This window comes from Narcine bancroftii, chromosome 5, assembly GCF_036971445.1.
Source record: "Narcine bancroftii isolate sNarBan1 chromosome 5, sNarBan1.hap1, whole genome shotgun sequence".
NCBI lineage: Eukaryota > Metazoa > Chordata > Chondrichthyes > Torpediniformes > Narcinidae > Narcine > Narcine bancroftii.
In genome coordinates this window covers 248,676,070-249,208,154 of record NC_091473.1, presented here as the reverse complement: position 1 = coordinate 249,208,154, position 532,085 = coordinate 248,676,070, and the positions used below count along the sequence as shown (strand labels likewise).

At 41.3% G+C, this 532,085-nt stretch overlaps 1 protein-coding gene and 2 long non-coding RNA genes across 5 annotated transcripts in view; 1 reads left to right on the top strand and 2 right to left on the bottom strand.

Moving 5' to 3' along the window:
• The first annotated feature begins 109,406 nt into the window (after positions 1–109,406).
• LOC138765160 (uncharacterized) lies at positions 109,407–325,810 on the top strand. Of its 3 annotated transcripts, none has more exons than XR_011358506.1 (3): positions 109,407–109,859; positions 199,198–199,389; positions 325,530–325,810. It is a non-coding gene; the product is annotated as an uncharacterized lncRNA (long non-coding RNA). The 3 variants fall into 3 exon arrangements; XR_011358508.1 differs by lacking the exon at positions 325,530–325,810 and adding an exon at positions 275,915–275,957; XR_011358507.1 differs by lacking the exon at positions 325,530–325,810 and adding an exon at positions 223,185–223,368.
• On the bottom strand, positions 182,758–376,664 carry LOC138765159 (leucine-rich repeat neuronal protein 2-like). The gene is made up of 3 exons (XM_069942005.1): positions 376,402–376,664; positions 281,454–281,539; positions 182,758–185,987 (listed from the first exon to the last, which is right to left on the bottom strand). Exon 3 carries the CDS (start codon positions 185,662–185,664, stop codon positions 183,526–183,528), a length of 2,139 nt encoding a protein of 712 aa, XP_069798106.1. The 5' UTR covers positions 185,665–185,987; positions 281,454–281,539; positions 376,402–376,664; the 3' UTR covers positions 182,758–183,525.
• A 144,303-nt stretch (positions 376,665–520,967) lies between these two features.
• Positions 520,968–532,085, bottom strand: part of LOC138762971 (uncharacterized) — a 20,333-nt gene continuing 9,215 nt past the window's right edge. Inside the window, exons 2-4 of the long non-coding RNA XR_011357274.1 lie at positions 522,953–523,073; positions 521,325–521,459; positions 520,968–521,244 (exon numbers count right to left, since the gene is read on the bottom strand). This is a non-coding gene — a long non-coding RNA (uncharacterized lncRNA). The remainder of the gene's footprint in view (positions 521,245–521,324; positions 521,460–522,952; positions 523,074–532,085) is intronic.

The window sequence follows — 532,085 nt, the reverse complement described above, 5'->3', positions numbered from 1 at the left end:
TGAAAATCAGGGTGAAGGGATGCTGGAATGGGAGGAGTCAAGTGCTCATTAGAGATGAAGTATTATGGGTGAAATCAGGGTGAAAATCAGGGTGAAGGGATGCTGGAATGGGAGGAGTCAAGTGCTCATTAGAGATGAAGTATTATGGGTGAAATCAGGGTGAAAATCAGGGTGAAGGGATGCTGGAATGGGAGGAGTCAAGTGCTCATTAGAGATGAAGTATTATGGGTGAAATCAGGGTGAAAATCAGGGTGAAGGGATGCTGGAATGGGAGGAGTCAAGTGCTCATTAGAGATGAAGTATTATGGGTGAAATCAGGGTGAAAATCAGGGTGAAGGGATGCTGGAATGGGAGGAGTCAAGTGCTCATTAGAGATGAAGTATTATGGGTGAAATCAGGGTGAAAATCAGGGTGAAGGGATGCTGGAATGGGAGGAGTCAAGTGCTCATTAGAGATGAAGTATTATGGGTGAAATCAGGGTGAAGGGATGCTGGAATGGGAGGAGTCAAGTGCTCATTAGAGATGAAGTATGGGTGAAATCAGGATGAAGGGATGCTGGAATGGGAGGAGTAAAGTGCTCATTAGAGATGAAGTATGGGTGAAATCAGGGTGAAGGGATGCTGGAATGGGAGGAGTCAAGTGCTCATTAGAGATGAAGTATTATGGGTGAAATCAGGGTGAAGGGATGCTGGAATAAGAGGAAGGGTTGTAAAAGTGTAATAAACTAAGGATCTTCAAAACAGGATAACAAGTAGATAGCTTTAGCAAGTCTTAGGGATTGATTAATGAGTGAAGAACAAAGACATGATACTTCTCTGGAAGTATGTGCAGGAAGGCACATAAACTGAGAAGAAGTTAGAATCCACGTGGGCAGAATTACCTAATGCTAAACCAATCCAGGAGGCAGAAGAATGTTGGGGGGAAGGTATCTCTGTACTGAAATGAAATGTATAAAAGTTGGGTGAGCCCCAGTATCTGTGTGTATTCCCAGGGTAAGGGGAAGCCCCCAACTTTGCATTGTTGTATAATAAATGTTCTTTGTTCTCAATTTTTGTCTCGAGCAATTTCTGTGAAGGTACTTCTGTTTCTCACATAACCATTAAGATTTGTCAAGCTCCCGAAAGCAAGAACATTAGAACTCTCCTTTGTAAGCATCATTATTTCAATATCTCATGAAAATTGCCCTTTTCAATTTCAACCTGAAGTGATAGTGCATGGCCTCATGTGCCATCCCACCGAGACCACTGGAGGAACTGTCCTCAATTTTCCATCTGGGCACTCTCCAACCCGATGGCATTAACATCACCTTCTCCGGTGTCTACTCGCCCACTCTCTGTTCTCCCGACCTTCCCTTTCTCTTTGTCTTCTTTCCTCCAGCTCTCCGCCAGGCCACCCTCCTCCATCTGCTTGCTGGTGTATCTTTCCTCCCTTATCTCTATCATCTCCTACCTGTGGAATTGTACTCCCTGCTCCTCCCCCCCCCCCCACCATTTTATTTGGGGAGGGGTGACATTTTGTCCATTCCTTGATGAAGGGGGTCAGCTTAAAATGTTGGTTATGTATCTTTGCTTTGACCAGCTGAATTTCTCCAGCATTGTGTTTTTATAACAACCACGGTCTCTGCAGAATTAGGAGTTTTGCAAAGTGATGGGATTTTGTTTCTTTTATCTTGGATGCAAGATACTCTCCTGAGCTTCAGCTGAGACAGTAGGAGTCTGCCGAAGATGAAGCTAAGAAGCTTCAACACCATTGGGGTGCTAAGGGTTAAAATGTATTTCATGCAAGCAAATTTTGTTTGAGGCTTTCAAGAAGTTGTTTACATATTCTTTGAGGGTCTCATAGCAACATCTTCACGTCAAGGTCTTTCAGCTTGTTAGAGAGATTACACATGCTAGTTTTAGTTTTTTTTTGGCTTTCAAGATGTTGTTTACATATTCTTTGAGGGTCTCATAGCAACATCTTCAAGTCAAGGTCTTTTGGCTTGTTAGAGAGATTACACATGTTAGTTTTATTTCCTTTGTTCTATGAAATGGTAAGAAATTAAAATGACTGACAATTTTAGAGCCATCTAACAAAGTTTTAGCACCCTGTAACAATGTTTAACAGCTAATAATAAAGTTAACAATGTTTAATAATCTCTGGAAAACTTGACTCAACCTCAGTACAGATTTGTTTGAATGAGTCATAGACAAAAACAACATTCTGATATCCTCCAAGCGATTATGAAGGAGAGTAGTCACTACAATTTTTAGTCAATAAAAAACAGAATTTAAGACAATAGGAAGTCGGAAATTGGATTTGAAATTCGGACTGGATTGATTGTGCTCTGCTGAGAACATTTCAAACTCAAGGAGACACGATAACAGCATCACCAAGGCCACTGAAGAAGCGGTAAGCCTTACGAAAGGACTTTTTCTGTGTGTTTATTTTAAAGTTAGAACGCAATTTGAAGAAACTGTCGCTTATCCTTTGAGGACTGCTTTTGTCTTGTGCAAATTTGATGTCTGAGTGTGACGGTCCACTGAATGGATACTATGGCAGCCGCCATTGAAGCTGCTGCCCCTGAGGAGCTATGTGCAGAGAAGATGAAGGTTATGGAACTTAAAGAAGAATTGCAATGGTGGCGCTTAGATACAAGTAGAAACAAAGCTCTTCTCGTTGTGAGATTGAACAAGGCAATAAAAGCACAATGTTATGGCTGCTGGGAATACAAACCCCACAAAAGTACTGTGAACAAACAGCAATAGAAACTAAGAAACGTGGAAATGGCTGAGGATGGGCCACAAGATGGTGGTGAGAAGAATGGGTAATCCAGAGTGGAGACAGATATTAAGATGATCTCTGAAATAGAGGATGATATATGACCAGGAGATAGTGGTTCAAATACTGTTAGCAGGAGAAGCAAGAGAAGTGCTGGAGCAAGTTCCAGTGTATCATATTGCATCTACATGTGTAAAAGTTAAGGCTGAAAGGGCTGCTCTTGAAGCAGAACAAGAATGGCTTAAGGATAAATAGGTCTCAGAGTAAGAGCAGGAGGAACAGCTGCGAAGAGAAGTGGAGATAAGGAGCAACTAGAACTGAGAAAAAAAAAGCTGTTAATGAGCCCAAGTCGAGGTACTAGAAGGCTCAGAAGTATCTGGTGCTCGAAGTAAATTATCTAAAATGTCTATCATTTTGGAGTCGTGTTTTGAGGAAGGATAGCAGAAAACAAAATTATTTCATACCAAAGAAAAGCCAGTGTTATGGTTAGGAGACATATATTGACCCGAACTAACCAGGTTAAGGCATGGTGGTGCCAAATCTCAAACCCCAATAATGACTTCCAGAGGACAGAGATGTCCATCTTCTGAAGCAGAATACTTCCCGCTCCCAACAGGTAACAGAAATATGGGTGGACAAAGTAACGACACACAGGGCAATATATTGTCATTCGTGGGAAAACAAAATTAAATTCCCTGCCCAAGAAAGAGATACAATTTTTTTTAGTAAAGACCCACTTCAGTATCAAGCGTTCATTAAATCTTTTGAACACAATATTAAAAGCAAGAATGAAAATGCCAGAGAATGTCTTTGTTATCTGGAATAGTATACTGAGGGACAGCCAAAGGAACTTGTAAGGTGTTGCCCACATATGGATCCAGAAAAGGGATTCCTGAAGGCAAGGGCTTTACTACAAGAGCATTTTGGCAATGAGCATAAAATTGCCATGTTTTATTTGAATAAGGCATTTTCATAGCCATCAATAAAGTCAGATGACACAAAGAGTAAGGGTTTGTGAACTTCAGATAAAATATAGACAAAATGCTATTTCTGAAGATATTGTGGATTTCCTAGAATGGCACGTGCAGATTGCAACTGTACCAGGACTTGGAGATATCAAAGATACTCCAAAGGTGAACAAAAAAGTGAAAAGTTTCAAGATGCCACCTCAAACAAAATTGAAAAAAAGTACATTTGCCACCTCCCTGGTAGTTATGTATAAAGAAATTAAGGAAAAGGTAATGATAAACATGATAAACATGTTTTGGAAAAGTGTTCACAATTGGAAACGAAGATGCATAGTGAGAAAAATCACTTTTCTGAAGGAAAATGAAGTATATTTTGGCTCTCTGTATAAAGGACACATCAGCAAAAACTGTGAAAAAGTGACTAGCTGCGACATAAGCAGTCAAAAGCATCCCAAAATGCTACATATCTTCCAAGAAAAGAATATGGAAAAAGAACAAACAGCAAGAAAAGGAGCTGATGTAAACAGTGCTGAAGCCTCGGTACAGACAAATGATCTTATTTGCTTATTTGGGCTGGCGAGAACAACTGCAATCTGTTAATAGAACCTGTACAAGGCAAGGCCAAGAAAGGAAGTGCAATAGTGCGTACTTGTGCATTTCTTGACCCAGGTAGCACTGCGTCATTTTGCACTGAGGTGATGATGAATCAGCTTAATCTTAAAGGAAGGTCAAAAATTCTATTGAGATCTATAGGTCAAGTTAAACACATTGAAACCAATGTTGTTTTGGGCCTGGAGATCGCTGGGCTGGATAGTAACAATTTTTGTGAACTCCCAAGCATATACACTCAGAAGAGTGTACCTTGACTTGGGCTCATTAACAGCTTTTTTTTTTCTCAGTTCTAGTTGCTCCTTATCTCCACTTCTCTTCGCAGCTGTTCCTCCTGCTCTTACTCTGAGACCTATTTATCCTTAAGCCATTCTTGTTCTGCTTCAAGAGCAGCCCTTTCAGCCTTAACTTTTACACATGTAGATGCAATATGATACACTGGAACTCGCTCCAGCACTTCTCTTGTGCATAAAGGAAACATCCCACATCAAAATGACATTGAACCATGGACACATTTGAAAAATATTTGTTTATGCAAAATCAACTCTGAGGTCGAGTTGCTGATTGGTTGATAAGGAGTGTGGGTTATGGACCTTATGCTGTCAAAACTATGCTTGGTTCGATGATTAATGGACCATTAGGAGGAAAAAGGGTTCAAAACCAGTCAGCTATAATTGTCAACAAGATATCGATTGTTAACCTTGATAGGCAGTGGGAGCAATAATTCAAGAATGACATTCCTGAGTGCCCCAGGAATGATCAAGAACTTTCAAAGGAAGACCATTTGTTCTTGGAATCAGTGACAAAACTGCCAAGCGAATTAATGATCATCATTGCATTGAAGGAGAAGAAAATTTGACCTCCTGGAAAAACATTATCCTATTCACAGGAGATACAACATATCATTATATCTTTAAGAAAAGGGAAATGTGCATGTTTGACAATAGAAGTGTTGTTGAACAACGTACACTGAATTTAAAGAGAAAATTCAAGAAAGATTCTTCCTTTCATTCACCAAATGCGTGTCTGGCATGATATTTAAAGGTTTTGCAGAGAAAATACCAGATAATATTTTGGAACATAGAGAGGGCAAAAAATGGTACTTGCCATATCATGGAATTTTGCATTTACAGAAGAAAAAACACCTTGTGTGGCGTTTGATTGTGGACCAACCTTTCAAAGAGTTTCATTAAATTCTCAACTCTTACAGGGTCCTGATTAGACCAATACATTGATATGAGTCTTAACTAGATTCCATAAAGTACCGAATGAAGACCATGAATTGTTACGATTTCTTTGATGGCCTGATGGAGACTATAATCAGAACATGCTGGAATACAGAACAACAGGGCATCTATTTGGAACAACTTTATCAAGTTGTGCAAATTTTACCATTAGGAAGTGTGCTGAGGACAATATAGAACAATTTAGTTCTCTAGCTACAAGACCACCAGGAATAACTTTTATGCAGATGACTGTCTCAATTCTCCAGCTCTAGTAGAAGAAGCAATATCTCTTTATCATGAGTCGAGAGTGATCTATTCAAAGGAGGCTTTTGATTTACCAAATGGACAAATAACAGTTGCCAGGTGTTGTCTGCCATGCCTAAAAGAGAGAGGGCAAAAGAAATTAAGAATTTTGACTTAGACCATGAGAAATTTCATGTGGAGGGGCTGTTAGGTATACAATGGTGTGTTCAATGTGACATTTTTAAGTTCTGTTATGGATCTGTTTTGATATTAATATTTAGGTTAATGTTAAGCTATATTTCATATAAAAACATCTTAGTAACATAAGTTATAGAGTCAAATGTATTTCTAGTGAGGTAATTGTGGGCTGGTACAGGTCACACACATTTGCAGAAGTACCATTGCAATAGGAAGAGTGTTCATTTTTGGAGACACAGCATCTGGAAAGACAGCTAATGGAACTGAAGTGGGTCTTAATTATTCAAGAACAATGGAGTGTTTGCTTTATTAAAACCTGAAGTATCAATAAGAGCTGCTGAAAGAAGCCATCTGCTTTAAACAAAAACAGGATCATTAGACTTCCTGGAACCAACCAAACCACTTAAGCCTCTTGGAACAGAGATGAGGTCAGAGGTTGTTATTGGATATGGAGTAGGCTTGGAAAAAGCAAGAGGTTTTTTCATAAATGAAACTAAAACCGTGGTGATGTTGCATCACATGATGTCAGAGAGCTATATGCTGAAGTTAGTGAGACATTTTGAATCAGTTCAGAAGTCAAGACCCTGTGACGCACACAAGGGTTGGAACATTGTGAAAAACAGGGTCAATTTACATTAACCAGAATAGGTGCTGTTTTGTGTTACTCCTAATAAAAGGGGAATACAGAAAATGAATGGATTTCACAAGGGAATCCACTTTCCGACTGCTCTTTTGAAAATAACGTAAAGGTTAAAACCTTGTGTTTTTATTCTTAGTTAATTTTGTGTCTATATCTTTAATAAAATATTGTTTGTAGTGTTACCATAGTGATTTTGACATAATATATTATAATATCCACTCAGACTAAGAGCTTGCTCCTCATTCTTTGATGAACTATGAAGGAGACGTGAGCTTGAGATAATTTTCTTTGAATTCATCATTTCTTTTTGTATATCTCTTTAAACATATCATTATATCTTTAAATATAGCCGAATGCTTGGTTTATTCATGATTATGAAAATCTTAATGCAAAGTTATGTGAAATGTTTATTTGTTTTATGAATGAATTAAAGCTGCATCTACAAAGTTTGGTATATTGGATTAATAAGACAGTAATTAGAAATATTGTCTCCATATTTCCTTGAAGATGACACGTTTTGAAATGAGGAAGTACTAGAACTTGGAAAGAGTCGTCTCTATAGAGTGCAACCTCATCATGGAAGGAAACTCTGTGACCCTTAAGAAGAAAACTGAAGGAGAAGAAAACTTGACCTCCTGGAAAAACAGGACTTGCATTATCCTATTCACCGGAGAAAGACCACTTCTCATTTGTGCCCAGAAAATAGTCACTCCTGTTTGAAGAATATTTCTGAAAGACAGCTCATCAAAAGAATTGTGAGTTGAAAGAGATCTGAAAATATAATGTTTAAAAGTGCTTCATAATTACTTCTGAACTGCATTTTAAAAGGATCCTGAAGTCAATAAGACATTTGAAACTGGACTTTAAAAATAGGCTTTTTGAGAATCAAGGTTAAACTGGTTTTGAACTTTAATACACACACATTTACATTTGCACATAGTGGGGGTTTAAGTTTGAGTTGTTTAGAGATAAGTAAGAAATGTTAGGTTATTAATAGTCTAATAAAAATTATTATTTTGAATTTACCATCGTCATGTTAATTTAAAATGCTGTTCCTTTGTTAGTACTAATTAAGGTTTATTGGTTCGTAATGAAATTAGGGGCTCATTGGGATAAAACCAAAAATCTGATCTTAATTAGAGCTTATTTGATTGACAAAAGGCAAAGGAAAAACCCAACACCCAACCCCAACCAACCAATTTTCCCCTGCAACCGCTGCAACCATGTCTGCCTGTCCCGCATCGGACTTGTAAGCCACAAACGAGCCTGCAGCTGACGTGGACATTTACCCCCTCCATAAATCTTCATCCGCGAAGCCAAGCCAAAGAGAGAGAGAGAGAGAGAGAGAAATATTCGATTTGTTTGAGTAAAAATCTTTTTGAAAGATCATTAAAAGGGCTTATTGTGTGCGTGAATAAATAACAGCAATGAATATTAAAAATGTGTCTTTTGAATCACCAAACTTTGCAGATTTGTAAAAGGCAAAAAAGGTGTTGTTGCTTATCTATAAAGAGTTGAAACTTATGGATTTAAAAGTGTCAATGAGGAAAATTGAGATGCAAAGAATTATGACTGATTATTATGTAAAAGAGAATATTTTTGAAAAGGAGGTGTTGCAACAATTTCTTGAGAGTAAATCTCTTGAGCAACAGTTCCAGCTGAGACAGACGGAGTTAGCAAAATCTAAAATTAATAGAGAGCATGAGCTAGAGGGATAGAAATGCAAGACAGCATTAGCTAGAGATAGAAAAAAATTAAAGGTGAAAGAGAAAAAATTTAGATGGAACTTTTAAAAAAAGTTCTGCAATTGTTGATAAAATTTGGAAGATTTCAAATCTTTTGCATCAAGAACTAAGGTTGCCTCTGCAGTAAAGTATCCAATTAAGTTTGAGGATGAATGGGTAATTGTTGCCACCGAGAGTGTTGAGAAAGCTGATTTAAAGTCTAAAAACCTTGCCAGTGGAAAAAGTACTGGACAGATTGATTTACAGAAAGCTTGTGAGATACAGCAGCTAAAAACAGGCTATGAGATAAAAGATTGCCAGTGAAAACAGTGGTGTATAAAATGATTTAAAAAGGTTGGAAGTTTGTGACAGTGAGCAACAGCTGGAAAAGGACTTGTCACTATCCAGAGCAAAATTAAAAGAAAAACAAAGTGAAGATACTGATCTTGCTGAAGTTGGAGAGAAAGCACTTTCTGATGAAGAAATTAAGAAAGTGCCAGTTGGATATTATTTTATTGAGGATTTGTTGATGAGAAAATGGAGGTCATGGGAGATGCCTGCTAATGAAGAATGGGTAGTTGTTCATCAGATTGTAGTTCCTAAAGCCCATATTAAACATTTTAAATATAGCCACACCTTTATGTGGTCACCTTGGGGTGAAGAAAACCAACTGTAAAAGTATGAAATAATTTAATTGGCCTAATTTTAGAACAGATGCGACTGCCTTTTGTAAGACATGTCACACTTGTCAAGTTATGGGGAAACTTAATCAGGGTCCACCAGTTGGACCTTTAAAACCTATTCCAGTTTTTGGAGAATCTTTTTCTAAAGTAATTGTCGAATGTAATGGTCCAATGCCAAAAACAAAACCTGGAAATGAATATTTGTTGACCATTATGTGTGGTGCTTCCAGGTTTTCAAGAAACTATACCATTCAAGAATATTAAAGCAAAAACTGTGTCTGGGGCTCTGGTAAAAATTGTTTGGCTTGCCTAAAAAAATACAATAACATCACGGAAATAATTTTATTTCAGGTGTAATTCAACAATTAGTTTATAAATTGGGATCTAAACAAATTACATTATCTGCATATCACATAGTATCTCAGGGATCTTTGAGAGGTTCCATTCAACTTTAAAAACTATGATGAGGACCTATTATCTCGAGAATTAGAAGGATTGGGATGAAAGTATTCATTTACTTTTGTTTGCAGTAAGGGAATTTGTATTTGGACATGAAGTTAGAGGACCTTTAATGTTGTTGAAGGAACAGTGGGTTAATGAAGATGGACAGTGAATTTGTTGGGTTATGTTTCAAAGTTTCGAGATCGTTAGGATAAAATGTAAGATAGCTGAGGAGAATTTAAAAATAGATTAAGATAAAATGGTAGTCTGGATTGACAGAAAAGCAAGGAAGAGAATTTTTAAACCAGGATAGAGTGTTATTTCTGTTCCCAACAATTTCTAGTCCTCTTCGAGTAAGATTTTTAGGGTCTTATGAAATAGAATTTAAGGTGAACGAAGTCAATTGCATGGTTAAAACTCCCGATGGGAGATGTAAAGCACAGAGTTGCCATGTTAACATGTTAAAACTTTATTTTGAGAATTTGGAGGTCTTAATTGTGAATAAAGTGAAGGAGGTGATGGAACTTGAAACCAGACAAGATGACTGTTGTGAAAGAAATCATTTGATAAACTTTTGAAAGTCAATCTTACTGTTAATTTAGCTAAGAGTAAATTTTGTCATGCTCAGGTGACTTACCTTTGTTATGTTGTTGGCCAGGGAAAACTGGAGCCTATTCAGGTTAAAGTTCAGATAATTTCTGAACTTTCTATGCTCACGGGTAAGAAAGCTGTTAGGAGATTTTTAGGAATGATTAGATGTGATAGGAAATTCTATATAAACTTTGCTGACATTGCTCTTCCCTTGACTAACATTTAGAAGACGAATGAAAAGTTTATTTGGACAGCTATGTGTCGGGAAGCATTTTGACAAATTGAATGACATGTTATGTCACAAACCTGTACCTAGATCACTCGATTTTAAGAAGCAACTTGCTTTAGTAGTTGATGCCAGTGAGGACACAGCAGAGGCTGTATTATTACTGGAAAATGACTGTGATGATATTGAACATTCAGTGGCTTTATATATCTAAGAAATTCAATAAACATCAAAAGAATTATTCTGCTGTTGAAAAAGACTTATTGTCTCTTGTATTAGCTCCGCAACATTTTGAAGTATATGTTTGCACTGCTATGGAATCAATAATCATTTACACTGATCATAATCTGTTGGTAATTTGAGTAAAATTAAAAATAAGAATAGGAGATTATTGAAATGGAATTTAATTTTGAAAGAATATGACTTGTTTTTAAGACATTATAATGACATTATAAGACAATGTCATCACTGGTTACCTATCCAGAGATTGAATTTACATGTGATTTCTGCAATGTTTGTTTGTATTATGTTGTTTAAGAATGTGAAATCTATCAAACACAAATGGGAGATTGTAATTTAAAATTTTGACCTTTTAGAAGTTCAAAATTTTCCATTGTTGAAGAAGGTGTAGAGAGTCTGTGTTAATATTAATATTTAGGTTAATGTTAAGCTATATTTCATCTAAAATGTCTTAGTAAAGTAAGTTGTCGAAATAAATGTATTTCCAATGAGGGAATTTCCATGACTGCTAAGAAGATCCTGCAAGATTTGTGTAGGAAGAGGATTGGTTAGGGTGATGAGATGATACCAGAATCTATTATACAAGAATGGACGTGTTGGATACAGGATCTTCATAAGATGGAAGACCTCAAGATTGACAGATGTTTCAAACCCACATAGGTTGGAACAGTAACATCTGCTCAATTCCATCATTTTGCCGATGGATGTGAAGATAATTATAGAACTATTAGCTATCTATTACTGCATGATAACAAGGATCAGGTACATTGTAGATTTGCAATTGGAAAGGCCAGAGTGGCTCCATTGAAACCAGTCACTATCCCACGAATGGCAGAATGGTCACTATGTTGAAAAGAGAGTTGCAGCTGAAATGAACGGACTCCATATTTTGGACTAATGGCACCTCTGTGCTCAAATACATCAACAATAAAACCACAAGGTTTCAAACTTTCATGGCTAACAGAATCACTGAAATTAATAAAGTCTCACGTCCAATGCAGTGGAGATAATGTTAAAGGAGTTAAACAATCCCTGCTGAACTGGCTTCCTGAAGTTTGAAAGTCAAGTCTTTTCTGAAGAATGAAATGTGGGTACCCGGGGCTTGATTTTATTCTACAGCCTCGAAAGGAGTGGCATAAAAATACGAATTAATTAAAATTAATTTTACCAGAGGGCCCTGAAATCAGGAGTAAGACTGCAAATGCTGTTCAAATAATAAGTGAATGAATGGATACAGTTACCCACGTAATCCATTACTTCTTATTCTGGAATCATTTGAAAAAGGCAACAGCATGAATGCTTAGATTTAAATGATAGTTTCTGAATTGTAGCAGACAGAACAAACAAGCGATGTGCCTGCTTACTTTCAATTGGACAGCATCCATCAAAAAGATCTACCACAAGAATAATCAGGTGATCTTGAAAGTCAAGAAAAGAGAGGTCTCACAGTTGATGAATGCTGAGATGGAGATTATCTGCTTTTGCCAGAGGAAGAGGTTTACAGATGAAATTTCTTTTTAATATATTTTATTGATTTTAATGAAGAACTTATACGAATATTCCAAGTACTATATATTTTTATACAAAAAGTACGAAGAGAAAAAGCAAAGAGGGGAAAAAAAGAGAAAAAAGGAACAAATAAAAAATGACAAAAAAAGAAAAAACTTAAAACCCTTGTCTACCAGCTTTGCCAGATGCTATATATAATTAGTAAATAAAGGAAAAATGAAGGTAGCAAAAAAAAAGTGAAAATGGAAAAGGTACGAGTTAGACAATTTAATTACATTGAAGTGAAATTATAAAGTAAAAAAGTGAGTCATAAATTACCCCCATAACTGAATCATGAATATTTTCCTTATTCAAACAGGACATGGTGTTACACGACGACTGATCATGAGTAGGTGGGCAGCATCCTTTCTTTTAAGTAGAATTGCACGCCTTGCCAAAAGAGAGGCAAGGTGGGAGGAGGGAAGCGAAGAGACACGGGGAGGGGTATAGGCCTATAGGCAAGGGGTCATAGGTGGATAAGGGTGGAAAGGCAAAATAGAAAAAAACTCAGAAGGATGGGGGAACTCTCTGAATTGAGAGGAAGGGGTGGGGAGCTGGAGGAAAACAGACAGGGGATATGGTAAGAGAGAGAGAAGGGTTTCTCCATTTTCCATTAGACCCTTCTCTCTCTCGCACGCACGCACGCACGCACGCACGCACGCACGCATGCACGCACGCACGCACGCACGCACTCACTCACTATTCTCATATATTCAGCAGATCGATAAATAAAAACAGATAAATTATTAAATTGACTGGTTTGGAAAGTGGTGATGGAAATGTGTAAAAATAAACACAAACCCGTGTGCCATTTTGCAGATTGTAGCAGCAAGTGAGAGAAGGACTAGAGCTAAATACAATCTGTTGTAGCAACTTAGTGGGTCAAGAAGTACCACTGACCAGTAAACCACTGAGCTCCTCCAGAAAATTGTGTTTAGCTTTAGGTTCCAGCATTTGGGGGGGGGGGGGGGGGGGTGTGGCAAGATGGCGTAGAGGGCAGACGTGCAATCCTAGTCCTCCCCAACCAGTTTTTTTAGTACCCGTTTTTAAACTTTATTTAAGTGAATAAAAGTTTTGTTTTTATTCTTGAGAACACTACTGGCTCACAATGACGACTAAGATTAAAAAACGAAGGCTCCATTACAGAAAAAATTACCTTTTAAAAGTGCTGAGAACTGAGGCCTACCTGTCTGGTTGAAAGCACAGAGTCGTCGGCTGGAACCTCCAAGGCACAGAGAAATCCTGCCAGGCTAAGTATTACACTGGTGCCGACCTTGTCTCTGCAAGATGGCGCCAGCATGTTGATGAGCTCAGCCAGTGCTGACTCACGGGCGACCCGGCTGGAGGAAGGCCCTTGAGCCCGCGCTGCCGTCGGGTGAACCTGGGATGCGCAGAATGGCATTGGAAACTGCCTCTGCGCGGTCCCTGGCTTTGCCAGGCATGCGCGGTCCCTGGCTTTGCCAGGTATGCGCGGTGTCTCAGTTTGTGCGTAATAAGAGAAAGTGGAAGATTCGTTTGTGGATTGGGGAAGCCAGAAGAGAGATTTACTGAAAAAAATTGACTCATTGGAAAATCAAAGTTGGAGTAATAATGTGAAAATTGTGGGGCTTCCAGAAGATATTGAAGGGTCTGACACAATAAAATTTTTTAAGAGTTGGATCCCCGAGGTGTTGGGTAAAGAGTTTTTCTCTGGAGGTCTAGTATTGGAGAGAGCACATAGAACGTTACGAAGGAAGCCGTTACCGGGACAACCACCACGTGCGGTTTTAGTTCGGTGCCTGAACTATCAAGACTCAGGAATGATACTACGGTTGGCGGGACAGAAGGGACGACAGAGTCAATCTCCAATGATGAGTCAGAATAGTAGAGTAATTTTTATGCAGATTTGAGTGAAGAAATTAGCAGTGACAGAAGATAAAAATAAAATGGTTTTGACTAAATTGAAACTGCGTTATAATACATTGCAGACTTATCAATTTGAATGTTTAATCAATCGATCTAAGTAGCGATATTATGAATTGGGTGAGAGTGCGCATAAAATACTTGCATGGCAGTTAAAGAAAGAACAGGTTTCCTGAGTTATTAATGCTGTAAAAAGGAATTCAACAGTTACCCATAAACCTCAGGAAATTAATAACATGTTCTATTCATTTTATAAAAAAATTATATACTTCTGAGGGAAAACAGAGATTATACAGAAATAGAGATTAAGACGGCTATGTTGGAAATGCCCAATGGAAAGTCACCAGGTGATGATGGGTTTTCGGTAGAATTTTATAAAATCTTATCTTCGGTGTTCGGAGAGGTATTAGAACAAATGACTGAACATTGTGAGTTACCAGAATCTTGTTCTAGTGCTTTAATGACTGTAATTAAAAAAAAAAAGATAGAGATCCGTTGAAAGTGTTTTCATATAGACCTATTTCTTTACTGAATGTTGATTATAAAATAATAGCAAAAACGCTAGCAAATCGTGTTGCTAAGTATTTACCTAAATTAATGCATGTTGATCAAACAGGTGTTATTATGAATAGAAATGCTTCATATAATATTCTTCAATTGATTAGTTTAGTCAATGCATATCGACAGCAACCCAGGTTGTGCTCGTTGCAGAAAAAGCTTTTGATAGGGTCAAATGGGATTTTTTATTTAAAGTACTGGAGAAGTTTAAATTTGGCCCTTTTTTATTGGTTGGGTTAAAGCTTTATATACGAACCCGGCTGCTAGGGTGGTGACAAATGGTCAAGTTTCCTCAGCGTTTCAATTAACACGTTCAACTAGACAAGGTTGTCCATTGTCACCAGTCCTGTTTGCATTGGCTATTGAACTGTCAGCTCAAACAATAAGGCAGAATGAACAGATAAGAGGGATGAGAGTTATGGATGAGGAGTATAAGATTAATTTGTTTGTAGACGATGTTTTGATTTATTTAACACACCCAGAACAATCATTGCCACATTTACGGGAATGTTTATTGCATTATGGAAGATTATCTGGATATGAAGTTAATTGGGATAAAAGTGAAAATTTTCCAGTTGGAGAAGGAGATTATTCAGAATATAAAAATATTAAAAAATTGAAATGGTCTGATAAAATTAAATATTTAGAGATAATTGTAAATACTGAATATCAATCTTTATACAAGTTAAATTATGTTCCATTATTGAAAAAGATTAAAGCAGATTTGATTAAATGGAAAGATCTTCCGTTAACTTTAATTGGTCAAGTCAATTGTATTAAGATGAATATTTTTTTATCGTATTCAGTATTTATTTCAATCAATGCCGTGTTCTCTTACAAAGAGTTTCTTTCAGGATTTAAATAAAATTATGAAAGAATATTTATGGAAAGGTAAATTACCATGAGTAGCATTAAATAAACTTACTTGCAAGTATGTATTAGGTGGACTTCAATTACCTAATTTTCAGAATTATTATGAAGCAGCCCAGTTGAAGTTTATTAATAGATTGATGGATTTGGACCAGTCTCCAAGTTGGGCTAAAGTTGAGATGGCCTGTATTTCTGAAGTTGAAGTACATCAATTTATTATTTTGATGAAATGTAAATTTGTTGAGGGAATAGAATATGCTGATATTAAAACATTTATTGAAGTTATGGACTAAAAAAAAATAAGATTTTAGAATTAACAGGTAAACTGTCAATTTTAACTCCATTATATAATAATTAGCTTATTTCTTTTTCAATGTTTAATAGTCATTTAAAGAGTTGGAATTTTAAGGGTATAAAAACATTACAGGATTGTTTTGTAAATGGTCAGTTTCTTTCTTCAATTGAAAGAGCGTTTTGATATTGCTGAAAATTCTTTATTTGTTTATTATCAACTTCGATCTTTGGTGAAAAAATGTGTGATAGAGAGATGATCTTACCTCCATTGACAGATTTCTTCTATACAAAAAAGGGGTTATATTTCTGTTATGTATCAAGTATTACAAGATAATATGGATAAGTCGGAATGGGAGAAATCTAAGCTTAAATGGGAAAATGATTTAGCTTTTGTTTTTCCTGAAGATTATTGGGCAGATAATGTGTCATGATAATGTTACTAAATTGACAAATATATGGTATGGAATGGTTAATTATAATTTTTTGTATCAATTGTATTTAACACCTGAGAAATTGAAAAATTGTGGTTTTAGTAATTTGGACTCTTGTTTTAGATGTGTATGTATTGGTACTTTTTTACATTGTGTTTGGTCTTGTGTTTATGTTCAACCATTTTGGCAAGAAATTAGGTTAATTTTGGAAAAATTATAAGATATTAAGTTGCCATTAGATCCATCTTTTTTTAATGGGTTATATGATTCCTTTAAAGGATTAGGATTGGATCAATTTCAAATTGCATTTATACATTTAGCATTATCTGTAGCTCGTAAATGTGTAGCGAGAACATGGAAAGATGATAGAGTGATGGCATAATTAATTAAAAACTTGTATTGTCATGGAAATAAATACATATAATTTACATGATAATTATTTTTTTGTTAATAAATGGTTACCATTTTTGGAATATATGCATTTAGATATACTTTGATTTATTATATATTTTTAGTTTCTGTTTATATATTTTTTTCTTGGCTCTCCTTAAAAATATTGAATGTATGTTGTATTATTATTAATGATTTCTCAAATAAATAAAGTTTGAAAAAAAAAGGTTCCAGCATTTGCAGTCTCCTGTGTGTCTTGAGTGAAAGACTAAATGACCGTAGAAGTGATGAGCAAATTCAGACAGAAGTGAAGTGAGCAGGACTGCCAAGTGAAAATGAAGTGCGTCAAGGTAAGGAACTGGCATTGGTTAAATCTCCTGCACTGTGACAATTCTAAATTAGAGTGGAATGTAAGAGAATTTAAGCAGCAATTATCCTTTGAGCTGGCTTTGTCATTCAATAATATCGTAGCTGATGCTGTCTTTGTTTCATCTAACTTTCAGTCTATTTCCCTAATTCCATTATAAACTAAAATGTCTTTTCTTGAATCCAGGAATAAATGAGAATGAACAGTGATATTTGTGATCTATATTTTAACGTCAAGAATTGTTTGATGCTTATTTAACTGAAGGCAGATAATAACAGTGATTCAATCTCCAAAGTCCTTGAGCTTGAGAAATATAAAATATCATAATTATGTGAGAAAGTAAATTCTTCAGAATCAGAATTTATTTTCTTCTCCCTCAAGATTTGGAACTAAAGATGATAGAGAAGATTTATAGTCTTAAACCAAACACTAAAAAGTTATCAGTTGTCTACGAGTTATTATTGATGTCTCGTGGAAATTCCGTGGACGATTAATAAATGATGGGATAAAAAATGTTCAACAAGAATTTTCTGATCCCACATGGGATTCTATCTTGAAATTGGTTAATTTATTTTCTCTGTGCTTCTGACATTCATTATTACAATTTAAAGTAGTACTGTACATAAAGGTTACTTTTCCAAAGTTCAATTGGCTAAATTTTATTCTAATTTCTCATCAAAATGTGATAGAAGATACATTATTTCATGTTTTGACCATGTTCCTTGCTTTTCATTTATTGGGAAAGTATTTTCTGTACCTTGTCTTTAGTTTTTTCCCCAATATTTCATTTTAATATTTCCATGACTCAATTAGAACATTATTACATACATCATATAAATAGTATTTTAAAATTTCAATCTTATATGATTGCCCAAATCTCACCCTCCCCCCCACCCCCCAACTACTAACCTATAAAAACAATTGTCCAAAAAAGAAAGGGTGTTTGAGCCTTCATTAATTAGTCCATATCTTGATCTTCAGGAATTCAACATTATTAACTATATTACTTAAACCATTTTGGGGAAGTTAATTATATCCTTAAGCCGGTATGATTCAAATAAGGATGCTATATTTTAACAAACATGTCATATTTCTTTCTAAAATTGTTATATTTTCCGGGGACACCACTTTGCGTTTCCATATTCCAGGGAGTAATAAGTAGGGGGGAGTTGGACTTCCATGAATCAGCTATACATTTCCTTTCCATGAACTTGATTTGATATTTTGATAGTTTTGTGCCAATAACCATAAAATTGCTCTATAAATACAGTTCTGATTCCAATGGAAAATCCACTTCTATCATTTTTGTCAAAATTTCTTCCAAGTCATACCAAAAGGATCTTACTTTCACATCTTTACTACATTCCATACCTAAAACACAAGTATGGAAATTCAGATTTTAAACCGTGTAATTTTTGTGGTGTAAGGTATAATAGGTGCATAAAATTGTATTTTACTAATCTATATCTGACATTATTAAATGATATATTATCAGAGTGCAATTTTGACCAATATTGGTCTTGAATCCTTTTCCTGAAGTCCATCTCCCACCTTTCCCTTGATTAGTGCAAGCCCAATTTTGGGTTATTTCTCTGCAATAGGAAATACATCTAAGATAGAAATTTACTTCTGCATTGTCTTTAGAATTTAATGTTAATTTGGCTCTTAATCCTTTTCTTACCCTATTTGAAATAAATAAGTCTTCTGGTTTAAATTTATCTGGACGACAATAAAAAAAATCCTTTGCTTATTGCCAGAAGAGCTATACTTATGAGATGGAAGGATGCTGTCCCTCCTACACATACTCAATGGTTATCTGATATGATGGCACGCTTGACTCTGGAAAAAATTAGATGCTCTACTAATGTAATTAACCTAATTTTCTAAATTTATTGGAGCCTTAATTACTTTCAGAACTTTATTAGATCACATTTTACATTTTGGTTGTCCTTTCTTTCATGCATTAATGGAACATATATGTTTAATCATAACTTCACAAGTAAAGGGTTAAATTATTAGAATAAACATGTTTTATATACATTTTATTTTTTTGTCTGTTTCATAGGTTGTTTACAATTATTTGCTAATATACATTTTGTTGGATATACTTGTTATTCTTGTCAGTAACTTTGCAGAATCTATGGAGAATGCTGTGCACATTTCACAAGTAGATGCTAACTGAAACAACGTCATTAAAGCAACAAGCAGGAGATGCTCTGGATGTTGAAAGCTCTTTGCAAGGGTTTTGACAGAGGGCACAGAAAAGTCACTCCTAGGTTTTGTTTACCTAAAATAACAGATGGGAGCAGAAGACTAGCTCCTATTGTTTGCTGGAGAAGGTCAGGGGTTTTGCATTTTGCAAGTGAGAGAGTCACATGGGCTTTCTGGCAGTTGGTATCTCAGATGAGAGAGAGAGAGAGAGAGAGAGAGAGAGAGAGAGAGAGAGAGAGAGAGAGAGAGAGAGAGAGAGCTTAACAGTGCAAGCCAGGAAGCTTGCTGGAACTGATGGCTAGAAGTGCTATCTGTCTGATGTTTCTCTTGGAATAAGTGAAACAGAAAGGAACTCTGTGAAATCCTGAAAGAAAGAGGTTATCATCTGGAGAACCCTTATGGGGCAAGTTTCATCAGCAAGACATTGAGGTGACCAATGGTGGTTCCTGAGTTGTGAAAATCCTGGAACAACAAATCTCTCTCTGCAAACCCTACAAGAACCTTCCTAAGCAGTAAACATTTACCTTTCAAGCACCAAAGCCTGGTGAACTTTATACATGTTAAATTCTGTGCACAGTATAAGATTTGCCGTCAACCAGTGAATTTGGAAGAATGAGAAATGAGATTGAACTGTGAACCAAAGAACTTTTCCTAAATTTACACACACATTACATACACATGTGCTTAGAATTAGAGGGGGGTTAAGTTGGGTTAGTTAAGTTAATAGAGGTAAGTTAAAGTTTGATTCTTTTTTCATGTTTAAAGATAATTATAAACAACTTTTGTTTAAGTAACTACTTGTCTTGGTGAATGTCTATTGCTGCTGGGTTTGGGGAGTCCTCTGGGCTCGTAACAAAAAAAAAATAAATATACACACACACACACACACACACACACACACACACACACACACACACACACTATATAAACAATAAAAATATTGGAAATAACTTATTTTCATGGAATGTTTCATGAAATTCGTTGTTTTGCGGCAGCAATACAGATGCAAAGATTGCTATGAATTGCATTTTTTTAAAGAATAAATAAATTTGTTCAAAAAGAGAAAAAGAGGTGTTGTTCACGGTTCATTTAGAAATCCGATAACAGAGGGAAAGAAACTGTTTTTTGAACAGTTGAGTATTTATCTTCAGGCTCTTATACCTTTTTCCTGATGTTAGCAGTGAGAAGAAGATATGGCCTGGGTAGTGAGGGACCTTGATGATAGAGGCAGGTTTCTTGAGACACCACCTCTTGTAGATGACCTGAATGGAGTGAAAACTAATGGCCATGATGGCGCTGGCCGAGTTCATGACTCACTTCAGCCTTTTCCTGTCCTGTGCATTGGCACCTTCGTAGCAGACCAGTTAGACTGCTCTCGACAACTGTAGAAGTTTTCAAAAGTCTTTGGTGACATACCCAATCTCCTCAAACACCTCATGATGTACAGGCACTGGTGAGCTTTCTTCATGGTGGCATTGACATGAAGACTCCTGGATAGATTTTAAGAGACGTTGACACCCAGGAATTTGAAGTTCTTTACCCTTTCAACTGCTGACCCCTCAGTGAGTGCAAGGTTGTTGTTGTGACACCGCTCAACTAGCTGATCTGTCTTTCTACACTTCCTCGTTACTGTCTGAGATTTTGTCGACAACTGTGGGATCATCAGCAAATTTGTACATGGCATTTGAATTGTTGCCCGGCCACGTGGGTATGGAGAGAGTAGAGCTGTTGGCTAAGCACGAACCCTTGAAGTACACTTGTGTTGATTCCATTATCTTTCTTTCTTTCTTTGGCTTGGCTTCGCGGACGAAGATTTATGAAGGGGGTAAATGTCCACGTCAGCTGCAGGCTCGTTTGTGGCTGACAAGTCTGATGCGGGACAGGCAGACGCGGTTGCGGCGGTTGCAGGGGGAAATTGGTGGGTTGGGGTTGGGCGTTGGGTTTTTCCTCCTTTGCCTTTTGTCAGTGAGGTGGGCTCTGCGGTCTTCTTCAAAGGAGGTTGCTGCCCGCCGAACTGTGAGGCGCCAAGATGCACGGTTGGAGGCGATATCAGCCCACTGGTGGTGGTCAATGTGGCAGGCACCAAGAGATTTCTTTAAGCAGTCCTTGTACCTTTTCTTTGGTGCACCTATGTCACGGTGGCCAGTGGAGAGCTCGCCATATAACACGATCTTGGGAAGGCGATGGTCCTCCATTCTGGAGACGTGACCCATCCAGCGCAGTTGGATCTTCAGCAGCGTGGACTTGATGCTGTCGACCTCTGCCATCTCGAGTACTTCGACGTTAGGGATGAAAGCGCTCCAATGGATGTTGAGGATGGAGCGGAGACAACGCTGGTGGAAGCGTTCTAGGAGCCGTAGGTGATGCCAGTAGAGGACCCATGATTTGGAGCCGAACAGGAGTGTGGGTATGACAACGGCTCTGTATACGCTTATCTTTGTGAGGTTTTTCAGTTGGTTGTTTTTCCAGACTCTTTTGTGTAGTCTTCCAAAGGCGCTATTTGCCTTGGCGAGTCTGTTGTCTATCTCGTTGTCGATCCTTGCATCTGATGAAATGGTGCAGCCGAGATAGGTGAACTGGTTGACCGTTTTGAGTTTTGTGTGCCCGATGGAGATGTGGGGGGGGCTGGTAGTCATGGTGGGGAGCTAGCTGATGGAGGACCTCAGTTTTCTTCAGGCTGACTTCCAGGCCAAACATTTTGGCAGTTTCCGCAAAACAGGACGTCAAGCGCTGAAGAGCTGGCTCTGAACTGCTAAGACCACACCTGGATTGCTATGCACAACTGGCTATTTTCTTCTGGGTTTTTTTTTTCTGCTACATTTTCGCAAATTAATTAAATCTGTTTCTTTATGCGACTGCAAATATTTTTGCATTCTCTTAACATCTTGCTTTCCCACATAGCAACTTCACACCCAGTCCTTTCAATAAAGTCACTGATATTGATTATAAGTAATTGCAAATCCAGTACTGATCCCTGTGGCATCCCACCAGTTACAGCTTGCCTACATGAAATGAAAATGACTCATTTTGTCTGACTCTGTGAATGAGTCAATGCTCAATCCCTGGTAGATTATTACACCCTATTTTTAAGGTTGTGAAGTAACCTTTTATGCCGCCCCTGATTGAACGTTTATTACAAATACATTTCATCTGTTATCTCCCCGTTATGAAGGACAGCAAATTATTTTCCAAAAGGTTTGCTGCCTGAAAAAGAAAATTGGGATTAAGACAGACAACTTCAAGCTAAACGGCAAGATATTTTCAGATTTGTTGTATCACATAGGAAGTTGGAAAAACATTAAGTTAATTTTTATTGAATTTAGAAAGTTTAATCATATAATGATGCTGTCACATTGTGTTAGTTCAACTGACCTAAAAATGTTTTGCCACTGATTTTCATTTGTACTCAGCATCTGATTCCTCTCATGTCAGTGTCCAAAAATAGTCGGCCAGCATTGATGAATCCCAGTTACCCTGATACCACTTTTCCATGGTCGCAATGCCCTAGTGAAACCTTTCACCATGTTTGTCACTTGACTGCACCGAGATCAGCAAGTGTGAATGCAGAAAATGAATTTTTAATATCATGTTCCACTTCATGGTGTTGTCTGCTGAAATAGATTTAAACGTGCTAGGAAATCACAAAAATAGGTTATATGTGAAAATGGTAAGTGATAAGAAAATTTTAAGGTGAGTTTCATGATCAGCTGCCCAAAATCCATAAAATACACCCAGAAATGTTCAGGAAGCAAAATTTTCGTTATCATGTGTTATCTAACCTGTTAAATATTTACAGTTGTGGATGAAAAATGTGGAATTTGAATAGTGCAGACAGGTCTTTTTTGGTGCTGAAGTCCATTAAGATTAGGGCAGTAAGGTGATGATCAAGAGACTGATAGCTGTTGGAAAAAACATTTCTTGAACCTAGGGTTACTGGGATTCAGTCTTTTCCTTCTGCTGTAAGTAGCACCAAAAACAGTTTGTGACCAGGCTGATGGGAGTCCTTGATGATGTTAGTTGCCTTCTTGAGGAAGCTCCTCACATATGTCTTCAACCCTCTCCACCTCCATAAGACCATAAGGTATAGAAGCAGATGTGGACCATTTGGCCCATCATCCACTCTGCCATTCCATCATGAGCTGATCCAATCTCCCACTCAGCTTCACATCTCTCCATGGACTTTGATACCCTGACTATTCAGATGCCTATCAATTTCTGCCATCAATACATCCAACAACTTGGCCTCCACAACTGCCTGTGGTAGCAAATTCCAGATGTCCACCACTCTCTAGCTAAAGATATTCCTCTGAATTTCTGCTTGAAATGAGGGCCCCTCAATCCTGAGTTGTTCCCTTTTGCCCTAGACCCACCCCTCCCCCTTATGGGAATCAACCTTGCCACATGTAGCCTGTCCAGGGCTTTCAATATTCAAAGTGCTTCTTTGAGGCGTCTCCATCCTCCCCCGCCCGGCCTTCAAGGAGTACAGTTCAAGAGCTGCCAATCGTTCCTCATGTGGTAATCCTTTTATTCCAGGATTTATTCTTGTCCCATTCATCCCATCAATGCTGACAGATGTGTGGCCTTTCAGCCTCCTGTTTCTAAAATCTACAATAAACTCCTTGGTTTTGTGGATATTGAGTGCATTGTTGAATTCAGAGATGTGTTGTCTCAGAATGGCAAATTAGATGGTTTCCTCATGGTATTGCAAGACAAACATTTGTATGGGTAATGATGCCCTTCAAAGTTCCCACTGGCATAGAAATAATGTACGAGTCAAAGAAGACTCGCATCTGTTTAAATTTCTGTAATGCTGAGAATCAACTTGAAATGGTTGTTATTTTACTCCTGAGAGGTGGTGGTGGGTAGAAAATTAATTTTTAATTGTAGAAGGCTGAAGAATGCAGTATTATTTCTGGATATTTTTCTTTTTAATAGAGAGGAAGCAAATGGTTAATTAAATATAGTTAATACATTCCTCCTCATCAGAAACAGAGGTGATGAATTTCAGTGCAATTACCAAGCAAGCGGGAATTTAAAGGAAATCTTAAAGTTGCTGACAATTGTCAATTTTACATTTGTTTTCATACTTTAATAGCAATTAGAAGCAGAAGAAAATAATTGCTGGAAGCTTCTCCTTTATCTTTATGGCACAGTGACAATTTACATTGAGTTGAAAATCATTCAAACTCAAAGGATCAATATACTGAAGTACAACAGTTCATTAAACCAGTGAAACTAATTTCACAAATGACTATCAAGGAATTGAGTTGCCTCAGATAGCATTTGTATATGTCTGTGACCATATTGCTAGAAGTTGCTAAATGGTAGATCAAGTTAAACGGCATGGACTAGAAGGGCCGAACTGGCCTGTTCTGTGCTGCAAGTGGTTATGTGGTTAGATGGTAAGTTATGCAAGCCCAATGTTTGAAAAAGATGCCCCCAATGACTATTGGTGACAATAACGAATGTAAAGGGATTGTTGTCCGAAGAGGGCATGATAATCATTGAGGACTCCTTTCACCTTGCACTCAGTTGCTCCCATTGGGGAAGAGATACAGGAGGATCAGAGCCAGCACCTCCAAGCTGAGGAACAGCTTCTTCTCACCGGCTAAACGATCAAAGAAACTGCTCACACTAACCATCTGAGACTCATATTCATGAAACAATATTTATTTATTTAATTGTACCTTTTCTTTGGTGCACCTCTGTCACGGTGGCCAGTGGAGAGCTCGCCATACAACACGATCTTGGGAAGGCGATGGTCCTCCATTCTGGAGATGTAACCCACCCAAAAACAGTGTTTTTTAGGACCAAAAAACATTGTTTCATCAGGTTGTACTTGTACAATCAGATGATAATAAACTTGACAAGGTTATTTACTTCCCAGAATACTTCACATTTGTAATTATGGTAAATATTGCATAGAATCTCTGAATTCAGGTTAAAGGAGCAAAGTGAGAGGTGGGGTGAAAGTCAAGGCAACATATGACACCAAATATTCAATCTCCCTCCAATATAGGGACTTGACACCCCTTTTTATACAGCCCACTACTGTAGAATTAATTGCTCAGATATTTGATGCAGATCAGATTCAGATTTCAGATTTATTGTCAAATAAATACATGACATCACATACCACCTTGAGATTCTTTTTCTGTGGGAGAGGCAGAATTACCACTTATTGGTAGTGCAAGTACATATAAACAAATGAAGAACTGTAAACAAATAATGAATTTAATCAAACTGACTATGCAATACAGAGAGAATAAAAAAAATCAATAAAGTGCAAAAGTAAGAGTCCTTAAATGATTCCCTAATAGAGTCTGTTGTTGAGGAATCTGATGGTGGAGGGAGAGCAGCTGTTCCTGAACCTGGTGGTGCAAGTCTTGTGGCACCTATATCTCTTACCTGATGGCAGCAGCGAGAACAGAGCATGTGCTGGGTGGTGTGGATCATTGATGATTTCTTTGATGGTGGTGTTCCCTGTAGATGTTCTTGATGGTGGGAAGGGTTTTGCCTGTGATGTCCTGGCGGCTGTGTCCACTATCTTTTGAAGGGCTTTCTCAGGGCTATTGGTATCTCCATACTAGACCGTGTGCAGCCAGTCAGCACACTTACCACCACACCACCACACACCTGTAGAAATTTCCCAGTGTGTCTGGTGTCACACCAAACCCCTGCAAACTCCTGAAATAGCAGATCTGTATGTATCAGTTTTGGCAAGTCCCAACCTATTAACCAATGCTTTCACTTGTATCTTATAATCAGCATTTAACAAGGCTATTGGTCTGTATGACAAAGTTTTTAGTGGATCCTGGGAGGGTCTGTGTTTCCATTGCTTGGTCCAGGACATCAATTAACAGGGGCATTAATAGTTTGAATTGTCTATAAAATTTAAATGGAAATCTATCCTCCCCCAGTGATTTATTAGTCTGTAGGGTGCCCATGGCCTTCTCAATTTCTTCCCTTATGAGGGGAGTATCTAATTCTATCCTTTATCTCTCTTCTAGTTTTGGAAGTTCGACATTCAACAAAAATTCTTCCATTTCATTCTCATCTCCTAGTAATTCTGATTTGCTTAATTTCATGTAATATTGTCAAAAATGTAATTAATTTCTCTTTGCTTATATACTAGGGTATCTATCTCTGTTTTTCTAGCATTTGTCATTCTTGATGACTCCTCTGTTTTAATCTGCCAAGCTAAAACTTTGTGCACCTGTTTATCTAACTCATAGAATTGTTTAGATATTTTTTGCAAATTTTATTTATTAATCAGAACAAGTCATACAGTAAAAATACAAGTAAATACATAATATTTTACCCCATATAATCCCCACCCACCCCTCCCAACCACCCTCTAAACTACCCCAAAAGAAAGAAAGAAAAGAGAACAGAAGAGATCAACTTACATAACAACCTTCAACTATTGCCATGGTTTATAATAGTGGGGAAAAACTATTACAAATTCAGTCCCATATATCTCATATACAGGCTCCAAACTTTAACAAAGAAAGAATAATTGTTACATAAATTATATGTTATCTTTTCCAATGGAATACAAGACCTCATTTCCAAATGGCACCATTGAATACTCAAATCAGTCTCATTTATCCAAGTAATTGCCAAACATTTTCTAGCCACAGCTAATGCCAATCTCAAAAAAGCAATTTGAGACTTAACTAATTTAAATTCCAAACTCAATGTTGTTTAGTTTTTAATGTAGCTTTTTCAGTCCAAAATGTTTGTACTGTATCTTAGCTTTTTATTCTTCAGTAATCTGTATTCTTGTAGTCCTGTTCTTTGATTTTTAAAAAAATATTCTTTAATATCTTTCACCAAACTGTTTACTTCTGCCATATTTTCCCTCTTAAGATTCTTTGTATAGGATATAATTTGTCCCCTTAAATATGCTTTGAGTGTGTCCCATATCAGAAAACTATTATTAGGAGATGGCAGATATGTTTCACAAAATATTTCTATATGTCTCTTTGTACATTTTCAAAAGTTTTTTAAAAAGTTTCTTTTGTGACATCATCTGTATATATTCTCTTGCTATTCCAGTATTGCTATACCTAATATTAATGGAGAGTGGTCTGATAGAAGCCTTGCTATTGTATTTTTTTAATCACTCTAATTTTTAACTGGGTTGACATTAGAAATAAGTCATCCTTGTATGCAAGTCATGCACACTTGAGTAAAAAGAGTAGTCTCTCTGTGTGGGATTTAATTGCCTCCATAAATCGATAATATTTAGATCTTTCATATATGAAATTGTGGTTTTTGCTGCTATCACCCTCATTATTGTTCTTGCCAATTTATCTAGTATTAGGTTCAAACAAAAATTAAAATCTCCTCCAACCAATATATTTTGTCTTTACTCTGCTGTTTTTAAGATATTGTTCATAAAGGCTTCATCGTCATAATTTGGAGCATAAATATTCATAAATGTCCATGCTTCTTCATAAATTTTACAGTGTGCCATTACATACCTTCTGGCTTGATCAATTGAAGCAACTTCTATTAATACTGGTGTATTTTTATTAATTAAAATCGCCACCTACCTTCACCCCACCCCCCCCCCCCCATTTTGCCTTTGAGCCAAAAGAAGACAATTTTATTTGTCCCACCCATCCTATTTTTAATTTATCATGTTCCAATTTGGTGAAATGTGTTTCCTGCAAAAAGATTATATCCACTTTTAATTTTTTTTTTAAGAGACATTTCCAACACATACATTTCCCCTTTAAGAAACACACATACATCCCTAGCTTTGAGGGTGACATTGACAATAGTACCCACAAGCCCATGAGAAAAGTCCGCTGATTCTTTGGAAGAAGAAGAAACCCTTTAGCACCATCTTTTAAAACTCCTTTCCTGGCACAATCCCCCCCCCCCCCCGCCCTATCAGAGTTCTCACCTTGCTACTTTCCTTACCACCTTTCTATCTTTTCAGAGCTCTCCATATAAACCACAATGGATTTTTGAACAGTGAAAACATGACAGTTCCTTTGGTTTACCTTTGCTGTCTCTTCTTCCTTCCCCAGCTGGTTCTACGTGCCCATCATTGCTCCCTTATCTGGTTCCTTTATCTGGACGACTAAAATCTGGAAAGCTCCAAAATCCAGGAAGTAGGGACCGGCGGTCAGGGTAGGTGGCCGAGGGGCCGGCGGCTGGGGAAGACTGGCGGGCGGCTGAGGGACTGTGGTCAGGGGGAGATGGCCGAGGGTCGGGGGTGCGGTTGGGGGAGGAAGGCAGCTGAGGGACCGGCGGTCGTGGGTGCGGTTGGGGGAGGCGGCCGAGGGACCGGCGGTAGGGGGAGACGTCCGGGCGACTGGGTGGGGGTGGATATGGCAGCACAATTTGGGTGGGCTTTCCGAAATTTGGAAAAATCCGAAATTCGGAACACACTGTCCCCCAAGGGTTCCAGATAAAGGAGCGTGTACCTGTAATAATATATTAAAAAATACGTCTTTCAGTTAGTCCCTTTTTCAAATGGCCTTTTGAGTCCTTTTAGCTGACAACTTTAATCTTTTCATAACTTTCTTAAAAATTCTTCCACTTCTTTATTCTTGAAAATTCATCGATTGCATTTTGAGTCATCCATCCTGAACATTGCCGGGTAAATCATTGGATATTTAAAGTTTTTAGATTGCAGTTGTCTCTTTACCTCATCAAACTCCTTTCTTGTTTGACCAAGGCAGGACTAAAGTCCTGAAAAACATTACCTTTGCATTGTCCACCACTAATAGGCCAGTATTATTTTTTGAATATTCATATGCTGCTCCCAAGATCACATCTCTCTCCCAGTATCTTACCAGGATTGGTTGTGGTTGCTGCTTGCCAGGGTCCGAGGGTCCGGAGAGCTCTTTTAATTTGTAGCTTTGCATTTAACTTGTCCCAGCATTTGTGGGATCCATGTTTCAAAGAAGCTCACTGTGTTTTATCTTTCTATTCCTTCCTCAGTCCAATGATTTTTACATTGTTAAGTCTGCTGAAATTTTCCATATGATCGATTTTGTCCATCAATCTTTTTTTTCTGGGTCCCATGTTTTTGCTTTTTCTTCCAGTGCCTTTAGCCTGTCTTTTGTTTTGTCCAGCTCAGCCTCCAAACATCTCATTCATTCCATTAAGTCCTTCATGCATTCTTTGATTTCCATTACCTTTTCCGATATGTTTCTCATTGCTGATTCCACACTTGTGAAATGAGTGCATAAAATTTGCATCTTGCTCGGAATGTTATATCTTGTGCCAGCTCTGCTGGGTTCAGCCAGTCCCAAGGCCCCTCCTGAGTCACTCCTCCTTAGACTTCCGCTCGATGTTCCTGGCTAAGCTGTTGCTTCTTTTGCTTTTGGTTTTATCCATTTTTGTCACTAAAATTCTGATTTTGAGCTTTCTAACCGACTTTTTCATACTTTTTGTAGAAAGTTCTGTCAAAGCACGTCTGCTCAGCTCCTTAGCATGGCCACACCCTGGCAACCTCTATTTCTTTCCCATTCCTGATATTCCATCCAAATTATTTTTCCTTTTCTTCCACCCCCCCATCCTCATTACCTAAATATGACCCTTCACCTCATGCTTTCAACTGCCCATCGTCGTCATCATATTAATAATGATAATGAATTTATTGTCATATACATTGGACAATGTACATCTTTTTCTTTGGCTTGGCTTCGCGGACGAAGATTTATGGAGGGGGTAAAAAGTCCACGTCAGCTGCAGGCTCGTTTGTGGCTGACAAGTCCGATGCGGCACAGGCAGACACGATTGCAGCGGTTGCAAGGGAAAATTGGTGGGTTGGGGTTGGGTGTTGGATTTTTCCTCCTTTGCCTTTTGTCAGTGAGGTGGACAATGTACATATACACCAACATTCTCACATGCCACAGCTGGACAGATAATTTGTAAAAAAAAAGAACTATTGTAATATTCCTGCATATAATTCAACTAAATAGGGACAATAAATACAAAAGATAGATAATATTCACAGTTGTGTTTATCCTTTGGTTTACCTTTGCTGTCTCTTCTTCCTTCCCTAGCTGGTTCTACGTGCCCATCATTGCTCCCTTATCTGGTTCCATCCATCACCTACCAGCCTCTTTCTCTCCCCCTCCCCTCTGTTCAGCTCCACTTGCTTAATGTCTCTCTCGTCACCCTGCCTGTTCCCATCTATCACCTTCCTCTGTTACATTTTTCCTCGCTTCTGTATGCTGACTGTCTTTCTTTTGCCCTCTCAGTCATGATGGTGGGTCTCAACTTGAACCATCAACCATTCCTTTGCCTCCACAGATGCAGTTTGACCTGCTGAGTTCTTCCTGCAGTTTAGTTTTAGCACTATCCTTCACCAGTTGATTGAGTTAGCTCTGATTTCCATTGGAGCTCTCTTTTACCTAATTCTGACAGTCTCCCATATGGCAGCATTCATTAATCAGTCACAATAATCTCCTAAAGCTGAAGAAGAGCATTGCTTGCGTCTCTAATAGCCGGCTACAACGATTGTATCTTCTGCATACTTACTCCCAATTGGAAATGCTTGCAACTCTTCAGTAGGGGGCACTCTTGCTGAAACCAGCAATGTCAATTTCCACTTGGTACATAGAGAAATTTGACAGTGTCACATTGTGGGCATTGCAATTGGACTCTTTATGTGACAAATCACAAACACTAAAAGACCCAGAGCACTTTATTTTGTGAATTTAACTTCTACCACCTATTTCTCCAAGAAAGAAAAACTGAAAATGGCATCTTAAAATATGAAGACAAAATGGAAATGACAATTAACTGCTTTGCCCATTAGCTCCCATGGATTTTGCAGTTATTTCAATTACACAGCAGGTAATTCGAGGATCATTATTGTTCAGCCAAGAAGAAGCTTATCTGCACTCTAGGCCAATTGGATAATTTTATCGAGTGATATATAACCTGCTTGCAGAGCATAAAATTCTTATGAATGATCCAAAAAATATGAAGAAATTTTGCATAAGGAAAGCTGAAAGTTTTTCTGAGTAGAACCGGGAAACAAGTTGCAATATTGAAAATCATATTAATGCAGCACATGTTTATGGGTGTCTTAATGCCAGACATTTAGTTAGTTAGTTAGGAAGGTGCAGTCTTTAGGTATAAATTTTGAGATAGTCAAATGGATTGAACATTGGCTGAAAGGGAGAGGCCAGAGAGTGGTAGTGGATAATTGTCTGTCAGGTTGGTGGCCGGTGACCAGTGGTGTACCTCAAGGATCTGTATTGGGCCCATTGTTGTTCGTTATATACATTAATGATCTAGATGATGGGGTGGTGAATTGGATTAGTAAATATGCAGACGATACTAAGATAGGTGGAATAGTGGTTAATGAAGAAGGTTTTCAAGGATTGCAGAGGGATTTGGGCTGCTTAGAAAAGTGGGCTGAAAAATGGCAGATGGAATTTAATGCTGATAAGTGTGAGGTGCTTCATTTTGGTAAGAAGAATCAGAATAAGACATACGTGGTAAATGGGAGAGCATTGAGGAATACAGAAGGGCAGAAAGATTTAGGAGTAACGGTACATCGTTCCCTGAAGATAGAAACTCACGTGAATAGGGTGGTGAAGAAGGCTTTTAGTATGCTGGCCTTTGTCAATCATTGCATGGAATATAGGAGTTGGGAGGTGATGTTGAGATTGTATAAGACGTTGGTGCAGCCTAATTTGGAGTTCTGTGTGCAGTTCTGGTCACCTAATTATAGGAAGGATATAAACAGAGTGGAGAGAGTGCAGAGAAGGTTTACCAGAATGTTACCTGGGTTTAAGCATCTAGAGTATAGGGAGAGATTGGACAGATTAGGTCTTTATTCTTTGGAGCGTAGAAGGTTGAGAGGGGATTTGATAGAAGTATTTAAGATTATGAAAGGGATAGACAGAGTGGATGTGGATAGACTATTTCCGTTAAGAGGAGGAAAGATTAAAACAAGAGGACATGAGTTAAGAATTAAGGGGCAGAGGTTTAGAGGTAACATGAGGGGGAACTTCTTTACTCAGAGAGTGGTAGCTGTGTGGAATGATCTTCCGGGAGAAATAGTGGCGGCGGAGTCAATTGTATTATTTAAGAAAAGGTTGGACAGGTCTATGGATGAGAAGAAGATGGAGGGTTATGGGCATTGTGCACGGAGGTGGGGCTAGAAAGGGGTGTTTGGTTCGGTGCGGACTAGAAGGGCCTAATGGCCTGTTTCCGTGCTGTAATTGTTATGTTATGTTATGTTAATATTTTAAACTCATTTTAGTGTGAGACTTTCTTTTTGTCAACATTGTTTCTTCCAGTGTTCATCTCATCTAAATTATGTCAATAGCAGTACAGAACTCAAGATTCATCTTTGGCAAGGTTTTCATTCACATTGGATGAATGATGGCAGTCATTTGTCCCTCAATGAATAACCAGCCTTTTCTAATGCTGAAGACTCAAAAGGAACCTTACTTAAAGGGCCTACCAATAAGCCAACAAACACAGGTAAAACACATGGTTGAGGTAAAAACACAATGCTGGAGAAACTCAGCAGGTCAAACAGTGTATATAGCAAAGATAAAGATACATAACCAATGTTTTGGGCTTCAGTGTAAGTGGATGGTGGGAGAATCAGGTGAGAATTGATGGGGCATTACAGGAATATGTCAGGGCATGGGTTTGATGGGATTGGTCTGAGAGCTGATTTGGAATCGATGGATTGAATGGTTTCCTCTGTCATAAGCAGATAAGAAACAAGAGACTGCTGCATACCAGTCCACATACTTAAAATTGCTCTCACTCTGAAGACTGACTCTTCCTTGCTTCTTCAAACACGTTACTCCAACCAGAACCAACTTGCTGAGTCATTAGCCTCCACTTCATGAATAACATAGACGTGCAAATCACATCTCGTCTCTTCTGGCAACTAATAAAATTAGCTTACACTCATCTCAATTTCTCAGCCTTGGTGTCATTCTAGTTTAAGTCCACTAATGTTTGCTGACCACTGCCTTTCCGTTATTGATCTTTTCTACTTTTTGAGTCCAGTGTTCAACTGCTTTTCTATCAGCCCACAGGAGCAGGCAGACCAACAATGTCATTTTATTGCAGAATCTTTCTGTCCTGGCAATTTCTTGCATGGAACATTTGGCAAATTCCCTGGAGGATCTTTACCAGCCTTGTGTTAGGAAAACTTGAATATTCTTTGGTTCTTAATAATTCAGTGTCCATTCCCTTATATTTGAATTGCTATGTGTCAACACAGTCACTGTTTCTGTGCCCCAGTTGTAAAGCAGACTCCCTCCTGCAGACTATGCACACCGCATTTTTCAGCTGCTCCCGACAGGGAAGAGATACAGGAGGATCAGAGCCAGCACCACCAGGCCGAGGAACAGCTTCTTCCCATGAGCAGTGAGAAAGGTGAGCGACCAAAGGAACTGCTCACACTAACCATCCAAGACTCATATTCATGAAACAATATTTATTATAAACAATATCAACTTGTCCTGTATGTATGTTGTGTCTGGTTGTGTTTATGCATGTTTTGTACCCAGGACTGGAGAACACTTGGGTTGAGTTGTACTGTACAATCAGATGACAATAAACTTGACTTGTTATGATCCAGTAACCTCTAGAGAGCTCCATCAATAGACCATGGAGCGTGGTGCCCACTGGTATAACTGGTGAAGTGTACAGCACTCTGGAAGAATGCTAATCGTGTCATGTGCTTGTGTTGATGAACTGTTTGGGCTGCAAGCAGTTAGAAGTTCCACCTGTAATGTTAGCTGTGCCTGGAATAGAATGGTATTTAACATGGAAGTTAAAAGTTGAAAATTATTTTGTTTTTAAAATCAGCCATGCAAAAATACCTTCATGCCCAAAAAGAGTAGATCCATTTCTTGGCCCAGGTTTTAAAGTACTGAAAGAGTTACATAGATGAAGTAAAACCAGATCATTTATAATGGCTTGAGAGTTGATAACTTGAGTGCACCATTTTAAGATGATTGGCAAAAGAGCTAGAGGTGACGTAAAGAAATGCTCTGATACATTTGGTGGTGAAATTTGAAATGCTCAGCCTAATCAAGTGATGGAAGTTGATTCAATTGTGGTTTGACAAAGCAGTTTGATAAGTGTTCGGAAAAAAAATTGCACCGCATTGGGAAAGCTTGCATCTTCAGAGCCAGAATTTATTGTCAAAAACTCGTTTTTCAGCACCATTACAGGTGGCAATATTTTGTACCGTTGGGTGTTCACCTTCAGGCTCCTGTACCTCCTTCCTCATGCGAGGAGTAAGAAGGCATGGCCTGGGAGGTGAGGGTCTTTGATAATGAAGGCTACTTTCTTGAGACATCGCCTCTTTTAGATGTTCTTAATAGAGTGTAGACTAATGCCCATGATGGCGCTGGCCGTGTTCACAGTTCTCTGTAGCCTTTTCCTGTCCATACCAGACATTGATGAACCAGTTAGAACACTCTCCATGGTACACCTATAGAAATTTGCAAGAGTATTTAGTGACATACCAAATCACCTCACAAAGTATAGCCTCTGGTTAGCCTTCATGATTGCAACAACATGAAGGCCCCAGGATAGATCTTCAGAGATCTTGACACCCAGAAATTTGAAGTTCTTTACCCTTTCCACTGCTCACCCCTCAATAAGGACTGGTTTGTGCTTTCCTGACTTCCCTTCCTGAAGTCCACCATCAGTTCCTTTGTTTTGCTAACATTGAGTTCAAGGTTGTTGTGACACCACTCTCAAGCTGCATCAACTAGCTGATCTAGCGTGAGAGTATGTGGCTTAAGAATATCTACACACATCCATTCATAACACAGAGATTGTGACTTAAGTCGTGGATAAACTGTGAAATTATTTTCTGGATTAATGCGACCTGATGTTCAGCTCAAGCCGACAAATAAATATTGGAGGAACTCAACAGGTCAGACAGCAACATTTCAAGTCAAAGGCCTTTATGACGTCTTCAGATTTCAGATTTATTGTCAGAGTACATACATGACATCACATACCAACCTGAGATTCCTTTTCCTGTGGGCAAGGCAAAATTACTACATTAGCAGTGCGGGTGGGGTTTACTCGTGATGGCCTGGCTGTGTCAACTACATTTTTCAGGACTTTATACTTGAGAGCATTGGTGTCCCCAGACCAGAGCTGATCAGTCTTGCCATCTGAACTGCTGTTCCTCCAGCATTTCTTTGTCTGCTCGTGTTTGCAGCAACTGCAGCTTTTGTGTTTCTCTGTTGGACCAATTTTTGAGAGTTCTTCAAAATACAAAAGTAGCACTATGTTTGGCAATTAAGACAGAGTGATGCAGCAATGTGGAAAGAAAATGAGCATTTCAGGATATCAACAGTATGACCTTGAATTCAGAAAACTTAATGGGTTTTTATGCACAAAAGCTATGTTATCGCTTGCTCAAGTATTTAAAAAAAAGGTAAATTTACCTTTTATGCAGAGGACAGAAAAGGCCGATTGTGCCGTCTTTTTATATAGCCCAGAGCAGCGTGCCAGTTTCCTGGGCCAAAAGGGGGCAGGATGTGAAGCATAGCAGCTGCTGCCCTGTGATAGTCCCACCACCCCGCTGTCTAACAGCCCCCCGCCCTGCTGCCTGACAGCCACATCAATCCGCTGCCTGATAGCCCCATCATCCTGCTCCCTTCCTCGTTCATTCCCCTCCCTCACCATTCCATCCCTCCATACCCCCTCCCATTCCCCCTTCCTCGCTCCACTATCAGCCCTATACCAATCCCAACCACTCTGCTGCCTGACAGCCTCTTCAGGAGTGGGGGAGGAGGGGCATGAGAGAGCAGGCAGCATGAGTGGGTGGTGTGAAAGAGCAGGTGGCATGAAGAGTGTGGCGGAGTGAGCAAGCGCAGCCTGACAGCTCCACTGGCCACTCTGCGACAGCAGGACGAAGGGACTGTCAGCGACTTCACTCCACCTCTGACTCTACCCCCCTAGGTAGAGGGACCAGCCAATCCTCCTTTGGACGTTTTAAGTGGAGTGATTTTAAATGCAGAGGAAACCTGACTTTACAAATCACTAATTTTTACTATAAAGGGCCTTAAGATACAGAAGTGATTTGGGTCACAAAAATTATAAAAGAAAAGTGTTATTTGAGTCAGAATATACAGGAAGAAATAATTGGATCATTAAATTCTGTCTGGAAGATATAGTGATATCCATGGAGGAATTTTACACAATGTGGAAACAAAAAAAATCAGGTAGATAAAGGTAGCCTTGATGAGTTTTTGGAATAGTAGATTTGGTATCCATGGGAGACTGTAGATGACAGAATCTGAAGCAAAAAAAAACAGGTGGAGAAATTCAACTGGAACTTAAAGAAAAAGCACATAATTGCACAATGGTGGGTGGCAGGAGGATTGGGTAGAATATAAAACATAGCAAAGAATGATAAAGAGATGAATAAAGAAGGAACAATCAAAAAGCTAGCTAAAATGTAAAAAATATCCTGAACTTCATAGAACCATAGTACATTACAGCACAGAAACAGGCCTCTTCAGCCCTTTTACTTCATGTCGAACCTTTTTTATTTGCTTAGACTCACTGACCTTCACTCAGTCCATAGCCCTCCATTCCCCTCCCATCTGTTTACCTGTCCAAATTCCTCTTAAATGTTAAAATTGAGCCTGTATTCACCACTTCAGCTGGCAGCTCATTCCACATTCCCAGTATTGTCTGCGTGAAGAAGTTCCCCCTAAACATTTCCCCTTTTCTCTCTCTTTGGCTTGGCTTCGCGGATGAAGATTTATGGAGGGGTAATGTCCTCGTCAGCTGCAAGCTTGTTTGTGGCTGACAAGTCCGATGCGGGACAGGCAGACACGATTGCAGCGGTTGCAGGGGAAAATTGGTTGGTTGGGGTTGGGTGTTGGGTTTTTCATCCTTTGTCTTTTGTCAGTGAGGTGGGCTCTGCGGTCTTCTTCAAAGGAGGTTGCTGCCCGCCGAACTGTGAGGCGCCAAGAAGCACGGTTTGAGGTGATATCAGCCCACTGGCGGTGGTCAATGTGGCAGGCACCAAGAGATTTCTTTAGGCAGTCCTTGTACCTCTTCTTTGGTGCACCCCTGTCACGGTGGCCAGTGGAGAGCTTGCCATATAACACGATCTTGGGAAGGCGATGGTCCTCCATACTGGAGACGTGACCTACCCAACGCAGTTGGATCTTCAGCAGCGTGGATTTGATGCTGTCAGCCTCTGCCATCTTGAGTACTTCGATGTGACTCCTCCCTCCCAGATATCCCCATGAAGGCTGTTACCTCCCTCAGTACCTGCCTTGGAACTGGGCCAGCCATATGCAAGCTGTGCTGACACTTTAAGGTGATTAAAGCCTATTAATCACGATTCTCTGTCTGATTGTGGTTGATTGGTAGTCCACCTATCTACATTTACTCTGTCCATCCCACTCATAATTTTAAATACCTATATCAAATCTCCCCTCATTCTTCTGCACTCCAGGGAATAAAGTCCTAACTGGTTTAACCTTTCTTTGTAACTCAGTTCCTGAAGTCTTGGCAAAATCCTAGTAAATCTTCTCTGCACTCTTTCTACCTTATTGATATCTTTCCTGTAGTTAGGTGATCAAAACTGCACACAGTACTCCAAATTTGGCCTCACCAATGTCTTATACAACTTTAAGATAACATCTAACTCCTGTACTCAATACCTTGATTTATGTATGCCAAAAGCTCTCTTTATGACTCTATCCACCTGTGACACCACTTTCAGGGAATTATGTATCTGTATTCCCAGAACCCTCTGTTCTATCACATTCCTCAATTCCCTGCCATTTATCATGTATTTCCTTTCTTGGTTTGTCCTTCCAAAATGCAACACCTTACACTTGTCTGCATTAAATTCCATTGGCCATTTTTCAGCCCATTTTTCCAGCTGGTCCAGATCCCTCTACAAGCTTTGAAAATCTTCTTCTTGTGATAGTGTCCTTGCAACTCCTGTCTATCATCCCCTCGGCCTTCTGAATGATCCAGAGTTCATCCAACTCCAGCTCCAATTGCTTAATTTGGCTTCTCAGGAGCTGCAGCTGGATGCACTTCTCGCAGATGAAGTTGTCAGGGATACTGCTGGCTTCCCTGATGACCTACATTTCCCCCTGCCTTGCCTTGGATGCCATTCCCACTGCCTGTGACTAGATGAACAAAACAAGATAACTTGCTCTTATTTATGCCTACCTGCTAAATCCTTTTTGTTTTTCAAATAGGGTGGCCCTTTCTGACTTCAATTCCGACTATCCCTTGCCTCTTACCTGTTCTTGCCAAAGCCTGTTGAGCCAAAGCGTTACCACTCTGACTCAGCCACTCTGATGATGACCGCTCAACACTTTGTCTTCAACTATTGAACTCAATTGCCCATTTAAAAATGAAAAGTATTTGCAAAGTGAACATTAGTCTAAAAGAAAGTGGAACTGATGACGAATGAGGTGAAAGGTGAGCATACAAGAAGAATGTTAAATCAAGTAAGTGAAACATGAATGTCTGCAGATGCTGTGATTGTAGTAAAAACACTGAAATGATGGAAGAACTCAAAGGGTCTAGCAGTGTCCATTGGAGGAAAAGAAACATAACTGATGTTTCAAGTCTGAGCCCTTCATCAAGGGATGAGCAAAAAGCAGGTAGGTGCCAAAATAAAAAGGCCAGGGGAGGAGGAGCACAGGCCAACAGGCAAAAGGCAATAATTTGACATGGATAGGAAGATTCCTGTCCTTCCATCTATATCCCCCTCCCCTGATTAATTTTCACCTGTCCTGCCCTCTTATCCAAGTCCTTTCTGTTCATGACTGGACGAAGGGTTCAGGCCTGAAATGCTTGTTATATAACCTTTAGCTCTTATGGACGCTGAAGACCTGCTGTGTTCCTCCAGCAATTTTGTGTTTTTACTTAAATCTAGTAAGTCAGAATTTTGGAGGAAATAGGGAAAATTACAATCGCCATTGAAGCACTGAGCAAATATTTGGAGCAGTAGGCTGACAAGTTCCCTGGGATCTTGAATGGTGAGATAGCTGATGCACAGAATTTGGAATTTAGATGCTCAGTTGGGGAGAACCTATGAACAGTGAATTCATTAGTTGTGTTGTCAAAGCAGAACAGAAATATCAAAGGAGAATTATTTATTTGAAAGCTGAACCTTGGCTTAATAAGGACAGTTAATTTCAAACCTGTCTAAAGAAAACATGCAAAATATATATAACCTCTTGAGCCTTTCATTCCTTTAATATCAATATATCTATCTATCGACATATGGCTGCCTTGAATATAATCAAAACTGAACATTTATAGTAACCTGAGGGAGAGGGAAACAGTTCCAAAGATTCACAACCTTCTGTGTAAGGAAATTTCACTGCATTTTAGATTGAAATGGCATTGTTTATTTTGAAAAGATATCATAAATACTAGAAGTATTAAATTATAAAGACAGGTTGCATTCTTGTCTTTTTAGTGTTGAAGATTATGGAGAGATCTAAGAGAGTTTATCTTCATTCCAGAACTTGATGGAGGGAAACTAGTTTGTCAAATGAGACAGTCCAAAACAAGTGGGCTTTACAATAAAATTAGAACTAGGGACCATAGAGGAGTTTTACCCACAAGAAGGATTTCTTGAGGTCATTTGAATCTTTATCCTCCAAGAGGACTCGAAATTGATAGATTTGAAAGGCCATTAAGAGATATTGAACAGAAAGACACGGATCATCTCTGATCTAATGAAACGCGGCTGAATGGCTTCTTTTCCTCTCAGACCTTGAAATGATTTAACACTTTGTTAAATTGAGTAAGGGTATACAGTAATACAGTTGGCATTAACAAGATTCATATAATGGGGTAAAAGGAATTTGAGGAAGCATTCTCTTTTCATTAGTTTTGTTTCTCAAGCAAGATACTTCCACACTCAACTTTTAAATCATATTGTAGAACATTGGGAAAGGAATTTTAGGTTCATTTTTTTCTGACTCTTCTTCCTATCTCAGAATGTTCCTTTTGAAAAATTTTGAATAGAGATCAGTAGACCAACCAGTAAAGGTTGGGAATAGAAAGGATAGGGATGGAGGGAAAGAAAATATGACGTAGAATGATGCCAGCTGCAGTTTCATTCCAATTGGTGCAGAACTGGAAGAGACTGAAGAACAGATGAGTTATGGTAGAGAAAAGGGAGAAGAAGACAATTAGAGAATTGTCTCCTTGGGGAAAAGGTTCATTGTTGTTCTCTGCAGACAGATTGACATAATCGGCTGAAACTTAGTTACAGTGTGTAAACTGAACCGTAACATTATGATAAGCTTCATAAACAGGGATCATATTGTTTTATTGCGTGATTGTATACAAGGGCTGAGTATCTGCGTAGTTTTTAAAGGTCTATAGATTATTTTATTATGAATAAAATTGCATGTTTTTCTAATTATTTTCTGTACTGACTGTGTAAAAGTATTGGTTCATTGGCATTTGGCTGTTTTTAATGTTCAATTTTTCGTCCCTCAATAGAGCCTGGTATTAATCAGGACACATTATCAGGGGCAAGATAAAAATTACAAAAAAACTCAGTCTGTGATGTTGGTAGTGCGATATTGCACACAAGATGTGATGCCTTTGTTTCTCCTTGTGCAAAGATCCATGTGGTACTTCCTCATTTACTCACAAGGTGGCATTAATCTGTCACTGGGGCATTAAAGAAATATGCTGTTTGGGCTGTCCACTACCAAAGGCAAGTCACTGACCATATTTAATTTATAAAAATGCTATCCACAACAGAATGTAACCTAATAGGCAACTTTATTTGATTACATTTTGAATTTATTTCAGGAATTAATTTCTGCAAGCAATTTGCCAGCACATCACTGAGTGCATTGATGTCAAATCTTACTGCCTCCATATTTCGTCCATACTCAATCTCTCTCTTTCTCTCGTTTTCACGTTCTTTTACTGTTATTTTTAAATATCATGGTCATTAGAATACAGCTAGAGCACAACATAGATTGAAGGAGCAGCTCTCTTTTTTAATTTATGTGGTTTCGGAGCTATTGCCTCACACGAAAAAGGACACACATTTTGTACGTGATGTTAAATATAGAAACCAGGCCCCTTAGTTGATGGTTAAAAATACTTCTGACAGACCTTTGTATTCCCATTTTAACAAGGATGCATGAGAGGAATAGATCGAGTGAACACACAGTCTTATGGCCAGAGTAGGAGAATCAATAAACAGAGACATAGCTTTAAGGTGAAGGAGAGATTTAATAGGAAGTTGAGGGGTACTTTTTTTACATAGAAGGTGGTAGGTGTACAGAACGGTCCTATTGCAATGTTTAAGAAAAATTTGGGCGGATACGTGGATAGATTTAGAAAAATATGGGCCAAATGCAGGCAGATGGGACTAGCGTGGGTGGAACGCTATGGTGAGCATCAGCAAGATGGACTAAAGGCTGTTTCCATGGTGTGTGGACTCCATGACTCTGATGCAGATCACGTTATTGTGTTATACGTTGAGCATTGCTACATTGACAGAACTGCACTATCAACTTCTAGATTTAGCCTTGACTGATGGGCTGGCATTGGAAAACATTGCAAATTTGCATCCCAATGGCAATGCCATTGGTCGTGATTAGGGATTTATCTGACATGCCTGTGCACCAAAGAAGCTAATCTGATTATTTTCATAGTTGTACTGAAGACCCTTGGTATGGAAAAATTCCGATTATACATGATCCTGTATCCAGATTGATCTGTCCCTTTGTGAAGGATATAGAAATAGACAAATCCATAACTTTAACATAGAATCATAGATTGATGCAACAGAGATTACCATTATGCCAATCATTATTGTGCTGCTTTATGGATCGAGTTGGCAAATTAATGCTACAAAGGTTTCCTGATCAGGAAGTTTACTGTTGAGTCTGCATCCACTACCCCTTGAAACTGTGCATTTTGGAAGTGACAATTCATTGAGGGTCTAATTCTCCAGCACAGTTGATGTCTACTCTTCTAGAATCCCAGTAAAAATAATGGTAGGAATATATGGGAATAGTTGCAGGTTCTTAGGAGACCATATTATGCTTTGCATGTACTTCACCGATTACCATAAGACCATGAGACATACGAGCAGAAAAAGACTATTTAGCCCATCATGTCTGCCCTACCATTCAATCAAAAGCTGATCTATTTTCCCACTCAGCCCCACTGGGCAGCCTTCTCCCTATTACCTTTCATGTCCTAGCTAATCAAGAACCTTTCAATCGCTGCCTTAAATACACCCAATGCCTCCACAACCACCTGTGGCAACAAATTCCAGATTCACCACCTTCTGGCTAAAAATAATTCCTCCACATCTTTCTACTCAGTGGATGCCTTTCAATCTGGAAGTTGAGTCCTCTTGTCCTTGATTCTCCCACCATGGGAAACAACCTTTCAACATCTATTCTATCCATGACTTTCAACAGTCAAAATATTTCAGTGAGATCACTCCTTATTCTCATAAATTCCAACAAGTGCAGGCCATGAGCCATTAAACATTTCTCATATGATGGCCCTTTCATTCCCGGAATCATCCTTGTAAATGCTCTCTGAACCCTCTCTAATGTCAGCACATCATTTCTTAAATGAAGAGCAAAATTGCTCACAATACTCATTTGCCTTCTTTACTACTGACTCAACCTCCAAGTTTACCTTCAGGCTATCCTCATGAGGACTCCCAGGTCCCTTTGCATCTGGGAATTTTCAGTTTTATCCCTATTTAGAAATTAGTCTGCCCATTTATTTCTTCTACCAAAGTGCCTGACCGTACACTTTCCAACATCATATTTCATTCGCCACTTCTCTGCCCATTCTCCTAATCTGTCTCTGTCATTCTGCAACCTCCCTCCTTCCTCAACATTACCCATTCCTCCCTCTACCTTTGTATCATCTCCAAACTTGGCCACAAAGTAATTCCTTCCATAATTTAAATCATTGATATATAACATAACAAAAGAAGGAACCCTCACACCCTGTGGAACCCCACTGCCAACTGGCAGCCAACCAGAATATGATCCCTGTATTCTGACTCTCTACTTTCTGCCAATGCTCTATCCATGCTAGTGTGTTTACAGTTATACCACAGCCTCTTATCTTGTTAAGTAACCTCGTGTGGCACCTTATCAAATCCATATATACAACATCCACTACATCTCTTTTATCCAGTCTGTTGGTCACTTCTTCAAAGAATTCCAATAGGTTTGTCAAGCAAGATTTTCAGTGAATTACAATCCACTGGTTAAAATACTGAAGCTTTTAAGTATCAAGGAAAGTACCAAACTTGTTTTATCTATGCCTTCTAATAAATATTCTCTTTACTTATATGAATGTTAAAAGTTGGGAAAATTGTATTAAAATAAAACAATATTGGGTTGAGCACCCATGGTGAAAGAAAACCATTAAAACATCAGGTAAATAAGCGCCTTCATCCCTAACATCGAAGTACTCGAGATGGCAGAGGCCGACAGCATCGAGTCCACACTGCTGAAGATCCAACTGCGTTGGGTGGGTCACGTCTCCGAAATGGAGGACCATCGCCTTCCCAAGATCGTGTTATATGGCGAGCTCTCCACTGGCCACCGTGACAGAGGTGCACCAAAGAAGAGTTACAAGGACTGCCTAAAGAAATCTCTTGGTGCCTGCCACAATGACCACCACCAGTGGGCTGATATCGCCTCAAACCGTGCATCTTGGCGCCTCACAGTTCGGCGGGCAGCAACCTCCTTTGAAGAAGACCGCAGAGCCCACCTCACTGACAAAAGACAAAGGAGGAAAAACCCAACACCCAACCCCAATCAACCAATTTTCCCCTGCAACCGCTGCAACCGTGTCTGCCTGTCCCGCATCGGACTTGTCAGCCACAATCAAGCCTGCAGCTGATGTGGACATTTACCCCCCTACATAAATCTTCGTCCGCGAAGCCAAGCCAAAGAGAAAAAAAAAATGATGTCTGAGTTTGACAAGTTTTACAGATTATACTTAATATTTTAATCTACATAGATTCAATACCTTAATAATGCATTGAATAAATTAAACAAAGTAATATTCATCTCAAACAAAGCATGTAGCGAGACCTAAGTTCCAGAATGGAACTCATTAGGCAGAAGCGTGGGTTGCAGAATCAGTCTCAAACCCACGCTTCTGTCTAGCAGGACTCTGTAACAGGAATGCAGCATCACAAGTTTACCATTCATTAATGTATGGAGGTTGTGTTGCACTTTGAATATACTGAGAATCCTATAAACAAAAGCAGAAAATGCTCGAAACACTTGGTAGGTCATATTGGAGACAGTTGCTAAGAAACTGAAGCAGTGTAATGGCATAGTCATTATGCAATTGGACCAATAATCCAGAGTTCTTATCCAAACTTGACAATTTGAATTCAGTATTGAAAACCATCAGGAAATAAAAATAAAATTAAAAACCATTAAAAGTGACCATGAAGAAATTGAATTGTTGTTGAAGCTCAACTGGCTCAATAATATTTGCATCAGAAGAGGAAATTTATTGTGCTTAGCTGATCTAGCTAATTTGTGATTCCAATTCCATGTTATTTGCATTAATCTCCCTGTGTGGCCTGACAAATGTACTCCATGCAATTCTAGTGTATTTAAGGATGTGGAATAAATGCTGACGGTCAACTGAAGAATGGAAACAAAGAAATAATTAATGAAAACAAATGATCATGAATATGCATGAGGTAAAACAGGCAAATGCAAATCATACCAAGAGAGCCAATCATCTTGAGATGTCATTACTGGTAGATAAATTAATTCCTGGGTATTCTGGAACCTCTAAGTAGATGCAATCACAAAGAAGGCTTGCCAGTGAACTTCTTGAGGATTGTGATTCATATGTCACTGAAGACTTGAAAACATCTCCAGATGTACCATGGAGAGCATTCTGGCTGGTTGCATCACTGTCTGGTATTGAAATGCCAAAGCTCAGGACAAGAATAAACCCCAAAGGGTTGTTAACTTGGACTGTGACATCACGGGGTGCCAGCCTTCACTCCATCAAGGATATCTACTAGCAGCAGTGTCCTAAGAAAACAGCTTCTCTCCTCAAGGACCCCCACCACCCAGGAGGCCATGCCCTCTTCACTCTGCTACCATCAGGAAAAAGGTACAGGAACCTGAAAACGAGTACCCAGTGGCACAAGAACAACTTCTTCCCCTTTGCCATCAGATTCCTGAATGAACAATGAACCATAGACACTCCCTTGCTTTGTCTTTTTCTTGCACTATTTATATTTATTTTGTAAGGTAGTTTATAAAATGTTTGCACTGTGACGCTGCCACAAAACAATACATTTTGTGACAAGTTCATGACAATAAATTCTGATTCTGAAACAAAATGGACTGTAAATTAGAAACAATAAAATACTGGAAATACTCAGATATACAGAAGTTCAAAGTAAATCATAGAAAGTAGAAGTTAACGTAAAGAGGGAAGAGGAAAAAGAGAAGAACATGGACATGTAAATTGAATGGGGGCAGAAAACATTGAAAAGGCCACTCTTCTATCTTCCATAAGCTTGAGCCCATTCTAAACTATTCACTTATCAAACTGTAGTAAAACATGAAAGTCTGCAGACTCTGTGGTTGAAGTGAAAACACGATGCCAGAGAAACTCAGCAGGTCAAACTGTGTCCTTTACAATGTATCATGGCTTGGCTTCATGAACGAAGATTTAGGAAGGGGGTTGTTCACATTTGCTGCAGGCTTGCTGGCGGCTGACAAGACCAATGTGGGACAGACATTCCTCGCCGTAGTGGCTGCAAGGGAAATTCTGTTCTGGGTTTGATGCAGCTGTGTCACTGTTCTTCTTCCATCTCCTTTTGTCTTCAAGGCCAGCCCTGCACGTGTTCTCAAAGGAGGAGACAGACTGGTGAATGGTGTGTTGCCAGGCCACGTGATCAAAGGCTAGAGCAAACCACTGGCAATGGTCAACGTGACAGGCACCAAGGGATTTCTTCAGAGACTCCTTGTATCTCTTTTTCAGAGCCCCTCTGTCATGGTGGCCAGTGGAGAGTTCACCATACAGCACAATCTTGGGCAGGTGACGTTCTTGCATCCTAGAAACATGCCCTGCTCAGCAGACCTGCGTCTTCAGCCGCATCGTCTCGATGCTGGTAACCTCCGCCTGCTTGAGGACTTCAATGTTGGTGATGAAGTCACTCCAGTGGATAATGAGGAAGCAGAAGTGCTGGAAGTGATCAAGGAGTTGTAGGTGGTGATGGTAGGTGACCCACGATTCGGAGGGTGGTCAGTGCAATGGCTCTGTACACACTGATCTTTGTGCCTTTCTTCAGGTGCTTTTTGTTCCAAACTCTTTTGTACAGCCTGCCGAATGTGCAGTTTGTCATTGCCAGTCTGTTGTCAATCTCTTTATGGATCGTGGCATCTTATGAGATGGTGCAATCCAGGAAGCTGAACTGGTGGACTATCTTCAGTTCAGTCTCGCCGATGGTAATGCGGGGAGGGTGATACTCTTCCTGAGGTACAGGCTGGTGGAGAACTTCTGTCTTCTTCAAGCTGACTTCCAGTCTGAAGAGCTCAGTAGCTTTCGTAAAGCAGAATACTATACGCTGCAGGGCTGTTTCTACATGGGGAATAAGGGCAGCGTCATTGGCAAAGAGCAGCTCTCGAATGAGTGGCTCCAATGTCTTGCTGCGGGACTACAGTCGCCTCGGGTTGAACAGGCTGACATCAGTGCAGTATAAGATGTAGACAGCATCCTCGTCATCAAAATTTTCTTTGGTCCTTTGGAGCATCGTGCTGAAGAAAATGGTGAAGAGAGTCGGCGCGAGGATGCAGCCTTGCTTTACACCATTGCCTATTGGGAAGGGCTCTGAGAGCTTGTTGTTTTGTCTAACTTGGCCACACTGACCTTCATATAGCTTCATGACCATGCTGAGGAACTTTGGGGGGATATCCCAGCCATTCCATAATTTGCCACAAACCTTTCCTGCTCACAGTGTCTAACTCTTTGGTAAGGTGGACAAATATCGTGTAAAGTCCCTTGTTCTGTTCCCTACAATTCTCTTGGAGCTGCCTGGGAACAAATACCATGTCAATGGTGTACCTGTTGGCTCTGAAGCCACACTGACTCTCTGGGAGATGTTCTTCTGCAATGATGGACACCAGTCTGTTCAAGAGTATTCTTGTGAGGATTTATCCTGCAATGGAGAGCAGAGTTATCCCTTGGTAGTTGGAGTAGTTGGACTTGTTCTTGTACAGGGTGATGATGGTGGTCCTGTGGTAGTTTGCCTGGTGGAATTCCATCAACTCCTGTTACCTTACCACTTTTCAGCTGTTCTATGGCCTTGACAGTCTCTTCTTGGGTTGGAATCTTGTCCATTTCTGTTTTCTCTGGATGTTGTGGGATACGGTGAATTGCTGAGTCTTGGACCATGCAATTGGTGCTGAAGAGGGTCTGGAAATGTACCGACCACCAGTTCAGGATCGCCGCCTTGCCTGTGTAGAGTGCCTGGCAGTCTGCACTGTGCAAGGGAATCCGGACTTAGTGCGAAGGGCCGTTCACCACCTTCAGGGCTTCATAAAACCCTCTGTAGTTATTAGTGTCTGCGCAAAGCTGAGTTCGCTCTGCGAGGTTGATCCACCACATGTTCTGAATCTCTCAAAACTTGAGCTGGAGATTGCTCCATATAACGTGGAAGGCTGCTTTCTTATTAAGACAAGACGGCTGAGCAAGGTGCGCCTGGTGGGCGGATCTCTTCTTCACCAGCATTTCTTGGATCTCCTGGTTGTTTTCATCGAATCAGTCCTTGTTTTTCTGTGTGAAATACCCTAGGACTTCTTCAGAGGTCTTCAGGATGGTAGTTTTCAGGTGTTCCCAAATCACTTCTGGAGAAGGGTCTGGAGGGAAACTGGGATCCTCAAGCCTTGCATGAAGATTAACCCAGAAGTCAGCTTTCACTTCAGTTGACTCTGTACAGTATATATACTATATACAATGTATATAGCAAAGATAAAGGCAAATAACCAGCATTTCAGGCTTGAGCCCTTCATCAAGGTGTGAAAAAATGTTGGCAGGTGCCCACACCTCCTCCCTCACCACCTTTCAGGGCCCCCAACAGTCCTTTCAAATGAAGCCACACTTCACTTGTGTACAGTATCTGCAAGAACAATCTACTGCATCCGGTGCTCTCTTTGTGGGATTTTCTACATTGGAGAGACTGGACGGAGACTGAGAGATCGATTCACGGAAAACCTTCGCTCTCTCGGTGTCCGTGACAGGGACCTTCCAGTGGCCAACCATTCGAATTCTGCATCCCACTCCCATGTTCACATGCCTGTCCATGGTCTCATGTACTATCCCACCAAGACCACCCATAAATTTGAGGAACGACACTTGATTTTCCGTCTGGGCACTCTCCAACTGGATGGCATTAGCATCAACCTCTCCATTTTCCTGCCCTTCACTTTCTCTTTGTCTTCTTTCCCCTAGCTCTCCATCCCCTTCCCTCTTTATTCCAAGAGTTATCCCTCCTCCCCCTGCTTGCTGCTGGGCCCTCCCTCTCTCATCCACTTGTCACCTCCTGCCTTTGGGACTGTGCTCCTCCCCCTACCTCTACCCCCCTTACCTTTTCATTTGGTCGCTTGTTAAAATTTTTCCATACCTTGATGAAGGGCTCAAGCCTGAAATGTTGGTTATGTACCTTTTATCTTTGCTATATAAAGTCCACTATTTGACTTGCTGAGTTTTTCAAGCATTATGTTTTTACTTATAAAATGCATCATTGCCTCAATTTTGGCTTGAAGTGCATCATTGCCTCAATTGTAGAATGATCACTTTAGTTGTAAATTCTTCCATGGTCTCATAATCTCTGCCTTTTGCTGCAACTTCCTTGAACCCTCCAAAATCTCTGCATTTCTCCCAAGGTGATGGAAAGTGTCCCCACCCCACACCCCCGCCCAATTCTATTTTGATGCCTGTCTGCCTCAGATTGAGCTCAGGAATTTCTTCACTCAACCTCTGCCATTCTCTTTCTTTCTAAAAGATGTCCTTTAAAACATCCATTGATCATGGTTCTGATCAACTATTATTTAATTCTTTACGTGGCTTAGTGACAAAGTCACAATCACTGCTTGGCATGTTTTATATGTTAAATGTTCCTAATTAATATATGTTAAAATATTTAAAGATTGATGATGGAAATAATCTGATAGATAGGGAAGAACAGATGAAGACAAGTATGAAGAATCAATGCGGCGAAAAGGTGTCAGAAGGATCTTTCAATTAAAAAAAATCTTTCACTGTTTGTCTATGTAATTCTCTAGTCAAGCCAGTGACTTGCTACCACTGGTCACAGGATTCAGTTGACATCATGAATAATTAAATTACACAGATTGTACTCAGTGTTATGTAATGAATCTACAGGAAACTAAGATTGTGAATACATCCTTCCAACCTGGAGACTCAAGAGTCTGCAGGTGTAGAAATTTGGAGCAAAAAGCAAACTACTGGAAGACCTCAGTAATTTCTGTGGATGAGGTTGAGAATGCTTTCCTGCACAAATGGTGCTCGACCCTTTGAGTTCCTCCAGCAGTTTTAAAAAAATCCTTTCAAGTTGGTTCAACTGTGACGCAATCTCGTGCTTTGCTTCTCCAACCAAAGCAATATCATCGAGACACATATGGGATCTGGAGCAAAAAATAAATCTGCTGGTGGAATTCAGTTGGTTGGGTGATTATTGCTGGATTTAGCACTGGTTTCAATCTGGATTAAATTAGATTTTGTAATTAATCTACTTTTCTATTGAATTTATGTCATCAGTTCTAATACAATGGTAGCATTTTTGCCTGCAAATATCACCCTTGGAAAATCTGAGGATAAAACTGAAGCTGGCATTCCAACATTGAACTGAGGGAGGTTTGTGCTGACATCAGCTGACACTTTACATTGGGGCTCCATCTCATATAAAAAGTACTTGCTATCACATTATTTGAAAAACATTTGAGTGTTCTTCCTAGTGTCCTGGTCTGCATTTATCCCATAAATTAAATGCTTCAACAATTAAATACTTATATTTGCATTGCTGGTTTTAAGAGCTTGCTGGACACAAATTAATGGCTACATTTCTTACATTGCAATAGTTAACTACACTACAATCCTATTGCAAAGTGACTGTAAAGCAATTTAGGATATTTTAAGGTAGTGAAAGGCACCACATGCAGGTTAACCTTGGTCTTTTGAAACCCTTTAGTGTAATGGATCTTCATCTTTTAGTCCTTTCTGAGTAAACCTAAATTTGGTCAATTACATCAATTTGAATGCAAACTTAAAATTCAGATCATAAGTTCAATTCTTGTGAGATTTGAAGGATTCAGGAAACGACATTTTTTTGTCCAACTATTCTTTCATCTATTTCCCATGTTTAAGTAAATATATGACCTGTTTTGTATCTCCTTGAAGACAGGGTTTCAGACATTTTCAAGGAAACATTTAAAAAGAGCGAAGTGTAAACAAATGTCATTTTAAATTCCCTGTAACAATATTCGTCTTCATCTTTGGAAAGTCAAGGGTATTTTGACATTTTCTGCTGCCTCAGCTCATGTTTACAATAGAGACATGAGAAAAGGGGCTGCTGCTTTCTGCCACCATTTCCCACTTTGAGAGATATTCTTGTCTGTGTCTGTTCTACTATCGTTATTTCACTCATGAATATGCACAAGAAAATTGCAACAAGAAAAAGCTTCCTAGCCCTTAAAGCTTCTCCCATTATTCAACAAGATTAAGGCTGATCTTCTGTGTAGTTCCACTCAATTATCAATTCCCTTATCTTTTAAAAATTATGTATCTGTTCCTTAAACACCTCTGGTGACTGAGAATTTCTGGAAATGTGAGTACAATTCACGATGCTTTGTAATGACTATAGTTCAGCATTTAACACCATCATCCCCTCAAAATTGATCAGCAAACACCAAGACCTGGGAGTCAACACCTGGATCTTAGGTTTCCTCACCTCCAGACCACAATCAGTGAAGACTGGTAAGAACATCTCCTGCACAATCTCCATAGTGGTTAACCCAATGCCTTCACAACACAAGTGATTGGGACTGGACCTGGGTTCGAATCCTGTAAGGAGTTTGTATGTTCTCCCTGTATCCTCATGGGTTTTCTCCAGGGGCTATAGTTTCTTCCCACCCTTCAAAAATGTACCAGGATGTAGGTAAATGGGGTGTAAAATTGACAGCATGGACACGTAGGGCTGAATTGACCTGTTATAATGCTGCATGTCTAATTTTTAAAATTTGATTTAAATAACTACTGGAGCATCACAAGGCTGTGTTCTTAGCCCCCTGCTCTACTTGCAATACACCTATAAACATGTGGCTCAGTACGACAACATCACCATCTACAAATTCAGTGATGATAGCATGGTAGTGGGTTGTATAAAGAGGGTAGATGACTCAGCATAAAGGAGGGAAATTGAAAACTTGGCTGAATGCTACACCAATATCAACGTCACCAAAAGCACGGAACTGATTGATGATTTCAGGAAGGGAAAGCCATAGGTGTACGATCCAGTGATCATTGGGGGATCAGAGGTGGAGAGGGCAAGCAAATTTAAGTTCTTGGGAGTCACTATCTCAGAGGAGTTTTCTTGGACCCAACAGACAAATGGCAATGTGAAGAAAGTCAGTGCCTTTACTTCTTCAGGAGTTTACAGAGGTTTGGTATGGCATCAGAAACCCTGGGAAATTTCTACAGATATGTGGTGGAAATTGGGCTGACCGGCTGCATTACGGTCTGCTAAGGGAACACCAATATCCCTGAGCATAAAGCCCTACAAAAGGTCATGCACACAGCCCAGGACATCACAGACAGAACCCTTCCCACCATTGAGAACATCTACAATTCTACAGGGAACTCTGCCATCGGAGAGCAGCAGCAATCATCAAGGATCCACACCACCCAGCACACACCTGTTCTTGCTGTTACCATCAGGAAAGAGGTACATGTGCCACAAGATTCTCACCACCAGGTTCAGGAACAGCTTCTACCCCATACACCATTAGGCTCCTCAACAACAAACTCAATCAGGGACTTGTTTAAGGACTCTTACTTTTGCACTTTATTGATTTTTTTTTCTCTGTATTGTAAAGTCAGTTGGTTTACATTGTACATCGAATCAGGTTTTTTTTTCACTGCCAACAAGTGGTAATTTTGTCCTGCCCACAGGATGTATCTGATGTCATATATATTCCGACAATAAGTCTGAAATCAGTTACGTTTCAGCGTAGAACTCGTAAAAAGTTAGTTATGCAAAAATATCATTGATAACAAACACATGCATATTTTTGTACTACATTTAAACCATTTTTTTCTGAAAATTCTGAAGCAAAGGATCTCAAGAAAATTTCTCGATATTGAAATTCTAGTGAATAATGGCCCAAATATATCAAGTCGAGTGAATTCATTTCCCAGCTGAAGATGATCAGAACCTCCGAGTTGATGGCTTCAAATTGGGATGATTAGAAAATTGCTAAGACTATAAATAAGATGAAGTAGTGAGGAGCTCAATCTGTATAAATAAACCTTTCCTCATCTGATTCTTTCTCTTACAAATATGTTGTTTTAAACTTTCCACGGAGCTGAAACGGCTTTATCAGCATCTAATCAAAAATCTCTCACCCACTTGTGTGTCTTAACAAGGTCACTTTACATCATTCGACATTATAGTGAGTATGGGCCACACTTTCTTAATTGAAGCTGGATAAACAAATGCAAAAGAGCAGAAGGTTCTGCTTAGAGGATTAAGTGAAGAGGCTGGGAGGAAAATTATGTGTAAAGCAAGCATTGGCTGGACCAATTGGCCAATCTGTGTTCTCCCTTGTTCTCTGTAAAAAATATGGTAATCATTTTTTGAAGTATGAATATGCCAGAAGAATACATTTTAGTAATTAAATTTAAAATTCTGCAAAGAAGCAGAGTGCTTTCAGATTCAAGTACATGCTGATAAGGTCATAACACAAATAAAACTTTATTTTGAGTATTTGATTCAATGCAACGGGTACAGTAACATATTACTGGTGGAACCATTTTGACATGATATGCAGGCATATGAGGGAACCTTAAGTTTCTGATATTTTGAGAGCTGGTTCTCACTTAAGTAATGGAGTGTTTAGTTTATTTTAACAGTGCTATTGTCTGAGTGATGATTCATAAGTAAATTAATTCCTGATTGCTCAGATCAGATCATATACTATTTATTGTCATGTAATAGAACAGAAATGTAATATTACACAAAATTGCCTTTAGTGTGTCATAAGGCAGGCAAAGATTTGTCATTAGCATTGACTGACACCCCTTACAGTCAGAGAAAGAGAAGCAAAATAAAGTCCCTCAAAGTCGCTGAGTGTCCTTGGATGCATTCCCGCAGCCTCTGCAGGCGCACAAGACTTCAGTTCAGTTCAAACCATCGGCAATTTGACCCCAGATCCAAATCTCCGACATGATGAGGAAGGCCTCAGCACCAGGACACTTCAATAGCCCTTCTTGCCCTCAGCACCTTTTCCAGTGCCGGTTCCGATACCTTGTTCTCTCGAGCCAGTCTCCAGTTGTCCACACCCTGCTGTGAGTCTTTGACCTTAAGTCACCCTTGCTGGTTTGCCACTGAGATCACTATCCTTATTCTCTTCTCTTCTGCTTCCCTTTCTCACTGGTGGGGGGGAGGGGAAATGGTGTTCTCCCCTGGAGTCTGCAGCCCCTGCTGCCATCTTGGACCCAGACCCCGCAGTCGCTAGATTTTAAATAAAACACCGCCGGCTTCTTTAACAGGCTGTTTAAGGCCTATACAGAACTGTTGGCATCAGAACTGGGTGGAGGGTCCCTGCCGGGGAGTGCTCTGTCTCCACTCCCTCCTCTCCCTGGGTCTGGACCAGTGGCAGTGCCATGTAACCCTTACCCCAGTGGTTTTCAAACCTATTCTTTCCACTCACATACCACCTTAAGGAATCCTTATGCCATCAGTGCTCTGAGATTAGTAAGGGATTGCTTAAGATGGTATGTGAGTGGGAAGGGAAGGTTTGAAAACCACTGTTTTAATTGTACCTCATTGACTTGTTATGTGCATGGTTTCATAACTCCAAAGGAAATGGGCCAATGACAATTTTTCTCAAGCAAAATATTTCAGTAACAATTGGGTCTAGAGCACTGGTTCTCAAACTTTTTTTCCCACTCACATCCCACTTTAAGTAATCCCTTACCAATCACAGAGCACCGATGGGATAGGAATTACTTAAGGTGTGAGTGGAAAGAAAAAGTTTGAAAACCATTAGGGTAAAGGTTACATGGCACTGCCACTGGTGCAGACAATGCTGATCAAAATCTTGGATAACTTTACTTATTGGAGTGGAAAGAAGTAACATGAGCAAGAATGCAGTGATTTAAAAGCTGAGTCATCAGCGTCACCTCAAATGCAATGAGTCCAGAAACAAGGGTATACTGTTGAACCCGGAGCTGTATTATTTTATTTGGATTTGCAGTTCATTATTGGAAGGAAGGATATTAAATAAATCATGAAAACTTAAATTGGGTAGATGCTTGTATAAAGAATAAGAGATGGGAATGCCTAGGAGAATGGGATTTGATATTTGGGGGAAAGCACCAATATTAGATATGTTGGGCTGAATGTTTCCATGCTTAACACTTTATGATTGTAGATGATAACTTTTTGAATATTTAAAAAAATATTTTAGGTTTGTTTTCTGCTTGTGTTTATTCCAACATATGGATATGTTGGATACTCCCATCAAAATCACAGTAGTGTCAGGAATTTAATTTGGGGTCCTCCCAGCTGCTCATGTTGGAAATTCCATTCATATAGGAATGAAGATAGGAGTAAGGGTTCCTTGAGCTATTTCTTTGCTGCTCATGTCTTTTCTCCAGGCACTTACCAACTTTCTCTGTAGTTAAAGAAGATGATTTTGTGAATCCCTGGAGAAAGTCCTAGAAGTTGCCTTTAAATCCTCTTTTGAATCAGTTGCATTCTTTTATATGCTAATCTAAGAAAAAAAGTCCAGAAATTGTAATATAGTTGAATCAAGCCTGCAATATGTTAAGAAAGTGTCTGAAGTGTGTGGCCACAGATTTAGAATATGAGCCTTCAAATTAAAGGAGGTAGCAGCAGATGGATTTTGGTTTTTCGAAAAGGAGGCATTCGAATGGGGGGGGGGGGTGCATGGCAAGATGGCGTAGAGGGAAGACATGTAGTTCCACCTTCCCCCAGTTAGACATATAAATACCTGATTTTCAAATTTGTAAAAGTGGTTAAAAATAGTATTTATAGACTTTGGAATAGTGGAGGATTGAAATGGCTACAAACGTGAAGAAATCAAAAGCTCGATGGCAAAAGAAATTACCTTATAAAAGTGTTGAAGAATTGAGGCCTACCTACCAAGGTGAAGCCACGGAGTTGTCAATTGGAGCCCCCAACCCTCAGAGGACTCCTGCTCAGCTAAATATTACACCGGCGCCGATCACGCATCTGCATGATGGCGCTGGTTCAGTGACAAGCTCGGCCGTCCCTGACTCACGCGCTCATGAACCCGGGCGTGCAGGCGGACCGGCCAAGCAAGGACAGACCCGTGAGTCCACAGTGTTGCCTGGTTATCTGGGAGCACTCAGTTTAGCGTCAGAGGACGCATCTATGTGGTCTGTGACCTTATCAGGCATGCGTGGTGCATCGCGGGTCCGCAAGTTGTTGGAAAAGGTGTGGGCTGTGGGGGAGCCCAAAAGATGGTGGGCTGACGAGGTCAGCGCGCTGTTGACGGGTGTCCAGATCTGCAGCCACACTGTAAGAGGAACTACTGCATGAGGGGAGGAAGAGAGCTCAACGTTATTGGAATTAACACAGGAAGAAATGGGGACTGAGAACAGAGAAATAAGGCTTCAAGGGGAAGCGATGGAACCTGGACGAGATTCTGCGTTTACAATATTGGAAGGGATTGCTCATCAAATGGAAAACATGTCAATGCAGATGTCTACTCAGATAAACCAGGGATTTATGGAAGTGAATCTAAAATGAATAATATGTGTGAAGAGATGATTTCTATGAAGAAAGATATGACTATAGTTAAAAGTGATGTTAGTAGATGTATAAAAACAGTAAATACTGTACAGGATAACTTTTTAAAAATTGAAGAAGCTTTTTTCGAATGTAAGAATCAAGTAGAGCGTAATAGAGAAAAAATGGAAGACTCTTTTGTGGATTGGGGAATTCAGAAGAGGGAATTATTGAAGAAAATTGATTCATTAGAGAATCAAAGTAGAAGAAATAATGTAAAAATAGTAGGTCTTCCAGAAGATATGGAAGGTTCAGATCTGGTAAAATTTTTTAAGAAATGGATTCCTGAGGTATTGGGCAAGGAATTTTTTCCATTTGGTCTAGAGTTGGATCGAGCGCATAGAGCATTGAGGAAGAAACTATTTCCAGGTCAACCACTGATTTGTTCTGATTTGTTGTTTGAAATATCAAGATAGAGAAATGATATTACGAGTTGTGGTGCAGAAGGCCCGGCAAAATCAGATTAAAATGATGGTTCAAAATAACAGGGTGTTTTTTAATGCGGATTTGAGTCAAGAAATTATTGGAAGGTATTGAGAATTTAATTCATTTGGGAATAATAATAAATGAAGATTATCAATCTTTATATAAATTAAATTATGTTCCTTTATTAAAAAGGATTAAAATGGATTTGATTAAATGGAAAGATATTCTGTTGACGTTAATTGTCCAAGTAAATTGCATTAAAATGAATATTTTTCCTCGAATCCAATATTTGTTTCAGTCGATACTTTGTTTACTTTCAAAGAGTTTTTTTCAGGATTTTAATAGAGCGGTACGGGAAATTTTATGGAAGGGGAAATTAGCACGAGTAGCTTTACATAAACTTACATGGAAATATGCATTGGGTGGTCTTCAATGACTTCATTTTCAAAATTATTATGAAGCAGCCCAGTTGAAATTTGTTAGTAGATATAGATCAATCTCCGAGTTGGGCGAAGGTGGAAATGGCTTGTACTTCTGAAGTTGCGGTACATCAGTTTATATTTAAATGGAATATGAATTTATTGCGGGAATGTAATATGCCGGTATTAAAACACTTGTTAAAGATATGGGGTAAAAGAAATATGGTTTTAGGGTTGAAGGGTAAATTGTCAATTCAAACTCTGTTATATTATAATCAATGTATTCCCTTCTCAATGTTTAATAGTCATTTAAAGAGATGGAATTTTAAGGGTATAAAAATAGTTCAGGATTGTTTTGAAGAAGGCCAGTTTCTTTCTTTTAATCAATTGAGGGAGAAATTTGATATATCGGTAAATTCTTTATTTATGTATTATCAACAGAACTTTGATAAAAGACAATTATGGTTAAGAGATGAATTTACCTATGTTGACGAAATTTGAGTCTTAAGTATCAATTGTTACAAGATAGGATGGATAAAACGGAATGGGAGAAATCTAGGCTTAAATGGGAAAGTGATTTAACATATTGAAGACAATTGGGAGTTTATATGTCATGACAGTGTAACTAAATTGACGAATTTAAGATATGGAATGGTTAATTATAATTTTTTATATCAGTTATATTTGACTCCAGAAAAATTGAAAAAATATGGGTTTAGTAATTTGGACTCTTGTTTTCGATGTGGACGATGTACTGGAACTTTTTTACATGCTGTTTGGTCTTGTGTTAAAGTACAACCATTTTGGGAAGGAATTGGATTGGTCTTGGAAAAATTATTTAAGATTAAATTACCACTAGACCCATTGATTTTTTTGTTGGACTATATGGTTACATTGAAGGGATTGGGGCTGGATAAATTGAATAATTAATTGAGAGCTTGTATTCTGTTGGAAAAAATTACATGTAACTTGCATGATGATTATTCATTCTTTGTCTCCTTCTTTGGCATAATTCTGTTTTGTTTTTGTATTTCTGGCTGAAGGGTTGGGAGGGTGGGGAGGGTTTTTTGTTTTTTTTCTGTATCTAAAATTTCTTGCTGTTATTTGATTGTATTTTGTTTTTAAAATATCTTTTAAATAACATTTGAAAATAAAGGGGGCATTCAAATGGGGGGGGGATTATCACACAAAAGCAGTGACACACGTTAAAATAAATTGTCAGATTTCAGATTTATTATCAGAGAACATACATGACATCATATACAATTCTTTCCTTTTTTTCTGTGGGCGAGGAAGAATTACCACTTATTGGTAGTGCAAAAAAATAACCTTTACATAGTGTATACATGTAAACAGATAACAAATGTAACCAAAACAGAGAGAATTTTAAAAAGTCAATAAAAGAGTCCTTAAATGAGTCCCTGATAGAGTTTGTTGGGGAATCTGATAGTGGAGGGGTAGCAGCTGTCCCTGAACTTGGTGGTGCAAGTCTTGTGGCACCTAAAACTCTTTCCTGATGGCAGCAGTGGGAACAGAGTGTGTGCTGGATGGTGTGGATCCTTGATGATTGCTTCTCTGATGGCGGTCCTCCCTGTAGATGTTCTCAGTATTGGGGAGGGTTTTGCCTGTGATGTCCTGGGCTGTGTTCACTACCTTTGGCTTCTGAATCAATGGGTTTGTCAAGGGATGTTAGTTTCTCCATGTCCAATGAATACCTCTATATAACCAGATAACCATATAACCATTTATGGAGCGGAAACAGGCACCGGTTCACTGATTTTGTGCGCCCTCTTCAGGCATGGGTCCCAGTAGATCTTCATTCAATAACGATGGGTGAATTCAATGCAGGTGGAATCAGTCGTAGAAATGTTTGTGAAACATGCAGTTCAATACTTCTGGGCACATTCAATACAGGGTCAACTAGTCCGAGAAATGTTTGTGAAACGCATCATTCAATAACATATGTCAGTACACCATAATTCTCTCATCAGTACTTTAATAAACTTATGTTGATACTAAATTGGTGTTATACCCAAATTATTAGCCTGCTCTAAAAGTTATTGTATAATTAAGTCCAATTTTAATGCAAGATTATGAAAAGTTTTGATAAGGTAGATAGCTAGTTCCTTTTTCCAAGAGCAGCAATGACCAATATTAATGGGCATCTGTTTAAGGTGAGTGGAGCAAAGTTTAGAGATGCCAGAGATTAAGTTTATTTTTGTAAAGTATGATGGGTACCTGGAATTATGTTGACATTCCTATTACAGGATGTTTTTACTTAACGGTGGAATTAATGTTTGATAAAGGTTAACTTACTGTGTTAATTTAAACTGTGTCAATGTATTAAATATTGAAAATGTGTTTCTCGTGAGTATTGAGCCATGTGTCTTGTCATAATTAAACATTGGGATAGACTGAATAATTGGCGCAATTTAGCAGAAACACAAGAAATTGAACGATCTGGTGTGTGACGCACAGAGGTGACAAGTATATTTTCCACCAAAATGCAGAAATAGTACATTCTTTTATTATGTCTTGTTACAGCTGAGAAAATAGCAGTTAGCGTAACAGTTAGCATTATTACAACACCAGCGACCCAGGTTCAAATCTGGCACTGTCTGTAAGGAGTTTGTACATTCTTCCTTGTGTCTGCATGGATTTTCACCAGGTGCTCTGGTTTCCTCCTACTCTTCAAAACATATGGACGATATAAGTTAATTTGGGAATGTGGGTGTAATTGGGCGACATGGCCCTTTGGAGCAGAAAGACCAGTTACTGAGTTGTATGTCTAATTTAGAAAATAAAATTTTAGAAAATTTATGTGCTGTCATTTGAAAATTATTTCATTTACATAGTTTATATTGTTAAATTATTACAGCTTGAGGAAAGCAGCACTGGTGCAACTGACCCATTGATGGACCTTTTACTCAGTGTAGCTCATTGGAAGATCTGACTGCTTAAATCGGGAAAATTCTCTGGATAATCACTATCTTCATGGATGGCCAACGATAGGCCAGAAAGGAATTTTAAAGGTTCTGAATAAAAAATTAATATAATTAAAGCTCCTGGTTCTGGAGGTAACTTTTTGGCATATATAAATGATTGGCTGCCTAACAGAAAGCAGTACCTGTATGTGCATGAATGGATCTCTTTCCAATTGGCAAGATATGCTATGTATCATAGAGATTGAACTGGGACCTCAAGTTTGTACATTTATGTCTATGACTTGGATGAAGGCATCTGAAGAATGGTTATAAATTTAGCTGATTTGACAAAATTGTTAAGAAGGCATAAAAAGGCTACAAAGGAATCAGCTAAGATAACTGAGTGGACTGAGATCTGGCAAATGGAAGTTGATGTGTGAATATGTGAAATTGTGTATTTTAGCTAAGGTATGGTTATTAATAATGAAAGATTGCAAGGCTATGAGATGGTAAGATAAATCACAGTATCCTCATGCATAATTTACAAAAGGTGAATATACAGGTACCCAAGTAAATTGGCAGTGCTCCTTTGGAATTGAGAATGACTTTCTGGCTCCGAGTCTGATTCTCCATGCACTTTTTTTGTCAGGAGGATTGGCAGCATCATGTTGGTCCCCTTCTGCTTCTCCCAGAGCTTTGTTTAAAATTTAAAATTTAATTCAGACCCACAGCATAGTAACAGGCCTTTTCTGGCCCACGAGCCTGTGCTGCTCAATGACACTAATTGATTTGCAATCCCTGAATGTTTTGAGGGGCACCTGGAGAAAATGCACGTAGACACGGGGAAAATGTATGTATAAACTCTGGGTCTGATTCCAACCTGGGTCACTGGCGCTGTAACAGTGTTGCACTAACCGCTCTGCTTACCTTGCATCCCTTTACTTTCGTATTTTTTCTTAACTTGATGATGAGAAAATAGCATTTACAGGAAGTGAGCAATTCAGAGCTCGTCTCATTAATGGGCTTTTGATTTTAGAGGGAAAGCAACTGCTCTGCGTCTACAAGTAGGCAAGTATGCAGGGTGCTCAAAATTCCTGAAAATGCATCAGTTAATGGTTCAAGTTGCTTTACTATAAAAGAGGATAGTCAATTTATAATCATTTTAAGCAAGATCTTTCTTTCCTTCTGAAGGCCTCCATTTACAAAGTCCTTGAAGAAAGCAACACCAGTGCAGCTGACCCAGTGCTGGACTTCTTCTTCGTTAATGGTCACAAGTTGGGAGGGCTCTGCTTAGACAGGCAAAACGCTTCAGATATTCCAGATATACACTGATGCCAAACAGATGTTCAGGATAATTTGCATAAATGACAGGAGAGAAACTCTCCTGTAGTTCCCATTGACAGGTTTAGCAGAAAACTATGGACCAAGAATGTATGGTCACTTGATGAGTGACATGGATGCAGAACAGTGGAAGGGAAAAAGATTTGCCACAGTGCACAACAGAAGTACATTCCAATTAAAAACAAGGACAGTAAGGGTGGAAAAAAGCAGCCTTGGATAACTAAGGAAATAAGGGAAGGCATCAAATTAAAGGCTCATGCATGCAGTTGCCAAAAGTCGTGGAAAACTGTAAAATTAGAGAAACTTAAAAAACAACAAAGGATTGTTAAGCAAGCAATAAAGAAAGGAAATATAGACAATGAAAGTAAACTAGCACAAAATATAAAAAAATAGACAATAAAAGTAGTTTTTTATAATTATACTAAGTTGAAGAGGGTGGCTAAAACAAATGTCAGTCCCTTGGTAGATGACAAGGAGAAATTAATATTAGGTAATGTGGAAATGGCCAAGATTTTGAAAGCTATTTCCTTCACAATGGAGGACATGTTGAACGTGCCAAAGAATGATATTGAGTATACGATTGAAGGTGAGGACCTCAATACAATTTCCATTAGTTAAGAGGTAGTATTGAACAAATTAATGGGTCTAAAGTTAGATTAGTCCACTGGTCCTGATGGAAAACATCCCAGGGTAATGAAAACAACAGTCAAAAAGAGGCATTTGTGGTCATTTATTTCTCTGGACTCTGGGGAGGTGCTGGCGGATGAAGGCAGCAAATACCACACAACTACTTAAAAAGGATCTAGGCAAAAGACATAAATCTATGGTCCAGTCGGTTTAATGTCTTTGGTTGGAATGGCAGCACTGGAATGTGGACCCAGAGAGAGCAGGGAGTGGAGACACAGCACTCCTTTGCAGGGTCCAAGCGCCCAGTTCTAATACTGATGCTTCCTACAGGCTTTAAAAGGCCTGTTAAAGGAGCTAAAATCCTACAGCCACAGAAGTCTCTACCCAAATTGGCGCAGCCTTTGCTAGCAGGGGCCTTGAACAATTGCAGGCTCTGGTGGAACAGCGGACTTGTGCAGAGCACTAGAAGCAGGAAGAAACAGGAAGGGCCTCATGTGTTGAAGTCTTGCTGATCATATTGGAGATTTACATCTGGAGTTTGGGTTGCCAATGGAGAGAACAGGGGTCTGTGTGGCTGCAGAGGTTGTGGGAGCGCTGGAGGCGAATCCGCAGACACTCAGTGACTCTGAAGGGACTCTCTTTTGCTTCCCTTTCTCTTACTGGAAGGGGTGCCGAGTAATACTAACAGTAATTCTTCAGACTAAAAGCTATTTCATGTAATATTACATTTTCTTTTTTATTACACAGCCATAAAAGAATCTGGAATCTTGAATATTGAAATCTTGAATCTTGATCAAGGAAGAAATAATAATTTAACAGAAAAAGAGCATAAGAAACAAAAGAAGGGTTAGGTTGGCCAGATTATACCATCTTCATTTGATTCCAAAGCAAGGGGAGTAACTTTTTTAATAGGAGAAAAAATGTTCCAGTTAGAGTACAAGATATAGCTTCAGATACCTCTGATAGGTGCATAATGATACACAATCAGAAATATTCAGAATCATGGAACTTAATGGATGTCTATGCACCGAGTCCACGCTGCTGAAGATCCAGCTGCGCTGGATGGGTCACGTCTCCAGAATGGAGGACCATCGCCTTCCCAAGATCGTGTTATATGGCGAGCTCTCCACTGGCCACCGTAACAGAGGTGCACCAAAGAAAAGGTACAAGGACTGCCTAAAGAAATCTCTTGGTGCCTGCCACATTGACCACCGCCAGTGGGCTGATAACGCCTCAAACCGTGCATCTTGGCGCCTCACAGTTTGGCGGGCAGCAACCTCCTTTGAAGAAGACCGCAGAGTCCACCTCACTGACAAAAGGCAAAGGAGGAAAAACCCAACACCCAACCCCAACCAACCAATTTTCCCCTGCAACCGCTGCAATCGTGTCTGCCTGTCCCGCATCGGACTTGTCAGCCACAAACGAGCCTGCAGCTGACGTGGACTTTTTACCCCCTCCATAAATCTTCGTCCGCGAAGCCAAGCCAAAGAAGATGCACCATATTTGGATGATGGAAAATTTATTCATAATATATATTTGAAATTGGCAGATGGGCAGGAAAACATTTTAATAAATGGAGATTTTAATTTTTGTCTGGATCCAGTTTTTGATGTCAGGAAGAACAGTAACCAAAGCAAAGGCTGCTAAGGCTGCCTTGATTTTGATGAAAGAGCTGAATTTAATGGATTCCTGGAGATGACTGCATCTAAGGGAAGGAGATTATTCTCTTTATTCAAGGCAACATGATTCCTATTGTAGAATAGATATTTTTTTCTTGGCATCAGCCCAGTAGGAGGGTAGGATCATGGAGGCTAAATACATAGCACAAATTTTGTCAGATATTTCACCCTTGCTATTAACAATTGCAATGCCAGATAAACAAAAGACAGCACGTTAATTAATTGCTGTGTAATTTTATCAGAACAGAAATTACAATGTTCTGTGAGACTAACTGTAATTCTGCTACCAACAAATTTATGATTTGGGACATTTTAAAGACTTATTTAAGAGGACAGATAATTGCCTACATATCAAGAAGACCATATGAGGGAGGTAGAGGAATTTGGAACAGGAGATAAACCAATTGGAAAAAGTTTCAAAAATTGGGCTCTGAGGAAAAATACAGGGTGCCTAATAGAAAGAAGCTCAAGAACAATACTTTGCAAACTTATAAAATGGAAAAGGTAATAATGAGAACTAAGAAAAAGTGCTATGAGCTGGGGGAAAGAACCCACAAGGTCCTCACCAGGCAGTTGAAAGCAGAACAGGTCTCAAGTACTATTAATGCAGTCAAAATGGAAACAGGCAGGATTTCTTATAAACCTTAAGATATAAATGAGACTTTCAAACAATTTTATGCAATCCTGTATAAATCTGAATATGAAGAGGATTTTAATAAAATATAAGATTTCTTGTCAAAATTAGAGCATACAAATTTAGATTTTGAAGGATTGGAGGGACGGAATGCTCTCTTTACTGAAACAGTAATAAAGGAAGCACTAAGTTCATAACATGTTAACAAATCTCCTGGGGAGGATATGTTTCCCCCTGAATTTTATAAAGAATTTAAGGACTCCTAATACCTCTTTTATATGTAGGTGATGGATCAGGCGGCTGAAACTCATACCTTCCCAAAATCTTTTTTGACAACAATAATTATGGTGATCCCTAAAAATGATAGGGATCATTGAAAGCTTATAGACCAATATCATTATTGAACACGGACTATAAGATAATTGCCAAAGCTTTGGCAAATAGATTGGCAAAGTTTTTGTCAAAATTAACAAATAAGGATCAAATAGGATTTGTGCAAAAAAAAAGACAGTCTGTGGACAATGTAAGTAGACTACTTAGTTTATAAACTGGCTTCATCAAGAGGTGATCTGAGTGTCGCTGGGGCCTTGGATGCGGAATAAGCTTTTGATAGACTGGAATGGGATTTATTGTTTAAAGTATTGCAAAGATTTGGATTATGACACACTTTTATAAATTGAATGAAGGCATTATATTATGGGACCAAAGCGAAGGTTGTGACTAATGGGCAGATCTCTCCCACATTCCCTTTAACTACATATAGTAGACAGGGTTGTCCTTTATCTATGGCTCTTTTCATTTTGGATATTGGCAGAAGCTATTTGCTGTGATTCAAACATTAAAGGATTCAGGGTCAACCAGGATGAACATAAGATCAATCTTTTTGCATTGATGTACTGATATATTTGACAGAACCAGCAATATCATTGGAAAAACTACAGTCTGAATTGGGAGATTATGGGAAAGTATCAGGATACAAGAGTGAAATAATGCCTTTTAGGGGAGGGGATTTCAGTTATTATCAAAGAAATAGTCAATTTAAATGGCTGCTCATGGGATTAAATATTTAGGGATTAAAATAATACGTTGAAGAAAATTGAAGAAGATTTAAACAGATTGGATGGTATAGTCAACTATATTAAAAAGAATGTGTTGCCGAGACTTCAGTACCACTTCCAAACACTGCCCATATCATTGCCCCAGAGATTTTGTTTCCAGGATCTAAATAAACATATTAGAAAGTTCCTCTGGAATGGTAAGGTGGCAAGTGTCTCCATCAAGAAATTGACATGGGATTATGAACTTGGAGGATTACACCACCCAGATTTTAAAAAAATATTATTGGACACCCCAGTTGAAGTTTTGACCATCCTGGGCACAAATTGAGCTGCACAAGGTGGTCGAGAGGATAGCAGGAGATTTTATTCATAAATGGGATGCTAAATTCATTTTCGGAATAAGAGAATCCCACTATTAAAAGATGTAATTAATGTTTGATATTAAATAAATCATCAGATTGGAACTAAGGTGGGGCTATCAGCAAAAACACCCCTGACTCAAAAAATTTAATACCATCAATATTGGATAACAAGATCCTGGAAATCTGGTCTCAGAAAAAGATCAGGTATATCAAGGACTGTTATGAGCAGGGGGAACTTTATTATTCGATCATTTAAAAATATGTATGATCTTACTTCAAGGACAAATTAGTGGTGCGGTTTGGAGACTGATTTTAAAGGGGATTATAAAGAAATTTATTTAAGCAGTGTATTTCCTATTTCAACCTAAAAAAGGGGCTACATAAGTCAAGACAGAGGTGGGAATCAGATGGACATAATCATGGGAGAACAGTGCTGTCCGAACTATGTTGAGACAGTATGACAAATACAGTTAATGTTAGATATAGACTGATACGGTATAATTCCTTGGATCAGTTATATCTCATGCTGCAAAAATTAAATAAACTTAAATCAGAACTTTAAGCCCAATGTTTCAGATGCGGCACAGAGGTGGGAACCTTTCTACATTCAACCTGGTCATGTTCTAAGATGAGGCCCTTCTGGTTAGATCTAGGGAATTTCTTCAAACAAATTAGAGGAAAACATTTTCCACAAAACCCAGAATTGTTTTTACTGGGAAACATCGTGGACGTAAGACCTATAATGAGGCTGTCCACGTTTCAAACGCAATTTGTAAACGTGGCATTGGCGGTGGCCAGGAAATGTCTAGCGGTTACCTCGCAGTCTGATTCTCATCTGGGATGGCACCATGGAATGCAGAAATGCAAAGTTGTGTTCCCCTTGAGAAAATCACTTACAGTTTGAAGAACAAATATGATGTTTTTATTAACATTTGGCAGCCGTATTTATGGCAAATAGCTATAAATCTTTAGATTTCCCCCCCTTGCTTCAGAGCGCCCTGTCTGTACCCCTCCCTCGGATATGGAGAAGCTAGATAATTTAAGGCCTGGAAGGTGGGTGATGCATACCTGACAGCCTCTTTTTTTTCTCTCTCTCTTTTTAGTCTAGACTTGAACTATCTTGTTTTCTTGCTCTCTATCCTTTTTCCTTTTTTTTAGTTTTTGTCAGGGGGAGGGGAAGGGAAGAGTGGGGAAGGGTGGTATGGTTAATTATCGTTAGACATGCAATAGCTATTAATGGATGTATATTACCTTTTTTTCAGAAACTTATTTTGTCTTTTCCACTGTTTGACTTGAACATTTGTAAATAAAATATATAAAAAAGGACGAAATAATAAGACATCTAGAAAGAAATTGAGCCATCAGGCAGACACAGCGTGGATTCAGGAAGGGCAGGTAATGTCTGGCAAATTTACAGGAGTCCTTTGAGCATGAAATCAGGGGAATAGGTGAATGTTGTACGTTTGGATTACCAGAAGGCATTCAATAAGGTGCTGCAAAAAAGATTTATCCAGAAGGTATTTGCATTATTTGTATCAGATACTGTATGGGATAAATGGGTGTTTCACTGGTTCGCAATCAAATGGCAATCAACAGAGGGCTGGTGCTCGGCCCACAGCTGTTCACAATATACTTCCATATATAAGACTGATAATGACACTAAATTATGCAGAGAATGTGGACAGTTTGTAGAGAAATATAGATAGGTTGAGTGAATGAGGAAAGATCTGACAGATGGAGTACAATGTTGGTAAATGTTGGAAGGGAAAATAATGGATAAAATTATTATTTAAATTGTGAAAGATTGCAACATACAGAGTGACTTGGAAGTGCTCGGGCATGGATTGTTAAAGATTGGTTTGCAGGGTGCATCCTGTAATCAGAAAATGAAATTAAATGTTGACCTTCCTGAAATGCCAGTTGATGAAGTCGACAAAGACGATGTGGTCAAAGAATAATCATGGCTTTTATTAGCAGAAACTCATGGTACAATAAAGAAAGACAATAGATGCATATACATTTATATCCAAGGGGAGTGTCCTTAACAGTAGAGATAATGCACAGCCAATGTTAGTGCAGCAAGGCTCGCCAGAGAGGAGACAGGCAGCTTGGCAGACATTCACCACAGTCTCCACCCCCCCCCCGCCCCCCCAGCAGAAGAAGGGTTAAAATCAAAAGGACAGCTTTTAGTCAGTATCCTGACTTCTTCCAGGGAGTAAGGAAGGTTGTTAGCCCTGATGTAGTGGAAGAATCTCGTGACTCCTGGGTGGCACAGTCTGCTATGGATCTCTTTTAGTCCCTCCAGCTGAGCACCAGCAGCAGATTGTGACAATGCGTCAGAGGGATCATTTAACCTGCCCGGTCTGTACTGGATCCCATAATTATAAGTTGAGAGTTCTATTCGCCAGCGTGCCATCTTATCGTTCTTGATTTTACTTTTGTGTTTGGTACTGAACGTGTAGGCTACAGATTTCTGATCAGTGACAAGAGTAAATTTTCTGCCCGCTAGAAAGTGTCTCCAGTAGCGAACAGCTTCAATAATAGCCTGATAAGATTTACTAGGATGCCTGGATTTCAGTAACTGAGTACTAGGGAAAGATTAAACAGATTAGGACTTTATTCCTTGGAGCATAAAAGAATGAGGGGAGATTTTATAGAAGTGTTTAAAATTTTGAGTGGGATAGACAGAGTAAATGTAGATGGGCTTTTTCCACTGGAAGGTAGGTGAGATACAAACTAGAGGACGTGGGTTAAGAGGCAAAAAGTTTAGGGGGAACATGGAGAACTTCTTCACACAGGGAGTGGAAAGAGCTGCCAGATGAGGTGGTGAATGCAGGCTCAATTTTAACATTTAAGAAGAACTTGGACAGGTACATGGATGGGAGAAGTATGGAGGGCAATGGACTGGGTGCAGGTCAGAAAAATGGTTTGGCACAGACTAGAAGGGCCGAAGGAGCCTGTTTCTGTCCTATAATGTTCTATGTTTCTGTAGCTGCAATATGTTGGCATTGGTTCTGGTGACATCAATGCAAAGTTGATTCAAGATTCAATTTATTTTCATTGTAATAAAACAGTGTCATATTCCATGAAATTGCTTTTGCCTGCTGCAAGGCAGACAGATTTGCCATCGGCAGAAATTGACTAAAGAGCCTCTTACATTCAGAGAAAGAGAAGCAAAGGAGAGTGCCCCCAGAGTCACTGAGTGTCTCATTATTCTTCTTCTTACTTGTTTTTCTGTGATAATAGTTCTCATGGTTACCTCTGAGGGACAATTCATATGGAGATTTGAAAAAAAAATGAGGGAAGGCATCATCAGATGTTTTATGAACTCTCTTTTGTGCCTTCTCTTGGAGCAACCTTCTCACCCATCTCTTTAACTTTCATTAAGGATCTGAAATGTCAGAATTTGTGAGAATTGCTAGCTTGTGAAGGAGAATTTCACACTATATTGACAAGATTCAGTTGCTGTGAGCCAAGTAAATCATAGTTTTTCAACCACTGGGACTATTATTTAGTGTGAAATGGTCAATTATTTAACAGCTTAACATGAATGTTATTTGGACGCAGGCGGAATTCCTTATTGTTGAATGATTGTACACTTCATTTCATCTCCAACTTATTCAATGCAAAACTGATAGCGTTTTGTCATGTCCATTGCTCCCAGCTGGTGTTCACTAAATTGCTGATTAGATGCCAGAGATATCGAGCAGCAGTTTAAAAAGATTCAAGAGCTCAACCGATTAACATTTTTTTCTGTGCCCAAATGTCGCACTTAGCTTCCGGAGTGGCCATTCACACATGAATGACCAAAACTCCAAAATTTCGGATTTCACTAAATACCTGAGGTGCGGTATTTACGTAGGCTGGACGTGGGATGCCACTGTATCAATGTCGACTGAAACATATAACCTACGGTTTAGCGTCTCTGGGTCAATGTCATCAGTGATGTGAATCATCTGCATTTGAAATATCCAGCAAACAGAAGGGCAGAATGGCTCTTGATCCCCAGATGCTTCTATCGCTAGCAGCGGTTATGTGTAGCACCATACAAACGCTCATTCATGATGCGCAGGTAGAGCCAGAATCTGTGCAAACAACAAATTCATGCAATACAAAGTTTGAGGAGAGGCAGGGAGCAGATTGAGGAAGAAATGCGCAAGGATCATAAATGCCGCCGACAGAGATTTTCCTTATTGCGAGTCATTTCGCGCTGATGTTGGATAGAACAATGTGGAGGAGAGAGCAAGAGAGAGATAGCTGGCCCATGTTCTGGTCTAATGTCCTAAACAATTTCAATGATGATGAGTGGATGACTCATTTCCATATGTCTTGGGGCATTTTGTTTTGGGATTCATTGAGCACAAGACAACCAACTGGCAGCAACCTCTGGATCCTCGGCTTACACTTGCCGTTGCTTTACGGTGGTATGCTACCCCATGTGAATATTGATCCATAAGTTGTATTTTTGGTATCGGTGTGGCCACTGTCTGTGTGTTGGTACGCCAAGTGACTGGAGCATTTAGGGTGGCCCTATTTGAATGTTTTGATGAACTGCCAAGTGGTGTACGACTCCAGGAGACAATTGACACATTTGCAGAACGGGGATATCCAATGTGTGGTGGGACAGTTCAGATGAGGTTCACTAGTTGATTCTGGGATGAGAGGGATCACCTGTGAGGAGACGTGTACCATTGATGGTACACATATTCCCATCAGAGTCCCCAGTGATGACCCATTTTCCAACTACAATAAGAGTGGATGGCACTTGATTGTTTTGCTGGCAGTTGCAGATCACAACTACTGTTAAGAATCATATCCTGAGTTTGCGCTCTGTAAATATTTTGTGAATCATGTCTTTCTAAACACAGATTTCTGGTTGTTCTTGCTTCATAGATGTGCATGTGGGATGGCCTGGGCGTACCCATGATACTCGAGTATTTTCCAACTCCCCCCCCCCCCCCCTACAGAAAGGCTGAGGAACAAGGAGGTTATCTCTTTCCATTGTTCTGTCATTTATCTGTCATTCTTAAAGGGCGCATAAGCTGTTGATACATGTTCATTGTTATGAACACAGAAATCTGAAATTGTTAATAGAGTGGAGATCCCTGTGCATCTAATTGGACACCCAGCTTACCCTCTCAGGAAGTGGTTGATGAAGGGGTTCAGTATCCGCAATGCTACAACCAACATTTGAACTCCACAGAATTTTGGTGGAAAATGCATTTGGACGTCTCAAAGGTCATTGGAGGTGCCCTGCCAAGGGAGTTTATATTTGTACCACTTTTGCATCAGATATTATTGTTGCCTGTTTTGTTCTGCACAATATGTGTGGGATCAACAAGGAACACTTCTTGCACAAGTGGCACATCTATCAGTGTGATCTCCCTGAGGAGCCCGAGTGGGTTCCCTATCGGGGTGCAGGTGATACCAAAGATGATCATGTCCATTCTGTAAGAAATGAATGTAGGTAATGACTGCCTGTCATGCCTGTATCATGCACAAATGTAGACGAAAAATTGTAAACTTACATCTTGATCTCCTGCCGCTGTGTTAGAATTTAAATGCTTGATGCCTGCATTCAGTAGATGTTCATGGTTCACTTGTAAGAGAAAAGGTGGAACACTTGTATCTTGCACTCCATGACTTTCTTTAAGAATTTAAACCGTTACCTGACTATTTCAGTAAATGTACCTGGTTCACTTGCACAAGAATAGTTAAAACACATGCATCTTGTACTCTTGTCTTTCTGTAGGAACTTAAACTATGCTTGACTGCCTTCAATAGATGTACATGGTACACTTGTGGTAGAGAACAGCAGACCTGTGAATTTAAATAAAAAAAGTTTATTTCAAATGCATTTAACACGTTACATATGTGAAAATAATGATGGTTACCTTGACAGCTTTTATCGCCCCATTCAGACTGTGCAAATATCAAATTATAATTCAAATGCATTTAAAGCTTATATTGTGTAAATATTACAAATCTTCTTTGGCTTGGCTTCGCGGACGAAGATTTATGGAGGGGGTAAAAAGTCCACGTCAGCTGCAGGCTCGTTTGTGGCTGACAAGTCCGATGCGGGACAGGCAGACACGGTTGCAGGGGTTGCAGGGGAAAATTGGTTGGTTGGGGTTGGGTGTTGGGTTTTTCCTCCTTTGCCTTTTGTCAGTGAGGTGGGCTCTGCGGTCTTCTTCAAAGGAGGTTGCTGCCCTCCAAACTGTGAGGCGCCAAGATGCACGGTTTGAGGCGTTATCAGCCTACTGGCGGTGGTCAATGTGGCAGGCACCAAGAGATTTCTTTAGGCAGTCCTTGTACCTTTTCTTTGGTGCACCTCTGTCACGGTGGCCAGTGGAGAGCTCGCCATATAACACGATCTTGGGAAGGCGATGGTCCTCCATTCTGGAGACGTGACCCATACAAATACTCAAATATCAAACCTTCAATCTACTGCAGTTACCACAATATGCAATAGGAACACTCCTACATGACCACTTCTGAAAATGGCGGGTGAAGGATGAGGAAAGGCATGATTGAAAAGATTCATTTGCTTCGTCTGAGTGCTGCATGACTTCACCATGCTGTGGTGTCTGATGGAAATACTGGCTCTGGGGTTGTTGAGGACTGCTGGATGGGAGTTTCTGGCATTGGTACAGGAGGTTGCTGTAGATGAACAGAGAATGCAAAGAGATTCATCATATCCCTCATGTTGGAGCTCTGGTTTTGCATTTCCCTTTTGAATCTTTCGAACATGTTCCCAAACCCAGACATCTGTCTGCCTCCCTTGCCTCTGCCCTCAATCTCTCCTCACAAATTTCGTGAATCATATTCATGACTAAATCTGATTCTGATTCTGAGATCTACTGAGTGGCCTGGGGATTGTTGTCATGTGGCCTTAGGTAAAAATACAAAGAGCTATTAATGAAGTGTAATAATCCCAAATTACCATGTTTTATAATTGTTAACTGACGGTACTGGAAAGGGGGTCACAGATATTAGCTGGTTTAGTGCCAATAGTTAAGTGACAAGCTAGTGTGACGGGCTTCCATTCCTGATTATAATAGAGTGGTGTCCAGAAATGATAATACACATACAATGGCTTCAGGCAACTGCACGGGCCCCAAAAAATTACGGCAGGTGGTGGAAATCTGAAATAAAAACTGAAAATTGTGTAATACACTGCATGTCAGTCATCTTCTGAGTACACATTAAATTAGTCCTTGTGAAAATTCATAAATCTGACATGTTAACTCTGTTTCAATCTTCATAAACAGAACATTATTGGTTTGGAATTAAAACATAAGAATCTGCAGACACTGTGGTTGAAGAAAAAACATAATGCTGGAGAAGCTCATCAGGTCAAATAATGTACCTGTACTTTATATAACAAGTATAAAGATACATAACCAATGTTTCGTGCTTGAACCCTTCATCATGTCAACAGGTGCCTGAACAAAATGGTGGGGGGAGGGGTAAGGGACAACCACAGTCCCAAAGGAAGGAGATAATAGGTGGATAAGCGAGGGAGGGACACGGCAGCAAAAGCAGGGGGAGGAGGGATGGCTCTGTGAATAGAGAGGGAAGGGGTGGAGAGCTGGAGGAAAGAAGACAGAGGAATGGCGAAGGGAGGGAGAATGGGGAGTAGGTTAGCAGAAATTGGAGTAGTTGATGTTAATACCATCCAGTTGGATAATGCCTAGATGGAAAATCAAGTGCCATTCCTCCAACTTACAGGTGTTGTGACAATAAACTCTAACAATAAATTGGCATCTCGTGAAATGTCCATGTCCAAGTGTTGTTCTTCCAATTAACAGGTAGACATGGTGGGATAGTACATGAGGTGATGCACAGACGTATAAGCATGGGATTGGGGGATGCAGAATTGAAATGGTTGGTCACTGTCACTGGTGCGGACAGAGTGAAGGTGCTCAGCAAAGCAATCTCCCAATGTGCACCCAGTCTCTCCGATGTAGAGAAGGGCACAAAAGGGAGTACCAGGTTCAGCAGATCACGTGAAGTGTTGGTTCACTTGAAAGAAACTGTTTGCGGCCCCGAATGGTGGTGAGGGAGGAGGTGTGGGCGCAAGTGTGGCCCTTCCTGCGATCACAGGAGAAGGTGCTGGGAAAGGCAATTAGTGAGGAGGGATGAATGGATGAGGGTGTCCCTACAGAAGGTAGAGAGGGGAGGGAAAGATATGACTAGTAGTGGAATCATTTTGTAGGTAGCGGAAATTACAGAAGATCAAGTGTAGGTCGCGGAGACTGGTGGGTAAGGATAAGGCGAATCCTGTGTTTATTACGTCTGGGGACAGAGGGGGCCAAGACAGATGAACAGGAAATGGAAGAGATGTGGGTAAGAGCTGAGTTGATGGTGGTGGGGAGGGGGGGTGGTGGGGGGAGAAGCCACATTTGTGGGAAAAAGGCAGTCATTTCTGATGATCTGGACTATCAGTTTGGTATTTCCAACGTCCACTTTTTATTGAAGTGTAATCATTTCTTGAGCTGAGTAGTGTAAAGCCTTCGCATTTTGTTTTTTTACAAGGTTTGAAGCTTATTGATTACATGAAGATAATAAAATGAAGAGTATGCTTGGTTCTGAGTATGTCACGCTTCACCAGTAGTTCACACCTCCCCTTGAAATGAGCAGCAGACCTTGTATTTTAAAAGATAAGTCATTGTGGTGTTATTTAGAGAGATGTTGGCACTTGTATTTTTGTGATACATTTCCATTTGAATAGGATTTTTATCACATTTATAAATAAATAAGTGTTACCTTTTATTGATTGATTTTGGAGGTGTTTGGTTGTGCATTATACTCAGGCTTCAATTATATTTGAAAGATCGATATAAGATGAACCACCTAAACTCAATTCCTACCTTGTGAAGCAGGTGTAATTTATTATTTTATTATTTTCAAGAGAATAAAAAAATAAAAACAAAATGCAATCATAAATGTCAATAAATTTGTGATTTAAAATATAGGCCAGGAGGAGAACAAAATCTGGCATGCTGTATATTGAGTCCTTCCTGATAAATAGCACCTCATTTGGCAATACTGTAGCCTTTGAGACCAAAAGTTAATGGCTCACAAAATCTCAAGCACTTGAGCATTTTTTCATATCTGACTCCCCAGTGCAGCAGTGAGGGAGAGTTGCACTGCCAGAGATGTTGCTTTTAAGTGAGATTCCAAACAGAAGAACGTATTGGCAGTATTCTGAATAAGACATAAGTATATCCCCCCCTCAATGTCCTTGATAATGTTTTCCCCACTGCCAGCATCTCTAAAATGTAGTTAATGTGGCTATTATCACCGATTTATTTGTTGGACATTTCTGCATTCAATTTGGCTGCTAATTTACTATTCCACCACAACAATGGTGAAATGCTTTGAGAAGCTGGCCATGGCCAGAATTAATATGTACCGCTGCAAAGATCTGGACCCACTGCAATTTGCCAATCGTCACGATCGCTCCACAGCAGATGCATTATCGCTGGCTTCCCACTCAGCTCTGGATCACCTCGAAAAACAGCATTTCATACATACGGCTGCTCTTCATCGACTACAGCTCGGCCTTCAATACCATTATTCCTTCAGTGCTGGTCAAGAAGCTACAAACTCTAGGCCTCTGTACCCCACTCTTCAATGGATCCTTGACTTTCTCATTGGAAGACCACAGTCAGTTCGAACTGGAAACAACGTCTATCCCTCACTGATTATCAACACAGGTGCATCACCAGGTGCTTAGCCCACTGCTCTACTCATTATACACCCATTACTTTGTGGCCAGGCACAATCCCAATGCCATCTACAAGTTTGCTGATGGCACCACAGATGTCGGCAGAATCACAAACGGCAATGAAGAAGCCTACAGGAGGGAAATAGAGCAACGTTTTGAGTGGTGTCACAGCAACAACCTTGCAATCAACGTTAGCAAAACCTAGAAGATCATTGTGGACCAGGAGGGAGTCAGGGGAACACAGCCCAGTCTTCATCGAGGGATCATTAGTGGAGAGGGTCAAGAATTTCAAATTCTTGTGTGTCCACATCTCTGAGGATCTGTCCTGGAGCCTCCATGTTGATGCAATCATGAAGAAGGCTCGCCAGCAGCTATTTTTTGTGAGGTTCTTGAGGAGATTTATTATGTCACCAAAGAATCTCGAAAACTTCTGCAGGTGTACCATGGAGAGTATTCTGGCTGGTTGCATCACTACCTGGAATGGAGGTGCCAACTTTCAAGACAAGAAAAAGCTCCAGAGGGTTGTTAACTCGGCCTGCGATATCACAGGCACCAGACTTCACTCCATTGATGACATCTACATGAGGCGGTGTTCTTAAAAAAGCAGCCGCTCTTCTCAAAGACCCCCACCACCCAGGCCATGCCCTCTTCACTCTGCTACTATCAGAAAGGAAGTACAGGAGCCTAAAGTCGAGCACTCAGTGGCAAGGACAGCTTCTTTCCTGGTGCCTTCAGATTCATAAATAAGCAATGAACTAAAGACACTGCATTTTTCGTGCAATACTATTTTTATTTTAAAAAATATATAGTATTGTCTTCTTTGGCTTGGCTTCATGGACGAAGATTTATGGAGGGGTATGTCCACATCTGCTGCAGGCTCGTTGGTGACTGACAAGTCCAATGCGGGACAGGCAGGCACAGTTGCAGCGGTTGCAAGGGAAAATTGGTTGGTTGGGGTTGGGTGTTGGGTTTTTCCTCCTTTGTCTTTTGTCAGTGAGGTTGGCTCTGCGGTCTTCTTCAAAGGAGGTTGCTGCCCGCCGAACTGTGAGGCGCCAAGATGCACGGTTGGAGGCGAGATCAGCCCACTGGCGGTGGTCAATGTGGCAAGCACCAAGAGATTTCTTTAAGCAGTCCTTGTACCTCTTCTTTGGTGAACCTCTGTATCAGTGGCCAGTGGAGAGCTCGCCATAGAACACGATCTTGGGAAGGCGATGGTCGTCCATTCTGGAGACGTGATCCACTCAGCGCAGTTGGGTCTTCAGCAGCGTGGATTCGATGCTTGCGGACTCTGCCAGCTTGAGTACTTCAATGTTGTTGATGAAGTCACTCCAATGAATGTTGAGGATGGAGCGGAGACAGCGCTGATGGATGCGTTCTAGGAGCCGTAGGTGATGCCGGTAGAGGACCCATGATTTGGAGCCGAATAGGAGTGTAGGTATGACAACGGCTCTGTATACGCTGATCTTTGTGTGTTTCTTTAGGTGGTTGTTTTTCCAGACTCTTTTGTGTAGTCTTCCAAAGGCGTTATTTGCCTTGGCGAGTCTGTTGTCTATCTCGTTGTCGATCCTTGCATCTGATGAAATGGTGCAGCCGAGGTAGGTAAACTGGTTGACCGTTTTGAGTTCTGTGTGCCCGATGGTGATGTGGTAGTCATGGTGGGGAGCTGGCTGATGGAGAACCTCAGTTTTCTTCAGGCTGACTTCCAGGCCAAACATTTTGGCCGTTTCCGCAAAACAGGACGTCATGCGCTGGAGAGCTGGCTCTGAATGGGCAACTAAAGCGGTATTGTCTGCAAAGAGTAGTTCACGGACAAGTTGCTCTTGTGTCTTGGTGTGAGCTTGCAGGCGCTTCAGATTGAAGAGACTGCCATCCGTGCGGTACCGGATGTAAACAACGTCTTCATTGTTGAGGTCTTTCATGGCTTGTTTCAGCATCATGCTGAAGAAGATAGTAAAGAGGGTTGGTGCACCAACCCTAGTATTGTAAGATGGTTCATAATATGAACATTTGCGCTGTGACGCTGCCGCAAAACATCGAATTCCATGTCTTGTTCATGAAAATAAATTTTGATTCTGAATCTGACTATTGGTTGATTTAAAAGGATTTGAAATGTCATTCATCATATGAATGCAATTTCAAATGATCAAATCCAGTAAAATACAGAGAAATTCTTTTCATTGCATTGCAACTTATACAAGAAAATGCATCGTGTAACAAGCTTATTTATTCAGTTTCAGATTACACCTTTGAAAGGAGTGCACCCAAATGTTGGCTTAGGGGTTGACTTGGAATCTGATTATTGGATCCTCTTTATATTTCATCTTTGCCTTCAGTTTGGGATCTGGTGTTGGTGTGTTTTATATCAGAAATATGGGCTTATATTATTCCACATATCTTTTTTCATTTTGCATTTGCTTAGAAGAAGTGTGGTAAGCACAAAATAGATTGAAACCTTGTTAGCACCAGCTTTACAATCTTACACAAAGTCATGTTCCATCCACTTGAAATAGGGGGGAAAAAAAAGGTGTGAATTAAATATAAACAAAAAGCAATCTCCAGGCCACAGAACATAATACCCATCTGGAAGACGAGCAAGGTCATTGGCTTTTCTTTCCAAATGGTTGAAATAAGATCCTAATTACAGCAGCCAGCTGTGTCTTGAATGACTTCAAAGGTTTTGGCTCTAAGGAATGTCTTTTCAAATGGTTGAATTATTGATGTATGATCCAAGAAGAGCGGAGGGAGCTGCCTCAATGACTATTGCCCAGAGCACTCACATCTACTGTGATGAAATGCTCTGAGCGGTTGGCCATGGCCAGAATTAACTCACTGCAATTCACGTACCATCACGATCACTCCACAGTAGATGCAATCTCACTGGCTCTCCACTCTGCTCTGGATCACCTAAACAACAGCAACACACACATCAGGCTACTCTTCATCGACTACAACTCAGCATTCAATGTCATCATATCTTCAGCTCTAGTCGATAAGGTCCAAAGGTGCCTGCCACATTGACCACCGCCAGTGGGCTGATCTCGCCTCAAACCGTGCATCTTGGCGCCTCACAGTTCGGCGGGCAGCAACCTCCTTTGAAGAAGACCGCGGAGCCCACCTCACTGAGAAAAGACAAAGGAGGAAAAACCCAACACCCAACCCCAACCAACCAATTTTCCCTTGCAACCGCGTCTGCCTGTCCTGCATCGGACTTGTCAGCCACAAACAAGCCTGCAGCTGACATGGACTTTACCCCTCCATAAATCTTCGTCCGCAAAGCCAAGCCAAAGAAGAAATGTCCACATCAGCTGCAGGCTAGTTTGTGGCTGACAAGTCCGATGCGGGACAGTAAATACATGTTTAATTCATCTGCTGTCTCCTTGTTTTTGATTGTTAATCCTCAGGGTATCTTTTCAGTCCGATGCTTATATTGATAACCTTTTAAAAATATCTGTAGGAACTCTTGTGATTTTGATCCTATTTCTTCTTCCCTGTTGATCTTTCAGTTATTCTTCTTTTTATAAATCTGTCCAATATTATGACCTGCCACCAATCTTTTGAGCAAATGCTCCCAAGCAACATACTCATGAAGGCTATTATTATGTTTAAATGTTTGGGCTTGGACCCATTTTTAACTCGCTAAAATGGAATGTAAAATTCAATGATATCGTCATTGATTAATCCTGTCTCATTGCACGATGCTAGTTCTCTGGTTGGTTTCAGGATGTGGTGTTCAATAAACTGTTCTGATATCTCCCAAAAGAACATAATCACACCCATCTTTAACTCTGATTTTGTCAGTCTTTATGCGGATTAAAATCTCCTGTGTTTATTGTGATATTATTCTGACAAACTCCCATTTTCTTTCCTTTCATATTCTGTCCTATTGTGATGCTTCTACCCTTCTACAAATGATTTATAAACTTTATTATTTTTCACCTTTACCCTAGCATTTTCCACAAACCATTACATACAGCTGTGTTTTAAACTCCCCCCCCCCCCCCCCAGCCTTGTACTTACTTTCCTATTTAGTTTCTTCTCAAATTTAATCAGTACACTCTCTATTTAGATTATAACCCTTGAACACCTGCCCAGCATGGTTGATGTCTGGACCACTGTCTTGGGTAAACTTGTACCTCTCACTTTGTTCATTTTAGATTGGTCACAGTGTTCGAGCTACCGAAAGAAAATAGACACACACACCGAGAGCAGTTCAGTTGAGACAAGTCTTTATTACTAAATCTAAAGCTAAATTCACACTACAATATGCAAGCCCTTCCCAATTATACTTATCAATGCCTGGACTGGTCCCAACTGCCAAAACAAGGCGACGACTGCACACTTGTAGTAGGTGGTCTGGGCGCCGGTAGCAGCTTCTCCACCTCCCCGGACTGGGACGTTGGTTTGGAATCTTGAAGTTCTTCTTCTTGCTGAGAGATGTTGCCACCTCTTGGAGAGTCTCAAACTTCAGCAGTGGGACCATGGCTTATATTTACCCAAAAGTTGTTTACTTTAGATCTTATCTCTTTGAACAATGATTTAATTATCTTCAAGGTCTCCTGACAGTCTGCGACCAACAAAAGACAACTGCATCTCTTGGCCTCATGGTGCAAGTTGGATAATGTCTACTGATTCAACTGCATCCTGGGCCCCATAGTGGAATTCAGGTGTGTCTACTAAATATGCATCCTGGGCCTCATAGTGGAATTGAGATTATGTCTTCTGATGGAACTGCATCCCTTCTTGCATCAGCTAGCCTAAATCCTCCATTACAACCACTTCAGCTGTACAGCTCCCACTTTCCCCAGTACTGGTGCCATTTTTGTACAGGCATCTGCCCACATTTTGTCCATACCTTGACGAAGGGCTCAATTGGTTTGCTCTATAAAGTACCCTGTTTGACCTGCTGAGTTTCTCCAGCATTGTGTGTTTGCTTCAAGCATGGATTCTGGAGACTTTTGTGTTTTACTTCTTCCTACATCAACCCGAACCCATATTAAATTATTAAAATTTAGACATACAGCATGGTAACAGACCATTCTGGCCATGAGTCTGTGCTGCCCAATTTATACCTAATTAACCAGTACGTTTTGAATGGTGGATGGAAACCGGAGCCCCCAGGGAAAATCCATGCAGTCACGGGGAGAACGTACAAACTCCTGAGAGACAGCGTGGGATTCAAACCCCAGTCCTGATTACTGGCACTGTAAGGGTGTTGCACTAATTGCTAGGCCGACTGTGCCACCCCTCTCTACCACATGAGTCATTGAAACACATTACACTAACTTGCTATTTGACAGTTTGTGCAAGGTTTATGTAATAATTCACAGATTATTACCTTTGAGATTCTGCTTGTTAATTTTGGTGCTTCTTTCCTCACAGTAACTGTGCAGAATCACGTCCTTTTTTTTATTACCCAGGTCACTGGAATTGTCATGTGCCATGACTATTGAATTCTCCACTTAAAGTTCTCTCTGTCCCTGTCCAAATTCCCTGAAGTCTGGCAGACAGGACAACCTTCGAAACGTGTGCTCTTTGCTGGGAAGAAATATCAAACCCCATGATCATACTTCTACTGCATTGTCCTACTGCTCATGCAGCGTTCCCTTGAGAATATATTGCAGGTTTGGTCTAGGTTTTGATTCTGAAATTTGACATGAATCTAAAATGAGGTAATGAATCATCGGCATTTAAACCAAAATATAATCAGGATTCAGAGCGGAAAATAAATATAAAAATAATGGAGAAACATTCAGACTCCTTGTGGTGTCGTATCTCACTATAATGTTGACCAATCTATAATACTTTAGTTTTCTAATCTCTAAATTGAATAAGGCAGTGTGAATGGAATGCCTAAGGCCCTGGAAGGATTATACAACCAATTAAACAATTAAATAATAGATAGAATGGCTTAGCCACAATAATTATTTTGCATTAAGTCCTACTTAACATTGAATTTAATAATTCCTCTTTGTAAAAAAAATACGTGGGCATAAATATACATACCATAAATATTCTGTAACATGTGAAAGCATTTTGTAAAATAATTTATATTTATTAGAAGAACCAATTTGAGATCAGTGGGATAAACTAGATAATTTAAAAACAGTATATACAACCATATAAAAATCACCCACTTAGCTTATTCAACTTGTCATATGTAGACCCGATGTAGACCCTGGAACCATGTAATCTTCTATGGTAGGTACAAACCGAGGCGATATTAAAAATAATCTGTATATGAAAATCAAAACAACTGCAAATCTGGAAATAAAAACCAAAAATGCTGAAAATAATAAGTGGGTGAGACATCAGCTATGGAAAGATGAAGAGCTGTGCTCAGAAATAAAATTCATATCTGACTCCAGCCCAAGCCGTAAATGGTTATATGGTAAGTGCTTAAATTTTCTTTCCATAAACAACTTGACCAGTCAGCATTTGTGATTAGCTGAAAGAAAATCTTGCTCTACTGCGGATAGAGAGATGTTGATCAAAATCAGAAGCATACACTAGGCAAATCATCTTGACTTGGTTAAAGAATTGAGCACGGTTGACTCAGAATATGATAAATTAAGTCAAATTTATTATCATCTGATTGTACAAGTACAATCTGATGAAACAGTGTTATCCGGTCCTCGGTACAAAAACTCACAGACACACAAGCAGTCAACACACATACAGACAAACAGGACATATGCAGGACAAATATTTCATTTATACAAATAAATAAATAAATATTGTTTCATGAATATGAAAGTTTTGGAGGGTTAATGTGAGCCGTTCCTGTGGTTGCTCAACATTCTCACTGGCCTTGGGAGAAGCTGTTCCTCAGCCTGGTGGTGCTGGCTCTGATCCTCCTGGATCTCTTCCCCGATACTGCGTGCAGGGTGGAAGGGGTCCTCATTTATTTTGTTCATCCTCTTCAGACAATGATCCTGGTGGATCTCGGTGATTGAGGTGAGGTGGGGGGGGGGGGGGGTTGGGGGGAGGGAGGGACCTGGTCCAAACTTGACACATAATCAGGTCAGGCTGCATCCTGCAGGCTCTAGAATTGGATTCCTGAAATGTAGAAAGTTCTTCTCTAATTTATCAAATGTTTTTCAAAATCTTGAAGACACTGATCCACAGAACAGCACCAACATTTTTATTTTTTCCTGATAGGTTGGCAACTCACTCAACCATTGCTGTACCCTACCTGGAACATGACTTTTCAGAGTTTACAACCTCAAAGTAAAGAGCGGGAGTGCCAAGGAACAGGCATTACGCATGCATGGCATGCCAGAGGCACGCTGAGCTCTTAAGAAGGGAACAAATCTACGTAAAGGGAACAAATCGGCAACCTGGTTAGTGCAATGCTGATACTGCGCCAGCAATTGGGATCAGGGTTTGCATCCCACGCTGTTCGTTTTCCCCGTGTCTGCATGAGTTTCCTCTGGGTGCTCTGGTTTCCTCCTCCATTCATAAATGTACCGGGTTGGGGGGGGGGGGGGGGGGAGGTTAGTGGGTGGTGGTTGTAGGTCAATTGGGTGTAATCGGGCGGCACGCGCTCGTGGGATGAAATGGCCTGTACGTCTAAATTTAAATTTAAAATTTAAATAAAAAAATTGAATCTGCGTAATCTATACTGAAATTTAAACTGTAGATTGCTTCATTCTGCAGTAATCAGAGGAGGAGACAGTACCATGATATGGGAGGAAAGATCTTCGTACATTGAAGTTCTTTTGGCATTAAACGAGGATTAGCAACTAATAATTTTGTGATAACAGAGCAGTTCAAAATCTTGACTGTTCAGTGCATGGTGCCAAATTTCTGACAGGTGTTTCATTGATAGCACTTTTAACTCTCAAGCCAGATTGTCACAGATCTGAACAAATTATGTGAGCTGGTTTTCAGGGCAGTGCCAAGGTAATATCACTCTTAGCATGAGTTGCCAAGCCAAGTCCATCTGCACACTCAGGAATATTATATAATATTCTAAGCTCTTACCTAATCAAGACATGGTTTCTCCTCTATCTGGTCAACCTTTATCCTTCAAGAATCAATGAAAATAAAGTAAAAGGGGTTTCAGGATCTCTGTCATGTATGATATCTAAACATTTGTTATTTCCATTTCAATTTTTTTCCACATTATTATCATCTTTAGTATTTTTAAACCCCTCAATTGAATGTTAAACATGTTGTTTGTAGTATGTTTGTGAAAGACCTCAAAGAAAGTTCAGTTCTTTTTTCCTGCCTTTCCATTTACCACAATTCTTATGGCTGACTATAACCTGCTTATGTTTATGATCATTTCAGCAAAAGGGACCAAATATCCCATCGCCAAACACCGACAAACCATGTGACATTTAGTTCCAATCCCCATTGCAATGACCAATTACTTACTTTTGAAGACAGTCCACTCTACTTGTAAACTGTTCTGCTTATATGCCATGTGTGAGCAGGTCCCAGAGGCTACAATAGAGTGAGAAGTTTTGAGGGCCCTTCAACCCGAGGGTATGAATTAGGCTTCAGTGATTATTGCTACACTGCCTCATCCATGTCTCATTTGTAGTCCCCGAATGAAAACAAGGAGGTGTTCACACTGCTCGCCAAGTTTTGCAGTTAAAATATGGCACGGGCAGTGGGCCGGAAGGGCCTGTTATTTTGATGTATGTATACATTTTTTAAAAATTAAGATATATTTGGTCAAGCCACAAGGATTTAACCATCTTCATGCTCCCAGTACTTTGCAAATTTATGTCCTGCTTGACAGAGTTAAAAGGACAAGTAGTAACTCATGATGTTGTAAGGTGAAAGATTGCTGCCTGACATCATGTGTTCAGTAATATCCTTGTATTTCTCAGAAAACAGGAGAGTTAAAACCCTAACACGCTGCTGCAAAAATGGACCATCAAGTACAGGTGTCATGGGTCTATCAGCGAAACACTGAGGAAGGGGGCTGCCCACTTGATAACCCAGAGGATGCCTCCATTTACTTGGGTACCCTTCAGAGCCTAGGAAGCAAGTCTCAGAGTGCAATAAGAGATTTGAACATCTAATCCGACATAGCATAGCTGCGTCCATGTGTGAGAGGCTGTCAGTGCACAAGACAAGCCTTTAGTTTATTATTATGAATAAAAATCAATCCTTTTGAGTTGTCCTTTCTCTTTCACAAACAGTATCAGGTCAGAGTTGTTGAACCATATGGAATATAGTCACCAAGTTATACTGCTGTGAATCAGGCCCTTTGACCCAACTTGTCAAGATACCTGCCTGTCCTATGTTTGTACCACATCCCTCCAAGCCTCACCTAAGCATGTACCTGTCTGAATGTCTTTTAAGCTTTATAATTTCACCATTTCCTGGCATTCCACATACCCATCATTCTATGAGTGGAAAAAATGTTGCCTGTCAAGTCCCATTTAAATCTTGGTCAGGCACTTGGGATTTATCTACCTTCATGCTCCCAAAGACTGCGAACACCTCCTCCCCAGTCATTTCCTTCTCTCCTTGTAACTCAAGCCTCTGGTCCAGGTAATATTCTTCTGAATCTTTTCTGCAGCCTTTCCTGTTTAATGACATTCTTCCCATAGCTGGGTGATCAAAACTGCACACAGTGCTCCAAGTGTGGGCTCATCACTGTTGTTACATGGCATTTCGACTCTTGTATTCAATGTCCTGACTGACAGGTGGAACATGCCTTCGTTATCACCATGTCTACCTGTGATGTCATTTTCAGGGATCAATGCACTTGTACTCCCACATCTCTCTGTTGTATAACATTCTCCAGAGCCCTGATATTCACTGTCTAACTCCACTTCGTTTAACTTCTATTGAACCATAGAACACTACATAACAGAAATAGGGCACTTTGGCCCTTCTAGTCTGTGCCAAATTGATTTTTTTTGTGTACCACTGACCTGCACCAAGTCCATTGCCCTCCATACCCCTCCCATCCATGTACCTGTCCAAATTCTTCTTAAATGTTAAAAATGAGCCTGCATTCACCACCTCAGCTGGCAACTCGTTCTACACTTGCCCCAGTCTCTGTGTGAAGAAGTTCCCCCTAAACTTTTCTCTTAACCCATGTCCTCAGGTTCAAGTCTTCTGCAATTATTCAAGTTAAATTACATCTGCAGTTCCCTGACTTAGTTTCCCAGTTAATTTAAGTTATAATCTTAAATAACCTTCACTACCTGCTACAGGTACATCACAATTTTGATGTCAAACTTACTAACTCTGCCAATTGCATTCTTATCCAAATATAGAATACAACAGTGGACCCAGGATTGATCCTTGTGATATAAGTACTGGTCACAAGCCTCCAATCTGAAAAATTTCTCTCCACTACCACTCTCTGTCTTCTTCCACCATGCCAATTTTATATCCAATTGGCTAGCTCACTCTGGATCCCATCCATGTGTTCTTACCTTCTGGAACAAGAAGGGACTTGTGAAAGGCTTTGCTAAATTCAATGTCGACAAGATCAATGGCCTTGCCCTCATCAATCTTCTTGGTTGCACCTTGAAGAACTCACTCACACAAAGCTACACTAATTATCCCTAATCAGTTCTTGCCTTTCCAAATATAGATAGGTTCGGTCTCTCTGAATCCTCTATTTTAACTTTTCAACCACTGTTAGGCTCGCTGTCCTGTAGTTCTCTGACTTGTCCTTGATGCACTTCTTATTCAAGGCACATTAGCTACCCTCCTCTCTCCGGGAACCTCACCCATAGCGATTGATTATATAAAAAAAACTCTACCAGGGCCCAACTATTGATTTCTTTCATAGCTTCCTACATTGTCCTGGGGTGGGGGGGGGGGGGGGGTGGGTGGGGTGTGGGGAGCAGTGCATGCAACTACAGCACTAGAGACCTGAATTCATATTTATCGCTGTTGGTCAGGAGCTTGTACACGTTTGAGTGGGTTTCCTCCGGGCGCTCAGGTTTCCTCCCACCTTTCAAATAATGAACAGAGGTTGGAGGTTAATTGGGGTATTTGTGTGGCACGGGCTCGTGGGCTGGAAGGGTCTGTTACCATGATGTATGTATTAATTTAAAAAATTTAAGATATATTTGTTCAGGCCCCAAGAATTTAACCATCTTTAAAGCTCCCAATATTTCCTTTGTTACAATCTAGATATATTTAAAGACATCACTATACTCTTTCACAAATTCCCTAGCTACCATGACCTACTCCAAGGAAACTATAGGCAACAAATATTAATTATAGTTGTTACCATCACCTATGGGTTCACAAGTAGACAATAACATTGATCTTTATGGAAACCTATTCTTTCTCTTTTTACCCTTTTGCTCTTAAGACACCTACAGAACCATTTAGGCTCTGGAGTAACTGCTACTTGTAAGAATTTCAGTGCATCTGAACATATCTGTACATTGTCTGGACTTACCATATAACCATATAACCATTTACGGAGCGGAAGCAGGCCATGTTGGCCTTTCGAGTCCTCACCGGTTCACTGATTTTGTGCGCCCTCTAATGGTCCCGTTCTTCTTCTTAACCAGGGTCTCAATATCTCTTGAAAACCAAGGTTCCATACACCTTCCGTACATCTTACCTGTAATTCAGATCCTTTATATAAAAAAAGTTAGACAGAGTTTAATTAAACAGGTCTTACAGGGAAAGGTTACACAGGTTAGGACTTTATTTCCTGGAGCGTAGAAGAAGAGGTATTTACAATTATTGGGGGGTAGACAGAGTTAATGCACATAGGCTTTTTCCACTGAGGGTGGTTGAGATTCAAACAAGAAGACATGGGTTAAGGGTGAAAGGGAAAAAGTCTTGAGGGAACATGAGGGGGAACTTCTTCACTCATAGAGTGGTGGGGGTGTGGAGCTGAAATTATAAATTTGGACAGGTGTATGGATAGGAGAGGTATGGAGGGCTATGGACTGGGTGCAGGTCAGTGGGACTAGGCAAGAAAAAAATGGTTCAACGCAGACTATAGGGGCCGAAGTGGCCTGTTTCTGTGCTGTAATTGTTCCATGGTCCTGTGATTCTCCTCTACCTTATCCACCAAAGTGCAGTTACTTCTAATGCAGCTGATGACCAGACTAGAAATACAAATCACAAGACAATGGAGGAAATGTGAATATGATGGAAATATTGAAAATATTTTTATCTGCTCATGAGATAGTGCTATGGCCAATTCACTAAAATTAAGCCAAATGTACAAATGTTTGTGATATTTCAAGCACAGTGGCAGTGAAAATCTTGTTTTCATGAGCTTTTCTGCTTGTTTTTTAAAAAACAGCAAGATTGGAACCTGCTCCTGACCACAGGAATCAAATTAACAGCTATTGTGAATTTCAGCTAATCTCTTGAAACAACCCCCTGAGGAGTTGCTTAAAGCAACCCAGTATTTGTGTCAGACTGAAATAGACATTTTAAAAGGTTTTAAATATTAAAAAATATATAATTTGCCAAGATTAATGTCCTCCAGCAAAACTGATTTTGTCTCTCTTTACAATCACGTCATCTGCAGTGTAAATGTGCTAAAAATCTTTATATTTCATCTGAATACCATTTTCAGCTGTGGAAAATATTTATTTATTGCTGCACTTAAAAAAAACATCACAACCAATTTTTAATGTTGGACGGGGAGGGGTGGAATTAGGACAATTGTACTCTGTGATGTTGTCCAATTGAACTGGTTTATGGAAGATTTTACATTTGTGATTATGCAAATAAATTTGAGTAGCAGCTTGAATTATAACTTTGGAAATCTCAAGCCAGTTAATGTACTGGCCGCTGGTATTTCTGCAATAAACTACTACACCTCATTCTTTCAAATGCAGTGTACTGAAGGGACAGTTGTGAGGATTTGTGAGCTAAGGCAACTATTCAACTAGATCTTACAAACAGCAGAAATATTTCACAATATTTGTAAATCTCTCACAAGAGAACAGAAATATTTTATGGCCATCACGTCATGAGAGTCATCTGCTGTAGTTACCTAGAGATGCCTCATTGCTTGTTATAGCAGTTCTAGATGAGAACTGTTGCTTTATCTGTGTCATTTGCAAGTGGAGCATTGTGCAACTCAGTCCACATTTGCATGTTACTCCTAATATTATGCATTTAATACATCAACCAGCTCTCAAGCCTTCATGAGCATAACACTTTGCACACCATAACTGCATAGAAATTACTTGACTCCAGTCCTGAATAATGCTCGATGCCACAAAATTTTAGCTCATGCTTTTTATTTGCAATACACTATCTCGACTAGCTGCCTTACATGAACCTTGTGAAGTTCTCTGTGGTTAAAGGCATAAAAGTGAAGGGAGAAACAAAATAAAAACCCTTGGTTTGACTAGTGACAGATTTCACTAGTTTTAGCAATGCAAACATGTTTATATGAGGGGATTAAACCGTCCCACGAAAGTCATCTTGCCAACAGAGCCAAAAAGTTAAATAGGAATGTCTGCAGGTTCTGTGATTGTCATGTAGTTCACAAGAGTGCTGGAGAGACTCAGCAGGTCATAAGAAGCAAAGAGTAACCAATGTTTTAATGCTGAGAATGAGAAGGTACCTTGACGAAGGGCTCAGGCTCGAAATGTTGGTTACCTTTTGGTTCCTATAGATGCTGCATGACCTGATGAATTTTTAAAATATTTTTTACATTTTTTAAATTGTAGACATACAGCATGGAAACAGGCCCTTTCAGTCCACGAGCCTGTGCTATGTTTTTTGAATGATAGGAGGAAACTGGAGCCCCCATCCCCCAACCATGGGTAAAACCCTCTTTCAAACTTCTTAGAGACAGCACAGGATTCGAACCTCAGTCCTGATCGCTGGCACTGTAATGGCGTTGCGCTAACTGCTACGTCAACATATCACCCCAAGGAAATAGCAGAGGATGGTTTTTCCAGCACTTTTCTGTACAACAGAATCAAAGAGATTTTTTACATTGAAATTATATTAAGCCCAGAACAGTACAGGAACCCGCCCACTATATCTGCATTGAACATGATGCCCTGTTCAACCAATTCTCTCTTTCCTGCACATCACTGGCATTACTAGGGGGTGTGGGGGGTGCAGACCACACCGGGTGACACCTCAGAGGGGGTGACACCGAAATGACTGTCGATAACATTTTGGTGCAGTGTTTCAGCAGAAATTTATTATTTTTTATAAAAATATTCCTGTAGTTAGTTATGACAACAAAAACATTTTTTTCTGAGCCCAGCTTATATGTATTGATATACCTATAAGGCTAAATTTTACATTTTGAACCTTCTAATGTGCTCCAGTCAGAGCCCCCCACATTCAGTGCCACCGCCGCCATTCCCTCCTCTTCCCGTTCAGCGCCCCCACCGCTACCTCAGACATACAAGGAACACTCATCTGTTTCTTCTATGCTCAGAACACTCATGGGGGGTGGGGGGGGGTGACGCCTTGAATAATCGCCAGCCTTAGTGATGCCAGTCCTGCACATGATTCATATCTCTCCATTCCTTGACAATCTAAAAGCTTTTTAAACACGATGATCATATTGGCTTCCACTACTTTACCTGGCAGCTAGTTTTCTTGTGGCACCTTGTGCAGTAGAATATGTATGTTTTCTTTGTGTGATATTTTGACAAGATATGTCCACAATCAGAAAATGCATCCCCAATTAAAGTTGAACATTTATTCTGGTTGACGTTGTATAGCGAAAGCAGCTACATATAGTATGTAACTATATCATTTAGATGGGGGTTTCAAGAGCAGGGGTAATTCAAGACAGGTATTTGAGATGCAGCTGCTAATATGGACCAAATATAAACAAATTTTCTTTGGAGCAGAAGATCCAAAAGGAATGGCAGTTCCTTCATAGGGGAAGATTCATAACTGCAATATTTTGCAGTAGGATAACATTTTCTAAGGAAGGCAAACCACTTCATACAATTGAAGATAATTTAAAAAAAATCAGTTGCTGGAAATCTAAACTAAAACCAAAAAATATCAGGAAAAATTCAGGAGGTGAAGCAGCTTCTGTGGAAGGAGAAATAAAATAATGTTCCAAGTTGAATCTGGCCTGAAACAGGTTCTCTTTCTCATTTCACGGATGCTGACTGACCTGCCGAGTATTTCCAACATTTCCTGCTTTTTGATCAGTTCATTCAGGCCTGCTCATGCATAACTTCTGAAAACATTGTTAACTTGAAGCATTTCCTCCAGTAGCTATCTATCCAACAAACTTGCCAGTCCAGTCATTAATTAATCTACCAATGTATATATATCACAGATATTGATTTTTGATTGTAAATTTATAATCAGCAAGCAATTAATGGTAAATTACCAGAACATAAATGTCCTGCCATCGATTGTGACTTCTGTTATTTATTTAATCAGTTGACCTAAACTTCCAATTATTCACACTGTTTAGAGCAATGGTTCTCTACCATTTTCTTTCCACTCACATACCACTTTAGGGGGGTGGGAAAGGGGGAGGGAAGGTAGGGGGAAAAAGGGGAGAAAATGCCACTGTGTATATTTAAGAGGGAAATGTTGGTATGTATTTTGATTGATATGGTTCACAGTGTGAAAATAAAAATTCCCTATGCGATAGGTGCTCTGTGATTAGTCAGGGATTTCTTTAGGTGGTATGTGGGTACCTGCCACATTGACCACCGCCAGTGGGCTGATATCGCCTCCAACCGTGCATCTTGGTGCCTCACAGTTCAGCGGGCAGCAACCTCCTTTGAAGAAGACCGCAGAGCCCACCTCACTGACAAAAGACAAAGGAGGAAAAACCCAACACCCAACCCACCAATTTTCCCTTGCAATCGCTGCAACCGTGCCTGCCTGTCCCGCATCGGACTTGTCAGTCACCAACAAGCCTGCAGCAGACGTGGACATACCCCTCCATAAATCTTCATCCGCGAAGCCAAGCCAAAGAAAATGTGGGTGGAAAGAAAAAGTTTGAAAACCACTGTTGTAATCCTACCTCATGGACTTGTTATGTGCACGGTTTCAGAACTCCAAAGGAAATGGGCCAATAACAACTTTTCTCAAGCAAAATATTTCAGTAACAATTGGGTCGAGAGCAGTGATTCTCAACCTTCCCTTCCCACTCACATCCCACCTTAAAGCACTCACTTACTCATCACAGAGCACCGATGGCAGAGGGATGACATAATGTGGTACGTGAGTGGGAAGAAAAAGGTTGAGAACCACTGGTTTAGTGATAGAACTCCTAATTATGGTTCTCAAAATAACACTGTTAGATCCTGAAAATAAAGAAAAACTATAGATGTTGAATCTCCAAAATAAAATCAGAAAACACTTAGCAGATTGGGCAGGATCTGTGGGGAGAGAGAGAGAGAGAGAGAGAGAGAGAGAAAGAGAGAGAGAGAGAGAGAGAGAGAGAGAGAGAGAGAGAGAGAGAGAGAGAGAGAGAGAGAGAGAAAGTTTTCAATTGTTATAATCCTGAAATTATTTGATTTCTTTGATGATTGACAAAAAAAAACCCAATTTATTCTTCCAGCAGCATGTATGAACATTATTGGAAGGCTGGCTGTGTAAACAGAAATAGAATTTAAACAACTTGTGTAGGAATCATTTTGGTATCATTAATTCTCAGTCATAGAGTGGGTACAGACTGGAAATTATTCCTCAATGAGTTAGTAAGATGAGGGGGCGAAGGATTTTTCTGGTGCTCTTGATGAATATTCTTGTCAACATATTGATCTTAGCATCCTTGCTGTGTTCCATAACTACTGTTTAAGCCAATCACTCATGGATTTTATTGCAAGTATTTACATGCTGTGATTTAAAGAGAGTCATTTACTTTCATTGTCTCCACATTAATAAAACCATACAAAAAAATTGGTTTCTAGCAGGAATGGACCCAATAAATCTGGGTGTTGCAACCAGCCTCATATGACACTCAAGTGATGGGAAAATGTGGCAATTGTATGGGGTGAAAACAAGACACTCCATGGTCTATTGGTGCTCAGCTCTCTCTTGCTTTATATTTGGCTGTCAAGAGAAGCGGCTGGTAGCCCAGGCTCAAATCTTGGGATCCTTACAAAGCCCCCTCCTGTCCTATGGTGTGTGGAGGAAATGTGGCCTACCTGCCTGACTGAAATATGTATTTTGCACCCGTCATCCTGCCTGGAATTTATTCGGAAGTCACGTCATGGACATCGTGGGAAAGTGTGCACTGCACTGAAGATGAGCCATTCTATTGCTATAGATCAAATTGCTATAGATCAATACTTGTGGTAGAGTAGCACCTCCTGAAGATCAGGGGTCCGGGCGAGTGTGTATATCCTTGTGTACAGTGTGTACTGGAGCCACCTCCCAATGATCAGGGGTCTGGGAGGGTGTTCATGCCCTTGCATACAGTGTGTACTAGAGTTGCCTCATGACGATCAGGAGTCCGGGGAAATGTGTATGCCCCTGCATTGTTCAGTGTGTACTAGAGACACCTCCCAATGATCAGGGGTCTGGGAGGGTGTTTATACCCTTCCGTACAGTGTGTTGTCGGTGTGTAGAATCCCTGCTTATAGTGTGCAAATGTTGGCATCACCTGTGTGAATTAGTATGTAGTGTTTAACATTTTCCCATGCTCTTTTACAAATTGTGCGTGCGTGTTTAATTCCCATTACGATAGCCCCCTGTTCTTCTATAAATTGTTGTGTGTTAATAAAAGTTACGCGTGATTACAAACCCTTTTGTCAAGACTCGTCTCTCTGAGAACCCACCAAACCTGATACTTTTTTCAACTCACCTGATGTGTAAATGGACCAAAACTAAAATTCACAAAAATTAAACATATTTGTTGAACATAAGAAGAAACAAAAACAAAAGTTGGCCCCTCACCCTCCTAAACTTTAATATGGCCATAACCAATCTGATCCAGGCCTTATCTCCTCTTCTGTGCCAGTCCTTCTCAACTGTCAACTTGCCAATCTCCGCCTTTGCTACATAAAGGACACTGTTTGATCTGCTGAGTCTCTCCAGCATTGTGTGTTTTTACATAAATCATTGCATTGTAAATTTCATGTATTATAAATTTCTTGTATTAAAGGTCTTTTTGCTGATTTTTTTTCTCTCATGTTGTAATCTGTCTTGCATCAAGTGGAGCAAATCTCAACTATTGCAAGTCTGTCACATTATGGGAACTTTCAATTTTCCCAGCCATGATTGTCATATCATAGAAGACTTGTAGAGCATCATTCTTACATTTGAACTGTCTGAATTCCTAAAATGTCACTGAGAAGCTCTGTGAATCATGGGTCTCTTCCACCACAGGTCTCCTTTCATTATTAGGATCACCTGTTGCACTGAGGCATCATTATCACAAAGTATAAGGAGTCTTTTTTATATTTGGACATGCTGCCTTATGCAGCTTGTTTAATGTCCATATGTATGAATATAATAGTCAATACTGTGTAAAAGTTGATCCCCTATGTTTGGCCCAAAAATCTGGTATTTTCCATACATTGCAAGTAAAAGTTGACTCCCCTATTTTTGGCCCAAGCTGCTTGCCCATCTGAGCACAGACCACGGATCCTTGCCTTGGCTGCCCACTTATCTGAGCTCCCGACACCCTGACCGTGCATCCTCACCTCGGCCATCTGCCCATCCAAGCTCCCCCCCACCCAAGCATGAACTTACTGCCTGGACCAAGCCACCTAACCTCCCAACACCTCGAATAACGCAGCTATTTATCGTGGTAAAAAGTGGTACGTGTGTAATTGTTGACCCCCTAAATTTTACTCTAATAATTGGACCCCAAAATTCAACTATTATACAAGAATATACAGTAAAGGGCGAGATATCTGCAGATGTTGTCCAGAGAACAAGAAGGATTTCACTAGGAACCTAGAACATTTTTGATTTGAGATAATCATCAAAATTCTTAGTGCAAACACAGCACTGAAAGATAAGGCAATGCATACAATTGCGAAAGATTTTTTTTAAAGCATTATCATTCCATCAAAGTAAAAAGGGTAACCAGGGAAAAAACAGCAATCCTTTGGGAACATAGGGACAAAATGCAGGAAAAGACTGAGGATGAAGACAAGACCTTAATGAAAACTCTTCATCTGCATTCCCTGAGGAGAAAGACATTGTAGTTGTAGAATTTGGGGAGGAGGATGGTGAAATTTTAGATGAAGTTGAATTAAAAAGAGCAAATAATAAATGTGATAGAGGGCTTGAAGGTGGATAAATTGCCAGGACCTGATGAGATGCATCTCAGACTTCACTGAGAGATAAGGGAGGAGATTGCCATGGATCTGAAAGAGATATTTATTTTTTTGCTGGGGACAAGTGAGCTACCAGATAACTGGAGGCAGCAGGGTAGGCAAGGCAATCACAGACTAATGAGTCTAATGTCAGTGGGAAAGTATTGGCAAAGTTTCAGAAGTACAGCATTCATCTATACATGGAAGGATAGGAATTAATCAGAAATTATTAGCATGGCTTTGTTCAAGGTAGATCTTGTCAGATGTAATTGAATGAATTTTTCAAAGAGGTTAGAAAGTTTGATAAGGTTGATGCAGCTCATAGAATCTATCTGGATTTCCATCAGACCACTCTCAAGACTCTTTTAAAAAGTTCGAAGAAATGAAAAACAAGGCAATTTAACAAACTGGATAAAAATAATTGGCTTTGTAATAAGATGTGGATGAAAGATTATATTTGTGATTGGGAGCCTATGTACTAGTCATATGCTCCCAGTGAGGAAGCATACAGGAGGCGAGAGATCAACTAGTTGAGTGGTGTCACACCAACAAATAGTTGATCAACATTAGCAAAACCAAGGAGATGATTGTGGACTTCAGGAGGAAGTCAGGAGAACATGACCCAGTCCTCATCAAGAGCTCAGCAGTCAAGAACCTCAAATTCCAGGGTATCAACATCTCTCAGGATCTGACCTGGAGCCTCCATGTCAATACAATCATAAAGAAGAGTCACCAATGGCTACATTTTGAGAGGAGTTTGAGGAGGTTAGATATTTCACTGAAGATCCTTGTAAACTTTTACAGGTGGACCGTGGAGAGCATTCTGGCTGGTTGCATCACTGTCTGGTACAGAAGAGCCAATGATCAGGACAGGAAAAAAAAACTCCAGAAGGTTGTTAAGTTGGCCTGCAACATCACAGGTACCAGTCTTCACTTAATTGAGGATATCTGCAAGAGATGGTGTCTTAACAAAGCAGCCTCTATCCTCAAACAGCCCCAACACCCAAGCCATGCTCTCTTCACTCTGCTACCATCGGGTAAAAGGTAGAGGAGCCTGAAGATGAGCACCCAGTGGCACAAGGACAACTTCTTTTCTTCTGCTCTCATATTCTTGAATAATCAATGAACCCAAGACACTGCTTTACTTTGACTTAATGTTGCACAATTTTATATAAATGTTGGCAATGAAACAATGAATTTAGTGACATGTTCATGACAATAAATTCTGATCCTGATTGTGTCTACAGTGTTCTATGTCGGGACCTTCACTGTAAGAATAGTCAATTCACAGATGACATGAAACTTGGTGGAATTGTAAGTAAGGAGGATTATCTTAGCCACAGGGTGATTCTGAGTAAGATGGGAAAAGCAATCGTAGATGCAGTGTAATCTTGATAAGATGATGTGATGCATTTTGGGAGAATTAAATGGCTAGGGGATACAAAGTGAATGGTAGGGCCCTTTGTGAATTTTGAGGGGAAGAGGGGGCTTGTTACATAAGAATTGGTTGATTCAGTCTTAGTGCCCCAGTTCTTGGCTTTGATAATTTTACCGATGAAAGATTCCCCCCACCAAAAAAAAATAATCCATGAATACCAGGGATGTTCTCCAAGAGGCCTGTGAAATATTTTTCCTTCAACCAAAATGACAAAAAGGTTATTGTTTATTTTGTACAAACTGACTCCAGCTCTTCCTCTTTCCAATGATTGAATTTCAAAAGTATTCTCTAAAGTGCTTTGAGAGATACCCTTCATCTTCACCCAATGTATTGATTTTTTTTATATTACAGTGAGTTTCTTCATGGTTATGGAAATAGTTTTCATTGATTATCAGAATCAGATATTGTTCTGTAAATGTGTCACCAAAAGTCTTGTTTTGTGCCAGCAGTATTGTGCATTACAGGTACAAAATCGCTATAAATTGCTGTAAATACAAGATCTATAAAAATAAAGAGTGCAAAATGAGGAAAAAGTGAGGTAGCACCACTAAGTTCATTGTCCATTCAGAAATCCAACGGCGGAGGGGAAGAAACTGTGTTACAGGAGCATATTGACAGCAGAGTCCTGTCAAAGCAGCAACAACAAAAGTGTAGGTGATTCATTATGATCAAAGAATCCCCATTTGACTCAACGTAAGTAAATATTCTATCTTTATAAATCACTGTCTGCTTTTCTGCCATTATCCTAATATGAGAACAAAAACAATCCTTTGTAAAATTAAAATCTACAATCTAATTCAAACAACCTTTGACTCAATTTCCAACATGACATTTATTCACTGCATTGGGAGTGCACAGTTCCTGGATATAAACCACACTTTTCTTGGTGGATTAATCACTGAATGGCATTGACAATACCCTGAACAATACATTTTCCTGGCCAATCAATTGCAAAACTCTGTCACACCTAATTACTCCCTGAAGTACTTTATCAGGCATTGTGCATTGACATGCTAATTGAAACACCAAGAGAGAAAATAATGGGGAAAATAAATGACTATGAATGGGTTTTGATTCATCCTCGGCAAATGAGAAAGCCGTTTTGCTGAAAAAAGTTGTATTTTACATCACATGGACTCATGGGGGCACATGAACAACAATAATGCTGCAATTTTTATCCTGGTCAAAGATTGGAGGGAGAATGAATTGGAGAGTGAATTCTATAAGTTAATGGCTCTAAGATGAGTTGTGTATTCAATGGACAGTGCTTTTCAATTATATGGTTTTTAGATTGCAGGAATGTAACGGCACAATCAACAAAATTTGCCGTTACATTGGCAGTCTAAAAAGGAAAGTGCAGGAAATGTTAGTCTATTCCTGAACCACAATTAATCCTGCAGGTCGCCTACTATTTTTCGGGGGAAGTGTTAGGTCTGCTTTGTTGAAGATGAGTGAGTCAGACACCAGACTGAGTTGAAATCAAGGTTCTTTATTACCGGATTGTAACAGTTACAACTAACAGTGTTAGTTGGAGAAGGCGCATTCTCCTGATATCAGCAAGTGGTGTTTTTTTATACCTCAGGACACATACTTAGTAAATTATCATACCATTACACTGTCCAATGAATAAGCTGTTGCTACCCTTCACTGTTAGTCTGCTACTCATCAGCTTGTTAGTGCCAAGCTTATCTTGAGTGTACAAGGTCATCTTGGCGCCTCACAGTTCGGCGGGCAGCAACCTCCTTTGAAGAAGACCGCAGAGCCCACCTCACTGACAAAAGACAAAGGAGGAAAAACCCAACACCCAACCCCAACCAACCAATTTTCCCCTGCAACTGCTGCAACCATGTCTGCCTGTCCCGCATCGGACTTGTCAGCCACAATCGAGCCTGCAGCTGACGTGGACTTTTACGCCCTCCATAAATCTTCGTCCGCGAAGCCAAGCCAAAGAAGAAGGTCACATCTGCATTCTGTTTCTCCTTAGGACTGGGTGACTCCTTCTCCGGTCCCATCTCATGATGTTTTTACCTTACAGAAGCCTGCAGTCTAAATTGCACCGCAAAACTTACCTCATGAATTCGACATCCAGCCGATGACACAGGCCACGTTGCTCCACGTAAAAGCACCGGGACTAACGCGCACAGGAACTTAAGGCGTGCAATGTAAACGAGCACAAGGTGAGTAATTATGTTAATTTAGGTTAAAATTTTCCAAGATTTTTCTGATATTGCTGTCGAAAGAACATTAATGTTGTCCTGTCTGTAAATTGACTGGAATATTCTCAATATTGCAGCAAAGGCTGCACATTCACATTGATGGGAAAATGTTTTGGGATACCCCGTGTTTATGAAAAATTCAAGTACTTTCATTTTTCAGAAACTATGTGCAGATGCTGAATGACAATAGGGTTAGGATTAGTGATCCCATACTGAATTTTTCCTCAAGCAGAAATAGTGAAATATGGCCATTTGCAATTAGAATGGGATCTTGCCCTTAAGATTGTGGGGACTTAATTCTAATAATTTGGAAAAGTGTTTTTGATGTACCAAGGAAACAGGGACATTTTTACATTCGATATGGCCCTGTGAAAAAGTGGAAAGATTTTGAAATGATTTGAGTGTATTATTAGGACAAACTATGAAGATAAAGATACAAAAAGATCCAAGAATATTTTTACTTGGGAATATATATGAAAAATATTTAAAACCGAAATTGGATAAATATCAAGAAAATTTTTAAAGTATTGTAGTAGTGACTGCAAAGAAATGTATAGCAGTAACATGGAAAACAGAAAAATGTATAATTAGACAGATGGCATAATGAAATGCAAAATTGTATACCTTTAGAAAAATTACGTTTAGTTTAAGAAATCGAGTTGAAAATTTTTATAAAATTTGGAAACCATACATGGATTTTATGAATAAAATTCCTCCACCTTCTCCACTTTACCCACCCCTCTGAAGTAGAAGCTACAAATATAATGCTAATAATATTACATATTGCATATTACATATGTAGAAGTGGGTGTTCTTTTCTTTTTCTTTCTTTTATTTCTTTCTTTTGGGAAAGAGGGGGATTGGGGAGAAGAATTAATTTTTTTGTATCATTGTGTATGACATAATTGCTATATTCTTTTTTTGTATTGATACAAATAATAAATAAAATTTTCCAAAAAAAAAAGATTGTGGAGATTTCAAGAAAAGCGAAATTGATGGAAATCTGCCTTCTTGAACTATGATCGTCTACGCGGAGAGAAACCTCTTATCATGCTGTTGGTCAGTGAGTTCCTGAATTGAGATCCAGTGATAACAAAAAAAGATATAAATCCAGATCAGCCCATTAATAACTTTTTTTGCATAATTTTGCATTTATCAACAAATGTATTTGTTTAATTAATGAAGAGGCTACCTCATTAAATATTTTAAAGATACAGTTGGATAGATATTTACAAAGTTGAAGAATTCAGGTTAATGGGGAAATGGCAGGTTGATGGAGCTGAATCCATGGTCAGATCAACCATGTTCTGAATGAATGGTGGAGAAGGCTTGACGGGCCAGATGACTTATTTTTTCTTCTATTCTAATGTTTTATGTACAGTGAATGGTAGGATCTTGAGGAGCATTGTAGGACAGAGAGACATGGAGTACAGGTACATAATTTCCCAAACATGGTGACACAGGTTGACAGGGTGGTGAAGAAATATTTAGCATGCTTGTCTTCATCAATAAGGGGATTGAGTACAGGGGTTTGCACATTGTGCTACGGCTGTACAAGACATTCGCGAGATCACACCTGAAATATTATGCAAAGTTCTAGTTTCCCAATTGGAGGGTTACAGGAGTTACAGGGACACAATCACATCAAGGAGGGAGGAGAAGGGTAGATGGGTGACAGTTAGGAGTGGTATAGGGAGCAGGTAGGCAGTGCATGGTACCCCTGTGGCCATCCTCATCAATAACCAGTATACCATTTTGGATTTTTGGGGGTTGGCCTCCCAGAGACAAGCCATGATGATCAGGACTCTGGCATGGAATCTGGTCTTGTGGCTAAGAAGGGAAGGGAAGAGGTGTAGTGATAGGGCTTTCCATAGTTAGGGGGACAGATAAGAGCTTCTGTGGAAGAAATAGAGTATCCTGGATAGTATGTTGCCTCCCTGGTGCCAGGGTCCAAGATTTCTCAGATCAAGTTCAGGGCATTCTCAGGAGGGAGGGTGAACAGCCAGATGTCGTGGTCCAATGATGTGGGTAGAAAGGGTGAGGAGGTCCTGCAAGGAGAATTCAGGGAGTTTAAGTGCTAGGTTGAAGGTCAGGATCTCCAGAGTTATGATCTCAGGATTGGTACCTGTGCCATGTGCTAGTGAGGTTAGAAATAGGAGGATAATGCAGCTTAACATGTGGCTGAAGACATGGTGCAGGAGGAAGGGCATCAGGTTTCTAGATGACTGGCTCTCTTCCAGGGAAGGTGGGACCTATTCTGACGGGACAGTTTGCATCTGAATTGGAAAGGAAGGTTTGCTAGTGTTGCTCTAATTTGTTTAAACTAAATTTGTGGGGGTGGGGCGTGGGAATCAGAGTATCAGGGCAGTAGAGGAGTGGAGGAGGTAAAAATGATGTGAAAATTGCATCCAATATTACAAGTCAACTGGTTGTATGTGGTGGAAATGTTCTCAGGTTAGCAGAAACCGGAAAAGTCGATGTTAATGCCATGTGGCTGGAGAGTGCCAAGATGGAAAATCAGGTGTTGTTCCTCCAATTTGTGGGTGGTCTTGGAGGGACAATACATAAGGCTATGCACAGACATGTGAGTGTGGGCGTGTGACACAGAACTGAAATGGTTGACTACTGGAAGGTCTCTGTTACTGGTGTGGATGGAGCGAAGGTGCTCAGCAAAGTGATCTCCCAATTTGCATTCAGTCTCTCCGATGTAGAGAAGGCTGCATGGACAGGAAAGTTTTAGAGGGCTAAACAGTGGGAAATGGGACTCGCTTAGGTAGACAACTTGGTTGGCATGAGCCAGTTGAAAAATGAGATCAGCATGGAAATATACTTGCTTGCAGATGCAGGCTTGATTAGCCAAAGGGTGTGTTTCCATGCTATAAAATTCTGTGATTCCATTTTTGGAGGACTGGTAAAATTGGAATATCAACAATGAATTATGGGACCTAAGCAAATACTAATGAACAGAGGATCTTTGCTGAATTGGGCAAGGATCCCTGAAGTCAACAGCATAAGTAGACAAAGTAGATAAGAAAGTATGAGGATGAATGGTACACTTGTATAAATTATTAGTTGGACTATGACTGGAATGCTGAGTGCTGGGGTGGTGAACAGGGTTTTATTGTGTTATATAAAATTGTGAGGAACATAGATAGGCTAGATCATGAGCAATATTTTATCCTAACAGATATATGCAGAAGGCATAGATTTAAGGAAAGGTCAGAAGAATTAAAGAGAAAGTAAGGAATATTTTTTTCAGGCAGAGGTTGGTTGAATTCGGGAATATGCATTGTCTGAGGAGCAAGGGGGACTCTCACAATGCTAAAAAGAATATTTAGAGATGACATGGTTTAGAAAGCTCAGAAGCTGGGTAGTGGAAAATGGGAGTAGTATTGAGATAGATGATGGATAGCCAGGTATGATGGGCCAAATGTGCTCTATAACTCTAAGACTATAATTTTGGCCTCTGTTGGTTGTGGTCAACCATAGGTATTACACCTCTGGTAGTCACTGAAGTGAAGCTGAAGTGGCCTCTCCAGGGCACAAGCCAAAGCAAATTTGATATAGAGATTTATCTGTTGCCCATGCAGTGGGATTCCCCCCATGCTAATGACAGGTCCAAAATACCAACAAATGTCGATACAGTTTGGTGCCAGCAGCATCACAGGAGTTGATGAGTCATTGCTGGATACAGCAGTCAGCCGCCTTCTGGCCTCTGACTCTGTATTATCCCTCGGGGTTTACCCGTAAGCGGGTAATAGCCATAAGGCAGCGGAGGTTTGAAATCGGAGTTTCCCTCTCCTAGATGAGTGACCATCCCGAGTTAACAAGCCCCATTCTACCTGGAGCAACTGGTTTCAAGGCACCAGTGGTCCACTTTTTCCCCTTCTCCTGTCAGTGACAACAGCTGCGTCGGCCAAAAGAACTATGCCATATGTGAAGGCCAGGAGTTGGACTTGGTTGTCAGAGGCTGTTTGAGTCACACATCCATGAAGACCATTTGTGTATCAGTAGGAGCTTGTCCCCACTACCACTCTTTGGCTACGACAACCTTTAGAGACTATAATTAACCCAGATGTATCTGGTTTTCTGGTGCAGTAACTTAACTACTTAGTAATTGCTTATTTTAGAGATGGTAATAGTCCAGGAAATAGTTTTAGTGCTAACCATAGTTTAAATATATTTATTTTGATCTCTGTTTTGCCCACTTTTACCTTTAATTTTATAACTTATTTTCTACGAACTTCCATGGCTACCACTGCCTACACCATTTCCTCAGCACTGCAGTTCTTGAATAATGTACGGAAGAATGTGTGCCCCCATTTAAATGCAACAACGTTTGCTTTTCACACTCATACCCTGAGCTTCTCCTCTGCCAACGTCTTATTTAAATTCATGCTGACCTCCTAGCTGACTGTCAAGTTCCACATTTTGCTTCCTTGAAGAAAGGTATGATGCTGGTAATGGAGTCAAGAGGGACTGAGAATTGAGCTAAGTGGTGGTGAGCAGAGAATGGGCTGATGAAAAATGTATGCTGCTATTCTGAGAGAGTGAAGCAGAGGTACCTGGGAGTTATTGGAAATTCCATATGTCTTTTTAAAATTCATTTTTTCAGATTCTGGGTGTTGCTGACGGCCCATTATTACCTAGCTTTCTCTAATTGCCCTTGAGAAGTCAGTGATGAGTTACCGTCTTCAACCCCTGTGCTAGTTATGGTGAAAGTTTTCCTCCAATGGTGTTGGATGGGAAAATCTATATCAATAACAGTGAAGGATTAGTTATAGCTTTCTATCAGGAGATTGTGTGACTTAGAAGGGATCCTTTGGGTGGTAGTATTCTCATATATTCATACTGAAATGCTGGAGAGACAGCTGGTCTTGTAGAAGTCCATTGGAGATAAAGATATATTGCCGACATTTCAACTTGAGAGGAGGAGGGAGTGCAGATGAGAGCAGTGAGAGAGACTCTCACAGAGCTCCCTTCAAAGAGAGGAGAACTTCTTCAGTAGAACTTGAGAGCAGCTGCAGTAGAAGTCTCTGGGTATCATTCCCAAGAAACCTGTTACTCTTCTTCTTTTCATTGGTAGAGGTTGTAGGTTTGGAATGTGCTGCCAGAGTAGTTTCAGAGATTCACTACAGCACATGTTAGAGATGATACATGTTAAAGTAGTGGTGGAGTGTGGTGGATAGGTTAGGTTGCAATATTCTGATGGTATTGTGTTCCATCAGTGTGGTCAGAGCTGCATCATCCAAGCAATTGAATCATATACCTTCATGCCTTGATGATAGACCATAAGACCAAAAGTCATAGGAATAAAAATAGGTTATTCAGCCCATCAAATCTTCCCCATCATTTAATCATGAGCTGATCTGTTTTCCCATTCAACCCTACTGCCTGGCCTTTTCCCCATAACCTTTGATGCCCTGGGAAAAACAAGAACCTATCAATCTCTGATTTAAGTATACCCAATGACCTGTCCTCCAAAGCAGCCTGGGCAACAAAGTCCACAGATTTACCACCCTCTGGATGAAGAAATTCCTCCACATCTCTGTTCTAAGCAGACACCCTTCAATCCTGGATTTGTACCCTCTTGTCCTAAATGCTACAATAGCAGAAAGGCTTTGGTGAGTCATTCTCTTCCATGTAAAGATGTACATGATCTTCAGCTCCTGAGTTCCTCACATAGCCACAGTATTTATGTGGCTGGTGTGGTTGAGATTCTGATCAATGGTAATTCGCAGAATGTTGATGTTTGGAAACTCAGCAACGACAAATCCATGTAAGTCAAGGTTAAGAAGTTTCTTTATAAATTCCTATAATATATAATTATCTTTCTTTCATCTGCTGAATGTAGACACCTGTAAAAATAGGTAATGCTATTGAAAGGAATCATGAACTCTATTAAGTATAATTATGTCAAGGAAGGCCCTATAATATCTTTATAATGGCTCAGCAGAGAGGTCATAACCAATGGATATTACATGTTAAAATTAATGTATTGAATGGATCATGAAAGATTTTGCAAGAATGCAAGAAAAATACATTGAAGGTAAATCTAAGTTCCTTACAGTCAGAAACAGGAGAATTTCTAATGGAAAAACAAAGTAATACCAGAACAATTAGACATGTCATCATGAAACAAAATAATTTCATCATGAAACAAAATGTCATCATGAAACAAAATAATTTCTCAGAAATACCTGGCAACCAAGATTCTAATGAAAATGACCAATTAAAGGAAATTTATGTTAGTAAAATATAGTTCTACAGAAATTAATCCAACTGAAAGCCAGCAATCTGCCTTCAAGTATACTTAAAGAAATAGCTGTGGAAATAATGGAAATGACTACAGATTGGAGCATTGCAAGTGTCATCCCACATTTTAAAGAAGGAGGTAGAGAGAAAATCGAAAACTACAGACTGGTTAACCTGATGTCAGTTATAAGAAGAACACTAGAGACTGATATGATGGATGTGACAAGACACTTAGAAAATAAAGAGAGAATTAGATAACATTGACATGAATATAAGAAAAGGAAATCATGTTTAATAAACCAACTGAAGTTTTCTGAGGATATAAATGTTAGAATAAATAAGGGAAATCAATGGAAGTGGTGGTTTTGAATTTTTAGAAGGCCATTTTAAAAGTCCCACAAAAGAGGTTAGTGTGCAAAATTAAAGAATATTGAATGACTTAATAAATTGGCATGGATTCAAAATGTGTTGAGAGGAAACATTAGTTAGGTATAAATGGAACTTTCACAAATGGCTGTGATTTATGGGGCAGCACAGAGATCAGTTCCAGTGATGACACAAAGCAAGATGAGATTATGAATTGTGAGGAAGATAAAAATAGGCTTCAGGATATTTTAGAGATGTTGAATGAGGAGACAAATACTTGACAACGGAACATAACCTGGATAAATGTAACGTTAGGAGAAGTGGAAAGGCAGAGAAAGTATTATTTACAGTATATGATAACAAATGGTAAAATGTTAACATACAAAGGGAGCTGAATTATTACTGTGCACCAATCATTAAAAACAAACCTGCGGGTGTTGTAACTGGTTAATAAGACAAATGGTACATTGGCTTTCATTGCAAAGATCGATTACCATAGTAATATCAATGATCATATCAAGAGGGTTTGAGTCTAGGAACAGGGATACCTTACTGCAGCTGTACAGGGCCTTGGTGAGACCCCACCTGGAATATTGTGTGCAGTTTTGGTCACCTGATCTAAGGAAGGATGTTCTTGCAATGGAGGGAGTGCAGAGGCGATTCACCAGGCTGATACCTGGAATGGCAGGAATGACTTATGACGAAAGATTGTGCAAATTGGGATTGTAGTCGCTGGAGTTTAGAAGATTGAGAGGGGATCTCATAGAGACCTATAAAATTTTGGCAGGACTGGACAGAATGGATGCAGATGGGATCTTTCCAATGATGGGAAAATCCAGAACCCGGGGCCATGGTTTGAGGATAATAGGCAAACCATTTAGGACCGAGATGAGGAGGAATTTCTTGACCCAGAGGGTGGTGAACCTGTGGAATTCATTGCCACAGAGGGCAGTAGAGGCAGGTTCATTAAATATATTTAAGAGGGAATTAGATATATTTCTTCAGTATAAGGGAATTAGGGGTTATGGAGAGAAGGCGGGGACGGGGTTCTGAAATTTAAGATCAGCCATGATCTCGTTGAATGGCGGAGCAGGCTCGAAGGGTCGAATGACCTACTCCTGCTCCTATCTTCTATGTTTCTATGTAATGATGTCTTCCTACAATTACGCAGGGCCTTAATACTCCACAGTATGGAGTATTGTCAGCAATTTCTGTTTCCTTAAACAAAGGACATACTTGTTAGAGACAACTTCGTGCACTGGAAAAACTGTCACGTGAAAATATATTTGATTGATTCGGCCAGTATTTTCAATTGAATCTGGAAGGATGAAACTGGATCTCATTCAAACAGGATGGCAAGGTTGCCATTGCAGTTAGCGCAACACCAGGGATCGGGACCGGGGTTTGAATCCCACACTGTCTGTAAGAAGTTTGTACATTCTCCCCATCTCTGTGTAGGTTTCCCTGGGGGCTCTGGTTTCCTTCCACAATTCAAATCATATTGGGGGTGTAGGCTAATTGGATGTTAATTGGGCGGAATGGATTCATGGGCTGAAATGGCCTGTTACCGTGCTGGAAATCTAAATTTAAAATTCATATCTATTATAACATGCCATCAGGACTGGACAGATTGAATGTGGGGAGGATTTTTCCCAAGACTTCAAGAGGCTATGGTTTCAGGATATTAAGTTAGACATTTGGGAGTGAGTTAGAAAAAGTGTCCTAAGTTGGAAGGTGGTGAACTTGTGGAATTCAAGAAGGTGTGGAAGGACAAGTTGCTAAATAAATTTAAGGAGCTTATTTGTTGACAATTTCTCAATGTCAGCACTTTTTGTGACTGCTTGGATAATGAAGCAATTCACATCCAAATGCAGCAAAGACGGACAATATTAAAACCTGGAGTGAAAGGTGGAATGTGATATTCACATCACACGAATGCCACGCAGTGATGATATCCAACAAGAGAAAATCCAGTTATTGCCCATGGCACTCAATGGCATGACGGTTACTGAATCTCCACTATCCTGGGGGTTACCATTTGGCAGAAACTGAAATGGAGTAGCCATGTAAACAATGTGGCTGCAAGAGCAGGATGAGGAATCCCATGGTGAGTAAGTCCTTAAAGCCTGTCCACTATCAGGTCAACAGTGTGATGGAACATTCTGCACTTGCATGAATACAATTTCAGTAACACTCACTTCAATTTATATACAGGAAATTCCCCATTATCCAGAATTTAAAGACTTGTGGAAAATAAATAGGTAAAAAGAATGCAGTTTAAAATTGGCATCCCCTAGTGGTTAGTTTGTCAATCCATTCAATACGCAATCTCAAGCAACCGGAGTATTCACTTATCCAGTATCTACAAATCCAAATGGGTGCCAGATGCTGGGTTTTTTTTAACTGTATTTGTATTTGACCCCCAGAGGTCTGGAAGGCTGGCGGCAAAACTCTGCATGCCAAACTGCATGAGTTTTTCAAGCTTTGTTGGGACCAAGGAAAACTGCCTCAGGATCTTCGTGATGCCACCATCATCACCCTGTACAAAAACAAAGGCGAGAAATCAGACTGCTCAAACTACAGGGGAATCACGTTGCTCTCCATTGCAGGCAAAATCTTCGCTAGGATTCTACTAAATAGAATAATACCTAGTGTCGCCGAGAATATTCTCCCAGAATCACAGTGCGGCTTTCGCGCAAACAGAGGAACTACTGACATGGTCTTTGCCCTCAGACAGCTCCAAGAAAAGTGCAGAGAACAAAACAAAGGACTCTACATCACCTTTGTTGACCTCACCAAAGCATTCAACACCGTGAGCAGGAAAGGGCTTTGGCAAATACTAGAGCGCATCGGATGTCCCCCAAAGTTCCTCAACATGATTATCCAACTGCACGAAAACCAACAAGGTCGGGTCAGATACAGCAATGAGCTCTCTGAACCCTTCTCCATTAACAATGGCGTGAAGCAAGGCTGTGTTCTCGCACCAACCCTCTTTTCAATCTTCTTCAGCATGATGCTGAACCAAGCCATGAAAGACCCCAACAATGAAGACGCTGTTTACATCCGGTACCGCACGGATGGCAGTCTCTTCAATCTGAGGCGCCTGCAAGCTCACACCAAGACACAAGAGAAACTTGTCCGTGAACTACTCTTTGCAGACGATGCCGCTTTAGTTGCCCATTCAGAGCCAGCTCTTCAGGGCTTGACGTCCTGCTTTGCGGAAACTGCCAAAATGTTTGGCCTGGAAGTCAGCCTGAAGAAAACTGAGGTCCTCCATCAGCCAGCTCCCCACCATGACTACCAGCCCCCCCACATCTCCATTGGGCACACAAAACTCAAAACGGTCAACCAGTTTACCTATCTCGGCTGCACCATTTCATCAGATGCAAGGATCGACAATGAGATAGACAACAGACTCGCCAAGGCAAATAGCGCCTTTGGAAGACTACACAAAAGAGTCTGGAAAAACAACCAACTGAAAAACCTCACAAAGATAAGCGTATACAGAGCCGTTGTCATACCCACACTCCTGTTCGGCTCCGAATCATGGGTCCTCTACCGGCACCACCTACGGCTCCTAGAACGCTTCCACCAGCGTTGTCTCCGCTCCATCCTCAACATCCATTGGAGCGCTTTCATCCCTAACGTCGAAGTATTCGAGATGGCAGAGGTCGACAGCATCGAGTCCACGCTGCTGAAGATCCAGCTGCGCTGGATGGGTCACGTCTCCAGAATGGAGGACCATCGCCTTCCCAAGATCGTGTTATATGGCGAGCTCTCCACTGGCCACCGTGACAGAGGTGCACCAAAGAAAAGGTACAAGGACTGCCTAAAGAAATCTCTTGGTGCCTGCCACATTGACCACCGCCAGTGGGCTGATAACGCCTCAAACCGTGCATCTTGGCGCCTCACAGTTTGGCGGGCAGCAACCTCCTTTGAAGAAGACCGCAGAGCCCACCTCACTGACAAAAGGCAAAGGAGGAAAAACCCAACACCCAACCCCAACCAACCAATTTTCCCCTGCAACCGCTGTATCCGTGTCTGCCTGTCCCGCATCGGACTTGTCAGCCACAAACGAGCCTGCAGCTGACGTGGACTTTTTACCCCCTCCATAAATCTTTGTCCGTGAAGCCAAGCCAAAGATTTGTATATTTTCTGAATAGGTCTCTGAAAGCTGTAGTCATACTCAGATGCCAATATAAGATATCATTTGGGGGCGGGGAGGGGGGGCGTATTTGTAACAAGAGCAGCATTGTCAGAGGAAACTTTATTTTGAATATTTGATTAATTGCCCTCCATGTTGTGATAGGTAACACCACCATCAAGCTCCAAATGTTAAATTAAAAATGTCATTAATTTATTAAAGTGGATAATTAATTCTGAACAATAATAGGGAAAATTAAAAAAAAATCTCTCCACTTCTCTTAACTCGCAAGTTTCCGACAGTTATGAAGGCTAACTGATGAAATGCATATGCCATTCAGAGTTCTTTATTAAGTATTATTGCATCAAACTTTCAGGAAAGAACCGTTAGGATTAAAACAGAAGGATGCCCAGTGGTTGGCACTGTTGCACAATTTGATGATTTGTTGTAATTAGCTAAAGAGGTTAAGTTCTAATTCTTGTTCATCAAATCCTCATATTATTATTTTGTCTAAAAGAATCTAAAAATTTCTGGACTTGGATGATAAACCACCACTGGGTGGTGCTGTGGAGTGGAAGAAGGCCCAGAGCATAAGTTGTGGTCTGGAGGACAGTTTAGAATGTTGGGATTTCAAAAAGGATGAACATTCCAAAGGCAGCCGGAAGGATCCAGACCAAGCCAGTTGTTCCTCTCTCTGCAAGCAACACAAGACAACTTGGAATTTTGTGCTCTCCCTCTCTCTCTCAAAGATCTTTTGGCTTCAGTTTACCACACAAACTGAATTTTGTTTATGATCTTTGCTTCGGTTAAGATCGAAGTTTTGTGAGTCTTGTGTGTTTTGTGTCTAAGTTTTTCTGTGGGCTGGTTGGAAGTGTAGCTTAGACTTTGATTATGTATGCTATATTTAGGCTGGGGAATTTATTAGTTTTACACGGTTATAGAGATTTGCATAGTAACCGGTGGGCATTGTTATAAAAGGGGGGGTTTTGAATTAAAGTTTGAAGGTGAATTTTTTTGTTAATGAAGTAATTATTCATCTTTACCCCTGTGTGATATGCCTTCTTTGTGGTTGCTGGTTTGATCTTGTAACACATGCAATTGCAATTTTTCATTCTTACCACTTTCTGAATAAATCAATCTCTTCTAATGTTTTTATTAATTTAAGGACATGTAGTATGTCATATCTTGTTTCTCTCTTTTCAAGGGAAAAGGAAGCCTCAGCACGCAGTCCTTCTCAATAGTTCTAATCAATTGGCTCTGGGCTATTTCTTGTTAATTATTATGCATCTTTTGGAATATCTCTGAGATTTGCAAGATGAAATAGAACTTTTACCCTGTACCCTAGAGTACATTTCTTCAGCTGGTCAGAATTTGGAAAGAAATATATTGCTTTGTCTACATGACTAGGTCATTATAAAGTGGTTTTACATCAAATGAGGTGTAACCATGCCCATATGAAATAGCCCATTTATGACACGGTGAAAATTAAAGCCCTGGAAATTTGAAACCATGTAACTGAAAATATCTAAAGAAGAACATGAAACAAATGATATCCTTCAATTTTACTGTTATCTATCTAGTGAGCAATGCCAATCAATTTAACTATCAGATTAACACCAGTTATTCAGAGAGCCATCACAATATTCTCATCACATTAATTGTAATGCACCATGCCAGTTACCCTGGTTTGTGTCAATGTATCAAGATGGCTGATCAGAATTCTCTACATTCGTGATACAGATAGAGGGTCACAATCATTGAAAATTTATACAGAATATCGCCTACTTTCCCATTAAGTCCATGTTGATCGAAAACATGCATCCAGCCAAATTTTATTTTCTAGCCCTGTAGGTCTATAACAATGATTTTCTCTCTCTCACTCTCGCTCTTTCTCATCTCTTAAGGAACAATTTGAAATACCCTCTGCATTCATGAGATGAAGAATATAATTTTGAAAATGGCATGACTTGTATTGCCTCACTCAGCAATTATGATGCCAATCTCTCTGTGATGTTGTTATATTTTGCTCATTTCTCGTGCTCTTCCTGGAGTCGAGTGACAATGCTTCTTCCCAATCTCATGGTAGTTAAACTGGACCTTACACTTTGGGAAAAAAAAGAACTCTGAGATAAAAATATTCAGAAGAGAAATTAAGAGATATGATAGATTAACATTTGGAGTGAGGTGCTTTGCCAAAATTCCTCCATTCTTTTAAATCGTGTTATTATTGGATTCTTTTCCTGGCATCTAAGTCAAGTTGTTCTCTTTTGGCAGATTGCTTTTAATTGCTCTGCTGTCTCCTTCCATGCATTGTTACATCTCATTTGCAGTGGTGCCAGAATTAGCAGACCATTTCTTAAGCAACTCATTCATTATTAATCCCACCTCCTGTTCATTGAGTTGGGGCCTCGAAATTGCTTGGGTTAAATACATTTTGCCATTTTGGACATTTTGTAAGAGCTTGGAGGGAGCATGACAGCAGGTCAGGGAACTAATTAATACAAGTATTGGCATCAATTAGAATTTGTTGATTTCATTTATTGCATATGGTGAGTTGACATCTGAGAGTGCAGAAATCAGAATCGGAATTTATTGTTATGAACAAGTGTCACAAAATTTGAAATCACAAATTTGAAAAATAATCCAACATATCCAATGTGACACTCTCTATTTTCTACTGATTAATTTTGGCAATACTTAACTGCTGTCAATTGATGAAATAAAATGTCATGAAACCTGTTGAATGAATATCTTGAATCAGTAATAAATATTCACTTCCAGAGCAGTTTCACTGGTGAAAGTGGCCTATCTGCCCATAGGGCATTTCTTTGCCATTTCTATCCTTTACAATTTTGCAGAAGCTTTAGCTCTTAGTGTGGCTAATCGTATTTGAGAAATGGGCATGTCTGACATGTTTACTGGAGCTCTTTGAGTATATATCAAGTGCAGTAGATAGAGTGGAACAGGTGAATGTTGCGCAATTGGATTTCCAAAGGGGCTTCACTGATGTCCACGTAAAACATTGATTCATAAGATAAGGATACAAGGGGTTTGGGGTACAGTATTAGCATGGATAGAGGATTGGTTAACCAAAATAAATTAGTGAATTGGGTATTTCTCTTGTTCGCAATAGGTGGTGAGTGAAGGACCATAGGGATTAGTGCTGAACCTGCACCTGTTCATGATATACATTAACAATTTGGAAGAGGCGACTCAGTGTAGTGTATCTACATTTGCTGATGAGATGAAAGGAAGTTGAAAAACAAATTGTGGAGAGGATATGGAGAGTCTGCAGAGAGAGATATATATATATAGGTAAGAGAGTATTCAAGGGTCTGGCAGATGGCAATGTTGATAAATACAATTTCTTCCACTTTGGAAGGAAAAATAGATTATTATTTAAATTGTGAAAGATTGCAGCATGCTGTTGGACAAAGGGGCCTAGGAGTGTATACGCATAAATTTCAAAAGGTTGGTTTGCAGTTGGAACAGGGAATTTAGAAGGCAAATGGAATGTGATCTTCATTGCTGTGTCATGATTGAATTTAAGAGCAGGAAGGAGTTGTGACTGTGCAAGGTACTGGTGAGGCTGCACCTGTAGCATGGGTCTGGTCTCTTGAGAAAATATTTTCTGGCTTTGGAGGCAGTACAGAGGAGGTTCACTGGGTTGACTGTGGAGATAAAGGGGTTGGCCTATGAGGAGAGATTGAGCAGCCTGGGACTACTCTTGCTGGAATTCAGAAGAATGAGAAGGGATCCTGTAGAAACATTAAACAATTGATGAAAAGCATAGATAAAACAGAAGTAGAAAAGTTGTTTCCAATGTACATAAGATTAGAATGAAAGCCTCAACATTCATGAGAGTAGATTTAGGAAGGAAATGAGGAGGAACTGCTTTTCCCAGAGAGAAGTGAATCTATAGAATTCTCACCCAAAAAAGCAATAGAGACTGTCATATTAAATGCATTTCAGACACTGTGAAATAGATATTTGCACTTTAATGAAATTAAGGGTTATGGGGAAAAGACAGGTAGGTGGAGCTTAATCTGTGGCCAGTTCAGCCGTGAATGGTGGACCGACGGGACAGATGTGGACTCTTGCTCCTAACTCTTATACTCTTATTTTTATGTTTTGTCCAGGGTCTCTCTCCTTTCTATGACTGTCACATTCTCTCACACTAAAACTTTCTGCCAGCTCTATGCTTTTCCAGTTCTATCTTGCATCATTTCCCCAGTGCCAGTCATGCTTTAAACTGATTACAGTCAAGGAAAAGGCAATGGAATGACCTCTCCACTCTTCGTCCTCTCTATCCACTCTCTTGAAAACCCATCCTCCTTTGGGCGTTTGCCCGAATATTCCATGCAAGTCTTTTTTGGTCTTGTGATGTAACATGGGATGTGCTGCTCTGTTATAAGAATGCAGTGTGAAGTTGTCAATGTCAGGTAAGATTTGTTGGATACCTAGCATTGTTCAACCATTAACCACATCTTTCCAGTGTCATATTTTTAGGTGAAGGCATTACTGGATCCCTTTTAATAGAGGGAGTACAGTTGGGGTAAACTTAATGACATATTGTAAAACAACATTATTTTATAACTCTTGGTTCTTCCATGTCGATTGACAACACTTTGTCCTATTTGTCCCTGTATATTTTCCAATGCAATTGTAGAAAGATTTTACCCATTCAAACATGCCCTAAATAATGTTTGAAAAATAAGTTAACAATTATCCAGCAGCCTGCATAATAGATGTCAACTGGAAGCATCTGTTGTAAATGAAAATATTATGAAGATTGAATTTGACGCAACCTTATTGTGGCAAATCCTACTTCCGCACAACATTGCATGAGGGTCAATATCATGGGAGTTCTGTTTTACTAGAGTAATTAAACCTAACTGTGCAAGTGGTGTGTACAAAGTTGGAAATCTATAACGTCGGGAATAGAATGCCTGCTCCAACGGTAAATAAAATTATGGTTTATTTTTACCTTAGAGTCACTTTCCTGCATAAATCCTATTTCCTCTTATTCCATTCATATCCAATAATCTATTTATCTCTGTCTTGAAAGTACTGTGACTGAACAACCATGGCTCTCTTCAAAAGAGAATTTCAAAGATTTACTCGAATCTCTGTCCTTGCCAATCTTCTACATCTTTTTCTTCATTTAATATTCTCTTTAAGAGTCCTCCTCAGGGTCTATATCAAGACGCAGCAGGTAATTAAGATGTAATGTTATTCTGTGAAGATTTGGAAACAAGAGTAGGGAAATTTTATTGTAATTATACAGAACCTACGTGAGACCATACTTGGAGTATTGTGGGAAAATTCAGACTCCTTACTTCAGAAAGGATGTATTTGCCATGGAGGGATTGGAGCAAATATTTATAAGGGATGCCATGATTGCCATATGAAGGAAGAATGAAAAGATTCTCTGCAGAATAAAGAGAGGAGATCTTATCAAAACAAAAAAAAAATCTTCAAGAGATGGGGCATAGGGGTAAGTAGAACACGTGAGGAGAAGATCTGCTCTCAACAGCTCGTAAAATGTAACCTTGATCTGCCATCATCTTGGATTTTTCTACAGACGGAGTTGTTAATGCAGCCCAGACCATCACCAAATCCCAACGACCCAATCTCTGCTTCTTACTGCCTTGAAAAAGTAGTTTGCATATCAAGACTCACTCACTTCTGTCTTATTCTTTTCGCCCTGTTGGGACGAAAACTCACAAGTGTGAGATCACACAATAGCAGATTCAAGGACTGTTCCTTCCCATCTGTTACTGGACTCTTGATTGATCCTCACACTAGTAAAGTAATGTAGCCTTTGTTCTGTCCTAACTGACCTTTCTCTGTAACTCTGCACCCTGCTCTGTGTATGATGCACAGGTTGATTATCCACACTGCATGCAGAACAACCTTTCTCACTGTACCTTGGCACAAGTGACCACAAACTTGAATTTGTAACTTATTTATGAAAAGATAAGAAAACATTTCTTCACTCAAATAATGGAGAACTATGGGAATTGTGCAGAGCCTCAGACGTTAAGCCAAGAATTGATAGATTTCTGGAAATTAATGGAATCAGGTGTTGAGATTTTGCTGGAAAATGCAGCTGAGATAAAGGATGGTCTTAAGTGGGTGATGTAGCAGATGGAGATTCAATAGCATATTCCTGTTTCCATTTCAATGCAATGAAACACAAGAATCTGCAGATGCTGATAAGTCGTAGAGCTTGAGAGCACCATTTCTTGTGTCCTTATCTGCCCTAATATCCCATATTGGCTTAGTCAAATTTTGCATCTCTGCTTTGTTTTTTTGTGTCTTGGAATGTTTGGCAAAGTTTAAAAAAAAACACATTGCAATTTCCTTCATCATGGGATTATTGTTAGGATCTAAATAGGTCATTTGCATTAAATGGTAGGCTATTGAGAAGTGCAGAGCAACAAAGGGATTTAGGAGTTGTGGTAAATAGTACCCTCAAGGCTGATACTCAGGTAGATGGTGTGGTGAAGAAGGCATTTGGAATGTTGTCCTTCATAAATCGGAGTATTGAATTCAAGAGTAGGGAGGTTATGATGAAATTGTACAAGGCATTGGTGAGGCCAAATTTGTGTACAGTTTTGGTCACCAAATTATAGTGCAGAGAAGGTTCCCGAGAATGTTGACAGGATTTCAAGGTTTGAGTTACAGGGAAAGGTTGTGCAGACTGGGGCTTTTTTCTCTGGAGCGTAGAAGATTGAGAGGGGACTTGATAGAGGTGTTTAAGATTTTAAAAGGGACAGACAGAATAAACGTGGATAGGCTTTTTCAATTAAGAGTGGGGGAGATTCAAACTAGAGGGCATGGTTTAAGATTGAAGGGGGAAAATTATAAGGGGAACATGAGGGGAAATTTCTTTACGCAAAGGGTGGTAGGGATGTGGAATGAGCTTCTGACAGACGTGGTCGAGGCGGGATCATTGGATACATTTAAGGAAAGACTGGATCGTTATATGGATAGGAGAGGACTGGAGGGGTATGGACCGGGTGCTGGTCAGTGGGACTAGGAGGGTGGAGATTTGTTACGGCATGGACTAGTAGGGCCAAACTGGCCTGTTCTGTGCTGTAAGTGGTTATATGGTTATATGGTTATTTGTTCCAACTTTCTATCCGATTGATTATTCATTCCAAAACGAAAAGAGGCAACTTCTACAAGATTTCATTATAAAGACAATTAACCTGTTTTCCTTCTGCTGGTATCTACTATTTGGCAAAGATTAATGTGCTATGGGGATAGGAAAATCTACTGAGGGGAAGTATTGGCTATGAATTTGTCTGCTTTGCTGCTTTCCCACCTGATTTTGCTTTGTTAGTTGGTTGAAAGTAACACAAATAACTTCTGACACTCCGTGATTTACAGAAGGTAATTATGTGTGTCTGTACCTGCTCATCTTAAAGATAAATTGTCCATCTTGGACTTCTGAAGCAGATCAATAACACTGCTACTGTATTAGGTGATTAATGGCCCAGTGATAAGGTTGGTCAACAATGTTACTTGGTTTTCAATCAGGAGATTTTGTGATAAAAAGAGGGAAAGGTGCTCTATATAATAAACCAGATATATTGCAAGGGTGTTTAACATGACTTCCACAATTTTCATCCCAATTCTCCCAACTGGATCATGAAGGATAGGGGTGCAGGAGAGGGATGTTAAAAAAATAAAACGACCAAAATCTACTGTGAACATGAATATTTTTTTCATCCGAGGCAGGTTTGGAGGTAAGGATAAGGGGAATGGGTAGGTAATCTGCCCTCAGGGGCTTTCTTAAGTCCCTTTCTCACTGCCAAACCTCCGAGAAAACGGGAACTTTTCCAGGGCAAGCCGAGCCTGTGAGCCTTTCATGGCACAATTATTTGCAGGTAAGTCTGAAATTCGTGATTTTAAAGTGGGGGGGGGGGTCCCTTCCTCCAGCGATGGCAATGCGAAAGTAGGTTGTGGTTTCACACTGCCAGAAGGCAATTGATGAGTTAACTTGGCTGGGCTCTGACACTTGCTCCCTACATGTATCGAGCCAAGTTGAAATCTATTTGATTTCTGCCCATAACAACCGTAGCATTACCTTGGCAACATGCCAATTTTAACTCATGCACCCTATATCTAGGCTACTGTTTGGTGGTCTTTGGATAACTCCCATCAGGGTCCTTTTGCCCTTACAATTTCTCATTCTATCCATACTGACTCTACATCTCATAATTCTGTGACACCCCACGTAAGGGGCTGACTGTCATTCCTCACCAACAGAGCCATCTCACTCCCTCTGCCCACCTGTCTATCCTTTCGATAGGACCTATACCATTGATTATTCATTTTCCAGCCCTGGTCCTCTTGCAGCCATGTCTTGGTTATTCCTACAATATCATACTTGCCAATTTCCAACTGATCCTCAATTTCATCCACTTTATTTTTTATATTTCGTGCATTCATACATAATACTTTTATCCATTACTCCCCTCCCCTTTCACATCGATTCCTATTACCCTTGGCCATACTCTCCGATCCCTTCCTGAGCTTTCTGTCCCATTAATTCTGTTGTCTTTCTTAATTTTTCTTATTCTCTCTTTCCCTTTAACTCTATCCTTGTATTTCCAGTTCATCTCCTCCCCCGCCCCCCCCCACTACTTAGTTTCAACACATCCGTGTAGCAGTGATAAACCTGCCTGCCAGAATTCTGAACCCCCCCCCCCCCCCCCGTCTGTTAAGATGCAATACCCACATAATAGTGAGGGAAATCCTGTTTTGTACCCAATGGTGTTCTTTCAATTGATATCAATGCACATAAATATTGAGTGAGGTGAATGTTTGTCGTGTAAAAGTCTGCAAACACAAAAATACTGGAGGAGTTAATCAAGTCTTGCATAGGAACTAAAGTTATATAAATGATGTTTTGGGCCTTCATGGTAAGGCATTATACCTCAACGAAGTCCTCAGGTCCAAAATGTTGGTTATATGTTTTTAACCTTCTATGAACACTGCAAGATCTGCAGAGTCCTTCCAGCGTTTCCGTGTTTTTATTTCATTTTTATAGTGCCTTTCATAAGCTCTGATGTCCTACAGGGGCAATACTCTTTGAAGGTAGTCACCTAGTATAAAACAAGAACAGTGGGTACCAGCAAGGTTACCCAAAGAGCGACGTGATAATGGCCAATCATTTTGAATGTTGATTGAAAGGTGGCCACACTTTTGAGCAGAGATTCCCATTTATCGCAATATTGCACAATGCATCCTTCTGCCTTCCTGTGTAGAGCACTGTGAAAATCCATCTATTGGCTAAGCACATGGGTGTGATAATTTCACCTTTTCAATGAAATTGTAAGTATCCAAAATTGTTAATGACATTTTGAGAAAGCAGAGTTTTGTCTGCATTTATTGCTGCGGTTGTCGTCCTTTGTTCTGTGGGATTGATTGGCAGAATTTCACTGACATCGACTGTAAAGGGAAGAGAATAAAAGAGCCGAACCTTTTTGGAGGTCAGTGTAACACAAAATTAATCCAGATTTCATAGAAGGGCTCACTGCCTGATGAGCTCAGGGTCACCAACAAACGCCGGTTGCGAATCTTTCCCTTTGCTGCGTAAAGGACACTGTTTGACCTGCTAAACTTCTCCGGTATTTGTGTGTTTTTATTTCCACCACGGTGGCTACGGATTTTCAAGATTTACACTGTCTAATGATATTCTGCATCACCAAATCAATCAGTGATAACTCAAGCAAGTAATGAAAAGATGAAAATATCTTTTAAAGAGCATTGAGAGATGCTCTTAAACCTTTTCATGACCTTTAGGTTGTGATAAACATGTGCAAGGACAGTAATTTAACAATTAGGGAGGCATCCATTGACCTTCAGCAGGCCTGATCCACTTTCACTGAACTACTGATTCAATGAATGTAGAACCAAGTGTGGTAATGCTCCATTAAAGAGCTAAGAGCATTTTACCACATTGACAGGCACCTCATGAATGGAAGTTGTTGCAAAGGTAAAGAAAACATTGCAGTTGAGTGTATGTCTCCTGCCACTCCTCTTGTTGTTATCATCTACACTGTGAAATTTAATTCAGAGGCTTTTTAACTTAGTTACAACCTGGCCTTATTAGCACAATTAAAGCCACGTTCACAATGTTCTCAAAGGTCGGGCCATCCCTAACAGTTCCAGTAAACTTGCGCTCAAGTTCCTCCTGATCCCTGAGGATCAGGAGCTGATGTACCTCACAATCATTCTGACTGAGACTTTATCGATCACCGCCGATCTGAACGTTCCTGGGCACATGGTGGGTTCACTGCCGAGACCGCACTTTTAAAATGTGCGCTCCTGGGTTGTGCGCTGACAGCATCATCGTGATATCATCAGCCCTTCCCTTTGTAGGTGCTTTCAGCATCATTAATTTTATGAAAGGAGCTGGAATGGAGCACTATGCTCCACCTTTGAGTGTAACGCCCCCACCTGGTCGAAAAGAAGCTGGAGTGTATTCCAGCAGTCCATCCACCTCTGGACTTGTTATGAAGGGAATTACAGCAATGTGAATCTCTGTCTTTACTTTTCCCTTTTTTCTCCATAAAAAAGGCCTATAGTTAAATACGAACAGGAGTAGACTATTCAGCTATCAGAGTCTGTTTAGCCTATTAATGAGCTGATCTGTGGCCTGTAAAATTCTTTGACTTTAGGAGATGCAGCTTGTATTTGTGACACGTATTGAACAAAGTTTGTCAACCCACTTCAATTCCCCACCCCATTCCCATGCTGACACGTCTGTCCATGGTCCAATGCTCTTCCAGACTGAGATCACCTGCAAATTGCAGGAACAACACTTCATATTTCATCTGGGCACCATCCAACCAGATGGCATTAACATTGACCTCCGGTTTTCCATGAGCAATTCCCCTTCTACTTCCCTTCCCCTCCCCCCACCATTTATCCCATTTCCCTATTTCTCCTTTCCTCTAGCTTGGTTTCTCTCTCTCTCTCTTTCTCTCTCTCTCTCTCTCTCTCTCTCTCTCTCTCTCTCTCTCTCTCCCTCTCCCCCTCCATCTCCTTTCCTCCAGCTCTGCATTCATAGAGCCGTCCCCTCCCCTGATTAATTCTCACCTCTCCTCCTCTCCATCTCCATTTATTACCATTTGTCTGTTAGTCTGTGCTCCTCCCCCTTTCTTACACTTGCTTCACTTCTACCCCAGCCTTTTTATTCATGTATCTGGCTGTTTTTCACTTTAATGAAAGGATCAGGCCTGAAATGTTGGTTATATAGCTTTATCTCCTGCTAGAGTTCCTCCAGTTTTTACTAAACACTCCAAAATGCTGGAAGAACTCAGCTGGTCTTTTCAGCATCTTTAAGAGACAAAGATATATTGCCGATGTTTGACAATATTGCTGAAATGTTGGCAATATATCTTTGTCTCCTATAAATGTTTCTCTGTGGATTGTCACCTTGTCGTGGTGGAGAAGCTTGTGTGGTCCAGTGATCCCGAGAGTGATGCCGCCTGGAGCTCTGCTCCTGGTAGGGACACCCATGGCAGTAAGGTTGAGGGTGAGATCCCTGACAAAGAACAATTCAACTGGTAGAACAGGCGGATGAAGTTACTCTGAACTCAATGGCTATGAAGGTAGATGAAGGCTGCAACAAATCCATCAGCTCATCGTCGTGGAATTGGAATTAGTTGGTTGATTTGTAAAGTATCATGTGCTTCTTGGAGTGTAACATTAAGTACATGTTAAACAAATACATGCACAGGCATCTTCGCTCTGTGGATCAATGGAACTAAGACCATCATTCTTGACTGCGAGGGATAGCCACGGTTTATAGATACTGAAAAGACCGGCTGAGTTCCTCCAGCATTTTGGTGTGTTTACTACAAGCACAGCATCTGCAGCTCTGTGTTTTTAATGCTTTGTTCTGTTTTCAAATCAGCTTCCAGCTCAAAATTATCTGAAAGTTTGAAATTTACTGAACTATCTGAGAACAATTCTTTGCTTTGATTCTACATCTCATACAATCCCCGTATCTTGTGCTTCAGTTTTGATCGTAAGCCAAATTTCCTCATTAAAATCTTCATAATTCCTCTTTTAAGAGACTTTTTAAAATGTACCCCTCTGATAAAGGTTTTAGTTACATATTGTTTTGATGGCTTCTTATTTTGTTCTGCACTGGTTTCTGTCAGACCATGCTCTTGTGAAGCTTATTAGATCAGTTTACTCTGTTAGAAGTACTGTTTAAATTCAAATTATTGAATTTTATGGCAACTATCACTAATCATGCAGTGAATGAGTGATTACCCTTTGCCTAACACATACCGTGCAAATCTAGTAGTTATTTGAGTCATATAGCATTCTAAGGATATACTTTGGAAAGCAGAAGGTTATAACATTTATTTCCATGGGTGAGCTCATCTTGATAACTCACGAGGGACACAAGTAATATAACTGTGTGAGATTTCTTTTATCTCATGAATAGAAATGAACTTTATATTGTTCTCTCCTTGCAAATGATCTTTATTTCATCTTCTCTATGCTGCTGGGTTTCAGGTTACCTAGAAGGAATATGAAATGTTGTTCCTCAAGTTTATGTTTGGTCTCACCCTGGCAATGGATGAGGCCAAGGGCAGACATGTTGGTGTGGAAATGGTCAGAGGAATTAATATAGTTTGCAATTTGGAGTTCCAGCTTGTACCTCTGAACAGAGCGCAGGTGTTCAGTGAAGCGGTTACCCAATCTCACTGTTGCAGGGGAGACCACACCAAGTGAACTGAATGCAGTAAATTAGGTTGAACAAAGTGCATGTGAAATTCTGCCTCATCTGGAAGTCCCATTGGTGGTTTTCGATCCATTTGAGGCTTTCTACTTTAATGAACTACCCGTTTCCAATTGCTCTGATCCTCTTTCCGATTGGCTGCCTTTGTTGCTATGATGTCCAATTGAGCCCCTGAGTTTCTACAGCGATGTGGTGGATAGTGAGCTGACCAGCTGTATCAGGGTCTGGTATAGGGGCACCAATACCACCCCCTCCCCCCAACCACCGAGCTTAAAGCCCTGAAAAAGCGAGTGTACACAGCCCAGCACAACACAGGCAAAGTCCTCCCCACCATCAAGAATATATACAGGGTATACTGGCTTCGGAGAGCAGCAGCAATCATCAAGGATCCACACCACCCAGCACATGCTCTGTTCTCGCTGCTGCCATCAGGAAAGAGGTATCGGGGCCACAAGACCCACACCGCCAGGTTCAGGAACAGCTGCTCACCCTCCACCATCAGACTCCTCAACAACAAACTCAATCAGGGACTCATTTAAGGACTTTTGCACTTGATTGATTATTTTTTATCTCTGTATTGCACAGTCAGTTTGTTTACATTTCTTTATTTGTTTACATGTTTGTGTAAATTCAGTCAATCTTTTTTTCTCCACTACCAAAAACTGGTGATTCTGCTTCGCCTGGAGGAAAAAAAATTTCAGGGTTGAATGCGATGCCATGTATGTACTCTGACAATAAATCTGAAAGCTAAGTTATGCAGCTTTTGTTTAAGAGCTCTTGCCGTGATGGTTAATCCTGCAGAAAAATTAGCTCTTTCTCCACAGTTCTTGAATTTATATGCTGGCAATATGCACAATCACTTTGGAGGTTTGAAAATCGTGCCATTTCCACAAACTTTATCTTAAATACGCTATTTAAAGAAAAATTACAATCCAGTCAAATGAATGACATTAACTTGAATCCCTCACAGAGCAATTTAGCATGTTTTTATTTGAAGCGCATCATCTAGGGTGCAGTATTAATAAAAATAAATCTCCCAAGAAGTATGAACTTTGAGCAAATTACATGATCTTTGATGAAAGCAAATCAATATTGTGCCTATAGCAACATACACTTTTGGAATATTCTGGAGGAGAGGTTATTGATTTGATCGCAATTTTCCTTGCACCACAAATACACAGTGTGGTGAACTGCTGTATTCCTGATGACCTGGTTCCGCCCACTTCTGTGACTGAACCTGTGGCTCCTCCCTCTTTGACCCTTCCCCAGAAAGCCTAGGACACTGAAGTGCCAGTTGATGAAGTAGAGAAAGACGATGTGGTCAAACAATAATCATGGCTTTTATTAGCAGAAACTCATGGTACAATAATGAAAGACAATAGATGCATATACAGTTATACCCAAGGGGAGTGTCCTTAACAGTAGAGATAATGCACAGCCAATGTTAGTACAGCAAGGCTCACCAGAGGAGAGACAGGCAGCTTGGCAGACATTCACCACAGTCATAGCACAGGATGAGGTCTCAGTCCATTATGAATAAAAGCCTGTAAATCATTTGCAAAATCAGTTTCAGAAATTCTGAATCTTAAAGCAAAATAAAAAGGAAAGAAAGGTATAATGTGAAATAAGAAAGTCTGCAGATGCTGTGATTGGAATTAATACACAAAAATGCTGGAGAAACTCAGCAGGTCCCCCAGTGTCCATAGGAGGCAAACATAAATAACCAACATTCCAGGCTTGAGTTTTATGTCAAAGTGTAAGCAAAAAAACAGGCAGGCATCTGAATAAAAAGGAGGGGAGAGGAGGGAAGGGGTGAGGGGAAAGGCTCAGACCAACAGCCAAGAAGCCAAATATGGACATGAAAAAGAGGACAGGAAAGAAAAATCTGGAGGAAAGGGATAGGAAAAGAGTGTGTGAGAGAGAGACAAGGGAAGGGAAGCTGGAGGAAAGCAGACACAAGAATATTGAAAAGGAGAGACGGGGGAGTTGGGGCCCAATGGAAACCAGAGAAGTCAATGTTAAGGCCATCTGTTTGGAGGCTGCCCAGATGGAATATGAGGTGTTGCTGCTCCATTTGGAAGTGAGTCTGGGTGAGTACATGGTTGTGGAGATTGAAGGCAACAGGGAGTGCCCCATGGTACCTACCCATGTGTCCACGGAAAATGCTACACTTGTGCCCGTGCCTCCTCCCTTACCACCATTCGGGGTCCCGGTCACTCCCACTGCTCGCTTCATTGAGCATTTTCGCTCTGCCATTGTAATAGCAGGGATCTCCCAGGGGCAACCCATTTCAATTCCCTCCCCACTCCCATGCCGACAAGTCTGTCCATAGTCTCATGCACCACTAAACTGCAAATCGGAGGGAAACACTTAATCTTCCATCTGGTCACCCTCTAAACAGATTTGCTATCCCTCTGTTCCTTTCCTCCTGCTATGTCTGCCTGCCTGTCTCTCTCTCTTTCTCTATCTCTATGTCTCCTTTCCATCTGTTTTCTCTCTCTCTTTTTCTCTTCTCTCTCTTCCCTTATCCATCTCTTTCCTCCCATTCTATATTCACAGAGCTTGCCCCTGCACCCCCCCCCCCCCACTCTCTGATTAATTTGCATCTATTCTCATCTACCCTCCTATCCATGTCCACCTATGACCTCTCGGCTCTTGGTCTGTGCTCCTCCTCCTGCCCCTTCTTCCTCCTCCTCCTGCCTTTTTATTCAGAAGCCTGTCTGCTTTTTGCTCATGATGAAATAGTATCTGATGATACTTTGCCTCCCATGGACTTTGCTGGACCTGCTGTGTTTCCCCTGGACCTTGTATCAAGATGGGTATAATATCAAAATTTGTCCTCTGTTGAAGGTTCCACTTCTTGTAGTTCCTATTGGAACTAGATTTCTGTAGGAGAATATCCCTCCAATATTGTTGATCCAATAGAGCCAGCAACTGAGGATGAATACAGCCATACCTCAACTTACACCCAAGCAAATAATGTCTGATCACAGATACGTATGAGGTCACCATAAGGGCTTAATAAAAATTTTAAAATTCACACCGGGACAGATGTTGGCGGGTGTTAAGTCGTGCATCATGCATTTGTCATGTACGCTCAAAAGGGAAGCAAAGCAATTGGGATTTGGTACATAGTATGCACCTAACTTAGTACAATACATATATGTAATTGAAATCTATAATATATGTACGTATATATACGACAATATCGAGGTTTAGGTAAATATGTACGTGTGTCATGGTATCTTATGTTGTACAGTATATTTCACCCAATTGAGATTCAAGATTCAATTTATTGCCATTGTAATAAACAGTCTCATATTACATGAAATTGCTTTTGCCTGCTGTAAGGCGGACAGATTTGCCATCGGCAGAAATTACCTGAAGCGTCTCTTACAGTCAGAGAACGAGAAGCAAAAGTCCACCCAGAGTCACTAAAGTTCTGTAGCTTCCGCAGCCTCCGCAGCCACGCAGAGTCCAGTCCAAACCATTTTCAACCTGAGCTCCAGATCCGAACCTCCGAAATGGTCAGGAACCCCTCAGCACCTGTGGCACCCCCTCGCATCCCGATTCCGATACCGGGTACCCCTTCAGCCACTTGTATCATGTCTGCAGCCTGCCACGAGCCTCCCAGCAGCAGTCTCCAGCAGACCTCGCCTCTGTGGGTTCCTCGCCTCGAGCCTGTGCATAGCTGACAACAGTTGTCTGGGCGATTGGATCCCGTGGGAGTGCTGCATCTCCACTCCTCACTCCCCGCGGGGCTGCACCAGCGGCAGTGCTGCCTTTATAGTGGCTCTAGCAGAGCTGCCATTTCCAGATAATGATCAATGTCCCCACTTCCAGAATGTAACCCAGACGCAAGGCTGTATTTACATTGATCATCTGTTGGGTTTGCAGTTGCATCCTCTGGCTCACCACGTCAGACGTTACCTTTCTCATGCCGCAGCCATTCTCAGAATGCATCAACAGAGAGAAAAGGAGTTGTTTGATCCTTTAAAGATGTTAAATTTCCTGGGATCTGGTAACTCAGGGGAGTGACAATAATATGTCAAAATTCAATTGGCTACTCACTGTCACTCATGGTGGACAAAGGTTTTGTTTCTCTTTCCTTGTTTTAGTTTCTTTCCTGCCATGCTTCTAAGTCTTAGCCTGCATTTTGATTATTTGTTTCAAAGTTCTGATGCGCCTGAGGGATGGGCAATTTGTTGGGTGAGAAGGGATGGTTTGTGAACGGTCAGTTTGCAAGAGGAAGAGTGACTGGTTCAGTGTAGGCAGTTGTAAGGAGGTGGAATCAATGATGGGGTTGTCAGCACAGTGTGGAGGGGAGGGTGGGGGGGGTGGTCTGTTCCTAAGGATGAAGGTGAATAATTCATGAACCTAGGGACATGTTCATTTGAAGGGGATGGTGCCTGAAGGATCCTTCCAGAAATTCCAATCCAGAATTGAACCACTTGTGTCATGAGTTCTCAGCAATTGCTGTCCAATTATCTCGTGCCCTCAAACTCTTTGCCAGGAGGAAATGCACCTTGGTGAATCTTTGCGTGTTCATTTTTAATTAAAAAAACTTAATTTAGACATTTAGCACGGAAATAGACCTTTCCGGCCCATGACCCCGTGCTGCCCATATACCCCAATTAACGTATGACCTTGATACGTTTTGAAGGGAGGAAACTGGAGCAGCCAAGAGGAAACTCATGCAGACACTGGGATAAAGGGCAAATTCCACACAGACAGCCCTGATCAAGAGACAGGTAAAAATTTCTGCTACTTTTATAAGTAAGTAGCTTTACCATTGATTAACTGCTTTATAATACACATCATGAGTAAAATACAGGTCTTTGATAATTGAAAAGCAACTTATTGATCTTGGTGTTTCTATGTGGATGAAATAGACAATTTCAACAGTTCTCTTGAATGTGTAACTAATGGGTCTATGATTGTAAGTATTTAAGTTATAACTTGCTGGATGATGGATTAAAAATCCTAACCTTTACTTGCAGACTATTAAATGTAAAACTGACAATATTGAGTTCGTATGTGTCCTTATAACAATAACGAGGGAGGCAATTTTTCCCATTGAATATATGCTGGCATGCAGGGGAGCAATCTAATTAGACCCATTGCTGTTCTCCTTAATTTCCTGTACCCCCTACAACTCACTCCCATTCACGCACATCCTTCACCTCTCCTTTAATTCTTTTTGCCGCAAACCTACATGCATGGATAATTTATCCTACCAGCATGTCTGGGACGTGGAAGGAAACTGGTGTGCCCAGAGGAATATCACACAGTTGCATCCAAACTTCACGCAGGCAGGCACTTGAGGTCAGGATTATTCCACTCTCAGCCCAATTTGCTCATCCATTGAGTACAATGAAATGCAGAAATTGGCTGAGCTGTAAGGAGGATGATATTCTAAATTTTGAAATTTAAATTTAATTAAAAATTTTATATTTAGACATACAACATGGTGACAGGCCATTTTGCCCTACGAGTCTGTGCCACCCAATTAACCTATACGTTTCGAACGGTGGGAGGAAAACCCATGCAGACGTGGGGAGAATGTCTTTGCTCCTTTCAGACAGCATGGGATTTGAAGCCCAGTCCCGGTCACTGGCACTGTAAAAGCGTTGCGTTAACCACGACATCAACCGTGCTGCTCCATTATATTAGAGCAATGGTGCTTTGAGGAGTGATATTGTTGATGGGATGATACTGATTCTATATCGTCTTCAGTTATCTTGGGGAATATAGTTCTATGGTTATATGGAAGTATCTTCCCTAGATCTTTTCTAATGCAACATACATTCTTTTCCATAATAGAGTCCTTGATGATTGAGGTAATGAATGGATTGACTGGTGTGCATCAATACATTACTTGAACAAAACTATGCCAAGTTATGCTGAATTACACAGCAGCCATAGGTAATCAATTATTAATTTCAGTATTTCTGTGCTAATGAAGAGATGATCCACTGGCCCTATTCCACCTAATATGACTGATTTCAGTTGGAACTTCTGCATATGGAGACATCATTTAAGGTAGAGCCACATCCTCCTGTGGTTGAGTGGATCAACTGAAAAAGATCACATGTTGGCCATGGTCATTTAACAAGTTGCCTGTCTATTGTTGGAGTTTATTGTCATAAACTCAAGAATATATGGAGGTGGAGGAAACCACCCGTAATTTGGAGGAGAAACACTTGAGTTTCCATCAGGGCACTCTCCCACTAGATGGCATTAACATCGACTTCTCCAGTTTCTACTCTCCATTCTCCCTCCAATCCCTTTCCCTTTGTCTTCTTTCCTCCAGCTCTCCACCCCCTTCCCTCTCTATTCTCAAAGCCATCCCTCCAACCCCCTACTTGCTTGTATGCCTTACCTCCCTTATCTACCAATTATTTGAGGCCTTTGGGATCGTGCCCCTCCCCTTCCACCATTTTGTTCAGGCTCCTGCCTACATTTTGTCCATGCCTTGATGAAGTGCTCAAGTCCAAAACATTATGTATCTTTATCTTTGAAAAGTAAGTACACTGTTTGATCTGCTGAATTTCTCCAGCATTGTGTGTTTACTACAATGTACACATGTACTACTTATCTGCGTGACTGAAAGGCAGAATAAACCAGATTGGATACACAGAAAGGGCAAACATACAAATGCAGATTTGAAAGGGTGTAAGATCAGGAACAATGGAGGATGATGGACCTTCTGCATATTGTTCTTCAGACAAGAGGATGTCATGTTATTGTCTGAGTAGGCAAAATGCTGCAGGCTAGAGTTATAAGAATTATGGAGGTCTACGACACAGACACAGACTCTTTGGCCCAACTTGTCCATGCTGATTAAGCAAGTCCTATTTGCCTGTGTCCTATCCAAGTACTTTAATGACTCTGGAGGGACTTTCTTTTGCTTCTCGTTCTCTGACTGTAAGAGGCGCTTCAGGTCATTTCTGCCGATGGCAAATCTGTCCACCTTACAGCAGGCAAAAGCAATTTCATGTACTTGTTGAAATATCTTTTGAACATTACAAATGTAGTTAGGGTTGGCATGGACAATAGATACTTGGTTGCCTGGGAGATTTACAAGCATGGCATCCAGGGTGTTTCCAAGACTTGAGTTCTGAAGTGTGTGAGTTTCCTCCCACTCTCCAAAATATATGGCATTGGTAGGTTAATTGGGTGTAATTAGGCCAGGGCAAGGGGGAACACGGTTAGTGTTCAGGGCGGCATGGTTAACATAGTGGTTAGGGCAATGCTATTACAATGCAAGTGACCCGGGTTCAAATCCGGCGCTGTCTCTAAGGAGTTTGTACGTTCTCCCCGTGTCTACGTGGATTTCCTCCATGTTCTGGTTTCCTCCCACCCTTCAAAAACGTAGATTAATTGGACTCAAGGGCTGGAAGATCCTGCTTAAAAATGGCCTTTTACCGTGTTATAAATGTATGTGATATTTTAAACATTTGTGGACACTCCATGTTGTAAATGAGTAACCCCATTTGAGAGAGAGCAAATGAATTAATAAAATACTTAATACTCAGTCAAAGAGCTGTTCTGAAATTACTCACCCAACTGCAAGCTACGATTTGGGTAGAGCAGGTAAAGGCAAGTCCACAAGCAGGACTAAGAATATTTTGTGATTTCTGATTCTCTAAAAATACTTCCTCTCTCTCTCTCTCTCTCTCTCTCTCTCTCTCTTGCTCTCTCTCTCCCTCTCTCTCTTTCTCTCTCTCTCTTACTCTTCCTCCTCCCAAATCCCCAGCCCCCCTCTCTCTCTCCCTCCCTTGTAGACTTTACTATAATCAACAATCTCAAAGATGGGGCCATTCATTTATGTGCCAAAACACAGCAAGATTTTGCCTGATTCTTTTGTCTGTCATTACATCTCTGCAGCAAAAGTGAGATGATTGTCAATAATAATGAAAGCCTCTGTATGCATGAAAGAAATCAATGGAAGACCAAGCAGGATTGCTCTTCTCAATTTTTTTCATGTGATTAGTCTCTTGCCTGACCACATCTTAAAATAAATGATGGATGGAGCCTTCCTTTTGATCTGTATTTTATATCCTTCTCTTTAACTTAGAATCTGTTTTTTTTTTCCAATTAAAAATGAACTGGAATGTGCACGATTTCTTTAAAATACTCATTAAAAAGATTCAGCGGGGCAATGCAGTGAATCACTGAACACAAGCTTCAAAATGATCCCAACCAGATATTGAAAATGCAAACCTCAATTACTTTTAATGTAGTTTTCTGGGAGAGACAGAAGTAAAATATTGCAAATGGTTCAAACAAAATAAAATCTGAATGTGCTGGAATATTCAACAGGTCAGGAAAGATCTGTGCAAGGAGAAATAGATTAATGTTTCAGTTGATAACCTTACTTAAATATTAATTCTATTTCTCCCTTGAGAAAGACTGCCTGACATTGAATATTTACAGCTTATTTTGTTTTATTCATGGTATGTTTGGGTCATAATGATGTTCAGTTCAAAAGAAGTACCTTTGGCTTGGCTTCGCGGACGAAGATTTATGGAGGGGGTAAAAAAAAGTCCACGTCAGCTGCAGGCTCGTTTGTGGCTGACCAGTCCGATGCGGGACAGGCAGACACGATTGCAGCGGTTGCAAGGGAAAATTGGTTGGTTGGGGTTGGGTGTTGGGTTTTTCCTCCTTTGCCTTTTGTCAGTGAGGTGGGCTCTGCGGTCTTCTTCAAAGGAGGCTGCTGCCCGCCAAACTGTGAGGCACCAAGATGCACGGTTTGAGGCGTTATCAGCCCACTGGCGGTGGTCAATGTGGCAGGCACCAAGAGATTTCTTTAGGCAGTCCTTGTACCTTTTCTTTGGTGCACCTCTGTCACGGTGGCCAGTGGAGAGCTCGCCATATAATACGATCTTGGGAAGGCGATGGTCCTCCATTCTGGAGACGTGACCCATCCAGCGCAGCCCACCATATGAAATAGCTAGTTAACCAGGAGGACCATGGTTAACTGCCAGTGAAACGATAAGACTTCTGTTTCAATGTTTCCACACAGTTTAATGAAATGATGGCTAGCTCCACTCATGCCTTTGTCCACTATCCCTTCAATAGGTTTGACTACCAAAACCACCTGGACTTAAAGTTAGGTATCTCTACCCCTATCTGGTTTTACTGTTTCCATTTCTCCTTTGTCTGCGCCCGTTCTCACTTTCCTAATCATCCCAACCTCGCGCCTCTGCATCTCCTGTCCAGTATCCTATCACCTCCTGGTCCTTTACTCTCCCCACCCCACCTACTTTTATATTCTTGATATCTCTGCTTCCCACGTTAGTCTTGATAAAGGGCTCTAACCCAAAAAGCTGACCAACCATTTCTATTCCAGAATGCTGCCGAATGCACTGAATCTCTCACCTCTTTTCTCACTCAAGATTTCCAGGACCTGTATTTCTTGTATTTCTCTTGGTCTTAGGTTCAAATATGACATCAATCTTCTTTGCAGCAAAGAACTCCAAACCATCTTTTGTTTCATAGTTATCCCTGAAACACATGGTTTTGGCAATAGTCTCTGTCTGCTCTCTCAACATTTAATGTCTTTCGAACTTTGATGTTACAGGTAATATTCCCAAATAAATACATTCCGGAATAACAGCAGTGTAGTTTTGGGTTGGAACACCCTTGCCTGTTAGTCAATTGTAATTGTGTATCCTGTGATTTTAGAGTTATTGATTAAAAGCAGCAATGCAGTGCTAATTTTTTAGGTGTGGGAGCTCTCCATAATCGGTGACAAAGAGGTGCTGGAGCTACCCCATGCGGTGCCTGGAGCTGCCCTCAGAGGTGCTGGAGCAGCATTCCTGTGAGCTCTTGAAGCCCTGCACCCCTGATAAAAATGGGAAGAAAAGGAAAAGTGCTTTTAAAAGTTTTCTATTTAATTTGTGACAATAAAGCAGGTCAAGGAAATGCCTAAATGGTGAATGTAGCATTTCAAGAGTCAATGAGGGTTTCATCCTGAAATATCAACCATATTATACCTCACCCTGATGCTGCTCGACCTGCTGAGCTCCTCCAGCAGATTGAGTTCAGCGATAGGTTCCAGCATGTCCCTATAAGAGTGGAGTAAAGAATATTGCACTGTCTCACGTAGGACAGGATTCAGGATTCAGTTATTCAGTTAGGACAGGATTCAGTTATTTTGATTAATAAATATTAATCAAATATTAATCAAAAATTATTTTGATTAATAAATTGAGCTTGGGTACTGGTGTGTGAATTCAAGATTTCTGAGTGGCTGAAGAAATGAGAATAACAGTGGACGGCGGGAGGAATCGGCATACATCTAGCAGGTAAACTTTAATATAGAAAACTGTGGCACTTTGGAAGGAATGGTTCCAAGAAGCTGTGTGAATTGTACAATTTCAAAGGAGGTGCAGAAGTTGGAAAAGACAATTGCTTGAAGGTGACTGGACACACTGATAAAACTGAAAATGCTGTAAATACTCAGCAGATAGGACAGCATCTGTCATCAGATACTATTTCCCTGTTTTTATTTCCATTATAATTATATTTTCTGTTGATAAAGTTGTTAAAGGTAATGCAAAATCTTTGACTGTGCATGTAGAAGAATAGAGCTTCTATTCAAACAATAAGTTATTTATAACTTATCAAATAAATAAGTTATTTATAGAACCATTGGTTGGAGCTCAGCTAGCTCAAATCTAGCTGGCTCTGGTCATCATGCTTTATACAGGATGACTAAAGCAAATACAAATGAAATTCAGTAGAACGATATTGGGAGTGTCGAGAGTAACTGTGATGGCTCTGTTTGGAACTGAGGATAAGAGAAAATTTAACAGAAATGTTTAAAATTTTAAGGTTGGTAAAGTGAAGAGGCAAAACTGTTTCTTCTGGAAAGCGAATAAGCAATAAAAGTACACAGTTTTAAACAATTGACAAAAATTTACAAGGGAGATGAGGATAGAATTATAAGTAAACTGACATGGCAAGTTTTAAGGATCTAGAATACGCAGCCTGAAAGCACATTCTCTGCAAAAAACATCATTAGAAAGGAAATCCATTGTTAGGCAGATGATAATTTTGTTCCTTTTATTTTCTGACAGAATTTCTTATTTTCGCACATTGTTCATCCTTATGCAGGCTTGCTTCTTTGTAACTTATGGAAGAATAATGCGAGCATTGTAAATCTGGTTCTGCGTTCCGTGAAACCAAGATTAATGATAATAATGGCAATGGCCTGAATTTGACTGAGATTTTGTCCTCAGCCTTCCTGAGCGCATTCCATTGCTCCTGACTTACATCAAGCTCTTTCATGGTTTTAAAAGCCTTTTGATGTTGATAAGCAATTATGATAATTATGGCAGTTTATGTTGGATTAAGCACTTTTTTCCTTCGTGCAGGGAACAAACCTCAAGAACGGACATAGCTGATATAATTCTCATCAAAATCTAAACTTGTGTTTTCTACTTTGCACCGGAATTTCTTTTATCCTTTGCTTTGTTTAAAACAAGAGCTTTTTTCAATTTGTTCATCCTGCTTTTCTCTGTTAAATTACATTCTGTTCATAAAGATTGAACTAATTTGCTGTTTAAATCATTCAGACATAATCATTAAAGCAAAACAAACTGGAAGCAAGGAACATTTATATTTAGTTCAACATCTATTCAAAATTATTCATGAAATAATTGTTCGTGAATTCAACATATATTCGTTAATTAACAATCAAGAGATATTTATTTGATTGATGATTAAAGAATTATTTTTAATGCAGAGTAATGAGAGTGGAAATATTGACATTATCTTTGATTGACATATATGGGCTAATGAAAACTTTACTAATGAAATGCAAGAGTTGGTGAGTTTGGAAAAGATTTGCAAGTTGGGGTCTGAAATTCCAATGGAAGTCCTTTCAGTGGAAGAAGTTCATGAATCCGAATGCATGCTCAATTTCAAATGTCTAACATTAGGTGCAACAAGCAGAATGAGAGAAAAGGTAGATTTGTCATCGATTAATCTGCCTAAACTTATCAGGCTATGCAAGTGTGATTCCATATGATGTCAATTTAATGACATTTAATGGCAGGAGATCAATATTTCACTAATTTCTATTTTATTGATAGGCTATCCCATTTGGATATTGATGTTTACGACAGCATTCAATTTAAATGCCTCGTCTTCCGTGTTTGTGGTAAGAGCAAGATACCACCCTTTCTAAATGATTAAGTGCTTTCTGTCCTGCAATGAAAAAAGTTTATTCCTTTGCACCCTAAAAACAGAGACTTGCCAGGTGTAAGCCATTATATATGAGGCAACAGGAATCTGGAGGCAAATGTAAAATTTTTAAGTTTAGACATACAGCACGGTAACTGGCCCTTTCAACCAAAAAGCCCATACCATCTAATTACTCCCAAATAACTTACAGCTGTGGGACATTTTTGCACAGTGGGTGGAAACCCATGCAGACATGGGGAGAACATGCAAACTCCTTACGGACAGCGCCAGATTAAAATTCAGGTCGGTGGCGCTGCTTCAGCGCTACACTAACCATTACACTAATCATTCCACAACTGGAAGCTATTTGTGAATCTCGCAGGCTATTAAAATGAAGATCAGCAAATTGTGGTGGCTGAATTTTTATCATAAATATTTAATCAGCATACCTGGTCGGGTACTGAAGGACTGCACAGACCAATTGATGGAAGCTTTCATGGATATCTTCAACACTTCACTGCTGCAGTTCATCATTCCCGCAGGGTTCATGATAACCCAGTACCCAAGAGGGCGATAATAACAGGCCTCAATGACTACCACCCTGTGGCACTGCCTTCCACTGTTATGAAATGGTTCGAGCATTCAGAGATGGAACACATCAAAGCATGCCTCCAAGAGATTCTGGATCCATTTCAATTTGCCTATAGAAGAAACTGTTCCACAAACAATGCTATAGCCTTATCACTTCATCCTGGCCCACCTGGACAACGATGCCTCATATGTCAGGCTGCTTTTCATTGTCTTCAGCTCAGCGCTATCCTCACTGGACTCAACACCATAGAACCATAGACCACTACAGCACAGAAAACAGGCCATTCAGTCCTTCCATTCTGTGCTGACAATTACTCCACTAGTCCCACTGACCTGCTCCCATTCCATAACCTTCCAGACCGCTCCCATCTATGTATCTATCCAATTTATTCTTAAAACTTGAGATTGAGTCCACATTCACCACATTAGATGCTAGCTCATTCCACACTCCCAACTCTCTGAGTGAAAAACTTTCCCCCAATGTAGCTCTAACAATGTGATCAAGTTTGCAGATGGCCTCTTCAGCACAAATGATGAGTTGCTTTACAGAAAAGAGGTGGAAAATCTTGTGAAATGGTGTAAGAGAAAAAACCTGAGTCTCAACATGGACAAGACAAAGGAGATGGATTGTGGACTTCAGGAGAACCAGGAATAACCACCCTCCACCTCACATCAAAAACTCTGTTGTAGAGAGAGTGTGGAGAGCACCAAATTCCTTGAAGTTCATTTAACTAGTGACCTATCGTGGACACTCAACATCTCCTCATTTGCAAGGAAGGTGCAATAGTGACTGCACTTCCTAAGAAGTCTGAAGCGGGCAAGGTGACCGGCCACCATCATGTCAACCTTCTATAGGGCTCTATCAAGCACGTCCTGGCCTGCTTCATCACAGTGTGGTACGGTTGCTGCACTGAAGTATATCAGACACCAATCCACAGGACTGCAAGAGTGGCAGAGGGGATCACCAGAGTCTCCCCCACCCCCCCCCCCCCCCAGTAGGATCATTGTCTGAAGAAGGCACTCAAAATCATTGAGGATCCCTTCCACCCCGCACACAGCATCTTTCAGCTGCTCCCATTGGGGAAGAGATACAGGAGGATCAGAGACAGCACCTCCAGGGCTGAGGAACAGCTTTTTCCCACGGGCAGTGTCAAAGGAACTGCTCATACAAACCCTCCGAGACTCTCATTTGTACAAAATATTTATTTTTATAGACATAATACTTGTTCTGCATATGTATTATTTGTCTGTATGTTTGTTATATCTGGTTGTACGTCTGCATGTTTTGCACTGTGGACTGGAGAACACTGTTCATCGGGTTGTATTTGTACAATCAGATGACAATAAACTTGACTTGAATTTGTATAATCTATAGTTAACACAATCACAGCAAAAAACAAATCCACCTAATTTCATGGATTTCTTTTTCTTCTTTTTTTTTTTTTTTTTAAATTTTTTATTTTTCACACCATAAATCACAATAGCCATGATATACACTTTTTCTTTTCCACACATTTACAGTGACTTTTTCTCCCTCCCCCTCCCTCCTCCCAAGCCACCCCCCCATCCCCCCCCCTCTCATCCATTTTAGTTATACAATCTAGGTTGCATTAATTCAGTTAGACAATGTTGTCATTCAACAAAAATACACCAGAAATTCTACTGAGTCCATTCTTTTCTTCTCTTCTCCTTCCATCAACTTAGGTAATGTTTGTTCCCGGTAGGTTTTCGCTATTGTATTTAATGTAAGGCTCCCATACTTGTTCGAATATTTCAATATTATTTCTTAAACTATATGTTATTTTTTCTAATGGAATACATTTATTCATTTCTATATACCATTGTTGTATTTTCAAATTATCTTCCAATTTCCAGGTTGACATAATACATTTTTTTGCTACAGCTAGGGCTATCTTAACAAATCTTTTTTGTGCATCCTCCAAGTCAATTCCAAATTCTTTATTTTTTATGTTACTTAGGAGAAAGATCTCTGGATTCTTTGGTATATTGTTTTCTGTTATTTTATTTAATATCTGATTGAGATCATCCCAAAATTTTTCTACTCTCTCACATGTCCAGATTGCATGAATTGTTGTTCCCCTTTCTTTTTTACATCGAAAACATCTATCAGATACTGTTGGGTCCCATTTATTTAACTTTTGCGGTGTAATGTATAGTCTGTGTAACCAATTATATTGTATCATACGCAGCCTCGTATTTATTGTATTTCTCATCGTTCCAGAGCATAACTTCTCCCATGTTTCCTTTTTTATCTTTATATTTAAATCTTGTTCCCATTTTTGTTTAGTTTTACCATTTGTTTCCTCATTTTCCTTTTCTTGCAGTTTAATATACATATTTTTTATAAATCTTTTGATTAACATTGTATCTGTAATCACATATTCAAGGTTACTTCCCTCTGGTAAACTCAAGTTGCTTCCTAATTTATCTTTCAAGTAGGATCTCAGTTGGTAATATGCCAGCGCTGTATCTCCCGTTATATTGTACTTATCTCTCATTTGTTCAAAGGATAAGAATCTACTTCCTGAAAAACAATTTTCTATTCTTTTAATCCCTTTTTTTTCCCATTTTCTAAAGGCAAGGTTGTCTATTGTAAAAGGGAGTAGCTTATTTTGCGTCAATATTAGTTTTGGTATTTGGTAATTTATTTTATTTCTTTCTACATGAATCTTCTTCCATATATTGAGGAGATGGTGTAATACTGGAGAAGTTCTATGTTGTACCAATTTTTCGTCCCATTTATATAATATGTGTTCAGGTATCTTTTCCCCTATTTTATCTAATTCTAGTCTCGTCCAGTCTGGTTTTTCCCTTGTTTGATAAAAATCTGATAGGTACCTTAATTGTGCGGCTCTATAATAATTTTTGAAGTTTGGCAATTGTAAGCCTCCTTGTTTATACCATTCTGTTAATTTGTCTAGTGCTATCCTCGGTTTCCCCCCTCTCCATAAAAATCTCCTTATTATTTTCTTTAACTCTTTGAAGAATTTTTCTGTCAGTTGTATTGGCAATGCCTGAAATAAGTATAGTATCCTTGGAAAAATGTTCATTTTAATACAGTTTATCCTTCCTATCAGTGTTAGTGGTAGCTCTTTCCAATGCTCTAAATCGTCCTGTAATTTTTTCATTAGTGGATTGTAATTGAGTTTATATAATTGGCCTAGATTTTTGTTTATTTGCACACCTAGGTATCTTATTGCCTGCGTTTGCCATCTGAATGGGGATTCCTCCTTAAATTTTGAGAAATCCGCGTTATTCATAGGCATTGCTTCACTTTTATTTACGTTTATCTTGTATCCCGACACTTCTCCATATTCCTTCAATTTCTTATATAGTTCTTTTATTGATAGTTCTGGTTCTGTTAAGTACACTATCACATCATCCGCAAACAGACTGATTTTATATTCCCTGTCTTTTATTTTTATTCCTTTTATATTATTATCTCTTCTTATCGATTCTGCTAGTGGTTCTATAGCTAGCGCAAACAATAATGGTGATAGTGGGCATCCCTGCCGCGTTGACCTGCTTAAGTTAAATTGCTTTGATACATGTCCATTTACTGTCACTTTCGCTAACGGTCCCTTATATAATGCTTTAATCCAATTAATATACTTCTCCGGTAAACTGAATTTTTGCAATACTTTGAACAAGTAATTCCATTCTACTCTGTCGAAGGCCTTCTCTGCGTCTAAAGCAACTGCTACTGCCGGTGCTTTATTTCCTTCTACTGCATGAATTAAGTTAATAAATTTACAAATATTGTCTGTTGTGCGTCTTTTTTTGATAAATCCAGTTTGGTCTAAATTTACCATTTTCGGTACCTGTTCTGCTAATCTGTTCGCTAATAGTTTAGCTATTATCTTATAATCTGTGTTTAGCAAAGATATTGGTCTATATGACGCTGGTGAGAGTGGATCTTTCCCTTGTTTTAGTATCACTGTAATTATTGCTGTTTTACATGAATCTGGTAAGTTTTGTGTCTCATCAATCTGGTTGATTACATCCAGGAGGGGCGGTATTATTAGGTCTTTAAATGTTTTGTAGAATTCTATTGGGAGTCCATCCTCTCCTGGTGTCTTATTATTTGGTAAATTTTTTATTATCTCTTGTATTTCTACTGTTCCAAATGGTTCTGTTAATTTATTTTGTTCCTCTATTTGTAGTTTTGGTAGTTCAATTTTAGTCAAAAATTCATCTATTTTCCCTTCTTTCCCTTCGTTTTCGGTTCGGTATAATTGTTCATAGAATTCTCTGAAGTTTTCCTTAATTTCTTTTGGATTATATGTAATTTGTTTGTCTTTTTTCCTTGTTGCCAATACCATTTTCTTAGTTTGCTCTGTCTTAAGCTGCCATGCTAGGATTTTGTGTGTTTTTTCCCCTAGTTCATAATATTTCTGTTTTGTCTTCATTATATTCTTCTCCACCTTATATGTTTGTAATGTTTCATATTTTATTTTTTTATCCGCCAATTCTCTTCTTTTGGTTGTATCTTCCTTTATTGCTAATTTTTTTTCTATGTTTATTATTTCCCTTTCCAACTGCTCTGTTTCCTGATTATAGTCCTTCTTCATCTTGGTTGCATAACTTATTATTTGCCCTCTAATGAATGCTTTCATTGCGTCCCATAGTATAAACTTATCTTCCACTGATTCCGTATTTACTTCAAAGTACATTTTTAATTGTTTTTCAATAAATTCTCTAAAATCCTGTCTTTTAAGTAGCATGGGGTTTAATCTCCATCTATACATTCTTGGAGGGATGTCTTCTAGCTCTATTGCCAATAACAGGGGTGAGTGGTCCGATAATAGTCTAGCTTTATATTCCGTTTTCCTAACTCTCCCTTGTATGTGGGCTGATAACAGGAATAGGTCTATCCTTGAGTATGTTTTATGTCTAGTCGAGTAGTATGAGTATTCCTTTTCTTTTGGGTTTTGTTTCCTCCATATGTCCACAAGTTTCATTTCTTGCATTGATTTAATTATAAATTTGGTTACTTTGTTCTTCCTGTTAATTTTTTTCCCCGTTTTATCCATATTTGGATCCAAATTCAGATTGAAATCCCCTCCTATTAGTATGTTCCCTTGCGTATTAGCTACCTTCAAAAAGATATCTTGCATAAACTTTTGATCTTCTTCGTTAGGTGAATATATATTAAGTAGATTCCAAAGCTCTGAATATATCTGACATTTTATCATAACATATCTCCCTGCTGGATCTATTATTTCCTCTTCTATTTTAAATGGCACATTTTTGCTAATTAATATAGCCACTCCTCTTGCTTTTGAATTATACGATGCTGCTGTTACATGTCCTACCCAATCTCTCTTTAATTTCTTGTGCTCCAATTCAGTTAAATGTGTTTCTTGGACAAATGCTATATCTATTTTTTCCTTTTTCAGTAAATTTAGTAGTTTCTTCCTTTTAATTTGGTTATGTATTCCATTAATATTTAGAGTCATATAGTTCAGCGTAGCCATTTTATATTTTGTTTATCTTCTCTTTCCGTTTTTCCATCATTACCTTTCCTCCTTTTCCATTTCTGTTTTCTTATTTTCAACTCTTTACCAGACAACATTCCTACAACATCCAACATTTTCCTTATTCTCCTATTTCTATCTTCTTTATCCCCAATCTCCCCTTCCCCTCCTGAGTTGCCCTTTATCCCTTGTCGGACAACCACATCTCCCCTCTCCATTTGGATTTGCGAATCCACTCGCAAGCGTCAACTGATTTTGCAGTGACCGCTCTTTTCCCCCCACCCAGCCCCCCCCAGAAAAGATTTCGTTTTTTATATGTCACAAAGGTCACTCTTTTAATTCCCTCCTTATTCTCTCTATTCCATTACCTTCCCTTATTAATTCTTGTCTATACTTTCTATGTTTTCCTCTAATTACAGATACTTTCACATATGCCCATTGTCTCTATTCACTCTTATACCTTTTTACCCGCATACATATCAATCGTGGTCATTTTTACCCTCCTTACCCGTCTTCATCCCTCAGTCTATTTTTGTCTTTACCCACATACATATCAATCGTGATAATTTTTGCTCTCATTACCCGTCTTCATCCCTCAGTCTATTTTTGTAATTGTTCTGCAAATTTTCGTGCTTCTTCTGGATCCGAGAATAGTCTGTTTTGTTGTCCTGGAATAAATATTTTCAATATCGCAGGATGCTTCAGTGTAAATTTATATCCTTTCTTCCATAAAATCGCTTTTGCTGCATTGAACTCTTTTCTCTTCTTTAGGAGTTCAAAGCTTATATCTGGATAAATGAAGATTTTTTGCCCTTTATACTCCAGTGGTTTGTTGCCCTCTCTTACTTTTTCCATTGTCTTCTCCAGTACCTTTTCTCTTGTAGTATATCTTAGGAATTTTACTACAATAGATCTTGGTTTTTGTTGTGGTTGTGGTTTAGGGGCCAATGCTCTATGTGCCCTTTCTATTTCCATTTCTTGCTGTAGTTCTGGACATCCTAGGGCCTTAGGGATCCATTCTTTTATAAACTCCCTCATATTCTTGCCTTCTACATCTTCCTTAAGGCCCACTATCTTTATGTTATTTCTTCTGTTATAATTTTCCATTATATCTATTTTTTGGGCTAGTAATTCTTGTGTCTCTTTAGTTTTTTTATTAGATTCCTCCAATTTCTTTTTTAAGTCTTCTACCTCCATTTCTGCTGCTATTGCCCGTTCTTCCATCTTGTCCATTTTTTTCCCCATTTCTGTTAAGGTCATATCCATTTTATTTATTTTCTTTTCTGTGTTGTTTATTCTTCTTCTTAAATCATTGAATTCCTGTGTTTGCCATTCTTTAAATGACTCCATGTATCCTCTAACAAGAGCAAGTACCTCCTTTACCTTGCCTATCTTTTCTTCTTCTATTTCCCTGTACTCTTCCTCTTCCTCTTCTTCTTCCTCTAGGTTGACCATCTGTTGTTTCTTTGCTGCCCTTTCCTCCTCTTCTTTCTTGTTTCTATTGTCTTCTGTGGTCTCTTCTTGCTGCAGGTGTTCTGCAGCTGTCGTTGCCGGCTGTGGAGATCGACTCCCCAGCTGGTCCCCCCTCCCGTCGGTGTGTTTTTTTGTATGCGCATCGCGCATGCGCGACTCCTCGCGCATGCGCGGTTGCGCACTTTTACTCGGCTCTGTGAGCCATTGTTGTAGTTCTCTTTCTACCGACCTGAGGTAGTGGGGTCTTCTCTCCACAGCGGGCCTCTTCGGACAGGTAAGGCCTTCACCTTTTTCCTCCGTTGTCTTCTCTTCCTCTCTTCTTTCCGTTGATTTTGTTTTTTCTCCTTTTGTCTCCATCTTCTTTCCACCTTTATACTCACTTTTCTTTAACTTGTATTTCTGTGCCTTTGTATTTTCTCTTGTTTTTCCCGACTTTTCTGGAGAGGGCTGGAGTTCACCGTCCGGCCACTACTCCATCACATGACTCCTCCGTCTGGATTTCTTTTTCAATTACAGTATGTCATTTCAGGGTTTTGAATTGTGCTGTGAACCAGTTATTTCATCTGGGCGTGATTGCACCTCAGGCAAGATAACCATGCCACAAATTAACCTAGTCTCATTTCTTTCCAGTTTTCAAGTGACCGAAGAATAGTGCTCCAGAGTACACTGAAAAGTTATATTACTTTGCACAATTGTTTGAACCTCAAAAAGAGAAAGGCCAAAAATCTGACGACCTCTCAGTTCTAAATAGAATAAGGGAAAAGCAAACACAATGCTACTCTCCTTGGCAGAAATGGAAGGATGAGGAAATTAATAGAAGCAGTCTTTAAAAATTATGAATGAATTTGAAAGGGTAGGAGTAGTGAAGGAGAAAATACAGTCCTAATTTGCATCTATCGATATTTAGGAAGCTCAAGAATGCATCTGGGATTTTCATTGATGTGTAGCATTAAATGGGATAATAGGAGAACTTCTCTCATCTAATCTCCCCCTCCAATGGAAACAACTATCTTTACATTATCTATGCCTCATAATTTATATGTTTCTATAAGATAATCTCTCATCTAAATTCTGGTGAATGCAATCCCTGACGACTTAGTCTCTCATAGGTTAACCTCTCATCTCTGGAATCAACCTTGTGAACCTTCTCTGCACTGCCTCCAAAGCCAGTACATCCTTCCTCAAGTAAAGAGACCAGAATTACAGGCAGTACTCCAGATGCGGCCTCAAAAGTACCTTGTACAGTTGCCACCTAACCTCCCTGCTCCTAAATTCAATCCCTTTTGCAATGAAGGCCAACATTCCATTTGCCTTCTTGATAGCCTTCTGCACCTGCAAACCAACCTTTTACAATTCATGCACAAGCACTCTGAAGTCCTTCTGCACAGAAGCATGCTGCAACCACTTGCCATTTAACTAATAATCTGATCTTCCATTTTTCATCCAATGTGGACAAATTTATAGAGCTCTCCATCTCCCAAAGTCTTCGGCTACTCACTTAAGCCATCTATATCTCTGCAGACTCTCCATATTCTCTGCACAATTTGCTTTTCCATTTAGTGTCATCGACAAATTTAAATACACTGCACTCTGTCCCCTCTTCCATGTCTTTTAAGTATATCGTGAACAGTTGTGGGCCCGGCACTGATCCCTGTGATACACCGCTCACCACTGATTGCCAATCAGAAAACATCCCTGTATCTCAACTCTGCTTTCTATTGGTTAACCAAACCTCTATCGATGCTAATACATCACTCCAACTCTATGCAACACCTTATTGAAAGCCTTCTGAAATCCAGGTAAACAAAGCCCATTGCTCCCCTCGATTATATCCTCAAAGAACTCCATTGTTTGTCAAAAAGGATCTACCTTTAATGAATCCTGCTGTATCTGCTTGATGGATCTATTTCACTCCAGATGCCTCACTATTTCTTTAATGTGTTTTCCCAACTACAGATGCTAAATTAACTGGCCTATAGTTTCCTACCTTTTGCCTGCATCCTTTTTTGAATAGTAGCATGACATTTGATGTCATCCACTCCACTGGGACCTGCCCAGAGTCAAAGGTTTTGGTCAATTATCAGCAAAGCCTCTTCTATAATCCTTATTTTTTTAATACCCTGGGATGCATTCCATCAGGACCAGGAGAGTTATCTATCTTGAGACCTCAAATTTTCTCATTTCTACCTCTTTAGTGATAGCTGTTGCATCCAGGTCCTCAACTTCCATCATGTCCTTGGCATGGTAGACGTGTCCTCCCCCATGAAGACCAAGACAAAATGGTCATTCAATGCCTCAGCCATTTCCTCATTACCCCTTCTCATCCTCCAAGGGATCAACTTTCACTTTAGCCACCCTTTTCTGCTTTATATAAATTTTTTTAAAAAATTAGTCTGTTTTTATATTTTGTGCTAATATTTTTTTTCATAATATACTTTCCCTCTCTTTATTGCTCATTTCGTGGTTCTTTGTTGCTTTTAGTTTCCCACTGCTTTTTATGACTTTGTATGTACGAGCTTAGTTTGATACCTTCCTTTATTTCCTTAGTTATCCAATACCAGCAGTCCCCAGCCTTGCTATCCTTGCTTTTAACTGAAATATACTTTTGTTAAGCTCTGTGAAATATCTTTTTGGAAGTCTTCAACTGTTCCTTGACCGTTCCTCCATATACAGGTGCTCCTCAACTTACGATGGTGTTGTGTTCCGGCAAACCCATCGTAATCGAAAAAAAACGTAAGTCGATAAAGAATATCATACCTACCATTTTTTAATAATTAAATTTTGAATACCTTCATTCCACATTGAAACAAACCATTAACGTACACAGCTGAAAGTACAGTGGTCATGAAGGAATGTTATAAACATGGAATTAACATCAATTTCTGGATGGTAAAGTGCCAGGGACATCAATTTCATTCTCATCTGATGATGCTCGAGAACAGGCCGTAGAACTTACTGCATCATCGACACTTGTTGAAGGCACTACTGATCACTACAGAGACTGCGAACATGGCTAAGTGAGAAAATATGCTGCACGATACCCTCGCGTAATGCTGCCATTGGCCAGGATCACGAGAGAGTAGTATACCGCATATCGCAAGTGTGGTAACGTACAGATTCGAACCATCTGTGCTACCAATCAACCACATTAGACAAGGATCTGTGATTAATAGGCTTTAATCAAGTTTAGATGTCAACACATCTTACATGTTGCTGGCCCAGTTCCAAGGCACGTACCGAGAGAGGGGTTTGGGCGTAACAGCCTTTATGGGGATATCTGGGAGGGAGAATCACAGGTTGAGGGGTGGGCCAGCCCATAAGTACATACATACAATATACATAGTGGTAGCACCATCATAACATTGAAAAATCATTAGTTAGACCATTGTAAGTAGGGGAGCACCTGTAGCCTGTGCTCGTAGTCCACCCTGGCCAACTCCTCCCTCATCCCCTTGTAGTTTCCCTTGTTTGGGCATAATATACAGTTTTTAGACCGAACTATTGTACCCTCCATTTGTATGAGGAACTCAGTCATATTTTTTCCAAGAGGATCCCTAACTGCAAGATTACTAATTTTTCGGCTCATTGCATAGGACCAAATCCAAAAGTAGGTTCAGTAACATTCTGTTCAAGTAAGCTATCATGGATGCATTCTCTGAAGTCCTCCTCAAGGATACCTCGACCAAGCTGATTCACCCAGTCTATGTGCATGTTAAAATCCCCCGTAATAACTGCTGCTGTTCCATCCTTTCATGCCTCCAATATTTCTTGATTTGTTGCCTGTTCCACTGTATCAGCCTTGTAAAAGATTTAATTATCTTGACTAAGGTTTCAACTCCAAACCTTCTTTAGTATTATTTGACCTTTTGATGAACAATCAAATTAGTCCTTTCATTTGCTCTTTTCCAAAGTCTCAAACTTTTCCATTAATTGCCTTCTTTGTGTATTTGTTCCTATTGAATCTGCCACAGCACCCAGTTCAGGTCATCCGTTCACAATCACAATAATTCATTGTGTCATCATTATTTTGTTCATCCTGCGTTTGATTCTTTCGCCAAATACTTCAACGTGTATCCTCTAGTGATTAAGATATCAGTTCTGCTTTCCAAACTCAATCAAAACCTTTCATGGATATTTTTTCACTCTAATTAATTCTTCTCAAATAAAAGGAAATCAATCCCAATTTCTTGGCAATGATTGAGAAGAAAATATAAAAGATATTTCAAGAACATTGACTATTCCTGCAATGAATATTGTAACCAATTCAAGGCACTCAGCTAAGCTAAAGCACACTACCACTACCACTACCACTACCGCTACCACTACCGCTGCCGCTGCCGCTGCCGCTGTCGAGGCTTTGGAGCACTTGAAGAAGTGAATTAGCTGGGGGTGGGGCCATGCCAAAGATCTGAGCAGATGTGTTTTTAAAGAGCCCTCCAAGAAAAGTATTAAAGAAATGGTTTGAAAGATCAAAAATCAGAATTTCATTGTCAAAAATGGATAAAACTAGTAGTAAATGACCAAGGCAACCAAAATCCTCTTTCAGGTGGAATCGCCTGGAGAATGCAACTCCGGAGCTGGCTGCGGGTGTCTGCGAGGGACATTCAGGTGGCAGCGCTGAAGGCGGTGTTCTGCCACCTGAAAGGTCTGCAGTGGGGAGAGGTGCCACAGAGCAAACACTGGCTCCTGAGTTGGGGCACCTGACAGCCACTCTCTCTGCTGCCGACAGCCACCCTCTCCGCTGCCTACAGCCTCTCTCCCCACTGCCGACAGCCACCCTCCCTTCTGCCGACAGCCACCCTTCCTGCTGCCTGACAGACCCCGGCACAGGATATGAAAATATTAAATAAAGTTTTTTTAAAAAGTGAGATCATGCCATTGACAAATTTAGAATGGAAATTATATCAAAAAGGAAGTAAATTTCAATGGAAGATGGATGGAATAAAATATCTTGGAAGTGCAACTGACAATAATCTACAGAATCTGTATAAACTAAATGATGTTCCTCTTTTGGGAGACAGAAAAAGATCTGAAGAAATGGAGAGATTTACCAATTATTTTAGTGGGAAAGGTTCATTGTGTTAAAATGAAAGTGATGCCAAGACTAAAATATCTTTTTCAATTGCTACCTTTTCCGTTACCTAAAAAAAATTCTTTAAATTATTAAATAATAATATTAGACAGTTCCTATAGAATAACAAGGTATTGCATTGGAAAAATTGACATGGGACTACAGACTGGAAGGACTTAGACTTCCAGATTTAAAAAAATACTTCTTAGCTGCACAGGTTAGATTTCTCGCAGGCTTCTTTGTGGAAGACAGCACTCCCCCTCTCGTGTTCAAATGGGAATGTACTCAGTGGGGGAGTGGGAAGCAAGGATAATGGCAGACTAATACATATGATCAGAGTGTGACAGGAAATTAATGAATGTATAGGAAAAAAAGTAGAGATATCAATAAAAGCACCACTGTATAAAAATGTGTTATCGCCCATGAACAAAAGCAATAGAACATTAAATTCATGGTATGACAAAGGAGTAAGATATATTAAAGACTGTTACATAGAAAGAACTTTTATGTCCTTTAAACAATTAAAACACAAATACAGAGTGACCAAGGGATCTTCTATTGTTTTCTCCAGCTAAGAGTATTCCTAAGAGAAAGATGGGGACCAATGTTGACCCCACGTGAAACTGTGAAATGGAATGAACGGTTTGGATGGGGAATACACCCATATTTATAACAAAAATGTATTATGCTTTCCAAAGAGCAAAACCAGATTTACAGAGGTCAAGAGAAAGATGGGAGTCAGACTTGGGTGTAGTAATCTCAGAAAGAAGCTGGTCAGATTGGTGTATGGACAGTATGAAATCAATTATAAATGCAAGATATGGACTAGTTCAATATAATCTTTTTACACCAATTATATTTTACTCCACAGAAGTTAAACAGATTAAAAGCTGAAATTTCAGATATCTGTTTCAGATGTGGGACTGAGATAGATAGGAACCTTTCTACATGCTACATGGTCATGTGTAAAGGTGAGGCCATTTTGGCTAGATATTACAGAAAAATTAACCAGGTTAACAGGAGTGGCCTTCACGTGTACCCAAGGCAATTTTATGGAAATAAGCAACAAGTTGACTAAATATCAAATCCTAATTATAAAAATAGCACTGGCAATAGCAAAGAAATGAATTGCGATCAGTTCGAAGTCTGACTCCCCTCTACTTATAGCACGATCGACTGTGCAAATGAACAGCTGTATTGGGGGGAAAAAAAAAATCACATATAATTAAATAATAAATATGATATTTTTGTAAAGATCTGGCAGCCATATTGGGACCACATAGGAGCTCATATATAATAACAGAAAGGAATATAAATGCTGATATTATACATACCCAAAAATGATTTCTGTCACATTTGTAGCCCGAAATGTGAAGTTAATAACACTAATAACGCAGGTTTTACCAGTTAAACATCTCCGTCTCTTTATTCTCCTGCTTTCATTGTTCCTCCATTTCGTGCTCTTCTCTCTCTCTCCCTTACCATGTGACTTCCGGTCAGGTGAATACATCTCATGCATATTCATTATCATGACATCCCTCCTTTTACCAGAAATAAACTTTACACCTTAATGTTGAAATGTAAACACCGTCACCTTAACAATATCCCTTGGAACCAACAAACAATGTCTAACAAACAAACAAACAAGTTCAAACTCCTACACACAATGTAACATGAACATGTCTTAACTAACTGTAATACAATAACTCAACTAACTAAAATGTACTTCATACAGCACTCATACACGCACTTTATGATATATGATCAAATCACTGTCCCCATGTTCTTTTATCATTCCAACCGTCACAAACTTTCCCTTTTGTGATAATGCAGGCACAATTAGAAATACGGCACAAAGTCTTCGTATCGTTTAGGCGCTTTCCTGTCTCGTTTCGGCCTTCCTGCGATACTATCGTCGCTACTTGGTTGTTCACTCTCAGCGTCGGAAACACTGCTCGCCACAGCCTCAGGTGCTTCTGGCCCTCTAGTCACTTCATCAGGAATGCTGGTAACTGCCTCGGGAACATCATCTGGTCTCTCAGGTTGAGCATCTCGTATTGGACTTTCGACCACCTCGCTCGATGTCTCTCTGGACTGGTACCTTTTTACACCTGACACATTTCTTTTGTACAGTACTCCAGCCGGAGACTTGACTGTTACCATACTGCCACTTCTGGATACGACAGTGTAGGGTTGATGGTAATAAGGTGTGCCTAGCTTACCACCTTTCTCATGCCTCACCAGAACATTATCTCCAGGCATGATGTCTGAGTACCTGGCTCCACGTCTCGAGTCTGTGTACAGCTTTGCTGCTCCTTTCTTTTCAGCATCGTGGTCCCTCATCTCCTGGTCGTCCCTGATTTCTTTTATTTCGGGCATTTTTGTGCGGATTTTTCTCCCAAAAAATGCTTCTGCACGACTTTTTCCTGTGGTTGCATGGGGTGTTGCCCGATAGACAGCCACATAAGATAGCAATGCTTCTCGCCAATTTTGTCCTTCTGCGTGAGCAATCCGTAATCGTTTTTCAATGGACTGATTTTGTCTCTCTACTTCCCCGTTGGCTTGCGGCCATTTCGGAGTTACTTTATGATGGTGGATACCAATGTCTCTGAAATGAATTGTGGACCATTGTCAGAGTATAGCGTAACAGGCAATCCATATCTTGCGAAGATCTCTGCTAATGCTTGTATTGTTTTTTCAGTGGGCGTGGACCTCATCACAGCATACTCATAGTATCTGCTGTAGTAATCTATCACTACCATGATTGATTCACCAGTCGGTAAAGGTCCAAGAAAATCAACGGCTACGTCGATCCACGGTCCTGTCGGGAGTTGCGTACTCCAGATCGACTCTGGAGGATTACTCCTACTTGTGACTTGACATCCATGGCAAATTTTGACGAATTTCTCTGCGTCTTTATCACAACCTGGCCACCATACTTTACTCCTGAGGTTTTGCTTGGTACCAACAATACCTAGGTGTCCTTCATGAGCTAAGGATATGATCTTCGGTCTCAACCTCTGTGGTATCACCAGTCTACAACCTCTCAATACACACTGTCCGATGCAACAAAGTTCGTCTCTAATGGGAATGTAAGCCTTGTGAGTACACTTGTCCCATTGTCCACTCTGGATACATTCTCTCACTTCCATGAGTTCTGGGTCATGTTCGGACTCTCTCTCGACTTCCTTCGTGGTCACAGCTTTCGGTGTCGACTGAATAGCTATGAAGCATACAAAGCTCTCTGCTTCTGTCCCCAATTCTGACTTGGATTGTGGGCATCCATCCTTCACCAATCTGGACAGCGGATCAGCAATGTTTGCTTTCCCGGCAATGTGAACTACTTTATATTTGTAGGGTTGGAGTCGGAGTACCCATCGCTCTATTCTGGCACACGGTTTGAATCTAGCGGCATAGATCACCTCTAATGGCTTATGATCTGTGATGAGTTCAAATTCAATGCCATACAAATATGCATGGAACCATCTCTCAGGCCCATACAAGTCCGAGTGCTTCTTTCTCTGTCTGAGAATATCTTCTTTCCACATTTGACAACGACCTGCTGGCGTAGGCAATGATTCTTGGTCCTACATCATGTATCTGGACCAACACGGCTCCTAAACCAACGGGACTAGCATCCGCTATGACTTTGGTTGGTGCAGCCGGATCATAATATCCAAGAGTATCAGCATCTGTCAGACTTTGCTTCAGCGTTGTGAATGCTTTCTTCTGCTCCGATCCAAAATGAAATGGTACACCTTTCCTGGTTAGTTTCCTTAGTGGTTCTGCCACTGTAGCAAAATTAGGGATGAACTTTGCGCAATAATTGACCAATCCCAGGAAACTCCTCACCTCCGTTGCGTTCTGGGGTGCACGTGCATCTGCAATAGCCTTCACCTTGGCCTCTGCTGGGTTTAGTCCTTCCCGTGTAAGTCTGTGTCCCATGACGTCCATTTCTGACACACCGAACTGGCACTTGTTTCCATTCACGGTAAGGCCTGTCTCCTGTAGTCTAGATAGTTCACGCCTCAACCGTCTGTCATGCTCTTCCTTTGTAGGTGCATGGACTATGATGTCGTCAGAAATGTTGGCAACTCCAGGAATGCCTTGAATCACTCGATGGATTTCATACTGGTAGATCTCAGAAGCTGCATTAATGCCGAACGATAGTCTCTTGTATCGGTACAATCCACAGTGAGTCACAAATGTTGTTACGTCTCGGGATTCTGGGTCCAGCTCTAATTGATGATAGCCCCACTTTAAATCAATTTTTGAGAATATCTTACTGGTAGTTAACTCTTGAAGTATTTCCTCCACTGTTGGTATAGGGTGTCGTTCTCGAGTTATAGCTTCATTGGCCATCCTCATATCAACACACAGTCTTATGTCACCATTTGGTTTGGGCACAATCACTATTGGGCTAACCCATTGTGTCGAATGTTCCACAGGTTCAATAATGTCTTGCTCGATCAACTCTTTAATTTTGGCTTCGACTTTCCCACAAAGTCCAAATGGAGTTCTGTGGACCGGTTGCGCCTTGGGTTTGACCGTTTTGTCCACCGCTAGCTTTAGTTGTCGACCTTTCAGCTTTCCTACTCCTTGGAAGAGTGCGGGGAATTCTTGCTTCATATCCTCGTATGACTGAACTGAATTGACACGAGGTCCAATATGAAGTATTGCCAGGTCTTGCGCTGTGCGTCTACTCAGCAATGGTTCTCCCCTCTCGTCTATGACAACAAACTCTGCTTCGGTGTACTTATCACCAGCTTCAACAGTTGCAGTAAAACATCCAATGGTCTGCAATGGCTTGGTTGCTGTGTATGGATACAGTTTCTTTGAACACTTCTTTGAGGTACAGATGATCTTTTTCCTTTTCAATTTCTCCCATAAATGTCGATCAATTACATTACTGTCACTGCCTGAGTCTACAATGACCTGCACTGTCACTCCACCAATGATCACTGGGACCTTCTCATGATGTACATCACTCAATGTAAATTGATAATATCTCTGTCCATCCTGGTTATCATCATCATCGTCACTTTCTGGGTCACCGTCTATATGGTGAATAGTGTCTTTCTTTCCAGGATACTTTCCTTACCCCCAAGCTTTGCCTTTGGAAGCTGTGCTCTTCCCCTTCTGGTCTGCATTGGACTTGCTTTTGCACTTCTTTGCAAAGTGGTCCTTACCTCCGCACTTTCTGCAAACTTTGCTTTTTGCTGGGCAGCATGGGTCTTTTCCAAAATGACCTCTGTTTCCACATCGATAACACTCCACGTCATGTGTCGACATATATCTTGGCTGGTTATGGCGATGCGAGAGCCTCTTAACTTGCTGGCTTGAGTTGTCCTTCAGGGTCATGGTATGAAATTTCCCCTCAACAGCCTCTAATGGAGCAGCAATGGCTAAAGCATCGGTGAGCTTCAACTCACTCCCCTTTTCCAGCAGACGTCTCCTGAGCTTGTCTGATCTGCAGTGCTGCACGACTTGATCCAATAATTGGTTGTCCAAATCAGCTGCCATGTAATTGCATCCAACAGCCAGCTGGCGCAATCTCATCACGTACTGAGCAATTGTTTGTCCATCTTCTTGTTTCGTTCTCCGAAACAAATGCCGTTGAAATGTAGCATTCGGTGTCACTACATAGTGTGCATTCAATGCATCGACCGCTTTCTGATATTCATCCTTCCTTCCTGTATTCAAAAGTGTTTTAAAAGTTTCCCGAACTGCGGGTCCTGCAGTGAAAAGAAGTAACGCCCTCCTCTGTGCTTTTTGTTCCACCGTACCGCTATCGAGAAATAGGCCACGACTGTCGGCGTAGGCTTCAAATTCTTCCAGCCATGCCTTCCACTTCACACTTACAGTGCTTGCATCACCCGTTGGGTCAAAATGAGGAACACCTCGAAGTGTTAGAAAGTCAGCTTCTGCGCCTGCCATGAGGAAACATTTTTCAGCCCAAAGCCACCGAATCAAAGATCAAAATTCTTATCACATTGAAGTTCCAAAATGTTGTTGTTTTAATCCTCGTCACCAATGTCACATTTGTGGCCCGAAATGTGAAGTTAATAACACTAATAACGCAGGTTTTACCAGTTAAACATCTCCGTCTCTTTATTCTCCTGCTTTCATTGTTCCTCCATTTCACGCTCTTCTCTCTCTCTCATACCATGTGACTTCCGGTCAGGTGAATACATCTCATGCATATTCATTATCATGACATCCCTCCTTTTACCAGAAATAAACTTTACACCTTAATGTTGAAATGTAAACACCGTCACCTTAACAATATCCCTTGGAACCAACAAACAATGTCTAACAAACAAACAAGTTCAAACTTCTTCTACACACAATGTAACATGAACATGTCGTAACTAACTGTAATACAATAACTCAACTAACTAAAATGTCCTTCATACAACACTCATACACGCACTTTATGATATATGATCAAATCACTGTCCCCATGTTCTTTTATCATTCCAGCCGTCACAATTTCCTCAGCTGTATTCTATATATTTGAAAGATATGTAAGCTCTAAGCTCTGATGGTGTGTGGATTTGTATGTTTAGAAGGGGGGAGGGAAGGAGAGAACGTTTTGATTTTTTTAGTAGTTTTTGTAAGAAAAGTTTAATATATTGTGTTATTAAAGATTTTATGTGTATTTTTGAAAACAAATCGAAAGTAAAATATAAAAAAAAATGAATTAACTGTGATGAAGAGCTTAATTTACATAGTGACTAGTGGTGTGCTTCAGGGATCAGTGCTGGAAATATTGTTGTTTGTCATCTACTGTATATCAATGATCTAGATGATAATGTGGTAAATTGGATCAGCACGTTTGCAGATGAGACCAAGATTAGAGGTGCTGTGGAGAGCAAAGAAGGTTTTGAAAGCTTGCGGAGGGATCTGGACTAGGTGGAATAATGGGCTGAAAAATGGCAGATGAAATTTAATGCAGATAAGTGTGAGGTTTTGCATTTTGGAGGGACAAACCAAGAGAGGACACACATGGTATATGGTCAAGCACTGAGAAGTGCAGTAGAGCAGAGGGATCTGGGAATACAGATACATAATTCCCTGAAGGTAGTATCACAGGTAGATAGGGTTGTAAAGAGAGGTTTTTAGCATATTGGCATATTGGGATGTTATGGTAAAGTTATGGTAAATGTTATGGTAAGACATTGATAAGGCCAAATTTGGAATATTGTGTGCAGTTTTGTTCACTTAACTACAGAAAATATATCAATAAGAGAAAGAATGCAGAGAAGATTTACTTGGGTGATGCCTGGATTTCAGGAACTGAGTTACAGGGAAAGGTTAAACAGGTTAGAATTTTATTCCCTGGAGCATAGATAAATGAGGGAAGATTTGATAGAGGTATTGAAAATTATGAGGGGAACATAAGGAGAAACATCTTCACACTGAGTGGTGGGAGTGTGGAAAAAGCTGCCAGCTGAAGTAGTGAATACAGGCTCAATTTTAACATTCATTAAGAATTTGGACAGGTACATGGATGGGAGAGGTATGGAGTGCTATGGCCTTTATGCAGGTCAGTGGAACTAGGCATAAAAATGGTTTGGTATGGACTAGAAGGGCTGAGGGTGTCTGTTTCTGTGCTATAATATTCTATGGTTCTATGAGGAGCGTTGAGACAGAATGGATAAGGAGTTACAATGGCAAAAAAAGTTAACCAAAAGACATGCATTTAAGACAGTTGACGAAAATCTTAAGCTGAAGTGGTTCAGCCAGTTTTACTGAGGGAATGATGTTAAAATCTTAGAAAGAATGGTGAAGGAATTTAATGAATTAGTTCCAATGATAAAATCACTAGTCTATTAATCAATATACAGAGGTACCAATTAGAACGAGATAGGACAGGAGTATGTGTAAGGGAATGCTTTGTATCTACTGATCATAATGATGTTAGTCTCAAGATAATTATGATACGTGTGGTTGGGCTGAGATAGGAACCTTGGCTTCAGTCTTTGCCGATTATTCATTATTAATTCAAAATCCTGAACTGACCATCTGACAATGCTACTATACCTTGAATTTGCAGATTAAGTGATTTGAGAAGGCAGATGACCTTCATCTTTTCTTCATCCAATGAGTTGTGGGGTGTGGAATTCAATGGCTGAAGGGGCATTAGAGGCAGAATGAGCATGTAATGAGCATGTAATACTGCAAATTACTGAGCTACAAGTACACACTTAGGAAGTGTGAATGACCAAATGGTTCTTTTTAGACCTTGATGCACCATCAGTTACACAAAAGACTGAGGTTGTGAAACTGATAGGCTTTTACTGATATAGACTGGAGCAGCAATCAACCTTATTGACTGATCATGGCAGGGTGAATGGGGACCATGCAAAGGGGTTATGGATAGGATGGGTCTAGCTGGCAGTAGCCAATCACAGTATAACAGTGGTTTATCACAGTCCTGCATGGACATATGGGGCATGTAGCCCTTATCAGTGTTGTAAATTTTTATGGTCTTATCCTTCTGCAGTCTTGGGGAAATTAAATGGTGATGTTAATACTAACACCTCACAGAATAAAAACTCAGCTGTTTTTGAAAGGCCCAGGGATAGGATCAAGCTAATTTTGTTTTTAATCTAACACAATATTTCTCACAGAAAGGGTTGTTAATGATCTGGGAAGGTTTTGTACCATGAACATAAAGTTTTATATTCAACTAGCTAGTTATGTACTAGCACATTCTTGATAATAAACCTCCCTTATGATATTGGTTATTAGCTTCAAATGAATAGTAACCAATTTTTTTGTGAAACTATGGGGCCTCCAGGGTGCCAGAACATATAAGTGTAAAAATGTAATGGGTTACAGAAACCAGAATCATTAAGGGAGATGTCTGAATTACTCCCATGGTTCTCTTTGTGTTCCTACATGTTGTTATCAGTAACTTTGATAGAAAATGGATTCTACTCAGCCAGGATTCTTGACTGCAATTTGCTCTTGTGTTTTGGTTTAAAATTAGCAGCTGGGTAGACTAGGTTCTGTATGGAAAGTTCATCAGACTGCAAATCATCTGATGCCAAAGGCCTTTTTCATTCACCCCCTGGTACATTTTGCAAGGTGGGAGGAAACCGGAGCCCCCAGAGAAAACCCACGCAGGCACAGGGCGAATGTACTTTCTGCTTTCTTTTTAAAATATTTTTATTGATGTTTATATCATGCAAAATTGAACAGTACAGTTATATATTGTAATGTACAAATCAAAAGATAAGAAAAAAAAACCTTATAATTCAGAACCCCTACCACTAAGGAAGGTTAAAATCTAACACAGGTTATCAAGTGACAACAACTGGAGATTGTCCATGCAGCACCAAAGCTTCAGAACAACCTGAATTCTTTACGATGTACTAACTCCGTACAGACAGAACGGGACTTGAACCCTGGTCCAGTCTTGATCGTTGACGCTGTAAAGGCATTGCACAAACTGCTACACCAACCACGCACCCCAGTTTTAAAATCTTTATCTTTCTTTGGCTTGGCTTCGCGGATGAAGATTTATGGAGGGGTAATGTCCACGTCAGCTGCAGGCTCGTTTGTGGCTGACAAGTCCGATGCGGGACAGGCAGACACGGTTGCAGCGGTTGCAAGGGAAAATTGGTGGGTTGGGGTTGGGTGTTGGGTTTTTCCTCCTTTATCTTTTGTCAGTGAGGTGGGCTCTGTGGTCTTCTTCAAAGGAGGTTGCTGCCCGCCGAACTGTGAGGCGCCAAGATGCACGGTTGGAGGCAATATCAACCCACTGGCGGTGGTCAATGTGGCAGGCACCAAGAGATTTCTTTAGGCAGTCCTTGTACCTCTTCTTTGGTGCACCTCTGACACGATGGCCAGTGGAGAGCTCGCCATATAACACGATCTTGGTAAGCCGATGGTCCTCCATTCTGGAGACGTGACCTACCCAGCGCAGTTGGATCTTCAGCAGCGTGGATTCGATGCTGTCAGCCTCTGCCATCTTGAGTACTTCGATGTTAGGGATGAAGTCGCTCCAATGAATGTTGAGGATGGAGCAGAGACTACGCTGGTGGAAGCGTTCTAGGAGCCGTAGGTGATGCCGGTAGAAGACCCATGATTCGGAGCCGAACAGGAGTGTGGGTATGACAACAGCTCTGTATACGCTAACCTTTGTGAGGTTTTTCAGTTGGTTGTTTTTCCAGACTCTTTTGTGTAGTCTTCCAAAGGCGCTATTTGCCTTGGCGAGTCTGTTGTCTATCTCGTTGTTGATCCTTGCATCCGATGAAATGGTGCAGCCGAGATAGGTAACCTGGTTGACTGTTTTGAGTTTTGTGTGCCCGATGGAGATGTGGGGGGGGGGGGGGGGCTGGTAGTCATGGTGGGGAGCTGACTGATGGAGGACCTCAGTTTTCTTCAGGCTGACTTCCAGGCCAAACATTTTGGCAGTTTCCGCAAAACAGGACGTCAAGCGCTGAAGAGATGGCTCTGAATGGGCAACTAAAGCGGCATCGTCTGCAAAGAATAGTTCTCAGACAAGTTGCTCTTCGGTCTTGGTGTGAGCTTGCAGGCGCCTCAGATTGAAGAGACTGCCATCCGTGCGGTACCGGATGTAAACAGCGTCTTCATTGTTGAGGTCTTTCATGGCTTGTTTCAGCATCATGCTGAAGAAGATTGAAAAGAGGCTCTAAAAGGCTGTGTACGGCCCCTCACCCCAAGTCCAAAGCCCGCTGCGCAGTTCAGATGGCAAAGTCCTCCTCAGCGACAAGATCTCCATCCTCAACCGATGGTCAGAACACTTCCAATCTCTTTTCAGTGCCAACCGCTCAGTCCAAGAATCCGCCCTGCTCCAGCTCCCTCAACAGCCCTTAAGGGTAGAGCTGGATGAGGTCCTAAATCTTTATAGGGCATCATGTAATGTCTTTAAATCCAGCATTTCCTGTTTCTAATGTTGAAAAAAGTTTGTCATCTTTAAATGAAATTAATTAAAGCACTTCTCTGTTTGCATATATGGAGAAGCCAAAGGGTGAAAATTATATCCCCAGAAACTTGATTAATATGTTCTGTTACAAGCTGAGCTGAGCTGTGGACAAACTTCATTAGTTTGAGATCTCATCATTGCTGAATTTGAATGGTCTGTCTTTCTATCAGACACCACAAAATGAAGGTCAGTAAAGTGGTTTAATGATGAACAATACCCTCTGCCCACATCAAGATTTCTATGTCAAGTTAGCAGAGTTGAAGGTCTTCACTAAATTAGGTCTGCTTCACACCGATGTCCAGGTGAATAAAGCCAACATTCCTTGACAATTAATTGTACTCTTATCATGTAAGATATCATTTATGAATTGCAAAAAGTTAGGTTGCAGGTGCAGCAGGTTATTAAGAAGGCAAATGGAATGTTGGCCTTCATCTCTAGAGGAATTGAATTCAGGAGTAGGGAGGTAATGTTGCAACTGTACAAGATACTGGTGAGACCGCACCTGGAGTACTGTGTCCAGTTCTGGTCTCCATATTTGAGGAAGGATATAATGGCTTTGGAGACGGTCCAGAGGAGGTTTACTAGGTTGATCCCTGGGATGAAGGGGTTGACTTGTGATGAAAGATTAAATCGTCTAGGATTGTATTCGCTTGAGTTGAGAAGAATAAGAGATATTATAGAAACATATAGGATTATGAAAGGTATGAATAGGATAGATGTAGGAAGGTTTTTTTGAGCTGGCCGGGGAAACTAAAATGAAAGGACACAGTCTCAAGATTCAGGGGAGTAGATTTAGGACAGAGATGAGGAAAAATAGTTTTTCCCAGAGTACTGAATGTTTGGAATTCTCTAACCAGGGAAGTGGTTGAGGCTGCTTCATTAAACATGTTTAAAATTCGGTTAGATAAATTTTAACATGATAGAGGAATTAGGGGATATGGGGAGAAGACAGGTAGGTGGAGTTAGGTCATAAATTAGATCAGCCATGATCGTATTGAATGGCGGAGCAGGCTCGATGGGCCATTTTTGGCCTACTCCTTTTCCTACTTCCTATGTTCCTATAAAATCAGTAAATATTAACATAAGGCTAACAATTTGTGTAAGAGACATCTCAACGATGCGCCCTTTCCCACACATTATAACTTTATAAGTAGTTTGTGATGCTTTTATCCATGGATCTTGGTTAGTGAATGGTGATGTATGAATAAGAATCATGGGAAGCTTAAGTGGATTTTGCATCCTACATATTGATCAAGAGTGAAGACAATAATACTCAGTTGGAGATGGAGGTATGGACAAATTCAATTAAAAAAAACCGGTATCCAGCACATATGGGGATTGGTAGATGTTGGATGAGTGTTTTTTCAGGTTGCTTGAGATTGCGTGTCGCATGATTAGAAAACTAACCACTAGGGGGTGGCAACTTTAAACTTTAGTATTCTTTACCTATTTATTTTCTGTAAAGTTTTTGCCGGTTTCTTGAATTCTGGATAACAGGGATTTTACTGTATGTATGGATTTACATTTCAGCAATTTTTTGCTGGGAAGAACATTCACATTTTGGATGAGCATTTGAAAGACTAATACAATTAGAGATGGGAGCTCGGATGAGTGGGCAGTCAGGGCCTAGGCAAAAGTTTGCAGTCAGGCTATCATGAGCTTGGATGAGCAGGCAGCTGAGGCCTAAGCAAGAGTCTGAGGTTGAGGCGTTGGGAGCTTTGGGGGGTGGATGGCCTGTGTTTAGGCAAGAGTCCCCAGTCAGGGTTTCAGGTGCTCGGATGGGCATGCAGCCTGGGCCTAAGCTAGAGCCCACATTCATTGGGAGCTCCGGAGGGAAGATGGCTGGGGCCTGGGCAAGGGACGGTGGTCAGGATGTTGGAAGCTCCGGAGGGTGGGCAGCTGGGACCTAGGTGGGACACAGTGGTCGGGGCATCAGGAAGAAAATACCAGATTTTTGAGCCAAAAATAGAGGGTCGATGTTTACACGGTATTGATGATTACACATGAGTATACGGTAATGAAAATATATGCAGAATGTTTATTGCAAATTTACTCTTAAAAGTGAAATTTTTCTTAAAAGTAAGATATTTTGTTAAGAGCTTGCGAACTCTTTATTGATGATAGATGAAGAAACATTTACAGAAATCCTCAGAATAAAATATACTTAATAAGCCAGGAGCTCTCTCATAACAAAGCCCTTATTTAAATCACGAGTCAGATTGTAATGTAAAGCCAGGCCATTATCCTCACTCCTCGAAAGTGAGGATAAGAACTTGGCAGTAATAAATGTAGATCTTAATGTGAATATTAATGTTGATGTGTATGAAAATAAATTGGTGATAACATAGATTTGCAGCAAGGAAGCATTCCTTAACAGGAAGTAGATGTGCTTTGTATGAGTTTCTTTGTGCCGAACTTCCATTTCTTCCCTAGTAATGCTTCTAATCTACTCATCCCAATATGCTCGTGAATTGTGTAATTCAATCACTCCCTGCATGAAGACATTTATCACAAATTCCCTAAGAAATTATATTGTGGACTTAAAAACATTCTCTCTTTGAAGGGAAGCATCATCTTCATATCGGACTGAAGAAGTTCTTTAAATCATTTCACTACAGATTGCTTCTTAGTCTTTCATTTCAGAAAATAGTGTGCTTTAGTGTGTTCAGTCTTTCCTCACATGTATACTTTATATTTCTGGTATCAACATTAGCTTGCAATTCTTTATCCTATTTATAATAGGGAGGCCAAGCCTATTTTAATAGTTTTAAAAATTGCCAATTTGATCAATAAATCAGGAAAACTTTCCACAGAAGCAAAATGTATTGGTGGTGATAAAAATCTGAAAGTAGGGCAGCAATTCTGGTAATATTCTATCGGTTAGGAGGGTCGATGGAAGGAGAAACAACCTTCTAGTCAGTGGCCTTTCATCAGAACTATTTATTTTCAAAAGTCTTAGCTTCTTGAATTAAGTTTAAATGTAGGCATACAGCACATGTAACAGGCCCTATTGGCCCACGAGCCCATGCCAGCCAATTACACCCAATTGACCTACAACCCCCATTATGTTTTGAAGGGTGGGAGGAAACTGGAGCACCCAGAGGTAACCTACGCAGACACAGGGAGAATGTACAAATTCCTTCCAGTCAGGATTCGAACCCCGGTCCTGATTGCTGGGTGCTGTAATAGCATTGTGCAAACTGTTATGTTAACTCTGCTCCCCTCAATCACCTGTTAAATGTTGTAAGGTCTGTCTTAAGTTCAATTGAGCAAGTAAGGAAAACATTTCATCCTAAGAGAGCTTCTTGGCAACATAGCATTCCCGACATGGGGCTAAATTTGAACATCATCTACGAATGGATTGGGACCCACAGCCATCTGACCTTCTAGACTCATAATGTAGAAGGAGATCATTCCAGTTATCAAGCCTATTTCTGCTCAGGATGGAGATATAGAATTAGTCCCACTCTATAACTCCTTACAATAGAATTGGATTTTTTCCCTTTTAAAGTCACAGAGCTACGAAGCACAAAACAAGCCCTTTGGACATAATTTTTCTTGATCTCAGATTGTCCCAAAATACTTTTTAACCTTTGTCATTGACATGAATATGATCTAAGTAAGCTATCAGCAGTGCTGCTGGAGCTCACTGGAGCGCTGCACTGGTACCTCAGGGGGCAGCTCCAGGCACCTCAGGGGGTGGCTCTGGTTCCTCCTTGTCACTGTTTTTGGTGAGCTCTGCCACCTAAAAAATTAGCACTGCGCCCCTGGCAATCAGTGTTTGTGTAGGTGTATCATGTTTCCTTGTCAATCCTTTGGTTAACTTCAAACTCTACTACTGCACTGTTCCCTTGATCAGTTTCTGCTTTTTACCTTTGCATACCTGTGCATTCAAACTCTGGGACTTCTCTCTTGCACCTTTCTACCAATTGATCTATCTTGGTTCTTAATTTGTTAATGCTTTGAATTAATAATTTTAGTTCTTCTTCACCTTCTTTCATTCCTTTTTGTAACCTACTCTTGCACTTCAACCTTCCAGGACTCTTGTGTTCTTCCAGGTTGGGCTTTGTGCTTTCTTTGTGTCATCAAGTTTGCAGAGGGCACAACAGTCGTCGGCCTCATCAGCAACAGTGATGACTCACACTACAGAGAAGAGGTAGAAAATCTCGTGATCTGGTGTGAGAGGAACAACCTGAGTGTCAACGTGGACATGATGAAGGAGATGATCGTAGACTTCAGGAGGACTTCAGGAATGACCACCCTCCACTGCACATCTACAACTTTGTAGCAGAGAGAGTGGAGATAACATCTCCTCACTTGTTTGGAAGGTGCAACAGTGACTGCTCTTCCTAAGAAGACTGAAGTGGGCAAGGCCATCATTAAGTCAACTTTCTATAGGAGCAAACCTGGCTGGTGTGCTGCACAGAAATGATCCGGAGGTCAATCCACAGGACCTTAAGAGTGGCAGAGAGGACCACCCATTGACATGATCAACTAGGAATTGTTGTCTGAAGAATGTATGCAAAATCATTGAGGACTCCTTCCACACTGCACTCAGCATCTTTCAGCTACTCCCATCAGGAAAGACATGTAAGATTATCAAAGCCTGCACCATCAGGCTGAGGAACAGCTTCTTCCTATGGGCAGTGAGAATGCTGAACGATCAAAGGAACTGCTCACACTGACCCTCTGAGATTCTCATATTCATGAAACAATATTTATTTATTTATGTGAATCCTTGTCCTGCATATGTATTGTTTGAGATTAGAATGCTTTGGTGAAAATGCTCTATTAGCTTTGCCACTGCAAACCATCTGGCATAATGGCAGTACGCTGGAGCGATGATTCTCCCTTCCTGCTAAGATTCTGATCGATTTTAAGCTATTGAAAGAGACACCTGACAAGGCAAATGGAAACAAAGAATTACTTCTCCTCAATCTTTGACCTTCCCTTGTGCCAGTGGTGCAATGTAATAAAGATAGCCTGTTGAATAACCAACTTAGAAGAAGAGTAATCGGGCAGCCAATTTATGCAGTTTTAGGTTCAAACAGTCATGAAACACTTCACGTCATAGGCAAATGGACTTTCGTTAACCTCTCATCAGCAAGACCTAGGTGGCTGTTATTTGGCAGAAATATTCTAGCACTTAAATCAACTGCTATATTATTTGACAAGGATCACCCAGTGCTGATTCAGTGATGCCGCCTTCTAAATCAGTGCAGAGAAACAGAGAGAAATTTTTTATTTAAAATTAAAAGCATCAATAAACTGAATCAAATAAACAGTAATTGAAGGACATTGACCACGCAATAAATGTTCGAAATCATTCAGATCCTTGATTTCTGCCTCCAGTGAATCCCTTTGCTTTTTATTATCTGACAATGAGGAATATTTCTGGGTAGATGGTCACATTACCTTCAATTATCAATACTATGAAGACACATACCCACTGCAATTTTTAAAAATCTCAAAACAAGTTTACAGATGGTGTGGAATAGTTGAATTTCTGATATCATCTAATGTCTATCTGCAGCAAGCGGCCTAATTACATATAAACTCTTTGAACCAGTGGCAATTCCTGTGGCTGTTTGGAATTATAAAAACTATGTGAGGAAATTTTTCACTGAAGAGGTGTGTGTGTGTGTGTGTGTGTGTGTGTGTGTGTGTGTGTGTGTGTGTGTGTGTGTGTGTGTGTGTGTGTGTGTGTGTGTGTGTGTGTGTGTGTGTGTGTGTGTGTGTGTGTGTGTGTGTGTGTGCGTGCGTGCGTGCGTGCGTGCGTGCGTGCGTGAGTGTGTGTGATGGTGGTAGGGAGGGGAGAGTGGACAACACATATTTAGCATGAACAGAATTTTGCAATATTTTATGGTGCAAGAACCTTCAGGCACACAAAGCTCTTTCTTTCATGGAGAAAGTTGAAAAGTTCAGGTAAACTGAGTGTTATAATGGGAATGAAATTGCACCGTGTGTGGAAGCCTGAGGGATGGAATGAATATCTCAGGGGGTGGAGAAAGAATGGGACAATGAAGGCTTGTGAATTGATAAGAGTGGAGGCTGGTATTTGCAATCATCTGCTGTGGTGAGACTGGGGCTTGTAATTGATCTGGACGCAGTGGTTTTCAAACTTTTTCTTTCCACTCACATGCCACCTTAAGTAATTCCTATGCCATAGGTGCTCTGTGATTAGTAAGGGATTACTTAAGGTGGTATGTGAATGGAAAGAAACAGTTTGAAAATCACTGTTTTAATCATACCCAATTGACTCATTATGTGCACAGTTTCAACTCCAAAGGAAATGGGCCAATGTCAATATTTCTGAAGCAAAATATTTCAGTAACAATTGGGTCTACTCTCGAGCAGTGGTTCTCAAACATTTTTTTCCCCCACTCACATACCACCTTGAGTAATCCCTTACTAATCACGGAGCACCTATGGTATAGGGAATACTTAAAGTGGCACGTGAGTGGAAGGAAAAAGTTTGGAAACCACTGAGCTAGAGCCTGATGGAATCTCACGGGTAGATTCGGAGGTGGTGTTGTATGAGCTAAGTTAAAGAGAGACTTTAAGCAAATAAGAAAGGTAGTGCAATAAATGGAACATATTTTGTTGAAGGAAGGTACTATCAACTGAACAGAAGTGCTTGGTATAATAGTGTATCAAAGCCATATCGTGCACAGGTACACTTGTGTAAATGTACACTACCAAAAGGAAATAAAATAAACATACTGTATCCTGAAATGATTAAAACCAATTCAGGATAACATATATATTAAGTTATTCAAAAATTGTATCACTTCCCTGGGAAAACTGGTCTAAAACGCAACAGATAATTTATCTACTTTGAATTCATCCACTGGAGTGTTCATGCCCATCAGTCAATGAATTCAGAGCAGATATTTCAGCTTCAGGTTTATTTACATTGAGTAGAGTTAGGAGCTGGCTTGGAGCTGCTGACAAGACAATGCACTATAGAGTCCAAATATGATGGTTGATCCATCTTGTGTTTTACTGCAATAGAGAATCCCAATAGAATTTAATACAGAAATGTGAGATGATTCAGTTTGGGAGGTAAAACCTACTCAGTGAATGGTAGAGATCTTGGGAGTGTTGTAGAGCAGAGGGATCTAGAAGTATAGGTATGTAGTGACTTGAAAGAGTAGTCAAAAATTAATCATTTCATCAGTCAGAGTATTGAGTACTGAAGTTGTGGAATTATGTTGTCATTGTATAAGACATTGGTAAGGTTCCATTTGGTCAGTTTTGGCCTATATCGATGCAATCACGGAGAAGGCTCACCAGTGGCTATAAATTGTGAGGAGTTTGAGGAGGTTTGGGACGCCCCCAAAGACTCTTGCAAATTTCTACAGGTGGACTGTGGAGCTCATTCTAACTGGTTGCTTCACTTTCTGGTACGGAGGTGTCAATGCACAGACAAGAAAAAAATGGCAAAGTCATGAATTTGGCCAATGCCATCACTGGCATTTGTTTTCACTTCATTAAGGATATCTACAAGAGGCAGTGTCTTAAGAAAGCAGCCTCTCTTATCCAGGATCCACACCACCCAGGCATTGCCTTCTTCTCAATGCCAGCATCAGGAAGGAGGTTCAGGAGCCTGAAGGCAAACACTCAATGGTACAAAAACAGCTTCTTCCCCTCTGCCTTCAGATTTCTGAATGGACCATGAACCACAGACACTACTTCACTTTCTCTTTGTTTGCATAAATGTATTTTTTTTTAGAATTGTAATTTATAGCAATATTTATACCTGTAAGGTTGCTGGAAAACAATAAATTTTATGATGTTTATGGCAATAAATTCTGATTCTGATACTTCAGGAAAAATGCTAAAAAATTGGTGGTGCTGCCAGGACTGCTTTAATGTCAGTGCTGGTGTTAATGCAGACCCAAGGAAGCGAAGAGTGGAGACACAGCATTGCTCCAAAGGGTTCAACTGCCTAGTCATAATGCTGGCAGCTCCAGACAGGCTTTAAATGGCCTGTTAAAGAAGCCAACGGTATTTGTAATTAAAATTCTGCAACTCCGGAGGTCTGTGGCTATGATGGTGACACCTGTGCTCGGCAGCAGTCATGAGGGGAGGCAGCCTCTGGGGAGCAGAAATATGAAGAAAACAGAAATATGAAGAGCACCACCCACTGAGAAGGAGAAGCAGAGGAGACGACCTACAGGATGGTGACCAGGTCAGCGAACCAGCAAAGGGCTCATCGCCTGAGGGACCCGCACAGTAGAGGGCGACTTGTGATTGGGGGACCCGCACAGGCAGTGAGCTGCTGGAGACTGGCTCATGGGAACCAGGTGTTGGAGTCAGGATTCGAGAGGGGGCTGAGGGCAAGAAGGGCTCCCAAAGGGTCTTGGGGGCTGAAGTCTTCCTGATCTTGTTGGAGATTTGGAACTAGAGCTCAGGTTGCCATTGAATCGAACATCGCTGGAGGTGAATCCACGGATACTCAGTGGATCTGAAGAGATTCTTTTTTGCTTCTCTTTTTGTCTTACTGTAAGGGTCACCTGGCAACGTTAATGGCAACTCTGCCTTACGGCAGGCAGAAGGCAGTTTTGTGTAATACAGTATTACATGTTCTGTACTATTACATGACAATAATGGAATGTTGAATTGAAAGATGCAGTCAAGCTGGAGAGGGTACAGAGAAGATTTACAAGGATGTTGCAGGCTAAGGCTTTATTCAATGAAGCACAGAAGGTTGAATCAGAATCAGGATTTATTGTCATGAACAAGTCATGAAATTTGGGGTTTTGCCGCAGCGTCACAGTGTAAACATTCATACTATAACCATCTTATGACATTATATAAAAAATAATGATAATATTAGTGCATGAAAAGTAAGGCAGTATCTTTGATTATCCAGGAATCTGATGGCAGTGGGGAAGAAGCTGTCCTTGAGCTGCTGAGTGATCATCGTTAGTCCTGTACCTTTTCCTCGATGGTAGCAGAGTGAAGAGGCCATGGTCTGGGTGGTGGGGATCTTTGAAGATAGAGGCTACTTTTTTAAGTCACCCTCTGAGACAGTTATTACAGAGACCTCTGCCTTTTCAGGGATTCTAGTAGGCACTGTATGGTTCTTCTCCTCAAAGAAGGGAATAGAAGTTGTTCAGCTCATCAGATAGTGAAGCATTGCAGCCATCTATAGTTTTCACCCTCGCTTTGTAGGCTGTAATGGTCTGCACTCTCTGCCATAGCTGGCCTGTCTCTGACTCTGTCTCCAGCTTCCTCCGGATTTGCTACTTTGCTTCAGGGATGGCCTTCCGCAGGTCACATCTGGACTTCTTGTTCTCGCCCTCAGCAGGTTGCAGATTCTCTGATTCATCCAGGGATTCTGGTTGGGGAACATCTGGTATTTGCACGTGGGCACACACTCATCCACGCAGGTCTTTTGTATATTAATTCAAGTCTATGGATGAAATGTTGAATATGTTCCAGTCCACCAATTCAAAGCAGTCCTGCAGACGCTCCTTCACCTCCCTTGACTATATCTTCACTGTCTTCACCGCTGGTGCTGTGTTCTTCAGTCTCTGCCTGTACGTCGGGAGTAGAAGTACAGCCAGGTGATCAGACTTGATGAAGTATGGTGGTGCTATAGCTCGGTATGCATTTTTCGTGGTGTTATTGCAGTGGTCGAGTGTGTTGATTCCCCTAGTCTCGCTAGTGGCGTGTTGCTGGTAGTTTGTCAGCGTCTTCGTCAGGTTGGCCTGATTGAAGCCTCCCACAATAATCAGGAATGTGCTGTGCTGTCATACACAGGATGTGCTGTGTACAAAATCATGAGGGGAAGGTGAAGGTGAAGGCGGAGAGATTTAAGAAGAAGCTGAGGGATAACCTTTTTACACAGAAGATGGTTGTTGATGGAACAAGCTGCCTGATGAGCTGATTTAAGAAACATTTGGATGAATCCGTGGATAGGATGTTTAGAGGCACACACTGGCCAAACACTGGCAGGTGGGAGTAGCATGGGTGGGACATTTTTAGTTAGCAAAAGCAAGTTGGGCCAAAGGGTCTGTTTCCATGCTGCATGACTCTCTGACTTGTTTTGAGAGACAACCATCAGCAGGTCACCTGAATGTGGGTTATGATTAGTGAGAAGATTATTGACCAATTAGCAACCCACCAAGTAGACCCACATTAGACCATAACCTGTGGTATACAGAATGATACACCCAACTGATTAATAAAGATTGATAGATTATACCAATGGTTCTCAACCTTTTTCTTTCCACTCACATACCTCTTTGTATTTCCTATCCCATACGTGCTCTGTGAGTAGTAAGGGATTGCTTAAGGTGGTTTGTGAGTGGGAAGGGAAGGATTATACAATTAGGAAAGAGTCCTGCAGCCTATCTCATCCAGACTGACCAAAATGCTTCTCCAGGCTGATCCCTTTTGTTCTGCATTTGGTCCATATTCCTCTCAAGATTTCCTGCACATTATTGTTGTACCTGTTTCACCTCCCTGGCAGCTCTTTTCACTCAATCAATTTCAATCTGGCAATCCATCCCATTGGATGATGATGGTTCCTTTCATTCAGTTTCTGGATATCAGGGTACCCCACTCCTTAGCAGGAATAACGTGTGCGTAAATGGATTTAGGTGAGTATAGGGTTGCACAGGTCCAGACCCACCCTCACGACATCCCCTCCCTGATCCAGCAGCATGATTCTGATGCAGCGAATGGCCAGATCAAGCTTTGATGCAAGGGACGCCCTTTCCGCACTTCATGGCACATTTTTGCTAGATGGCCATTGACCCTATGAAAGGGTTCATCCGCCCTTTGACAGGTATTGTTTTTCATCCTGCAGGGTGTCTAGCCCCCCCCCCCCTCACCAGGCAAGCCTGATGGGGGAGCTGGTTTAGTCACCGAACACTCGACCATTCAACAGGTAGTACTGGGTAACATGATATCAGTAGCAAACCCTCTGTGAAAAACCTGCCCCTCAGATACTTTTTAAACCTATCCCCTCTAACCTTACACTTATGGCTGGGGTCAAAATCCACACATCTCTCAGGGTTGACATGCAGGTTGATGAAATAGTTAAATGCTAGGCTTCATTAATAGGGGGATTGAGTTCAAGTGTTGAGAGGTCATGCTGCAACTCTACAAATCTCTCCTGAGAACACACTTAGAGTATTGTGTTCAGTACTGGACACCTCATTATAGGAAGGATGTAGAAGCTATGGAGAGGATGCAGAGGAGATTTACCAGGATGTTGCCTGAATTGGAAAATAGGTCTTATGAGGCAAGGTTAGCAGAGCTGGGACTTTCTCATTGGATTGAAGAAGGATGAGAGGAGGCTTAATAGAGGTCTACATTCTGAGAGCCATAGACAAGGTGGACAGCCAGCACCTTTTTCCGATGGCAGGAATAGCAGAGGACGTATGTACAAAGTGGAGGGAGGGAAGTTTAAGGGAGACATCAGCGGTAAGCTTTTTACACAGAGGGTTGTGGGTGCCTGAAATGCCTTGCCAGGGTTGGTGATGGAGGCTGAATCATTAGGGTCATTTAAGAGAGACAGCCAATTGTAAGACAGGAAGAGTTTAGTACTTTTTTTTGGAAGGTAAAGGTTCCATTATTGTCATCTAATACTACATTTAGAATGTAACATACATTTGTTCACCGAAGGAAGACGGAGAGTTGCCACTTTGTCAAGCGCCCCTCACAGAAATGGGGCCCCAGCGAGGAATGAACTCTCGACCCCTGGTTGACAAGATCACTGCTCTAACCACTGAGCAATCAGAGCACAAAATCGTGGGTCGAATGGCCTGTACTGTGCTGTAGTGTTGTATGTTCTATGCCCTTGAGTTGTAAACACAGAGTATCTTTCCTATCTATAGCCTTCGTAATTTTATAAGGTCACCCCTTGGCTAACTTTGCTCCAGGGAAGACAATCCCAATCTCTCCTTATAACTCAAACACTCCTGTGAATCTTTTGTCCACCCTTTGCAGCTGAGCCACTTCCCTCCTGTTGTGCTGTGATCAGAATTACAGACATTACTCCAAGGACAGCTGAACCAACTGTAACATAATGTTCCAACTCCAATGACTCAATGCTCTAGCTGTGCAGGCAAAGTTAGGAGGTCTCAATTACTAACTAATGTCCAGGTGACAATTTTTTCCTCTCTGAGATTTGTTTTTGGATTATTGGCAATCAATAAATATTTGGAAGTGTTAAATAAACTTGAAAGACAAGAGAGCAACTGAAGTTTGGAGCTAATCTGCCAGATTCATTTCGGTAAGCACTTACGAGGAACTAAAAGCCTCAGCAAAATGTACTGAAGTTCTGTAGCTGTGAATGTCAAGATGCCAGAAAGTCTAAATTCCTGTCAGCAGTATTTGTAGTCACACATGACTTGTGCAGCCTGCATGGCAGTCAATTAATTATAAACAGAACAACTACCAACATTTATCCTCAGAATTGATGAAAGATTCTTAAAACGGCTCAGGACTGGATGATTAAACTGACTTGAAGTGAGAAGATTGATTCCAATGGCAAAACTCTGCAAATTATACTTTTCCCAATTCCAATGTTTATTTTCATACTGAAACAAGTTTTAAAAAAAATAACTTAATCAGTGGGATTTGAGCCCCATAGATTTCTAAATTAGTAGCCCACCACTTGACCAATTTACCTATTAAATATGCATTGTTGAAAATTGCTTATTATGTAGCATAGATAGAGTGGACAGCTAGCACCTGTTTCCCAAGCCAGCAACACCAAACAACCTGTACACAAAGTGAAGAAGGGAAGTTCAGGGGAAACATTAGGGTAAGTTTTTTTTTACAGAGTTGTGGGTGGCTGGAATGCCTTGCCAGGATGTTTGTGGAGGCTGAAACATTAGGGGCATTTAAGGGACTCTTTGATAGGCACATGGATGGAAGAAAAATAGAGGGTTACAAAGTAGGGAGGGTTTAGTATTTTTTGTTAGGAATATGTGGGTCAACCCAACATTGATGGCTGAAGGGCCTGTACTATGCTGTAGTGTTCTATGTTCTAATATAATTAACATCTTGTCTTTATTCATTCATAAAACATGTAGTGAGACCAGCATTTATTGCCCACTTCTATTTGCCTCAAATTAGTATTTGATGGGCTATCTTGTAAAGTAGTTAAGAGTCCACCACATTCATAGGTCTGAAGCCACATATAGACCAGATTGAAGTAAGGACAGAAGATTTTCTTCCTTGAAGGCCAGTCCAACAATCCAGCAGATTCTCTGTCATTATTACTGACATTGGTTTATTGGTGGACTTTTTACCCCCTCCATAAATCTTCGTCCGCGAAGCCAAGCCAAAGAGAGAAAGAGGGTTTATTAATACTGGGTGAGTCTAGAAAGAGGCCATTCAGTCCACTAAATCCATGCTGACCATTAAGTATAGACAAGCATGATATCTAGGTATGAAATCTCAATTGACCCACAGCTATTCTAGCCTGAAAATACCTAGTCTTGCCTGATCTCAGAAGCTAAGCAGGCTCTGGCTTGGTTAGAACTTGGATGAGAAAACCAGGTACTGTGTACTTTGGGTGGTGCAGCCAGTAGAGCTGCTGCCTTACAGGTACAAGCCTGACCTTGGAAAATATCTATGTGGAGTTTGCATGCTCTTCCTCTTGTGTGTGAATTTCCTTTATTAAAATGTAGACATACAGCATGGTAACAGGCTCTTTTGGCCAATGAGTCCATGCCACCCAATTAACCTACAATCCCCAGTACGGTTTGAAGGGTGGGAAGAATATACATTCTCCTCACAGAGAATGCGGGATTCGATCCCAAGTCCCGATTGCTGATTCTGCAACAGTGAAGCACACACTTGTGCTAACCGTGCCAACTCTTTGCTGCCTTTCCAGGTGCAGATTAATTTTGTTCCTCAGTTTTTCAAATCTCTGCTCCTGATGTTGTACTTGCAGGCCTGTAGTTAGATGACATGTACCTGATGACTTTTTTGAGTAGATACCAATTTGGTGTCCTCTTGTCATCTGTCGCCAAATAAGTTTATAAACCTCTGATGGGTCCCAGCAAGCAACAGCCTGGGATGCATCTGTTCAGGCCCCAGAGATTTATCCACATTTTTTGAGCCAGAATGAACTACCCCTTCAGCCACAGTCATTCTCCTATTCCTGTACTTCATAGCAGGGGGCAGAGATGATCCAAACGTGACAATTTTAAAAATCGTGTTTTAATTTGCAATCTAGCTCTCCATATTCGTGTGTCAGATCTCATCTCCTTTGCGTTTGTGCCATTAGTACCAATATGAACCACACCCTTTGACCTTTCACCTAACCCCTATGGAATACCTGGTTCAGTGACATCCTTGGCTCCAGGGAAGCAGATATCATGGATTCACATCCACATTCCCTTTATTTATCAAGATTACCTTAGGACTCCTCAATGTATACCTGAGCCACCCAATAATGCAGTTATCTTGGCTCTGCCTGAAACCTAGGTTACAGCACAGAAACAGGCCACTTTGGCCCTTCCAGGCTGTGCTGAACAATTTTTCTGCCTCGTCCCATTGACCTACACCGTGTCCATAGCCCTCCGTACTTCTCCCATCCATGCACCTGTCTGAATTCTTAATAAATGTTAAAATTCAGCTGGCAACTTGTTTTGAACTCCCACCACTCTCTGTGTGAAGAAGTTCCCTTTTGCCTTTGTATCTCACCTACCCTCAGTGGAAAACGCCTACCTACATTTACTCTGTCTATCCACCTCATAATTTTAAATGTCTCTGTCAAATCTCTTCTCATTCTTCTACACTCCAGGGGAAAAAAAAGTCCTAACCTGTTTAACCTCTCCCTGTAACTCAGTTCCTGAAATCCAGGCAACATCTTAGTAACTTTTCTCTGCACTATTTCTATTGTATGTATATATTTCCTGTAGTTTGGTGACCAAAACTGCACACAATACTCCAAATCTGGCCTCTCCAATATCTTGTACAACTTTACCATAACTTCCCAATGCCTTTACTTGATATTTTGATTTATGAAGGCCAATATGACAAAACCTCATTACAATCCTATCCACCTGCGATGCCACTTTCAGAAAATTATGTATTCCCAGATCTCTCTGTTCTATTGCACTCCTCAGTGCCCTGCCATTTACCGTGTTGTCCTTTCTTGGTTTGTCCTTCCAAAATGCAACACCTCACACTGCTATTTTCAGCCCATTTTTCCAGCTGGTCCAGATCCCTCCACAGCTTTGAAAACCTTCTTCACTGTCCACAAAGTCTCCAACCTTAATGTCATCTGGAAAAATGCTGATCCAATTTACCACATTATCATCCAGATCATTCCTATAGATGACGAACAACAATGGTCCCAGCATTGATCGCTGAGGCACACCTCTAGACACAGGCCATCAGTCTGAGAAGCAATCATCCACCACCACTCTCTGGCTTCTCCTGTCCAGCCATTGCAGAATCTAATTTACCTCCTCACCATGAGTACCAAGCATCTGAAACTTCTGACTAACCTCCCATGTGGGTCCTTGTCAAAGGCCTTGCGATAAAGCCCATATAGACAACATCCTCAGAGATAAGTACATGCCCACAATTTTTTTAACATGTGGAAACAGTTTTGGAATAAGATGCACTCTAGGTGTTCCTCATTACATGCCTGCCTCACTGCCTGGACGTCACCCATTTTATCCTTAAAATAAGTGGTGACTATCTCTTTTTTTAAAAAAAAAAGCCACGGACACAAGCTTTGATGTATCGTAGATGCAATGAAGTTCCAAAACCCAGTGCTCAAGCTGGCCACACTGGAGATGAAGTCTTGCAGATCATACTTCAGAAAGGCCCCATTAAAATGTAATCCAATTATTCCCAGATTTAAAATGAAATTTTATAAAAGTGAAAATAATTGCTAACCACATTCCTGATTGGACTAATGTCACCATATCCAGCCAAAGGCTCATGTTGAGAAAATGCTGCAGGAATCTGCACTTTGTGTCTGCTGTACTACATAACTTTTGTTCAAGAGCACTCACTCTCTTGTTCATTTGCTTCCTTTTTATATGATTTGAATTGAAATTTCCTGATCACCATGGCAAGAAATCGATAGTCTAGTCTTTAAGTTGCTAGTGGAGTGATTCATCTCTTTTATCTCCGCTAAACTGAAGAAGCATAGTTGCTCATGAGGTCGTCAGAGGTGAGAGGCCGTGCAGGGTTTTAAAGGTAGTTGAAGGCAATAGGTGTTTTGTCAACAGGAGTTTTAACAGCAGGAGTGATGCAAGCAGACAGGCTCCACACGACTCATAAACAGGTCCCTTGCTTTTTGGGATATATATTAATAATTTGGATTAAAAAATAGGGGCTATGATTAAGAAACATTCCAACAATGCTCATATTGTCAGTGAGATTTATTATGAAGAATAAGTTGGAGGGTACGGAGGTATCAATGAACTGCTTAGGTGGGCACTCAGGTCACTTCAGAGGCAGTTGAGAGTCAACTGCATTGGGTATGGAATTTGGGTCCGGAGAAATGGAATTCAGGATTTGCCTATCGTCATGGGAAAATGGGAGGACATATTTTCCCCATTGGAAGAGAATCATATTTTCTCTTTCATGTCGCATAAACATCAACTGCTTAAAATGATGCCTTGCTCTGTTTTCCACCAAATGGTTTTGTGCAATGCTTTCCTTAATGCTAAATCTGTCTGGGTCAGACAACCCTGCCAAAATGCTCATTTCTTAGTTCTCGAATGACTGAGCAGCCACTTAACTGCTCCAAATAATGGCAAAGGCGGTTGAGGCAGCTGTGGAGTGTGCAAAAACTGCAGCAATTATATCTTGGAAACCGATTGACAAAACATGGATCATCGATATGGTCAATTTCTGTTTTTAAAAGCCTGGTGTATTGGATTAGAAGCTCGAGAACTAAAATAAGCAGTGATGTGGACCTCTTTGAGAGGTACTGGTGGATGAGGATTTTTTTTTTTGCATTTTACTATTCTCAATGTTTATGTCAACGGTAATATACCTCTGACCTGACTGCAGCCTTTGTGCAGTTGACTGCATCAGTTTCCAAACCCTCTGCATTTGTCCAGCTGGTTTAAACTGGTTCAGTCCATCTCTTTTCAGTTTGTGATTGCCTGCCTTGCAGGTTACATCTGTTGTCCTTTGTGTTTATTCTGGGTCATTTATATGTTGCTGAACTATCCAAAGATGCAGGGGCTTACAGATTCATCCCTGGATGGTGTGCATCGCCATGTTACATTCAATCAGAATTGATTGTCTTGAGCAAGTCACAGAATTTGTTGTTTTGCAACAGCATCACCGTGAAAACGTTTATAGAAACCACCTTGAAAAATAAATAAAAATAGTGCAAAAACAAGTCATAGTAAAGTAGTGTCTGTGGTTCATTAATCATTCAAGAATTTGATGGCAGACAGGAAGTAGCTGTCCTTTTGCCACTGAGTGCTCGTCTTCAGGCTCCTAAATTTTTCCTGATGGTAGCAGAGTGAAGAGGGAATGACCTGGGTGGTGGGGGTCCTTGAGGATAAAGGCTGCTTTCTCAAGACACCGCCTCTTGTAGATGTCCTTGATGGAGTGAAGTCTGGTTCCTGTGATGTCCCAGGCCAAGTTAACAACTCTTAAGTTTTTCTTGTCCTGAGTATTGGCACCTCCGTACCAGACAGTGATGCAATCAGACAGAATGCTCTCCAAGGTACACCAGTAGAAGTTTTCGAAGGTCTTCGGTGATGTACCAAATCTCCTCAAACTCCATAGAACATTACAGCACAGAAACTGACCTCTCCGGTCCTTCTGGTCTGTGCCGAACCATTTTTTTTTTTGCCTAGTCCCACTCACCTGCACCAAGTCCATAGCCCTCCATACTTCTCCCATCCAAGTTCCTCTTAAAAGTTAAAATTGAGCCTGCATTCACCACTTTAGCTGGCAGCTCATTCCACACCCCCACCACTCTTCGTGTGAAGAAATCCCCTCATATTCGCCTAAATTTTTCCCCTTTCACTCTTAACCCATGTCCTCTGGTTTGTATCTCACCTACACTCAGTGGAAAAAGCCTATTTACATTTACTCTGTCTATCCCCTCATAATTTTAAATATCTCTATCAAATCTCCCCTCTTCTATGCTCCAGGGAATAAAGTCCTAACCTGTTTAACCTTTCCCTTTAACTCAGTTCCTGAAGTCCCAGCAAATCTTAGTAAATCTTCTTGGCACTTTTTTGATCTTATTAATTTCTTTCCTGTGATTAGGTGACCAAAACTGCACACAATACTTCATATTTGGCCTCGCCAATGACTTGTACAACTTTAATATAACATACTTTGATTGATGTACTCTATACTTTGATTCATGAAGGCCAATATTTCAAAAGTTCTCTTTACAACCCTATCCACCTGTGACGCCACTTTCAGGGAATTATGTATCTGTAATCCTAGATCCCTCTGCTCTAGTGCACTCCCTAGTGCCCTACCGTATACCATGTGTTTCCTTTTTGGTTTGTCCTTCCAAAATGCAACACCTCACATTTGTTTGCATTAAATTCAATCTGCCATTTTTCCAGCTGGTCCAGATCCCTCTGCAAGTTTTGAAAACGTTCTTCGGTGTCCACAACACCTTGCAATACTGGAGATATTGGAAAAGAAGGCTGTTCTACTTTGCTTCTAAAGCAGAGTTCCTATGTGCTTCAAGTGCCACAGAAAGGGATTTGTTTCTTAAAAATCAAAATTACATAGATGCTAGAAATCAGAAATAAAACTATTTGTACCTGAGATACATCTCTCTTTCCCAGCTCTTCATCTTCATCTTTCACAGTGGTTGCCCAACTGCTGAGGATTTCTCAGATAAATTTCATAGAGTTGTTTTCTGCTTGTACACAGTTCTATCAGGGGCACGTACAGGAATGTAAATTTGAAAATGTTCGCGTTCTCAATGTGCTTTTGATTTTTTGTGGGTCTCTGTTTTTCCAACCAATGCATATTCCTGGCTCCAACTCTTCACCCACTTTCTTGACCTTTCCACCATTTCTAAATTATCCGGCAGGTAGAAATTAATAAAAAGAATTGGTGGGACAAAAAGCATTGTTTTTCTTAGGTGTTTAGATAATAGGGATAAAAAAAGGGGAAGAAAAAGGGAAGTATGAAGAAGAAAAAATCAGATATCAAAGAACCATACAATTACATTGAAGATAATAAAAAATAAATATTATCGTTGCCATGTCGCTCGCCATGATTGTACAGTGGTTAGTAGTCTGCGTTATGGCTGCAGCAACCTTGGTTCGAATCCGAGACACAGCATTGAGGATTACCAATGACACAGCAATTGGTTCACTGTTTTGGGGCGGCATGGTTAGCGCATTGCAATTATAGCACTAGTGATCGGGACTTGCGTTCAAATCCCACGCTGTCTGTAAGGAGTTTGTATGTTCTCCCCAGATCTGTGTGGGTTTACACCCGGGGGGGGCACTCCAGTTTCCTCCCACCCTTCAAAACATACTGGGGTTGTAGGTCAATTGGGTGTAATTGGGCAGCACAGATTCATGGGCCACAAAGGGCTTTTACCGTGCTGTATGTCTGTCTGTCTGCATATAAAATTTAAATTAAAAGTATTCTAGGCAAATGAGGATGATGCAGGAAAATGGCATTTTGATAGATCAGGCATAATCTTAATAAATGATAGATCAAACTGAATGAGCTAGGTGGGCAATAATAGATCCTATTTCTTGTGTTTTTTTTAAAAAGAAGTTCAAATGACACATAGGTAACAGAAGAAAGAGCATTGAAAAAAAAAGGTCACCTGGAGACACAAGATAACCAGCGAAACGGCAGAACTATTGAATATTTTCTTTGACTTGGTGTCTGACAGGAACCCACAAGGATGAAAGGATGCTTAAGGGCATCAGATGGAAATTGGCAGTTTCTAGGGTCGACAAATATTATATCTTCGTATTAAAGAAAATTAGGAGAAGCCTAGTTACAAACATACAGATAAGAATACATTAGAAAAGGGAATAAACTCAGTGCCTTCTTAAAATGATAATAATATTTCTGCATTTAAATAAAAGAAATCTCAGAAACAAAAGACCATTTAAGTTGATGTTGGTGGTAGAAAAGATAATGGAATATTTGCTCTGCAAAATAATAAAAAGGCATTAGAAATCAAAAGTACAATTGTTTGAATTTCTAAAAAGAAGGCTGAGCTCATCCAAACTTCACTCCGAATCAAATTGAAAGTATCGACATTTTCATAAGGCCTTTGATGTGATACACATGGAATCAGGAGACTGGCATTGAAACGGATCGTAAATTTGACACCAAGCATAGAACAGGTGAGAGGCTGAAGGATGCATCTCAGACTATCAATAGGTATGGAGTTGCACTCCCTGGGAATTGGTGCTGAAACCACTCTTGTTTACGATTTTCCATTATTGATTGGACCTAGCAATTTAAAATACTCTTTAAAATTTTCAAATAGGGAGGTGTACTTGATATAATGGAAAAATACAATATGCAGTAATACAGAATGTGTATGTAATTGACAAACAAATTTCAGTGTGGCTGTAAGGAAGGAGGTGCATTATATAAGAATAAGGAACCCAAATGATAAGAATTTTAATGGAGCCGTGAGGGAACTAGGAATGTAGACACGTTAATAAGTCAATAAAGCAAACCAACCCACTAGGGTTCATTTCTAGAATGATAGAATTGGAAAGCCGAGAATTTACGTACAAGCTTTTTAAGAAGATGGAATACTGTGTAGTGAGCATGGTTCTAGTCTCTGATGCACCATCAATTACTTGAAAGTCTGTTGTTGAGAAACCAATAGGCTTTTATTCACTTAAGAACAAAGGCACATCCATTACTGTTTGACTGTTCTCCACTGAGGAGGGGGCTGTGGAACAGTGTCCTTTATACAGGAGCTCGTGGGGAGGGACCACAGGTACAATCAGCCAATAGGTGTGGCTGACCAGACAATTATATGCAACAGTGGTTTACCACAGTCTCTTTATTGTAAAAACATAATAGTTTTGTAGAAGGTGTAAAGGTGATTTAAGAACATAAGAAATAGGAGGTAGGGGTCAGCCATCCAGCCCATCGATCCAGCTCTGCCATTTAATCTGATCATGGCTGTTCTAATGACTGGCTCATCTCCACCTACTTACCTTTTCCCCATCTACTTTAATTCCTCTACTATGTAGAAATCTATCCAACCTTGTCTTAAATATATTTACTGAGGTGGCCTCCACTGCTTCAATGGGCCACAGATTCACCACCCTCTGGGAGAAGCAGTTTCTCCTCATCTTACATAATCCCTACAAAGGGAAACACCTCCTAAATTTACTAACCCTGAATCTTAGGGCTATGTCCCTTAGTTCTGGTCTCCCCTGCCAATGCAAACAACTTACCTACCTCAAGCTTATCTATGCCTTTCATAATTTTATATTTTTCTATATGATCCCCTCTCATTCTTCTAAATTCCAGTCCCAGATGACTCGATCTGTCCTCATTTGCCAATTCGCCATCTCTGGAATCAACCTGATAAACCTCAATTGCACTGCAGTACATCCTTCCTCAAATAAAGGGACCAGAACTGCACGCAGTACTCCAGATGCAGTCTCACCTTGTACAGTTGGAGAAAACTATCAAAACTGAGAGAATAGACAGGACATTATAAATATAAAGGAGAAATGATATGGAAATAGTTCTACCAGCCCACCATGCCAATCATCATCCACCCTCTTACATTAATCCTGCTCTTTTTTTTAAACTCTCCTCATTCACATCAACTCCCTCAGATTTGGGGTAATTGGCAGTGGCATATCAGCCTCCTTACCTTGCCTTGGGGATGTGGGCGGAAACCGGAGCATGCTAAGGAAACCCATGTAGTCACAAAGAGAACCTGCAAGCTCCACCCAGATGATACCCAAGGTTAGGATCGAATCTGGACCTCTCATACTGTGATGCAGTAACTCTTTGAGTGGCACAATTCTCCCATCCTAGTTGCTTATCCAGGAGTGATCTGACAGTCATTTTTACTGATGCTTGGAAATTTCCGTCCATCAAACCCTTCTGTTGAAGGGATCCAAACTCAGCCAACTACATTTAACTTACAAAGGATCTTCACATCACATATGCATGTCATCACTGCCCCTTTTTACAACCTGCCTCCCTTATTCTATCATTGGATGATAGAACCTTAAAACACTACACCACAGAAACAGTCCCTTCAGCCCATCTAGGCTGAGCTAAGCTATAATTCAAACTGGACCATACCCTCCAATGCATCTACTTAACCAGATTTTTCTTAACTGTCAATTTCAGGCCCTTATTCTCCACTTGAAATGGCAGCTCATTCCACACTCTCACCACTCTCTGAAGAAGCTCCCCCAAATGTTCCCTTTCAACATTTCCCCTTTCACCCTTAACCAATGTCCTCAAATCCTTGTCTCACCTAACAAAAGCCTGCTTGCATTAACTCTATCCCTATCCCTCATAAGTTGTATACCTCTATCATCCATAAAATGTTGCCCTACATGTAACCCTTTGCAATTCATCATCAAGAGACCAACCCTGGAGAGAGGCGAGAGTTTTTTTTTCTCTTGGTAGCTCCCTTCCTCTAACAGCAAAATCGGGGTCCTGCCTGCTAATACCTCCCCTGGGAAACATGGATGTGATTTCTCTGATTTTTGACTTACAGAATGATGTCAAGATCCAGGTCCACAGTTAGCTTTGCCATTCTTCCTTTATGAATGTGAAACTTGATGGGCTTACTAATAACCTCACCCAAAGAATCTGGAGAAACACCACCAAAAAAGGCATCAGACTATCATCCACACTGTGGGGAAAACTTCTGCAATAATATCTGGATTCTTATCAAAACTAGTGTTACAAGTACTAAGGCAATGATCTAAATGTTGTTGTGTGACTCTTGACTTCCAGGCATTCCTTAACACTTACCTCAGTGATTAATCTATTGGTTGTCTCCTCTCATGTCCCATTATGGGGCTTGGCTTTAAATTCCAATTGATAACATTCAAAAAGGACATTTTGCGACATGATAAAAATTAACTTTTTTTTGTTGTCATTGATAGAACTCTTCATAGTAATGAATGGGCTTGGTTGGGTCGAGCTGGTGTTTCCCTTTATAGGGATTATGTAAGAACTTGTCTATTGTAGAATTCAGAAGTAGTTTCTACCTGAAGGATTGAATTTGGTTTCGTATTAGGTCCGGAATGGTTTGAGACTAGAGACCTTTCCCCTCTCATATTTTCTGTACCCATCATTTTTCAACCAAGGCTAAATAATTTCTCTCATTTTCCTTTCCATTTCTTTGATTTTCTTATTAAATCTCTTAAATTTTCAAATATCTCCAATTCCATTTCTCATTTAAAAGCTACATGCATCCTCCTACTTTCTTGCCTTTTGGGTAGATATTTTTATGTACATGAATATATATTTCCTATTCATGCACACATGTATATGTGCTTGTTTTTATGTGTTTATGTATTTCTGAGCATGTGGATATGTTGGGGGATTTCTTGCTGAAAGGGACTTGGTGGCTAAGTGCCATTTTCACTTTCCTTTTCCTTACCTGCTCCCTTTTTTAACGTTTAATCATTTGTGAAATATTCCTGTTCTGATCAAAGTTTCATATTAAAAATTGATTCTGCCAGAATTTTCCAACATTCTCTCTTTTGGGCTTTAGGTTTGGGTTAGAATCTGATTTCCCCCTTCTAGGTTTAGATCTTTTAATTTTATGTTTGCATTCTTATGCAAAATAATGTATTCAATTTTCTGTTAATCTCATCCTTCACTATTTTAATGACCTGGATCACATTCTATTACAATTCTTCTCTGCCAAAATAACAAATTCAGTTCTCTGAGTCACTCAACCTGGAGCCTGTTGTAATTCTTTGTATTAGTGTCCAAATTACATGCAACATCGGACAGTTGTATTTTTCAGTTGAATAAGTAATCTTTGTGTTGCTGTCCACTGGCTAAGGCAGTAAAACTATTCTTGGCCTCTCTCACTTTGTAACCACCCTGAGATCTACAATAGTCTTAAGATTTTAGATTTTACCTCAGTTTCAAACCCAGTTGTAGGCCTTGTCTTCAACAGTTTAACTCCCGATCTCTCGGCTTCCCCTTGACCCCATTCATAAGTGACCTTTGAAATCTAATACTTTGAACTAGATTTTCATAACCTGCTCAAGTATTTCTTTAGGTACCTAATTTTTAACATTATTTATATATATATATTCCCATTTATTTCGGCTGTATGTTTTGAGCAGAGGGAGGAAACTGAAGCATCTGGAGGAAACCCACGGAGATTCAAGGAGAACATACAAACTCCTTACAGATTCAAATGCTGTTTTGATCGTTGACATAAACCGTGTTAACTGGTATACTAACCATGCCTCCCCTATGCTAACATTCAGCCCCAAAATTAGTGTTTTTTTGGAACACAGAAGGTGAAGAGAATCTTAATAAGGTGCATAAATTAGGAGGGGCTTAGGATGAGTCATTAAAAAAAACGGCCTGATTACCTCAGCAAAGGGACAAATGAAACTAGGGTGCATCGATTTAAATTAAAGGCTGGATTGATTAGAAAAGGGAAGGCGACAACAAAATTCATTCAGAGGGTGTTAGGAATCTGAATTTCACTCTCAGCAAATATGGTAGAGACAGAAAACCTTATCACACTTGGGCAACTTGGATTAAAATTACTTGAAAATTTCAAAAGCATTGAATTTCCTTGATTATAACTTCTTTCTCCCAGGAGAAAGAAGACTGGTCCAGATCTGGAGAGTTAAGACCGCATTGGAGGCCACTCTGATTAGGGCCTGGACTGATTGCATGCAGCAACTTTGCGTCAAATTCTCAGCCACCCGCTAATGACATAGTGGCTCCTGGAGTGGCAGGAAGCTGCCGGAATGAACCTGATTTGTCTGTCAAGTTAAAATGTTCGAAACCCAACTGGACAATTAATCTTGTGATTTAGATTTTACCATTGTTTCTGAAATCTTTTAATCCAAGTTCGTGCCAGATTAGCAACTTTTTTTCCAATGGTAACATGGCACACAAAACACATGGTATCTTGGTACAGTAAACTAAACTCATTGCCTGCAATTCCCTAATCAATGGATAATAGGCTGCGACACATTTTGCTTGCATTTTGTTTGTTGTGGTTTATTCAGAAAATACTGCAATCAAAAGAAATGCTTCCATGAATCCTTCACGCTTCTGCACACTTTTTTTTAACCTTGTGCAATAACGGCCGGGAGTCCATGAAAACTACAGAAAATGAAGTTGGACATGGTGCAGTGATACAAAACACTGGTATCTCCTTAAAACTGCAAAACTCCTTCCTGGTGTTCAAAGAGGCTCTGTCACTGGTCTCTCTGAGCACCAGAAAGGACAGAGAGATGCTCAAAGTAAAGAGTATGACATACTGTGTGAACCTAGAAAAATATGCACATACTTCCTGTATAAAATTGTTGTAAACCTGCTCTAGGTTTCCATTCAGAATTTCAAGTGCCTGGCTCGAAAAAAACAGATTTTCTATCGACATGATCACAAAGATTTTTTTTTACATAAGAAATTGGATACATTTCTGAACAGTGAGACCCCAGTTTTTTTTAATATCCTTCCCGAACTCCTATATATGTCTCCTATTAACAGAGTTCATAACCAGTACAAAACAAACACATTGACATCAGTTGGAAAAAGAAGGGGGATTTCTACCAGGAGGGTTTACTGTCAAAATATTGACTCCCTCTTATGTCTAAAAGAACTCATCGAAATCTGGATTTACTTCCTGCTTCAGTTGATATTTGTTTCCTTGACCATTTTTCTTGTTTCATCTGGATAGTGACAGGGCAGATGTGTCTCTTAAGGGTTGGGCCATGGTTCTATTTTTCCTTCCTCTTCTCGACCTTGTCTCAGTTGGCATCACAACAACCGACATTCGAGGGGCTCAGTGGGGTGGATTGAAGTTCTACTGCTATTGTTTTGCCCGAGCTGCTTTCAGGTTCCCGATGCTTGACAAAAGTGGGGTAAATACGGTGCAACGAGACAGACAAATTTCTTTGCATGCTTGTTGACAATGGCTGGTGCTTCTTCACAATCTTCTGCAGCACAGGAGGAAACCCACGGAGGACTGAGATGCTTATTGCCACAAACAGTGCACAAGCAGTTAAGGCAATTACAAACTGTGGTCTTATCTCACCCGTGCCAGTTGCTGAGTGGGTATCTTTGGTCCTGCTCCAGATGCAGGATGTCTCAGTGTCAAGGCTGATGTGGGACACATGCACACATATCACGTATTCAGTAAATGGCTCTAGCCGGGTCAGATTATAGCTGTGTACTCCAGCAGGGATCCGAGCCGAGAAGGTAAGATTCAAACTGTTGTGGCTCAGTGTACAGGACCAAGTGATGTTTGATGAGATTATGTTGGAGGTGATTATCCATGACAGCAGGATATGATGAGCTTCTATTTCTCGCACATAGAGCTGAATGCTGTCTTCATTTTCTGGATAGTATCCGCTCACTTTGATTGCAACACTTTTCGAGTCAGCTCCTACGAGATTGTGAGCCACACAGGTATAAAATCCTGCTTCATCTGTACTTATATTGAATATCTCCAGTGTGCCTTCAGGGCGCACCCTGTATTTGTCTGAAACAGTATAGGCTGATAATTTGTCACCAGAGGGTGTGACCCAATAAATCTCAGGATCTGGCTCAGCAAAAGCTCGGCAGTGAAGGGAAAGGAATTCTTCCATTTCAACGCTGAGATGTGAGGGAAAAGCTTCAGAGGAAATGAGAGGAAGGCATCGATCCGTCATCTCTCTGAATGGGACATCTCTCAAATTTTGCCAGCTAAACTCTGGAGGGTCCACACAAAAGGTTGACTGTGGCTCTATGAACCGAATACGATTCTCATTAGCGTTCACCCAACGAATGACACAGTCACACCTGATGGGATTGCTGTGGATGCTAATCTCTTGAAGTTTAGGCAGGGACTCGATCGTCTTTTTGTATAAGGCACTCAGGGCATTGTTGTTTAGCATTAGGGTTTCCATTTGAGGAATGAGCCGGAACGCATTGGGGTGAATGTAAGAAAACTTTGGGTTGTTGGTCACTTCCAGTTTGGTCAATTCAGGTAAATTGTCCAAAGCAAACTTGTCAATGGAGATGAGTTCCTCCATATTGTTAATACCCAACTCTTTCAGGTGAAGCATATCAGTAAAATCACTCTGTTGGATCCTTTGAATCGAATTTTTGTTTAAATCCAAAAACCTGAGTCCTGGAACTTTCTGGAGGGCCACCTTTGGAACCTTGGACAATTTGTTATCATAAAAAGAAATGCTTTCGAGTTTCTCCAGACCTTCAAGAGCGTAATCTGAGATTTCTTTCAGTCTCATTCCACTTAAAACCAGGCTTCGTAGGTTGATGAGAGGTTTAAAGTTCACGTTCTGAATCTTATCGACAGGATTCTCTCCAATCATGAGGATCTCCAAACTGGGTATAGACTTAAACCACCCGCTTTGAATGGTTCTTAATTTGTTGGAGTTCAGATGGAGCCGAAGAAGGTTTTCAAGGCCAAAGAAAGCTCCAGCCGAGATAGCGCTGAGCTGGTTGTGGTTTAAGTACAGTTCTTGAAGGTTGGTGAGAGTGGAGAAGCATTTTTCTGACAGTTCAGACAACTGGTTCTCCTCCAGATGAAGAACCAAAAGATTGCTCATGTTTGTCAAGCTGAAGTCTTCAATCTGCGAGAAGCTGTTTTGGGACAGGTCCAGTTCTGTCAGGTTCACCAGGTGATACAGCTCACCTGGTTCAATCTTAGTGATTCTGTTACTCTGTAGGAGTAATGTTTGTGTTCCTTTGGGCAAGTTAGCAGGAACTTTAGACATAAAAAAATCACTACAGTCCACTGTCGGAGCCTCTCTATATATTGATGTCGGTGTAAACCAAGGTTTAATTTCACAAATACACATATCGGGACATCTGACGTGCCAGGGTATTGCTCGAGTTAATGTCACAGTTGCCAAGCTAATAAAAATGTACTGTTTCAGCAACATTTTCTGCCTGATACTAAAGCTGCTGCCCAAGTTTATAGAGTGCTTCAAGGTGCGATTCAATATTGAGAGAGTGTGATGGAGAAAAACTGGATGAAAATCTCTTAATTGTCAAGAGGGCATTTTAATGTGCATTTACAGCAGTAAAATCAGATCTGAGAGGTTCCTCCAGTTCTAAGATCTCATCCACACTTTGTGGGCAAATGACATCTCACTCCATCAACTAGGGATTTCTGGCAATGGTTGTGGGTCACGCTTCATTCACCATTTGAAGAAGACGAGTTACTTGGTGCATAAATGATTGATAATTGTCTTCAGGATTGATCCTGAAAGAGAAAAATAAGCTGGGTTAGTGAGTTGCTTTTGAAAAGGTGCATTTTTTTTGGTTACAAAGCAATTTATGTGATAATGAAGAGGAGATTAATTAATAAACACTAAATATATTAATCAATATGTTACTTATCTCTCAGAGCAACTGCTGAGGCATTTCTGTAAAGAAATATAAATTAGTATCGTTCATTTTAAGCATGCTTGGCAAATATAACGCCTCATTGAGAAAGCACAAGACCATTAGCAATGTGTTCAAGGGAGTCTCATGATTGGAAAGAATCCTGCCTTTGCTTCTGGAGTAGGAATGAAATTCTACCCACACCCTTTTGGGAACACAAAATGAAATGAGCGCGAGGGAAGCTCATTTAGCTTTCCACAGAAATGGGTGTACAGCGAAATAAATCTGCTCACAAGTTGGCGGTGTCAGAAAGTTAACTGATATCAGAAAAGGCAGTTTTTTGGACTGTAGTTGACGACCTTTAGCAGAGGTCATGAGTTAAGCTGTACGCATTGACAAATGACAACATTACATGTAGTGATTTGTAGGCTGGGACCAGACATAAAATGACAATGGAAGCTGTCACATCATTATAAAAATTCCACTGGTTCATTAGTGCCCTTCCGGTGAAGGAAACTGTCATTCCTTGCCCAATTTGGCCTTCAGATGACTGCAATTCACTCTGAGCGGTTGACTATTAATGGCACTTCTGTCAGTGGTAGTCCGAGCAATCGCAGCTCAAAGTAATTGCACATTAGAATTAATGGTCGTGCCAGCTCTACAAATTTAAATAAAGGTCTACTCCATCAAATATTTAGATAAATGGATGCATATTAATGTTTGCGTATAAACCTTGCTGATCAGAAAATGCCGGAAAATTCTTTGGTTACCACCATTGTATGGGAATCATAGAGAGGTGGTCTCCCAGTGAATGGCAATTTAAATGGCATCAGGCCTAGGAAGCACTTGGAAGACTGATTGTTTATGTGCAACTGGCAGACTAGCCAAGGAAATAAATCAATAGACCGAATTCAATAAAAATCTAAATTATATTGCATTGTGATGTACCATCAATAATCACAAACGGCTGATGCTGTGAAACTATTAACTAAAGACTGGAACTACCATCAACCTCATTGACTGATCAAAGCAAAGGGAAAGGGGTTATTGTTAGGATCGGTCTTGGGAGGCGAGTCCAGCCAGCAACTGCCAATCATGCATAACATTTGCCCTTTTTAAGAAGAGTCCTGCGGGGTGAGGAAAAAAAAGAGAAGGTGAAACATGCTACAGGTTAAATCCATCAGGGGGTCTCCTCTGCCGCACCGAGTGACGTGGCAATGGCTGGGGCTTTGCCGTAATGTCCTGAGCAGCATGTGAGGCTGGCCCGTTAACAGTTTTTCTAAGGAGTGGGGACAGGAGGAGTGATGGGGGAGTGTGGAGCTGGTATATCATTGGTAATAGCTGTGGCCAGGGGTAAGGGGTGGTCAGCTGCAGGTTTCAAAACCCCTAAGGTTGAAGTGGGAGGGGGTGTCTGTTGAAAGTCAGAGGTGGTCAGGGAAGCCCCCAATGGAGCAAGGTCTCGGATAGAGACCCTGTCTTTGCGCTTGTCAGGGAAGGCAACACGAGTATACTGGGGTTTGCATAGTGACAGCGGACCATCTTAACCAGAGGGTCAGTCTTTGATTGCCTGATGTGCCTCTGGAGCAGGACTGGTCCTGGGGAGGTCAGCCAGGCAGGCAGCATAGTCCCTGATACAGACTTCCTAGGGAAAGCAAACATCCATTCGTGAGGCGTGTTGTTGGTGGCCATACATAAAGGTTACCAATGCAGTCTTTCCATTGGGAATCAGGGAGACCCTCTGACCTCTGTGCCAGGAGGATTGTCTTTTATGCTGTGCCATTCTCCCTTTCCACTTGCCTGTTACCCCTTGGATTGTAGTTGGTGGTCCTGCTTCTGGCGATGCCCTGGTACTGCCGCAGCTTATCACTCATGAATGATGTACCACAGTCACTGTGGATGAAGCCAGGGTACCCAAAATAGGTGAAGATATTCTGGAGGGCCTTGATAACTGGTCGTGGTCATGTCCGGGCAAGGTTTGGTGAAGGGGAAATGGGAGTATTCAATTATGATGCTGAGGAAGTAGACATTCCGGTTGGAGGAGGGGAGGAGAGCCCTGAAATCACTGCCGAGGTGCTCAAAAAGGGAGGTAGCCTTGATCAGATGTGCTTTGTCTGGCCAGTAGAATTGATGTTTGCATTCGGAGCAGACCTGGCAGTTTTTTAGTCATTGTCTAGACTTCCTCAGTGGTCGATTCCAAGATTTGATAAAATGGAAAAACCTAGAAAATCCGGGGTGCAAAGGTCATCGTGGAGAGCCTGCAGTCTGTCCATTTGAACACTAGCACAAGTTCCTCGGGAAAGAGCGTCCGGAGGCTCGTTAAGTTTGCCGGGCCAGTAGAGAATGTCATAATTGTGCGAACAGCTCAATTCTCCAGCTGAGGATCTTACCATTCTTAATTTTGCCCCTGCTTGGTGATCTGTGAGGAGGGTGAGCCATTTCCTGGCAAGATAGTGCCTCCAGTGGGGTACATAATGGCCTGGGCCACCACCTTGATGGAGGAGAGGTAAATTTTAGGGCCTTGAAGGATTCATGAGAAGAAGGCAGCTAGGGCAAAGTCAGATGCATCGCTCTCCATTTAGAAAGGTGTGGACTCGTCTATGGCATGCATTGGCCCTGTCATCTTTGATACTGTTGAGAGTGGCTTAGGCTTCTGTTGGGAGGGGAATCTTGGTAGCTTTGATCAATTGGGAAATCTTGTCTACATATTGGGTGATGCATTGAGCATAGTTTGAGAAGAATCCAAGGCACCTCTTCAGAGGTTTGAGGGGATGCAGGAGGGGTAGCTCCATCAGCAGATGTATGTGGTCTGGGTCAGGCCAAGAATGGCTAGCCGTGCTGTCCGAAACACTCAGTTATTCTCATTAAAAGTAATGCATTTTGCTGCCTGGAGGAACTTGCGGAGGTTCGCATCGTGATCCTGCACGTTGTGGCCACATATGGGAAGGTGTCCTATAGATCGTAACAGTCCACCATGTGGTCCATCTCCCACTGGAAGACGGAGCCCCTGTTTGAGATACTGAAAGGGACCTGGAGGAAGAGGGAGAGGCAGCCATCTGCCTCGAATACCATATATTTGTTGACCTCTGGGCAGATCAGGAGCCGGCAATATGCCGACTTTAGGTCAATCATGGAGAATACCCAATATTGCACAATCTGGTTGACCATGTTGGATATGCGGGGAAGGGGGTAAGCATTGAGCTGCTTATACCAGTTGATTATACCATCCTAATCTTATCCCTCTTTCTTTACTACAACCACCTGGGCCCTCCAAGGTCTATACTGACCTTGACAATGCCCTTGCCAATAAGCACTGAACCTCCGCCTTAATGAATGTCCTGTCAGCCACACAGTACCATCTACTTCTGGTGGCCACTGGCTTGCAATCGGGGGTGAGGTTGGTGAACAGCTGAGGGGGTTTGACTTTGAGAGGGGTGCTTGTGAACTGTTCATTGCAGATGGTGGGGAAGGAGGAGAAAGGGGCCCACTGAAGCGCAGAGTGACTTTCTGAAGTTGGCACTGGAAATCCAGCCCCAGTACCAAGGAAGCACAGAGTTGTGGCATAATGAGCAGTCTGAAGTGTTTGTACACTACGCCTCCAACAGTGAAAGTAGTTTTACTAAATTTGGACAAAGACTTCCTAATTGCCACGATACATTGTGGGCAGCTCTGCACTGCCTGCTGTGAATGGTGCCTGGATTTACAGCTGTTTTGTAAAGCACAAGTCATTACAAACCAGTTATTTCATGATATTTTCATTACTGCAGCTACTCTTGGATTTCCACAAGGGAGTTATTTCATCACATGGAATCCAAGGTTGTGATTGCCTATGCAAATATTTTCACTCTTTTGATTCCAGTCTTTTATTTTTATATATATACATATATATATATATGTTTGACCTTGGAAGCTAAGAAATGTGTAACCTTGGCTGGTGAGATATAAATGGAATTCTACCTGCAGGCTAGTTTGACAAGTTGCTGTTCATTTCCTTGGTTCTGGGTGGTGATTCAAAAGGCAATCTTCACTGTGTCCCTGGGGAAGTTTTTGTGCTCTCGTGAAAAAAAAATGTTTCTACTCGCAATGATCTTGTAATAAAAATGTATTAATTATCCCAGGATATCCCAAGATCCCAAGTGTTTTCACAACTGTCATACTGGAAACACGGCGCCTAATAGCCTGAATGCACCTGGGATTGTCTGGTCTCGGAAGCTAAGCGGGCTCAGGCCTAGTCAGTACTTGGAGGGGAGACCACCCAGGGAACACCAGGTGCTGTAGGTTTCTGTGAGGGGGGGCTGGACAAAATGACGACTCTGTGTCCACCTTTCGGAGGACCAAAGTTTAAGAATTTCATGTATGTTACATTCTAAATGTAGTATGACGTGACAATAATGGAATCTTTACCTTTACAACACACAAAGCGAACTGCCACAGAGCAACGGAACACTGGTTGTGCAATAAATATTGGGGAGGTCATGATGGTAAATATTTCTGATCTGAGAACGAGTACTGTGGTGAAATATTTCCTCCATTGTATATAGTTATAGTTGGTTACTGTATATATGGAGCAGGCCCGCCCACTGATAACTCATACCCTATGATTCCTCTCCCGTGGTCTTGGGCCATAAAGGTCGAGCCACCTCTCCCTTCCTGCCATTCCTATACCTGGATCTGTTTATTAAAACCTATCGTTCCCTCTGCCTTGTTTTGGTGGTTACTGGTAGTGTCCTACACGTATATTGGATCTTTTACATACTGAGAGGCAGGTGGGACCTTAATTTCATTCTTCTAAATGATAGCATCTCCAAACAGTGCTGCATTTGTTTATATTAACAATTTATTGGTTGCTCTCATCTACTAAAAGTAGAACTGAGACCAGAAACCCTGGCAAATTTCCACAGATGTATGGAGGAAAATGTGCTGACTGGCATGGGAACACCAATACCCCAGAGTGTAAAGCCCTCCAAAAGGTAATGGACCCAGCCCAGGACATCACAGGCAAAATCCTCCTCACCATCGAGAACATTTATGGGGAACGCTGCCATCAGAGAGCAGCAGCCATCATTAGGGATCCACCCCACCCAGCTCACACTCTGTTCTCACTGCTGCCACCCAGGAAAGGTGAAAAAGGATCTCGGGTTGGTAGTGATGTCATGTAGGTACTCTGAAATAAATTCAAAATCTGAACTCACAATATTCTGACAGAGCGATGATTTCAGATTCTGAATCTTTCACTGCAATCAGTTTGATCAAACTGATTTTCAGCTTTGTTTTGTTATAAATACCTTCTACCTCCTTTTCTGTTGCAGGTCTATTTGTAACCAATGTAATGTCATGGAGCATTGTGTACTATCTACGAACACTGGCTGTTGGAAGTACGTAGTAATGCAGCTGGATGACTCCCTCTAGACCAGTGGTTTCCAACCTTTTTCTTCCAACTCACATCTCACTTTAAGTATTCCCTATGCCATAGGTGCTTTGTGATTAGTAAGGGATTGCTTAAGGTGGGATGTGGGTGGAAAGAAATAAATTTGAAAAGCAATGTTTTAATCGTCTCTAATTGACTCGTTATGTGCAGGGTTTCATAACTCCAAAGGAAATGGGCCAATGACAATTTTTCTCAAGCCAAATATTTCAGTAACAATTGGGTCTAGAGCCATGGTTCTCAACCTTCCCTTCCCACTCACATCCCACCTTAAGCAATCCCTTACAAATTACAGAGCACCATTGACATACAGAATACTTAAAGTGGGATGTGAGTTGGAAGAAAAAGGTTGGGAACCACTGCTCTACACAATGAGTATCTAACAGTTTAGAAGGAGGTGGTATTGTTCATCCTTCAACTGCAAAGAAATGCATTTAGCAGATATTTAGAAGGATTGGCAGTGATAGGCTTAAAAGATTTAAGTTTCAGTTGGAACCACGGTCCATCAGATATTGGAAGGGAATTGGGGTACTTGGCCCATCGAGTCTGCTCTGCCAATCGAATAATGGCTGATGTATCTTTCCTCTCAAACCCAATCTTCTGCCTTCTCCCCTTAACCTTTGACACTAGTCCAGAACCTGTCAACCTCCACCTTCCACACACCCAATGACTTGACCTCCACTGTCGTCTGTGACAATGAATTCCACAGATTCACCACCTTTGGCAAAGGAAATATCTCTTCACCTCTATTCTGAAGGGACATCCTTTTATTCTGAGGCCCTGCCCTATGGTCCAAAACTCTTCCACTCGTGGAAATATCCTTTCCACATCCACTCTATCCAGGCCTTTAATATTCAGGAAGTTTAGTGAAATCTCCCTAAACTCCAGTGAGTACAGGCCTATAATCATCAAATGCTCCTCATATGTTAACTGTCTCATCCCTGGGATCATTCTTGTAAACAACCCTTCAGTGCCAGTATATTCTTCCAAAACTGCTCATAATACTCAAATGTGATCTAGTGCTATGTAAAGCCTCAGCATTACATCCCTTGCTTTTATATTCTAGTCTTTTTGAAATGAAGGGTAACATTGCATTTGGATTCCTTACCACTGACACAACCTGCAAGTTACCCTTTAGAGAATCTTGCACCATGTCCTTTTTGGATCACTGCTTTCTGAATTTTCTCTCCATTTAGAAAATAGTCTGTGCCTTTATTACTTCTCTCAAAGTTCATGACTGTACACTTCCCTATGCTATATACTACCTGCCACTTCTTGGCCCACTCTCCCAACCTCTCCAAGTTGCTCTGCAGAGGCTTTGCTTCTCAAAACCACCTGCCCCTCTACCTACTAACCTGGCCACAAGCGATCAATACAATCAATCAGTCATTACCCATAAAATGTGAAGAGGAGTGGATTTGACACTAACTCCTATGAACGGCACTACTCACCAACAGTCAACCAGAAAATGTCCCATTTATTCCCACACTTTGACTTTTACCTGTCACTCAGTCTTCCATCCACACTTGTACTAATGGCTCCTATCTTGTTTAGCAGCCCCATGTTCATAACCTGGTCAAAGAAAATTCAAGTAAATGACATCCACTAACTGTCCTTCGTCTATCCTGCTTGTTACTTTCTCAAATAATTCCAATAGAATTTTCTGGCAATATCTCTCTTGAAGGAATTCATGCTAACTTTGGCCTATTTTTATCATGTGCTTTCAAGTATCCCAAAACCTAACACGTAACCTAACCTAACCTAAATCATAGCAACCAACGTGTTAGATAATTGGATCAAATTGGTATTACGGTCATAACCTCTTGACCACGAGCACATGTAGGTGACATTGAACAACACATTTACGCCTGGGCAGTATGTTGCAATTTTTTTTGTTCAAGAACCTCCAGGCACACTCAAAGGAAAGGGAGAGGGGGAGGGGGAGAGAGAATGGGAAAGGATAACATATGAGAGAGAAAAAAAAGAGGGAAGTAAGAGTGGGAGAGAAAGATGAGAGGCAGAAAGGTGGGATGGGAAAGTGAGAACAAGGGGTAGAAAGAGAGGAAGGAAAAGAGAAGGGAGAAGGGAAGAGGAGGGTGGGGAGAGATTGGGAGAATTGAAGATAAAGAGTGAACAAGGAAGAAAATGAGAAGTGCATCTGGTAGAAGGATAGAAAGACCACCAGGGACGAAGAGAAGTAAATTTAAAGATGGTGGCTGGAAAAATCACATGACATTCTTCACCTCTTTACTGCCATTTTTACATTATTAATTGCATACTGATCAAATTCCTCCTTTTGTTAGATACATAACTGTTGCTAATGTGGTGGAAAGATTGAACAAATGAATAGGGTTTCCAAAATGACTGTACATAGCAATTTTAACCAATATCTTATCAGCTTGTTAATAGGCATGACTACATCTTGGGGACAGGAAAAAAAAAAGTTTTGAGTTCCATTTGGGAGACCTCAGGTTCTGAAGTCAATTTATTATTTAATGCTTACGGTAAATCTCAAAAAAAAAGATAATTAACTTTAGCTGGAGCTGAAGAAACATTGCTCAACATCCAAATGGATCCAAGAAATCTGGGAAAAATGTTGCAAAAATACAAATCAATCTCAATATCCTTAAAGTAATTCCTTTAGAACAGTGGTTCTCAACATTCCCCCCCCCCCCCCCCATCTACCCCCAACTCACATACCATCTTAAGTAATCCCTTATGTTTGTTTTACATATAACAATATTTTTTCCCAACAGAAATTGTCACACTTACCTTCTGGAATAGCCGTTCACACAGCAACGACAAAAATTCCAAAATTTTGCGAGTTTAGACTAAATACTTGAGGTGCAGTATTTATATAGGTTGGACGAGGGTTGCCACTGCGTCAACCATGACATATAACCTACGTGCCATGTACAGCGCCACTGCGTTAATGTCGTCAGTGACGTGAATCATCTGCGTCTGAAACATCCGGCAGACAGAAGAGGAAAATGGCTCTTGATCCTCAGATGCTTTTAATGCTAGCAGCAGCTATTTACATCGCTAGACAAATGCACCTCTGCTGCTGGTAGTTCAATGTCTGCAGGCTGCACGTTTAAAAAATCCCGCGCTGCAATGTCGCACGCTTTACGCATCTTTTTTTGGAATATTTTGATTTAAAAAAAATTCAGAATAAAATTTATAATATTGCAATATTAACTTTTTCTTTCAACAACAAACAAAAACAAAACAGTCCATCCTTCCCTCCCCCTTCCATACATATAAATCCACACACCATCAGAGCTTACATAATTTTTAAATATATATAGAATACAATTGGGGGGAACTATGTTTAAATATATAATAGTTGCATTTATAGTCCTTTTTTTTAATTACTGTATTTTGGTCCAGGTATGGCTGCCAGATCCTTACATTCTTTATAGGTTATTTTTGCTTTCCGCATCTTCACACGTCATCAATAACATCCTATTCATGAGGCCATTGCTGCCGAGCACCTGCAGGCACTTTGTAATAATTTCTAGGGGTCCAGGAGGTAAAATGTCAGAATGAGAATGAATCCCTCATTTCTGTTCTGATCCTTTTTACACAGACTGCGTTCTGGAATTTTGGGAATAATTTTCTGGAACGCAGTGGCTGTGCAAAAAAAAACTTACCACAGGGCACATATGGCAAAGGGTTACTTAAGATGGTATGCGAGTGGGGAAAAAAAAGTTGAGAACCACTGTCCTGGACTCTCCCACTGCTGGAAACATCTCCATGTCCACTCTATGTAGCTCTTTCAGTATTAGGAAGGTTTTGATGAGATCTCATCCTACTAAACGCCAAAATAAGGTTTGCACTTTGTAGCTTCTTCCTGGAAACTTGCTTCTGCTACAAGGAAACACATGAATTCTATGGATAGAATGCTAATGCAAGTCAGGAATGAGCAACCCATACAGCCCTTCAGACTAGAGGGTTTATTTCACAGCCATACAAGCTTCAGGACCAGTCATTTTTAAGAGGACTTGATCCGCTTGCCTCCTCATCTTGATAGAATAGCTTAGGCCAGGACCTGATTGGGCAACAATGGCTATTCTTCCCATTACAGGTAAGCAACTTGGAAGGAATTTCAACTTTATAATTGTACCTCCCTTTACTACTTCCCCTAGAAGCATATTCTACGTACCCACCACCTTTTGTGTGAAAAGAATATTTTTAGGTCCCTGTTAAATCTTGCCTGTTCTGGGAGAGATGGCCAGTGAGGATACAAAGCTTGCATTTGACCAGACAACCTGCTGCTGATGGATAGTGATGACGTTCCCTAGCCAAGAAAGCCCAGTAGCGCCCCTTGTTCCTGTGAAGGCTGAGGAAAGTTCACCTCCCACACTCCATCTACATTCCACAGAGGATGTATTAGAGTATCCCATGCAACTACATCACCGCGAAGATGCTACAGAGGCTAGTGAGGTCAGCAGAAACGAAAATTGGGGGCTCTCTTCCTACCATGAAGGACAACTACAGCAGTCGATGCACGAGAAAAAGCAATAAACATTGCGAAGGACTCCGCACACCCCTCAAGTAAACGGTTCTCCCTTCTGCCATCTGGTAGGAAGTACTGCAGCATTCGGGGCCCTTGCGTCCAGATTGGGAAACAGTTTTTTTCGCCCAAGCCATCAGAACATTGGTATACCGTGGACTTTTACTGTATATGTCTTAATATTATTAATATTTTAATGTTTAACTTCTATTTTTTTTAAATTATATTTTTCAATTTTTCCCAAACCATAGTATTACATCTGAAAAATCAATTCTTTTTAGTGTATTTACACGTTCTTTTAGTATAATTCACTTCTCAGATACAAACATGATGTCAGCTTGCTTCCACTCCTTGAGGTACATCACTGCTGTTCTCTATGTACATTTTTAAAAGTTTTTTAGAACTGTGGGTTGTTGCTCTAGCTGTGCACCAAAGTGTTCTAAATAAGGTTGACATACTTTGGTAAAAGTGTCGTACTTATTTCTTAAATTATATGTTATTTTCTCCGTGGGCACAAAGTTGTGCACCTCAGTAGACCATCGAGTGATGAGCTGGAGGGAGTCATGTGTTTCCTTGTAGCAGAAGCAAGTTTCCAGGAAGTAGCTACAAAGTGCAATGCATTTTATTTTGCTGCCGACCAGGCAATGTCTACAAATTTAATTTGGAATTTAGTTAATGATTTGCCCACGTCCTCTAGATTTTAATTTCTATTCCAATTTATATTTATGTAAATATGCTCTGTAGTCCTGCAGAAATGCTATCTTGTCTTTACCGTGTGAGCGTGATAAATAAAGATGACTTGACTTGGGTTACATGGCCTATGGCTGAATTCTGTCAGCCAGATCTGAAATCACAGTTTAACTGCAATACCCTGAATTATCTACTTGAAAGAACTATTACAATGAATAGAAAGCTCAAATCAGTAACTTTTATTACCCCGGTGTACTCTTTTTTTTGATGTTTCGTGCTAAAACATATGATTAGCCAGATAAGTTGGGCAGGCAAAAGTCAGATGAGCGACAGATAAAGGAAGGACACTGGTCAATGCAAATCAAAACTGCAGCCAAATTCAAGATTCAGTAAAATTGCCTTGGGAATCACTTTGTACGGCAGTCAGTGAGCAAGTAGTATTACAGAAAATTAACAGGGCATCAGGGTTAGATGTGATAGACTAGGGAGTAGTTAACAGGAGTAAGCTCTACATTGATGTCCTTTAGAAGGTAATTAAGCAGAGATGTTGACCTATAAAATGCTCTGGACCATTTCAGTTCCCTTGTTTATTACAACCTGAACTGCATTCCATGCAAATAAATGCCTCTCTTTCTGGATACAGTTTATTTTTTTCCGTGCTTGTCGTGTGGTTTTATTTATGTTTTGGACATGCAGCACAGTAACAGGCCCTTTTGGCACACCAGGCCGTGCCATCCAATTGGCCTACAAATCTGCTATTGCCATCCAATTGGCCTACAAATCTGCTATGTTTTGAAAGGTCAGAGGAATCCAGAGCACCCGGAGGAAACCCACGCAGACATGGGGAGAAGGTACAAACTCCTTCCAGCGAGTGCCAGATTTGAACCCCAATTGCTGGTGTGTAGCAGCGTAACCACGGCACTAGCTTATTTCCTCACATTTTTCTTCACGACACTCATTTACTGAAACTACTTCCACTTGACGTGGAACTTGGACACATGTTTTGTAAAGAATGTCATTGCCTGTTAATTGACCTCACTTCTCCCAGTCTTACAGCATGTGGTGGAACCACTGTATAGCTGTTAGCATTGTCTGTGTGAATGTACTGTAAGGGCTGGGCTGCCTCTGTACTGGTGACTCGTCCCCTCAGTATTCCCATAAAGGCTGTTACGCCCGAACCCCTCCCTTAGTTCCTGCCTTGGAACCGGGCCAACAACATTAATCAACATGTTGATTAATGGTGATTAAAGCCTATTAATCACAACTCTCAGTCTAATGTGGTTAATCAGTGGTGCAACACATTTTCAAGGACATTTCAGTTGTGAACTTGTTCTTCGATTCTGAGGGGTGTTTTGGGGATGCCCCTGAAATTCATCTGGTCCCTTTGGTGTTGGCTTCAATTTTTTTTTTTTTTTTTTTTTTTTTTTTTTTTTTTTTTTTTGCAATGTTAGGAGGAGCCCTTGGAAGATTTTTAAAAGTGTATTCATTTTCTGATATCTGGGCAGCAATGGTGAGGCAAGAGAAAAGGAGCTGGTGAACCACCATCTTGTATGTGGTAGGTCAGATCTAGGTCAGCTTTTCACTGTGCTGTTGGAAAGAGTTAAAAAATATCGACCTTATGCAGATGGCTTTGAACAGTGTGGCTACTCCAGCATTATCAAATGTGAAAGGAGTGATAGGCACCAATGAAAGTGCATTGGAGGAAAGGGCACGCTTGGTATTTTGAGACAAGTGGCTGTTATTTGTTTAATACTCCGAAGCAGTTTAAATTCATTTTTTCTATGTTATAACATAAATTTTTTCAGTAAAGGGATACAATCTATTGATTGTTGTGGATTGGAGGTGGAGAGGGTGAGCAAATTTAAGTTCTTGGGAGTCAGAAATCTCTAAGGATCTTTCCTGGACACAACACACTAATGACATCTTGAAGAAAGCACATCAGCACCTCTACTTCCTCAGGAGTTTGCGGCAGTTTGGTATGACACCAGAGAGCCTGGCAAATTTCTACAGGTGTGTGGTGGAAAGCGTGCTGAGCGGTCTGGTATGGGAACACCAATATCCCTGAATGTAAATCCCTGCAAAATGTAGAAGACACAGCACAGGACATCACAGGCAAAACCCTTCCCACCATCGAGAACCTCGACAGGGAATGGTGCAGTGGGAGAGCAGCAGTAATCAAGGATCCACACCACCCAGCACATGCTCTGTTCTCGCTGCTACCATCAGGAAAGAGGTATCGGTGCCACAAGACCAGGTTCAGGAACAGCTGCTACCCCTCCACCATTAGATACCTCAATGACAAACTCGACCAGGGACACATTTAAGGACTCTTACTTGTGCACTTTATTGATTTTTTAAAAATTCTCTCTGTGTTGCAGTTTGTTTACATTTGTTATCTGTTTACAGTTCTTATAGTTTATTTTGCACGACCAATAAGTGGTAAATTTGCCTCACTTGCAGGAAAAAGAATCTCAGGGATGTCGTGCATGTACCCTGACATCTACACCTGAATGTGAGAACCAGTCATGCAAGGAAGTACAGCAAACAGAGCCCAGATGAGCTTACAGGGAGCAGAGTGAACTGGAGACAGTAACTGAAACAGAAGCTGGAACTTTAGCTATCATGTGAAGGGAGCATGCAAATCAGCACCAGGTGAGTCAGATGCTGAACCACTGGGGATAATCAGATAAAAGGAGTTTGACTGTCATTCTGAATCAGAAGATTAAACAATGAGTGCAGATGGATTTTGGGTTTGGAACACGTTTAAAAGGCATGGACCAAGCACCAAAGGTAGTTTCAGACTATTTCATTTAAAAGGCACGGGGCCAAACACAAAAGGTAGTTTCAGACTATTTTGTTTAAAAGGCACGGGGCCAAACACAAAAGGTAGTTTCAGACTATTTCGTTTAAAAGCCACAGGGCCAAACACAAAAGGTAGTTTCAGACTATTTCGTTTAAAAGGCACGGGGCCAAACACAAAAGGTCGTTTCAGACTATTTCGTTTAAAAGCCACGGGGCCAAACACAAAAGATAGTTTCAGACTATTTCATTTAAAAGCTAGAGTTAACTTGACTACCAATACATTTATTTTTAAAATTTAGATATAGAGCACAGTAACAGGCCATTTTGGCTCGCGAGTCCATACTGCTCAATTTACACCCAATTAACCTCCACCCCAGTACGTTTCAAACGGTAGGAGGAAACTGGAGCTCCTGGGGGAAACCTCTGCCGACACAGGGAGAACGTACAAGCTTCTACACAAAGCATAGGATTTGAAACCTGGTCCTGATTTCTAGCGATGTGATGGCGTTGTGCTAACTGCTACGCCAACTGTGTTGCCCTCCATACACTTGCACATTCAATGGCAAACACATTGTGTACGCTTGTGGTATGTGAACTTGCATCTAGGACTACTAAAGAAAACATTTGTACCTGGGCTTTAATACCTTCCCATCACACCCCCATGGGGATCTGCCGATCGGCCTGAACTCGACAAAAAAGTCAGCTTCTGGATGTTCTCACTGAAATTAACATATCCCTTGCAAAGATTTCAAACAAATTAACTAAGAAAATTATAAGAAGGAGCCAATGCCCAAAATAATGCCCTGGTCAATCCCTGAACAGGGATACGTGACCTCACACCCACTCTCACAGAAAGCCTTTCACATCAACTTGGCACCCAATTAATTACTTTAGAAGTGCAGTCACCATTATTATGTGGCCAAACTCAGTACTATCTACACAGTGCGATTTAGAAACATAGAAAATAGGTGCAGGAGTAGGCCATTTGGCCCTTCAAGCCTACACTGCCATTCATTATGATCATGGCTGATCACCTACCCAGTACCTGTCTTCTCCTCAAGCCCCCTGATCCCCTTAAATACAAGGGCCAAATCCAACTTCCCCTTAAATATAGCTGGCTTCAACTATTTCCTGTGGCAAAGAATTCCACAGATTCATCACTCTCTGAGATAATTTTTTTCTTATCTCAATCCTTAAACTGTGTCCCCCGGTTTTGGTTTTACCCAACATCAGGAACTACCATCCTGTATCTAGCCTGCCCACTTCTTTAAGAAATGTAAACGTTTCTATAAGATCCCCCCCCCCCCCATTCTAAATTCCAGTGAGTATAAGCCTAGTCGATCCTGCCTTTCTTCATATATAAGCCCTGGTATCAATCTCGTGAACCTTCTCGGCACTCCCTTTGTTTTTTGTGGTATTGGCTCAAAAATAGAATTTAGTCAAAATTCTGAGAGAACATTGTTATCATAACATTATCTTCAAACAACGTGCTCAAGAAATTGTTATATATCCACCAGACTGGTTCTTGAAATTTTGAATATTCGATTAATTGACACCCAAGAAGGGAACAGACAGTGTGTTATCTCCTCATGAAGGACTTTAATCTGTAATATAGGGCTTGCATGTTCACTGTTACTGGCTGGTCAAGATGAGTGTATGCCATTTTGGCAGTTTTTGTTGTTTTATTTAGATTCTTCTTGATAGATGACTTTTCCAACAGTGGAGCTCTCCTCTGAATTACTTTTGGGATCAGCCATTCTCAACGAGGGACATATTGGCTTCTTGGGGGCCATAGCTCATTTAAGGGGATGAGGGGGGTCCAAGGACTGCAATAATAAAATATTTATGTTTTTTATGTAGACGGTAAAAGAAAAGCAACTAAACTTGGGTAGGGAGCCCACAAACTTTGAGCAGAGCCCCAATATGGGGGGGGGGGGGGGGTGGGTGTGCATAGCAAAGAAAGGGTTGAGAATAGCTGGCCTTAAAGTGGATAAAGCCTCAAACAACTTAAACCTACAATCCTACCGCTAGAGTGGCAGCTTAGTGCAGTGTGGGTGATGGCAGAGGCTGAATGCATAGACTAAATGACAACATGAGAGTATGTGACACCAAAATGCACTGTTCTACTTTGAGTATATCTATCTTATAATTGTGTGCAAAGTCTATTTTTTAATGACAAAAAATGTGTTCAAGTGCATATGTGTATGTGAGAGAGAAAGTCCAGGCAACATGATGCTTTCCAATTAGCAGAAATAGCAATGTGTTAATTTTGTTGTTAATGGGCCTCTCACTGTAAAGGAATTTTGCTAAAATTATTCCTGCTTGAAAAAGAGAAATTATTGGTAAACACACAGAAATGCTGGAGAAACTTAGCAGGTCTTTCAGCATCCATAGGAGTTAAAGCTATATTACTGACATTTTGAGTCTGAGCCCTTCTTCAATGCATCAGCAAAGAAGAGGAAGATGTTGAAATGAAGACTGATGAATGGCAAGGAGAGGAATTCCGACCAATGAAAGGTGTTAATTGGATATGATAAGAAGAAGTGAGAATTGATTTTGATTCTGTGAAAGGAGATAGAGAGAAAAGGAAAGAGAGAGAACTGGCAGAAAGGGGACAAGGGAAAAAGAATGGGGGAAGGGATGGCTTAACAGAAACTGGAGAAGTCTATGTTAATGCCATGCAGGTGAGGTGTTGTTCCTCCAATTTGTGGGTGATCTCAGTCTGGCAGTGCATGAAACTATGGACAGACGTATCAGCAAGGAAATGGGATGGGGGATTGAAATGGGTGGGCACTGAGAGATCCATGCTATTGCAGAAGGCGGGGCTGAGGTACTCAACAAAACCATCTCTCAGGCTGTAGAGGAGACCACAACGGGAACATTGGATGCAGTTGAAGACTGTTGCAGATTCACAAGTGAAATGTTGCTTCACTTGGAAGGACTGTTTGGGCCCCTGAATTGTGGTGAGGGAGGAGGTGTGGGCACAAGTGGAGGATCTCCTGCGGTCACAGGGGTAGATGCCAAGGGGACCATTGGAGGGGAGGGAGGAGTGAACAAAGGAAATCACTGGCCTGCACTATGTTTCCTGTCCTTATTGTACTCCATAGTCGGTGCCAGTGTTCTTCACCCAGACTATTTTCTTCTTCTGAAATCCTAGCCTTACTTAATTCAGAATCTTTTTCCCCCAAATATCAAACATAAGAATACATTCATTTAAGCTGGGGGGGGCGAATTTAAAGAGTTGTTGTATTGGGCACATCTTTTACATGGTGCCTCGAATGGTGGAGGTAGATACAATACTTAAGAGGCTTTTACGTAGAAACATGAATATGCAGGTATTGGAGACATGTCTTTGGCTTGGCTGCGCGGACGAAGATTTATGGAGGGGGTAAAAAGTCCACGTCAGCTGCAGGCTCGTTTGTGGCTGACAAGTCCGATGCGGGACAGGCAGACACGGTTGCAGCGGTTGCAGGGGAAAATTGGTGGGTTGGGGTTGGGTGTTGGGTTTTTCCTCCTTTGCCTTTTGTCAGTGAGGTGGGCTCCTTCTTCAAAGGAGGTTGCTGCCCGCCAAACTGTGAGGCGCCAAGATGCACGGTTTGAGGCGTTATCAGCCCACTGGCGGTGGTCAATGTGGCAGGCACCAAGAGATTTCTTTAGGCAGTCCTTGTACCTTTTCTTTGGTGCACCTCTGTCACGGTGGCCAGTGGAGAGATCATCTGTAAACAGCAGAGCTTTTGTTTAATTTGGCATCATGTTCAGAGCAAGCATTGTGGAAGGACTTTTTTCTGTTCTATGTTCTGTTCTAAATCCAATTGTCATGCCACAATCTCTCTGTCCTACCACCCCCTCCCAATATTACCCTCACCCCAAGTTAAAAGCTACTTCTTGGATTTTATCTTGAATTATTTTTCACTTTTTCAAAACCCGTGGGATGCTTCCTGGATTTAAATCTATTTGTTAAGCATATTAAACTTTTCAATGTTGAAACGATTCTCTGGATCTGAAGTAGAACAGAAATGCTCAACTATCCATCAATATGTAGGCATGGTTTCTGGAAAATTCCGATAAACTTATTTTTCTCTGAATTCTCCCCTCTTAAAAGTGTGACTCATCACTCCTCAATCTCCATAAATTGAGAATTGACAGACTTGATCATGAGAACGATGGAGCCTACGCAATTCAAAATCCACACAATGAAGGTCGTTCTGACTTTATGAGCTAGTGTGAAATGAGCAAATCAGATCAGCTGCCAACACACATCTTCAACTGGTTTTCCTTTCCTTTGACATCATAAAGAGGAAGAGACTTGTAATTTACCGGCTATAATAAAATTCCAATCTTATTTTCTCAGCCATAAGTCAAACTTTACCTTTATGTAATTAGGAAAGAGGAAAAAGAACGTTGGCTCATCCTTTCCTTCTTTAGCCCGACCATAAAGTCCAATGATGATGTCTGTATCATCACCTCAGCTTAATCTAGTACACCCCAGATATTAATTACTTGAACATAGCCCAGCCTGCTCTTCCATAACCACCCCCACTGCCCTTCATGGGTTCAAACAACATCAAGCAAAGCAAAACGGAAAAAAAAAAAGCAAATGCTGGAATATGAATGGGCGATGATTCTCAGGCCTGAATGTTAGCCCGGTTTCTCTTTCCAGGGAGGCTGGCAGACCTGCTGAGTGCTTTCATTATTTCCTGTTTTTTTCATCAAGTAATGCAAATGACTACTGACCAAAAATTTCAACTTTTCCCTGCCATCTATTTGATAATGAAATAAGCCCTATATGACCTTCTGTCTAAGAAATAATTGTTTCTGGGTTGCCACAGTGACTTGTATTTCTTTGATAAGCACCCCTGCACTAATTACCTCCTCGTGTATCTCCATTACTCTATTTCCTTGGACAACCTCTTCAGGTCTTTTACCCCTCTTGACCTTTTCATTTGTTATTCCTGAGGCAACATCAACCACCTCTAGTTCTGCAATCCCCTCACCTATTCTATCCTCACTTCCACTCCACTCTCTGCACCAACTTCTACCTTGTCACCAAACCTGCAGTCAAGGGCGGTTGCTGTGGTCTGGTGAACCAACCTCTACCTTTTAGAGGCCAGATGCCGGCTCTTGGATATCTCTTCATATTTACATCTGGACTACCACCCCACCAATAAACACCAGGCCACTCTCTCTCTCTCTCTCTCTCTCTCTTTCTCTCACACTGTCACAGATCTCATTGCAGTGGGAGATCACCCTTCCTTGGCACTTTCTTGAATCGGTTAGTGGCCAAAAATGCCATTTGACAGTTTTTTGGTGGTTTTAGAAGATTTGTTTGGCTATTTTTGGTTCAGTTGGCACTTTAAAAATTTTTTTTTATCTGGCACCAAACTTGGCTACCCTGTTTGGGAGGTGCACATGGGTCTTTGTCTCATGTAGAAGGGCTGTTTTTGTACCTGCAAGTGTTACACTTCCAAAAGTTTCAGGGGAATGTACTGGAATTAACAGAGAGATGAGTGGACAAGGGAATCACGGAGATAGAGAGAGATATCCCTGTGCAAAGCGGAAAGAGGTTGGGAGGGGTAGATGTGCCTGGTGCATCTGGCAGAATTGATAGAGGACGAAAGTTTTTTTTTCCGTTTGCCACCAAAGGAACTAAATCTGGCAACTCTGCTCTTGAAACCTTATCTGATGTAGCCTGCTCTGCATAGGTAAGAGCAAGTACAGACTTAGGGACTGTTTCACGGAGCATTTACACTCATTCCATAATGTCCATCCTGAACTCCATGTTGCATGCCTTTACAACTCTCCTTCCCACTCCCAAACCAGATGGTCTATCTTGGGCCTTCTCCACTGCCAGAGTGAGGCCCAATGTAAATTCAAGAAATAACATATTTTGTCTGGGCAGTCTTCAGCCTAATGGTATGAATAATTTTCTAATTTCATCCAAGATTCCCTCTCTCTTTTTCCATGCAACTGATCTTCCCTCTCCCCCTCCTCCTTTTTTTTTTTCAATTTCCCACAAGCCATTCTCATCACCCCTCCTTTTTTTTTCAATTTCCCACAAGCCATTCTCATCACCCCTCCTCCTTGGTGCCATCCCCCTCCATCCTCATTTCCTCATTAGATTCTTCCATATTCTCCTCCTCCCTTGCCCCCACCGGTCTTTCTTTATACCACTATTCTCACCTTCTTTCATTTTAGATTCCAATACAGGCATTGATCATGGGGGGGGGGGGGGGGGGGGGGTGGAATCAGAGGTGGAGAGGGTGAGTGAATTTAAGTTTTTAGGAGCCACTATCTCAGAGGATCTTTCCGAGACATAACACACCAATGGTATTGTGAAGAAAGCATGTCAGAGCCTCTACTTTCTCAGGAGTTTGCAGATATTTGCTATGACATCAGAAACCCTGGCAAATTTCTATACCTCTCTGGTGGAAAGTGTGCAAAAGGGCCCAGGACATCACAGGCAAAACCATCCCCACCATCGAGAACATCTACAGGGAGACCTGCCATTGGAGAACAGCAGCAATTATCAAGGATCCACACCACCCAGCACACGCTCTGTTCTCGCATCAGGAAAGAGTTTTAGGTGCCACAAGACTCGCACAACCAGGTTCAGGAACAGCTGGTACCTCTCCACTCCTCAACAACAAATTCAATCAGTGGCGCATTTAAGGACTCTTAATTTTGCACTTTTTTTCCCTCTCTCTATTACACAGTCAGTTTGTTTATATTTCTTTGCATATTTAAATTATTTACAGTTTTTTTTCTCCACTACTAATGAGTGGTAATTCTACCTCACTCACAAGAAACAGAATCTCAGGGTTGTATATGATTTCATGTATGTACTCTGACAATAAATCTGGAATCTGACAGCCTTTGTTTTCTAATCACTCACTCCACTCTGTAGAACTTATCTTCCTTCACCTTTTTTTTGCCCCTCTCCCCTCTTTCTTCCTCCTGCGTTTGACCAACATGCCTTTCCCCTCCGTGGGTCATCAATCCTATTCGTTCCACCTTGTCTTGATGAAGGACACCAACCCGAAACAGTGACCGTTCTTTTTCTCCCATTGCTACTGCTCACCCTAATGAACTCCTCTAGCAAAAAAATGTTCAGCTTCATATCCCAGCATCTGCAGTCTCCACACTCCAGTGTGTGCCCAGGGTATAATGAGAGTGAAACATGAAAGTCTGCAAATGCTATGATAGTTGTAAAAACACAGAAATGCTGGAGGAACTCAACAGGTCTGTGTCCATAGGAGGTAAAGATGTATGATCAATGTTACAGGCCTGAGCCCTTCCAGGAATGGAAAAAGCAGGTAACCATCTGAATAAAAGAAAAAGCAGTGGGAAAAGTACAGATCAATATAAAAAAAGGTGATAATTGGATATGGAGAAAAGGCCAGGAGAAAGGGAAGGTGAGAATTGATGGGGGGGGGGGTGGGGTGGGGTGTTTGCTCTGTGAGTGCAGAGCTGGGGGAAAGGAGTCAGGGAAAAGGGAAGAGAGAAGGACACAGAGCTACAGGAAAGGAGATGGGGGTGTGGAGAGGAACCTAATGGCAGCCAGAGAAGTCGATGTTAATGCCATCCAATTGGAGGGTTCCCAGACAGAAAATGTTGTTCTTCCACCACTTTGTGGGTCATCTCAGTCTGGCAGTGCATGAAACCATGGACAGATATGTCAGTAAGGGAATAGGGCTGGAAATTCAAATAGGTGGCCATTGGGAGATCCATGCTATTGCAGTGGCAGAGCTGATGCACTCAATGAAGTGATCTCTCAGTCTGCATCCAATGTCTCTGACATAGAGGAGATCCCAACAGGAGCACCGGATGCAGTGGACGACTCCTGCAGATTCACAAGCAAAATGTTTCTTCACTTGGAAGGACTGTTTAGGGCTCCAAACGGTGATGAGGGAAGAGGTGTGGGTGCAAGTCGAGCATCTCCTGCGGCCTCAGGGGTAGGTGCCAAGGGGGAGATGAGTCCTTAAATATGTTTAAGCAGGTATTGAGAAGAATCCACTGGGAACTGGAATGCAACGGCTGTCAATATGTACTGTTACTTGATCTAAGGCTCTAAAGGTTGTCATAGCTGAAGATTGGGAGTGGGGACGAGCTCCCACTGCTACACAAATGCTCTTCATGGCATGCGACTCAAACAGCCTCTGACAACTGTACAACTAACTCCTGGCCTTCATGCCTGGCAGAGGTGTTCTCAAAGATAGAAGGGGCAAAGGCTTGAAACCAGTTGCTCAGGGCAGATGTGGCTTGTTAACCACAGATGATGACCCATCTAGGAGAGGGAAAACTCCAGTTACAAACCTCCACTGCCTTCTGGCTATATCTGTTTACAGGAAAGGCTTTGGGAGTAAACCCCGAAGGAAAAATCCAGAATCGGAGTCCTGAAGGCGGCTGACTGTTGTACCCAGGACCGGCTCGGCAACTCCTGTGATGATGCTGGCACCAAACTCTGGTCCTGTCATTAGCATGGAGGGGGGGAGGGTCCCATTCCATGGGCAACAGTTGGATCTCTACATCAATTCTGCCCTGGGTTGCACCCTTGAGGGGCCACTCCAACTTTTCATCAGAGGTGCAGTACCCATGGTTGACCACAACCAACGGAGGCCACACAAACTTGATCTAAATGAGGGGTTTTCAAACTTTTTATTTCCACTGCCATCCCACCTGAAGTAATCCTGTGATTGGGAAGGGATTACTTCAGGTGGGATGTGAATGGAAAATAAAAGTTTGAAGACCACTGTTTAAATTGTACTTAATTGACTTATTATGTGCACTGTTGCATAACTCCAAAGGAAATGGACCAATGACAATTTTTCTCAGGCAAAATATTTCAGTAACAATTGGGTCTAGAGCAGTGATTCTCAACCTTCCCTTCCCATTCACATCCCATTTCAAGTAATCCCTTACTAATCACAGAGCACCAATGGCAAAGGGATTGTTTAATGTGAATGGAAAGAAAAAGTCTGAAAACCACTGAACTAAATATTGGTACTGCAACTGGTTGAACTGCTGCTTAACCAGTTGGTTCAGGTGGGAGTGCAGCCCAGGAAGGAAATGTGTTGCATTTTCAAATCATCTCATTTAATAGAAGAGAAGGCAGAGTGGAAGAAGATAACAAAATTGAACAGATCTCAAGCCTTGTCTCATGAGAGTAAAAAGGAAAGTAAAAAGAAATATACATTGAAAGTCAGGTATATTTTAACCTGCGGCTTCAGATCTCAGAGAAAACAATATCTATAAAGACATTGTAAGCCAGTATTATACATAGAGCATGTTCTCGGAGAAAGTAACATAATTTGCTGAAATGTTCAATTATAACTACATCACAGAAATACCAGAATATCACTTGAAAATTGATTTTTATTTTGGCAGGGAGAAAGGGTTGTACAGTAAAATCCCTGTTATCTGGAATTCAAGCGACTGGCAGCCACAAGCGACTGGCAAAATAATCGTGGAAAATAAATGGGTCAAAAATACAAATGTTTACAATTGGCTCCTCCAGCGGTCAGTTCTCCCATCCACGCAACACACAATTGGTAATTCACTTATCCGGTATCTACCAATCCCCATAGGTGCCAGATACTGGGGGGGGGGGGGGGGGGTGTAGGGAGGGGGTTTACTGTAGTTTGGTGTACAGCAAGACCTGGTAATTATTTTAAGAAGAATGTTGCTTTGGATGGTGAAATTGTCAATGGAGGCCCAATATCAAAGCACCAAATAAAAAATAATTCCACTCATTGACTCCAATGAACCGCAAGGGAACTCCTCACCAAGGTCATTAAGAACATGTTGTTTTAATTGATCATGGAAGATATTTACAGTACTATGCAATAACAACTTATGATTTATAAAAGTTTAAGTATTCTCCATAGATGTTTTTATGGAGAGCCTCTGCTCCATCCACGGAGAAAAATCGGAACTTGCCTTTTTATGGAGTAGTCCTAAAAGGCTGCTCCAGCATTGCTTCTATGCGGAGCGGCACCTCGGTGTGTCCTCCGGAGTCACTGTAGGTGGGGTCACCCAGGGCTCTACCTGACACAAACTGTTTAGCACAGATTGACTAAACAGCTTTGTTAGGCCTGGGTTGTGAGCTGACTCCGTCGTCACAAAGTCATCTGCCCGCCCCCTAGCATGGTGGAGCATTCCTCTCCATCGCTGGAGAGGGATTGGAGTTGGCACCTTGGAGCCGCTCATGGAGCATTTAAGATCTGCAACGTAAGGGCGGAGAATCTCTGTCTTCACGCCGCATTTTTTCACTTTATAAAAGAGTGTACAGAGAAGAAGTGAATGCCTTTGCTTTTGGAGGCTAATAACATGCTAATTATTAATTAGCTTTGGTTGACTGTTCAAATCATTGCAAGATGTGATACCTGCTGGACTTGGTGATATAAAACTCACTAAATCCTAGGTGTGAGATTTTTAGCATCAACTTTACAACTGTATAATCTAAGCAAAATGCTGTGGAGTGAACTACACAATTTGCACCTCATCAGAAAGCCTTTGAAAAAAATAATCTTATCAGAAGCACGGCTCTGGTGTAAGGCTAAACCAAGCTAATGCAAAGAGACAGATAAACGTTCAGGGTAGTAATCCCCGTTCACACATTTAAATGATCAAGAAGAGCTGATGTCAGGAACGTGAGGCTTTCAACAGGGATTCCAGCAGCATATTAGGCAGTCATTTTGTCCAGTGCACCTGTGCCATATGTTTGAAAGAGTCCAATTAATTCTACTGTACGTGTTGTTCCCATGTGTAAAATTTTCCTCTTTACGTATTTATCCAATTTCCTTCTGAAAGATATAAGTGAATCCACTTTCAAGCAGTGAACTCCAGATCATAACAAAATGCTGCAAACCATTTTTATTGTAATGTTCCTTCAGGGCCTCTTACCAATTGACTTAAATATGTTACTGTCAACTCTGGTTATAAATACGCCTCTGGTTACTAATACTTTCTAGCTCTGAAAGCAGATTCTTGTTAGCTACTTTTCAAAACAATTAATAAGTTTGACTGCCTTTATTAAATCTCCCCACAACCTTCTCTGCTCGAAGGAAACAATTTTTTTTTCTCTCTCTGATATTTTCATTGAACTAAATAATTCTTGGAATAATTCTGAAATCTTTTTCTTCACCCCCACCCCCAGCCAAGATCTAAGCAATGATTTGAGACTTGTTTTTGTATTCTATTTACAAACCAAATATTAAGAGGCTTCCCAATATATTCAGAATGTGCACTCCAGATTTATTTGTCTGTCTGCACCATTTAAAATTGGATAATATACTGTATTTTTTAACACTGTTGTTGAGATGTAGCCTTGTTGCTGAGTTTTGTACACAATAACAAATATACGTCGTTGGTTTTAAATGGATTTTGAGATGTTCTGATATTGTGAAAAATTGCTGAGAATTATTTCTTGTTTGGCAATTAAAAAAAAAAAACAGTTATTGATCAGAATGGAAAGTGGGAGATGGGAGAGAATAGTTAGTAGAGCTGCTGCTTCATGGCTCTGGCGATCCTGGTGTGATCCAGATCTCCGGTGCTGCATCTGAAAAGTTTGCACGGTCTCCCTGGGACTGCATGGGGTTTCCCAAGGTGCCCCTATTGTTTAATTGACCATTGTAAATTGCCTCTTTTACGTAGATGAATGGTAGAATCTGGAGGCGGTTAAGGGAAATGTGCAGAGAATAACATGGTATTAGGATAGGAAGAAATGGGTGCTGATGTGAACTCAATACACCTGTGGCCATGTCGAATGACTGACTTTAGGAACAATCACTTTGGCATGTGATTGGAGTTGCCTATAAATCAGACCACAAAAAGATCAGTAGGTCTCTTTTGTTAAAGGATATTAGCGCAAGAAGAACACAAGAAAACAGGAGGACAAGTTGGCCATTCATGCATACCCTGCCATTTAATAAGATCACAGCCAATCTATCCCAGGCCTCAACTCCTCCTTTGAGCTGGTTCCACACTGTCATCATGGCCGGTTTCCGCTCCGTAAATGGTTATATGGTTATTACCCCAATCTTTCAACCTCCACTAGAAAGACCTGTTTTCGCCTCCCTCTGGGATACAGAATTCCAGAGGTTCACCACTATTTGCAAAAGGATTTTTCTATACTTTCACTTAAAATAAGTGGCCATATCCTGCAACCATGTCCATGGATGAATACACTTCCACCATATTAAAGAACCACCAAGGCTTTATGTCACTTTTACTGATGGAATTTATTAAAAATAAATTCAAATTCTCAAGCAGTCTTGGAGCACTGGATTATTCATCGATGAACAGATATGCATGTCACAGTAAAGTTGTGGAGGGGTAGGAAGGGATAAAAGTACGTTGAAAGGAGATGCAAAATCAATTGTTTTCAGAGTTCAATGCTAGCTGTTCTAGATGGGATGCTTTTAATATATTAACGAATGCAATTTTGGAAAATGTAAAATTTTTAACCTCAAATTTTCAATCCTACCTGAATATGGAATATATATTAAAGGACTACAGAAGTGAAAATATCACACATCTGTTCAAATCAGGCCAGCTGCATCACAGTGTGGTACGGTTGCTGTAGAGGATTTCATAGGAGGGCAATCCACAGGACCATAAGTGCGGCAGAGAGGATCACTGGGGTCTACTTCCCTCCATTGATATGATCTACTGGGATTATTGTCTGAAGAGGGCTTGCAAAATCATTGAGGACCCATATCACCCTACACACCACCCCACACACACATCTTCCAGCTACTCTGGTCAGGAAAGAGACAGAGGAATATCAAAGCCAGAACCTCCAGGATGAGAAACAGCTTCTTCCCATGGGCAGTGAGAATGGTGAATAAGAATGATCTGCTCATACAAACTCACCGAGACTACTACTTATTTAACAATATTTATTTTTTTATATACAGGTACTCCCTGACTTGTGACCTATGTGACTTGTGTCCATCTGCACATATGACTGAAAATTTAAAAAAAGAAAAAATATAAAATTTACACAGATTATGTTGTATTTGACAAACTATAATAGGGATACAGGGCTTGTAAGAGCCAAAATATGTGTACTTACCTTGTTAGTCACCATCCTGCTATGGTCCACAGGCTGGTTGCGGCCATCTTGATTTCTCAGTGCATGTGCAAGTCTTTCGTTGGCACACGCACTGCGGGTTCGCGTATTGGAGTTTGGCGCATATGTGGTGAGTTCTTGGGAGTTAAGGGCGCAAATTCAATATCGTTAGGGCACTCTCATGCATGCATCACTTGAACTCCAATACTTGAACCCTTCACGCATGTGCACAGGAAACAAGATGGCCGCACCCTGCCTATGGACACTGGGACTCTGACTAACAAGATAAGCATGGACCAGAATGTGGAAAGATTTGCCTAGGTTGATCGACAAATTCAGGAAGCTTTAAGTTATCATCAAATCTATGATGAAAAAAGGATTTGATTGAAAAGTTTCCTTTAAGACTTCAGTATCCATGCACACAGGAAAATTCCAACTTTCATTCAGTTGAAGATACGACCGATCCTTTGGTCCCAATTATGGTCGTAAGTTTGGGAGAACCTATATGTTTATATGTACTGTTTATGTATCATTATGTCAATTTCTTCAGGAGCTCACAATATGGCATGGCAGCTGCAGAGAAATGGTTCAGAGGTCAAAGTACAGAACTGAGAGTGGCACTAGAGTTTCCCTCCCCATTGATGTGATCTACTGGGATCGATCAAAATCATTGAGGACCCCTTCCACCCCGCACACAGCATCTTTCAGCTGTTCCTGTCAGGAAGGAAATGCAGGAGGGTCGGAGCCAGCACGACCAGGCTGAGGAACAGCTTCCTCCCACGGGTAATGAGAATGCTGAATGACCAGAGGGGCTGCTCACATTAACCATCTGAAACTTTCATATTCATGAAACAATATTTATTTGTATTACATAAATACTTGTCCTGCTTATGACTTGTTTGTCTGTAGGTTGTGTTATATCTGGTCGTGTGTCTGAGCGTTTTGCACTGAAGACCAGAGAATGTTATTTCGTCAGATTGTAATTGCACCATCAGATGAGAATAAATTTGACACCCACCATGTGTGGATTTGTTTCAAGTAAATAATGTCTGAGTAACAAGGGAAGGCTGACATGTTTGCACTTCAAAACTATCTTTTTATAATTGTCTTCTGCAGAAAGTAGGAGCACAAAGGATTAAACAGGATTAAATTGGCTGCGATAAAAGAGGTGGAGAGTAATGGTGAACATTTTATTTTTCCTGATTGGAGAGAAGTATGCATTGGAGTTTACTCAGAGATAATGATTTACCATGAATAATTCACAAAAGGCTGTGTGAAACAATCAGGCTTTTAATAGCCAAAGACTGGAACAACCATCCACCTCCTTGACTGATCGGAGCAAAAGGAAAGGGGTAGCCTGCAAGGAACGAGGAGTAGGATTGGTCTCGGGAGGCCTTTCCAGTCGCTAGCAGCCAATCACGGTGGAACAGTGGGTTACTTGAGATCAGTATTAGGAAATTGTGAGAAGAATTAGATTTCAAGAGGATGCGAGTTACTGAGCAGAAATGTAGAACATTCAGTTAATGTGAATGTAAAGTTGAGTACTAAAGAAGAAATAAGATAATATGGAAAGGATTGTGTGGGAGTGGATGCCAATAAGAATCGTTCAAATCCACCACTCTGAAGGTGACAGAGCAGGATGACATCTTTATGAATGTGCATTGGGTACATGGCTTTGTAATTCCTAGCATTAACGCTATATTAATCCAAGAGCATTACACTCTCGGAAGAATGGAAGAATCGCATGCTTTTGGAAGGAAATAAAAATGAAGAAAATTTTCAGAAATGTCAAGACCTTGGAGCAGAGAGAGGAAGATTGGAAAGACGTTTAAGATAATTAGGGATAAAAGTATTGACTCAATGTGGGAACTGTTTCCACGTCAAATGGGACCAGGGATCACGGATTAGCGAAAAAAAACCAGGAGGATTTTTTTTCACATAGAATTTCAGAATACCCTCACTGGAAAGTAATCACAAGAAGATACTATGGGAATTTTTACAAAGCAATTGATACATGGGATGGAAAAGCATCCAAACATGTGATTCTCATGCTTCAATGCTGGAAGTGAGTGAAATTAGATAGGGAAGTATTTACAGCCATCAAGCATCAACACAATTAACCCAATCCTTTAAATGTATTTAACTTCAAGAACTGGTCACTAGAGAATGATAAAAGGCAGGAAGCTTTGATTATATTTACCACTTCAAATCAATGCCACCAAATACATACCAATTGGTTGCCTTCTGAAGCTTAGGGATATTTCCTGCTTTTAATGTCTCATATCCATTAACTAGTGACAAGGGGAGTTGGAAATTGATTTTGTAAATTACTCACAAATTGCTCCTCAAAGGAGTTTGAGCGGTCCTTTTTGAGGCGATTAACTTTCTTAAATCTCCAGTGATGAGGTCATAACTTCGATTTGTTTGAGATTGCTTCATGGAGGAATGCTTACATATAATTTATGGCAGTAATGTAGGATTACTTAACCATTACTTAACCACTTAAGCAAAGATCTGGACCCAATGCAATTCGGCTATTGTCACAACTTCTCCACTGCAGATGCAATGTCGCTGGCTCTCCACTATGCTCAGGATCACCTTGAAAACAGCAATTCATACATACAGTTGCTCTTCATCGACTACAACTCGGCCATTATTCCCTCAGTGCTAGTCAAGATGCTGCAAACACTAGGCCTCTGTACCCCACTCTGCAATTGGAAAACCAAAGTCGGTACGAATTGGAAACAATGTCTTCTCCTCACTGATCATCAACACAGGCGCACCCCAAGGATGCGTGCTTTGCCCTCTGCTCTACTTATTATATATAAACGACTGTGTGGCCAGGCCAAATTCCAATGCTATCTACAAGTTTGCCGATGACACCACAGTTGTCGTCAGAAAGCGCACAGGAGGAAGATCAGCTTATTGAATAGTGTATTGACAACAATCTTGTGCTCAACATCAGCAAAACCAAGGAGATGATTATGGACTTCAGAAGGAAGTCAGGGGAACACTGCCCAGTCCTCATTGAGGGCTTAGTAGTGGAGAGGGTCAAAAACTTTAAATTCCTGGGTGTGAGCATCTCCAAGGATCGGTCCTGCAGCTTCCATGTTGATGCAATCACAAAGGAGGCTCGACAGCGGCTATACTTTGTGAGGTGTCTGAGGAGATTCAGTATGTCACTAAAGACTCTTGTAAACTTCTACAGGTGTACCATGGAAAGCATTCTGGCTGGTTGCATCACTGCCTGGAATGGAGACACCAAATCTCAGGACAAGAATAAACTCGGCTTAGGACATCACAGGCACCAGACTTCACTCCATCGAGGTCATCTACATGAGGCGGTGTCTTAAAAAAGCAGCCTCTATCCTCAAATATCCCCACTGCCCAGGCCATGCCCTCTTCACTTTGCTACCATTGGAAAAAGGTCCAAAGTTTTCAATGCCACAGGACAGTTTCTTCCCCGCTGCCATCAAATTCCTGAATAATCATGAACCAAAGACACTGCCTCACTTTTCATGCACTACTATTTTTTTAAATAATTTATAGTAATGTAAGATGATTATAATATGAATGCTGGAATCATGATGGGTAGATGGAATGAGTTGGTAGAGGATGTTGGAACAATCGTATTGTTTAAAAGACACATAGGCAGGAAAGGTTCAAGGGAATATGGGCTAAATACAGGCAAATAGAATTAGCTCAGGTAGAAAACTTGGTCTGCATGGACCAAATTTTGATTTGTTCATGATAATAAATTCTGATTTTGATTCTAATTCATTAGAGTTGTAGAGTTAGATAGTTTTACAGCAATAGATCAGGCCCCTTTGCCAAACCTGTCCATGCAGACCAAGTTTTCTATGTGAGCTATGTGTCTTTTAAACAATACGATTGTTCCAACATCCTCTGACAACTCATTCCATCTACCCATCATGATTCCAGCCGTGTTCTTGAATATATAGGAATCCAGAAGAAAAACCAAAGGAACTTTAAAATACGCAGCAGAACTTGGTCGACTCTTGTCTGCACCATCACATGAAATAATATCATTTGATCATTGAACTTTATTTCTGATGTTCGGCTTCATTGACTTCAGATTTCAAAAACAGAGTTCAATGTACATAATCAACACAATCTAAGTGCATAAAATAGAGTATGAATTTCTATGCTATTCAAGTTCATGTTTATTATCAACCAATTGTAGCGCAACCTGACGTAACAATGTTCAACAGTCCTCGGTGCAAAAACATGCAAATACACGCATACATGCAAGCAATACATATGCAATATACATACATAAAAATAAATAAATATGGTTTAGTAAATAGTAGAGTCTCGGATGGTTAGTGTGAGCAGATCCTTTGGTCATTCAGCATTCTCACTGCCTGTGGGAAGAAGCAGCCTCTCAGTCTGGTGGTGCTGGCTCTGATCCTCCTGTATCATTTTCCCGACAGGAATAGCTGAAAGATGCTGTATGCAGGGTGGAAGGGGTCCTCAAAGCGAGCTGTCTACAAATAACGATCCTGGAAGATCACGTCGATGTGGGGGGGGGGGGTGGGTGGAGGACTGGAGACTCCAGTGTCCTCTCCACTGCTCTTATGATCCTGTGGATTGACCTCTGATCCAATGCTCTACAGCAACTATACTGCACTGCAATGCATCCTGCCAGGGTGCTCTTGATAGAGCTCCTGTAGAAAGTTGACAGGATGGTGGCTGGTAGCCTCCATCTTCTCAGGATGTCCAATCACTCTTGAGCATTCCTGACAAGTGAGGAGATGTGTGTCCATGGACTCCGAGGAACTTGCTGGTCAATCCTGGTCCTTTTGAAGTCCACAATCATCTCCTTTGTCTTGTCCATGTTGAGGCTGAGGTTGTTATTCTCGCACCATATCACAAGATTTTCTACCTCTTCTCTGCAGTGTGATTTATCGTCATGACTGATGAGGTCAACTACTCGTGTTATTTGCAAACTTGATGACACTGTTAGAGCTGGATCTAGCAATGCAGTCGTGGGTCAGTAGCATGAACAGGAGCGGCCTGAGCACAGAGCTGTGAGGTGCACCAGTACTCAGCATGACGGAGCTCGACATTCTGCTATAGTCTTTCCATTAGGAAGTCCAGAATTCAGTTATAGAAAGGTGTGTTGAGTCCCAGCGAGGACAGCTTCTCCACCAGCCTCTGAGTCTTAAAACATTTATTGATTAAAAAAATATTATTCAAATGACAATGAAGGAGCATCTGATTTGAGTCTTAGCAACCTGCTTCCTTTCCAATGGGTATGGGAAAGTGATCATCACAGGAATTAGTGTGCTAAGTAACCAATGAAAGTAGTGAGGGGCTGGTGAGGGAAGTATGAAATTGCCCAAAATGTCACCTCCAAACTTGGTGCTGCAGCTTCAGCGTATTGGAGACTGGAATCAGAAAAGGTCAGACTGAAGTTGAATCAATTTGACACATTAGTTCTCCAGCAAATTAGCTCCTACCTACCCCAACTATCCACAGAAATCCTGCAGTCAGATGCTTTAAAATAATTTACAATGTGCAGCAGGAAACTGAAAAGAAGTACCATAAAAATTGAACTTTATTGATTTTATATTCTGTTCTATGCCCAAATTGTCTTTCTAGTACTCCTTATTGTAAACCTTACTGGCCTCATTGTTAAATGCAAATTAACAATTATTTGCTGTTATTAGATCAATTTTTTAAAAAAAAATTCGTATTGCTCCCAACTTCTGCATTGTAATATTTTAATCTTTTTGTCCTTTATTCACTCTAACTTTAATTTTTAAAAATTTAGCTATACAGCATGGAAATAGGCCATTTCAGCCCACAAGTCCGTGCCACCTAATTTAACCTACACCCCTGTAATGCTTCAAATGGTGAGAGGAAACTGGAGCCCTCGGGGAAACCCCACGCCAATATGTGGAGGACGTACAAACTCATTTCAGGCAGCGTGGGATTTTAGCCCCGGTCCCAATTGCTAGTGCTGTAGATGCGTTGCGCTAACTGTCCTTTCCTCTTTATTCTTTCTCTTTCCCCAGATCCCCCTTCTCCTGGCTGACTCCTTTCCCTGATACACTGTATTTTTAAAAATAATTGTTGAATTACTATTTATTTTGTCATTGATCCAAAAAAAATGGTCTCTGTGAAGTAGCACATTAGCTGACCTGGAATATCAAATTTTGAATGGATTTTCAGTTTATATTTCGCTCTCTGAAAAAGCAATGACTTAACAGAACATGACTTAACACTCTGGCTGGAGTGTTTGGAAGCTCTGGTTGGAGTCTCTGGAGAAGGGCTAGACCTTTTAAGATTGAGATGAGAAGAAATGTCTTCACTTAAGTGGGTGTACATCTTTGTAATCCTCCACCCGGCGGTTGATGGGTTCTCAGTCGAGTACATTCAATCATGGGATTGTTGGATTTTTTTGTTATTGTAAGCATTAAGGGATTAAGACAGACTGGCTGCCTGAGTTGTTTCAGACCGCCACGATGACAATGATTTTTTTCCCCCTCACTGATGATGCTGAACATTTATTTGTGTTAGTTACCTCCATTTAATTTAATGCATTGTATCGGTGCTCTTTTCCATGAAGTACCTGTTCAGCTGGAGTAAGAAAGAATTTCAGTGCATGCATACTTTGTAGAGTGTTTACGTCAATGCACTTATTATAACTTTCATTGATTTTTCACTCCGTGGGCAACTTCCACCCTGATCTCAAACTCACCTGGTCCATCTCCGATAATACTCTCCCCTTGCTGTGGCCATCTCAGGAGATGAGCTTTCCACCGATATATCGTACAAACCTTCCAACACCCACAACTACCTGGGCTACACTTCCTCACGTCTTTCCCCCTGCTAAAGGATTCCATCCCCTTCTCTCAATTTCTCTATCACCACTGCATCTGTTCCCAAGATGAGGTCTTCCAATCCAAATCTGCCTTCTTCCACAAATGTGGCTTCCCCTCCACCACTATCAACTCTGCCCTCACCTGCATCTCCTCTACTTCCTCTCATCTGCCCTGGTTCTTTCTGGCCCCAGACACCACAAACATAGAATCCCTCTCATTCTCACCTACACCCCACCAGCTTCTACATCCAACTCATTATCTGCTGGAATTTCTGGCAGTTACTACAGGATCCCACCACCACCTTCGCACTCAACCATCCGCAGGGACTGCTCCTTCCACAATTTCCTCATGCACTCATCCCTCCCCACCCATCACACCCCAGCACCTTCCTCTGTGCTCACAGGTGGTGCAACATCTGCACCCACACCTCCCCCCTCACCACAGTCTGGGGCCCCAAGCAGGCTTTTCAAGTGAAGCAACACTTCACTTGTACCTCCAGAGGACTTACGTACTGCATCCGGTGTTCCCTTTGTGGCATTCTCTACATCAGAGAGAACAGTGGCAGATTGGGAGATCACTTTGGTCAGCACCTCTCTGTTTGCAACCACAGAGACCTTCCAGTGGCCAACCATTTCATTTCTGAGTCACACTCCCACGCTCACGTCTGTCCATGGCCTTGTGTACTATCCCACCCTGACCACCTGCAGATTGGAGGAACAACACCTTATTTTGCACCTGGGCACCCTCCTCCCAAATGGCATTAACATTGACTTTACTGCTTTTCATTAAACTTGCTCACCTTTTCTTTCCCCTCCCCTTTCCTGTCTTTCTAGTTCTACCCACCCACCCATCTCCCCCTCATTGCTGCTGTCCCCTCCCTCCTTTCCCCACCTATCATCTCCTGCCTTTGTCACCACCCCCCGCCCCACTCTCTTGTTCAGACACTTGCCGGCATTTTCTCATATTTTGTTGAAGGGGCTCAAGCCCGAAATGTCGGTTCAGTATCTTTACCTTTGCTACATACAGGACACTGTTTGACCTGTTGAGCTTTTCTGAAATTATACAGTTTTTACTGTAAAAGCAATGCTGGAGAAACAGCAGGTCAAAGAGTGTCCTGTATATAGCAAAGATAAAAATACAGAACCCATGTTTTGGGCTTGAGCCCTTCATCAAGGTATGAGAAAGTGTCGGCAAGTGCCCGAACAAAATGGTGGGGTGAGGAGCACAGTTCCACAGGCAGGAGGTAATAGGTAGACAAGGGAGGGAGGGCAGCAGGAGGAGGAGGAGAAATGGCTCTGTGAATGGAGAGGGAAGGGGTGGGGGGCTGGAGGAAAGGAGGCAGAGGGGAAGAGCTGCATAGTTGGAGATAGGGTCAGAAGAAGAACACGCTGTTAAAATTCATGCTGAGAGCTAGGTTAAGGGTTTAATTTCCACTCCATGTACGTGAGCACTAAATGGAGTATGGCACTCCCAGCCTCTCACTGAGAAACCTCTGCACGTCCAAAGGTGATGGGAAACATTATTTCAAATAAATGAATTACCAATGTCCTGATAATTATTTACTTCTCAATTTAATTTCAACCAAGATATGCTGAATATAAAAACTGAAGAAGGGCTCAGGTCCAAAATGTTGGTTGTGTACATTTACCTCCTGCAAGACCTGCTGAATTCCTCTAGCATTTCTGAGTTTTTATTATTAATATCACTAAAATAGATTTTCTGTTCTTTTACACTGCTTGCCTGTATTTGTATGTGGCAGGGATTGAAATATGAAGCAGGTATGTAAGAAATAGGAGCTCTAAACCTTAGTGGTTTAGGGCAAATTATTTGCTGCATTGTATCAGAATATAATGATGACTGTATTTTAAGTACTTCATCAGTAATAGAGCAATTGGGGCATTATGACATTGTAAATTCTTATATTGAAAAATAGGGGCAGTACGGTTGGTGTAGTGGTAAGTGAAATGCCTTTACAGCAGCTGTAATCGGGTCTGGGGTTCGTATCCTGCACTGTCTGTAAGGAGTTTTTACATTCTCCCTATGTCTGTGGGCTTCCCTCGGGGTCTCCAGTTTCCTCCCACCATTTGAAACATACTGGGGGTGTAGGTTAGTTGGGTGTCAATTGGGCGACACGGACTCCTGTTACCGTGCTGCATATCTAAATTTAAATTAAAAAAAAAATAACTCCTTAACAGTGGTTTTGAGAACTGGAACTACTTTTGGATCTCATTTGTTTGGACTAAAATCTTTCATTTCTTCTTCTTCTAAGCAGCAACTATTTGCTCTTTCCTTATTGCATAGTGAAGCACTTGGGACTTTTTTTTTCCTTCGTTCACTGCAAGTTGTCATGGTGAGATGGTACCAGCAGTTGGTCATTCATTCTCCTGCATCTCACCGGGGTTGGTGCTGTCGGACTGATTTCACCTGACCCTTGTTAACTTCCTCATCACCCATAAGTCACAACATCTGACAAAACAAAGGATGTAAAACAGGAGCATTGCCTATTCTTTCCCAAATAAATTTTGACCGCCTCTGTGGCTGAGACTGTCTTACACGTGTCAAAAACCAAAAGAGGATGACATTAAAGGTCAGTGGAAGGGAATTGTGCGTAGGCTGGTGTTAGAAAATTGTCATGGATATGGTGGCCACAATGGGCAACTACTGCGTTGTAACATTCTATTACTGGAAGTGATCTAAAGTTAGGGAATTTTATGAAGCAAAAGGAAGAACGAGAGAGGCTTACGAAGGAGAACATTGATTCTAGAGGTTGAAAAGACCTGCTCTCAATGTTGGATGGAGAAATGGGGGTGTGATGGGGTAATTGAAGTCAGAGGTGATTTGGGGTGATTGATTAGTTTATACAGGTGAAACAGAATGTTGGGAATGTGGAGTTACTGAAACACCTTCAGAAAGGAGGAGAGAAAATCATGTGGGGCCAAAACATGAAATATGAAAGACTAATGTTGAGGAAAATATTGCTTCTCCACCTGCCCCTCTGACCCACCATTTTATTCAAGCGTCTGCCTGCAGTTTACTCATACCTTCATGAAGGACTCAGGCCGGAAACATTGGTTATGTACCTTTATCCTTACTGCATGAAAAAAAACACTACATGACTTGCTGAGTTTCTCCAGCGATTTTGTGTAAAATATTTGCGTGCTCTTGTTTGACTAATGGACTTTGCAGAGTGTCAGTGCTGGAGCAGTTTGCTAATTTTCACCACCCTACCAATTGCTCAATCAGCTCCTGGTGGCAAAGTTGTATTAGTGCAGCCGCTTCAACTGTGTTCCTTAACAATAGGGTCCACATATGGTGTCCTGTACAGTGCAGCAATTAGCTTTGATTTCTTCCTTTTTGTTTGACAGCTGTGCTTCCTGAACCTATCATTGAAATTTAATCCAACTTCAGTTGTAACAGAAGATAATTAAAAACATAAGTTAAATTAACATTTTACAGGGCATTAATTTATCAAGTAGCAATTAATGTAAATAGTTCAATCGTCAATGTAAGCTACTTTAGAAATGGATCTTCCTTTGGGTTTAAATGAATGATCTTGTAGAAGACAATAAACCCAACAAGTGCTGTTCATTGAACTTCCATCTATCTATTATTAATTTTTGCTATGAAGGGAAATGTATTGATCAATGCCTTGGGAAAGCTGCCAAAATATTAAAGGACCCATCCCACCTCTAATCATACTATCTCCTCCTTCTTTCTGCCAGGCAGAAGAGAGATGAGTTTCTTTGAAAGCATGAACTTCGAGATACCAGGGCTCTTTCTTCCCTACCATTATCAGACTATTAAGCGGATCTCTCACGGGTAAAAACTGATGTTCTTGCACTGTTTTTAATGGTACATTTCTCTGCACCAGCACCTTTGTTGTAACACTCTTCCCTGAACGATTACAGACAGCCAATCTGTTTGCTCATAGTTTTGCTATTATCTGATTCCACCTGCATTGAATTCGCCCATCGTTATTGAATGAAGATCTACCGGGACCAATGCCTGAAGAGGGCGCACAAAATCAGTGAACCGGTGCAGACTCGAAAGGCCAACATGGCCTGTTTCCGCTCCGTAAATGGTTATATGATTATATGGTTATATATGATTGGGTATTCCAACATTACTACCTGCACCTTATTTATTTGTTCATTATCGCACTAACTGCTGTGTAAGCTGACTTATCTGGATAGCAAGTAAAACAAAACTTTTCTCTGTGTGATAATAATCAACTCAATTTAATGGGTAATAAGATGTCGGTTGCGCTGAGTACCAAACATCAAAATCCATCATCATGGCCAGGCAACGAGGATAAAACCTTCCAACACTCTTTTCCACACCTCTTATCCCCTTCCAGATTTCCGTGATGTTCCATGTTTTGGGAATTGATTATTTTATGTTTAATTCTGTTTCAATCTTTATCACAATCTTCATAAAACACACATTACATGGATTGGTTCTTCAGCCTCTGATCACTTCAAAACATTTTCATATTCAAAATATAATCTAATAAAAGATGTGATAAACATCGGACTAGCTGAATTACAACAGTATGGATAATGGAATACTAACATTTGTTTAGATGTTAACACTCTTGCCGTTAGTCAGAAGGCTGGCTGATACACCCAATGTTATGTGAAGGGCGGAGTTATCGCTTAAGTAAGGCATTAAAAGGAATTCCCATCTGCTCTCCAATGAAATCATAAAATATCCAAGCTACATTTCCAGTGAAGATCAGGGCTGTGTCCTTGAACCCCCTTCTCTACTCACTTTACACCTACGACTGTGGCTCAGTATTACAATAACACCATCGACAAATTTGCCGATGATACCACGGCAGTGGGTTGTATAAAGGAAGGAGATGAGTCAGCGAACAGGATGGAGATTGAAAACTTGACTGAATGGTGTACCAACAGCAACCTTGCACTTAATGTCACCAAAACTGAGGAGCTGATTGTTGACTTCAGGAAAGGAAAGCCAGAGGTGCACAATCTCAATGGTGATCAGAGGTGGAGAGGGGGAGCAAATTTAGGTCCTTGGGAGTCACTTTCTTGGAGGATCTTTCCTAGTTTGCAGAGGTTTGGTATGACGCCAGAAACCTTGGCAATTTTCTACAGATGTGTGATGGAAAGTGTGCTGACCGGCTGTATCATGGTCTGGTATGGGGACACCAATACCCTTGACCATAAGGCCCTCCAAAAGGTAGTGGACACAGCCCAAGACATCACAGGCAAAACCATCCCCACTATTGACAACATCTACAGGGAACGCTGCTGTCAGAGAGCAGCAGCAATTAAGGATCCACACCACCCAGTGCACGCTTTGTTCTCGCTGCTGCCATCAGGAACGAGGTGTAGGTGCCATAAGACTCGCACCACAAGGTTCAGGCAGGTTCAGGAACAACTGCTACCCCTCCACCATCAGACTCCTCAACAACAAACTCATTTAAGGACTCTTACTTGTGCACTTTATTGATTTTTTAAAATTCTCTCTGTTTACATTATCTGTTTGGACATTCTCTCTATGTCTGTGCTTTCCCTGGGGACTCTAGTTTTCTCTCACCGTTGGAAATGTTCCAGGGGTTGTAGGTTAATTGGGTATAAATTGGGTGGCATGGACTCATGGGCTGAAATGGCCAGTTACTGGGCTGATTTTGTTTGCATTTACCAGTTTGGTTGTATAATGGTCAACGGGTGATATAAGATTGTAATGGAGTGAATGTGGAAGCATGTGATGCAGATGATGAACAAGTCAAAATAGAAAGTTTGATATTTAAGTTCCTGGTCCCCTTTGTATCTGGAAATGTAAAAGTTCCATATATCAGATTTATTGTCAAAGTACATAAATGAAATCATATACAACTGAAATTCTTTTTCTGCAGGCGAGACATAAATGTTAATGCGAAAAAAAAACTGTACACACGTAAACATATAAAGAAATGTAAACAGATGAAGAAATGCAAACAGACTGACTGTGTCGTACAGAGAGAATTTAAAAAAATCAATAAAGTCCACAAGTAAGAGTCCTTAAATGAGGAGTTATTGAGGAGTCTGATGGTGGAGGGGGAGCAGCTGTTCCTGAACCTTGTGGTGCGAGTCTTGTGACACCTACTTCTCTTTCCTGATGGCTGCACATGCTGGGTGATGTGGATCCTTGATGATTGCTGGTGCTCTCTGACAGCAGTGATCCCTGTAGATTCACGATGGTGGGGAATGACTTTGCCTGTGATGTCCTGGGCTATGTTCTACTACCTTTTAGAGGGCTTTATGCTCAGAGATATTGGTGTCCCAATACCAGACCATGATGCAGCTAGTCAGCACATTTTCCACTACACGTCTGTAGAAATTGACCAGGGTTCCTGAGGTCATATCAAACTTCTGCAAACTCCTGATGAAGTCGTGGCTCTGACATGCCTTCTTCATGATGCCATTAGTGAGCTGGCACCAGGAAAGGTCCTCTGAGATAGTGACTCCCAGGAATTTAAATTGCTCACCCTCTGCACCTCTGATCCCCCAGTAATAACTGGATCATTTACCTCCGGTTTTCCCTTCCTGGTCAACAATCATCTTGGGCGCTATGTTACAAAAAAGAAGTCATCACCATTCAGCCTCTCAAGCCCATTTCAATTCTGAATTTCATGGCTGACCTCCACATCGACGTTTACTGATCTTTGCTCCATATCTCTTCACCTCCTTACCTCTCTTTGCCTTAAAATCTTTTGATTAAATGTTCACAACCTTCTGAGACAGCAAATTCCAATTATACACCAACATTTCTTCCTTGACCCTCATCCAATCAGTCTACCTCTAATTCCAGCATCATCTGTTTTTTTCTGGTTTCTCTGACAATTTAATTAGTTCTTCTGCATCGATTACAGTCGTGTCGCTTAACATCTGCTCGGACAACGTACAACCGCATATACATACGTCTGTCCAGAAATCTCGATCAGAGAACGGGACATAGCGGATGTATGTCTTGTAAATGAACTTGCTCAATTTGCTCAGTGATCCTCTCAGTCACAGCCACTGTTTGTCATTACTGCAACATGTTTCTTGTCACATACACTGACAGAACTGCTGCTACCAGACTGAAAATCTCCAGGTATCCAGTAGAAGGGTTGCAGAAAATGGGTCTGAGTCCATTTCTCCAGGTGCCATGTTCCAATACGACATTAAGGATGTTCGAAGCTGTGGCTGAACAGGTGAAAATGTGCTGCAACATTTATTCTGATGCAGGACTAACACAGTATCAAATGTTGCTGTCACGGAATGGTTTAATTACCCTGGCACTCATGCCACTTCCAATCACCTGTCATTAGTATATAATATGGTGTTTGCACAACATCCAAATCACATAACATCCTATTTCACAGAATGTATTGTGGATGTTAAACGATGCATGTTGGTATATTGAATTTAGTGAGAAAGAGAGTGACACATGGAGAAAGAGAAAATATCCCTTTGTCATCAGCTAAAATCTATCAGATCACTTCTCAATCTTCTACGCTCAGGAGAATGCAAAATAGGTTATGTCACCCACTCTCATAGTATTGTCTTTGAACTATGGTTTTTTTTGGAGACATCTTCTCTGTAAGAAAGATTTCCAAACGTGCAATACTCCATGGGTGTCCAGGTATGCATCACACTTTTATTTTTAAACCCTGTTCCCTTTCAATTAACCATTCCACATTTTTATTTTCTATTTCTGCACTAGTTTTTAGTGACTTTGTACATTTCATCACTTTGATGTAGCACATTTCATCTTTCCTGCTGCTATTTCCTTTCTGCTATAACAAATGAGTGACTTCACACTTGCCTACATTAAAATCTGTCCATCATAGTTTCCCTCTCACTTAGTCTCAGTCCCTTTGTAACTTTTTCCTCTCTGACACCTTCCTTTTCTTTGCTTATTATGTGAAGAAGCATTGGTAATATAACTTCCTATGGACGTTGTTAGACTGGCTGAGTTCCTCCAGCCCTTGAGTGTGTTTTTACCGTTTCACCTCACCCAGTACATGTATCGGACTTTAAGTTTGCTTTCCTCATATCCTTGCCAGAAAAAGAGTGCAGTAAAGATTTCTTAGCCTGGTTCCATGGATCGTGGGAATGCCACCTGATGTGCTATTGAATGGATTGGGACTGTGTTCTGCACTCTTGGAAGAGGGTTCAACAGAGTAAATGTAGGGAGGATGCCTCCTTCCTGGCTAACGAATCTCAGTCTTAGAATAGAGGGTAGCACTTTCAGAGATGAGGAGGAGTCTCTTCATGCAGAACGTGGTGAATCTTTGGAATTTTCTATCCTGGAAGCTCCAATCAGATTGATAGATTTCTGGATATGGAGCGAACCAAGGGATATGGAAGGCAGAAAAATAGCATCAAGTTAATAGATTAGCTATGATCTTGATGAAAGACTGAGCAGCCTTGAGCAGACAGGAAGGCATCAGAGACTAAATGGGAAGGAAAAATATGACGGTAGGCAAATGTGAAGTCACTCATTTTCCACAGCAGAAAGGAATTTTTTTTTTCAAATGGCACGTTCTTGCTCATATTTCTTATCTTTTCATGTTATTGAGCATGTTTGTAATCTCTGCAGATTACATGGGACAGGTGTGTGTCGGCTTTCTTGGTCTCTGGCGCTCTCCTGCTCCTTATTGAATGACATATTAAACCTGGATTTGCAGCTTCTAAAGTCTTCACTAAAACTTAATGTTGACAGTGACAGCCAGAGGATGCAGCTCAGATTCTTGGAGAACACCATGTTCCATTGTCGAGCATAAACCCTTATCCCACCTCTCTGTCTCTAAATTCTGAATCAACAGATTACATACAGTTCCAAGTGAAACACGAAAGTCTGCAGATACTATGGTTGAGGTAAAAACGCAACACTGGAGAAGCTCAACTGGTCAAACCGTGTCCTTTATGTAGCAAAGATAAAGATACAGAACCAAAGTTTCAAGCCTGAGACCTTCATCAAATTATGAATAAAATGCTGGGTCCCTTATCCACCTATTACCTCCTGCCTTTGGGACCATGCTCCTCCCCCACCACCATTTTGTTTTGGCACTTGCAAACGTATCTTTATCTTTACTACCTAAAGTACACGGTTTGACCTGCTGAGTTTCTCCAATGTTGTGTTTCTAATTACAGTTCCACTTGGATGGAAAGAAAAAGTTTGAAAACCACTGTTTTAATCATACCTAATTGACTCATTATGTCCACGGTTTCATAACCCCAAACAAAATAGACCAATGACAATTTTTGTCAACCATATGACCATATTCAACCATATGACAATTACAGCACAGAAACCCAGTTTGGCCCTTCTAGTCCATGCCGCACACCTTCTCCCACCTAGTTCCATTGACCCACACCCAGCCCAGAACCTTCCACTCCCCCTTTCCTCCATATACCTATCCAACTTTTACTTAAATATTAAAATCAAGCCTATATGGTAGCAAAATATTTCTGTAACAATTGGGTCTAGATCAGTGATTCTCAACCTTCCCTTCCCACCCACATCCCAGCTTAAGCAATCCCTTACTCATCACGGAGCACCGATGGTATAGGGATTACTGAAAGTGGTGGAAAGAAAAAGGTTGAGAACCTTTGTTAGAGAGCATAGGATGGCAATGAAAAGGAAGATCAATTAGCATCAAGCAAGGGCGGCAATGATCAAAATCAGAAGTGATCATGAACAAGTTACAAAATTTGTTGCTTTGCAGCGGCATCATAGTTCAAATATTCATATAAACGATCTTACAAAATAAATAAAAATAGTGCAAGAAAAAATAAAATGTCAAAGTAAGGCAGTGTCTGGGGTTCATTGATCATTCAGGAATCTGATGGCAGCGGGGAAGAAGCTGTCCTTGTGCCGCAGAGTGCTCATCTTTAGGCTCCTGTACTTTTTCCCCTGATGGTAGCAGAGTGAAGAGGGCGTGGCTAGGGTACTGGGGATCCTTGAGGATAGAGGCTACTTTCTTACGGCATCACCTCTTGTCCTCGATGGAGTGAAGTCTGGTGCTCGTGATGTCACAGGCTGAGTTAACAACCCTCTGGATTTTTTTCTTTTCCTGAGTGTTGGCACCTCCATGCCAGGCAGTGATGCAACCAGCCAGAATGTTCTCCACGGTACACCTGAAGAAATTTTTGAGTGTCTTAGGTGGCGTACAGAATCTGCTCAAACTCCTCACAAAGTTTAGCCGCTTGCTCAGCACTGTTGTTCAGGAGCCTTCTACTTTTCTCAAGCCCAGAGAAAGAGGCATCAGTAGACAACATGCATCACCTTCCCTAGTAATATTCCACTGGTTTGTCGTCCAAAAGAGAGTCTCAATAGCTGATTTAACAAAGAGTGCATCTGCTGGAAACTTTTTTTTCACTTGTCTGTCCAGGTCACTTTGACTTACACACATCCCTCTCCCATCCCCATTCAATATTCCAGCCAACATTTATTCAGTTATGACAATTGCCTCAAAAGCTGGAAGAGATGCAGCAGAATAAATAATCTTCAAGCTCCTCCTCAGCTGCTTTCCAAATCACAACGAGGATTCCATCCATCAGGTATCAATTCCCAGAGACTGCACAGCAAGTCTCATTCCACCCACAATAGCCTTTAACTGTATAAATCAAGAGAGACTTTTTATTGTTGTCAAAAATAAGTGACATATTCTTTTTTAAAGTACTCCTTGCACGAGCATTCGATCAATTGTTCCTATACCATCTCAAGTATTTCTGTGCCAGGTTTCAAATTAGAACACTATCAAAGAACCTGGGGCAAAGTGCTGTGTTAATTATACAGGTTTTATATAAATAAACACAAATTGTTATTGTAAAACATGAAAGTCTGCCGACACCATGATTCATGTAAAAACACAATGCTGGAGAAACTCAACAGGTCAAATAGTGGACTTTATTTCTTTGGCTTGGCTTCGCGGACGAAGATTTATGGAGGGGTAATGTCCACGTCAGCTGCAGGCTCGTTTGTGGCTGACAAGTCCGATGCGGGACAGGCAGGCACGGTTGGACTTTATATAGCAAAGATAAAGATACATAACCAACATTTCAGCTTGAGGCCTTCATCAAGGTATGAACAAAATATAGGCAGGCACTGCAACATTCAAAATATGGTAACATGGTCATGAAAACAGCCAAAATTCAGACAGTTTATTTTGGTCTAGATTTATTACAGACACCATTGAATAATGATGGACTAAAATTCAAGACTAATTTACACATTTGAAGTTTTATTTCTCAGATTGGTAGAAAAATTCATTTGCTGAACTTGTGAAACAAGAGCGTTAATTCTAAAATATTGAAAAGTGTTAATGTTACCCTGTGAAATGATACTACAATGTCTTCTTGGGAAATTCGTCTGCTTGTTCTTTACAAATTGGTCATCTTTTTGTTTTAAGTGGGTTACTATTATGGAACACAAGCAAGTCAGTCATCGAGTTAAATAAAATATTGGCAGATGAATGACTAACCCCTGGGTCAAAGAGATATTTTTTTAATTGCAGCGCTCATAGTCAACGAGCCCTTCACACTGATGGAAGGTCAGTGTGGGGGAGTGGGATTTAAAGAGATGGCTCTTTGTGAAGGAATAAAATCAGTGTTATGTTTGCATTCCTGAGGACAGTGCTTTTTGGAAGAGTGAGGTCTGAAAGCACCTTCATCCCCAATCAGCCTAGCCAATTTGCTTTATAATAACAACAGCACGTTATTTCTCAACACCAGGGCTTGGTTCCAAATTTTAGAATTGCTATTATGTTTGTCTTGCGCTACTGACTGTGATCAATTTCTCTTGCTGTGTCGAAACAGATCTGATGGCACAGTCTGGGTAAATTTCTTTGTGCACTCAGGGCTTTGATGCTGAATGCTAATCTTTGGCTTGGCTTCGCGGACGAAGATTTATGGAGGGGGTAAAAGTCCACGTCAGCTGCAGGCTCGTTTGTGGCTGACAAGTCCGATGCGGGACAGGCAGACACGGTTGCAGTGGCTGCAGGGGAAAAATTCCATGAATGCTAATAATGAGGAACAATATGAGAGATGGAGGGAAAGTCACTTTTCATTTACTGGGGGTGAAATAGAGATGCGAGGGTTTGAAAGTGCAGATGTAGGTCACAAGTGGTGGAAAATGGGTTGGGGAGGTCTTGATTTAAAACAACTCGGGTTAAAAAAAAGGGGGATTGAAAGAGGCTTTTCAGCTATCAGGTGACAGACCCTGTCAGTGAGCAAGATGCAAGTTCAAGGCCCACAGTAGGTTCATGGGATATTTATGAATTTGGTCAGAGCTGTTTCTATGAGGCACAGATGTTCAAGGACATCAGAAGGGAGGTAAACAGATCCATGACACTTCCATGACAGACTGCTTCACAAAACAAGTGGGTAATCAGAGAATGAAACTATATTTATAATCTGCTTACTTTCCAGTTCATTGAAATTAGTCCATTGTTTTCATATTTGACATCCTTATTGCTGTCACTAAACAAAAGATAATTTAGCAAACAACTTTTGCAACAAAGAGGTCCCTTGAAATCCATTACATTAATAGCTCAATATCTATGTTTTCCTGCAATAGCCAATTAAAGATGATTTGTTTCAGGTTCTCAATGGGAGCTCATAATCAAGTTGATAGAGTAATTCCTTCCTGTTTTAATTACTGTCAAGAAGGATTAATATCTGTTTACGCCCTATCTCATTCCCGGTCACTCAGGTTGCATTGACTACTTTTTAACTCCTGCACATCAAACTGCTCACCCAGTGAAGTCATGATGCTTGATTAAACAGGGCAGTTTTGATTTACTTGGAAGGTGTTTGATTAACATTGCTTGAACAGAGAATTGCTACACTTGCTGAGGAGATGAACACTCAATTACGGCACCAATGGGACTCTCTGGACCAGGGGCCAGTCTCTGTTATTTACAATGTTGTCTGACACTGAAGCCAACTGTAAAGTGTAGCTTATATGACTTTTTTACCATGCACATGAGGCCTGTGAGCAGCACTTGCCTCAAACACTGAATTATCTTGTAAATGCCAACTTGATTCTGACTCTGGACTCGATAAAGGGTATGACCTGACCTGTGCTGATATGGAATAGACCTTCCTCAATGTAATTCCTTTTTACAACATATTTTCTCTGGTAATTTTGATGACTTCATAAATGCTTTGAATATGTCCATCAGACAGTTAGTTGTTTAGATTACATTGGATTTCAGATTTCAGATTTTATTGTCAGAGTACATACATTACATCACATACAACCGAGATTCTTTTTCCTATGAGTGAGGCAGAACCACATATTGGTAGTGCAAAAAAAACTGTACACATCGTACACGTGTTATCAGATAAAGAAATGTAAACATAGTCATTGCAATTCAGAGAGAATTAAAAAAATCAATAAAGTGCACAAGTACGAGCCCTTAAATGACTGCCTGATTAAGTTTGTTGTTGAAGAGTCTGATGGTGGAGGGGTAGCAGTCACTCCTGAACCTGGTGGTGTGAGTCTAGTGACACCTATATCTCTTTTCTGATGGAAGCAGCGAGAATAGTGTGTGTGCGCTGGGTGGTGTGGATCCTTGATGATAGCTGTTGCCCTCTGATGACAGGGCTCCCTGTAGATGTTCTTGATGGTGGGGAGGGTTTTGCCTGTGATGCCCTGGGCTGTGTCCACCACCTTTTGGAGGGTTTTATGTTCAGGGGTGTTGGTGTCCCCATAACACACTGTGATGCAGCCGGTCAGCACATTTTTCACCACAAATTTGGAGAAATTTGCCAGGATTTCTGATGTCATACCAAACCTCTGCAAACTCCTTGCAAAGTAACATAAATAGTTTTATTAATTGTCCTCATTCTCCCACTTCCCTTCCATTACCTCTTGACTCCTCTTATCTTTCACCAACTCCCTCCTATTCACCTCTTTAGCTCTCCCTCTGATCATTCTATCAGCTAATTCTACCCTTTGCAACAAGTTCTTCACCGCTTTCTCAAAACCCACACTGCACTGCACTTAGGTCATTCCCACTGAAAGTTTCTCCTTGAACCCAATCTCTATGTTACATGGTGATAGGAGATAACATAATTGTGCCTGGCCGCACAGTCATGGGTGTATAATGAGTAGAGTAGTGAGCTAAGCGCGCATCCTTGAGGTGCTTCTGTGTTGATAATCAGTGAGGAGGAGAGGTTGTTTCCAATTCATACTGCCTGGTGAGTAGTTGTAACAGAGCAAGCTATCGATAGCACCTCAGAGTTGGACCAATGTTACAAACTAGTGCAGTGGTTCTCAACCTTTTTCTCTCCATTTACATACCACTTTAAGTATTCCCTATGCTATAGGTGCTCTGTGATTAGTAAGGGATTGCTAATTGTGGGTGGAAATCAAAAGTTTGTAAACCCTTAGTTTAATCATACCTAATTGACTTGTTATGTGCATGGTTTCATAATTCCAAAGGAAATGGGCCAATGGCAATTTTTCTCAAGCAAAATATTCCAGTAACAATTGGGTCTAAAGCAGTGATTTTCATCCTTCCCTTCCTACCCACATACGACCTTAAACAATTCCTTACTAATCAGAGACTACTAATGGCATAGGGATTACTTAAAGTGGTATGTGAGTGGAAAGAAAAAGGTCAAAAACCTTTGAACTAGTGTGTTTTTGTAGAAAAAAGGATGATCTATGTATTTTTTTTCCAATATTTGTAGAAATATGTCGCTAAACATTTCACATATCAGGAATGAAATGGCACAGAAGGAGGTACATTTTTCACCACAAATTTGGAGAAATTTGCCAGGATTTCTGATGTCATACCAAACCTCCGCAAACTCCTTGCAAAGTAACATAAATAGTTTTATTCATTGTCCTCATTCTGCCACTTCCCTTCCATTACCTCTTGACTCCTCTTATCTTTCACCAACTCCCTCCTATTCACCAGAGAAGGAGGTACTATTTTGATTTTGAAGGGACATTTGGACAGATATTTGAGGAAGAAGGATTTAGAAAGATATGGGTCAAATGGAGGCAAGTGGCCCCAGCCCAGAATGCTGATCTGGTTGATATGGATAAGGTAGGCCAAAGGGCATATTCCATGTTGTCTGGTTCCATGCAATTATCACTTTACAACACATCCACAGTCACAGAATCTTTATCTGTGCCATTGGATAAATGGAAGGCAGGCTCACAAATTTAATGCAAATGAAATTTGCTTGATAAGTGGGAATTCCAATGCATAGTTAATAAAGAAAGAATCTTATCAATTTGGGAATATTGTTAGGGGGCCATAATAAATAGCAGACCAGAAATGTATTCCAGTTACTTTGAGAATAAACCTCATTCTACAATATTAGCTGTGGTTCTTTGCTGAGGGATGAATAAGCAGTGTAGATAGACTCACTTTCCATGATCCCTCAACACAGATACAGGCAGCAATGGAGCTAACCCTCCATTGATATTGAACGAGCACTTAAGAATTATACATTTACATCGCATTTGGTGCAATTTGCACAGATAGAGTGGAACTGTCAGTTTTTTTTTTAAAGTCTGAAGGTAGTGTATGGGAAAGTGTTGACTTAGTTCTCCTGGATCATGGACCTAGTGATTTTCTGGTCTTAGATCCTGTGATTATTGATTGCCCAGGATCCCAGTCCCCAAATTATTGCTCTCAGCCTTTGTAATTATGGAGCATTGTGGTTTACAAACTCTGTAGTTACCTGATACCGTGGATCATAGGACCTGTAATTACTTTATTCCATTGATTCTAGGCCCAATGGGCATTGAGTGCCCTGGACCCATGCCTGCAATTACATGGTAAGCCAGATGGAAGGTCCTGTGCTTACCCAGTAACCGAGATCTGAAATGATATCCTGGATCATAGTGGAAAGAGGTAACGGAGCCACAAGACTCGCACCACCAGATTCAGGAATACCTCTCCACCATCAGGCAACTCAGCAACAAACTCAATCAGAGACTTATTTAAGGACTCTGACATGTGCACTTTATTGATTTTTTTTTTCTCTCTGCATTACAGTGTTTGTTTACATTTTATGTATTGCTGTCTTCTTGAGTACAGATTCTTGCACCACCAATGAGTGGTAATTCTGCCTGGCCCACAGGAAAAAGAATCTCAGGGTTGTATGTGATGTCATGTATGTACTCCGACAATAAATCTGATTTTTGAACTTTAGAGTCACAGTTCTGCAGCATGGAAGCACAGTTATGGGCAGTGAAGGAAGGGAGGATTGGATTGATGTGAAGTAGGTTTATACAGGTCAGCACAACATCACGGGTCAAGGATTCCCCACTGTCCTGTACTGCTCTGTGTTCTATGAAACAGGCCCTTCTGTCCAACTTGTCCATGCCAACTTTTAACGCTCCTTACCCAAAACAAGACAAGAACTCATTCTTTGGTGGAATGGGAGAGCTTTTAGAAAGAGGGTCTGGAGAGTAGATGGGACAAAGTCAGTGTTGGGGTATCTGAAGATGAACCCACAGAGGTAAACACAACTTGATAGTTGAGTATGGTGCTTGTGATGAGCACAGTTTATAAAGTGGCAAGCATAATTTTTTTTTCTGGTTTATTGGGCCTGGATTTGTGGTTTACCACAGTTCAGATCAGATGTTTCAGATCCTTGTGTGCTTGAATGAAAATGAGCAATGGGGGTTTCATACAATGCTTTGCATTTTGCAACTTGCCTGAATCAGACTGTGATCCAGTGAGAATCACTGCTGAGTCAAGGGCAGTTTGTGTACGGACTGTCAAGTGGGTGGAGATAAATCTAAAGGCCACTGGCTTTAAGGTTTTATAACTAGTGAAAAACTAAGGATTCTCACTGCATCAAATCTATGCTCATAGTAGGGTAGGAACCCAGTTAGCTTCCAGAATCCATATAGGCACTCTTGATGTTCCCACTGTCCCTGCAAATTATATGCTCTCATACCTAACCAATTCCCCTTTGATGCCCTGACTAAGTTTGTTTCCAACAGGCACAAAGTTCTGTCATCCCTATTTCTGAATAATACATTTTTTCCTTGTATTCGCCAAGAGATTAGTTACTAAGAAAAGGAGTCCATGTACAAAATAACACAAGTTAGGCTGAAGCGAACACATTGAAAAAGCACATTTTCAAGAGAATACAGAATTTGCCTAAGAATAGTAATTTGATGTGGTGTTGGTGTTTTTTTAATATCAGTGTTGAATTCATCGCAGCAACAGGGCAGGTTTGATTCATCGGCAAACATGGTATTGCCGGTGAATGGTATTCGGTTAACATTGCCTGAACAGAGAATCGCCACACTCGCTGACGAGAAGAACACAACTCACGAGTTTTAAAAACAGAGAAAAATAGATCAAAGAGAAATGGTGTGAAAGAGGAATAAAGGAAGGAGTGGGAAGGGAGAGATCATGATCCATGTCAGTACCAACAATATAAATTGGACTGTACTGACAATAACCACACCAGCAGTGTGAGTATAAGGCAGCTTTAATAAACTAATATGGACACTAAGAGGTCTTGTGTCTCTGCAAGACGAACCTGGAAGGCTAGACTGTAGCTCTGGACGGCTTTATGGACAAGGTCACCGGGATGACCCCTGGTGACCTAGTGGTGTAATTACATCTCACCACGTGGACTAAAAGAGATATTCCGTGGAAGGAATAAAAACATTAAATGCTGGAAGCTGCAGCATGGTTAATGAGGCGGTTAGTGGGATGCTATTGCAGCACCAATGACCCGGGGTTCGAATCCGGCACTGTGTGGAAGGAGTTTGTACATTCTCCCTTTGTCTGCGTTGGTTTTTCTCCACTTTCAGAATCAGAATCTGGTTTTATTGTCACGAACAAGACATGAAATTTGGTGTTTGGCAGCAGAATCATCGTGCAAACATACATATTTTAACTATCTTATGACATTACTGTAAAAAATAAAATAAAATAATAATTAACAATAGTGGTGCATGAAAAGTGAGGCCGTGTCTTTGGTTCATTGATTATTCAGGAATCTGATGGCAGCGGGGAAGAAGCTGTCATTGTGCCGTTGAGTGCTCGTCTTTAGGCTCCTGTACCTAAGGTAGCAGAGTGAAGAGGGCATGGCCTGGATGGTGGGGGTCTTTGAAGATAGAGGCTGCTTTTTTAAGATACCGCCTCATGTAGACGTCCTTGATGGAGTGAAGTTTGGTGCCTGTAATGTCACAGGCCGAGTTAACAACCCTCTGGAGTTTATTCTTGTCTTGAGATTTGGTGCCTCTATACCAGGCAGTGATGCAACCAGCCAGAATGCTCTCCATGGTACACCTGTAGAATTTTATAAGAGTCTTCGGTGATATATCAAATCTCCTCAGACCCCTCACAAAGTATAGCCGCTGGTGAGCCTTTGAGATTGCATCAACATGGAGGCTCTAGGACAGACCCTTGGAGATGTTGACACCCAGGAATTTAAAGATCTTGACCATCTCCACTACTGAGCCCTCAGAACTGGGTCATGTTCCCCTGACTTCCTTCTGAAGTCCATAATCATCTCCTTGGTTTTGCTGATGTTGAGTGCAAGGTTGTTGTTGTTACACCATTCAACAAGCTGATCTATCTCCCTCCTGTTCGCTTCCTCACTCCCATTTGTGATTCTGCCGACATCTGTGGTTTCATCGGCAAACTTCCTCCCACCATCCAAAATGTACAGGGTTGTCAGTTAATTTGTGTGTAATTGGGTGGCATGGGTTTAAATAGGCTTCTACCATGTCGCATATATAAATTTAATAATAAATTACCAAGCAGCTCAGGCTGCATCATTGAAGAGTAAAAAAATGTTTCATGTGTGTCCTTCCAAGAGATGAAAGATCATCAACCTGAAATGGTTTTCTACCCATAGATGCTACCTGATTTACTGAGTGTTTCCAGCTTCTTCGGTTTTCTTTTGGCTTTCTCTAACTTACTGAATGGCAAAAGGGCTGGGAGGCTGTATGGTCTAATCTTACTTGTATGTTCTTATTTTCCCACTTTAGTTTTTGGTTCCTTCATCTTTTTTCCCTGGAATGAATTGGTGATACCTCTATACCTATTCTGTTTAAATCTATTAAAGAGAAACACGATAGGCTGCAGACACCTGTGATTATAGTAAAAACACCAAAATGCTGGAGGAACTCAGTAGGTATATTCAGCATTTAGGAACTTTTTGACAAAGATATATTGCTGATGTTTCGGGCCTGAGCCCTTCTTCAAGGGAAAATTAGAAAAGGCAGAAGCAGGAAAGATCAGAAAGTCTCAGAATTCAAACAATGGGGGAGGAATCCAGACCAACAAAAGGTGTTCATTGGATGTGATAAGGGACAGTAGAATTTATCATGTCTGTGTGAAAGGAGGCAGGGAATGGAGGGATCAAGAGGGTGGGTGGGGGGTTAATGAAAGCCAGGCAAGTTGATATTAATGCCATCTGGTTGGAGGGTGCCCAGTCGGAAGGTGAGGTGTTATTCCTCCAATTTATGGGTGGTATAGGTCTGGCAGTGCATGGGACTATGGACAAACACGTCGGTGTGGGATGGAGAATTGAAATGGGTGGCCTCTGGGAGATCCACGCTGTTGCGGTAGACAGAGTTGGTCTCCCAGTCTCCGTTCAGTCTCTTTGATGCAGAGTAGTTATGGTGAGAGCACAGGATGCAGTAGATGAACCCCTGCAGATTCACGTGAAATGTTGCTTCACTTGGAAGAACTATTTGGACCCCTGAATGATGCTGAGGGAGGAGGTGTGGGTGCAAGTGGAGCATCTTCTGCAGTCATAGGGGTATGTCCGAAGGGGACAATTGGCAGGGAGGGAGAAGTGGATAAGGGAATCATGGAGAGAGCAGTCCCTGCGAAAGGCAGAGAAGGGAATATGTGTCTGTTGGTGGGATCACGTAGTATGTGGAAGAGGATATGTTGGATGGGGAGGCTGGTTGGGTGGTAAGTGAGAATAAGAATCCTATCCTTGTGTGTGGGGGTCGAGGGGGGCAGGGCAGATGTGAGGGTAAAGGAGGATATGTGGATGAGTGCCGAGTTGATGGTAGTAGAGGGAAAGCCACATTGTTTGTAGAAGAAGGACATCTCTGATGATCTGGCATGGAAGATGCCTGGGTGCAGATGAGATGAAGACGGAGGAATTGAGAGAATGGAATGGAATCCTTACAGGGGACAGGGTAGTAAGAGATATAGTCGAGGTAACTGTGGGAGTTGATGGGTTTATAGAAGATGCCTGTCGAGAGCTTGTCTCCTGAGATGGAGACAGAGAGATCGAGGAAAGGGAGAGTGTTGCTAGAGATGGATCAAGTAAGTTGAGGTCAGAGTGGAAGTTGACAACAAAATAGATGAAGTCATCGAGTTCATCGTGGGTACATGAGGCAGTAACAAAGTAGTCATTGATGTAGCGATGGAAAAGTTGAGGGACCTTGGCTGTGTAGGCTTGTAGTATAGATTGTTCCACATAGCCAACAAAAAGGCAGGCATAGCTGGGGCCCTTATGGATACCCATGGCTACCCCTTTAACCTGGAGAGAGTGCGATGAGTCAAAGGAGAGATTATTAGGGTGAGGACAAGTTCTGCCAGCCTGAGGAGGGTGGAAGTGGAGGGGACTGGTTGGTTCTATTGTCCAGAAAGAAACAAAGGGCATTGAGGCCTCCAGTATGGGGAATGAAGATGTATAGGGATTGGATATCCACGATAAATATGATCTGATCGATTTCAGGGAAGTGGAAGTTGTTGAAGTGATGGAGGGCGTGTGAAGTGTCCAAAATGTAGGTGGGGAGGAACTGGACCGGGGGGACAAAACAGAGTCAAGGTAAATGGTGGCCAATTCGGTGGGGCATGAGAATGGGGTCAAGAACGGGGTCATGCCAGGATAATTGGGTTTATGGATCTTGGGTAGAAATGGGTGGTACGGGGTTGGGAAATACTGAGGTTGGAAGCTGTTCCAAAGGGAGGTGACCAGAAGTAATGACTTCAGAGATGATGCATGATAAGTGGATTAGTGGGGTCCTGTTGGAGGGGTAAGTAAGAGGAGGTGTCTGAGAGATGTCATCTGGCATCGGCCAGATAGAGGTCAGTGTGTCAGACTACAACAGTACCATCCTTGACTGCAAGTTTGATGATGAGATTCAGATTGGTATGGAGAGAGTGGAGGGCCATGCGTTCTGGAGGGGGTAAGTTTGAAATGAATGAGGGGAGTAGTGAAGTCGATACAGCTGACGTCACAGCAGCAGTTGGAAAAATAAAAGTCCAGAGCAGGTAGAAGACACCAAGGTGTCCAGGAGGAGCAAGACATTTTAAAGTGAGAGAAGGGATGGAGAATCATGGTTGTGGAATTAGGCATGAAGACGGAGCTGACGGAAGACGAGTTCAATATCATGGTGTGATGAAACTCATTAAGATGTGGGCAAAGGGGGATTAAGGTGAGGACTCTCCTGAGGACCCAGCGTTCAGCTTCTGAGAGGGGAAGGTTGGAGGGGATGGTGAAGACCAGGCAGGGGTTAGGGGGAGGTTCAATGGAGCGCAGGGTGTTGGGGAGGAGAGGAGGATGGGGTGGAGCAGGAGGTGAAGGGTAGGAAGGGTCTAAGGGAGGATTGGAGGATCTATTAAAAGTGTACACCTCTGACAAATCTTGTTTCAGCTCTCTTTGAGAAGAATAATTGCAGATTCTCCAGTCTAACTTATAGCTGAAATCCTTCATCCTCATCTTTGGCACTATTCTAGCGGTCAGTGCTAAACTTAATCTTGACGGAACTGCTGATAGAGGTCAGTGAATGACTTAAATTTATCACCCAGTGCCCTTGAAGGACATGATTCTCTGTTGTGTCTCTTACCAAATATAAAAATTGCCCTATTAAAAGCCACATTTGAATGATTGTCAAAATCTGGTTGGCCAGAAAAACAAATTGTGTTTGCCGGATATGTTTGGGTTCTTTGAGGGGGAAATCATTGGATGTTGTCAATTTGTATTTTCAAAAGTGTTTTGCCTTGAAATGGTGCGGTCAATTTCAAAAAGAGTTAAATATGAAAATAATCTTTCTAAAACAAATCTGAATGAAATTGCCTGTGGCCCTCAAGCATCTAAAGAGAGTGGCACAGCAGAAACTTCAGACTTGATGACCTTTAAATACAAAAAATGCAACTAGAAGAATGATGAGATGCCAAGAAATATATTGGGCCACCATCTCAGCAACACTCTCACTGAGGATCAGAGTTGATAAATTGTTCTTCTGAGTGGCTTTCCCTCTCTCTCAGCTGTAATATATCCTATTGCTTTTGCCATCTATCCAAAAGTCCTGAGCCATCTGATGAATGAGTGCAGCTATGTTCTTGTTTTACTGAAGTTAAGTGCCAGTCACTTCGCATTGCATTGCAAATGTCCACTTACTGACAAATACAGGTGAGGGTTAAGAGAAGGGATTTAATTTGTGAGCTAATTAAACATACTTCTGTAAAGGTGTCTGGAGTTTCATGATTCTATTCAGCTATTGTTGATTCTGTTCTGCAGCATTACATTTCCCTGTAGTGAAATATATCCAACAATGCAATGTGGTTAGGACAGTTTTTCCATCACAATGCGAAAGTAAAGTTATAACACACTTGTGGTAGTGCAGTCGCTTACATTGGCTTTCATCTTTAAGTTAAACCTTTTCTTATTCATTTATGACATGATGTAATAATTAAGGTGGTCATTGCAAAGAAGGACATGGTCATAGGTTACATTTTCGATGATGCCTTGCAAACATCATTGGTCAATGGATAAATCATATCTTCTGTTGTGCATTTGGAGTATATTAAAGTTTTAAATTTAAATTTTTAAAATTAAATTTTAAAATTTAAATTTAGGCAGACAGCATGGTAACAGGCTATTTTGGCCCATGAGTTCATGCCACCCAAATTATACCCAATTAACCAACACCCCTGGTAGGTTCCAAAATGTAGGAGGAAACCAGAGCCCCCTGGGACAACCCATCCAGACACAGGCAGAACGTACAAACTCCTTACAGAAAGCGCGGGATTTGAACCCTGCTCCTAATTTCTGGCACTGTACAGGCGTGGCTATGCCAACCTTGCCACCCTGGTTTATGTTTCAGCAAATGTCAGGAGCATGACTTGCTGCGTTGCCTGATTGGAAAGTCATTTATCCATTAGCTGTGTAAAGTTGTGCTATCACTGTCTCCACTGGAACTAACGTGGTAATCTGGTTAAAGCATCAACCATCTTGTTTTGGTTGGAAGGCCAATGGTCAAATCAAGAAATCATACTGTGTCAGCAAAACTGTCCATCTTTGCATCCTCAGTAGCTCGTCATAAATGGACATTGGTGGCTGCACTCGTGAAACAAGTTGTTGTATGGAATTAAGCAAAGCACTCCCAATGCACACAGAGATGATTTTGTAATTCATTAGTTATTTCTTAAGCAACCAAGGTAATTGTCTTAGAATTTGAAGGAAGTTCGGCAAGTTTTCACACAACAGTGTGAAACTTAAATCATTCAAGTGTTCAAATAAAGCAATGGAGTTGACCTCAGTAAATATATTTAAGACCAGGTTGGATAGATTTTTACATATGGGGGAAAAAGGGAGGTAGGTGGAGATGAGCCTATCATTAGATCAGCCATGATCAGACTGAATGGCAGAGCAGGCTCAATGAGCCGGATGGCCTACTCCAAGTCCTGCTCCTATTTCTTATCTTCTTATGTACCAATATAGAGCTAAAGATTGATTATGTCACTCTCAAGACAGATGGTGTTCGAATGCTGTTTATTGACTTCAGCATTCTGCACCATCATTCTTCAGTACCTGATAGGGAAGTTGAGCCTGCTGGGTCTAAACACCTCCCTCCACAATTGGATTTTTTTTCTGAATATTTTATTTTTGATTTTCCAAGACTCACCCAAATACAAAACAACAGTACAATCTTTATCAACAATGATATATTACATTCAAAATTCTTTTTACCACACCCATCCCTCTCCCTTTTCTCCCACAAGGGAAAGATTATGTGTATTAAACAAACATTAAAAAAACCAAAAATCTATAGAGTCACAGACCCTTACAGGAACCAAATGTAAACACAAAGTAACATAAGTAAAAGGAAAAAGATAAGAAACAAGAGCATGTCGTCTGCACCCCTACCCTCTTCATTTATCTCAATTGTTCCACTATTAGTATGGATTTTAACCTTCTATTTAGAAGGGGTGTAACTATATGGAAGATAAGGCTGCCATACCCTAACAAATGTGTCTTATTTTCTCCTTAAATTGTATGTGGTTTTCTACAGCATCTCCATATTTCATCATGTAATGTTTAGTTGGGAGTCGACTTCCACGTGACCGCTATACATTTCCTGGCTAACGCCAGGTACAGATTGGTGGATATATAATTTCTTGCATCAGCTGTACCTCAAACCACAGAAATTACATAAATCTAAATCAGGAATTTTGGAAATGTTCTTTAGGTGTGGTGTGGAGATTGGAACCTTTACCCATTCAACCTGGCTGTGTACAAAGGTGAAATCCTTCTGGGATGGCCTGCGGGACACGAAGGTGGATTTTCCACAAGATACGGAATCTTCTGGCGAGCATTATTGATGCGTGTTTTAAACTGTCGAAGTACCAAATTCAGTTTGAGAAGGTCACCTTGGCAGTAGCCAGGAAATGTACAGCAATCACTTGAAAGTCTGACTCCAAACTAAATATTATACGAATTGCATTCCCCTGGAGAAAATCTCGTACTATTTAAGGAAGAGTTAGAGAGTGGCAACCCTATTTGAAACTCATAGGTACACAGACATAATTTTCACCCGTTCGGAATAAAGAAAATTAAGTAACTCATTCCAGCAGGAAAACAATTGGGATCAAAGAAGTGGGATGTGGTGCAGACAACGAGCTTTTTTTTTTGTCCCTTATCCCTTTTTATTTAAATACCTTTTTTTCTCTCAGTTTTTTGCAAGGGTCGTTGACCTCACTGCTACTTGTGCTTTTTTTTTGTTTTCTTTGTATTTGTATAGGGAGGGGAAACAGACTCAGTATGTTATACATAAGTGTTGTAACAATGTGTATTGTTGCCTGAATTTATGAGTCTTGGAAAATCAAAAATAAAATATTCAAAAAGAGTATCAGGTTCCTTGGAGTGCCCTTGGTGGAGAATCTCACCTGGTCCCTTAATACCAGCTCCATAGCCCAGTAGCACCTCTACTTCTTGCTAATACTGAGGGAAGTCCATCTACCACCCCCCATCCTCACTTCATTGTTCAGAGGATGTATTGAAAATATTCTGTGCAATTGCATCACTCTCTGGTTTAGAAGCTGTACCTCCTCAGACCGCAAGACCCTTCAGAGGACAGTGAAGTTAGCAGAAAAGATCATTGGGGCTCTCTTCCTACCATGAAGGACAACTACAACACTCGATGCAAGAGAAAAGGCAAAAAACATTGTGAAGGACTGCACACATCCCTCACGTAAACTGTTCTCCCTTCTACCATCAGGTAGGAGGTACTGCAGCACCAAATTGGGAAACAGTTTTTATTCCCCTAAGTCATCAGCCTCCTGAATTCCTAGAACATACGTGGATAGTGTACCATGGACTTTTACTGTATACAACTTATTTTATTAATATTTCAATGTTTAACTTTTCATTTTTATTTATGTAAATATGCTTCGTGGTCCTGGAGAAACACAATCTCGTCTTTACTGTGTGAGCAGTAAAGGTGACCTGACTTGACTTGAGATGCTAATGGTTTACAATCAGTTAAAAATGATGTTATCATGAAGTTCAAGAGATCAGAAACTATAACACAGCTCAGATCCATTTTGATAATGTTTTACTATTGCTCCACATTCTTACCACATCCTGTGTTGTAAACAAATATCAGACGATGCTTTCACGATTTCTTGAAGAGGAGAATAAATGAATGAAGGTCCACTGATTTGTGTAAGCAGAATGTGTGCAGCAAGTGTCTGTTGGTTCTGTGCAACTTAATGAGGACAAAAAAGCATGACATTGAAGACTGAGATGATGAGAAAGCTTTGATGGATCAGATAAATCAGTTGCCACAGGATACCCAGCCTTTGACCTACTTACTTTCCCCCTTCTTTTTACAATTCTGACAATTAGAATTACCTTTAGAGATCCTGTTTCCAGTCCATTGAAATAAATGACATCAGGTGTATTCTCGGCAAGGATTGTCAATCTATCCTGCCAGTCTCCGGCTCAGACATGGATAATGAAAATGTATCTCAATGACTTTTAGCAGCAGGGATTTCTATCACTCTCTATAATATCTAGATTGAAGTTTCACATTTTGACAAAAAACAGATTGCGCTGTTCCATGTTTATCAGATTCTTGTTCCAATGAAATCATTTTTTATATTTTGCAGTTTCCACAGAACATTTTCTTGTGGTAGATTGAAAAGTGATATTTATTTAAACATGATAGAAGCCAATTCTACACGCGCTGGCCAATTACACCCAAATTAACCTATATTTTGGAGGGTGGGAGGAAACCGGAGGAAATCCATGCAGACACGGGGAAGAACATGTAAACTCTTTACGGACAGCGCCGAATTCGAACCTGGGTCATTGACGCTGCCACAGAGTCATGCAACCCCAACCAACCATTTTTCCCCTGCAGCCGCTGCAACCGTGTCTGCCTGTCCCGCATCGGACTTGTCAGCCACAAACGAGCCTGCAGCTGACGTGGACATTTACCCCCCTCCATAAATCTTCGTCCGCGAAGCCAAGCCAAAGAACAAAGAAAGAGTCATGCTAACTGCCTTTATGTTACTGAGAATTCCCACGTATCCCTAAGGGAATGATGTCAGGAAATATCCATCTCTGAGATGCAGTCTAACTAGGTTCCAAATATTGTTCCCATTGATAAGCAAACTTTGGTTAAGTAAGATTTTCTCACATACCTAGAACAGAAATATTGGTTCCTATTTTTAATTCTGATCACAGCATCTGCAGATCTTGTTCACATCTCTTCAGTTAGTTCTTCCACAACCTCAGTCCAAGAAAGAGATTATTTTTTACCATCATTCGTGTTTCTATAAACTTAGAATTAGAGTAAATTTAATGTGCAGAAACTAATATGGATTACTCATACGAGAGTTTGATTCCTTAATGTGTATTTACAGTTTAGATCAACAGGGGGCTTTCGACCTCCTGGGGCACATCTTAGTTGTTAACAGCCTTGTTTTCTTTTCACCTCACATAACAAATTTTTTAAAATGTTTTTTTTTTAACTTAGTTAATAGGAGAAAAATATGGGAGAAACCAAAACTTGACTGCTTCACAGGGAAGGGGACCCATAAACTTTCAACAGAGTCCTGGAAGGTGGGGCACGTAACCAAAAAAAGAAGATTGGCAATGGCTGGTTTTTGATATATCACTATGGAATCAAATATATGGCATCATTAAACCACAGAATTTCAGAAGGGGTAGCACGGTTGGCATAGTACCTTTATAGATCCAGTGATTGGGACTGGGGTTCAAATGCCGTTCTCTCTTTAAGGAGTTTTACGTTCTCCCCGTGTCTGCATGGGTTTTCCACGGGAGCTCCGGTTTCCTTCCATCGTTTGAAACGTGCTGGGGATGTAAGTTAATTGGGTGCAAATTTGGTGGCACAGACGCGGGGACCGAAATGGCCTGTTACCGTGCTGTATGTCTAAATTTAAGTTTAAAAATTTACTGAAACTGATTGAACACTGAAATAGTCAAACTTGTATAAACCAGCCATGCAATATGGTTTTTAAATGCATAGTTCTCAGGAGACTTGGCAATATAGGTTGTATTGCTCATAATTCAAGCAAGTGGGATATGTCTAACAAGGACTCAAACAATATCCTGTGGATGGGATAGTGTATGAAACACAATAAATGAAATAGTCACTCAAAGTACAAGCTTTGGAATGGAGATGTTCTTATGTTCTAGCCATCCATCCCATAGGATGATGATGGTTCCTGTCAGTCAATTTGTGGGGTTTAGTATGAGGATACCCCACTCCTCGGAAAGGAACAGCATGTGCGTGAGTAGGGGTTGCACAGGTCCAGGCCCACCCTCCCGGTAGGGGAAGTTCTGTTGCAGTGAATGGCCAGACCAAAAGCTTTGATGCAAGGGATGCCTTTTGACAGGTCTTGTTTTTCATTCTTCAGGGTGTCTAGCCCCCCCCCCCCCCCCGCCCCTTGCTCTTCAGGCAAGCCTGGTGGGGAGCCGATTTAGTCGCCGACCACCTGACCATGCAACGAGTAATATTGGGTTACATTGACTCAAACAAGTGATCTGACAGACTTATGTATCAAATTCACTAATGCTATTTTCATCAATGGTCCAGTCCATAATTGATCATTTATTTGCAGCCAAGATTAGATAAATTAAGAACAGGGAGTATATCCAACATCAATGGGAATGTTTTGAAGCGTTTGGAGATTGGATGTGTGTTGGGGGAGGAAGCAGAATCGTGGCTTATTGGTTGGGGTAGGACGGTGCAGGAGTTCAGGAGGGGTGCATTGTTGGAAGGGGTTATTTTAGTTCAGGGCATTGAGGCTCAAGGTAATAGATAAATATTTTACTCATTTTGATAGCCACCAGTTGTCCCAACAAATGCCTACAGCACAACATGATCACAGGGTTATGCATGATACAGTATAATTGGTTACACACTCAAAACTGAATGTTTAAACCCATGTGACCATCACTCAGAAATTACACTGGAGTGCAAGAGTCCGATGCTGGGAAGTGTCCAATTAACTTATCTATGTGATGCAAAACAATTCAAAACTGGTTCTTTTCATGTTTCACTCTGGGGAAAAAAAATCAATGGTAGAATGGTAGAAACCATAATTTGCTGAGTTACTTTATTCTGTAATTTTGAATCTAAGTTTGCACTTTTCATTAATCCTTTCATGGAATATGGGAAATTATCTCATAGCTAAACTGAGTATTTTGAATAATGTCAAACTGCCCTGCAATACAACTCATTGAATGTGCTCTGAATTCTAATCTCTGTTTTCCAAATACTTCCCTTTTCACTGCCTACAAGAGGCAAAGAAGTGGTTGTGTGCATTTTTTGAACAAGAACAATGAATATAATTTCATACAATAAAACCCATTAGTTTCGGGCAAATGGATCTCCAAACAACCATGAAAGGCACTTTTTACTATTTCCGACGACCGCTTTGTAAAGAACCACTTTGTCTTCTCTTTAAGCATTTCCCTTTATTTTCTTTCATTCTCCTTTCTAAATACTTGTCACTTTCTTCCCCTTGTGATGACATTTATTGATTGAGCTTGAATCAACTGTGATAAAAAATACTGGGAGATTATTTAAAATATATAGAAACCACACGATCTCCCAGAACGTGATTGTTTTTCAATGGATGGTGAATCTGAGGTCAGCGAGTGGGGTGGTGAGGGAATGGTTGATTGCGATTAAATAGTGTTGGGGAAAAAAAAACCCTTTTGTAATAAAACTTTTAATTGCCACTGTGAAATTCTATTCAGTTGTGTGAGAGAGGGACTCTGCCTAATGCAGCCAAACAATTAGCAACTCCAGATCTCCTGTCACCAAAGTACAGAGGAAAAGGAACAACACTGAAATAAAGATTAAACCTTCGCAGGAAATGCAGGCCTGCTTTTTTGAAATGGGTCACAGATCCTTTCCCTTTGTATTTATAAAGGAACTGCTTTCTGAGATGTGGGAAAACTTGTTATTGTAGTCAAATGTGGCAGTGACTTTTTTCTGTGTCAATAGGAACTTGACAACAATAACTAAATAAGAACAAGAAATAGTCGGCCACCCAGCCCATCGAGCCTTCTCCGCCATTCAATGAGATCATGGTTGATCTGATGATAGACTCCTATGCACCTACCTGCCTTTTCCCCATATTCTTTAATTTCCTTACTACTAAAAATCTATCCAACCTTGTCTTAAATATATTTACTGTAGCCTTCACTGCTTCAATGGGCAGCAAATTCCACATATTCACCTCCTTCTGGGAAAAGCAGTTCCTCCTCCTCTCCATCCTAATTCTACTGAATCTTGAGACTATGTCCCCTAGTTCTGGTCTCCCCTACCAATATAAACAACTTACCTACCTCTAACTTATCTATGCTTTTTATAATATATGTTTCTATTAGATCCTCTCTCAATCTTTCAAATTTGAGTGAGTACAGTCCCAGACAACTCAATCTTTCCTCATAAGCTAACCCCTTCATCTCTGGAATCAACCTGGTGAACCTTCTCTACATCACCTCCAAAGCCAGTAGATCTTTCAACCATTTCAACTTCAACCACGACTTTTGTGTTTTACTTCCTTCCTCAAGTAAGGAGACCAGAACTGCTTGCAGTACGCCAGATGGTATACGTGAGATGGCCTCACCAATACCTTCTATAGTTGCAGCATAACTTCCCTGCTCCTAAATTCCATCCCTTTAGTAATGAAGGCCAACATTCCATTTGCTTTCTTCATAGCCTGCTGCACCTGCAAACCAACCTTTTGCAATTCATGCACAAGCACTCCCAAGCCCTTCTGCATGGCAGCGTGCAACAAATCACTTGCCATTTAAATAGTATTCTGATCTTTCATTTTCCTTCCAAAGTGGATAACTTCACAATTACCAACAATGTACTCCATCTGGCAGACCCCTGCCCACTCACTGCAGACTCTCCGTATCCTCTGCACAATTTGCTCTTCAACTTTGAAATACAATTCTCTGTCCCCTCTGTCAGATGGTTTATGATTACTGTGTGGGCCCAACTCACCACTGATTACCAACCATAAAAATGTTCTCTCTGTTTTCTATCGGTTAATCAATCCTCTATCCATGTTAACACACAACCCCCAACTCTATGCATCCTTATCTTCTGTATAATAAGTCTTTGGTAAATTGTTGGTAAAACAATGGAAGTTTTCCTGTTGCTCTCTGAAATGCTAATATTTAACATTACCTGAGCAGATTGATTGGCCCCCACTTTCCTAACTTAGTAGAATGTTATCTCTGTCACTCTTAATACTGTATATTCAATTATGGACATATATTATGTATTCCACATCTAGAGTAGGCCTTGAACCCACAACATTATGACTCAGAGGCAAGAGAGCTATCAACCAAAGAAAGCCAAGCTGCCACTGGGACAGTATCTAGTTGAAATTAAATCTCAACAATGTTAATGAATAATTGCCTTTTGTACCTTCTGACTAAAATTTTTGCTTGCAGCAATGTGTGAGGGAGTTGAATTAATGCATGCTCAAGGGGAATGACACAGTTGCTGAATCACCTAGGACTTGGTGATCTTTGCTAATGCACATTTGCTTCCTGTATTCTGTCCAGCTCTGTTGGTAGATATCTCCAATTAAATGCTTTCTGTGGCATTGCAAAATTTCTGTTTTGACAGAGTTGGCAGGCATCCTATGTTCAGACTTCAGGTGTTTTCCTCCACTAACCTATAACCATCATATCAATTGCTTAGTTGAGTGTAATTTAGCTTGACTATTAGACTGTCAGCTGTTAATACTAGGCTTGGATAAGATCATCAATCATTTTTGTCATTCAATTAATTTTTGGCCTTCATTGTCCATCTCTGCTTGCCCTTGAAAAGAAGTTGCCCTGTATCACCCGTCAAAGGACCCTGCATACGTACAGGATGGTAACAGGCCCTTTCGGCCCACGAGCCCGTGCCGCCCAATTACACCCAATTGACCTCCAACCTTTGGTACGTTTTTGCATGGTGAAAGGAAACTGGAGTGCCTGGAGGAAATGCACACAGACACGGGGAGAACATACAAACTCCTTAGTGATAACGTGGAATTTGAACCCCAGTCCTGATCGCTGCTGTAACAGCTTTGTGCTAACCGCTATGCTAACCATGCGGGAAACTTATAAGGAAATGCTTATATATCTATTCTGGATGGGTTTCAGTAGCATTACCACTGAGAAGTCTGCCTCTTGGAGCTGTGAGGTAGTAGCACTATTTATTGTGCCACTCCACAATAGATATTTCTCCTGCTGCGAACATACTATTGATGTATTTTAAAAATAACGTATTGCATCAAATTGTTAATGTTGCTTCAAGAAAATCCTCAAACTAAGCACAGCACAGTCCAGTTGGTTGTAATGGCAGTATTAGTGATTGGCTATAGAGGCATTCATTCATAATTTTTCCATGTGCATTTTTTGAACAAGAACAATGAAGATAATTTCATACAATAAAACCCATTGTTTTGGGGAAAATGGATCGCGAACCAACCATGAAAGGCACTTTTTACTACAGTATTTCCTCTATATGCTTTGTAAAGAACCACTATGCCTTCTCCGTAAACATTTTTCTTTATTTTCTTTCTCCTTTCTAAATACTTATCACTTTCTTCCCCTAGCGATGACATTTATTGGTTGGGCTTGAATCAAATGCATTAAAAAAACCTGGGAGATTGTTCACAATATATAGAAACCACACAGGTCTCCCAGAAAGTGATTGTATTACATGAACGCCTTTCTTGGATGGTTCATGACAACTTCTTTGCAAGGCCAAGAGGAGATGGGCAATAGAGGCCAAAACTTAATGTCATGACAAAAGTGCTGTTGGTAAGCACCTTTATTGGTACTGCTGGATTGACGATGTGTGATGGATTATATTATATTTTATATTATGTATAGATATGTTTTTGGAAGACTTAGATTGAGGTTTTAGTGTAGGCCACAAACACTTCACAAAACAGATCTCATATAAAATGCAAGAGCTCTGCTCAAACCAGACACTCCAGGCCTGGTGCCTTTGTAAAGACCATGGAAACTGCTTTGCTGAAGGACTTCACAAGTAGGTGTTAATTGGACATGCTGTGGAGTAATGGATTATTGTTTTGAAAGCAGTAGATGAACATTTCCGCAAGCTGTCTGGATGCAGTTTGCTGTTCTAAGAAGATCATGTGGTTTTGCAAGCAGAGAGAAAGAGAGAAGAGACCAAACAGAATTTCTCCAAGAGATAGAGAGAGAACTGGTTTCTGCAGCATGGCAAGCTGGCAGTTTGTTTAAAAATCCCATTATGAAGACGTGTTGTGAGTTCTGAGTTCAGCCTGGTCAAAACCCTTGTGGTCCATACAAGAGAAAATGGCTGGCTAGAGAGTTTCACCTGAAATAAGGGAAACAACAGGAAGTCTGCAGTGACCTGCAGAAGAAGAGGTTATCATTTGCAAAACCCCGATGGGGCAAATTTCTTCTGCCAGACACTGAAATGGCTGATTTGTGTGTATCTGACGAACAAAGAATCTCTTTCTGAAACCAACAAGAACCTTCCAGAGTGATAACCAATTACTTTTAAACACCAGAGCTTGGTGAAAATTCATAAATGTTAAATTCTGTGCACAGTATAAGAATTGCCTGATATTGGTGAACATGGAGGAGTGAGAAGTGAGATTGGACTGTGAATCAAAGAACTTTTCTGAACTTATACACATTACATACATGTGCACTTAGAATTAGAAGGGGGTTAAGTTAAGGTAATAGTAATGTTAAAGTTTGATCCTTTTTTTAATGTTCAAAGAAAATGAAAAACTACTTTTGTTTAAGTAACCATTTGTCTTGGTGAATTTCTATTGCTGCTGGGTTTTCGGGTTCTCTGGGCCCGTAACAGCTGGTTTTCAATTGTCAGAATTTTGCAGTCCGTAAAAACATTGTAGTAGCCTCAGAATTCTCATTGTAACTGAAATTGTTCCCCAAACATATTCACTTCAATGATATTCTCCTGCTTCCATGCTTCATATTCCTTTTGTATCAGAATTTGCTCGTTTTTCTCTCTTTCATTCTTCCGTTGATTACTCTGCTCCCGCTTTTCAAAGTTCTCAAGAAGTTCCCTACACGTCCACATCTCCTATTATCAATCCATTTTTCAAGGTCAGCCATGCTTTTGGTTCTTCTTCCTCCTTTATCCTTTCCGACCCACATCAATGCCGAGACATCTCCTTGCAGAATAGGGAATAGGAATGCTTCAGGAACATTTTTTAGAGCTGTTAAATTGCCACATTGGTGGCTAGGAAGCTTTGGTTTACATGAAAGAAACTGAAAATAATCACTCACTGTGCATGGTTTACTTGGCATTTCTCCTTTCAGATGCAGCCAAGTAGCATGATCAGCTGTGCAAAGCCTGCATTTAGGCAGCCATGGAATAAAGCAGGATCGAGTCTGGCACTGATTAATATTGGCATGGGGGAGTATTTATGCAAAACATTTCCAAGGAGAGAATACAAGAGCGGGGCCAATTTTCTAGGGTCTGTGTAAGGAGTGAATTTGTTCATCAATCAATGAAATGAATTCATCAATCAATCAATGAAAATCAATGATTTTCAAACTGCCCCCCTAAACTCACTTTCTGCCTTAAGTAATCCCTATACCATAAGTGCTCTGTCATTGGTAAGGGATTGCTGAAGGTGGGATGTGAGTGGGAAGGGGAGGCTGAGAATCACTGCTCTGGACTCAATTATTACTGAAATATTTTACTTGAGAAAAATTGTCATTGGCCCATTTCCTTTGGAGTTATGAAACCCTGCACATAACGAGTCAGTTAGGTACAATTAAAACAGCAGTTTTCAAGCGTTTTCTTTCCACTCACATGTCACCTTCAGCAATTCCTTGCCAATCCTCATGGCATGGGGATTGCTGAAGGTGGCATTTGAGTTTAGGGGGGGCAGTTTAAAAACCATTGAAATGGTCAGCTCTACCTTCATCAAACTCCTGAACAAATGTGAGTATGTAAATATTGCTGCAGCAACCGTTTGCAGTTGCAAAGCTTTGCAGAATTCGAGGTGTCTGGTGTTGGCATCTATCAAGAAACACTGATTGTTTTTTTTTTAATCACAAGCCCACAGATTTATTATTCACTTACTTTATTCTGTCAGACATTGTATAATCAACCCACATTTGTGTTACATCACACATTTGCACTTTTTGGGGGGAAGTGGTTGATGCTTTTGCTTTTCCTTTATTACTCTGGAGCAGAAATGATTCATGAGCAGAGGGCATGTCATTCCAAAGGCCACTCTTTAAACTTGAATCTAGGAAAAAATAACTGTCAAGAATTAAACTTGGCAACTCTTTCAGGCTCAGAGGAGAATATTATTTATTTGGGTATCAAACTTGAGAATCTCATTATTTAGCGGGATATAGATTTGGAGAAACATTCAGTTAGAAGTAGCCGTAATGGAGCACATTATTCAGCAGTGGATGAGGGAACAACATTATTCAGTTGGGTATGGGCTTGCAGCAGTGAATTATTTAGTTAGATCAAGCCATTAGATAAACATAATTTCCATTACTGCTCTTCTAAAAGTGTATCCTGTATATTAGTTCCTCAATCACATCACAGGCGAGAAACCTCATGTATTCTAAACTAAGATCAGACTAGAGGCATACATGATTACAAAATTCATAAGCTTTTGCATCAGACTAAGCCTTGTTTCCTTACATAATGAAAGTTTAAAAATAGTTAATGGCATATCAGTAAATTCTAATAGAAATGAGCTGATCGACTACCTATATGCACGTCAGATTTTTTTTTTTGGCTTTTCAATCAGTTGTCTTTATTGGTTCTTTTGAAGAAGCTATCCAATTATATGTTTCTTTTTTTTAACAATTTTGCATTTCTTTTGTTTTCAAATGCATGCCTCTTTTGGACGTAATTTTTTTTTTCTAATTTTAAAAATTTTTCATACTGTGAACCATATCATCCAAAATATGTACAAACGTTTCTCATTAAATTTACACAGTGGCATTTTCTCCTGTTTTTCCCCCTTTCTCTCCCTCCCCTCTTCCCAACCCCCTCCAAAACCCATAAATATTCAACATATACAATACAATAAAACCATTAAACAATATCTTCACACAAAGGAAAATAAACGAAAAATGTGTCATCTATTTTTATACACTGAATCAAGTCGTTTTGTCTTATCATTTTAGGTGATGGAAGTCTGAGGCAAGCTCTCTCTGTTATGTTTCATGTATGGTTCCCAAATTTGTTTAAACAATGTGACTTTATTTTTTAAATTATATGTTATTTTTTCCAATAGAATACATTTATTCATTTCCATGTACCATTGATGTATTCTCATGCTCTCTTCCATTTTCTAAGTTGACATATTACATTTTTTTGCTACTGCTAAGGCTATCATAATGAATCTTTTTTGTGCTTTATCCAATTTGAGACCTAATTCCCTACTTCTTATGTGACTTAAAAGAAAGATCTCTGGATTTTTTGGTATGTTATATTTTGTGATTTTATTTAATATCTGATTTAGTTCTTCCCAAAACATATTCACTTTTGTACATGCCCAAATTGCATGTTCTGTGTTCCCATTTCCTTCTTACAACGAAAACATCTATCCAATAATGTTGGATCCTGTCATGATAATGAATATGTATGAGATGTACCGGAAGTCACGTGGTATGAGAGAGAGATAAGAACACAAGCAGGAGAACAAAGGAAACCGGAGAATAAAAGACACTAAGAAGTTTACCTGATAAACTTGTGTTTAATGTTTTATTAACTTCACATTTCGGACCACAAATGTGACATTGGCGACGAGGATGAAAGAAGCTTGAAGAAAATGAAAGACTAAACAAGATTACAGAGGTTTACAGACAACTTCAAGGTGATAAGAATTTTCTCTGTGACTCAGTACTTTTGGGGCTGGAATATTTCCTCATGGCTGGTGCAGACAGTTACTTTCTAACACATAGTGGAATTGCTCATTTTGACCCAACGGGTGATGCAAGCACTGTAAGTGTGAAGTGGAAGGCATGGCTGGAAGAATTTGAATCCTATGCCGACAGTCATGGCCTATTTCTACATACCGGTACAGTTGAACAAAAAGCACAGAGAAGGGCGTTACTTCTTTTCACTGCAGGACCTCAGTTCGGGAAACATTGAAGACACTTTTGAATACTGGAAGAAAGGATGAGTACCAGAAAGCGGTAGATGCATTAAATGCACATTATGTAGTGACACCGAATGCTACATTTCAACGCCATTTGTTTCAGCGAACGAGACAAGAAGAGGGCCAGACAATTGCTCAGTACGTGACGAGACTACGCCAGCTAGCTGTTGGATGCAATTACATGCCAGCTGATTTGGACAACCAATTATTGGATCAAGTCGTACAGCACTGCAGATCAGATAAACTCAGAAGACGTCTACTGGAAAGAGGGAGTGAGTTGGAACTCACCGATGCTTTAACCATTGCTGCTGCATTAGAGGCTGTTGAAGGGCAATTTCATACCATGACCCTGAAAGGCAACTCAAGCCAGCAAATTAAGAGGCTCTCACATTGCCATAATCAGCCAAGATATTCGTCGACACAGGACGTGGAGTGTTATCGATGTGGAAACCGAAGTCACTTTGGAAAAGACCCATATTGCCCGGCCAAAGGCAAAGTTTGCAGAAAGTGTGGAGGTAAGGACCATTTTGCAAAGAAGTGCAAAAGCAAGTCCAATGCAGACCAGAAGAGGAAGAGTACAACTTCCAAAGGCAAAGTCTGGGGGAAAGGAAAGTATCCTGGAAAGAAAGATACCATTCGCCAGATAGACGGTGACGATGATGATACCCAGGAGGAACAGAGTTGTTACCAATTTACGTTGAATGAGGTACATCATGAGAAGGTCCCAGTGATCATCGGTGGAGTGACAGTGCAGGTCATTGTAGTGACAGTAATGTGATTGATCGACATTTATGGGAGAAGTTGAAAAGGAAAAAGATCATCTGTACCTCAAAGAAGTGTTCCAAGAAACTGTATCCATACACAGCAACCAAGCCATTGCAGACCATTGGATGTTTTACTGCAACTGTTGAAGCTGGAGATAAGTACACTAAAGCAGAGTTTATGGTCCAGATTGGTGAAGGATGGAGGTCCACAATCCAAGTCAGAATTGGGAACAGAAACAGAGAGCTTTGTACGCTTCGTAGCTATTCAGGCGACACCGAAAGCTGTGACTACAAAGGAAGTCGAGAGAGAATCCGAATGTGATCCAGAACTTATGGAAGTAAGAGAATGCATACAGAGTGGACAATGGGACAAGTGTACTCACAAGGCTTACATTCCCATTAGAGACAAACTTTTTTGCATCGGACAGTGTGTATTGAGAGGTTGCAGATTGGTGATACCACAAAGATTGAGACCGAAGATCGTATCCTTAGCGCATGAAGGACACCTAGGCATTGTTGGTACCAAGCAAAACCTCAGAACCAAGGTATGGTGGCCAAGTTGTGATAAAGATGCAGAGAGATTTGTTAAAACTTGTCACGGATGTCAAATCACAAGTAGGAGTAATCCGCCAGAACCAATCCGGAGTACGCAACTTCCGACAGGACCATGGATCGACGTAGCTGTTGATTTTCTTGGACCTTTACCGACGGGTGAATCAATTATGGTAGTGATAGATTACTACAGCAGATACTATGAGTACATGGTGTTGAAGTCCACAACCACTGAAAAAACAATACAAGCGTTAGCAGAGATATTCGCAAGATATGGATTACCTGTTACATTATACTCTGACAATGGTCCACAATTCATTTCAGAGACATTTGCGGAATACATGAGGACCACAGGTATCCACCATCATAAAGTAACTCCGAAATGGCCGCAAGCCAATGGAGAAGTAGAGAGACAAAATCAGTCCATTGAAAAACGATTGAGGATTGCACACGCAGAAGGACAAAATTGGCGAGAAGCATTGCTATCTTATGTGGCTGTCTATCGAGCAACGCCTCATGCAACCACTGGAAAAAGTCCTGCAGAAGCATTTTTTGGGAGAAAAATCCGCACAAAAATGCCAGAAATAAAGGAAATCCGAGACGACCAGGAGATGAGAGACCACGATGCTGAAAAGAAAGGTGCAGCAAAGCTGTACACAGATTCGAAACGTGGAGCCAAGTATTCAGACATCATGCCAGGAGATAATGTTCTAGTGAGGCATGAAACTGGTGGTAAGCTAGACACACCTTATTACCATCAACCCTATACTGTCGTATCCAGAAGTGGCAGTATGGTGACAGTCAAGTCTCCGACTGGAGTCCTGTATAAGAGAAATGTCTCAGGTGTAAAAAGGTACCAGTCCAGAGATATATCAAGTGAAGAGGTTGAAAGGCCAATACGAGATGCTGAAACTGAGAGACGTGATGATGTTCCAGAGGCAGTTACCAGCACTCCTGATGAAGTGACTAGAGCGCCAGAAACACCCGAAGCCGTGGCGAGCAGTATTTCCGACGCCGAGAGTAAACAACCGAGAAGCGACGACAATATCGCAGGCAGGCCGAAACGAAACCGGAAAGCGCCCAAACGATGCAAAGACTTTGTGCCATAGTTTTAATAAGAACTTTGGGACAGTATTTTAATCTTATATCATAAAGTGCATGTATGAGTGCTGTAGGAAGTAAATTTTATGTAGTTGAGTTATAGTATTACCAATAGTTACAATGTTTGTATGTTTCCGAGGGATATTGGTAAGTGAAGGTAAAGTTTATTTCTGATTAAAGGAGGGATGTCATGATAATGAATATGTATGAGATGTACCGGAAGTCACGTGGTATGAGAGAGAGATAAGAACACAAGCAGGAGAACAAAGGAAACCGGAGAATAAAAGACACTAAGAAGTTTACCTGATAAACTTGTGTTTAATGTTTTATTAACTTCACATTTCGGGCCACTTATGTGACAGATCCCATTCTTTTAATATTTGAGGAGTAATATATAACCTGTGTAACAATTATACTGTATCATGCGTAACCTTGTGTTTATTGTATTCTTCATAGTTCCAGAACATAACTTTTCCCATGCTTCATTTTTTATCTTTATGTTTAAATCCTTTTCCCACTTCTGCTTAGGTTTATAGTTTATTTCATCATTTTCCTTATCTTGCATCTTAATGTACATGTTCGTTATAAATCTTTTAATTATCATTGTGTCTGTAATCACATATTCAAAGCTGCTTCCTTGTGGTAATTTCAATCTGTTTTCCAATTTATTCTTTAAATAAGCTTTCAGTTGATGATATGCAAACATTGTACCATGAGTTATTCCATATTTGTACTTCAACAGTTAAAATGTTAATAAATTATTTCCCAAAAAACAATTTTCTATTCTTTTGACTCCTTTTCTCTCCCATTCTCTAAAGGAAAGGTTATCTATTGTAAAAGGGATTAGCGGATTTTGTGTCAATAATAATTTTGGTATTTGGTAATTCATTTTTTTTCCTTTCTAAGTGGATCTTCTTCCATATATTAAGTAAATGATACAATACTGGTGAGCTTTTATATTGTACCAGCTTTTCATCCCACTGATAAAGTACCATCTCCCCTATTTTATCTAGTTCCATACTGTTGCTATAACAGTGTTGAGCTAACCCTGCTGCCCTTTAAATTAAAAAACATTACATACACCACGTAATAGCCCATGCACCCCAAATCCATCCAAATGACCTGCAATCCCGGTATGTTTTGAATGGTAGGAGGAAACTGAAGCTCCCACCCCCCCCCCCCCCAGGAAAACCCACACTGACACAGGGAGAACATACAACTCCTTACAAACCGCGGGATTCGAACCTCTGTTCTGATCACCGATGCTGTAACTACACTAACTGTACCACCTTATAGCCACGAGCAAAAGTAGAAATCTAAACTGAAGTAATCCAATTGAAAATTAAGAAGGGATTTATTTACCAAAACATAAATGTTTATGGAATTTGCACCAGTGAATAGAATTTGAGATGAAAAGTTCAGAGCAAGCCTAATAATCATATAAGGAAGAAGGCAATACACTGACAGAATTAAATTAGGAAGCGTAGGTGTTCACTGTAGCTGGTAAAAAGCTGTTTGGACTGAATCTATTACCCATCCCTTGAATCCTGGTAAACAAGAGAGACTGCAGATGCTATAAAACTGGGAAATATGTAAGAATGCTGGAGGAAGGTTCCCGGTGAAGGGCCTAAGCCTGAAATGTCAATTACCTATTACCTTCCATGGATACTGCCTGACCCCTGAGTTCCTCCTGATTTTTGTGTGATTCTCTTGACCTCTGGATCTATAGGTTCAAGATTGAACTTATTGTCATGTAATAAAGAGAGTGCAATATTGCACAAATTTACTTTTCATCTGCTGTAAGGGAGACATATTCATCTTTGGCAGAATGTGCCTGAAGCAAAAGAAAGTTCCCTCAGAGTTACTAAATGTCCATCGATTCACCTCCAGTGAAGCCCCTGCAGCCACAAAGACTTCAGCCTAAACCATCAGCAGCTCGAGCTCCAGGTATGAACTTCTGACATGATCAGGAACCCTTCAGTACCCCCTCGCATCCCATACCTAGTACCCCTTCAGTCAGTCTTGAGCCAGCAGTCCGCAGCCCGGTGTGAATCCCTTGACCTTAGTTGCCAGCAGCCCACAGCTTGCAGGGGTTCCTGGCCTCGAGTCGCCAGCAGCCCACTGCCTGTGTGTTCTTCAGCCTCAGAGCCCTTCACTAGTCCGCCGCTGTGGTCACTGGCCCGTGGGGCCATCTCCTCTGCTTCTCCTTCTTAAACAGGTGGCAGTCTCCCCGTTGTCTGGTGCCCCACTGTCTGCAACCCCTTGTGGCTGCTGCCAGGTGCAGCAGAAACCCTGGTTGCAGTATTTTTAAATAAAGCCACAGTCGGCTATATTTACAGGCCTTTTAAAGCCCGTATGGAGCTGACAGCAGGTGAACTGGGCTGTTGGATCCCGCAGGAGTGCTATGACTCCGCTCCCTGCTCTCCGTGGGTTGCACTTTTTTAAAGGCGATAATTATTTCTGCTTCCATCATCCTTTCACCATTATACTTTGCCTGAGAAAAAAAATTCTTCACATCTTCCTACTCCATTTATTATCTTTCTGCTACAGGAAATTTTATGCTGCTAAGGTTACTAAAAATGTAAGCATTTGATTAAAATTCCTCTGCAATCTCTGTTGTGAAGAAAACAACACTAGACTATTTCATCCTTTTTCATAACTCAACCTCCTAAGTTGATAATCTCCTCATAAATCTGCTCTGTTCTCAATCTCGTACTATCACAAACTTTCTGTGATGTGGTGAGTGGATCTGTATATCAAAAGGGAAAGAAATCTAGGGCAAAAAACAAACTGCTGAAGAAACTCAGTAGGTCAGGCAGCATCTGGGGAAGATGACCAGGTGATGCTTTGACCTGAGGTCCTTCATGTGGACTGAAATAATAGAGGACAGATAGACAGTATAAAGAGGACGAGGAGAGATGTGGGCCCATGGGTGGCAAGCAATAGGTGGATCCAGGTGAGAAGTGGCTGATTGGCATGTCAAGTGAAGTTTATTGTCATCTGAGTGTATTAGTACAACCCTACGAAACAGTGTTCTCTGGTCCTTGGTGAAAAACACGCAGGTGCACAACCAGAGATAACGTACATATAGACAAATGAAACATATGCAGGGCAAGTATTTCATCTATAAAAATAAATAAATATTGCTTCTTGAATATGAGAGTCTCGGATGGTCAGTGCGAGCAGTTCCTTCAGTTATTCAGCGTTCTCACTGCCCGTGGGAAGAAGCTGTTCCTCAGTCAGGTGGTTCTGGCTCTGATCCTCCTGTATCTCTTCCCTGATGGGAGCAGCTGAAAGATGATGTGTGCAGGGTGGAAGGGGTGCTCAGTGTATTGATTTTGCACGCCCTCTTCAGACAACGATCCCGGTAGATCCTGTCGATGGGAGATAGGGAGACTCCAGTGATCCTCTCTGCCACTCTTACGGTGCTGTGACTTCTGATCCATTTCACTGCAGCAACCATACCACACTGTGATGTAGCCAGCCAGGATGCTCTCGATAGAACTCCTAGAGAAGGTTGACGTCATGGTGGCTGGTAGCCTTGCCTGTTTCCATCTTCTCAGGAAGTGCAGTCGCTGTTGCACCTTCTTGACAAGTGAAGAGATGTTGAGTGTCCATGATAGGCCACTATTTAAGTGAACTCCAAGGAACTGAGTCAGGTAGGGAAGGGAAGGGTAAAGATAGCAGCAGAGGCTGGAGGTGTGAGTCTGGCAAGCGGACATATACGGATGTATCTGATGGAGTCTCGAGCCCTCTCCTGCTTTTCAACAATGTTCTCACTTAGACATATCACCCAGCCTCTGTCCCATCTCCATGCTACCATCCACCACCTGACAGTTTATGCCAAACTCTAGATTTGTTTTAAGCCTTTCCTGTGTCACCTTCCTGTTGTGTTTCATGCCTCAAACAACATGCCTAATTAACCATCTTCACTTTGCACAATTCTGTTCAGGGAACTATGGACACACACTCCTTTCAAGCATCCAATCATTTACCTTGCCTGGTTTAACCTCCCCAAGTTTTTCAACATTGAATTCAATTTTCTGAATTTTCTGCCATCTGATGCTTTGCGTTGGTGACTTCGTGGAGCCTGTGGCTTCTTCAAAGCATGCACCAAGTTCTTCTATTTTCTGCAAACACCCTCGGCATCTCTAAGTCTAAAACCTTCTTGGAATGCTGCCTTTCAGATATTGCAGTGTTCTCATGTAGAACAATAGAGTAGCTAACCTACCACAATAACATTGCCAATTCAAATTTAAACTTCAGAGAAAACTTAGCTGGACAGACGGCAACTATGGAGAAAGTTGGGAATTCATGATTAGACTCCATACAGGATGTTGGTGAGAGCATGCTTGAGGTATTATGGGCAGTTCTGGTTGCCAGACCAAAGGAAGGGTGTGATTAAACTAGAGAGAGTGCAGAAATAGATTCACAAAGATGTGGCTCAGCCTGGAGGACGCGAGTTATGAAAGACTTGGTAGGCCGGGAAAGATTTCACCTGAGCAAAGGAGGCTGAGGGGTGACAGTATAGTGGGGGAGGGCATGAATAAGGTGGAGAGTCAAACTTCTTTCCCCCAAAGGTAAGGGGCTTGCAACTAAAGGGCACAGGATGAAAGTGAGAGGAGGAAGATTTCAAGTGGACCTGAGGGGCAAGCTTTTCACATGGAGTCTGGTTTGTCGATAGAATCAGCTACTGGGGGAATTGGTATCGACAGGTAAAATTTCAATGTTTGAACGAATGAATGAATAATTTATTGTCATATGGATTAGTACAATGTACAGGGGCAATGAAAATCTTACTGAACTTTCCCAGTTCTATAAAACACACTGACAAAAATGTTTACAAAGATTAAAAAAAAGAGAGAATAAAAGACATTTTCAATTGGTTCATAGATTGGGAAGGTTCAGAGAGAAAATGGCCAAATGCTGGCAAATGGAATGATCTCAGATAGACACCTTGGTCTACATGGAAGAGATGGGCTGAAGGGCCTCTTTTTGCCCTGTATAATTCTCTGTGAGATACTGAGGTTTTGGGAGGTAGCTGAAGGAAATGGATGAGCAACTACAATCAGGGTCCTGCGAGAGGTTAGGAGTGCTGAAAGGGTTGGAAATTGGAAGCAATGATAGATTAAGAATAGAAAAGACTGGACAGATTTTGAAAACAAGAATGATATAGGAGAGACGTTGCAGGACAAGGACCAGATAAAAGGTTCGTGAGCTTTGGGGGATGGGTGTAGAGTACTTCTGAAATCATGTCTTAGCCATCTCCCAAGCTGAAATCAACTATTTCACCACAAGAAGGGGGTCAAAATAAATATACTGTGGTTTTGCATTTGAACTTGGTGAGGTGACAGTGGGGTATCCTTCTGGCTTCAGAGAGCAGCAGTGTGTGAGACAAGTGCATTAAATTTGGCACTGGTTCTTTCTGTAGCTCAGTGGGTCTTATGAGAGAAACTTGTCATAGATGTGTCACAATTGAATGGAAAACTTTATAGGGTACTGTTGAAGCTAATTAGACCCAGCTTGGACAAATGCCAAGGCTGCAGGCAGAATAATTTATGCAGCCAACAAAGGTTAATTGCAGACATCCTGATTCAGCATATTTGCTTTTACTGGTTCAAAGTTACTACCCCACGTAAAGAATGAGGTTCAAACTTGTGTAAAACAACTGGCTGAAGTTTTTGTGAACAGTTTCAACCTCTCTCTCCAATGGTCATCTACTTCAAAAGGACGTCCAATATTCTGGTGCACAGGAAGAACAAGGTGACCTGGCTCACAGGCTGAATGTCCTACTCCTGCTTATATTTCTTATGTTCTTATGTTCTAAGCAGGTGAATCCAAGCCATGCCCATGTGAATTTGGACAGGAGACGAGCTTGGTTGTTCAAGGTGATCCAAGCCTATCACTTGATCCACTCCAGACTTGGCTTTAGTTAAAATCGGGCTTAGATGTAATGAAAGAGGAATGCACATATGAAGCAGATTACATGGGAATGAAGATGACCAGTTGTTATAAAATGGAAAAGTGTGTTAGAATGATTAATCTATAACCGAGATTAATCCACCATCGAGAACATCTTCAGGGATGCTGTTGTTGGAGCAGCAGCAATCATCAGGGATCCATATCACTCAACACACGCTCTGTTCTCGCTGCTGCCATCAGGAAAGAGGTCTCAGTGCCACAAGACTCACACCACCAGGTTCAGGAACAGCTGATCCCCCTCCACCATCAGACTCCTCAACCACAAACTCAATCAGGGACTCATTTAAGGACTCCTACCTTATTGATCTTTTCCTCTTTGTATTGCAGTCACTTGATTTACATCTGTACATTGTGTACAGTTTTTTTTTTGCATGACCAATAAGTGGTGATTCTGCCTGTCCCGCAGGAAAAAGAATCTCAGGGTGGTATGTGATGTCATTGTGTGTACTCGGACAATAAAGCTGAAATCTAAAAGGGATGTTTGATTCATGCTTGAAGGATTCAGGTACTGAATGTGAAATAAGTAGATATCAACAGGTAATTGGCGTGGGTTTGCATCACCTCACTGAGGTCCATTGGAACAGAATAGGCCCTGTGTATGCTTGATGCTTTTCAGGTGAGTAGATCTTCAACTGCCTTTGCCAACTGCAGTGCTCAACTGATCAAAATCTGAATTCACTGAAGTATGATTGATGACAAAGCTATTGAATTTGACAGCTAAGCCAAGGTCAGTTCCACGTAGTTGTTCATGTGTGAGCACATTTCTTTTTCCCTTTTATCGACAAAATGGCACATGTGCTATTGACGAATGTATACGGCAACTGTTAGTTAAATATTTTAGGTTTTAAAAATTCCAATCACTCCTGCTAAATAGCACACATTCCTTTTTAAATGTGTCTGGATTGATGTTGGTATAATCTCTAGAGCCGTGCTTGCTTCCACAGCTCTCCTTTCATCAGCTCGCTCAGTGAAGCAGAGTTGCATTTAAAGACCCAACCCCTGAGATTAGTTCCAGAACTGAATATTGAATAGTTGTATTCCTCCAAACATTCACTGCACGCATTCTTTTGACCCCGAAAGTGCCCTGGAATAATTTGGATGTCTTATGCTTGGCATACCACCCTTGTTGAAGTTGTTTCCGGTGCTTTCGAAGCAGTTCAAATCCACCGCAAGCCAAAATTCTCTTTAGCCTGACTAAATCATCTCCTCCGCAATCTCCATGAGCACTGGAGCAGCAGAGGGCTGCATATTTAACCCTCCCCTGCTCTCCTTCCTCTACACATATGACTGTGGCTCTGTACAACATCAACACCAGATACAAATTTGCTAAAGATACCACCTTTGTTGGAGATGATGAGTCAACATATAGGAGGGAGACTGAAACTTGGCTGAATGGTGCACCAACAACAGCCTCACACTCAGTGTCACAAAGACCAAGGAGCTGATTGTTGACTTCAGGAAGGGAAAACCAGAGGTGTATGATCCAGTGATCACTGGGGGCAAGAAGAGGTGGAGAGGGTGAGCACATTTAAATTCCTGGGAGTCACTATCTCAGAGGGCTTTCCTGGACCCAGCATACTAATGCCATTGTAAAGAAAGCATATCAGCTACTTTCTCAGGAGTTTGTAGAGATTTGGTACGTCATTGAAAACCTTGGCGAACTTCCGCAGATGTGTCGCGACTGATCTGTATGGGGCACTAAATCCTCAGAGTGTAAGGCCCTCCAAAAGGTAGTGGACACAGCCCAAGCAAAACCATCTGCATCATCAAGAACGTCTACGGGGAACACTGCCGTCGGAGAACAGCAGCAATCATCAAGGCTCCAGAACACCCAACACACGCTCCGTTCTCGCTGCTGCCATCACGAGACTCAACACCACCAGGATGAGGGACAGCTGCTCCCCCTCCACCATCAGACTCCTCAACAACAAACTGAAGCAGGGACTCATTTAAGGACACTTACTTTGTTCATTATTTATTACTGAATATTTATTTTCTGTTTACATTTCTTTCTTTTGTTTGAATTTCTTTCTTTTATATGCATTTCTTTCCTCTTGAGTAACGCAAATAGTTACTGGTTAATGAGAAATTCTGCCTCGCGTGCAGAAAAAATGAATTTCAGGGTTCTATGTGATGTCATGCACGTATTCTGACAATAAATTTGAACTCTGAGACTCTGCAGAAGCCTTTACTAAACGGGGAGAATAAATCACACAGTCACAAATGGCAAAAATTTCAAAATGAAATAGATTGACTGCAAATATGGCGGCTGTTTGGCAGAGTGCAGGGAACTCGGCAGGTCGAGCAGCATCAATGGGTGGAAAAGAATGGTCGATATTTGAGCCAATACCCTTTATCGAGACGAAAGAGTTTTGGCTCATAATGTCAGTCATTTTCTTTCTCCAGTCATGATGCTTGATCCTGCTGAGTTAATCCAGCAAATGGTATTTAGCTAGCCCATAAATCTTCTGCTTCTTGTTCCTTCTTTGCTTCCACCTAAGCCAGTGGTTCTCAACCTTTTTCTTTCCACTCACATACCTCTTTAAGTAATCCCTGCACCATAGGTGCTCTGTGATTAGTGAAGGATTGCTTGAGGTGGTATGTGAATGGAAAGGAAAAAGTTTGAAAACCACTGTTTTAATTGTACCTCATTGACTCGTGATGTGCACAGTTTCATAACTCCAACATAAAAGTGCCAATGACCATTTTTCTCAAGCAAAATATTTCAGTAACAATTGTGTCTACAGTAATGGTTCTCAACCTCCCCTTCCCATTCACATATCACCTTAAGCAATCCCTTACCAATAACTCAGCACTTGTGGCCAAGGGATTGCTTAAGCTGGTATGTGACTGGAAAGAAAAATGTTGAGAACCACTGACCTAAGCCAAAATGCTTTAAATTCCCTCCAAAGGATGACATTTTCCACCACATCATTGTCTCAGTAACTCCAAACAAGTTTTAAAAATATTCAGCAAGGTATCAGGTCATTTCAGCCCATGAGTCTGTGCCGTCCAGTTACACCCAATTAACCTACACCCCTGGTATGTTTCGAACAGTGAGAGGAAACCAGAGCTCTGGGGAAAACCCACGCAGACACGGGGAGAACGTACCAACTCCTGACAGACAGCACGGGATTCAAACCCTGGTCTCTCGATTGATGGCGCTGTGAAATGTTGGAGCTAACTGCTATACCAACCGTGCCAGTGTTGATGACCCAAAACAATATGTCCAGAAACCACACCCCACCACTGGTTGTGCCTGACCCCCTGAGTTCCTCCAGAAGATTGTTTAATGTTCCAGATTCCAGTACCTTCTGTCTCTTGTGTCTCAATTGCCAATCTTACAGGGGATTTTCTTCACAACCTTTCCATCCATTGGCAATTCTGAAGGCTCATGGATTTTGCTGCCACTCTTAAATGGTGTGAATGTTCGACTAAAAGAAAATCAATTGTTTATCATTTCAGTGCCTTGTGTGATCATTTCTTTCAATTTTAAAATCTCCTCAGAAAGATTACTTCACTGATGTCTTGAAGGGATCTGTGCCCAGTTATTAACCAACGTGTTTTGTTGTAGTCCAAATATCGTGTACTTCAAGATTCCTTTATTGCCATGTAATAGTGGAGGACATGTAATATTACAGAAAATTGCCTTCTGCCATTAACGTCCCTTACAGTACGAGAGAAAGAGAAGCAAAAGAAAGTCCCTTCGGGGACAATGAGTGTCTGTGAATTCACCTCCAGCCTTTCCTCAGCCTCAGCAGCTGCACAAACTCCTGTTCATACATCAATAACCCGAGCTCAAGATCCAAACCACAGATACAATCAGGAAGCCTTCAGAGCCCGAGGCCTTTCGGGGACCCATCTTGCTCTCAGCACCCTGTCGAATCCTGGCTCCAATAGATGGTTCCCAAGAGCCAGTCTCCAACAGCCCACAGCCCATGTGGATCCCCTCGAATGCAAGTCGCCCGCAGCCGTGTGGGTCCCTCAACAGCTGAGCCACTCACTGGTCCGCTGCCGTGGTCATCATTCTGTCGGGTCACCTCGTCTGCCTTAACGGGGGAGTGCTCCCCCGCTTTTCTGGTGCCCTGTGCCAGTCCACTATTCCCTGGAGTCTGCAACACTTCGTGGCTGCTGCTAAGTAGAGGCGCGGCCATTGTAGGCACAGGATTTTAGTTCAAAATAGACTCCTCTAACGGGCTGTTTAATGCCTGTATGGGGTGGCTGGTATTAGTACCGGGTGGTTGGACCGTTCTCTGCTCTCCTGGGTTCACACCATCAGCATTGCCGCCATTTTCTTTGTCACTTCATATTCACATGAATAGGACAACTACTTGCAGCCTTCAGTTAGATCATAGGTGATCTGTTTCATAACTAGGTTCACCTCGCAATATTCCATTTCTTTAGATGCCTCAAGCACTTAATATCCTTTTTGAAAATTTCAACTGACTCCAGCATCCAAAGGATTTTGCAGTTGGAAGGCAAGATATTCATTACTCTGCCTAAAAATGTGTTTCCTTGCAAACACTCTGGTTCCAATTAAATTTCTGTCCATTTGTTTCAGATTTCCCATCAGAGGTCATTTCTTTTATCTCTCTTGGTTGAAAATCTTCTATTTAATCATCTTAAGGGATTACAAACCAGATTGATGCACCCATCCTGACACCTCAAGCCTTTAAGTACTTGTATCTTTCTGGTGATGTATCATTCACCCTCTGAGACTGAATATATCTTTGGTGAAATTGATTTGCCCAAAATGAACACTGTGGTCTAGGGGAAACAGTGGCATAACTAGTGGAGTTGCTGTCTCACAGCTCCAGTGAGCGGGATTCAATCCTGACATTTGGCGCTGTTTGTGTGGAATTTCTCCCTGTTACCATATGGGATTTCTCCAGGCCCCTCTGTTTCCTCTAACATCCCAGGGATGGGAGGGTTCATAGTTAATTAAACACAACTGCAGATGATTAGTTGAATTTGGGGAGAGATTTTGGGAATGTGTACAACATACAGTAAAACCCCTGTTATCCTGAATTTAAGCAACATGCAGCCTAAAGCTACAGTCAAATAAAAAAAATTGGCCAAAATAAATAGGTAACACCAAATCTCAAGCAACCAGAAAATTCACTTCTCCACCATCTACCATCCGCCATAGGTGCTGGATACCAGGGGTTTTAATGAATTGGATTTAATGTAAATTCATGCTTTATAGTGTATTGGGAAGGGTTGTGACTGTCATGTGACAGCACTACCCCCTATCTAGTATGAGGTCATACCAGCTGCCAATCAACATTTGGTTCCACCCCACCCATTAGTGCACACCTTGCTGTTGATCCATGTAAATGACTGGACTGCACTCTCCAGCCTGCCTGTACTTGGCCTTCGGCCATTGGCTGTTGTAATTGAATTAACCCTCCTGGCACCAAGCCTTGGTGGCCTGGAAATTATCTGGGCTTGTCCCCCCAGCACTATAAAGGGGCTATGTACTCTTTTTGCCAGCTTGGGACCACCCTGCTTCACTCCAGGCCTAGAAATGTGGAAGGGTGCTGGAGAAACTATTGGTAAGATGTGCACCATTAAAAGGGTTGGGGGTGTTTAATTAGTGTCCCTGGTAGCTTTGAGCTGTGCCTGCACTGAGTCAAGGGGGTGGTGGGACACCGTAGTGATTTTTCCTTGATCATTGTATGGACCAGTTCAGAATGTGTGTGTTTTTTGTTCCCTCGCTATTTTCCCCACATTTGTTATTAATTGTCCGTTATTTCTTTCCCATGGCTGCTGTAAACTGTGTGTGTGTGTGTGTGCGCGTGTGTGCTGTATCAGTTACCATTTCCCACCCTTGCCTTCTGTAAATAAAATACTTCCCTATCAAATCATTGTTCTTTGAGACCTACCAAACCAGTTTCCTCACTCACAATAATTGGCGCTGCAAGCAGGGTGTCAGGGACCTTGACTGGATACAGGTGTGGGGAAATGTTCTGAAACAGGGGCAAAAAAGCCAGTGAAGACACTGAGGATAGGATTCCCAGGTGGACCAATGACAAAGAAGGATTCAAGAGTCTGGCCAGCATGCAAGCAGACTTCTGTAAGCCCGTGTACAGGTCTGAGTAGCTGGACCCCTGTGGTGAGTGAATCGGGCACCCCCCGTGGTAGCCCTCCTTAAGGAGTCGAGGTGGGACTGTGGAAGCCTTTATTTAGAAACACCAAATTGGCTAACTTTCCAACTTGACTCCTCCTGGCTATCATTATAGAGATCCATCACAGGTACAGGGGTTACCCCTTGAAAGAGAATGCTAGTGGGAATGACATCTTGATGTCAAACATCAGCTCAGAAAAGCGGGCGCCCCAGGTACACGCTGGATGTATGCCTGACAGCCTGCCCCCTGCCTCACCACGGGATAGCACAGTGACAGGCATCTGGGCTCTGTGCATAGGGAGCGCCCAAGCGTGAGGCCAAGGCGCGGGATGCACAAGCCAAGAGATGGTTCTGGCACCTGATGGCTGACCTTACACTGCCTGCTCGCAGACGTTGGTGGTAAGGGTGCTCACATTTGCCAGCTAAGCCAGAGAAACCAGGCCTACGAGTCAGTGATCAAACAAATTCCTTTTTCTACCCTCCCCTCTGACTCTGGGGAGCAGCTCCCATCGGTAACAAAACAACCCTGTTTGGTCAGAGGTGAGGGGGCTGGTGAGGTGAGGTGTTGTCATTGAATTTGACTATGTTTCTTGTCCAGCATTTGGAAGGCACTAGTGTATATAATTGGCCCAGTTGAATAGTAACGTGTTTTTGTTTTTACTTATAGAATTGTCTCATGATTGGAGAGTGGTGTGACCTTCGAGGGGTGGATTGTATTGGGAAGGGTTGTGTCTGCCATGTGATGGCACTGTCCCCTAACTAGTCGGAGGTCACACCAGCTGCCAATCAAGGTTTGGTTCCACCTCACCCATTAGCGCACATTTTGCTGTTGGTCCATATAAATTACCTGGACTGCACTCTCCAGCCTGCCTGTAGTTGGCCTTGGGCCATTGGCTGTTATAATTGGATTAACCCTTCTGGCACCGAGCCATTGGCTCCCTATAAATATCCGGGCTTGTCCCTCCAGCACTATAAAGGTGCCACGTGCTCTTTGTTCTTTCTCTCTTTGCCAGCTTGGGACTACCCTGCTTCACTCCAGGCCTAGAAATGTGGAAGGGGATTGCAGTGAATTTTCCTTGATCATTGTATGTGTGTGTGTATTTAGTTCCCACACTTGTTATTAATTGTCCGCCATTTCTTTCCCACGGCTGCGGTAAACTGTGTGTGTGTGTGCTGCATCAGTTACCATTTTCCCACACTTGCCTTCTGTAAATAAAATCCTTCACTACGAAAGTAGTGTTTACAATCTTGCCTTTTAAACCTATCAAACCTGTTTCCTCACTCACAACAGATAGTTAGCATGAACTGTCACTTTAAGTATGCATTTGGCTCCAAATGCTTATTCCACATCCCCAGTGGGGTCACTATTCTTTCTAATTATTGTCTGTATATTTGAAAGACCTGTGCACTCAAATATCTGTTCTTTACTGACTCTGTATTGCGCAGTTCAGTTTGTTGACATATTTATATTTGTTTACATGCGTCGTGTACAATTCTTTTTTGCAATACCAGTAAGTGATACACCCCTCAGGTGGGGTGTGATGTCAAATTTGTGAATCTTCATCCCAAAGGACGTGGATGACTGATTCAATAAGATTGTTAATTTGGTGGTAAGACAACTGGAGATCCTCACTCTTCCCATTGGTTGTCCTGGAATTTGTTATAGATGGTTCTCAGCAACGAAAAGGAATACTTATGATGGTCTGTTGGTGAAATAAGGTTGGGAACCACTGCTTTAGCTTATCTTAGCTCCTTGTCTTTTTGTGCAATATTTTCTGAGATCATTCCTCAAGGGCGAGGTTCTCATTTTTAGCATGTATTCTTTTGTCTTGCTCTCTCCTACCAGAGGAAATAACTTCACTCCCTGTATCATCTCAAATCCTTCATCACCCAAATTACATTTGCATCTAAATTAAATAACGCTTTAACCTTCCTTAATCAAGGAATGCAAGAAAATTCATGTACTGCCGAGATTTTCAAACTGTTTCTTTCCACTCACATTCCACCTTAAGCAATCCCTATGCCATTGGTGCTCTGTGATGAGTAAGGAATTGCTTAAAGTGGTATGTGAGTGGAAAGAAAATGTTTGAAAACCGTTGTCTTAATAAAACCTAAGAGACTTGTTATGTGTACAGTTTCATAACTCCAAAGGAAATGGGCCAACCACAATTTTTCTCAAGCAAAATATTTTCAGTAGCAATTGGGTCTGGAGCAGTGGTTTTCAAACTGCCCACCAGATCACATTCCACCTTAAGCAATCCCTAGGCCGTAAGTGCTCTGACTGGTATGGGATTGCTTAAGGTGGTATGAGAGTGGGAAGGTTGAGAACCACTGCTCTAGACATCATTGGTCCATAACCTTTGGAGTTATGAAACCACGTCAATTAGGTACGATTAAACAGTGGTTCTCAACCTTTTCCTTTCCACTGCCACACCACCTCAAGTAATCCCTTACTAATCACAGAGCACAGATTATTTAGAGGGATATGTGAGTGGAAAGAAAAAGTCTGGAAACCACTGATGCAATGTGTCCTTATCATTTATCTTGGGTATCATTCTCTAATTAGTGATTGAAGTTAATGTGCTGGCCTTAAAACATTGGTGATGCTGCAAAATTGCAAAACTATAAATGAGGAATCTTCCTACTTGTAAGCCTATAATTACAATTTTTCTTTTTCAGACTATACATTGTCAAAAAGCTTCATGCTACCGCATTAAAATGACGTCTATTGGAGTTTGCTTCCTAAAAGGATGGCCAGGATGTTGCTTAATTGTCTAAACAGCAACCTTCCCAGAGCAGAGTTGTGGAGATTAGAGAGACAAATTAGAGTGTCTGCCTGAAGAGAGAATGTGAAGTCCTTCTCACACCCAGAAGTAATTTAATTCAAGATACATGCCAGTTACTTCCTCCGAAAGTAAGCTGCAGAACCGATCCAAACACCTCCTCCTAAAAAAAGCATCAGGCTTTTGTGGTGCAACACAACATATAATCAATTATTCATAGCCATTAATTCACTATTGACATGATAAAAGGAAGAGGGTGGGAAGGAACAAATTTGGGGTTGATTAAAGCCAATTCAATCTGCATTATCACACCCATTTGCTGCTCTTGTGTACAGGATTCCCTTTTCACTCTGCATTTCAGTCCTTTCTATTGAATCTGAAGCAAACATAAGAGGTCTTCCATACAATATTCTCTCTAATGCAGCTAGTTAGATGAAATTGTGTGTCGTGAAGGAATGTAAATTACATGGTGTCAGCTCTGTCCAGGGATAAGCTGTCAATGCCTTGGAAAAGGTATTGATCGCCATAATGGTATGGTGGGTAATGACGTTAATGATGATGTCAGAGGTTTTTTAAAATGCATTATACAATGTCCACATGGACCAAAGTTCTTACTTGCCACAGCTGAATAGGCACTTGAAAAGAAATATTCTAGCAAATTAAATTAAAAGAAACATTGTTAGCATTGATAACGTAGATTGCTTGCATTCTCCTTCTTAGTGCAAGACAAGTTGAAGGATATTCAGAGCAGCTTTCAAAAATTGTGAGGGAATTGTATAAAAGGGGTAGAAATTATTTCTACTGGCAGGAGAGTCAGTAATCAAAGATTAGACTTAATTTCTAAAAGGTTAGGCAGCAGATGAGGCGCTGTCTGTAAGGAGTTTCTTTGGCTTGGCTTCGCGGACGAAGATTTATGGAGTTGCACATTCTCTAGATAGTGAGTTGGAAGCCATTTAACTCCCTCACTTCCATAAACGATTGCTTCTGTCAAGGATTGCACGATATTGGAATCCAAGTCAGTGTATATTTTCTCTGCTTTTGAACTTCATGTTTGGAAAAAAATTATGAAAATGTTGTCAACCTGGCTTGGATTTGTTTACCGAGTCTGCTCAGTATTCAAGTCGAGAATTTTCAGTAGTACACAATAAGTTCAGAATTGACAACGTTAACCATTAAATTGTTGGAACACGGAGAACTCAAGGGCACAAAGGCCAATTCTATGCAATCTCTTGTGACAGATTGTTATATTTTATATTGTATGTAGATATGTTTTAAAGGAGATAAATTGTGGGGTTTTTTGAAGTGTAGGTCACAAGCAAACACAAACACTTCACAACACAGATTTCATTTAAAATGCCAGAGCTCTGCTCAAACCAGACAGTCCAGGCTCCCAGTGCCTTTGTAAAGACAATGGAAACTGCTTTGCTGAAGGACTTCACAAGTAGGTGTTAATTGGAGATGCTGTGGAGTAATGGATTATTGTTTTGGAAAGCAACAGGTGAACGGACTCAGAAGATTGGGTCTGAATGCAATTTGCAGTTCTAAGAGGGTCATGTGGTTTTCTCAGAGCGAGAGAGAGAGAGAGAGAGAGAGAGAGAGAGAATTCAGTTCTACAGTCCAGCAGCAGCAGCTTGGACTTGAACATGACAAGCTTGTGATTTTGAATTTTGAAGATGAGCTGAGTTTTTAGTTCAGCCTGTTCAAACCCCTTGTGATATATACAAGAGGAGACGGCTGGCTGTATAATGTTTCACTTGAAATAAGGGAAACTAAAAGGAACTCTGTGGTGACCTGATTGATTGGAATTTATCAATTTTTGTGTGGGTGCGCGTGTGCGTGTGTGTCCAATGAGCAACAAATCTCTCTGAAAACCAACAAGAACTTTCATGAGCGGTAACCATTTACCTTTCAAGCACCAAGGCCTGGTGAAGATTCATAAATGTTAAATTCTGTGCACAGTATAAGAATTGCCTGATACCGGTGAACTTGGAGGAGTGAGAAGTGAGATTGGACTGTGAATCCAAGAACTTTTCTGAATTTTTACACACATGTGTGCTTAGAATTAGAAGGGAGTTTAGTTAATAGTAATAAGTTAAAGTTTGATCCTGTTTTAATGTTAAAAGAAGTGTAAAGAAACCTTTGTTTAAGTAACCATTTGTCTTGGTGAATTTCTATTGCTGCTGGGTTTTGGGGTCTTCATATGACAACCTGGAACCAGTCCATTTCACTTGCTCTATTGCAGGACAGGCCTAAAGTGCTCAAGGATCTAGTCCAACTTCTATTTCTTGTGTTTCTCCTTTCCATGGTAAGTACATTCATTTTATGATCAGGAAAGCAAACTGTACACAATACAATGGTCTCTTTAAAGTGCTATATAACGGCAGAAGTTTTGTCGTATTCAGGAGTGAAGCAAGGGTTAGCTTTTTGATCTCTACTTAATAATGTTGTGAGCAATTCGGCAAAATGATGCTGTTCTTTTAAACTCTGGCACCTATGGAGATTGGTAGATGCCAGATAAGTGAATTTTATGATGGCTTGAGATTTTGTGGTGCATGATTGGTGCACTAATGCCTTATGTTTTCTAATTTTTCCCTTTACCATATTATTCTCAACTGAAGGGGATACCAAGGTGCTTATTATAATCTTGCTGGAATCTGTATAATAATCAGTCAGGAAAATCAGCAGAATTTGTGAAATAGAACTGGAGCCTTGATAGTTCCTTGAGCCTGCTCTGAAATGGAATGAAGATAATAGCCTCAACCATTTTCCCCCTGTTCCCTAACCTTTCAACCCATGATAGAGCAAATATTTGGCTTTTTCCTGCCTTGGATACATCCAGTAGGTCAGTTTTCACCACCATTGTGGAAGATATTTATCATCCCTTTATCTGAAACTACTCTTCAGTTCTAGTTTCCGAGTAAGTCATCTTCTCAGAACTCATCCTGTCAAGCCCCCTTTGAAGTATTCTGTTTCCCCCCCAAAAAATCATCTCTTTCTTTAAATTAATGCAAGAGCAAAAAAGACACTGCCGATAGCTCCTGGGAAATAAAAACTGTCATACTTTCCACGGAACACATTGCAGCAAGGTTTCTCCATCCATCCATTTATAGTAAAATGTAACAAGACAAAGGTATGCAAAATTATGATGGGTATAGAGAGAGTAAATGCAAACAAGCTTTTTCCACTGCGAATAGGAGAGATTAAAAACTGGGGGACATGGGTTAAGAGTTTAAAGGGAACATAGGGAGAACCTCTTCATATAGAGAGTGGCGGGAATGTGGAACAGCTGAATTGGTAAATACAGGCTTAATTTTGACGTTCAAGGAAAATTTGGACAGTTACGTGGATAAGAGGGGTATGGTCTGGGTGCATGTTAGTAGGATAATAGTTCAGCACAGACTAGAAGGGCCGAAGGCACTGTTTCTGAGCTGTAGTATTCTATGGTTCTGAGTTTCATTTGGCTTCTTGATTACTTGCGAATGTTAGATGATGACATCTATATTATGGCACAGCACACCACTGGCTGGATGAGATCAGCAGTGGAGCAGCAGAAAATGAATGGTCAACATGTCGGGTTGGAACCCTTCTTCAAGACTGGGAAGGGTTCTGAGCAAAATACTAATGCCTTTTTCTCCAAATGACGCTGCTTGATCTGCTGAGTTCCTCCAGCAGATTATTTGTTGCTCCAGATTTCAGTATCTGCTGGCTCTTTTGTGACTTCTCCACTCTGTATCCTGTAGCATCTGGATAATTTATTAGTTTGGTTCCATTAACACTGTCTGGGTTATTAAATGTTTCTCTTGATGGAGTAACGGCTGCATTGTATAACCAAAACTTCATTATTTTACCTTTTTGTTATTTATCGCTGCATGGCATTATTGATCTGGCAAGATTAATACTGTTACTGCGTGTTTATAAATGAAAACAGGAAGATATTCCATTTTTTAACCTTTTAATGGTATTCAATACTTATATTTTTCTAAGATGAAATATTTATGCTGTACTGTAACAAGTGGAATGTGAAATGATGTTTTACTCAATGCAGCAGATATCTTTGCTTATGTCCTGCAGGCCTGTCAATCTACTTTGCAGATTTTCTTTATTGATGTATTTAATAGAAGAGAGTTCTCCTGTTACATTTTCTCGTGAAGGGATGATCACTCCTCTACAACATAGTAAACTACATCTGGCTAAACAAGAGAAAGTGTACCAGCCTAAAAAAATTCAAGAGTACATAACAGATAAGTTCTCCATTGGAGGCTGCAATTTTGCAGTCACATAATCCCCATTTTCTTTCTAAATGGTAACCTTTCGCCAACTAATATGGACAGATGGACAGCTATGCATTCATAGCAGGGAGCTTCAGCATTAATATCAAGTCGTCACCTTTATTTATTGTTCATACCATGCTCACACGGTAAAGACGAGGTAACATTTCTCCAGGACCACAGATCACATTTACATAAATACAAGTTAGAAGTTCGACACATTTAAAATATTAAAACTTGTACATTAACTTTCCATGGTACCCAATCCCCAGATGTTCTGGGGGTTCAGGAGTCTGCTGGCTTGAGGGAAAAAAACTCTTGCCCAATCTGGATGTAAGGGCTCAAGTGCTACGGTACCTCCTACTGGATGGTAGAAGGGAGAACAGTTTACGTGAGGGGTGTGTGGAGTCCTTCACAATGTTTATGGCCTTTCGTGTGCATCGAGTGTTGTAAATTTCCTTCATGGTAGGAAGAGAGCCCCCTAATGATCTTTCCGCTGATTTCCTATCCTCTGCAGGGTCTTGCGGTGCGAGGATGTACAGCTTCCAAACCAGGCGGTGATGCAGTTGCACAGCATGCTGTCGATACATCCTCTGTAGAATGTAGTGAGGATGGAGGGTGGGAGATGAACTTTTCTCAGCCTTTGCTAGAAGTAGAGGCGCTTCTGGGCTTTCTTGGCGATGGAGCATGTGTTAAGGGACCAGGCGAGATTCTCCGCCAAGTGCACTCCAAGGAACTTGATACTTTGGATGACCTCAACATTGGAGCTATCAATGGTCAATGGAGTGTGGTCCCCCTGGGTCTCTTGCAGTCGACAACCATGATTGTCTTTTTAACGTTCAGATACAGGTTGTTCGCTATGTACCAGTCCATTAGCGACTGCACTTCCATCTCTGTACGCTGATAGGTACACCACGGTTGTGTCGTCAGCAAACTTGATGATGTGGTTGGAGCTGTGTTTAGCTGCACTGTTGTGGGTCAGCAGAGGGAACAGGAGTGGACTCAGCACACAGCCCTGCTCCCCACCCCCCCCCAACCCATGCTCATTGTGATGGTCTTGGAGATGTTGTTACCAATCTGGACTGCCTGAGATCTCCTCGACAGGAAGAATCCAATTGCAAAGGGAAGTGTTTAGACCCAGCAGGCTCAACTTCCTTATCAGGTAATGATGGTGTTGAAAGCCAAATTGAAGTCAATAAACAGCATTTGAACATGCGAGTCCTTGTTTTCCAGGTGGGTGAGGGCTAAATAGAGAGAAGTACTGATGGCATTGTCCATAGAGCGAACTGCAGGGGCTTTAGTGATGAACCAAGGGTCTAAGTGGGTGGATGCACAGTAACACCAGCAGATGCAATGCACGCACATGTGCAGCCGTTGTTTCTTTCCGTCTTAGGCTGAATCAAACCATCCATAATGTAAGTGACATATTTGATCTGAAGAGCTCCTTTAGGATGCAATCGTGATATTGCTAGATCTGCTTGTTTACATTTCCATAACATTGCTGAATACACTCACTCAGCTTCTGTATGCTTGAAACTGAATTCCCAAAACTCTGTCACAGTAACAAATTTCCAGCAGCCAAGAGAAAAATTATTCAAGGATATCTTCAAAACCTCTTGAAATGATAACACTCTCATCAACTAATGGAATTCTTGGCTCCAACATCGTCAATAACCTAACAGGTACCACTCTCTGGCAAAGCTAACTGTAAGCAACAGATGTAATGTAACTAACTGCGCAAGCAACCCATCTGTCCTTCCATATCCAGCTGTCTTACACGTGGATCAGCCATAGGGAACATCATTCACCTAACGTTCTCAGAGCTGTAATAGGAGCAAGTCATCTGCTTGGGCAGAACTACAACATGCTACTAAAGTCCCGGGAGCTTTTTTAACTTTGAGATTTTACTAGTTCAGTGTATCACTACAGCCTTCCCTCTTCCCTGAAACAAGAATCATCCAAATCCAGTGGTAAACCACTAAGACACGCCCCTTGCTGACTGTGCCTGAGGCTCCTCCCACTAACCCCTGATTAAAGGTGATTGTGCCACAGCCCCCTCCTCAGTCATCCATATACCTATCCAACTTTTCCTTAAATGACAACATTGATCCTGCTGCAACCACCTCTTCCGGAAGGTCATTCCACTCAGCCACCGCTCTCTGAGTGAAGAAGTTCACCCTCATGTTACTTCTAAACTTGTGCTCCCTAACTCTTAATTCATGGCCTCTTGTTTGAATCTCACCTACCCACAAGGGAAAGAGCCTATTCACATCAACTCTATCTATCCCCCTCATAATTTTAAATACCTCTATCAAATCTCCCCTCAACCTTCTACGTTCCAGTGAATAAAAAACTAATCTACTTGGTCTTTCTTGGTAATCTAGATTCTGAAATCCAGGCAACATTTTAGTAAATCTTCTCTGCACCCTCTCAACCTTAATTGATATCCTTCCTATAACTTGATGACCAGAACGGTACACAGTATTCCAAATTTGGCCTCACCAATGCCTTGAATAGACTCAACATTACTTCCCAACCAGCATGGACGTTCTAATTTGCATTGACCATTGCTCATTCACACCATTAACTACAGCACTGCTTTTTATGCCGTGTCTTGTATTTATGTTTCTTAACCTGGTTTTAAGATCCTTCTCTTATCCCTCTTTCAATATAATATTGGACTGCAGAACCCAAGAAGGTATCTGTGCTCCCTCAACTCCAGCTTTTTTCACATCCCCGAGTCTAGTCATTCTTTCTTTGATGACTATTCCTTCAGGTGTTAAGACCCTAACCTCTGAATTTCCTTCCCCCACACCTTTCCACCCTTACCTTCTTTATGACAGTAACTACAGTTGGCTCCTCATTTAATGTGGCTCTTTTGAAGCTCTGTGACATTTTTTACTGTGTAAGGCTTCCTATATTACAGAGGTCATTGTCGATGCTAGTATTGGGAGTTAAAGATGAGATTGTCACTATAAATCCAGTTGGATGATTCTGGAACAAACTATTTTAGCCAATGAATGGTGAGAATACAAATCCAGAGCAGGAGGGGTAGCACAGACGCATCATAAACTCTCTCCATCTCCTACTCCTGTTTAAACAAGATTGTCATCTACTTGCCATCTACTGATATATTTATGCTCTGGCTATATTTGCCTCTTCGTCAACTCTTTGTTAACTCAGACAAATATAGAATTCAACAAAAGGAGGAGATGAAGAAACAGGTTGGATAAATCTCTTGAGGAGCAGTTGGTCTGAATAGTCTGTGCCCAAAAGCCCTGAATAAAATTAATGTCCCACAACAGTATGAAGCAATAGCCATGGAAAACCATTCGGGGTAGGGGGACAGTAGTATTAGTAAACAATCTATTGGATGAATATCCAGAGGCACGAATTGAATCCACATTGTGACAATGGGAAATTTATTTGTTAAAAACTATTGTTTGTAAAAAGAAAAATATCAAAAATGGGGACAATGAAAATAGATCATGACTTAAATTCTGTCAACCTTACCTGATTTTGGCATGTATGTGACTCCAGTCCTACCAATGTAGTTGGGCATGGACAATGAATGCTGGCCTTGTCTATGCTGTACACACCTGTGAATTCATAAAAATATATGGTTGGAAGGATACGTACAGGGAACAATGCAGCTACTGCCTTCTTTCTACAACATGTATGGTCAGCCAGCTTTGAGAAATGATTTGAGAAGAGTTGGACACATTTCTAAATAATTTATATTGTCTTATATAAATAGGTTGCATAATAACCTTCCAGCTGCAGTAATTGAGATGAATAACAACTGTCCTACAGAATTTTCACCTGTGGCAGCTGAGAGAATAAGGGGTAAAGGGAAATTAGTACTTGGTACCAGAGGAGATGCCTGGAGCCAACTCATGCCCTTATGCAATCCTGCATAAGGACCTGATTGCTAATTGTTACTTGGAATTTTGCATAAAATGGAAGTAGTTTCAGGCAAAGTATTCAGGCTGGGGAGGAGGAGGGGGGAAGGGAGAGGGAGCACTGTTCAGGAGAAAGCTTCACATAAATGAGCATAATTTGCTGCCAGTATTATGGCCATCATTTCCTTTATTTTTTAAATATTTTGAAAGCTGAAGAGTTCTGTTATAGCTCATGTAAATCTATCTGGCCTCTGCCTCAGAAGGCTGTACGGTTAAAATGCTTGAGGTATTAAAATACGGGCTTGTCAGTTTAGTTGGGCTGCATTTGGAATACAATTCGCAATTCTGATCACTCCATTACAGGCAGGATGCTGAAGCTTTGGAGAGGGTGCAGAAGAGGATGTGGTCTGGTTTGGAGGGTATGAGGTAGGGTAAGAGATTGAACAAACTTGGGTTGTTTTGTCTGGAGTGTAGGAGGCCAAGGGAAAGCCTGCTTGAAGAGTGTATAATCATGAGAGACATTGATATGGTGGTCAGTCGGATTCCTTTCCCCAGAGATAAAAAGCATCACATACTAGAGGACATGGATTGAAGGTGAGGGGGAGAAAGTTCAAGGGAGATGAGCAGGGCAAATATTTTGCACAGAGAGTAGTGGGTGCCTGGAATGGGCTGCCAGGAGGAGTGATGGATGCAGTACAGATACAGATAAGAGGGTTCTGGGTAGACACGAATATGAAGAGGATGAAGGTGCAAGCAGAAGAGTTTTAGTTTAATTTGGACATCATGTTCAGCACAGATACCTGGGCTGAAGGGCCTGTATGTCGACATACAGCATGCTAACGGGCCCTTTTGCCCACGAGCCTGTACACCCAATTGACCTACAACCCCCAGTGCATTTTGAATGGTGGGAGGAAACTGGAGCCCCCCAGGGAAAGCCCAAGCAGACACGGGGAGAATGTAGAAACTCCTTACAGACAGCGCAGGATTCAAACCCCGGTTCCGAAAACTGGCACGGTAACAGCGTTGAGCTATATGTAACTTTTCAAGAGGTGAATGCAGTTATCTCCAAACCTTTTAGTCTCTATGCATTCTTCCGTTAATGTTATAAATGTTATTAAAGTGGCTTATTTTGCCACAATCCATGTGCAACCAAGCCACATACTCGAAATTGGTGACCAAGTTTTGTACATTACAGCAGTGGCTGCATTTCAAACATATTTAAATATCTGTGAAACATTCTGAGTCATTCCAAAGTGAAAAAAGACACTGTTAGATAATAGCTGACTATTAGCTGACTGGAGGTCTGACCAATGTTGTTCCGCAGGGAGCAATGTTGTTTGCGATATAATAAAAACATAATTCTGCCACCATCTTCTATACCCAAGCCAATTTTAAATCCAGTCAACTAGGTCACTGTGAAAGCCAATTTTTTGCTCGCACTTCGAGGAAGGGCTTGGGCCCAAAACGTTGGTAAACCCCCCTCCGGTATCCAGCAACTGTGGGGACTGGTAGATCCTGGATGTGGAAATTTTCCAGTTGCTTGAGATTCACTCTTATAATGCCAAACTAATCTCCAACATTAAGAATAAACAGTTTAAAAGACAAAAATACTACACTGTTCTTAATCTGAACAAATATCACTTGCATGAATATATAAACCTTAAAGAATTTTACTTTATTTACAGTCACATTCTTTGAAAAACATTTAACCGGCACTGTATCTCCACGGAGCCTCTCAAAAGACAAACAATGTTTACAGATAAAGCCTCACTAATATGCTTAATTTACTAATAAAGATAAAGATTTTTACTAAGCAGGGGCTGAGCCTCTTTCTAAGACTCTTACTAAGCAGGCAGCCAGTGGTGAGCAGCATCAACCAGCTACCTCGAGCAAAACAGGACCAAGGCACTCCGCTGGCTGAATATGTGGTCCCACTTCACCAAAGGTTAATGTGTTACTTCAGAGAACATTTACAATTTTAAACTTCTATTTAAAATTTTATTTCTTTTTATTTGAATCATATTTATTTCCATGCTTTTTTTTGATGGTTGCTTGAGGCTGCTGTTTTCTTGAAATCTGAAATACAGGGATTTTACCGTATATCTTTACCTCCTACGGACGCTGTGAGACCCAATGAGCTTCTCCAGCATTTCTGTGTTTTTGCATCTGCAGACTTGCATGTTTTACCAGATTTTAAACCGGGACAGGACCCAATAAATGGCAGGACCCTTTTATTGTAAAATAAAAATGACCTAAGGCTACAAGTACATTAATTGCCTGAAAGTGACAACAGAAGTAGACAAAAGGACGAAGAAGGGATAATGCACACTTGCATTCCTCGGACAGGGCATTGAATGCAAGAGCTGGGACATCATACTGGTGGGAGAGGATGAGATAAAGGGAGAGAGGATGCATAAAGATTCACAAGGATGTTGCTGGATAGGAGGGCTTGAGTTTTAAGGCGAGACTGGATAGGCAGGCATTGTTTTTGCTGGACTGTATGAGGCAGAGGGGTGGCATTTGAGGATTATAACATTATTGGGAGACACATGGTGAATGGTCACAGCCAGCTTTTTTCCCAGGATAGGGAAAACTAAGGTTTACGGAGGTAGGTGTAAAATGGCATAGAACGGCTTAATGGGGACCTGAAAAGCCTCTGGAATGAGTTGCTGGATGAGGTGCATTTTTCTCCATCTGTTTATGGAGTCCTGTGTGAATTATAGCTACAAATAACCCTTGCTGATTTCTGCTCTCTAAATCTTCCTTCTCTCTCCGTAAGCTAATTTTTTTCCCTCGAATATTATGTCAATGCTTCATTTTGTATATCGCCTACCTGCGTTTCATCTAAATGATGCTTTTTATTTGTTTTTTCCTTTCCCACATTCAAGAATAATTATATCATGTCAAGAATCAGCTGGAGATGTATGCACTCTTAATGTTATTTAATTACGGTTTTGGCAAGCTCTTGAATGCGTTTAATTTTTTTTTACCTAACACTGTTCCTACACTGCAGGAGACGATAATCAGTTGGAGGTCCAGAGCCCATTTAAAGCTGCTCACGTGTGCAGGCAGCTGCAAACTGATGTGAAATGAAGCTTTTTTTGGGAAACGCAGCACTGAAATGGTGTCGCCACTGGAGCTGCTGGTGCAGACCCGGAGAGAACAGGAAGTGGAGACACATTGCTCCCGTGGGGTACAGCCATCCAGTTCAACTGCCGTTAGCTTCGTCCAGGCTTTAAACATGTTGATGGAGCTGATGGTGGTTTTATTTTAAAATTGTGACCACGGGATCTGCGCCCAAGATGGCGGCGCATATGATCGTCAGCAGCCATGAGGGGTCTCGCGGAGGTCAGGTGCAGGGCACCAGAAAACAGGGAGAACACCGCACACCCCCCCCCCATTTGAAAAGGAAAAGATAAGGAGACGACTCCTTATCCACAGCGGTGGACCAGTAAGGGGTTCTGCGGCTGAAGAAACAAATTTACAGCAGGCTGTTGCGTATCGAAGCGAGGAACCTTCAGAGGCTGCGTCTACTGGTGACTGTAGTTGAGGGATTCACACCAGGTGGCGGACAGCTGGAGACTGGCTAGAGATTGGCTGAAGGGGTACCAGGAATTGGATGCGGGAGGGTGCCGAGGGCGCTGAAAGTTTCCTAGTCGTGTCAGAGGTTTGGATATGGAGCTTGGGCTGCTGATGCTTTAGACTGGACTCTGTGAGGCTCCAGGGACTGTGGCAAAGCTTGAGTGGAATCTACAGATGCTGGGTCTCTGAGGGAACTCTCTTTTGCTTCCTTTTCTCTGAATGTAAGAGGGACTTCAGGAAATTTCTGCCGATGGTGAATCCGTCTGCCGAAAGCAAATTCTGTGTAATATTGCACTGTCTTTATTACATGACAATAAAGGAATCTTGAATCTTAAAATTGAGTCTGCTAGATGGGCTGGATCTCATTGTTAAGCACAGACAGTCGATATTGAGAGACTGGGATGACTTACAAGTGCTGGTACTATGTTGGAATAAGGTACATGCAAAAGATATATTGTACATGTGAATTTTGCCTAAATAAAGGAACTAATCTCAGAGAACTCTCTCATAGATTAGTCAGCATGACTCATTCATCCTCTCCGAATCACCCCCTTTCAGATGATATGCCGGACAGTTCCTTCAGTATTCCTAGTGCATCCATCTGTTCATCCACACTCTTAAGTTACCAACCATTAACCCTGTACTCAGTCTTCTGGTTTGTCCTTCCAAAAGGCATCACCTCACAGACATCCAAATTGAACTCCATCTGCCACTTCTCTGCCCAACTCTGCAGCCTGTCTATATCCTCTTGTATCCTTCAACAACCTTCAGCTCCATCCACAACTCCTCCAACCTTTGTATTATCCACAAACTTACTGACCTATCTTTCTGCCTCTTCATCCAAGATATTTTTAAAAACATTACAAGGAGCAGGGTCCAAGAACAGATCCTTGTGGTGCTCCACTAGTCATTGACCTCCAGGAAGAATACTTTCCTTCCACTACTACTCTCTGATTCTACCTGCAAGCCAATTTTTTATCCACATAGCCAATGTTCCATGGATCTCATGCTTTGTGATTTTCTGAACTAGTCTCTCATGGGGGACCATGTTAAATGCCTTGCTAAAATCCACGTAGATCACATCTACCACCCCACCTTCATCAATTTCTTTTGTTACCTCCTCAGTAAACTCAATTAGGTTCATGAGGCATGACCTTCCCTTCACAAAGTCATGCTGACTATTCCCGAGTGGACCACACTTCTCCAAATGCTCATAGATCCCATCCTTAAGATTCCTCTCCATTGACGTAACACTCACCGGTCTATAATTCCCAGGATGATATTAAATTATGGTGGTAACGTGATTATACAATTTGATTGGCCAATAATTCTGAAAATGTATTTACACTTGGCAATTTGGATGTTGAGCAATGTTTGTCAAGTCTGATTGTACAAATACAACCTGACGAAACAACGTTCTCAGTCCTTGATGCAAAACATGCAATCACACAAGCAGGCATAACATACATACAGAAAAACAATATATATGCAGGACAAGTTTTCATCTTTGAAAATAAATATTGTTTCATGAATATGAGAGTCTCAGATAACAAGTGAGAGCAGTTCCTTTGGTCGTTCAGCATTCTCACTGCCCGTGGGAAGAAGCTGTTTCTCAGCTTGGCTCTGATCCTCCTCTATCCCTTCCCCGAAAGGAGCAGCTGAAAGATGCCGTGTGCAGGGTGGAAGGGGGCCCTCAATGAACTTGCATGTTTGGTTGGTGGTTCTGAGATCTGATTTTTCTCTTGTTTAAATAATTATAGGATTTATATGGATTTTTAATTCTGGGATCTGTTTAGTCCATCTCACTATTTTTTGAATTTTCAATAGTTACTGGTGCTGGCATTCATTTGATTAAAAGAACTGAATGATCTGCTTCTAATTCACTCTCCCGCTCCATATCACTGATTGCTTTTACCAATGCAAGTACTTTCTTTGAAATAGACTGACCAAATTTAAGCTGTTGAATTAATTCAATCGACTATGCTGCCTTGATGCACTGGAATATATAAAAATGCCTCAGGTCTTTGTCGTTCACTTTATTTTATTATTCTGGTGGCCACAGAATACAACAATGGTGTTTTAAATGAACCATATAAATCAGTCATCGTCAATTAGCATCCACATAACCCAGTCATGAGGTGATGAACTGACTACTGATAGAGGGCTTTGAGTATTAAGGTTCCAAAATCACCTATTTGTTTTAAGAATGCATCTTACATTATCTTACATACTATTCCAGAATAAAACTGATAAACAAAATCTGCAGATGCTAGAATCTTAAGCAAGTAATGAGATGCTGGAGTCTTACTAAAGGAATCAACCTGATTGATTATTGACTGACCATTTCTACAAGTGAATGCTGCCTGACCCATTGAGTCTCTTCAGCTCCTCCTTCGTCCACTTATCCATCTGGTACTTACTCCTGTGACCACAGGAAATGCTAAGCTTGCACTTACACCTCCTCCCTTACCACTATTGGGATGGGAAACAGTCCTTGCAAATGAAGTAACACTTCACCTGCGAATCTGTAAGGGTCATTTACTGCATCCGACGCAGCCTCTTCTACATCAGGGAGAATTGGACACAGGTGAGAGATCGCTTCGTTGAGCACCTTTGCTGTTCACTGCAACAGTAAAGGACCTCCTAGAGCCCAACCTCTTCCTTTACACACCCCATTGCCACAATGACATGTCTGTTCATGGCCTCATGTACTGCCAGGTTGAGGCCACTCACAAATTGGAGAAACAACACCTTATATTCCATCTTGACAGTCGTCAATTAGATGGCATCAAATTGACTTCTCCAATTTCTATTAACTTCTCTCACCCGGTCTCTCACTTTCCCCCATGCCTGTTTCCCTTTCTCCAGCTGTCCACTCCCTTCCCTTCCTTCTCCAATCAGAGAGCTATCTCTTTCAGACCTCTGCTCTCTCTTCCCCCTATCTCTACCCAGCTCCTTTCTCTTCCTCCTCCTCCCATTGGTATCCATCCATCACCTGCCAGCCTGTGCTCCTCCCTCCCTACCTTTATCTTCAGATGTCTGCCTGATTTTTAGCACCCCTAAAGGGCCTGGGCCCAAAATGTCGACTGTGGGTGCTATATGGACGCTCCATGACTTGCTGAGTTTCTCCTGCACTTTGGCATGTAGCACTCAACACCGGCATCTCTGGCGTGGCGTTGTTTTCACCAGAATGAAGCTTCCTGATATATATCTATTTAATTTATATTTGAATGTGTTGACACAAATTGTATTTTTTAAAAATTATTTTGCAAGTGAGCATGATACATTAGAATGGTCAGTTCTTGCACATTGAAATAACTTTCCAGAGATTAAATTTGAATGCATTTCATTTCTGGTCCTTGATTTTGTCATTCTGGACATGATGAAATAGCTTGTCATGGTGAACAGGGGTTCTCAACCTTTTTCTTTCCATTTACATACCACTTTAAGTATTTCCTATGCCATAGGTGCTCTGTGATTAGCAAGGGATTGCTTAAGGTGGTTTGTGAGTGGAAAGAAAAAGTTTGAAAACCACTGGTCTACACTATCTGTTCCAATTACATGTCCCAGCATAACAGTCACTTTTTTTAAAACAATTGCATTTGTTGAGCAGTTACATAATTGCTATAATGTGCAGTTTTCTATTTGAATTTCCATCATTCTATTTGTGGCATTCACTGAAGGTAAATGTGTTCTCTGGGAAACATGGAATCTTCGCAATTTTGTGGATTGGTTTCGTTGATTTGAGAGGCCTGAGTTATCAGTGATTATTTATTCCCTCACCTTTTTTTCTCTGCCCAGTTAGTGAGGGAGGTGTTGGAAGTACTGCTGTGAGTGCGGAGAAGGCAGGAAAGGCAAGAAAGCTGAGGCGAATGTAAGTGTGGCACAAGCTCGATGGTCTCTCCTGCATGTTGATATTCGTACAATCAAATTCTAAAGGTGTGCAAGGTTTTCATTTTGTTGTGTGAAATGCCATGTTTTGCATCGGCCTAAATGTAATATCATCTCTAAAAATACAAGCTGCCAGAGGAAGTGGTAGAGGCAGGTACAATTAACACATTTAAAAGACAATTTGGGCAGGTTCATAATAGGAAAAGTTTAGGGCAGTGGTTTACAAATGTTTTCATTCCACTCACATCCCACCTGAAGTAATCCCTATGCCACAGATGCTCTACGATTATTTCAGGTGGGATGTGAGTGGAAAGAAAATGTTTGAAAACCACTGTTTTAATCGTACCTCATTGACTCGTTATGTCCACGGTTTCACAACCCCAAAGGAAATGGGCCAACGGCAATTTTTCTCAAGTAAAATATTTCAGTAACAATTGGGGCGAGACCAGTGGTTCTCAGCCTTTCCTTTCCCCTCATGTACCTCCTTAAGCAATCCCTTACTAATCACAGAGCACTTATGACACAGGGATTACTTAAGGTGGTACGTGAGTAGAAAGAAAAAGTTTGAAAAACACTAGTTTAGAGGGATGTGGGCCAAACTCGGGCAAATGGGGAATCAAAGACTGGAGCTGCTGGAATCTTGACCGAGCCATGAGCTGCTGGAGGTACAGCATATCAGACAGCATCCGTGAAGAGAAATGATGAGTCAACAGTTTGGGTCAGGAGCCTTTATTGAGACTAAAGTAAAAAGGCATTGATATTGTGTATGTGAAGGAGGAAAGAAGATGGAAGGGGTCAAGGGTGAGAGGGTATTGGACAGAAGGTGGAACTGGGAAAGAGAGTTAGAGGGAGAGATTGCAGGGAGGAGGGGGCATTAGAAGAAAGTACAGCAAATACAGGAAAAGGTAAAGAGATGGAAACAGTGGAATCAAATGGAGGTGGGGAGAGGGGTTACCTAAAACAGCTCTCATTGTCTGAAATTGTTGATGACCCCTACTAGGCATCTTTCAGCTGGTGTCGCCGGGAAAGAGATACAAGAATATGAGCCGGCACCACCAGGCTGAGGAACAGCTTCTTCCCACAGGCAGTGAGAATGCTGAGTGACCAAAAGAATGGTTCACACTAACCATCTGAGACTCCCGTTTTCACAAAGCAAAATTTATCTATCTATCTATTTATTTATTTGTATATACGAATACTTGTCCTGCATTGTATGTCAGTATGTGTGTTATGTCTGGTTCTGTGTCTGCATGTTTTGTACCAAGGACCAGAGAAAACAGTTTTGCCAGGTTGTACTTGTACAATCAGATGACAAATAAACTTGACTTTAAATTGAAAAACCAATGCTTGTGCTGTTAGGTTTAAGGTTGTTCCTCAAGTTTACATTTGGTCTCACTCTGACAATGAATGAGGTTGAGGACACACCTATCGATGAGGTATTAATTGGGGGAGTTTGAATTAGTTAGCTGCAGGAAGTTCAAGTTTAGACAAGGTGTAGGTGTTTGGTGAAGTGGTTGCCCAATAAGCATTTGGTTTTACTGAGATAGAGGAGGTCACACTGACTACACTGAATGCAATAGATTAGTTTGGCTATTAGGCTGGACATGAGGTTCCCACTCAAACTGTCAACTTACCATTCCTTCCCAAGGATGGGTCCAAACCCGCTCATTTCCTCCCACTGTTCATTGTTTGCTGGCAAATGGGGAGAATTCAGGTAGGCAACCTGGTCGACTCGGACAAAATAGGGCCTGAACTTGCAGTGTAACTCCATGAATCGATGAGACCTCTGAGGGTAGAACTACAGAGCTGGTGAACTTTTTTTTAATGCTCTCATCCACCACATACCGATCAGCACCAAAGTTTACCAAGACTCCCTGAAGGAGAACAAGCATGCAGCTGTTGAGATCAAAGATGTAAATCTGTGGGTGGCATTCAGCACGAAATCGCTCAGCTGTACTCCGGCAGACCAAAAAGGGCCTCGTTCTTTATTCTTTAAACTTATTTTTTTGAGGCAACTCAGCAGGCTCAAGTGCAAAATTAATTGAGTCTGGCCCCAGGCTAATAATTCCGCTAGGAATTGTAATGAATATTAATAAATCTTTAGGATTTATGGCACCTCTACTGATGAGATTTCTTCAGCTTTGTTTCATTATTTGTGAACTGGAAAGCATGCTGAGGGAATACGATGTCTCTGATGCACACTCTCCTATTTCTCTTTGCTTATTCTCCCCTGGGTGACCAACCTTACTCCCTCATTTCTGCTATGCTTTCTATTTCCCTCTGGGCTCCTCGCTCCTTGCTAATTCTGGCATGCACAGAGTTTCAGCCAGAGAGACTTTAATCCCTTTCCCAGGTTTATTTGAACTCCACTTTTGCTCTCGATGCTCCTATTTCACCATCTCCCACCTCTGTCGATTCCAAACATCAAATGGCTGTATATTAAAAGATGTTTAAAGGAAGACAAACGATTTCTTTTTTGACTTGAAAACCAAATCCATAGTGCCAGGGCTTGGGGGCTGAAAAATATTGTTGTCTAGCAACTGGGGCTTAAATTTGGATCAAACACCTTTGCTATCATCTGTGTATTCTTCCAAACTAGTCTCTGTTCCTCTGGCATTTCCTCCGTGGTTGCTGCTTCAAATGGTATTGCAGAAGCTCAATCCAAAAGCGGAATATTTGCTGATGCTGAACACTTGAAATAACAGTAAAAAAAAAACAGAGAGAATGCTCAAACGGTTGGGTAACATTCACGAAGAGGAGACAGATTAATTGCATGTTGATGGAAAATTTAGTTTTGATGGAAGGTCATCCAAAACCAGAAACCCATGTTTCTCTCTTGACAGAGGCTGCCTGACTTGTTGGGCACTTCCAGTTAGTTACAGCAGTAAAAGATAACAGATCATGATCTCATTGTTGCCCCTGGGACTTGTCTATGTGCAACTAACTTGTTGCTTTTCCTTGCATCAAAAACAGTCACCAGTTCAGAGGGCTCATTAGCTGCAACAAGCCTCAGACACACAGAGATCATAAGCGGCTGCAAATAATTGCAAGATTTTTCGCCCTGGTGTCGAGCAATTAAGATTCCCTCTGCAATTCTCATCTCCTTTAAGATACAATAAAAGCCCCAAAATCAGGATGCCGGAAATCTGAACCACCCCAGAACCCAGACTTCTCAACAATGTTCGGCTTTTGTGCATGCGTGCATTGTGTAAGCGCCACAGACGTACTGCCAGAGAATATGAAAATCCAGATCAACCCGATCCCTGAGCAGTCTGGATTTTAGGACTTTTAATGTACTCCTTCAATCTTACCTACTTGAGTACTGCTGACCACATGGCTTTTACCTCATGTCAAATCTTTTCTATTTCCTTGAATCTTGATGCCAAGTAATCCGATTCTAGTCACACCTGCCTGCAAAAACCACCTCCCTGCTTTTATGTTATCTGTTCCTGTCATGACTTTCTATGTTTCTCCACCTTATCCTTCTAAACTCCAATATTTTTGGCTACTCATTGTCTCCCTCAAGCGAACCCAGTGGTTCTCAACCGTTTTCTTTCCACTCACATCCCACTTTAAGTAATCCCTAGGCCATCGGTGCTCTGTGATGAGTAAGGGATGGCTTAAGGTGGGATGTGAGTGGGAAGGGAAGGTTGAGAACCACTGCTCTAGACCCAATTGTTTCGGAAATATTTTGAGAAAAATTGTCATAGGCCCACTTCCTCTGGAGTTCGGAAACCCTGCACATAACAAGTCAATGAGGTAAGATTCAAACAGTGGTTTTCAAACTTTTTATCCTTTTAAAACATATCTATATACAATATAAAATATAACAAAATCCATCACAGGAAGAACACAAGCTAACAGGTAGGAGGTAAAAAAGGTGGATACAAGTGGGAGGATAGAAGAGAAGGAAACTGACACATGTTAGGGGATGAGGGCAGAGGGACTATGCAGGGAAGGGGAGCTGGAGGAAGGGGACAGAGGAATGAGGGAAAGAGAGAGACCAGGGTAAGAGGGGTGGGGGGTTAACAGAAAATGGAGAAGTCGATAATGAGGCCATCAGGTTAGAGACTGCTGAGATAGAATATAGGGTGTTGTTTCTCCAATTTGAGATCATACATAGCACTACATGGACAATCATGTAGCTATGGCAATGAAGTAGATGGCCTCTGGGAGGTCCCTGCCGTTGCTGTGGGCAGAGCAAAGACACTTGACCCCAGCATCAGTAAATTCTCTTGTTTTTGTGGTCCAACATTTTTCTTATTTCAAACCAATGGACAGGATTTTAAATTTTGACATAGAGCACTTGTAACAGGCCCTTTTGGCTCATGAGCCAGTGCCTCCCAATTACACCCAATTAACCTACAACTCCCCCCCCCAATGTTTTTGAAGGGTGGGGCTAAACCGTTGCACCCAGGGAAAACCCATGTAGACATGGGGAGAATGTACAAACTCCTTGCAGACATTGCTGGATTCAAACCCTGTCACTGTCTCTGCAACAGTGTTGTGCTAACCACGCCACACAATTTATGCAGACAGAAGAGTCTGCAAGATATATGCCAAGCTCTCAGATGTGTTAGCTCTCATATCCTAGTCCAGCCTGACTTCAACTATCTGCACAGGCAATAGAGACCCTGAAAAACTAATGCACAAAGGGTACCGTAAAAATGCAAAATGCTGGAGAAGCTCAGTGGGTCAAACACTGTCCTTTACGTAGCAAAGGCTTGAGCCTGAATTGTCAGTTATGTATTTTTACTTTTGCCAAATAGAGGACACTTTTTGACCTGCTGAGTTTCTCCAGCATTTTGAGTTTTTACTTCAACCACTGTGTCTACAGATTTTTGTGATTTACTTTTGCACAAAGGATACTATTTTTTAAAATTAAATTCTTTTTCCCAAGTGCTCAGAAATATCTTGTGGAGCAAAATAACTTTTTGTAGCTATCTTTTATCCAACTAGTGTGCCAAGACTGGGTCAAAATGTCCTCCAGAGACCTATGAAAGTATTTTCAGCTTCTTATTCCCACTCACTCAAGCAGGTGCCATCTTGCAACCATTTATTTTATTAATACCATTTACCCCAGGAACAAGAAAGCTCGCTGTGTCACACAAAAGTTAAAGGAGCAGAAGCAGGCCACTAGGCCCATCGAGTCTGTTCTGTGACTCGACACGAAACTGAATTATCCTCACACCTAGTTCCAATTTCCAGCCTTTTCCCCATAATCCCTTGATACCCTTACTAATGAGATACATCCATTTCCTATTTAAATACTCCCAGTGATCTGGCATTCACTGCTTTGTACGGCAATGAGCTCCACAGATCCACAACTCTCTGACTAAAGAAGTTCTTCCTCCTCTCTGTTTTAATTGGATAACTTTAAGACTATGACCCCTTGTCCTCGATTCACCCATTAAGGGAAACATCTTATCCACATTCACTCTATCAAAAACTTTCAAAATTCAAAATGTGTCTCTGAGATCCCCCCTCATTCTCCTATACTCCAACAAATACAACCCAAGAACTGTCTCTGCAGGCATCTCTGATAGCATGCCCTACACCAAATCCATAGTAATTCCTTTCTTCATGCATATGAATTGCACAGTTGGGGATATTAGGAATCAAACAGAAATTCCTATGAAAAAAATTACAAAAGGCAATTGACCAGGTTAACAGAGTGATCTTTCAGCTGACAAAATATACTTCAGCCTGCCCCTTTTCTCTCCCAGTCTTTATTCAGATACCTGCCTGCTTTTTGCTTATACCTTGAAGAAGGGCTCAGGCTGTGACACCAGCTGAGTTCCTCCAGCATTTACTATGTGTTTTACTGCAATCACAGCATCTGCAGATTTCTGTGTTTTGCCTGCATCATCTAACAATTGGATTCTCAACATGGACAAGATGAAGGAGATGATTGTGGACTTCAGGAGGACCAGAAACGATCACCCTCCAGTACACAACTCTAGTGGAGAGAGTGGGAAGTACCACGTTCCTTGGAGTTCACTAAATTAGTGTCCTATCATGGACATCTCTTCACTTGACAGTCAAGTCAAGTCACCTTTATTTATCATTCATACCATGCTTGCATGGTAAAGACTAGATAGCGTTTCTCCAGAACCACAGAGATATTTACATAAATATGTTAGAATAAACCAGGGAGATGCAACAGCGATGGAACTTCCTGAGAAGATTGAGCCAGGCAAGACTACCGGCCACCATTATGTCAACCTTCTACATGAGCTCTATCGAGGGCATCCTGGCCAGCTGCATCACAGTGTGATATGGTTGCTGCAGAGAAATGGATCAGAGGTCAATCCACAGGACCGTAAGAGTGGCAGAGAGGATCACTAGAGTCTTCCCCCCCCCCCTTCTTTCCTCCCCCCTCCCTTTGATATAATCTACCAGGATCGTTGTCTGAAGAGGATACACAAAATCATTGAGGAACCCTTCCACCCCGCACACAGCATCTTTTAGCTGTTCCCATTGGGGAAGAGATCCAGGAGGATCAGAGCCAGCACCACCAGGCTGAGGAACAGCTTCTTGCCACGGGCAGTGAGAGTGCTGAATGACCAAAGGAATGGCTCACACTACCCATCCGGAACTCTCATATTCATGAAACAATATTTATTTATTTATTCATACTGAAGAAATACTTATGTATTGTTTGTCCGTATGTGCGTGATGTCTGGTTGTGTGACTGTGTGCTTTGTGCTGAGGGCCAGAGAACGCTGTTTTGTCGGGTTGTACTTGTGCAATCAGATGACGGTAAATGATGATTTAACTTGTAAAACATTATAAGTGATTTAATGGGAGAGCGATCGAATAAAATGTGATAAAGAGGTGCATGAAAGCTACTCCAGCTTGATCAGTGTTTAAGGAGTGTCTCCTCTGTGACCACTTTAATAAACTGGCCTTCATTCTGAGGAAAAGTCCTTGACTTGAAATGTTAACTGGTTTTCTTCCCACAGATGCTGTTTTGACTGCTTTTTTTTTTCTTTTTTAGGCCTGAATGTCCACTTTCATGTGTTAGTGACTTTTTTTTGGAGTGTAATTGCATTTTTGGTTAAGCACTTTTTGGTGTTAAATGGTGTTACAGCAATGTGTGTGGTTGTTGGTATTCTTGTTGGAATGTTGGGCGAGATCATGTTTACAGTTGCACTGCCAACTTTTCAATGAATTATACTCATGCTTGACAATAGGTTTTCTATTGAATCTATATTTTCTCAATGGTAGCAAGGATGTGACATTTTCGAAGGAAAACCAATCGGGGCTGTGCAGTGGGTCGAAAGATCTGCTCATGGCTGGTGCTAATATTTGGCCAGCTGAACAACCAGCTGCTCAACATAACAATATGGGAGCACAGCCATGTGTGGGGGGCCAAACCCAATGTCCTTGTGTCTCTGCAGAGAATAATCCAACAACAAGGTCTTGAAATTAATTTTGGAGCAAAATATTGCAGATGCTTGAAATCCAAAACAGTAACAGGGAATGCTGGAAACACTCAGCAAATCAGACAGCATCTGTGGGGAGAGAATCAGGAATCAATGCCTCAGGTCAAGGAACACCATCAGAGTGAGAATATTAGCATGATTTAAGTTATAGAGAGGGAAAGGGTGAAAGGACACAGGGAATATTTTTGATAGAGGACAGACCAAAATTGTCAAAACCACTAAAAGTTTGGAAAGAAAAGAAAAAATGGACAAATTTGAAAGAGAAGGATGCAGCCACATTCAAGGAAAGAACAAGAGAAAAACAATGGAGTTACCTGAAAATGGAACATCAAATTAAGGAATCTGATGGCAAAGGGGAAGAAGCTGTCCTTGTGCTGCTGAGTGCTAGTCTTCAGGCTCCTGTATCTTTTTTCCCCGATGGTGGCAGAGTGAAGAGGGCATGGGTGGTGAGGGTCCTTGAGGATAGAGGCTGCTTTCTTAATACACCCTTTAAGATGTCCTTGAAGGTGCCCATGATTATGCAGGCCATTGACCTTTTTTCTTGTCCTGAGCATTGGCACCCCCCTACCAGACAGTGACGCAACTAACCAGAAAACTCACCACGTTACACTTGTAGAAGTTTGAGAGACTTCAGGGACATAATTAATTTCCTTAAACATCTCAAAGTATAGCCGTTGGTGACTTTTCTTCGTGATTGCATCGACATGGAGGTTCCAGGACAGATCCTCGTAAATATTGATGCCCAGGAATTTGAAGCTCTTGACCCTCTCCACCACTGAGTCCTCGATGAGGTCTGGTTCATGGTCTCCTGACTCCCCCCCCCCCCCCCGCCCCCCCGAAGTCCACATTCATCTTCTTGGTTTTGCCAACATTGAGTGCAAGGTTGCTCCTTCATCATTTCTTGCCTTTCAATGTGTCCATGTGATCAGTGAACATCCCAACCATTTCTAGAGGGGTAATGCATGACATGGACTCCAGCAAGTCTACGTTTACTTTTGCATCTATTGTCACCTGAACAGTGAACAAGTTTGTTTTGTGTGTTATCCAGCATCTAATCCATACACAGGCACAGCAGATGAAAACACAGTACAGATAGTAGGGACACAGTGTGAGATCAGTTTGAATGGAATAAGGCCAACATTGCTTATCTGGTGTGATCTTTGTTGGTTGTCTGATAGTGGGACAGAGACTGTCCTTGATAATTTTATACTTTTGGGATATTAGAGTGGGCAATGACGCTCACCACAGCAGTGGATGGCTCAAGCCAAACACATTACCAATCAACATAACTGTCTCCCCCCACATCGTCCCTCACCTCCACAATTATCTTTCATGCAGCTAATCTCCTGCTGCCATATAGATGTTTCAACCCTTTAAGATCCGCTGACCTTTTTACAAACTTTGTTGAAGGTTATGCACCTTTGCAACACCCACAGGGAAACATTTATATCCTGTTTGGCACAAAAATTCTGAGTTTAAACCATCATAATGCTGCTTCAATCCTCTTAAGACTTTTACCTGTGTTAGTGAAAAACTTAAAGGCAACATAGTGCACAATTACAGAGGGCAGAATGGTTAGCGTAGCAGGATCGGGACCTGGGTTCGAATCCAGCACTGACTATAGAAGTTTTTATGTTCTTCCCGTGTCTGCATGGGTTTTGTCTGGGGGGGGGGGGTGGTTTACGGTCCCTCCCACTGTTCAAAACTTACCAGGGCCTGTAGTTGTAGGGTGTAATTGGGCTGCATGAGCTGAAATGGCCTGTTACAGGGCTGGATGTCTGAATTTAAATATAAAACAAAATTTGAAACCCAATTTTTAGCATGTTGCTTTAACAATAATCAAGTATACAAATGGCCTGTTACAGGGCTGGATGTCTGAATTTAAATATAAAACAAAATTTGAAACCCAATTTTTAGCATGTTGCTTTAACAATAATCAAGTATACAAATGGCCTGTTACAGGGCTGGATGTCTGAATTTAAATATAAAACAAAATTTGAAACCCAATTTTTAGCATGTTGCTTTAACAATAATCAAGTATACAAATGGCCTGTTACAGGGCTGGATGTCTGAATTTAAATATAAAACAAAATTTGAAACCCAATTTTTAGCATGTTGCTTTAACAATAATCAAGTATACAAATGGCCTGTTACAGGGCTGGATGTCTGAATTTAAATATAAAACAAAATTTGAAACCCAATTTTTAGCATGTTGCTTTAACAATAATCAAGTATACAATAATTCCATAATTTTCCTTCCCATTCTTTCTTTCAAAATGTATCATTACACACCTCGCTATTAAATTTCATCTCTCACTTCTTTGACCATTCTGCCAGCATATCTGTCCTGATGAAGTTTATTACTGTCCTCAACTGTTTACCACTTAACATACTTATTATCAAAAGAAAGAACATTGTGTCTGCTGCTGACCTCCTGAGATACACCACATCTACCATCAGGTCTTGCTGTCTCAGCTAACATTTCCAGCAAAATTACTGTAAATTTTAAATAAGCCCAAGCTGCCCAATAGCACCAATTAACCTACAGCCCCCAGTGCGTTTTGAAGTGTGGAATGAAACCGGACCCCCTGGAGGAATCTCATGCGGATGAGTGGAGAATGTACAAACTCCTTACAGACAGAGCGGGATCCGGTCCAGTTCCATTTGCTGGCACTGATGTCTAATGGACCAGACCCACATCCCAGAAATTTCAGAAGCTTGAGGGAAATTCTTATTCCCAACCTTCAAATGCCAACCTGAAGATTATCGTGAAAGTCTGCAGGCATTACGGTTGAAATAAAAACACAAATGCTGAGAAACTCAGCTGGTCAAACTGTGTACTCTATCTAGTAAAGGTAAAGACACAACCAGGCTTCAGCCCTTCATCAAGGTGTGAAAAAAAATATAGGCACCGGAACAAAATGGTGCTTGGGGGGAGGGTGTTGTGAGTGAGGAAACAGGTTTGGTAGGTCTCAAAGGCAAGGAAACTGAGCATAGTTTTGGTAGGGAAGGATTTTATTTAAAGACTGCAAAGGTGGGAAATAGTAACTGATGTCGCACAAACATGCACAGTTTACAGCAGCCGTGGGAAAGAAATAGACAATTACTATTGAACGTGGGAAAAATAGTGTGAGAACTAAACACACGCATGCACGCACACATACATACACACATGCACACACATATATACACACACCCACACTATGAACTGGCACATATAATGATCAAGTCAAAATTACTACAATGCCCCACCACCCCTTGACTCAGTGCAGACACAGCTCTATGCTACAAGGGATACTAATGAAATTATCCCAACTCTTTTTGCAGTGCACATCTTACCACAGTTTCTCCAGCACCCTTCCACATTTCTAGACCTGGAATGAAGGAGGGTGGCCCCAAGCTGGCAAAGAGAGAGAACAAACAACACACAGCATCTTTACAGTGCTGGACGTTCCAGCCCATGTCGTTAGCAAGGGCCAATAGCTCGGTGCCAGGAGGGTTAATCCAATTACAACAGCCAATGGACCAAGGCCAAGTACAGGCAGGCTGTCTTTCTTTGGCTTGGCTTCACGGACGAAGATTTATGAAGGGGGTAAATGTCCACGTCAGCTGCAGGCTCGTTTGTGGCTGACAAGTCCAATGCGGGACAGGCAGACACGGTTGCAGCGGTTGCAGGGGAAAATTGGTGGGTTGGGGTTGGGTGTTGGGTTTTTCCTCCTTTGCCTTTTGTCAGTGAGGTGGGCTCTGCGGTCTTCTTCAAAGGAGGTTGCTGCCCGCCAAACTGTGAGGCGCCAAGATGCACGGTTTGAGGCGATATCAGCCCACTGGCGGTGGTCAATGTGGCAGGCACCAAGAGATTTCTTTAGGCAGTCCTTGTACCTCTTCTTTGGTGCATCTCTGTCACGGTGGCCAGAGGCTGTACATTGGGGCCAACAGCAAGGTGTGCACTAAAGGGTGGGGTAGAACCAAACCTTGATTGGCAGCTGGTGTGTCCTCTGACTAGGTAGAGGGCAGTGCTGTCATATGACAGCCACGACCCTTTCCCAATATAGAGGGCCAAGGAGAGGAGTAAGGTCCAAAAGGCAGGAGGTAATAGATGGATAAGGGAGGGAGGGCACACCAGCAAGCAGGGGGAGGAGGGGTGGCTCTGTGAATGGAGAAGGAAGGGGATGGAGAGTGGCAGAAAAGAAGATAAAGGGAAAAGCAAGGGAGGGAGAACAGAAAATGGTCTAGCAGAAACTGGAGAAGTTGATTTTAATGCCATCTGGTTGGAGAATGCCTAGAAGGAATAGATTATCTGACGTTACCAATTAAATTACAATAACCTTATCAATATTCTAAAAATAGTGAATAAGCATTGCCTTTTTCAGATCTTCCGGCAATTTAAATGCTGTGCATTGACACAAGTTTACTATTCTCTTTACTTTGTAGAGGTGATTAAATAACAAACTACACTGAGCTCATTATACTCATTGCACATGAATGATTACACTTGCAACTCAGTTTCTTGGGTACGTCAGGGTCTGATTTTCCTTCTGCCCTATTGATTTAGTGAAGTAAAACCATGCTGGTTTTTATTAATGTGTATTAGTTTTGGTTTTGAACCATGTTTAATCTAACTTTGAGTAAACTTGCCACAGGGTAGAATCATATTGCCGTGATAAAATCTGTGCAACCACGTATTTAAAAGTTTATTTTCCAGTTGTAAGCAACTCTCTCAAGGGTGCTGTTTCCCATTGCAAATGAGGTAGTGAACTGTAGGGAGCAATTGAGAGCTGTTTTTGATAATCTCATTAAGAGTCAACCATGCTGTGTCGATTGGGATCACATGCATGTCTTCCTCTCTGAAGGACATTAGTGAACCAGTTAGGATTTATGGAAAGCCCAGGAGCCATTGGGTTCATTTTAGTTCTGGTGCGAGGTTACAGATGAGCTGATCTACATAACTGCTGTCTACATCTATTTCACCACTTGCCAATAACATAAGCAATAGGAGCAGGAGTAGGCAATTTGGCCTGTCAAGTCTGCTCCACCATTCAATGAGATCATGCCTGATCTGATGATAGGCCCATTTCCCTGCCTTTTCTCATATCCTTTAATTTTCCAACTATGTAAAAATCTATCCAATCTTGTCTTAAATATATTTATTGAAGTAGCCTCCACTGCTTCAATGGACAGTGAATTCCCTAGTTTCACAACCCTCAGGGAAAGCAGTTCCTCTTCATCTCTGTTCTAAATCTATTACCCTGAATCTGGAGGGCAAGTCCCCTAGTTCTGGTATCTCCCGCCAATGGAAACAACTTGCTTACCTCTATGCCTTTCATAATTTTATGTTTCTATAAGATCCCCTCTCATTCTTCTAAATTCCAGCGAGTACAGTCCCAGATGACTCAATCTTTCCTCACCAACTAACCCACTCACCTTTCAAATCAACCTGGTGAACCACCTGCAAAGCCATAACATCCTTCCTCAAGAAAGGAAACCAGAGCCGCATGTAGTTCTCTAGATGCAGCCTCACCAGTACTTTGTACAGTTGCAGCATAACCTCCCTACTCCTAAATTCAATCCCTCTAGCAATCAATGCCAATATTGCATTTGCCTTTTTGATAGCCTGCTGCACCTGTAAACCAACCTTTTGCGATTCATGCATAAGCATTCCCAAGTCCTCCTGCAATCTCTTGCCATTTAAATAATAATCTAAATAAATCTCTACCTTAAATACTGTAGTACAGTAACTCTTCTTGGAAACATTGATGACTTTGGGCATTTGTTAAACAGAATTCAGTTGGCTGGAGAATGATGCAAGGTGATTTTCTGCCCCATTGCTTCAGCAAGTGCCAGCATAACAATTGTATTTAGACTTGGATTGAATGGAATGTTTTTGAAGCTTTTCTGAACTGCCAACATTGCCTTGGAAACACTGACACAATCTTGGAAACCCCCTGCAACTTACCATGCATCACCCAAAGCCTGAACTCTGTCCACGTCTTGCTGTGCTCAGGCACAGCGAGTTCATTGCTGAATAATTTTAAATGGAAGTCGAATGTTTGGACAATCATCCATGAACATCCTCTGTTCTAATGATCTAATGAGGAGGGAAAATCATTCGATGAGTACTAACACCAACATTGTGGGTTTAAAAAATCTATTCTACTGTAAACGACTGCCAGAAAAAAATGGAAGTTGTTTTCAATACTTGTGCTTAGTTCAGAAGTTAAAAATACCTAAATATTTTCTCATAACTGATATTCAAAGTTTAATTTTCCAACTTGTTCAGTATTCAAAATCAGTGAACCTTATGGCTGTATTTGTCTGCTCAGGATTCCAATTGTTTTCCAAAGCAAGACACTAAAAACAGAAATCATTCTGATAATAGCATCTGTTTACTTATTGCAAAAATGTACATCTCACCAACCCTTCAAACTCTTGGAAGGAAATAACTATCTTACAGCAGAAATTCTCACACTCAGAAATGTGATAATGATCGATTTTTGCTGATAACATCTTAAAGGATAAATGGTGTAATACAGTCTTTGTAGACAGGACCCTGGCTTCCAATGTAGTATTGATACACAGTTTATCAAATACAGTTTATATAGATCTTCGAACATCAGGTATGATTTCTAGTGTGTTTTTACTCTGGTATTCATTGAATATTTTTCATTGAAACTGGTGAACATCGTGCAAATATCGACAAAAATTGACATGAACATCACTAGCAATTATTCCTCTGGCAGGCTTTTATCTTGCTCCAGGTGGCTGGGTATTTACATTTTTTGTTTAAATTTCCTCAACTGCTCATTTGGTGCCACATACAATGACTGTTTTAATCATTCACTCTGAGCCAATTGCAGTCTGCCTGACATGGGTTCTAATAGATTCCATGTTCTTTTCCATTAAACTGTCCTTTGGTAAGTCCTTTCAGACTGAGATCATTAGTTGCTCATGCCCTGGTTTAAACATTTATATGCCCAGGAATGCCCTGGTCTTCCATCCATTGAAGACATCGATGTGAGAAGAAGACAGCCAACGCCAGTAAGGATCTCATGGTAATGCTCTAGTCTCGTTGCTACCTTTAGGTAGAAGTTGCAGAAGCCTGAAGTCTGGAATCTCTAGGTTCAAAAACAGTTTGTTTTTTCCAGAAGATATTAGACTCTCAATTCCACATCACCTCCCACCACCCACCCCCCCCCCCCCCCACCATTCGTACCTTAACCCCAACTCCAGACCAAAGATCTGTCTGCTCTAATGAAACATCTCATTATTATTTTCAACCTTATCCTCTTCATTAAATTTTAAGAGATTCACCAACGTTTGGTGCAGTAAACTGTAAACACATTTTTAAAAATCTTGTTAAATTTCTGAATATTCTGTTTGAATGTCCAATTCTTCTATAACACGAGCACAATTGCAATTTGTTTGATTATTGTTCCATTATTCTAGTCTTATTCTCATCAAGTGGAGTAACTTGCTCAGTAAGGTCCTGCCAAGAACACTCAGCTCTAGACCTTACAGCCTTGGTCAAAGTAACAAAATCCCAGAAGAGAGGTTACAATAATTCCATGGGCATTAGGGAATCTTCTGCATCTTCTGCAATCTATTGCATCAAGGAACTTTGGAGCCAGAATAAAACTTTTTAAAAATCCAAGAGATCGCCACTGGTTTGAGTCAGAATCAGAATCAGAAATTATTATCACGAACAGGTTGCAAAATGTGTTATTTTACGGCAGCTTTACAGATGCAAATATTGCTGTACAATTACATTTAAAAATACATAAATTAGTCCAAAAAAAGTGAGGTAGTGTCTGTGTATTCAGAAATCTGATGGCCGAAGGGAAGAAACTGTCCTTGTGCCACTGGGTGCTTGTCTTCAGGCTCCTGAACCTCCTTCCTGATGGTAGCAGAGTAAAGAGGGCAGTGGGCATCCTTGAAGAGAGAGGCTGCTTTCTTAAGGAGCCGCCTCTTTGTAGATATCCTCGACGGAGTGGAGACTGGTGCCCGTGAAGGTGCTGGCCGAGTTCACAACTCTGTATAGATTTTTTTTTTGTCCTGTGCATTGGCACCTCCATACCAGACGGTGATGCAACCAGTCAGAATGCTCTCCACGGTCCACCTGTACAAATTTGCAAGACTCTTTGGTGATGTTCCAAATCTCCTCAAACTCCTCACAAAGTATAGCTGCTGGAAAGCCTTTGTGATTCCATTGACATACTGCAAAGGGTATAAGGATGCAATGAATTTCTTGCTTGCTGCAGCTATGCAAGCACATAAAGCACACTAACAAACAATGAGTATAAATTAATTTAACACAATATACCACATGAGGAAAAAAGAATAATAAGTATGAAAGGATAAACAGATGAATATTCTCAGTAGTAGAAGTTCATAAATAATCTGCTGTTTCAACAATGCAGATAGATCTTTGGTTGTCCTCCAGCATCTGCTGTTTCTTTGACTTTCGAAACAGAATTGGACCGTTGAAAGTCAATGTTCTCAGCTGCAGAACATTGGTGCTGGAGTTCTTTGGGTAAGTGCCTTGTCTAACAGTCTCCATTTACTTTTTAATGATCTTTCCTTCATCATCTAAGAAATGGAGATGCTCATGGATGATTGACCATTCAATTTGAAATTATTCCAATAATGAACACACTGTGCCTGAATGTAGCAGGATGTGGACAGTATTCAGGGTTGGAGTGATTCATGGCAAGTACCATCTGTTGAACCAAGTGTTAGGAACTGAGCACTTCTAACACCAGCACATGAAGCCAACAATATATGGGTTTTCCATGGACCAGAAACTTTACAAATGTGGCTACAAAAGCTGGTCAGAAGATGGGCATTCTGCAGGGTGAACTCACCCTGTAACTCCACAAAGGTTTCCCTTTTCCAAAAGGCCAAGGCTGAGATAGAATAGTCTCCACTTTAACTCCAACTATACACAAGATCACAAGATATAGAAGCAGAAGTAGGCCCATCGAGTCTGCTCTGATCTTGATGCCAACCAGCAGTCCATTTGGTTGTATGCTACTCGGCATCCTAACGATTCACTTAATCCAACCTACCATCCCCAAACACATGATGGTTGCCAATTGTAAAATGCACTGCAGCTACTGCCCAAGGCTTCCTCAGCAGAATCTCCCAGATCACTGTCTTAAACCACCATAAGCACATGAGAATACCATTTTTTATTAATACATCCAATCTATATCCTCTTCTGATTTGGAAATCTATTACCATACACTCATTGTCACTGGATGTACATGCTGGAATTCCTAATCCAATAGTTTTTTGGGAATACCTAGAGTGAAAGATGGCAGTAAATGTTGGACTTGTCCATTGATACAATTCAGTAGTTCTCAATTTTTTTGGGGGGGAGGGGAGGAAATTAGTCCCATTACAATAGCGCATCTCTGTCACAGAGCCCATTTTATGTTGCATAAGTGGTCCTTTTAGGGCTCATTGATAAAACATGTGGCTGAATTTTAATCTGTGACTTTTATGAAGAACTTTATGGAGCACAGAATATGTGCAATTGACAACTCTCTTTATAATTATTAACAGTCAAGCACATTTTGAGAAACTATTTCAACCTGAAGTTATAACGAAGATGGTGATTCTTATGGTCATTTGGACTCAATTCCTGTTATTCAATATCTTAATAGCTTATTCCTGAGTGCGGCTTTCGTTGAGTTCTTTAAAAATTTACACCTATGTATATCTTTACGTATCCATACATAAATGACAATGAAATTGCAGTCTACCGAAGAGTTACAGACAAAAAAAATAATTAACAGGAAAAGCCTATTGTCCATTCAAGCTGACAAACATAATTATGATGGCTTGTACATCGCAGAAGAAATTGGAGCTGCACTCTGGCACAGCTAATAGATCTGCTGCCTCACAGCACCAGAGATCTGGTGTTGTCAGGGTGGCATTTCAACATTCTCCCTGTGATTTCATGGGTTTTATCCCTGTACTCCGATTTCCTCCCACATTCCAGTGGGTTGATGGGTTAACTGTCCACTGTCAATTCCCCTTATTTAGCAGGTGAGTGGAAGAATGTGGAGGGAACTGATGACAATATGGTGTGCATGAACAAAAAATAATTAATATAAGGTCATTGCAAAGTGGTCAGTTGATGGTGAATGAGGACTTGCTTGGTTTTATGTATCAATGACCCAACAAAACATAATCTTCACTCTTATCTTTACAAAGAGTGATGCGAAAGCAGCATTTGGAGACGAGGGAAAGAGATTGGAAAAGTATTGGGAAAAGGCAACCCTATCCTGGCCATTTCCTCCTACGCCAGCCCTTCTCCCTCTAACCCAGCCTTTCTCCCTCAACCTCCCCCTCATTTGTTGTGTGGGAAGGGAAATGTCTGGTGGGTTCCAAGAGCAACAAGTCTGGAGACAGGCTGTACACAGTAAGGGGACAACAACATACTAGTGTTCTTCAATCACAAATCACAGTATATAATCAGTCACATCGGACTTAACACTAACAATACTAGCAACTGTGTACAGACTTACGAGCACAGTACATCCCAGTAACATCAGGCTGACCACGAGTGATACTAACAAATGTGTACAGACTTATAACAACCAAAGATTACAATACGCTGCCCACTGTTCTTTGTTTAATGTGGGCTCCGCTCCAGTGCTATGTACAACAGCCCTGATCCCTATGTAGTGCACAGCCTACAAATGACTCCTCCAGTGTTGTCCACAGTTTGTGACCTGGAGTGGAGCAAGGTTCATATCAGGACTGAAGAGCAAAAGAGAAATAGCTACTGCTAGTTCATAGCACAGTAAGTTGGAAGGTCCATCCCAGGTAATCATTAGGTAGTTTAAAGGGCCAATCGTCAAGTGTGCACTAATGGATGGATGAAGTCCAACCTTGATTGGCAGGTAATGTGACTTCTGACTAGGTTCCAGACGCAGAGGTCTCATGACCCTTCCCAATCCACTTTACATCATCCCAGCCCTTTCCTCCCTGCACCCTCTCATATCAGCTCATTCCTTCCCACATCTTCCACCCATCCCAGCCCTTCCCTCCCTCCATGCTTCCCGCATCCCAGCTCTTCCCTCCCCATACCCTTGCCCCATCCCAGCCCTTCCCTACACCCCACCCATCCAATCCTACCCCATCAGCAATCGGAATAATTCAAAACCAATCTAGGACATTGTTCCCATCCTGTACTTTTATTAAATGAAATGATCTCTGCCCTGGCAATTCAATAATCTAATAATTGGCAAAATAGTGCAGGTGCCAAAAATAAAATGAAACCAAGTGTTTTTGTGGTGAGTCATTGACTCCTGCAAAATTACCCCTGTTTTTCTCTTTCGACATCCCCCAATTTGATGGTATTTTCTGCTTTAATCCAGGAAGAGGCCCAGCACATTTAAAATAAAACACACAAGTCTGCAGACACCATGGTTGAAGTAAAAACACAATCAGAATCTGGATTTAATGTCATGAACGTTAAGTGCAAACATACATATTATAACCATCTTACCAGTTTACTATAAAAAGTAAAATGAAATAATAAACAATAATACTAAGGCAGTGGTTTGGTTCATTAATTTAGATGCATCAAGGTGCCGTGTATGTGGTAAAAACAGATGCTGGAGAAACTCAGCAGGTCAAATAGTTTTCTTTATATAGCAAAGAGAAAGATGCATATCAACATTTTGGGCTTGAACCCTTCATCACGGCTTTAATGAAGGGCTCGAGCCTGCAGCATTTGTTTTTACCACATAAACTGCAGCTTGATGTTTATCTTGCAGCAAAAGGTTTGAGTTTCCTCTTTAAGAAACTCTAATAGAATGTAGCAACTGGCTGCAAGGAATTTCCTCTTTATCCATACAAAGGATAAAATGAATTGGTTTTGAACTGTAATGAGGCATAGAGAGTGTCAATAATTTCTTCAAATTTGACATTTTTGAATTATCTCCCTAAGATATGGATTACACCTTTAGACTGCTCTGCCACTTCATTGTTCAATGTATTATGGTTTACATTGAACTCCTGGGAACACGGGCCATGCCTCCTTATTGTGGAGTTCAGTGATCTTCATTATCAAATAAGTCATCTCTATAGCTGTAATAAGTTAAGCTCAAATTCAGAAGAAGACCATTAGAAAATCAAATGTCTTTTGTTTTTTATAATTGAAGTAAATGAGCCTGCTTTTGAACACCAAGATGTCAATGGTTTTTAACTCAATAAAAGGTTAATAATACTGCAGCAGTGACCAAAGACTACTTCCATAATGGTAGTTCATAAAACAGATGGTATTAATATCGACGTCTCTGTCTTTCGTTAAACCCCTCCCCCTTCTTCCCCCATTGCCTTTCCTTATCTCTCTCTCTCTCTCCATTCCGTCTCCGTTCGCACAAACATGATAAATTCTTTTTTTTGGAAAATTTTATTTAGCTTCACGTATGCATTATAAAAACATACATAAATTTCTTATTTGAAAAAATTAACATATAGTAATTTTAGAAGTCGGAAGATTACCACTTAATTCCTACAATTTGAACAAACGATTCCCAAATTTTTTCAAAAATTTCAAATTTGTAACGTAAATCACATGTAATTTTTTTTTCAAGTGGTATCCAACAACCTATTTCTGTGTTGCCATCTCCCCATTCCCAAATACACATCTGATTTCCAAGTTACTGCCACACATTTTCTGGCTACCACTAGGGGCATTTTATCAAATTCCTTTTGATATTTATTTAATCCTAATTTCAATTCAACATGATAAATACTTGCCTCGTCCCTTATCATATTCAGTTAACACCTTTTGTTGGTCCAGATTCCTCCCCCAACATGGTCTGAAATCTGAGACTGAGATTTCCTGCTTCTGGCTTATTCCTTGAAGAAGGGCTCTCGCCTGAAATCTTTGTCTCCTATAGACGCTGAAAAGACCAGCTGAGTTCCTCCAGCGTTTAGATGTATTTCTGCTCTCCATTTTAACTGAACTTGGACTTTATTCTGCATCTCTTCCCAGGATCACTTCTCAATGCTTGTCCACTCACCTTGATGGCGATTTTAAAGTTCTCATTGCTTGACTTTCAAATCTCATTAAGGTCTCATCTCTGTTTTCTCTGTGATTCCTCCCAGCCCTATAGCCATCCAAGATATTTGTGCATGTTCTGAAGAATGGTTGCCACCCTGAAATGTGGACTTTCTCTTTCCAAAGATGCCACCTGATTGGCTAACTTACTTTTTTTCAACCATTTTCTGTTTTTGATTAAGCATCTTCTCGGTACAAACCTTTCGCTCAGTGAAGTTTATTTAACAATACCAAACAATCCACTGAGTCTTAAAGCTTTTATAAATTACTCTTGCAATGTCTATCAGAGAATAGTTGCCTTTGTGAAGAATTAAGTCTCCAGAAATGATTGATGGAAGAAATGATCCAATCACTTCCTTTCTAGCTAAAAGTAGTCATGCTCATCAATATTTATCATGTGCCTTTCCTCCATGCCTGGAACTTGAGTTAGGGTTAAATGTTCCAGCATAGATGCCCGGGTATTTAAATACTAAACATTCATAAATCAAACATTATGAACACAAATTTTTGGAGAGGTTATGTATTTAAAATTCACCTCTCAAAGTGGAAATTCAAAAGCTCAAACTTAAGATTTATTGTCAGAGTACATACATGACATCACATACCACCCTGAGATTCTTTGTCCTGCAAGCAAGTCAGAATTACCACTTATTAGTAATGCCAAAAACAACTGTACTCAAGAAGATATGTATGCATGTAAACAATGAAGAAATGTAAAGAAACTGACTGTGCAATACAGAGAGAAAAATAAATTACTAAAGTGCAAAAGTAAGATTCCTTAAATGAGTCCCTGATTGAGTTTGTCATGAGGGGTCTGATGGTGGACGGGGAGCAGCTGTTCCTGAACCTGGTGGTGCGAGTCTTGTGGCAAAGTCCTCTTTGCTAATGGTAGCAGCAAGAACAGAGCATATGCTGGGTGGTGTGGATCCTTAATGATTGCTGCTACTCTCCAACAGCAGTGTTCCCTGTAGATGTTCTCGATGGTGGGCAAGGTTTTTCCTGTGATGTCCTGTGCTGTGTCACCACCTTTTTTTAGCTTTCCGCTCAGGGGCATTGATGACCCCTACCAGACCATGATGCAGCTGATCAGCGCACTTTCCACCACACATCTTTAGAAATTAGCCAGGGTTTCTGATCTTACCAAATCTCTGTAAGCTCCTGAGGAAGTAGAGGCGCTGATGTGCTTCCTTCATGTTACCATTAGCGTATTGGGTCCAGGAAAGATTCTCCAAGATAGTGACTCCCAAGGACATAAATTTGATAAGTGCGATAAGTAAGTTTCAATTATTCACTTTTCTCTCAATCCATCTCAATATTTATTTTCAAGAACACTCTGAGATGAGCAGCTAACATTGTTGGATAAATAGACAAAGAGCCACAAAGTAATGATTACATCCGTAATTGATGACGTTGCAACTTTCTGAGGCTATTGTCTGCAGAATGTTTCTCTCATTCATTATTTGAACATGCATACTTATAAAATGAAAAGCCTCGGTGAATAAAAGCAGTGGAGAATTAAGGTGGACAGAAGATCTTCAGGTTGTAAGAGAATTATAAACATATTTTTCTTGTTCATCTGCCTGGCCTCTGCACATGGATTAATTAGACAATTTACTACTTTAAAAGATAGATAGTTCAATTAATTATGTTGAGTGGGACAGTCTTTGGGATTCAATCCTCCCTGCCCTGGGGATTCAGGAAACCATTTAACCTCCACATTTCTAAGCCAATGTCTTGATTTATGCATAAAAGGTATACCTGCCAGCAAGCCTCGAGAGATGTTTGCCTTTTTTTAGCTGGTGACTAATCCACCAAAACAAACCAAAGTAACAACACATTTATAAATGAAACATCCAAACGACTTCGCAGAACTAATATCAGAGAAAAATCTGAAACTAAGAGGATGGTAATGAAAAGAGTTAGGCTTTAATGAGTGACTTTCAATGGGAGAAAATTAAAATGACAAGTGCTCATCAAAATGGCAGCAGGGTATAATGTGAAAAAAAAATTAAATGACGGCAGGGTCAAATGTGATGGGGTGATTAAAAGTGGGAATTGATCAAGACCCAAAATGGAGGATGCAGATATTTCAGAGAGACACAGGGCTGAAGGATTTCAGAGATGGGAGAAAGAAAATCCAACAAAGATTTGAATACAAAGAGAGGCATTTTAAACCTGTTGTATTTCTGTACCAGGAGCCAATATATGGGAGACGGGACTACTTACAAAATGTGTTGCAGAATTTCACATGGTTTTCAGTCTGCAGTCTTGTAATGGCACGACAAAGGAATTTTGCTACGCTACGGGCAGTCTAAAAAGGAATGTTCCAGAATTTTGAGTCAATTCCTGCATCATGATTTATCCTGCAGGACCCCTACAACTCTTCAAATGTAAATCGTACCAGAAAAGTTCATTCACGGTCATCCATTCTATTGCACGTCCAACCACTGGGACTGATGTACTCAGGTACTTGCGGTCTAAAAAGGCACCCAGTGTGAACGACCACACAGGGAGTAATTATGTTAATTTTTTCTGCAATTTTCCCGACATTGCAGTCTAAAAACCATAAGAGACTAACTATGAAGAAGACATTTTCTATTAGAATTAGTGAAATAGAACATGGGTATTATTGAGGGAACATGGGTATTATTGAGGGAACATGGGTATTATTGAGGGAACATGGGTATTATTGAGGGAACATGGGTATTATTGAGGGAACATGGGTATTGTTGAGGGAACATGGGTATTACTCAGATTACTCAGATAGACAACAGACTCGCCAAGGCAAATAGCGCCTTTGGAAGACTATACAAAAGAGTCTAAATTTCAGATACAATTATGAAATCTGTAGATTGACTCAGTTAGCATTTAGGTTAAATGAAACACTATTTACAGTACCAGTGATCCAGGTTTGAATCCTCTGCTGCCTGCAAGGAATTCATGCATTCTCCCTGTGGATTTGTGGATTTTCTGCAGGAGCTCAGGTTTCCTCCCACCCTCCAAAACATGCGGGGTTGGTAGGTTAATTGGGCGGTATGGGTTTCATTGGCTGGAAGGGTTTCTGCAGTGCTTTAAAAAAATACTGTAGACCAGTGGTTTTCAAACTGCCCCCCAAGGCCATCGGTGCTCTACAATTAGTAAGGGATTGCTTAAGGTGGGATGTGAGTGAGAAGGGAAGCTTGAGAATCACTGCTCCAAACCCAATTGTTACTGAAATATTTTGCTTGAGAAAAATTGTCATTGGCCCATTTCCTTTGGAGTTATGAAACCATGCACATAACGAGTCAATTAGGGACGATTAAAACAGTGGTTTTCAAACTTTTTCTTTCCATTCACATATCACCTTAAGCAATCCCTTACTAATCACCGAGTACCTATAGCATAGGGATTACGTAAGGCGGAATGTGAGTTTGGGGGGGGGGGGCAGTTTGAAACCACTGCTGTACACAAATCCAAGGCATGGATTCAATCTTGATCTCTTCTGCTAGCGTTATGTAGATTGCACATTCCACCTGTGACAGCACAGGCTTCTTCCCATATCCCAAAAGGCAGCATGGTTAGCATAGCGTTTAGGGTAACATTATTCAGAGCCAGCTCTTCAGCGCTTGACGTCCTGTTTTGCGGAAACTGCCAAAATGTTTGGCCTGGAAGTCAGCCTGAAGAAAACTGAGGTCTTCCATCAGCCAGCACCCCACCATGGCTACCAGCCCCCCCACATCTCCATCGGGCACACAAAACTATACAAAAGAGTCTGGAAAAACAACTAACTGAAAAACCTCACAAAGATAAGCGTATACAAAGCCGTTGTCATACCCACACTCCTGTTCGGCTCCGAATCATGGGTCCTCTACCGGCATCACCTACGGCTCCTAGAACGCTTCCACCAGCGTTGTCTCCGCTCCATCCTCAACATTCATTGGAGTGATTTCATCCCTAACATCGAAGTACTCGAGATGGCAAAGGCCAACAGCATCGAATCCACGCTGTTGAAGATCCAACTGCACTGGGTAGGTCACGTCTCCAGAATGGAGGACCATCGCCTTCCCAAGATCATGTTATATGGCGAGCTCTCCACTGGCCACCGTGACAGAGGTGCACCAAAGAAGAGGTACAAGGACTGCCTAAAGAAATCTCTTGGTGCCTGCCACATTGACCACCGCCAGTGGGCTGATATCGCCTCAAACCGTGCATCTTGGCCCCTCACAGTTCGGCGGGCAGCAACCTCCTTTGAAGAAGACCGCAGAGCCCACCTCACTGACAAAAGACAAAGGAGGAAAAACCCAACCCCCACCAACCAATTTTCCCCTGCAACCGCTGCAACCGTGTCTGCCTGTCCCGCATCGGACTTGTCAGCCACAAACGAGCCTGGAGCTGACGTGGACATTTACCCCCTCCATAAATCTTCGTCCGCGAAGCCAAGCCAAAGATTACAGTGCCAGTAGCCTGGGTCCGAATCCAGCACTGTCAATAAGGAGTCTGTATGTTTTCTCTGTGTTTGCGTGCATTTCCTCTGGGTGCTCCAGTTTCCTCCTACCCTTCAAAAAAACATACTGATGTCGTAGGTTAATTGGGCTATTTGAGTGGCATGGGCTCATGGGCCGGAAGGCCCTGTTACTGTACTGTATGTCCAAATTAAATCTAAATTAAACTAAATTAAATTAAGTGAAGGTGTTGGGTCTATTAGCTGTTGCAAATTGCCATAAGTGTGCGGATAAATGGTAAAATCTGGGGAAAATTAAGCAGAATGGGCAGAGAATAAAATGGGATTTATGTAGGATTAGTGTAAATGGAGCTTAATGCTATTTTCATGCTGTAACACTCTGATTCTAATCGTGGGGAGAAAGGTAGGTGGGAAGAAAAAACGGTGATCAGGGCAGAGGAAACAGTAGCCAGCAATGGGCCTTGTCCTGAGAATGCAGGGACCAAGGACATACGATTAGCGTAGTGGTTAGAGCAAGGCTGTTACAGCGCCAGCGATCGGGACTTGAGTTCGAATCCCACACTCTCTGTAGGAGATTTTACAGTCTCCCTGTGTCTGCATGGGTTTTCCCCAACCCTTCAAAACGTACAGTGGGGTTTGTAGGTCAGTTGTTACCGTGCTATATGTCTAAATTTATAAAATTGATGAGAGGCTGTGCCCCCCAAATACACCAATTCACCTAGAATCCTTGTATGTTTTGAAGGTGGGATGAAAATGGTGCACCCAGAGGAACTCACACAGACATGGGGGGAATGATCTCCTTACAGATAACACTAGATTCAAACCCAGGTCGCTGGCTCCGTAATAATAACTACTAATCTAACTGTGCCGCCCAAAGATTCATCATTGAAACGTATCCCTGCCAGAGAATCCGGAGATATTTTGGCAACTTGAACAACTCTGCTTATTCAGACAAAGTAAAAAGAAGGGGGATTGAAAGTTGTTTTTTTATATATAACAGAGTCCCCTCCCTCCTCTCAGCACACCACATCACAAGCCCTGAGGAAAGATGCTTGTCAAATCAAGCTGATGAAAGGCATGGTCTGAGGGGAACCTGGAAAGTGACAAATAATGAGGTTTGATGGAGATGCTCTTCAACAGGACAGTGAAAATTAAATCAAGCCACATTCGCAACATCTCTGCAGAAACACTTGGTGGGAGAATGACTGAATAAATGTTTTCCTATTTCTACAATTTTGCCATTCGTTTAATCTGAATTGAAAATTCATCCAATACTCACCATATATGTTCCTACATTATGCATGAAAAATGAGGAGGCCTTAATTTCATGCATGCGATTGACTTCCAAGATAAAAATGTTTAAAACCCTGAACAGTGGATGCCTGCATGTGTACAGAAATTTTTGAATACACGGGTCAGATAGTTTCTGAGATAATTTAGGAATCATCTGTTCTGCTGTCAGTTAAAATTTTGTTTCTGTTTCATAAAATTGGGGATTCAAGTCCTACAGCAATGACCAAGGCATGTACCCATGGCTGCAAGTCCCTGTGTAGAAATTATAATCTATACATGCAGAAGGCTTGTTTTCTCAGTAGAATTTAAACAGAAGACCTGTTTGCCCTTACAGATGGATGTGGAAGATCATCCTACATCAGTCATCCTCAACATTTCTTTTGGGCTATTTTTTATATATATAGATACAAAAATAACAGGTTTTATCTTTTTGCCAGGAGATAGTTATACATTCAATACCATTTCCCTGACATGATCTGTGGGTTATCCAATTGTTTCCTGCAACTTCAGTGGAATATTTGGAGAAAGTGCCTCAGCCTATTTTTGCAATTTTAAAAACTTTAGACATGCAGCACGGTAACAGGCCATTTTGGCCCACGAGTCTGTGCCGCCCAATTTGCATCCCATTAACCTACACCCCTGGTATGTTTCAAATGGTGGGAGGAAACCACAGCCCCGGGGGAAACCCATACAGACACGAGAAGAATGTAAAAACTTCTTACAGGCAGCGTAGGATTTGAATCCCGGTTCCGATCACTGGCACTGTAAAGGCGTTGCGCCAACTGTACCACCCTTTCTGTTGCTATTTCTATGAAGTTGTATCAGAAGAACCCCCCTGCAAAATCGACCTTTCCCCACATACAGGTCCTATTCAAAAACAAATGGTGATGCTAGCCTTCATGACAGGATTGAAGTATAACAGTGAACAAGCTTTGTAATGTTATAAAGGACTGGTCGAGACAACAGTTAATATCATGTGCAGCCTTCGTCTTGTTCTCTCAAGAAGGATGTACATGTCCTTGAGAGAGTGCAACAAAGGCCCGTTCAACTGATTTGTTTAATGTAGAGGATTATTGTATGATAGAAAATGGTTAGGTACGTATTTTCTGGAATTTGAAGAATATGAGACAATTACAATAAAATAATTAAATGGCTTGATAGTGGTTCACTATCTCAAAATAAGGTGTCTCTCATTTAGGGCTGATCGGAAGAGAAATTTGTTCATTTTAAAAGTTCTTTCGAGTTCTCTGTCTCAATAACCTATTGATGTCCAATCATTGATTGTATTTAAACTTGATGGAATTCCATGATATTGGGAAGGTAGGGGAAGGGGTAAAAGAGCATCTATGGTTTTAATGAATATACTGGATGACATATACTTACAAAACGTTTGCTTCCTGATAAAATTTGGGGATTATGATAGACAACTTCAAGTTGAACACAAAAAGAGAATTTCAAATTTGCTGCATCGTGTAGGAGGTTGGAGAAACATTAAATTAATTATTATTGAACTTAGCAGGTTTAATCGCGTAATGACGCTGACACATTGCGTTAGTTCAACTGACCTAAAAACGTTTTGCTGCTGATTTTCGTTTGTACTCAGCATCTGATGCCTCTCATGTCGGTGCCCAACAATAGTCGGCCAGCATTGATGGATTCCAGTTGCCCTGATAGCGCTTTTCCATGGTCGCAATGTCCTGGTGAAACCTTTCACCGTGTTCATCACTGACTGCCCCAAGATCAACAGGGAAGTCCAAGTGCGAATGCAGAAAATGAATTTTCAGTGACATGTTGCGCTTCATGGCTTTGTCTGCTTGAAGTAGACTTAAAATCTGACAGGAAATCATAAAAATGGGCTATATCTTTAAAAACAGTATGTGATAGAAAAATTTTAGGATGATGTTTGAGATCAGAACCCTAAAATTCATAAAATACACCCAAACATGTTCAGGAAGCAAAATCTTTATTCTCTAGTGATATAGGATTAAGGAGACAAATAACTGAGAGCTGTTATTTCTTAAGATTTTGTGTTCTTTTACATTACATTCTTTGAGGAAAACCAACTTTGACTTATGGCCTTGGGACATGAGGATGTGGATGTCTGCAGAGAATTTTGTATCAATGAACTTGGTACAGGAAGGAAAAGGATCTCTTTTACTGACATCCAAAAATATCTTCCCTAATGCAAATCTTAGAGCCACTTAAAAAAAAAATGTTAGGTGCACTTCTATGATATAAATAGGCCAGTAAATGAAGTAAGTATGCAGTTATTTAATGGTGGGGTGGGTTGGTGGTGGGGTGGGGGGGGGTGTGGGGAGGTTGGGCATGTGATCAGGGTTTTATTGTATGAACAGAGTTCTGAAAACATCATGGTGCCTCAGTATTTTGTGGCTGAGATTACCATGGTCATGGATTGCATTCTCCACAACAATATTGAAAGCAAACTAAAGGGCATTTGTGTCCATCATTAGAAAGGAGTAGCCAGCAATGACATCAAGTAATGCCTGCTCTCTGTGGTCGTTCTTACTCATTCTTGAGGTTCCTTCTTCTGGATGTGTGAAAGGATTGGGTTTCATTTTGAAGTCGTTGGAATGATGAGGTAGAACTGCTGATTAGATATATGCATAGACATTTTACCATCTGATCTTCAAACTCCATTCAAGCACTTCTCATGTTCATTCTATTTCTCCTGAACAAAAGTAATTGAAAACCAGGACACAGTTTTCCTTAAAGCCAGTGATGAGCCAATTGTATTTTTTTATTTTTAGCTTTAGTGAAGTGGTTCTGAAACATTTTGAACAATCTCCTGGTCGACTCAATCTCCATTCATTCTTCCTCAAATTATTTTTGTACAATTAAATGGTACATTGGTTGGATGATTGCTCTTCTAACCAGAGGAACATGTGCTCAAAGGATTGATTGTATTTCAGTTTGCCTTGAATGAGTTAGTCCAAATCAACACGTCTGTGTTGCAAAATATTAGGCATGGCTCATACACAGCACTCTTTCCTCAGTGTTCAAATTCTACTCCACTGAGTGGAACACAAAGTTCTAACTGTTAAAGAGTATGATCTTGGTGACGTTGTCAAGGATGCTGGTGAGGTGTTAAGTTGAGGAAAGTGCCTGTCACTTTAAGAGGATGTACAAGATCCCATGGCACTAGTTTGAGGAAGTACAGGAGAATTCTGCCCTTGTGTGACGGGCAATGCTTATCCTCAATCAAACAAGTCGTTTGGCCTCATCAGCAACAACGATGAGTTGCACTACAGAGAAAAGGTAGAAAATCTCATGAAGTGGCACGAGAGTAACAACTTGAGTCTCAACATGGACAAGACGATCATGGACTTCAGCAGGACCAGGAATGACCACCCTCTACTACATATCAACAACTCTCTAGTAGAGAAAATGGAGAGCACCAAGTTCCTTGGAGTTCGCTTAACTAGTGACCTATCGTGGACACTCAACATCCAGGAAGGCACAACCACGATGGCACTTCCTGTGAAGACTGAAGCAGGCAAGGCTACCAGCCACCATTATGTCAACCTTCCATAGGAGCTCTATCGAGAGCATCCTGGCCAGCTGCATCACAGTGTGGTATGGCTGCTGCAGAGAAATGGACAGGACCATAAGAGCAGCAGAGAGGATCACAGGAGTCTCCCTCCCCCATCAACGTGATCTATTGGAATCGTTGTCTGAAGAAGGTGCTCAAAATCATGAGGACCCCTTCCGCCATGCACACAGCATCTTTCAGCTGTTTCTGTCAGGCAAGAGATACAGGAGTATCAGAGCCGGCACCAACAGGGGGAGGGACAGCTTCTTCCCATGGGCAGTGAGAATGCTGAACCACCAAAGGAACTGCTCACACTAACCATCATATATACAAAGCAATATCTATTTCTTTCTTTCTTTCTATAGATGAAATATTTGTCCTGTGTGTTATGTCTGGTTGTGTGTCTGCATATTTTGCACCAAGGACCGGAGAATGCTGTTCTGTCGGGTTGCACTTATACAATCGGATGATGATTAAGTTGACGACTGAATAGCTTCACTGAAGTAGATCTCTCTATATCTTAGTGGTATTTGTGAGTCCTTGCTGTGTACAGTTCGTTACCTTTTAATTATAATTACCCCTCAAAAGAACTTCAGTGACTAAGGTCATGAAAGGCATTACATAAATATCTTTCTTTATGCAAGCTCCCTGTTGTGAAAGTTGCTCGGCTTCAATTTTTCATGCATTCGATGACCTAACAGCAGTATACCGACATCATGAATATCCGGGAAAAATATGAAAAGTTTATATCTGGATTAAACAATCTTCACAATTGAATAAACCAGCTCGTTTTGCTTCAACGAAGCTATTCTGATAATTAAATCAGGAACACAAACCAATCCAATGTCATCTGTTCACTACATAATGGAAGCAAGACAGTCAAGTTATAACAATTCTTCCATTGTGAACGTCTTTGTTTAGTGTGCCCTCCATTTAATAAAGCAGCCATTGAAAACAGGGATCTAGAAATTGAATTGGAGAGAAGCCTGTTTTTTTAAAATGTAAATCACATTAAAATAATTGTGCATTCTCAAGTTTCCTAATGGAATTCCACCCTTCAGAAATTTGACAGCTCCTCTCCTGGCTATGCACCCGGGTGAGGTGGTCACAACCTTGTCCTATGCTGTACAGATGACAATGTCATCGACTCTTGTGGCAGGCGTTTCAGACTGAGCAACAAAAATTGGATTGGATGTTTACAACCTGCTATTTTTGTTGTCAACTCACAATCAGACAAGGAGCAAACTGCAGCTCATCTAAAACTGCATGCACATTGAAGGCTCCCCACGGGGACAGTGTTTTTTATGTTCATTGGGTCACTCCAGCATTAATTTTAAAGAGCTGCCCTTTTGAAGGCAGACTGACCTTGTAATTATCATAAACTAGATGCTGCAAAATCCATGACCCACATACAATATCACTTCAAGTTATACTTGAAAATCCTAGGTTCGATCAGGTCTAAAACTGAAACCTGACTTGAACAAGACCTGAACCTGATGATTTATAGCTTTTTAATATCCACCCCAAACCTGGCTGGTCCCACTGGCTTGAATTGGGTAGCCAAATCAAGGAAGATGGTCATTCTCTTGAAATGGCTGGTCAAGAAAAGTAGATTTTTGTGGTCACATACCAAAAATGCAATGATACTGTTCTGTTTACTCTCCACCTTCAACTCGCATTTAAGGTTGTAATCTTTGTCCTGCACCTCCACTGTAATCTCTCAGAGAACCAACACAACAGCTCTTTAACAGCATATCCCTGATGGGTAATGTGTGAATGTTGTGGCATTTGTGAACTCAGGCAGCTACTGACCAATGCAAGTCACCCATCTGGGGAGAAAAAATAACGTCACAGATTTCCTAAATGACGAAGCTCCACCTGGTCTAACTCAGTTTGACAGCATGGAAAAATGTAGAGTCCATTTAGCACACCAGAAGTGGGAAATCTAATATTCATTAAGGCAATCTCTTAGCATGGCCAAATTTGTAACTAATTCAGACAAATGAGCTCTTTCCTATTTTATATCCATCCAAAGCCATTTCAAAGCCAGCAGAGAGTGTACACGGTTTAACTCATCCACTTTTATGTAGCCCAACTGATCTATCCTCCTTGTTAACCTCTTCCTACCCTTTTCCAGCTAACCTACTAGCATGTTCTTCCAATCCTCATGAGCTAAAGTTATCCATGTAATTTGTAGTTTGCCTCTAGAATTACATTTCCCCTATTTGGGCAGAAAGGTTTCTACTTAACTGCCAATTGGTTTTGCACTGATTATCTTATAATCAAAATATCTATGGTCAAGTACTTTTTTTCTTGACCACTTCAAGAGAAAGACCTCCATCCTCGATTTGGGCGACCCAATTCAAGCCAGTGGGACCTGCCAGGTTTGGGGTGGATATCAAAAAGTTATAAATCATCAGGTTCAGGTCTTGTCCAAGTCAGGTTTCAATTTTGCACCTCATGAAACCTCTGCTCCATCAAACATAGGGTCATTTTTGGAGTAAAGAGGCAGCATGTTTAGCTTTCCCCGTAGAGATGGAGTGTTTTGAAGACGAAAGTTCCTTTTGAGCTTAGTTTTTGAGTTGCTATGGTCACATGGGGTTATAAGTAACTGAATTACAGTTGCTGAATTCAACAGCTATGAAAATCTCAAATTGAAATGAGTCATTGAACTCTGCAAGAAGTGACATTTTATGTGAGCAAATGGTTTTGCAAATGAGAAATAAATGCAATCCTAAATCTTCTTTCAATTTTAAACTAAGTTTGTTACGACTGGTGCCTGGAAGATTGACGATACTGATTGTTTAATGAGATCTCAATACAACCCAAAGGTCAAGTGCCAACAGCTTTAAATATATGGGCATAAAAGGCCCTTTTACAAAATGGTTTCCTGAGGTACATTTTGTACAGGTTCCTACTGATGATGAAATGTAGTGCTGACTAAGTTTAAAATTGACAGATATTGCATTAAATTTTTTTAAAACTGGTCACTTCAGTTCCCATCAAATTTCTAGTTTTGAATGTGAATCATATTTTCTGATGTAGCCTTTAATATTTATACTTTAAGACCATCTCTTTGAGGGCATAGTACTGTAAAAATTGTACTTTAATTCAGGCAAATGTGGTCTTACCTACTTTTTGTCCATGCAAAGTCATCTCAGGTCTAGTAGAGGGTAGATTCTGTGTAATTATTGGTCAAATCTGGACAAGCATTTTGTTATTCAGTCCTCTCCACTGTAACGTATCTCAGATCTTCGTGTTTTAATGTTTTGATGTTCATTTGGAGCAAGGTATCGGTTTTCCCTGGACTCTGACACTGTGTGTTTACTTTCCACACTCATACCAGCACTAGATTACCCAGTTTATCTTATGGTCATTATTTTGCTCATAATCTTCAATATTTTAGATCATTCATTACTTTAGAGGTAGGATAGGATCAATGGTGTATCTTATGCTATCATTTTTCTTCATTTGTAATCTGATTATTGCACTGGATTAGATATTTACTCCTGTTGAAGTTAAGAGGTGAAATTAACCTGGTGACCAATTTTACCTTGAGCTTGAAAAAGAATAGATGTTATTATGAATTTAGAGAAGAACTTAAAAGCATGATTATTAACCAGAGGACACAAATTGAACATGATTTGCAAATGAAGAAAAAACTTTTCTTTTACATAGTGAGTTGTAATGTCCTTGAATACATTTCCTGAAAGGGTGGTGAAAAGATACAAAGGTTTTTTTTTTAAAAAAAAGGGTATCAAATGTACACTTGAAAAGGGAAACAAATGCAGAATTTTATGGAAAGTAGTCAAAATGCCCTTTCAAAGAGCACAATGTGTGTTGAATGATTCTGTTAAGATGTGGTGGTGCAAAGTTTAATTTAATAAAAGATATGCGGCTATTTTACTATACTAATGGATCTCTATAAACATATATCACTGTTTCCAACAATCTATTTAGAATCCAAATCAACCAGCAAAAATTTATTTGAATGATCTAGGATTTGTGATCAATATAAATGTAACAGCATTTGCTGTTGGCCTTGAGAAAACTCTCCACCAGGATTTAATAAAATGTGTCTTGAGAACCTTAGGTTCTTAACATCAGCGACTATTAGGTGTCAATTCTCAACCCTCGCACACAGTCTGGTATGGGAACACCAATACCCCCGAGCCTAAAGCCCTGCCAAAGGTAGTGGACACAGCCCAGGACATCAGATGCAAAACCCTCCCCACCATCAAGAATATCTACAGGGAACGCAGCCGTTGGAGAGCAGCAGCAATCATCAAAGATCCACATGCTCTAACCTCACAGCTACCATCAGGAAAGAGGTGTCGGTGCCACAAAACTCACACCACAATATTCAGGACCAACTGCTACCCCTTCACCATCAGACCCCTCAACAACAACAAATTCAATCAGGGACTCATTGAAATCTGTGGCAGTAATTAGAAGGGAGATTGCCTAGGAACACCAGGTGCCATAGATTTCTGTGATGGGCGCTGGACAAAGTGGAAACTCTCTGTCTGCCTTATGGTAGACAAAAGTTTAGAATTCCATGTACGTTATGAAGGGACTAATAACTGAAATTAATATTGGTTCAAGTGAATTCCCTTGATTGCATGAAAGGAGGCTGAAAACATGTCAAGTGCTTGAGAAACTGAGGTACTGATATCAACTCTGGGGTTTCCACATGTGGAATGTTTCAAAAGCTGATATCAGTTTCATGGAGCCACAAGAACAAACGCAGGCATTTCTTCCAAGATCACTAATCCAAATTTAGCACCAATCTCCCATTTTCCATTTCATCCTTGCGCCTTAGCTTTGTTTCTTAATCCCAAAAGTCTATGATTTCCTGTATTCTGCTCTGTTCTGCTTGCTTGAATGATTTTCACCATTTAGCATCATTCTCATGAACTGAATATCTACTTAAAGGCAATTAAATCACTCTCCAACTCAGCCGAAATGAGCAGTCACTGGCTATGGTTGAAAAGAACGGATCCTATCCGGGCTCCAAAATGACCACTAAGAGAGACAGATAGGAGACACACACCCAGGTCTGTTCAGCCTGTGGTGGGCCTGCCTTGGCAGAGGGTGTTTTGTGTTTGAAAGGTCAAAATGCCTAATGATGCCATGGAATACAACTGAAGATGTGTCCAACACATGAAACCACCCCCTAGTGGACATCATGCAACATCATAATTGAGGCAACCAACTTTGCTTTCTCTACAAGAGAGGATCAATCTAAAACAGTGGTTTTCAAACTACCCCCCTAAACTCACATTCCACCTTAAGCAACCCCTATGCCATAAAGGGGCACTGGACAAAGTGGCGACTCTCTGTCTGCCTTACGGTAGACAAAAGTTAAAGAATTTCATGTATGTTACACTCCAAAGGAAATGGGCCACTTACAATTTTTCTCAAGTAAAATATTTCAGTAACAATTGGGTCAAGAGCAATCTTCCTTTCCCACTCCCATACCACCTTGAGCAATCCCTTACTAATCACAGAGCACTTATGGCATAGGGATTACTTAAGGTGGAATGTGTGTTGAGGGGGCCAGTTTGAAAACCACTGATCTAAACCAATACTGAAACATCAGGGATTGTTACACCCAGTCCTACAAATCAACCTTGATTTGGTTACATGCTGAAGAATTAACCATTTCAAACTGGGTAGAGAGCTTCATCCCCATGGAAAGCACACTCTAAAGTATATTGTATTTTATTTCATTATTTTAACATTTGTTTGATTTCAAAGGTTGATAGCTTTTCTCTATCTGAAATTAATACTGTAATCTCAACTGACAATAAAAAAATGCAAGAAATTGTAGCAATGAAAGAATTACTGTGACATTTAGTGCAACAAATAAATGTCAATTATTTCTTATCGAGATACATTGTAACTAAACATTATTCACCAGAATGGATGTTTTCATGGACTCCTCGTCACCTATTACAGGCACGGTGAGCACAGCACCTTTACAGTGCCAGTTATCAGGACTGGGGATCGAATCCTGCGCTGTCTATAAGGAGTTTGTACGTTCTCCATGTGTCTGCGTGGGTTTTCCCCGAAGGCTCCCGTTTCCTCCCACCATTCAAAATATACCGGGGGGGTGTAGATTAATTGGGTTCAAATCGGGCGACACGGGCAAAGGGCGGGAATAGTCTGTTACTGTGCTGTATGTCTGCATATAAAATTTTTGTCCAGAGTAATTTTCTCAAGCAGGTGTTAAATCATGTTATGTAGTTTGCAGAGAGAAGATGATCACAACTTAGTCCCTGCATAGATTTACTTATTCTTTCTCACACCATGTAACACCATTGAGGTTATAGCGGTCATGTACTATTTCTGAGTGATTGGTATGAAACCTCTCTTCTCCATTGCCTTGGTTTTTTTTTCAGATGCCCTGACAGACATGCTGAGAGAAAGCACCATCAGACAGACTCCCCTCAGATTAAAATTAACCCATTTAGAGATTCTGCTCAAAAGTATATTCCTCCCAGCTTCCTGCGAAACAGTAATCCAGATTCCAGATTCTGTAACGTTGTAAATTGAAAAGCACGTGAAAAGACACTGGGTGAGAAAATGAATCTAACTATAGTCAGCTTATGAACGATAAGGTGGATTTTTGGGACCAATATTTGTCTGGCAAAAACCAGTGTTAAGTACGTCCATCAATAAATGCAAGGGGTCAATAACTATTTGAGGTTCTCTGTATTGTTATGTTATGAGTTTAATTGCAAATTCAGCAGCTTTGGCATGTCATATAAACTGGCAATCCTGTTATGTGGTGCTGCATTATCCTGGGTGACATCTTGAGGATAAATAAAGAGACCCTCTGCCTTCATGTGTGGTCATAAAATTCTCCATGTCCCTATGGTTTGCCCAATATTTATCCCTCAGCCAACATCACTTTCTCTTTTTTTAAAAAATATTTTAATTAGTGTTTATTATTATACATTATAAGTACTTTAGCAGTACTGTTATATATTTCATTACAAGATTTTAAATTTTTTTTACAAAGAGCTTTTCATTATTAAAAAAAATTCAGAACATAATCATATTAAAGGATGGAATTAACCACAAAAAAACCCAAAAGGAAAAGACAAAAAAAATCAAAACCCCCAACCACAAAACAAGGTTAAAAGTTAACAATCAAGTGGCAATGACTTGAAATGGCTTCTCCATGGATTGTCACCTTGTCATGGTGGAGAAGCTGGAGAGATCCTGAGAGCGATGCTGTCTGAAGCTATGCTCCTGGTAGGGCCACCCATGGCGTAAGTTGAGGTTCCTGACAAAGAACAATCCAACCTCCTCAACGATTGAACAGGCAGATGAAGTTACTTTGAGGTCAATGGCTGTAAAGGTGGATGAAGGCTGCAATAAATCTATCAGTTCTAATCGTCGTGGTTTTCAAGCCATTGGAACGAGGTGGAACTAGGTATCTTGTGCTTCTTGGAGTGCAACATTAAGTAAATGTTAAACTAATATATGCACAGGCATCTTCACTCTGTGGGCCACTTTCCAAGATTGGACACATAAGCCACTTGAGAGCCCAGAGGAATGAAGACCATCATCCTCGACCTCGAGGGATAGATGAGAAAATGGACAGCATGGCACCAAAGATTCAGAACAACCCTGGTTCTTAAGATTGTGATAATGGTCTATAAGTGGGCCCTATGTCTTTAGGAACTTAATATTTGAATCTTTGATGGCATATCTAATTTTTTCTAAACTTAAACAAGACATGATATCACTTAACCATTTTGTGTGTGTGTAGGTGGAGTGTTGTCTTTCCATTTAATCAAAATTCCACGTCTGGCTATCAGTGAAGTAAAGGATAAAATTCGGTTTTGAGTTGGAGTCAGTAAATCATCATCATCCTGAAATGATCTGAATAGAGCAATTAAAGGGCAAGTTTCTAATTTAAACTCGAGAGTCACTGATGTTACAAGCCCAAAGGACCCCAAAACCCAGCAGCAATAGACATTCACCAAGACAAGTAGTTACCTAAACAAAAGTTATTTTTAATTATCTTTAAACATGAAAACAGAATCAAACTTTAACTTATCTCTATTAACTTAACTAACCCAACTTAACCCTCTTCTAATTCTAACTGCACGTGTATGTAATGTGTATGTAAATTAAAGAAAAGTTCTTTGGTTCACAGTTCTATCTCACTTCTCATTCTTCCAAGTTCACTCATTGCAGACAATTCTTATACTGTGCACAGAATTTAACATGTATAAAGTTCACCAGGCTTTGGTGCTTGAAAGGTAAATGTTTACCACTCAGGAACATTCTTTGTAGGCTTGCAGAGAGTGATTTGTTGTTCCAGGATTTCCACAACTGAGGTACCACCATTGGTCACCTCAATGTCTCACTGATGAAACTTGCCCCATCAGGGTTCTCCAGATGATAACCTCTTTCTTTCAGGATATCACAGACTTCCTTTCTGTTTCACTTATTCAAAGAGAAACATCAGACAGATAGCACTTCCAGCCACCTGCCGCTCTGGAGTTTCTGTCTCAGTTCCAATCAGCTTCTCCTGCTTTTTTCAGCTGTGACTGTTCAGTCTCTCTCTCTCTCTCTCCATCTGAGATTTCAACTGCCACTCACATGCCCTTCTGCAGCAAACAATAGGAATTAGTCTTCTGCTCCCATCTGTTATTTGTAGGTAAACAAGAACCCAGCAGTGACCTTTGAGTGAGCACCTTGCAGAAAGGTCAGAAGTCTTGTAAAAATGTTCAACACAGACCATTCATTTCATGACATCATTTCAATTAGCACCTACTTGTGAAATGTTCATAGCATTCTCCATAGTTTCTGTAAAGTCACTGAATATTAATTCTTCAGTATTTCAAATAAGATCTGTTTTAAAATGTGTGTGTGTGTGTGTGTGTGTGTGTGTGTGTGTGTGTGTGTGTGTGTGTGAGAGAGAGAGAGAGAGTGTGTGTGTAACCTACTCTAATTTTACCAATTTATCTCCCAAATCTACAAATATTACATCACACTGATAATGTTTGAAAGATATCTTTCCAAAATTTTTCTAAACTTGGGCAAATCCAGAACATGTGAACCAAAGAAGCTTCACCAATTTTACATTTGTCATATAGAGGATTTATATCTGAATAAAAATGAGACAGTTTAACTTTAGATCTATGTGCTCTATGGACCACTTTAAATTGCAACAGTGTCGTGCACAAAAGGAGGTCGTATTAATCAGATTAAAAATAGAATCCCACACCTCATCTGAGAATGAAAGATTCAAATCCTGTTCCCAATCGTTCTTAATTTTAACTAATGGGGCTGTCCTTAAATCAACAAATTATTATAAATAAACATCACTAATACAATGTTTGAACATTACTTGTAGGGTTTGTTCATGCACAAATTGACTCCTGCATTTCAGTCTGACACTATTCATGACTGCTCAAGATCTCTTCATTGGACAGAAACATACAACTGTAGTTGGCCACATCTGCAACAATGACAAGTGGAATTTCAGAAAGGAGGTTGAAAGAGGTTCATAAAATGGTACAAGAACAATGTCCAAAGTCTCAACATGGACAAGGCAAGGGAGATGATTGTGGACCAGGAGGTCAAAGGTCAACTATTCTCCACTACACATCAAAGGTTCTGTTATGGAAAGGGCGCAAATTTCATTGGCGTCATATAAGGGACGACCTGTCCTGGACTCACACTTCCTCATTAGTCAGGAAGGTGGAGCAGCACGTATACTTCTGAAAGAGGCTGAGGCGGGCAAGCCCCAACTTAACAACCTTTTACAGGAGCAGAATTGAGAGTGTCCTGTCTGCATCCATCATTGTGTGTTAGAGCAGCGGAAAAGCATCAGACCAGAAGCCTATACAGAGGATCATTAAAACAGCCGAGTGGATCACTGGGGTTTCCCTTTCCTCTGTAGATGACATTTACAGGGAGTGCAGTATCAAGGGGCCTCAAGGAATTAAAAAAGACCCTTTCCATCCAGTGCACAGTATCTTCAACCTCCTTTCTTCTTTCTTTGGCTTGGCTTCGCGGACGAAGATTTATGGAGGGGGTAAAAGTCCACGTCAGCTGCAGGCTCGTTTGTGGCTGACAAGTCCGATGCGGGACAGGAAGACACGGTTGCAGCGGTTGCAGGGGAAAATTGGTGGGTTGGGGTTGGGTGTTGGGTTTTTCCTCCTTTGCCTTTTGTCAGTGAGGTGGGCTCTGCGGTCTTCTTCAAAGGAGGTTGCTGCCCGCCAAACTGTGAGGCACCAAGATGCACGGTTTGAGGCGATATCAGCCCACTGGCGGTGGTCAATGTGGCAGGCACCAAGAGATTTCTTTAGGCAGTCCTTGTACCTTTTCTTTGGTGCACCTCTGTCACGGTGGCCAGTGGAGAGCTCGCCATATAACACTTCAACCTACTACCATCAAAAAGAAGGTACTGGAGCATCAAAATCAGGTTTGCCAGGCTGGGGAATAGCTTCTTCCCACGGGCTGTGAGACTGATAAACACTATCCTGTAACCACAATCATCCCAAATATTTATTAAAATTTATTTTGGTTATTTATGTGAACAGTGTATTGTGTGTTTTTGCGAGAGCACCATGGTTTGGAACCACAATGTTTCATCAGGTTGAATATATACAATTAGATAATAATAAAATTGAACTCAGAAAGCATTTTGGGGAGTCTTGAGTTTTTAAAACATTTATAGTAATAGAAGACCACCTGTAAATTGAAGGAACAGCAGTTGATGTTCTGTCTGGGAACTCTCCAACTGGATGGCATTAACATCGACTTCTCTGGTTTCTGCCAGCCTGCTCTCCAATCCCCTCCCTTTTCCCTTTCCCATTCACAGACCCATCCCCCCTCCCTGTTTGTTGGTGTTCCCTCCCTCCCTTATCCACCTATTACCTCCTGCCCATGGAACCGTGCTCCTCCCCAACCTCTCCCTCCTACTATTTTGTTCGGGTGCCTGTCCACATTTGGACCATGTCTTGAAGAATGGCTCCAGCTCGAAATGTGGGTTATGTATCTTTACCTTTCCTACATAAAGTACACTGTTTGACCAGCTGAAATTCTCCAGCATTGTTTGTTTACTATAGAAAGAGAAAAAAAAAATAAAATGCCTTGGTTAAATAATTAAACAATAATCGTGCCTATTCTATTCCTTTCAAGGCATTTCAGATTACCATATAGTTTGTGAAAATGTAATTCATGCACAGAAATCTCCCATAAACAGTATAGGTGCTCCTCAACCTCAATTGGGGCGACATTCCAGCAAACCCATCATAAGTTGAATAAATTGTAAGTTGAAAAAGAATACCACATCTACCATTTTTTTAATAATTACCTTTTGAATACCTTTATTCCACACTGAAGAAAACATTAACGTGCAAAGCTGAAAGCACGCTGGGCAGGAAGAATGTTTGAGTTGAGTCGGCACTGTGAGAGAGTACACTGCATGATACTCTCGTGCAGTGCTGCCATCGCCCAGCATCGTGAGAGAGCAGCGGGAGCAGATTGGAACTCAAAAATGAAAGTACAGATTCGAAACATCATAACTTTGAAAAATAGTAAGTTGGAGCATCGTAAGTAGGGGAGCACCTGTAGTCTGATAATGATCTGATTTAGTAATAAGAAAGTTGAGGAATAAACATTGGGCAAAACACACTCTAAGAATCTCTTACTGGATGTTTAGCTCTATTTATGTATGCGGTCCTTATCACTCATTAAAAGAATGTTATTCTTCAAAGCATTTTCCTCAGCAAATCCTAACTGTTTACCTCAGACTGTTAAAAGGTATTGCAATTCCCACCATGATTTTATTGAAACGGTCCTATATTCTCCCAGAATCACAGTGCGGCTTTCGCGCAAACAGAGGAACCACTGACATGGTCTTTGCCCTCAGACAGCTCCAAGAAAAGTGCAGAGAACAAAACAAAGGACTCTACATCACCTTTGTTGACCTCACCAAAGCCTTCGACACCGTGAGCAGGAAAGGGCTTTGGCAAATACTAGAGCGCATCGGATGTCCCCCAAAGTTCCTCAACATGATTATCCAACTGCACGAAAACCAACAAGGTCGGGTCAGATAATGATGAGCTCTCTGAACCCTTCTCCATTAACAATGGCGTGAGGCAAGGCTGTGTTCTCGCACCAACCCTCTTTTCAATCTTCTTCAGCATGATGCTGAACCAAGCCATGAAAGACCCCAACAATGAAGACGCTGTTTACATCCGGTACCGCACGGATGGCAGTCTCTTCAATCTGAGGCGCCTGCAAGCTCACACCAAGACACAAGAGAAACTTGTCCGTGAACTACTCTTTGCAGATGATGCCGCTTTAGTTGCCCATTCAGAGCCAGCTCTTCAGCGCTTGACGTCCTGCTTTGCGGAAACTGCCAAAATGTTTGGCCTGGAAGTCAGCCTGAAGAAAACTGAGGTCCTCCATCAGCCAGCTCCCCACCATGACTACCAGCCCCCCCACATCTCCATCGGGCACACAAAACTCTAAACGGTCAACCAGTTTACCTATCTCGGCTGCACCATTTCATCAGATGCAAGGATCGACAATGAGATAGACAACAGACTCGCCAAGGCAAATAGCGCCTTTGGAAGACTACACAAAAGAGTCTGGAAAAACAACCAACTGAAAAACCTCACAAAGATAAGCGTATACAGAGCTGTTGTCATACCCACACTCCTGTTCGGCTCCGAATCATGGGTCCTCTACCGGCACCACCTACGGCTCCTAGAACGCTTCCACCAGCGTTGTCTCCGCTCCATCCTCAACATCCATTGGAGCGCTCACACCCCTAACGTCGAGGTACTCGAGATGGCAGAGGTCGACAGCATCGAGTCCACGCTGCTGAAGATCCAGCTGCGCTGGATGGGTCACGTCTCCAGAATGGAGGACCATCGCCTTCCCAAGATCGTATTATATGGCGAGCTCTCCACTGGCCACCGTGACAGAGGTGCACCAAAGAAAAGGTACAAGGACTGCCTAAAGAAATCTCTTGGTGCCTGCCACATTGACCACCGCCAGTGGGCTGATAACGCCTCAAACCGTGCATCTTGGCGCCTCACAGTTTGGCGGGCAGCAGCCTCCTTTGAAGAAGACCGCAGAGCCCACCTCTCTGACAAAAGGCAAAGGAGGAAAAACCCAACACCCAACCCCAACCAACCAATTTTCCCTTGCAACCGCTGCAATCGTGTCTGCCTGTCCCGCATCGGACTGGTCAGCCACAAACGAGCCTGCAGCTGACGTGGACTTTTTACCCCCTCCATCAATCTTCGTCCGCGAAGCCAAGCCAAAGAAAAAAAAGAACAGTACACAACATTGAATTTTTTTTTGTCTTTAAGTTGCTCTAGGCACTGACAGATAATTGCTGTCTGCTTTCAAGTTCAACAGGGTTATCTGATTTAATCAACTGATTATACTCTGTGTTGTGCTGCCTGGAGCTCTTCAGGCTAGATATTTGTCTCTTTTACATTTTAAGCCAGATATTCCAGAGCTGTCACCAAAAAAAAACCTTAGTTGCATACCTAATAAGCTGAATCCTATAGCAGATAGAAATGTTCAAGATGGTACCAGCAGGAGTAATTACCCTGCAGTCCAGAGACAATGTCTCTTCACTGCCAGAATCTGAATCTTTTCTAATTAGTGGTGGCACAGTCAGGCACTAGTGGAGCTCCTGATCTCCGAACTGCCTACTGTATTCTTGCTGGGTCTGTGTGGGCTTCCCCTGGGTTTTCCAGTCTCCTCCTGCACCCCAAGGATGAGTGGTTTAGTGGGTTAATAGGCCACTGAAAATTGTCCCCAGTCTGAGGGCGACTGATTGAAACTAGAGTAGGTGAAGGGAATACGGGGTGAATAAAAATGAGGTCAGTGTAGAATTAGTTGGATATTTGATCTTGTGGACCAAAGCACCGTTTCTATGCTGTACAATGACAGTATGAACATCACTGAATTCTCTGCTATTGATAAATTGAGGAGAAACCAATTTGAATCAGTTAGGAGCAGGTCAGAAGTTGGGAATTTGGTGATGAGTGATCCACCTTGCTACTCTGCATTAGAATATTACCACTTGGAAATTGCAAGTTTCTTACAAGTTACTTATCACCCTGACTTGGGAATCTGTGATAGTTTTTTTTTTCTAAGTTTTGGAACTCCTCATGCCATGGTACAGTACAAGTTCAAAAATCCGGATTCTAGAAATCTGGGCCAGCTGAGAATCCAGACTTTTCGAAAACTCTCCAACTTAAAAAATTTAGCTGGCTTTTGCGTGCGTGAGTGCGTAACTGCCACAAATGTACATTTTTATTGTTCTTTTAAAACGGCTTGTTTTGATAAATGAAGCATGTCATATTTGAATGAACTATCAAAATGTACCTGTTCATCTCTTCTTTATTCCTCCTTAAATGTGAATTTTATAAGTACTGCCTGAGAATCAGGAAAATCCAAAAATCCAGGCCAACCCAATCCCTAAGCAGTCCGGATTTTTGGACTTCCACTGTTAACTTGGAATACCTTCACCACACAGCTGTAGCAGTTCAAAGAGCAATCAGGGGAAGGCATCATATATTGCGTGGGCTACTTTTGAAAAATAACTGCACCTGGTACTGCGCCTCTCTCCAACAAGTGAGGAGATCTTTGGCACTTTGACATATAGGAAGATTGCCATTTGAAAGGTTAGGCTGATTGGATATTTCATCACATTACAACGGTACAGAAACTTACAATATCGGCTTTATTAACTATAGGGTTGGTGCGAGAACACAGCCTTGCTTCACGCCATTGTTAATGGAGGAGGGTTCAGAGAGCTCATTGCTGTATCTGACCCGACCTTGTTGGTTTTCGTGCAGTTGGATAATCATGTTGAGGAACTTTGGGGGACATCCGATGCGCTCTAGTATTTGCCAAAGCCCTTTCCTGCTCACGGTGTCGAAGGCTTTGGTGAGGTCAACAAAGGTGATGTAGAGTCCTTTGTTTTGTTCTCTACACTTTTCTTGGAGCTGTCTGAGGGCAAAGACCATGTCAGTGGTTCCTCTGTTTGCGCGAAAGCCGCACTGTGATTCTGGGAGAATATTCTCAGCGACACTAGGTATTATTCTATTTAGTAGAATCCTAGCGAAGATTTTGCCTGCAATGGAGAGCAACGTGATTCCCCTGTAGCTTGAGCAGTCTGATTTCTCGCCTTTGTTTTTGTACAGGGTGATGATGGTGGCATCACGAAGATCCTGAGGCAGTTTACCTTGGTCCCAACAAAGCTTGAAAAACCCTCTTTTCAATCTTCTTCAGCATGATGCTGAACCAAGCCATGAAAGACCCCAACAATGAAGACGCTGTTTACATCCGGTACCGCACGGATGGCAGTCTCTTCAATCTGAGGCGCCTGCAAGCTCACACCAAGACACAAGAGAAACTTGTCCGTGAACTACTCTTTGCAGATGATGCCGCTTTAGTTGCCCATTCAGAGCCAGCTCTTCAGCGCTTGACGTCCTGCTTTGCGGAAACTGCCAAAATGTTTGGCCTGGAAGTCAGCCTGAAGAAAACTGAGGTCCTCCATCAGCCAGCTCCCCACCATGACTACCAGCCCCCCCACATCTCCATCGGGCACACAAAACTCAAAACGGTCAACCAGTTTACCTATCTCGGCTGCACCATTTCATCAGATGCAAGGATCGACAATGAGATAGACAACAGACTCGCCAAGGCAAATAGCGCCTTTGGAAGACTACACAAAAGAGTCTGGAAAAACAACCAACTGAAAAACCTCACAAAGATAAGCGTATACAGAGCCGTTGTCATACCCACACTCCTGTTCGGCTCCGAATCATGGGTCCTCTACCGGCACCACCTACGGCTCCTAGAACGCTTCCACCAGCGTTGTCTCCGCTCCATCCTCAACATCCATTGGAGCGCTCACACCCCTAACGTCGAGGTACTCGAGATGGCAGAGGTCGACAGCATCGAGTCCACGCTGCTGAAGATCCAGCTGCGCTGGATGGGTCACGTCTCCAGAATGGAGGACCATCGCCTTCCCAAGATCGTATTATATGGCGAGCTCTCCACTGGCCACCGTGACAGAGGTGCACCAAAGAAAAGGTACAAGGACTGCCTAAAGAAATCTCTTGGTGCCTGCCACATTGACCACCGCCAGTGGGCTGATAACGCCTCAAACCGTGCATCTTGGCGCCTCACAGTTTGGCGGGCAGCAGCCTCCTTTGAAGAAGACCGCAGAGCCCACCTCACTGACAAAAGGCAAAGGAGGAAAAACCCAACACCCAACCCCAACCAACCAATTTTCCCTTGCAACCGCTGCAATCGTGTCTGCCTGTCCCGCATCGGACTGGTCAGCCACAAACGAGCCTGCAGCTGACGTGGACTTTTTACCCCCTCCATAAATCTTCGTCCGCGAAGCCAAGCCAAAGAAAGAACTATAGGGTTAAATGAAAACCAAATCCAAGAATGCTGAAAAATGTAGAAATGTGCAGTTGATTTTGACCAGGGTTTGAAAGAAAGATTGTCTGAAAGGCCACTCAGCCTAGCCCTTCTGGTGATTACTTATGGCCTCATGAATGGACAGTAAAATTTTAACAGGTCTCAAGAAAGGGTGGATATTGACCATTCTTCCTCTCTCCCCCCCTCCCCACCCAACATTGCTCAATCCATTAAATTCGTCCTGCAGAATGTTTTTTGCAGTGACTTTTTAACCTGGTATAATGAGGTCACGCCCAGGGGTTTAATGCTCTGTTAATTTCAGACAAATGTCATCAAGAAGCTTCCTTGTGCCAAGCATCTGTAATGGTCTGAGCAGGGTAGCGAAGGAAAAATATGTTTTTTTTCATGCAAACTCCTACAGAATTATATAATGAGAAGCCCATGAATGCACTGAGCGACTTCATCTGATGTCTTAATATTGTGATCTTGTTGATCAGGCAATAACAGTGATGCTGTAAATGCTGATTTGATAGGATTTGGCTCCAGATGTACGAATATATATTAAAAAAACTAAAATCAGGCATTTCTGCTTCTCCAGCATATTTTACCATTCAGTTGGCCCTGGATCTTAACTCCATCTAAACTGGTTGGCTGTTTGAACTTCAATACCCAAAAGAAATCTATCCTTTACTATTTCCTTGCTTTGCTGTAACATCTATTTAAATTTAGACATACAGCATGGTCACAGGCCATTTCAGTCCACGAGCCTACGCCACCCAATTGACTTACAACCCCTGTACATTTTGAACAGGGGGAGGAAACGGGAGCACCTGGAACAATCCTATGCAGAAAGGGGAGGATGTACAAACTCTTTACAGACAGCACGGTTTTCGAACCCCAGTCTCGATCGCTGGTGCTGTAACAGCGTTGCCCTAACTGCAACACTAACCATGTCACCCCAAACATATAATCCTTTGACAGATTTCATTCAGAAATATATAATTATTTAGTGGATTTTATTCAGAAAGAGCATTTCCGGGGTATTCTCTGATCCATGTCCAAGAGTTCTGTAAGTAATGGAAAATAACTCAGATCCACCCAATTGATTATTTGAAGTCTGTGTGGTGACATCACGAGCTTGCCAAAGTATAGATGAGCATTAGAGAAAAAAATATTGGAGAAATTAATGGAATTGAAAGCCATTAAACTGCATTCCAAGATTTTGAAAACTACAGCAATGGAAATAGTGGATGCCCTCTTTGTTATCTTTCAAAATTCAATTGATTCTAAATCAATCCCACCAACTGGAAGGGAGCCATTGTAACCTAAGTATTTTTAAAAGAAGGAAATGGGAGACAGAAAACTACACACCAGCTAAATCGACACCAATAATAAGGAAAATGGTGGAATCTATTGCAATGTGGAAGTAGGCACATAAAAAAATAATAAAAGGTTTGGACAGAGTTTACATGGAATTATGAAAGGGAAAACATACATGGACAATCTGTTCAGAGATTATAATATTTGGGACAAAAAGACAGTCTTTTTTTCCTTTATTTGCCCCTGTGCTCCATAGCTTCTGTATTTCTGTTCACAAAGTCTTCTGCAGACAGTAGTCATTAACCTAGCCACATCTGCCTCCTGAAGAGTGTTTCTGATCTGTCAGACATGCATTTGGCGATTTTTGTTCGTTATGATGAGAATTCTTCTGAAATCAGCAGTGGAGATCTTCCTCGGCCCACCAGTCCCTTTGCGGTTACTGAGCTCACCCGCTTGTTCTTTCTTCTTAATTCTGTTCCAAACTGTTGATTTTGGTCATCCTAAGGTTTGGGCGATGTCTCTTATTCTTGTTTTTCAGCCTTATAATGACTTCTTTGACTTCCATTGGCACAACTCTGGTCCACATGTTGAAAAATGGTAACTACAGACTCCAAAGGTGATCAAAAGCTTAAAAGGAAACCTCGCTCTTTATCCCTGAACCAACAAAGCCATTAAACATACCTGAGTACTCACAAACACCTGTGAAGCCAAATGTCCCAAACATTATGGTACCCTGAAATGAGGGGGCTATGTATAAAAAGTACTCTAATTTCTACATGGCCGAACCAAAATTTATACAAATAACCTTGAATAAAAGTTGGAATGTGCATTTTAATTACCAGTACATGTGAATTGTTTGATGACAAGTTTAAAATGGTGGAGCGCAGGGGCAAATATAGGAAAAAAACGTGTCTTTGTCCCAAACAATAGTGAGGACACCTTATATCCAGCAGTATTATAAGGGGATGATAGATAGTGTAGTAAATCTAGACCAGCCATTCTCAAAGGGGAACTAAAATCTGAGGGTCACAGCAAATTTAAGGGTGGGGAGATAGGCACGGACTGAAATCGCAAAATACTTCTGATGTTTTTTTATGGAGTCGGTAGAAGTACAGAAGGAACCACTAAACTTGACTGCTTCACAGGGAAGGGGGCCCATAAACTTTGAGCAGAGTCCTCAGGGAGCCACAACCAAAACAAAAGGTTGAGAATGGCTCATTCAGACTTTCAGGCCTTCGATATGGTATCATGTAAGAGGCCATCAAGCAAAAGTAGAGCACACATCTTCAAGAACCAAGAATGTTCTGATCTTAGGCATCAATTTAGGTGTCAACTATTATAAAATTGTTACAATAGTGTTTGCTCAATTTAGAACTGTTCTGCAGCACCCAATTACTGTACATAAAAAGAGGGGAAACTCTAATTTTGTGTTTGCATTGCCTGCTCTTCAAACATCTTTGTTTTCAAAGGAATCTCACATTGTGGGTTTTGCATCTTGGCTGTCAGTAATCTCCATGTCAAGTGCTTTTTTTGAGATGCAGCTCTAAATTTTGAATCACTGTATTCAGACTGAACAACAAACAGTTCACTTCTTTAAGGGTTCAGCAGACTTATTTCCTGCTTGTTAAGATGCCACACGGTGATTATCATGCTTTGATCTGATTGCTACTCAACATCATGATCAACAAACACCAAGAGACCTCAGCGGAGCCAGCAATACTGCTGCGGCAGATTGATGACCATTTAAATTTCCCTGAACACTGTCTGTAATTTAATTCCTAATGACATTTAAAAAATCAGCCCCCTTAATTCTTGTAAGATAGCACAAACTTGTTATTAACAAAATGAACTGCAGTTACTTGCCCAGTCGACAACTGCAGCTCTTCCCAAATCCACAGCCTCTCCCACCAACAAGAACAAAAGAACAAGGGGATCAGATACTTGTGAACACTACCGTGAGTAGATTCCCTCCATGTTATACATCTTCCTGACTTAGACTATAACATATAGGAGCAGAGGTAGACCATTCAACCTGTTGAGTCCACTCCGTAATTCCATCATGAGCTGATCCATTCTCGCACTCAGCCCCACTCCCCTGCCTTCTGCCTCTAAAATTTGATACCCTGACTATTCAGTTAGCTATCATTCTCTGCCTTATATACACCCAACGATCTGGAATACAGTTCAAGAAATGTCATACATTCCTCATATGCTAATCCCTTCATTTCAAGAATCATTTTTGTAAATCTTCTCTGAACCCTCTCTAATGCCAGCACATTGTTTCTTAAATAGGGAGCCCAAACCTGTACCCCACACTCCAAGAGAGGTTTTACCAGTGCCTTATAAATCCTCAACATCACATCCCTGCTTTTAGTAGGAATGTTGTCAATGTATTCACATTGTTCACCACTAACTCAACCTGGAGGTTAAACGTTAGGGCATCCTGCATGAGGACTCCGGGGTCTCTTTGCCTCTCCAAATTTTGAATTTTCTCCCCATCCAAACAATAGTTTGTCTGCCCTTTCAGTCTTTCTAACAAAGTGCGTGACCGTACACTTTCCAACAGTGTTTTCATTTGCCACTTCTTTCCCTATTTTCCTAATCTATCTAAGTCTCTCTGAAGCCTCTCCATGTCCAATTACTTGGACATGTGTTGCTGCTCCTTTCACCAGGCTACAAACTAGTACTCCCCATTCACCAACACCACAGGAGATGGGAGCCCCTTCACTAGAAGGGCTGCAGTAGTTCAAGAAATTCCTCCTCAAGCAGTAGGGGGTGGAAATTAATGCTTGCCGACAGAAAGTTATATTCCATTGTTAGGATTAAATTCCCCTTTGTTTTTGATGGAACACCAAGTCACTAAAAGGGGTAGATTCTCAGAAAGCCCTCAAGGCTTGAGTGGGTGGAGGCATAGATGTTTGGAGAAATAATTTCAGAATTTTAGAGGACCTGCATGGATGAAAGCATCAGTTCGAAGTTATCTTGAAATCTTATCAGTTGGATATATATTGGGATGTGTCACAATGGAGTTTGAATTTATAGTGAACAGTTTTCTTTTGCTAGTGTCCAACAGTGATTCAAAGTGGTCCAATACACCTGCTGCCATCATCCTTCTTAATAGTAGGAACCATGGGTTTGGCAAATAACTGAAATGTATTTTGTTGCCACACTGCTCCAGTGATGGAGGGACTGAATGTTTAAGGAAATGGATGGGGAGCCAATCAAATGGCCTCCTTTATTCTGGCATCCAGTTTCCTGAGTATTATTGCAGCCTTGTTCATCCAGGCGTGGAGAGAGAATTTCCTCGCAGTAGGCCTGCAGTGACCTATTGCAAAGTTTGCTTTTAAAAGACCAAAGATTTCTCAGAAACAATATCAAAATGCTTTCCTTTGTGGGATTTATCTAGATTGAGGGGAAACACTGATTTGCTATTCATCGTGTGAAATACAGAAAGCAGAATTAATTTTGATTGCCATATTGAAAGTGAGACTAAGCAGCTGTTTGAATCTGGGTTTACCAGCTCATAGAAGAACCCTCTGCACTGCAATGTGACAAATAAACCATGAAGGGAGGCTAGATCAGCAGTAGTCTGAATCAGAAGGAATGGCTCAACTTGTAGGAAAGAGTGTTACAACACAGTGTCATTGGCACAGATTTGAGATAACAAATGCTGATGTACTAACAAGGAACAAAAAGTTCTGCATTTCAGCATAAAACTGACAGTCAACAGCTCTGGCATATTAATGCCATTTTCTAAACTTCATTGTCCTACCAGGATAGCAGCCTTTCGCAAGATGAAAAATCATCACAGATCCAAGACATTAAGGGAATGAAAGGATTCCAGGCTAGTCCAAAGAATGGAGGTCAAACCAAGAGTTTATTGAATGGGAGAGCAGGACTGAGGATTGAGTTTCTGCTCCCATATTCATTTCTCATATTTTCCTTCCAAGCCCAGGGCAACTGCTCTCCATTTACTGCCTACAATGATGCACAAGCTTGTTCCCATTTTCAGGCAAACAGTACGTCAATGGGCAAATGGACTTGGCCATGATACTGTGGATGCTGTTATGTGGCAATTATGGTAGCCTATTCACAGCACCATAGATAAATTGTTGATGAAATCTATTATTTTTTGTAATGTTATTACTGTGGCTAACTATATCACCGATGTCCTTGAAGGGAGGCCATTAGGCAGGCTGCACTGGACTGAAATGCTCCGAAACATCGGTAAACTTTTAGAAAACACAGTAACAGTCCAAGAGCCCAAGATGCCTAAAATACTCCAATTAACCCAAAACGTCTATGTGTTTTGAATGGTGGGAGGAAACCAAAGCACCCAGAGGAAACCCATACAGATACCTATAAACATTTTTTCCAGAGGTAGAATATTATGTCCAGTTCTGGGTACCACACTTTAGGAAATTTAGAATTTAGAGCAGAAATTTGCCAAAATGATTCCAGGGATGAATGGATAGATAAACATTGAGAGATAAAACACATAAACAGGTCCTTGGATCCACTGAGACTGTACTGACCATCGATCACACATTTAATCCTATTTAACACAATTTAAAAAAAAATTCTTCCTACATTTTCACAAGCTGCCACAAATTGTATAATTCACCGACAGTAGGACAATTTACAATCGCCAATTAAACTACCAACCTTTGTGCCTTTAGGGTGGGCTGGAAGCATATGGAGGTAAGGAGAACAGGCAAACGACACACTGACAGAAGGTGAGGTCAGGATTAAACCTGGGTCTCGGGTGTCTGTGGGACAATAACTCTACCAACAGTGCCATTCCTAGGTGAAGGTTGAGCAGTTCGCCTCAGAGGGAATTTAAATAAAGTATTTGAAAACATTAGGGAGTACCCTTTTGAAGGAGGGGTAAGAAGTCGGAACATTGAAAGTGACTGCAAAAGATCCAAAAGGGACACGGAGGAAAAAAATAAATAGTGAATGGATAAGTTCTGGAGTGGAATGCCAGAGATATTATGGATCCTGATGTTATTGTAGCATTCAAAAGGTAGTTGATAAAGCATCTGAAAGGACAGAATTTGCAGAGCTATGGAGTGATGTTATATCACTGGATAGGGGGCAATGTAAACTCAGTGGGCAGATCAGCAACCATTATGTGCCTATTGGTTAAGAATGCATGGGAAATTAATCCAGTTGGCTAACAGGGTGCATGCTGAAGCTTGAGATATGTGATGAAACTGCCATGGGTAAGTTGACCAGCTATTGGCTTAATATCTTGTATAGTAACATACAGAAACTCAAAATGTCCTAACGAAATACAATTGCTCTTAAAGGGGATAGCAGTGGCTGCATCCTTGCAAGAGAACTGGTCAGAGTCTTAATGTCATGCAGCACTGAACAAGACCTTTGGCCCACATGTGCACCCTGAACATCTCGAATCCTGTTTCGACACTCTTAACTTCTACACTTTGAAGATTCAAGTGCTCATCTAGAAACACAAATGATGAGAGAATACTTACCTCCCCCCCCACCCCCACCCCCACAGGCAATGGATTCCATGACCCAAACTCCCTCTGGGTGAAAAAAACTCTTCTTCAGACATAAAGTCATAGAGTTACACAGCTCGGAAACAGGTCCATTGGCCCAACTCATCCATGCCAACCAAGTTGCTACACGAGCAAGTCCCATTTTCTTGCATTTGACCCACATCTTTCTAAATTATTCCCAAACATGTTCTCATCTAAATATTTTAAACATCATAATTGTACCTGCCTCTGGCAACTTGTCTGATAGATCTACCACCCTCTCCATGAAAATGATACTCCTCAGGTCCCTTTTATATCTTTCCCCTTTCACCTTAAATCTATGGCCTTTCATTTTAAACTACCCTACCCTGAGGCAAAACATGACAACTTTTCACCTTATCTATGTCCTCATGCTTTTATAAACCTCTATGTCACTCCTCAACCTCCTATGCTCCAGGGTAAGTTATCTCATGTATCCAATCTCTCCTCTTAACTGAAGCCCCGAAGGCCTGGTAATAGCCTCGTGAAGGCCTGGTAATAGCCTGGTAATAGCCTCGTGAATCTTTTCCGCACCCTTTCCAGCTTACTGTCACTCTTACTGTGCACAATACCTAGCTACCCTCTAACATTCTTACCCCTTAAACTAAATATATGTCGTCTAGTTAGTAGGTTACAAATGGAAGTTGCAGTTGAGAGGAAAAGGGATATCAGTTGAAATTTGCATCCTAAGCTGTCTGTCTTGCTTTTGTTGTCCAAACCCTGAGAGAGTACACGGAACCCCACTGGCAGCTGACTCTATTTTGCCTTTAAGATGGAAAAATGATTCCATGCCAGTGCAGTCTGCTACTCTGCTACTCTAAATTATATTGTTTCTGACATTTTCCCTCACAGCTATGGTGAAGGACTATCAGGAAATCTTTTCACAGCAATTTTTATCCTCTGAAAGTAAAGGTGACAGCAATTTACAAATTAAAAAGTGGCTTATCGCACACATTGCATCCGTACTTCTAAAATATCATCTGTGTTGCTTGCGATAACAAGGTCTTTTCACACAGCTGGCTGTTTATTTCTACATCAGTTACTAAAGGCAGTCCTGCAGTCTGAGTTATATCAGTAACTCCTTCGGTCCCTGAATTTTTGGAAGCTCTGTGCTTTTCCTAAAACTGTACAGAACGCCCAAAAGCAGGCAAGTCCTTCCTCAGAAGAACTTATTTAGATGCGGATGGTGAAGGATGCAGGGAAATGGTAAGAGAGAACCTTGTCTGTGATTGAGAATGGGAGCAGGGAGATCACAAGGCAAGGTTAAAAGCCTGGTGATTATGGGATTGTATAAGGAGGTAGAGCTTTAAGGCAGAAAGACCTTTGGATTCAACATCAGAAAGGCCATCACAAGGTTAGTTGAGATGGTGATTACATTGCCAAGGAGAAGGCGATGCTCATTCGAGTGGCTGAAAAAATAAGAGTATTCCACTGGGAGGACATTAGGTTCGGGCTAGAGAACTGGGGGCAAAGTGACTCGAACCACACCATGATTTATGAGCCAATTCACAATCATTCAGGTTGCGAATTGATGCAGCCTTTGGAAGGAGCAAACTTCAATAATTCATGGTGCAATTCATGGTGAAACCTGGTTGGTCCAAAAGCAACTTCACAACAGTCTAATTACGATAAAAATAGTTTTGTCTCCTTGAATTTAATTGCTTTCTGATCTGAAATGTGCATATCTAATCAGATTCAGCTGTCCAGTTCCTGAATTTGGATCATTCTTGGGGAGAAGTGGTCCCCAGTGTCCAGATTTAATCCTCCTCCACGATTTAACTTAACTCACTAGTGACCTCTTTTTTATTTTTTCACCAGATTACAATGCCTGCATTCTTTTCCCTGGTCTTCCCCAGCATCTCTTAGAGAAGTTCAATTTGTAATTTTGTATTAGATCTTCACATGTTGTGTCCAGGTGAAGCAGTATATAATATTATGTTGCCGGACTTGCTATCCAAAGACTGGACAGAAAATCCTACCATAGCAGCTGAAGAAATTAAATAAAATCAATTAGGTCAAAAAAGGAGACAACCAAATCTGTTCCACTTTCGAGAGAGTTACAAAAATTCTCACTGCTATCCAAAAGTAAAGAAAATCTGTTGTTCTTATTCTGTCATTATGGAAACTCCTGACCATACTTAATGTTGTTCACTTTGAAAATACCCAAGACAAGCTTAAATGTTGACCTTGACCTTTAAAAAAGACATTATTTCTTCTGACACGATCACTTTTTTTTGAGCAAACTGTCGTTCTCCTTTCTTGTAAATTGTCAAGCCTTTCAGGAATCTCAGTATTACGTGGCCTTACACAGACGCTGAAAGATATCATTCCTAATATTTGCCCATACTAAAATTATTCCCAATATTTACCAGCACTGGGGGAGAAGGATTGAAGTGGGTGCAGGAGAAGCTGGCTGGGCTGGGCTTCATTAGTCGGGGGATTCAGTTCAAGAATCAGGAAGACATGTTGCAATTCTATAAATCTCTGGCGAGACCACACTTAGAAAATTGTACTCAGTCTGGTCACCTCAATATAGGAAGGATATGAAAGGAATGGAGAGGGTGCAGAGGCTGCATTGGAAAATAAGTCTTATGAAGCAAGGTTAGCAGAGCTAGGACTTTTCTCTTTGGAGCAGGTGACTTAATAGAGGTCTACAAGATTCTGAGAGGCATAGACAGTCAGCATCTTTTTCCCAGGGCTAGAATAGCAAACACTAGAGGATATCTGTACAAAGTGAAGGGAGGAAAGTTTAGGGAAGACATCAGGGGTAAGTTTTTTTTACACAGTGAGTTGTGGGTGCCTGGAATGCATTGCCAAGGGTGATAGTGAAGGTTGAAATATTAGGGGCATTTAACAGAGACAAGTACATGGATGAAAGAAAAAGAGGTTAAAAAGGGTTTAGTTTTTTTTTTCTCTTTTTTTTTTGGTAGGATTATGTAGGTTGGCACATATGCTGTGGTGTTCTATGTCGCCCCAGCAAGAGCATCAACACAAATCCACTCCTTTCTAGACTGTCCAAAAGTTAGGTTTGTAATGCTGCAAGCTTTAATGTTACAGAATTACAGGAAAATGACAGCAAGGAAGGAGGATATTCAGGCTTTTGAGTCCATATCAACTAATTTCAAGATCAACCTAGTGGGTTCTATTCACCTGCTTCCCTTCTGTCCAGCCTTTCAACACAAGGATGTAAAGAAAGTGGATCAGGATTTGAAAGTGTACAAGTACGAATCTCTGATTGAGCTTGTTGTTGCGGAATCTGATGGTGGAGGGGGAGCAGCTGTTAGCCCTTTCCTGATGGCAGCAGTGAGAACAGAGCATATATATTAAAAACATTTCAATGAGATCACCCTTCATTCTCCTAATTTCTAATGAGTACAGGCCAAGAGCCATCAAACGTTCTTTTTTTAAATATTTTTTTTTAATTTTCACACTGCGAACCATATCAACCAAAATATGTACAAAAATTTCTCATTAAATTTACACAGTGGCATTTTCTCCTGTTTTTCCCCCTTTCTCTCCCTCCCCTCTTCCCACACCCTCCAAAACTCATAAATATTCAACATATACAATACAATAAAACCATAAAACAATATCTTCACACAAAGGAAAATAAATAAGAAAAATGCGTCATTATTTTTACACACTGAATCAAGTCGTTTTGTCTTCTTACCATTTTAGGGGATGGAGGTCCGAGACAAGCTCTCTCTGTTATGTTCCATGTACGGTTCCCAAATTTGTTTAAACAATGTGACTTTATTTTTTAAATTATATGTTATTTTTTCCAATAGAATACATTTATTCATTTCCATGTACCATTGATGTATTCTCATGCACTCTTCCATTTTCTAAGTTGACATTATACATTTTTTTGCTACTGCTAAGGCTGTCATAATGAAGTTTTTTTGTGCTTTATCCGATTTGAGGCCTAATTCTTTACTTCTTATGTTACTTAAAAGAAAGATCTCTGGATTTTTTGGTATGTTATTTTTTGTAATTTTATTTAATATCTGATTTAGTTCTTCCCAAAACATATTCACTTTTGTACATGCCCAAATTGCATGTTCTGTTGTTCCCATTTCCTCCTTACAGCGAAACATCTGATAATGTTGGATCGCATTCTTTTAATTTTTGAGGAGTGATCTGTACCCTGTGTAACCAATTATACTGTATAATGTGTAACCTTGTGTTTATTGTATTCTTCATAGTTCCAGAACAACTTTTCCCATGCTTCATTTTTTTTATCTTTATGTTTAAATCCTTTTCCCACTTCTGTTTAGGTTTATAGTTTATTTCATCATTTTCCTTATCTTGCAGCTTAATGTACTTGGTCGTTATAAATCTTTTAATGATCATTGTGTCTGTAATCACATATTCAAAGCTGCTTCCTTCAGGTAATCTCAATCTGTTTCTCAATTTATCCTTTAAATAAGCTTTCAGTTGGTGATATGCAAACATTGTTCCATGAGTTATTCCATATTTGTTCTTCAACTGTTAAAATGTTAATAAATTACTTACCAAAAAACAATTTTCTACTTTTGATTCCTTTTCTCTCCCATTCTCTAAAGGAAAGGTTATCTATTGTAAAAGGGATTAGTGGATTTTGTGTCAATAATATTTTGGTATTTGGTAATTTGTTTTTTTCCTTTCTAAGTGGATCTTCTAAGTGTATTAAGTAAATGATGCAATACTGGTGAGCTTTTATATTGCACCAACTTTTCATCCCACTTATAAAGTATATGTTCCGGTACCTTCTCCCCTATTTTATCTAGTTCTATCTTAGTCCAGTCTGGTTTTTCCCTTGTCTGGGAAAAATCTGATAAATACCTTAATTGTGTGGCTCTATAATAATTTTAAAATTTTGGTAACTGCAAACCACCTTGATTATACCTCTCTGTTAATTTATCTAACGCTACCTTCGGTTTCCTCACTTTTCCACAAGAATTTCCTTATTATTCTCTTTAGTACATTAAATAATTTTTCTGTTAAGGGAATTGAAATAATTATTGTATCCTTGGGAACACGTTTATTATAATGCAGTTTACCCTCCCTATCAACGTTAGCGGTAATTCTTTTCAATGTTCTAAGTCTTCCTGCAATTTCTTTATTAGTGGCTGATAATTTAATTTGTACAAGTGACTTAAGTTATTATCTAACCTGATGCCTAGGATTGCATGTGCTTGCCATTTAAATGGTGATTCTTTTTTAAATTCTGTATAGTCTGCGTTACTCATTGGCATCACTTCACTTTTATTTGCATTGACCTTGTACCCCGATATTTCTCCATATTCCTTTAATTTCTTATGTAATTCTTTTATTGATAATTCTGGTTCTGTTAGGTATACTATGATGTCATCTGCAAATGAGGGGGATAATGGACATCCCTGTCTAGTTGATCTACTTAATTTAAATTGATTTGATACATATCCATTTACTGCTACCTTCGCCAATGGTCCATTATAGATATATGGAGGAGGCAACACTCAAGAGAGAAGGAATATTCATATTATTCGAGTTGGTATAAAACATACTCAAGTTGGTGCAATATAAAACCTCACCAGTATTGCATCATTTACTTAATACACTTAGAAGATCCACTTAGAAAGGAAAAAAAACAAATTACTAAATACCAAAATTATTATTGACACAAAATCCACTAACCCAATTAATATATTTTTCTGGTAGATTGAACTTCTGTAATACTTTAAATAAGTAGTTCCATTCTACTCTGTCAAAGGCTTTTTCTGCATCTAAAGCAAAAACCACTGTTGGTTTCTTATTTCCTTGAACTGCATGAATTAGATTAATAAATTTACAGACATTATCCGCTGTTAGTCTTTTCTTAATAAATCCAGTTTGATCTTGTTTTACTATTTTGGGTACACAATCAGCCAATCTGTTTGCTAATAATTTTGCTATTATCTTATAATCTGAGTTAAGTAGAGATATTGGTCGATATGATGCTGGTGTTAATGGATCCTTCCCCATCTTTGATATTACTATAATTATTGCTGTCTTACATGAATCTGGCAAGTTTTGTGTTTCTTCTCCCTGGTTCATTACTTCCAGGAGAGTAGGAATTAATAACTCTTTAAATGTTTTATAAAATTCTATTGGAAATCCATCCTCTCCTGGTGTTTTATTGTTTGGCAGCTTTCAATAAATTTAGTAGCCTCTTCCTTTTAATTTGGTTATGTATTCCATTAATGTTTATAGTCATATAGTTCAATGTGGTCATCTTATATCTTGCTTACACCTCTTTTCCACTTCCTTGCCACCTCCATCCCCCTTTTTCCCATTTTCATCTCTTAGTTTTCCCTTATTAAACTCAATGTACGGCAACACATTTAAAACATAAAATACCCCAATAGTTCTCACACCCAATAATTCCTTCACCCCAAATGCTTCCCCCCTCTCTGAGTTGCCCCTTGTCCCTTGCCGGACAACCACAACTCCCCTTTCCATTTGGATTGCGATGTTGCTCGCAAGCGTCAACTGATTTCCATCGAACATTCTTTATGTGATCATTATAAAGTCATAAAAATAAATTGTAAACCTGTGAATTGTGTGAAAGCACCAATTCCTTATCAATTAACCTTTTCAGATTAAAGTGGAATTTTGCTTAACATAAGAGGAATTTTATTAATTCAAAACTGTATTTTGGTGTTTTTACATTTCAAGAGAAGAAATTATGCAATTATTTTTGCAAACGGTGGATGTCTGTTATTATGTCTTTCTTTGCCCCTGTGTGATAGCTCTGAACTACAATTTGCTCATCCACAAGCCAATGGTTCTGGGCTATTTTAGAGGCACACATACAAAATCTAAGATGATACTCCAATGCTATTTACTGTCCTTCAGAGAAAATAATAAACTGAAATCCTCCCTACCTTCACATTATGAGGCTAATTATGAAGGGGAATAGAAGAATTCTAGCCAACCGTGACCTTCATTAAGGCAGATTACTCAGACATCAACTGGTAGTGTTTGTGGGACATTGCTAAGCACAGATGAACCCCCATGATAAATATGTAGTAATACAATGGAGCCCATTTTATGCTATTCAAGCAGCTCCTCCCTAATTCACATTTTATCATCATAGCCTTCTATTCTTTCTTCCTCATTCTTATCTGAACTAAATGCATTGATGTTATTTGTTTCAAGTATCTATCCTTCAGGGTATAGATGTTTCTCCTAAGTTTATTTCACAAATTTTGTCTTTAAATTTATATCCACTTATGATGGATATACTACAACTGGAAGCACTGTGTCCTTATCTACACAATCAAACCATTTCATCAGCTTAAAGAAATCTATCATCTTGTTTCCTTTCCACAAGAAGGATTATCAGTTTGGTCAGCCATGGCCATTCACAGAGGCCATTTGTCCCTGTCCAAGCAATCGCACTCATTCCTGATATTGGGCCTCAATTCGATACGTCAACTGTTCCTTTCCCTCTGCAAACACTGCCTCACCTACTGATTTCACCCAGCCGTTTTGTTTTGCTTCATTCAGTTCCAGTTGCTGCGAATTATTTCTTTCTTAAGTTCTCATCCAACTCTCTTCTCAAGACACTGATTTTTGTTCCATTACCTTTCCAAAACCGTGAATTCCAGATCAGAACCAGATATTTTGTCGAAAGGTTTTTCCTCACATCCACCGCCCTCCCACCGCCCCCAGTTCCTTTTGCTCATTATTTTACATTCATGCACCAATCAGATTCCACTTTTTATTTAACCTCATCCAACAGATCTCCTTTCAACCTTCTTGGCCCCGAAGAGAATAATCTTGGACTAGTTACATTTTTTTCTCATAAATGCTCCAGTGAAGTCCTTTGGGACATGTTCCTGTGCTAAAAGCATCATATAAAAATGATTACACAAGAGATTGCAGAGGCTACTTAGTATGTGGAACAAAAACCATACTGCTGGAGTAACTCAAAGTTCAGGCAACATCTGTGGAGGCAAAGGGATAGTTGATGTTTTGGGTCATCTGGAGGGGAGGCAGCTAGTATAAAGAGTTGAAGTGGAGGGATGTGACAAGAACTGGCAAACTATAGCACTGGGGCCGCAAATGGTATTGACCTTTGAATACCTCTGAGCCAAGCTCTCAGGTTGATGTCATATGTTGCACATGTCGCTTTTACAGCGCCAGCAATCAGGACTGGGGTTCGAATCTCACGTTGTCTTGAAGGATTTCCCTGTGTCTACGTGAGTTTTCCCCAAGGGCTCTGGTTTCCTCCCACCGTTCGAAACTTACCGGGGGTGTAGGTTAATTGGGTGTAAATGTCCTGTTATTGTGCTGTATGTCTAAATTTTAAAATTTAAAAGTGAAGAGCCCAGGGATTATCTTGGTCACCGATTTACAACCGAAGATGAGGTCATTGGCTTTCTAAATAAATGTCTTTGAGCCTTGCACTACAAATGTAGCAGGATGTATCATAGCTGTTGGAACATTGACTAGACATTTCTGCTGTATTGAATCTTCCTGAATACATGCTATTGTTAAGTACACTCACTGTGTTATTGCCTGAAGAACATGTGCATCAATGTACATTCAATCTATGTCAATGTAATGCACAGCATCTGTTTACAGTATGAGAATTGCTTTTATAGTCTGTCTAAAACAAAATTAGCATAGCACTTGCACTGAGTGCATACCAGGGCATGCTTGGACTGACCAAAACAGCTCGCTTTCCAAGCAATATGCAAGGAGACAAAATATGACATTAAATCACAAAATTAGGTTTTATCTAAAAAGAAGTACATGATAGGAATTTTTAAAGTTACTTACGTTATCATCAGACCAAAATCCATAAAACACACCCAAAAATGTTCAGAAACAAAACCTTCATTGTCCAGTGCTATTAGTAGGTCCACATGGGGTTGATTGATAGATTGCGTCAGGTGAAGTTGTTGGGTGGGGGTGGTAAGGTTGGAGGCAGGGACAGAGGCTGGGAGGTTATGGCAACAAAGTGCTGCACATTGTGAAACTTACGAAGAAAGGGTCGGACCAAATGGGGAGGGATGGTGAACAGAGGGAAGAGGAACTGGCAAACCTGGTGGAAGGAGTGTGTGGGTGATGGGCAAATGGATCATGTACTTTGGGACATGTTACCCTGTTTTAAACACTGCATAAATACAGCTTGATTCAGAAACTGGAAACAGCACACAGAGCATAAAACCTCTTTATAAATAGAAGCATGTCAACATCCACTACATCACATGCATGCAAAGTGAATCTCATGGTTATCCACCAGGAGCATGACAGAATGCAAGTGTGATAGAATGGGTGTGGAATGAAGACTACACATCTCCCTAACCATTTCTTTCTGGAAGTATTGGTCTTAAAATAAGTGGCAGCAGAATGAAAGAGAGAGACAGAAAAAGAAGAGAAAGAGAAGAAAGAGAATGAGAGGAGAGAGAGAGAGAGAGAGAGAGAGAGAGATGTGACTTATACACTGTTTCTGTGCTCTGCTAGTTATCTTTGAAGAATATTCCCAGAACCACTGTGGTGTAATCTAATTTTCTATGATCAGATCTGGTGTAATCTGATTGGGTTGTAATCTAATCAAGATGCTCAGATCAGTTATAAATGGATTGTACACATTCAGCACAAAAAATGGAGATTTATGGGTGGTCCCTTGCCTTTCAAGTGTGAGTAAATCAGCCTCTATTGTAAAACATTTCAATATGACTCAAAGGGTCTCATCAAATAGAATTTGACACAGAATCATATTAGGGAAACATTAGAGTCACAGGGGGAACAAAGAAACAGATCATTTGGCTCACCATCAACCATCCGAATCCTCCATTAATTCCATTTGTTAAAAAAAACAAGGTTCTCCCCCATCAACTGCACTCCTCCCACATTCTACCACCCACCTTCCCACTAGGAGTAATTTATAGTGGCCAATAGCTTTCAAGCCTGAACATATTTTGGGATGTGGGAGCAAACCTGAGTACCCTGAGTCAGAATTGATGCCGGATCTCTGGTGCCATGAGGCAGCAGCTCCATTTGTTGCTCCTCTGTGCTACCCTATTGTTTGCACAGATGAAAAAAAAATCAGGAAAATAGATTTCAGGAGCCTGTTAGAGAGGGGTGGGGGTTGGGGGTGGAAAGAAGAGAGAGATGGAAAGGTTGAAGAAGGGAATTGCAGCCATGAGAAAGTAGAGGTGTTGGCACACTTACTTGATGGTAGGATCAATATGCTTATCCCAGATCAGATCATTGGAGATATTTATTCCTAAAAACGAAGCTATCTACTCTATCAACTTCAGGGCCATTAATGTGGACAGCGGAATGGTCTCTGCCCCCTCTCCTGAAGTCAGTGATCATCTCATTCAATTTACTGACATTGAGAGAGGCTAGCAACATGCTACCAGACTTTCAGTCTCTTCCCGAAATTCTGTCTCATTGATATTTGATACCCAGTCCACACTTGTGGTGTTGTTGGCAAATGTGAAGATGGAGTTGGAATGGGGATTTAGCTGAAGGAGTATTAGGGGACTGAATACACATCTTTGAGGAGTGCTGGCTTTGAGTCTGATCGTGGAGGAGATGTTCTCACACTTCTTCACTGATTGCAGTCAAAGGTCTCAGTGGCAGTGGAGGTGGAGGGTGGGGGGGGAGTCACTGTGGCACAAATCCTGATGTTTGAGAGTGAGTTTATCGGGACTATGAGCTCTGGTCTATTAACAGTTGTCCTTGGTATCCAGGTGTTCAAGGGTTGAGTGGAGAGTTATGGAGATGGCATTTCCAATGATCTCTTTGGTTGGAAGGTTAGTCCTGGCAGGTAGGCGAGAGGGGAGATGAGACACTGGATGAGAAGGCAATGGAAGGTTTTAAAAAAAAGGAAGACAGGCCAGGGATGTTGTAGAATATTCCAACCCGGAGCTTATAAAGGGATTAAACATGGGTTTCTGGAATAGATGAACTTGAGGTAAGGCAAAGATGGAAGACATGATGGCATGAGGTCATCCAGCACTGTTAGAACATCAGAGTTGCAAATGGTTTGCTCAGTGAGGATTAATAGTGACTTAGTGACTTCATGTACCCTTCTTACAACCCACATGAACAATAGAGTAGACACGGAAATGTAGCAAGCTTCAGTCCTCACAGTGCAGACATTTTCAGATGTCCTTAAGGAGACCTCACTGTATCCTTGTGTAAGCGGGTCTGGCAATGGCCTTGGAAAGTCTCTGTGTCTCCCCTTCACAAAGACCCTATCTCCTTCATCAGGTTCTTCTATCAGAACGATCTCCCAACCCTCATTATGTCATTCATCAGGACAGACCCTTGAAACTGGAAGAGTATCTCCCATATTGTGGCAGGTACCTTTAGGGAATGCTTTCTCGGATGGCACCTGCTGTGCTTTGTAGTAACAACTGTGAGAGTGTGCAGTGAGGAAGTTGTACTGAAAGCGGCAATCACAGTTTCGGCGTAGCATCACACAGGGAAACCCAACAACCTTCTGTGAACCTCGCATTTGCAGTTCTCACTCCTCATGTTAATTTCACAGACATTATCAGAGTGAGTCAGAGAGATGCTTTGACATTTTAAAAAAAAAGCACGGAACAATGCTAGGTGAACACTTCCATCATTATTTCCTTTATGCCTCAAAGTTGTAAGTGCTCCAAAATAGGTACACTTCACGTTTGTGTTCAACAAGAAAGTCTGTTGACTCGATGATTGTAATTTAATGTGCACAAAGGTTTTATTCAGACAGCTGCCTGCTTTTTGCTCATACCTTGACAAAAAGCTCATGCCCGAAACGTTGATTATGTATCTTTGTCACGAAGGCGGCACGGTTAGCGCAACGCAGTTACAGTCCTAGTGACTGAGGTTCTAATCCCGCGCTGTCTTTAAGGAGTTTGTATAGTCTCCCCGTCTCTGCATCTGTTTTCTCCCACCATTTAAAACATACCGGCTGTTGTAGATCAATGGGGTGTAATTGGGCGCACGGGCTCGAGGGCCTGTTACCATGCTCTATGTCTACATTAAAAAAATAAATGAAAACATTTAGAATGCTGGGTGACCTACTGAGTTTCTCCAGCATTTAACATTTATTGACATCTCCACCCTCGTGTGGAATTATTCCAGCTATTACACTGGATGATTTTCTTTTATTGGACTCCCTCCCAGATAGAATAGAGAAAATAATGGGTTGGAGTAGAATTAGAATGGATTTGTGAAACTGAAATCACATTTGGCTAATCTGTTTGATTTCTTTGAGGATGTGACTAGTACACGAGATAAGGGGAAATGTCCATATTTATATTTTGCTAATCTCACACAGATTGAATTGAGTTGAATGGAATCATTTGTCATGTGTTTTGTATATTGTCAACTCATACAGCAGGTAGTGCAATAGCAACATGTAAACCAATAAATCAATAACAGTGCAGGGAGTAGTGGTCCGGGGGTGGGGGGGGGGCGGGGGTGGAGGGGGTGCAGGATGTAGAGCAGTGGTTCTCAACTTTTTTCTTTCCACTCACATACCACTTTGCCATAGGTGCTCTGTGATTAGTAAGGGATTGCTTTAGGTGGTATGTGGATGGAAAGAAAAAGTTTGAAAACTATTGTTTTAATAGTACCTCATTGACTCGTTATGTGCATGGTTTCGTAACTCCAAAGGAAATGGGCCAGTTACAATTTTTCTCAAGTAAAATATTTCAGTAACAATTGGGTCAAGAGCAGTGATTCCCAACCTTCCCTTCCCACTCACATACCACCTTAAGCAATCCCTTACTAATCACAGAGCACGCTGGCATAGGGATTACTTAAAGTGGGATGGGAGTGGAAAAAAAAGTTGAGAACCACTGGTGTAAAGTTCAAAATATAGTGCGGGGTATAAAAAAAAAGTAAATTTAAAAACATTGCAAAGGCATCATCTTTTGCCAATGAGAGATCCATTAGAGTCTGATGCAGTAAAAAAACGGTCCTTTAATCTGGAATAGCATGTTTTCAAGATGGTTGGTCAATAAAGTTAAAGCATATGATAAGCCGGCAAGTGGAATACCACAATTATCATTGCTTGGGCCCCAACTACAGTAAACCTTTGGTATCCGCCACCTATAGGGATTGTTAGATGCCAGATATGTGTATTTTCCGGTTGCTTGAGGTTTACTCTTACAATGCCAAACTAATACACCTGCATTAATGGTTGCTTGGATTCCGGATACCTGGGGTTTTTCTGTATTTACTATTTATAGCCACAGATTCAGCTCAAGGAGCTAAATGTTATATTTCGACCTTTGTTGTAAATACAAATTCAGGCAGGCATTATGTGGATGGAGGCGTGAGTAATTGTGACAGATTAGTAAGTGTTAACATTCAAAGGGTCTAAGTCGATCATGTACATGGTCAAAATAGCAATTAAGAAGTCAGGTGGATTGTTGAACTTTATTAAGGATATCTTACTGCATTTCCTGGAAAATCCTGATAGACTGTTTCTGGAATTCAGCACACGGTTTTGGTTTCCTTACCGACAAAAAAGGATAAATGTGTTTAGAGGGAGTGCAGTGAAGATTCATTAGACTGATCCTAGGAAGAACCTCAGTTTGCGTTCCCTCATGTTTGAAGCCTACTCTAAGAGTTTTGCAGAGCTGAAGGGATTCTTAGCAGAAAACTATTTTCTTTGATTAGGAAATGAACAAAATGTGTGAAAAAAATCATAAAAGTGGGAGCTTTAACATTTTGGAGTGTAATCGAATTTTAAGAGAAGGGTGTCAAGATTAGTGTAGCGGTTAGCACAATGCTATTACTGCGCCATCGACCCAGGTTTGAATCCAGTGCTGTCTGTAAGGAGTTTGCATGTTCTTCCCGTGAATGCATGGGTTTTCTCCAGTTTCCTCCCAACCTCCCAAAACGTATGGGGGCTGTAGGTTAACTGGGGTATTTTAGCAGCATAATTGGCATGGGCAGGAAGGGCCTGTAACCATGCTGTGGATCTAAAAAAAAGTCACAACATTTGAAACTCTCTCTCTCTCTTTCCCCCATCTCCCTACCCCACCCACCTGCGCACACCCTAGTGGCCTTGCTCCGAGGATTCTGTGGAAGCTAGGTTAATTGAATTTTTCAAAATGAGGTAAGATTGGTTTTTGATAAGTAATGAGAAAAAGAGATTTACATATTGTGTAATTGATGGAATGAGAGATGTAACATTGAGTCAACTGCAAAGATGCGGACAGTTTGAACATGCTAGTGGATCTGTGGTATTGGTTGAAATGGAGTTAAGGAGTGTGCTTGAAAGCACAAAACTGCAGAAGAAATGTTATCTGGAAGCAAAATGGTTTGGATACAAGGTCATTAATGTTAACTCTATTTCTCTCTCAGAAGAGATTGTTTGTCTTGCAATCCTTATTTCAAATTCCCTGCATAAGCAGTGATTTGCTTTTAGAGCTGGTAGCTTTCTTGATCTTGAGTCACAAGTTGTGGATTCGTTCCAGTTCGCCTATCATAGCAACAGGTCTACAGCGGATGCGATCTCACTGGCTCTCCACAAAGCCCTGGAACACCTGGACACCAAAGGTGCATTCATCAGGATGCAATTTATCGTCTATAGTTCAGCATTTAACACTATCGCCCCCTGAAAATTGATCAGTAAACTACAAGACCTGGGGCTCAACACCCACTGTGTAACTGGATCCTGCATTTCCTCACCTCGAGACCACAATCAGTGAGGATTGGTAAGAACATCTTCTCCACAATCTCCATTAGTACTGGAGCACCACAGAGCTGCAGTCTTAGTTCCTTGTTCTACTCGCTGTATTTCTATGACTTTGTGGCTCGGTATGACAGCAACACCATCGCAAATTTGATGATGATTCCACGGTAGTGGATTTTATAAAGGGGTGATGAGTGTAAGATTGAAAACTTGGCTGAATGATGCACCAACAACAACCTTGCACTCAATGTCACCAAAAACAAGGAGATGATTGTTACTTTCAGGAAGGGAAAACCAAAGATGAATGATCCTATGATCATTAGGGGATCAGAGGTAGAGAGGGTGAGCAATTAATTTCTTGGGAGTCACTATCTTGGAGGATATTTCCTGGACCCAACACACTAAAGGCATCGTGAAGAAAGCACATCAGTGCCTTCAGTTCCTCAGGAGTTTGCAGAAATTTGGTATGACATTGGAAACCCTGGAAAATCTCCATAGAGGAGTGGTGGAAAGTGTGCTGACTGGCTGCATCACAGTATGGGGACACCAGCACCCTTGAGTGGAAAGCCCTGTAAATGGTAGTGGACACAGCCCAGAACATCACAGGTAAAGCCCTCCACACTATCAAGAACATCTATACAGAACGCTGCCATTGGAGACCAGCAGCAATCATCAAGGACCCTCTCCACCCAGCACACGCCCCGTTCTTGCTGCTGCCATCAGGAAGGAGGTAGAGGTGCCATAAGACTCGCACCACCAGGTTCAGGAACAGCTGCTCCCCCTCCACCATCAGACTTCTCAACAACAAACTCAATCAGGGACTTATTTAAGGACTCTAACATTTGCACTTTATTGATTTTTTTTCTCTCTGCATTGCATAGTTTGTTTACATTTCTTTATTTGTTTATATGTTTTTGTAGGAAAAAGAATCCCTGGGTTGTATGTGATGTTATGTATGTATTGTGAAATCTGGTTTGAGCTTGGATACAGCAGCGTGAAAACTATACTCCAATTCAATGCTGCTTTAAGGGAATGCTTTGCTTTGTTATTGCAGGTGCCTTAACTTTCATCTGATGAACAAAAGACTCTATTGTTCCCTTAGCTGACATGAATGCTTCTAGATCACTATTCAAGAAAAGAATTATGTTTTCTTGGTCTCCTGACATATGGTCATTCTTACACCATCATCAACAAAGCAGATTATCTTGTCCTTATCTCTTGCTTGTGGAATATTGTTGAACGTTAATTTTCTGCTGAGTTTTTCTACATCGTAACAGTGACTGGCCTTCAAAGACCAGAATCCTGGGTGGTCCACATATGGTGGACAGTAAATTTCAAGGAGGTGAAATCTAATTGAAGGCTTTAGATAAAGAAAATTTTTTATTTATTCATGGGATATGTTGGAACTTAATGTTCATCCCTCCTTGAACTAACTGATTGAGCCCTGCTAGTCGACAAAAAAGAGTCAAAAGCACATTGATAGCCCTAGAATTTCACGTAGGTAAGGACAGCAAATTTCTTTCATTGAAGATCATCAATAATCCCATTGGGTTTTTTAAAATGAGAATCTGGTAATTTCACAGATACTATTACCAGTATCCATGCATTTCATTCAAAATGCTATTACTTTAATTCAAATTCTCATCTGTAATGGTGGGATTGAACCTCATTCCCAGATCAATAGACGAGGTTAGTAGCTGCTTTTCCAAGAGTTTAACCCTGATGCTGCTGTGCACTACTCCTTTCTCTCAACCTGTCATCGCCATGGCTATCCCTCGAGGTCACAGATGATGATCTTCAATCCATTGATCTATTTATGGGCTCTCAAGTGGCTTATGAGTCCAATCTTGTGGCCCACCGAGCAAAGACGCCTGTGTGTGTGTGTGTATTAGTTTAATGTGTACTTATTATTACACTCCAAGAAGCCCACGATGCTTCACAAATCAACCAACTAGCTCCAATGGCATGAAAAACACGACGATTGAAGCTGATGGATTTGTTGCAGCCTTCATCGAGTTTAAAGTAACTTCATCTGCCTGGTCCACCATTGAGGACTTGGTTGTATTGTTGTCAGGGAGCTCAACCTTACCGTTCCCCGCCACCACAAGATGAGAATCCACCGACAAGTCAAGCTCTGTACTCCCAGCATCTGCTCCACCTACCCCTCAGATGTAGGATGGCACAGTTATCGTAAAGGGTGGCACAGGTGGCACAACACTATTACAGTACCAGCGACCTGGGTTGGATTCTGGTGCTGTCGGTAAGAAGTTTGTATGTTCTCCCCATGTCTGCGAGGGTTTCCTCCAGGTGCTCCAGCTTCCTCCCACCTTTCAAAACGTACGGGGGTTGTAGGTTAACTGGGCGGCATAAGGTCATGGGCTGGAAGGGCCTGTTACCATGCTGCATATCTATATTTTTTTAAATAAACTCTTTCCAGGTTTGGAAGTGCAGTGTAGAATTATATCAAAATGTCAGAATTATGACCTTAAGTTTATTTGTGGTGATCAGTGTTACAATAGACGGCCATGGGCATCTGCAGTTGAGTTACAACCTAAGCTCCAATGGAAGGGTTCATACAAGTGCAACACAGAGTGAACTACAGCACCTAATAGCCTAAATCTGCCTGGGATTGTCTGACCTCAGAAGCTAAGCAGGCACAGAACTGGTTAGTACTTGAAGGGGAGACCAACTAGGAACACCAGATGCTGTAGGTGTCTGTGAGGGGCACTGGACAAAGTGGCGACTCTCTGTCTGCCTCACGGTGGATTTTAATAATTTCATGTACGTGACAATAATGGAACCTTTACCTTATACCCAGGAGTGAACTGCAGGCTGGAATCCAATTGATTCGTTCAGATGTTGAAATAAATCACAAAGAGATATCTGAGATGTGTTTTCTTTCTTTGCCCACATGCTCATCACTTCAGTGGCTTCTAATACAGAATCTGTCCATTTTTTATAACCTCTATATGAAAGCTGCTCGTGACTAGAATCTTACTGCAGGCTTTACTGAGAAATACCCCACTGGAGCTCTGCTATGTGACGTTAAAAAGCTTGTCCATATCAAATGTAGTTAAATCCAGTAGAGTGGTGAAAATGACTCACTACATTAAGTCAGTCTGAAAATAATGTCTATTTTTATCATTCTCACAATACTAATATCTTTCCAAACAACTACCCCTCAACACTCAAACCCCATATACATCCATTTTTTTCCAGCCAGAGGCACAGAAAAAAAAAACATCTGCCATGGCTGAGTATTTTGTTTTACTTTTTCCTTGCATATCTGCACATTTGACAGCCTCATTAATTGGACAAAACAGTGGTCTACTTCTGCTGAATAGGCAGCGATCCCTTGTTTCTGACCTCTCTTTCTCTGCCAGATTTCTCCACTGAAGCACCCAGCCCCAACCACCATCTTTGTAGTACCAGATGCAGTCAGCCAGGGTGGTGCACAGGATTGCAAATGTGGTCACTACATACATACATACATACATACAACCCAGCCATCCTGAAAACTCAGAGAAGCTTATGAATGCATCTGACATTCAGACCAGTGGTTGTTAAACCTCAGGAGTTTGCGGAGGTTTGATACAATATCGGGGACCCTGGTGGAAAGTGTGCTGATTGGCTGCATCGGTCCTTGGTGTGGGGACCCCTGAGTGTAAGGCCCTGCAAAAGGTAGTGGACACAGCCTAAGACATCACGGGAAAAACCCTCCCCACCACTGAGAGCATCAACAGGGAACACTGCCATCATTAAGCAGCAACAATCATCAAGGATGCACACCATCCAGCACATGCTCTTCTTGCAGCTATCATCAGGAAAAAGGTAGAGGTTCCACAAGTCTCCTACCGCTCCACCATCAGACTCCTCAGTAACAAATCCAATCAGTGACTCACTTAAAGACTCTTGCTGTTGCACTTTATTGATTTTGTATCAAATCAGCAAGCTGAGGTGTGAAGTCCCATATCACCTGGATAAACAATGTTGTCCTGAAAAGGAAATAACGGCAGGTGATGAAAATCTGAAACCTCTCCCTTGCCCACCCTGAAGCAAAGGTAGGAAAGATTCAGCAAACCAGGAGGCATCAATGCAAGAGAGAAAAATCAGGCAAGATTTCAGGTCGATGATCTTTCATCAGAACAGGGAATGGTTGGAAGCTAAATGTGTTTTCAATCGTCAAGAGGAGGGATGGAAAGGGATGTTCTTCTGCACATTATCAAGGTCAAGCTTATTTAATCTCTCCTCATTTGACAGGAAACAGTCTAAAATCCCCCCTGATAAATACGTATTCAGTGTAAACGAATAAACTGCACAGGAAATTCTGTCCCAGTCAATCAACTGCTTGGGCCTTTACTTTCAGTACCTGGAAGGGTCTAACAGTGAGGTAATTGTTATCATTTTGGTATCTGTATCACTTTGAATCCGCAGTAAAACAAACTCAAAACATCACACATTTCTTTAAAATGAAAAGGCAATCCATTTATTTATTTTTTTTAAATCAAGAGCTGAATTCACACAGTGATGAGGTTAACTTCAATTTGGGGGCCGTATAGTTTATGATGTTCTTAGGAATAATTGATTGACTCACTGTCTTTTTAGGACAATACCAGACGTCTCCATTTCTTTACAGATTATAGTTTTTTTTAAAAAAAGCAATGAGCCTGTCAGGTACTATTTTTACATGCACCGAGAAGGTGCCATGTTTTTCTTTCAGGCAATCGTGGTAGACATTGACCATGTCTCTATTAGATTCATGGTGGAGTGTGTCAATGTGGCAGTGGCATTATGGTGAGAGACTGTGGTTCTTTCTGAATGTAACTTCTCACACAATACCTTGAGATGGAGGAAGCCTTATTGTTTTGTGGGTTCAGAGGTGGCTCATGATGCCAATGTCAGCATTGTAGATACTTCTAGAGATGGGGAAGGTGGTCCCTGAATGGATGGACAAACAAGTGGTTTGTGAGCTGGTTTACTCCTTACCCAGCTTCCTGGTTCTTGATCTCAAGACCATCCCAAAGTGATTTCCTCCACTGAGAGGGTGCATGAGTCAGAGATTATACAGGAAAAGAGAGGCAATATCTGAGCTTTCATATTTTATCCATAGATCCAAATAGTCTTTCCAGGTGAAACAGTGATTTACCTGCTCTTCCTACAATCCAATGTTGTCACAATGCAGTCTTGACATCGGACAAACCAAACGAGATTGCATGATCACTGTGTTCAGATTACAGGAGTGACCTTGAGCTAATGGTTGCCTCTTTGAAATCTCTATCCTACTCTGTCTGTGGCCTCTTGCACTAATAAAATGAGGTCCAATGCAAGCTCAAAGAACAACACCTCATCTATTGTCTGGACATGGTGCAGGATTCTGAATGCATTCTCCAACTTGCAGTCTATATCGGAACTAGGTATTTCTTCCTGTCATCATTTTGGCTCAGGTTTTCTGTTAGTCTGCCCTGCTGACCATCTTCACGTCCTTGCTTCAACAACATCTAACACTGATAAAGAGGCCTAATATGCAACTAAATGTTATTGAAACTCATTTGGTCCCACCATATCAGAGATATTCCCTTTGTTCTGCCCATTGTATTTCTGATTGTATTTCATTTGGCTGGTTTTACTGGTACAATGACCATAAAATGAATTATCATCAAACGTCATTCCTCACCGTCATTAATAAAAGCTGGTTTTCTCTTTCCTCCTGTTATGATGAAGGGTTCAGACCTAAAACATTTCTCCACAGATCTGCTGAGGGATTCCTTCCTTTTATTTCAGATTTCTAGCTCTTGCGATTTAAAAAAAAATTTCTAATCTGGGCACTATGAACATTACCATTATGTTGGCAAGGGTGAAAAACTGCCAGTTCATCCAGTACATTTGATTTTGCCAGCATAATCTCTTAGCAATGGCTCAGTTAGTTGCAATCTTGTTCCTGTAACAGAAGGGCTTGAGCAGTCGCATTCTAGAGACTTACTCCCGAGTGCTGAAGGAGGAAGTAGGTGAAGTCTTTTAGGATGAGAAATTAAATTTAGGCCTTGTTTGGCCTTACATGGGGATACAAGGTAGATCCTTCACGCTGCTGCAAATAAGATCAAAGTAGTTATCCCTTAAATCCTGAACAATATTTCAATGTTCAATGATTTTACAGCCAAGTACATAACTACAACTATGAGATGCACCCACATTCTTACTTACTGCAGCCAAAAAGACGCACAAGATTCACCAATTTATTACGAGCTCCTGTTTCATTAAAATGGGATTATCCCTGTAAGGGATAGTATAGACAGGAGGAACTGAATGTTCCCAGTTAACATTTCACACAAGCACCATCACAAGTCACAGCCCAGCGGCAATTCGATACGAACTGAGGGAAGGTTTGTCACAGTCCGTTCCAGATTCGATGCATTTGCAAAGACATTATGATTTTGCAGAGGAGAACCATTCTGATGGCTGAAGAGAAAGCATCTCTTTGTGACCAGCCATTCTGTGGAATTCAGAGCAAAGAATGCTCCGTGAATTACTGGGCCTTTTCGGTGGATGGACCTGTGCAAAGGGGGTCTTTTGGGAAGCAAAGTGCTTCATTTTAATCGTGACTAACAGTGAAGGGCACTTGGTGAGACTGGTGCCAGGGTCTTGAAATCTTTGTGGAGGCCAGTATGAGTCTTGCCTACAATAGGATCAGGAGTGTTATGACCACAGCTCGTGAGGATGGACATTTCTTCAAAGGCAATGCAAGGAGAATTTGTGCGTCTGCAGTAGCCACAAGTCTAGTCTTCCCATCAGTTCATTCAGGGCATCAAATTTCAAAAGCCTATACTTCTACAATGAATTTGAAAGACTGAACTTTGAAGCAATTTTCTGGATTTTGGCCTGGACTGTAATGGTTTGGGTACATCACGCACGCACACACAGTTGAGGATAGATTTAATGTTAAGGGTAGTTTAAGACTATATTTAAGAGTAAGAAATAAAATTAGTGTTTTAGTGGTTCATTGTCTACTGCTGCTCGTTGCATGCAGTTCGTAACAAACTACAGTAGTGAAACTTTAAATGATTACAAATGCAAGACAGAAAAAGAGTAAAGACACAGAAAAGGATAAATAAATAAGTATTCAGAGCTGAAGCTAGTGCAAGGGAGAAAAAAATGATCATTCAGTAGTGCAGACAGACCTTTAGGTGGCCTTCGGGCAGTTAGTGATAAAGGTCAGGCGAGGACAAGGAGATTCAAAAGCCTGACAGCTGTTGGATTAAAAATGTTCTTGAACCTTGAGGTGCTGGGGTTCAGGGATCTGTTCCTTCTTCCTGAAGGGAGCAGTGACAAGATATCGTCACCAATAACTTTATGATGTTGGCAGCTTTCTTGAGGCAGTGCCTTCACGTCGATGCTTTCGGTGGACAGGAAGCCACTTCCTGCAGCTTTCTGCATTCCTGGGCACTCGAGTCTCCAAACTACGTTGTGACGCAACCACTCAGCATATACTTTCATTTCATCCTCCAGTAAATTCATCACAACAATTTATCTGCATCTCTCAAAGGCCACTATGGAATTTTGGTCCAGAGTTTCCTACATTATTGCAGTGACTCAACTTTGTTGGCTCAAAGAGCTTTGTGATGTCATGGGTGCTTTAGAGATGCATCTAATTATTTTTGCCATTGTTTGCAGAATGGGCAGCGTCTCAAAAATTACAAAGTGAAGATTTGATGATATAAACAGCAACTAGTTCATGTGGGTGGTGTGAGAACATTTGTGTTTATTTTCAGGGACATATTCAATTACACCCTGACTTGTATAGGTTTTTTTTTTCTTTAATCCTCAATGAACAATTTTGTGGTGTGAAACTGTTCTCATAATTCTGTTGGAGAATATTAACCAGGAAACACCAGCCATATATAGATAATCAATTGACAGGCAGGTTAATGGCCACCACCTGTCAATCAGGGATTATCTCAAATTTCTCAGGAACACAATACTTAAAAAAAACGTTTGTCCTGTTGGCCTCATCAGCAAGGAAGGTTTGATCGTATTAGCCATTGGCATGCACCTTCCGTTTCCTGGAAGGATCTGTAAACTTTGACCTTCCTCTTTATTTTTTTTTGTGGATCCAATGGGAGAGCAATTCAGGACTCATTTGCAACTGCACGTTGCTCAGGCAACAGAACTGAACCATGGTCACTATGGTTTTGTTCAGGATCACTGGAAAGAGAAGGCAGTTGCCTCACATTAGCTGTGACGTAATGGTCAGGCTGGGCTTTCTGGAAGAGTAAGGGGCTGGAATGGGTGGGGGCAGAAATCAGAGGGGGGTTTCCAGTGACAGTCATGGACCTCTTCCAGCAGGCCAAACAGACAGAACCCTCTTCATTCACCAGTATAGAAAATTATTTTCTCTCCCCTCACCCCCGTCCACCAATATTCTCTTTTTCTGGAAAAGCTGCAAGTTCCTCTGTGTGATGATTTCACAGATCCTGTACACAGCATGGGAGACCTTTCTCAAAGCTCAACACAAGAGCAAATTTGGAAAAGGGCTTCATTGCATCATTAATCAATATGCACACATATCCAGTTCCAAAAAGCAGGAGTGGATCTTGGGGGGAGTCACCGAGGGTAATTGCAGCACTCTTGGAAATAAATGCCGATTCAAATCAGTTTACACAAATAGAATTTTATAACTTACAGGCCACATGTCAAAGCTACTCAGAACAAGAACCACTTGAGCTTGAAAACACAAACCTCCAGATTTCAGGGCCATTTCTTCCCTGCTGTTATCAGACTTTTTAAACTGACCTCTCACTGATAAAAGTGCTAAAACTGTTTCAGCTGCACCTTTCTCTGAACCATGCACTTTGCCTTTGTGACACTACACACTGCAAGCTCTGATTTACCTTTTCATAGCACTTTCCACTTTTGTTTTATTATGGCACTACCCATTGTACTGAAGTCAAAATTGACTTGTTAGATAGCTGGCAAAACAAAATCTTTTCACTGTGTCTTGCTACACATGGCAATAAATATTTCAATTCAATGCTTACAGTGCGATTCCGATACCAAGAGAGGTCAGACTTAAGAGCTAATATCTACATCAAACATATCTTGGGCTAGATTTACAAGTTTTTTTTAGCAAATGCAATAATAAAACAAGTACCTACAATCATCAAAACCCTCTGCAGTTTGCAAAACATCAGACTGCCGGCGAGGTTGGTTACAATTGTAATTGCTGGAACACAGTTGATCACAGTACAACAGTGAGGGGACATTTCCTGAAAACAACCCCCTATTCAAATGTCAAAGGAAAACAGACGCTTACACAGATTTGTTTGGATTATAAAGATGTCATAGAACAACCCAAAACTAAAGAATGCAAGCAACATTCAGAAACAATATATTTCCACCGTATAAAAACAGAATTTAATGAAAAATGACGTAGCCTGACACTGGATGGAAGGTTGGCTTTGTTTTACTTGAGCAATTACCAGCACTGAATGCAAGTAGAATGTCAAATCATCTACTTAACATAGATTGACAGGGGATGTGGATTTTGATAAGTCAAACCAAGGCAGGATATACACAGTAAATAATAGGGGCTTGGAGAGGGTTGTAGAATAGAGAAACCAAAAGGTGTATTGTTCCTAAAAAGTAGTGTCACAGGTTGGCAGGGTGGTGAACAAGGTGACTGGTACACTTGGTTTTACTGGTCAGGGCACGGGATACAGGAATTGTGAGGTCATGTTACAACAGTACAAGACTTTGATAAAACCATGTTCAGATTATAGTTTGCAATTCTGATTGCCCTACTGTAGGAAGGATGTCGCTAAGCTAAAAATCTTTTACAAAACAGATTCATAAGGATGTTTCTGGGATTGGAAGCCTTGAATTTTAGGGCTGAAACTTTCATTTTGCTAGAATGTAGGAGGTTGAGATCTGAGCATATGGAGGTATATAAAATTGTGAAGGGTATAGATAAGATGAATAGTCATTTTCCCTAGGGTAGGGATGTTTAAAAATAGGGGCCTCAGATATAAAGTGAGGGAGTGAAGATTTAAAAGGAGCCTTAGAGGCAAACATTTTTCACACAGAGAATGAAACATGTATGGAAATAACTGCCAGAGGAAAATGTAAAAGCAGTTCAATGTGATATTTAGAAGACATATAGAGAGATAATGGCACAGAAATGGTTTGGAAGGGCAGAACAAACTCAGTGGCCCGAATGGCCTACTTTGCTCTTATATCTTATGATCCAATTTAATTGCACATTCCATCCCATTTCGACCTTCAGCTCTGGTAAAATGAGTCACAAAGAAAGCTTAAGGAACAGTACTTCACCAGGGGGTGTACTTTGTGAGATGTCTGAGGAGGTCTGGTATGTCACCGAATACTCACTGCTTGGTACGGAGGCACCAACTCTCCGGACAAGAATAAACTCCAGAGGGTTGTTAACTCAGCCTGCGACATCACAGGCATCAGACTTCACTCCATCGAGGACGTCTACATGAGGTGGTATCTTAAAAAAGCATCCTCTATCCTCAAAGACCCCCACCACCCAGGCCTTGCCCTCTTCATTCTGCTACCATTGGGGAAAAGGAGCACTTCAACGGCACATGGACAGTTTCTTCCACGCTGCCATCAGATTCCTGAATAACCAATGAACCAAAGACACGGCCTTACTTTTTGCGCACTGATATTTTTATTAGATGGTTACAATATGTATGTTTGGACTATGATACTGCCACAAAACACAGAATTTCATGACAAGAAGTCCTGATTCTGATTCATCTTCTATGTGGGCATCTTTCTGGACTTAATACAGACAGAGAAGTTGTAGAATTATGTATCAGTCATCCATCTGTGAAATTGACCCAGCCTGTTGGTTTTTTTTCCCCTTTTTTTCTGTAGATGTGGATGACAAGCCTGATCTGCCAGCCATTTCTTCCTTCTCTGCATTTTGTCTCACATTTGTCTATGTTCTCAGCTTTTAATTTCTCCTATTCACTCACTTACCGGATAACCGTGTTTGCAGCTCATCCCCAGTCACCCCAGTTCTACCCCAATTGAGACATTACCTTCCCCCACCCTCATTGCAACTGAATGAGATCCCCTTGTCTCCTTCCAAGTTCTGATGACCGCAAGACATATGAGCAGAATTGGGATAATAGCGTCCCGCTATTCCATCATGAGCTGATCCATTTTCACACTCAGCCCCACTGCCCGGCCTTCTCTCCATAGCCTTTGATACCCTGGATAATCAAGAACCTATCAATCTCTGCCTTAAATACATCCATTGACTAGGCCTTAATAACTGCCTGTGGCAACAAATTCCACAGATGAAGAGTTGAATGGTCGTCCAACTTGAAATGTTGACTCTGTTTCACTTCCCACAAGTGCAACCTGCCCACGTTGAGTATATTCAGCTTTTTACATTTTTTAATTTTAATTTAGAAATTCATCCTTGCTTTGCAACCATGCAATATAATGAATGACTTGATGTAATCCACGGCCATAATTCGGCTTGATTGGGAAGAGAGGACGATGCAGGAGCACTACCATGTGGCATGTTTAGCCTTGCGCTCCAGGACAGGTTTCCACCAAATATATGAGTCTCACAGCCGGAGATCCAAATAATATTGGTCACGAGGAACATGTGCAAGGGTGGCTTTTCGCATGAGATGTTAGAGGGGAATATGGTACTTGTGAAGCCAAGCACAAGTCAGTGTTTGCAGGTGAAGTGAGGAGAACAATGTAGTATTTTATCAAGATTAATTTGCTGGTGAAACACTGAAATGAGGTTTCAGATAAATACATCCCCTGAGGCAAGGGACCTATATTTAGGAGTGTATAGCAAATTTTATATTGGCACAATCACAGATAGGAACAGCCTGTGTGTGTGTGTGTGTGTGTGTGTGTGTGTGAGATACAGACATGACTAATGTTTTTTTAACAATATTAAGTGTCACAAACAAAACATGCTAGACCAGAACAATAGGCAGAGTGTTTCTGTCACCGATGCAATATTTTAATTAACGCAGAAGAGTACTGAGATTAACTTGCAGCCTTGAGGTTGCCAGCTCGGCAAAGCAAATGTACAAACATCCACACCCACGCATATCAATCCAGCAACAAACATCTGCACTCCCATCAGTGTACAGACACAAAGATGAGGACACACAAATCAATGCACAATTACATTTCCCACTTCACTGCATAATGACCTTGGTAGAGGATGTCACAGTGATACATTACTGAATGTCATCATTCCCACACATCCAATGCTCCAATGGGCCATTATTTTCACTCGACTCTTTCTCAAAGCACTATTCCAGGCTCTGTGGGTTCCAAAAGGAGAGGCAGATTTGTATTTACATCGTGCCTTTTACTCCCTCAGCAAGTCTCCACTTTGTGCGGCCAGGTATTTTTCAATCGGTCGCCATTACAGCGTAGAAAACAGGGAAGCCAAATCAGTGCACAGCAATATCCTATGAACATTCAATAATGGCCAGAAAATGTATTTCTGTAAAATAACTGAGCAATAAATATTATCCGCAAGTGTTATTCTTTGCCAGTGAAGACCACCCTTTGCTATTCTACTGAAATGCCATAATGGGACCTTTCATGCCTGTCTGGGAGCGTGAGTGGGACCTCAGCAATCTCCTGAGCAAAAGCATCTTTGTTGGTCAGCTGACGGTTTCCTTTGTGGCAGATTCTTGTGGATATTGAATAATATTTAACTTTTTTTTCCTTAAGTCCTACTTCAGAGGTGAGCACAGAAATCAAACTGCCTCAGAAGTGTAATCCTAAGGGATTGCTCTGTGGTGAGAGATGCTATCAGTCAGGTTGGAAATTAAACAGAGGTTTCTTCACCTCACTCGGATTGATGCAAGTGGTCACACTGCACCATTTCAGTGGAGTTCTCAACCATTGTCTTCAACTAACCCAAGCCCTTTAAACTATGACAACACGCCTTTACAGAACCAGCAATCGGGACTAGGGTTTGAGTCCCGCGCTGTCTGTAAGGAATTGGTACGTTCTCCCCGTGTCTGCGTGAGTTTTCTCCAGGGTTTCTGGTTTCCTCCCACGGTTCGAAAAATTTCAAACATTATCATTGATTCTGAAGTTCAGATTAGAACCTTGACCTTTAATTGCTCCATTCAGATCATTTCAAGATGGTGAAATTTTACTGACTCCAAACCAAATTTTATCTTTTACTTCGTTGATGGCCAGACACGCAATTTTGATTGAATGGAAAGACAATACTCCACCTATACACACACACAATGGTTAAATGATATTATGTCTTGTTTCAGTTTAGAAAAAAATTATATATGCTATTAAAGAGTCAAATATTAACTTTCATTGACGTGAGGCCCATTTATGGACTATTGTCATAGCCTAAGGAAATGGGGTTGTTTTGAAGCTTTGGCGCTGAGCTGTCCATCTCCAGGTTGTTGTCACTGGACTCCTACGTGTCAGCTTTTAAGCTTGCTTAGTGGTAGGGGTTCTGAGTTATGTTTTTTATATTTTCTTTTGAATTATACATTACAATATATAACTGTACTGTGCAATTTTGCATAATGTAAACATCTATAGAAATATTTTAAAAGGAAAAGAAACATACCAGGGGTGTAAGTTAATTGGGTGCAATTGGGCAACACGGACTCATGGGCTGAAATGTCCTGTTATCGTGCTTTAAATTTAAGGTCAGAGAAGTGTATGAGGGTTGTAGGATAATTGGGGTATTTGGGTGGCACAGGTCATGGGGCAGAAGTGATGTATGTCTAAATTTAAAAAAAAGCAATCCACATTATCAGATAATATTTGCTTTCCTTTTGGTGAACTTCGTAGAGCACATAATGCATGCTGTATTTTCCATGTGGCGACACTTCAAAAACAACAAAAAGACTTGATTGCTGGATTGTACATTTGGACAACCTGAGTTGCTATTAACCTGAGGTGCTATTAAATGCAAGGGGGTAACTTAACTCCAAGATACTGTGGCTGGGATCAAGAGTGAGTGGAGGATTTAACAATTAAACCTAATTACATATTTGCTGTGATCCCATCTACAAAGGAGTAGCCACCCAATGATGGGTGGAATACTGGGCAGGGATGGAGGGGTTGAAACAGAGGGGGTTGCACTTACAGCTCGAACAAACAGCATTCTTCGGTCCTCAGTGCAAAACACGCAGACACACAACCAGATATAACCCACATAGTCTATAAACAATACATATGCAGGACAAATGTTGATACTGTATATACAAATTAGTAAATAAATATTGTTTCATAAATTTAAGAGTCTTGGATGGTTAATGTGGTGAGGAGTTCCTCTGGTCATTCAGGCTTACTTAGGCTAGCTAGGAAAGGTATTAATATTTGAGGGGAAAAAATAAGTAACTTTCATTTACATAGACTTTTAAGACCTCAGCACTTCACACCAAAGAAATACTTTTGAAGTTTCACTGCTATGAAACTTATGCAGGAAAGGCAGTAAAATCATATGCAAAAACAAACAGCAATGAAATAATGACCAGATAAGAGTAAAAGACAAAAGTCTGCAGACATTATGATTGAAATAAAATCGCAATGCTGGAGAAACACATCAAGTCAAACGATGTACTTTATGTAGCAAAGATAAAGATACAGAATCCACAATTCAGGCTTGAGCTCTTCATCGAGTTATGAGCAAAATGTAGGCAGACACCTGAACAAAAAGTTGAGATGGGGAGGAGCACAGTCCCACAAGCAGGAGGTAATAGGTGGATAAGGGGGTCAAACCCAGATGACCAGTAGAGGACCAACACCTAATTTTCCTCTGGGAACTCTCCAACCAGGTAGCATTAACACCAACCTCCAGTTTCTGCTGACCCCATCCTCCCTCTCTTCCTTGTTCTACTTTCATCCAATTCTCTATCCCCTTCCCTCTCCATTCACAGAGCCATCCCCTCTCCCCTTGTTTGCTGGTGTGCCCTCCCTGCTTTATCCATGGATTACCTCCTGCCTTTAGGACTGTGGTCATTCCTCTGCCCCTCCACTTCAACATTTAGTTGGGGCACCTGCCAACATTCTGCTCACATCTTGAATAACAGCTGAAGCGTGAAACATTGGTTAATGACCAGGTAAGTTTGATTTTGGCGATGTTGGATGAGAGATAACATTACCGCTATTATTATTTAAATAATTATTTTTAATCATGCCCCTTGGCTAGGGCGTGGCCTCCACCCCTGCATTGCCTGCTGGGTGGTCTCTCACAGACCTCTCTGTTGCATGGCACCAAAGCCTTGAGAAGATTGGTGGCTGCATGGCCACAAACAATGAGTGTGTCCATGTGGGAGGTGAATGTGAAGTACAGGATCGAGTACAATCTTTTCCCTTATCACATTTTGTTGAATGTTCCAGTGTTGAACTAATGGTTTTTTTTCCCCAACTGTAACATTAACCACACTTCATAAGTTGTTTATAAAGAACTTAAGGCTACCCTAATTGATTTTATCAGCAAGTTCTTCATTTTCTTCATAATTACTTTCTCCTTTGAATATCCGCCACTGCTTTTGCAAAATGTTTAATTGATAGTCATTTTTTCTAAAGGTGCAAAATTGCGATAATCCTTTTGCAGATGTGCCTTGTGGGAGGGTGAATATATTTCCTCGACTTCAACAAGCTAAAGCAAATAAACTGATAAACCCATTTACTAAAGACCCATAAAAACACATGAAGCAATATCCACTTAATAGCACAACCATCTACAAACACATTAGTAAATTTCAATGTCGTCGTTCCCCCCCCCCCCCCAACACTAGCACATATCTATTAAATCCATTGCATTTTAATGGTTTGACGTATATACACTAATACATGGAGAGTCAGCCATGCAATCAGAGCCAGAAGGATTTTGGAGGCCTCTAACCAATGGTGTGTCACAGGGATCAGAGTTGGGGTCCACTGTTATTTGCCATCCATGTTAACAATTTGAATGACAATGTCCATTGCTTTGCCGCATCAGTGACAGAGATCTCCCAGTGGCCAACCATTTCAATTCTGTGTCCCACTCCCTTACTCATGTCTGTCCATGTACCATCCCGCCAAGAATACCCATAAATTTGAAGAGCAACATTTGGTTTTCAATCTGGGCACTTTCCAACCTGATGGCATTAACATCGACTCTCCGGTTTCTCCTAACCTACTCTCTATTCTCCCTCCCTTCCCTTTGTCTTCTTTCCCTTAGCTCTTCACCCCCTTCCCTTCCCATTCACCGAGCCATCCCTCCTCCCCCTGCTTGCTGCTGTTCCCTCCATCAATTACCTCCTGCCTTTGGGACTGTGCTCCACCCCTATTTCGTTTGGACACCAACCAACATTTTTCCATCCCTTGATGAAGGGCTCAAGCCTGAAACATTGGTTATGTATCTTTATCTTTGCTATATACACTATTTGACCTGCTGAGTTTCTACACCATTGTGTTTTTACTTCTTGACATTGTTTGCAAGCATGCAGATGATACCAAAACTGCTGATATAGTGGACTGTGAAGAAGGCAATCCAAGATTATAGCAAGATCTAAATCATTTAGGGAGGTGGTGCAGAGAATGGCCAATATAATTAAGTGCAAGGTGATGAATTTTGGTAAGTCAAACCAGGGCAGGAGTTTTACAATAAATGGCAGGGCCCTGGAGGGTTTTGTCATAGAGAAAGACTTAGAAATGTGAGTACATGATGCTGACACAGATAAACAAGGTGGTGAAGAGGGTGTTGGGCATGCTTGCCTTCATCGGTCAGGACACTGAGTACAAGAGTTGGGATGTTATGTTACAGCTGTACAAGTCATTGGTGAGACCAAACTGACAGAATAGTTTGTAGAGTCTGGTCACCAAGCTATTGGAAGGACATCTTTTATCTGGAAAGGCAGCGGAAAAAACAAATACAAGGATGTGGCCAGGATTTGAGTGCCATGAGTTATAGGGAAAGACTAGTTAGGCAGGAACTTGGGAGGTGAGAACAGAGGTATATAAAATCATGAGGCCTATAGAGTCATGGACACACTCAATTTTTCCCAGGGTCGGGCATCTAAAAGTGGAGGCACAGGTTTAAGGTGAGAGGGAAAAATGGTCTGAAGGACAACTTCTTCCATATCGAAGATAGTGGTTAAGTGGAACAATTTGCCAGAAGATGCCCTAAAGACATTTAAAAGTCATTTAGCCATGTACTTGGATGGGAAAGTTTTAGAGGTATATGGCCAAATACGGACAAATAGAATTAAGTCTGGTAGACAATTTGGCTCCCATGCACAAGGGCTGGTTTTTGGGCCCGATAGCTGACAATTTGGAGACACATCTATGAAGCAACAACTGGTCATGTGCCCCTAGAATGCCACAGATACCCAACTATGGGCAGACACGGAGACCAGGTTAATACACTTGTAAAGTAAGGCACTTGTCATACCAGCTGCAACAATATTTATGCAGACATTACCAATCACAAAGAGACCACATGATAAACGAATACTTACAGCTCAATATCTGTGTGCAAATCCATCCAACTAACATGAAGTTGTATTTGCATTACCAGTGAGCCTCAACCACCAGAAAATGAGTGCATTCACCCACACAACAAAATTCTTATACAATTATGCTCCAACCTCTGAGCACACACATCATTTACAATCCAGCCTGCAGGACATATTAATAAAGCAGCCAAACACACATTCTAGTAGACCTACGTTTACACTTGACCCGTTTGTAAACAGCACAACCGACATTTTTTACATTAACCCCAAGTCTCCCAACTCCTGAACCTATGCATGACTACATATGGACCCACCCGCGTATTGACCAATCTCTATTCACTAATACACACATTGAAAGGAGCCTACACAAATTTCCACTCATATGTCATGTATACATTCACGTCTCTCTCTGCACATTGGACATGAACTTTATTTTGCCAGCTCATCAGTGCCCACGCAGCAGCCAGTGAGATCCATACAATGAGTACAGATCTACACACTAGCAGGAAATCACACACACACACTACAAATATCTTGCAGACAGCGATGATCCGACACGGGGAGACCTTGAGGCTCGCTGTGCCGACAATGGCCTTTTGGAAAATTAGTTTTGCTCGCACTCTGCTTGCCCCCTGGCCCCTGCCCTTGACTCTCAGTATGCAGGCTATGCCATCCTCTTCTGAAAGTTTCTATTGAATCAACTTCCACCGCCTTTGGATTCAATTCAGTCCGTATGAGAGCCAACTTCCTGAACCCGCACCCACATCGACTCACACGGGCATGCAGACCCTGATGTGAACGTGGGTGGACGTGTTCACATGCCCTGCCTTGCACAGGCATTGCCAGATCGGAGTGCGGCTTCCAATGCACAAGCACGCAGTCACATTTACCCTGAGCACACGGTCCCCTCGAGTGACAAAGGACTGCAGAGAAGCGCAGGCACAGGGACACAAACAAGAACCCATCCCCACACACAAGCCTGCGCAAATACACGCTGCATGTGGCCACACACAGTCTCCCAACCATTTCTCCTCGGATGCGCAGGCAGGCGCATGTTCAAGTTCTGCAGTCGTCCCCCCCCCCCCACCCCCCATCAATCCACGGACCAGGGAAACTAGAACTGCACGGAGATAATTAAAGGGCAACCAATTCGCCAAATTTGATGGCAACTTTTCATTAAAAAAAACCCCAGCGCGAACATATTTGCTGATTCCCCCCCCCCCTCCCCTCTCCGCTGAAACACCATTAAATTCCGGGCTCCCCACCACGCACAGAATCAGTGCAGTTCGCCCTCACAGGCGCCGCTTCCTCCTGTCCATCCCCTCCACACACACACCAGTAGAATCTCATTCAAGGCAACCACATCCCCCGACGAAAGATTGTTTCTCCGCAATTCCTGCCCCGGAGAACCCGGGCTAAACTGTGCTTGGATGCGGCTTCCACTTCCCAGGGCTGGGCAAGGCGAAGCGCACGAAGTAGGACGCGGGGTCCCGGGAGCTGCGAGCTGTCCGATGGATAGAGAAGCCCCGGGTTGGTGGGGGGGGGGGGGGGGGGGCGAAGTCACCGTTTGCCCTGCAGGTGGGGAGCGAAGGCGTGCCCCTCCGTTTACCCCCACTCACCTGAGCCAACGTTGTCAAACCTGTCTCCCTCCCACTTAGAGTCCTGCCAACTAAGAGCAACAGCCCTGATCTGATCTGATCAACTTGTGGGGTTGATCGCCCCCCCCCCCCCACAGCACCCCTACCGACCTCTCACAGCCCCCCCCCCACCCCATCGGAAAGCCCCAGTAACAATGCATCTTTTGTCAGACACTCACCGCAGAGCTGAAGGGTGCTCCGCTTCCTCAGAGCCCGAGCTGACGATGAACTCTGCCCACATCCATCTGGCTTGCGGTCACACTTGGCCCCAGTGTGTAGTCCTGACCATTCCCTCAAAAGGACACACGGTAGCTACAAAATCCTCCCTCTCCCTCTCCCTCGCCGAGCAGACAGAAGGACTAGCTGCGCAGATCTATTCTATTCATGTCACCCTTTGCCTACACAGTAGTCATCTGTAATTGTAGGCTGTCGGCTCCTGATTCTGGAGCCTATGGCTTGGAAGTGGAAGAGCGCTGTCACCGGGCCACTCACCACTGATTGGCTGATAGGCACAGATTGCAATCAAACAGGGCACGAAGGGGGTTGGGGGGGGGGGTGAGAAAGGACGGACGGAGGGCTTGAGTGAGGAGGAAAAGGGGAGGGAGGCGGTGAGAAGGGATGAGCGGGGCAGAGAAGATAGGCGAGGAAAGGAGAGCAAAGAGACTGGGCGAGACTGGGGGGGGGGGGGCGCAAGAAGGGTAAAACGAGAAGTGGGAAACATTCCAGGAGGACTGAATGGATCTAAGAATACAATTTCGAGGGGTCCAAGCAATGAAATTGCCAGGAAGAGTTGAAAGTCGGAGAGAATGGGGGGAAAAAATAGAATTTATCATATTAGTAAATATGCAGACGATACTAAGATAGGTGGAATAGTGGATAATGAAGAAGGTTTTCAAGGATTGCAGAGGGATTTGGGCTGCTTAGAAAAATGGGCTGAAAAATGGCAGATGGAATTTAATGCTGATAAGTGTGAGGTGCTTCATTTTGGTAAGAAGAATCAGAACAGGACATACGTGGTAAATGGGAGAGCATTGAGGAATACAGAAGAGCAGAAAGATTTAGGAGTGACGGTACATCGTTTCCTGAAGGTAGAAACTCCCGTGAATAGGGTGGTGAAGAAGGCTTTTAGTATGCTGGCCTTTATCAATCATTGCATGGAATATAGGAGTTGGGAGGTGATGTTGAGATTGTATAAGACGTTGGTGCGGCCTAATTTGGAGTTCTGTGTGCAGTTCTGGTCGCCTAATTATAGGAAGGATATAAACAGAGTGGAGAGAGTGCAGAGAAGGTTGACCAGAATGTTACCTGGGTTTAAGCATCTAGAGTATAGGGAGAGATTGAACAGATTAGGTCTTTATTCTTTGGAGCGTAGAAGGTTGAGAGGGGATTTGATAGAAGTATTTAAGATTATGAAAGGGATAGACAGAGTGGATGTGGATAGACTATTTCCGTTAAGAGGAGGAAAGATTAAAACAAGAGGACATGAGTTAAGAATTAAGGGGCAGAGGTTTAGAGGTAACATGAGGGGGAACTTCTTGACTCAGAGAGTGGTAGCCGTGTGGAATGAGCTTCCGGGAGAAATAGTGGCGGCGGAGTCAATTGTATTATTTAAGAAAAGGTTGGATAGGTCTATGGATGAGAAGAAGATGGAGGGTTATGGGCATTGTGCAGGGAGGTGGGACTAGAAAGGGGTGTTTGGTTCGGTGCGGACTAGAAGGGCCTAATGGCCTGTTTCCGTGCTGTAATTGTTATGTTATATATTCAAGAGTGGTGGAGACAGAAGAGTGGAATATTGAGCAAAACAAAAAGTCAGGTAGCATCCATCAGTCAAAGAGACATAGAGTCCTGAGTCAGACATTGACTGCTCCATTTCTCTCCATGGACACTGCCCGATCCAGTCAAGTCTAGTGAATGGTCGTTTCCTTCCAATGGCTGGTCCAGTTCATTTACCAGGAGGGGATGTCCCCAAAAGTGTGGTCCCTCAATGCACATCCCTTCTTGAACATGTGCGTAAAATAATCCCTGTGCACATCTCAATTCTGATCTGAAACTGCAATTTATGCCAAATTAAAGCTGGGGTGCTTTTGGGTTGATGAACACTATCTTCCTGGAGTCACCGTCTCATATATTTTAACTAGAGGTGCATGAGTTAGTACTGATTCTATCACCAATGTGTATCTGTACAGATGGTAGTGTAGGATTACTGTGATTGGCTGAGAGTGTAGACCTACTGGCAGGTCTTAAAGGTTTGCTCCTAGCCAGACCAGGTCATTCTGGACTGGTCGACCTACTTGTGATATGCTCCAGTCTTTTAGTTTATAAAAGCCTTGTTTGGATCAACAAGTCTTTGGTTCTTTCGACACGCATTACAGTGCAGCATTGGTTTGGTGAAGAGTCTTTGGGCGCTCCAGTGAGGAGTGAGAAATCAATGGGGGAGGAGACCAAGGGGAATCTTAGGATCAGGAAGGACTGGGGAAGGGGAGCTGGAGGTTGTGAGCTGGAAGCTGTTCTCGGGAGCTGCGAGCTGTCCTATGGATAGAGAGGCCCAGGGTTAAAAGGGGCTGGTTGGGAGCAGCAGGGCAGAAGTCACCATTAAATCATTGGGGTCAGGTCAAGAGGGTTTTGGCTCAACCACTTGAGGATCAAGGCTGGTGATGATGGGAAGGCAGCAGGTAATAAGAAACTAGAAAGGGTGATCAGGAAGTTGGTGCCTTAGAGATTGGATAATCAGGCCCATTGAAGGATCATATTATCAAGGTCAGGGTGGAATTTGGGAAGGAGCCAGTGGCATTCATTGACTGGTGTGGAGAGGGAGGTTGATGGAAGAAGAATGATATATGCATTAGTGTGGGTCCAGAGTGATTCAACAATTAAAATCTAATTGTTCCAGGAATAACCAACAAAAATTACTCCACAGAGCAGCATGGTTTAATTTCCCAGAAGAAACACTGCACGGAGAATAACATCATGACCCACATTTGACATAAAAATTGCATCAGGGATGCAAGCAACAACTCACCTTAGGAAGTGAGTGGCCCAGTTTCCAGAGTCGTACCACACATCCTGAAGATTGTCATTTTATCGCATTTCACTCTGGGAAAAAAATCATTTTCAGATGGATGAATTAAGCAGGACAGGGTAATCCAATTTCCAAGTCTTTTTCGTACATTCCAACATCTAGTTCTTATAATTGACTCATAGGATTACATAATATAGTTTTAGGAAGGAAGGAGGCCATTTAGCCTGATGTCTGGATTGGTTCGATCTAAGAGCAATGCATTTGAGTCACTCCACCACCTGGATGGTGTCCAGCTGCCATTTGAATGCCACAATTGAATCTGTCTTCACTACTAGGCTTGGGGGGAGATTACAAACCCTAACCATTTGCAGATTTAAAAAAAAATCCCCATGAAAATTTGTTCTTTTACCGATTACCTTCATTCTTGGTTCTTGGTTCTTGGCTTCTCAGCCAATGGAACAGTTACCCCTCATATCTATTGACACCCTTTTTCATTTTATGTACCTCTATTGGATCTCATTGGAGTATCCTTAGAGGACAACCCCAGAGTCTTCAGTTTATCCACATAAGTAAAAACCCTCCAGCCTGCTATCAGTTTAGTAAATTTCTTCTGCATCTTCTCCAAAGTCTTCACATTTCCAAAAATGTTGTCCAACTGAATAGAATGCTCCATTTGTAGTTTTTGTTTGAGAAAGATTTACCATAATTTCCCTGATGTTTTACCCTTGGTTTGTATTTACAAAGCTCAGCAGTTGTATTGGTTAAAAAAATTTTTAACCACTTTCTCAAACCGCCCTGCCAAAAATTAGCACTTTCCACTGCTCGCATGAAATGTCATTTGCCACCTGCTGCCTTTTCCAAAAAGCCTGTCCACACCTCATTTTATATGCTCCTCGCCATTCATCAAATTTCCACAGTTTGTATCACTGCAAATATTTACAGACTGTGCTCTGTACATCCAAGTCCAAATTATGAGCATAAATTATTGGAAAACAATGGTTCCTGTTTCTATTGACCACCAGTTCAATGATTTTTCAGTACTGTGCTGTTTTCTGACAAATTGGGGAAGTCAAGGCATTTCAAATATATTTTCCATCCTAGGTTTAGTGCCAAGTCAATAAAATTAAACAAAAAAATAATAATCTTCAAACTTTCTCCCTTCTCCCACCCCAAACTATTTCCCTCTTTTCCTGGTGAGATATGTTACAAAAAGTCTGGTTGTCTTTCATCGTCTCATTCTTGTGGGTTCCTTCCTGAATCTCCAAGAATGGAAGATTAATCTTCAGGATAATTACTGAGAACAAATGATAGGGGGAATTACAATAAAAAAAAGTGTTCTTCAGTTATGAAAATATTGGTGATAGCAATGTAAGTTATTTGGCCAATTGTCAAAAATAATTAAACTAATGAGCAGAAGATATTTTAGTTTTCCATTGGCATGGAAGTCAGGCAGGAAGTATAAGGTGGATGACCAATTGGCATAGGACCATGTGGGGGGGGGGGCTATTATAAAACTTGCAAGAATAATTAATACAAATTAAAACCTGCAATTATTCAGCTTCCAGGCTCCCAGAGTATCTCACAGGAATGTTTCCAAACCACATAAAAAAATTATTGGGAGAGATGACCAAAAATGTGGACAAAAAGGTTGGGGGTGGTGGGGAGAAAGAGAGAGGGGTGCGGTGGGGGGGGGGGGGGGGAGAGAGAGAGAGAAAAGAATTCCATTTTCTGGTTTGCTAGTTTCATAGCACATCGGCATTGACCTAGTTTTTACTTTAGGACGCTGATCAATTTACCCCACTGTTATATTCAGCTTTCATTACATTCTCCTTGTTTAACCAAGTCTGGTTTCTCAAATTGAGGATGTTGACTTTCAGAACTCATTTATGACAGAGCAATTTATAAGGTATGAGACCCGTCTTAATGGTGTGATAAATCATGCATAATTCACATTCATCTTATATACTCAATCTTCCTTTCCATGTTTCTTCAAACATTTTTTTTGGTCTGGCAGGGTTAGGTGACTTTGCTTTTCTAATGATGTAGAAAAAATCCGAGTCGGGTCTGTTTTCTTGCATTCTCATCCCCTGTAATGGGAAATAGTTCACTGGACTAGATTCTGAACCAGCTGTTGTTCAGGTGAAAAGTTTTCAACCTGAAACAATAACTCTGTTTCTCCCGCCACATGGCTTGCTGAAAGTTTGCGGAATTTTCTGGTTTTACTTCAAATTTCCAGCTGCAGCCATTTTCACGTTGACTTCCATTTAATGTTCTTCCCTGTTTTACCACAGGGTTACACATATCCAATATGTCTGTTAACTAAGCTATCAGACAGTAAGGTGAAACTAGGTTCTTTTTGCACAAATCTTTTGTTAGAACTAATGAGAAAGTAAGTATAGAGCCTCTATTCTTAAGTAGTGGATGCAGCCCACAACCTCGCGGGTAAAATCCTCCTCACCATCGAGAACATCTACAGAGATCTATTGGAGACCAGCAGCGATCATCACCCAGCACATGCTCTGTTCTCGCTGCTACCATCAGGAAAGAGATATAGGTGCCACAAGACTTGCTTCCCCCAGGTTCAGGAACAGCTGCAGACACCTTTTGCACTTTATTGATTTTTCTCTTTTTCTGTATCGTGCAATCAGTTTATTTATATTTTTTTATTTGTTTACACGTATATGTTGAGTCAGTTTTTAGTTTTGCACTGCCAAGAAGTGGTAATTCTGCATGCCCTACAAGAAACAACCAACTGAAAAACCTCACAAAGATAAGCGTATACAGAGCCGTTGTCATACCCACACTCCTGTTCGGCTCCGAATCATGGGTCCTCTACCGGCACCACCTACGGCTCCTAGAACGCTTCCACCAGCGTTGTCTCCGCTCCATCCTCAACATCCATTGGAGCGCTTACATCCCTAACGTCGAAGTACTCGAGATGGCAGAGGTCGACAGCATCGAGTCCACGCTGCTGAAGATCCAGCTGCGCTGGATGGGTCACGTCTCCAGAATGGAGGACCATCGCCTTCCCAAGATCGTGTTATATGGCGAGCTCTCCACTGGCCACCGTGACAGAGGTGCACCAAAGAAAAGGTACAAGGACTGCCTAAAGAAATCTCTTGGTGCCTGCCACATTGACCACCGCCAGTGGGCTGATAACGCCTCAAACCGTGCATCTTGGCGCCTCACAGTTTGGCGGGCAGCAACCTCCTTTGAAGAAGACCGCAGAGCCAACCTCACTGACAAAAGGCAAAGGAGGAAAAACCCAACACCCAACCCCAACCAACCAATTTTCCCCTGCAACCGCTGCAACCGTGTCTGCCTGTCCCGCATCGGACTTGTCAGCCACAAACGAGCCTGCAGCTGACGTGGACTTTTTACCCCCTCCATAAATCTTCGTCCGCGAAGCCAAGCCAAAAAGACAAGAAAAAGAATCTCAGAGTTGTATGTGATTGTACTCTGACAATAAATCTGAAATCTGAATCGAATTCCAGGAACCGGTGGATTTTTATTAATGTATGACTTCTTCCAGTCTCATGATGCATTAAAACATTTTAGACTCAAAGCAAGTTTGAAGTAAAGTCATGAAAAGAAACAATTTAGATTCAGAAAGACCCTGTAGCCAGGAAAGTGGTTCGTTTTATTCATTTTTTGGGATCTTAACTTCACTGGCAAGGCCTGCATTGGTGATCCATCTTGCATTGCCCTTGAGAAGGTAGTGATGAGAAAACTTTTGGAGTTAGCACTTCATCCATTGGAAGTGCTTCCATAATGCTGCTTGGTAGTGTTTAGATTAAGTGAGTCAGAATGTTGTGTGACTCAGAGGGAAATCTGCAGGTAGTGCTTTCTCGAGTATTTGTAATACCTCTCCCAATAGAGATTGAAGATTTAAAAAGTGCTCTCAGAGTATCTGAGGTGACTAACTGAAGTAAGCAATATGTACTGTAGTTATAATGCCCCAGTAATTAAGGAAATCAAGGCCTAAGGCAGTGAATGCGGTCAGCCAGTAATGTTGGGACTACAGTTATATAGTCAGGGAGAATATTCCATCACTCTCCTGTAGACGATGAAAAGTCTTTGAGGTATCAAGAGGTGAATCATTGCTGCAATATATCCAGCCTCTAATCTGTTCCTGTAACCACATATTTATGTGGTTGATGCAGTTGTTTTTGTCAGTGATAACAACCCCCCCCCCCCCCCCACGGTTTTGATAGTAGGTCCTCAGAAAATGGAGTGCCAATGAATGTCAAGGGGTCAAGGGTATTTTGTAATATTCTATTTTAGATGGCCATTGTATGACACTTTCCTGGTTAATGGAGTTGGGGAAATTATATTTGGCTACCATCACAAAACACGTGTTTAGAAATAATATTGGTATTTGTGATGCATTGGTATACAAATTAATTTGTTCCTCTTCAGCACTCTAACATTGACTGTGCATTTTGATTATAATGTGCTTTGAGGAAAGTCTGGCCTGTCCTTTTAATGAAATGTATCTAAATGGGCCAAAGATTTGGAGGAATTCAAGTTTTCAGGTATTAATAGACATAGCCCTGATTAGTTGCTTGCAGATGAGTGTTAGGAGGTGCATTACTTGCTGTATGCTGACTTACCTCTGACCTGCTTTGGTATTTACCATGATTTGTTGTAGACATTAGGAAGGCTAACAGAATGTTATTGTTTATTGTGAGGGGAATTAAATATGAAAGTAAGGAGGTTATGTTTCATTTGTAGAGAACGTAGGTAAGCCCATAAGCAGGGTATTGTGTACATTATTGGGAGTAGTTTGAAGAGGGTTTACACTCTGATACTTGGAAGAGAAAAGTGCCTTGTGAGAAAAGATTTGATTATGTAGGCTTATGTAGGCTTATATCTTTTGAGGCTTGGAAGAGAAAGAGTTGATTTGCTTGAAACATACAAGGTCCAGAGATGTATTGATGGTGCAGGTATGAAGCAATTTCCTTTCGTGGGAGAATCTAGAACTGGGCCCTGGAGAATATTGTAAAACAGAAGGCCGAGGGGTATGCATACATAATTATAAAGAAAGTTACCCGAACCATTGGGCTGGAACAACAAGGAGAATGGGTGGGTTATGATTGTAGCATGACCCCATAATAAATAAAATATTGAAGGGCATGTATACTCATCATCTTTTCCCCAAGGAAGGGGATTCTAAAACTAGAGGGTGATTTAGCGTGAGAGGGAAGATTTAAAAGGGACCTGGGGAGCATATATTTTTTACAACGAGGATTGCAAGTATATGGAGCAAGCTGTCAGAGGCAGGTACCATTGCAATGTTTAAGACCATTAGACAGGTACATTATGTGAATAGGAATTGTTTAGAGTGACATTCAGATTCAGATTTATTGTCAGAGTACATACGTGGCATCATACAACCCTGGGATTTTTTTTGTTCCTTCGGGCCAGGCAGAATTTCGATAGTGCAGGGCTGCGGGAGCGCCCAGGAGCGCCACTCCAGCACCTCACGGGTAGCTCCAGCGCCACCTTTCTGCTGTTTTTAGTGAGCTCCTGCTTCTAAAAAATTAACACTGCACCCCTTTGCTTAACGGTAGAGCAAACAGTTCTCAAGAAAAAGATGCATAGATAACTAACAATGTAAACGAAGAAAGAAATGTGCAAGACAGAGAGAAAAAATCAATAAAGAGCAAAGGTAAGAGCCCTTAAATAAGTCCACGATTGAGATTGTCGTTGAGGAGTCTGATGATGGAGGGGGAACAGCTGTTCCTGGACCGGGTGGTGTGAGGCTGGTGGCACCTCTTTCCTGATGGTAGCAGCGAGAACAGAGCATGTGCTGGGTGGTGAGGGTCCTTGATGATGGCTGCTGCTCTCTGACGGCAGCGTTCCCTGTAGATGTTCTCGATGATGGGGAAGGTTTTGCCTGTGATATCCTGGGCTATGTCCACTACATTTTGCAGGGCATTGGTGTCCCCATTACCAGACAGGTCAGCACACTTGCCACCACACATGGATATGGGCCAAGTGCAGGGAAATGAGATGAACTTGATGAGATACCTGGATCAACATTTAAAATTGGTCTGAAGGGCCTGTTTACTGTGTTGTAAAATTCATGACTGTGTGACTCTAAATAGGAGTCATTGAAGAGGGGAGGTTACAATCAGAACTAACATATTCTTATTGAATGGCAGAGCAGCTGGAGGGGCCAGGTCACCTGATACTTAGGTCTGTATTTATACTTGTGGAATGATCCATTAGATTTGTTGGCTAATGGTTTCTCTCAGGATGTTGGCAGTGGGAAACTTGGCGATCAGAACACCATTGAATGTAAAGGTTTGGTTATTAAGCTCTCTTGTTGGAGATGTCATTGACTGGCACAAGTGTGGTGGGATTGTTATTTGTCATTTATTATCAGCCCTTAACACTTTTAGCCTGGATCTTGCTGCATATGAGAAGGAGAATTTATAATTGTAAATGTAATTGAACATTGCAAGATCATCAGTTAACATTTCACTGTCTGGTCTTGCAATGAGAGGAAAGAAATTGCTGAAGTAATTGAAGGAACATGGGCAAGGAAATAGTCCAGAAGAATTTAGGCTTATCTCAGGGCTTGACTTCCAACCACTGCAACTTTCTTCCTTTTACCCCAATATCAGAGTTTTTACCTCTTGACCAGTTTTCCCAGGTCTCCTTGATATGACAGAGGTTAATTCTGCCTAATGTCAAGGGAAGTCTCTTTCATCTCACCTCTGCATTTCAGCTCTTTGGTCTGAGTTTGGATGAAGGATGTGATGAAGTTTGGAGCTACTTGTTCCTGGTGACACTCAAACTGGGTGTCGTTGAGCAGGTGAGTGAATGCCATTGTCCACAGCATTTTCCACCACTTTACCGAGGATTGAGCACAGCAGCACATTGGGGAATTGTTTCACTCTGTCTTTTGCATATATTTTTGCCGTCTGGCTACTGCACCTTCACCAGATTAGTCTCTCATTTCAAGATGTGACCTGCTGTTAATCCTGGCACGATCGTCTGTACTCCTCAAGGAATCAGAAAATTATTAGATCTTCTATTTTAGTGACATAGTTAAAGGGAAATGTATTGGTCAAGGGCACAAGGAAGGTGTCATGAAGCCTATCTGAGGGGGCATGCAGGCCTCACCCGAAAGGTGAAACGTTCACCAGGACAGGATACTGTGCATAACACGAGTCTAAATTTTATCCTCAGTCCCTTGTCATCAGACACAAACCCATAACCTTCTGATGCAAATGAGAAAAATGCCACTGAATGAGCTGAAGGCAATGATATATATTTTATTATAGCCAGGACCTAGCTAAAAAAATTACCATTTTTGTACAAAGACAAGCCTTGCTTGCCATTGAAATCACTGAGTGACACTTTGCAATGTAATTAATCAGAGGTGTAGGGCATTAATGTATAAATAGTAAGGCTCCCTTCAAGTGATTTATTAAGGGAAAGAAATGATAAAATGGTAGAGTCAATATCATCCCCCTGTAGGAGAGAAGCTTCATTGCAAATTTACCACAGGTTTTCAAATGACAGTACTGTAAATTATAGGACTATTGAAATTCATCGTTATTCCCTGTGATGCAATTATAGAACGGTTTTCAGACTGGATGTATAGTTTTAATAAAGTTGCTCTAATATCTGAATTTCAAGCTTTATTTAAGAGGAAATATTTGCCATAATGAAAACTATGCTTTATTCTGGTGTTGAGGTGATACAAGGCGACTCAAATTCCTTGAACAACTGATTGCGATCTTCTGGTTGCTTCAAAATGAGTTTGCAGTTCATAAGGTCAGCTCACTGGGCTGCTTCGACACTGTTTATGTCATAGCTACTCATAGTGATACAGGGACCACACTGCTGCAAGTACCTGCAATTGATACCGCGCTCATTGTGGAACTATCCTTCACTCAATTTGTAATTTGTAACTATTTGTCATCACAGTGTGATGCGATACAGACAATTCATTTTTAGAGATTTTCTGTTTTATTCATGAGCTCTGTTGACTGCATTTGGGCCAAGGCTCTGAATGCATGTTTTCTTTGTTGCTGTTGTAAAATACATACTCTTTGCTGTTTGTTGAATAATTATGCCCATGGGAGGAATTTGTCCTTGGTCATTAGTGCTAAAGGATGTAGGAGTATTGACCAACAGCTGTGCTCAATCTTTATTTTAAGTTCTATTGACTTGCAATGTTGCACCAATAACAGTTGTTCTTTTGCTATCCAGGCCCAAAATCTGAAATTCTATTGCTGCCTCTGTTGTTCTCCTTCCTCCTTTCAAGACTCTCCTTTAATCATTATAGTGTTTCTCTTATATCTTATATATTTTTAACTATCTGGTGGGTTTCAACACACTTATTCCTGATGGCAGCAGCGAGAACAGAGTATGTCTTGAGTGGTGTGAATCCTTGATGATAGTTGCTGCTATCTGAAGGCAGTGCTCCATGTACGTTTTCTCAATGGTGGGGAGAGTGTGCTGGTCAGGACCTGCCCAGAGCAGACACAATGCTCCTCGGCAGAGTTCTACTGACTGGTCCAACTATAGATGGTTCCATACAGGCTTTAAATGGCCTGTTCAAAAAGCCAGCAGACTTTTATTCTAAACTCCTGTGACTGCAGGGTCTGGGCCCAAGAGGGCAAAGTGTCACTCAGTGATTTCAATGGCAAGCAAGGCTTGTCTTTGTACAAAAATGGTAATTTTTTTAGCTAGGTCCTGGCTATAATAAAATATACATCATTGCCTTCAGCTCATTCAGTGGCATTTTTCTCATTTGCATCAGAAGGTTATGGGTTTGTGTCTGATGACAAGGGACTGAGGATAAAATTTAGACTCGTGCATTTTATTGATTTTTAAAAATTCTCTCTGTATTACACAGTTTACTTACATTAATTACCTTTATCTGTTTACATGCATACTCTGTGTACAGTTTTATTTTGCAATGAGTGGTAATTCTGTCATGCCTGCAGAGAAAAGAATCTCAGGGTTGTATGTGATGTCATGCATGTCCTCTGACAATAAATCCGAAATCTGAACTCTTTTCTGTTTGCATATTTTAATGCTTTGAGCAAATCGAGTTCACTGTTTACAGGTGAAGCAATTATCCATAAGGTTGAGTGTAGCAAGGAAAGCTTTTGCTGGGTAGACAAGTGGTAAATGAGACTCAAACTGGAGTCAGCACACAGGAGGGCGATTGAAAACTTGGCTGAAAGGTGTACTTACAACATCACACCCAATGTCACCAAAACCAAGGAGCTGATTATAGACTTTAGAAGGGGATACAATCCAGTGATCATTGGGAGATCAGAGGTGGAGAGGGTGAGCAAACTTAAATTCCTGGATGTCGCTATCTCAGAGGACCTTTCTTGAACGCATCATGAAGGAAGCTTGTCAGTGCCTCTATTTCGTCAGGAGTTTGCAGAGGTTTGGCATGACAGATGGGTAGAAGAAAATGTGCTGACCAGCTGCATCATGGCCTGGTACTGGGGCACCAGTACCTCTGAGTGGAAAGGCCTGCAAAAGGTAGTGGAGACAGCCCAGTACATCACAGGCAAAACTCAAGATTCTTTTATTGTCATGTAATAAAACAGAAGTAATATTACATGAAATTGCATTTCGCCTGCGGTAAGGCAGACAAAGATACACAGTCAGCAAAAATTGCCTGGCATTCCTTGCAGACAGACTGACCTTTGAACAATGAAAAATGAACAATGAGGCAATGCATCAGGGGTGGGTGAATATAGTAAAGCTACACATGATAAATAGGAGGAGACTGAGAGGTGTAGAGTATTAGAGATACTTTTGAGTATATGCCCACAGATCCTTAAAGGTAGCACCACAGACAAAAAGGCAGGGTGAGGCATGAGTTTTCTATGTGCAAGGAGGTATTATAGGAACTGTACACAACTTCCATTAGGTCACATTGGAGCACTGATTCCAGTTCTTGTCACCACCGGAAAGATATAATTGGACTGCAGAGAGCATAGAGGAGGCTTACAAAGATGTTACCAGGAGTGGAACATTTTGGGTATGAGGAAAAATTAGAATGGCTTGAGGAGTTCAGTAACTGCAAAGGATTTGTTTCCCTGAACAGAGATCAAAAACCAAAGGGCATAGATTCACATCTGTAATTATGGGTGACTTCAATATACATAGGAACAAATCAAATTAGTAAATAATAATGTGGACATAAAATTCCTGGAATGCATTTGTGATGGCTTTTAGGACCAATATATTGAGGAATCGCTCAAGAGTAGGCTATCTGGACTGGGCGGAACAGTTAGCGTAGCAGTTAGAGCAATGCCGTTACAGCACCAGCGATCAGAACCAGGGTTCCAATCCCGCACTGTCAGTAAGGAGTTTGTTCGTCCTCCCTGTATCCACATGGGTCTTCCCCGGGTGCTCCTGTTTCCTTCTGCCCTTCAAAACGTACCAGGGGTTGTAGGTCAATTGGGTGTAATTGGCTGAAAGTGCCTGTTTCGGTTCTTTATGTCTAAATTAATAATTAATATATATATATATATTAAAATTAATTTGAAAGGCTTACATATGTAAAAAAAAATTTGATGTGCGGGGTTCCTTGGAGAAGAGCAGCTATAACACGATAGAATTCTTCATTAAAATGAAGAATGCGAGAGTTAATGCTCAGACAAGGATCCCGATTCTAAATGAATGAAGCCCAGGTTGGCTGTGATAAATTAGGAAAGGTTACTTCAGGGGTTGATCAATGGCCATTATTTGAAGGATGAGAGGATGAACTATAACAATAATTTGTTCCTGTCTGTCACAAAGCTAAATCAGAAAAGGTCGCTGGACCATGAAATTAGGGATGGCATTCGATCCAAAGATGAGAAATAGTAAACAATGGGAGTGGCAGCAAAATTAAACTTCACGAAAGGACATCAAACGGATTGATAAGGAGGGAGAAAATAGAAAGTGTGCGTAAATGTGCAGAGACCATAGAAACACGAAAAGACTGCAAATACTGAGGTTGAAGTAAAAACACAAAGCTGGAGAAACTCAGCTGGTCAAACAGTGCAATGTTTCAGGCATCAACGTATATAAAATCTATATTTGAAGAGAAAAAGATGTGATATCAAATGTGAGTCCTTTATAGTCAGAAACAGGAGAATTTATAATGGGGATTAAAAAAATGTCAGACCAATATCAAATACAGGGTCCTGATTTCATGATTCCATCTTGAGAATGACGCCTCATATGCCAGGCCACTGTTCATTGACTTCAGCTTGGTGTTTAATACAATCATACCCCAGAGGTGGGTGGAGAAGCTGTCCTCACTGGAACTCAACACCCTTCTCTGTAAATGGATTTCGGACTTCCTAACAGAAAGTCCCACAGATTGTTCGGGTTGACAGAGCACCATCACACTGAACACTGGCACATCTCAGGGCTGTATGCTCAGTCCACTCCTGTTCACGCTGCTGATCCACGACTGCAATGCCATATCAAGCTCCAACAGAGTCATCAGGTTTTCAGATGACGCAACAATAGTTGGTCTCATCACCAACAATGCAATACAAAGAAGAGGTGGAAAATCTCATGAAATGGTGTGACCAGAACAACCTCAGTCTCCTGCACAAGACAAAAGAGGTGATTGTGGACTTCAAGAGGTCCAGGGGACATCCACCTTCCACGGCATATCAATAACTCTATTGTCGAGAGAGTAGAGAGCACAGTTCCTCAGAGTCCTCTTAAAAAGTATCCTATCCTGGACATGGCTTGTCAGAAAGGCATAACAGCAAATGCATCTCCTGAGAAGACTGAAGCAGCCACCATCACGTCAACCTTCTGTAGGAGCTTTTTCGAGAGCATCCTGGCTGCCGCATCACAGTGTGGTATGGTAACTGTAGACCATCAAATAGAAGGTCGATATCCAGGTTTATAAAAGCAGCAGAGAGGATTGCTAGGGTCTCCCTCTCCCCTTCAACTACCCCCTCAACTACCCTCCCCCAACTTCCCCCTCCCCCATTAATGTAATTAACTTGGATCACTGTTTTAAGAAGGCTTGCAAAATCTGAGAGGACCCAGACCACTGCATGCAACATATTTCAGCTGTTCCTGTCAGGGAAGAGATACAGGAGGATCAGAGCCAGCACCTCCAGGCTGAGGAACAGCTTCTTCCCATGGGCAGTGAGACTGCTGAATGACTACAAAAACACCGTAACTCCACTATTTCATAACAATATTTAGTTTAATGTATTGTACATATGTACTGTATGTATGTATCATTTGTCTGCATGTGTTACGACTGCACATATGTTTGCACTGTTCTCCACCGTGGACCGGAGAACATTGTGTTGACAGGTTGGACTGGTACAACCAGATGAATTTGAATCTGAACTTGAAAACATTGACATTTCCTTTCCTCCCATCGGTGCTGCTCAACTTGCTGAGTTCCTCTAAAAGTTTTGTTTTTGCTTGGAAACAAATAGATTTTTTTTCCGAATAGCAGACATTAATTAGTGGGGTATTACAAGGATTATTGCTGGAACCCTAACTCTTCATTATATAAGCCAATAATTTAGATCAGGAGATTGAATATAATAGCTGTGTCTATGGAAATGGTGGGTGGATGGTGTTCCTTGAGGTGGATACAGAATAAGTCCAATGTCCAACAAGATATACATGGCAGTAAAATGTAGGTAAATGTTACATTATACACTTCTGTAGCAATAATAAGAAGGCAAGAGAACATGAACCAGTCCTCAGCGAGGGCTCAGCAGTGGAGAGGGTCAAGAAGTCCAAGTTCCTGGGTGCCAACATCTCCAAGGATCTGCCCTGGATGCAATAATGAAGAACGGTCACCAGCATTTATACTTGGTGAGGTGTTTGAGGATATTCAGTATGTCACCAAAGACTTTCAAAAACTAATACATGGAGAGCATTCTGACTGGTTGCATCACTGCCTGGTATGGAGGTGCCAAGCAGAGGGTTGTTCATTTGGCCTGCGACATCATGGACATAAGTCTTCACTCCATTGAGCACATCTACAAGGGGGTGTGTCTTAAAAAAGCAGCCGAGGACTCCCACAACCCAGGCCATGCCCCTCTTACTGCGCTGTCATCAAGATAAAGGTACAGGAGCCTGACGACGAGCACTCAATGACACAAGTACAGGTTCTTCCCCACTGCCGTCAAATTCCTGTCTGATCAATGAACCAAAGCCACTGCCTTATTTTGACTTTTTGTGCACTATTTTTATTTATTATTTGTAAGGTGGTTTATATGTTATGACATAAATATTCATACTTTAATGCTGCTGCTTCACACCGAATTTCGTTACCTGGTCATGACCATAGATTCTGATTCTGAATCCAAACCATCATCTGCATCACCATAGATGGGGAAAGGGTGTCTGGGTGTCCTTGTGCACTGGTCACTGAAGATAAACCAGTTGCAGGCAATTATGAAGGCAAACTGTTTGCTGGCTTTCATGGAGAGAGGATTGTTAAACTGCAGTTGCGCTCTCAAGGCTTGGGAAGACTGCACCTTGAATGTCGGATGATTTTGGTCTACTTTTGCAAGGAAGGATGCCCTTACTATATAGGGAGTATAGCAAAGTTTCACCAGATTGACCTGAGAATGATGTATGAAGAGAGATTGGGCCAACTTTGACAGGAAATGAGGCTCTCCTCCAGCCTTCTATTCTGACAAGGGGATTCTGGGATTGAGGCCTTAGCTAGGCTTTGCCAGGATCAACAGGCCTTGAATAATTAGATTCAAGGTCAGTGAAAGCATGACATGACATGCAAGTTGGGAGGAGCTAATCTTTGGTCCCTGTCGAACCATGATAGAGATTGCGTAGACCTAGCAATGAGAGCTAGTCCTTTTGAAATATATATGATCCTGAAGGAATTTGACAAGGAAGATGCTGACAGTATGTTTCCCTTGGTGAAATTATCCAAAACTCATTTGCCATGGTCTGAGGACGTGGAGGCACCCATTTAAGTCTATGCTAAGTGTGTTGAAGAGAGATTTCTTCTTCCAAGCTATTCTGAATCTTTGGAATTCTCTACTCCAATTGAACTGCTGAGGTCAAGTCATTAAATATACCACCATCTGTGATGTTTAAGAATTTTAGATTTTAAAGAAATCCAAGATTCTGGGGATTGTACAAGAAACCAACATTAAATATAGACATACAGCACGGAAACAGGCCATTTCAGCCCCTGCCGCCCAATTACACCGACTTGACCTACAACCCCCTGGTATGTTTCAAACAGTGGGAGGAAACCGGAGCCCCCGGGAAAAATCTCACAGGCACAGCGAGGATGCAGACAACGCAAGATTCAAACCCCGGTCCCGATCGCTGGCGTTTAACAGCGTTTTATGCTAACTGTGTCACCCAATTAAAGTGAAAGGCCAGATCTTATTGACTAGCAGAGCAAGTCTTTCCTCCTGTTCCTAGTGGTAATGTTTTACAAGAATCGAACTCTGAATGACAAGGAATAGAGCAATGATAAATTGGATGGACTTGCAGAATGCGAATATCAACGTATCTGCAAAATTCCTGTAAAATCAAGTCATCACAAATAATAAACATTGAATTTGACTCAAACCATAACCCTTTAGTCTTAATTGTTAACCTGAGGATCAGGGACTGCTCCAACCTTCCAGCCCCACAATAATAACACCATAAATCTATCTGGGAAGAATGGACAATTTAGTTCCAGTGAATTTCCAGCTCTGATCACTGCCGAGATGTGAAAGTCTGATTTATGAATATTTGCCTTTAGACCACACTTTTCTGGCAGGTTTGTTTTAAACCTTTTGAACTAGATGCTTGCTCATCCATTATTGTGGAATGTGAGTACCTCATCTAAAATCTTGTTGCCCTCTTATAAGCTTCTGTATATTATAGTCGACCAATAAGAAAGAGGGACTTGCAATTTCTTATCTAAGGATCTTCCTAAGTGCTTACAACTAATGAAGACATTTTAAAGTGTCACTGTTGTGCTCTAAGAAACACCACAGGCACATTTCGTCCAGCAAGCAAGTACCAGTGAAATAATGAACAGATAATCTGATAATTAAGGAAAATATTTTGGTCAGATCATAACAAACAGATCTCCTGTTCCTCTTCTAAACAAATGCTGTGCAATCTTTTACATCCACATTGTGAAGGCTTGGTATGAGATTGGAAACCAAGACAAATTTCTACAGATGTGTGGTGGAAGGTGTGCTGACTGGCTGCATCATGGTCTGGTATGGGGACTCCAATACCTTTGATCGTAAAGCCCTGCAAACATTAGTGGACATAGCCCTGGACATCACAGGGAACACTGCTGTCGGAATGCAGCAGCAATCATCAAGGATCCACACCATCCATCACAAGACGAAAATATCTACAGATATTTCAAAAGATGGAATAGGTGCCGTACTACTTCAGGCTGGGGAGATGATTGGAGGCCAGAAGCATACGCATCAAGGACAATGACAACATCTGAATGTTGGTATGCACAGATCGAGAAAGTATGTCTATGTCCGGTCAATGGACTCAAGAAGTTTTACAGTTATGTGTGTGGCCTACCAACATTCACAGCAGAGACAGACCACAAGCCATTAATAGCCATAATCAAAAAAAATCTCTGTGAAATGTCACCACAAATTCAAAGACTGATGATGAAGCTACAACGTTAAAACTTTGAACTGGTGTACATACCGTGGTAACTTATTGGCTGATGTGTTATCCAGGGAAACAGTGCAGAGTGAAGCACACAATGAGAGTTCCACAGAGATAAATGTGAATCTCCACGTGAATTTGATCGCTGAATCTCTTCCTGAAATCCAAGCAGATCGCAGATGAAACCGAAAAGGACATAATTCTACAGAGAGTCATCAAGAATCTGAATGAAAGATGGGCTAGAGGTGAATGTAAGCCATACTACTGCATCAGAACTGAACTAAGTGTCATCAATGGACTTCTACTTAGGCAGATCAGAATTATCATTCCTCAATCACTGTGACAAGAGATACTGAAAAGGGTACATGAGCGGCACCTTGGAATGGAAAAATGCAAGAGTGGGGTCAGAACTGCTGTTTATTGGCCAGGGATAAACGCTGGCATTGACAGGATCGTTTCAAGCTTTGAGACCTGTATAAAACATCATGCAAAGCAGACAAAGGAACCCATGATAATAATTGACATACCAGCAGAACAGTCTGATCTGTTCCACCTGGATGAATTACTTGCTGATTATTGATTATCTATCAAACTATCCAGAGATTGCATTGTTTCCTAGCATGTCCGCTGCTTGTGTGACCCAATATATGAAACTGATCTTTGCAAGACATGGAATTCCTCAAATTGTCAACAGTGACAATGAACCATGATACAGTTGTAGAGAATTCAAGAACTTTGCAGAAGAGTATGATTTCTGACATGCAGCTTCAAGTTCTCTGCATCCACAGTCAAACAACAAAACAAAGCAAGGAGTTCACACAATTAAGCAGTTGCTCAAGAAAGCACTAGACAGTGGCTCAGATCCTTATTGAGCTCTATTGAGTGACAGAGCTTCACCACTTGAACATGGCATGTCACCCACTGAGCTTCTGATGGGATGTAGACTATGCACCACACTGCCCTACTCTGCAGATCCAAACAAGAACTGAGATGTCAAAAATGTCAAACGGAAACAAAAGGATCTGCAACAGAGACAAAAGGCAAACTATGACAAGTCAGCAAGAAGCCACTGGCACAACATGGCACCGTGAGACTCAGAGATTCCAACACTTGGGACAAAAAGGCTACTTTTCTGGGAGAAGTAAATCCAAGATCCTTTACTGTCAGAACAGAGGAGGGTCAAATACTGAGGAGGAATCGAAAGAGCCTGCTGAAAATACCAGAGAACAGACAGATGCAGAGGATTCAGCCTGCACAGAAAATGAGGAAACACCACCCGTGCTAGACAGTAGTGGACCAGCAGAACTGACACAAGCACCTGTGTTAAGAAGATCCACACAAATTGTCAAACCTCCTGACAGACTGAATCTATAGAAGGAAAAGAATTGCACACTTAAAAGTTTGTGCTAGTGATGTTCATCTTACACTTGTGATGAACTTTAAATTGAAAGGATATTGTATTAACATGCCATGTTAGATAAAACATCTCAAGGAAAGGGGATGTAGTGATAGGGTGCTACCACCAGGAGGAGTGTGTGGCATCAGGGGAATGTTGCATCTTGGGAATGCTGTTTAATCTTGGGTAGATTCAAGATGGATTCCTCCACATGAGGACTGGTGTATTTGTATTCTGTCTTAGTTAATAAATCTAGTAGTTGAAACAGAACCCAAGTTTCTTCAAGGCTCTGATAGCTCAGTGGTTAGAGCACTGGTCTTGTAAACCAGGGGTTGTGAGTTTGTTCCTCGCTGGGGCTTCATTTCTGTGAGAAATGACAAAGTGACGACTCTGTCTTCCTTACAGCAGACAAATTTAAAGAATTTCATGTATGTTGCATTCTAAATGTAATGGAACCTTTACACTTTCTGTTTTCACTGCACATCACTAAAGAGGAGTAGGTGCCACAAGACTCACACCACCTGGTTCAGCAACAGCTGTTACCTCCCCACCCCCCCAAGTCTTCAACAATAAACTCAATCGGGGAGTCATTTAAGGACTCTTACTTTTGCACTTTGTCTTTGTTTCCTCTCTGTATTGCACATAGTTGTTTACATTTCTTCATTTGTTTACATGTGTAGTTGTGTACAGTTTTTGTTTTGCACTACCAATAACTGGTTGTTCTGACTGGCCCGCAGGAAAAAGAATCTCATGGTTGTATGTAATGTCATGTATGTATTCTGACAATAAATCTGAAATCTGAAATGTGAAGCAAGCACAATATTAGCTTCAAGGTTCAATTGGCAGAATGCAGTTCCTTGCACTGAACTGGAGAATCAGAGGCAATTCTATGCTCTGGACTCTGGCCCAGGACTTGCATCTGCAACTTCTTGACTTGGAGATGAGGGTACCACCCATTGTGCCACTGTTCACATTATGAGTAAAGTAATTCCACTACAAGCAATATCCTCCATATGTTACATTATGGTGGAGAAGAACTGTTCGTTTAGTGTAATGAACACTGAAAAAATAATTAATTCAACTCCCATAGTTATAGTCTCAAACATCTACTTGCCGCTGTCTAATATAAATTCAAAGACGGCTTCATCCACCCTTGAGGAAGAGAGTTCCAAACGTTCACAACCCATAGAAATAAAACAATTTGCCTCATGTCAATCATAAATGTCTGCATATGAAAGAATATCATCATTGACATCCCTGCATAATGCCACTCTGTACACATCAGGTACAAGAGGTTTAGGTTGGTAGGGTAATTGGCCTCTGGAAATTACCATCAGTTAGTATCTGGGTAGAGTTGATGGAAATGTGGGGAGTATAAAATGGGTTAGTATAAAACTATTCTAAATATGGGTGCTTGATATCCAAGCAGATAGTCTGGTCTGTGGTGTATCTCTAAATAACCATAAATAGTCAATATCAATACATACAGAAATTTTAAAAACATTTAATTTTCATCAAACTTTTTGATATACTACGGCAGCGGACAAAGAATCAGAATTTATGTTTCTGGTCAATGACCTTGCCTGAGAATCTTCTTTCTGACAGTCACTCATCCACTTGGAATCTCAGCTCTGTTTCTCCTGCCCTGTGAAGATTTTTTTAGTCTTTTTTGTTCTGTGTTTTTTAGCATCTCAGTATTTTAGGTTCAATGTCTAGTCATTGGTTTGGCAGGAATCATTATAGCCAACTTGCATACTGGAACTTGCACGGGGAGTTCACAGGCTGTCTGGATCGGTGACAGCATCTCCAAGACCATCATACTGAGCACGGGGGGCTCCCCAGGGTTGCGTGCTCAGTCCACTGCTGTTCTCTGTGTACCCAAACGCAGCTCGAACCACATCATCAAGTTCTCTGATGACTCGTCAGTGGTGGGCCTTCTCAGTAAGAACTTACAGGTAGCAAACAACCTGTATCTGAACGCTTAAAAAAAAACCAAAAGAGATGGTTGTCGACTTCAGGAGAGGCCGGGGAGGTCATGGTCCCCTGACCATTGGCAGCTCTACTGTTGATGTCATCAAGATTATCAAGTTCCTCTTGGTCCCTTAACACCGGCTCCATAGCCAAGAAAGCCCAGCAGCCCCTTTACTTCCTGCGAAGGCTGAGGAAAGTCCATCTCCCTCCCTCCATCCTCAGTACATTCTACAGAGGATATATTAGAGCATACTGTGCAATTGTATCACCGCCTAATTTGGAAGCTGTACCACCTCGGACACAAGACTCTGCAGAAGATAGTGAAGTCAGCCGAAAAGACCATTGGGGAACCTCTTCCTAGCACGAAGGATGTTTACCACACTTGATGCAGGCGAAAGACACTAAACATTGTGAAAGACTCCACACACCCCTCATGTAAACTGTTCTCTCTTCTGCCATCGCAGGAGGTACCGAAGCACTTGGGCTCTTATGTCCAGAGTGGGAAACAGCTTTTTCCCCCAAGCCATCAGGCTCCTGAATTCCCAGTACAGTTGTAGATAGTGTGCCATGGACTTCCAGTGTAGATGTCTTAGTACCTTAATATTTTAATGTGTAAAGTGCTTTCCTAAATATGCTCTGCGGTCCTGGATAAACATTATCTCATCCTACAGTGCAAGCATGCTGTGAGTGATAAATAAAGTTGACTTGACTTGACTTGGAAGTCCCACATACTGCAATCTGATAATAACCATACGATCTACCTTTTTTCTGAGATGTTAATTGAGGAATTAACATCAGTTCAGACACAGAATACCTTTGTTGCTAATATGCAAAATGTAATAATGCACCAAATTTGTCAACATTCACGAGTCGAAAAGGCACACAAAGAGGTACTATCAGCAGAACTCGATGCCCCGACAGTCAGAGAAGGTGATACAGGAGAAGTCCCTTCAGAGAAACTGAATGTCCATGGATTCACCTCCAGCAACCCCTGACTGCTTCATTGGTGAACCCAAATTCCCAGATAGAACCTCCAATGCCAAGCCCCTTCTGGAGCCCCTCTTGCGATCGCCACCCACGAATCCCGTTCCCGTCATCCTGGATCCCACGAGGCAGTCTCCATCATCCCACACCTTCTGTTGGTCCTTCAGCTGCTGATCCTTGCTGGCCAATTGCCTTGGCCATCTTCCCTTTTGGGAGTAATCTCCCAGTCCTTTCCTTCCCGGTGGGTTGTTGGTGGTTGGGGGGAGGAATGGGGGTGGGGGGTGGTTGGTGGTGTTCTCTCTTTTCTGGTATCCTGCACTGGCCTACTGATTCCGCTTGAGCCTTCAACCCCTTGTAGTCTGGTTACCAAGCATAGGTGCACTGTTGACTTGAGCACGCAACTCAATGGTTTCAAAGATGTGACAAAGAAAAATAGTCAACTTCTTTAATAGGCTGCTTCCGGGCAGTAGACCCTGAAGAGGAGTGCTGTGTCTCTGCTCCCTGCTTTAAAGGGTCCAACCAGCATCATCTCTGCCATTCCAGAAGCTCTGGCAGTCTCACCATTTTAAAATAGTTCCAAGTCAGATTAAAAAAAAGGTCTCTATCAAATGCTACTGCTACTTCTATCAGCCTGGATTTCATACTGAAGTCTCTGGAGAGGATCTTGAACTCTAGTCTTCTGACAGAAGTAAGATCTGATTCACTGAACCAGAGCTAATAAAGGGTCAATAGATTAAGCAATGTGAGAGTCATGCAGTTGTGTCAAAACACTTTAATTATAGTGCACGAGAGCTTTAACTATCTCACAGAATATCGCAGCATGTGAGGTCAAAAATTACGCCATTAGACAAGCAACTTGCTCCACTGGAGTTAGCCCTTCCCCATCTAGAGAAAGACAACAAATATTCATTCAAAAGGAGGAAGGAACTGATTTGCCGACAATACCATGGAGGTGCGTTGTTCAAAGGATGGGGACGAGTCAGCATATAGGATGGAGGTTGAGAACTTGGCTGAATTGTCCACCAACAACCACCTTGCACGCAATGTCTCCAAAACTAACTTCAGGAAAGGAAATCCAGAGGTATGCAATCCAGTGATCATTGGGGGATCAGAGGTGGAGAGGGTGAGCACATTTAGGTTCTTGGGAATTGCAACACACCAATGGCACTGTGAAGAAAGCATGTCAGCGCCCCTACTTCCTCAGGCATTTGCAGAGATTTGGTCTGACATCAAATTTCTACAGATGTGTTGTGGAATGTGTGCTGACTAGCTGAATCACGTATGGGGACACCAATGCCCCTGAGCATAAAGCCAATCTAAAAGGTAGTGGACACAGCCCAGGACATCACAGGCAAAATCCTCCCCACTAATCGAGTATATCTACCAGGAATGCTGCCGTCTTTGGGTAGCAAGCATTGTCAAAGACCCACACTATCCAGCACATGATCTGTTCTCGCTGCTGCCATCAGGAAAGAGGTATAGGTTCCACAAGACTTGCACCACCAGGTTCAAGAACAGTGGCTCCTTCTCCACCATCAGACTCCTCAACAACAAACTCAATCAGTGGCTTCTGCACTTCATTGATTTTCTTTGTTCTCTCTCTATTGCACAGTCAGTTTGTTTACATTTATTATGTGTTTTAGTTCTTTTGATTGTTTAAAAGTACATGCTGTGTGCAGTTTATTTTTCGCACTACAAATTAGTGGTAATTTTGCCATGCCCACAGGAAAAAGGAATCTCAGGGTTGTATGTGATGTCATGTATGTGCTCTGACAATGAATCAGAAATCTGAAATCATACTGCAGCAGCTTCCCATGCTCACTGCATTTACCACAATGAATAATTTAATTGGACGGATATCATATTCTACAACTTCTCTTTAATATTATAATGGTGATCCAGTCCTCATCGAGGGCTCAGTCGTGGAGAAGACCAAGAACTTTAAATTCCTGGGTGTCAACATCTTCGAGGATCTGTCCTGGAGCCTCCACGTTGATGCAATCATGAAGAAGGGTCGCCAGTGGCTATACTTTGTGAGGTGTTTGTGGTGATTCGGTATGTCATCAAAGACTCACGAAAACCGCTACAGGTGTTCAGTGGAGAGCATTCTGGCTGGTTGCATCACTGCCTGGTATGGAGGTGCCAAACCTCAGGACAAGAATAAACTCCAGAGGGTTGTTCACTCAGCCTACGACATCACAGGCACCAGACTTCACTCCATCGAGGACGTCTACATGAGGTGGCCTCTTAAAAAAGCATCCTCTATCCTCAAGGACCTCCACTACCCCCACCCCCACCCCCAACCCAGGCCTCTTCACTCTGCTACCATCGGGAAAAAAGTACAGGAGCCTAAAGGCAAATACTTAGTGGCACAGGGACAGCTTCTTCCCCACTGCCGTTAGATCCCTGAATAATCAATGAACCAAAGATACTGTCTTACTTTTCGTGCACTAATATTATTATTATTATTTATATAATGTCATAAGATGGTTATAATATGAATGTTTACACTGTGACGATGCCGCAAAACCCCAAATTTCATGACTTGTTCATGACAATAAATCCTAATTCTGATTCTGTTTTAAAAACAATTATTGCCATTACAGGTATCCCCCATTTTTCAAACATTCACATTACACCATTTCACTTTTACGAAAGGCCTACATTATAACTTGTTTCCGAAGAAGATTTTCGCTTTTACGTAAAAAGGCAAGCGAAAAGTCGTAGTCTCCAGAAGGGCTATTAGTTGCCGCAGCCAGACTCGGGGTGGCAGTATTGAGTAAAATAAACAGCGACAAGGAAGTCTCGTGAGACTGGGCCTTAGTGGCTTCCATGTTGTACTTGGCTTCAGCCTTTTAATAATTTGAGAGTGAACGGGATGGAGTGAGGAGGTACCGAGCGCAGAGGGCTTGGGAGGGAAAGGGCTGGGGTGGAAGGAGTCATCCTCAGGAGAGAGGACTGCAGGTGGTGCTGGCTGAGGAACGAGAGGCTGGAGGTGAGAGGCACTGAGTGGGAGAGAGAGAAGAAGAGTTGTGGGTGTGGGTGTGTGGGTGTGGGTGTATGGGAGGGGGGGGGGTGTTCACTAGGGATGTGGCCTGGAACAGTCTGGGAATCAGTGTTATGATTTGATAGGTAATTCTTTGAGTCTGAGAACGCTAAAAAAAAAATCCCATATAAATTAATGGTACAGTAATTGCTTCTTTGCTTTACACCACTTTGGCTTACTAAATGCTCTACTTTTAGTTAGTGGGGGATACCTGTATTTAATAAATAAATAAATAGCACTTAGCGCAATGCTATCACAGCCAGTGACTCAGTTTTTAATCTGGTGCTGTCTGTAAAAAGTTTGTACATTCTCCTCATATCTGCATGGATTTCCTCCAGGGGTTCCAGTTTCCTCCCTACGTTGAAAAGTGCTGGGGGTTGTAGGGCCTGTTACTATACTGCATGTCTAAATTTAAAACAAATTATGACCCGGAGTAAAACACAAAAGTCTGAAGACATTGTGATTGAAGTAAAAACTCAACGCTGGAGAAACACTTTATCAAACAGTGAACTTTATATAGCAAAGATAATTCAGGCTTGAGCCCTTCATCAAGGTAAGGATGAAATATAGGCAAGTGGGGGAGGGGCAGGAGGTAAAGGAGGATAAGGGAAATTATTAGGGAGACCACCTATTAGGATCAAGCCCAAAATATTGGTTCTGTATGTACTTTACCTTTGCTATTTAAAGTACATTGTTTAATCTGTTGACCTGGGATGCATTCTTGGCAAGGGAAATTGGATAAATGAATAGAATATTCAGGAACATATGGGCACTGGGTGTGGAGCACATTTGCAATGAATGAGTAGATCGTTTGTTCCTGAGCTGTATCATTCGGTATCTGTATGATTTTTACACAAGGTTAGATTTACTTCTGGGGTGGAATCGATAGGTGGAGGATTGAATTATTGTGGGATTTACACATTTTGGTCGGAGTAAACATGAAACCAACCCATTTAATCAGGTCCTTTGCAATACTGAACAAGCTCTCAATAGAATCTCATAACATAATGAAAGAAATTTTCCATTGTGACCCTCAGAATCTAGATCTCAGTGGGAAAACAACTCAACAAAACCCCCATGTGCCAAAGAAATCTTTCAATAAATAGCCTTGCACCGATTACAAACAAGAACTCAAGCCGAAACATATGGTTCTGTATCTTTCTCTTTGCCACATAAAGTGCACTGTTTGACCTGATGAGTTTCTCCAGCACCGTGTTTTTACTTCAATCACGGTGTCTGCAGATTTTGTGTTTTTTCTTGTTCTGATTACATATCTTTGGACAATTTCTTGGGTTCAGCCAGTTGTTTCAAATTTCACTGACTTGATATAAATTGGGATAAATCTTTGATGATTATAATGGCTAGGTTGTCTGAGAATTAAAGTGCCTGAGCAATCTGAGGTAATTTAATAGATTAAAGCAGTCAGTTGGCAGCTAGATGTCAAATATGGATTATATATATGAATTGTGGCATATATAAATCTCGCTGGGAATACATACCAGTTCTTCAAGTCAAATTATGATATTCTCTGTATTTTTAATCAATGAAATGTAATGCAAGTCTGTATCTCTTGACTTCATCTTCATTCATCCCTTGATAAGGAAAAAATAAAAGCTACTCCTTTTGAATGAGAATAGCTGAGGGTAAATAAATACACTGAAACTCAGCCAAGTAAGGGGCTAAACTGGGAGGACCAATGTAATTACGATCAGAACTGAGCAGGTAGCTACAAATAAAGTTTGATGATTATGGTTCAGTTGAAGTAAGAAGGCAGTGGGACTACGTGAGAATATGGATCAAAGTATTAGGACTGTAGATGGATGTGAAATAAAGCAAAAATTAAAAATGTAGATTAAGGGAGTGGAACTGGGTAGATTAAAAAGGATGACTATCCAATGAGGATGATGGCAGTGGGATTAAAGAGGACATTACAGAATAGTACAGGTTCTTCGGCCCATGATGTTCTGCCAACCTATATAAACCTTCCCTACCTCACACCCATTACTGACTATTTTTCTTGCATCTACATACCTACAGTATGCCTCTCAGAATCTTGTAGACCTCTCTTAAGTTACCTCTCATCCTTTTTGCTCTAGCCTCATAAAACACATTCTCCATTCCTGGTAAATCTCTGTACCCTCTCCGTAGCTTCCACAACCTTCCTGTAATGAGGTGACCAGAACTAAACACAATACTCTGTGTGGTCTCACCAGAATTTTATAGAGATGCAACATTACCTCACAACTATTGAACTCAATCCCCCAATTAATAAATATCAGTGTGCCATGACCTTTCTTAACTACCCTATTAACCTGCATGGCACCCTTGAGAGATCTGTGGATTTGGACCCCAAGGTCCACAGTTCTTCCACACTGTTAAGAATCGATCCATTTTCCATATTCTCCACTGTCAAGTTTGATCTTCCAAAATGCATGCCTTTACATTTATCCAGATTGAACTCCATCTGCAACATATCTGTTAAAATCTGTATCTTGCCGTAACCTATGACATCCTTGTAACTATCCACAACATCCTCAATCTTTGTGTCATCTGTAAACTTACTAACCCATCTTTCTGCTGCTTCATCCATAAAAATCGCAAAGAGCAGGAGTCCCAAAATGGATTCCTGGAGAACTTCACTTGTCACTGACCCCCAGGCAGAATACATTCCATCTACAACTACCCTCTACTTTCTGTGGACAAGTCAAATCTGCAAACATTGAAACTGTGGGATTGAATATGAATGAAGATTAAGGGAGCAGGGTGGTATAAATGAGTATTAACACAATGGGATTGAATATACATTAGGTGAAAATAAGATTATGATTGATGTGGGAAAGAAGAATTGAAAATGGAGTTACATTTTGCTAAATCACATGAAGCTCAATTACTCCTGTCGATAATTGCTCTGAATCTCCCTTAAACCTTCACAGAATTTTTTGCCTGCAGTGAAGGAGCTCATCCATAGCAGATCTACAAATGTATCAAAAATCAAAGTGGCTGTAAAACCTTCCATGTTCACTTCCAATCCTGATTTAGGAGAAGCTCAAATATAATTTCCAGCTCTTCGTCTCTGTTCTGAATTCTCAAGTCAAGTCAAATTTGTTGTGATATGATTATACAAGTATAACCCAACAAAACAAAGTTCTCTGGTCCTTGGTGCAAAACATGCAGGTACCTGACCAGACATACCATACATACAGACAAATAATACATATGCAGGAGAAGTATTCATCTATACAAATATTTTAAATGAATAAAATTTGTTTCATGGGTATGAGAGCTTCAGATTGTTAGGGGCGAGCAGATCCTTTGGACATTCAGCATTCTCATTGACCATGGGAAGAAGCTGTTCCTCAGCTTGGTGGTGCTGGCTCTGATCTTGTCTTTGACAGGAACAGCTGAAGGATGCTATGTGCAAGGTGGAAGGATTCCTCAATGATTTTGCACACTTTCTTCAGACAACGATCCTGATAGATCATGTCCATGTTGAGGGGAGGGGGGGAAATGTGGGTAGTGGAGGGTGACTCCAGTGACCTTCCTCTCTGCCACTCTTAAGTCCTATGGAATGACCTCCAATCAATTTCTCTGGAGCAACTGATGCAGCCAACCTGGATGCTCTCGATAAAGCTTGTCTAGAAAGTGGCCAGTAGCCTTACCCGCTTCATTCTTCTCAGGAAGGTCAGTCGCGGTTGCGCCTTCCTGACAAGTGAGGAGATGTTGAGTGTCCACGACAGGTCACTGGTTAAGTGAATTTGGCGCTCTCCATCCTCGCAACCACTACAGAATTGTTAATGTGTCGTGGAGGGAGGCTGTTCCTGGTTCTACCCCTAATATGATATATTCAGTGTGTTTCATAAAGAGAACAGCAAGGAAGGTTATTTTCTGTTGAGATTCATATTGATGCAGGAGGATCAGAGCCAGCACCACCTGGCTGAGGAACAGCTTCTTCCCTTGGGCAGTGAGAATGCTGAAGGACCAAAGGAACAGCTCACACTAACCATCCGAGACTCTCGTATCTACAAAACAATATTGATTTACTTATTTTTATGGATATAAAACTTATCCTGCATATGTATTATTTGTCTGTATGTGTGTTATGTCTGGTTGTATGTTAGCATCTTTGGCACTGAGGTCTGGAGAACACTGTTTTGTCAGGTTTGTACAAACAGATGACAATAAACCTGATAACATGATACATTGGACAATTCTTATTTTAGTTGTTTTATTTTTGACCACACCTGAGATTTTTCCCTGAGCTGGAGTTCTTGGTTAAGTGAGGTTGCGGCAGTGGTTTTCCTGAACTAATGGTGGCCAAAATGGTGACCATGGGGATGATTGGCTGAAAGTCCCATTTCTGTGCTGCATGTCTCAAAGACTCCATCATGAGGAACATGGACAAGTGGCTATGAATCGTGGCAAGCAGTGCAAGAACCCATTCACCTATCCAATCCCCAAATACATTACAGAAAGCATTCACTTGCACAGTGCAGCAGTAAATATGTCCATGACAGTTAATTAGTTGCCAAGGAACCTGAATGCAGAAGTCAAATAGAAGAGATGTGCAAATGTCTCCTGGACTTGTCAAAATATTCTTTTCAGCTTGTTCTTTAGATTGTTGTTTGTCTCTGGAGCCTCCTTATCTAACTCCCTTTGTTGAAAGACACAAAAATGTTGTGTGACATGGAGCACACAGCTGAGACCTTAATGGCACTATATTTTATGATAACACAATAGGAAAAACAACTTTTAAAAATCTGCAGATGCATGAAATCTAAAACAAAAGAAGGAAAAATACAACAGGTTGGGCAACATCTATGGAAAGAGAAACACTGAGTTTTGGGGCCTGCAATCCTTCATCAGATTTGGATGAAGAGTTGCAGACCTGATACTCTATTTTCCTTACACAGACGCTGCCTGACCTGTAGAGGGTTTGCAGAACTTTTTTTTGTGTTAATTGTCTGTAATTATCCATCTGACTGCTTAGCCAGTCAATAAGATCACTGCAGTATCCTTCCTTAACTTTATCGTACCGTTTGATGGCCTTTAGATAATATCCCTTTTAGTGCTTACAAATTTCAATCCAAATTACACTCAATGATGAAGTATTCTCTCGTGGAGAAAAATTCCACAAACTTCCATCTGAAGAAATTTCTTCTTGTCTCAGTCTAAAATTGAGATAAGAATCACTGGGACTGTGTGGTGTATCATCCCCAGAATGCATAACAGTTTAAATGCCAACGTGGCTCAATCAGCATTTCCTAAATCTATGGCGTCTTCCACCAAGAGGTGCAAGTGAAGCAAATACATGGTGTCACAAACTAATAACCCTCTTGATTATATTTTAGGGATCAGAGAGAATTTGTTAGCACTAACAAAGGAAAATCAATGGTAAATTCAAAATAATAGTTCTTATTAAACTATAATTACATGACATTTCCTAGTTATCTCTAACTTAAACTCTAAACCCCACTATGCACAAATGTGTGTGTGTGTGTGTGTGTGTGTGTGTGTGTGTGTGTGTGTGTGTGTGTGTGTGTGTGTTTTAAAGTTCCAAACTCTGAAAAGTCAATTTTTAAAACTTCAGCATAATTTTAGTCTTGCTTGAAGGTCTTAAATTTTCAGTTCGGAAATAATTATAAAGCACTTTTTAACATCATATCTTCAGGCCTTTTTAAACTCACAATTCTTTCAATGAGTTGTCCTTCAGAGAGATTTTCCTTCATATAGGAGTGATCATTTTTTGGGCATAAATGAGAAGTGGACTTATTTATTTCAAAGCCACTTATGTTGTATCTCCTGTGAATAGGATAATACAAGTCCTATCTTTCTAGGAGGACAAATCTTCTTTTCTTGAATTAAGACTTTGAAATCTGTTTTCAAAACAATGAAACAGTCCTCTTTATCTTAAAGAGACAGTCAGAAGAAGGGGTTTCTCTTTTGAAATATACTTATTCTGTGTCCCTTTTATTAACAGCACCTATTCTGGTTACTGTAATTCAATCCTGTCTTCCACAAGGTTCCAACAGTATCTTGACTTCTGTAAACTGAGCCAAAAATGTTTGAATTTGATAATATATTTCTCCAAATCATGAGACATGACATCATCAACGAGGTCAGTCCTGATTCTTGGAAACCACATGACCATATACTGGAATCCTTAACAGTTTTAGTTTCATTTCTGCAAAACTTCTTGTCTGACCTCATCACTTTTCAAGACGCTGAATTGCTTTTAAGAACCACACCTGGTACTTGAGTTTCAATTAAGAATACTTCTGTTCCATTATGGCTCTGCTTTCCAGATGTGTCCACTCCAAGAATAAACTCTTTTCTCTGAGTACAATGGTTCTCTGTAAATGTACTGTGAACTGTGAATGTAACCCTGTAGCCAATCCACAACTAACCTAAGACATTTATACGAAATATAACTTAACAGGGACCTAATTTTTAATATTAACACAGATCCATTACAATGGTAACACCATTACCTGCAGGTTTCTCTCAAGATCACACATTATCCTGACTTGGAAATATATTGCCATTCACTATACATCAATACTCGGTAGTGGATGGAGTGAGTAGCTCCTTGGAGACCACTTATCAAATTACCTATCGTGCACACACAACGTCTCCTCATTTGTCAGCAAGGCACAACAGTGACTGCACGTCCTGAGAAGACTGAAGCAGGGCCACCATCATGTCGTCCTTCAACAGGAGCTCTATTGAAAGCATCCTGGCTGTGATATATCACAGTGTGGTATGGATGGTGTAGAGAACTGGATTGGAGGCTAATCCATGCGACCATATCTCGTGTACTAGTCACATCCTCAAAGAAATTGAACAGATTAGCTAAATGTGATTTCATTTTCATAAATCCATTCTAATTCTACTCCAACCCATTATTTTCTCTATTCTATCTGGGAGGAAGTCCAATAATTCCAGTGTAATAGCTGGAATAATTCCACATGAGGGTGGAGATGTCAATAAATGTTAAGTGAACAGAAAAGTGCTGGAGAAACTGAATATGTAATGCAATGTTCTTAATTTTTAAATTTAATTTTAAAAATTTAGACTTACAGCGCACTAACAGGCCCTTTCAGCCCATGACCCCATGCTGCTCAATTACACCCAACTGATCTACAACCCCGGTACATTTTGAATGCTAGGAGGAAACCGGAGCACTCAGAGGAAACCCATGCAGAAATAGGGAGAACGTGCAAACTCCTTACAGAGAGCATGGGATTTGAACCTCGGATACTGGCGCTGAAACAGCATTGCTCTAACCAGGGTTTTATTGTATTGGGGGATTGTCAAATCTAGAAGTAAGAACTGGTCAGAGCAGCAGCTAAATTGAGCATCGTTGGGGTTATCAGATAGTTTCAAGGTAATGGCAAAGTGGAATTTGTGATGCGAGGGATTTCCAGCCAAAGCCCATCTAATCTTTCAGAAGATGGTTAGTGGTCACGTTCAGTTTATGCCAACAATGAGAACAGGGAACGGAGCTGATGGAGCAGAATTTGTGATGGCATGAGAGGATAATGACGACCCTTTCCAATATATAGATGGATCGAATCTCTGTTCCTCCATTGTTGCAGGTTGGATAAGCATGCAAACAATTTAGTGGAGAAGGAGTCAAAGAGAATGATGCTGCCTTTACATTCCTAAAAAACCCATCGGTCCTGAAAGAAACAATTGTTGCCTGGTATCCAGATTTCTACCGTCCTTTGTGGACAAAAATCACCTAGGATTACGAAGCAGTTCTATTGAAATCCTTTAATCTTTGGATATAATGAATACATTTTGAAAGATCAATCTTCAGAACGCTTTTCCCCTAATTGCCACCATCTGATCTTGTGTAATTAAAAACCTTATCAAATGTTATTAATGTGTTTGTGCATTGCACCAAAATCCGGAATTGCTCGACATGCATCAACAAATGTCTGCACAAACAACATCTGTCAATTAGTTTTTACCAGCTCCTTTTCATGATTTGTTACATTGTGTAAATCTAAGCAGACATTCCTGGTTCTCAAGTAATGTTTCAGCAAATAGTTTATTGACTACCTTTCTGCTGATCTTATCAATGAACTACGAAACAGATGGTCTCGGGAGAGAAATTCATCCTTGGGTCCATTGTCTTTGACTGGACTGAGTTTTGGAAGCAGTATATAATGTGTAGATGACACCATATTTTGCATTTAGCTCTTCTGATCCAAGGACAAGTTTCCAGATCTGTTTTAAGTCATGTCGATTGAGGGATTAATGTAGTCAGGATACCTACCTGCATTGTAAGGAAAGCACGTCAGCACCTTTACTTCCTCAGGAGTTTGTGGAGGTTTGGTATGACACCAGAAAACCTGACAAATTTATATCGCTGAGTTGTGGACAGTGCACTGACTGGCTACATCATTGTTTGGTATGGGGGCACCAATACCCCTGAGTGTAAAGCCCTGCAAAATGTAGTGTACAGCCCAGAATATCACAGGCAAAACCCTCCCTACTATTGAGAAAATCTACGAGGAATGGTGCCATCGGAGAGCGGCAGCCATCATCAAAGATCCACTCCACCCAGCGCATGCTCTGTTCTTGATGCTACCATCAGGAGGTATAGGTGACACATGATTCACACCACCAGGTTCAGGGACATCTGTTACCATCAGACTCCTCAGCAACAAACTCAATCAGGGACTCAGTTAAGGTCCCTGACTTGTGCACTTTTTCTCTGTAATGCACAGTCAATTTTTTTACATTTATTTATTTGTTAACATGGGTACATATCTTCTTTAATACAACTTTTTTGCACAACCAATAAATGGTTATTCTGCCTCGCCCACAGGAGAACGAATCTCAAGGTTGTTTGTGATGCCATGTATGTGCTCTGACAATAAATCTGAAGTGTGAACTTGGAACTTTGAAATCAAAGTCTGCATGTCAAGCCTGATCTATAACACCATATTCAAACTTCAAAATGTTGTTGACAGACTCTCACTGTGCTCATCTCCAGATTTCTGCTGCATTACCTTATCAAGGAGTACAGAGCTTCGTCTCAAATTCCATTCTCAAACCTGCTTTTGCAACCTTCTTAAAGTAGGACTGACCTGACTGAACAAATTCATATTTACAGAATCAATTCCTTTTTCTATTATAGAGAGGCAAGAGACTGCAGATGTTAGAATCAAAAGCAAAAAAATGAATAATCAGAAAGCAAGGTAGCATCCATGGAGGGTCAAATCCATGCTTCAGGACACTTTACCTTCCTTTACCTCAGCACACCTTGAAGAGCTTTGGAAGTATAGTTAATTTTACACTGTACAGAATGTGCAGGGGTGAGCACCAGCAACAGTGAAATAAATATGATCACGTTTATTAGATGTTGTTTGAGACATTAACCAACAGGAACAGTTGGCGACCTGTTTGAACCTCTCATCAGCAACAATGGCACTCATACTTTGTACTAGAGAAAAGAGCAAACCTGTATTCAGTCTCTGGGATATTCACTCTCGCCCTTCTAGAGACGCGGGGGTTGTCTCTGAACCGGCTGACATTTTCATTCATTCATTATTCAAGAATACCTCCATATCCCCGACAGTAATTTCGGTCAAACAGAACTTATCACAAAGCAAACTTTATTGGCTTGATATTTTATCCTACAGTAAAGTAAAATAGACTGCAAGTAACCAATGGATTTGCAAATATTGCATAAGCTATTGGCCTTTAGAATTCCTAAAACAAACATTTCAGGCAGTAGGTTCAAAGCTCTCAGGCACTGGAATCTAAACTGCAATTTACTGAGCTGAAGCTCAAACCAATCAATATATGATATATATATATATTATATATTTTTTTTCATATCCAGCTTTTTTTTTACAATAAAATATTGCTAGACTTTTCTTTTGGAGAGTGTCTTTGGTAGATAATTTAATGGAGAACAGCTGGCGTGTGGGCAGATAAGGTGTTGCTATGCTACGGAGAAACAAAAAAAACTTTTTGTAAATCATAGAGTCATAACACTGACTTCTGGAGGATTTTGCTGGAAACAACAATTAGGATCTTATTCCTTTGTTGATTGTTCTGGTGAGGAACCTGACAAAATGAGGGCTATTATTCATCAAAAGAAGATATGACACTCTCTCCTCTCTCTCTCTCTCTCTCTCTCTCTCTCTCTCTCTCTCTCTCTCTCTCTGTATCAAACACACACACACAAACACACGTGTGTGCAAAAAACATATATATTACCCACAAAACATGTCAGATTATTCACAATACTGACAGCTATTTGGCCTACGTTGTTATCCAGAGCAATTTCTCTTGGTGCCTGCCACATTGACCACCGCCAGTGGGCTGATATCGCCTCAAACCGTGCATCTTGGCGCCTCACAGTTCGGCGGGCAGCAACCTCCTTTGAGGAAGACTGCAGAGCCCACCTCACTGACAAAAGACAAAGGAGGAAAAACACAACACCCAACCCCCAACCAACCAATTTTCCCCTGCAACCGCTGCAACCGTGTCTGCCTGTCCCACATCGGACTTGTCAGCCACAAACGAGCCTGCAGCTGATGTGGACATTTACCCCCTCCATAAATCTTCGTCCGCGAAGCCAAGCCAAAGAAAAAAAAGAAACCAAGCAATTGGAACATTGAAAATAGTTCTCGTTTCTATATTGTAAATTCAACAGAGAGATACTGAAGAAGCTGCAAAAAAATATATCAGAAGAATATTAGGACTGAAAGGTTATACCTATTTATAAACTTTACACAGAGTGGAATACTTTTCTCCTGGAAAGAAGAGATTGAAAGATGATCTGATATGGATCATTAGGAGTTTTAATCTTTATAAAATTAACATTTATGCCAAGGTAACACAAGGACAAATTTTTTTTTGTTCTGGTGTTGCATCTTTCTTCAATCAAATTTTTATGGAGACAGGGCTAATTTTCAGAACTGATGCAAAGGACTTCAATCGACATCAACTACACTTCAGGATCAACGTTACCCAAGGCTCAATACTTGAATTGCAGCTTTCACTTATGAACATTTAAAGAGGCAAAGTTTCAGATTATCATTAACACTTACATTGGAATGGATGGTCTACACTAGACACAGGTCGTCCACTAATTTGCACCTGCTGAACCGCTTTTCCTCCAATAATGAAGGTACAAGGTAAGACCCTGGAAAATGGGAAGCCTCCTCTCAGTAAATGCTGCCCATCTTTGATGAAAGGCACCATCCACGATGAGCCAACAGAGGCTTTGATTGAGGAAAAGTGTATTTGAAGATTCTAAAGCACGCTGTCATCTGGGAAGCAAAAGTCTATTTTCCTCTATGTTTCTAAAAGCTGGACTAACTACAGTCACTGGGGAAGTATCACCAATACAAAATCTGCCAGACTCACTGAAATTGTAAGGAAATCTATGATCGTGTCTTTTCCCAGACCAATAACCACATTATGGTTATATTCATTTGTCCAAATCGGGCAGCTTGCATCGTTCACATGCTCAGTACCAAACTCCCTAAATAGACACTAAACTCTCTCCCTGGAAGAGATTCCCTGAGTAAATGGTTGAAGCTCAAAGGTTGAAGCTTACATTTAAATTTAGACATACAGCGCGATAACAGACCCTTCTGGCCCATGAGCCAGTTCCGTCCAATTACACCCGATTGACCTACAATCCCCTCATGTTTTGAATGAAGGGAAGAAAGCAGAACATCTTGAAGAAACTCATGCAGTCACGGGGAGAACATAAAATCTCCTTACAAACGGTGCCGGATTCGAAAACCATTCGCTGACACTGTAACAGCCCATCCGTTATGCTACCATGCCACCCTCTGAAATGAAATGAAGCATTCTCATTGACTCCTGGAAATCACTGGCCCATGACCAATCAAAGTTGAGAAGGAGCATTCGGAATTTCAATTGTTTTAATATAGCGCTTAATGTAATTTTTTTTCACAAAACTTATGTAACATGGTTGCACGACACAGCTGCAACCTTCAATACTTAATGATATTCGGAAACTCCTCTACTTACCTCAGGGAAGATCTGTGGGTTAAGCTACGAGACCACAGGCTGCTGCGGGGGACTAGGCCTTAAGGCCTTGGGATTGTGGAGAAGATGGAAGCGGAGCGCGAGGTGGAGAAAGCAGATAAGTAAGAAGAGACTCATAGTAGACTGAGGGCGAACCCCTGCCACCTGGCTCTCCTGTCCGGCCTGCTCACCTTTTTCCCTGGGAAACAAAATGGACCACATCCGGCTCCAGAGGTCTGCAATGCATGAGTACAGGGATTGCTAGGTTTTGGCCTTCACTGAAACATGCCTCAGTGACATTCAGCTGGATGGTTCACTTTATTTCGGGCTGACAGAGATGCTGCCCTATGTGATAATGTCCATGGAGATGGCTTGTGTGTTTACATCATCACAGAATGGTGTAAGGACTCTGTACTGGTTTCCAGTCAATGTGTAATGCGTGACTGTCAGATGTTGATCATTTTATCTACTGCGGAAATTTACTATGGTCCTCATAGATGGAGTGTACATTTGCCCAGTGCTAACACTAGGAGGTGATCTGGGAACTGTATGGGGCTATAAACAAGCTGCAGACTGCACACCCTGATGGATTGTTTATTATCGTTGGGGATTTCAATCAAGCGAACCTCAAATCAAGGCTACCTAAATTCCATAAGTATGTGGGCTTTGCTACAAGAGGGGTGAATGTGTTGGATTTTGTGTATAAGACATCAATGTGTATCGGGCGGAGCCCCGCCCCCACCTTAGATACTCAGACCATATCTCTGTAATGCTAACTCTAGCATACAGACTGGTCGTCAGATGCTCCAGATTAGTTCTGAAGCAGGTTAAAACCTGGCCAGCAGGAGCTATCCATGCATGGCTTGTTTTAAGTGTACTGTCTGGCAAAATTTCAAGGAAACAGCAGCCTGTGGCAACTGTATTATCTTGGAGGAGTATTCAGCATTAGTAAGTGTACTAATGATGTCACTGTGCCTAAGACTATCAGAAGCCAAGGATGACTGAGGGAGTTGAGACTCTGCTTTCAAAGCGGGCGACAAGGCAGCCCTAGCTATTGGGAGAGCCAAGCTGTCTAAGGTTATCAGGGAGACAAAACATGCATTGCCCAGCAAATTCATAGCCACTTTCAGGACAGCAAGGACACCCGACGCATGTGGAAGGATTTTCAAGGTATTACCAACCACAAGACTATACCATTTGCCTGTGCTGGTGATGCCTCCCTCCCAGATACACTGAACAACTTCTATCCGTATTTTGAGATGAAAAATAATGTGGCGGCAAAGAAAACCACCTCTCCTTCAAATAATCAGGTGCTGTGTTTTACAGTCGCTGATGTGAGTAGAGTGTTATGCAAGGTCAACCCATGAAAAGATGGTCCAGATATCATTCCTGGAAGAGTGCTCAGGGAATATGTGGCTCAATTGGCAGATCTTCTCACCGACATCTTTAACATCTCTCTGTGTCGCGATAAGGTTCCAAAGTGCTTCAAAGCCACCACCATTATCACTGTGCTGAAGAAGTTGTCAGAATCCTGTCGCACTTACGTCTACCATCATAAAGAGCTTCATTAGTTTCATTACAGGATACATCAAGCTCTTGTTGTCCCCTCACTTGACCTCCTGTTGATCCAACTGCTCTATGGGTGATGCTATTCATCACCCTCCATCTAGCCCTCACCCACCTGGAAAATAAGGACATGTATGTTCGAATGCTGTTTATTGATTTCAGCTCGGTATTCAACACAATCAAACCTCAGTACCCTCTGTAATTGGCTTCTCGACTTCCTGATGGGGAGACCTCAGCAGTCAGAATCAGAAACAACACTTCTAAGACTATGATCCTGAACATTCCCACCCCCCCACCCCTCCTCACAGGGCTGTGTGCTTAGTCCACTGCTGTTCCCTCTGCTGACTGCTGACTGCAGAGAAACACAGCTCGAACCACATCATCAAGTCCACTGACCATCCGACTGTGGTGGGCCTGATCAGCAAGAACGATGAGTCAGCGAACAGAGACGAGGAGCGGTCGCTAACGGACTGGTGCAGAGCCAACAACCTGTATCTGAACGTTAAAAAATAAAAGAGATGGTTGTTGAGTTCAGGAGGGCTCGGGGGACATTTTCCTTCTTCCTTTTTGATCTTTTTATTGGTTTATGAGAAAATAATATCAAATACATAGAAACTTACAATATAAAGTTCAGAAAAGTAAATTAAAATTACAGATAGTTAAATAACAGTACGCAAGATACATGGGATCCGTGTTGTCAATAAAAAAGGAAAAGAAAAAAGATTTTAACATCCTATAACTAATATAATTTCTAATCCCAACCTATTAGCTGAGCGATTACTATCAGGCGTCAACTACTAATTTCAATTGTGATGGGCTCAGAGGGCCCCATAACCTAGCAACTCATTATGAAAATCTCCAGCACAGGAGTCTATTGTCTTTGGAGACTTGTAGGCACCACCTTATGTGTAACTCTTGCATTTTAAAAGGAGATCTTTTTTGTTGTGTTTGTATCTGTTTGTGACCTAACTAAATCCCCACAGTCTTTCTTTATATCTATACATAATTTATAAAATATAACATAATCTGTCAAACAATACTAATAGCTAAAAAAAAGATTTTTTAATAAAGAGCAAAAATAATTGATCTATAAATTTTTAAAATAATTGAGAGAGGGGATCTCTCTCCATTGACCATTGACGGTTCTACCAATGAGATCATCAAGAGTACCAAATTTCTTGGAGTGCACTTGGCGGAGAATCTCACCAGGTCCCTAAATCCCAGCTCCATAGCCAAAGAAGCCCAGCAGCACTTGGACTGAGGAAAGTTCATCTCCCACCCTCCATCCTCACTACATTCTACAGAGGATATATCGAGAGTATTCTGAGTAACTGGTTTGGAAACTGTGCCGTGTCAGACTGTAAGACCCTGCCGAAGATGGTGAGGTCAGCGGAGAAAATTATTGGGCCTCTCTTCCTACCATGACTGACATCTACAACACACCAAGTATGCGGAGGGCAAATAACATTGAGAAAGATTTTTTTCACCCCTCTCTAAACTCTTCTCCCTTCTTCCACCTTGAAGGAGATACCGTAGCATTCGGGCCCACACATCCAGATTGTGCAACAGTTTTTTTCCACCAAGCCATCAGGCTTCTTACATATGGTAGCATATCATGGATTTTTATTGTATTATGTTTTAATATTTAACTCTTACTTATGTCAATCTGCTCCATGGTCTTGGAGAAATGCTATTTTGTCCTTACAGTGCATTGCATTGGCAGTTATGGTATGAATGATAAATGAAGGTAACTTGAATTTGAACAGACATGGGAAAAAACAGAATTAAGCCTGAGTGGCAGAGGATGCAGTGCTACCAATGACCTTATTGGCCATGGCCTATGCCCTCTGTTGAGTTTATGACTCCCCATATCATCTCAATTCTGAGAGACTCACTGGGTCACTCACAGCAGGATGCCTTGATAGAGATTGTTTTGCGAGCAGTTCAGCTCAACATCTCATTTGCTGTGCGGCATACGTGCTGCAGCAAGTTGGAAACAGTACAAGCGTTGGAGTTACAGTGAGACACCAGTTGGTATGGAGCAAAGGTAACACAATTTTATTATTGTGAGATTCATTCAGGATTCAGCTAACAACAGCCTTGAATCTACTGGTATGTGACCTCACCATCATGGATCTTCTTCACGATGGAAAAGCGATGAAGAGCATTTGGCTGGCGTGGGCTATGTTCTTTAATATGTTGGTTAATTTTCCAAGGCAATTGGAGGTATAGATAGAGTCAACGGAGGGGAGGGGAGTATGAATGATTCTTCTGTAACTAACGTTCAAGATTGGGTAACTGTGGCAAGTTATCGATGTGGGTACTTACATATTTAAATAACCTGATTTTGGGAATTCAACTGAGTGCAGCTGAGGAAGGATATGAATTGGGAGGAAAGAAATCATGTCTTGTAATATGTTTAGGGGAACCTTTGATGGAAATTTGCATGTCTACATGCTGTTTCACCATGGAAGAGTGTAGCAGTTGGAAAGTAATGGGCGGAAGAACAAACTGATGCACCGTCAATAATTTCAAAGATTTATTCAGGAGTCAATGGGAGGACCCTCAGGCATAGTCAGCATGGGGATGTGTCCTAGCACATCCAAACCTATATACAGCACATTCAATAGACAATAGACAATAGACAATAGACAATAGGAGCTGGAGTAGGCCATTTGGCCAGTTGGGCCAGCACCGCCATTTTAGATCATGGCTGATCATTACCATCAGTACCCCTTTCCAGCCTTATCCCCATAACCCTTAACTCCGTTACCCACAAGAGTCTTATCTAACTCTTTTTTGAACATAGTCAGCGAATCCGCCTCTACCACCCTCTGTGGCAGAGCATTCCACAGATTCATACTTCTCTGGGTAAAATAATGCTTTCTCATCTCCGTCCTAAAGGGCCTACCCTGTATTCTTAAACTATGCCCTCTAGTCCTCGTCTCCCCCATCATTGGGAACAAGTAATCAGACTTCACCTTGTCTATCCCCCTGATGATTTTGTAGACCTCAATCATGTCCCCCCTCATCCTTCTAAACTCCAATGTATACAAGTCCAGTTTTTCTAGCCTTGCTGCATATGACAACCCCGCCATCCCTGGAACTAACCTTGTAAAGTGTTTCCAATCAATTGGGAACGTAATTATTATTTTTGTTAAATATTGAGTCTGTGAGTAGGTTAGAATGGAACACAATGAGTACACTATACAGAGGTCATTCAAACATGTATACAGTGGTCTACCACACAAACTCTCGCTCATTTCTCTTCCTCTGCGTAGTAACATGTCCAGAGGCTGCACCTCAGCTATGGAGATAATTATGCTTCTATAACTCCTTTCTACTAGGAATTCTGTGCATGTTTTCTGCTTGTGGGGTGGTGGGGGGGGGGGGGGGGGGTGGGGGGAACTGGTGATGAGCAACAATGGAAGAATGAATTTTAAATTCAAAGAAGATGCATTTAATTTCAACATGGACATTAACTCCCATGCATTCTGATATGGGGACACCAATATCTCTGAGTGGAAACCCCTCTGAAACATAGTGGACACAGCCCAGGACATCACAGGCAAAACCCTCCCCACCATTGAGGACATGTACAGGGAACGCTGCCATTCGAGAGCAGCAGAAAGGATCCACGCCACCCCCAACACACACACTGTTCTTGTTGCTACCACAGGGAAAGAGGTATAGGAGCTACAGACTCACACCACCAGGTTCGGGTACAGCTACAGACTCCACCATCAGACTCCTCAATGACAAACTCAATCATGGACTCATTTAAGGCCTCTTACTTGTGCTCTTTATTGATTTTAAAAATTCTCTCTGTGTTGCACAATCAGTTTGCTTACATTTATTTATCTATTTACTTTTCTTTATTTGTTTACATTTGTGTGTTGTGTACATTTTTTTTTGCATTACCAATAAGTGGTAAATCTGCCTGGCCTGCAGGAAAAAGAAATCTCAGGGTTGTATGTGACGTCATGTATGTACTCAGACAATATATCTGAAATCTGAATCTGACTCTAATTCTGCTCTTTTACTAAAATATGCCTATGTAATGTAGTGTCCCAGAGTTGCCCGGCAACCAAAGGCAGTGTTAGTTAAGTCAAATTATTACAGTATATTTAATCTAGAAGAGTACAGTAATTTTTTCACTATTTTCACAAAGTGCTGTTCTTATAAGCTTTTGCCTTTATTCCTCTAAAATTTTCCAACATGAATTCCCTTTATGTGGTGCTTTGAACAAGGGGAGAAAGAAGAAAAGAGTGTCTCTCACAAACTGAAGACAAAGTTATTTAATTGCCAATGAAGTAACAATGAGCACCCACGCAGTGCAACTGATGTAATAGATGTGTTTGTGAACTGACCTGTTTTAGTTCCGTTATTCACATGCTCTCCCTATTAATAAAGGCAGAGTAATGGCCACGAACTGGGTTACAAGTGGAAAAATTCACTGCAGTGGGACCAAGAAGTGACGGTAATTGCCCAGACCAATGACTCCACTGCCAAATCTCTCCTCCTGGTGCGGATAGGATTGACAGATTTTTGGAACGCATCTGTGAGGGTCGTACATATCTGTGGAATTCACCCCCAGCATGTGTCAGTGCCATCTGGGAAGGAAGAGAACTAACCATGAGAAAGGGAAATGGATAAATGATAACAAGCCTAATTGCTTATTTCTTTCTGATGTTATCATTCTAACAGACAGTTTATGAGATTATTTTTTTACACGCTTGTAATGTTTAGTTAATGATCATGTTTGCACCATTTAACAAAATAAAAAATATATTCATTCTCTGTGCACAAAGCAACAAGGATTCTGATTGCAAATAGTATATTAATCCTCAAAAAAGAAAAGAATATATCTTTTGGGTTTTTTTTACAGTATTTTGAACGGTGAATACAAAATTGGTTTGATGGTATCAGTCAGAGGGTGGTAGTAGAGGGTTGTGTTTTCGAATGGCAGCATGTAACCTGTGGTATGCCATGGGGAATTGGCATTGGCTCCACTGTTGTTTGTTTGAGAATATAGTTAGCATGGTTAGTAGGCTTGCAGGAGAAATAAACATTGGTGGTCTAGTGCAGCTGTTCTCAATGAGGACCATACAATCCTCCTCACTCCCCCCGGGGGCCACAGCACATTTAAGGGGCTGAAATTGCCAAATATATTTCACGTTTTTATGTAGTAAGTAAGAGAGGAGTATGGAAGAAACCAACTAAACGTGACTGCTTCACAGGGAAGGGGAGCCCATAAACTTTGAGCAGCATCCTAAAGGGGATATTGCCAAAAAAAAGGTAGATTAGCTAAGATTCAAACAGGATCTAGATTAACCGGGAAAGTGGGCCAGATGGAATTTAACTTGGACAAGTGTGAGGTGTGGCATTTCAGGAAGTTAAACCAGGGCAGGGCATAAACAAATGGAAGAGCCTTGGAGCATATTGGAGAACAGAGAATACCTAGTTCCCTGAAAGTGGTAAGAGATGTGGACAGAATAGTGAAGAAGATGTTTGACAAGCTTAGCTTCTTTGGTCATGGCATTGAGTCCTAGAGTTGAGAAGCTAAAGAAACTCAGTGGTTCAGGGATCATCGTTAGTGATAAATGGTCAGTCAACATTTTGCATTGAGACTTTATCAAATGAAAAATACCTGTTAGCTTTGGAGCTCCCAAAACCTGGCAAGCAACATTTGGAAGAAAAAAAAACTGTCAGTTTAGGCAAGGTTGGCCAACCTTTTAATTTTTAATTTAGACATACAGTACAGTAACAGGCCATTTCGGCCCACGAGTACAAACCAGGGCTGTAGGTTAATTGGGCAGGATGAACCCATGGGCCAAAATAGCCTGTTACTATTCTAAATTAACAATTAAAAATTAAAAGTTAATCCTAGTTGAGAGGAAGGTCAGTGTTGAAGATATCCGTACGAACTGAGCAAACTGATTCAGAGGAGGGATTAATGTGCCAATACCCAATCTGGCAGTGGAGCCTGATGTCAGTCACGAGGAACCCAATAGGAAATCAGATGAAACTTCCTTTCTTTTCTTTTAACATATTTTTATTGAGTTTAATTTTAAAAAAATACACACATATAAATCCAATACATAAGATGAAATATAAGAAAAGACAGATAATTTGTACATTTCAAATAAAATTTTGATCATACATAGTACACATTGTGTGCACCCTTCCCAATCAAACCATTGATATCAAAATATAAAAAAAGAAAAAAGGGAAAAAGAAAAAGTCCTCCCCATTGATCAAATCCCTCCCTCTAAATAAGGCAAATTTGCAAATCTAATTTACATCGGAAATGAAGGACGACATTCAGAAACCGAACAGTGCTGTTCAGGGGCATCTAAACATCCTAATTCATTAAATTATGGTAATATTCCATGAATGGGCCCCACGTCTTATACACATTCACCTTTATGTCTTTGACGTTATATCTGATTTTTTTAAATCTAAACTTAGGAAGGATGTACCCTCCTGTAACCATTGAATATGGGTAGGTGAGGAGTTGTCTTTCTATTTCATCAAAATTGCCCGTCTAGCTATCAGTGAGGTGGAAGCTAAAATTTGCTTCTGAGATGAAGTCAATAATATTTTGTCTTATTGAGAAAGACCAAATAGAGCAATTAAGGGACATTTAACCTTGAAAACAATTGATAAAGTTTGAAAATAAAAACTTCTAAAAAAACTTCTAAACTAGAGCAAGTCCAAAATAAAGAAACCTTGAAAAATTTACATTTATCACATAATGAATTGATATCAGAATAAAAGGAGATAGTTTAACTTTTGAAATATGTGCTCTATAATGTCACACACAGGTGAATTCATTAATCAAATTTAAAACAGTTTCCCAGTCCTTGTTTATGAGTGACGTCCAAGTCATGCTCCCAATCACTCTTAATCTTAACTAATAAAGCTATTCTTGAGTCCATCAGATTACTATAAATAATTGATACTGAGCCTCAATGAGTAAGTTTAAAATCAAAAACCAAATCAAGAATGTTTATTTCAGAAATCTGTGGAAGATCAGAAAGTTTAGACTGAACAAAATGACTCTTGTAGACATCTGGAAAATGATTATTAGGTCATTTAAATTTTGCCCTCAATTGTTCAAAAGAAACAAAATTGTCTCGAGTAAAAGATTTAAAATTTTTTAAATTCTTGTTCTACACTACTTCTATATCTGACAAAGAATGTATAAAAAGATGGTTCGCTGTAATCCCCTGATTCTCAGCCCATGTCTCATTATCGGATTACTTGTTAATTTAGTAAAAAGAAAAAGGTGAGAAGAAGCCTAGGACTGCCGTTCCCAGAGAGTGATTGGTATTCTTAAGTTAATAACTTTATTATGCACATGAGTACAAATTGCATAAGCACCAAAATTCTTAACACTGCATGGAATAATTAAGACAAATTCTATCAAATCATCGTTGGGGTTCTACTGGAAGGTTCTACTGCTAGGTTTAAATAAGTGCAGTGATACAACCACTGGACTGTCTATGATTGCCTGTGCTTGTCTACATTCCTGCCTACTTACTGCAGAGGGCAACCCACTGTACCAGCAGGGAGATAACCTGGGAGGCTGGCTCAACTTACTCCTTGCCAGTCACTGGCCCCATATAAAGGCTCATGCTGGCCCTTGGGTAGGAGTAGAGCACATGGAGCCAGAAGGAATACTGAACCTTGTGTACACGTTTTAAGCTAATTAAAGCCTGTATCCGCCTTCGTAGTTTGAGTTTGTTTGATCTCACTGCAGTGCACCACAATAAGGAAAAGTGGAAGGAAGTTTGAGTGAAGTACCAACACTTTCATAGTCCGGCGAGGCTTTGCCTTGAACATGTGTTACCATTAACAAGAGTAAAAATTTAACATTTTCCCAAGGAAAAATTAATTATTGGTGAGCTCTGTGGGAAATCATTGTTGGGTAAGATGTAGAAGCTGGTCCAGGGAAGAAGAAAATGTATGATAAGTTGTTCTTGAAGAACCAGACACTTCTTTCCTGCTCTGTAACAAACGCCCAAGCTTAAAATCATCGGATCTTACAATAGAGAGGGAGAGCGTTTGGCTGCCTGAAACTATTGCAAATTTTATCTTTCCTGTCCTTTCCCTAGATCGACTCCTGATTCTTATGGGTAATTTGGGGTAATTCATTGCAGATTGTAAATGCGCTGTGCAAAAGAAATTTTCCTCAATTCAAGCTGTTCACTTGTCAGTTACCTTCAATCTGATCCTCTTGTTTACCCATCTGCTCTTGCAGATAACTTCCCTTCACATACAATCCATAATTTTAAACACCTCGATTGAATTTCACTTTAACCTTCACTGCTCACACGACTGCACAGGGTATGTAGTACTAATGCAAATAGTAAGTCTTCTTTTCTTTGGCTTGGCTTCGCAGACGAAGATTTATGGAGGGGTACACACATAACAATTGACTATGTATAGATTATGTCTTGCTGAGATGCATATGTAAATTTCCTGACTGTGCTCCCAACAAGAAATAGGCTTAATGAGCAGAGGCAGGGCAATAACACCACGGAAACAATTCTATTTAATCAGGACTTTCCCCAGACTCTTACGACAGCATCTTCTACTTGTTTCATAACTATGGAAACCTACCGAACCTGGGAGAATTTCTTTTATGTGAAGGATACACACATTTGACTCGTTCAATCACTTTTTTTTAAAACAAAGAGCATTGCTTTGCTTGCTTTGTATGGGGTTCCCCAACTTCCAGAGACAAGATCGAACATCCACTAATCCAGTGCTCGCCTGTGTAACCGGTGTTGTTAAGAAAAGGGCTCAATCAATTGGGAACGTAATTATTATTTTTGTTAAATATTGAGTCTGTGAGTAGGTTAGAATGGAACACAATGAGTACACTATACAGAGGTCATGGAAACATGTTTCTATTCATTGCAGACAAGCTGTGAGAATTGTGAAGGAGGTGCTTGCTAGAACAGAACAAGGCATTACAAGAACTTTGCAGAAGAGCTGAATTATTCTTCTCTATGACCTGCGCTGAAAGAATTTCCATGAGCCTTATTGAATAGGCATACTCTCTAATAAATTGCTAGTGAGTCAAATTATGTTGCTGCTTTGCAAGAAAGATGACAATAAAGTTAATAACTTTATTATACACATGAGTACAAATTGCATATGCACCAAAATTCTTACTTGCGGCAGCCAAACAGGTACTTTGGTTAAAAAAAATCAACTCCAATCATAGCCATTAAATTCTTAACTTACCTAGTATGGAAGGAGACAATAAGTGGAAAAGACAGGTAATAAACAGGATGGTGGCTGCAGCAGGAGAAGGGGTCCTCAGAGGGGAGGGACAAATCCTTGTCCAAGAGGTGGAGATGACAGAAGAAAAGCTTGGCCTCCTGGCATGCACAGAACTCGTTGACGTGAACGCTGAGGTGTAGGTATTCCTGATGAAGGGCTCTAGCCCAAACCTTGATTGACTTTCTTCCCGTGGATGCTGCACGACCTGCTGAGTATTTGCATATTCTCTTTTTTTTTTCTTTGGCTTGGCTTCGCAGACGAAGATTTATGGAGGGGGTAAAATGTGGATAATAAATAATCACAGTCAGTGAGGGCAAGAAAGAATATGTCATTTCAGTAGTGCGTCAGGCCACTATTTTCAGACAGGGTAGTAAGGGGAAGTTCAATATCCTGATAGCTATTGGAAAAAATTATATAGAGGTGCTGGACCTCAGGCTTCAGTCCGTCCTTCCCAACTGTAACAGGGAGAAGTTGTGACCAGGGTGATGGGAGTCCTTAATGATGTTGGTTGCCTTCAAAAGGCAGTGCCTCACATAAGTGTTTTCAATGGAGGGGAGGGCGAAGAGCCTGCGATGGATGTGGCCATATTTACTACCTTCTACAGCCTTCTGCATTCCTGTGGGCATTCAAACGACCAAACCGGGCCCTGATGCAACCAGTCCGTATACTTTCCACAGTGAGCCTACGGAAGTTTAATACCAAACCACCTCAGAATTCTTAGAAAGTAGGAGCTGAACATGGCTATGTCGTCATGAATGTAAAGTGAATAGAGCAGGGAATAAAGCATGCAGCCTTGAGGTGTCCCAGTGTTGATGGTCAACGATGGCTATCTTTAAAATCACTTAGAAATGTCAGTGGGAAAGCTGAAAGGGAGTGAAATATTATGACTTTGAAGGCCATCATCTCCAACAAATGGCATGCTTCGGATCCCCCACTGAGGACGCACAAAACATTCCGCACAGTGGAATGGTGGCCCTCAAGTCCCATCACAGTGATTCTGAACATTGCTTACATCATATGGTGAGCTCCTGAGTGTCCTGATTAAAGTGAGGCTATCTGCATGTAAACCTTTGAAATTTTCTGTCTACTTTGATGTGTTTGTGCTGCAGCTTTCATAAAGACAATTGCAATAGTAAACTTTAAAGTCAGGTGAAAAAAGATAATAAATACAAAAAATAGATAATAAATAATCATGGCAAATGTGGTGCAAGTAAAAAACGGTGTTACAACAATGAGGGCAGTCTTCTTCAGGCGTCAGAGCAGTGTAACACAACAAAACATAAGAAATAGGAGCAGGATTCGGCCATCCGGCCCATCGAGCTTTCTCTGCCATTCAATAAGATCGTGAGGGGAGGTTCAAGATAGGCGTTGGAAAGAAACTGTTCCTGAACCTAGAGGTGCTGGCCTTCAGGTTTCTGTTCCTCCTGCTGGAAGGTAACAGTGAGAAGAGGTTGTGACCAGGGTGATTGGCATGTTTTATGATGTTGGCTGCTTTCTTGAGGCAGGGCCTCACATTGATGTCTTCAATGGATGGAAGGTTGGGGCCTGTGACGGACCAGACTGTTTGCCATTGTCTGTAGCATGTTCCTGGGCGCATAACTAACCAAAGCAGGCTGTGATGCAACCAGTCAGTATACTTCCCACAGGGCACCTGCAGAAGTCAGATAGAGTATTGGACACACACCAAATCTCCTCAGATTTCTTAGAAAGCATTGTCCTTGGTGTGCCTTCTTCACTGTTCACCTGACCTCTTGCCTTCAACTGACTGTCAAATTGACATTTATTACGCACTTCCCAGAAACTTTGTTTGTAACTGACATTCGAAAGCATTCAGTTAATTGGAAAAAGAAAAGCACAGTTTTGGTAATGTTCAGGTGATTTGAAAGACAGACTAGGAGTTCAGAGTAAGCACTTTGATTTTGAAACTAAATGTTTGTTTTAAATAAAAAGAAATCAAAGGAATATGGAAAAAGAGGAAGTAATGTAAATGAAGAACTTTTTAAAGCTACATATATGTTTATTATTTTCAGTTTATCTTCTTAGGTATTGTCCAGAAGCTTCAGTGACCTGTAACGTCACACACAAGTCCCATTCTATGTGTCTCAGTGGGCACTGAGATTCCTTTTGAACTGCAGCTCAATGAGTTGGTTTGAGATTTTGTGGTAAGAGGCCTCAATAGGACTTTCTCCCATCATCCCAGGAATCCCTCCATGCCATGCGTCATTCCAACTTTGATACTCCATCATGGTTGGAGCAAAATAAGATGTCCCCACCAGCAGCAAAGGGATCTCTAGTTTAGAGAGAAAACCACTCCTGCCTTCTCACGGATCATACATCCTTTGTGAGTTAACTAACCACAAAGGATCCTTCAAGAGGGTGAACCCTCGGAAAACCCTGATGGCGAACTAGCAGGGTACTGAAAATCTGTGTTTACGGTCATTTTTAATCTCTTATTGCTGCAGTCAGAGGTTCCCAACTGCTTCAAAAGGGCATCAATCAATCCAGTACCCAAGAAGAGTAGCGTGAGCTGCCTCAACCACTATCACCCAGTTGCACTCACATCTTCTGTGATGAAATGCTTTGAGAGGTTGGTCATGACCAGAATTAACTCACACCTAAGTAAAGATCTGGACCCATATGATTCGCCTACCATCACAATCGCTCCACAGCAGATGCAATATCTCTGGCTCTCCACTCAGTTCTGGATTATCTGGACCTATGTACATTAGACTACTCTTCATTGACTACAACTTGGCCTTCAACACAATCATACCCTCAGTAATGGACAACAAGCTCTAAAACCTTGGCCTCTGTATCCTCCTCTGCAACTGAATCCTTGACTTCCTCATCAGATGACCACAGTCAGAATGAATTGGAAACAATGTCTCCTCCTCACTGACAATCAACAGAGGTGCGCTGTTGTCATGTATCTACAGTGCTTACCCCACTTCTCTACTCACTCCAGACCAATGACTGGGTGGCTTGTGTAAGGTAAAACATCATGAGATGGGAATGTGTAGGGAGTTACCCTGTACAGGGCTGTAACAAGAAGGGGAGGTGTCCTTGTACTCCTGTTAGGTAAAACATCATGAGATGGGAATGTACAGGGCTGTAACAAGATGTGAATGCATCCTTGTATTTACAAGATAAGAGAGACATTGATGGATTGAGAGGCAGGAAGCTAGCAGGGAAAGGATAGCAACAGTTTTAGTCATTGGACAAGTAATGATATGATGATGTTCTAAGCACATATCCAAGGGTATAAAAAAATCACCATTTTGCTGATAACGGCAGAATGCATTCTCCGACTAACATGGTTAGTCGCAAGTGTTACAATCCGGTAATAAAGAACAAAGAACCCTGATTTCGACTCAGTCTGGTGTTTGTCTCACTCATTCATGAACAAAGCAGACCTAACACTTGGCAGAATTCCAATGCCATCTACAAATTTTCTGATGACACCATAGTTGTCGGCAGAATTACAAACAGAAATGAGGAAGATAGATCAGTTAGTTGAGTGGTGTCACACCAACAACATTCTGCTCAGTGTTACCAAAACCAAGGAGTTGATTATGGACTTCAGGAGGGGGAAATAAGGAGAACATGAACCAGTCCTCATTGAGGGATCAGCAGTGGAACGGTTAAGAACTTCAAGTTCCTGGGTGACAACATCCTTGAAGATCTGTCCTCCACGTCGATGCAATCACGAAGAAGGCTCGCCAGTGGCTATACTTTGCGAAGAGTTTGAGGAGATTTGGTACATCACCCAAGACTTGAAAATGTCGACAATTGTACCATGGTCACATTCTGACCAGTTGCATCACTGTCGGGTATGGAAGTGCCCATGTACAGAACAAGGGAAAAAAATTGCAGAGTTGCGAACTCAGCCAGTCTTCACTCCATCGAGGTCATCTACAAGAGGCGGTCTCTTAAGAAAGCAGCCTCTATCCTCAAGGACCCTCACCACACAAGTCATGCCTTCTTTACACTGGTACTAACAGGAAGGAGGCTCAGGAGTCTGAAGATGAACACCCAGTGGCACAAAAACAGTTTCTTTCCCTCTGCCATCAGATTTCTGAATGGACAATGACCCACAGACATTACCTCACTTTCTCATCTTTTGCATTAATTAATTTATTTTAAAATCTAATTATTTGCACTGTGACGCTGCCACAAAACAACAGATTATGTTCATGACAATAAATTCTGATTCTGAAATTAATGGGATTATAGGCAGCGGAGCTGCACTCATTGGCAGGGCACATGTGCACACTTACAATAACTTTTGAAAGAAATATACACACACATGCTCATGTGAACATATATAGGTATGCAAGTTTTTAATTTTTCCTCTATATCCATAACTGTTTAATCCAGTCCTATAACTCAAGAAGGGAATGTTCTATAGCACTTTCCATGGTTTCTTATTCTTTTCTTTGGCTTGGCTTCGCGGACGAAGATTTATGGAGGGGGTAAATGTCCACGTCAGCTGCAGGCTCGTTTGTGGCTGAGAAGTCCGATGCGGGACATGCAGACACGGTTGCAGCGGTTGCAGGGGACAATTGGTTGGTTGGGGTTGGGTGTTGGGTTTTTCCTCCTTTGCCTTTTGTCAGTGATAGAGAGTTCGGTAAATTCTACATCATGTATCTACAGTGCCTTGGAGTCCATAAATGAGGAACAGTCTGAAGCATTTATTTATAGTCCTAACAAAGTGGTAAATTGGAACATCTGAAAGCAATTTCCTTGATACAGAAAGATTGGGAGCTGGGCAATGCATAATTTTACCTCTGGGATTAAATCCATTTTGGAATATTATAGATGGAAGTAAAAATCTTTTCTCATGACAGGTTATCTAAGGTTCAAAGTTAAAACTACCTATATAATCTTAGCCAAGTCTCTACTGGAATGAGTCATACAATTACCATCAGACCTTGCTCATTTATTTCACACAATCAGCAGAATTGCTGAGTTTCAATGCAGATCATGAAATAAAAATGTAAATGTAGTTTATGATCCAAGACCAGCAAAAAAAAAAGACAGAAAGCAATTGACGAAGCTTACAATCATTACACCCAACATGAATATCATATATATGCTGGTGTTTTGGAGGATAAGCCACGGTAGGACACATGGTAAACGGTAGAGAAGTGCAGAGTGTGGAAGATCAGATGGATCTGAGAATACAGATGCATAATTCCTTGAAAGTGGTGTTGGGGGTTAATAAGGTTGTAAAGAGAGCTTTTGGAACATTGGCATTCATAAATCGAAGTGTTGAGAACAGGAGTTGGGATATTTTACTGAAATTGTATAAGACTGAGTATTGGGTGGAGTTTTGGTCACCTAACTACAGGAACAATATCAATACGATTGAAAGAGTGCAGAGAAAATTTGCAAGGATGTTGCTGGAATTTGAAGAGTTGAGTTTTTAGGAAAGGTTGAATAGGTTAGGATTTTATTCCCTGGAGTGCCGGAGAATGAGAAGAGATTTGATAGAAGTAGACAAACTTATGAGGGTTATAGAACGTAGAACACTAAAGCACAGTATAGGCCTTTCAGTGATCGATGTTGTGCCGACCTACTGTATATATTCTTACAAAAAGAGAAAAAAATGAAACATTTCCTTCCTTTTAACACTCTTTCATCCATGTACCTGTCCAAGAGTCTCTCAAATGTCCCTAATTTTTCAGCCTCTGCCACCACTACTGGCAAGGCATTCCAGGCACCTACAACTCTCTGTGTAAAAAAAAATACCCTTCATGTCTCCCCTAAACTTTCTTGTAGATGGGATTAATGCAAACTATCTTTTTGCACTGAGGTTAGTTGAGTCAAGAACAAGAAGATATGGGTTAAAGGGGGAAATGTAAAATGTTTAAGGGCAACATGAGGGTGAACTTCTTCACTCAGATGCTGGTGAGAGTATAAATGAATTGGCAGTGGAGGTGGTGAATGTAGGTTTGATTTGGACATTTTAGAGAAGATTGGAAGGTACATGGATGGGAGGGGTGTGGAAGGGCTAATGGTGCAGATGAGACTGGGTGGAATATAAAGTTTGGCACAGTCTAGTTGGGATAAAGGGGCTGTTTTTATGATATGGGTTTTTTTTAAATGGTTCCATGGCTCTATGTGGATTAAATTGCATAATTGACCAGAAGAGCACAATTGCAGTTACAAATCTACACTGAGGCAGATGTTCTTCTTCATTTGTGAGACGTGGACATCACTGCAATGGTGACAGCATTTAATGCACACATCTAAATTCCTCTGGGATGCTGTTGAAGAGTCATCTTGCTGAGCTCCATTATATGCATGTGGTGCTACCACTATGTGTATAGATGTTTATATGTGCTGTATGGGCTGGCCTGCCCCCTGAACCTGCGACACCTCCCTCCTAGCTATCGCCATAAAGGCTGTTATGCCCAAACTCCTCCCTCAGTACCTGCCTTAGGAATGGGCCAGCAACATTCTAGCCATGCTGACACTTTAAGGTGATTAAAGCCTAATAATCATGATTCTCTGTCTGATTGTGGTTGATTGGTAATGCAATGCATGTGTGCTCCATGATATAGATCGAGCAACAATGAAAGAGGAGAGATGTATTTCCCACTCAGGAAGTTCTGAGTGGTGAATTAGAGCTTGGAGCTGATGGAATTTCCCATGCCCACTGTCCTTCTCTTTCCAGGAGGTACCATTTACAGGTCTGTGATGTTTCTATTGCAGTGGATTATAAAGTCACCCACAAGATGCTCTCACACAGCAAGATAATAAGGCACACACATCATATCCAGGTTTGTCCCAGCCACGCACTCGTGGTGGGGGGTGGCCTCCTGGGAGGGAGGATGTAAGCAAGGTGATAGGCACATCTCAACTTCCACAATAAGAATCTGAAGAAAGTGATCCAAGGCACACACATACATCTTTGCCCATTAAAAGATGGAGAATCCCGTAAAAGTTAGCAAATTTAATTGTTGTATGGACCCGCAGGGGCAGAACTGCTTAAAAGTAGTGTAATTCACCCTCTCAAGAAGCATTTCCCTCGTGGCATTTATCACAATGAGGTGTGCTTGGAGATATTAAGATCACATTTTGCCATTCAACAAAGGAGTCAATGCCATTCCTCAAGGCAAAGTTTGCCTAATTTTTCCTACACAACAAAAGAGGTTATTTTCCAGAGGTTGGTTCTCCTGTTAAGTTTGAACAACAGATTCCCCCCCCCCCCCCACCCCAGCTGCCCAGTCCCACAATAACTCTTAGCAATTGGTTTTCAAATTCCATTCGATTTGATTACTTCTTAAAGAGGAAGGATTGATAAATAATTTCAGGGACTGACTTAAAAATAATAAAAAATAAAATATACATGAATAATTTTACATTATTGCAACTGTTTGATCTTGTGTAATGTTTAATGCATTAAATACATCACACGCATCTCGGATAAAAATAAGCATTTCACTGGGACCTAATCTCTCTGATTTGGCAAAGGGATTTGGTCTTGATTCAAATCAAATCAAGTTTATTATCATCCAATTGCACAAGTACAACCTGAAAAAAACATCATTCTTCGGTCCTCAGTGCAAAACATGCAGACACACAACCAGGCATAGCACACATGCAGGCCAACAATACATAAGTAGGACAATTATTCATAGATACATATAAATAAATAAAGCTGGTTTCTGTAAATACGAGATTCTCGGGATGGTTAATGTGGGCAGTTCCTTTGGTCATTCAGCATTCTCATTGCCTGTAGGAAGAAGCTTTCTCAGCCTGACTGATACTCCAGTATCTCTTGCCCAAGGTCATAAGTCGGGAACTACCTGGTGTGGGGACCTCAGGCTGCCACGGAGGGGGGATGGGGACCTTGGACTGCCGACAGGAGCGGGGACCACTGTATCCTGTACTTCTATTGCAAAATATGTACTTATACAAAGACTTTTTAAAAATTTCGGTCATTTGTGTGGGTCAGAAGTTGAGGACTACCTCGAGTGCAACAAGCAAGACACAATACAAAAGTGCAGAGTTACCGAGAGATCAGTTGGTATGGGGCAAAGTGACATAATTTTACAATTTATTCGGGTGTGACCACATAACAGTGGGAGTCAGGAGGTTAGTAACTCATGGAGGGCTGGGGGGGAATGATGGTATCATAGAAAGAAAATTTAAGAGAGGTAATAATCTTAAAAGTTTTAGGGTGCAGGAATAGAAAGGTAGAGCATGAAAAGAAAAGATCTGCTGGGAGTAGGTCACCATGCTTCAGCGCCATAAGACATCGTAAGATGAGAAACAGTAGTAGGGGTCAGGCATTGTCAACTCCATTGGTTCTCAATATATCTGAGAATGGAATTATCTCTTTCCCTTAAGAGCTGAGAGCTCAAGTTGAAATAAAATAGTCTAAGCTGGGATGAAGCATGTTTCTGTTGCGTTCAAGTGAGATACAATCCAGAGGATGAGTTAAGAGTGAGAGGGGAAAGGTTTAGGGAGAATATGGGAGGGAACTACTTCACGGACACAGAGAGGTGGGAGTGTGGAATGAGCTGTCAGCTGAGGTGGGGAATGCGGGGTTAATTTTAACATTTAAGAAAAATTTGGACAGGTACATGGATGGGAGGGGTATGGAGGGCTAGGGACTGGGTTCAGGTCAGTGGGATGCAGCAGAACAATGGTTCAGCACAGACTAGAAGGGCCAAAGGGCCTTTTTCTGTGCTTCAGTGTTCTATGGCTTATGAGGTCTGTGATGTCTGTGTAAAATGCAGGGCCTCTTGTGTCAGTTTCTGGTTTTCCTGAGTTCTAACAGTAAATTAAATTGTCATAATTAACTGCTGCAGGATACAACTTAGCTGAACAAGCATGAAAATGCAGAATCTGGTTGAAGGTTGCCAGGTGACACGACTGTGGTGCAGCAAACAACACAAAACTCAAAAGACCATACAACAGGCTTTAAACAGCTTAAAGTAGAAAGCACTGGATATGTGTGTGGCTTCTGGTTCCACATGCCTGACTGGTTTAGGAAAGGGCCGGCTCGAGTCTTTATTTGGGCCGGTGATTGACAGTCAGCAATGTTGGACCAGCCTCCCAGGTTACCTGCCTGCAGGTACAATGGTTTTTTTTAAATTTTTTTTATTTTTCACACCATGAACCATATTAACCAAAATACACACATACATTTCCCTCTTGAATATACACAGTGTCATTTTCTCCCCTTTTCCCCCTCCCTTCCTTCCCTCCTTCCCATGCCCCTCCCTACCCACTAAACGTTCAACATATACAATACAATAAACCCATTAAACAATGTCATCACACAATGAAAATAAACAAGAAAATTGTATCATCTACTTTTACACACTGGGTCAGTTCATTTTGTCTTCTTCTCATTCTATCATTTTAGGGGGTGGAGATCCGCGGTAGGCCCTCTCTGTTGTGTTCCATATATGGTTCCCAAATTTGTTTGAATACTGTGACTTTATTTTTTAAATTATATGTTATTTTTTCCAATGGAATACATTTATTCATTTCTATGTACCATTGCTATACTCTCTTCTGATTTCCAGGTTGACATTATATATTTTTTTGCTACAGCTAAGGCTATCATAATAAATCTTTTTTGTGCTTCATCCAAATTGAGGCCTAGTTCTTTACTTCTTATATTACTTAGAAGAAAGATCTCTGGATTTTTTGGTATGTTGCTTTTCGTGATTTTATTTAATATCTGATTTAGATCTTCCCAAAAATTTTCCACTTTCTCACATTCCCAAATTGCATGTACTGTTGTTCCCGTTTCCTTCTTACAGCGAAAACATCTGTCTGATACTGTTGGGTCCCATTTATTTAACTTTTGGGGCGTGGTGTATAGCCTGTGTAACCAATTATATTGTATCATGCGTAACCTCGTGTTTATTGTATTTCTCATAGTTCCGGAGCATAGCTTTTCCCATGTTTCATTCTTTATCTTTATGTTTGGATCTTGTTCCCACTTTTGTTTGAGTTTACAGTTTGTTTCCTCTTTCTCTTTCTCTTGCAGTTTGATGTACATGTTTGTTATAAATCTTTTAATTATCATTGTGTCTGTAATCACATATTCAAAGCTGCTTCCTTCTGGTAACCTCAGTCTGCTTCCCAATTTGTCCTTCAAGTAGGTTTTCAGTTGGTGGTATGCAAAATTGTACCGAGTTATACCATATTTGTACTTCATTTGTTCAAAAGGTAATAAATTATTTCCCAAAAAACAATTTTCTATTCTTTTGATCCCTTTTCTCTCCCATCCTCTGAAGGAAAGGTTACAATGGTTGACCCCTGCCATCAGCCAGTAGGAGTGTGCATGCTGGGAAGAACACATCCCATTATCATCTTCTAGAGATATGGAACTGGAGGCAAGGAGAACAAAATGGAATCTATATTTTGCCTCACCCTTTGCAAATGAAGATCAAGAAAAACAAGTGGCATTTATTTGACCAACAGACAATGATCTCTGCACATCTTTTACAGGTATGTATATAATTTTACAAGGACAAACGGTGAAATTTTCTGTATGTATTTCCTTCCAAAGTTCCAAGAAACCCAAAGAATTTTCACAAGTTATCAGCAAGACTACAGGCCTACATCTTTAAGATCTCATATTACAAGTGAAAGCTTCCAGGGCATGTGTGGGATCTTTTATCATCACCTGCATTGACAAACAGACTTTGGCAATTAATCAAGCAGCCAGTTCACAGGGGACAATAATCAGGAAAGAGGTATAGAGGCCACTGATCTCATAACAGTTCAGGAACAGCTGCTACCCTTCCACCATCAGATTCCTGAACAGATTCATTCAGAGAGTCATTTAAGAACTCTTACTTCGCACATTATTTTACACTAAATACTTATATTTTTCTGTATTTGCACAGTCTGTTTGTTTACATTTCTTTCTTTGCTTATATTTCTTCCTTTGTATACGCCTTTCTTCTCGAGGACAGTTTTCAGTTGCTGATATGTATAAATTCTGCCTAAATCCACAGGTTATGGCAGCTCTTAGATTTCAAATTTCAAATTTAGATTCATATTTTAGCTTTATTGACATCACATACAACCCTGAGATTCTTTTTCCTGCAGGTGAGGCAGAATCGCCACTTATTGGTGGTGCAAAAAATAACTGACTCAATGTGCCCGTGTAAACAAATAAAGAAAAGTAAACAAGCTGACTGTCCAATACAAAGTTAAAAAAAATAATCAATCAAGTGAGAAAGTAAGAGTCCTTAAATAAGTCCCTAATTGAGTTTGTTATTGAGGAGTCTGATGATGGAGGGGTAGCAGGTGTTCCTGAACCTGGTGGTGCGGGTCTTGAGGCACCTATACCTCTTTCCTGATGGCAGTGGCGAGAACAGAGCAGGTGCTGGGTGGTGTAGATCCTTGATGATTGCTGCTGCTCCCCGACGGCAGTGTTCCCCGTAGACTTCCTTGATAGTGGGGAGGGCTTTTCATGTAATGTCTTGGGCTGTGTCTTCCACTCTGGGGTATTGGTGTCCCTGTAGCAGACTCATTGTTGGATATTCTGGTAATGTCCGTGCAAACATCTCTGGATCAGTCAAGCAAAACTAAACAGGACAGGGACAGATGTGTTAGCTACGTGAAGATGCTCTCCCTGCTGAACAATAAATATATTACTGCTTCACGGGCCTGCTGAAGAAATATGAGAGCAATTTTTCCTGCAGTAACTCTACACAGCAGAAGACTTTACATAAAGTGCTCAATTGTGTGTGGATACTGGCTAATGCATAATGTGCCGGTTCAACAGTTAAGATCTCCCTTTATCACCGTGAAAATTGGATGAGTCTGACAAAAAATTGAATTGAAAAGCATCCATGACTTGAAATCATAATAACTTGCTATATAAATAAACACAAGGCGTTAAAGACTGTGAGGCCTTCTCCTCGATTAAAAATGGCTGAGTTTTATTTCAAGGGCAGAGTGCAGGTCAGTGGGACTAAGCAAAGAATGGTTTAGGGTAGACGAAAGGGGTTGAAGTGACCTGTTTCTGTGCTGTAATTGCTCTATGGTTTTATAGTTCAAAGAAGAACATTAACCTTTCTTTACATTTCTTCACAATAATATTCATTCTCAAGCCTTGGATCTTGGTGTCCCTTTCACAACTTGCAACAGTGAATCTGGCCAATAAGGCTTTGGTTCTTGTTGATTCCACACCCAGTGCCAAGACATCTGAGAGTTTCTACTGCCATACATCCGCAGGTGTCTGTGGCTATTTCAATTCTTCTGTTGATTTAAGCAGTTGATATTGTTAGACGGGGTTGTTGCACAGGATAAGCAGTGGCCGGGTGGGTGGGTGGTGGTGGGGGGGGTGGGGAATAGGGGTGTGGGTGAATTGTAAAGGGGATAATTTTACAAAGTTTTGAATGACTGTTGGGTATTCGAAAGCCCATGTTGGGAAAGAAAGAAGGGAAGGGATGGAGAAAAAGGTAGGAAAGAGAAATAAAATCAGGAAATATTAGAAAAGCAACACCTGTGGAGAATTAAAAGTCAACATTTCAGTTTCTTCCTCTCTGTATCCACCGCTCTGTTTCTGCCCCTCTGTTTCTCCCCCATTACAGAATTATGTTATTAGTAATCTTTAAGTTATAAAATATATTATTTTTTAGTAAAGGGACTTTGTGGGTTGGATACAGAGAGGCTTACACAAAGACGCATATACACAGAGATGCTGAGTCTGCTATGGACACCTGAAGCAGAGCAATAAATCCCAGCGCAATTGTCCACTGAAATATTGAAGACAATGAATGTTTTCTCAAAGAGACAGTTTGACCGCTAATTCAAGCCCCTTTCACACTTGCAAGTGATCCCAGGAATCAAATGCCAATCGGCCTTAAAAGTGGGAAGTGTGAAAGCAAATCAGCTCAACGCTGGCCTCAACCCCTAGAACAATCCCCGACATCTGCAGACATTGGCATTGAAACAGGCATTGTGGGATTGAAATGACCCAAGTTTTTGCCGTGTAGGAAGAAAAGGTAAAAACTTTGCCATGGGAAAGTCATATTGGGGAGAGAGAGAGTGCGAGGAAATAAATAGCAGTAGCGGACAATTTTTAAACACGTGGAAAATTGGTAGCACTATAGCGGACAATTTATAAAGACCGTGGGGGAAAAAAAGCAATGGCTGACCTGACTTCCCAGAATATCGTGCAGAAACCCCTCTATGAATGCTCCATATATGCAGCCGAGTGTACAACCCTTTCTCTGCTGCATGGAATTCTGGGGGGGGGGGGGGTGGGGGCAGGTCTGACATGGCTTTTTCCCATGATATTTATAAATTATATGCAATAGTGCTACTAAATTTCCCACGCTAGATAAATTGTGCGCTACAGTTTTCCCACGCTGTTTAAAAATTGTCCACTATTGCTATTTATTGCTAGCACTTCCCCATGGCCCCTTATAAAGGTTTATATAGGTCGGCCCAACATCAGGGGCTGAAGGGCTTATACTGCACTGTACATGAAGTTCAATTATGTTATAATTATGCACGATTAATTTTGTTCAAAAACAAGATCATAATACATTGATCAGGATTTAGGGTAGGTCCGCCATCACTCAATGTGTCATGACGTCACCAGTAGAAGGTAGAACAATCCTAATCCCGGGGATAGCTCCTTGCAAGTGTTAAAGTGTTCAGTGTCCCAGTTAGGAGTGGTCAAGTGTGAAAAGCCAAACCCCCCCATTCCTATCCCAGGACACTGAATGGCCAATTTAGTGGGATGCAAGTATGAAAGGGGCTTCAGAGAAGTTAGGAATTCTCCACTGAAACCTGGAACAATTATGTATGCTTAGAAAGCACCTGTGTACACACACAGCCATTCTGCTTGTTGGTCTGAGCAGATAGTTCGGAAGCGTTTCCTCGTAAACTTTTGAAAGAGAGGAACTTCAAACAGAAGTCGGCCGTGATGTCATGTCATGTGATTATGACGCCATGAAGGTATTGCGCCAGTTTCATCTGAAGTCAGAAATGTAGTAGCCTTCAGTGAGAGAGGTATTGTTGTGTTGTATCTCCTGGTCATGGGAGGTACACAGAATCAGTGATTTCGAAGAGAAAGAGCCACCTCATTGTTTCTTCATGTAACCCTTGCTGGGTTTGTGAGCTCAACGTGTAAAATACAAGTTCTGTAATCTCCATGCAAGAGAGGGGGATTTGTGGTAAATCATTTGTATGAAGAAATATTTCTCTGGAAACAAATTGACAAGAGTTCATGAGTTTGAGAATTTTTGAACAGCAGTTTCAAGACTCTGAGTTTCAACGCAAGAGATTTCTCAGACTGAAGTTTAAAATAATCTCTTCAGAATAGGGTGCCTGAACTGTAATGGTTTAGGATTTCACACACACGTTCACACACACACACACACTACACACAGACACACACGCGCGCACATGCACACACACACACACACACACACACACACACACATACGCACACACACACACACACACACACACACACACACACACATTTGCGCATAGTGGGGTTAAGTTTAGAGTTAAGTGAGATTTTATATTATTAATAAAAAATATTGTTTTGAAGATACCATTGTCTTGGTGAATTTCTATTGCTGCTGGTCTATGTCATAATATTCTTCTGTTCTACTTCTTTCATCAAAACTAGAAAAGTTAGAAATAGAAAGTATTTTAAGTTGAGTGGCGGAAAGGCGATGTCTGCAATAGGGTCGAGACCGAATGACACTATTGGTGGTGCAGCTGGGAATGGTGATAAAGACGATTTCCTTGCAACTGATGTGTCTGATGGAGGGGTAAATAGAAGGAAATGAATGAAAACAGAAGATAGGATAAATGTTTGAGCTGTGAGATTCAAATGAACTGCATTTGCTGAAAATCCAAAATAAAAGGATTCAGGCAGCATCTGGTGAAAATGAAATTAACGTTACAGGGCAATGACTAATCAGAACTGGCCTGTTTGAACACATCTGATCACCTGAAATGTTTAATTCAAGAAAGAGTCCTGAGGGCTCTGAGAGGAGAGAATTGATAGAGGTATTTAAAATTATAAGGTGTATAGGCTTTTCCTACTGAGATACAAACCAGAGGATATGGGTTAAGAGTGAAAGGGGTAAAAGTTTAGGGGGAACATCTTCACACAGAGAGTGGTGGGAATATGGAACGAGCTGCCAGATGGAGTGGTGAATGTAGGCTCAGTTTTGACATTTAAGAAGAATTTGTACAGTTACATGCATAGGAGAGGTATGGAGGGCTATGCACTGGGCGCAAGTCAGTGGGACGCGGCAGAAAAATGGTTAAGCACAGACTAGAAGGGCTAAAGAGCCTGTTTCTGTGCTGTAATGTTCTATGCCTAGATTGGAAAATGTGGTGCTATTTCCTGGGCCTTATTAGAAGAGTGTAAGAGGACAGAGACGGAGAAATTGGAGTGGGAATTGGATGTAAAACTGAAGCTCAGGCTCAATCTTGCTGACTGAAAGGTGGTTAAGTATTGGTGGAGATGAAGGAGTGAACCAGGGAATTGAGGAGGGACTGGCTCCTTTAAAATGCTGAAAGGGGAGAGAAGATGAAGATGTATCAGATGATGGAATCGTCAAGAGGTTGGCAGGTATTGCAGGGGATGATGTATCAAGTGTGGAGTCTGGTGGGGTGGAAAGTGAGATAAAGTGAATCTTTTTCTTGGTCAGGATGATAAGATTTGAGAGAAGTGCAGGAAATGGAACATATGTTTTGAGGATCCTGCCAAATACATTGGAGAGAAATCCAGGTTTGAAGGAAAATAAAGGCATCTCATCCGTACTGGTATGGAAAGTATCGTCGCTTCACAGAAAAGGGAAACAGGAGAATGTAGAAGAAAGGAGTCCTTACTGGAAACAGACTGGAAGGAAACAGAGTCAAGGTCATTGACCAGAAACGTGAACTTTGTTTCAATTCAACCCACTAATGACATCATGAAGAAAGCATGTCAGCACCTCTACTTCCTCAGGAGTTTGCGGAGGATTGGTATGACATTAAGAAACCCTGGAAAATTTCTACAGATGTGTGGTGGAAAGCGTGCTGATTGGCTGAAGCACTGTCTGGTATGGGGACACCAATACTCCTGTGCATAAGGCCCTCCAAAAGGTAGTGGACACAGCCCAGGATATCACAGGCAAAACCTTCCCCACCATCGAGGATATTTAAAGGAAGCGGTGCCATCGGAAAGCAGCAGCAAACATCAAAGATGCACCCAACCCAGCACACGCTCTGCTCTCACTTCTACCATCAGGAAAGAGGTATCGATGCCACAAAAGTCACACCACCAGGTTCAGGAACAGCTGCTACCCCTCCATCATCAGACACCTCAACGACAAGGACTCATTTCAGAACTCTCAATGGTGTTCTTTATTGATTTTTTTTTTCTCTCTGTATTGCACAGTCAGTTCATTTACATTTCTTTATTTCTTTACATGTGTATGCTGAGTGCAGTTTTGTTTTGCATTACCAATGAGTGGTAATTCTGCCTGGCTCACAGGAAAAAGAATCTCAGGGTTGTTTGTGATGCCATATATGTACTCTTAACAATAAATCTGAAAGCTGAAATAACCACAGATGCTGCCTGATGAGTATATTTCAGCTTTCCAGCCTCTGTAAAATTGTGGCAACCATTAAATAGATATATTTCCACAAGGAGCAGAACTATGTGCCAGGCAACTGTTAGTCATGTTGATCGACAGTAAATATTAACTGGGATATGTGGGTAATATCTGTCACATTTGTGGCCCAAAATGTGAAATTAATAACACCATCACCACATGCTTTACCAGTTGAACATCTCCGTGTCTTTATTTTCCTGCTTCCATTATTCCACCATTTCGCGCCCTCCCTACCTCCAGTGCATACCATCTGACTTCCGGTCAGGTTAATACATATCATGTATATTCATTATCATGACATCCCTCCTTTCACCAGAAATAAACTTTATATCTTTATGTTTTAATGTAAACACTTTAACACCATCAATAGCATTTTTCTGCCTTCTGAACCAACAAAACAACTTCAAATTCAAAACAAAAACAACTTCAAATTCCCTCTTCACAAAATGTAACATAAACATGTTATAACCAAATGTAATATAATAGCTCAACTGTTCTTCTGTAATTATACTAATACAATGCTCACCTCATATGCAAAATGTAAACATTTAAATTTATACACCTCACATGTTTAAATTCCAATACTTTTGTTTTTTTTTCATTTAATACCAAATAGTCGACTAAACAAAATGCAATTCATACAGCACTCGTACATGTACTTTATGATGTATTGATCAAATCACTGTCCAAATGTTCCCATTATCATTTCTCTTCCTTGGTGAGTAACATTACTGCGCTTCATTGAAAATCATTCCAACTATCACAAACTTTCACTTTCGTGATAATGCGGGCACGATTAGACATATGGCACAAACTCTTCATATCGCTTAGGTGGTGTCCTGTCCCGTCTCGGCCTTCCTGCAATGCTACTGTCGCAACTTGGTTGTTCACCCTCAGCACCGGAATCACTGCTCGCTGCAGCCTCTGGTGTTTCTGGGACTCTGGCCACTTCATCGGGAATGCTGGTAACTACCTCTGGAACATCATCTGGTCCCTCAGGTTGAGCATCTCGTATTGGACTTCCAACCACTTCACTCGGTGTCGCTCCGGATTGGTACTTTTTGACACCAGACATGTTTCTTTTGTACAGGACTCCAGCTGGAGACTTGACTGTCACCATACTGCCGCTTCTGGATACAACAGTGTAGGGTTGATGGTAATAAGGTGCGTCTAGCTTACCACCACTCTCTTGCCTCATCAGAACATTATCTCCAGGCATGATGTCTGAGTACCTGGCCCTACGTCTCGAGTCTGTGTACAGCTTTGCTGCTCCCTTCTTTTCAGCATCGTGGTCCCTCATCTCCTGGTCGTCCCTGATTTCCTTTATTTTGGGCAATTTTGTGCGGATTTTCCTCCCAAAAAGTACTTCTGCTGGACTTTTTCCTGTGGTTGCATGAGGCGTTGCCCGATAGACAGCTACATAGGATAGCAATGCTTCTCTCCAGTTCTGTCCTTCTGCATGAGCAATCCGTAATCATTTTTCGATGGACTGATTTTGTCTCTCTACTTCCCCATTGGCTTGCGGCCATTTAGGAGTTACTTTATGATGGTGGATACCTGTGGTCCTCATGTATTCAGCAAATGTCTCTGAAATGAACTGTGGACCATTGTCAGAGTATAGCGTAACAGGCAATCCATACCTCACGAAGATCTCTGCCAATGCTTGTATTGTTTTTTCAGTGGTCGTTGACCTCATCACAGAATACTCATCGTATCTGCTGTAGTAATCTACCACTACCATGATTGTCTCACCAGTTGGTAAAGGTCCGAGAAAATCGACAGCTACATCGATCCATGGTCCTGTCGGGAGTTGCGTACTCCGGATTGGCTCTGGAGGATTACTCCTACTTGTGAGTTGACACCCATGGCAGGTTTTGACGAATTTCTCTGCGTCTTTATCACAACCTGGCCACCACACTTTACTCCTGAGGTTTTGCTTGGTACCAACAATACCTAGGTGTCCTTCATGAGCTAATGATACGATCTTCGGTCTCAACCTCTGCGGTATCACCAATCTACACCCCCTCAATACACACTGCCCGATGCAACAAAGTTCGTCTCTAATGGGAATGTAAGCCTTGTGAATGCACTTGTCCCATTGTCCACTTTGGATACATGCTCTAACTTCCATGAGTTCTGAGTCATGTTCGGACTCTCTCTCGACTTCCCTCATTGTCACAGCTTCCGGTGTCCACTGAATAGCTATGAAGCGTACAAAGCTCTCTGCTTCTGTCCCCAATTCTGACTTGGATTGTGGGCATCCATCTTTCAACAATCTGGACAGCAGATCAGCAATGTTTGCTTTCCCGGCAATGTGAACTACTCTGTACTTGTACAGTTGGAGTCTGAGCACCCATCGTTCTATCCTGGCACATGGTTTGGACCTGGCAGCATAGATCACCTCCAATGGTTTATGGTCTGTGATGAGTTCAAATTCAATGCCATACAAAAATGCATGGAATCTCTTGCAGGCCCATACAAGTCCAAGTGCTTCTTTCTCTGTCTGAGAATATCTCCTTTCCACATCTATCAAAGATCTGCTGGCATAGGCAATGATTCTTGGTACCACATCACGCATCTGGACCAACACGGCTCCTAAACCAACAGGACTAGCATCCGCTATGACTTTGGTTGATGCAGCTGGATCATAATACCCAAGAGTATCGGCATTCGTCAGACTTTGTTTCAGAGCTGTGAATGCTTCCTTCTGCTCAGAGCCAAAATGGAATGGTACACCTTTCCTGGTTAGTTTCCTCAGTGGTTCTGCCAGTGTAGCAAAATTAGGGATGAACTTTGCGCAATAATTAACCAATCCCAAGAAACTCCTCATCTCCGTTGCATTCTGGGGTTCACGTGCATCTGCAACAGCTTTCACCTTGGCATCAGCTGGGTTCAGTCCTTCCCGTGTAAGCCTGTGTCCCATGAAGTCCATCTCTGACACACCAAACTGGCACTTGTCTCCATTCACGGTAAGGCCTGTCCCCTGTAGTCTGGATAGCACACACTTCAACCGTCTGTCATGCTCTTCCTTTGTAGCCGCATGGACTATGATGTCATCAGAAATGTTGGCAACTCCAGGAATGCCTTGAATCACTCGATGGATTTCATACTGGTAGATCTCAGAAGCTGCATTGATGCCGAATGATAGTCTCTTGTACCGGTACAATCCACAGTGAGTCACAAATGTTGTCACGTCCCTGGATTCTGGGTCCAGCTCTAATTGATGATAGCCCCATTTTAAATCAATTTTTGAGAACACCTGATTGGTAGTTAACTCTTGAAGTATTTCCTCCACTGTTGGTATGGGGTGTCATTCTCGAATTATAGCTTCATTGGCTATCCTCATATCAACACACAGTCTTATGTCACCATTTGGTTTGGGCACGATAACTACTGGGCTGACCCATTGTGTTGAATGTTCTACAGGTTCAATAATGTCTTGCTCGATCAACTCTTTGATTTTGGCCTCGACTTTCCCACGAAGTCCAAATGGAGTTCTGCGCACTGGTTGCGCCTTGGGTTTGACCGTTTTGTCCACTGCTAGCTTTAGTTGTCGACCTTTCAGCTTTCCTACTCCCTGGAAAACTGCGGGGAATTCTTGCTTCATATCCTCGTATGACTGAACTGAATTGACACGAGCTCCAATATGATGTATTGCCAGGTCTTGCGCCGTGCGTCTACTCAGCAATGGTTCTCCCCTCTTGTCTATGGCAACAAACTCTGCTTTGGTGTACTTGTCACCAGCTTCAACAGTCGCAGTGAAACATCCAATGGTCTGCAATGGCTTGGTTGCTGTGTATGGATACAGTTTCTTTGAACACTTCTTTGATGTACAAATGATCTTTTTTTCTTTTCAATTTCTCCCATAAATGTCGGTCAATTACATTACTGTCACTGCCTGAGTCTACAATGACCGGAACTGTCACGCCACCAATTATCACTGGGACCTTCTCATGATGTACATCATTCAATGTAAACTGATAGTATTTCTGCCCATCCTGGTTGTCATCATCATCGTCACATTCTGGGTCACCTTCTGTATGGCGAATAGTGTCTTTCTTTCCAGGAGACTTTCCTTTCCCCCAATCTTTGCCCTTAGAAGCTGTACTCTTCCCATTCTGGTTTGCATTTGACTTACTTTTGCACTTCTTTGCAAAGTGGTCCTTACCTCCACACTTTCTACAAACTTTGCCTTTTGCTGGGCAGCATGGGTCTTTTCCAAAATGACCTCTGTTTCCACATCTATAACATTCCAAGTCATGTGTCGGCATATTTCTTGGCTGGCTATGGCTATGCGAGAGCCTATTTACTTGTTGACCGACTTTGTCTTTACTGGGCTGGCTTGAGTTGTCTTTCAGTTTCATGGTATGAAATTGCCCCTCAACAGCCTCTAATGCAGCAGCATTTGCTAAAGCATTGGTAAGTTTCAACTCACCCCCTTTTTCCAGCAATCGCCTTCTGAGTTTGTCTGATGTGCAGTGCTGCACAACTTGATCCAATAACTGGTTGCCCAAATCAGCTGCCACGTAATTGCATCCAACAGCCAGTTGTCACAATCTCGTCACGTACTGGGCAACTGTTTCTCCATCTTCTTGTTTTGTTTTGCGAAACAAATGGCATTGAAATGTAGCATTCGGTGTCACCACATAGTGTGCATTCAATGCATCTACGGCTTTCTGGTATTCCTCCTTCCTTCCAGTATTCGAAAGCGTCTTAAAAGTTTCCCGAACTGCGGGTCCTGCGGTGAAGAGAAGTAACACCCTCCGCTGCGCTTTATGTTCCTCCGTACTGCTATCGAGAAATAGGCCACGACTGTCAGCGTAGGCTTCAAATTCTTCCAGCCGTGCCTTCCACTTCACACTCACAGTGCTTGCATCACCCGTTGGGTCAAAATGAGGAACACCACGAAGTGCTAGAAATTCAGCTCCTGTGACTGCCGTGAAGAAAACCTTCCAGCTCAAAGCCACCGAATCAAAATCCAAAATGTTTATCACATTTAAAATCCAAAATGTTTATCCTCGTCGCCAATGTCACATTTGTGGCCCAAAATGTGAAATTAATAACACCATCACTGCGTGCTTTACCAGTTGAACATCTCCGTGTCTTTATTTTCCTGCTTCCATTATTCCACCATTTCGCGCCCTCCCTACCTCCAGTGCATACCATCTGACTTCCGGTCAGGTTAATACATATCATGCATATTCATTATCATGACAATATCCAGGCCCTTCTCTTAAATATGGCAATTCAATTTATTTGTACATTTGGGAGGGCCACTGAGCCTTCAGTTGAACTGTACTCTAAAAGGGTGCCAGTAAAGAGTTAGTGAAAGCCAATGCCACTGGCTCTCATCATGGTGGGAGAATTACTGTAGCATCAATGTTGAGCAAACAGAATTTTAGTCCAGTGGCCTAAGCCACGGTTTTGTAAGTTGCTAGATAACTTGGACCTGCTTTACTTTGCTCCCATTTGGTACGTTCTTTCCTCATCTTGTCCCAGTTCTCCCCAACCTCTTTAAGAGTGCCTTTTCTTACCACCATTAAAATATCCATTCATTCCTCAGAGAAGGGGCAAGTAACTTGTAGCACCTTTAATGCAGCAAATTATTCAACTGAACTTCAATGAAAAGCTGACAGATTTGATCTTAGTTGGTTGACACAACCATGGTTAAGAGCTCTTGATTTCATTTCTCTGCACAAAATTAATGCGAACCAGGATTAAAGTGATAGATATCAATACTGAAACTGATAGGAGATCAACATATCCCTTCCAACAGGAAACTGAATGTATATATATATATATATATATATATATCAATAACATTGATCACATCAGGTCAGATGCTATTTATTGTTATGTAACACAACAGAAATGTAATATTACACCAAAGTGCCTTTAGTGTGTCATAAGGCCGATAAAGATTTGCTATTAGCATTGTCCGACGCCCCTTGCAGTCAGAGAAATGAACGCAAAAGTGAATGTTCTCCCCCCCCCTCCCACCCCATGTGCCCATGGATTCACCTCCAGCATTCACACAGCCTCTGCAGCAGACACAGACTCCTGTTCAGTTCAGACCATCAGCGACCCAAGCACAGATCCTAATCTCTGACACAATGAGGAAGCCTTCAGCGCCCAAGGCTCTCCGGGAGCCGTTCTTGCCCTCAGCACCCTCTCAAATCCCAGCAGCCTGCAGCTTGGTCTGAGTCCTTTGATCTCGTCACCAGCAGCCAGGCACCTGTGTGGGTTTCTCGCCCCGCGAGTAACCAACAGCTCATTGCCTGTTTGTCTTTCAGATGCAGAGCCCCTCACTGGTCCATCACCATGGTCACTGTCCTTGAGGTAATCTCCTCTGCTTCTTCTTCTCAATGCGAGGTGCCCTCCCCGTTTCTGGTGCCCTGCGCCAGTCCGCTGCTTGCCGGAGTCTGCAACCCTCCATGACCCCTGATGAAAACAGATGCCACCATCTTGGTCCTACATCATTTTCAATAAAACACTGTTGCCCTCTTTAACAGTCTGTTTAAAGCCTGTTGCAAATGAGACTGGGCAGTAGGACCCTATTGGGGAGCGCTGTGACTCCATTCCCCGCTCTCCCTGGGCTCTGGGTCCTATGCAGCAGGGCTGCCATTTATTTTTCAGCAATGAGATTCCATAGATATCCTGACTGAATCCTGCTCAGATGGATAATGTCTTCTTCCTTTGAAACCTTCCTGTGAGGTAAGGCCAAATCCACCTTTATTCCTCTCAAAAGAGCAGTTTGCTGTTCATTTTCAAGCTATATAGAAGCTATGTTCCTGCACCAAATCCATATCAGAATTTAGCTCTGAAATAAACTAAATAATGTGAAAGACATATTTTCCTCTCAGACCTATTGTTTCAATTATGTATATCAATCATTTCATTCTCACCAGTAAAAGAAAAAAACTCATGGTATTACTTTAGCTGCTTCAATCTGTTATACATGTTGGTTGTCAGAGATCAGGTTTTCTCAGTGCCTGCATGCCCAATGTGGTAGGTCTAGTTATCCTGCCTTTCAGTTTCTACTGGCCATTTTCCATAGTACAGTGATTCTACCTTAGTACAATATTCTCAAAATATGTAAGGGGAATCAGTACTAATCAACGAGTTCTGTGTGTGTGTGAGACAGAGAGAGAAGATAACAGATAAATTAATAGAGGGATAAGATTACACGGAGAGCTGGCATACGCTTGATGATTAGATTAGATTAGGTTCAACTTCCTTGTCATTGTGCCAATAAAATACAAAGCCAATGAGATACAATTAGCATCCAACCAGAAGTTAAAAAATAGTGCTATCTACAAATACAAATAACTACATGCAAATAAAAACAAGTGCATTCAGCAAGCAAACAATTATAAAAGTACTGACAGTGCAATGTGAGTGCGGTACCACTCAGCACTGGGATTTAAGGTTCAGCAGGGTGACAGCCTCAGGACAAAAAGCTCCTCTTGAGCCTGCTGGTTCAAGAGTGAAGGCTCCTGTAGCACCTGCCGGATGGGAGAAGAGTAAAAAGTCCGGAGCTTGGGTGAGAAGCATCCCTGATGATGCTCTTCACCCGGCCCAGGCAGCGTTCCTGATAGATGTTCTCAATCGTGGGCAATTGAATGCTGATCATCTGTGGGCAGTTTTCACCACCCACTGAAGTGCTTTACGGTCTGATACGAGACAATTCCCATACCACACTGAGATGCCACAGGTGAGTATGCTCTCAGTGGTACAGCAGTGAGCTGAGTGGCCTTCTACTTCATTAATAAAATATAAGAAATGAGGAAACATGTTCAGATTTTAAGAGCTTGGTAGTAGAGGGCACATCAACAGTGAACAGAGAACATGGAACAGTACAATGTAGGAACAGGGCCTTTGGACTACAATGTCAGCAGTGAAAATGATGCTAAATGAAACTAAAACTCTACTGCTTGCACATGCATATCCTTCTAATCCCCGCATATGCATCTGTCTATCTAGAAACCTGCTAAATGCTGCAATCATATCTACAGTCACAGCACCCCAGCAATCTGTTCCAGTATTAACACTCTTGTCCCCACATACTTCCCTTAAAACTTTCCCCCTTTCATCTGCAGTGTATTCCTTCAAGTATTTGAGTTTTTCACCCAGGATAAAAAGATTCTGATTGTCTGCCCTATCTATGCCTCCCATAATTTTATAACTGTGTGCAGTTTTGGTCACCTTATCTAAGGAAGGATGTTCTTGCAATGGAGGGAGAGCAGAGTGATTCACCAGGCTGATACCTGGAATGGCAGGAATGACTTATGAGGAAAGATTGCGCAAATTGGGATTGTACTCCCTGGAGTTTAGAAGATTGAGAGGGGATCTCATAGAGACATATAAAATTCTGGCAGGACTGGACAGAGTGGATGCCCATGGGATGTTTCCAGTGATGGGAAAATCCAGAACCCGGGGCCATGGTTTGAGGATAATAGGCAAACCATTTAGGACCGAGATGAGGAGGAATTTCTTGACCCAGAGGGTGGTGAATCTATGGAATTCATTGCCACAGAGGGCAGTAGAGGCAGGTTCATTAAATATATTTAAGAGGGAATTAGATCTATTTCTTCAGTATAAGGGTATTAAAGGTTACGGAGAGAAGGCGGGGACGGGGTACTGAACTTTAAGATCAGCCATGATCTCGTTGAATGGCGGAGCAGGCTCGAAGGGTCGAATGACCTATTCCTGCTCCTATCTTCTATGTTTCTATGTTTCTATATCCATCCATCAGTTTGTGTTTCGGTCATATATTGAATTAAAACATACATATGCCCAAAATTCAAACATGTCACATCCAAACAGGTACAGTGCCCTCCATAATGTTTGGGGAAAAGACGTTTTTTTTCTCTTTTGTTTGCCCCTGTGCTCCACAGTTTTTAATTTGTTTTAAACAATTCACATGTGATTAAAGTGCACATTCCAGATTTTATTCAAGGGCATTTGTACAAATCTTGGTTTGACTGCCCTTTTGATACATCGTCCCCTCATTTCAGGGCACCATAATATTTGGAACATAGCAAAGGCATGTGTATTAAAGTAGTCACATTTAGAACTTTGTTGCATATCCCTTTCATACAATGACTGCTTGAAGTCTGTGATTCATAGACATCACCAGGTGCTGAGCATCTTCTCTGGTGATGCTCTGCCAGGCCTCTACTGCAGCCACCTTCAGCTCCGACTTGTTTTAGCGGGGGGTGGGGGGGGGGGGGATTGTCCATTAAATTTAATGTCTTAATCACATGTGAATTGTAATAAATTTTATACTGTGGAGCAAAGGGGCAAATTTGTCTTTGTTCCAAACATCATGGAGGGTACTGTAAGATGCTGTAAGATAAGTATGATCAGATTTCAGATTTATTGTCAGAGTACATACATGACATCACATACAGCCCTGAGATTCTTTTCCTGTGAGCGTGGCAGAATTACCACTTATTAAAAATCCATAAAAAAGACATAGTTACACACACGTAAACAAATAAAGAACTGTAAACAGATGATGAATGTAAACAAATTGACTGCAATACAGACAGAATTTTAAAAAAATCAATAAAGTGCACAAGTAAGAGTCCTTAAATGAGTCCCTGATTCAGTTTGTTGTTGAGGAATCCGATGGTGCATGGGTAGCATCTGTTCCTGAACCTGGTGGTGCGAGTCTTGTGGCACCTAGACCTCTTTCCTGATGGCAGCAGCGAGAACAGAGCATGTGCTGGGTGATGATTGCTGCTGCTCTCCGACAGCAGTGACCCCTGTAGATATTCTCAATAGTGGGGAGGGTTTTGCCTGTGATGTCCTGAGCTGTATCCACTACCTTTTGGAGGGCTTTGCGCTCAGGGGTATTGATGTCTTCATACCAGACCGTGATGCAGGCAGTCAGCACACTTTCCACCACATATCTGTAGAAATTTGCCAAGGTATCTGGTGTCATTCCAAGCCTCCGCAAACTTGTGAGGAAATAGAGGTGCTAACATACTTTCTTCACGATGCCATTAGAGTGTTGCATCCAGTAAAGATTCTCCGAGATAGTGACTCCCAAGAACTTAAATTTGCTCACCCTCTCTACCTCTGATTTCCCCCCCCCCCCAATGATCACTGGATCGTACACCTCTGGTTTTCCCTTCCTGAAGTCAGCAATCAGCTCCTTAGTTTTAGTGACAGGGTTTATGCTTACAAGAGTAAAACATGAAAGTCTGCAGAAGTAAAATATGATGCTAGAGAAACTCAGCTGGTCAAACAGGTAACTATCATTTTAGGCTTGAGCCCTTCATCAAAGTATGAATAAATGTAGACAGGCACCCAAAAGAGAATGGTGGGAGGATGGCAGGAAGTACAGTTTCTCATACAGTGGCCATCAGTTGGTTTGGAGGTAGTTTACAACCCAATGGTATGAACATCAGATTTTCCAATTTTAGGTTACCCACATACCCTGATGTTCTTTCCCTCACACGCACTCACCTATCCAGCAAGTTTTTTTCTCCTTCTGTGCACCTGTCTCCTGCTCTTCCCTTTCCCCACCTGCTCATCCTTCCTCCTCACCTGTTTCCACCTATCATTCAGCAGCTTCTGTGTCACTCTTCCCTCTCAGTCCTGATGCATGGTCTTGACCTCAAGCATCGATTTGCACCTTTTGCCTCTGCACAGACAATGTCTGACTTGCTGAGTCTATCCAGCATTCTTCTTGTTACTTAGTTGAGAGATATTAGTGGAAAGTTATTGAGATTCTACAATAGTCCATTGTTATTTTGATGCAATATCACATTCTCAACCATCTGACCTAATCTCAAGATTTTATTAGCAATTCACTCAGTTTAATAAAACTTTAATGGTTAGACAATTGGTGCTGGGAATAACATTGATTATCAAATATATTCCTGCTTTGCAAGAAATTGGCCCTGATTAATCCTCACCTCTTTGCATTCTTTTATTACAAATCTCTATCAGAGATTTAAACAATCACTCGGCTGGTAGGAATACCTGTGTTTGAGTCAAACAGACCATTAAATAATCGAATAAAAGAAACAATTTGGACAATCTCTTGATCAAAAAATACTTCTGGAAGCATTCCATATCAATGTACATTAAAGCAAGTTCACCAGGATTTTAAGTGTTTAGGTTTTAATTTTTAATGTTTCCTTGAAGAGTTGAGTATTTCTCCAAAGTGAGCAAGGAGAGAAAAACAGGGGAGAATATTTAAGAAAAAAAGGCTACATGCTACAGAAAGTCCTGCAATAGATAGAGTGGAAGGCCCAGCTAAAGGTAATGGACACAGCCTAGGACATCACAGACAAAACCCTCCCCACAATCTGAGGACATCTACAGGGAACGCTGGGGTTGGAGAGCAGCAGCAATCATCAAGGATCCACACCACCCAGCACATGCTCTGTTCTCGCTGCTGCCATCAGGAAAGAGATACGTGTGCCACAAGATTCGGGTTCAGGAATAGTTGCTACCCCTCCACCATCAGATTCATGAACAAAAGATTCATTCAGGGACTCATTTAAGAACTCTTACTTCGCACATTATTTTACACTAAATACTTAAATTTTTCTGTATTTGCACAGTCAGTTTGTTTCTATTTATCTTTGTTTCCATTTCTCTCTGTATACATTTCTTTCTCTTGAGAATAGTTTATAGTTACTGGCAATTAAAAAATCTGCCTGGCCTATAGGAAAAAAAAATAATCTCAGGGATGTATGTGATGCCATGTATGTACTCTGACAATAAATTTGAACTTTGCAGAAAGAAATGATAAGCAAGTGGATTGTGAATAGAGAGGAAGAAAAGACTATTTTTGTCAATGCTCCACAAGAGGGACCTACACAGTCTGAGGGTGTTCGGGGGACCCACATGGGTGGTGGGCTGCTCATGGGAACAAGGCATGGAGGTCGGGATTCGGGAGGGATTCACTGAGGGCAAGAAGGTCTCCCGAAGGCTTCCTGATCATGTTGGAGGTTTGGATGTCGAGTTTGGGTTGCCGATGGTTTGGACAGGAGTCTCTGCGTCAGCAGAGGCTGCAGGAAATCCAGAGGCGAATCCACGAACACTCCATGACTCTGAAGGGATTCTATATTGCTTCTATTTCTCTTATACTGTGAGGGAGCGTGGGCGACACTAATGGCAAATCTTTGTCTGCCTTAAGGCAGGCAGAAGGCAGTTTCATGTGATGGGTAGCACAGATGGCATGGCGGTTAGCACGATGTTTTTGCAGCACCAGTGATTGGGACTGGGTTCAAATCTCACACTGTCTGTAAGGAGTTTGTACATTCTCCCTGTGTCTGTGTGGGTTTTTACCCAGGGGCTCTGGTTTCCTCCCACTATTTGAAACGTACCAGGGGTGCAGGTTAATTGGGTGTAAAATGGATGGCAGGGGCTTGTGGGCCGAAATGCCTGTTACCATGCCGTACGTCTAAATTTAAATTTAAATTTAAAATTACATATTCTATTCTATTACATGACAATAAAGGAATATTGAAGTAAACTAAAATCAGGAGTCCATCTGCTGGTGCCATAACTGTCGAACCACAACGCAAAGAAGGAGGTTCTTCAGTTGGTCACCCTCTTTGAAAGCTTTATGCCATTAGTCCCTATCTTCTGCTCATTTCCCCTCTTCTTAGAAGTTTTCTGCCTTTAGGCTTTCATCTGATTTCCAGTTGAATCAACATCCATCTCTCACTGAGTCAAGACCAAGATACAAGACCCTGCATAATTGCTGGAGCAAAATCAAACAGCTGGACGGGCGCAGGGTGTTGAACAACATCTATGAAGAAAGGGGATCATCGATACTTTGAGTCGAGATTGCGCATCAGTAAGAGAGACACTATAAAGAGGTGAAGGAGGGATGGGGGGAGGGGCGTGGAGGTGACAGGTGAAACCAGGTGAGGAGAGGGAAGATAGGCAAATGGATACAGGTGAGGGGAGGGATGAGAATCAGCAGCTGGTGAGTGGTAGAGTGTAATAAGGGAAGAATAACAGAGATGGGTAAGGGGGCAGAAGGTGGAGACAGAGGGTGAAAGATGTTAAGTGGAGACGCAAGAGATGGCAGAATCTGGAATTGGAGAAAGAAGGAAGGCCATAAGGGAGGGATGAAGGTCAGTTGGAAGAGTTGAAGGAAGAGATAAGAGACACAGTATAGTGTGAAGGTGGCAGATTTCATTTTTTTCAGATTTCAGATTAATTGTCAGAGTACATTCACATATAACCCTGAGATTCTTGTCCCTGTGGACAAGGTAAAATTATCACTTATTGGTGGTGCATGAAAAAAAAACTATACTCAACATACACATGTAAACAAATAAAGAAATGTAAACTAACTGATTGTGTCATACAGAGAGGAAAAAAAATCAATAAAGTGCAAAAGTACGAGTCCTTAAATGAGTCCCTGATTGAGTTTGTTTTTGGGGAGTCTGATGGTGGAGGGGGTGCAGCTGTTCCTGAACCTTGTGGTGTGAGTCTTGTGGCACCGATATCTCTTTCCTGATGGTAGCAGAGAGAACAGAGCAAATGCTAGGTGGTGTGGATCCTTGATGATTCCTGCTGCTCTCTGGTGGCAGCGTTCCCTGTAGATGTGTGGTGCACTGTTAGCCAGAATCAGAAACACACAAGGTAAAGACTGTACAACAGGTTTTAATCCACAAAGACTTCCACAGAGCCAGGCTGGCTGTAGCTGCAGTAATTCTGAGTGACCTTCAGGATGCCGGCGCAGGCTTATATCCCGGAGGGTGATTGACACCCGACCGGATGGGGCTTGATCCCTTCAGGCTGACTGATTGACAGCCGGCCAGGTGTTGTCCTGTCCCCTTACCTTCCTGCAGGTACAGAGGTTTCTCCCTGCAGTAGGCCGGTGGTGTACCACCACAAGATGTTCTCGATGGTGGGGAGGGTTTTGCTTGTGTTGTCCTGGGGTGTGTCCACTACCCTTTGCAAGACTTTACATTCAGGGGTATAAGTGTTCTCATACCAGACCGACATGCAGCTGGTTGGCACACATCTGTAGAAATTTGTCATAACATGTTTTCAATGTTATACCAAACCTCTGAAAACTCCTGAGGAAGTAGAAGCATTGACGAGCTTTCTCATGATGCCATTGGTGTGTTTAGTCTAGGAAAGATCTTTTGAGGGAGTGACTCCCAAGAACTTAAATTTCTTACCCTCTCCACCTCAGATCCCCCAATGATCACTGGATCATACTCCTCTGGCTTTCCCATCCTGAAGTCAACAATCAGCTCCTTGGTTTTGATGACATTGAGTGGGTGGTTGTTGTTCGTGCAGCATTCAGCCAAGTTTTCAATCTCCCTTATGCAGGTGAAATCATATGTGGATGGAGAACCTGGGAGGATCAGAAGGAGAGAGAATGGAGCTCAGGGAGTGTGAGTTACCTGAAGTTGTAAATTTCAATGTTTATAACATTGGGTTGGCAGTCTTCTCAGGTGGAACATGGGGTATTGTTCTCCTGGTTTGCATTTGGCTTCAGTCCGGCAGTGAAAAAGGATGAGGACTGGCAGGTTGGTGTGGCAATGGGATGAAATGGCATTGAACTGGGAATGCAGCATGGGACTTGCATACTAAATGTAGGTGTTCCTCAAATCAGTCACTTCATCTGTGCTTGGCCTCACTGACATCGAGGTGACCACATCGGCAGCACCAAATGCAGTGGGCAAAGATGGAGGAGGTGCATATGAATTTTGCCTGACTGTGAAAGTTTGTTTAGATTGTGTGGCGGCAGGTGTAGGGACAACTATTACATCTCCTACTGATGTAAGGGAATGTGGCAGGGGACAGGGAGGGATGCATAAGTAGGGATAAGTGAGCTAGGGAATTAGTCTGATGGAAAGCTGAAAGTGGTGGGAAGAGAAGTATGTGACTGCTGGTGGGATCCTGTTGCAGCTGTAGGCAATAACAATGGATGATGAGCTGGATGTGGAGGCTGGTTGGGTAAAAGACAAGCGCTAGGGGACTCTACTTCTGTTCTGTTTGGGTGGAAGCGGGGGTTGGGGGGGCACACTTTGAGCCGAATCTGGGATTCAGCACATTCTGATCATTGGAATTGGTACAGTTAGCATAGAGATCTAATCCAGAACCATCTATAAGGAGTTTGCACGTTCTCCCCATGTCCATGTGTGTTTCCTCTGGGTGCTCCCAGGTTCTCAAGATGTACAGGGTCAGTGGGTTAATTGGCCTCAAGGGCATATTGGGACGAGGCGGGATCATCCGCTGGAAAGGCCCGTTACTGTGCTGCATCTCTAAATTAATTTAAAAAATCACAATAGGTTATTGTGTACCGAAGTTCTGCTCATCGCCCCTTAGTTCTAAATGTGCGTCCCTTGGTTAGAAACAAGTATTGTAAATCTGATTACTGTTTATATTTCTTTAATTAAAACCATTTCTTTGCAATTTTATAGTATGTTACTTGAGCTGACATCACCTGGATCCTCTAAGTTGCTATTTCTCATTTCACTGAGACATTTAGACAAGTCAAGACGTGAGGATGCATTTAGCCTCCTGAAGCTTATCGAGGGCATCATGTTTCTTGAGCCGTTAAGTGTTTCGGCATCAAACTGATCTTCTTATGTGGAGCAAGTCTTCCGTTAAGTGTTTCAGTATCAAACTGATCTTCTTATGTGGAGCAAGTCTTCCGTTAAGCATTTCAGTATCAAACTGATCTTCTTATGTGGAGCAAGTCTTCCGTTAAGTGTTTCAGTATCAAACTGATCTTCTGATGTGGAGCAAGTCTTTTGAATTTATATTTACATTTTTTTTTAAATTAAATTTAGACATACAGCGTGGCAGAAGGCCCCTTTGGCCCAAGAGCCTGTACTGCCCAATTACACCTAATTAACCTATGTTTCGAAGGGTGGGGGGTGAAACCAGAGCCTCCAGGGAAAACCCAGCCAGACACAGAGAGAACGCACAAACTTCTTACAGACAGCACGGGATTCAAATTGCAGCTGGTGCGGTAACCACTAAGCTGACTGTGTCCCCCTTCTGTTGCCTTGTTATCTATCGCACAACATTGCAGGGGACCAATGTAATGACATGACAGAAAGAAGAGAGAAACAGCAAAATGGCAGATTCTGAAATCTTGATAAAACATTGAGATGCTGGAGGAACTTGGTGGGCCAGGCAGCATCTATGGATATAAGTGGTCAGTCAATGTTTCGGATCAGGACCCTAATTTTGATTCAAGGTGCCAACCTGAAACGTTGACTGACCACTTATACCCATGGATCCTGCCTGGCCTACCAAGTTCCTCCAGCGTCTCATTGTTGGCTTTGCCACCCCATATTAGGTTGAGCAAAGAATTTTGAGATATTTTCTTATTTCAGATAAACTCTGTTGCTTTCAGGCAGTTGTTTATATTTAGGTTGCTGTGCTAGAATCTACATTGCGATTCCATCCAAACTTGGCGAGAAGCTGCCTTCAAGGTAAGGTGAGCCTCGCATGCAAGCTATAAATTCTTAGATATGAAGAGTTCCTGATAAAAACTGAGTTCTTATCACACCCCCTGTTAAGGATTTTGTCACAGAGATTATTTTCCAATGCACCAGCTTGATTTCCTTCTGTGATAAAATCCCTAACAGAGGGTATGATAAGAACTCAATTTATAACTACTATTTGTGGAGCCCTAATTCTATTGGTATTACCGCACCTTCCAGGTTAGGCTGTTCATAATGTTTCAAAGAAATGGAATGATGTTACTCAGTGGGTTCTTTGTATAAGCATTTCACATATGGTAGCCGCTGAATAAGTTTCCTATCCCCCATATATAAGATCAAAACTGCAAAAATTATTAATTTTGCACTTCCATTCAATTGAGAAAGCATAAAAATTGTGCCATGTGATAAAATTTCTGTCCTCTTTTAACCTTTATTATGTGTCGCTCAAATGGAAGAAGTGAAAACAAAAGGAAGCAAAATCCATATCGTTAAAAAAAAAACTGAAAGGTAAGAGAAAAGGTGGGGAAGAGTATTGCGAGAAAAAATTAGGAGACTCCAGCGCAAGGTGCATCCTGCATAACCTTAATTCTGGAATAGACATCTTAGATTAATGAGTTTTAGATTATTAAAATGTGTTTTCTGTGTCAAGCAGAAGAGAATGATTACAATGCCATTGTCTAAGTAAGCTCTGAATTAATAGGACTGCAGGCTATAAACAGACAGCTCATCCAGCTGATGGTTTTATTTCCAATATAGTGACACAAGCTGTGTCAAAAGACTGCTTTCTTTCCCCACATATTCCTCCTTGCTGACCACAGAGTGCAGATACGATATGATGCCTTTTTTGTCATTGAAGATCAGACTGTAAAGCAGTACACAGTTATAAACTAAATAACATTCCTGCAAACCATAATGCTACCTACACATCATGAGATTGCACAAAAAAAACGTAGACAACAAAAGAGAAATAAGATACGAGGCTGGAACAGACCTACACAATGAATAAATAGGATGCCATAGATTCTCTTTAGTTTAGTAAGGGATTACTTAAGATGGTATGTGAGTAGAAGAAGGGTGAGAACCACAAGCTTAAAGTGACCATTTCTTAATATAAGGAAATGACTTCTTATGGACTTCTGTAAGGCAACTGCACAGCTATGGTAATAGCACGTTCATTTGGTTTCAACTACATATAGTCTGAGCTCGGACAAGAAGAGGAAGGGTAAAGGGGAGGGCAATATTGGATGCATGGAAGGATGTAAAAAGACTAATGTGCTCTTTCTCATTGAGAACCCGTTTGATGCCATGACTGCAGTGAACTAAGTATTGATTGTGATGCGATTCCACCTGCTCCATGCCCCTATCTGATTCCGATTTCACCCCCATTCTTTGTCCCTCCAGCAGAATCAAATTATGCAAATGCATTTTCCAGGAACATTCACATAACCTCATAAATTCACAGGATTCTGTAAAGGTGAAAGCTCCGGATGCTGGATTTCTGAAATAAAGCCAGATAGCTCCAGAGTTAACATTTCGAAGAAACCATCCATCCTGCTCCTGCTGCAGAGAGCTTGTGGATTAGTATAGGGCAGTGGTTCTCAACCTTTTTCCTTTCTATTAACAGACCACCTTAAGTAATCCCTTCCTAACCACAGAGCACCTATGGCATCCTATGCCATTGGTGCTCTGTGATTACTAAGGGATTACTTAAGGTGGTCTCTGATTTGAAAAAAAAGATTGAGAACCACTGGTATAGAGAAAAGCAGAAAATACAAGAAATCGAGTCTCTTTCAAAATAAATCACCCTGACATTCAGCTGTTGAGCAAAGAAATTAGAATACAGTCATTGATTAATGAAGACAAGGAGCAAGAAACTGTTCGAATGGCATTTAATAAAGCTCCTTGGATTCACTAAGGCCTGAGAGAATGTTAGTGAATTCAATTAGCTTTATTTTATGTCGTACCATCAGTTCTGTGGTCACTTTTATGGATCCAAGCATTTTATTTTCAGATTTTTTTTAAATTGAATTCAAATTCTGAAACAGCTTTGCTGGGATTTGAACCCATCTGTCACTGAATTATTAATCCTGGACTCCAGAATTACTCCTTCTGTGTCATCATCCTACACTACTGTGGTGATACATCGCCGGCCTACTGGAGGGGAAAACCTCTGTACCTGCAAGAAGGTAAGGGGACAGGACTACACCTGGCCAGCTGTCAATCAGTCAGCCTGAAGGGATCAAGCCCCACCGGGTCGGGTGTCAATCACCCTCCGGGATATAAGCCTGCGCTGACCTACCGAAGCTCACTCAGAATTACTGCAGTGACAGCCAGCCTAGCTCTGTGGAAGTCTTTGTGGATTAAAGCCTGTTGTACAGTCTTAATCTTGTGTGTGTCTGATTCTGTCTAACAGCGCACCACAACTACATTGTCCCCTGCTTGTTAAAATAAATTACAAATTTAAATTAAAACTTTTATTAAGTCAACAGTAAAATCCAAAGTGATCAGGGCACATTCTGTGGTAACATTCTGTTCGCTGAAACTATACCCACAAATGGGGCATTATACTGCTACGAATCTTTTTTTTTCTCTCATTCAACACATTTCAATCAATGCCTTCAACAGTAAATGTCTTCACTGTGCTTGTCAGGCGACATTCTATGCTGTGCTTATCCATCTGACAAGAGTAATGGCATAATCTGTTCTTCAAGGTACCTGTGTTTCTTTTCAGTATTTTTGTGTCCTTTTACAGAAAACAAAGGTTAAGGTAGTTACTTCTCTTTGAGACAGCCCAAATTTAAAATGTCTCCATGCAATGTTCTGTGCCTTGGATCCTTTTGATAGCAAAGTAATGATCACACAGAAGTGGTTTGCTTTAATTCAAGTAGATTTGCAATTAAGTTAGAAGTAAATAGCTGATTATTTGGTGGAGAGCTAGTAATTTTGATACAGTAATCCAATAAAATAATGCTGATGTTACAACTCGATCATATCTAAAAATGGAGAATTTGAAATACGTTTTTGACTGGATTTAATCCAGCATCAAACTCCTCAACAACAAACTCATTCAAGGACTTTTACTTTTGCACTTGATTGACTTTTATTCTCTCTGTATTGCACAGACAGTTTGTTTACACGTGTATGTTGAATACAGTTCTTTTGCACTATCAGTTAGTGGTAAGTCCACCTCGCCTGCAGGAAAAGAATCTCAGGGTTGTATGTGATGTTATATATGTCCTCTGACAATAAATCCAAAATCTGAAATCGGATAGAGAGGTTTAGTGAAGCCTTTATTTATGTATTTTTTTTTAAAATAATTTGTTTAGACTTGGCATCAAAGTCAATTCAGCAGATAAATCTTGAATGGAGTTTTCCAGAAGAGAGGAGATCTGAAGATGGTTACAGTTTCATGTTTGACCGAGCGATGTAAGGATCGATGGAATCCCATCATTTCTTTGCATAGTGACAGTACGTGAACTTACGTGCTGAAAAATGTCTAATGCCAGGGAGAATGGAAAATGGAAGTGTAGGATTTTTTTGGATCAGTACAGTGAGCTGAAAGTCTGGAGCAGTGAATCCAAAACATAACACTTGGGCTGTCAAAGTAATGGTGAGTGATGAAAATTGGGGATTGTGTCAAAGACATGAATCATAGTAATGTCAATATCACCAGGGGTTACAGGGATGGAGGAGTTACAACCAGGCAGGTGGCAAAGACAGGAGAGGATTTGAAAGCAAGAATGAGAATTTAAAATTTTTAATTTTCACATACAGCACGGTAACAGGGCCCGTGCCACCCCAATTCACCACAAGCCCCCAGTACGTTTTTGAAAGGTGGGAGGAAACTGGAACCCTTGGGGAAGACCCACGCAGAAACTGGGAGAATGTACAAACTCCTTGCAGACAGTGTGGGATTCAAATGATGGTTCTGATTGCTCACACTGTAACAGCGTTGTGCTAACCAGCAACAGTTTGCTTAAGAAATTGCCAGTGTAGAGCAGCAAGCTCAAAACTAATAGAGGAGTATCGGTTGGGACAATTTTAGAGAACAATGGGAAAGAACATAAAATCATTACTCCTTTGCCACGGCCTAAAAATCTATGGTCAACAAGTTGGCTAATTATGCAGTTTTCTTTTACACGCAAAATGGAAGTGCATGGGGCTCCAATCATTTACTTCAAGGCCATCTTTGTTTGAAGCTGTAATTTGTTGCAGAGCACAGAGCTAACTGCTGGAGATGCTCAGCAGATCGAGTAGCATCCACGAACAGGAAGGAATTGTCAACATTTTAGATTAGAACCCTTCATCAAGACTGATGCATGGTATCAACCTAAATCATCAACCAGTTATCCCTTTCTCCTCCTCACCGACAATCAGCACAGGGGCATCTCAAGGATGCGTGCTTAGCTCACTGCTCTACTTGCTCTACACCCAAATCTGTGCGGCCAGGCACAATTCCAATGCCATCTACACATTTGCTGATGACACCACAGTTGTTGGGAGAATCACAGACGGCAATGAGGAAGCGTACAGGATCAGCTCATTGAGTGGTGTCACAAAAACAACTTTGCACTCAACATTAGCAAATCTAAGGAGCTGATTGTGGGGGAAATGAGAACATGAATCGGTCCTTATTGAGGGGTCAGCAGTGGAAAGGGTTAAGAACTTTAAATTCCTGGGTGTCAACATTTCTGAAGATCTGTCCTGGAGCCTCCACGAAGAAGGATCAGCAGGAGCTAAGCTTCATGAGGTATTTGAGGAAATGCCGTATGTCACCAAAGGCTCTTCCAAATGTCTACAGGTGTGCCATGGAGAGCATTCTAACGGGTTGCTGTCTGGTATGGAGGTGTCAATATATAAGACAGGAAAAGGCTGCAGAGAGTGGTGAACTCGGCCAGCACCACAAAAGGTGTTAGTTGGACATGGTAAGAGATGAGGTAAGAATTTATCATGTTTGTGCAAATAAAGCTGGGGGGGGGGTTAACAAAAGCCAAAGAAATTGATATTAATGCCATATGGTTGAAGGGTCCCCAGTCAGAAGATGAGTTGTTGTTCCTCCAATTTGCAGGTGGCTCAGTCTGTCAGTGCATGAGACCATGGATGGACATGTCAGCCATTGAAATGGGTGGCCACTATTATGGTGGGACAGAGCCAAGGTGCTCAACAAAGCAATCTCCCATTCTGTGTAGAGTCTCTCCGATGTAGAGGAGTCGACAAGAGGAGCACCAGATGTTGAGTGATGAGCTGCAGTGTTATTGAGTGATGTTGGAACAATGATGTTGAGCACCTCGGCTCCGTCTGCCGCAATCGTCATGTTGCAACTCTATAAATCTTTGGTAAGACTATACTTATCAGTTCTGGTCACCTCATTATTTGAAGGATATGGAAGCTATGGAGAGGGTGCAGAGGAGATTTACCAGGATGTTGCCTTGGATTGGGAAATGAGTCTTATGAGGCAAGGTTAACAGAGCTGGGACTTTTCTCTTTGGAACATAGAATGATGAGAGGACATGATAGAGGTCTACAAGATTATGGGAGACATAGATAGGGTGGACACCCAGGGCAGGATCAGCAAACACCAGAGGACATATGTACAAAGTTAAGGGAGGGAAGTTTAGGGGAGACATTAGGGGTAAGTTTTTACACAGAGAGTTATGGGCGCCCGGAATGCCTTTCCAGGGATGGCAGTGGAGGCTGTAACAGGTTGACTATTTAATAGATTCTTAGACAGACACATAGATGAAAGAAAAATGGAGGGTTATGGAATAAAGAAGGTTTTGTACTTTTTTTTATGGGTCGGCACAACATCGAGAGCTGAAAGGTCTGTACTGTACTGTGCTGTGCTGCATTGTTCTATGTTCTAATAGTATGGATCTCCCAGTGGGCACCCATTTCAATTCCCTATCCCATTCCCTTGGTGACATGTTTATCCATGGTCTCATGCACTGTCAGACTGAGGCCACCTGCAAATTGGAGGAACAACAACTCATCTTCTGACTGGGCACCCTTCAACCATATGGCATTAATATCAATTTCTCTAGCTTTCGTCAAACACCCCCCCCCCCCCCATCTGTCTTCTTCCTCCAGCTCCATGACTCTCCCTTTTCCCTGTCTCCTTCCGCACAACATGATAAATCATTAACTCGTCCCTTACCATATTAACACCTTTTTGTTGGTCTGGATTCCTCCCCCAGCCAGCATTGTTTGGCATATTCTGCTTATTCCTTGAAGAAATGCTCAGGCCTGAAACGTCAGCAATATATCTTTTCCTTTTTGGACAAAGACCGGCTGAGTTCCTCCAGCATTTCTGTGCTTTTATTACTTCACCTTCTCTCTGTTTTGCACTAATTTATTTATTTTTATAAAATAATTTTTAGCAATGTTTGCACTGCAACGCTACCGCAAAACAATGAATTCCGTGACATGTTCATGACAATAAATTCTGATTCTGACCCTTTGAGGTCCTCCATTAGATCATTTTATAAAATCAGAATCTGTCTGAGTTTCAATAGAGTTGGTCTTGATGGTGGTGCTGTAATAGTTGCTGTAATGGTAGAGCTGCCACTGGTTCAGACCCATGGAGAGCAGGGAGCAGAGACACAGCGCACCCCCATGGGGTCCAACTGCCCAGTCTGACTGCCATCAGCTCCATGCAAGCTTTAAACAGCCCACTAAAGGAGCTGATGGTGGTTTATTTTAAACTCCTACAACTGCGGGGCCTGGGCTCAAGATGTTAGTGCCCATGTGCTGTAGAGGCCATGAGAATTTGCTATCTCTGGGGATAAAGGCTTTCAGAGAATGTCTGGGCACTAGTAAACAGGGAGACTACCCCCCCCCCACCTCTGTTTGAGAAGGAGAAACAGAGGAGAAGATCCTATGCGACGGTGACCACGATGCCAGACCAGCGAGGGGCTCTGAGGCTGAAGACCACACAGACGACAAGCTGTCAGTAACTTGAGGTAAGAAATCTATGCAGGCTTGGGCAACTGCAGTGAAGTGACTCGTACCAGGCTGCGGACTCCTGCAGACCGGCTCGCCTGGCTGAAGGGGTATCAGGTATCGGAAAAAGGATGCGAGATGGTACCGTGGGCTCTGAGGACTTCCGGATCGTGTCAGAGTTTTGGACCTGGAGCCCGAGTTGCCGATGGTTTGGACCGAAGGCTGTGTGGTTGCGGAGGCTGCGGGAGTGCTGGATACTCAACGTCTCTACAGGCTCTCTTTTGTTTCTCTTTCTCTGATTGTAAGGGGCGCCAGGTCATTTGTGCTGATGGCAAATCTTTGCCTGCCTTACAATGGACTTTAAATGAAATTTCATGTTTTATTCTCTGTTTTATTACATGACAATAAAAGAATCTTGATTCTTGAATCTTGAATTATTGGGAATCAGCTTTGTTGCCCAGCAAGAGCATACGTGATATTGGTGTTGAACAACAATGAGAATAACAATTGCTCATTTAGTCATGGGACAAAGTGTGATCCAAATGAAAGACCCAGGGAGCCCTTAAATGACAAGGACATACCTTGTCATGAGTCCCCTGAGTCTTTGGTACTTTTTTTCTGCACAGGCTGTGAATTGGGTTTAATGGATGTGAGGAATCCACACAGAATACAAATGTACACCAGCCCTTGAGTTTCAGAACTGGCAGATGAGCACTTCCGGCAAGGGCAGCATGAAAACAAGTCCTTCAACCCACTGAGGCTACGTTAATGGTCAAGCACCCATTTACACGGATGCTACATAAATTTCACTTCATTGTCCTTACATCCTCAACCTGTGCTCTGGTTGCAGGGGAATGCAACAATAGACCATTTTTGAGTTTGCTGAAATTCTCTGCATTATTATGTAACTCTCTTCCTTGAATAAATCTTACAAGCTGTTCTGTTAGAGGGCAAGCACTGGGAAATACATGATATGGATATGAAGCTTTAAGCACAGGGTCAAAGTGGGAGAGGATTGCTAATTTTCCTGAATTTAAAGACAAATACAGTATCTGTTCACTGGGGTTTGATGGGCTTGTGTGCCTTTCAATGTAATGTGATATGTACTTTTGTATATCAGGGCTAGTAATCTGCCTCCAGAGGGTTTAGAATTAGTGTTGATTTTATCTGGGAATCTCCCATAGATGATTGGCAAAAATTCCGATTAATAGCCTGCTCCCTGAAGCTGATGACAAAGTAAGGATTTGCAATCAAGACATTTTAACGCAGTTTATTTGTACCATTTTACAAATGATTGTATCTGGAAGAACATTTATCAGAACGGTACAAATCACCAAAGTACACAATACAATGTAGGAATCAATATAGATGCCCTGATATCATGGTTAGCCATTGCTTTAGACTTTAGTTTACCAACATTGTCCCACAGAAGCTGTTCTCAACCTTTCTCTTTCCACTCACATACCACTTTAAGTAATCCCTATGCCATTGATGCTCTTTGATTAGTAAGGGATTGCTTAAGGTGGTATGTGGGTAGAAAGAAATTTTTTAAATCGTACTTAATTGCCTCGTTATGTGCAAGTTTTCATAACTCCAAACGAAATAGGCCAGAGACAATTTTTCTCAAGCAAAATACTTCAGGAACAACTGAGTCTAGTGCAGTGAGTCTTAACCTTCACTTCCCGTCCACATGCCACCTTAAGTAATCCCTTACGCATCTCAGAGCACCGATGGCATAGGGATTACTAAAGTGGCATGTGAGCGGTTGAGAACCACTGGTTTAGACATCATGCCTTAGAGAGCTGCTGAGGTTTAGGCCTTGCTCAACTTCAAATGTGAAAAGTTATAATGAAGGAATTCACAAAAACAACGTTACAGAATACTGAATGAGGATGGAAAGCACCTCACCACCAGAGCTGCAGTACAGATGCTTAAAACGGTCTCGTCAGTCTAGTTGCCATGGCAGTAGAAATTACTTCTGCGATTGGCCAAGACAACCTGGCTCAAGCAGCATTTAGCACCCATGACTCTTCCCATTAATCATCAATGGATGGAAAACCTCTCTCTTTGTCCTTAAATCGTCTTCCATCAGGTATGTCTATGTACAAGAAACAGGCTCCTTGTCAAAAAGCCTGTGTGATGCATATTAATTAACACAGCATGGCCAGCGAATTAATTCAGAATACTGACCAATGTTGAAAGACTAAACTCTGAGTAATATCCTCACAGGCAACTGAGTCACCTCAGTGAGCTTTCAATGGAATTATTTTCCTTCTTCAGTCTCTCCACAGTCATTCATTCTCATTGTCATCTATTCGATCAAATCTTATGTGTTCATGACCTCTTTCTGTGTGACAGACTGTAAAAATAATCAAAAAGGAAACAGAGCTCTGTTCAACTTAATGGGGTTGTAATCCGTCTTTCTTATTTCCCTTCACCTCTCACTGGCAAGTTTGACACACACTCAGGAAATTTAGTGCCTGATTCTTCCTAGGCTGAAAGAAACACCATGAAATACTTCTGATTCCTCCGTGCAGAAATGCTTCTATGTGATGCCTGCCCCTTTTGCATCCAGTTGCACTTTCATCCAGTGAAAATGGATGAAACAATGGTCAGGTCAGTACACCAGCCAGGCATTAATGCCTGATGAGCATCTCCAACTTTGGCAGCAATACGAGATCTGAGAGGTGGAGCTAGGCAGTCTTCCCTCCATCAAGGATGTCTACAAGAGTCGATGTCTTAAGAAAGCAACCTCTCTACCCAAGGACCTTCACTGCCTAGGCTGTGCCCTATTCACGCTGTAACCATCAGGAGAAATGTATAGGAACCTGTGAACGAGCACCCAGCGGCACAAGGACAGCTTCTTCCCCGCTGGCATCAGATTCCCGAATGAACAATGAACCACAGACACTGCCTCACTTTGACTTTGTCTTGCTCTAGTTTTTTTAAATTTTGTAAGATGGTTTATATCAATGTTTGCACTGTGTGATGCTGCCACAAAACAACAAATTTTGTGAAAGGGAAGTAGGAGCATGAGCCTGAGGAAGGACGGACCTATGACAGTACAGTGGACAAACCTGGGAGGAGAAATGGACTGGGAAGGGATAGGGTACTCAGGCACTCGAGAAGGTTTCCCCCAGAGTAGGACAAGAAGCTTGCTCATTTTAAAGACACCTTTCTGGCAGTTTAATTGACAACAATTATGAGCCACCACGAAGATTCAATCATTCCTCCAGCAGTTTGCTTTTTGTTCAAGATTCTATGGCTGATGGGAAAGAGGAACATTTATTATCTGTTGTGCAATGTAAAGATTCCACAATGGCTTTGGGAGGGATATTTGAACGCTGTAATCCAACAGCTGTTCTGTTGTTATCCACGTTGATCCCAGAGCTTCTTCAAGAGACATCATATCCTGCATGGAATCAGGTGACTGACAGTCAAGATGATGTGTTTTTTTTTAAATAAAAGCGGTAGATGTTGGAAATTTAAATTAAAACAGAAACAAAAATCTATAATATTACCTCAGCTTATTTCCTTTTTCTCTTTGGAGGGCCTGTATTCTCTGACCTGCTGGGCATATCTTCCTGCTCTCTACATTTTACAACTCCTTATGTCTCCGTTCTCATTCTCGTCTCTGTTCCCGTTCACTCATGGGCCTTGTTCGCAACTTCTTCTCATGGTCACTCTAATTTTAGCCTTTCAGATCCCCAACCCTCCTCCATTATCCCTGCAGTTTCATTGTTGAAGCTATTCAATTTAATGCATGAACCGGACGGCACAGTTAGCGCAACGCTATGACAGCGCCAGCGATCCGAGTTCGAATCTGACGCTGCCTATAAAGAGTTTGTACATTCTTCCCATGATTGCATGGGCTTCCTCGGGGTGTTTTGGTTTCCTTCCACTCTTCTAAAACGTATGGGGTTTGACGGTTAATAGGGAATATTTGGGCAGCACTGACCCATGAGCCAGGAGGGGCTCTATACCTAAATTAAAAAAAAATGTAATCCCACTTCCTGTCCTCTGGTCCCAAGATGATCTTTTATTCAGTCTCCTGCTGGGAGATTCAAAAAAGCTGTACAGAAGGAGTGCTGCACCGTCAGATGCATTATCTTTGACAATACAATGTTCCTTTTGGCTCCTTTGAAACAAAAATAGACCCCAGTGTTGTGATTTTAATAAGACAGTAAATATTCTACGTTGCCAGTTTTCTGGCTAATATCTAACAATTGATCAATATTATAAAACAGGTTATCAGATGCTGGTGGTGGAATCTCCTGTGTGCAAACAGCATTTCCTCATTTATAACAGTGACCACACTTCAGAAGTAGCTAATTGCCTTCCCCATCACAATCTTTCATGTGTGCCTTTATCGGTTTTCTATAAATGTATCTTTGCCATTTGGTGGAAGTTCCACAATCTCTGGGTCAACACATTCTCTGTATTTCTCTTTCTCCTAATTCTCCTCCTGCTCTCCTACATCCTTTTTTTCATCTTTCATTTATTTAGTTGGCAGTTTCCCTGCGATTAAGGATAAATTCTTTCCATTCTGGTTCTATGGCTCCCGAGGTGCCTGAATTCTTCTGCAAGGGGTTGTTGATGGGGTGGGTCTGTACATATATGAGAAATGGCATACTCCTGCTGTTTTTTGCTGGGCTTTCAATAAGAGGCTCAAGGTTCTCAGTACCATCCTGAACACTCAAGCATTTTGACTGATCTCCCAAGTCAACGTGCTCTACTTTGAGGTTCTAATTACATTCAAGAGTGGGGAGTCTAACAGGTGGGTCACATTATTTATACATTTTGCATCAAACTCCTGAAGCAATTCCATTCTGGCGAGCAATTACCCAATTGGATTTAGGTTGCTCTTGAGTCTTGGACCAATTGAAAAGGGGATAGAATCTCTCTCAATTTTCCCAATCTAGATCTTTCATAATTTTAGACTTTAATCAAGTCATGAGGTGAAACATGAAAATCTGCAGACGGTGTGAATGAAGTAAAAACACAGAAAGGCTGGAGTAACTCAGCAGGTCTTTCAGGGTTCATTGGAGATAGAGATACATAACTGGCGTTTCGGGCCTGAGCCCTTGAAGGTATGAGTAAAACGCAGCTGGGTGCCTGAATTAAAAGGGAGAAGGGAAGAAAGAAGAGGGGGAGAAGTACAAACCAACAGATAAAAGGTGTTAATTGGATATAGATATTTGAGTACTGGAGAGAGAAAAGGTGAGAATAGTTTGGGGGAGGGGGGGGTTGGTGCTGTGAGTGCAGAGCTGGGGGATAGGACACAGAAGGAAAAGGAAAGAGAGAAAGGAGACATAAGGAGAAAGCCCACTCTGCACCCCTCCCACAATCACCTCTCACCTTTTGTCTCATCTGCCTTATCCACATCCAATTAACACCTTTTGTCTGTTGGTCTGTTCTCCTCCCCCTGCCTTTCTCCCCAACCTTTTAATTCAAGTGCCTGCTTTTTATTCATACCTCGAAGAAGGGCTCAGGCCCGAAATGTCGGTTATATATCTCTACCTCCTATCGTCTAGCAATTCTGTGTTTTCAATCAGGTTATCCCGATATCTTTCTTAGCCCATACACTCAGGGACGTAAACTGACTGCTTCTAATCACGGAGCAAGATCAATAGTTTATATTCCAAGTAGGGAGACAGGTAAGCACATCAATTTGGCAAAAAATAATGTAATCATTGGAAACAGAATCCAATAGCAACTGAAGACGGCAGGAAATATAATGAATTTCCAGAGCCTTCCTCTGATTGTCACTTGTAATGAACAAGAATTGACAAGGCAGCACAGAGGTTGCACAGGAACAGATGTGAGGGAATCATTTTCTTTTTCTGCGTGGATTACATGGCCAGTGAATCTTGTAAAACGAGGCTCTTATTAAGAGTGAAAGTTAGTGCAAAAAGACACAAAAATTAAAGGGCCTGTATTTACTAATGTGCAAAAACTCGAGGGATTGCTGGTTGAAGTATGGAGCACAGTAAAGGAAAAGGGTTATTGCTGTTGCGGGTATCATCTATACAACATATACTGCTGCTCATTAGTGTTTTATTTCTCCCATTCTCCCTTGTGTTGATTTAACTTTCATAGATGCTTTCATGATTTGATATCTTAACTATCCCAGGTGGTACTGAGTTCCACATTCTCAAGAATCTCTGGATAAGGAGGTTATTTCTCCAAAGCTGCTGCCTGATTTGCTCTCATTTGACTTGGCTAACATCAAATTACAGAAATGGAAGGGAAATGTGATGCCATTACCCTTCTACTCTTTTACCCAATATAATCCGATCTCAATTATGCTGTTCCGTCAAAAGGATTGAAAGATTTAGGATACACTAACAGTCACCAACCTCTTACCCTGCTGCCCAGAGGCAAGGTGTTTCTCATGACTTTGGAGCAGAATTAGGCCTTTCAGCTCTGTCATTCAAACCCTGGCTGATGTATTTTTCCTTTCAATCCCATTCTCCTGCCTCCTCTCCACAACTTTTAACACCTTTATTCATCAAGAATTGATCAACCTTTGCTTTAAATATACCCAATGAATTGGCCTCCACAGACGTCTTTGGCAACTAATTCCACAGATTCACCACTTCCTGACTGAAGAAAGACATCCTTATCCCTGTGCTGAAGAGATTACATTTTATTCTGAAGCTACGCCCTCCAGTCCTAGACCAGTTGATTTCAACCTTTTTTCCCCACTCACATCTTCTTTCCTTCTTTGGCTTGGCTTCACGGACGAAGATTTATGGAGGGGTAACGTCCACGTCAGTTGCAGGCTCGTTTGTGGCTGACAAGTCCGATGCAGGTCAGGCAGACACGGTTGCAGCGGTTGCAGGGGAAAATTGGTGGGTTGGGGTTGGGTGTTGGGTTTTTCCTCCTTTGTCTTTTGTCAGTGAGGTGGGCTCTGCGGTCTTCTTCAAAGGAGGTTGTTGCCCGCCGAACTGTGAGGCGCCAAGATGCACGGTTTGAGGTGATATCAGCCCACTGGCAGTGGTCAATGTGGCAGGCACCGGTTTGAGGCCACTCACATACCACCTTAAGTAATCCCTTATTAATCACAGGGCACCCATGGCATAAGTGTGAGTGGAAAAAAAAGGTTGAGAACTACTGTCCTAGACTCTCCCACTGCTGGAAACATCTTCTCCATGCCCTTTCAGTATGAGGAAGATTTCAATGAGATTCCCTCTCATCCTACTAAACTCCAGTAGGTACAGACCCAGAGCCATCAAATGCTCCTTGTAGGTGATGCAGAATCAATTACACAAAGACTGAAAGTTGCCGAGACTGAAGGCTTTCATTTGGTCGCTCACACTGACCCGGACTCGAAGTGGGGGAAGGCTTGTGGCATGACAGCCTTTATGGGGTAGAAAGGGGAGGAGTCACAAACTGGCCAGTGAGAGCAGGGTCAACCATTACATGAACTGAATAAACCTGGCCTCTAAGATGGACCCAACAAGGCTTATATTCAATAGAGAGAGGCCTCCATCTTATCAAGACCATCAATCACTTATTTACATTAATCCTTCTCTATTTCCGACCATTCCCATCAACAACCAGATTCTATCACACATCTACACATAAAACCCAAGTTACGGCAGCCAATTGACCCACTGCCCACACATCTTTAGGATGTGGGAGGAAATCGGACCACCTGGGGAGACTCATGAAATGACAGGGAGAACATGCAAACACCACACACAGACATCACAGAAGATAGGGATGCTAATGCTGTGAGACAATAGTGTCACTGGCTGTGTCACTGTGCTGGCCATGTGATTTGGGTATGGGTTGGCCTGGACATCAGTTGTCAGCTTCAGGTTTGGATTGACTGTCGTCAGAACATGGTCAGGTTGGGTTTAAACTTTATGTGGATCAGAAAATGACACTAAGTGAGCCCTCGTAGAAACCAAATGCAGTTAGGTAGTTTTTCCTTACGTACAACAATAGAAAGGGCCTTTTTGCCCATAAATGCTCATTTTTAACTTTCATTTGCAGCATACTAGAAGCCAGTTCTGGCCATTTAAACCCAAGTTCCCCAATTTCACCCCAATTAATCTACAACCTCCATACATTTTGGAGGTGGGAGGAAACCAGTGCACCTGGAAGAAACCCACACAAACACAGAGAGAACAGACAAACTCCTTACGGACAGCGCCGGATTCGCTGGCACCGTAAGAGCATTGTGCTAACCACCTCGCTAACTGCACTGCCCCCTTGTCAACTGATAGCTCTTTACCAATTGATAGCCAAGCAATCTCTTTGCTCTCCTTCACTCCTCTACTTATTCCCAGAAACCCTGGAACTTATTCACACCCACAAGCCCTTGCTTGTGGTGCTTTTACTATTTATCGACAATAAGGGGAAATTTATTGGAGGCAACTCGTCCAAAGTAATTCTTTGGGAGGTGCATGTTATGATTCGATGTGTTTGGGAATAGCATATGCAAAGTCCGCACAGATAGCATCCAACGTCAGAATTGACCACACCCCTGAAGTTGGAGATAGTAGGATCACGTGGAAGAGTGCTCAGGGAGAATTAGGTTTCTCCGCTGGTCCACTGAAATATGGACAACTCTACTTGGTTGAGATTCCTAGTGGTCTAACTAATCTTTAGGTTGTTCTCTGTTTGTCCTTATGATTTAATATTCTGATACTTTATTCATTTTTGTATCTAATCCTGCAAATGGCCCAAAATGTCGGTCTTGTATCTTTACCTCCTATGCACGCTGTGAGACTGGCTGAGTTCTTCCAGCATTTACTTTATGTTTTTATCCATTCTGGAGCCACATTCACTTAATCCTCCATGCATTTGAGAACACATAAAGCCATCCACAGCACTCGCCAAGCTGCTGACCATCTGTACATTATGCGAACCTCAACTGATATCTGGCTCACGCACTTGATTTCATGAACATCAGCTGTCTTCTCCAATTTATGAAGCACCTTAAATAAAACAAAAATTGCCAAGTACTGCCAGGAAGCTACTCTTGGAAAAAAAATAAATGGCATGTTTATCCAAACCAGTGAGCTTTAAGAACATGGAGTAGTTCAGTGAATGTAACGTTAGCATGGTGCCTCACACATAGATCCAAATATATGCTGATGTGAAATAATTTTTAGAGATTTTAAATTGGCTTTGAAGTTCTATGGACATTTTGAATGCATGTGTTTCTCACACCTGATTATATCTGATCTTGTACACTGTCCCCACTCCATCCTCGTCATCATTTGTGAAAAATTGGAAGGCATTGTGGACAGCAAGGAAGACTTTCAAAGCTTCATAGGGATCTGGACCAGCTGGAGAAATGGGCTGAAAAATGGCAGATGGAATTTAGTTCAGACAAGTGCGAGGTTTTGCATTTTGGATGACCAACAAAGGTTGGACATACATGGTAGATGGTCGGGCACTGTGGAGTGCAGCAGAACAGAGGAATCTGGGAATACAGATACATAATTCCCTGAAAATGGTGCCACAGGTGCTTATTCTTTTATCTGGAATCATCAGGACCAGACATCTTCCGGATTTCAGAATCATTTTAATATTGTGATCCTTTTAAGCCTGCCCGCCTGAGTCATGATGCCATCTCTCCTCCTTTGCCCCCTTGCCCGAGTTGGGCTGCCATCTCTCCCACCTGACTGCCTGAGTTGGGCTGCCATCTCTCCCACCTGACTGCCCGAGTTGGGCTGCCATCTCTCCCACCTGACTGCCCGAGTTGGGCTGCCATCTCTCCCACCTGACTGCCCGAGTTGGGCTGCCATCTCTCCCACCTGACTGCCCGAGTTGGGCTGCCATCTCTCCCACCTGACTGCCCGAGTTGGGCTGCCATCTCTCCCACCTGACTGCCCGAGTTGGGCTGCCATCTCTCCCACCTGACTGCCCGAGTTGGGCTGCCATCTCTCCCACCTGACTGCCCGAGTTGGGCTGCCATCTCTCCCACCCGCCCGCCTGAGTTGCATTGCCGTCTCTACCCCCCTTGCCTGCTGGTGCTGGTCCAGAGGTTCCAGCTGCATGGGGGGTTAAGAGTTAGCAACAACAGCCATTGATCCTGCGTTGAGCTGCTGCCGGGCCGACTGAAAGTCTCAGTTTACGGCGATTCAAAGGCATTTATAAAATAGTGGAACAATACAGGATATTTCAATGTTGAGTTAACCAAGGGTCATGCTCAAAAGGTAGGATATTTATAGAGTAATTATACCACTAATTAGCGACATGGAATGCGACAGGATACATGGGCGTTGAGTGAGGTCATGCCAAGTCATGTTTGGTGCTAAACTCCATCTTTGATGAGCAAATGCCATCGACAAAAAAAAGTGCCAGCTTTTGAAGGTTGACATTTTTTCACAATCCCAGATAAAGGTTCAGGCACCTATAGAGTGTTATTGATCCTCCTGACCACTAGAGGGAATTGGAGACGAGTTTATTGGCAGCATGGGTTGGATTCAAGATGGATGCCTCCACACGGTGTGATTTCTTAAGCTAATAAATTATAGTTGTTTTAAAAGAACCTAAGTTTCTTTATTACAATAAAAGAAACATCACACATAGGGTTGTAAAGAGAGCTTTTGGCATATTTGCCTTCATAAATCAAAGTATTGAGTAGAGGAGTTAGGATGTTATCTTTTCTTTGGCTTGGCTTCGCGGACGAAGATTTATGGAGGGGGTAAAAAGTCCACGTCAGCTGCAGGCTCGTTTGTGGCTGACCAGTCCGATGCGGGACAGGCAGACACGATTGCAGCGGTTGCAAGGGAAAATTGGTTGGTTGGGGTTGGGTGTTGGGTTTTTCCTCTTTTGCCTTTTGTCAGTGAGGTGGGCTCTGCGGTCTTCTTCAAAGGAGGCTGCTGCCCGCCAAACTGTGAGGCGCCAAGATGCACGGTTTGAGGCGTTATCAGCCCACTGGCGGTGGTCAATGTGGCAGGCACCAAGAGATTTCTTTAGGCAGTCCTTGTACCTTTTCTTTGGTGCACCTCTGTCACGGTGGCCAGTGGAGAGCTCGCCATATAATACGATCTTGGGAAGGCGATGGTCCTCCATTCTGGAGACGTGACCCATCCAGCGCAGCTGGATCTTCAGCAGCGTGGACTCGATGCTGCCGACCTCTGCCATCTCGAGTACCTCGACGTTAGGGGTGTGAGCGCTCCAATGGATGTTGAGGATGGAGCGGAGACAACGCTGGTGGAAGCGTTCTAGGAGCCGTAGGTGGTGCCGGTAGAGGACCCATGATTCGGAGCCGAACAGGAGTGTGGGTATGACAACGGCTCTGTATACGCTTATCTTTGTGAGGTTTTTCAGTTGGTTGTTTTTCCAGACTCTTTTGTGTAGTCTTCCAAAGGCGCTATTTGCCTTGGCGAGTCTGTTGTCTATCTCATTGTCGATCCTTGCATCTGATGAAATGGTGCAGCCGAGATAGGTAAACTGGTTGACCGTTTTGAGTTTTGTGTGCCCGATGGAGATGTGGGGGGGCTGGTAGTCATGGTGGGGAGCTGGCTGATGGAGGACCTCAGTTTTCTTCAGGCTGACTTCCAGGCCAAACATTTTGGCAGTTTCCGCAAAGCAGGACGTCAAGCGCTGAAGAGCTGGCTCTGAATGGGCAACTAAAGCGGCATCATCTGCAAAGAGTAGTTCACGGACAAGTTTCTCTTGTGTCTTGGTGTGAGCTTGCAGGCGCCTCAGATTGAAGAGACTGCCATCCGTGCGGTACCGGATGTAAACAGCGTCTTCATTGTTGGGGTCTTTCATGGCTTGGTTCAGCATCATGCTGAAGAAGATTGAAAAGAGGGTTGGTGCGAGAACACAGCCTTGCTTCACGCCATTGTTAATGGAGAAGGGTTCAGAGAGCTCATTGCTGTATCTGACCCGACCTTGTTGGTTTTCGTGCAGTTGGATAATCATGTTGAGGAACTTTGGGGGACATCCGATGCGCTCTAGTATTTGCCAAAGCCCTTTCCTGCTCACGGTGTCGAAGGCTTTGGTGAGGTCAACAAAGGTGATGTAGAGTCCTTTGTTTTGTTCTCTACACTTTTCTTGGAGCTGTCTGAGGGCAAAGACCATGTCAGTGGTTCCTCTGTTAGCGCGAAAGCCGCACTGTGATTCTGGGAGAATATTCTCAGCGACACTAGGTATTATTCTATTTAGTAGAATCCTAGCGAAGATTTTGCCTGCAATGGAGAGCAACGTGATTCCCCTGTAGTTTGAGCAGTCTGATTTCTCGCCTTTGTTTTTGTACAGGGGGAGGCGGCGGCCCCAGTCCGGGCACAGGGAGAGCAGCGGCGGCCCCGGCCCCGGTCCGGGCGAAGGGTAGACGGCGGCGGCCCCGATACGGGCAGGAGCAAGGGGGAGGCGGCGGCCCCAGTCCGGGCACAGGGAGAGCAGCGGCGGCCCCGGCCCCGGTCCGGGCGAAGGGTAGACGGCGGCGGCCCCGATACGGGCAGGAGCAAGGGGGAGACGGCGGCCCCGGCCTCGGTCGAGTGAGGCAGACGGAGGCCCCGGTCCGGACAGGGAGTGGGAGGCGGCGGCCCCAGTCCGGGCACAGGGAGAGCAGCAGCGGCCCCGGCCCCGGTCCGGGCGAGGGGTAGACGGCGGCGGCCCCGATACGGGCAGGAGCAAGGGGGAGACGGCGGCCCCGGCCTCGGTCGAGTGAAGCAGACGGAGGCTCCGGTCCGGGCAGTATGGACCGACCTAGGAGGGGAGGCAGGCCCCTCCAGCCCGGGTAAGAAACCTGCATAGGAGAAGGCCACTCCGATATAAAACCTACGACCCAAGGACCTCGCTGCCACGTCCCAGCTTGCTTGGCCACGGCACACGAACCATGGGATGTTATAGTAAAGTTGTAAAAGGCCATATTTTGAGTATTGCATGCAGTTCTGGTCACCTAACTGCAGATGAGTAAGATTGAAAGAGTGCAGAGTAGATTTACTCTGATGTTGCCCAGACTTCAGGTTAGGACTTTATTCCCTGGAATGTAGAAGAATGAGGGGAGCTTTGATAGGAGTAAATGCAAGTAGGTGCATTGAGGTTAGGTGAGATATAAACCAAATGACATGGGTTAAGGGTGAACAGGGAAAAGATTAGGGGGAACTTTTTCACGCAGAGTAGTTGAAGTATGGAATGAGCTGCCAGCTGAAATGATGAATGTGGGCTCAATTTTCACATTTAAAAAAATTTGGACAGATACATGGATGGGAAGGGTATAGATTGCTAAGGACTGGCTGCAGGTCAGTGGGACTAGACAGAATAATAGTTTGCCAGAGGGCCTGTTTTCTTTGCTTTAATGTTCTATGGTTCTTCTCTATCTCAAGTTGAAGGATTTGGGGTCAATTGTATCTACCAACATCAGTCAAAAATGCTAATTCAGCAGACAGTCACTCAGCATGGGACTGGTAGGTATGTTTATTCATTTATCTCAGGGGAATACTGAACTGTAGAGGAGCCAGAAAACTTTCCTATTAAAAGCTACAATAGTAGCATTTAAAAGGCTTTTATATTGACCTAAGAATGTGCAGGAGATGAATGGAAATGGATCACATTCAGTCAAAAGAGATTTGTGCTCTTGGCAGATGCTGTGGGCTGAAGGGACTGTTCCTGGACTGTTTTATGTTCATGATTTTATGTTCTCTGCTCTAAATTAGGAATGAAGAATTGTTGAAAAGTGTATGGGTGATTGAGGAAGCTCATAGTTTAGAGCAGCCATTCTCAACTGGGTCCACAGCACAATTAATTGGGGCCACGGACTGAAATCATGAAATGTTTTTTTTTTACATAGTTGGTAGTAGAGAAGCACGGAAGAAACCAAATAAACTTGGCTGCTTCACAGGGAAGAGGACCCATGAACTTTGAGCAGAGTCTGAAGAGGGCCATAGCCAAAAATAAAACAGTTGAGATTGGCTGGTTTAGAGCTCAGTTCCTTCCAGACGTGAAAGACCTGAGCACATTTGAGTACAAGGAACAGATAAAATCTGCACTAATTTTGACTGGGCATTGGTAAGCTATTTCCTGCTTGTAAGGTAGCAATTAATATAACATTGAAAACATGAAGTCTGAGTAATGGGGTGAGCAGAATGGTAGGGGGCTAAGTGTACAGGTTGTCCACAACACAACCATAATTGGGACTGAAGGATTGGTCATAACTCAGATTGGCCATAAGCTGGATTTGCATGTCTTAATGAGCTATTAAAACAATTTTTCAAAAACATTTTCAACCATGAACCTTTAATAAAGAATCTCAGCATATATACAGTTTTTTTAAAAAATCCGGTCGTCTGTGTGGGTGGATGTAACTTGCGTAGGTCGTAAGTTGACTACCTGTATGTCAAAGAGACACCGATTGGTGAACATCTGTAACATTATGTGGCTATAAGAACTGAAGGACCTGGAAGAGGAAACACTGATGTCCAAAAGATTGAAGGCAGAGGTGGTAAACTTCCGTCCACACTGGTGCACCAGTTATATGCAGTACAACACCATATGGATTAAACAGTGTGTGTTTGTTTGTTCACAGACTCAAACATTACCCCCCCCCCCCCAATCCTCTCTCTGCAGGGTCTGATCATTTGTCATGTATATCAAGATGCAGTAAAAAGATTTATTTTGTGTGCTATCCGGGCAAGGCAACTAATACAGCAGATAGTTCAGTTAACGACAAGGATCCAACAAAAAAATAAGCAACAATGGAGGGAGTAGAGTGGCAAAATTAAATAGAGCAGAATTATAGAGAAATGTGCAAAAACACAGTGTAAGGTACAGAGACGGAGGTGTTAAAGAAAACATTGCAGGGGCATCATATTTTACTGGTGTGAGATCTATTGAAGAGTTTAATAACAGCAGGAAAGAAACTACCCTGGAATTGGGAAATTCACGTTTTCAAGCACATATATTTTCTGTCCGACGGAAGGGGGTGGTGGGAAAGAAGAAGGAAAGAGCTAGGTAGGGTGAATCCTTTAATATGTTACCAGCTTTGGAGAGGCATGGGTAGTATGGAAGGAGTTGATGGAGGAGAGGTTGGTCTGCAGGGTGGCCTGAGCTGCATTTGTAACTCTCTATAGTCTTTAGCCTTGAGTGGAGCAATTCCCATACCAAGCTGTGATTCATCCAGACAGGGTAGTTTTCAATAGTGCATCTGTAAAAGTTAAAACGAGACCTCTGGGACGTATTGAATTTGAACAGGCTTCTGAGAAAGTAGAGTCTTTTGTGCACTTTTGTGGTTGTAACATTGACATAGTTAAACCAAGACAGGTTGTTGGTGATATTTACTCCTAAGAACTTGAAACTTTCCAGCATATCTATGAACAGAGACATGTACTTCTCTCTGTTTCCTGAAGTGATTGGCCAGTTCTATCGATTTGCTGACACTGAGAGAGAGGTTGTTATTCAAACACATATCACCAGAATCTCTATCTTCTTCCCAAACTCCATCTTATCATTGCTTTTGATCTGCCTCTGTAGATGGAGTTGGAGCAGTGTTTGGCCACACAATCATGAGTGTATAGGGAGCAATATAGGAAGTAACTTGTTACTTCAGTTATTGCCCTAATGAAATATCTAGCTAGCTTGGTAGAAAGGAAATTGGAAATGGAATAAAAATAATTATCATTTGAATAAGCAGATAACAAGAACAGTCTGCTCGAAGAAAATTATCAATGTACTATGATTCCATGGAACTGATGCTTCCAATCACCACTTTGACACCTCGGTTGAATTACTCTGCTCCAGAGCAGTAACCGTATGTTAAAGAGAAGATTACTGGCAAAGAACCTTGGCATGTCCTGAATCCATGAAAGCTCCAGTTTCAGTAAGCAATCCTCAGATCCTCTGGAGGTTCCACACATTTGCTAGCATTAGGTTCCATTCCACCTTCTGCCACAGAATCAATCTGTTTCTTTATTAATCATCCAGCATCTGTCAAAGAAAAATGGAGAATAAGATAGACCAAATCAGTGGTTCCAAAACTACATGAGTCAAATCCTCCATTGGTGAGGTTATGGTGGTTAATTCCCACTCTGACAGTCGATTAAACTATATTGGCTGAGTAATGCTGACTACAGAACTGCTACATTGTTCAGAAATGCCACTGAGGGCAAGAAATTACTGTCCTGGCCAGTTTTCTAATCCCAAACTCAAAGCAATGTAATTGATTTACCCGCCCTTTGAAATGGCCTTGTTAAGTCTCTCAGTAGTAGGAGGCAGTTCACCAAGGGCAATTAGGGATGGAATCCCAATTTAGTTCTTGGACATCACAGGTTACCAGCTCCCATTACTACTTTTGGGACAGTTTCTCCATTGAGGTCTATAATGATGATACAGTAGAGTTCTCTCCAGTTAACAAAGAGATTGTGATTCTATAGAGAACTTTGTTAAGCAAGTGGGAGGTAACTTTCCATTATTTCTTGTGGAAATAGCTCAGTGAGTTACACAGCACTAACATTACATAGAAGTTTACATTCAGAATGTCAATGTTTCTTCATAAGAAGGTAAAGAGATGGGCAGATGGTGAGGAGGAGGAGGAGGAGGAGGAGGAGAAGGAGGGGGGGTGAAACTGAACGGGTGAATCAGGCTGATATTTGGGAAACTCACGTTCTGAAATTATGTGGCTGAGAAATGTGTGTTGTGTGAGTAATGAAGGAGGCACTAAATGCATTCCCTATCTCTTGATGCTGTGAACAAAATTTTAATTCAACACCAAATGAAATAAAACTCTTAAGAAAATATTTTTTAACTGGGGTGAACTGAACTTGATGACCTCTCCCTTTGAGCAATGGTGAGTCTTCACCTGGCAAAAAATAGTAAGACTTGAAGAACTCTTGCAACAGGACTCCAATACTCCAGTGTAGACTCACAATTCCTCATCTCGTCAGTAAGTAGCTGAATATAAATTTTGTTGGACAAATCTCAACCATGATGAATTTACTTAAATTTTAAGTTGTTAAATGACCAAGTGCAGACAATAAATTTACAAAAATTGTGAAATTGACTAAAATCTCCAGCAATATTTATTGTTGCATTGTATGCCACTGATAGTTGCAACTTGTTTGTTCAAGTTTTATGTGGTCACTGTAACTTAACCCCCTTTCACATTTGCATCCCACTAAATCTGCCATTCAATGTCCCGGAATATGGGGGTTTGGCTTTTCACACTTGACCGCTCCTAACTGGGACACTGAATGGTTTCACAGTTGCAAGGAGCCATCCCCGGAGTTAGGACTGTTCTACCTTCTACTGGTGCAATTACCCAATTCACACTGGCCTGATTGCAACGCCGGCGTCTGCAGACACCAGGGATTGTACTAAGGGTCGAGGCTGTCAATCCCCGGCATGCGATTATGTTATCTGACATCGGCATTGAGCAGATTTTGCTTTCACAATTGGCACTTTAAAGGCCATTTGGCAGTTAATTCTTGGTATCACTTGCAAATGTGAAAAGGGCTTTAGTGTCCCTGCTCTCCTTGCACTGACTAGAAGCTTTTAGAGATCAGGCATTGATACAGGGCGCCACTTCATTGACAACACCATTCCTGAACCAAATGGAGATTATCATGTAGGGAATCATGTAGGGAAAATCAGACTGTTGTAAATGACTGGGATTTATTTCGTGTGGATTATTTGAATGATCTACCCATCCTTCGCCTACAGTTGGGGGAAAATCATCCTGCATGTATCACGCTTTGGTGTTGGGTTCCGTTTGCTGGAGTTCACAGGTTCTCTTTATGAATAGTTTGCTTTAATAATTCTCAGTTCAACTCATTGGTGACACGGCAATACTAACAGATAATGCGGATATACAATCAGGCACTTGAAATAATGTTAAAACACCAGAGCATTGAAAATCCGCAAAATATCAAGAGACAGACAACTCTTTGGTGCTGCAGATCGGGGATACAATATATAAGCAGGTAAAGTAAACTTCGATTTTTAAGTTTTCCCTCCTATGCTTTCTTCCTCTGCAGTTTTACTTGCGCTACTAGTTCCCTTACGCAGGTGTTCCTTTTATTACCCTTATCCAGTGCTTCATCTTCCAATTTTACTGTGTTTTCTATGCTGCAATTTCCCACCATACTGCATTTTTTTTTCTTGTGCTGTGGTGTTTCTTCTGAACCATTACCTCTGAACATAAAGTCCTGAAAAAGGTATGGACGCAGCCCAGGATAGTGTAGGCAAAACCCTCCCCACCTGCATCTACTGGGAACGCTGCCGTGGGAGAGCAGCACCAATCATCAAGGATCCACATCTTCCAGTTCTTGCTGCTGCCATCAGGAAAGAGGTATAGGCGCCACAAGGCTCGTAACTGCAGCTCCCCCTCCACCACCAGACTTCTCAATGACAAACTCAATCAGGGGCACATTTAACTTTTGCACTTTATTTGTTTACATGTGTATGCTGAGTACAGTTTATGTTTCGCACAAGCAATAAGTGGTAATTCTGCCTCGCTCGCAGGAAAAAAATGAATCTCAGGAGTGTAAGCGATGTCGTGTATGAACTCTGACAGTAAATCTGAATCTAATCTAGCCTTTCCCTTGCAGCACCTCTTGTGACATGTTCTGCATGAGTGTTTATCCATTGCTGCAGTATTCCACTGCACTGCAGTTTATCTTCTGCTGCCGTGACTGAGGTGCCATTTCCCCCTATGATGCAGGTATTCTGCAGTTTAAAAAAAATAATAGCAGTCTCCTCTATGCGGTAGTATTTCCTTGCCCTTGCAGTTTCACCCTTGGTTCAGCTTCCCCACTGCCGCAATTTTCCCTTTGCTGCCATTTTATTTGTTCATTGCCCATTTCCTGTTTATTCCTGACCTACGGGATTATTTTGTACTGCAGGAATGCATGCTGTAGTTTCCCCAGTCTGATCATTTCCACTGTGCTGCAGGGTTCATTCCACTTCGGTTGAGAATCTGCTGCATTTGATCTCCTGTCACAGTTTTTCTTCTGCAGCCATTTGCTAAATGCTGATATTTTCCCTTGCGTTGCAGATTTTTCCCTGCACTGCAGTTTCTGTTCTCTAGGAGCACGGGATCCCCTCTGCTGAAGTTATCGCTTTCATCTGCGGATTTTCTTGCACTGCCATTTTTTCTTCTGAGCAATTTCCCCAGGCTCCGTAGTTTTCCCTGAGCTAAGTCCTCCTTAAGGCGTTGCTGCTGCTCTTCCCAAGCCACGGTTTCCCGTTTTCCGAATTTTATTCTGCTTTCTGTGATTTTAAGCACCGCAGTCCCAATGACCCCGTACCGATGATATTTTATTGTGCTGTTGTGCTTCGTTTGCTGCAGGTTGTCTGCTGGAGTTTTTCTTCTTGTGCTGCAGCCCCCCGTTTGCTGCAGTTTATCGCTCTCAGCAGTCCTACTTGTGCTGCAATTTCCCACCTGCCGCAGCTTTTCATGCTTGTCTTTTTATCGAGCCGCAAAGTTTCCTGCTGCTGCACTTATTTCCTGCAGATACTTTTCCCCCTGCTGAGGCATTGTCTCAACCTGCAGTCTTCTTGTGATTTTCCCACCCCCCCCCCCCCCCCCCATGAACAGATGAGCAAAGCTAGAGGGTAAAATATCTGGAGCCTTTCCAGCCCAGTTCAGCTGTGGGTGTATTGGATGCAACATTTATTCAGGCTTTTAAAATAATTTTGTTTTGCTTATTTTTTTAATTTCAACATACAGCACGGTAACAAGACCCTTCCAGCCCATGAGCTCTTGCTGCCCGATTACACCCAATTGACCTACAACCCCCAGTAGGTTTTGAAGGGTGGGAGGAAATCCGCGCCAACACAGGGAGAATGTACAAACTCCTTACAGACAGCTCAGGATTCAGGCTCTGGTCCCGAAAGCTGGTGCTGTAACCGTGTTGTGCTATCCGCTATGCTAACTGTGCCATTTTGGCTACGTCACAATTCAAATTTCTGCTAGAGTTGCAATTTGATAAAAACACTGCCTTCATTACTGCAGGAGGAAGTATGAGTGAAAGGGAAAGACTACCCATATTTCCATCCTGGATGTTAGTTTGATGTGCCAGTTGTGCCAAATGAGAGTCCACCAGTGATAGTGTCATGAAGGCCATCAGGAATTACCATTACACGCCTATTCATCTTAAATGATCTCATCTGAACAATAAACAAGGACAACGTTAGTGCCACACAGCAACAAAGGTCACTGCATCATTGCAGACAACCTCCTTTGACTCAGCCTTCTGCAGTGCACGAGACTACCATACAATTGCTTCTTGTTGTCTGACATTTTGAATGACATCTATTGAAACAGGTCAATGTAGATGAAATAAAACTCTTCTCCTCTGAAAAGGAAAATGTATTGCAAAGTGAAATACTGCACATGGTGGTCAAGAAATTTTTTTTAAATTGGAAAGTTTTGAATGTATTCTTATGAAGGTTATTGCCCTAAAACATTCACCCTCTTTCTTCCTCAGCAGATGCTGTCAAACCTGTTGAGTATTTCGAGGAAATGCATCGCCTGCAAATGTTTTTTGTTAGCTTCTAGAATGATAGGAGATCATTTATTTGTAGAGATAATATAAACCTCTAATAAAAGTAGAAAATGCTGGAACTATTCAACAAGTTAAGCAGATTTTATTTATTTTTTAGACATACAGCACGGCAACAGGCCATTTCGGCCCACGAGCCCGTGCTACCCAATTTACACCCAATTAACCTACACCCCCAGAATGTTTCGAAGCGTGGAAGGAAATCAGAGCCCCTGGGGAAAACCCAGGGAGAATGTATAAACTTCTTAGAGGCAGATGGGATTCGAACCCTGGTCCTGTTCGCTGGTGCTGTAAAGACATCGTTATGCCAACCATGCCAAGAGAGGTACAGAGTTAACAGTTCAGACCCTTCATTAGTTCGATGTGAAATGTTAACTCTGTTTCTCTTTCCACACATGCTGCCTGACCTGTTGAGAATTGCTAGCACATTCTGTTTTTATATCAGATATCCAGCTTTTGCAATTTTCTTTTTCTTGACAGTTATTGCATAAACATCTTATTTTCAAAGAATTATACAGAATGTACATTAAACTGACAGACCTCTCAGTCCATTCATTCTAAGCCTGTTCTTTGACTCACTAAAGGCAACCTATTTTCTTTCATGTGCCCATCGCCCAATTTTCCTGTCACTCACTTGTACTAAGGAGTAATTTATGTTGGGCAATCAATCATGTTTCTGGGATGTGGGAGGAAAGTAGAGCAAAGGGGCAACATATGAACTCCACATTGACAGCACTTCAGGTCAAGTTCAGAGTTGATCCCCTGGAACTTTGTGGCAGCAACACTTATCACTACACTAGGCTTTTTGCATCTTCCCCTTAAATGCATTTCTTATTATTTGTCTCAACCACTTTTTACAGTAAACATGGCACTCCAACTGCTTTCTGAAGTTTATTCTGAATCCCCATTAATGATCATCTCATTCTCCAGTTGCGTTCCTCATTTTAGGCATTTCCACATCATCCTAAAACTCTCATCAAGGTCTTGAACTCCAACCACTTTGGCATCGTTCTCGTAAATGTAATTATAGATCTTAATCCCTTGAGTTTATTGGCCTGAGGGGCAATTTATTTGCAGTATTCAAGATGATGTGTGGATTTTATTGGGTTGATACCAACAGATCATTGAACAAAGGGACACAACCTTACAATTAAGGCAAGTCCTGTTCTCTAATTAAATTTGAAAGCACCGTTCTTGTAGATAAATCACACCACACCCCCACTCATACCCATTCTCAAAAGGAATGTGTGTGCTGGGGGTCAAGACTTAGATCAGTTATATTCATGGATTAACATTTTGGATAGTTACATAGATGTGAGAGTATGGAGGGGTATTGGCTGGGTGCAGGTCAATGGAACTAGACAAAACAAAAAGGTTTGGCACAGTCTAGAAAGGCCGAAGTGGCCTGTTTCTACAATGTGTAGTTATTCTATGGTTCTGTGGAGATCAAGGGAGAGGAACTAAAGGGTGGTAAATTGAGTTGATAGACAGATGATGGAGGCCAAAAGAAGATCTTGAACAGGTTCGAGATTCAAGATTCCTTATTATCATTTAATAAAAACAGTGCAATATTGTAGAGCTCATCGAAAGAATCAAAGACTTGTTGATCCAGACCAAGGCTTTAATTAGCACAGTCCCATGCGTCGACCCCTCTGCTTCTCCTTCTCAAAGAAGATGGGCTCCCTGTATCTTCAGGTGCCGTGCAGCAGTCCTCTGCTTCCCTGGGGTCTACAACCACTCGTAGCTGTTGCCGATCGTAGATGAATGACACTCTCCTTCTCCTGGGTTTTCAAAGCTTGGTGGTATCCTGTACCTTGTTTCTCAATATTAACAGGCCACGCAGCTGCTTTTAAAAACACATTTGTGTTTGTCTATCTCAGGGTGAAATGCCAGAAGGATAACTTAATATTGGCTCCACAGTCACACCCATTTAATAGCTGATTAATCAGATAAAAATGGGACAGCATGCTCGGCAGCACGAGAAGCTCCGATGTCACATCAAATTCCACTGACATTCACAGCAATAAAGCAGCTCAGAAATAGAGCCAAAGCATTCAGTGATTTCTTTCGAGAGAGAAACAGGCTCACTTGCTTGGTAGCGATCACAGCTGTTGTGAATCTTAAGTTATGTACACTGAATTTACACCAAGGGAGAACAGTTAATGAATCTTTCAATGTTTCACCTGTTGTTCTATTCTCTGTTCCAGTGGAGGCCACATTCTTTCTTTTAAGAAAAACATTTAATTAAAACAGTAGGGAAGGCAACTGCACAAAATAAAGAAATCACAGTTTGCTTTCTTGGACCCAATATACTTTATACTTAATTAAGTACTTTTGAAGTGTATTAGTTGCCGTAATGTTGGAAATACTGCAGCCAATTTGCACAAAGCAAGACTCCAAAACAAGAAGTATGGTGATGATCTGTGCTTGTCATGTTGATTACATATTGGCCAGGACACTGGGGATAATCTCCTTCTTCAACAGTGTCATGGGATATTTTATCTATACCTGATAAGGCAGTGGTCAAGGTAACATCTTAGCACTCCTTCAGTCTTCTACTGCTCAGAGTTTGAGTCAAAATGAGAAATGAACATTTTGACTAAGTGTTCTGCTCTTTGTACCCATCGGTAATGCTAAATGTTTTCTCATTTGAAAGACCAAGGGAATATTCCAAAGTCAATGCCAGAACTGCTTCATGTGGAGTGTCTGGACATTTACTGAGTCTCAGGCCTTTGCGTGTGCATTTGAACTAGGATCTCTCAGGCGAGTTCAGCATTTGTTACTTGAAACACCAAAAATAGCCTGAAAGGTCTCAGAGTTCTCCATCTGCCAATAGTCACCTGCCTCACTTGCTTCCATTTAATACCTTCCACACCCAACCTCATACCTCCTTCTCTCTTCTGCCTCCGTTACCCTCTCAGTTATGCAGAGTCTTCACTTGAAATGTCAGCTATCACTTTGCCCCCACCACAGTTTCCCCCTGGCCCGCAGAATTCTTGCAGCAATTTGGTTTTTGCTTGTTTTTTGCAATAGTTTGCAAAATGACTGGCTTGTTAATTTGTGAGCATTTTTCTGCCTTGTCTGAAGAATGAAACTTAAGAACCTTGGGGATTTTCTGCTCCAGATACAAAATCTCGACTGTAAATGCTAACTGAGCATTCTCACCCAATGTGCTAAAAGTAACATGCATTTAGACCAGTGATTTTCACCCCTTTCATTCACAACCCTAAATATACCTTTACTTATCATGGTCTTTCTTTAACCAACCCATTCACCACCAGTGGTGGGGCAGGGGAATGGCTGCCCTTCCCAAAACTCCCAGTTTTATATTTTATTTTGATGGTAAAATTAAGAATGTTTTTTTTTCTGTCAGATTTACATCCTTGTAACTTGTTTATTTCATCAGTAATATTTATCTTTGCAGCGTCGCCACAGACCACCTCCAACAAGCTATGGACCATCGAAAACAAGCCAGTGGTTGAGAAATACTGACTTAGACCATTCCATGGTTTGCCTTCTGATCAATGGTGCAGAGGATGAATTGTAAATAATGTACTGTCAGTTCCTGATGGCCAAGTTAGTCTTTATGTCATTGAGTTTATTGATCCTCAAATTGTGGAAGTACTGATTCTAATATCCCAAGTTGCCATTTTCGCCCAGGTACTGACAGAAGGAATACTCTAGATTATCGGAGAGTTCAATTAACTATCAGGTGCAGTTTATTAGTGATATTCTGAGTCCACTTTATCTTCTCAGGCTAAACAGGCAGGCAGCAGAGAAACAGAAGGACTGCAGGTATCTTGGACAAGGGTAGCAGTCTGAGCTGGTTTTCTTTCTTGATAGGTGGCAATGTTAGGTTGGGTGGGGAAGGCAGCCTTGGAAAGAGGCGAAGAGGTGTAGCCAATTATCATGATGATGGTTCAAGAACACATGCTTTAATGCATTCTGCTGCTTCCTCTCATACCCAGGGGAGCTTCTGATTGATTGTGTATTGTCAAGAAGAATATTCTTCAGTAAAATCTGTTGTGCTATTAGATTGAAAATAACCATTAACAGTCGGGTGTTGGGAGAAAATGTGCATGTATCCTTCAGAAGCCACTGCCCTAAATGGTAAGCTTGAAGACTATCCTTGAAGGAGAGGAGAGGAAGAAGTGATAAGAAGTGATCGCAGTGAACCCTCTGGCCTTTCCCTTCCTTGCTACAAGATCCATTGGCAACCAAGACTGATTTTCCAATTAATCCTCGAATTCCCCAACTTTTTTTTTTGTTTCCAAAAATCTACTGATCTGAATCATGACTGAACTCATCATCTGAGGAACCTCAGTTCTGCAGAGCTTAAGAATTCTAAGGATTTCTCTGTAATGGATATTCTCTTCAACTACGTCCTAAGTGAATGTTCCCTTTTCTTGTAACATGGGAAGAATAAAAGAAGATGGAAAGAACATCTGCGTTTTTCTTAGGGCATCTTTCTATCTTAATTAGAATATCCTGAAGAGTTTAACAGCCAAAAATGTAGAATATTGACAATGAGCGAATCAATCGAAATGTGGAAATATAACTACATTTAATATGATAAATAGAAAGAGGTTGTGCCCATGTGATTGGGAACTCACTGTCTTCAAGCAGATCTAATCAGGAATTGGATGGACAGTTGGAGAAAAAAAAAACATTGGCCTGATTATGGGGAAAGAGCAAGAGAATGGAATGGAGAGGATTATTTGGGGTTGCCTTTTATTCAATGGGCTCCTTCGGTGTTGCAATGCTCCCATTATTCTACCTTGAAAGCACTATTGCGAACGGAGACAATGCCGGAGAAACTCTGCAGGCCACACAGCGTACTTTATATAGTAAGATATGTAACTGACTTTCCGGTCCTGAGCCCTTCATCAAGGTATGATCAATATGAGGGAGGTTTCCTGAATAAAATGGCAGCTGGGAGGGGCACGTGTACAGATAGGATAGGGAAGGCACAAGCAGGAGGGGGTTAGGGGGTCCGGGGAGGGGGGTAAGTGTTGTTGATTGAGAGATAACTTTTGATGAGGGATAGCTGGAATAACAGCAGAAAAGGCAATAAACACTCGCCAGGTCAGGCAGCAACTGTTGAAAGAGAAATGGAGTTAATGTCAGTACAAGGGATAGCTCGTTTACTCTTCAAGTTAGTGCTGTGGGATCTTGTGTGTTCAAATGGCAGCGAATCTGGAGCCAATTCTCACTGCACCTTTATTCTCCTTAATTGTAGTGTTCAAAGAGGTCCATGTAGAGACAATTTGACAATATATATTCAAATATTTTGTGCACTTTCAATATAACTGTTCTTTTTTAATTTTAACATTTTGATGATTCATCCAGGACTAAAAGTAGTAGGATTGTGAAGGAATGTTAACATCATATCCCAACCAGTGTGCTGAAGAAGGGGTGATTGATTGAAGTTTTATTTTACAGCTTTGTGCTGGAGATTGAACTTGCTTGGTAATGGACAAATACACTGATACCACCATGTGATTGCTATTGTCATAGATAGCAACCAAAAAGTCCAAGGTTTAAACTTCAATTCTTTTGAGCAACGAATGTGTTCAAATTCGAATCAGATCATAGAGCAGTACAGCATGGAAACAGGCCATTCAGCCAACTTGTCCATGCCAACCCAAACCCAAATTCATTTTTCCCTGGCCCTAATATTTTGAACCAATCTCCCATTCTGGACCTTGTCAATGCCGTTACTAGAATCCATGTAAATCACATCGAATGCTCATCCATTCACTTTATTGTCTCGACAAATAATTCAATCAGATTGGTCAGTCAGAATCTACCCTTGACAAAGCCAGGTTGCTTCTCTCTGATTAATCACTGCCTTTTCATTAATTCTCCCCCTCAGAATTTTTTACAGCGTTTTCTGAGGACCAATGTAGGCAGACAGGTTTCCTCTCTTGAAAAGAAAGACCACGTTTTGTTATAGTAACCTACTTGCGTCCAGTTAAGATTGAAAATCTCTGCCAGACTCCCAGTGATCTTTTCTATTACTGTAACAAAGACCATTAAATGAAAACGGAGGATTTAGCAGTGTGGTCAGGTCCTACTTCCATGGTCTAACAACATGACTCCATGTCTGCGAATAGGATTGCAGGAAGCTGGTGGAAGAACTCTACACCCTATCTCTCTCAGTTAGAAACATAGAAGATAGGAGCAGGAGTAGGTCACTCGACCCTTCGAGCCTGCTCCGCCATTCAACGAGATCATGGCTGATCTTAAAGTTCAGTACCCCGTCCCCGCCTTCTCTCCGTAACCTTTAATACCCTTATACTGAAGAAATAGATCTAATTCCCTCTTAAATAGATTTAATGAACCTGCCTCTACTGCCCTCCGTGGCAATGAATTCCACAGATTCACTACCCTCTGGGTAAAGAAATTCCTTCTCATCTCGGTCCTAAGATGCCTCAGTGTTTCACTCCATTTATAACCATGAAGGTTTAATGTTTAAACCCCTTATTTGTTGAAGAACTTGAATCTCCAGCAATTCCCAATGACTTTTTTTTGTCTGTACATTTGTATTTCTGCCATTCCATTATTTGGATCATTCACTGCATCCATTCTATCATTTAATGGTATTAGCTGTCTTGGAGGAGACGAATAGATCACATCCTACAGAAGCCTGATTGAAGGCTGACATCTGGTTTCAAGAGAATAATGCTGACACTATGATCTATTCCTATTGATACAGGTTGCCTTGATGGGCTGTGAGCCAACAGTAAGCAACATTATCTGATTAAAAGTCTTACTACTATTGTAGCTCCTTGCCCTAAGATAGGAAATCAGAAGCAACTGATCTATTAATCTTTATAGCCTATAATTTTGAAAGACAGTTGGTGTAAAAGCAAAGGTGGATAATACCACTTCAGTTTGGGCCATTCATTGGGAGATGTTTAATGCATGATTAGCAAAGCAAGCAGTTAGCACTCAATTATAAGAACGTTAATGAAGGTAATTATTAATATTAAAACTGAGATGGAAAAAGGCACATCGTCAGAGGAAATAGAATTGTTCTGACCCCTGTTAATGACCTGATTGGAGTTCATATTGAGCTGCTTCACTGTTGAAACGAAACTACAACAATCAGGATTGCTGAGCTCCTCCTGAGATTGAAAACTAATCTCCGCACAGCTGGACAGACAATAATATTTTAATTTTCCCTGAGCACTTGCTATTCTTAAGCTATTATGGTAGTGTTGGGGAGGAGTGGTGGACTGATTGTGAAGTGAACTGTTCAGTTGGAGAGATGAAAAGCAAGCCTAGCTTCGGATTGGTGGAGGAGGGCAGCACTCCAAAGCATGGACATAATGAATGACTACTGATGGAGGCATGAGGTCATTTCAGGTTTCAGATTTATTGTCATGAGATCACATACAACTCAGATATGTTTTCTTGCAGGTGAGGCGGAATGACCAATTATTGGTAGTGCAAAAATGTCTGTTACAAACTATTAAAATCTTGTTAGTACTAACGAAGGAACAGCAATAGAAAATTCGTCAGACAATGGTAAAGTCATAATAATCACTTTTTTCTTTGGCTTGGCTTCGCGGACGAAGATTTATGGAGGGGGTAAATGTCCACGTCAGCTGCAGGCTCGTTTGTGGCTGACAAGTCCGAGGCGGGACAGGCAGACACGGTTGCAGCGGTTGCAGGGGAAATGTTACACTAACAATATCACCCCAGCTAATTAATTTGAACTTGGATCAACAGGAAATTTCATGTTGATTGATAGGTGTTTCCTTGTCAAGACTGGAATGTGGTTACAGAATCAAGGTGCAAGCTGGAGTTATGAACCCGGTCAACCAATTCAAAAGTCCATCTGATGTTTTCCTATCTTTGCAAGTCTTTGCTTTTTCTTTCTTTTCTTTGTTTGGCTTGGCTTCGCGGACGAAGATTTATGGAGGGGTGTGTCCACGTCTGCTGCAGGCTCGTTGGTGACTGACAAGTCCGATGCGGGACAGGCAGGCACGGTTGCAGCAGTTGCGGGAAAATTGGGTGTCATAATAATAGTTTTTACTTATCTCTAAACTTAACTCTATCTTAAATCCCACTATGCGCAAATGTAAATATGTGTGAGAGTTAAAATCCAAACTATTACTTTTTCACCTTGATCCTGAAAAAAAAAAATTTTAAAGTCCATTTCAAACATCTTGTTGAACTTGAGGATCATTTAAAAGCATAGTTCAGAAGTAAGTATGAAGCACTTTTAAATGTTATATCTTCAGATCTCTTTAAATTCACAAGTCTCTTAATGAGCTGTCTTTCAGAGAGATTCTTAAAACAGGAGTGACTATCTTCTGGACATAAATGAGGCTGTCTCTCTTTTCTTAAAAGAGCAGTTGGAAGTGGTCTTACTTATTTAAAAGCCACTTATGTTGTGTATATTCCATGATAAGGATTATACAAAACAGAATAGCATCTCCCTCTCTTTCCAGAGACTACTGTTTCAATCCTGTCTTTTCACAGGAAGATCATTCTTCTTCACTGGTGTCCAAATGTCTCTCTGCTTTCATTTTATGGTTCTGTGACATCACCACAATTTTAGTTTTTTCCTGAAAAAACACAGCTTATGATAAATGACTCTGTTTTTATTTAAACAGATGGCCTCCTTCAGCAGTTCTTCTGAATACTTGAATACTTCAGTTTTTACTAAAGAAAACACTCCATTGTTCTTGAATAATTAAGACGCACTTCAGTTCCATTAGCTCTGCCTTTCCGAAAATGACTTCTCTTTCTGAGTTCAATGGTGTATCTGGAAATATGCTGTGACCTGTGTGTGACCCTAGATCCAGCCCACCATTTGCTCACTAGAAATATTTTTAACTCATTAATTTACTTTACAAAGAAATATATATTTTATGACTAAAGATTTTAACACAAATACATTACAATACATACAAACAAATAAAGAACTGTAAACAGATAGTGAATGTAAATAAACAGACTGCAACTCAGAATAAAAAAATCAATAAAGTGAGAGTCCTTAAATGAGTCTCTGATTGAGTTTGTTGCTAATGAGTCTGATGGTGGAGGGGGAGCTGCTGTCCCTGAACCTGGTGGGGTGAGTCTTGTGACACCTAGACCTCTTTCTAGGAATTATATTAATCCAGATTACTCCTTGATTTGGTTAGGGAATTAAAACAGCTGCATCAATTTTTTGAGTCTTGTGGCACCTATACTTTATTCCTGATGTAAGTTGAGAGAACAGAGCGTGTGATGGGTGGTATGGATCCTTGAGGTTTGCTGCTGCTCTCTGATGGCAGTGTTCCTTGTAGATGGGCAGGGTTTTGCCCGTGACAACCTGGGCTATGTCCACTACCTTTTGGAGGGCTTTACACTCAGGGGTATTGGTGACCCCATACCAGACCGCGATACAGCCAGTCAGCACACTTTCTGCCACTGATTTTTAGAAATTTTCCAGGTTTCTGGTGTCATACCAAACCTCTGCAAACTCCTGAAGAAGTAAAGGTGCTGATGTGCTTTCTTCACAATGGCATTAGTGTGTTGGGTCCAGGAAAGATCCACCGAGATAGCAACTACCAAGAATTTCTCTCACTCTCTCTACCTCTGAATCCAATGACCACTGAATTGTATCCCTCTGGCTTTCCCTTCCTGAAGTCAAAAATCAGCTCCTTCATTTTGGTGACATTGAGTCCAAAGTTGTTGATGGTGCACCATTCTGTAGTGATAGAGTGCTACCTTTAGTAGTCAGAGATGGAGTGTGTGGTATCTGGGGAATGTTGTAACTTAGAAATGCTGTTGCACCTTTAGTAGATTCAAGATGGATGCCTTACCATGAGGTTTGCTTATTTATGTTCTGTTTTAGTGCTGTTTGCTTAGTTAATAACTTTAGTTGTTGGATGAAGAACTCAAGTTACTTTATTATAATAAGAGAAACATCACATGGCAATGGGAATGGAAGAAACAGCTGGGAGTTCAGCTGTGCACAAGAGTGAAAGAAAAAAGCACAGTGGGCATAGTCAATATCAGCAGAGAAAATATGGAAGGTTTAAAAGCTCCTAAATCTGTAAATTGGACTGGAACTATTGACCATGAGTGGAGGCTGTTTAAACAAAGGTTTATGCTTTCCCTGCAAGAGGTTGGAATCAATAGCCAGCCAAATACATGGAAGATTGAAATGCTACTTACTCAACACATTGGTTTTTGCTTAGACAGAAAACGAGAGCAAATTCGACAAGTTTCTTGAGATGTTTGATGAACACTGAGAGGTACGTGTTTTGCTCACGGATGCAGCTGCAGGGAGATATACTTTTTTAACAGACTTAAGGCTAAAAGCAAGAACATGCAATTTTAGACCACAGCAAGATTCTCACACACATGCACACACGCACGCACGCACGCACACACACACACACACACACACACACACACACGCACACACATGCACACACACGCACACACATGCACACACACACACACACACACACACACACACACACACACACACACACACACACACACACACACACACACACACACACACACACAAAGACACAATGAGATACAGGAACCAACAAAAAGGTGGAGAGACATTCAATTGTAAATGCGGCACTAAACTTGTGCCGAAGCAATGCCCACCTCATGGAAAAGTCTATAACAAGTGCAAAGGGAAGAATCACTATGCAAAGCAATGCTTTTCCAAAGGGAAACTGATCAGAAGTATTTTGCGCTATAGAAGAAACTGTGCACTATAGAAGAAACTGCTCTCAATGGCACACTTCTCATGGGCATGGTGGTGTAGGAAGTGAACTGTATCAAGCATACAAATGGAATAAATATTCCTTTCAAGCTGGACACAGGGCCAAAGGACAATTTGATTTGTGAGCATGACATCCATGCAAATCCTATAGTGCTCAATGAATGCAATTGTCAAAACATTTAGAAGATTGAGAGGGGATTTCATAGAGACCTATAAAATTCTGGCAGGACTGGACAGAATGGATGCAGAAGGGATGTTTTCAATGGTGGGGGAGTCCAGAACCCGGGGCCATGGTTCGAGGATAATAGGCAGATCATTTAGAACCGAGATGAGGAGGAATTTCTTTACCCAGGGGGTGGTGAATCTGTGGAATTCATTGCCACAGAGAGCAGTAGAGGCAGGTTCATTGAATACATTTAAGAGGGAATTAGATCTATTTCTTCAGTATAAGGGAATTAGGGGTTACGGAGAGGAGGCGGGGATGGGGTACTGAACTTTAAGATCAGCCATGATCTCATTGAATGGCAGAGCAGGTTCGAAGGGTCGAATGACCTACTCCTGCTCCTATCTTCTATGTTTCTATGCTTCTATGTTTCAACATGAAAGGTACATGTAAACTCAAGGTGAAAGTTAAAGATAAAAAGCACCACCTCAGTTTTGCAGTAGTCCCGGATGGACAAAGCATGTGAAAACTTAAACCTAGTCAAGAGGGGGTATCCCATTAACAGTGACCAGGCTCAGAATAGCATTGAAGAAATACTGGATAAATTTCTCAACATGTTCAAGGGGTTTGGAGTTCTACCATTCACCTATAAATCACAGTTAAAGGTGGACACACAGCCAGTAGTGCATGCCCCGAGGCAGGTTCCAGCACCACTAAAAGAAAAGCTCTAGCAGGAACTCAACTGAATGATGGCACTAGGGGTCATAAAGAAAGTGGAAGAGCCCACAGAATTGATGACTTCAATGGTGCGTTTCTAAAAGAAGAACGGTGGCTTACACATGTGCATGGACCCAAAAGGTTTGAATGCCAATATAAAGAGAGAACATTACCAGATTCTGACCAGGGATGAATTTATGTGAGATGGCCAGTGCAGAGTTTTTCACTAAATTGGATACACTCCCTGGCTTCTGGCAAATAAAAATGCATGATGATAGCATAAAATGATGTACATTTAATACAACATTTGGCCAATACTCCTGTCTGAGGATGCCTTTTCGAATTTCCTCCGCTCTGGAAGTGTTCCACAAGACAATGGAGCACATCATAGAAGGCCTAAATGGGATATGTGCATACATGGGTGACATGATCCTATGGGGATTCACACAAAAAAAACACAACGAGAAGCTCGTCAAAGTGCTAGAATACATCCAGAAGTATGGATTAAAGTTAAACAGAGAAAAATGTCAATTTGGTGTGAAGGAAATCACCTTTCTGGGAGATAAACAGTTAGAGGCAGGCGTGGGGCTAGACAAGAGCAAGGAGAAAGCAATTTTAGAGATGCCCAGACCCACTAACGAAAACGGCATATTGAGGGTGCTGGGAATGATCAATTTCATTGGTAAATTTATAGCAAACCTGTCTTCCAAAACAATGTGCCCAAGGGAGTTGTTACAGGACAAATGTGAACTCAAGTGGAAGAGTGGGGATGACTGAAGTTGATTCTAACTACAGAACCAATACTTTTGATGTTCTTTGCCACATCCAGAAAGACAATGTTTCCATAGATACTTCAAAAGATGGAGTAGTTGCCGTACTATTCAGGCTATAGGAGAAGATTGGAGGCTATTAGCATACTCATCAAGGTCAATGACCACATCTGAATGTCGATATGCACAAGAAAGAATGTCTATGGACTTGATAAATTCCACAGTTATGTGTATGGTCTACCAACATTTGTGGAAGAGACAGACCACAAGCCAATAATATCAATAATCAATAAAAATCTCAGTAAAATGTTGCCGAGAATCCAAATGATGATGAAGTTACAACGTCATGAGTTTGAATTGGTGTACACATCAGGGAAATCTATTGTGTTAGTTGATGCTTTATCCAGGGCAGCGACACAGAGTGAAGCCCACGTTGAGAATTCCACGGAGACATATGTGAATCACTACGTGAACCTGATCACTGAATCTTTTCCTGTATCTGACATGAAATCCAAGAAGATCGCAGGTGAAACAAAAAAAGGACACAGGTCTGCAGCAGAGGATTCAACTGCACAACAACAAAGGAAACACCAACCATGTTAGATAGTGGTGGACCAGCCGACACAAGCATCTGTGTTAAGAAGGTCCACGTGGGTTGTCAAAACACTTGACAAACTGAATCTATAAAAGAAAAGAACTGCATACTTAAAAGTTTGTGCCACTGATGTTCATATTATATTCATGTGGAACTTTATATTGAAAAAATATTATATTAATGTGTCATCTTAGATTAAACATCTCAAGGAAAGGGGATGTAGGGCTACCACTAGGAAGTGTCGGAGATGGAATGTGTGGCATCTTTAGTAGATTCAGTATGGATGCCTCCTCATGAGGTCTGCATGTGTGTGTGCTGTTTTAGTGCTGGTTGCTTAGTTAATAAATTTAGTTGTTGTAAAAAGAACCCAAGTTTCTTTATTGTAACAAAAGAAGGATCACACATTCAGCCAAGTTTTCAATCTCCATCCTATATGCTGACTTATCACCTTTCTTTATACAACCCATTACCGTAATAACATTAGCAAATTTGTAAATTCTGTTATTATCATACCAAGCCACACAGTCATTAATTGTAAAGTGAGTAGACCAGAGGGCTAAGAAAGCAGCCCTGTGCTGCTCTGGTACTGATGGAGGTTGTGGAGGAGATGTTCTTACCAATCCACTCTGATTGTGGAACCAGGAAGTCATGTAATGGACTGGGCAAGTGTGCAAGTGAGTGTGTTCTGCAGCATGTTTGAGGCACAGATAGCCTTTCTTCAGTTCATGATGCAGAGACCTGGGTCATCTGAGTATGGTGTTGGGAATTAGGGTTAGGGGCTGGCTCAGTGGTTTTTGGTGAGGCTTGTGGAGATGGTGGGGGTGACACTGTGGCAGGGGAAGGGAGGGAAAGGAGGTGGATGAGGTTGAGATGATAAGAGAGGAGGGCAAGTGGAGTGGAGGGGTAGGAAAGTGCTGGAGGGTTTGGGCTGTGGATGAGCTGGGTAAATGGCCAGCCAATGGTTAAACACGTGACTTCAAATGACAGTACGAATCAATGCTTTCGGCTGAGCAAGGAAAGTGAAGATAAAGCAATGATCTTTAATCCTTCCTTTGGCTTGGCTTCGCAGATGAAGATTTATGGAGGGGTAATGTCCACGTCAGCTGCAGGCTCATTTGTGGCTGACAAGTCCGATGCAGGACAGGCAGACACGGTTGCAGCGGTTGCAAGGGAAAATTGGTTGGTTGGGGTTGGGTGTTGGGTTTTTCCTCCTTTGTCTTTTGTCAGCGAGGTGGGCTCTGCGGTCTTCTTCAAAGGAGGTTGCTGCCCACCGAACTGTGAGGCGCCAAGATGCATGGTTTGAGGTGATATCAGCCCACTGGCGGTGGTCAATGTGGCAGGCACCAAGAGATTTCTTTAGGCAACCCTTGTACCTCTTCTTTGGTGCACCTCTGTCTCGGTGGCCAGTGGAGATCTTGCCATATAACACAATCTTGGGAAGGCGATGGTCTTCCATTCTGGAGACGTGACCTACCCAGCGCAGTTGGATCTTCAGCAGCGTGGATTCGATGCTGTCGGCCTCTGCCATCTCGAGTACTTCGATGTTGGTGATAAAGTCGGTCCAATGAATGTTGAGGATGGAACGGAGACAACACTGGTGAAAGCATTCTAGGAGCCGTAGGTGATGCCGGTAGAGGATCCATGATTCGGAGCCGAACAGGAGTGTGGGTATGACAACGGCTCTGTATACGCTGATCTTTGTGAGGTTTTTCAGTTGGTTGTTTTTCCAGACTCTTTTGTGTAGTCTTCCAAAGGCGCTATTTGCCTTGGCGAGTCTGTTGTCTATTTCGTTGTCGATCCTTGCATCCGATGAAATGGTGCAGCCGAGATAGGTTAACTGGTTGACCGTTTTGAGTTTTGTATGCCCGATGGAGATGTGGGGGGGCTGGTAGTCATGGTGGGGAGCTGGCTGATGGAGGACCTCAGTTTTCTTCAGGCTGACTTCCAGGCCAAACATTTTAGAAGTTTCCGCAAAACAGGACGTCATGTGCAGGAGAGCTGGCTCACAATGGGCAACTAAAGCGGCATCATCTGCAAAGAGTAGTTCACGGACAAGTTTCTCTTGTGTCTTGGTGTGAGCTTGCAGGTGCCTCAGATTGAAGATTGAAGAGACTGCCATCCATGCGTACCATATGGATGGATACCGCATGGTAATGATCTTTAAGAAAAGGTTAATAAAAGGTTAGTTGTTTGGGAACAATGACTGAACATTTAATTAAAATCATTGAATTTTATGAAAGATCCAAAGGTTCTAAAGCAGATTCCAGACATGAAGGATTTCCATCGGAGGTGAGTAGATGAGCCTGATCTCCTTGAAGCAATGAGGATTGTGATAAGATTTGATAGTCAGATCCTGGTGGATTTCCAGGTAAGTATGGAGGAGAAGGTTCAATGACTAGGGGCTACCATAAGTATGGAGGAGAAGGTTCAATGACTAGGGGCTACCATAAGTATAGAGGAGAAAGTTCAATGACTAGGTGCTACCATACATATGGAGGAGAAGGTTCAATGACTAGGGGCTACCATAAGTATGGAGGAGAAGGTTCAATGACTAGGGGCTACCATAAGTATGGAGGAGAAGGTTCAATGACTAGGGGCTACCATTTCAAAGTCAAGGACAAAACATAACGAAACACATTTCATTTGTGAGGCCCTGAAACTCACTGTCTGCAGGTGTGATGGGAATAACAGATCGTGGCTTTCAAAGGCAACAGGGTAAAAACTTGAGGGAAATAAAACATGAAAGTCTGCAGACACCTTGGGCGAAGTAAAAACACAATGCTGGAGAAACTCAGCAGGTCAAACAATGTACTTTATGTTGCAAAGATAAAAGTACATGATCTTGACGAAGGCTTCAAGCCCAAATTGCTGGTTATGTATTTTTATCTTTGGTGTATAAAGTATGCTGTTTAACCAGCTGCGTTTATTCAGCTTTGTGTTTTTACTACAAATATTTGAGGGAGATGATTTTGGGATTCTGTGGGAGGTGGGGCTGTCTAGACTGGATCACTCAGTACGGAACCATTACTGACAATAGGCCGAATGGATCCTCTTCTATCAAGCACAGGGATTGGGAATGAAAGATTAGATTTGAATTTCATTGAGTCCTTCTGCAGTCTGTCCCAATACGAGGTTGGCATTCCAGTGTGAGGCTGGATATCAAATTCAAAGTGATGAGCTCCTATTGAGGGTGTTAAGTGCATTTGTTCAGATTATTTTTAAAAGAATTATATTTCTTTATAAGATACTTTCAGGTGGCCAATTGCGGCTGTTTTGAGGCTACCTGAATGTGCAGGAGGCACTCTTGATGCGAGCTACATAACCCTCCTCCGAGAGGGATAATCAGCTCAGCTCAGTGGCTCCCCCAGCCACCTGAATGCAGCTGGATAAAAGCGGATGTTAAAGAGTCAGGCTGCTTATCACAGCTGTCACTGGGCAGGAGCTGGAGTGTCCTCAGAGCCACCTCCTGTGCAGCTGTGTCCTTCAGGTGGCCAGCGCTGCGCTTTAAACGCTACCACCTGAACGTCAATCTAAAGGGCTGCTTCTGCTTCTTCAGGTGCATTCTTACCATAGAATGCACCTGAAAAAGCCTATTAATTCACTTTGTGGGTCATGGGTATTGTTGACAATGTTGAAACACTGCAGAAGCTAGGATAATTTCTCTTTGGAATGGAGGAGACTCCAGAGATTCTTTATCGAGGAGTATGCTGTTGAAGGGTGTGGACGGAGTGAATAGAAAATCCTTTCACTTGGGGATTAATTTTTTTGCATGGAGTAGACTAGATTGTCGATAGTCACTCAGTGACTCTGGAGGGACTCTCTTTTGCTTCTCTTTCTCTGACTATAAGGGGCACTGGCCAATTTCTGCTGATGACGAATCTTTGTCTGCCTTCGAGAAAACTAAAGGAAATTTCATTTAAAATTAGATCTTTTCTTTTATTGCATGACAATAAAAAGAATCTTGAATCTAGAGATCTGGCGTCCATTGGCTCAAAGGGCAGGAGAAGGTAGAAATCCTGAGGCCTGCACTTTCTGTGGACGTCTAATGCCAAATGAGGCCCATTTCCAGTGTGCAGACCAAAGCATGTAAGAAGCTCAAAAGGAATGTGGTTTTTATGGAGTCTTACAACATATAACAGGCCCTTCTGCCAAATATATCCATGTTGACCAACAAGCATCACATGGTTCCATTCTTCCATTTGGTCTTCTATTTTAGGCTCCTTTCTGGAACAATATGAAATATTGTTTAAGCCTAGGGAGTAATTAGTTACATGGAACAAAGCCTAAAGAAGTATAATACTTTTTTTGAATATTTTATTTAAGTTTTAAGAAAATGCAGAATATGGGACTCAATTAATGTAATAACAATAATACATTAAATATAAATTCAGAGAAAAACATTTCTAAGGTCCAAAAAAAGGAGAGTCCCTCTTCTTTCAATGCCCTCTCCACAGATTCAAAAGAAAAGGGGACAGACAGATGGCAGAGAATAGAGGGAGATAAAAAAAAAAGAAAATGGAAAAGAAAAGCAACAGGAGCAAGGTTCAACATCTCAGAGTCACATTTTCAAAGTATTACATTTCTAATAAGGAATATACTAATTGAGAAATATCAAAATAAATTATACAATCTGAGCATTTAAGTAATCTAAATAAGGTTGCCAAATTTCAACGAACATACTCTATTTATTTCTAAGACTATAAGTAATCTTCTCAAGGGGAATACAACTTTGTACTTCTATGTTCCAACGATCAATGTGAAGTCGGGAATTGGATTCCCATGTAACCGCTATACATTTCCAGGCTATTGGCAACGCAAGTTTAATAAATTTAGATTTACTTCTGAAGAAGTTAACTTTTAGAACTGCCAAATTCCCCAGAAGAAACAATTCTGGCTCTAGAGGGAAGTTCATCCCCATAATATTTGTCAAAACTTCCCCAATTCTATCCAAAAGGGTCTTAAATTTGTGCAGATGGAATATAAAAGGGTACCAAAACCTATACCACACCTAAAACACCTATCAGAAAATTTTATTTTATTTTTATGTATCTTTTGAGGTGTGAGATATAATTGGTGGAGAAAATTATAATGAATCAGTCTATATCTAGAATTAATTAAAGTAGTCGTACTATCTACACATGGAATTAACCAGCATTGTGGATCAATTACAATGCCCAAATTCAATTTAAAAAAGTATTATGACTTAAATTGTTTGTTTTTTGGAACCAATGCTGCCAATATTACACTTTTCCTACCTGGTTCCCACCCAACCATAGTGCACACTATGCAGGGTAAACACGGCCTTTTGGTTGGTGATCATTAACATTGAGCGAATTAATAGAAATTTGCAAACATAACTAAATTTAATATGATAAATGGGAAATATGATAAATTGTTCCCATGTGATCTGGAATTCACTGTCTTCAAGCCGAACCAATCAAGACTTTCTTAGGCTGGATCAGTCATTTCAGTGCATATGTTATTGGAGATCCCTGTGATGAGTGTGCAGTAAAATACAGTAAAATAATTGTTATCTGGAATTCAAGCAACTGGTAGCCTCAAGCAACTGGCAAAAAAAAATCACAGAAAAAAAAACAGGTAAAAAATGCAGAAGTTTAAAATTGGCGCCCCCAGCAGTTAGTTCAACAATCACGCAATATGCAATCTCAAGCAATCGTAAAATTCAGTTATCTGGCATCTACCAATCCTCATGGGTGCTGGAGGCTGAGGGTTTTACAGTATGTTAAATGATAGAAGAATATACAACCAATGTATTTGCAAATAAAAGGGGGGTTGGGGGGAGGGAAGTTTAATGCTTTTGGACAATAGAATGAAAGGATTTTTTTGAATGCTCTGATCTCACTGGAAAATAACTGGTGCATCTTAAGTTAATTCATTTCTGCTGAGTGAATATTTCCATGAGGTTGCAATAAGATGAATGGTGGAGAAGTTGCGATTGTTCTTACTGCAAATGTGCAATTGCCCATATACAATGCGAGCAAATGTTATGCCCTTATTAATAATTAGCAGTGAGAGAAAAAGATTTGAATTTGGCTTTTTCACAATGTCAGCACCCCTCCCGCCAACCCAACACACTGGGGTCATTCTTGTATTGTAACAAACCAGCACAAAGGCGCACCGTTGTACTGGAAGAAACAAGCACAGCAAGCTGTCACAGGACATTGTGATTATCACTGAATAGTCCAACGTAGGAGCAGGCCATTCAGCTCTTTTAATCAGTTCTGCCACTCAGTGATCTTATTGTGACATCCTTGCACCATATATCTTTGATCCCCTTAATATCCAGAAATTTATCCCTCCATGTTGATATATCATTCTACATTGAGATGTGGAGCAAGGAATAAGTATTGGCAAAGAACCAAACTCACCAGGCCTTCTTTTAATTGGTACCATAGAGCTTATACATTGAGCTCAGAGGGCTGAGAGGGCTTTGGTGTGAGTATTATATACAAAGGATTCTATCTCCTGCAGTGCAACAATTTCTATTTGTGCTTGTATCCTTGGAGCAGGACTTGAACCTGTCTTTTTCAGAGGTGAGAGTGATAGCAAACGAGACAGATGTGAGGACAAACCGATAGCATTAAAACAAAGAACCAAAAGTGCAACCAGAAGGATGTAATGAACCTTGAGTTGGGTCAGGATTCAATAGCACATTGTGGAAAAACATTGCCTTGTTTTAACATAAGAATATAAGAAAGGAGTAGGGGTCGGCCATCGGCTCCGTTGAGCATACTCCGACGTTCAATGTGATCATGGCTGATCTGATGATTGGGTCTCCTCCACCCACCTGCCTTTTCCCCCCCCATACCCCTTAATTCCTCGACTGTGTAAAAATCTATCAAACCTTGTGGTAAATATATTTACTGAGGGCATCTCCATTGCTTCAATGGGCAGTGAATTCCACAGTTACACCATCCTCTGGGAAAAGAGTGCTTGCAAACTGGGTTGGTAGGGGAATGAAGAAAAATTAGAGATGAAGTAGCCCAGTTTATGAATGAGATTGCTGTAAATGTATTGAGAAGCAAAGCACAACACTAGTAGTCCTCTTGGTTTGTACTCATGTAAGTTGAACGCCAAGTCCACTATCTCATTTCAAGCATCATATCACAAAAAGAATGTACTGTTGACCTGACACAATTGCTGGACGTTATCCAAAGTTCACTAAGCTATTCTTAAACCATTTGCCCTGCTGATGAACTGCTTTTGGGGGTTGATAGCCATTTTGTAAAATTACAGAAGTTTTGGCAGCAGAACAGATTTCAGAGCTTGAGATCTGGTACTGATCAGAATTTATTCTCATGAACCTGCAGGGTCGGTGCCAGAACAAGTCTTAGTGGGGGTGATTAGGGTAACCGGGGTGGGGTGGTGCCTACCTGCCTACCATGAACCTCCTCTATGCAGTGGCTGCACCGCCACCACCCCTCTGACGTAGCAGGCCAACTTGCTGCTTATATTGTGTGCAGATTAGTGATACCAGACGCAATTGATGCTGGATGCTAGCGACGCTTGACACATGCTAGTGACTCTAGTACTGAGGGTTGGGGGTTACAATACCTCATTTTTTTTGGGGGGGTGAGGCCATGAGTGGGTGGGGGGTCATAATACCTTGTTTGAGGGAGCAATGCCCATGAGTGACCCCCCCCCTTGGAGCTAACCTGTGAACATATCATGAAATTCATCGTACCTGGCCTGCCCTCAGCCCATCCCTCTTTTGATTTGGATCATTGCAGTTAGATGCCTGACGAACTTGACAGTTTTCACTTTGAAGGACAGTAGTCTTTATAGCAACTGTAAAGATCTCCCTTCACTGAGGAATGCTGTGGTTCCATGTGAAGAGAATGGCGGGCTTCAAAGAGGGTTGATGGAATGGCAGAATGTAGGGCAGTGAATGAATAATGTATGCAAGGAATGAATTGCTGTGCTTTTATTAAGTCTTGACGCCACTTCATGATCTCTTGTATATTCCATACACTACATTCCATTAGACTAAGAAAAATAAAATAAACAGGTTTGATAGCCTGCCACATTGACCACCGCCAGTGGGCTGATCTCGCCTCAAGCCGTGCATCTTGGCGCTTCACAGTTTGGCGGGCAGCAGCCTCCTTTGAAGAAGACCGCAGAGCCCACCTCACTGACAAAAGACAAAGGAGGAAAAACCCAACACCCAACCCCAACCAACCAATTTTCCCCTGCAACCACTGCAACCGTGTCTGCCTGTCCCGCATTGGACTTGTCAGCCACAAACGAGCCTGCAGCTGACGTGGACATTACCCCTCCATAAATCTTCGTCCGCAAAGCCAAGCCAAAGAGAGTGATTTTTCTAGTTACAGCAGTGAATAAAACACAAAAAATAACTTTCTTAAGTAAATCTATGACCAAGCTTTAAAGTGATTGACCAAATAAGACAAATGTCCAGATGAACCACTGCACTGTTCAATGGGCATTTGGACTTGTGGTTGGATAGGAAAGATGTAGAAGGATATTGGCAAAATGCAGGCAAATGGGATTAGTGTACTGGGTGTCATTTTCAGCATGGTTGATTTGGACTACAAGTCCTGCCTCTGTGCTGTTCAACTCTATGACTATCTCTGACTCTGGAGACATTTTTAAAAATGCATCAAATGGTGTTAAATGGGGTCACTGTTGTCAAGTTGTTGAGAAGACACAATATTGAGAACATTAAGCATGAAAGCAAAAACAGTTGACAGAAATGTTCTGTATTCGCCTGGATTAGATAAGGAGGTGGTAGACAAATGGATTGACTGCCAAGATCACAAAGCCAAGCTACTGCTGCCAAGCAGTGTACATCGGTCAGAGACGACGTTTGATCTGCTTTGAGTGACAATAACTTCTCAATGTTGTCACTCAAAATGGATCAAGTTGAAAAGTACATTCTAATATTACACAGCACAGAAACCCCCTATCCATACTGACCAAATAGCCTATCTATATACATTCCCATTTATCTGCCCTCTAAACCTTTCCTATGCATATACCTAACTAAATGCCTTTTAACTAGTTTAATTCTACCCGTATCTACCACTTCCTCTGGAAGCTCGATCTATATACCTGCTGTGGTAAACCACTTAAGTATGTTTGGATGTGCTGTATATATGTTTGGATGTGTTAGGACATGCCCCATGCTGACTGTGCCTGAGGATCCTCTCACTGATCCCTGAATATAGGTGACTGTGCCACAACCCCCTCGTCAGTCCAGGACAGTCGACCAGCATGGACAGATCTCCATTCTGTAGTGAATAAAAGCCTAATGGGTTCTCTACAAATTCTAGTCTTTGAAGTTATTGATGGTGCATCACCTGCCACCCTTGATGTGGAAAATGACATCCCTCAGGTTCCTTTCAAATCTTTTCCCTCTCTCCTTAAAACTATGGCCTCCAGTTTTATACTCCTGTATCCTGGAGAAAAAAATAATGACCTGATCCATGCTCTTGGAAAAACATCCCTCAGATCCCCTTTAAATCTTTCCCCTGTAACCTCTGTTGTGGAAACAAAACTAATCGATCCATGTTCTCCTCCTATATGAGAACCTCTGTCCCAGAAAAAACCTGGTTCTACTTCTCTGCATCATTTCTATGCAATTGTGTCCTTTGTTTAGTGAAGTGACCAGAACTGTACACAGTATTCCAATTGTGACTGACGTCAGTAAAATATTATGTCATTTCTCCAACTCCACTGGACCAACACTTCATTTCACTGCTATTTTACCCCTTGAATGATTTAACTGATTTACATGTACACCTCTAATTCTGTCCCCTCTTTTCACAAGCTATCTTTGCATTGCTTGTTTCAAAATATCATGTAGACGCAACCATGTTGTTTGCTCTCTCTCTCTCTCTCTTCTCCTTCTCACTCTCTTTCTGTGTCTCTCAATGCTTTAAATTATAATTGAGTTTTAATTTTAATTCTGCTCAGGTTTTGATTTAATTAAGCTCAACCGTGTTCTGAGTTTTCTTTACACCAGTAACTTGGGTATGCGGCCTTTTGTAGCATGTTGCATCGTCCTGTAGTTTAGCAAAATCACTCACCACTGCTTTATCAAGGAATGATGGAATAGTTGTTTCTTCAGTGATCTCCACTCATCTCCTGGCTTCACAATTTTGTATTATATGATGAAATAAACATATGCTTCAACCCGTTTTGGTTCATAAAACCAAATTTAAAACTAATTCTTCTGGCTAGTCATGGCATGAAAAATGGAGAATCGGTTCTTCAACTGTACATTTTGTTGTGACACATGACTCAATAGACAGAAAAACCCATTATCCAGAATTCAAGCAACCTGCAAAAAATAGTCTAGGAAAATAAAAAAATAAAAAAATAACAATTCAAATAAATAAGAATAAATTAAAATTTTAAATTGTAAATTAGTGCATAAACCTTTGGTGAAGATGGGAGCAAATATTCAGCCAACGGGGTGCCTTGGTCATGCTTTGCTCATAGTGGCTGTTTGAATAAATTTAGAATAACGTTATGTTTGAATAAAATGACGTTGAAGAGCTTGCTTGATGGTGTTCACCATTGGGGTGACTCTATTAAAGTGTTTCCTTATCCCTGCTGAATAAGACTCTTTATCTTTATTAGTATATTATTAAGTGTATCACTAAGGCTTTATCTAATGGGATGGGGGTTAATTATCTATCACATTATTGTTCATCTTTCGGGCAGCTTCGTGGAGGGGAGGATGCAGCCATGATTAAATGCATCCAAAGAATGTGATTGAAAATACGGTTAAATGCTTTAAGGTTTATATATTCATACATGTGAAATTTGCTCAGTGCAAGTATAGTATAGTATTTTTGTCTTTTAAACTGTTTAGGTGTATTAGGCATTGTAAGAGTGAGCTCAAGGCAACAGGAAAATTTCCTTTTATCCCCAAAGGTGCTGGATAGCAGGGGTTTTAATGTATTCAGAAGGAACAGATATGATTATGTTAGAGAGGGTGCAAAAAGATTTACAAGGATGATGCCTGGACTGCAGGGCTCAAGGTTCAAGGCTCCTTTTATTGTCACTTAACAATACATTAAGAATGGAGCAAACATGATGTACTTTAACTTTTGCCTGCCGTAAGGCAAGCAAACGGTCTAACAATAGGAGAAAGAGAAGTAAAAGAGACACTTCAGTTTCAGTGAGCGTCCTTGAATTCACCTCCAGCGGTCCCGCATCAAAAATGCAGCCACAAAGACTCTTGCTTGATTCATCGGCAACCCAGATCCAAATCTCTGACAAGATCAGGATGCCTTCAGCGCCCAAGGCTCTTTGGGAGTCCTTGCCTTCTTGCCTCTCGAATCCCAGCTCTGATACCTAGCTCCCATGAACCAGTCTCCAGCAGCCTGCAGCCTACGTGAGTCCCTCAACCATAAGTCACCCATAGCCTGTGTGGGCCCCTCAGCCACTGAGCTGCTTGAGTTATATGAGATACTAGGTGGAGGTGGGCAGCATGGTTAGTGTAATGCTATAACAATGCCAGCCACTGAGGTTTGAATCCAGTGCTGTCTGTAAAGAGTTTGTACATCTTCCCCATGTTTGCATGGGTTTCCTCTTCAAAAATGTACTGAGGTTATAGGTCAGTTGGGTGTAATTGGGGTCATGGGCTGAAAGGGCAGTTATCATGCTGTATGTCTCAATTTAATGTGTCCAAATGTCCACATTTAAAAAGATTGGGTAGGCTGGGTCTGTTCTCTTCCTGGAGGAAAGGAGGCTGAGAGACTGAACCTTAAATTTAAAATTTAGACATACAGCATAGTAACAGGCCATTTTGACCCACAAGTCCGTGCCACCCAACTTTTACACACCCAATTAGCCTACATCCCCCAGTACGTTTCGAATGGTGGGAGGAAACCAGAGCCCTCGGAGGAAACTCACGCAGACACGGGGAGAATGTACAAACTCCTTACAGACAGCGAGGGATCGAACCCTGGTCTGGTCCTGATCGTTGGCGCTGTAAAAGTGTTGATAACTGCTACACCAACCATGCTGCCCTTATATAAAATTATGAGACATCAATACGGTAGATGGAAGGAACTGCTCACATTAACTATCCGAAACTCTCATATTTATGAAACCATCATTCATTTCTTTATTTGTATAGATGAATAGTTATCTTGTAAATGTTTTGCACCAAGGACCGGAAACTGCTGTTTTGACAGGTTGTACTGGTACAGTACAACCCTCACCCCAAGTCCAAAGCCCGCTGCGCAGCTCAGACGGCAAAGTCCTCCTCAGCGACAAGATCTCCATCCTCAACCGATGGTCAGAACACTTCCAATCTCTTTTCAGTACCAACCGCTCAGTCCAAGATTCCGCCCTGCTCCAGCTCCCTCAACAGCCCCTAAGGCTAGAGCTGGATGAGGTTCCCACCCTGGATGAGACATATAAGGCAATCGAACAACTGAAAAGTGGCAAAGCAGCAGGTATGGATGGAATCCCCCCAGAAGTCTGGAAGGCTGGCGGCAAAACTCTGCATGCCAAACTGCATGAGTTTTTCAAGCTTTGTTGGGACCAAGGTAAACTGCCTCAGGATCTTCGTGATGCCACCATCATCACCCTGTACAAAAACAAAGGTGAGAAATCAGACTGCTCAAACTACAGGGGAATCACGTTGCTCTCCATTGCAGGCAAAATCTTCGCTAGGATTCTACTAAATAGAATAATACCTAGTGTCGCTGAGAATATTCTCCCAGAATCACAGTGCGGCTTTCGCGCAAACAGAGGAACCACTGACATGGTCTTTGCCCTCAGACAGCTCCAAGAAAAGTGCAGAGAACAAAACAAAGGACTCTACATCACCTTTGTTGACCTCACCAAAGCCTTCGACACCGTGAGCAGGAAAGGGCTTTGGCAAATACTAGAGCGCATCGGATGTCCCCCAAAGTTCCTCAACATGATTATCCAACTGCACGAAAACCAACAAGGTCGGGTCAGATACAGCAATGAGCTCTCTGAACCCTTCTCCATTAACAATGGCGTGAAGCAAGGCTGTGTTCTCGCACCAACCCTCTTTTCAATCTTCTTCAGCATGATGCTGAACCAAGCCATGAAAGACCCCAACAATGAAGACGCTGTTTACATCCGGTACCGCACGGATGGCAGTCTCTTCAATCTGAGGCGCCTGCAAGCTCACACCAAGACACAAGAGAAACTTGTCCGTGAACTACTCTTTGCAGATGATGCCGCTTTAGTTGCCCATTCAGAGCCAGCTCTTCAGCGCTTGACGTCCTGCTTTGCGGAAACTGCCAAAATGTTTGGCCTGGAAGTCAGCCTGAAGAAAACTGAGGTCCTCCATCAGCCAGCTCCCCACCATGACTACCAGCCCCCCCACATCTCCATCGGGCACACAAAACTCAAAACGGTCAACCAGTTTACCTATCTCGGCTGCACCATTTCATCAGATGCAAGGATCGACAATGAGATAGACAACAGACTCGCCAAGGCAAATAGCGCCTTTGGAAGACTACACAAAAGAGTCTGGAAAAACAACCAACTGAAAAACCTCACAAAGATAAGCGTATACAGAGCCGTTGTCATACCCACACTCCTGTTCGGCTCCGAATCATGGGTCCTCTACCGGCACCACCTACGGCTCCTAGAACGCTTCCACCAGCGTTGTCTCCGCTCCATCCTCAACATCCATTGGAGCGCTCACACCCCTAACGTCGAGGTACTCGAGATGGCAGAGGTCGACAGCATCGAGTCCACGCTGCTGAAGATCCAGCTGCGCTGGATGGGTCACGTCTCCAGAATGGAGGACCATCGCCTTCCCAAGATCGTATTATATGGCGAGCTCTCCACTGGCCACCGTGACAGAGGTGCACCAAAGAAAAGGTACAAGGACTGCCTAAAGAAATCTCTTGGTGCCTGCCACATTGACCACCGCCAGTGGGCTGATAACGCCTCAAACCGTGCATCTTGGCGCCTCACAGTTTGGCGGGCAGCAGCCTCCTTTGAAGAAGACCGCAGAGCCCACCTCACTGACAAAAGGCAAAGGAGGAAAAACCCAACACCCAACCCCAACCAACCAATTTTCCCTTGCAACCGCTGCAATCGTGTCTGCCTGTCCCGCATCGGACTGGTCAGCCACAAACGAGCCTGCAGCTGACGTGGACTTTTTACCCCCTCCATAAATCTTCGTCCGCGAAGCCAAGCCAAAGAAGACTGGTACAGTACAATCAGATGACTTTTTCCAAGGGTAGGACAATCTAAAACCAAAAGGCATAGGTTTGGAACAGGGGCTAAGAGGTTTAGAGGGGATCTGAGAATGAACTCATATTTTCAGAGGGTGGCTGGAATGCTGAAAGCAAGGTTTGAGTGGATGCGAGAACTAGACGTACAACATTTTGGTGAGTACTTGAATCGTCTTCTTGTGGAAGGCTGCAGGCCAAGTGCTGGTCAGTAAGATTAGAGTAAATAGATGCATAACACAATTTTTAATTTAGACATATAGAACAGTAACAGGCCATTTTGGCCCACGAGTCCATTTAGTCCAATTTACACTCAATTAACTGACATCCCCAGTACGTTTCGAACGGTGGGAGGAAACCGAAGCTTCCAGGGAGAGCCCACGCAGACATGGGGAGAACGTACAAACTCCTTGCAAACAGTGCGTGATTCAAACCCCGGTCCTGATCGCTGGCGTTGGTAAAGGTGTTGTGCTAGCTGCTACCCTAACCATGCCGTCCACTATGCCTGAGGAACTCTGGAGAAAAAGAATGTCTCAGGTTGGAATTCTTCTTCAAAATTCCCATTCCCACTGTTGCTGCTCAACTCTTCCGCCCTCCCCCCCCCCACCCCCACCACCGCCAAGTTCTTCCTGCAGAATGCTTTTTAACCCCAGAATCTGCTGTCTCTCGCGTATCTCAAAATAAAAACGTACTCGATGGTCCTGTTTCTGTGCGATGTCACTTGATGACTCAAAAGTGACACCTTCCCCAAGTCAAGAAGTAGGTAGTTATATCAGTCAGAAACACTTTAGAGAGGGTAAATATGTAAAGAATGTGAAATTTTCCCTTTAGTGAAGGGGAAAGCAGTGTACTCTATGTTAATGTGTGACATTTATTATGTATGAACACATGGAGTGTAGTTGGAGTGCAGAGTAAATAAGATCATTTTTACCGAAAATAGACTATATTCACAACAAATTATTTACAAAAGGAAAACCGTTCAAAGTCTTTTTCCAGCCTTAGTTTCATATCTATACATTTCCATCACTGTACATTGTTTCATTTATTTCTATTTATATCATTTCCACCACTGTGCCACCTTGTCATTATTCACCCCTCTGTTATTTGAGGGACTTCCTCCTCCATCGGAGCCCCTCAATGCCCAGTGATGGAAGGACTCTAGACTGTGGTTCTTCCCCACAGTGCCTTTGCGTTGGCTGCACCACAGCCTGTGCCAGTTGGCAGCATTCCCGCACAGAGATCTCCACGTGCTGAAAGGCCAACAGATTTGAAGCAGACCAAAGAGCATTTTTCGCCAAGTTGATGGTCTTCCATCAGTTCGGGATGTCTGACCTCGTGTGTATCCCCGGGAACAGCGTCCTCTGCCACACAGCTGCAGAGGAGGAACCTTGCCTCCTTCCCCACACACTCCTAGTGAATCTGTATTCTGCAAAGAGGTGGGCGATGGTCTCCTCTCCAGCGCTATCATCTCAGGGATAACGTGTGTGTGTGGGTGATGTTCTGGTTGTACAGAAAGCTGCTGATTGGGAGGGCTTCTCTCACCAGGCTAAGTCCTGAAGTTTGTTTGTGAGCACTGACGATGAGACATTCTGCCAGATGACCTGGGCAGTCTGCTCCAGGAGCCACCCCAGCAGGTCCATCGAGTCTGTGTCTCTCATTATCCACAGGGTGTTCTGTGTTGATCACTACCTTATTGTCAATGATGTTTGCTGGAAAAACTTTTACACGAAGGATAGGTGGTGTATTAAAGTCCCCCCGTCAGCTGGACTTTGCCATCCAACGTATTCTTCGTGGAAAAGTTTGGAGTACTATAAATAAGATGCACATGTTTTATAATTTCTCCAGCTGTCTTGGGAGATCCTTATACTCCTGCTGTGACATATGATTAGAATAAGAACCCACAGGTACATCTCAGCGAAGGGGTGAGGAAGTGATTGTTTTGTAGGTGCACAGCAGGAGATTAAAAGACAATGTAAAGTTTAATTTAGGGGGGAATGTGACACAAAGATTAGGAAGAATTGCTGAGAACTTCAGCAGGACCAGGAATGGCCACACTCCACTGCACATCAACAACTCTAGTGGAGAAAGTGCAGAGAACCAAGCTCCTTGGAGTCCACTGAACTAGTGTCAGGAAGGTGCAAGAGCAAATGTACTCCCTGAGAAGACTGAGCTGGGCAAGGCCACCGGCCACCATCATGTCAATCTTCTACAGGAGCTTTATTGAGAGCATCCTGACTGGGTGAATCAGTGTGGTACAGTCCTTCCAGAGAAATGGATTAGAGTTGGAGGTCAATCCACAGGACCATAAGAGTGACAGAGAGGAAGATCACTAGAGTCACCCTCCACACCCCGCACCTCCCCCCACCCCCCAACATAGACGTATTCTACTGGGATCGTTGTATGAAAAGAGTAAGCAATATCATTGAGGAACCCTTATATATATATCTTCTTTGGCTTGGCTTCGCGGACGAAGATTTATGGAGGGGGTAAAAAGTCCACGTCAGCTGCAGGCTCGTTTGTGGCTGACAAGTCCGATGCGGGACAGGCAGACACGGTTGCAGCGGTTGCAGGGGAAAATTGGTGGGTTGGGGTTGGGTGTTGGGTTTTTCCTCCTTTGCCTTTTGTCAGTGAGGTGGGCTCTGCGGTCTTCTTCAAAGGAGGTTGCTGCCCGCCAAACTGTGAGGCGCCAAGATGCACGGTTTGAGGCGTTATCAGCCCACTGGCGGTGGTCAATGTGGCAGGCACCAAGAGATATATATATATAAATATGCATATGTGTGTGTATGTATATATTTGTGTGTGTGTGCGTGTGTGTGTGTGTGTGAGATAGAGAGAGAGAGTGTGTGTGTGTGTGTGTGTGTGAGATAGAGTGTGTGCGTGTGTGTGTGAGATAGAGAGAGAGAGTGTGTGTGTGTGTGTGTGTGTGTGTGTGTGTGTGATAGAGTGTGTGCGTGTGTGTGTGAGATAGAGTGTGTGCGTGTGTGTGTGAGATAGAGAGAGAGAGTGTGTGTATGTGTGTGTGTGAGATAGAGTGTGTGCGTGTGTGTGTGAGATAGAGTGTGTGTGTGTGTGTGTGTGTGTGTGTGTGTGTGTGTGTGTGTGTGTGTGTGTGTGAATACTTTGTCCTGCATATTATTTGTCTGTATGGGTGATATGTCTGGTTGTGTGTCTGCGTGTTTGCACTTCTGTAGTCAGATCAGAATAAACTTGACTTGAGTTCAGATGTGAAAAGAAAACAGCTGAAGTGAGTGGTATTCTGGGGTGATGTGTGGGGATAGTACAGAACTGATGGTTGAGTGTGAACGTTCTCACAGGTGATAGGTGCATTGCGACTGTTATCCTCGCTTACGTCACAGAAAATGATCTTAAGATACTTTTCCAAAATGAAACAATTAATTAGTTCATAATTAATTCAGACTTCTCATGAATTATGCAGTCTTCAATTTTTTTGAACAAATTGTTCCAGCAACTGTAAAGACAGAAATAATTCATTCCGGGTGTTACCACAAATGTCTGGTCACCCATCTTCTCAGACTTAATTGTATGTTATCTGTCGTTGCAACCTCTGCAGTCTGCTGTTGCTCTTGCACTCTCTCCTGAATATCTGAGAATACCAAATGGTTCATTTTGTCATTCAGCAAGGAACGGTTTTATGGGCTCTATTGATTTTTATTCAATTGCAGCTTTGTAATGTTCTGTCTCAGTTGCGTTTTCAATTGAAAGTGTGGATGTAGGAAATTTAAATGGTGTTTTGACTTTGTGTCATTGAACTGTGCTGGGCTCTTCAAATAAGGACCCAATGAACCATTGTGGAATTATGACCTTCCTTTTCAAATGTCTGTTTGGTTTTCTTGAAGCTGGTGTTTCATGCAGGGATATAGATCCTTGTTATTGTAGTGGCTTAATGGATCTCTAGCCTCACTAGAGGGTGTGAATAAACTTTTCAACCATGAGAGGCCAATTCAGTCCAGTTGGCTTTTGATTAGGAAGAAGTACCAAGTTCAGAATGTGAAAGAAAGTTGAAATGAGTGGTACTCTGAGGTGATGTGTGGGGAGGGACGGAGTCATGGGTTGAGTTTGAATGTTCCCACTTAGCTGCATTGTGACTGTAGAAAATGATCTCGAGATACTTTTCTAAATTTCAACTGTGCTGGCTCTTCCAATAAGGACCCAGTGAACCATTGTGGAACTATATCCTTCCTTTTCAATTGCCTTGGTTTTCTTGAGGCAGGGAACTAGGCCTATGTTATTTTAGTGGCTGTATGAATCATCTGGCATTGCAAGAGAATGTGATTAAGCTATTCAACCAAAGGAGGCCTATTCAGTCCAGTTGAATTTCGAGATGAACACTCCCTGCTGAGAAGAAGAAGCCTGGGAGGTTACCCTACAGGAATGTGGCCACTGCAGTAGACCAGCAAGGGGCTTAACAGCTGAAGGACCCACAAAGCGTGCAAGTTGTTGCCGATGTTGTTGAAGGACTCATACCAGACTGCAAGCTGCTGGAGACTTCATCATGGGAACCAGATTTCAGATTTCAGATTTATTGTTAGAGTATATACCAGCCATTTCTTTTTCCTGTGGGCGAGGCAGAATCACCACTTATAAAAAAAACTGTACACCGTGTATATATGTACATAAATAAATAAAGAACTGTTAACAGATACCGAAGGAAAACAAACCTACTACTGTATCCAATGCAGAGAATTAAAATATCAATAAAATTCACAAGGGTCATTAAATGAGTCTCTGATTGAGTTTATTGTTGAGGGGGTCTGACGGAGGAGGCGTAGCAGCTGTTCCTGAACCTGGTGGTGCAATTCTTGTGGCACCTATACCTCTTTCTTGATGGCAGCAGCAAGAACAGAGCCTGTGCTGGATAGTTATGGATCCTTGATGATTGCTGCTGCTCTCCAACAGCAGTGTTCCCTGTAGACATTCTCAATAGTGGGGAGGGTTTTGCCTGTGATGCTCTGGCTGTGTCCACTACATTTTGCAGGGCTTTACATTCAGGGGTATTGGTGTCCCCATACCAGACACTGATGCAGCCAGTCAGCACAATTTCCACCACAGATCTGTAAAAATTTGTCAGGTTTTCTGGTATCATACCAAACCTCCAGAAACTCAAGTCAAGTCACCTTTATTTGTCATTCATACCATGCATTGCATAATAAAGATGAGATAACGTTTCTCCAGGACCACAGAGCAGATTTACATAAATGTATGTTAAAACAGTTAAAATATTAAGAGGTATACAGTAAAGGTCCACAGTACACTATCCACATATATTCTGGGAATTCAGAAGCCTGTTGACTTGGGGTAAAAAAAAACTGTTGCTCTATCTGGACATAAGTGCCCGAGTGCGACGGTACCTCCTACCAGATGGCAGAAAGGAGAACAGTTTACATGAGGAGTATGTGGAATCCTTCACAATGTTTATTGCCTTTTGCCTGCATCGAGTGTTGTAGACATCCTTCATGGTAGGAATAGAGTTCCCAGTGATCTTTTCTGCTGACTTCACTATCCTCTGCAGGGTCTTAAAGCTTGAGATGGTACAGGTTCCAAACCAGGCAATGATGCAATTGCTCAGAACGCTCTCAATACATCCTCTGTAGAATGCAATGAGGATGGAGGTTGGGAGATGAACTTTTCTCAGCTTTTGCAGGAAGTAGAGGCGCTGCTGTGCTTTCTTGGCTATGGAGCTAGTGTTAAGGGACCAGGTGAGATTCTCCACTAAGTGCACTCCAACAAACTTGATACTCTTGATGTCCTCAGTGGAAAAGCTGTAAAAGGTCAGTGGAACGTGGATACCCCCACCCCACAAACCCCACCCCAGCCATCCTGAAGTTGCCAACCATCTCTTTTGGTTTTTTTAGCATTCGGATACAGGTAGTTTGCTCTGCACCAGTTTGTCAATGTCTGCACTCGTCTCTGTATGCTGCCTTCTCGGTCTTACTGATAAGGCACATCACTGTCATGTAGTCAGAGAACTTGATGACATGGTTTGAGCTGTATTTGGGCCAGCAGAGTGAATAGCAGTGGACCAAGCACAAGGCCCTGGGGGGGGGGGGGGTATCCTCCGTGCTCAGTGTGATGGTCTTGGAGCTGCTGTTACCATTCTGGACTGCCTGAGGTCTCCCCTTCACCTTCCCTAACAGGTATTGAGGTATGATGGTGTTGAATGCCAAACTGAAGTCAATAAACAGCAAACCTTATTTTCCAGGTGGGTGAGGGCTAGATGGAGGGGAGTGGCAATGGCATAGCTTATAGAGCGGTTGGATCTATTTGCAAACTGCAAGGGGAGGGCTTAATGTGCCCCATGACGAGCCTCTTGAAGCACTTCTTGAGGAAATAGAGGTGCTAATGTGCTTTGTTCATGAGGCCATTAGTGTGTTGAGTCCAGCAAAGATCCTCAAAGATGGTGATGCCCAAGAACTTAAATTTGCTCACCCTGTCCACCTCTGATCCCATTCAGCCAAGTTTTCAATCTCTCTCCTCTCCAATCTCATCACCTTTCTCTATACATCCCACTACTGTGGTAATATCGGCATATTTGTAGATGGTGTTATTGTCTTACTGAGCCACACCGTCAAAGGTGTAAAGTGAATAGATCTGGGGGCTAAGAACATAGCCCTGTGGTGCTCTGGTACTGATGGAGATTGTGCCAATCCTCATTGATTGTGTCCTGGAGGTGGAGAGATCCATAATCCATCTACACACTGGGATATTGAATCTCAGGTCTTGGAGTTTGCTGATCAGTTTTGAGGGGATGTTAAAAGCCAAACTTTAATTGATAAAAAAAAAACAACCTGATGTATATATCTTTTTTTCTGTCCAGGTGTTCCTGGGTTTTGTGTAGACCCAGTGAGATGGCATCCACCACAGACCTATTGCTCCAATAGCCAAAATGGAACATATCCATGTCACTACTCAGACTGGAGCTGATAAGCTTCCACACCAACCTATCAAAACACTTCATCACTGTTGATGTAAGTGCTCCTGGCCAATATATATTAGGGCACTGGAATGATTGACACCTGTTTGAAACAGATGGATGCCACATCCTGCTGGAGTGAGATAATGAAGATATCCGTGAATACATTAGTAGATTGGTCAGTACAGATATTTAATACTCAGCTAGGAGCTAGGTACTCCGTCCGGGCTGGATGCTTTTCTCAGATTCACTCTCCCGAAGACAGCATACACATCATCTTCATGGACAGTATGGGATCATCTTGGGACGTAGTGGTGCAGAGGGGTGGTTCTTCACTATTACTGTAATCAGATCCGGTGTAGAAGGCATGGAGTTCCTTTGGGAGTGAAGCTTTGCCATCTGCCGCTTCACTGGATTTGGTTTTGAAACTGGTTATGGCATCACAGCTGATGGGTGTCACTTGTTGTTTCCATTTTCATCCAAAATCTCCCTGATGTACTATTAATAATCACAAAAGCCTGATGTGAAACTATCAGGCTTTTATTAACTAAAGACAGGAATAACCATCAACCTCATTGACAGATTGAACCAAAGAGAAAGGGGAACATGCAAGGGGCTATGGGTAGGATCGGTCTTGGGAGGCGTATCCAGCTGGCAGCAGCCAATCATGGCATAACAGTGGTTTACTACACTCTCCTTCACCTGGGGTGGGGGGTGGGGGTACCTTTTCACAGGTCATATCTGCTCCTTCTATATACATCTGGATTTCTGGACTTAAACACCTCGTGAAGCAGGTATTGGAATTGAGATTCAATTGGGCAGGCAGGAAGGGGCTTGGGTTGTCCTGGAAGTTTGGATCTGGAGATTGAGTTGCTGAGGATGTGGGAATTCATGACGATCAGTGTTTTTAAAGGGAATCTATTTTGTTTCCCTTTCTCTTATTATTGGGGGAACTGGAGCGATGCTAATGGTAGCTCTTTGGCTTTAGCAGGCAGAAGTTGAAGTATATATTGTATATTACATTTTTTTTGTATTATTGAAAGGAAGCTTGAACCAAGATACAAATGTAAACTCATTGGAATTGTCAGAAATTGCACAAGATTTTAAAGGATTTAAAAAATATCTAAGTTATGCACACACTGCTTTATAATCAGGATCCCATAATCTTCTCTGTTAGTTCACCTCGGCTCTGTCCGCCACAACAACGTAGATCTCACAATGGCCACACATTTCAATTCCCCGTGCCATTCCCTTGCTGACATGTATATGCCAAGAATTAGGAGTTTTGTAGCATCCTTTCTCCTACCTCAAATCTTGTGCTTTGTTCTTAATAACTGTTCTCTTTGCCATAATGAATCACCATGAACTGAAGGGATAACTTGTGCTCTGTAAAATTTTGAATTTTCCTTAACTATTTTCAGTGAGGATTAATGAAGATTACTTCTCTGCCTGGAGAAAAAATGGGTTAATTATAATTATTCCCCTGTACGTGTATTGCTTTGAAAGATTGAGATAAAATCACTAATTACCTGTTAATGATTTTATATGTTCAATGCAGGAGTAGACGACTTGGCCACTTAATTTGCTCCTCATTTATTCTGTGCAATTTTTTTCAGCTGGAGTTTTTATTGGAGCAGAATACAATGGTTGGCCAATACTAGAACCTGCATAAAGCACAGGAATAGGTCAAGTGTCTACCCCAGTGTGTGCCTCAAAAACTTCATCAATGAAAGGATTAGTTACCATGCGGTTATCAACAAGGTGAATCCCTTCTTCCCCCTTCCCCTCCTGTCCTTTGTGCTATACTGCTTCAGATTTTATACTGCACCAAGTATTTTGGTGAACCCATGCTAGCCAGCATTGCTCATGGTTTCATGGTGAGAGAATGGGTCAGGATACATGCTTGGAAATTTGAGCTAATACATTGTCCTTTTGTGAGTTTTAAGTCTGTCGCAAGAGCAGGTCGAGTCAATATGTAATAGTCATCCAGTCTTCTACCACCACGATTAGTAGATTTTTATTTAAGACTGGCCGTAAGAGCAGAGCTGTTACTTAAGTTCTTTGACCTGCTTCCACTTTATCCTTAGTTTCCTTCACTATTCCAGTGAACCTACATGCAATCTCAAAGAATGACATTCTTCCAGTCAAGCCCATTACAGCCCATTACAGCCTCCTAAACTCATCATCTAATCAGAATTTTCAGGATTTTGCTTTTAATTAAGATTTCTAGCAACCACTGTTTTCATGTGGTTGTTTCCGACAATTATTCTGTTTCTCACTGTTTAAACCTTTCCCTAATAGATCTTTAGTTTCTTTCATGCTATTTAATACTCATAGTTATCATGCACCATTTCCCTTTTATTGACTTCATCCTTCCTTCCATCATATCAAGTCCTTCCCTCCTGCCTTTCTCTGCACCTTCAAACATTTTTCCTGAAACCGAACAAGATGCTATCTGACCTGAGTGCATCCAACAAATTTTTTGTTTGTTTTTATAGTCAATGTAGTCATTTGCTTTTCTGTCAATGTCCTCAACCGTTGGCTGTGTCTCAAACATTTTGGCATGCAAAGTAAATAAAAGCCGGTGTGCATGAGAACAAGTGGAAAATTGTTCACACTCCCAAACCAGTTATTTGTTCATTTTGGATATTTTGAGCATCTATTGTGTTGAGAAACCGAAGTTACTAATGAAAGGCTACTGTATGTATTCCTGCAGATGATGGCAGGATGGCTGTGATGAAATGGTGCGCTGTTTTCAATGGACGAAGCATTACTAATAGGAACCCCCCGCTGAAGTCTTGTATCAGCAGTTCTGGAAATGTGCCAGAAAATGGCTTTGCTCTAAGCTAGTTAATGATCCTTTTTATCCAGAATACTGGACTTGCCATTTGAGACATTTTGTACATTTTGCACTGGTGTTAACAGTCAAATGTAACAATTATTCTCATGACTAGTCTAACAAAATTGCATTACCTTGGTTGGACCTGAATTTTTAATGAACACAATCCCCTCTTAAAAACACATTTCTTTTCAAAAGAGGATTTATTTTTGCTCTGGGTAGGAGATTTTGTTCCAACTGGGTGTATTGATAATAAACCTTCCCTCACTTTCATTTCTCTGTGCCAATCCCAGCTTTGGTATTTTTTAAAATACAAACCTTTATCCCCTCATTTATTATTCTTCCTTTGCTCCAAGTACAGTGACCAGTTCCTCCTGCAGCCTCTCTGGGATGCATTCGGGGTGCACCTTTCCTCTGCTGGACTGCCGATCAGCTCCAACTACAATAAAATGAGCATGGCACAGGAATTTAAAACAAAGATTGGATGCTTTATTCTGGTCCATCAGCAAGGCAGACCAAAACTTTGGATTCAGATCAGATTACTGCCAGAGTGCATACATGACATCACATACAACCCTAAGATTCTTTTTACTGTGTCCCAGGCAGAATGACCACTTATTGGTAGTAACCCTACTCGATGTTCTACATGTTTAAATAAATGAAGAAATGTAAGCAAACTGACTGTGCAAATCACAGGCAAGAAAATCAATAAAATGCAAAGTAAGAGTATTTGATTGAGTTTGTTGTTGAGGCATCTAATGGTAGAGGGGTAGCAGCTGTTCTTGAACCTGGTGGTGTGAGTCTTATGGCCCCTGTACCTCTTTCCTGGTGGTAGCAGAGCGTGTGCTTGGTGGTGTGGATCCTTGATGATTACTGCTGCTCTCCGATGAAGATGTGGGGAGGGTTTTGCCAGTGATGTCCTGGGCTATGACCATTACCCTTTGCAAGGTCTTACACTCAGGTGTATTGGTGACCCCATACCAGACTGAGATGCAGCCAATCAGCACACTTTCCACCACAAATCTGAAGAAATTTGCCAGGATTTCCGAGGTCATACCAAACCTCCATAAACTCCGGAGGAAGTAGAGGCCCTGATGTGCTTTCTTCACTATGCTATTAATGTAATGGGCCAGGAAAGATCCTCTGAGATAGTGGACTCACCCTCTCTACCTCTGATTCCCCCAATGGTCACTGGATCGTCCTCCTCTGGTTTTCCCTTCCTGAAGTAAACAATCAGCTCCTGGCTCTGGTTACAGTGAGTGTGAAGTTGTTGTTGGTGCATCATTAAGCCAAGCTTTCAGCCTCCCTCCTGTATTCTGACTTGTCATTCCTTTATATACAACCCAACTCCATGGTATCATAAGCGAATTTGTAGATGGTGTTGTTGGATCATGCCACACAGTCTTAGGTGTATAGTGAGTAGAGCAGGGTGCTAAGAATGCAGCCCTGTGGTGCTCCAGCACTGATGAAAATTGTGGAGGAGAATTCTACCCAATTCTCACTGATTGTAGTCTGGAGGTGAGGAAATCCATGATCCAATTACACAGAGCTATTTGATGTTTAATGATGATGTAACTTGTACTGATTTTGTGCAGAGATATACCACACAGTTCTCCTTCTGAAATCAAGTTCTGCATATGAAAATATTGCCGATTCACTCCCTGGTTCCTTAATTGGTTCAACCTCCTCAAATTTGTACTTGTCTTTGATGTTATTATTAATTCCTTGATCTGAAAATTTTGCAGCCTCTCGGTTTAACTCATTGACTGTTCTACACAATAGCAGACTGGGCTGAGTGTAATAGGTCTCCAACAAGATCAGAAGATGCACGCTCAAGACTAGCAATAAGAGTAGAGGTTGGACGACCTCTGGTGAATGAAGCTTTCTGACTTCCCAGAGCTTTACCACGATCTACAAACCATGAGCCAGGAATGAGCTGAAATACTTTTGCTTGCCTTACCAATTCCAAAATCATTGATGAAGCTCATTGCCTTTTCACTTACACATTATCTACTCACCACTTTTACCGAACTCTTCAACAGCAGTTGACTCTGTGTCGAAATCAGGCAGATATTCATCGTCAAGCATTACTTTTGTACCATCTGTTATATCTCTTGCTGTTATCATATGATCACACAGGCTCCTCTAACTCTATGTCTAATGCATAACAAATATCTCTCTAGACTCTAGGCCTGAGCCTTGGACTATTACACTAAGTTCCCATTGCTAAGGTTGCCACTTGCTCATTGACCATTGACTGATGCCTCTCAATGTTTCACCTGGTTGAATTTGGTTTTGGTTGCCTTAACTCGTTGTCTTTAGCTTTAATTGTCTTCACAACATTTTCATCTCTGAATAAAAGTCAAAAGTTTACAAAGGCAACACTTGGAGTGAAAATGGAAGGGGAGTGCACTGTAAACAAGAAGTTCGCCAGTGGATGATTCATTGTGATCTGAGATCACTGCTTCTTTATACAGATGAACAGAACTGTCTATTGTCTCACTGAAAATACAATGAAATGATGGAATTAATGGATGGTTGATGAGTGATTTATTGAAAAACACAAGAACATCAAATAATGGAATCTTGAGCAAATGAGAGGCTGGAAGGACTCAATGGGTCAGGCACCATTCATGGGTAGAAATGGTCAATCAACATTTCAGGTGGAGATCCTTTATTGAGACCAAATTGTGAAGTGATGTATTCTTGGGGATAAAGTAAACTGGTATTTGAAAGTGTATTGAAGATCTACTTTAACTTTGTCGGGACTCCAAGCAATTCTCATGATGCTCTTTGTTTGCCGTACAGCAGGCATACATGGAAAAAATATCATGTATGTTACATTTTCAATGTAATAAATTGTCATTTTCATGACAATAAAAGGAACCTTAAACCTAGCAAACTCTATGGTTGTCCAATTTTATTATCCTATATTGACAAAATTTCACATGGGCCTATTGAACTGGTCGAATTTACTTTTTCTATTAAACTAAAGCAGAAAATGGTTAGCCTAGTGGTTAGTACAATACTCTTACAGTGCCAGCGATCGGAAGCAGGGTTTGAATGCAGTGCTGTACCTTCTCCCCGTGATGCATGGGATTTCCCCGAGGGCTTCAGTTTCCTTCTTCCTTTCAAAATGAACCGGTGGTGTAGGTCAATTGGGTGTAAATGGGCACCATGTGCTCGTAGGCCAAAATGGCCTGTTACTGTGCTGAATGTCTAAATTTTAAGAAAATATAAATAAATTTAAAACAAGTCTTGAAACAGCAGCTCAGGTAACAAGTGTGGAACTAAGAGTTACTATTTCCGGTTGAAGATTTGTGCCCTTTATATTCTGAATGTTTCCAGGATTTTCAGATTTCCAACACCTGCAGTTTGTTTTAATTTAGATCCGCATTGTCATTAAGATGATATTTATATGTATTGCCAGCAAACTCTCAACATGAACATGTCAGAACAGGAGCTGGCCGTTGAATCCTTGTGCCTACTCCACCATTCAATAGGATCAATTGCTTCAATGTTTCTTTCCATCACTAAATCCATATCTCTTGATTTCCTTAATATCCAAAAAGCCTACTAATCTCTATCTTGATTACAATCATCAGCTCAGACTCCACAGCCAACTTGTGTGGAGAAATCCTAACATTTTCTGATCACTGACTGAAAACATTTGATTTCATTTCAGTTTGGAAGGAGCAGTCCTTTATTTAGAAACTTTGACTCCTGATTCTAAATGTCCTTGTCGAGGGAAATTTCCCTGATCTCTTCCATAAGAATTTTGTGGTCAACCTTCACTTTTGCAAAGTTACAAGATCTCAGGCCCCAATCTGCTTAATCTCTTCTCAAATTAAGATAAAGTGTTCCAGGTGAGACCTCCCTGGGGCTTTGAACAATTGCAGTAAGTGGTATTTACTCTTCCCCTCAAATACCTTTTCAAAATAGACCAATATACCCAGTTGCTTGCTGTGATAACCTGCCCCTTAACAAATTTTTACAGATGCCTCAGAGAAAATGTTGTGTAAGGATGAATCACAGCTTGGTACTGGAACTACTCTGCAAGAAATTCCAGATAGTTTTGAAAGGAGTTCAGGTCATCAAGCAAACTAACCTCACCTCCATCAACTCTGTGTACAATTCCCGCTGCTTTGGGAAAACAGCCAACATTTTAAAAATCCAATCCTACTTCTGTCACACTCTCGTCTCAATCCCTCTCAGCTGGGCAGAAGATACAGGAGTTTGTAAACATGTCTTCAGATTCAATGAGTTTCTTTCCTGCTGCTATCAGACTCTTGAAAGGGTCTTGAAATGATCATTGTTTGAACTGGAGGATTTCCATTTAACCCTATAACATGGACATTTTTTTTTGCCTTATTTTGCACTTCCTGTTGTACTTAAGTGTGGGTTGACTTTCCTAGATAACACAAAACAAAGTCATTCAGATTATCTCAGTACATATGAAAACAAACAATTCAATTTAATTCAACTTTTAGTGATTCTGGTACATAGACACCCAGGTCCCTCTGAAAATCAACTTTCAATCTCTTATTATTTTTAAAATTACCTCCTGCCTGTAGGATTGTGCTCCTCCCCCTGCCCCTCACTCCCACTATTTTGTTTGGGGACCTGTCCACATTTTGTCCAAACCTTGATGAACGGCTTAAGTGCGAAACTTTGAATATATCTCTTTATCTTTGCTGTATGCAGTACACAATTTGACCTGCTGAGTTTCTCCAACATTGTGCTTTAAAAAAACACTTCTTTTGACCAAAATGGATGATCTCACATTTCTCTACATTATGTTCCATCTGCCATGTTATCTTTATCAATTTTTAGCTATGTTATAACATTCCTGGAAATGATTTTCATATTTACCACTTCAGCATGTTAAGCAGGCAATTCATCTCCTCATTTCAAGCAATCCTGGTTTGTTGACAATTGAAACATGCAGTTATAGAATGACTGTAAAGCTTCATATTCACACTTGTTCAATCTGCTGCATTCTCTTGAAGGATGATCATGTATCTGCTTTGCATTGAATCTTGCCAAGTCAGTATAATCTTAGCAGGAATATCATCCAGGACTATACTCGCTGGAATTTAGAAGAATGATAGGGGATCTCATAGAAACATATAAAATAATGAAAGCCATAGATAAGATAAAGGTAGGTAAGTTGTTTCCATTGGTAGGGGAGACCAGAACGTGGACATAGCCTCAAGATTCAGGGTAGTAGATTTAGGACAGAGATGAGGAGGAACTGCTTTTCCCAGAGGGTATTGAATCTATGGAATTCTCTGGCCATTGAAGAAGTGGAGGCGACCTCAGTAAATATATTTAAAATGAGGTTGGATAGGCTTATACATAGTCGGGGAACTGAGGGAAAAGTCAGGTAGGTGGAGACGAGGCTATCATCAGATCAGCCATGATCACATTGAATGGCAGAGCAGGCTCGATGGGCCGAATGGCCCACTTCTGCACCTATTTCTTATGTTCTTTGTTCTCAAATATCAGTAGAAAATGTAAACATTTTCCATATACATCAGGCAATTCCTTGTAACCTAGATGGAGTATCAGCAATGATGTTTTGCTTTGATGAGTGGTATTCGATTGTATCGTCGAACAGTGACAGAAGAACCTGTCCATTTTTGTATCTTGGAAGTTGATGATGAAATTTTCTCATTTTTATTATTAAAAGACAAATAAGTAAAAGTTTGGGGGGGGAGGGGGATTAACTACAGATCATGGATCATCTCACAGAACAACATGATCACACCAGAGTCGTGTAAAATATCTTATATAAGGGAATTTTACCTGTGCTATTTGGATAAATTTTGTATTCAATATTATTTTTGGACATAGTACAAGTTATGATTTAATTGCTTAATTATTATAATTATATAATTTGATGTTCTGAATGAAATAAGTTATGGAGGTGAGGGGGTTGGAGGATTATTGGCAGTGAGCGGGTGGTTTGAGCTCGTGGAGCTGTTCTAGTGAACTGGTGCGGACTCGAAAGGCCGACATGGCCTGTTTCCGCTCCGTAAATGGTTATATGGTTAGTTATGGTTAATTTACAATTGATATGTGATATGTTCGGTGTATGTAATGATTTGATTTATGTTATCATTAGTATACATTGTGTAAAGGGTTTTTCTTTAATGCAATAAAAATATTTTAAAAAAGGGAATTTACTGGTCGTGATGGATCTCCTGCTCTCAGCTCCAGAGTTAACAGTCATGGTTTGTGATTGACAACGAGAACAATGGGACTTCCCAGCAGGAACTAACGAAATTTCTTCATATTGAAAATAATTACAAGCTCTTCCTTTCAATTTGAAGATAGCTTTGTTCACTTTAGGCATGAATGCGAAGCAAATGCGAGAGGCTCTTCCGGTGCATCATTTCATAGCATCAATGCCCAAACTTAAAGTCATGCAAACTAACTTTAAGATTCTTTTTGTGTTACAATGAACCAGGTCAGACTTCTAACTTGAAGTGCATTTTTGGTGTTATAAAGTGCAGCACTCCTGCTCTTAGTTCCGATTATATCTTCCACTCCATCGTGAACATACATGCAAGCTCGGTAGACACCATTTAAAGACATGGCTGTGCTGACAAGCATCAGAGGCTCTCAAATACCTGTCCCACTCTATTCCAAAAGAATTTGATGCAGCTGTTTTAATTCCTTAACCAAATCAAGCAGTAATCTGGAATAATATAATTCCCTGGTATAGGTGCCGTAAGACTTGCATCACCAGGATCAGGAACAGCTGCTACCCCTCCCCCATCAGACTCCTCAATGACAAACTCAATCAGGGACTCATTTAAAAACTCTCACTTGTGCACTTTATTGATTTTTAAAAATTCTCTCTGTATTGCTGAAGTGCCAGTTGATGAAGTAGACGAAGACGATGTGGTCAAACAATAATCATGGCTTTTATTAGGAGAAACTCAGGGTACAATAATGAAAGACAATGGGTGCATACACAGTTATACCCAAGGGAAGTGTCTAACGGTAGAGATAATGCACAGCAAGGCTCGCCAGAGGGGAGACAGGCAGCTTGGCAGACATTCACCACAATTGCACAGTTAGTTTGTTTACATTCATTATCTGTTTACATGTATATATTTGTTTACATGTATATACTGTGTAGTTTTTTTTTTGCACAACTAATAAGTGGTAATTCTGCCTCACCATCTGAAATCTGAAAGGAGCAGAAATCTGTGCCATACTCTGAACACGTGGTATCATCTACAGGAGGATGAGAAGACAAAGGTAAAGGTTCCATTATTGTCCAGTAATACTACATTTAGAATGCAACATACAGGAAATTCTTTCAGTTGCCACTTTGTCCAGCGCTCCTCACAGAAAAGAGAAATGAACTCGCTACTCCTGATTTGCAAGACCAGTGCTCTAACCACTGAGCTGTCGGAGCCTCTGGTCAGATCATCTGCGATTTGTTTCTTTGCTCCTTCAACACAGTGGAATTTATTTCATCCAGACCTGGCCATTTTTGTATTTTAAATCCATTCACACTTTTTCTCTTTGTTTATCCATCCAATATTTTCCATTTTCTCCTCATCTGCAACCCTGGTCTGCTGATTGTGAAAACAGATGCAAGCTCCTCATTAACAACTTTACTCACATCCTCTGCCTCCATTCATACGTTGTATTTTCAGTTCCGAATAGTCACTACTTTTAAAAAGTATCCTTTAAGATTTAATGTTATTTAGTTCATTCATTTTCTGGGGATCACTGTCAAGGCCAGCATTTTTTCGCTCATCCTAATTGCCTTGGAGAAGGTAGTGGTAAACCGTCCTCTTAAATTGCTAAGGTTGGCAAAGGGGGATTGTAATCGGACGGTGACCATGGCTGCGAAGCAGTGAGGGGATCAGCGGCTGGAGATCCAACACAGACTGCCAGCAACTTGCAGTCGGGAGAGCCACACAGGCTGCGGGCTGATGGATGACTGGCTCATAGGAACTGGGTTTTGGAACTGGGATTTAAGAGGGTGCTGAGGGCAAGAAGGGCTGCCGAAAGGCCTTGGGCTCTGATCTTGTTGCTGATTAATCAAACAGGTCAGTGCGGCTGCAGAGGCTGAGGGGGCACTGGAAGTGAATCCACGGACACTCAGTGACTTTGAAGGGACCCGTTTTCCTTCTCTTTCTCTCTTACTGTAAGAGGTGCTGAGCAATACTAATGGTGACTCTTTGTCTGCCTCATGGCAGGCAGAAGACAGTTTTGTATAAATATTACGTTATGTACTGTTACATGACAATAAAGGAATCTTGAACCTTGAAAAAGATTCTGACTCTCTACCCTATCTATGACCCTCATGTTTTTATAAACTTCCATGAGGTCTCCTTTCAGCCTCTGACACACCACAGAAAACATTCCTCTCCACGCAACACCCTAGCAAATCTCCCCTGTGCTCTCTCCAATGCCTCCACATCCTTCCTGAAACGGTGTCATCAGAATTGCACACAATGCTTCAAATGTGGCCCAACCAAAATTTATAAAGCCTGACTTACTGACTTTTATACCTGGTTGACTCAAATTGCTTTCAAACCTTTCCTCTCCAAGGGCAACATGGTTGGCGTAGAAATCAGCACAATGCCTTCGCAGCGCAAGCGAACCAGATTGGACTGGGGTTCGAATCCCGTGCTCTCTGTAAGGAGATTGTACGTTCTCCCTGTGTCTGTGTGGGTTTTCTCCTGGAGCTCTGGTTTCCTCCCACTGTTCAAAATGTACCGGGGGTGTAGGTCAATGGGGTGTAAATTGGGCAGTACGGACTCGTGGGCCAAAATGGCCTGTTACCGTGCTGTATGTCTAAATTTAATTTAAATTTAACATGTCTAAATATATTTTAATTGTCACAATTGTACCTGTCTCTGCAACTTTCCATATAGCTCATTCCATATACCCACCACCCTCTGTGTGTTACTTGACACTTGTATGTATGTTACTTAACATTCATCAAGCCTTGCTGAAGTGTTGTTTAGGTCTTTCTGCATGCAGGCATGAATTACTTTACTTTCCTAGGAGTTGCAAACGGAATTGAACTAAACATTAAATAATCATCTTCTGACCTCATAGGACGAGGAATTGAATACAGTTGGCCCAGAAATCCTAGAAGAGTTTCAACAATGACGTCTTAGGGTTTGAAAGATTATCAGCTGCAACCATCAGAGATCTGTCCCAAACACAGGCAAATGTGGCTAGTTTGGCCAGCATGGACAAGATAAGACAGTATGATGTAGGAGCAGAAAGATTCCCTTCAGCCCATCAAATATGGACTGCAATTTAATCAGAAGCTGATCTATTTTCCCACTCAGCCCTCTGTCTGACCTTCTACCCAAACTTTTGTTGCCCTGGTTAATCAAGAATCAAGAGTAGAGAGGCCATGCTGCAACTCTACAAATCTCTGGTGAGATCACCCTTGGAGAATTGTGCT

What these genes read in the sequence shown, in the direction of transcription:
- LOC138765159 (XM_069942005.1), bottom strand. Translation starts at nt 185,664, where the DNA reads ATGTTGCTGAAACAGTACATTTTTATTAGCTTGGCAACTGTGACATTA.